This window comes from Candoia aspera, chromosome 5, assembly GCF_035149785.1.
Source record: "Candoia aspera isolate rCanAsp1 chromosome 5, rCanAsp1.hap2, whole genome shotgun sequence".
In the NCBI taxonomy this organism is placed as follows: domain Eukaryota; kingdom Metazoa; phylum Chordata; class Lepidosauria; order Squamata; family Boidae; genus Candoia; species Candoia aspera.
The window spans coordinates 112,358,697-112,909,943 of record NC_086157.1 but is presented as its reverse complement, the minus strand read 5'-3'; the positions used below and the strand labels follow the sequence as shown (position 1 = coordinate 112,909,943).

The 551,247-nt window shown below is 45.1% G+C and overlaps 8 protein-coding genes across 14 annotated transcripts; 5 read left to right on the top strand and 3 right to left on the bottom strand.

Moving 5' to 3' along the window:
- Positions 1 to 76,612: 76,612 nt before the first annotated feature.
- On the bottom strand, positions 76,613 to 97,875 carry THAP12 (THAP domain containing 12). Its single transcript, XM_063305973.1, has 5 exons — positions 97,673 to 97,875; positions 86,832 to 86,952; positions 84,693 to 84,800; positions 80,926 to 80,962; positions 76,613 to 79,476 (listed from the first exon to the last, which is right to left on the bottom strand). The coding sequence occupies exons 1-5, from the start codon at positions 97,759 to 97,761 to the stop codon at positions 77,534 to 77,536; spliced, it is 2,298 nt and encodes a 765-aa protein (XP_063162043.1). The 5' UTR covers positions 97,762 to 97,875; the 3' UTR covers positions 76,613 to 77,533.
- A 6,562-nt stretch (positions 97,876 to 104,437) lies between these two features.
- On the top strand, positions 104,438 to 145,716 carry EMSY (EMSY transcriptional repressor, BRCA2 interacting). Of its 6 annotated transcripts, none has more exons than XM_063305968.1 (22): positions 104,438 to 104,540; positions 110,657 to 110,765; positions 111,322 to 111,421; positions 113,053 to 113,127; positions 114,259 to 114,440; positions 114,650 to 114,802; positions 116,600 to 116,862; positions 117,151 to 117,448; positions 119,196 to 119,411; positions 120,668 to 120,817; positions 122,859 to 123,032; positions 124,630 to 124,665; positions 125,239 to 125,375; positions 126,748 to 126,921; positions 127,261 to 127,459; positions 128,385 to 128,549; positions 129,223 to 129,378; positions 133,340 to 133,399; positions 134,335 to 134,489; positions 135,385 to 135,927; positions 140,319 to 140,810; positions 143,930 to 145,716. In XM_063305968.1, exons 2-22 carry the CDS (start codon positions 110,696 to 110,698, stop codon positions 144,119 to 144,121), a joined length of 3,990 nt encoding a protein of 1,329 aa, XP_063162038.1. In that variant the 5' UTR covers positions 104,438 to 104,540; positions 110,657 to 110,695; the 3' UTR covers positions 144,122 to 145,716. The 6 variants fall into 6 exon arrangements, with proteins under 6 accessions (XP_063162038.1, XP_063162039.1, XP_063162036.1 ...); XM_063305969.1 differs by having other exon boundaries at positions 104,501 to 104,605; positions 114,259 to 114,434; XM_063305966.1 differs by having other exon boundaries at positions 104,501 to 104,605.
- Positions 145,717 to 180,956: 35,240 nt separating this feature from the next.
- On the bottom strand, positions 180,957 to 211,873 carry LRRC32 (leucine rich repeat containing 32). Its single transcript, XM_063305958.1, has 3 exons — positions 211,794 to 211,873; positions 192,616 to 192,704; positions 180,957 to 183,110 (listed from the first exon to the last, which is right to left on the bottom strand). Exons 2-3 carry the CDS (start codon positions 192,700 to 192,702, stop codon positions 181,179 to 181,181), a joined length of 2,019 nt encoding a protein of 672 aa, XP_063162028.1. The 5' UTR covers positions 192,703 to 192,704; positions 211,794 to 211,873; the 3' UTR covers positions 180,957 to 181,178.
- Positions 211,874 to 223,438: 11,565 nt separating this feature from the next.
- Positions 223,439 to 332,514, bottom strand: LOC134498594 (retinal guanylyl cyclase 2-like). Its single transcript, XM_063304752.1, has 20 exons — positions 332,241 to 332,514; positions 331,551 to 332,196; positions 274,519 to 275,144; positions 272,518 to 272,819; positions 270,315 to 270,681; positions 258,950 to 259,034; positions 256,221 to 256,317; positions 255,084 to 255,215; positions 254,218 to 254,298; positions 251,827 to 252,003; positions 250,079 to 250,235; positions 248,613 to 248,762; positions 241,327 to 241,475; positions 240,315 to 240,478; positions 236,239 to 236,431; positions 234,335 to 234,509; positions 231,618 to 231,716; positions 231,044 to 231,138; positions 228,469 to 228,554; positions 223,439 to 223,612 (listed from the first exon to the last, which is right to left on the bottom strand). Exons 1-20 carry the CDS (start codon positions 332,512 to 332,514, stop codon positions 223,519 to 223,521), a joined length of 4,149 nt encoding a protein of 1,382 aa, XP_063160822.1. The 3' UTR covers positions 223,439 to 223,518.
- On the top strand, positions 331,964 to 357,190 carry TSKU (tsukushi, small leucine rich proteoglycan). The gene is made up of 2 exons (XM_063305957.1): positions 331,964 to 332,029; positions 355,930 to 357,190. The coding sequence occupies exon 2, from the start codon at positions 355,939 to 355,941 to the stop codon at positions 356,992 to 356,994; it is 1,056 nt and encodes a 351-aa protein (XP_063162027.1). The 5' UTR covers positions 331,964 to 332,029; positions 355,930 to 355,938; the 3' UTR covers positions 356,995 to 357,190.
- Positions 357,191 to 371,327: 14,137 nt separating this feature from the next.
- Positions 371,328 to 430,561, top strand: ACER3 (alkaline ceramidase 3). Of its 2 annotated transcripts, none has more exons than XM_063305955.1 (11): positions 371,328 to 371,506; positions 409,089 to 409,199; positions 410,508 to 410,560; positions 411,917 to 411,969; positions 413,992 to 414,073; positions 417,901 to 417,936; positions 421,532 to 421,590; positions 422,650 to 422,751; positions 424,818 to 424,922; positions 425,896 to 425,941; positions 430,152 to 430,561. In XM_063305955.1, exons 1-11 carry the CDS (start codon positions 371,404 to 371,406, stop codon positions 430,203 to 430,205), a joined length of 804 nt encoding a protein of 267 aa, XP_063162025.1. In that variant the 5' UTR covers positions 371,328 to 371,403; the 3' UTR covers positions 430,206 to 430,561. The 2 variants fall into 2 exon arrangements, with proteins under 2 accessions (XP_063162025.1, XP_063162026.1); XM_063305956.1 differs by lacking the exon at positions 430,152 to 430,561 and adding an exon at positions 426,071 to 426,254 and having other exon boundaries at positions 371,330 to 371,506.
- A 22,358-nt stretch (positions 430,562 to 452,919) lies between these two features.
- CAPN5 (calpain 5) lies at positions 452,920 to 521,306 on the top strand. The gene is made up of 13 exons (XM_063305959.1): positions 452,920 to 452,937; positions 466,095 to 466,271; positions 485,173 to 485,304; positions 504,953 to 505,161; positions 506,922 to 507,114; positions 509,340 to 509,533; positions 511,433 to 511,510; positions 512,693 to 512,888; positions 514,279 to 514,401; positions 517,340 to 517,536; positions 518,263 to 518,384; positions 519,036 to 519,172; positions 519,948 to 521,306. Exons 2-13 carry the CDS (start codon positions 466,110 to 466,112, stop codon positions 520,128 to 520,130), a joined length of 1,926 nt encoding a protein of 641 aa, XP_063162029.1. The 5' UTR covers positions 452,920 to 452,937; positions 466,095 to 466,109; the 3' UTR covers positions 520,131 to 521,306.
- Positions 490,922 to 491,610, top strand: OMP (olfactory marker protein). Its single transcript, XM_063305965.1, has one exon. The coding sequence runs from the start codon at positions 491,006 to 491,008 to the stop codon at positions 491,483 to 491,485; it is 480 nt and encodes a 159-aa protein (XP_063162035.1). The 5' UTR covers positions 490,922 to 491,005; the 3' UTR covers positions 491,486 to 491,610.
- Positions 521,307 to 551,247: the final 29,941 nt, after the last annotated feature.

The following is a 551,247-nucleotide window of genomic DNA, read 5'->3' as shown; positions in this document are numbered from 1 at the left end:
GAGACCCCCAGGTCAGAAGATGGTCAAAATGCTACTGGGGAGGAACAGAGGATGAGCTCAACTAGCCCCAGACGTGATGACGCAGCTAGCTCAAAGCCGAAAGGACGGCTAGCGGCCAACGGTGCTGGTGGTGAACGGCGAATCCGATGTTCTAAGGATCAACACGCCATTGGAACCTGGAATGTAAGATCTATGAGCCAGGGCAAATTGGATGTGGTTATTGGGGAGATGTCAAGATTAAAGATAAACATTTTGGGCGTCAGTGAACTGAAATGGACTGGAATGGGCCACTTCACATCAAATGACCACCAGATCTACTACTGTGGACAAGAGGACCACAGAAGAAATGGAGTAGCCTTCATAATTAATAGTCAAGTGGCTAAAGCAGTGCTTGGATACCATCCAAAAAACGACAGAATGATCTCAGTTCGAATTCAGGGCAAGCCATCTAACATCACAGTGATCCAAATATACGCCCCAACCACAGATGCTAAAGAAGCTGAAGTAGAGCAGTTCTATGAGGATCTGCAGCACCTACTGGACGACACGCCTAAAAGAGATGTTATTTTCATCACGGAATGCTAAGGTGGGCAGTCAAATGACACCTGGAATTACAGATGGGAGATAAGCATGATAAGCATGGCCTGGGAGGACAAAACGAAGCAGGACATAGGCTGATAGAATTTTGCCAAGACAACTCACTCTGCATAACAAACACTCTCTTCCAACAACCTAAGAGACGGCTTTATACATGGACTTCACCAGATGGACAACACCGAAATCAGATTGACTACATCCTTTGCAGCCAAAGGTGGCGGACATCTGTACAGTCGGTAAAAACAAGGCCTGGAGCTGACTGTAGTTCCGATCACGAACTTCTTTCACAATTTAGGATCAGACTAAGGAGATTAGGGAAGACCCACAGATCAGCTAGATATGAGCTCACTAATATTCCTAAGGAATATGCAGTGGAGGTGAAGAATCGATTTAAGGGACTGGACTTAGTAGATAGGGTCCCAGAAGAACTCTGGACAGAAGTTCGCAGCATTGTTCAGGAGGCGGCAACAAAATACATCCCAAAGAAAGAGAAAATCAAGAAGGCAAAATGGCTGTCTGCTGGGACACTAGACGTAGCCCAAGAAAGAAGGAAAGCAAAAGGCAACAGTGATAGGGGGAGATATGCCCAATTAAATGCAAAATTCCAGAGGTTAGCCAGAAGAGATAAGGAATTATTTTTAAACAAGCAATGTGTGGAAGTGGAAGAAGACAATAGAATAGGAAGGACAAGAGACCTCTTCCAGAAAATTAGAAACATGGGAGGTAAATTCCAGGCCAAAATGGGTATGATCAAAAACAAAGATGGCAAGGACCTAACAGAAGAAGAAGAGATCAAGAAAAGGTGGCAAGAATATACAGAAGACCTGTATAGGAAGGATAACAATATCGGGGATAGCTTTGACGGTGTGGTCAGTGAGCTAGAGCCAGACATCCTGAAGAGTGAGGTTGAATGGGCCTTAAGAAGCATTGCTAATAACAAGGCAGCAGGAGACGACGGCATCCCAGCTGAACTGTTCAAAATCTTGCAAGATGATGCTGTCAAGGTAATGCGTGGTATATGCCAGCAAATTTGGAAAACACAAGAATGGCCATCAGACTGGAAAAAATCAACTTATATCCCCATACCAAAAAAAGGGGAACACTAAAGAATGTTCAAACTATCGAACAGTGGCACTCATTTCACATGCCAGTAAGGTAATGCTCAAGATCCTGCAAGGTAGACTTCAGCAACTCATGGAGTGAGAATTGCCAGATGTACAAGCTGGGTTTAGAAAAGGCAGAGGAACTAGAGACCAAATTGCCAATATCCGCTGGATAATGGAAAAAGCCAGGGAGTTTCAGAAAAACATCTATTTCTGTTTTATTGACTATTCTAAAGCCTTTGACTGTGTGGACCAGAACAAATTGTGGCAAGTTCTTAGTGGTATGGGGATACCAAGTCATCTTGTCTGCCTCCTGAAGAATCTGTATAACGACCAAGTAGCAACAGTAAGAACAGACCACGGAACAACGGACTGGTTTTAGATTGGGAAAGGAGTACGGCAGGGCTGTATACTCTCACCCTACCTATTCAACTTGTACGCAGAACACATCATGCGACATGCTGGGCTTGAGGAATCCAAGGCTGGAGTTAAAATCGCTGGAGGAAACATTAACAATCTCAGATATGCAGATGATACCACTTGGATGGCTGAAAGCGAAGATGAACTGAGGAGCCTTATGATGAAGGTGACAGAAGAAAGTGCAAAAGCTGGCTTGCAGCTAAACCTCAAAAAAACCAGGATTATGGCAACCAGCTGGATTGATAACTGGCAAATAGAGGGAGAAAATGTAGAAGCAGTTAAAGACTTTGTATTTCTAGGTGCGAAGATTACTGCAGATGCTGACTGCAGTCAGGAAATCAGAAGACGCTTAATCCTTGGGAGAAGAGCAATGACAAATCTCGATAAAATAGTTAAGAGCAGAGACCTCACACTGACAACAAAGGTCCGCATAGTTAAAGCAATGGTGTTCCCTGTAGTAACATATGGCTGCGAGAGCTGGACCATAAGGAAGGCTGAGCGAAGGAAGATCGATGCTTTTGAACTGTGGTGTTGGAGGAAAATCCTGAGAGTGCCTTAGACTGCAAGAAGATCAAACCAATCCATCCTCCAGGAAATCAAGCCAGACTGGAGGGAACGATATTAAAGGCAAAACTGAAATACTTTGGCCACATAAGGAGAAGACAGGACACCCTGGAGAAGATGCTGATGCTGGGGAGAGTGGAGGGCAGAAGGAAGAGGGGCCGACCAAGGGCAAGGTGGATGGATGATATTCTAGAGGTGACGGACTCGTCCCTGGGGGAGCTGGGGTTGTTGACGACCGACAGGAGGCTCTGGCGTGGGCTGGTCCATGAAGTCACGAAGAGTCGGAAGCGACTAAACGAATAAACAACAACAGCAGTAAGCAACAGAAGCAAATTATTTACTTACTATACATAGTGCAATGGAAAAAATGCCAATTTCCAGCAGGATGTAATGCGTTTTTAAAATAAAATTGTTATATGGAAAAGATGCAAATACAAAAAATTATTGAAAGCTATTTTTAATCACCCCCCCCAAAGATTATAAGGGAAAATAAGATCTGATATTATCTCTTCTGAAATGACGTGATCGCTAGAGCATATTTTTTCATTCTGAAAATCCTTCCCACCAAACTTTGAGTCACTCGCCATGCCAAAGGGGGAATTTTTTTAAAAAAACAAAACAATGCAGATTGAAGTTGAACATTGCAGATAAGAACAATTGCAAAAAATCTGACGGAAGTCGAGTGCGGCAGAGAAAGAGCGAAAGGCATGATCGCTAGGGGAAAAATCTCTGTGATGCCCCCCTTCCCTTGGTACCCTTGGCTTAATGGGGAATCTAGGGCTGGCTGAATCCTAAAATTGGAACGGTTCCTCAAAATGGAACTAACAACAGCAGTGTAATGTTAATTTTCCTATTCTTCTTCCATTGAATTTTGCCTATCTAAGTCAGGGCCCAGTAAACAGAATATATGTACAGTGAAGGCAGAGATTAAAGGAATTTAATTTTGGGAATTTCATATCATTCTGTAAGGAATGCATTCTGGTAGAGGGACTGATATGACATTTTTCAAAAAGTGCACACGGCTTCTGGTTCTCACTGCTTTCAGAGCCAGATCAAACTGGGGGGGAAAAAGAATACCATAACTGTTGATGATGTGGCACCACCCACTGATCGCAGAAAAAGAATTGGGAAAGGGACTCAGCGGTGTCAGCGAAGGAGCGAGCGATGGAAGATGTGCTTGGGTGGAACCGTGAATTTAACGAACTGCACATGCCTGTCAAATCAACTTTATAGCTGAGCACGTTGCGATTTCGTTTCTATCAGTTGGAAGAGGAAGAGATCCCTGGTTTTGGCTCCCGAGAGCTGAAATTCTGTAATTAAAATGTCACGGGGCACGCAATTAGGATCAATGAAAGCGCCTGTCAGCTGCCAGGCATACTTCGGTTCCAGGCAATCTTTTTGCAAATCCCTCTATAGAAATTACAAAGAGAACTGGAGACCACCAGACAGCCCTCTAATTATAGAAAGGGCTCGGTAAAATTATATCAAATTATCACCTCTGGGGTATAAGCATACGTGGCGAGTAAATGCAGCCACAAGATGAGAATATAGGATTTTTAAATTATTTTTTTGGCTTTAATTAGAAAGAGAGAGTTTGGCTAATGGATGAGAATATGAAGAGGCTTGACATGCTTAAAACTGGGTATTATCACTAGGAAAGCTCTGTTCAACAGAGCATATAAATGCCTCAAAGGAATATTCCTGAATTTATTCTATTTAAATCCCATTTTTCCTCTAAGCTGGGCGAGGCAGTGGACATACCTCTCCCTGCACTCCCCCCACTTTAACTTCACAACAACCTTGCAAGGTAGGCTAGTTGAGAAACATTGTTTAGCCCGCAATTACTAGAGGGGCTTCAGAGCTCAATCAGGCTTGGAAAGTCAACCAATCCATCCCTAGCACTCGATATAATATACCATATAAGATCTTTAGCAAAGAAGATAATTGGAATAGAGCTGCATTGTTGAATTTGGAGCAAAAGAGGAAGAGGAACATTGTCTGGGCTAATTGTGCTGAAACAGATTCCAGAACTTTCTCACAATTGTTAATTGCGAAAATCAGATTTGGGACAAAAGATCCTGCTAAGCGATCCCAAATTTTTAGTAATAATACAGGTAGTCCTCTCTTAATGACCATTTGTTTAGTGACAGTTCGGACTTACGACAGTGCTTAAAACAGACTTGCGACTGGTCCTCACCCTTACAACCGTTACAGCATCCCCACAGTTACATGTTCATGATTTGGGTGCTTGGCAACAGGTTCACATTTATGACTGTTGCAGTGTCCCATGGTCACATGATTGCCATTTTCGACCTTCCCGGCCAGCTTCTGGCAAGCAAATCAATGGGGAACTGCTTGATTTTCTTTACAACCACGTGGTTTGCTTAATGCCCATGGTGATTTGCTTAATGACCACTGCAAAAAGGTCATAAAATCGGGTTGGATTTGCTCAATGACTGCTTTGTTTAGCAACAGAAATTCTGGTCCCAATTCTGGTCATTAAGCGAGGACTACCTGTAATAATAATAATAATAATAAGGTAAAGGTAAAGGTTTCCCTTGACGTAAAGTCCAGTCGTGTCCGACTCTAGGGGGCGGTGCTCATCTCCGTTTCAAAGCCTTGGAGCCGGCGTTGTCATAGACACTTCCGGGTCATGTGGCCAGCATGACTCACGGAACGCCGTTACCTTCCCGCCGAAGCGGTACCAATTAATCTACTCACATTTGCATGTTTTCGAACTGCTTGGTGTGCAGAAGCTGGGACGAGCAACGGGAGCTCACCCCGCCGCGCGGTTTCGAACCGCCGACCTTCCGATCGACAGCTCAGCGGTTTAACCTGCAGCGCCACCGCGTCCCTTTAATAATAATAATAATAATGCAAAAAGTATGGATGTGGTGCCCCAAAGGATTGGCATGCCCATAATATTGAAAAAATGCTCCAGAACGACCATATGAAAAAATATATGGCATTTCTAAATTCAGACAGACTAGTTTTAGAGATTAAATTAAATTAAAATTAAAACTAGTTTTACAGATGCGACAGTCCAGTGACACTGGAGTAGCTCAAAAGGAACCAGGGGAAAAATGGTGAAACATCAGGATGACAGTCGAAATGGAGAGATTTGGAAATCACCAACCAACCATTTTCCCCACTGTTACTGGAGTGTTTGGAGCTGTAACGGTGGTGAAAACAGCCAACAAAATCAGAATGATTTGCCCTTTGGGCCTTCAGTTTACCCAAAACAGCTTTGCTCGGCACCACATATATATTGTGGCAGCATCTGGGCAATCCTTGGGCTTGAACTGACCTTAAATTACTAGCATTTGCTGAGAATTCTTCAGAAGAGACTATATTATTATTATTATTAGTAGTAGTAGTAGTAGTAGTAGTATTGTTATAAATCTACACCAAATCAACAAATGCCCCCCAAAACCTGTGATGCAGACTCCCCTTGCATCACCACCTTTGGTCATCACAGGCCTTCATCCTAACCCCACCCCCCATTTTAAGCCCCTTCAAAGTCACTTAATGCAGCCCTCTCGAAAGGCATTGTCCTGATGTCTCTGTCGGGCACCCGCTGGCATCCTTTTAGGAAATCATCAGCATTCTTTTGATTTCCATTGGGGGGGAGGCAGTACATTCTCCCGTTTGCTTTTCCTATGCATCTCCTCCTTACCTGGCATCAGATGCCAGATCTCCGCCGGTCTCAGAGCTTTAGGGTCCTCACATTTCAATCTCTCTTGGGGAGAAAAGAGCCTTTATTTTTAAACCTCTGTGCAGAAAATACCACAAGCCTTTACAGTCCATTCTTCCAATCTCAGATTTCCTCTAGACCAGGGTTTCTCAACCAGGGTTCCGTGGTACCCTCGGGTTCCGCGAGAGGTCCCTAGGGGTTCCCTGGGAGATCACGATTTATTTAAAAAATTATTTCAAATTCAGGCAACTTCACATTAAAATGGTAAGTTTCACTCTTTATTTGCAGTTTAAGAACCCTGTTCATGCATCTAGACAGGCCTACCCGTGAAACGAATAGAGTAATTTTGTGACGTCTGGCCTGTATTGGAGCCTGACTGGGCAGGGGCTCCTTCCCCGAGGCCCGGAAAATATTCCAAGGGTCAGAAGGCTGAGAAAGGCCTGCTTCGGAGTCTTCCAACTGTCGGATCTCCCCCGTCTTTCATTCTCTGCCTACCAATACCCTTCGACACAACCAGCATCCATCCTGGTCTGTTTGGGGTGGCGTCTCACAAGGCAATGATTCCTCACAAGCTTTATTATCACAAAGGAGTATGAGCAACCAAGGGGTCGTTGACAGGCCCTTTCGGGGTTGCCCCGAGAACGCCTTGAAGCTTATCCTGAATGGGTGTGTGTGTGTGTGTGTGTGTAGTATATATACCAACATCAGCTCATTTTAAAAGTATGTAATGAGAGAAGGAACTTCCGTGTGGGGGTGGAGATGACAGCACATCTCCCTTACTCCCTTCCCTTCCCTTTCCTTCCCTCCCTCCCTTCTTTCTCCATTCCCCTCTTCCTCCTTCCTCCCTCCCTCCCTTTCTTCCTTTTCCCTGCCCTCTTCTTTCCCTTCCCTTCCCTTCCTCCCTTTCTTTCTTCCCTCCCTCCATCCCTCCCCTCTTCCTCCTTCCTTCCTCCTTCCTTCTTTCCCTCCCTCTCTCCCTCCCTTTCTTCCTTTTCCCTCCCCTCTTCCTCCTTCTCTTCCTGCTTTCCTTTCCTTTCCTTTCCTCCCTCCTTTTCTTTTCTCCCTCCCTCCCTTTCTTCCTTTTCCCTGCCCTCTTCCTCTTCCTCTTCCTCTTTCTTTCCTTTCCTTTCCTTCCTCTTTCTTTTCCTTCCTTCCTTCCTTCCTTCCTTCCTTTCCTCCCCCTCCCTCCCTCCTCCCCCTTATTTTCTGAAACAGATTCCAGAACTTTCACACAGCTTCTAAGAGAAGCTGGTTCAGGAGTGTGTAATTCAGGAGTTTCCCATTAGGGTTCCAACAGGAGCAAAGAAAACAATAATATTGATCATCTACCGTATCCATCTATAGCTACAGTACTAGGTTCTTCCATCTCAAGGCAGGGGAAGGGCAGGAGGCAGCCGTGGATTCTTCTGGGGAATGACCGGGAAGATGCATGGGATGCAGGCCTTTTGCCCATCTGAAGGTTTCAGGCCCGGCTGAGTGGCACCTAACTAATGAATATTATAGCCCTCATTACAATAATTCTCCTGGGCGTGTTCCACGCTTGTGAGCTGTCAAAACTCCTCGCCTGCTTCCGAGGGCAGGCTGGCACCGGCTGGCCCTGTCTGGAAGCAGGCAAGTCCGCCTGCAGCTGCCCAGCTCGCCTGATTCATCCTTCTTGTGTGAAAGGTGGATTAACGGCGCGACAGGCTCCCTTCTCACTCTTCTCGGTTGCCAGATCCTGGTCAGGCTTCATGGAGTTGGTTTTCCTTCGTATGAAAAAACACAGGGGAAGCTGCCCATGTTCCTGGTGGCATGGTTTACACACGAGCAGCGTTAAGAGGAGGCTAGCAAGTCTGTTTGTGTAGGAGGTAGCCTTCCAACCCAAAATCTCGGGAGGAAGGCCCTCAAGCCACCATTCCTAGAAGCTTTTAACCCAATCATGGGTCTCTCTTTTCATCCACCTCTTCTCAAGAAGTTGCTGTCTGTTGTGATCAGCCTGGCTGTGTTCCTCAGACCAGTGTTCCCCAACCTTGGCAACTTTAAGATGGGTGGACTACAACTCCCAGAATTCCCCAGCCAGCTTGGCTGGCTGGGGAATTCTGGGAGTTGAAGTCCACCCATCTTAAAGTTGCCAAGGTTGGGGAACACTGCCTCAGATGGTTGGGATGCTCAACTGTTCTCTGCTCTCCAACTGGGAGACTCAAACCTTTGAAGGCAAAGCCAGAAGCTTCCATGGAGCCTTCAAATGTCCCAATTCTTCCCTAAAAAAAGCAGTATCCTGCTTTTCCAATCTTCCAATCTGAGCTCATGAATCAACCATCCAGCCAAGATCTAAAGCAGTGTTTTTCAACCTTGGCAACTTTAAGATGTGTGGACTCCCAGAATTCCCCAGCCAGCATGTGTGGACTTGAGAAGAATTCTGGGAGTTGAAGTCCATACAACTTCCACCATTTTGTGGAAGCTCTAACATTTGTGTTTTTAAATTGTATGCTACCTGGAACAAAGTGAAAGGAGGCATTCAAACCAACCTTAGCTGACCTAAGCAGGGCCAGCCTCGATTCAAATTGGATGGGAGACCACAAGGCAATGCCAGGTCTGTAAGGTAGACTGAGAAATTGGAAAAAGGAAGATTTCAGGAGGTGGCTGTGGCAAAACCACTTCTATTTTATTACCACGATAGCTACATGGAGAGGTCCATATCATCAGGGGCATCTGCAGGGATGCACATACAGTACAAAAGGGGTGGAGCTTCACACACAACACAGAGGCTGCCATCTTGCAGAATTTGACACACACACACCCCTTGCTGATGCTCCTGCATGAACTAATCTCTGGGATTTATTGACTTGAGGCACAGCTCTATCTATCTACCTACCTACCTACCTACCTACCTACCTACCTACCTACCTACCTACCCTATCTATCTATCTATCTATCTATCTATCTATCTATCTATCTATCTATCTGTCTTATTTCTTTACTGCCCATCTCATAATAACGACTCTGGACCATTTACAAACAGTTAAAAATAGAAAAACAACATATTGTTAAAGTAAAGCCATATAAATATATATAAATATAAACTTTCCCTTTATGTCCAGAATACTTCATGATTGAGATTTTGAACCAGTGTCACATTTGGTTAGCATTGGACTGGAAAACAATCAGAACATCTTATTGCTCTAGGGTAGAAGGGGAAGTCAAAAACTTCTAGGAAATAAGATAATAGAAACTATTTTCATATTGTTGCCAAGAAAACCTCAACTTATCTAGGAATCCCCCCAAAGTCAAGGAGGATTTTCATATGCCAGGTTAGACAACCGGTGTGTAAGAGGTATCTTGGCCCGCAGAAGGAGAGAGGGCGTGGGAAGCATCTCAGAAGGGGCCCTCCCTAGTTTTCCAGAAAGAAAAAGGAGCAGAGTGGAGAAATACTTTCAGTCTTGCAAGATTCTGTTAATGAAACGTTACAAGAAAGATCGTGCTAGTCCTCCTGGTTGTGCTTCTTGTCTGGACTACCTCGCAGGGCTAACAGCAGGAAATGGGTTAATTCAGTATCCAGGCTCAATAACCAGCTTCAGCATCCAGCTGGAGTACAATTCTTGTGCATTAAAGAAGCAGGGGTTCTTCATGGTTTTCTTGCCGGTATTTGGAATCTATCAAAATAGCAAGAGCTGGGCAGGAGGGCTGGCTAGAAGAATCATCATATAATATATATCATATAAATATACATGGATTTGCAATTATTATTATTATTATTATTTAAATGTATTGGCTGCCAACCCCAGTGGACTCAATAATGGATGGTGGACGTGTGCTGTTTATCAATATTTGAATTAGAGAGGCTGGGCTGGGGTGGGGGGGCTGACATAGGGCCAAGGGAAGACTTTTGAGCAAGATGATCAAAGATATTGGAGCTGTTCTGTTTTTAACCCATTTTTCCAGGCTCCTTACTTATGATTATTATTATTATTACATTAATACTTTCTTTTATTATTATTACTACTAATACCTGAATTGTTACTGTTCTAATAACTCTTTTTGACATTATTAATAATATACTGTATATGAGGTTATTTCTTTAATTTTCCATTATTAATAATAACATCCTTGAAGTTGATGCTGTTTCATTACTATTTTCTTTTTTCCATTATGAATTTAATGGTGCAGTTAATACTGCTTCATTAATATTTTCTTATTCTTTTTATTGTTGTCTTTAAAGTTAATACTGTTCCATTAATATTTTATTTTATTATTATCCTCTGAAGTTAATACTGTTCTTATTTTTTCCATTATTAATAATAACAATCTGTTAGTAATTTCTTTGAAGTTCACCACATTTCCTATTAATAGTTTATTTTTCCCATTATTATTAAGATTATCTCTGAAGTTCTGTCCCATTAACATTTTTTTCGATTCTGATAAAGTTCATATTGTTTCATTAATATTTACTTATTTTTATTATTATTTTTGAAGCTAATATTGTTCCGTTAAGATTGTTCATTAATATTGTTGCATGCATTTATACATGCAACATTATTGTATGTTGTTGTTTATTCGTTTAGTCGCTTCCGACTCTTCGTGACTTCATGGACCAGCCCACGCCAGAGCTTCCTGTCGGTCGTCAACATCCCCAGCTCCCCCAGGGACGAGTCCGTCACCTCTAGAATATAACATTATTGTATACATGTATATATTTTGTTAATTATTTCAGCCGAATAAAATTAAACAAGCCAAAGAGGACCTGCTGGCTAAGAATTCTGGGGATTGTAGTACTGGGCCCCAGGGAGGTGGGTTCAGTTTGGGGAGCGTTCCTTCTGAGCTGCTTTGATTGTCTTGTAAGGGAGGTTATAAATTGTGATGGAAAGGAGAGAAGGAGGAGAAGGAAGGGGGTGAGGGGAAGGAAAGGGGGAAGTGAAGAAGAGAAAGAAGGGGAAGGAAAATGAGAAGATGAAGGGGGAGGAGATGATAAGGCAAAGGTATTTGAAAGCTGAAAGCTAAGGAAAATCTATGGTGGAATGGTTTGTGGGAATGTCCTTGAGAGATAGGAGGAGGAAGAGGGGGTTGGATAAGGGACCTCTCAGCCCACGGAAGGAATGGGGGCATGGGAAGCGTCTCAGAGGGAGTGATGGTATGTGGGAAAGGCCTTGGGGGACTGGGCCCAGAGATGCTGCCAAGGAAACGGTCAGATAAGAGACAGCATAGCCTGCAGCTGCATAGTGGGCGGGGCAAGAGGCTCAGATGGGACCCTCCCTATTTCTTGGGCTGTAATAGGGATTGGGGGAGAGATTTACTTTCAGACTTGCAAGATTCTGTTAATGTAGCCTCACAATAAAGTAGAATTAGCTCATCTGGTCGTGATTCCTGTCTGGTCTACCTGGCAAGGTTGACAGAAGGAACCCTCCCTAGTTCCCTGGAAAGTAAAGGCAAGCGGGGAGGGATGTGCTTTCAGACTTGCAAGATTCTGCTAACATAACCTTTATCTATCTATCTATCTATCTATCTATCTATCTATCTATCTATCTATCTATCTATCTATCTATCTATCAATCAAATTTTATCACTGCTCATCTCCCCCAAGGAGGGGCTCTGGGCAGTTTACAAAAAGACAAAATTTAAAATTCAATACAATTATAAAATAATAAATATAAATAAACAATAAATATATAAAATGTGGTAAAATCCAGATGGTAGGATAAATAGAGGTAGTGTTAGTACTCCTGGTGATGGTTTCTTGTCTGGATTACCTCGGAGGGCTGACATCAATCTTGCAAGTCTCATCTCGCAAGTCTGAAAGCCCATCTCTCTTCCCCCCACTCCCCTTGCTTTTACTTTCCAGAGAACTAGGGAAGGTCCCTTCCGAGATGCTTCCCATGCCCCGTTCCTTCTGTGGGCTGAGAGGTCTCTTATCCGACCAGTGCCCTCCTCCTGTTCTCCCAGGATGTTCCCACACACCATTACATGAGGTACTTCAGCATGGCTGAAGACTCATTGATTATGATGGATTGATGATGTGCCATCAAGTCGTTTTGGACTCCTACACCCACATAGATAGATTTTCTCCCTGACGGTCTGTCCCTAACCAGGTCTTCCACCCTGTGGCACCCCATAATGTGGGGGAAAGATGATCCTATCTGAGAAAGATCTCAACCAGTTCTGCAGCTATAAATTGCAGCCACCATGGGAATTAAAAAAAATAAATAAATCAAATATTTATCGGCTGGTCAAGAAATATTGTAGAATACCGCCGAGGTGTTAATGGCTTCCAGGAAGAATTAGGAACAATGCCCACCAGGGTCTGGTCTTCTTCCAACAAATAGCTGTTTCCTCCCATCTTCCAAATGACTTTCCTCCACCCACATCCCCCCCCACAAAAAAAGTTCCATGTGCAAGTGGAAAACCAAGAAAGAAAAATGGATGATCCTTCGAACATATGTTACATTTCCTGGCTGCTGTCAGTGACTCATTTCCAGCACTGGCCAAGCTTTGAGGCTTTATTGATTCGAGTCTGGCGCATTTGATTGCAAACGGGCACTGAGTTAGAGCTTTGCTTCTTTGTTTTTGGGGTGCACGTCCTGGTTGATGGTTTTGGGGAGGAAAGCAGCAAGATGCCAACTTCTTCTCCGCTCCACTTTCTCATTTTAAATGCTGCTCGGATTCAGGATCCTCAAGGGATGGCTCTGTCAAAGGGCCAAAATCTCCACTAGAATAAGGTAGATCTTTGTTGAGAATGGTCCCCTTTGCAGCACAGTGGGAAACCAGGAGAGTTAACCCAGTTTTCTGTCTCCAGCAGCTTCTATAGAACAGAAATCAAAACTCTACAACAGTGTTCCTCAACCTTGGCCACTTTAAGATGTCTGGACTTCAACTCCCAGAATTCCCCAGCCAGCCATCTTAAAGTGGCCAAGGTTGAGAAACACTGCTCTACAGTGTAAAGCCATCTTCTTTTTAAACAATGCAGGACTCATTTTCCTCCCCAGAGCTACCTCTGTGCACCTGGAGTTGCCATTTCCTTCAAGGCCTGGCCATAACTCACCTTGCAAAGCAAATCGGGGTTTGTGCTCGTTCAATATTTCCACCCTGCTTCCTGCCCAAACACATCTCAACATGGTTTGCAAATAAAACAATAACCTGCATTAAAAAAAAAAAACCTGAAGAGGAAACGGGAAAAAAGAACAATTTTAGAGGCACGTTCGAGGAGGTGGCTTTCGTTTCCAGGGAAATCAAAAGTTGCTTAGCGGGGCAGGAAAACATGCAGCAAGATGGCTTTTAGCTGCTCAAGCTGGCGTCCAGATGCTCTAGCTGATGAGCGAACTCCAGATCTCCACTTCTGCCTCCTTGGGATGTTTTATCAGAAATGAAGCAGAGAGGAAGGCGGGACGCAGGCCACCCACAGAGAAAGCCGGGCTGTAAAATATCATTCGACCGCCTCGGCGAAGAAGTGAACCCAGTGGCTGCGTTCCCGCAACATGAATTACCCTATTTTCTGGATTTGTGTGGGACACCGAACCCTAACTGCCCAAACAAAATGGGCCAGTATGACTTGCAAAGCCACCCAATTCACCCTAATCGAGTGTTAGCAGCTGTGAGAATGCAACCAGTGGTTTGGCACATGCCTGCTGTTTGTTATGAAAGTTTGAAGTGGGATGTAAAAAGCAACTTAGCTCTGCAGATGGCTGCACTTTATTTGGAAAGCCAGGCTGAAGATCTGGAAGCTTGATCGGTGTTATTTAATCCCCTTGTCCTGATGGCGGGTAGTTTTGAAAAGACCCATTTTAAGGGACGGGGTTTTATTTTTAAACCACTCAATTTTTTTTTTAAGTGAAATCTACAGGTAGTCCTTGACTTACGACCATTCATTTAGTGACCGGTCAAAGTTACAAAGGTACTGGGAAAAGTGACTTGTGACCAGTCCTCGCACTTACAACCATCATGGCGTCCCTGCAGTCACATGATCAAAATTTGGGCGCTTGGCAACCAGCTCACACTTACAACAGTTGCAGCGTCCTGGGGCTCATGTGATCGCCATTTGCAACCTTCCGACAAGTGAAGTCAATGGGGAAAGCTGGATTCACTTCATGACCACAGTGATTTGCTTATCAACTGTGGTCAAAAAGGTCGTAAAATTGGGCATGACTCACTGAACAACCACCTCACTTCACAATGGAAGTTCCAGTCCCAATTGTGGTCGTAAGTCAAGGACTACCTGTACTGATTGGCTGAAATCCTCTGTGCTCAGCCCTTGGTCAGAAGTGACAAGAACTGATGGCCTGGTGTTCTGTCCAAGCTCCATAAACTTGCAGCTGTGAAAATTCAATATACCCATCCTCACAGTGCCCTGAGATCTGGAAACATCAGGATCTACAGTAATCAAAATACCCTGGATCAGCCCCGGGTTCAGTTTGAACTGGATTCAGAAACATTGGTAGATGGAAAACACAGCCATTCCTTGCTTGGTTGGCTTGGAAGGTGACAGGGGTTACCATGAATTGGTTGGCTTGGCCAGAGAAGTTCTAGGCTTCTCCATCAGCCAAAAGGAGAGAACATCACGCTGGGTGTATGTCGGCCTTGTGATGTACAGGTAGTCCTTGCTTAACTATCACAACTGGGACCAGAATTTCAGTTGCTAAGCAAAGCAGTCATTAAGCGAATCTAACCTGATTTTATGACCTTTTTTGCGATGGCTGTTAAGCAAATCACCATGGGCGTTAAGCAAACCACGTGGTTGTTAAGTGAATCACAAAGTTCCCCATTGATTTTGCTTGCCTGAAGCTGGCCGGGAAGGTTGAAAATGGTGATCGCTGACCACGTGATGCTGTGATGGTAATAAATGTGAACTGGTTGCCAAGCATCCAAATGATGATCGCGTGACTGTGGGGACGCTGCGATGGTCGTAAGGGTGAGGACCAGTTGTAAGTCATTTTTTTCAGCACCGTCGTAAGTCCAAACCATCACTAAATGAATGGTTGTTAAGCGAGGACTACCTTTCACCAGTGTTGGCCATTAACAGAGTACTTCATCCCACCCCTGTGCCTAAGCATGCATCCCTCCCTCTTCTTTCTGAAAACAAAAGAGAATAAATTGCTAACGCCCTCCCTTATCCACTTGACTCCATGCTGAAGACTTCTCCGTGTTCTCATTGGAGGGGATTCTTGCCTCGTCCTCCCGGCTCCTGGGATCTGATCATAGCTACAAGCTGGCATGAAAAAGCAAAGGAGCCTGACTGTATTTGCAAAACTGCTGGCATGCTGGTACCATTGGATTCCAGGGGCTGGGGAGTCGGACAAGCCAGGAATCTTCTCCAGTGAGAACACAGATCACCCTTCAAGGGCGGGGCGGTATTGTGAGAATAGCACTTTTCCATTCCCAGAGAAAACGCAGCTTGCATGCCATTGCCTGCAGTTGCAAACCTTTGGTTGTGCATCCTGAAACCAATGCAGGGGGCACCTCACGTGAGGGCAGAGAGGTGGCATCTTGGTCTGGAAGACCTCCTTGCCCCCTCTTTGGGGTTCCTTCCCTTCCTGTGTTAGAGCAGCCAGTTAAACCAGTTGGGGAACAGAGCCCTTGAAATGTCAGCCTGGACACTTTCCCCCCATCTGTGTAGAGCCGTTCCAGGCTGTTTCTCCCCTTTGCCAGGGCTACGGGCAAGGCAGCCACCTCGGTTTACACGGTTAATGGGCACAAGGGCAGCAACCCTGAAATCACCTGCACCAGGTGCTGAAGGACGGAGCGTGTGCTGAGCAGCCTGGCAAGGGTCCCGTCCTATTTGTTTCCGCAAACCGATGATCATTTTGAGGAGCATATAAAACAGGGAGGGGAGATCTGCCTTCAGATGGGATGGAAGTTGCAGACCACATGTCCTGGGGAAAAGATTGGGGAGAGTTATTGCAAGGAAATCCCTGGAGCCTTTAGCTAGACAACGCAGGTGCATTAAAGGGCCTTGGGTAGGAAGAGGGAAGGGGCTGCAGAGCTGGTATAAATCAGAGGCTGTTGTGCACACAGACTGCATGGAACTGGGATGACGATATCAGGGTTGCCAACATTCAGATGGTTACTAGATGTCCGCAGATCAAGGAATGCAGGGATGGGGTCATTGGGCACTGGGGTGTGGCTGTGCCACAGCTGGCTTAGGAAGTAGGGGGAGAAAGAAACAACCATCCTAAGCTATCATGGCTTGTTTGGAGGGAAGTTATGTGATTGGATTTCAAGTTCACACACAGATGGACCCCAGCAGGGCTTCATGTATTTTATGAATCCAGGTTTACTGAATAAACCATGGTTAAGCAGGCTGGTCCATCCTGATTCTGAACTGCTTTGGGATTCTCCCTTCCAAGGGTCAATACTGCAAATTATCATCAGAACAGGTTTCTGCCTAATTCCTGGTGTTGATGACCCAAACTCCCAGCATTCTCCAGAAGGCATCGCCAATAGAGGGGAATGCTAGGAGCTGTAGTTCAGAAACCTTTGGAGGCTCCCAGATTGACTACAGGTTACCCTTAACAACCATTCATTTAATGACGGTTTGGATTTACAATGGTGCTGAAAAAAACCAACTTATGACTGGTCCTCACACTTCTGACTGTTGCCACATCCCCAGGGTCACGTGATCACAATTTGGGTTCTTGGCAACCAGTTCACATTTATGACCATCAGAGCATCCTGTGGTCACATGATTGCCATTTTCGACCTTTCTGGCTGGCTTCTGGCAAGCAAAATCAATGGGGAACTGCATGATTTGCTTAATGACCACATGGTTCACTTAACGCCCATGGTGATTCGCTTAACTACCACTGCAATAAAGATCGTAAAATCAGGTTGGATTCGCTTAATGACCGCTTTGCTTAGCAACCAAAATTCCGGTCGCAATGGTGGTTGTTAAGTAAGGACTACCTGTACCTCCAGGGACATCCCCAGAGGGGATCAAACAAGTAAAGATCATAGTGACAAGCATGCAACTGAAGCTGGCCCTTTTTTTCTACCTGCATTGTGTGTACAAAGCACCTCAAAAAGGGCAGAGTTTTAATTGCACAAACATCATAGCATTGCACTACAAGCTCCCCCCATTTGGGCAACAGGTGTGACATTGTGATGCATGGCAAAAAGAGCGGGGCTTATGTTGCAACGCTGCAATGCTGCTTGGATCACTCTGATTTGCTCCCCCCACCCTGCGGGATGCTCACGTGTTTACTTTTCCCTTTGATGCAAATCTCTCAGAAGCATTTGCAAAACATTGGCTAGTGCAAACGAACTCTTTTCCCTTTGCAGCCTAGCATGTTGGGTGAAGCCATCCTGCTGGACTGGCTTATGATTCAAGGCATTGTGTGAACCCAGCAAATGGCTTAATCCAGCAACCAGGTTAAGCCTGTAGCAGGCATGCAGCCGTTTAGAGCAGGCACTGGCTGGAAAACACCAACACATGGCGGACACTGCGTTTGGGGCACCTATTTTCCAGATCCCACTTCTGTGAAAGATCAAGGAAGATGTTCGTGCCTGGGACCTCGCTTTGGGCTGCCTCAGTGGCTCTGCCAGCCCTTTTATTCAAACGCTGCTGAGGTTTTTTTGATGAAAACCAAATAGATAAGGGAGCTATATATATTTCAGGGCTGATTGGAAAGCGCAGGCTGTTCTCAACAGACAAGCTGTAACAATGCTCTACAATGAGTTTTTAACTGGCTGGTCCCTTTACAGCAAGCCAACTTCTTCTGTTTTCATAATGTGTCCCCTTCCTGTGACTTTTAATGGGATCCAGCTTTGCTGTGTTTCTGGCAAAATCTGAGCCAATTGGAAAGAGGGAACAGCTGTCTGGGCTGCAAATGCACTTGGCGTTTGAATCCTAAAACGGCTGCTATTATATTTAAAGCTACTAATAAAATAAGCACCTTTGATTTAGGTGCATTTGTCTCTTTGGGAGCGTTTAAGTTTAGCTGTGATCCTTTGCTGCAGAAAACATATTGCCCACCAGTCCTCGCGCCACCTTGGCCCTTAACGCTGTGGGTAGAAAAAGGACAACTTGAAAAGTGCTTTCCCTATTTTTTTAAGCAAACCCGTATCTCTTCTGATAATAAATGCTTTAAAAAATATATCCAAATGCAAAATTCTCCCCTGAAAATTTGAGAGCCAGTCCTGATTGCTGCAATGGGCCTAAATCAAGCGAACACGTATGTCCATTGGCTAATTTTACCAATTCATTTACTTCTGATCTATGTGATTGATTTTGATCTCCTGGTGCTTATTGTTTTGAATTTGTGTAAGCCAGCTGGAGTGTTTAATCTGAGGAGGATCATAGAATAGAATTTGAGTAAATAAATGATACATTTTTCATGAATTCTCCCCCCCACACAAAAGACCCAACTTACTGTAACAGACCAAAACAGTGTTTTTCAAACTTGGCCACTTTAAGGTGGGTGGACTTCAACTCCCAGAATTTCCCAGCCAGCAAGTCCAGAAGTCCACCCATTTAAAGTGGCCAAGTTTGAAAAACCCTGGACTAAAATATGAACTCTAATATTGAGATAGAGATGAACTCCAAGTTTTAAAATATATAAAATTCATTACGTACAATTCACAGTTTGCCAGGAAAAGACAAGCGTGGGCTTGAAAGGATGTGATTAACTTAAAAACACAAATCTCTGCACTTATTATGATGCAGGGAGAAAGTTGGTTGCCCACCTGAGAACCCCTTCCGTTGCACCATGATTTCCACTTGATAACTGGCGATTAACCGTTCCAAAGCCAACTTTTGATTGTCTTCTCAGCCACCAACCTGAACAGTTGGGTGCCTCTAGAAGACACAGTATTGTGTGAATGCAGCCACCATCATGAACCGGTATCTGGACATTCTTAGTCTCCTGTGAGGACACAGATTCTCTCTTTTCATTGATCAGCCCATGTGTCCAGATGGGCTCACATATCTGACTGAAGTGTGGAATGTAAATGCTTTAAATAAAAATGATTTAGTGCTCATAAAATATATCCCTCCATAAATATAAGAGATACTATAACAGCTCATCCTTTTGAGTTAAAAAAAAGGTATGAAAATGCCGGTTTTCCAAACAGCCCCATGAGGATGGAGAATTCACAGCCGATCTACTTCTTCCAAATGTCTTACAAGTTCTTATCCTATCCAGGTAGTCCTCACTTAATGACCACAACTGAGACTGGAATTTTGGTTGCTAAGCAAAGCAGTCATTAAGCAAATCTGACCCAATTTTATGACTTTTTTGCAGCTGTTGTTAAGCAAATCACTGTGGTCGTTAAGCAAACCACATGGTTGTTAAGCAAATCACGCCATTCCCCATTGATTTTGCTTGCCAGAAGCCAACCGGGAAGGTCGAAAATGGCGATCATGTGCAATGGTCATAAATGCGAACTGGTTGCCAAGCACCCGAATAGTAATCACATGACTACGGGGATGCTGCAACAGACATGGAGCACCAGTTATAAAACAATTATTTCAGCACCGTCATAAGTCTGAACTGTCACTAAACGAATGGTCATTAAGTGAAGACTACCTTTAGTCCCAAGATCTTTACCCCCCAATGTTTCTGTCCCTTTGTTGTTGATTATTAATTTTAAAAAATCATTTTCACTGGTTAGCACTTTACATGGAGAACTTGTGACCCTTCAGAGATTGCTAAACACAACTCTGCACATGTATCGCAACTGACTGAGACTTTTGATGGCGCAGCACTTTCCAGTGCCATCCATTTCAGAACATTGTGTCCATAGGTCCCTACTAGATGGTCAGCTGGGCCTGAAACACTGGAGGAGAAATTGAGAGGTTGAGCCAACTAACCTTTTGTCATGACCTGTTTCTTGTTGTGACCCATTTTTAGAATGTTACTGTGAGATCTGGTTGGGTTAAATTTTGGAAGGGTCTTCCAACTGTGCCCCCATCGCTGCTGTAACTGAGTCCATCCACCTTGCTGTTGATCCTCCTCTGCTTCTCTTTCTTCCACCTTTCCAAGCATCAGAGCTTTCTCCAGAGAGCTGGGTCTTTGCACAATGTGTCCCAAGTAGGCTAATTTGAGCCTGGCCATTTGTGCCTCAGGTGAGAACTCTGGGTTGATTTGTTTGCCGATCCATAGGCAGCAGAACAATTCATGATGACTTCTACCTGCCACCCAATCTACAGAAAGATTACCCAAGAGGATGATTTTAAATTGTTTTGAAATGAAAATCCTCACAGGAAATAGTAACAACTATTAGCAACCTGCTGCCTGTTTGCTATGAGCAACTGAAGGTGGAACAATAATTAAAACAGCAGACCTCTACAGCAGACCTTGCAGACCTCTACATCAGACACCATTAAATTAAAGAAGATTGCAGAGAGAGATCTTGTTATATGAAATATGTATCAAGTTGTATCTCTAAAGCATGGTCTCTCAGCCTCAGTGGCTTTACACCGTGTGGACTTCCTCCCAGAATTCCTTTTTCATCACCGTCGTAACTGCGAACAGTCGTTGAACGAGGCAGTCGCTAAACAAGGACGACATCTATCAAAAGAGCAACATTTAAGTTGCTGAAGTTGAGAAACACTGCAATATAGTGATAATAATAGCAATGCCTCTTGCAATTTTCACTTCCCCATGCCGCCCCCATGCGCATGGTGCACGGCACAGGAGACTAATGGCTTTTCAGGGATGCAGCAGATGAAACCACTTCTCCCTTCTCCCTGCCTTGAGCTGGAGGGATTTGCTTGCCTGTAACCGGACCTGGCTTTAGCATCTAAGAGTGAGAGAATATAATACTAGCTGTCAAGTCCTATTAAATGCAGATCCAGCTGTTTGTGACCTGGGGTCTGGCTCAGAAACCACAGCAGTCCATAGCATATTGCAACGTGGATCCTGGCACTCACAGACGCCAGTCGTGTTGCGGGGTGGATGGCAATCTTTCATTTTTAGGAAGGCCCCTTTGAAGTTGGAGCCTCGGGGTCTAAGGTGAGGGAGGAATGGGATCCGGATATTATCCTTTGCCTGAAGGGAGCTGGGTTCCACCCTCTCGCCCTTCATAAGCCCTTAATGCTTTTCCCTCACATTTGCAGAAGAGAAGGATGTGCAGATGTCCGATTAAGGGGATATCGGAAAGATAATGCACCTGGAATCAGTGCCTGGTTGATAATGGAAACCCAGGTGCTTCTCACGACAGGCGAGGGGCGAGGCCCTTTTGCTACCCAGAAATTGCACCTGCGTTCAGAAGTTTGTACTGCCATAAAAGGAGGGATCCTGCTGCATCATTGCACAAGTTTGCAGACTCTGAAGAATCCTGGTTTTAGCTGCAAGCTTCGCCCCTTTGGGGGCACGCTTGTGAGGTCACACAAGACATAGGAGTGGGGCAGAGCCTGCATTGCTAAAGTGACATTCCTTCAACTCGGGGCTAAGGACAGCTACAATTTTATGAACCTACATTTCATAGAATTGTTGGATCTTAGAGTTGGAAGTGAACCCAGAGGTCATCTAGTCCAACCCCCTGCTGAGCGCTAGATCCACTACAGCATCTCTGACAGAGGACCATCCAGCCCCTGTTTGAGAGCTTGTAAAGCCAGGAAGTTTCATTGCTATAACCTGCTCAGGACATCCATATTTTCCTGTTATGCAGGACAGTGGGCTTCCCCGGGCCTTTTATGAGTTTATGCAGGGGGCTTAATTTTAATTTTCGCATCACCCATTGAGGGCAGAGCCAGAGCTCAAAGGATATATGATTATGGGAAACACATGTGAATAAATATTTCAGGGGTTACCGATTTGATTCCCCCGTAAAGCCACAGGTGGCCTCCAGAAAGCTTTGGGTGTGGCCAATAGGCCCCCTCCAAATCTTTTGTTAAAAATTAAGCTATAATTGAGCATTCAAATTTGAACATTAAAACATTAAAAGACAGCAATTCAGAAATAACTGGGAGGTCATCCCACTAAATACATTCATTCATTCATTCATTCAATCAGCCCCACTGATATCTGTTCTCTTCTGTCACATTACAATCTGGCAGCAAAGTTGGGGGTGGTGGGCACCGCCAGACCCTTGGGGAAGGGCACACTTCTGCAACAGAACCTGCTTCAATTTCTGCTTCAATTTCTCCTGGTTTTCATTCAAGGTGATGATTTTTTCATCCCATTTCTTTCAAAAGAAAGAATTGTTTAAAAAAATCTCCTGGGCGTGTGTGTGTATATGTGGGTGTGGGAGGAACATGGGAGGGGGCCAAGGGTTGTGGGTGACTCCACTGCCATCTTGTGCTATCTTCTCTCCTGCAGCTTCCCTGGTTATCTGTCCTTCCATCTAAGACAGTACTTCGCAACCTTGGCAACGTTAAGACGGGTGGACTTCAACTCCCAGAATTCCCCAGCCAGCAATGCTGGCTGGGGAATTCTGGGAGTTGAAGTCCACCCGTCTTAACGTTGCCAAGGTTGAGAAACACCGATCTAAGAAACCCTCAAGGGTGGAGGGTAGTATTTTGCACTTCCTTAGTCTTGTGGTGTGTGAAGAGGAATCACTTCTCCTTCTCTATACAAATCTCTCTCCAATGATCTGCAGCCTCCCTGGCTTCTCCCACTTCCATTCAACCCCAAGGATCTTCTCCTGATCTTTGGCTTCTTCAGCAGTGGGCTCTGAATGCCCCCAAGGGAGGTATCCTTCTGATAAGAAATTCCATTGGGAAATTTCCCCTTTCCCTGGAGGACTTCAGAGCCACCATCCACCCGACCTCACCCCTGCCAAATCTGGAGGAGAATTTTGAAAGGTTCTTGTTCCTTGTTCCTAGATGGTAGCAACCAGGGTGGTCAACCATTATTGTTATTGTTATTGTTGTCACTGTTGTCATTGTCATTATTGTTATCATTATTATCTACAATCAGATCCACAAAGACTGGTGAAAACTTAATAATTCAAGCCCTAACCGAGGACCTAAGAATTATTAAGGCAGAGTCTGAGAATATAAGTAGCTCCAAACTGGGTATTTTTTTGTAAAATTAGGGTGTTCAGGTCCAATAAATTCAAAATTTCCAAATATTGAGGGAGTCCTTTAGGTATTGCTCCACGCATCATCATCATCATCATTGCATTGCTGTACACCACCCAGAGTCACTCTTGTGAGATGGATGGCCATATACATTTAATAAATAAATAAATAAATAAATAAAAACAGCAGATTTCTTTTCCCATAAGCGTTCAACTTCGATCAGCAGGTCCCAGTATTTCATAATTTGTTCAGATTGCTTTTCCTCAATTTAACTAATTCCATCATCATCATCATCATCATCATCATCATCATTATTATTATTATTATTATTATTAAAACTTGTATGCTGCCCAACTCAACTGCTCTGAGTGGCTCACAATCAACAAAGAAGTTGCAATCAAATCAATACAACATAAAAGATAAAGATAAAAGATGGGAGGGCGATGAAGTGAAGGGTCTCCCTCTTCCTCACTGAAGGCCTGGGCAAAGAGGTCTTCACAGCTCTTCTGAACACAGCAGGGTTGGGGGCCATCCAGATTTCAGGGGGAACCTCGTTCCAGAGGACAGGCATGGCTGCAGAGAAGGCATGCTTCCAGGGTCCCGATAGATGACATTGTTTAACCGAAGGAACTTAGAGTGTGCCAACTCTGCAGGGTTGAATTGGTTGGGCAGATGTTATGGGAGACAGGCAGTCCTCAAGGAACCAGCCCTATGCCATGGAGGGCTTTATAATTATACAACCAGCACCTTGAATTGAAACGGGAAGCAACTGGCAACCAGTGTAGCTCACAAAACAGAGGTGTAACATGGGCATACTGAGGCATGCCCATCACTGCCCGCACCACTGCATTCTGGACCAGTTGAAGCTTCTGGGTGGTCTCCAAGGGCAGCCCCATATATAGACAGCAGCAATCTCTTGTCTTTTTGAGTGCTCAAGTCGTCTTTCTTTCGCCATCACCTGTACAATTTTCTCCATCTGGCAGCCACCCCCTCAAAACCAGGGTGATGAAAGCAAGGACTGCAGAGGAGAAATATGAGAACGGTTTTCCATGACCACCACAGATGGGCCTGCCATGCTCTACTGGAGCTGTCATCAGAGGAACTGGCCTACCTCCCCCTCTGTAGAAACGCAATCAAAAGGTGGACCACCTCTGAAATGGTCCATTAAGATGGCAATCCCATCTGTGCTTACCCAGGTGTAAGAACTGCTGAGTTCACTCAGGCTTACTTGGAAGTAGACCCCACCAAGATGGTCCTTCTGCATGGGGAGAGGGGTTCAAAGAAGGTTGGAGAAGAGACCATCTGAGTTTTCAAAACAGCAGATCTAAGCTTTGGGTAGGACTCAGGCTGATGAAATACTGTAGATTGGATGGAGCCAAGGCAGGGGATGTGGGGAAGAACTTAATCTGGAGATAAATGGGCTCCCTTTATAGTGTGGGGTTTAAAGAATACTGGCCAAAGTTTCTCTCTCCCTTTCTAATGAAGGAATCACTTCAGATCTTTGGGAAAAACTGAAGTCCTTCTTTGATCTTTTTACAAATAGGCGTGTGTCCAAGAACAGAAGCTTTACCAATCAGCTGTTTGGGGAAAGTGGGGAAAGAAATAATTTACTTTTCCTGTTGCCTGTCCTGAATGGTGGGAACTTGGAGCTTTCTGCGTTTTGCATTTTTAAACCACTACGCCAACTGAATGTTAGGTACCACTGAAAATTGGCTGTTCTCTAAATTTTGCAACAGTGTCCATCCATCCGTCCATTCATCCATCGAAAGATTACAAAACTGCAGAGATCAATCAAATGTGACAAGTGTGGCCAATCTGCCTGATCTCAAAAAGCAAAGTAGGCTTGGGATTAGGAGAGGAGACCTCCAGGAAATCCTGCGGCAGTGAACTAAACTGCAAAGGCACAATAGTCCTTTGGAATTGAGTGGCTAATAAATTAATAATCATCAATCCAATCATAATTGTAATACTAAACTTGATTCCTGCTGAGTACTTTGGACTGATTTACCATTGCCGCCTTCTGGGATTATGGTTGGTCACACATGCCAGATCTAGTCTAAACATCTGGCTGACTGTGTGACCAACCATAATCCCAGAAGGTGGCAATGACAGATCAGTCCAAAGTACTCAGCAGGAATCACATTCGATTTGAGGGAGACCTTCTCTTCACTGCAGTACAGAGGCCCATTTTCAGGTTTTATGGCAGCCCTCCAGCTCACTCCAGAGTTGCCCCTGCATTGCAGTTTTCCTCTTGGAAAAATCACTAAATAATCATATGATGTTTTCAATTAAATCCAAATAAATTCAAGTTAGGAATGCTCAACAGCATCCACAGCGTGGGGCCAACAATGGCAAGATGGCGGATGGAATGTTGTGATGCAAGCCCCGCCCCTTTTGAGCCTGTCTATGATGCACATGCAGGAGGGGCGGGGCTTGCATCGCAACATTCCATCCGCCATCTTGCTGATTTTGAGCCCCCCCAAGGGGATTATCTTTGCTAGACCCACTTATTTGTCCTGGCCCCACCTATTCTGTAAAATGAGAGGTCCCAGCCAACTCCCCAGGGCAAAATAAGGGACAGAAAAAGAATACCTCCACTTAGTTGATCTAAAAATTTACTTTTGTGTGTCCTTGGTTGAACATCTGGTCTTCGCAATGTATAAATCACAGCTTATAATTTAGTTATGCAAACCCAGCCAGATGTGGATTATTCAACAAACCATGATTCAGCACAATATAGGAATTCAGTCAATGTGTTGATCTTTTTTTTTTTTTTTTAAGAAAACAGATATTGATGCATGGGTCCATCAGGGACAAGGACTGCAAGAGAGCCTGTCCCCCACTGGGGTCCCAAAACTTCTGTTGCAGATTTTCAGGAATTCCCCTTCCCGAAGGGAACCTGAACTGGGTTGGGCAGCAGAAGCAGACGTGTCAGCCTTCCTGGGTGGACCATACAGGAAACAAGACCAGATGAGCTAACTCTACTTTATTGTAAGCTTATTATATTGCATCTGGCGATTATTTGAAGGGACTAAAGATTAAGACTGTTAGAAGTAAAAGGAAGGAATATACAGTTGGCTTATTTGAGCAAGGTTAAAATAGATATGTTGTTATCTCTGATAACCTTTAATGGATTTTTGCTTTCTCTTCTCAAAGAGAAAGAAGGAAAGGAAGAAAAGAAGAAAGAGGGAGGGAGGATGAAAGAAGGAAGAGGAGGGAGGGAGGGAAGGAGGAAGGAGATGAAGGAGGGAGGGAGGGAGGGAGGAAGAAGGAAGGAAGGAAGGAAGGAAGGAAGGAAGGAAGGAAGGAAGGAAGGAAGGAAGGAAGAATGAAAGAAGGAAGAGGAGGGAGGGAGGAAAGAAGGAAGAGGAGGGAGGGAGGGAAGGAGGAAGGAGATGAAGGAGGGAGGGAGGAAGAAGGAAGGAAGGAAGGAGGAATGAAAGAAGGAAGAGGAGGGAGGGAGGGAGGGAGGAGGAAGGAGATGAAAGAGGGAGGGAGGGAGGGAGGGAGGGAGGGAGGAAGAAGGAAGGAAGAATGAAAGAAGGAAGAGGAGGGAGGGAGGAAAGAAGGAAAGAAAGCATTTCCCCAAATTCAACACCAGTGACAATCAGCTCTTTTGTAGATTTGTAATGAGATTGCCAACTTGGTTTTCCCCACCCCTGCCACAGCCCCAGTGTCATCAACACCCCCCTGTTGTGCAGAACTGTGGCAGCACAGATTGCTCTCCTGCAGCAGCTTCTCCTGGTCAGGCTGCGTGGCTCATGGAAGGAGGCCTTTTACATTTGCAAAGTCTCCCAAACATGTCATCACTGGTTGACTTTCCAGGCAGAGGTGAATTTTGGTTGGAGATAACCTAATTTGGAGGGGAGACTCACATTTTTCCTACCGTGCCAATATCCTGGGAAAATAGAATAGGCCACTGGGTAGTATTATCTATCTATCTATCTATCTATCTATCTATCTATCTATCTATCTATCTATCTATCTATCTATCTACCTACCTACCTACCTACCTACCTACCTACCTACCTACCTACCTACCTACCTATTGGATGAGCAAGGCTGTCTAATCCTCCGATGACTGCCTCAAGCCAAGCTCCACTCCTGGTGACTGTAATTTTCTGGGCAGCAGGATAGGAAGTTTTTTCAGCTTCCCAATCTAATCTGCATCCCTGGACGGTCTCGTATCCAAACATGAACCAGCTCCAGCCCACTCAGCTTCTGCCATCAAGCGAGATAAGCTAGCCCAGTGTTTCTCAACCTTGACCACTTGAAGATGTGTGGACTTCAACTCCCAGAATTCCTCAGCCCGCCATGCTTTGCAGCCATACTGGCTGGGGAATTTTTGGAGTTGAAGTCCACACATCTTCAAGTGGCCAAGGTTGAGAAACACTGGGCTAGAGGCTGCAATGCAGCTGGCCCAAATGGCTGTCCTGCGTTCATCCCTCTGTTTTCAGTGGCAGAGTAGATCACCTGTTGGTTCCATTTTCAGGTTGCTTCATACGAAGGATGAGAGCATGGGAGGGCATGTCATGGGCCCCCAGTGAAAATGTCTGCCTCGGGAGGGCTTGCCACCCATGGCTGTCACGGCTGACGTGTTCAGTCACAAAACAGCCTTTTATCCCCAAGAATACAGGTAAAATTGTTCCCTGTGTTTCCTTCAGCCCTCTAAGGTAGTCTCCAGGAGGAGAATCTATTGGGGGGAGGTAAAAAAAAAAGTCAAGATGGTGGCCATGACTGCATGATCAAGGGTCCACCCCTTTTTTATTTATTTTATTTTATTTTATTTTATTTATTTTTATTTTTATTTTTATTTTTTATTTATTTTATTTTATTTTTTCAATTTGTATAGCAACTCATCTCACATTTGTGTCTCTGGACAGCTCACAGAATTAGACAACCAGCAACACAACCAATAAACAAAATACAAAGGCTGACAAAAAAAAAATCTCCCCTTTAAAAACATATTAAAAACCCAATTAAAACCAACATTTAAAACCAGGAAACTTAATGAGTAGGCAAGTACAAGTCAGGTGTCAATCAATACCACCCTCTAGCAGGCTCCAAGCCATGCATTTTTACATGCATTGGGGTCAAGAAAGTCAAGATGGCTTCCATAACTGCAGGATTGAAGACCCACCCCTTTTTTACATGCACTGGGGGTTAAAAAGACCCCAATGGCATCCACAACTTCATGACCACAGGTCTGCCCCTTTTTGCCATGACTTGCATACAGCGTGGCTACCATCTTGACTTTTTTGACACACCCCCCCCACAGATGTCCTTAGTAGTTGTCACTGGCTTTTTTCTGGACAGCTGGACAAACTTTCAGACAATTCCCAGGCTGTCAGCCATCCGTCACTTTTATTCCCCACAAACATTTGCTTTGCAGAGCGCAATTTCTTCTGCAATCTTGTTTAGAATTAAAATAATGCTTAATCTGGAAAACACTGTGGTGCAGAGGGCCTGGTGGGTGCCAAGAGATCTCAGGTTTACGGGCTGGCGGAATGTGCAGTCCCAGCCAACATCTGATCCTCTCCTCTCATCCCTGATACCACCCTCTCCAAATTAACAACATAAGCAGGCACACAATTATTTTAGAGGGAAAAGGCTGCAAAGTAAATCTTTTTCCTATTAAATGCAGATAATGCAAGCCAGAGCTCAGCATAGAAAGGATTTATTCCCATCCTGGTCCTTTTCCCATCCATTTCTGGAATTTCTGTTTATTGTCCAATTTCCTTATGAGAAAGACCAAATTGCTTCAAGGGCAGCTGAAAGCAAGGAGGTGCCATCCTTGTTTCAATTAGAGGAGGAACCAAGTGATAAATTCTTATTATTGATAGTAAGGCTTTCAATGCACGCTGGCATATCTATTAATGGAATTCTCTTCTCCACTAATGAACTAAAGCCATCTCTAACATCTGGTAAAATAGGAACTGCTTCAGCTTACCAGCCTGGTGATCCATCTCAGTTCACACTTTATCAACCACTGTAGCCAACAGAGACAATTTGGAGAGAGATTCAAAGGCATCCTTGGAGAATGCTGGGTTGGGACATTCTTTCTCCTTGAAGGCACCTGCATTTCCATCTATTTCTTGGCCATGTCCAAGAAGGAATTCATGGAGCTCCAAGGGGCTGAGAATTCATCATCCAATTTCCCTCACTGCTGCCATCTTCCACCTGTTGTTCTTCTTGTCCTGGAACTCACCTACCTAGGAAGCCACAAACATCTTGAGAACACCAGTTTGGAAGACCATCTAAAACATCTGAAAGAGGTTCTGTATATTACTTATTTGAACAGTTTCTACTCTGCCAGTCATTAGATCAGATACCAGGTGGGAAGGCAGTGAGCAGTAATTTCCTCCATGCACACACAGCTTGGCCAAGACATCTTGGGACTTCCTCCTTGAAGAGTAAATCATGATCTAGTTTCACAGGTTCAAACCAATGGGCCAGGAGTAGACAATGGGACCAATGGCTAAAATTGAACCAAAGCTATTCACAACACAGAGCTGGACCTCTGTAACTGAGCAAAGGATCACAGCTTAATATTTTTGCATCCTTGCTAGGAAATGCTGTACTTAATTAGGTTTCTTTACAATGAAGCATCCCTGGAGATGGCTTAGACCAATGTTTATCAACCTTGGCAGCTTGAAGATGCGTGGACTTCAACCATCTAGGCTGAAGTCCACATATCTTCAAGCTGCCAAGGTTGATAAACACTGGCTTAGACATTAGCTATCTTTGACAACCCAGGCTCTAATGCCAAGTTGTAGGGAATGCCATAGAAACACAAGAAGATGTTCAGAGTGAGTCCATCTTCTTCATACCAATCTGGCTCTTCTATGGTTAAAGTGCTTCCCTTCATTCCTGAAGCCTCCTCTGCCTCAATAATAATGCCAGGGCTGGTGCCATCCTTGCCATTTTAACATGAAACAAGTGAAAGCAAGCAGCTGGTGATTCCCTTAACTTCATTGCCCCTCTCAGCAGATATCACCAGCCAGTTGTGCTCTTTAATGTGGGAAGGGGCAGGGGAGGAGGTGAGTTTCAACTGATGATTTGAGCAGTGGGTTTAGCCACCATAATGGGCAGAAGAGATCACCTTGAGGAACAGGAGGAAGAGTCATACCAAGACAACGGTCAGATAAAAGAAATCTGAGTCCAGGGCAGAAATGTAACTTGAGAAAGCGTCTCAGCCCCCCAAGGTAGACCAAACTTGGAAACCAGACATGCAAGTGAATACTACTTTTATTATTCGGTTATAGTAACAGAATCTTGCAAGTCTGAATACACTCCCCCCTCCCTCTCTTTATCTTCATGAGAATTAGGGAGGGTCCTGTCCGAGATGCTTTCTCAAGTTACATTTCTGCCCCAGACTCAGAGTTCTTTTATCTGACTGTGGCCTTGGTATGACTCTCCCTCCTGTTCCTCAAGGTGATCCCTTCTGCCCATTATCACCACCAGTCAAAACTTGCTTCATTTTTGCACAAGCATTTTGCACTAATGTCTTCAAGGTCTGGTAGCAATTCACTAGGGTTTTCCAAGCCAACCTCAAAGTGCCAGGATATGAACCCAGGACCTTTTTCATGTAAAGCTGGAGTTCTGTTTCTGAATGCTTAACCTTCATCCCACCTCTACTGGGGAGGGAAAGTGGAGATAGGGAATCACAGTATCGCCTTAACGTTTTCCACACTAGCAACTGGTACCCCAATCTGGGTGGCCAAGGGGGGGAGTGTTGCAAGGAAACATTAATACAACTCATGTATTTTTCTAATTGTTTTCATTCCTCCCGCCCCTAACATACTGTTTGACTTTATTTTGCATTAAGCCCTTTCAAGCACACTGGGACTGACATCCAAGTAAATTTGTGTGGACTTGTGCTTTAAGATTGAAAAATACCACCATCTGTTACCGACTCTTTCAAAAAAGAAATCTGGATAAAGAGGGATGATCTTCCAATGAGGCTAACGCAAGAAATCTAAAGCAGATAAATGTGGTTGCACCCTGTTGCCCCAATGCTTTCTGAACTCAAATCCATATTCTCCTGGGTCCGTGCAGTGACCATGTGAGACCAGAATGCAGCAAGGTTGCCCACACTGGATCTGAAGTGTCTGCCTGCTTTGAGATCTTAATACTACATACTTCTAATGTTTAATAAGAGTTTGTTACAGCAGCCTTGCCGTTGCGGATGCCATTCGGGAATTGGAAATAGATTCATAGAGGTTGGAAGGTGCCTTAGAGGTCATCTAGACCATCTCCCTACACCGTACAGGATCTGTCAGAGTTTGCTGGAAAGTGTTCGGCCCGAGAGATCAGAAAAAACACACACCAGGCATTTCTATAAAAATAAATCTATTTACAGAACGCATAAAAACATAAACAGTTTCATATCCAGATATCCTGGATAGGCTCAAAAGCTTCTTACAAGCTCAAACATGCATGCGCGCTCTTGAGTAGGACTGGAAAGAGGGGCTATGTAAAAAGGAAACTGAAACTAGTCCAGGCAAGCTTCCTCTAGGCAAATCAGGAGCTTTGTCTTATATGGTCATTCTTTTCACACCCAAAACTGAGGATACTTAAGTTTGACCTGTTCACCCTGCCAGAGTGATTTGTTACCATAGTAACTTAATGGCTTGCTCCTTGCAAAAAAACAAGGAAATAACAACAGGATCCACTGGCATCTCTTTGACAGATATACAGCCCTCTCTGAAGGCCTCTAGAAAATTACTCATCAAATCACGGGGCAGCACGTCCCCCTGGCTGTCTGCTCTTACAGTCAGGAAGTTCCTCCTGATGTCTAGCCTGGGACTCCACCCTTGTAGTTTTAACCCATTGGTCCTACCGCCTGGGACGCTGGAGAATAACGGAGTTTGGCCACACTCACAGTTCTCTGTTGAGATCCCATTTGCTTGACTGAAGCATCTTTGTCTCGCCTTAAAACAGAATCGCCAGCCCCAAAGCATCAAAGACATTCCCTTATCTCACAACAGAGAGAAACATCTTGAGATCCAAGTTCTCCAAAGATAAGGTGAGATTGCAACCCTTAACAGAAACAGGTGACATTCCTAAAGCTGAGCCAGAACGTTTTAAGCTAAGCAACCTTTGCTTTTTGATCAAAGGAGATTTTTGGAAACATTCTCTTCTAGACCTTCTTTTCTGCTCTTCCAGCCTTCTAAGTCAGAATTCAATTCCCAGAATTCCCCACCATGCTGCCAACTTTAAGGTATGTGGACAAAAGCTGGCTGGGGAATTCTGGGAGCTGAAGTCCACACCTCTTAAAGCTGCCAAGTTTGAAAAACGCCGCTCTAAGCTGTCCTTATAAGGGACGCGGTGGCGCTGCGGGTTAAACCGCTGAGCTGTCGATCGGAAGGTCGGCGGTTCGAAACCGCGCGGCGGGGTGAGCTCCCGTTGTTAATCCCAGCTCCTGCTTACCTAGCAGTTCGAAAACATGCAAATGTGAGTAGATCAATAGGTACCGCTTCGGCGGGAAGGTAACGGCGTTCCGTGAGTCATGCTGGCCACATGACCCGGAAGTGTCTACGGACAACGCCGGCTCTTTGGCTTTGAAACGGAGATGAGCACCGCCCCCTAGAGTCGGACACGACTGGACTTTACGTCAAGGGAAACCTTTACCTTTACTAAGCTGTCCTTGACAGCCAGTTTGGTGAAGTAACTAAGGCACTGGGCTAAAAACCGGGAGACTGTGAGTTCTAGTCCTGCCTTAGGCACAAAGCCAGCTGGCTGACCTTGGGCCGGTCACTCTCTCTCAGCCCTAGGAAGCAGGCAATGGGAAACCACTTCCAAAAATCTTGCCAAGAAAACTGCAGGGGCATGTCCAGGCAGTTTCGACATGATCAAACAAATTAAAAAAAAAAAAAGGCTGTCCCAATCCCTTTGTCATTTTTCCCTGCTGGTGCTGGTGCTGGGATCTCAGCACTGGGAGCCAGAATGATCAATTCCATTCCCTGAACATTTCTCTAAGGGAAAATGAGACATAGCCAGTAAATCAGAGTTTATTGCAATACCAGGTTAGCGGATGGATTCTGCTATTCCGATATTTTCCATTCTGCTCCCTAATGGATTAGGGACTGATCAAGCGCCCAATCAAATCAGCAGGATAATTTCTGCTTGTCAAAATCCAAGGTGGCAGTGAAGCTTAAGGAATGTTCCTTTCCCCCAAAAACATGGGAACGTCCATCCTTCCAAATGCTTAGCGTGTTGTAAAATTGACTTACGACAGCTGATTTATACCTCAATCAAGTCCAAAAAAGGAGAGTGTGATTTCCATGTTATTCAGACAAGGAAGGGGAGATCCAAGGTCGATATTCCTTGAGGATCAAATTGCACATCCCCCTTTGGCCTAACGAGAGACCCTGAGATAAACAAAAAATATGGCTTTGCTGTAGCTTCATTTGGGGGTTACAAATCCTAAGGCCCAATCCTTCAACTCCAAACTGACGTTCAAGCGTTGTTGGCAAGACGGAAAATGTTCTGAAGGAGATGATGTTTCTCTGATGTCCTTTCTCCCTTCTGGGGATCTACACTCATCTCACACTCATCCAGCCATTTCAGGGGAGCAAAATGCTTCCTCCATCAATTTACCACCAACCCACTGCCCCCCAAGATTTGCAAACACCCTCTCTCCCTTTCAGCAAAAGAATCATTGCCAAGGCATTGCAATCTTCCTAAGGGTCTTGCCTCTTTTAGGGCAGATCCCACTTGTGTCTTTCAGATTGTTTGGGATCTCTCTCCTCTTACGGGGGGTGGGGTGGGGTGGGGTGGTGCTCGTGTGAAAGACCCAAATGCCATCTGAGACATGCTTATCTCAGATTTCTATTATCAGTTGAGGGACGTGCATTTAAACCTTGGAAAGGAAAAGGGGTTGTGTGTTTTCCAGGCGGGTGTGAGTAGGTTTTATTGCTAGTGAAACTCTTTGAATTCTGAGCCAGGGAGTTTTTAAACATGCAGCATTGGTCTCAGTCAGCTTCAGATAGAATCTGATTAGATTCACACATTACACTTAACCAGGTCAATTAAAGACTTGGGAGTTGCATTTCCACTATGCGCTGAACGTCCTCGGTTTTAGCCCTGGCTGGTTTTCTGTGGCTTAGCATGTTTTCTGAATCCAGCTGGTTGAATTTGTTCCAGAAATGAATTGTGCAGATCTTTGAAGGTGGGTTTCGCTTCAACGCAGGCCCGAGTGACTCAACCTCTGGAAGTTGCTTTGTGGAACCCCCCAGCACTGTCACTTCTAAGAAGGAAGCAAAGTGGCTGTCCTGCATTGCTCCGGCCGTGGCAGATGGTGGGAGGGCTGGATTAGGAGACCATGTTCTTGACAGTAATGTCTCCTTGAGGATCTCCAGGAGAAGTGAGTACAGGCCGATTTCAGCCAGGGCTCAGCTCATCAGAATTACGTGGCTGGCTAGTCAAGTTACAGAAAGGAAGCAACACCTGTGGAAGCTTATTCTGCATTTCTTCCCATAAGCCTCAGTCCTGGTTTCCTTCGAGAGCCCTCCATTTTGCTTCCAAATGACCCCACTGTTCTCTTACTGGATAGACTATTTCGTCACTTGCGTTCGTTTGCGCTTTCCTCCAGCAGCTTTGCACGAACGGACTCGTGAGCCCCAATCTTGAACAACTGGCCTGTTCTTGGTCTTCCTCCCTCTCTAAATTTTGCAGGAGATCTCGGCGCCCCACAAAGTGTCTCTACGGTGGGGTGTAGAACGGGACCTGGATTTTGTCTGTGGTTAGTGTCCAAGCTACCGTGGGACTCATTGGGAATGAAATGCCTAAATTTGTTTCCGTGGGTCTGCTGGGTAGAATTTGTTTGCTCCTACTAAGGATTGAAGGAACAGAAGTCACCCTGGACCAGAGGCATCAGCAGGAGGGTCAAAAAAGTCAAGATGGCGCCCGCAACTGTGCAGTTGAAGACCCACCCCCCTTTTCTACACAATGCACGTAAAAAGGGGACCGGGCTTTGACTGTACAGCCACAGCCACCCCTTTAATGTTTTTGACACCTAGTCCTATCCCGCAAGTATCTCTGCCTTGGGTCATGGAGGCCAAAAGCCATTTGTATCCTCATGTGGGTGTTCTCATATATAGACCAGTGTTTCTCAACCTTGGCAGCTTGAAGATGGGTGGACTTCAACTCCCAGAATTCCCCAGCCTGGCTTTGCTGGTAGAAGTCCACCCATCTTCAAGCTGCCAAGGGTTGAGAAACACTGACATAGATGTTTGAAATATATGCTGATTTTTCTACCAGAGAAATCCTAGAGCCTCATTCTGGAAGAGGCAAATTTATGATGGGTGGAAGAGAATGTGTGTTGGAGGGGGTTAGAAGTAAGGTTGGAAAACAAGGATTTGGCCATTCGGGAACTGAAACAGGAGAGCGTTGGGAATCAGCATTTTGCAAAAGCAGGTCATCCCTATGATCAACCTTCCCAGCTGGTGAGAACCGCCTTAGGCCCTCAGGCTTGGCCAGGCTGACTCATTTTCCTCCAAATTTGGGGCAAAGATGCTGACAGAGGGCTTAAGAAGTCTTCTGCTGCTCCCATCCTCCGCCCTTCTGCATTTGTGCTTGGCTATAATAGATTTTGGAAAACCAGGTGTCTTAAACGACTTTGCCACTTGTCTTTCATTGCTGCCATCTTTGAAAGCAAGAAGACAGAGGGATTATTATTATTATTCTTTTTTTTTGCTGAATCCACTCTTCCCCCACCCACCACCTGCCAGGTGTGTTATACTACAGATCCCCTAATCCCCAGCCAAGGGACATGCAGTCTGGGGGTGATGGGAAGCGCAATCTGACACCTCTGGAGAGGCCTGGTTTGGGGAAGACCACTATCATGGCTGATCAGCTGTGTTCACACAGCACCCTTAACCAAGTTAGATAAAGAGGGAGGTACATTCACACAACATGCTAAATCTGGTTTAAGCTATTCGTGGCTTAGCTCCTTGGGGAAACTGGCTGCTTTCACTTATTTATAGTTCAGTGTATTGTTGGAGCTGAGGAAATCGTGGTATGATCTAGAATCCCAGATGTGGAAGGGGTCCCTGAGGCCATCAAGTCCACCCTCTTTTCTTTGCTTTCCCAGAAGTAGCAGACACAAGCTTTGGGGACTGAGGAAAGCTAAGCCTTTCCTTGCCATAACAAATACCAGTTTAGCTGTGACTTCTGAACACAACCAACGCAGGCTTCCCACAGGGCTCAAAAACCTTTAATGTCCTTTTGGGCCCATCTCGGCTTCCAGCACCTGTGGCTTCCCGTCCACGCACAAATCTTTTCTCAAACTTAAGAAGAGAGCATGGCTGTCTGCGAGCACCCCAGCACATCGGGCCAAGGACAAAACACAAGTTTTTGGTGCAGATTTTTTTTTTAAAAAAAAGCAGTCACTTGGCTCAGGGTTGAGTTTACCAAAGCACATTTTCCACAGATATCCTGGGGGTGGGGTGGGGGGCAGGGATGATTGAAGGACCTGTCAGCAAGAACGAAGGGGTCTCTCCCATCCCAAATTCCTTGCAACCTTCGCCTCGCGGACAAGCGGGTCGGCGAGGGTAGAAACACAGCATGGGAGAGCGTGTGTTTATAATCATTAACGGCTTTGCCCTCTGCAAAGGACAAATGGAATATACATTGACATGCGCCAAGGGACCACCTGGCTTTAACCAAGTTATTTATATTCAGTCATGCTGATGGCATTTCTTTCAGCCACCCCGAGAATCTTTCTATGGGGCTTGGCTGGTCCAGAGATGTCTGAGTCTCTCGAAACTTTTCTTTCTTCCAGGTGTCAAATAGATGATTCTAAAACCTATTCCTGGTCCATCGAAGTTGTGGGGTGGCATTTTAAAGTGCCTTTAGGGTTGACATTCTCTTTGAGAAAAGCCTGAACATTTTAATTAAGTTGGAAAAGAAAGAGGCTTCTCCAGACCTCTTGCATACGGGAACCGAATGCACGAATTTGCTGGACCGAGTAACTGCTTTCTTGGTAGATTCAAACAAAGGTCGATGTTGGTTATTTGACCTTCTTTCCAGTACAGATTCTGTGACTCATTTGACAAGCTGTTTTGAGTTCCTGTTAGAAAGAAAGGAAGGTGTGATATTTTTCACTTAAAAAAAAAACTACAGGACTGACAAACAGGGATACACATCTCTTGTTAAAAAAAGAATATTCACAGCATTCACTTCAAAATATTTTTGCTGTATACTGCAGCAAAACAGCCCTTATTTGTTTTAAGTAAATTCTGTCTTCCCGTTTTATATGAATGTTGGCAAACCATGCCAGAAAAATAGAAAATGCAGGAAGATATTATGGGTTTCTGCTCTTCAATAGGGATGTGTGTTGCTTTAGATTTGATTCCAAAAACATTCAGTTGACATGTGATATTAAGAAAAGACATGGAGTTAGTTACAGATCAATGATCAGCTCATACTTAATGAACAGACCGTTTGGAATTGAAATCAAAGCATTGCCATTCACATATAGGAAGTCCTCACTTAACAACCACAATGGGGACCGGAATCTCAGTTGCTAAGCGAAGTGGTCATTAAGTGAATCTGACCCAATTTTACCTTTTTTGCAGTGGCTGTTAAGCAAATCACCACGGACGTTAAGCAAACCATGTGGTCGTTAAGCGAATCACACAGTTCCCCATTGATTTTGCTTGCCGGAAGCCATCCGGGGAGGTCAAAAATGGCAATCATGTGACCATGGGACGCTGCAGTGGTCATAAATATGAACTGGTTGCCAAGTGCCCAAATCATGATTGCGTGACCGTGGGATGCTGAGATGGTCATAAGTGTGAGAACTGGTCATAAGTCTTTTTTCCAACACCATTGTAAGTCTGAACCATCACTAAACGAATGGTTATTAAGTGAGGACTACCTCTACACAGATGCACAGAGAGAGTGAAAAGCAGAAACATAATAAAGCTGGGAATCAGGAAAGCAGTAGAATCTTACAAGCTGCATAGACATCCCATAAAAGCTTGGCCTTTTTGTTTAGAAAAAAATGAATGAAATGAAGATGGCCTCAGAGCTAAGCTGATTTCCACTACAGATCCTACTGGGCATAAATTGGGTCTCTGACTCCCAAAGGTTTCCTAATGGGATGAATGCTAGGAAGGAAGAATTTGTCTTTATGCTTAAACATTTAGGGGGACTTTCTTAGGTATACAAAAGGGCTGGGGAAATTAGGAACAGAGAAAGAACAAAAATGAGTGACGAATCTCATTGAGTCATTCCAGGAAGTGCTGATGAGCGAAGAGACTCAACGCTACTGTGGGCATCCCCAACAATCTGTTTAAGATTCCCAGCCACACAGTAAGACAAAGCATTCTTGGCTCCTCAGTTGCCTAGCACATTTTTCTTTCAAAGCTCAGAGGGCTGAGGGGAAATCATTGGGAGGAAAATATGCCCTGGAAACTGGGCAGAGTCTGCTCAGTTTATCTTTGCCCACTCACCCCCCGTCAGGAATCTTTCTCTGGTAGGAGAATAGCAGAATTATGGGTACCGCCCCCCAAAAGGAACATTTTCTTGTTAGCCACCTAACTAACATCTGAAAGTAATCACCCAAAGGGCTTTTTTTTTTTAATATACGTTCTCTTTTTCCTTGACTGGGAGAATTGGAGCTGTTTGCACAGTCTGTTGTGAAGTGTGCAGCCCAAACACCCAGTTGTCCTATTTCAGTGCATCTCTTTCTCTCAGTTTGCATGCTGGCTGGGGAATTCTGGGAGTTGAAGTCCACACATCTTAAAGTTGCTGAGGTTGAGAAACGCTGCTTTTGAAGCTTATTTGATTGCCTTTGAGTTGATTAAATGCAAAGAACAGGCAGGAAAAAGTACCAAGCAAGGTGTCCAGCACTGGGGGGTGGGGGGTGGACATGGATGCCATGTTGTCTTCCTCTGCAATAAAATAATAGAAGGGTAAGGAAAAGAAAAAGTCCTTGCTTTAGCTGCACACACATGGACTTCGTTAATGTTTTGGATTAGGCCACCCTTCTCCAACCAGGTGCCCACCAGATGTGCTCAAGAGTTGACATCCAAGACATCTGGGAGAGGAAGGTAGTCCTAGAGCGTGGGAATTAAAGACTTTGTGGTCAGAGTGGGACCTAATCAAGGAAGGTGTTGGCTCTTGTCCTAGGGATAATAATTTCTGAGCTGAAGTTTGTTCTTCTAGAACTGGCAGCCTGCAAGTGCATTGCCTTCTGGGAGGGGTTCCAAATAAGTTATGGAAAACGAAGGAGCAGAAACTTTAAATTACAGATTGGGCTGGACAGATTTGGGCAGCAAGCAAGGTGGCTAATGTTTCCAGGCTGTCCTTGTTTAGTGACTGCCTTGTTTAGTGACTGTTCACAGTTATGACGGTGATGAAAAAGGAACGTTTCAACCAATCCTCACATTTGCAACCTTTGCAGGTCTGCCAAGCAAAGGAAAGCTGAAGTCCTATCAGAAGCATAGTTGCGGTTCCACTTAGTGAGTGCTTCGCCTAACAGCCGAGTGGCCGGTCCCAACTGCGTCACTCAGTGAGGACTACCTGTATCTTCTCTTTTTTTTTACTCCTCTGCCTCATTTCTTCATTTTTTTCCCCAGCTTCTCCTCAATTTTTTTCCTAAAGCAGGGGGCATTTAAAAAGGGGACCTCTGTCACTGAAGTTGGGGATGGTTTAACTTTCTTTACCAGTTTTGATTTCTTTTGAATTCATTTGGAAGCCAGCTCTTGCAAAGGCTGTGCAGTGCGATAAAACCAACTGTGCTGCTGCAAATGTGTGATGCGCCCTTACCCCGCTTCTCTCAACTGATCTACCTCTTAATCCCTTCCCTACCTCGTCAAGCTGAAAACACACCTATCACAGGTTTCATGAAGGCCTCTTTAATGCTGGTTGGGGTAGAAATAAAATCTTGGAACCTACAAGAAGGACTTCTCAGCCTCATTCACGGCAAGTTAATTGAGGGGGTGTCTCTGTGAAGGTCCTGAAATGCTTAAATCTCTCACCCTACTTCCGCACTCTTCCATGTTGTTTCATGCCGCTGCACGTCTTGAAACGTGCTCCTGATGCCCATCCTCATGTTCAAGGCTATCTTGGAACAGACCCTGATTTGGGTCCCTGGCAAGTGTTTTAAAGGTTTTAATCCTAGCTTTCTTTTCTTTTGCAGCCCAGCAAATGTGCATGGCCGGAATATCAGAGGGAGGGTTTTGCTCCTGGAATTATTTGTCGATCTTTGTGAGTTTGGGACCAGTTCTTCCACCAGCTCATCTTGGGTATCCTGGGCTTCACATATTCTGGGAATTCACTAGTTTGGGAAGAAATTTGGTGACGCTTTCAGCTGCTTCCCTGTCCCACTTTTTCATGGCCCTGCTGTTTGGTGAGCAAATCCAAAAATTGCCTTATATCTTCCAATTGTCCAGGAAATGCAGGGAGGGGAGGAGAGGAGAAAAGATCCATGACTCGCCGTGGCTTTCATTTCTGTCCTGAGTCACTTTGCATATTGTCTTTTGTTCAAGCTGAGCACAGTCCAGACACAGCTCTTTTGCAGCTCAACAAACCCCAGTTTGTTCATCCCTTGGCTTGGAGATGTTGAAAGGAGCTGCGGCATCCAGGCTTCAAAGTGGATTTTCTGTTTCTTCTTTTTTCTGTTTCTTCTTTCCAAAGAAGTCTCAAAGGGACCGGAAGAGGTGTACCCTCTGTGTGTGCGTGTAAGCAGAAACCAATGGAATTCATTTGAAGAAGATGCCAACGTTATGTTCTTCTTTGCAAATCTGCTGCCCTCCGCGATGAAATGAAGCCACTGTTGGGAGACCAATGCGTTGGGTGGGCCTGAATGTGTTGAATCAGAACAGAAGTCTTTCATCTACCCACTGGGGGAAAAAAATTAGAAAAGGGCTGGAGCCAAGTGGGAGCTGTGAGAAGAAAAGTTAAATGTCAAAAGAGTTCAAGGGAAATTTGCACTGAAATTAGCATAGGCCTTCCACCCTCAGCCCTCTCTCCTTGGAGCAGCTGGCCAAATCTTAATTGAAGGTGTGCTGGAGAGATGTTCTCCCCACTTTCTTAACATATGACTTATGAACATATGAACTCCCCATTCAATAGCTTCTGCTATCAAGCCAGCTGCTCATTTCAGAGGCTGTTTGCAGCAAGCAGTGCTGGACCCAGCAGGAGGAGGTAAATCTGCAGAATCCCAACGTAGAGGTTGAAATGCTTGCAGGATAAATCCCGTATTTGGAAGCTGGTGTGTGTGTGTGTGTGTGAGAGAGAGAGAGAGAGAATAAAGACTGCTTCAATTGTGGCATCTTGGCTACCATTTTGACTTTTTGGACCCTCTTTCCCCCCAGTGTCTCTGTTTTTGGAAGGCCCTCTCTCCTGTTCTCATCCTCCAGGTCCTGTTTAAAAAATGCAGACTGTGTTCGCTGGGAGAAAATACATGTGCTGTTATATGCACAGAGATATTACTGCATCACAGGTCCATTATTTTTCCATTCTAAAAGAAAATCAGAAGTTCCTATGGATTAATATTGAGATGAAGGCTGCCTTGCAGACAGACAGATTTTGTAATCATTCTGTCTTCCCAGCAAACAGGCTTCTGTTTTTCAAACTTGCTGAGTACTTGACAAGTTATTTTGAAACTTCTCTGGCTGTCCCCCTGTTCCCAATTTGAAAAGGGTCCATGACAAGAACCTGGTTTCCCAACTGTCAGAGTCCAAGGAGGCTGCAAACTACTGGAATGGAGAGAATGATGGGAAAAGGCAGCACATTTGCATAGACCCCTTGGCCAGCTCCTCCCTAAAGCATTGGAAGGACACCATTCTTCAACCACCAGACTTATCCCCAAAATTCTTTGTCCTTTGAAAGATTTTTCAGAAGCAAATTCTCTTTCACCCAACTAACTGATGCCTGGTAGGAAAAAAAGGCAGGGGATTTCTCTGCAGGGCATTAGTACAATTCCAGACAACCCATTCATCATTTCAGAGATATTTCCTTACCAGATTCCTCAATGCCTTCAACAACTGCAGAGCTTCTAATGTCCTGCCTTTGCTGGCAAAGTTCTCAAAAATTCAGGGAGGCCTTCAGAGACGTCTCTGCCCTGAAAGTAGCCCAGGTTGAACTGCCCAGCCCATCAAACATCAGGAGCTGACCACAGGAACTGTTTTATGACACGTTGCATGCGGTCATAAAAAGTTTTATAAAATTTGCCAAATTTCAATCCCACGGGAGTCATGGGTCCCGGATTTTGGACACATTCTGTAAGTTAGCCCATTTGAGGTACCTCGGTTCAAAAATTGTTGCCCTACGATGCGCAATTTTGTTACTGATATTTGGTTGTCGTTTCTTTTGGTGTCTTTGGGATATATGCCTCATGGATGTTTTATTGTATTGTAGGACTTGTTGACAACCGTGAGTCTTGTGGGAATTGGCAGTGCATTGTTATTATCCAAATCCGCAGTAGGTTTGCCAGATCACTTTATTTCTGTTCTTCACATTCATTTCCATCAGGGTTAGCACCGTACCGGCAAGTTTGCAGTACCTGATCAAAATCCAATTAGTCATTGAACGCACATAAGAACATAAGCCATGCTCTGTTGGATGGGACCCCAGGCCCATTTAATCCAGCAATCTGTGCTCCCAGTGGCCCATGAACTGTCCAAGGAAGCCCACTCATCTCAGCCCTGACAGGGTAGACCAGACCAAGAAATCAAAGCCACGTAGGTCAGGACTAATTTTATTGTAACAGCTACCGCAGTGTTTTTCAACCTTCAAACTTCAAGCTGTGTGGACTCCATCTCCCAGAACTCCCCAGCCTGCCGTATCAAAAGATCTGAAAAAGCATTTGGACACAGTAGGAATGGACAGAATCTCAACTCATCAATTTAAAATGTTGCATTACGTGTTCAAAAGAGTGCATATATTATGGCAGTATCTTTAACTATCCTAGATCTTTGGGAAGGGTCACTGATAGTCAGGAATACCAGAGCCAGTCAGAATTAACTAGTATACTGAAGAATGATAATATGAAGAGGAGGAAGAGGAGGGGGGGATGTTCCCCCATAAAAAGCTACATTGTGGGATCATGGTGTGTCGGTGCATAAATAGGTCAACCTCTGGATTGATCAACTACATAAGAAATTTCAAGGTACGTGGCTGGGTTACATAGAAAGATCTTAAAGATGTTAATGTAATGTTGAACTACATATACTCAAGCTTTGGAATTTGATTGTTTATTAGGAATTGTGGTTGCATAGAGCATGGGAGGCAGGTGACAAAAAGAATTATATTAAGGAATTGGAAAAGTGATATTACTCCAGATGTCAAGGAATGGCTGTTGGAAATCTGTGGTTTATCTATTTTGCAGAAGGCAATATTCTGTACTAATCAAAAGATGCCACAATATTCGTTACTGTGGCAGAGACTTTGTGATATTTTACAATAATATCTTGTGTTGTTCATGTTAGAGGAGTGGATTTATTGATAAACCAGGGACTATTTTTTAAAAAAATTAATGAGAATTTTTCAATACAATAAAAGTATTAAAAAAATTTAAAGAAGAATAAGACAAAAATACAGAAAATTTAAAAAAGAAATGAAAAAAGAAAAAAAAACAGAATTACGACTTCTGCCTTTCTTTTTATTAATAGCCATCTTACTCTTTCCCCTCCCTTTTTAATCTTCAGATCCATAAGTCATCAATTCAATCTTTTCTTCTTTCAACAAAAAGGCCATATAAGGCTTCCAGTCTTTTAAAAAAAATCTTTCTCATTTCCTCCCTGACCAAACTGATCAGTTTTGCCATTTCTGCAAGCTCTGTCAATTTTATAAACAGTAAACCAGTGACTGTTGATAAGTATAAAATATAAGATAGATTTTTTTCCTTTTTCCGCCTCTTCTTAGTTTGTATTTTTACTTTGTAATTTTAATTTTTCTCAATTTTTTTTCTTTAAGATGAATTATTGTTTTCTTAAAAATAATTACAGGTAGTCCTCACTTAACAACCATTCATTTAGTGATGTTTTGGACTTACAATGGTGCTGAAAAAACTGACTTACGATCGGTCCTCACACTTATGACCATCACAGCATCCCCATGGTCACGTGATCATGATTTGAGTACTTGGCAACTGGTTCGCAGTTATGACCGTCACAGCGTCCCACAGTCACATGTTTGCCATTTTCGACCTTTCCAGCCAGCTTCTGGCACGCAAAATCAATGGGGAACTGCATGATTTGCTTAACGACCATGTGGTTCGTTTAATGCCCATGGTGATTCACTTAAGGGCCGCCACAGAAAAGGTCATAAAATCAGGTTGGATTTGCTTAGCAACTTAAATTCCATTCCCAATTGTGGTCATTAAGCGAGAACTACCTGTATTATGTTTTTTAAAAATTACATAGGAACATCTTCCTCTTTCTTTGGGAGGAATAATGAAAGAATAACAATAACAATATAACAATATAACAATACATCATTATTCCTTTTCAAGAAAGATGTCACTACACAACCAACCACAGTACCTGGAATATGGGAACTAGTTTTCCCATCATTAGGACATTGAGGTTCAGCTTGGCTTCCTTGTTTTTTCCAAGAGGCAGGAAATCCCACGAATGAATTCTCCAGGGCTTTTCTTTTAGTTGTTGCCCATTTCCAACCTCCCTGCAAACCCCAGAGTTCCAGTTTCCCCCATGGAGACATTTGCTTTTAATTAAGAGACGCTACGTGAGCCCACCAAGTTAGAGAAATTCAAGCTGGACCCCAGCAGAAAGCCGCTTTATAAACCAGAGTTCTGAAGGGAAGATCCTGGCTTGCAACAACATTCATTTTCTCGGTAATGATTTATAGCCCAGTACTCAAAGAGGAGAAGGTGAGTTGTCCCAGACCTGAGCAAAACCACTCTTCCATCACAGCTTTCTTTATTGCACGACCGATTAAACCTGGTTACTGCATTAACCCCTTTTCTGGCTTCCCACAAGACTCTGACCTGTAAACTCACCACCTAGGCTAGGTTCCCACAATCCACTCAGCCACAGGGGCAAAAAGGATGGACCGAGCTTAGCATCAGACAAGCTGAGCATCACACAAAGCTGAACGATGGGATTGATCGTGTTTGCCTGGTTGTGTGAACCCTATGACAGAACCAGCAGGTTTCTGTCTTGGAGGTTTCCAATTCAGGCTCTTAATCTCAGCATGGTGTCTGTCCCAATGCCATCCAGTGAGAGGGTCTGCACACTGGGTGGCACAGAGGTGCTACGTTACATGATTTTAGCAATGTGGCTGAAGATTGGAGGCTAAATCTCCAACATGTCCAAAAAAGGCTGGCATCAACAGATGGATAGTATCAAGATCAAGATCAATCCTCTGCAGCAACAGAGGGATGGTATCAAGGTCACAGGAAGTGAAAGTACCACTCTATACCGCACTGGTGAGGCCACACTTGGAATGCTGCATCCAGTTCTGGTCACCACAATGCAAAAAAGATGCTGAGGCCCTAGAAGGAATGAGCAGCAAAGATGATAAAGGGTCTGGAGGCCAAATCCTATGAATAATGGCTAGAGGAACTGGGTAGGTTTAGCTTAACGGAGAGAAGACGGAGGGGAGACACGATGGCATCTTCCCATACTTGAAGGGCTGCCACAGGGAAGAGGGCGTCAATTTATTCTCCGTAGCACCCAAGGGTAGGACGAGGAGCAGTGGGTGGAAGCTCTTCAGAGGGAGGTCCAACCTGGGAACTAGGAGGAATTTCCTGACAGAACTATTAAGCGGTGGATCAGCTTGCCTCCTGGAATTGTGGGAGCTCCATCGCTGGAGGTTTTCAAGAAATGATTGGACAACCATTTGTCTGAGATGGTCTGAAGATTCCTGCCTTGGGCAGGGGGTTGGACCAGAAGACCTCCAAGGTCCCTTCCAACCCTGTGATTCTGTGATTCCTTCCATGTTGATGCTGGACTAAAGATGCTCATGGGGATGGCTCGCTGGAAGTCATCTTCCAGTGCCCCTGCGTGTGCCACCAATCAATAAGAAGTGTGCAAACAGAGGAGCATTGTGCTCAAGGCCTGTGATGGCAAACTTGCTGAGACCAACAAGGGGAAGAGCTGGAGTTTCTACGTTCACTGGCTCATATTTTGTAAAAATGCGTCTGTTTCTGTCTAGCTGTCCTGCCAGGAAACTGAGCAAACAAGCAAGAGAACGTTCCCCTCCTGTGGAACTTTCCAGCCTACCTTGCAGAGTTCTCACTGTGGGGAAAGTGGGAAGAGGGACTTTTATGAACTCCAGCTGAAGACTTGAAGCTGAATCAAAACATAACAGTTCAATAAATTCTTCCCAATAATAATAAAAAATGCCTGCATTTGGAGTCCAGCACCTGGCAGCGAGGATTCATACAACCCAAATTAATTTTTTACATTATATTTTCAGGTAAATATAATTTTCCTCTTCTCCTTTAATAATTCTGTTGTTTTACTTTCTATTTTATGTTATTTTTAATTTTCAGTGTGATTTGTCTTGAGTCTGGTGATGAATAAAAGTACTACTAATCTAACAAATAGGAGCTCGGTGTGGTCTAAGTGTGGGACTGGCACCACCCTCAGCCAGGAAAAATTTGGACTAGTTACACTCCCTCTGCCCGGCCTACCTCACAGGGTTGCTGTTGGAATGAGACTGGGCCATGCTGGCTGGGGAATTCTGGGAGTCGAAGTCCACACATCTTAAAGTGGCCCAGGCTGAGAAATGACGTTGTAGGGAATGGTGGAAATGCACAATGAATTTGGTCTCCATTGCTACAACATGTACTGTGACCATGAGATTTTGGATGTGGTTAACCACACGCTCTTACATGACAGCTTCCATCTGAGCCATATGATCTCCCAAAGTCATCGTCCAAGGAGCATTATGCAGCAGGAGGGAGGGGGAAATGATGAAAAGCCAGTGAGGCCACATAATGCTGCTGCTTTTTTTTCAATTCGTTCAATCGTGTCCAATTCTTGGAGACTGCCTGGACAAGTCCTTGCAGTTTTCTTGACAAAGATTTCAAAAGTGGTTCGCCATTGCCTCCTTCCTGGGGCTGAGAGAAGGTGACTGGCCCAAGGTCACCCAGCTGGCTTCATGCCTAAGATGGGACTAGAACTCACGGTCTCCCGGTTTCTAGCCTGGTGCCTTATCCACTAGGCCAAACTGGCTCCCATAATGCTTCTTGGAGCAACACTACAAAGCTTCTTTCCAAGGACATTATGCGCCAGAAAACAGGGCATGGCCAAACCCATCCCCATTTCTGCAAATGCTTATGGCCCCAAATCTTGGCTAAGTCTTGTTTCGGGTGACAAAATAAGAGCTCCTGTCAGATCTGCCATAGTTCTGGACTCAGACTCTGGAGCCCTTAATCGCATTTCAGAAAGAGATTACCTCCATCGGGGTGGCCTTTGGCAAAGCACTACTCAGGGGTGTGCGGGAAAACAGCCCCACCAGTGGTGGGCGTCTGGCGGAACCGTTTAAGCCTAACCCATTTTATTCAAAGGCAGGAGCTTTTCTGAGCTGGGCTATCAGGTTTTTTGCGGCCGAAGACTAAGACGGTTCTCCACCTAGAATGTCAGTCATAGGAATAAAAGAGCATCAGTAAAAGGAATAAAATAATTCTGCCATGCTTTCTTCGGCAACCTCATTTGGGTGTCCTGTTGCTTCAAGAGTTCACAATCAACCTTCAGCTCATAGTACAAAAGGCAGGATATAAACAGAAAAAAATAACGTGAGACAAATGATAGCATGAAATACTGCAAAGTCTGCAAATACCTATTATATCTATCCGTCATCTATCATCTATCATCAATCTATCAATTTATCAATCTACCATACATCTATCTATTATCTATCCAATTATCAATCATCAATCATTCTATCAATCTATTATATATCTATCTATCATATATCATCAGTCATCAATCTATCATATATCTATCCATCTATCTATCTATCCATCCATCTATCTCATCTCTCTCTCTCTCTCCGAAACAAGCAGGGTCTTGAAAGTTACTGCAACCAGCAGCAATTACGCTTCAATAGCACTTAATATGATGGGAATTTTTATTCAAAGTCTTGATCAGGGAAATGAAACAAAACTGGGTAGTTCGCCTAAGAACAAAGTTTCTTAGAAAAGGTATTAATTGATATGTAAATTAGAGGACGAGGTTTATGTTACAAGAGGTTGCCAAAGAGCACAGTGCCGACATTCTCAACTTCATTTTTTTAATCCATAAACGGTCCTGCCCTGCTAGTAGAGGGAGTAAAGCAGGCAGGCTTTTTAGCAGTTTGCCCGGTGCCCCCAGCTACGGAGATCCCTGATGGCTTCCTGGCACGGGTCCCAGGCAGCCTTTTGCCTTGTTGCTGGCGAAGCGTCAAAGGCGCGGGCACGGTTGAGGCCCCGCTCCGGAGGGGCGCCGGAGAGCCGGACCTCGAGGCAGCCGGCGCCGTTCCTTTGAAAACATGTGCGTGGCCAGCCCTTGGGCGGACCAAGTCGCTTTTTACCCTGATTGTCATTTCTGAAACAAGAGGGTGAAGCCCACAGCGGAAGGAAATGCAAAGTAGAGGAAGAGGAAGGGAAAGGAAAGGAAAGGTAGAGGAAGAAGAAGAGGAAGGGAAAGGGAAAGGAGAGGAAGGGGAAAGGGAAAGGGAAAGGGAAGAGGAAGGGAAAGGAAAGGAAAGGAAGAGGAAGAGGAAGAAGAAGAAGAAGGGAAGGGAAGGGAAGGGAAAGGAAGAGGAAGGGAAAGGAAAGGAAAAGAAAATTAGAGGAAGAAGAGGAAGAGGAATGGAGAGAAAGAGGAAATGGAAAAGTAGACGAAGTAGAAGGAAAGGAAAAGTAGATGAAGAAGAGGGAGGGAGGGAGGGAGGGAGAGAGGGGGAGGGGAGAAAAGGTGGACTGCGGGCAAAGGCAAGCAGAAGCAGCTACAGATCTGATTCTTTTCTTCTTCCTTCGTTCTCGAAAGGGAAGTGGCAAAGGGCTATTTTTTCTGTCCCATTTGAGACTGGCATTTAAGGACTTCAAGAGAAGGATTAACAGGAAACCGTAACAGTCCCAACCCTGTCTAGAGATAAAACATTCTCTCCATTTCTAATTTTAAACGGTCTTCACTCACCCCTCAGAATAACTTCTGGAATGGTTAGGATTGTGCTTGAGATCGCGGGGCGGGGGGCGGGCGGGCATGGCTCCCAAGCTCGGATGCCACGTGGCCCAGCCACCCTGCCAGGCCACTCTTTCGGACCCGTCTCTCCCTCTCAGAACCCCGCACCGGGGCCCTTTCCTCTTTTCGCTCTCTTCTTTCAAAATCGGACTCAAAATCTGCCTCATCCTTTAAGGAGCTGGCTCAACCTGTTGGACCGCTGAAGGGTCACAGCCTGCAAATACTTTAACCCAAGCCAATTTCGGGGAGACGTGCGACATACAGCAAGTGACCTCCAATTATAGGTAGGCGTATATGGAAAAAGGCAGGGTTTTTAGATATATCGGTCCTATGTTCTCTGGAGCTTTAAAGAGCTTTTTCCAAAGAGGAGAGGAGAGGAGAGGAGAGGAGTCAAGATGATGGCCATCACCATGCTTTTTTAATATGTGTCACAGTGCATAAAAATGAGGCAGGACTTTAATTGCATGGTTGTGGCTGTCATCTTGACTCTTTTGACTGCCTCCCTACAGATACCCTTGCTATGGATTGGCATTTCTCAAATACAGGTAGTCCTCACTTAACAACCATTCATTTAGTGGCAGTTTGGCCTTATGATGGTGCTGAAAAAACTGACTTATGACCAGTCCTCACACTTACGACCATCACAGCATCCCCATGGTCATGTGATCACAATTTGGGCACTTGGCAACCAGTTCGCATTTATGACCGTTGCAGTGTCCCGTGGTCACATGATCGCCATTTTCAACCTTCCCGGTTGTCTTCTGACAAGCAAAATCAGCGGGGAACTGCGTGATTTGCTAACAACTACATGGTTTTCTCAACATCCACAGCGATTTGCTTAATGACTGCTGCAAAAAAGGTCGTAAAATCGGGTTGTATTTGTTTAATGACCGCTTCACTTAGCAACCAAAATTCTGGTTCAAATTATGGTCATTAAGCAAGGACTACCTACTTTCTTCCCTGGTGAAAAAAGAATTTCTGTTTTCCTTCCTTATGCTTTGTGTGCTGGAGAATTTCTTCCCTATTCGGCTGTTCTAAATGCCAGTTCCATGATCTGCAAGGTCTGGGTGGACCTCATGTCCCTCGTTACGAAGGCTGCAGATGCTCCAATCACCACAACCGCTTGAGAAGAATTCTCACAGCGTTTGATGCATCTTATTTGCAAATGTGGTACGTGAACTGGTCAGTCTCAATCTTCATGGATTGGTGGTGCTCCTCGATGGAAGGACGGGATCAGAAACTGTAATCTCATCTGAAAAAATCCTGAAAAGGATCAGGGTGGGATGTTGCTGTTCCGCAATGGAGAACAGCTTTGCATGTAAATCCAATTCAGGATGCCCATTCTGGTCAGGAATGCTGGGAATTGTAATCCCCATCCATCTGGAGGCTACCAAGTTAGAGAAGCAGCTTTGATTGATTGATTGATTGATTGATTGATTGATTGATTATGTGCCATCAAGCAATATTTTTCTCCAGGAGGATCTGTCCCCAGCCTGGTCCTTCAGGCCTTCCGACAGTGCTCCCATCACCACTGTAATTGGGTCCCTCCACTCTGCTGCTGGTCCTCCTCTTCTCCTCTTTCCTTCCACCTTTCCCAGCATTATAGAATTCTCCAAGGAGTTGGATCTTTCCACTGATAGATTGATTGAAAATCACTGATTATTTAGGATGCCCTTCCTGGCTAGGAACACTAGGAGCTGTAATCCCCACCCATGTGGAGGCTACAGAGTTAGAGAAGCAGCACTGATTGATTATGTGCAATCGAGTCCTTTTTCCAGGGAGCTGGGTCTTTGCTTTGATTGAGTGATTGATTGATTAACTGCCACCAAATGGCTTTCTCCTCCTAGCAACCACATAGATAGGGGTTGTCCACAATGACCTGTCCCTAACCTGGTCCTTCGGGTCTTCCAACGTGCCCCCATCACCACCGTAGGTGAGTCCCTCCACCCTGCTGGTGGTCCTCCTCTTCTTCTCTTTCCTTCCACCTTTCCCAGCATTCAAGCCTCCTCCAGAGAGCTGGGCCTTCACCTAAGATGTCTGAAGAAGGATAATTTGAGCCTGATCATTTGTGCCTACATGACAGCAAAAGCTCTCTCCTGTTTACTCTGCTGAGCCCCAGCGGCAAGAAGGTATTTGCTTTTCCAAGGCTGCCTCTCACATAACGTCTAGGAAAACTTGGTCTTCAGCACATCGTTTGTCAGGAAGAATTCTTGACCTCCACCACTGGTATTATCGAAGGATTGTTTCCATGCCTGTTTTTTCACTGGGTTCCTTTGTTTTGGAGATGTTGGGACTCTGGAAGGAGAAATTCTCATTTCCTTCCAATAATGCAGGTCAGTTTGTGAGTCGGCCGTGTGTGTGTGTGTGTGTGTGTGTGTGCAAATTCTAAGAAAGAAAGTTGGAGAGTTTCCTGCTTCTCTTAGCCAAGTTGTTCTCAACAACCAACACTTAAGGGATGGTCGTAGAAACATGGTCCAACTCACATGGCAGCCATCTTCCCGCACATTCAGAGAGCAGGAATATCTGCAGAGAGAGGTTCAAAAAAAAATAATCAAATGACAGCCACAACCATATGATCAAAGCTCTGTGTCACAGATAAAAAAGGGGCAGGGTTTGATTGCTGTTTGTGGCCACCATTTTGACTTTTTTGACACCCCTGGGGACATCCCTGATGGAGGAAATCCCCTTCTTCCCTTCTCTTTCCCATCATTGCTGATTGAAACTTGCTGAGACACAACTGTTTGCAGCAGGGCTAAATTCAATCCAATAGAGCACTGTTTCTCAACCTTGGCAGCTTGAAGATGTGTGGACTTCAACTCCCAGAATTCCCCAGCCAGCAAGGGGGGAATAGCATGGGGGAGGGGAGACTATTTTATGTATTTCTCTGTTTGATTCTCTATTTCCGTGTTTCTCAACCTTGGCAACATGAAGATGTGGGGACTTCAACTCCAAGGCTGGCTGGGGAATTCTGGGAGTTGAAGTCCACACATCTTCAAGCTGCCAAGGTTGAGAAACACTGCCCTATTAGCATAAAATAGCATTTCTGTAACCCCAGCAGTTTGTTTCCAGACCTGGCCTGACAAAATTACTACAGCTGTTGCTCCTTCTATTCTTGCCATTTTATTTTCAGCTTCTTCTTTTATTATTTTGGCTGGGGAGACATCGGTGGCCACGGGGGTGACTAGGTCATGGATGTAGGTTGACCGATGCAAATGTCATCATCTGGTTTGATGGCATCATGGCACACTTGTACAGGACACTTAGGGATTTTATTAGTTTAATCCATTGGCATAGCTGCCCAACCCACACTTGGAACTTTGGACAGCTGACGTAGGATTAAAATCACAAACATCAGCTGGCCGTATTTAAAAGCACCATGAAAAACACAGCTTAGCTGAAGCCCGCTCGCCGTCCATCACTTCCCAACTGTTTCCAGAGTTCATGGCCCATCTCTAGTTTCTAAAAATGAAGGAATTGGCACTTCTTTTCTTCGAGGCCGCATGTGGCAGCCCCATTTCTTCAAAAGAAGTGTCCGTGCATGCAAAATACCGCTTCTCCCGGCCTTGGCAAGGTGAATGGCAGGACCTCTCTGGAGTGAAATGCTTCATCGAGGTAAAGTGCAGCTGCCTCACACACACCCTGCTGCTTAGCTTTGCAAGAATTATTGCTAAGATGGGAATGGATTTTTACAATTCCGTCGGCCTCTGAAAGGCAACAGAACATTGGAGCAAAGAATAGATTGGCGCCTGGTCCAATCTGACGCTTCAGAGCTTTATTGCCTGATTCACAGTTCAAAGAACCGCAGCATGAGACCGTAAAGTTGGAAGGAAGCTTTGAGTTCATCAGGACAATTCAGAATGACCAACCAACTAAATAAATCTGCTGCTTGATGCAGGATCCACTAGACCAGTGTTTCTCAAGCTTGGCAAGTTTAAGATGTGTGGACTTCAACTCCCAGAATTCTGAAGCTGAAGTCCACACTTCTTAAAGTTGCTAGACTTGAGAAACACTGCACCGCAGCATCTCTGACAATGACCCCTAGCCTCATTAAAAGACCTCCTTTGATGGACTCACCACTTTGTGGCAACCTATTCCACTGGCTGATAGCTTGTACAGGCAGTCCTCGCTTAACAACCATTTGTTTAGTGACGGTTCGGACTTACAACAGTGCTGAAAAAAACGATTTATGACCGGTCCTCACACTTAGACTGTCACAATGACCCCATGGTCACATGATCACTATTTGGGCGCTTGGCAACTGGTTGGCATTTATGACCATCACAGCATCCCATGGTCATGTGATCGCCATTTTCAAACTTCCCAGACGGCTTCTGGCAAGCAAAATCAATGGGGAACCATGTGATTCGCTTTACTGCATGGTCTGCTTAACGACTGTGGCGATTCGCTTAATGACTGCTGCAAAAAAGGTTATAAAATCAGGTCAGATTTACTTAATGACCACTTCACTTAACAACTGAAATTCTGGTCCCAGTTGTGGTCATTAAGTGAGGACTACATGTATAGTCAAGAAGTTCCTCCTGTCATCTAGATATTCTTGGCTTGCAATTCCCATCTGCTCTAGTCATTGGCTCTTTTGACAAAGGCTGATGGGTGTTAAGAGTTGAGTAACCCGGTAGACCACACCTTACCCATCACTGCTGTTAGGGCATGAATATGTGTACAACAACAATATGGAATTGGTGCATTTACTCTAGAGAAAATTCAACTGTTCATTCCACTCCTGAGACACAGGGAGGGGAACTCAACAGATTTAGAGGAATCTGTCTACTGGGCTATTAACATTCAAATTCCATAAAGGATCTGGGAGAGACGTATGGGGAGATAAAAGTTCAGCGAGGCCGCAGAGAGGAATCCCTGGTGAAATCCCCTCGCCTCCCAGCTCATGAAAGATCAGATTAGAGAAATCTAACAGGCCCTTTTCACCTTAAAAAATACTGTCCTATTTTGAGAACACTCTGGGAGTTTTCATACCCACTTAGAAAACTCTTCACCCGACAGGTTTTCTGCCATCTTACAGATAAACCCACATTTGCAAAGGTGTTTGTACAGTGTGTGATAGGAAAAGCAGGGCAAAGTTATACTCCACTCATCCAACAGATGACAAGACCCTGGCTAAGAAGGAAACTGAAATTTCAGAAGCACCTCTGATGTGGAGCTCCAAATAGCCACCAGATGGCAGCAAAAATTTAGCATTTGGTATCTCCATGCTGCCCCCTAAAGGTCATGTGGAATTTTGAAGCGCAGCTATCTTAGTCCTATCCCAATTCATTTTTTTCTCCATGTCCCTCTCCTGGTTTGGCAAATGTCACATTTATTATCAACTCGATTGCTTGTCGCTTACACAGATGAACAAAAATCAGTCAAGAGCAAGCTGCCCTTTGCTCCCCTAACCAAGGAGCGTGGTGCCATCTTAAAGACCTTAAGGTCTGCTTCTAATCACATTTGAAAACTGTCAATTTTTCCACAATTATCCAGAAGCGAATTTAAAACAAATGTTCCGCAGCAGCACTTTATCTCCTGCGACTTACCCAGCAAAGGCCTTTCCCGTGACTCAAATTACCAGTAAGTCCAATTCAGCAAATGTTTTCTGCAACATTAATTGAATTTTTTTTTCCTGCAACGGTTCTGCTCCATTTCTTTCTTGTACTTGCGTGCAGATGAGTTCCCTTATTCTATTAAAGACGCATTGAAATGTCTCTTCAGTTGTCCTGAATGTCCACTTCTGTTCCTACCACTGGCAGATGCAGCTTTTGACTATTGATTTTCTCTTACCCACCCACCTCTCTTTCTCTTTTATTAGCTGGAATAATGCAATTTCACAAATGTTCTGTTAGGGGTCATCACTATTGGAATTATCAGGGGGGTCCACTCAGCATTGTCTCATAAGCTTAAGGGGGTCTTTCTAGTAAACGCATCTCTATTGTGCTTGTGGGATGTCACAGGGGTCACCTGATTTCCACTTCCTCCTCCTTCTTGGGCTTGGGGATTAACAATCTCCATTTTTACCTCTTGGGCACACCTGCAAGCAGGAGGTGCTGCAGAACGCAGCTCTCGTCCCTTCATCTCGCTTGCACACAGGCATTTCTATTTCCATAAAAATGTCTACAAAGAACCAGTGATGATTAAGTACTTTCTGCTATGAATCTACTTGTATCCAGATCTACTGCATAAATGTAAGCTATCTCTATTTTTTTCTTCATCTAACTACTGTGTGAAGACTGAATTTATTTCTGAACTTAATTAAGCTTAATGTGCAAGTTTCTTTTTCGGTTCACGCTTCTACTTTGCAAGATTGTTGTTAGCTGCTTGGAGTTCCTTTATTAACCTTTAAAAACTCCATCAATCAGAAGCACAAATCAGTCCCCTAACTGGCTAGTTTTCTCTATCCTCTTCAGAAAAACAGAGAGAGAAGGAGATTTTCCATTAAGGTATGGAGCTGTCTATCCCTCAATGCATTAGCAAAGCTGTAGGTCCTTCAGAGTTGCATGTCAAGCCCAGATGAACACAGAATCAAATCAAATGAATGAAGATCAAATGAACCACCAATCAGACAACTCCTGAGAGATTCTTGGCATTTCTTGATTCTGGTTCTTGATCCTTGATTCTTGAGTCTGATTCTTGATCTTTGATCCTGCTGGAATGTGTGTCTGGGCATGGCATGGTCAGCTTCTAGGAGTTTTGAGGCACAGCAAAAAGCCAAATAAAGTTGTTCTTTGATGCTAAATGGGAAGACAAAATTTGGGGGGTATTAGGATTCCAGGCTGCTGCTGCTCCAGGCTGCTGCGCTGCCTTTCCTTGCCTGAAGATATCCGATGCCTGGACTGTGCAGTGCGGCTTCAGGATAAAGAACCAAGGATGGATGTAGGGGTGACGAAATAGCTCATTATTATTTTGGACAAGGGACATCTAGGTTTCCTCCTTCTGGAGATACATCCTATATTCTCATTAATCTTTTTATGTGCCTCCATTTGCATAGGTAAAAGGTAAAGGTTTCCCTTGACGTAAAGTCCAGTCGTGTCCGACTCTAGGGTGCGGTGCTCATCTACATTTCTAAGCCGTTAGAGCCGGCGTTGTCCGGAGACACTTCCGGGTCATGTGGCCGGCATGACTAAACGGAACGTCGTTACCTTCCTGCCGAAGCGGTACCTATTGATCTACTCACATTTGCATGTTTTCGAACTGCTAGGTGAGCAGGAGCTGGGACTAGCAATGGGAGCTCACCCCGCCGCGCGGTTTCGAACTGCCGACCTTCCGATCGGCAGCTCAGCGGTTTAACCCGCAGCGCCACCGCGTCCATTTGCATAATTACATATAAATTGGCAGGGGCACATTTTAGGCAAAACAAAATTCCCATTTGAGCTTCTTTAAGGAGGAAATGAGAGCCAGTCTGGTGTCGTGGTGAAGGCATCAGGCTAGAAACTGGGAGACCGTGAGTTCGAGTCCTGCCTTAGGCACAAAGGCAGCCAGCTGGGTCACCTTGGGCCAGCCACTTTATCTCAGCCCCAGGAAGGAGGCAATGGCAAACCACTTCCAAAAAACTTGCCAAGAAAACTGCAGGCAGTCTCTGAGAATCAGGCACGACTGAAAAGGAGGAAATGTAGAAGGATCACCCCATTAACCTGGCCTGGAACCTGATGATGGTTGACCCAAAGGTAACCACAGGGGGAAGCCTGAAACAGTGATCACATGATCAAAACCCCTTCCTTTTTTTTTTACAGGAGAGACGCATAAACCCAGAGGCACAGGACTCAGCCTGCCAGTCTCCCTGAGATGACCTTCCCATTTGCCAAATGATCTAGCTGATTTTAACAGGCTCCAGGAGACACAGGGATGCCAGAAGGGGATCTCCTCAATTACCCCGCTCTCAGCCGGGGATGGGTCCGATCAGAACTGGTGAAAGCGGGAGAGGAACCAAAAGTCGCTTTCTTCAGGCACTAAGTGCTGACGCTTTCCTGTTTTCCTTGGATGCTGTTCTTCCGGAATGGGTAAGGCGCAAGAATTAAGCTGAAAGTCTGTGATCCTCATCAAGGTGGGCTTACACTTATGGACCCACTTTTCCCTCTGGTCAAACAGCACGTGCAAAGGGAAAGGGGGAGAGGACCCCACTCCAGAGACGGGGATGGGAGGAAGGGGAAGGAACTTGATGGAGTTTTAATTTACAAAGGCTGGAAATATTCTGGGTTTCTTGCAGCCAGACCTTACAAAAAGTTGGCATGGGTCCCCAAATGTGACAAGATGTGAACCTGAGAGCAGGTCTTGGCGAGGGGGGGCGGTTTCCAGCTCTTCCATTGGTGCCCCTTCAGATGCTGAGCCTCAGAGAGCCAAGTGGGCGAAACAAAACTGTAGCCCTTTTGGCTGATCTCCATGTTTCTTCTCTTGCACCTGAAGGCTAGGTCAACCAAGCGAGCATCAGAGGGAGCTCGATGTGTCTGAGAATGCATTCGGAGGGAGAAGGCACTGACAAGGCCGGCCACTGGGGTGCAAGAATGCACATCTGGTTTTCCATGACTAACCAAAAGAGACCCATTCGACCAGTGTTTCTCAAGGCTGGCTAGGGAATTCTGGGAGTTGAAGTCCACACATCTTAAAGTAGCCAAGGTTGAGAAACACTGCATTAGACATCATGAGGTTTCCAAGGAAGGCACGCAAGGGAAGAGACCACCCAAGGTCAGAGTTGGCCAAGTGACGGGGAAGCTCCCTTGCCAGCTTCAAATCTGGTTGACATGAGAAAAAGTCATGGCAGATGAAACTCTCGGAGCAATGGTTTATATGGTCTTTCTTTGTTAACCTCCATCTATGAAATACCAATTACATTTGAATGGTTGTCTGGGAGGCATTGCTGAGGCTCAAGAAATACCATAAGGCTGGTCCCAGAGGCTGAAATCTGGGTAAGTCAAAAGTGAGGGGTCCAATATGGATTTCCTTTTCTCTTCAGCCCCAAGGACCCCCGTACCCGAAAAGAAATGCTTTTCCCTGATGGAACATTCTGTCAAGCTTTCTAAGTTAAATAATACTCTCGCTTACAACATTCCCAAAGTAGAAAGGAGAACCGATGCTGTATCTAAAACAGCTCTGGGTTTCTACGATCCAGTGATAAGTGTTGGGCAGCTGAGCCAATTTATTTCCAGCTCAGCTGTGGCATAGTAGAAACCATACTGAATCTAGTATTGCCTTTTGCAACATTTTGAAATGCTGTTCTGGAGATTCTTGCCTCAAGGTCCTTTAAGAAGAATGCTGCCTTGAGGGCTTTGTATCTCCCCCTTAGCAATCCAGGCAATTAAGCAGAGATGAAATCAACAAGATTCTGTCCATTTCCCCATCCCTTTGGCAGAGGAGGAGAAGCTAGGATCCTAGGAAGGTTCCTTGGAGGTTGTTTTATTTATTTATTTATTATTCAAATTTCTATTACTACCCATCTCCCCCCAAAAAGGGGGACTCTGGGCAGTTAGGGTTGTTTTCTTTCTTTCTTTCTTTCTTTCTTTCTTTCTTTCTTTCTTTCTTTCTTTCTTTCTTTCTTTCTCTTTTGGGTGAAATATATTAAGGGATTTTAAACTGCATGAACTCAGGGCAGGGCAGAGGTGAAATGATATTTTTTGCCCCTTGTTCTCAGCCCTTTGAGGTTGGCAGAAGTGCAGGTTATCATAGAGATTGTCTTCATTGCTTTTGAGGAACTGGGAGTAAAAATAATAGAAGTGTGGAAGTAAAGGTAAAGCCTCCTTTAAGCCAAGATCAAGTCCTGTTGGCTACATGAGCATGTCTACAAAGCTTTCCTGGAAAACATACAGAAGTGGCTTGCCATTGCTTTCTTCAGGAATTTTTTTTCTCTACTTCCCTGTCTAGAGTACAGTTTTGGGATCTCCTGGTGGCCTCCCATCCAAATCATACCCAAGCTCAACCTCTTTCACAGTCCCAGAAAGTTGGCTATATGCTATCACCTGACCTAAAACTCAACTCCAGCAATTTTATATGCAGTTATCTTGAAATGTTATGGACACTCTTTGTCTTCTTTGTTTTTTTTTAAACTTCCCAGACTAGCTTATGGTCATGGATTCCTTGGTGGTCTCCCATCCAAGTACAAATCAGACCCAACCCTCCACCTCTGAGCTCCTCACAATAGGAGTACCCAGGGAAAAAGAAGGATAACTGAGGATGAATGCCAAGTTTATTTACTTATTTTATTTGCTGATTTATACAGCCGCCCTACTTAGCATACAACTCAGGGCAGAGTACATTATCCAAGCAGTAGCAATTTTTAAAAACTTGCATAATGAAACAAAATATAAAATCCTAGTGCAAAAAAAAGAACATTTGAATTCGGAAGAAAAGCATGGGGTAAGCGGGCGCTACCTCCATCTTCATTGCCTTCAATGGCTCTGGAGCAGTGTTTTTCAAACTTGGCAACTTTAAGATGTGTGGACTTCAACTCCCAGCATTCCCCAGCCAGCCATGCTGGCTGGGGAATGCAGGGAGTTGAAGTCCACACATCTTAAGGTTGCCAAGTTTGAAAAACACTGCTGTAGAACCATGTTGACCACATGCCATACGTCAGGGCCCAGAGGCATTCTGGGAAAAAGAGGAATGTGGTGACCCCAGATGTTTCTCCTGGGATTTCTACTTGGGCAGTTGGGATCTACTCTTGATTATCACTGCTGTTGCTGCAAAACCTCATTGTTTCTATTCACCTTTCCTCTCCCCACTAAGCAAGGTGGTGGTGGTGGACTTCAGAAACTGTGCTGTGTGGACAGAAGGGACCTTGTCCAGAACCACCTCAGACACAGCACCAAGCCCAATAGAGAATTTATCTTCCAGCAAGGTAGGAACCTGAAAAACCTCCTTACCATATTCCAAGTCCAACCATTGGTATCCGATGGAGTTTTTAAAGGTTAATAAAAGAACTCCAAGCAGCTAACAGCAATCTTGCAGAGTAGAAGCGTGAACCAAAAAAGAGAATTTGCACATTAAGCTTAATTGCGTTCAGAAAATAAATTCAGTCTTCACACTGTAGTTAGATGAATAAAATAGGGATAGCTTACTTTTATTCAGTAGATCTGGATACAAGTAGATTCATAGTAGAAAGCACTTAATCGTCACTGGTTCTTTATAGACACTTTCTATGGAAATAGAAAGCCTGTGTGCAGGTGAGATGGTAGGGGGAGGGCTGCATTGCTGCAGCACCTCCTGCTTGCAGGTGTGCCAGAAGGGTAATGGAGGTTGTTAATCCCCAAGCCCAAGAAGGAGGAGGAAGTGTAAAATCAGGTGACCCCTGCAACATCCCACAAGCACATTAGAGATGCATTTGCTGGAGAGACCCCCTTATGCTTATGAGATAATACTGAGTTGACCCCTGATAGTTCCAACAGTATCGTTGCCTCATTTAGCTAACTCACCCTTCCCAAAACTGGGGGTGGCCTTCAGCTCCCTGTATTCTTAACAAAAGCCACGTGGATGGGGAATTCTGGAAGTCAAAGGCCACACATGTACAGGGTGCCCAAGTTGTGGAAGACTGGGCTTGTGTCATATCTCTAGGACAACAGAATTCCCAATGCAAGATCCTTCTCAAATTAACCTTTGGCTGGTACAAGATTATGACCAGAAGCAGGTAGGGAGAAAGACTAGAATCTTCTCCTCTGTCTGCTTCTCCCACAGAAGGCCAAAGTGCTCTAGGACAACAAGGTGACCATGCCTTCAGCCGGAACCATTGGTCACTTACCCGTTCCAACCTCCCTTCTCCAGAAGAAGTGTAAGGGAGAAGTGCCAAAAGAGCCCATGGTCCTTTTACCTGGAGGAACTATCATTTCAGCTGGCCCCATCTCACTTGGCTTCCTACCAGGCTGAACGTCACGACTGTCCACAGAGGACAAGCGAACCAAGACCAAGCCCTTCCGCAGGGGAGGGAAGTGAAGTAGAACTCCCTGCTGCACACTCCATTAGCCAGCAGTGGTTTGGCACGCTGGCCAGCCATCACGTCAGAATCCATGCTTGGAAGCTGCGGGTAGGGGGGGACTCCTGCCTCATTGACAACCTCCTTAGGCATGCATTTTCAGTCCATTTGCTCAGGGTTGGAACTCAGGAAGGGGAAAAGATGGGCAAAATCAGTCAGGGCCAAGAGTCCCAGGATCTGGGACACACAGCCCACCTCTTCTGCGAGCCTGCGCCTTGTCACAAGTTTATTTTTGCTCTTTAGTGCATTTAAAACACTTGTGAGCCTTCTTGTAGTGGAAAAGCCACCTGAAGAAGCTTGCCTGTGAAAGAACAATAACATACAAGTAAAACCAAAATTAGACTTAACGGAGCAGAAAAGTTAAAACCCTGCCATCCGAATGCTTAACATGAAATGAGTTTTCCCTGGAATTTTGAGCCCAATTAAGTTGTGTGAACATTTATAGGCCACGTTCACACAACCTGGTTATCCGGTCAATGAAATACTTGACAGCTGCATTGGTGCAACTTGCTAAGCCTGGCTTGTATTAACCTTGGTTGGGGGAGGGGGAGTTACTACAGTATGTTGTATGAACTCAACCCATTTAGTTAATTTATAATTCAGTGTATTGTGCAGTGGGTTCAGTAATGGCCAATGGCTGCATTTACAGTACATAAGAGTTAAAAGGTGGTCTGATGTTCTTGAAGTAAAGTTTACAGCATTCACAGGACCTTTTCCCTCTTGTAGCCTGGGAACACTCTAACGCAGTGTTTCTCAACCTTGGCAATTTGAAGATGGGTGGACTTCAACTCCCAGATTTCCCCAGCCAGCCTTACTGGCTGGGGAATTCTGGGAGCTGAAGTCCACCCATCTCCACGTTGCCAAGGTTGAGAAACGCTGCTCTAACCTGTAACATGTAGCCTGTATCATTGCCTGGGGATATTTATTTCCTTTCTTCTCCCTATGACGTGGCCTTCAACTCATCTCCAGACCATGAGCATGATTGTCTTAAGTCAAACTTTACTGTACTGATGATAAAGAAATATTTTCCATCTTCCTCTGGCACCATCCAAAGGTGCCTCAAGGTTCTACCACCACCTCCATTGCTGGCTGGGGAATTCTGGGAGTTGAAGTCCACCCATCTTCAAGTTGCCAAGGTTGAGGAACATCTGACTCTTGTGATGCCTTCCAAGCCTAAGTTCTATGATTCTGTAATTCATTCCGACGAGAATTTGAAACCCTCAGTCTTTTGTAATTGTCTGTGCCAGCAGGGTTTGATGGGAGCTTAAATCCAAAATAGCTAGTGGAACACATTTGCCCAGTCCTGCTTCCAAGCCCTTGGGGTTCCAGTTCATTGTACCTCTGTCATCATACTGGAATGTGGCCTCCCATCCTAATACGAAGTCCAACTGGTCATTGTTCTGCGCAGGGAGGAATGAAAGCTATGCATTTATGTAGGAAAAAAATAATACATGTATTTAAGAGGGCAGGCCCCTGCTTTGGGTTCAAAGGCAGAAAGAAACTTTGGACTGTTTCTGGATGCACAAAACACCTGCTTCCAACTCCTGAAACCAAGTGTGGCTTTTCTTGTGAAGGACAGCAGCACAATCTCTGGAGAAGATGCAGCTGTTTTCAGTCCCAGAATTTCAAAGCCATCATCAGCTTGGAGCAGGTGTCGGCCGGTTTTTCAAGGGCTGGCTGTCCAAAATTATCTTCCCCCCAAAGGTTGAAACCTCACCAGCTTTGATCCACCGTACCTCAAACCTGGCCACCTGCAAGCCCAAAGCACTTGGCCATGAAATTGTGGAGGGACCCTCCCTGGTTTCTCGGGCTCTAAAGGAGATGGAGGGGGGGGTGGAATTGTACTTTCATGCTTGCAAGATTCTGTCAATGTGGCTTTACAATAAAGTAGATGAGCTCATCTGGTCGTGTTTCCTGTCTGGTCTACCTGAGAGGCTGAAAAGGTCCCACAGGGGCGATCAAGAGCATTCTGGAGGCCACCCAGGCAACCATATTCCACCCAGGCAACCATTCTGAGAGTGTGGCCATCACAGGCTCTCAGGATTCCCAATTGTTGTTTATCCCCTGTTCTGGGGATAAGAGAAAGAGCAGAAGAGGAGGAAGGGGACAGGAAGCTTGAGGAACAGGAAGGGAGTTTCAGCCTTGCAATGGCCTTATCTCTGGACAGCATCATTTTGCAAAAGCCAAGCAATATAAATCTTCAAGGCCTTCTGCTGGGCATACATGCAGCCTTGTCCCTTTGGGGACCTTTAGAGGTCTCCTTCTGTGCTTCTTATCTTCTTCCCCTCTCCAAGACTTCCTAAATTCTAGAAAACAGGACCCAAAAGGATAGATTCACATAACAGAAAGGCAGATTCTGGTGCAGTGTTTCTCAACCTTGGCAACTTTAAGATGTGTGGACTTCAACTCCCATGCTGGCTAGGTAATTCTGGGAGTTGAAGTCCACACATCTTCAATTCTGGGAAGTGAAGTCCACAGATCTCTCAACCTGCCAAGGTTGTAAAACACGGAAATGTTAGAGGGAAATGTCTAACATTAAGATAAATTTGATGGTGTAACCATTTGCCAAGGGAAGGGAATGAGCCTTCCCTCATTGGAGGTGCTCAAGCCGAGGCTAAGCAGCCATCTGTCGGGGATACCTGGATTGGGATTCCTGCTCTGAGAGAGGGGTTGGAATGGATGACCTCAAGGGTCACTTCCTGTGATTCTAGGATTCCACAATTCTTTCTGGGCAGCAAAAATCAAACTCTCCAAGCACAAAGTTACCTGTCTGGGGCAGCAAAGAACAGCCTTGACCTAACGGCTGGACGGCTGAGGACCTCTTGGGGATGCAAACAAATGTGACCTTGTGCTCACTCTGATGAGAAAGGAAGAAGGGGAGGTGGGCTGCCCCCCCCCCCCACACACAACCATTTAAAGCCAAGCATTTGGAGATAACTCCCAGCATACCCAGATGGGTTTCACTGAGCAAGCAACACAGAAGTTTAACATTACAAACAATATTTATGAAACCCCTTTCCTTCACCCCCTACAATAGCCTGGCTCAGGGATAATTCAATCCATAAATCTTATCTCTGCTGACCTCCATTTTCAGCCTGCTTTCAGATGCTTTCTTTTTTTAATTTTTATTAAAAAAAAAAAAAACCAACCCCCCTCAGCCTCCTCCACATCTGGTAGAAATCTAGGCCTGGGCTCACAGCTGCTCCAGAGCATGTTCCAAAACTCCGATCATCCCTCAGAAAGCTGCACGTCAAGTTGGGCTGGGGGTGTGGTGGTCATGGAAGCTGTACAATCTCGAGAATCACAGAATGGGAAGGGGCCTTAGAGGTCATCTAACCCAGCCCCCTCCTCAGGGCAGGATCCACTAAAACAACCCCAACACAGGAGCATCTAGCCTCTCTTTGAAGATCCCAGAGGTCAAAACAGTCAACAGCCACAGTGAAGCTCTGCCTGTTTTTTTTAATGTGTGTCTGATGGGTGATGCACGTAAAAATGGGCAAAGCTTCATTGCACTGTTGCAGTCACCATTCTGACTTTTTTGAACATGCCTTATGGACACCCCTGGAGGACTGCAGTGAAGGTGAATGCACCATCTGAAGTGGAGCCTCCCTGACAGGTGACTATGACAGATGAAGACCTCTAGAGAAGAACTTGCCAAGTCACGGGGCAGCACATCCCCCTGGCTGTCTGCTCTTACAGTCAGGAAGTTCCTCCTGATGTCTAGCCTGGGCCTCCACCCTTGTAGTTTTAACCCATTGGTCCTACCGCCTGGGACGCTGGAGAATAACGGAGTTTGGCCACACTCACAGTTCTCTGTCGAGATCCCATTCGCTTGACTGAAGCATCTTTGTCTCGCCTTAAAACAGAATCGCCAGCCCCAAAGCATCAAAGACATTCCCTTATCTCACAACAGAGAGAAACATCTTGAGATCCAAGTTCTCCAAAGATAAGGTGAGATTGCAACCCTTAACAGAAACAGGTGACATTCCTAAAGCTGAGCCAGAACGTTTTAAGCTAAGCAACCTTTGCTTTTTGATCAAAGGAGATTTTTGGAAACGCTCTTTTCTAAAACTTTTCTCCCCTTCCAGCCCTCTAAGCAGGTGTTTTTCAAACTTGACCACTTTAAGAGGAGTGGACTTCAACTCCCAGAATTCCCCAGCCAGCCATGCTGGCTGAGGAATTCTGGGAGTTGAAGTCCACACTTCTTCAAATTGCCAAGGTTGAGAAACAGTGTTCTAAGCTGTCCTAACCTCTTTGTCACTTTTCCATGCTGGTGCTGAGAGTGGGATCCCGGCACAGAGAGCCAGAATGATCAACTCCATTCCCTGAACATTTCCCCAAGGGAAAACGAGACGTAGCCAGTAAATCAGAGTTTATTGCAATTCCAGGTTAGCCGATGGATTCTGCTATTCCGATATTTTCCATTCTATTGCAAATGGAAGAGAAACCTGAACCACCTTCCTTATGGCTTTAACCCACTGGTCCTGGTCCTGTTTTCTGGATAATAGAGAATAAATCCTCTTTTTCCAGGGTGACAACCCTTCATATATTTGAAGACCACTACAATATATATATATACATATGCATATGCCTCTATCCTTTCTCTATATATCTCTCCGCTGTACGATAAATGTATTCAGTTTCTCCTCCCCAAAATTATACCAATTCCACCAGAAGGGATGCAACCTCAGAACTGCAGTGTTACGTTTTTTTAATGGTTTTTATTGCTTTTAATGTTTTTTAAAATAGATTTTATTAAGAGTTTTACAAAGAACATAAAAAGTAGCACAAACTAAGAAATAGTAAATAGAGCAAAGAAAGAATAAAAGGAAAAAAGAATAGGAAAGGAAAGGAAAGGAAAGGAAAGAAAAGAAAAGAAAAAGAGAGAATAAAAGAAATAAAAAGAAGAAGTTTCCAATTAATTTTGTAATTGCGCTTATATTTGCTGCAAAAGACATTGGAAGCTTTTTAAATGTTTTTTGTTGTTACGTTTTTGGTTCTTTTGTTTTCGACCAACTGTTTAACTTTGAACACCGCCCAGAGTCACATATGCGAGATGGGCAGCTATGTAAACTTATTAAATAAATAAAATAGCAACCATACAAGCGGAACTAAATCCTGAAATAAAACCTTGGTTACTGTGACCTCTCATAGCAACCATTCTTCTAATAGGAGAAATGCTTGGGGGACATTTTCTTCTTTTGGAGAATAAACCAAAAAACAATCTCCCCAATTTTATTGCTCTCCAACAGGATGGAGAATGCCAGGGCGATTTAGAATTTTAAAATACTTAAGTACTTTATTAATAAAACCCCATTTTCTGTTCTAACCCATAGCTGCCAGATGCTTTTAGATCAGCCTTTCTCAACCTTTTGACCTGGAGGAACCCTTGAAATATTTTCCAGGCCTTGGGGAACCCCTGCCCATTCAAGCTCAAATACAGGCCAGAAGTTACCAAATTATTATACCCGTTTCATGGGCAGGCCTGTCTAGATGCACGAACAGTATTCTTAAACTGAAAATAAAGGATGAAACTTACCTCTTTCATGTGAAGTTGCCCAAATTTGAAACAATTTTTTAAATAAATCATGATCTCCCAGGAACCCCTAGTGACCTCTCGCAGAACCCAAGGGTGCCACGGAACCCTGGCTGAGAAACCCTGGTTTAGAGATTTGTCAGGGAGACCTCCAACAGATATTGAAAGCAGCCATGTCAAATTCAGCAGTGAAAAATAACAGCCACCAGGCAGCAAGAGAAAAGCTGGTTTGATTTAGAGCCTTTGAAAGAAGCAAACAAAGTCAACGAAGAGACCAACTATATTTATTTATTTATTTTTCAAATTTCTATCACCACCCATTTCCCCCAAAAGGGGGACTCTGGGCGGTTTACAATAAAACTGACAATTAAAACCATAAAACTATTTTATGCTGGCTGGGGAATTCTGGGATTTGAAGTCCACACATCTTAAATTTGCTGAGGTTGAGAAACACTAAGTTATAGAAACACCCATAAAAACGCACATTTTCAGCTGTAACTTCCTGGGGGCAGGGAACTGGCACGCTGCTAGCACCAGCTGCAAAGGGCAATGCTAGATGCTGTGCCATGGGGAGGGAGGGAGGAATTCACTGCCACCACCACCCCAGGCTGGCTGAATACGTGTTCTGCTCAGAAAAATGAGCACGCCCACAACTGGGGAAGAAAGACAAAAAAAGCTTTTTTTTCTCCCGGTGGCATTTACATCCATCTTGTCCTCCAAAGCAAACAGGGATGATTATCACCTTGCAGGTGAACCTCACCTCGCCCACCTGCATAGGTTCTTCTGTGCAAGCCACTTTGGCAAAGCAGCAATTTCACACCTAATTAGTTATTTCACCACTTGATGTAGCTTGCAGACTCCCAAGAGAAGCGATAATGGATGCCAATTAAAAGCCCATTTCCCTGTGTTTCTTTTCCTCCACTCTGGTCACTCTTTGCTCAGCGGCTACAGTCCGACAGGAAGCCCTGCTTTGCAGCTGGTTTTTTTCGCCCAAAGAAAGTTTTTTAAAAAGTCCTTCTGAAATATGCATGAATCCAGACGGCTAAACTGAAAGTGTCTTTCACTGTAACAAGGGACAGATACACCGAAATGGGAGAGTTAAATGGAAGGGTGGATTTACACAATACCGGTAGTCCTCACTTAACTACCACGACTGAGACTGGAATTTCAGTTTCTAAGTGAAGCAGTCAGTAAGCAAATCCGACCCGATTGTATGACCTTTTTTGCAGCAGTTGTTAAGCGAATCACCGCAGGCATTAAGCGAACCATGTGGTCATTAAGCAAATCATGCAGTTCCCCATTGATTTTGCTTGCCAGAAGCTGGCCGGGAAGGTCAAAAATGGCAATCATGTGACCACAGGATGTTGTGACAGCCATAAATGCGAACTGGTTGCCAAGCGCCCAAATCGTGATCATGTGACCAGGGGGAACACTGCAAATGTGTGAGGACCAGTCATCAGTCAGTTTTTTCAGCACCGTCGTAAGTCCGAGCCATCACTAAATGAATGGTTGTTAAGTGAGGACTACCTGTATGTACTAGAAGGAATAAGAGAAAGAAACAAACACCAGCAAAAGTAAACAATAAGGCAGAGGTGCAAATTGCCCCAAACCCCGACTGCTCCAATATTAGGGTTAAAATCATTCTGTGACATCTCAAAACATCTCAGCCTTTGTTGGTATCTTCCCTAAAGTATATAACAGTTAACATGAATTGCTCAGCAGCCCTTAGCATTTTGCTGACATTGGCTAAGTTTGAAAAGTTAAGTAGGGTCACCCATTTGGATGGGACACCACCAGGAAATCCTAGAGGTCTCTTTAAGAAAGTCAAAAGAACATTCCAGAAGAAAACAATGGCAAACCATTGAGAGCCAGTTTGGTCTAGTGGTTAAGGCAACGGGCTTGCAATCAGGAGTCTGAGAGTTCTAGTCCCACCTTAGGCACGAAAGCCAGCTGGGTGACCTTGGGCCAGTCCCTCTCTCCCAGCCCATCCCACCTCAAAGGGTTGTTGTTGAGGGAAAATAGGAAGAGGAAGGAATATTAGGTATGTTTGCCACGAGTGATTTATAAAGATAATAAAGGCGGGATAAAAAATCTAAAAAACCCCACACTTCTGTGATAGTCCAACACAGCCAAGGGAATATGTCCATGCAGCGTTTAGGATCCCAACAATGTGGCACAAGTTAGCTGATCTTGGAAGCTAAGCAGGGTCACATCTGGTTTTATTTTATTTATTTTATTCATTCAATGTATATAGTTATTACGTGGATGGAAGGCCACCAGGAAATATCAGCTGTGCATAGACTGGGAAGTTGAAAAAGCCCTGGCGAAAGGCAGTGGTGAATGATTTTGGTACTGTTGCCAAATAAAACAACATGGATACGTCTGTGGACTTAGCAGAAGATGAGCTTGATTCAAAGTAATCTTTCTTTAAAGCGTACATTTTCAATATCCTTTTTTTCATTGCAGGACCTCCTGATTTCCTGCTTGGATGCAAATGTTTCTCTGCTGCCGACAGAGAAACATCCCAATTCCCCCAATCTCGGCCCTGACTCACCTTGAAATGTGTTTTATTTGCACCCATGGACTGAAAGCCCCCCTCCTCTCTCTGCCGTGTGCAGACATGGGCGTGAATTTTGCCTGGGAAGAAAAAGGCTAGCCAGATTTTGATGCTAGAATTCCCATCCTGCAGAAGTCTGCTGAAACCTAACCCCCAGACTCACTCTGGAATTGGCAGAGGAATTCTTTTACAACACCGAGCTATAATACAATGATCTGGCCAGCAACATAAGATCTTAAATGCCCTTCCTATCCCCTGACATCATCCATGAACTTAGTGGATGTACGCCATAGAACATCATCCATCCATGGACTTCAGAATGCTTCACTCGGCTGGATACGTCAACAGTGGTCAGTAATAGCATCTGGTCCCAACTGGATAGCCGCTGAATGTTCACCATCCAATGGCCGTTTTAGCTGCAGACACAAGTCATTATCCAATCCAGCTCAGTGGAAAGGCTGCCCCAGTGTGACAGTCTTGAGGCCTTGGGCTTGAGAAGGCTTGGCTCTGACCACATTTCTTCCCCTAGCTAGCTTCCTTTGAAGGAAGGAGTCTTGGCTGCCAGCTTTCTTGCTTATCCATGACCCATAATGCAAGAAGTAACAACAGTGTTCCTTACAGGCCCATCCTTTAGTTAAATGACTTCAGAGAGGGAAAGCTCACGTCATCCATACCACCCACTGTGGAGAGCTTCTGCCTTTTAGGATCCACCATCAACAGCAGTCAAGAAATACGCCACAGTCTAGCACTTGGTAGAGCAGCCATGAAGGCCTTGGAAAAGAGATTCAGATGCAGGGATGTGTGTATACTGACAAAGATCAGACTTGTGCAAGCCATGGTAATCCCTGTCACGCTCTTGGGAAGTGAAAGTTGAACTTTGGAGAAGCAGGATAGGAAGAGTATTGATTCTTTTGAACTTCAATGTTGAAGGAGATTCCTGAGAAGACCATGGACAGCCAAGAAAATAAACCAAGGGAACCATCAGACAAGTCAACCCAGGGTTCTCACTCAAGGCACAGATGACCAAATTAAATTATAATGTTTTGGACACATGTGAAGACCCAGCTTTCTGGAGAAATCCATAATGCTGGGAAAGGTGGAAGGAGATAGAAGAAGAGGACAACCAGCAGCAAGGTGGAAGAACACAGTGGTGAAGGGGGCACCGTTGGAAGACCTGAAGGACCAGGATGGGGACAGATCATCATGCAGAAAATCTATCTGTGTGGTTGCTAAGAATTGACACAGACTTGATGGCACATAACCAAGCAATCCAGTTCTTGTCATTTTCAGATGGAGAAATACTTTTCACCAAAGGGAATTCAACTCCTCCATTAAAACATGATCCTGAACGTTATAGCAATATTTGGGGTTTCCTTCTGCTTCCCCAGCCACTGACTTCCAGGGAGAAAAAATGAAACTTGCACCAGCGAAGGATGCAATCAGAAAAACGGAGGGGTTCACACAACGCATGTAACTCAATGAAGGCGTCGATCTATTTTCTGGATTCGTGCAGTACTTGGAACCCCACGCTAAGCAAACAGGCCAAGGTCTTGCAATACCTAAGCCACAAGAAAACCCAACCATGGTTAACTAACCAAGCTTAGCATCTTGTGGGGATGCAGCTACGAAATGTTTCCATTGCATAAACTCCAGGGCACTCATGTTTAGGGGGGGTGTATTGCAGGGGGACTGAAATAAACATTTTCCCCCACATCTCCCCTGGAAACCAAGCCCACTGGCAACCTGCAAAGCATTTTCACAAAGTGTCAGGAAAAGATCCTCAAAACCACAGTGGTGTGCCTGGTTTTCCTGGACTTGAAAAGTGGGGCAGCTGTTGAACCCTGACCCGGGTGAGCCTTTCCCAGCATCCCCTCGGCCAGCCCGGCATCACGTTCCCTGTCAGGACGCCGAACAATTAGTAGTATTTGTCTGAGCAGCTCCGAAGTCTTGGCTTACCCATGATTTATCAGTTCCCCCCGTTCCAGGCTGGGCTGGAACGGAGAGCTTTCCCAGGCAGATTTCCAGCTGCCGCTCACAGCTGGGCTGGGGACTCAGCAGCCAAAACTTGCCCCCCCCCCAACATCTTGGTCTACAGCCTGGATAAACTGGACAATTGCCGTTAAGCCGGTTTATTGCCATGGAAGAGGGAAGTGGGATCAGCTTAAGCCGGGAGCTTTTGACTTGTTGGGACCAGAGATTGGGAGGTCACAGGGATGTCACCACCAGTGTTGAAGGAGGAGGCAGTAAGTGGTGTCGATGGGCAGCCAGGGAGGTGTTTGATGTCTTGGACAGGCTAACAGGTGACACCCCCCAGCTGAGAAGAAGCTGACTTTGGAGCAATGTCATGTTTGGAGAGCCGTGGCCAGAGGGAGAGATGGTGGGGAGTGGGAGAGAGGCCAAGACCGCCCACCGTTGCGCAGTGCCTTTTGTCAGGGGGTTCGGGCCTCCCTCCTCTGGGTTTACCACCCTGGAATCAGCCCCTGAACCGTGCCAGCATCAGCATCGCTCCACGAGGGAGTCTGTGGCAAGCTCCGAGCAGCAGTGGTGGATGAGCAACCAGGTGGTACGAACTAAAAAAAATAGCACGGTTGTGCCAATGCCTCAGCTTGGAAATCTTCTTCTTCGCTTGTTTGACCAGGTCAGTGTTTTTCAAACTTGGCCACTTTAAGATGCATGGACTTCAACTCCCAGAATTCCTCAGCCAGCATGCTGGCTGAGGAATTCTGGGAGTTGAAGTCCATGCGTCTTAAAGTGGCCAAGTTTGAAAAACACTGCTCTAAATAAAAGGTCTCAAAGTATCAGTCCTTCCTCCCTCCCTCCCTTCCTTCCTCCCTCCCTTGGAATTCTGGGAGTTGAAGTCCACACCTCTTAGAGTGGCCCAGTTTGAGAAACACTGATTACAGCTTTTCAGTCCTCTTCTTGTCTGGAGCTGGCTGGGGAATTCTGTGATGAAGTCCATACATCTTAAAGTTGCAAAGGTTGGGCAACGCTGCCCTAGGCTTTTCAGGGTTGGTCCAACGGGGGAGGGGGGTAGGGTCAAGATAGCAGCAGGGACTAAGTCATCGAAGTCCTGGCTCCTGGCTGCCGTTTTGACTGTTTTGACCCCACCTGAGATGCCTCTGGTTTTGCTGCCTAAATAAAGTGGCCCCAGACTAGGCTAAGATGGAGTTGGCTACTTGTGGTTCAATGTATTGTGTGAACCACTGCATTCTCTTGGCACGTCAAAGCATTGTATGGTTTCTGATTCAGGCAGAATGTATTATGTTAATAGAATTCCAAGAATTACAGTCTTCGGTTAACCCAAGCAGAGTTTTAAGGTGTTGTACAAGCCCAGCTTTGCCAGATACCTCCTGGAATGGATTGGTCCCTGCCTCCAGGGAAGACCTGGGTCATCTCCAATATCTACAGTACAAGGAGATGTCGTGCAACCCAAAGCAGCTGAAAATACGCTGTAAGGCAGACATTTACCCCTTGGCTCCATTGCAATCTCTCTCTTGATGCTGATGCATTGCAGGGCTGGGACCTGACCCAGCAGCTTTCTGAAAATGCCTTGCCTTCCCCTATATTTCGTCGGGATACGATGGCGCTAATCCCAGGATGGCGTAAATGCCTGGACTGAGAGATGGAACCGCTATATTTTGATGGGAATTTGTGTCAGACCAATTATGCTGGCTATATTGCCTAAAACAAGTCCCCCCTGTTGGTGTGACTTACCCAGCCGGCAGCAATTCTCGGCACGAGGATTCATTTGCTTGATTTCTCTTCTGTCTTTCCTTCTGTCTCACCCTCCTCCTGCTTTTCCCCACAACAGCCCTGCGAGGTAGGCTGGGTTGAAAAAGAATGCCTGGCCCATAGTCAACCAGGGCTAGGGAAGGTCTAGGACCTGGATCCCCCTGGTGCTGTGGACACCACACTGCTTCTTTTAAGATGTTAGATTTATATCCCACAACAGTAGTACTCCTTTCACTTATTTTTCCCACAACAACCCTGTGAGGTAGGCCAGCTGAATGCCCCCAAAGTCACCCAGGAAGCTACCATGGCTGCCCCCCCCCTCAAATCTGCACTTTCATCACTGCACTACACAGTAATTACCTTTGCACCAGATTTCAGTTATTTGGGATGTGGAAGCCCAAGACAAACGCTGGTTGTACAACCAGTTGCAGCTTTCCATTGAAATGTCTTTTTCCTGCAGCAAAACAACACTGCCCTTCATAACAGGTAGTCCTCCCTTAACGACCACTTGCTTAGTAACGGTTCAGACTTACGACAGCACTAAAACCAGACTTATGACTGGTCCTTGGACTTACGGCTGTCGCAGCATCCCCACGGTGACGTGATCGCAATTTGGGTGCTTGGCAACTGGTTCACATTTATATCTGTCGCAGCATCCCACAGTCAAGCGATCGCTATTTTCAACCTTCTCAACCAGCTTCCGGCAAGCAACATCAGTAGGGAACTACGCGATTCACTTAGCAACCATATAGTTCACTTAACAACCATATGGTTTGCTTAACGACTGCAGCGATTTGCTTAATGGCCGCTGCAAAAATGGTCATAAAGTCGGGTCGGATTGTTTAACTGGTCCCAATTGTGGTCGTTCAGTGAGGACGTGCATCATAGATGAATTTCAGAAGTGTTTGGCTTTACTTTTCTTCCTTGTGGTGAAGACAGCCAAGTTAAATCATACCTGAGAAATGACTCCCAAAGAAAACAAACCTCGAAACGTCCTTAGATATTCTTGACATGGTTGTCCGCAGACGAGGGAAGACAGGCGATGTCGAGGGTGTCATGCCATCATTTGTGCAGTGATGTCATGGGTATGATGTCATCACAGCTTGTACCAGATGCCCACGATTCTTGCTCCTAGCCAGCAGAGTCAGCATGGAAGGTGTTGGTTGCTCAGCAATACCGGAAGGGGCTCAAATTCCCCATTCCTGGGTTCTAACCAACCGCATCTTTCTCCAATTTGGGCAGGTTCCAAATATGTGGCCTTCAGCTCCCAGAATTCCATAGCCCACAAGGCCAGCACAGAGAATTCTGGGAGGTCAAGTCCAGACATCTGGAAATCATCAGGATGGACGAAGCTGTGCTAAAAGCAGGATGTTAGGTGCCTTGCAGATGTTGTTGGATGGCCACACACAGCATCTCACACCATTGGCCCTCCTGGATTTGCCTCCCTGGAATTCCCAGCCTTGATTCTGTTTTTCAGATGATCTGGAACAGTGTTGCTCAACCCTGGCAGCTTGAAGATGTGTGGACTTCAACTCCCAGAATTCCCCAGCCAGATGTGTGGACTTCAACTCCCAGAATTCCCCAGCCAGCATTGCTGGCTGGGGAATTCTGGGAGTTGAAGTCCACACATCTTCAAGCTGCCAGGGTTGAGCAACACTGATCTAGAAATTAAAAATTCAGGTTTAATCACAACTAAAATCACAAGAGGAATAACACAGACAGAGCAAATGAAGGACTTTCAGATGCTCTGGAAGTTGTGAGTTCGCCGACAAAGGTTTCAAAGAGGAGGCCGAACAGCCACCTCTTGAAGATGGTTTCCCAGTTTTTCCTGCATATTCCAGAGGGTTGGACTAGATGACCCTTGGTGGTCCCTTCCAACACCACCAGTCTATGATTCCTTCATAAGATAACAGCAAAGGGGAGAAGCTGTGACAACCAATATAAAAATGGAAGTCTTGTGGGCCTGATGCATTCCTTGGGATAACAGAAGGCTGCGCTAAAACCCACATGAAACTCTTACACGTCAGCTGAATTTTCTGGGCAAATTCATCCATTTTATTCTGCTTGTTTGGAATTCCCTCTTGTCATCCCATGTTCCCAAATTTGGGGAATGTAGTGACCAGAAATCTAGAAGGGGGGTGGGGGAAAAGAATACTTTTTTTAAGAGGGATCAAAAGGAATGGGATAGGAACTTGCAAATTCCTGCTTGTGAGCAGAGTGCTAGGACTCTGGTGCCACCTAGTGGTTCACTTGATAAAATCAAGCTATACTCTATACTCTGATCACTTTATTTATTATTCAAATTTAATTTCCGCCCATCTCCCCCAAAAGAGGGACTCTGGGCAGTTTGCTTTGCAATGATGCAAGACCCTGGTTTTCTTCAAAGCTAGTGGGGGTTTTGATGCACCACCTTTGTGCCCTCAGTCTTTGGGGTCCACCTCCCCCCCCCCCCAAACTGCTGCAAATGGCCATCTCTGATGAGACAGGAAGGGGGAAATTACCAACTATGTAACAATAATCCTACTGGCAATCCTTAACTTCATTTCAATACATTTCCTTGTCTTGGCTCCAGGCCTTTCTTGGAACACGGTCTTAGCACACTACCCAAAGGTGAAATTCAGACCTCAGGCCCCCCAGCAGGCTGAGAAGATCATCAAAAACCCAGAAGCTTCTTCACAATCCTCAGAACTGCCCCCCCCCAACAAATGTGGGCAGATGTTGCAAATTGGGGCAATTTCAGATCTTCCAACAGAAAACATAAGCATGAGAATTAAGTCTTCCATTTGGCCGAACACCCTCAAAGAAAGAATTGTGGCAGTGTTGCTGAGACTGTCGTGGTTCTTGGCTGCTCCCCGCTCCCAGTTGCTAAAACAGTTGCCCACCCCTTATTAGAGGGTGATGATGATTTGCAAGAATCCCACTCTTCCCTGGCATGCCCCAGTGGCAGAGAGTTTTCCTATGCTGACATCCGTAAGAGAGGTCCTGGATGGTCTAGATTGAGCATCATTGATTCAGGAGTCTCTCCCTCTTTTTGGGGGGAAACTCTCAAATTATCCAAACCTGGTTTCTCTCCAGGGATTTGGACTTCAAGCCCATCATTTTCCAGCAATAAATGTCTGTATCTGGAGGATTCCCAGATTGAGGAAAATGGCCTAAAGATTATTACAAAAGAAATATCCTTGGAGTTGAACTCCTTCTACTGACTTTATGGCCACATCCTTGTTGTTTTCTTGGCAACAATAGTGTTTTCCCAGGCTACCCAGTGGTCTCCCATCCAAGTATTAAATAGGCACCACCCTGATTTAGCTTCCAAGCTTGGTCAGAAAAACAGGGGCTCCTGGACAGCTACAACCAACTGCAAATACCAAAATAGCAAATTCACATTTTATTCTGCATGGAAATAAACTATACAAAAAAAATTCTTTTTTTTTCTTCCTCTTCTTTTTGTTTTGGCCAAAAAATATTTGCAGAAAAGTTTTGGTAGGACTTCTAAGTTTAAAAAAAAAAAACCCAAACCAAATTCCAGAGCCCGTTGTCTGCTCACCTTGCCAAGTTAGTTCTTATCATGGAGGCCACAGGGAATGAATAAGCACACTCGTAAGTCTGGCTGGCCATCATTTGGCGGGGGGGGGGGGGATAAAAACCACATTCTCTTCTGTACGCATCCAAATCTGACAGAAAGGTAACTGAGATGATCAACTCAAGCAAGCCTCGATTATTAACACGGGCTGCCATTCTGAAAACATGCTTTGAACTCACAAAACCCCTTTTTCCAACAGAACCTTAGAAGCCTGGTAGGAATGAGAACCAGGTTCGGTTGCCTGGGTCATGTTTAAAACCCTCAGAAGACCCTTAGAAGAACACCAGACATTTTGCACCCGAGCAAAGGATTCTCGAGCTGGAAAATACAGTCCACGGCATGGCTTAGGCCAAACTTACATCTTCCTTTTCCAGGGCTGGGGTGTGGGAGAAGAGGAAAGAAATTAGCAATCAGTACAATTCTCTTCCAAACAGGAACTTTTCAGTCACTGAGCACCAGTAAGGCAAGGATCCACGTCGTCTGTATGAACTGGGTTTTCTTGGAGATAAACAAAATACGAACTTGAGTGCTGCACGTCAGCTGCAAAAACTGAGCTGGGTCAATAATTTGCAGCTCATTTCAAGGCATGCCTAAAATGAAAGGGGGCCTGCTCTGATTCTTTACCTCACATGGGGTCCCAAATCCCCCCACCCTTATTCTTTAAAAGGCAAAATATCCCAACCATACTGGTTGTCCACTCCCCTCGTCCTGTTAAGTCTCTTGGACCGCTTCGGAATTGCGGGAAGGAGGAAATCGCTCTTGGAATTCAGCTTTCTCCGGATACAGTTTGATGTAAGTGTCAACCATTAAATCTAAGTCGTGTTTGATGTCGAAGTTTATGTTCAGCAGGGCGAGGTTATTCGACCGCTGCTTGGTCACCGTGTTCTTTAGGTAGGCCTTCAAGCGCCGTCGGCCGATTTCAAACTTCTCGTTCTCCACTTTCATGATGGGGAGGATGCAGAGGACCTTAAGCAGTGAGTAGACATTGGGGAAAAACTTGATGTCCGGCAAGTGGAGGGTTTCGTAGATGGTGGTGGGAAGTTCAATATCCTTCCCTCTGTGCTTCCACTTGATTCTCCAGCAATGGAGCTCTGCGGAGAGGGTATCTGGATTCGTGAGATCGTTCTTGTACATGTCGGCATGATGCTCCTCAGAGGTATTGAACTTGAGCTGCCCCATGACCGATGGCACCAGAGACAAGCACTTGAGTGCCCTCAAGGGCTGCTCCGAGAAGATGTCTTTCAGCTCCTGAATGATGTGCTCCACCGTCGGGATGCTAAGCGCTTCTTTGTAGTAATTTTCCGGGGTGATCTCAGAATCCAAACTCCCCTGATGGGATCGGCAGAACTTCCCAGGCAGCTTAATGGGGAGGTCCAGCTTGGTGGCCAAGTTGGTCGCCTCCTCAAACCAGAACTCGTGATACACCTCAATGTTCTCCATCACCTCGTTGAGGGAATGCAAGACGGCCGTCAAGCTGCTGGCTGCAAAGAAAACGTCTGACGTTTGGCCCTGGAGGTTCTTACCAAAAGCCCTGGTGAAAGAGAGGATGTTCTTGATAATCACCACCGTGACTACAAAGTCAAAATCTGCTAGTGCCGTGGAAAGAATGTACGCCTGCCCCGCCACTGAGCTGTTCCACGGGATGGAAGCGTCATTGACGCTGTCCAAGCACAGCACCAGGGCCTGGAGGAGGTCCACTACGATCTCAAAGGTGTCGTGCCGGCCGGTCCAGTGCGAGCGGGCGACCTCCTTCAGCAAGTTCCCCTTCTCCTCACTGTTGTGAAAGAGAATGGAGATGACGTTGTCCAGCCCAGCCAACAACTGAGGGGACTGGAGAAAGAACAAGCAGACCTCCTCCATGGTTCCCAGCACGATGGAAATGCCAAGAACGGGAATGGATTTGGCTAACCAGATGTTCAAGGCACAAGAAGAGGACAGCGTGTAAACAGCCCGGGGATACTTTTCCAGGATCCTCGTAGCCACGGTCTTCATTTTAGGAGCCAGCCCGCTGGAGACGACATAAGCCTGGCCCCGACAGTATTCCATGTTCAGGCCCCACTTTTCAGTGATCGTAGCATGGAACGTAACAGCTAAGACTTCAGGGTCTGCCTCGTACGGCAGGAAGCCAATGAATTCCTCTCGCAGGTTATGAGCGTCGTCCACGAACCTCACCAGGACCGGCAGGTGTTCCTCGCCCGCCAGGTCCACCACCTCATCGGTGACGATGGAGAAAAACGGAGAGTCCCTGACTTCCCTGAGCATCTCTTCCCGCACACAGCTCTCACAGACGTCCAGCATTTGCTTCTGCTGCGCTTTGGAGCAATACGCCAGGTTCACGGCGGTGGTCTCGAACTGCTTCCGCAGAACCTCGTCTCCGGAGTTGATCCTGAATTCTAGGAGGGCTTGGAAGTTGTCCGGCGTGAAAATGCCTTCCGGGAGCTCGTCGGCACTGTGGCCGTCCAGCGGGATGTTTTGTTTGCCCATGAGAATCAAAATCTCAAATAAAGACTTGAGGTAATCCTTGTTCTCCCTCTCCTCCTGGGTTAACGGGACGTCGTCTTCGACCGGCTCCTCTCGGCCTTCCTCTGACGCCAGGTTCTGGACGTCGTTCTTGGATTCTGGATTTGCCTTTTCTTGTTCAAAAGCTTCATCAACTAGGGAGGGAAAAAGGGGAAAGGTGTATTTAACACCAACATACCAGCAATACCAAACCGCTCCCTCTAAATTACTGAGACATCTAAAGACTTTAGTAGTGTTGTTGTTATCGATCAGATTTATTAAAGTCACTTGACCCCTAGAAGACAGCAGCCATGCATATTGTGATAATGACAAATTAATTATTAATTACTTATTAATAATTACTTAATAATAATAATAATAATAATAATAATAAATAATAATCCTAGGTTTTGGGAAGAACTTGATGCAACTGAAGGCCAACAGCAGCTAAAGAATTGGCAGCTGTGATTTCATATTGATGTATATAATAATAATAATAGTAATTGTAGTAGTATCATCATCATCATCATCTAAGGCAGTGGTTCTTAAAGAGGGAGGGAGGGAGGAGAGAGAGAGAAAGAAAGAAGCAACAGAAGGAAGGAAGGAAAGAAGGGAGAGAGGAGGGAAAGAGAGAGGAAGGAGGGAGGGAGGGAGGGAAGGAAGGAAGGAAAGAAGGGAAAGGGGGAGAGAGGAGGGAGGAAGGGAAGGAGGGGGGAAAGAGAGAGGAGGGAGGGAGGGAGGGAAAAAGGAAGGAAGGAAGGAAGGAAGGAAGGAAGGAAGGAAGGAAGGAAGGAAGGAAGGAGAGAGAAAGAAGGGGAGGGGGAGGGAGGAAGGCAGGAAGGAAAAAGAAGGGAAGGGAGGAGGGGAGGAAGGAAGGAAGGGAACTGTATTATTTTGACTTTCTAAGAATTGGGAGGAGCAAAGGCATGAGTGGGAAAGATAAGGGAAAACAGGATGCCCTCACCAAAGCCCACCTCCTCTGGTACTCCAGCTCAGGCAGAGACCTCCCTGATTCACTGGAGCATAAGAAGCGGGGGAGGTCCAGCACAACCAGACTTGCAAGATCCTGTTATTAGAGCCACTCTCAATAAAAGTATTTTTAGCTTTCCTGTGGAGCTGATGAGGGACACGGTGGCGCTGCGGGTTAAACCGCTGAGCTGCCGATCGGAAGGTCGGCGGTTCGAAACCGCGCGGCGGGGTGAGTTCCCGTTGCTAGTCCCAGCTCCTGCTCACCTAGCAGTTCGAAAACATGCAAATGTGAGTAGATTAATTGGTACCGCTTCGGCGGGAAGGTAACGGCGTTCCGAGTCGTCATGAAGTCGTCATGGCCTCGGAAGGCCACATGACTCGGAAGTGTCTATGACAACGCCGGCTCCAAGGCTTAGAAACGGAGATGAGCACTGCCCCCTAGAGTCGGACACGACTGGACTTTACGTCAAGGGAAACCTTTACCTTTACCTTGTGGAGCTGATGAGTTGATTTCCTGATCTGGCCTATCTCGTGGGCTGACGTGAAATCAACTCCGCAGGAAGGCTACGGCTACTTTTACTGCATGTTGTCATGCAATGCGCTACCCAATTCTAAGAATCAGTGCTCCGACTTACTCTTTTGCTGTTTTAATGTTCGTATTTCTTCTTCACTCTGGGGACAGAAAAGGGAGAGGTTTTTTAAAGGATGCATCTGAGAAATCTGCCTCCAGAAACAGCACAAGTCAAAGAAATTCTATGCTAATTCTCTGAAGCCCAAGCGTTTGAATCCTGCCAGGGTTAAACATTCAAAGCAACACAGTTGTCTTGTCTGGGTGATTCAAGGGGACAGAGAGCACAGTTCCTGCAGAAAAAGAGATGGCTTTACTTTGGAGCACAACACAAACTTTCTCAGTGCAGTTAATGGATCCCATGAAATGGTCACCTCATTCAAATCTGCACTGTTCAAAATTATATTTCTGTGGAAAATAGGGTATTTGGTTCCAGCTCGACGGAAATGAAAAATTTTAAACACACACACACACAGATATATTGTGTATGTGTATATATATGTGTGTGTGTACACACACACACACACACTGTACATACACACACACACACAGAGTATATAGATGAAATATTGCAGTAAAGGATAAAAAGAATATACTTTTAATTTAAATTTTTGGTTAACAAAGTCACAGAGTAGCTATAGAAAGCAAAATTTTAAAAAAGAAGCTTATACTGACAAAAACATATATTTTTAAAATTTAACTGTTTCCCCCCGATGGAGTCTTCCTTTTCTCCATTTTGCACACACGAAGAGCAACAGCATCTAAAACCCCAACCGCAACTGCACTCACACTAGCCTCAAATGCACATAGGTTAATTTTGCATTAACTGAATTTTGGGTCACCTTAAATGTGACCTTGTATCAATTTACAATTCGCACTAAATCAAGTATCACATTATTTGCACACACACTAATCGCAACCTACCTGTGTTTACTTATTTACTGGATCTACAGGTAGTCCTCGACTTACGACCATTCATTTAGCAACCATTCAAAGTTATGACGGTGCTAAAAAGTGACTTACGACCAGTCCTCACACTTACAACCATCGCAGCATCCCCACGGTCACATGACCAAACTTCAGGCACTTAGCACCCGGCATCTGCGACTTCCCAGTTGGCTTCTGACAAGCAAAATCAATGGGGATCCATGTGACTCACTTAACCACTGCATGATTCACTTAACAATCACAGCGATTTGCTTAACGGCCACCATAAAAATGTCATAAAATTGGGTGTGGTCATATGATGCCTTGCTTAACGACCACGCCACTTAACAATGAATTTTCAGGTTCCTACTGCAACCTAGCAATTTGAAAGCATGCAAATGCGAGTAGATAAATAGGTACCGCTTCGGCGGGAAGGTAACAGCGTTTCATGACTGTCATGCTGGCCACACGACTGTGGAAGTTCCTTAGACAACGCTGGCTCTTCGGCCATGAAACGGAGAGGAGTACCGCCCCCTAGTGTCAGACACGACTAAACGAGAACCTTTCCCTTTCCCTTTTTTACTACTGCGGTCGTAAGTCGAGGACTACCTGTATAAAGTCTCTCAACTCATGATTTATGACATCAAGGCTTGCCCTTCTGGACTGCTGTAGGACATTTAGCAAAATAGCTTTAGATGGTAAGCAATTCCTCAACGTTAAAGTAAAAGGTTCACACTAATGTTCTCACTTAAGCCAGCCTTAATCCTAGCACTCTCCCATGTGTTAGGACCACAACTTCCATAATTCCCAGGTAGCAGGGCATTGGCCCTAGTAGCTGAAAGCTGCGCTCTTAATACCTCTGAGACACCAAGCTGGGGAAAGCTCCTAGCAAGTCCCACAAATCTGGTCATTACTGATGGCCGGGTCCAACCCGCCCACAGCCTTGAACAGCCTCTCCTAAATTCTCAACGAATTCAGATGGAAGGGACTTTCTCTGAGCCAGGCACGTAAGACAACCCCAGCCATCCAGCTAACTTTCCTAACCCATGTGCCACAGACTGGGGCAGTCAGGTTCTAAGCTTGCTGCCTCCCATTAGCCAACCGCTTTAGCATGAGATGCTGGTTTTGTATTTTTGTGAATTCTTGAGGACAATGGTAAGAAGAACAGGAATAACGACACATTTTAACTTCAGGATTCCCATCCTCCTCGCAGTTCAGCATAACCAAAAGCCACTTACTAAACCACTTAAAGATTGGGTTAACCTACGGAGAATTGTTAGAACAGGAACATGGAGAATATAAGATGAAACCAAGAGATGAACTGGCTGCAGAGGGATTTAGTTTTCAGTGGTTTTCATATGCACAGTTAAGTGAAAAATTTAAGGTAGCTAATAGGACATTTGGAATTGAGCAGCTGAAGACCAAATTTGAAGTCAAATTACGTACAAATGAAGAACATGCACTTGCTAAAACGTACGAACCCTTGCTGAAATTTGAAATGGAGGAGGAACAAGGGAAAGTGTATGATAAAATGGGCTAAGAACTTTGGACATTACGTATTGATGGAACGGGCTGAAAATACGTGGTTAAAAAGATTGAGATCTACGTTACATTATAACTGAAAAGAGAATTTTTATAAAATGATGTACCATTGGGATATGTCTCCAGAAAAATTATCCAGAATGTATAAAGGTACTTCATATTTATGTTGGAAATGTGGACAACATGACGGGTCATTTTATCATGCCTGGTGGACTTGTAAAACAGCCAGACATTTTTGGGTTCAAATACATATAATGATACAAAGAATTTTAAAGACCAACATTCAACTGAAACCAGAATGGTTTTGCTGGGATGAATGGACAGTCAATTAGAAAAGAGCCATGGAAGATTATTTTTAAATATGATTACTGCTGCGAGACAATTATATGTGCAAAAATGGAAAAACTCTGAAATATCCACAACAGAGGAATGGTTGGTGAAGATGACAGAACTAGCAGAGATGGTAAAATTAACTTGTTTGATTGAAGAAAGATCAACAACTACATTTATTAGTGACTGGAAACCCCTTATGGACTTTTTGCTAAAAAAAGGAAAAAATGAACTGGGGATTTATGGATTTGATTATTAAAAAGGGTAGACTATAGAAAGAAGGAAATTATGATGTAACCTTAGAGAGAGAGGGTAAAATATAAATGTACAGAACTTATAACTGCTGTTAAGAAAATCTTTATTTTCTTCTTTATTACTGTTTTTCTTTTTCTCTTTTCAATTTATTTCCTTTTCACTTTCTTATTGTCTGTATTCTTTTTCTCTTCAATTCAAAATGTGTACTGTTTTTATTCTGTTGAAAACCTCTTTAATAAAACTTATTAAAACAAAGCAAACAAACAAACAAAAAGATTGGGGGACCCTTACCTACCATCTATTCTGACTATCGTTCCAGGATCTCAGTCACCTTCATTTTGACATTCACATAAAGCCAGGAAAGAAATATCCAATGCTTGTTCGGGGGAGACCCATTCATTTCATGCCAGACTGGGTATGGGTTAAAACAAACAGATTTTTAGCTTGTGAGATAGCCATCAGGGGCAGCTTATGGCTTATCCGGAGAATTGTGGGTGGGATGTGAGAGACGGCTTGTACTGTGGTTCCATGGGGAGGGAGGGAAGGAAGGAGGAAAGGAAGGAAGGAGGGAAGGAGGGAAGGGAGGATCCTTTGAGACCTTTTATATAGAACAGTTTTTTTCAAACTGGGCCACTTTAAGATGCATGGACTTCAGCTCCCAGAATTCCCCAGCCAGCATGGCCACACATCTGAAAGTGGCCAAGTTTGAAAAACACTGATTTCGAAGATAGCCATCAGTCTGAATTTACGATCAGAGACCTACAGACTGAGCCAACCTACCAGCTCTTTGATTCTTTTGCGATGCCTGCTGTGTGGGTTGTTCAAATGGCTTGTCAGGTCAAATATTGTGGGCACAGCATTGTCACGTAAAACTGTCCTGTAGGGGCTCTGGAAAAGAGAAAAAAGAAAAGGGGAGGGGAGGGGAGGGGAAGGAAGGGGAAGGGAAGGGAGAAAAGAAAGGGAAAGAGGAAGGGGAGGGGGAAGGGAGGGAGGGGGGAAGGGAGGGAGGGAGAGAGGGGAGGGGAGGTTTTGGTTACCTGCTATTTTTTTTTAAATCAGGCATTTTTAGAGGGGAAAAGTACCAAGAAAAATATAGATTTTGCATTCCAAGGTACATTCCTGCACAAAAGTACACGAGGCACCATCAGGAATGTATCCTGGTAATTTGTTTTTTCCCTTCTCCTTTTCATTTTTACCAAGTTTGGCTATCACCACAAACATTTTAAGCCACGTTCTTACCGGCTGGAGGGCAAAGAACTCCTAAGAAGCATTCGTACATGGGCGAATAAGAGGGAAACATCTGGACCGTAGTCAAAGGGAATCGAGAGTAGAACCAAATGAATTGTCCCCATGAGACCAATCACATTCATCCTGTTCAAAGGGGCTTGCCGTACCACAGCTAAGCTACCCAGCCGCTGTGCAGGGCATCAGGTACCCAGAGGCCAACACATTTTAAATTACAAGTAGCTGTTCACCCCGATTAACGCTTTGCAATCCAATCCTCTTTCGGTTGAGGGCTACAGTTCTGCAACAGGCATTTGTTTCAGGCACTGTAGCATACGTAGAAGGGGCTAAATCAGTGTTTCTCCAACTGGGCAACTTTAAGATGTGAGGACTTCAACTCCCAAAATTCCCCAGCCATGCTGGCTGCAGAATTCTGGGAGTTGAAGTCCACACGTCTTAAAGTTGCCCAGTTGGAGAACCACTGGTCTAAAGCAAGTAGTGGGTGGGATTAATTTCTAAAGCAGGTGGGCCATCCACAGTCCTCTTTCTGACACCCTGTTTCTTCAGAGCTTCATGCTCAGATGCCATAAAGCCCATCTTATCCCTTGCTTGCCAGCAAAATACAGGCCAGCCAGCCCAACTGGCTTGTTTTTTGCCAGAAAGGAACCATTAAAGTTCCATTTATATATATTATATATATTGCTGCCCTCTGCCTGGTTTTTATTTAATTTTCTGGGAATCAAGTTCTGTTAATTCCCTTTGCTGGCTATAAGGGAGACACCCCTGGGTGCCTACAGACAAAGGGATGACAGGCTGAGAACTGTGTCATGAAATCATCATGCCAACAGAGTGGCCTTCTTACGACAGATGTTACAATGCAAAAACAAAACTGTGTTATTCACACGGGGATGCCGCAATGCACGTGTCATTTTTTTGACATCGTGGGGGCCCGCAACAGATTCCTGAGCATTGACCCCCATGTTTCTTTACAACTATAGGATCAGCTGGGACGGATGGAAGTCAGGAATCTATTTTGGACCTACCTACTGTTGCGTTTCTTATGCAAGTTAATTCCCTCAGCTATTTAAAAGGCAAATGTTTGGAGAAAACATTTTGAGGGAATAGAATGCTGTTTGATTGGAGATGCAATTTCCCCCAGGAGAGTCACAGATGGGATGCTCCACTGCAATTCAGCAATTCCAATGAGAAGGTTCTGCCATAGTCCTCCCCCATCACATTCAGCAGCAATTTCCCAAACTCCCATCACCCCAGGCATGTTTTCGCATTTAAGCATCCCAGTGGGGCCCAAAACTGCTGAAACACACAGGCATGCACAGCGGAAGATGGAATATAATCCACGTGTTCCAGATTCCTGCAAAATCCAGGGGCTTTATGCTCTCAGCAGGCCTTTTGAAGGGAGATGGGCGGTGGTGACATGTGGAATATATATATATATATATATATATATATATATATATATATATATATATAAAAAAAGAGCTACTTAATTAACTACAATCAACCATAAAAAGAGCTACTTAATTAACTACAATCAACCAAGCCACAAAAGGCTTTTGCCTGGTATGACAACTCCCTGCTGAGAAATTGGCTTTTATTGCTGACGGACTGCAAAAAAAACGGGAAAAAGGAATTCAGAGACACAAGTTACGCAGTCAACAACTTCATTCCACTTACGCTTCGACATATCATGGACGTTTCGAAATGCTCTGCGCACAGTCTGTAATGCTTGTTCAGCTGATCCGGCGTCTTATCTTCCAGATCAACTCTTCGGCAGTTCTCAACCCACCGCTGGCATCTGCGAAAAGATACAGATACACACCCACATATATTTTAGTCCCTCGGGAGTTTTGCAGACCAGCAGTTCCCCAGCTGGAAGCCAAAAAAGGAAAGGTTTAATCATGCATGGTATCCTGCGAGCCACTCAAGGGGACAGCCTGCTGCATCTCTGCATGAATGGCTGATCTGGGGAGAGCATCTTGCTTCTGTGAGAAGCGGGGATTTCTGCAAGGTTTCTGCACTAGGAGAATTGGATCAGCCAGCAGGGAGATGCAGTAAAATCATGGGGATCAAGATGAGACAGCCTGTTGCAACTCTGCATGAGGAAAGGCCGCACAGGTGAGTCATGCAGAAGCTTCATGGAGTAAATGCTCAGTAATCTGCACATTAAGGCACCATAAGAGGTGACTGAGGATGGATAGAATGAAAGTTTTTGCACCAATTTTGATGCCAAGAAAAATGCTTTAACTGGCAGAAATTGGGGAAATGTTTTTCTAATGCATTGATCTCCATTCACTACAGTCAGAAAGCCAGCACTAACGTGATTTTTTTTTTAAAAAGCAGCATTGTGGATACTATCAATTGCTTCTTTTAAGTCGACACCTCAAACTAATTTTACTACTCATGTCACAATACTCTGCTTTATAGTGAAAATGGAGTTTCAGTCTTTAGTCCACTGAGATAAAATAGCTTAGTCTGATTATTTACTGTCGCTAATAATATTCCAGCCTTCGATACGAAGATTGAAAAAAAAGAAATAGGTATCAAGAGGAAATGATCCTTCTGTCCTACCCTGTTCTAATAGGCATGCGAGGGCTTCAATCGCCCAGTCGTGCCCGTTTTGACATTGCTGATCCTTCTGGCAGACGCCCCTACAAACCACAATACTTAATTGCTTCCCTGCAAAATGGCCTGCTTAAACGTGGTATTCTTCTTCCAAAGCAGCAGATCAAACTACAGCAATGACCGGCATGGATTTTATTTTTCTGGAGAAGAATCAAAAAGTTATCCAGCTGCCTTAGGCAGGTCAAGACTTCCCCCTCCTACTAATGTACAAAAGGTAAATATGCCCTAGAGCTGAGTTTGAGTCCAGGTGGACCTCAGAAATATAGGTAGTCCTTGCTTAATGACTGCAATTGGGACCAGAATTTTGGTTGCTAAGCAAATCCGACCCAATTTTACAACCATTTTTGCATCAGTCGTTAAGTGAATTGGCTGGTTCCCCATTGATTTTGCTTGCTGGAAGCCAGCTGAGAAGGTCAAAAATGGCAATCGCGGTCTCGCGTGACCGTGGGACACTGTGACGGCCATAAGTGCGAGGACTGGCCATAAGCATGAGGACCAGTAGTAAGTCTTTTTTTCACCGCCATTATAAGTCTGAACCATTGCTAGATGAATGGTTGTGAGCGAGGCCTACCTGTACATCCATGGAGTTAGCCCTGCCTTCCTTCTGGATGTTTTTCAACTTCCCAGTCTGGCCTACCATCCTGAACATTCTTGGCATCTTCCATCAATGTATTAACTAAATTAGACCCTGCTTAGCTTTTCTGAGATCAACCAAGCTCTGCTAAGGGCTGTCATCTAGTGGGCTCCTAGTCATGGTTCATACACATTTCTTAACAACACTACAAAATGGTTTGCCATCATCTTCCCCAGGGACATTTCTTCCAATTTCCTGGTTTCTCTTTCATTTACGAACCAGGTCTAACCAGCATAACTTTTGAAGATCAGCTCAATGCTTCCACCTTTCAAACTATGATATGTCCGCATAATCTGTAGGATAGTTTAAGGCAGGGTTTTTCAAACATGTTCCACAGAAACCCTAGGATTCCAGCAGAACATGATGGGGCTCCACAAGAATTCAAAGAAGAAAATTGACTCAAAGGCAGCCAAATTTCTAGCACTAAAGCTTTGTTTCTGGATCAAGGATTCTGGGATTTAAAAAAAAAAACCTAACAAGATTCAACAGCCTGAAAAACTTTGAAAACTGCTGGTTTAAGGAACAGAGCACGAATGCAGTTATTTATATCAAGCACCACACAGCTGGTCAAGAACAGAGAGCCACAGATTTCAGGATGGTGTTTTTAATGCTAGCCTGGGGAAAATACAGAATTTTAGAAACTGCAAGAGGAAATTCCCAGCCTCCTTTATAGTGAGTTTGTGAAGGTGAAGCTTCTTTGGAGGACTTAACACGCTTCTTCCCAGATGGGCTGAGTCGCTGTTTACGTGATAACTGACTTGCCCTTTCTCTTGACCACGTCTCCTCTTTCATTCCTTTCCGAGCAGCTGTACAATCCCACACAGTTTGTGACATTGTATGGTCTCTTATTTCTCAAAACAAAGCTATAGAATTTTTAGAATCACAGAATCAAGAATTGTAGACATGGAAGATAACACAAGGATCATCTGGTACAATACCTTGCAATGGGCAGAAGAATCCATTAAACCATCTTCAAGAGGTAGCTGTCCAACCTGTTCCTAAAAGCCTCCAGAGGTGGAGAAGATGCAACCTCCATAGGTAGATGTTTCCATTGTTGTGCAAATTTTACTATCAGCCATAGGTAGTCCTTGGCTTATGACCACTTTAGAGACCGGAAAATTCATCATTAAGTGGGAAATGGGCATTGTAGTCTGATATATTAAGTGACCACGCCTGATTTTACAGCATTTTTACAGCGGTTGTTAATTAAATCACATGGTCATTAAGCAAACCACATGGTTGTTAAATGAATCATGTGGTTCCCCATTGATTTTGCTTGTTGGAAGCTGGCTGGGAAGGTCACAAATGGTGGTCACATGACCCTAGGACACTGCAACTGTCATAAATACATGCCAGTTGCCAAGCACCTGAATTTTGATCATGTGACCACAGGGACACTCTGATGGTCGTTAAGCGTGAGGCCCAGTTGTAAGTCACTTCTTCCAGTGCCATCATAACTTCAAATAGTCGCTAAACGAATGGTTGTAAGTCGAAGACTACCTGTACCTTTAAATGAAATCTAAGTAGTAGTAAAAATATAAGCCCAGTGACTACGGTGCTAAGCTATACCTCCTGTTCTGTGACAAAACAGGCTTCCCATACTGTAACAGATCTTTGGCTCCAATGATCTAGAGCAGTGTTTCTCAACCTCAGCAATTTAAGATGCATGGCCTTCAACTCCCAGAATTCCCCAGGCAACAAGGAATTGAAGGCCACGCATCTTAAATTGCTGAGGTTGAGAAGCACTGGTCTAGACCTCAAAGTATCTCCTGAAGAATGAATTTAAAGTTTCAGCAGAGCTCAAACTATTCTTAACAGCCAAGAAATTATTCTCAGATCTCTGTCTTTCTTCTTTCATTCCAAAACATGATCTCCAGCACGAGCGCTTAAGAACGGGAAGAGAGCTGTTGATTTATGGAATGTCAATATTCAACATGGACTGAATATTGAACGGTCAGGCAGAGAGGGCATGCTATGGACCCTGTCCACAAGGGATTGCCGATTGGCAGGGTCCAGGAGGAGGGCCTTCTCGGCCGTGGCCCCCCCGTGGAACAGCTTAACCTCAGAGGTAAGACAGGCCCCCACTCTCCCGGCCTTCCAGAAGGGGGTGAAAACATGGCTATGCCTCCTTGCTTGGGATGGGAGGGGGGACAGCCATTCTTGGCGATGGCTGGCACTCAACTTGTACGCAGAACACATCATGCGACATGCTGGGCTTGAGGAATCCAAGGCTGGAGTTAAAATCTCTGGAAGAAACATTAACAATCTCAGATATGCAGATGATACCACTTGGATGGCTGAAAGCAAAGAGGAACGGAGGAGCCTTATGATGAAGGTGAAAGAAGAAAGTGCAAAAGCTGGCTTGCAGCTAAACCTCAAAAAAACCAAGATTATGGCAACCAGCTTGATTGATAACTGGCAAATAGAGGGAGAAAATGTAGAAGCAGTGAAAGACTTTGTATTCCTAGGTGCGAAGATTACTGCAGATGCTGACTGCAGTCAGGAAATCAGAAGACGCTTAATCCTCGGGAGAAGAGCAATGACCAATCTCGATAAAATAGTTAAGAGCAGAGACATCACACTGACAACAAAGGTCCGCATAGTTAAAGCAATGGTGTTCCCCGTAGTAACATATGGCTGCGAGAGCTGGACCATAAGGAAGGCTGAGCGAAGGAAGATCGATGCTTTGGAACTGTGGTGTTGGAGGAGAATCCTGAGAGTGCCTTGGACTGCAAGAAGATCCAACCAGTCCATCCTCCAGGAAATAAAGCCAGACTGCTCACTGGAGGGAATGATCTTAAAGGCAAAACTGAAATACTTTGGCCACATAGTGAGAAGACAGGACACCCTGGAGAAGATGCGGATGCTGGGAAGAGTGGAGGGCAAAAGGAAGAGGGGCCGAGCAAGGGCAAGGTGGGTGGATGATATTCTAGAGGTGATGGATTTGTCCCTGGGGGAGCTGGGGGTGTTGACGACCGACAGAAAGCCCTGGTGTGGGCTGGTCCATGAAGTCACGAAGAGTCGGAAACGACTAAACGAATAAACAACAAACAAAGCCCTATTGCCATCTTGAACTTTACATTTCATATCTGGTATTTTCATATTTTTATTGGTATTTATGTATATTTATATTGTATTGATTTTACATGGTACTGTTTTTACTGTTATTTTATTATCCGTAAGCAGCCCAGAGTCATCGTGTACAAGATGGGCGGCAGAGAAATTTGATTGATAAATAAATAAATACATAAATAAATAAATTTGCTCCCTGACTTCCATGCTTTCGTGTGACTTAAGGGGAATAATTTCTAGAGCCTGTACAGAGTCATTTCGGCCTCTCTCTTGACAAATCATTAGATTTTTATGTTCACCAGTCAATTGGCACAACTTTGGCCAAGCCACAGAACTCATTCTCAACGAGCCTGACAGCTGCAGAATTTCTTCAGAGGCTCCAGAGCTTTCACTGGAAGGAGAGAAGACCAGTTTTAAACCTATTCTTCATCCCGCCATCCCTCAAAAACCACACAACGAAACACCAGCCACTTTGTCGCTTAATTTCAGCAGGACCAGGGACTGCCCAGAGGGCCTCCCAAAATGGAATGCTTCTTTTCCAGGGGAGGAAAAATCCTAGTCATCAGAAAATTAGCACGGCAAAAGATGAATTCTAATCTCTTCCTTGATATTTTACCTTCATGGATGTAGGGATACATCTTCCATTCATCATATAAGGGGTATACAGAGTCCAGAGAAAGGTTGGATTTACACATCACACAGCACTTTGTTGGTTTCGGTTTGGCATACGTTGTATGAACCAGCTGCTGCCACCTCTACCATGACTGATGGCTAAGCAAACCCCAGCCATTTAAGGAGTCCACAATAAACCATGATTGACCAAACCCTGCCTCAGCACTAGGTCAAAGCGATCCAGTTCAGACACTGGGTTTGTGTCCCAAAGAAAACATGACTTTGATATCCCACTAAGCGACATGCCAGGTTCATTTCCATCTTCTCCTACTATGTCTCCAGGCTGGGATTGGAATCTCCCCTGCTTATAATGGTAGAAAACTTCAACTTCCAGGCCCTGCTTGATGGGTTTCAAGTAGAATTTATGAATTCATGGTCTCCATGGATCTGAACCGGATAACTTCTGGCCCAACGGATGTGAGTACTCACACACATTAGTTCTTGTCACCGCTTCAGAGCAGCTTCATGAAGGATTGAAAATGGAGGACAAGGTTCTTAGCTGTCAGATCATTTCCTGGTTCACCTGAGGTTAGTAGCTACCTTGATCCCCTACAAAGGCCGAGGATCTGTTAACTTGGTCTGCCCAAGATGCTTTATGGATCAAAATGGATAGATTTCAACAGCAATATGGGATTTTGCTCAGAAATATGGAAGGCAGTGCCACCATGCGCCTCACTTGGTTTGGAATATGGAGGTGACCACCAAGAGTGTTCAATGAGGTCATTCCTGTTGGCTGCCTAACCTCTGCAGATTCTGATCTTCCTTGGTTTATTGAGGGTTTTTGGGAGATGAAAGAACAGAAGAAAAGCTTAGAGTACCTCTGGAAAAGGACTAGAAGTGAATTTGATCAAACACAGGTAAGAACTAACATTCAGTCCTTCCCTGGGCCAATTAAGGGTTGCAAACTTTCCTTGTCCACTCTCATTGTACCAGCAAACAGAGTGTCAGCAGTCTTGTGTAGCGTGACCCATTCCCTTCTACAGGGCGAGACTTGGCAACATCCGCCAGCTGGCTGCTTTGAGAGTTCGGCCGCATGTCTCATGTGATTCCTTTAGTGCCATAAAATAAAATAAATTACACGGCAGTTGTTATTAAGATACATGAAAGATCTTGAGAACAGCATGCTGGCAAATATCGTCGCCAACATAAAGTGTCTTCGAAGCATTAAGCTGATCCAGAGAGAAGAACCACGGATTATCTAAGATGTTGGGGAGTGAAGCCACCATCCCACGCATGCAGAAATGTACCTTCTACTACTAAACTAGACATTTTAGGACTTTCTCTGAGCATTTATGAGTTTTCAGCTTGTAAGTAAATGCAAGAAACAGGGTCTATTTACTTTAAAGGAAGCGCTAATACTAGTAGCACTAATAATACATGACCAGGAATGGACTTTTCAGAAGCCATTAATTAACTTAAGATGTGAGTGGTAGAACTCAAGATCTGCAAACAAAACTACAGTTCACACCTGCTTGTTCCTTTGCTCAATGTCCACATTGCCAAGCAATAACCTGCATGTGTGAATGGGCTAAAACACTGGAATTTTCATTTCTCACACTCCTTCCAATGCAGGGCCAGCAGCTGATCACCCAATGGACAGATTAGGGACCTGGGATATAGACCAGATAAGCTAAGCCAGGGTTTCTCAACCAGGGTTCCAGGGCACTCACGGGTTCTGTGAGAGGTCCCTAGGGGTTCCCTGGGAGATCATGATTTATTTAAAAAATTATTTCAAATTCAGGCAACTTCACATTCAAGAGGTCAGTTTCATTCTTTATTTTCAGTTTAAGATCACCGTTAGTGCATCTATACAGGCCTACCCATGCAACGAAGACAATAATTTTTAACATCTGGCTTATATTGGAGCCTGACTGGGCAGGGGTTCTCCGAGGCTTGAAAAATATTTCAAGGGTTCCTCCAGAGTCAAAAGATTGAGAAGGGCTGAGCTAAGAGGACGAGGCGATTCAAGCGTTAGCTACGCTTTTCCATAAAAAGATTTGCCAAGTAACAATTGAACAAGATATCTGATCTTCCTTACGCTAAGAAGCAGATTTCTACTTCACACGTTGAGTTTTTTTCTAACACTGAGAATCCTCCCAGCACGCCCAATCAACCGTTGCCCTCCAGCTCCGGTTTTCCAGTTTTGACCACCTTATTCTGCTCTCTGGATCACACCTGATGCTAAGCTTATTTCCTTCACCTAAGTGAGGGTGCCACCACACAAAAGGTCCTGGATATTTAATATGAATATTCTAGGCCCACATTAGCCTAGAAAGGCCATTCCGAGTGGGTTTCTAGTATGTGCACATAGGAGAGGGAAATGATTGGGGATAATATTTTAATTTCTGGCTCGGATAGAGTGGCTGTAATAAACTTGGGGACCTGGATAAATATTTACCAAGCCAACCACAGAATGCATACTTGCATGCTTCGGTCTGGAATGGAAGCATTCCGATGCAAGTGTACTGTAGTAGTATTAAAATTCCTAAAGCTATAACTGATCCTGATGCTTACCCAGCTCAACATCTGTGAACTCCAGAGTGGAGCATTCCAAACAAAGACAATTGTGTCCATCTCTCCGGGTAAATGGCTCCACTGCTCAATGGTTCTATCTATCAGGTTTCTCCCCAGCTGGGTTCACCTAAACCTGAAATCTCAGTTCAGCAACAGAAATGCATCCTGGGGAATGACAGGGCTGTTCTATGTGTGCACCTTTCTGTTCATGGCACAGCTGTGGTTGCCTGCAACTGAAATGTCATCTTCTGAATTCGGTCTAGGCCAGTTTGCTATTTTTGGGAAAGACTCCAATGCAGAAATGGGACGCCATACGGATGGACTCGTGGCCATGTTCGGTGGAGAGAGGTCGGGCCCGTTGTTTGAGTGGCAGGCCCCCATGTAGGCGGGGCACAGATTCAAGTGGGAGGGAGCGATCAGTTGCATGAAGGGATTGATAAGGGGTGACCTCTGCCAGGAAAAGCCAGTAGAGTAACCAAGTGTCATAGGAATGGGCAAAATGGGGCCACGTATTCCTCATCAAAGCTGTAACATGGTAAAAATATGGCCCCTTGTCAGTAGAAGCAATGAAAAAAGTGTGTTGCACCCATCGGTAACAGAGCCTGCAGCACGCAGGACCCATCTCGCTTGCCCATTTAACTCAACCTTCTGTACAGCACAGGATTAACACTCTGTGAAGTCCCCTAAACCCATGTTTCATAAACAAGTCTAGCTCTCTTTCAAAAGAGTGCTAAACCCACGTACAGGCGAAGCCCACATCAGACCTAAAAGCACTCTTAGCCAACAACGTTATCTGCGCAGAGACAGGCAGGGTGCACCATTTTACCCCCCGCATGGCTTTCAGATCCCTCTGGCTGAAACTCAGGATAATCTAAATGTTTGCTCCTGCCAAACCACGGCTGGGCTGCAATGGTTCAGCAGAACTTCCGAGACACAGACTGAAAGCAAAACACTTTTTTTTTCCTTTCACGCACAGCACTAACTTCAGTTTTCCAAGCCTGGAAGAAGAAAGCAATCCCCGATTTTGTTTTAAGCCCATCAGGGAGGGGCTAGCAAGGGGTGTCAGAATTTCTAAGGTTTTAAATGTGAAACCAAAACCGTTCCTCATGTGGCACACGGCCTTAGTTAACACAATGAAATTGAGCATAATGCATTATGAGAACGCAAGAAACACGTTATGGTTTAAGGCAACAATACGTTCGGACAAAGGCCGGATTTTCTACAGAACGCTCAACCCTCTGTGGTACGTTCTATAAATTCAGCCACAGTGTTTAAAGAACATCTGCTTTACGAAGACAACTTTGCCCTCTTCTGTGTGGCAACCCCTGGATTATCAAGGGCATCATCCTGTCACTCCTCTGTTTGGCCTTCCAGGACAGGCAAATCCAGGATCTTCCATTTTATTCAGAAGTTTTGCATTCTGGTACTAATCGCTACCATTGCCCTTCTCCAAACCAGCGTGGCAATTTGTCTCCAGTTCCAGATGCTGGGCTACAACACCTTTTCCCAGTTCCCCAGCCTGGCGATCTCCAGGTGTGCAGGACTCAGGGGCATCTGCAGGGACACATGTCAACTGTGCATGATACAAAGGGGTGGGGCTTCCATCCCCAGCTGTGCCCACCCCCTGGAAATGCCCCCAGTTCGACTCCAGTGCTCATTCTTCCTGTTCCCCACCCTGGTGATTTCCAGATTGTTGGACTACAGTGCCCATTCCCCAGCCTGGGACCATGACCCATGCCACCCTGGCGAGCAATAGATCTGGAGATCGCCAGGGTGGGGAATGGGCATTGTAGTCGGATATATCTGGAGATCCCCAGGGTGGGGAATGGGCATTGTAGTTGGATATATCTGGAGATCCCCAGGGTGGGGAATGGGCATTGTAGTCGGATATATCGGGAGATCCCCAGAGTGGGGAATGGGCATTGTAGTTGGATATATCTGGAGATCCCCAGGGTGGGGAATGGGCATTGTAGTCGGATATATCGGGAGATCCCCAGGGTGGGGAATGGGCATTGTAGTCGGATATATCGGGAGATCCCCAGGGTGGGGAATGGGCATTGTAGTCGGATATATCTGGAGATCACGAGGGTGGGGAATGGGCATTGTAGTCGGATATATCTGGAGATCGCCAGGGTGGGGAATGGGCATTGTAATCGGATATATCTGGAGATCCCCAGGGTGGGGAGTGGGCATTGTAGTCGGATACATCTGGAGATCACGAGGGTGGGGAATGGGCATTGTAGTCGGATACATCTGGAGATCACGAGGGTGGGGAATGGGCATTGTAGTCAGATATATCTGGAGATCACGAGGGTGGGGAATGGGCATTGTAGTCGGATATATCTGGAGATCGCCAGGGTGGGGAATGGGCATTGTAGTCAGATATATCTGGAGATCGCCAGGGTGGGGAATGGGCATTGTAGTCAGATATATCTGGAGATCCCCAGGGTGGGGAATGGGCATTGTAGTCGGATATATCTGGAGATCCCCAGGGTGGGGAATGGGCATTGTAGTCGGATATATCTGGAGATCCCCAGGGTGGGGAATGGGCATTGTAGTCGGATATATCTGGAGATCACCAGGGTGGGGAATGGGCATTGTAGTCGGATATATCTGGAGATCACCAGGGTGGGGGACGGGAGAAATGGACTATGTAGTCCAACAGCTCTGGGATACGCAAATGGGCACTGTAGTCCATCAGATCTGGAAGTCTGCAGGGTGGGGAATAGGAGGAATGAGCACTGGAGTCAAGCCGAGGACATTTGCAAGGGGGCAACCCCTGCAAAAGAGATCTCGGCGCTCCGCAGCGTGACGGGCTTTGTAGTCCAGCCCCACCGGGGAGCACCTGCCGGAGGGAGCCCTCCCTCCCACGCTTCCCGCATTCGGGGTCCGCGGAGGCAGCCTGCCCGCGATTCACGCGTGGCAGAGCGCGACCCGGGTCTGCCACTTGTCACGTGGGGACGCATCCCCGCCCGCCCGCTCCCCCACGCCTTGCACTGACCGGGCGGGGTCCCGCGGGAAACGGAAGAAAGCCAGGTCGCTCTGGGTGCTCTTGCGCGTGCAGTTCGGGGCGGCGCAGAAGTTCGGCATCCTCGGGCGCGGCGGAGGCGGCGGCCCCTTTAAGCGCCCGCGCGCAGCCCCAGGGAAGCGGCGGAGGCGCCGCGGCAGCAGCAGCGGCAGCGGCAGGAGAACTCGCCGCCGCCACCGCCTCCTTCCCACCAGGCACCGCTCCTCGGCCGCTCCGCCAACCACCATCGAGGCGGAGGCGCGCATGCGCCCGGCCGCGCCCTGGCAAGAGGCCGCCCGCGGGCGCCTCCTCTCCGCCGCCGCCGCCGCCGGGGCTCCAGAGAGGAGGGCGCTCTCCATGCAGGCGCGAAGGGCTGCGTCCTGGTTGGGGAGGATGGGACTTGGAGTCCACCCCTTTGGACGCAGAGGGCGTTTGCAGATGGGTGCGATTTGATTTGAAGGAAGGATGCAATTCTGGAAAAGGGAGCGGGCTTCCCACGGACCCCGGGACGGCGTCTCTGCTCCCTGGGAAGCAGGCGGGCGTCTTGGGGGCAGCGGGACGCGATGCGTGGAAAACCCTGAACGCGATTCCTGCATTTGCTGGTGGGCTGGGATCGCACCGTGCACTGATGCATCAGCTGGCCAAAGGACTTGAGTTCACGCCGTAGCAAAAAGGCAACCAAGCTCAGCGTGTCCGTGCGTGGGCTAGATCACTCGGTTCGTCCTGTCGTGTGAACACAGCCTTTGACTCACGAGCGTAGCGAACTAGCCACATTCGAATCTAGTGTGTATCTTGTAAATCCACTAGAAACATCAAACCGGGAAGATTCAACGTGCACTCGTTGCCTTCCCCCTGCCTAGTTAATTGAGAAGCCGGCAAGTTTGCAAACACAATTCTTTTGTCCCGTTTGCAACGAAAACTCGCTTGAAATTGCACCGAGCTACGCATGCGCACGTCCCCTTGACAGGCGATTCAAAAGAAGAGGCGGAGCTTCTCATCTAATCGTCTTGCCCGGGGGATTCTGGTGCGCCTGCGCCTTTGAGATGTCCGAAGCGGGAATGGGTTGCGCATGCGCGAAGGCAACCCAACGAGAAGCGGGCCATGTGCATTTTGGTAAGCAGCGAAGAAATGCGTGATCTGCAAGGGAAAAAGTGTCACACAGATGTAGATGATGCCAGAGTCAGCTGCTGAACTGCTTTGATGACGACTGTATTGGCTGGTACATTATCCAGTGGTGAAATGTGCGAAATCTTAGTATAGTGTTTCTCAACCTCAGCTATTATAAGATCTGTGGACTTCAACTCCCAGAATTCTCCCAGCCAGCATGCTGGCTGGGGGATTTCTGGGAATTGAAGTCCACACATCTTATAATGGCGGGCCTTGAGAAACACTGCCTTAGTAGGCATAAATTGGCAACTTAAATCTGGGCAGTTCAAAGTTTGAGTATACAAATAGCTGTAGCAAGGAGTGATCCAGCAAAAGATAATGGGTCCCCATGAGTCAAGCATGACCTGGGATATCTTGATGGATGTGTTCAGAATGATTTTTTTTCAACCTCCCAGCTTCTGTGTGATTGCCTGGTGGTCTCCCATCCAAGTCTCTCTCTTTAGCTTTCTGAGATCAGCCAGGTCAGCTGGCCCTGTCATTTAGTTCGGCCAAGAAAAGATACTTGATGCCTTAAAAAAGTGGGTTAATTGAGTAAAGTATGTTTATCCCATCCAGTCTGTCCCACGTGTGAAATCACAAAGGTGCACTAGGCACACGTTTGTTTCATGTACTTTTTGTTACACAGTACAGAAGTCTTCTTTAGTATTCTGGATGAATTTTTTATACTGCATCATTCTCAACCAGTCTGGCCAAACCGAATACAGGTCGTCTTTGCTTAACAACCACAATTGGGACCGGAATTTTGGTTGCTAAGCGAAGTGGTCACTAAGTGAATCTGATCCAATTTTATTACCTTTTTTGAGGCAGTCATTAAACTAATCATTGTGGCCGTTAAGTGACCCATGTGGTCGTTAAATGAATCACATGGTTCCCCCATTGATTTTGCTTGCCAGAAGCTGGCTGGGAAGGTCGAGAATCACGCACATGACTGTGGGATGCTGCGACGGTCATAAATGCGAACCAGTTGCCAACTGCCCAAATTATGATCACGTGACCGCGGGGATGCTGTGATGGTTGTAAGAGTGAGGACCGGTCGCAAGTTGTTTTCTTCAACACTGTCGTAAGTCTGAACTGTCACTGTCACTAAACAAATGGTCATTAAGTGAGGACTACCGGTAGGCAGGAGTTAGGAGTAGCTGCCCCCTCCAAACGTGGAAGGAAAGCGAAGAGGACGACCATCAGCAAGGTGGGCGGCGGTGATTGGGGCAGCACTGAAGACCTGACAGATCTGGTTGGGGATAGATCCTCCTGGAGAAAATCAATGGTTGCTAAGAGTTGACACCGACTTGATGGCACATAATCAATGAAAAACCGAGGCAGGATTCCCATGAGTGTTTTGCAGAAAGATCAGGAGTCTTGTAGCATCTTTTCCAACTAACACGTTTTATTAAAACATACAAGCTTTCTTGAGCAACGTTTGGCTACCTTAAACTAACACGGCTTTCCTCGTACAATATCTACAACTTGCCAAAAGGTGCAGCATTTAAATTGCTTGAAGACTAGTCTGATTCCTTACAATACGTGTGTACCCTGGCGTGTTTACTCAACAGGAGCTTACGTCCAGCTATGCTTGGGCAAGACTTTGAGGGCAGGGAGAAGATTGGGTTGAACCCTTGCATGCCTGGCTCAGTTTGTTAGGAAACGTGACAAGCTGAATTTTGGATTGCAGTTCTTTTAATGTCTTGATTTCCTTGTTGAAAGTAAGGCAAATTCCTCCTCCAGATCTGTTACCCTTCATTTGTACTTTTTCCCATCATTCTTTTTGTATACAATTTTTAGCAAGCAATGTATTCCATCTCATTCTTCATGTATTATTATAGCAGCTTCAGTGCCAAATATATCCTGGAAATGATTTGTTTATAATGGAATATCCAGAGGCAAACCATTCAGATTTTTATATAGGGTAATGAGTTTTTAAGTATGTAACCTTATATGCTTCCTATTAACTGAGGTAAACTGTTTTGGCAAACTGTTTTTGCTCTGCTTTACATTTGAAACCATCAAAATTCAAAGAAGATTCCGCTCAACATTTTTCTAACCATCTTTCCAGATGTCAGTACACACTACTTGAATTGAATGTGTCAGGAGGATGGGAGTAACCTGAGCTGTGCTATGGCACCCTATAAAGAACATTCTTAGCTTGTGGTTTATTCAACAAAACCAAGATTAAAATAAGCCTTGGTATATGATTACTGTGGCAAGATTATTTTATGCACAGGGAGGGAAAGATTCGACTTACCCGCTGTGGAGGAATGGTTGGTGAAATTGACAGATCTTGCTGAGATGGATAAATTGACTTCTTTGATTAGCGCAGCCTTTCTCAACCTTTTAACCCCCGAGGAACCCTTGAAATACTTTTCAGGCCCCTGGGAACCCCTGCACATTCAGGCTCAAATATAGGCCAGAAGTTCCAAAATTATTATATTTGTTTCATGGGCAGGCTTGTCTATATGCATTAACACTGTTCTTAAACTAAAAATAAAGAATGAAACTGACCTCTTTCATGTGAAGTTGCCGGAATTTGAAATAATGTTTTAAATAAATCGTGCTCTCCCAGGGAACCCCTAGGGACCTCTTATGGAATCCTAGGGTGCCACGCAACCCTGGTTGAGAAACCCTGGTTTAAGAGAAAAGACACTATCTACATTTATTGGTGACTGGAAACCTCTTACGGACTTTTTGCGTAAAAATGAAAAAAAAAATGAACTTGTGATTTATGGCTCTGATGATTAGACAGGATAGATTATAGAAAGAAGAGAGTCACTGTGTAACTTGAGAGAGAGGGGTTAAAATGTAACTGCACTTATAACTGCTGTGAAGAATATCGGAAGCCACTTCTTTATCTTTTTCTTTTTCTATTTTTCTTCAACTTTTTTTTCTTGCACTGCTTGCATTCTCTTTGATTTCTTTCTTTTTCTTTTTTCTTCCTTACTTTATACTAGTTTGTATTAATCTTTATCTTCCTTTTTAAAAGTTTCAATAAAAATCATATATATATATAAATAAGAGGAAGTGTGCCTTCTCTGTACCAGTGCCTGCACTCTTGAATGAGGTTTCGAACGGCCCCCACCATGCCGCTATGTCAAAGAGCCCTCAACACCTGGTTCTTCGCCCAGGCCTTTGGCAAGGATGACTGATGCCCCCTCCTTCTTTTTTGTTCCCCTCTGGGTTTGTTTTCTTTGCCATCATTGTTCTGTCTTGTGCTGTGTTTTTGCATTGATTTTTGTTCTTAAATGTTTTGAACAATTGTAAACCGCCCAGAGTTGCTGGGAGTCGGGCAGCATATAAATTTAATAAATTATTGTGGTTGATCGCACACTCAGCCAAATATTTAGACTGGATTTGGCATTTTTGTCCACCTATCGAGTCCTTCCCAAGGACCTGGGATAGGCAGGTGCTGCTGTTTAATAATATTAAAGGTATCGTCGCAGGATGGAAGCTGTTCCAAGCAAAGCTGCCTTTTGCTATTGACTAATGGTGATTTGGTTAATGCTGGTGGTGGTCAAGGGGTGCTCCAGATGTGTTGTTGTTGTTGTTGTTGTTATATGTGAATGTTTTTACTGTACCTTAAAAATAGAATCCAGCAATTTTGTTACTGAAGATGCTTTTTTTTTCTTACATAGGCAGCAGTATAAATAAACCCAGTGGAATTTACTTCTTCATAAATAGTATAGAATTGCATTATTGGAGACAACGTGAAGCTACATTAAATGCACAATTATATTCAAGCATCTAGGGTTGCTGTTTTCTGTTTTTAATTAATTGCTATGGGGAATAGGATCACAATCAAGACTGAGTGGATGGGGAAAATGTTTATCTTTCTCCCTAGCTAGAACTTGCCTGCAAGGTACGTTTTAATCACTTGAGTGGATAACTGCTTAAGAAGCGTGGGCAATTTACTTAGGCCATGACACTGAAAAAATTAACTTTTCTTAATATTCTCCTATCCTAATGGTGGGGAGGGGGCTTGAGAATATGATTTTAAAAGGAACTATAAAACAAAACTTGGCCTTAAGTAAGTAAATTTGGCATTGTAAGTAAAAATTCCACTTTATTGGATTCACATCATCCCCTAAACCCAGGTTGCAAGTACATAATTGGAATATTCTCATAATACTGTACATGACATCCAAGGAAACCATAATACTGTATGCTTTAGCAGGATGTCCTGCTTATGCTACCTGCAAAGACAATGCCTGGTTTCCCACAATATACTACCCAAGCTCATATTAGACTAGCCCAGTGTTTTTAAAACGTGGCCAAGTTTTAGATGGGTGGACTTCGACTCCCAGAATTCCCTAGCCAGCATGCTCGCTGGCGAATTTTGGGAGTTGAAGTCCACCCATCTAAAACTTGGCCACGTTTTAAAAACACTGGTCTGGCATACTTAAGGCTGCTAGATCTGGGCTGCAATGCGCCACATGGCCACTAGATGGCAGGAAAGAATGTTGCATTTTTGCCATTCAGAGCTCGTAGCCTGCAATTTACTTTGGCTCCTGAACGTGTTAACTCTTAAGATTGAACAATGAAATCCCTGTAGTTTTGTTATTAACCAAACACTCTGTTTTTTGCTGGGAACTTCCGGCAGCACTTCCTCCCCCCCCTCCCCCTTTTCATTAAAATAGTGGCTGGAGAAGTTAAGAAAAATACTGTAGTTAATCATCTCCCACTTTCTTTGCAACGATCCGTTGCTAAAATTGCCATTCTCTTCCGCGGACGCTTTCGCCAAAAAAAACCCAAAACCGTGATTTTTTTTTCTTTTTAAAAGCAAATCGCTTGCTTTGCAGAGACCTAACAGCTGAGTTCGCACCACACGTTTTTGACTCATTTGCCTGGTTTTGGCTGGTCACCCCAAAAAACTGGGTTGCAAAAAAACCGAAAAATGCTCCCAAGAAATGTAATTTGACTCAATGAGATCTGTTTGTAACATAAAGGCGAATGGATCTCCCGGGGGGGCAAATTCCATCCAATTCCCTCGCTGCTCCTTTGTCTAAAACTCCCCTACCCGGTGGAACCAGAATTTCAAACGAGAAGCGAAGCCTTATGTCCCGCTCCGCTAGCCGTATCTCGCGTTTTCTCCTGATCTGACCCCAAGAGATGAAGACTTCCACGTTCGCTCCCTTGATTTCCGGTTGCGGAGTTTTCTATACGCCGCAGATGCCCAGTGGGAAAACAGGGAGGCGAAGGCGGTTTGCTTAGCGTGGGTCGAGCGCTCCCTGCTGGGCGGATCGGAATCCGTGGCGCGTGCTGTTCAGAGAAAGCTGAAGGCTGAGCAGGCACGCAGGACGACTGCAAAACCCTCTTTCCTTCACGTTTTGCTGCTCAACTGCTAAGAAGCAAAACCGCTCAGCAAGGATGAGCATTGGCTGGCTCCCGCTCAACTGGCGTGAAATCTCGGCTTGCTGGCTGTGGAGTTCATCGGCTTGCCCCATCCTACTACCCCTTCTGCCCCGCAAGGAAGAGCTGCGATAGGGGGCCGGAATTCGACGCGCTTCCATTCGCTCGGGTCTCTACAGACCCCGCCTGCCCGCCCCGCTTTGGGGACGGCGCGCCTCCCCGGACCACAACGCGGTCGGCGGCCGGGCGGGGAGGACTACATCCCCCAGCGTGCCGCGGGCGGCGGCGCGCAGGCGTGCTGGGCGCGCTCCCCTGCCATCTTGGCTGCTTCCGCGGGAGCCGCCAAACAAACGCGAAGGTGCCCGAGCGCGTCGGCCGCCGCGGGGCGGAGGGGTCGATGGTGGCGCCGGGGCGGGCTGGCAGGTGGGTCCGCGGCGGGCCGGCGGTCAGGGCGGCTGCAGGGGGACTGCAAAGCCCATCATCCCCAACCGGAGGGTCCTTCCTCAGCCTGCCGCGACTCTCATTCCCAGCAGCCGCGGCAGCCCCCTCCCCCCTCCCCTCAACTGAGGGGAGACGGACACGCACGCACACCCGCCCGCGTTCACGCACCAGCCCCATCATCCCCAGCCACCGCGTCTCCATCCTCCCCTGCCTGGCTGCCCCGCCCAAGGGGAGGGAGGAGGGACTCCGCGTAAAAGGGGGGGCGCGCGACTACAACTCCCATCCTCCAGAGCCAGCTGGTCGTGAGTAGAGGAGGGGCCCTGCCTTGATGGGAGGGGGAGAAGGATGAATAAAACTTGGGCGGGGGGTTCCTTCTTTTGACATAATTTGGATTTTTTGAGGGTGTGAGGGAAAAAGAGGAAAGGCTGGTGACTTTGGGCCCCCAGGCCCCCAGTTCTGCCCCCCTCCCACCGCTCTGAGGGCTCCTTCACTTTCCCCCTTGATTTCTGCACAGAGCATGACTGGCTCCCCCCCCCCCCTCCCCGCTTTGGGGCAAAATGGGGATGACAATACCTGGTCCTTTCCCCCTACTTGTCCTTAGATGCCCCCCACTCTTATCCTGGAGGGGGGGAAACAATGACACCCCCTCTCATGAGTTGTCTGTGGGGGGGGGTTTGCATCCCTTCCTCTAGTTTCCCCTCCTCCCTTTTTCCCCTTCCTCCCCTTTTTTGCATTTCTTCTTCTAGCTTCCCCTCCTCCCTTTTTTCCTCTCGTTTCCCCTTCCCCCTTTTCTTTCTTCTTCTAGCTTCCCCTTCCCCCTTTTTTCCTCTCGGTTCCCCTTCCTCCCTTTTTTTGCATTTCTTCTCCTAGCTTCCCCTTCCCCCTTTTTTGCATCCCTTCCTCTAGTTTCCCCGTTTTGTGGGGGGGGTGGGGGTGGGAATGTGGTGGGTGAGAAAAGCCCCATTGACCAATCCTGGGGTTCCATTTTTGATTATTGCTTTTTGCAGACGGGTCTTCCTTCCCCTGGCCTGCTCCCCCCCCCCCCCATTTTAAATCAGTTTGAAGGGCAGGCAAGTGAAATACGCTTCTTCTTTTGAACTTCCTTCTTGCTGAGGTTTTTTGCTGGGGGAGCCTCTCTTGGTGGCCCACATTCCCCTGTCAAAGGCGGGTGGGAGCCATTTCTCTCTTTTCCTTCCCACCGGAGATTCCTGCCTGCCCCCCTTCTCCCCCGCCCCCTTTTCCAGCCTTTTGGGGCTTTGCTTTTGATGGTGGTACGTCTCTCGGGCATCCTTTTCCATGCTTACTTCTGATCATTGGCAGGGATGCAGGGTGCTTTTGTGGTTGTCAGGAGAGAGAGTGCAGGAAGGATGGAAAACATTCCCCAATTTTTTATTTCTAATTAGGCAGGGTGTTTTTAACACCTTGTCCGTAACAGCCTCCTCCCAAGACTTGAGTTTGCTTCCTTGGGAGTAAGTCTTGCAGGAGGTGGTGTGCAGCATGAGTAGGATGAAGAGTTCTTCTCAAATCAGTGGCTCAGGATGACAGTGGGGTGTCTGGATTTTAATCGAGGTGGATGCAAACAAATTCCATCTTGATCCTGTCCCTTACAATTGCCCTGCACAGAGTCGTGCTATGTGTTGAGTTGGCGTCTTTGCTCCTAAATGTTGCCAAGTTTAGCCTGGGACAATTCAACCTCACCAGAAGTCTTCTAGGGGGCTGGATCAGGAAACTGTGGTTGGTCCGCCCTTGGATGACCTGTCTCTGTTGATGCAGGCACAATTTCTGTGTACGAAACTGTCAGTTGACTAGGCCTTTGCACTGTGGGTACCTCCTCCCCGACTGGCATCCTCCCTTCTGTGTCTAGATGTGTATTTTAGGAGAATGTCAACTGCTCACCTGGACCATCTGGACCTTTTTAAGATCCAGTGTCTATTGACTGATCACAATTTGGCCAAAGAGCCATTGGAGCAGGTCTGAGTGTGGTCGGTATTGAATGCAAGCACCGGTGACCTAGCAGATCTGGATGAGGATTTAAGGGACACCCAAAGGTGTCAGGGAATGCGATTGCCAGATAAACCAGAATTCATGCAAAGGAAATCAGGATGGCTCTTAGGAGGACACTGAATAAAGAGTCTCTCAGCTCTGCTTGCTTTTTGTGACACCCCCACCCCCACCCCTGTGATGCTCACCTTGCAGGACTTCACCTAGGCTTATGCAAAAGGTACCACATGGGTATGGTTTCTGGGAAATGCAGGAACTTTCTCTCATTCTGCTCGACCACACCAATCCAGCTATTCCAGGGTAGTCCAGCAGTTTACTCTAAGTGGATTTTCCAGAACAGGAAGTGGTTTGTGGTTGACTTCTGAACGACTGTCAGACCACCCCTGGAACTTCTGGACTGACATTCCACTTCTGGAATGGTTCATCTTCCTCATGCTTAACCTCGACCCTCAAACTCCAAAGAAGGAATTTGCAGTTGTCAACCAGCATAGGATCTACTCCTGGTTGCAGGTACCTCCAAGCCTTTGAAAGAACCATGTGAGCTTCTCTGGCAAGGAGAAACGCTGCGTTGGGGAGCCAAGGCTGGTTGGACAGATGCTGCATTCAGGCTGGAGGCCCATTGGAAGGTTCTGGACCACTACAAATCCCATGCTCTTAATTTGTTGGTTAACTGGTGGCATCAATAGGGTAGGTGGGACAGCTTGACTGTAGAAGCTGTTGTGTTGAGCATCACAACGGTTGTGGTTTGCCACAGGGACAGTTAGTTGGCTAATGATCCATGGAAGATTCAGGGAGGGCATGTGGTTGGTCTGTTTATTGATTGATTACATTTCTAGATCACTTCTCCAGGAACTCAAGGCAGCACACCTAATGCTCCTCCTTCCCATTTTTCCTCTCAACAACCCTGCAAGGTAGACTATGTTGTGAGAAGGCAGTTGTCCTAAAGTCCCACAGGGCATGTCTATAGCTAAGGTAGGACTATAACCTGAGTATCTCTACTTCTAGAGTAACACCTTCCCCACTACCCCATCCTGGCACTGGGGCTGAGAGACAGGAACTGGCCCAACATGGAGGATCTGGGGCTGACGAATTTCTATCTCCTTACTCCTAGTCCAGCCCCTTGACCACAATGGCCCTCTTGTTTAATATTTGCAATTTTGGAGGCAGGGAGTACGCCCTACGTTGCCATAATGTAAATTGGAGGGAAAAAAACAAAGCTGAAATTTCCTTCTCTGAAGAGTTTTTAGCCTCTTAACCTCCTTCCACATGTCAAAAGGAAGGTTCTGGCAATGGGTGAGTGTTTTTACTTGTAACTGCTGATCTGGTGATGGGAGCCCATTGCCTAAAACAACAAAACCTTTTGTGGGTTAAGAAGCGCACTTGAAATGGAGGGGGTTTCCCAGCTCTCTGACTTCCTGCAATTACCTTCAGGGGTGCCAGATCCTCTGCTTATATCCATTCCCTCTGGGGCTGTGTGTAACTCTAAGATTGCGTTGCTCTGTAGGACACAGCCCAGGTTGAGTCACTCCTTTGGGCTGTTGGGAGGTGTGCTGGGTGCCTTTTGGCAGTGGGAGGGTCGAAATAAATAGTTACAGCAGTTGCAGTCAATTTGCACTGGCAACTTTTTTCCTTCGGAGCAAAACAACCTGGGCATTTTCACTGCCAGGTTACAAAATGAAATGTAGATGGCTCTTTATATAGCCTTAGGATGAAGGGCTCAGCCACAGAAGGCCTTAACCCAGGCAGGGCTTCGATATTCTGTACCAAAAAGAAAAAAAGATGCGCCTTATTCAGATTTACTGTATTTTAAATACTGTAACAACACACCTGCCTGCCTGCTTGAAGAGCTGAAAGATAATACCCCTGTCCTTTGGATGGCCCCTCAACATAAACTGCCTTGGCTCCTGGTGTTGCAACCTTTTTTTTTTTTTGCATCATAGGGACTAGAAACTTCTTTGTAAAGAATGTTCTCAAAATGCTAGATTTTGCCCTGATTCCAGATTCTGCAGTTGTAGGCAATTCCAGAATAGACCAGTCCTGTGGTCTTACCTGAATTTTATCTCTCTCTAATACCAGAAGCATTTCTGCACAGAACTTTTGCTTCCAAAGGTCCCACAGCCTATGGCAAATGTGTATCTGTTTTGGTTTAATTCTAGCATGGCATTGGTTATACTATGCAAAAACTGAAGGAAAGGGGTCTGGCTTGTTGTAGAAGAGAGGACAGATGTGGGAGGAAGAATGAAGAACATGGACTAAAACTTCATCTCAGCCTCATTTTTGTATAAGAAGCTAGTCAGCTCTGCTGGGTGCAATACAGCTGTTCTGAGTAGTCCCAAAGAATGAATTAAAAGACAAGTGAGAGCGACTCAAGGAAACTTCATTTTCAAGGCTTCTGTTTCCAACACTGCCTGGGTTCACACAGGGCACTGAGCTGGGTCAGTGAAGGGGGCAATACCTTGTTGTATGAATCCACCAACCCAATATTGTGAGCTTTGTGGCTGTCCTTGTCTTCCCACAAACCCTGTAACTCCAATGTTTGATCCTCAGATAGCGTCATTCCACTCAGTCCTCTCAAAAGAATGCTGCGGGTTATAAAAACTGCATTTGGGGCTCCAGTTATCTGCCTTCCTGCCTTTTTACTGGCCCACAGATGGGACAGCAAAAACGCAGGGAGTGCGTGAGACCATTTGCTCAATTTTAAGACTCGGCTCCATACCTGGGGAAGCGATGCTGATTTTGTGACTTAAACCCTTGTGGGGCTAATGCTGGTCTTGCAAAGACCAGTTGTCCAGTGGAAGTGACTTTTGCCGGCGTCTCTCCCTTTTGTATTCCGTGATCTTCCCCTGGGGTGGCTTTGGGTGTGCGGTGGCATCATACATCATAGGCAGTTCGTCTTAGGAGACCTCTGCAGTTTCTGGCCATCGCTGCTTTATTGCAAGAGCTACCTTCCCCAGCAAAGTGCTGTCCAGGTGTTTTGGACCACAGTTCTGCAGTCAGCATCTGGAAAGGCTATTCTAGGGAGGATGTAAGGACTTGCCTGCTGGAAGAGGTCAGTGTGCCATCTGGTGGCACGGCAGCCAAGCAATTGCATTCAGAACCCTCACAAGGGTGGATAAGAAGGGAGACCATCCTGCAAGGCTTCCCTAGGCTCCCTGCAGCTCCTGCTAGGTGACTTTAAGTGACTTCACTCAGAAGGTATAACTAATCCAGCGAGATACCCCGAAGTAACCAGTTAGAATCTTCCTCAGCAAGATCAAGGAGCAAAGGACCGTGCCTGAGACTGAGCTGGTGTGTGGGTGGTGGGGGTGATATTTTTCTTTTTGCGAATATTTTCCTTTTTGTGAATCCATGTGTGTGTGAACACTTACGTGTGCAGTTAGCTTTCTTTGAGAACCCTCATTAAATATAAAATAAGGAGTTGTTCTACCGGATCCTTTTGTGGGGTTGAAATTCTTTGAACGCTCACAACCTACAGCCGAAGTGACCACTCTGTCCAATTTCTTGCTTCTGAGGTGATCCCCTGCAGATCAAATTTCTGCAGCTCAGGTCCTTTCACTTCCAGGTTGGCATTGGAGGAAATGGGCTGAGTGGGCAGACCTCTTTTGCCTACGTACGCCTTGTGTGCGCAAGGACCTTTGAGTCAGTCTTGACTCCTGGCAACTGCCTGGACAAGCCCCTGCAGTTTTCTTGGCAAGGTTTTGAAAGTGGTTTGCCCTTGCCTGCTTCCTAGGGCTAAGAGAGAGGGACTGGACAAGGTCACCCAACTGGCTTTATGGCTAAGGTGGGACTAGAACTTATGGTCCCCTGTTTCTAGCCCCGTGCCTTAACCACACCACCAAGCTAGCTCTCTGTGCATGCCCAGGCCCTTCTAAACAGCCTTTTCCTGTTCTTCGGAGCTGTTCAGCTGTTCTTGGAGGTGCTGTTCTGTCCCGCAGGGGGTGCAGGTCCCCAGGATCATTTGTGGGTACGGTATGGCATTCAGGAGATGGTGTGTGGGAGGTCTCTGCCCTGACGCGCTCTGGGCCTTTGCAGGGAGGCTGAGCTCTGCAGGAGCAGACGGACGGAGGAACAATGCCTGTGGTGTGGCCAACTCTTCTGGACCTCAGCAGGGATGAATGCAAAAGGGTCCTCCGCAAACTGGGTAAGTGAAGCCTGGGTGGGACATCTTTCCCGAGAAGGACAAGAATCTGGGCCTCAAGATGGAGAGTAGGTGTGAAGCATCCTATGAGTGCGATGCTAGAGCACCAGGGGGGAAAAAAAGGCTACGGGCAATCACACTCTGGGAGACCCCTGCCAAAGGTTTGGGGGCAGCAGATGACTCACCTCTGATTCCAGAGATTTTAATGCAATTCCAAGTGGGGTTTCTGAATGAACTTGGCTAGGATGGAACTAGCTTTCTTTTCCCCAACCTGGCGCCTTCCAGACGGGCTGGATTGCACAGCCAGGTCCCCGCATAATGGCGAAGAGCAACTGGAGCCTCAATCCTGCACTTCTGCAGAAGGATGGAACACTTTGACTTTGCGTCTGTGCCCTGCATCTTCTCTGCTCTTGCCAGAAGGAGTCCCAGGACTCTTCCTTGCAGTATTCTTGCAGGGAGAGATGGCAGGATACTGAGTTGCACCCCCTTATTGTTTTCTTTGACTTACTTTGAATCTCAGTCTCTCTCTCCTTCTCTTGGCGCTCCCCCCTCCATGTAGAACTGGAAGCATATGCTGGAGTGATCAGTGCCTTGCGGGCCCAGGGAGATCTGACCAAGGAGAAGAGGGACCTTCTGGGGGAACTTTCCAGAGTGCTGAGGTAAACCCACTTAGCCTGGATCGCTTGGCTTTCTCTCTGCTAAGAAAGGCTGCTTTGAATCAAAATCCACTTGGCAGTTCAGTTGCAGGTGCAAAAAATGCAGAGAGTGGATGGGGGGGGGGGGAAGGAGGAGTCATTTCCTCATAAGAAAAAAATTTAGCCTTTAGGGGATTACTGGGAAACCTTGCTCATTCACAAAATGGGGGACATAACTAGTTCTAAGCACCCCCGTTAAAGTGATAGGTAGTAAATTTACTACCACCTTCCCCTCCTGCATTACTCCTGTTTCCTTTTTGCCCTTTTTTGCACAGACTGGGTTGCCGTTGCACATAATTTCTATTTCCACCAAAGGCTCCGGTCATAGCTGTCTGGTTGAAGCCCCACTGACGTCACATGCCACATCATTCTGCACATGTTGCAATTAATGTAATTTGCATCGTTTGCAGGATTGACATCATGATGTGTGCGATGTCACGCTTCCTTGGCTTCTCAAGAACCGCTGCTTTGATGCCTGTAACTCCTGTGGTATCTATTCAAGGAAAAAATGGGAATTACGATCAAGCCCATCACAGAACCAAGTTTTGAGGAAACCGTTTTAACCTCCAAGTAACAGGGTCCCCCTTCACAACAGGCTTGCAAAAGGGGAATTGTTATGATTTTATTGAAAAGCAAGGGGCAAATAAGCCAATAAGTAACCAGCAGTTAAAAGGTAATCATGTAGCCTAATACAGGTAGTCCTCACTTAACAACCATTTGTTCAGTGATGGTTCAGACTTATGACGGTGCCAGAAAAACTGACTGACAACCTGTCCTTGCACTTACGACCATCACAGCATCCCCATGGTCACATTCATTCATTCATTCATATATATATTTATATTTATATTTATTTATTTTGAATTTTGTCACCACCCATCTCACTTGAGTATGACTCTGGGCGGATTACAGTAAGACTAAAACAAATACAGGTTAAAATACAATAAAAACAGTAATCTTAAATAACAATATAAATATAAAATCCATGATGGGGATGTTAAAATGTTTTTAATTAGATGCATGTAATCCACGGGGGCATCTTCGAGGCACTAACCACCCCCAGGATTGATTATCCCTCCTGCTGCCCCAAGCGAGGTGGCAGAGCCAGGTCTTCACCTTTTCCCCCTTCACATGATCACGATTTGGGCGCTTGGCAACCGGTTCACATTTATGACCATCTCAGCATCCCATGGTCACATGATCGCCATTTTTTACTTTCCTGGCCAGCTTCTGGCAAGCAAAATCAATGGGGAACTGCATGATTCACTTAACAACCATGTGGTTCACTTAATGCCTGCAGTGATTCACTTGACGACCACTGCAAAAAAGGTCGTAAAATCAGGTCAGATTCACTTAATGACCGCTTCGCTGAGCAGCCTAAATGCCAGTCCCAAATGTGGTTATTAAGCAAAGACTACCTGTAGTGAGAGACTGGGCAAATTCTGGTTTTCACAGCCTTGCTGAGTTTTCAAGTGGATATCTGTTGACTAGGGTGCTACCTGCGAAGGGCCAAACGCTTTCCAGCACTCTGAACAAGTAGATGTCCATTCCACCTTGAAAGTCTGAAGTTAAATTTGATCTATGTCTTTAAACAGCATTTCAACGGAAAGACACCGGGCAGAAGTTCGGAGGGCAGTCAATGATGAACGCTTGACAACTATTGCACATAAGTAAGATGCAAGTATTATGAAAACTTTATAACCAGATCTCAGATAAAGGAACATTTCTGGGGGTCTCTTTTTCCTTGAGGGCTCTGTGCCCAGTACATGCTTGACACTGATAATTTCTTTCTTTATTAAATTTTTACCCTGCCGCAATCCAACAGATGTTTAACAGCTTACAGATACGGTAAAACAAAAATACAGATACACAAAAGGGCTAAAACCCTGAAGCCACATAAAACATGCAGTGCTAGACAGAGAGGCCTCACAGTCCAAACACCCTCCAGAAGAGCTTGGTTTTCAGTATCTTCCAGAAGGTGGCCAAGATAAGAGCAGATCTAACCTCAAACAAGAGGTCACTGCAGCGCCACCACTGAGAAGCATCACTTGCGTGTTGCCCCCCCAACCTCCCAAAAGTGGGGAGCAATCAGCTGCTTCTCCCCACTCTTGTAACAATAGGGCAACCTTCAAGTACAGGTAGTCCTGGACTTACAACCATTCATTTAATGACGGTCTGAAGTTACGGCAGCCTCAGAATGGGTGCTTGATGGCCTGTAAAGTCCTTCGGAGCATCGCAAAACATTGCACCACCACTCCGTGGTCACATCACATTTTGGGTGCTTGGCAAGTGGCTCGCGTTTATAACCAGTTGCAGCATTCTGCGGTCACATGATCGTGTTCTGCAACATTTTTGCCATTTTCCAGCAAAAAACACCCATTGGGGAAGCTGGATTCACTTAACAACTGTGGTGATTTGCTTAATGACTGCCATAAAAATGGTCGTAAAATCGGGTCCGGTTACGTGATGACTCAACTTACTACTGCAACGACTTGTGATGGAAATTCTGGTCCCAATTGTGGTCGTATGTCGGGGACTACCTATAGTTGAAGACATCCTAGAGGACACCTGTCCACTTCCTTGGAAGAAAGACATCCCAGAAAACGCAGCTAGATGATACTGCAGTCATCACTCTAGACATGATTGGTTTACTGAATGCAATATGTAAACCCAGCCCATGGTTCATTGTGCAGATTCTTAACTGGTGGTTTCCAGCAAGTGAAAATAATGGATCAGGGAAAGCATAGTAATTTAGGTGGAGAGTGAACAGGCTGTTTCTAAAGCTGTGGGTTCCCCTTCAGCATGTCTGGGCCCAACAGCTCTTCAGAGTGGTCCATCGAAGGCCGTCGGCTGGTTCCTCTGATGCCCCGGTTGGTGCCTCAAACAGCCTTCACCGTCACGGCAAATGCAGTGGCCAACGCAGCCCTCCAGCACAACGCGTCTCTCCCTTCCCCTGCAGAAACAGGAAGCAAAGAAGGTGAGGGTAGGTGTTCTTCCTCTTCTCACAGGATGGGGACGGGGAAAAAGGGAGATCATTTTTGTATTTGGAAGCACCAAGCCTTGAACTGGGGTTCAGCATACTTTGAAGACAGGCAGGTGCTATTGTGTGATTTTGTGGGGCCAAAAATGATTTAAGGAAGCAACACTTGTTTTGAAAACAAACTAAAACTTGTGTTTTCTCTTCCTCTTCAGTCGTGGTTTGCTACTCCTACACAAGTACCACCTCAACACCAACGTCCACCCCCGTACCAAGCGGTAGTGTTGCAACAGTTAAGTCCCCCAGACCTGCCAGCCCAGCTTCAAACGTCGTCGTTCTCCCAAGTGGAAGTGCTGTTTATGTTAAAAGTAAGTGTATTATACGCCAAAATAGAAGGCCTAGACTTGAAATAGTATAGAGATGATCAGAACATCAGTTACGACCTCCAGGCAGCCTGCCTGAATGCTGACGCAGCAGCTCAAGTTTGGATTGGAGGTTCAAGTAGCCCATTTTGAAGTCAGAACACTTCTGGTACCCTTGGAACAGATCATTTCAAGTTACAGGTTAGAACACTTGTACTCCTCATTTAGCGACCACAGTTGGGACCGGCAACTCAGTCACTAAGAGGAAAATCACATGACTGTGACTGTGCTTATGATTTTACTTCAGCTTTCCTTTTTCCCTACTCCCCCACCCTTTGGAACGCTCACCCCGGCACTGGGATAATTAGCAAGAAAGGAATTAATGTTTGCATTTACGTTCATTGGAGAGGATGGGATTACAGGAGAGTAAGCAGCTGCTGAGCTTGCCAATTGGAAGGTCGGCGGTTCGAGTCCGCGTGATGGGGTGAGCTCCCGTTGCTAGTCCCAGCTCCTGCCAACCTAGCAGTTCGAAAACATGCAAATGTGAGTAGATTAATAGGTACCGCTTCGGCGGGCAGGTAACAGCATTCCGTGTAGTCATGCCGGCCACATGACCACGGAAGTGTCTATGGACAAACGCCGGCTCTTCGGCTTTGAAATGGAGATGAGCACCGCCCCCTAGAGTCGGACACGACTGGACTTAATGTCAAGGGAAACCTTTACCTTTACCTTTAAGCAGGAACACAATGGGGAAGACACATTGAAAGGAATGTGCTAGTGCTGGCTGTTTGCCTAGCATGCTCCTTTGCAGCCTGGAGCTGCTTGCCCCCTAAACAAAAAGCCAAAGGTGTGAAACAGATTAAAGTCTTATCAGTTACAGGCAGCAGCCAGGAGTTGGCTAATTAAGGTCCCAGAGCTGAGCTTGTTAACTTGTGGTTAGCATCTTTGGGGGAAGCTCTGGGGACTGGAGAAAAACAGCTCAGGAAGGGATCACTTGTTTAAGCAATCTCTCCGCTCTGCGAGGGGAGGAAAAAAAAAGAAAAAAATGGGTCAGGCACAGGACAGCACCTACTAACTGTCGGTAATGATGAACACGTGACTGAGAGACACTGTGAAGACTGTAAATGCAGGCATTGGTCACAAAGTTCTTTTTTCAGCACCATCGTAATTTTGAGCGGTCGCTGCATGAGGCAGTCAGCAAGCGAAGTCTACCTGTAGAATATTTTGTACATTCTTGTAGCCAAGGACCCATGGCATATTTACTCTTAAGGAGCAAATCCTACTATGAGGGCTTTGGCAAATCTGCAAGTTTGATTTTCTCAGATTCTCATTTTTCCAGCCCGGCTTGCTCAGCCCATTTCTGCGCATTTCATCCAACGTATACATTTTATGCGAGACATTCTTCACAGAGAGGTGCCTTACATTCTCTCGTGCTGTCTGCCTTGGTCACAGATTGCAACTGGGAAGAAGTGAGAATTTTCTCTGAAGCAAGTGTGGGTTTTTACGTGCAGTTTTGGGGGGTGCAAATGGGAGAAGCTTGTATCTGAAAGACAACTGCAGAGGGATCTCCATTCTCTCCGCCAGCTAATCCGTAAAATGCTTTAGAACAGAGCTTTTCAACCCTGAGAACTTTTGAGATGTGTGGACTTCAAACTCCCCCCATGCTGGCTGGGGAATTCTGGGAGTTGAAGTCCACGCGCCTTAAAGTTGCCAGGGTTGAGAAGCACTGCTTTGGAACGTTGTTCTAGTTTGACCACCTGGATCAACTGAATGAGAATCCAAAGTACGTGCTCTTTGTCGCAGGTGTGAGTTGCTCGGACGATGACGAAAAGCCCCGCAAGAGGCGCCGCACCAACTCCTCAAGTTCCTCTCCTGTCCTCCTGAAGGAGGTCCCCAAAGCCGCCCCACCGGTCACCAAGACCATCACGGTGCCTGTGGGGGGCAGCCCTAAGATGAGCAGCATCATGCAGAGCATCGCCAACTCCTTGCCGCCCCACATGTCTCCTGTGAAGATCACCTTCACCAAGCCCTCGTCCACGCAGACCACCAACACCACCACCCAGAAGGTCCGAGGTGGGATCAGGGTGGTTTGTGCGGAAGCTTATCTCGCCCTACCAAATGGCTGGGCCAGAATCTTCCTGGGGATGAGCAACTCCAGCTAGAGAACGCAGCGGTGTCATGATGCCGCTTAACCCTTCTGGCTCAGCATCTTGAAGATGTTGCAACGTCAGTTGAGATCAAAGGCCACGTCTCCCAGCTCTGCTTTGCCTTCACCCTGCCTGGGGGACCCCTTGTCCTGGAAACACAGCAGCACATTTGACAGCTAGCCAAAGTTTCTCCATGTTCTTTTCCAGGTAATCATTGTGACTACGTCGCCCAGCTCCACTTTCGTCCCCAACATCCTCTCCAAGTCTCACAACTACGCAGCTGTCACCAAACTCGTCCCGACGTCCGTGATTGCTTCCACCACCCAGAAGCAGCCCGTGGTCATAACGGCTTCCCAGTCCTCTTTGGTTAACAATAGCACCAGCACCACAACAACTAGTCTCACCACAGGGAGCTGTTCCACGCCGTCTTCCACGCCCAGCACAGTTGCAGTGACCACAGTGGTGTCCTCCACGCCCTCTGTGGTTATGTCAACGGTGGCACAGGGTGAGATGCTGCCTGATTTGAGGAAGGGTGGGAAGGGCCAGTAGCTTAATGGCAGAGAATATTTGCTGTGTGCCAGACATTCCCTCTTCCGCCGAGCAGAACCTTGGAAAGCTAATGTTCGTGCGCCTGAGACCACTTCCCAGTTAGAGGAGGAAGCAGTGGGGTTAGCAGACGGACAGGAAGTAGCTACACCTGTCTTAAACTCTGTTCCTGAGGTGCCGTTGACTTCATAAGAGGAAAAGGAAGCTCATCTTTAGAGCTGGCATGGAACCAAAGCAGCCGTAGACCCAGGATGGGCTACTTGCTCTAACAGTGGTTCTCTAGGCTTCAGGCAAGATTGTGCAACTGACTTCAGGGCTTGGGAGGCATCATTGAGGACCTGCTGGTGATGCTGAACTTACCAGCTTGTCTGTTTTTTTCTTTTGTTTGTTTTAGTTTAAGCAAACAAAAAACCATGACAGTTGATTCACAGAGCCTATCAGATGTTTAACCCAGTGAAACCTTGATTTAATGGACTAATTAGGAGGAGTGGGTGGCCACAATTCCCGATTGTCCAGATGATGTGATTTGCATCAATCTGCATTATTTGCATAATTATATAATCACCTGAATGATGTAAATCACCAGTGATGTCTTAAAATTAAGATAAAACTAATAAACGTTTTGTCCATTGTCTTAGGAGAATGTCCAGAAGGACATTTTGTCTGTTGCAGCCAGAGTCCACTAAATGGGTCTATTAAATCAAGGTTTTACTGTCAAGCCTTTTTTTTTTCTTCACTGCCAAATATTAGAAGAATTGCACTGCTGGTACTTGGTTGTTTGACCCCAGATTTCAGCAACGTGGCTGATGGGTGAGGAGATACCCAGCTGGCTACAAAAAATGGCCAGAGGGAACCCATTTCACCCTTAATGGATCAGATTTAGTCCAAATCATGCAGGAAAGTAGGTGAGGAACTAGGGAAGGGCAGGGTGTTGGCTCTCATTAAAGACAAAAGTGGCCTAGATTGAGGAGGGTAGGGCAAATAATTAAGCCAGCATGCCAGTAGGTTGTAGTCTTCAGATGGTGGATGTTGTGATGCAGTTTCACACAATGGTGAGAACAGAAACTAAATAAAAATGTAAAGTACTGGCCGTACTATCTTAGTTTAATTACCAGATGTTAATATATTTTCATTTCCCTTTTTAAAATCCCCTTCTATAGGTAGTCCTCGACTTACAACCACAATTGGGACTGGAATTTCCATCATAAGTCATTGCGGTCATAAGTTGAGTCACCACATGACCAGACCCAATTTTACAACCATTTTTATGGCAGTTGTTAAGTGAATCACCTCAGTCATTAAGTGAATCCAGCTTCCCCAATGGGCATTTGTTTTGCTGGAAAATGGCAAAAAAGTTGCAAAACACGATCACATGACCACAGGATGCTGTGACTGGTTGTAAATGTGAGCCAGTTGCCAAGTGCCCGAAATGTGATCATGTGACTGCAGGGGGAGGGATAGTGCAACATTTTATGATGCTCAGAAGTGCTTTACAGGCCATAAAGCACCCATTCCAAGTCTGTCATAACTTTGGCCCATCGTTAAGTGAATGGTCGTAAGTCAAGGACTACCAGTACTCTTACCTTTCCTTGTACTTTTGTAAACCACCTTGACTCCTGTGAAGACAGTGGTATTCCAAGGTTTGTATAGAAATAAAAGGAAATTTAAAAACACACCTGTAAATTTGTACCCTTTCCCTCTTCCAGGCGTGTGCACGTCAGCGATCAAGGTGGCCTCAGCCAGGCTACCTTCACCCAAGAGCCTGGTGGGAACACCAACCCAGATCCTCGCCCAGTTTCCCAAGCAGCAGCTGACTCCAGCTTCACCTGCTGCCCCACCTCCGCCCCAGCCGCTCCCACCCCCCCAGCAGTCTCCTCTGCCACCCAACATTAAGCCCACCATCCAGATCAAACAAGAATCAGGTATTGTAAAACGGAATATATTGTCCTGGTGATGGGCGGGTAGAGGTTTGGGATTGGGGGCAGATTTAGGAGAAACTGGCAAGAGTCAATTGGCGTATGTGTCTGAGAGGGGCCTGGCTTAGATATCTTGGGTGTGTTTCATCCCATTGCGCAGCAGAATCCCAAGTCAGGGTCTAGGAAGTGTAGCCCCAGGCCTCTGTTGCTAGGAGATATATTGGGAAGATTTACTTATTTATTTATCATATTTTTATCACTGCTCATCTCCCTCCCACGGGGGACCCTGTGTGGTTCACAATAAAAGAATTTAAAATTCAATAAAAGCAGAAATAATATCAGTAATCGATAAATATGTTTGTTTATTGATTATTGATATTATGATAAATATGGCTTCATAGTTTCTAGCAGAAATTTAGAAGGGCTGAGAAGCCTGGTTGCCCATATTTGTGTCTTTTGTGGGACATGTGTTTGGAGGCATTTCTGGAGAGAGAGTCCTTGACCACCTCCCTCATCACCACTGATATCCCTCGTCTGCTGTTAGCAAGCCCTTTGTCGGCTGGAGCAAAGTGTAATCCAGATAAACAGGAAATTTTCAATTTTGCAACTACATGGTAGCATCTTAGGAGCTCAGGATGCAAAGGATCTGGTCAGTGCAAAGTTGCCAGCTGAAGAAGCTGACCTGTACTGCTTGGTGCAATTGGGGCGGCCTTCCTCACTCTGGGGCCTTCCAGATGTGCTCTGGAAGATGTGTGACAGCCGTGCAGGCAGCATTCTGGCTTCAAAGTAGTCCGATTTCAGTGCTCCAACACCTGTTTCCAGAACCCCCACAAAAGTCCGTTTAGGGCTCAAGAGGTTCCGTGACAGAACATTTTGCACACCCCTGGACTTTTAATCCAGGGCACCAGGTTGGAGAAAGCTGATGTTGTCTACTTTTGGTTTTCCTGAGATGGAGGAAAGTATCCTAGATTGCGGGGGACTTGCTCCAAAATTTTTCTGGACCTATCTGAGTTGGAGAGGGCGCCCCTCCTGCCTTGCCCAACTGGTTGGCAGTAGTGGTGCTTGGTCCTTTCCCCATCTGCGTTGCTTGCCCACTGTGTTATCCTCACCGATTTTCCATTAATTTACCTTGCTCTGAATTTTGATGTTCTGTTGACCTACTCTAGGGCATTCGCTGCATCCTAAACTTTCCCTGATTTTCTCCCCTCCTCTCCCTCCCTTCTAATGCTGGCCTTGCCACCTCATTGACGTCTCTTCCCCAGGTGTCAAAATCATCACTCAGCAGGTTCAGCCCAGCAAAATCCTCCCCAAGCCGGTCACGGCGACTTTGCCCAGCAGCAGCAATTCTCCCATTATGGTAGTGAGCAGCAATGGGACCATTATGACCACCAAGCTGGTCACAGCTCCTGCTGGTGAGTAGATCTTTCCATCCTGGCCAGTTTCAAAGCCAGACAGAAGTGGGGGCAAGTGACAGTTCTTTGAGGTCTTCAAACACGGAAAAGTTAGCTCTGGAGTCAGTTCCGCAGGGCGGGGGCTGGAAATCACAAGGTTCTTTTTAAGCCCCAGGTTGCCAGCTCATAAACTAATCTTCACAGGGCAAACCTAGCTAGCTAGCTAGCTAGCTAGCTATTATTTGTTTATTTGTTTATTTATTTAATTTTCTATTCCGCCTTTATTATTTTTATAAATAACTCACGGTGGCAAACATACCAAATACTCCTTCCTCCTCCTATTTTCCCCACAACAACCACCCTGTGCAGTGAGTTGAGCTGAGAGAGAGGGACTGGCCCAAGGTCTCCCAGCTGGCTTTCATGCCTAAGGCGGGACTAGAACTCACAGCCTCCTGGTTTCTAGCCCAGCACCTTTACCTCTAGACCAAACTGGCTGTCTATTAAAAAAAACACTTTCCCAAGGGCCACACTAACCAAGCTAACTACTGTATGTTGTATAAATGCAGCTGCAAAATCTTTAACTGGCCTAGTTAAGACATGATTGTATTAAACCAGAATGGTGTTTCTATGGTGTTGAAGTCTCATTGTGTGGGGTGAACCCAGATGTAGTATGTAAGCGATGGTTTAGAGCAGTGTTTCTCAACCTTGGCAACTTTAAGATGGCTGGACTTCAACTCCCAGAATTCCCCAGCCATCTTAAAGTTGTCAAGGTTGAGAAACGCAGTGGTTTAGAGCTTAGCTTGATGCATAAGCCTGACCAATTGTGGCTTAATCAGCGTAACAGAATCCGGGCCATGGTGAGCAGGATGCATATTTTTTATTTATTTATTTATCCAATTTGTCCCTGCCCATCTCCTCCCACTGGGGGACTCTGGGCAGTTATAGCCGGTTTGCAATCCTATTACTCAGGGATATTTTCAACCCCTTCCCGGGGATTTAAAATAGGAGCTTATTTGGAGATAATTACGTAAAGCCCATCTGGAGCTTTCTCAGATTCCGGACCTGAGATGAAAGGCAGATTTGGAAACTCAACAGTTTGTGGGAAAACCACAAGTAACTATCTGAGTGTGTGTGTCTGTGTGCATATGCGTCTATATAAATATTTTTGTTTAAGTGAAAAAAAAGCTTTTTAAAACCAAGCAAAGTTGCCTAACTAAATTTAAAAAGAAAAAACAGAGGTGGTTTTGAGCTTTACCTGTTAATTGCTTTAAAGGAAAACACTTATAAATGTACTTTGTTTTGGACAAACTAAGATGTTTGGAGGTAATGGAGCTTGCAAGGCACAACATCCCTTCTCCAAAACTCAGGATTTGAAGATCCCCAATAAGTAATTCCCTCTGATTATCCTGGTGGATCTGTCAGTCACCCTGCTCATCCTTCTCTCTCCATTTCTACTTACTGTGACATTTACAGAGAAGCAAAAGCTAAAAGTTGTGTGTTTTTGCAGACACAGAACCTTCCTTTCTGAAATGCTCCATGATACCAAATGATGCAAGAAGTGTTTTAACGGCCCTGCTCTGGATTTGTTCCCTTTGGAAAGTTTGAGCCTTCTTTGCTCTGACAGCCACAGAGTTTGGTCCACAATTTGCCCGGATCTAGTGCACATCTCTACTTTTGGGCCACCTCAGTGGGGAATACAGATGTGTCAATACAAGGCTGGGCCCCACTCTTCCTGTAAGGGCACACAGTTCAAAACAGAAGCACACTGGAGAGAAAAGTTCACTCTGGCCTGCATCTTGACATGCGAGTTGTCTGTTAGTGTGCTCTGAAAAACCTGGGCAATTGTGAAAGTTGCCTTCTGCAGTCCACATTGATGAAGGACCTGCCTTCTGTCCATAGTTGTGACTTTTGGCTACAGAAGGTCAAATTGCTTAGGCGGAGGGAAAACGCATTTTTTACAAGTTTTGGCCACAGATGTCTCCACTTGGTCTTTACGGGTGACGTGCAAATCAGACCATAAATGGATATCTTATTCTGGTTTGTTTTTTTGCCTTTAAACTAGGGACTCAAGCAACTTACACCCGTCCTACCGTGAGTCCTTCCATAGGGGCACGGGTGACGGGCACTCCAGGTGCAGCCACTTACGTGAAAACCACCAGCGGCAGCATCATAACCGTCGTCCCCAAATCACTTGCCACGCTGGGAGGCAAGATTATCAGCAGCAACCTTGTTTCTGGTAGGTAGGCACATGCCATTGTTGAGTTGGAAACAAAGCAGGAAAAAAAACCTGACGTTTAGAGAATTGTGGGTTGAGGTACCCAGCTGATTTCTCTGTGAGTTTGCTGTTTTAGGTTTGGCCTTAAGAAATAGGCCCAAAAGGAAGGCAGTAGAAATCCAGCACGGAAAGGGGTTTGGAAAAGACAGCCTCAGTGTGTGCCTTAGTGATCCAGGACTGTTCCGTTCCTAAAGAAATCACTTGTTCTTGGTGCAGTCTATCTTATCTGCAGTAAGATAGCCAGCCGGTATGGCAGAGTTTTTAGAAAGGCTACAAGTGGCCGGAATTAATCCTTCCTAAACCCATCATTGGAAGACATATCTGGCCTCCTAAGGCAGAAACTATCTGTTTCCACATTGTGCATTTCCTAAGGCATGCTGGCTGGGGAATTCTGGGAGTTGAAGTCCCCACATCTTCAAGTTGCCACGGTTGAGAAACACTGCCTTAGAGCATTAAAAGGTTTTGAACAAATGGGGAATTCTGGGAGTTGAAGTCCCCACATCTTCAAGTTGCCACAGTTGAGAAACACTGCCTTAGAGGATTAAAAGGTTTTGAACAAATGGGGAATTCTGGGAGTTGAAGTCCCCACATCTTCAAGTTGCCACGGTTGAGAAACATGTCCTAGGCGATGGGGATGGTGAGAAATGCTTGCTGGAGCATGCTTTCCCTCTGCGCATTAATTTTGGGGAGTGGTTCATCTTGCCTGATGAGAAATGAAAGGAAGCCTTGACAGGGAGAGTTAGTTACTGCAGCCTTTCCGGTGGCTGAAGTTGGAGGCAGTGCATCTCAGAAATAAATTGGGCAGAAAGCAGACAGGCCAAATTCTAAAATCCCAAGCCTTTAAAAGCTGAATTTTAATCACTCAAAGTCTGCCAAGATTGAAAGTCAGAATCCTGTTCCTAGCCATATCTGCTTCCTTGACAGTCCCTTTTGCATGCTGGTGTAACTGCAAACCATAGTTTATTGTTACAGCTGGGAGCTTTTGGTTTGTGGAGGCCATCTCTTCTGCCTTTGAGGGGAGATGGATAGGAGATTTCACTTCAGGTTCACAACAATCCAGGAACAAACTGTGGTTAGGAGTTTTGGCTTGCAGGCCATTGGTGCTTTCTGCGGGCCATTGTTAATTTATTTATTAGATTTGTATGGTTGCCCATTTCAAATACATGCCATCAGAACATTTGCAGAATAAGTTCATACCTCTCTGGATTTATTTCCTGCTGTGGGCATCTCCCAACGTGGACATTTAACAATTGTCAGTAAGTACAACATGGTGGGTTGTGATCATGAGGATTGCAAAGAAGTGGCGCTGTTGGGGAAGAATAGGCATAAAAAGCAAGCAAGCACAGCGATGCTGAGTGAGCCTTGCTATAGAAGAACTGAAGAGTTCAATTCAGACTTTCCGTATAATAAAAATATAACGAACCCTTGGCTGTAATTAGTGCCAAGTTTTCACAACCCCTCTGTGCTTTCTAAGAAACTCCCCACACAAGCTGGCCGTTTCCCAAGCAAATGCCACTGTTTATAGACCAAGCTATTTTATTTTCACTTTTTTTTAAAGGTAACTCCTTGATGAAGACCTATTTTCAGCAAAAAGGTATCCAAAACTTGCACTGCTCTAGAATCATTTGTCTGATTTCTTTCCGAGGGTCATGGCAACTCCGGATGTTTATGATCTTCTTAGTATTTCTTGGAGGACTCAAAACAGTCGGCTCATCCCAGGCCATTTGAGACAATGTAGTATGTGTTTTCTGCTCCCCTGGGCGGGAAGAAAAAAGAGTTATTAAGCTGAAAGTTAATTCATTGGTCCCCTTTTTTTCCCCATTACCATGAAACTTGACTCAATTTGGGATGGTGTCCATGGCTGAGGAAATTCCCCCAGTCCACAGTAGCCATGCATTCTGATGCACACATGCAGGGAAGTCCCGTTAAAGACACAAATCAGTGTTTTCTAGGGGGAAAGCAATGGAGTACTTGTACAGTTTGATTCCCTCCGTTGTGCCAAATGGGGAAGTGGTTCTGGGTTCTCACTGATGCATCCCCATTCCCACATTAAGAAAAGAGAGAGCTGCAGTCAGTGTTTTCATAAACGATTGCCCCTGTAATGTGCCAGGACATAGCGTTGTTCCTCCTTCAAATCAGTAGTCTTTGCTATTTTCCTTCTCTCAAGGAACCACCACCAAAATCACTACAATCCCAGTTACTTCTAAGCCCAACGTCATAGTCGTGCAGAAAACAGCAGGAAAGGGGACCACCATTCAAGGTCTTCCGGGCAAAAACGTAGTCACAACGTTGCTAAACGCAGGGGTAAGTACAGATCAGCCTGAGAACAGCAGCGCCAACAGCTGGTGGCTCATAAAATGATACTGTGCGCTCAGGGGTCGTGTCAGCAACCCTCCCTCCCTCCCTCCCTCCATTCCTTCTCTCCCCTTCCTCCCTTCCAGGAAGCTTTTAGACCCTTATGCAAAACATTGCATTGTTAGTTCTTGGATCAAATGTTCAAGCAGAGTTTGTAGCTGCTGCGGCAGCCCTGTGAGAAATCAGTCCCTACTCTCTGCGTTGGAAGCCCTCAGTTCCACGTAAAAACAAGCAAAGAAAAGGATGACCTCTCTCTTCCCAAGCCCTGGGCAGTTGCCCTGAATTGGAATAGACCAGGAGTTTCCAATCTGTGGTTTGCAAGTGTCCTGGAGAGAGTTCAGCGCAGATCTCTCTCTAAACCAGAAACAGTGTCGGAAAAAATGAAAAAATAATACAGCCCTAGGATCTGTGATGGTCATCCATGGTTAGCCAGGATTGAAGGCACATTGGTACAACACTGCTTTTAATGGTTTTCTAAAATTGAGGTTGGGGCATTAATCTGAAGAAATTTGCCCACTGTTGCCCTGTTGGGGTAGTCTCACTTAAAATCACTTAAAAGCTGCCCAGAGTTGGGCGGCATATAAGTTTAATACATTATTATTGTTATGTCGGGCAATATTTTAGGCAGGAACACCAAAGTCTTGTAAGATTTGGTGGACTTCTGAGATCTTGGCCACTTTATTTGTTAGATCAAATGAGTTTTTATTTAATGTTGGGGTCTGGGTTTTGGGGGTTTTTCGGGGGGGTTGGTTGGTTGGTTTTTTGCCTCTGACAAAAAAGACAAGAAGTTTGGTTTTTAAGGAATAACATTAAAATGGCTTGGTTGATGTTGACTCTTCTAGAAGCATTTTGTTGGTCCCTACTTCTTGAGATGATTATTTGAAAACCTCTGCAGAGCAAGTGACTTTAGGTGACTTGAGCAAATGCGCAAAGCTGTTGGATGCATAGTTGTTGGCTTTTTTTCTTGCTTAGTTTTGTTAGGGCAAGGGTTTTCAATTTTTTTTTCAGGCCACAGAACCGGTCCAAAAAAAAAAAATAGATTCCCAGCACTCCTAATCAAGAGGCAAAGCTCTATTGATAGAGAATTAGCTGCATCCCCACGCCTTTGAGTTCTGCCAACAGTGTTTGAAAAACCCTAACCCTTAGGGCAGTGTTTCTCAACCTTGGGAACTTTAAGATGGGTGGGCTTCCACTCCCAAAATTCCCTAGCCAGACAGGCTGGCTGGGGGATCCTGGGAGTTGAAGTCCACCCATGTTCAAGTGGCCAAGGTTGAGAAACACTGAACTAGAGCATTGAAAGATTCTAAACAAATGTTCTCAGGGAGAGAAAACCATCCAAGCCGTTCCAGCTGGAGCAAAGCCAGCCATCATCACTGCCACCCGGCCCATTACGAAAATGATTGTCACACAGCCCAAAGGAATTGGCTCCAGTGTCCAGCCAGCGACCAAAATCATCCCCACCAAAATCGTATATGGACAGCAAGGGAAGACTCAGGTATGCCTTAAGGCCTTTCTTTCATTCTTGGATGAGACAAGGGTAAACATATTCCACCCCTCCACTTCCCTTCCCTCATCAACGATCGGTGGACAATTTGGAATTTGCTTCCCAAACTCTCCAAGGTTTTGGCCTTGCGCTTGAGATAATGGAGGCAACAGAGTAAGTCTGTCCGCACCCAGTTCAGGGCATCCACCCCTGTCATAAGCAGCTGTTCAGTGTTACCTCCAAGAACAGCTTCAGTTTGCCCTTTCTCCTGCTGGTGCCCCAATTTGCTGTGGGAAAGATGTGCATCTGACTTCTGACCCCTTAAGCAAGAACTCTTTGCTTCCCTTGTAGGTCCTTATCAAGCCCAAGCCGGTGACCTTCCAGGCTACAGTGGTCAGCGAGCAGGCGAGGCAGCTGGTGACGGAGACACTGCAACAGGCATCCCGCATGGTGGAGACAGGGAACGCTTTCCTGCCGGAGGTGAAGGAAGAGCCCCAGGCATATACTGACAGTAGCTCCTCTTCCATGGAGTCCGCCCAGGGATCCCAAGGTGAATGGCGCAGAGATTTCTCTCGGCGGTCAGCATGGGGTTGGCATGTGCTGGAGATGGCTTTCCTGTCCCTGTGAGCTTTCTGTCAGCCTTTCCAGGGAGAAAAAGCTCTGGCCCTTCAGACTGTGCTGGACTCCAGATCCTATGAGACCCAGCCAGCACGGTGAACTTCATAGACGTTACCATCCAAAGATAGGAGCATTTTTGCCCCACAGATACCAACCCCCAGGTTGAGAATTCCAGCTGCCCCAAATGGAAATTGAAATTCTGGGAATCGCAGGACAGCAAAATGGGGGAGGGGAGGAATTCCCCATTGGTCTCGTAGTCCAGCATTCGACGGAACTTGGGGGCCAACTCAGCACAAGCCGATTGCTACCAGGTTTCTACCAGAGCAAGGTCTCTCTCTGTTCTGTGCTGTTTTCGTCTTCTGAGTCGCTAAATGGGTTCCGAATGCTCTCAGCTGGCCCAGGGAGTGATGAGTATAATGAGTGGAACTGAGATGGGAAGGGCTATGCAAATGTACTCTGTGGTCCCCAGGTAGTTGAGACCTAGTGCAGGTACAGGTCATGACCAACAAGACCACCTAGGTTCAGATGGAAGCAGAACCTACAGTGGCAGTCCTTCCTGGTGTTTGTCACTCCTTTAAAGTCCCAACGACCATGTTTCCCGGGTGACCTGGTGAGTATGCCAGGGCCTTGAGAACAGCACGTACCCTGCTGGACTAGCATCCTTGATTACAAGTTAGTGTTGGCTTCCTCCCATTTCCATTTGTTATTGTGTTATGAAGCGTGACCAGCCACAAGCATAACAGAGGGACATGGCCACAGAGGGACCACAGAGGACGTTTTTTGTGAACGCTCTGTGGTTTGGCAGAGAGAGGCCAACCTAGGCTGATGGGAAGCCTTTGTCCCTTTCTTTGTCTCAGATTCCCAGCCTGTGGTCCATGTCATTGCTTCTCGAAGCCAGGATTGGTCAGAACACGAAATCGCTGTGGATTCCAGCCCAACCATAATCTACCAAGATGTCTCTGGCGAATCTCAGTCAGCCACATCAACCATTAAAGCCTTGTTGGAGCTCCAGCAGACGACAGGTGAATATAACAAACCTCGGTTTTCCCCCAGTTGCCTTGTGGAAACTCTTTTGAATATGCCTTTCTGTGTACTTCAAGAGCCGAAAGCGCTCAGGTGGACATGGTTGGACTCACAGTGCAACTTCCCATTATTTTCTTGCTAGGATTTCAGGAGAGCAAGTGAGCTTCTGTGTTAACTCTAGAAGGTGGGCAGATGCCTTCAAGTACCAGTTGCATGGGAACAATGGCAGGACAAGGAGATATCTCCACCTTCTACTTTTGAGCAACATAGAAGCACCAAGTTGGCCACTAGAAACCAAAAACTGGACTAAGATGAGCTTGGGCTTGCTTCAACAGGGCTAGACTTACATTCTCAGTGCCCCAAACCTACCCAGGAATTATCCTGTGGATTTTCTGAACTGATTGTTGGCTGGCCACTTGGGCTGGATGACTTCTGAGATTTCTTCCAGCTCTGTGGTTTGAAGAACCTTGGGACGAATAGACAGGAGGGTCCACAGGGTGTGGTCCAAAAAATCAAGATGGTGACCACGACAATACCGTTGATGCTCCACCCATTTTTTTAGGTGTGTCATGGCTGCCATCTTGACTTTTTGGACCACACCTTGCGGGCACCCCTGTAGACAATCAACCCCCCAGGCCTGTTACTTCACTCCCTTCGTTTTTGCCGCAACAGTCAAAGAGAAGTTGGAAACCAAGCCCAGGCAGGCCACGATCGACTTGAGCCAAATGGCTGTCCCAATCCAGATGACCCAGGAGAAGCAGCATTCTCCAGAAAGCCCATCAATTGCCGTGGTTGAATCAGAGGTTGTTGCAGAATATATCACCACTGGTGAGTCCCTCCGTGAGACGGGTGTGCGAGAAGGCCCTCGCCAGGTTGTTTTCAAGTGGTCTGCATGCAAGGAGGAAAGAATAAAACCCACTCACCTGGATCCACTGACCTGTCCCTTCTGCTCCCAGTATCTGAATTTGGACTGAACTTCAGAGATTTTGGGGTAGAATGGAAGTAGTTCCAAAACAAAGAACAAAGCTTCTGAAGGTCCCTTGCTGTGTAAGGGAAGAGAGCCTATTTCTAGCCTTTGATCTGCTACCTGATCAAAAAGCTTTGAATAGCAGACTGACTAAACCATCAGAAGGAGTCTGGTAGCACCTTCATTAAAAATAAGTCAATAGATAAACTGGGCTGCAATAATTTGGAAGTGTACAACAGATATTCTTCCACTAAAATATGTGTACTCAGTTTGAATATGGAGGTAAATTCCAGTTTAACTCACAAACAAACAAATCTTTATTACGGTCAAAGACCAGCATAAGGAAGGTGGGGTACAGTCAGTTAAAAGCATAGAAGTTTCATTAAAATCTAATATAAAAAGCTGAAACACAAAAGTGCATTAAAATCTGATATAAAAGCAAGTCACAGAAATAAAAAATACATTAAAATCCAATATAAAAAGCTAAAACACAGAAGTCTAAGGAAAAGGGAAAAGGAAAAAAAAATCTAGAGGGAGGGGTAGGAGCATTAGATGGATATAGGGGAGCATAAAGGTTGGTATATCTGTAAATTCAGTACTCTAGTGTCATAAAATAAATGCTAGTTTATGGTTTGATTCAGTTTTTTCATATGTCTCTTAGCACATCCACTAACAGATACTATAGAGTTGGAGATTTATATATATATCTAAAAGCTGTGTGCTAATAGTATATCAAAATTATCCTGTCTGAGCACTGAAATTAAAACATTTCATTTAAGGGGTAGCTTTCTGCCTTTGAATAAAATTTGTTCACTGGAAAAGGTGCCACCAGATGCCTGATTTTGTGCCACCATAGACTAACACCACTCTCTTCCTGCAATAGCTGGCAGAGTGAGCTTCAGCTGTTTTTAAGTCCCCCTAGAACTGACCGCCATTTTCCTTTCCTTTGTCCCTTTGATTTATCCTCCCACCAGAACTTAAAAACTCAGGATTTTGCAGATGGGTTCAGCACCCCTGGAGACAAGGTCAGGGGGCCATCCCTTGTTCCCTTTTTCCCATCTCCCATGTGGTCACAGCTGTGTGAGAACCAAAACAGCCCCCTCAATGGAGTGTCAAGAGAGGCTCCATGTTTGCACGGACTGTCCCGGTGGGGAAAAAGTTAATTCCCCAGCTTTCCATTTGGATGGTCATTACCTTTAAAGCCCTACATGGCATGGGGACGGGATATCTGAGGGACCGTCTCATCCCCATCACATCGACCCACCCCACCCAGTCATGCAGGGAGGGCAGGTTACGGACCCCATCCGTAAAAGAATCCCATCTAGCGGGGTCTTTGAAGCGGGCCTTCTCTGCAGTAGCTCCCGCCCTTTGGAACATCCTCCCCCCAGAGGTCAGACAGGCCCCCTCACTCCTGGACTTCCGAAAAAGATTAAAGACCTGGTAGGCAGGCTTGGAATGGGAGGGCGAATAATTACACCTGGGGATGGCTAGCACCCTAAGTGATTTTGATGGGCCTATTACACTCACGGACTGATTAAAATCTTTTGCCACTTAGATTTTATTATATCTTTATTGTATTGTATTGCTGTATTAGAATGGTTTTAAATCTTAACTTCGTTTTATTGTAAACTGCCCAGAGTCCCCCATGAGGTGGAGATGGGTGGTGAATAAATTTATAAATGGGTGATGGATGGATGACTAATGAGAGTTCGGTTAGTTAATTAACTAGTTTTCCCATGGCCCCGTTTCTGATGACCTACTGAAGCAGGTGAGGTGAACAGGGCCAAAGAGTAGTTTTGTCAGTGCCCCACACAAAATCAATTTGTTGTCCCAGAGCGTAATAAAGGTCCTTGGTTTATATGGCTGGCAGGAAACTCAGGTACCTGGAAGAGGAAGTTAGAAGGGGCAATTCGCCACCAAGCCAAAATAAGTCCTCCACCTTCAAGGAAAGATGTCCATGAATCATGACCTCATGATCACAGAGCAAGGCCAGAAGAAAGCCTCTCAACCTAATCAAGCAGTGAAGACTTCATAGAATTTCATAAAACCATAGAATTGTGGAGTTGGAAGGGACTATAAGGATCAACCCTCTGCCGTGGGCAGGAGAACCAGTGACACAGTCCCTGCCCTCACTTGAAGACTCTTTCCACACAGAGGAGGCAAGGCTCAAGTCAGCAGGAACCCTTGTTTGAGGATGTGTTTCTGAGCAGAAGCAAAGTGCCGGAAGAATTCATCTGCAGCCCACCTCATTAAAAAAATGCTTATAACCCTGTTGCCTTAGTGGCAGAATATGGGCTTATCCCAGCTGTCAGTAAATGCTTGCAGACATTCATTATATTTGAAGTAAAAGGTGGATTTGTTAAGATATCCGTGAGAACAGACAAGCTTGTTTTCTACCAAAACTTCATCCTGAAGGCAGAAACACTTGAGGGGGAAGGAGAGACAGGAAGTTCCCTTTGTTTCCTCTGTCCCAGTGGTTAAGAGGTTCACTTGACTAACCATAGGCCCGATGAGAGCAGGCAAAGGATGGCTGGTGAAGACCCTTCTCCTTTTCTTTCTCCCCCCATTCCCTGCCCCCCATTTGTCCTACTGGCCAAAATAGGCTCAGAAGTTGAAAAAGATTATGCCACCTCCAGTGCTGGTTAAAACAGGGAGCGTTTCCCATAGGGCTGGCATGATCAGAAGAAGGGATTTCGGGGTATGAGGACCAGGCAGTTGCCATGCAAGAGATCTGTGATCCAATCTTCTAATTTTTTAACAGAGCAGTGGGACTTAAGCTGTGGCTTTACCCAAGACGTGGGTATCAGTCCGAGGTAGATGAGAGAGCGTAAATATCTGAAGCCACCCCTCTGAGTAGAACGAATTGAAGCTTCAAGCAGTAGAGGGCGGAGTTTGTGCCTTTTGACTCCTGGTGCCAGCACGGACAAGTCCCTGCAGTTTTCTTGGCCAGGTTTTTCAGAAGTGGTTTGCCATTGCCTCCTCCCTGGGGCTGAGATAAAGTGGCTGGCCCAAGGTGACCCAGCTGGCTGCCTTTGTGCCCAAGGCGGGACTAGAACTCACCGTCTCCCGGTCTCTAGCCTGGTGCCTTCACTACGACACCAAAGTAACTGGCTCCCTGAAAGAGTAATTGGAAGACAGCAAAAACAAAAGGGTGCTTTTCCCCAGCATCAGGGTTCTAGTAAGAAGGAAACTCATGTCCTAGGTCTGTGCAAAACTTTGTTGAGATCTTGCCAGGCCGGTAGTTTCCCACAAGTTATTTTGATCTGGAGCACATGGTTCTGGATGACTCTGAATGTTCTGTCTTGAGAATGGTTGGTTTTGCACATACCAATGCTGTATATTTTGCAGAACTTCCAGAGTTTTAAGGCAACAGTTTGATTACAGAACTTCCGTTGGGCTAAACCGGTGTTTCTCAACCGTGGCAACTTGAAGATGGGTGGACTCCAACTCCTAGAATTCTGGGAGTTGGAGTCCACCCATCTTCAAGTTGCCACGGTTGAGAAACACTGTGCTAAACCGTAAGAAACTCACCACTCTGCCTGTGGAGTCCTGAGCCCCTGCAGGACTTGGTTGATATCATCCAGCCAGCATCTCCTCCATTTTTAAAGTCTCATCCCTCCTGCACGAGGTCCAAATCGTATTCCTTTCCTTCGTCTTTGAATCCCTATGGAGAGTCCTAACCAAGGCATGGAAGTGAGCAGCTGGATTTACCGTCCAGGAGCCGACCGATTCCGATTAGGAGTGGCACGGTTTGGAAATAGCTGCAGGCGAGCCACCCAGCTTGCTTCCTCTCTTAACGCTAACCCTTTTGTCAATCCACAGACTCTGGAAGGCTTCACTGTGTTCCTTCACATTCAGAAGAGTATCTTCAGAACCACATCGGTTAGTCGTTTTATTTTTACGGTTCAGACAAGAGGGGCTGAGGCGGGGTGGGGGCGGTCTGGTCTGGCCTGGTTTGACAAAAATGCTGATATTGGCGACTCTGGGAGGCAGACTCGCTTGTCATTGTCTGAAGCATCTCGGTGACAATATTGTCTGCTGTTTCCAACAGTTGCTACTGTCAGTTGGGAGAACTTTATGACAGAGGGGCCCAGAGAGTTGCAGTGACTTTTTGCCCCTCCATGCCTGGATGTGTAACATACAGCTCTCTGTGGTTTGCTTGGGCCTCTGCTTAATTTCCTATTTGGTTTAGCTTATGGTTCAGTTGTTTGTCTGTTTGTTTTCGTGCTTTTGAGAATGTTGACTCCTGGCAACTGCCTGGACGAGTCCCTGCCGTTTTCTTGGCAAGATTTTCAGAAGTGGTTTGCCATTGCCTCCTTCCTAGGGCTGAGAGAGAGTGACTGGCCCAAGGTCACCCAGCTGGCTTCGTGCCCAAGGCAGGACTAGAATTCTCACGGTCTCCGGGTTTCTAGCCTTAACCACGACACCAAACTAGCTCTCTTATAGTACATTATACTGTGCCAATTCCAAAACATGGCTTAATTTTATAACTAGGTTAAGCATGTTGGACAGATGCAACCAGGGGCACTTTAGATGGCTCTCTGTCCCACCCCCTCCCATTCCTTTCCTTTTCACTCTCTTGAAAAATGTGCTGTCATCCATGCTGTCTTTGATTCATACCCATTCAGCCAGATGGGTGGCTTTATGGCAGTGTTTTTCCACCTCAGCAACTTGAAGATGTGTGGACTCCAACTCCCAGAATTCAGGAGGTGGAGAAACACTGCCTTAGAGCATTAAAAGGTTTTGAACAAATGGGGAATGTATGGCGTTCCTTGATGAGTGACCTCTGACTCCCCTTCCTGTTCCTCTTCTTCCAGTGAGCCACCGGTCCCAGTCCCACCAGCCGTCCTCTCAGGCCCAGCGGACCCTGCTTCAGCACGTGGCCCAGTCCCAGACGGCGACACAGACCTCAGTCGTGGTGAAATCCATCCCCACCTCCTCCGCAGGCGCCATCACCCACATCATGCAGCAGGTTGGCCGCCCTCCATTGCGCTGATGCGCAGAATCTGGGGCAACGCCAGGCGGGGTTCTCCATGAAATGGAAAGGCTGTTGGTGGTCAGGGAAGGCACAGATGTCCAGCTTAATTCTGGCAGGGGTCTGGCCACACAACCACCTTCTCTGAGCTCTATACTCAGGGGTGGGGTGGAGGAATGTCTCTGGGCCTTAATGTACCAGTAAGACAAACTCATAAAAAGTTTTTTTTTTCTGTTTTTGGTGCTAAGCCTACTGCAATATCTCTCACTTTGCTTCTAGAACGCACGTGGGCAGACATCTCTGAGCAGCTCTTTCTTTTCACAAGCGTTTTGCACCTTTTCGGGGGCTCCCAGGCCAACTGGAAAAATCCTTTCTGTGGAAGTTGAAAGCGTTCCCCTAGCCGTTTGGGTATTGACTAGCTTTCCCCAGCCCAGCACCCCCCAGAACAGATGGACTTAGGCTTCTTTAAGGCCCTGGAAGCCTCGGGCAGAAACACTGTTCTGTGTTCATCCCCTGCGAATGCGTTTTTTTCCTCCGTTGTTTCTTGCCCGAGGTCAAGTCAGGATCGGGAGAACCCAGAGCACTGAAGTAACTCTTGGGAGTAAAGTAGAACCAGTCCCTTGTTATCTAAGCCGGTGAATTGTTAATGTGTTGGATCATTTCTGGTCTTGACGCCGCCTTTAGATAGATCTCCGTCGTGCGTGAGGTTGGGGTAGGGGACTTCCCCACAAGCTCTTGATTACATCAGTCGGTTACCCCCACCAGTGAGGTCGTTGGGCACACTTGCTAAGGATGAAGGGGGTGGCAGCTGAGCACATCCTGAGGACCTCAGCCGAGACGGGCTGGTCCAGACCCTGCCTTTGATGAGCATCTTCTCTCCGTTGCCATCCAGGCCCTGAGCAGTCACACGGCCTTCACCAAACATAGCGAGCAGCTGGGCACCGAGGAAGGGGAGGTGGAAGACACCCTGGACCCCCAAACGGGGCTCTTCTACCGATCCGCCCTGACGCAGGTGCAGAAGCAGCAGAAGCTGAGCCAACCCCAGCTGGAGCAGACTCAGCTGCAAGTCAAGACCTTGCAGTGCTTCCAAGCCAAGCAGAAACAAACCATCCATCTGCAGACCGAGCAGCTCGCCGCCAAGCTGCCCCAGATGCCCCAGCTGTCCATCCGACACCAGAAACTGGCTCCGCTCCAGCAGGATTCTGCCCCCGCCAAGCTGGAGCCCCAGCAGGCCGGCGCCCCCTCCATCCCCCGCGAGAGGCAGCTGCCCACCTTGGTCGCCCAGCCCCAACAGACGGTGGTCCAGGTGCTAGCAGTCAAAACCACCCAGCAGCTGCCCAAACTTCAGCAGGCCCCCACAGCGCAGAAGATCTACGTCCAGCCCCAGAGCCAGCTGCAGCTCCCTGCCGCTCCCGAGAAGCAGCCCACGAGCCAGGTGAGACACGTCAGGGGGAAGTGGGGCCGGCTGTGCCCACCCCAGGACCTGGCACTTGAGTCCTGCCCCAGCCTGTTTGGAAGCCGGCAAGGGCGGAGCAAAGGAGAACAAAGCTGCCCTGTGTTTCCCAGCAGCTCCTGTTCTCCAGAGCTCTTCTTTCTGCTGGGGGGTGCTCGAAACACTGGCAACGGGCACTTCCAACATGGGGCTCGCCAACAGAATGGCATATGCTGTCAGCGTGCTTTTGTTGTTGCAAAAAGGATCCCGTTCCTTTTGCAAGAGGGTTGGGATGCCTGCTGGTCACCCCCTGTCTGGAAAGGGGTCAAAAGAGCCCTTTGCCCAGCAGAAATTCCATGGGGGGTGCCAGCATTTATGTACATATGTATGTACGTATATACTTTTTCCACCTCTGAACTTGACCATCAAACAGATCCCCACCCCACCCTGGAGCATTATAGAAGAAAATGGGAAAGTCTGGTTTTGGGGTTAAAAGGGAGCCCTTGCATCTCCCATTTTGTCTTCTTTTAAGGCAGGGGTGGGCTGGAACTAAATGTCCTTGCTTTTGATTTTTTGGATTGCCCAGATCTCCATCAGGACCCAAAGCTGGCAGAGTTAAGTTTTACTGGAAGAAACCGGAATGTGGATGGATGCTGCTTTCTTTAAAACTGAATGAAGCCCATCTTTTGGCCTTCCAGTTTCCAGATGTGGGTGGGAAATTGCACCTCCCTTCGGTGGCTTCCCCCATACTGCAGCAGGGCAGGTTAGGGGCTTCGAAACAGGTACTTCAGAGGCCTGGTGACCCACTGGATTTCCGCCCATTTTTCACTAGATTTCAGTATTAAAGAGTCACATGCAAGTGAGATGGGCAGCTATATAAATTCAACCAACCAACCAACCAATCATCAGCCCAGCTACTGTTCCATTGAGGTTTTGTTTTATTTTTGTTTCTTACTTTACTCTGGTTCATTAAATGGCTTATAGAACAACCCATCTCACAGCAGTGACTCTTTCCGGTTCACCAAGGGCTCCATCATGACCCAAAGCTGGTGATGTTAAGATTTACCCTGGAATGTCACCCCTGCAATTCTAACTTGTTAAAGCTTCCCATGAGTTGAACTCAGCTCCCAGAGACTACACAGAGTGCACATGTTTTCTTGACAATAACGCAGAAGGGGGTTTTTTTGTGTGTTTTTTGACACTGCTGCCTTATGGGTGGTCTCCCCCCCAAGTATTGCCAGCCCTGCTTAGCTTTTTCAGGATCAGCCAGGATGGACTAGATGCGACCATCTGCTGTAACTCCAAAGTGTCGGGGGAAATGAAAATGCGGACGCTTGTGGACTTTTGCTGCTGATAATCGGAGGCATAATTTGGAAGGCGGCAGAAAAGATGTCAAAGGTGGCATAGCCACTGCTACAGTCGAGGCTCGGAATATTTTCTCCCTTAACTGAGCAGAACTTGGAACCGTGCAAAGAAAACTTGCAGGCCTGTTGTGAGAGACAGCATCGAGTTAGGGGTGAAGATGAGGACTGGCACTGGGGAGACCCAGGTTCGAATCCAGTGTTTCTCAACCATGGCAACTTTAAGACATGTGGACTTCAGCTCCCAGAATTCCCCAGCCAGCCATGCTGGCTGGGGAATTCTGGGAGCTGAAGTCCACATGTCTTAAAGTTGTCAAGTTTGTGAAACAATGTTCTAATTCATCCTCAGCCATGGAAACACCCCAGGCTTGATGTTCTCGGGAACAACAGGAGGAGGGGGTGCCATGTATGCCACACTGAGTTCTTCAATGAAAATCTAACAAATAGATAAAGACTGTGATTCGCACTCTTACCCATCTTCCCATTATGTATAAGTAACAATAGCTGTCAGTGTCCTAGGGTTGGCTCAGATTGTGTTTTTAACTCTTAAGGACAAGTTCATCTGAGGTTCCATGGGCTAACGACAACCAGGGTTTAATATTAACCTAGTTTAGCATTGCTGCACACTTGATCGATGCTGCCCTTGCTGGGCGAGCTGGTGGCCCAGTCTGGTGCAGAAGACCATGCCACCCCCCCCACTCCCTTTCATTTCCAAGAGCTTCATCTCAGTCTAAGATGGCTTTTCCCCCTGCACTTCATCCTAGTTGAGGTTTAAGCTCTGGAGTCTGTAGGCAGATCAAAAAGGAGGGGAGGGCAGAGCCAGCTGGCAGGGCAGTTGCACTAGGGAAGAGGCTGGGCTGAGTGACTGACTAGGGCCAACGTCATCCCCTGCCCAGAGCAGCCACTTGATGGCACCAACAAAGTTGTCCAGAATGCAGCCGCGCGGGTTATTCTTGGTGCCCCGAGATCAGCACATAGAACACCTTTACTGCGCAAGCTGCACTGGGTGCCAGTCTGCTTCCGGGTCCAATTCAAGGTGTTGGTTATCACCTTTAAAGCCCTACATGGCATGAGGCCAGGCTACCCAAGGGACTGTCTGATCCCCCTAACATCAACCCGTCCCACCCGGTCATGCAGAGAGGGCGTGCTGTGAATCCCGCCGGTTAGGAAATTCCACCTGGCGGGGTCCAGGAGGCGTGCCTTCTCTGCAGTGGCACCTGCCCTGTGGAACATTCTGCCCCCGGAGGTGAGGCAGGCCCCTTTGCGCCTGGCCTTCCGGGAGAACTTGAAAACCTGGTTCTGCCACCTCGCTTGGGGTGGGAGAGGTAATAGCTCGTCTTGGGGGTGACTAGCACCATAGATCCTTCCCACCGAATAAGAAAGTTGCCCCTTGGGTTTGGTATTTATCTTATTTTTGTTTATTGGTGTATTTATTGTAACTTATGTTTTATGATTTTAATCCTGGTTTTATTGTAAACCGCCCAGAGTTTAAACCCCTTTTCTTGGGGGAGATGGGAGGTAATAGAAGATTGATTGATTGATTGATTGATTGATTGATTGAGAAAGAAAGAAAGAAAGAAAGAAAGAAAGAAAGATGTGCCATTCTCCAGGCCCCAGCTGATTTTCCAGCACACGTTGCTCTGAGCGGGCCCTTGCCATAAAGCCCTGTGAGACAGCAATGGGGTCTGCTCTGCACAGCTTCTCTGGAAGCATCTCACAGTGAACCTTCCTAGGCCAGCAGCTGGCAATGCGATGGGAGGCAGATGAAGATCAGGCTCTGCACATGCACACATCGGGTCTGTCTTTTAGGCAGTCAGCCAGGCCACGCGCCTTTTTAGTTGTCCTCTCGTGGTGCAAGAAGAGGGAAAATAATAGATGAAATAAAAGTTTGAAAGAAGCAGGAATTTTCCAAAGATCATCCAACGTGGCCAGATTTTGGCACTGAACGCTAAAGTCTCACAACTATGGATGATCTTGAGGGCTTGGGCCATCTTTGTAGAGTGTGTCTCTGTGTCTGTGAGTGCATATATAAAATGCTGGGCTTCCGCAGGGGTGCTGTGGCATCTGCTGTCTTTCATGCTGATAAAATATATTCTACAAATAAAGGGGGTGTGGACCATACACTTGTACGGATCGGTTCCGGATCTAGGGGCTGCATTCATATATATGGTTGGCATATTGGTAGCTTAGCAAGTTATACAAACCAAGCTTGTCTGGCTTGTTTGCATTTCAGTACCGCATACCTGTAAAATGGTCCGTTCATTAACCGTGTTACGTATATGGTAACCAGCACAACAATGAGTTAATCCAGCGACTGCCTGTCATTTCCATAGACGAATCTCTGCAAATACCATTGCGTGGATTGATCCCTAATCTATCTTCCTTTTCTTTTCTTTTCCTTTTTTTAGGTATAAAGTTACTGATTTCTGTCCCCCTAAATACCTTTTTAAAAAAAATTCTATGGGAAGTAAAGACGAACATCCACGGCAGTCTAAGGATCTGCGCTGTACGTCTTCCTTTGTCATTTACATCACCCTTGGCTTAGCAATTCTCATTCTCAAAAGCCTCATTTTGGAGGGTGGGGGATGAGGGTGGGGGGTCCACGCTGAAAAGAAAGAAAGAAGGCAACTGAATTGGAGAAATGCGTGCACAGCCACCACACACTTCCCAGAGCCTTTTTCCCCCGGCCCTGTTGGAACTCTGATGTAGTACGTTTGAAAAATATAAATTGATCAATCAACTTGGACGGAGGCATGGCCGGGCGATGCTAAATCCCAAAGGAACACGAGTCTTCTCGACACGATTGCCAAACTGGCATTTGTCAGTCTGGGAAAGCCACCTTGGCTACTCTGTTACCTGTCCCCGTTTGGGTGCTGCAGATTCTGCCTTAAACACGCTGCGTTTTTGACTCTCTTGTATCCTCGACTGCAGTGCCAGTGCGTATGAAGTCTGACGTAATGGCACAGATGTGATTTCAGCCTAGCCAACTGGTTAAACCGTCTGTAACATGCTCAACCTCTCTTTGATCTTCAGGTGCACCAGCCCATAATAACCCAAGGATCGTCTGTTACAAAGATCACTTTTGAAGGGCATCAGCCCCCCATGGTGTCCAAGGTGGCGCCACCCCTCCCACACCTGTTTCCTGGCCAGGTGGCTGCGAAGACAGCAGTGGCGGACATTTTGAAGATGTCCATGATGGAAGCCCAGATTGAGCCCAGCGCCGACCGGGCGGGTGTGGATCCTGCGCACAAGGCTCCGCCCCCCACCAACCCTCCTGGCGGTGCAGAGTCGTCCCCCGCCACCGTGCTGAAGGCAGCCCCAGGAGGGGCCCCCACAGTGGGGACAGCATCTGTATTGCAGCAGGCGAAAGGCTTGGACTCGAATTCGAGCCCTCCTGGGGTGGGGCTGCCTCCACAGGAGAGGAAGCCAAACCCCCCAGCTCCCCCCACGGCCAGCCAGTTCATCCGCATCCAGAACATTGCTCCCCCCAAAGCCGAGGAGCTGGCTGCAGAGATCCTGATTCAGGTGAGGCAGGAACAAGGCTATTGAGCATTTAGCTGGCACAATCTCTCTCTCTCTCTCTCTCTCTCCTACCTCCTCTCTGTCTCTTCTGGAGCAAGGAACAAAACCCCTTTTCCTTGTTCTGGAATCACTTAGAGAACACGGAAGGCATTTTGTGACGCCCGTGGGTGGCAGGGGCTGGCGTTTCTCCAGCATCAGGAAGGTTAGAGAGCGGCCCTGTATTTTTGCTGGCCTCTAATGCTGTTGGCACCCCCCAGTTCCTCTCCAGAAAGTTAACAACTTTGACTTGGCGTTGATCTATCAACCTTATTTGGGGTTTTGACCCCATTTTAAAGATAAGTCTAACCTGAATACTTGGTGCAGAATGCAGTGGTGTGGGTTGTGATGGGCGTGTCGTGGTACATGCACGTGTCCCAGCTGCTGTGCAAGCTGCATTGGCTTCCGGGCGCGATTCATGTGCTGGTTATCGCCTCTGAAGCCCTGCATGGCATAGGACTGGCGACCTGACAGGCTGCCTGTCTCCACATGTTTCCGCCCGTCCAGTGAGGTGGGCGAGAGTGGGCATGCTCCTGGTCCCATCGATCAAGTGGTGTCATCTTCGGGGGCCACCAAGCATGGCTTCTCAGCATGGCCTGCCCTCTACAGCAACATCCCCCCAGAGATCCATACAATTCCCACCTGACTGATTTTTTGCAAATTGTTAGAAATCTGGTTGTTCTCCGAGGCCTTGGGTTAGGGTGGTGGTCCAGCCCCTTTGGTGTGGGACATTTTTTGGTTCTTTTGTGTTGTGGAGATGGTCTTCCCGTTGATTGTATTCTCTTTTATTTGATATATGTTGTTTCTCTTTCATTCTCTTTTAGTTATAAGCCTCCCAAAGTCTTTATGGCAGTGTTTCTCAATCTTGGCAACTTTAAGATGGGTGGACTTCAGCTCCCAGAATTCCCCAGGCTGCATCGCAATGCTGGCTGGAGAATTCTGGGAGCCGAAGTCCACCCATCTTAAAGTTGCCAAGGTTGAGAAACACTGTTTTATGGAGTCGGCCAGCCTTGAAATTGACAAATTAAGTCCATTAAATTAATGTTTCCAAAGGAAGCCCCTCTGCTGCTGCAGCTGACAAATTAGGAGGAGAATCACCATCCAGAAATGGCCCCCGAATAAAATACATTCTGAAATGTATGGAGCTGAGTAGAACTTCCCACAAATTCTTTCCACTTTTCTTCTTTCTCTCTCATTTTAAAATCAGAAATCATGAAATGTAATCCATTTAAAATGAAATAATAAATCAATACCCTTTAAATGAGGGCTGGCTCATTTAAAGGGCCAAATTCTCTTGCCGTTTCAATCTGAGCAGTGCTACAGTGCAGCCTTGTCAACGAAGCTCCGTGGAATTGCATTTGCGCATCTTTGATTCCTCAAGGATATTCCTCCTCTCCTGCTCTTATCTCAGGAATGGGGGAAGACCTTGGTTAGATGGTGCTCCCACCAGGTTTCCCAATATCCCTTCTTGCTTCGTGGAAGAAGAAGATCTGATGTGTTTTTGACAGTTTGGAATACCTTCTGTTCATTTTTTCAAAGCTGCTTGGGAGCCTTGCAGGCTTGATCGGCGATCCCCATGTTAAAAATGTTAGACACAGACCTAAGAGAATTGGTGTTTGGGCTGTGCGACATGATGGCTTGTAGCTTTGGCCACAGAGGATGGCAGGGGGGAGCTAGGATACTGCGAAAGAGAAGCGCTCCCTTCAGTAATACCTTGATTTAATAGATCACTGGGGAAAGGTGGTCTCTTCAATATCTGTTAAATCTAAATTTACTTAGTTTATGTAAATGTAGGTACTTTACATAATGATGTGATTCGTTTCATTGTATGTAAGCTGCATACATTATCCAGACTGATTTGCCAAACCACACTTTTCCTTTACTTGGGGGCAAAACCAAATTTCATCCAAGGCATCCCAAGCTGATTGATTAGGAAGCCACAAAAAGCTGTGGTTTCTCACTCCAGGAGGAGAGATCATGGCTTTGGGGCAGGAATGGATTGGGGGAGGGGGGAAATGATTTACACTAACAAACAAGGACATGGGAATAGTTCAGGATCCAATAGTGCCATCAGGATCCATGTCTCTTGGAAGTGGGGAATCAAGCGACAGGTTTCCTGCAACCTCATATAGTTTGGCCTTTGGTCTTATTGCCATAGTCGCAGCAGCTGGTGACCCCTAGCTGATAGTTGGCTCTCGAAAGAGCTAAGCAGGGTCAGGGATGAGGTAGTGCTTGGACAGGAGGCCACAAGGAAATCCTAGGCATGGAGGCTACACTGGGAAATCAAAAAACAAGCAATTGCAAGGCATTTCTATTCTGTTGCTAGGAAAACATGTTCCTTTTCAGTGGGTGCCCTTGTGCTGTAAAATAGCCACCTCCTGGAAATGTGATTGCCCCCCCTCCCCATTTTTAGCCTTCCACAAGCTATTAAAACCAGAATGATTTCAGAACACCTTTGGAGAACAAAGTAATGCCCCCGGGCTTCGTTGTTGATGCCATTTTGCGCTGCAGTGTGATCTTTGTTATTGCACCGTTTTAATTTTACACCACAGACCTTGTTCTGCCTGGTTTCCTATGACTCAGTTGGGGACCGCTGACAGCCTTTTGACCGTGGTGGGTGCAAATCCAGAAGTAGTCCTCAGGTGTCCAGCTCAGCTTGGGACCTTCCCTTTCTGGTTCCACTTCCTGTTTCGTAATATTAAGCAAGGCTCCTATAGGTAACAAGGGCTTATAACCTGGCTCTTCCGCCAGGAGTTGGGCCAGGACATTTTTTTTTTTTTTGTACCATCCCTCTGTTACTTTTTCGTTTTATGTTGCACGCCATCCAGAGTTGGGGTGGAGTCCGGCAGCCTATAAAGGTAATCCATAAATAATCAATAGCAGACGAGATGCCCCAACAGCCCAAAGAAGAGAAGGCTTTCCTTCTGGCAGATGTCTCCCAACAGAGGCTGGAGAGCTATTTGTTGGGAATGCCTTAAGGTAGATTCCGCAGATGAGCGATGGAGTGGACGCCTGGTCTGAAGTGGCCTTTTCAACCCGAGGGTCCTTTGGCCCAACGCCACTAACCCATTTTGTCCCTCCTCCAGACAATCCCGCAGTATTCGGTCGCCTGCCATTCCACTTCCAATGTGGTGGTAGAACCCAGCGGTCTCCTGGAGATGAATAACTTCACCAGTCAACGCCTTGATGAGGAGGACACCGTCATGGAACAGGACATTGACAGCAGCAACGAGGACGGGACGGAGCCCAGCCCGATGCAGAGTTCAGAACAGACCTAGTGCATTTCGGACACTTGGATGCACTTTAAGGCAACAGCTGAAGGTCTGGCTGTTGGTGTCCAAGAAGCTCTTATATTACTCGTAAGAAGCACTTTGCCTATCCGAGGTCTTTGGACGGGCTGACGGCCGGCGTGTTAGCGAGACAGTATTGGCGAGATGGGATCGCAAAACGGTTTTGACAGGAGAGGCCCCGTGACCGTTCTGGGGCCACCGTTGGACAGCAGAATGTATTTTTCGTTGAGGTCAGGAGAGCAAAATACGTGCAGTGATTTTTATTTTTCGTTTTTTCCATCAAGGAAGGTATATTGAAGTTTTGTTTGCTACGGCATTCTGGATTATCTATTGAAACGTGGTGGTGTTTAAAAAAAAACACACACACACACAGCAACCCAACAAGTCCTCCCCCTCCCCTCCCGAAGCCACAAAGTGAAGTCTGAGCTTGTGGTTGAACAAATGTTCATCACAAAGAGATCTTTGTGATTTTGTTTTAAAGGCTAGCATGTGGAGTCTCTTTAAAACTGATAGCAGGGAGCATTCAGACATGCTGTCTTACGCAGGGGGGAGAGACAGTTTCCCTACACTGCACCTCTTTTTCCTTTCAAAGTAAATTTCAGAATATTGGCCCTTAAAACAAAACATGCGGTCCCAAAATTTTCAAAATTGTGGATGCCACACTGTGATGACGCTGGTCTTCCCCTGACTTCACAGATTTTTTTTTTCCTTTCTTTCTCTGATCCACAGATGAAACTGTTCAGGGAGCCCAGTGCTGAACCTGCTTCTTTCTATTTATCTAGGCCAAAAGGAAGAACGTTTCACACCCCTGGCCTGTGAAACAGCACCAGGCACTGTTCAGTATCTTTTCATATTTAAGCTGTGAAACGAGAATGGGTTTAATGCGGAGGACGTTGGATGCCTGAGATAGAATTTGGGTGCGAGCATAAATATTCGGACTCATCTTTCATTCCTAAATGCAACTTTAAAAAAGAGAGAGAGAGAGAGAGAGAGAAAGAACCACACAACTTTTCTTATGATTATGTGGGGACTTTAAAAATGTACATGGCCCTTTCAATAGTTTTGTTTGACTGTATTTAAAGTGGTCCTTCTTCAGCCTAATAGTTTTAGTTTGCACAGGAAATACATTGGGGTTTTACTGTGGCGAAAAAATCCCGATTAAAAAGAAACAAGAAAAAAAAACCTTAATAATGAAGACATGGCTTTTATACGTGTGTGTGTGTGTGTGTGTGTCTGTGTGTGTGAGAGTATGCGTATACACACACAAAAAATGTACATAGGAAGTTTTTAACTTTTTTGTATAGATTTCATTATAAATAAGCATTTTACGATTTTTGAAGTATCTTGTATATACACCCTTCAGTTGAACTGCTGTTTGGTTTTCGGTTCGGTCCTTGTTCTGATCTTTTTCGTTTTGGTTCGTTTCGTTTCGTTTCTCGGTGCTGAAGTACTACTTTAAGTAGGCGCTCTTCGAAAGCTCTAATACAATTTTGTGTCAATATTTTTATATTGTGATTTTAGTGTTTTGTAATTAAACCACCAGTAGACAGAAAACGCCGCTGGCTGAAGTTTGAAACCCAAAAGTCTGTTTAAGTGTCATGTCTTGGTTCTCGCAGCAGAGGGTGCCCTTGGATGGGCTTCACCATCCCTCCAGTCTTAATCCCCATGTAAACTCTTGCAGACTGTTTTATCCTTCTGCATCTGTTGCAGTAATTTCTAGCCTGGTGCTTGGAGCCTGAGAGATGATTCAGTGGCTCTTACAAGATCACCAAGGCAAGCGTCCGTTGGAGATCCAGAGGAGGGCAGACGAGGTGATGGTGTAAAACAGAAGGGGCTGCATTGCCCACTGAATGGAGTTACGATTTGGGGTTTGGGCAAGGGCTGGGAAGGTTTAGCATGTTTCCTTTCTCTTAAGGGTCATAAATCTGTTGTAAGGGCTTCCATTTCAGGCTCTGTGTGTTTTATGCCATTTCAGGGCAGGGGGGAGCATGGCAACCCCCGTAGAGGGCAGGGGTGAAAATGATCCTCCTTGCATTTGGCTCCAGCCAGGCTATAAAATTGCGAAGACGGCAGTAATGAATGAATAACTTTATTGATTAGTCAAACGACCATATCAGAAAGTTGGGCATCAGCCGCTATAAGATATAAAATACACCAAAAAACAGCTAAAATACAGTAAGAGTAGATAAAATGTACTATGGTAAGATAAAATACCATAGTAGAAGAAGGCAGTAATGAATGCTGCTGTGCAAGAGGGCGTGGAGACCCATGTGGAAGCCCCCCTCCCCACCACCACCAATATGGGATCCTTAGACAAGATTGGAAGTCATGGAAACATCTCAGTGTTGTCCTTACTCTGGTGCAGAGGGGCCCACGACACAGGTCAAAAAAGGGCAAGGCTTTAACCTCGTGGCTGTGGCCGACATCTTGACTTTTTTGACCACCATCCCCCTGCCACAGGGTGCTGGTTCCAGAAAGAGACACTGGAGAATTCTCATCCAATTCCTTGATTCCCCAGGTGAAGGTTCAGGAATCTGCAGACTGATAAAGAGCTTGCTCGGCCCTTTTACGTGTTTCATTTCTTTCCTCCTTTCTCTGCAGGAGCTCAAGCCAGCTTCCGTGGGGTTTTCCCTTCCTTTATCCTCAACAAAACAGCCCTGTGAGGTAGGCTGGCCTCTAAAGATGGGCGGGGGGGAGCCCAAGGCTACAGTGCAGAGTGGGTGGGGCTGATTCTGGTTTTGGAGCCAGATGGCACTTTGAAGTGTTTACTCTGGTTCTCAAGCTATATTACACGATTTCCATGGCAGCTTTCAAGGGATTCTCCCTCGCAAAGGGTGTGGGAAAGTATGCACCAATTTTCAGGCCACACAGCAGGGCTGCGAAAGCTGCCTGCAGCCTATCCCTGAAAAGCAATTAAATAAATATTTTTTCCTGGATCAAATGGCTTTCACTGGCAATGGCTCCCTCTGGCCACTTTGTTCATCGGTTGCCCCTTGCTGCACCCCAGAAAGCAAAGGAATTATGAAAAAAGGAAAAATAGCAATATATCCATTACAAGAAGTTGGTCAACTGGGGGGGTGGGGGGTGGAGACAAGCAGCTGGCATAATTAATATCAGGGCTGATAATGTACGCCTGAAGCATTCTCTGCGAAGCGATCTCCAGAATTATTAGGAAACGCAGCAGGAATTACAAGAACTGTTTAAATATTACTGAAGTTCAAATGAATAACAAATTTGTATGACTGCCTCCCACTTTTACAGTTGATTCTTTGCCAAGAGTGGGTGGATAGACCAGTGTTCCTCAACCTTTGCAACGTTAAGATGTGTGGACTTCAACTCCTAGAATTCCCCGGCCAGCCATGCTGGGAGTCGAAGTCCACACGTCTTAAAGTTGCAAAGGTTGAGGAACATCGGGATAGACAATTGGGTTGGTCCCCAACTGCAACCTTTCCCCCAGAAAACGTTTGAGCCGAAGAATATTAATCCACCCTTGTGAAAGCTGGCGTTGGGTGACGCGCAGCGATACGGATGGAGCGAGGAGATAGCCTCATCGCGGACAGCAGCTGTTGGCCGCAGAAAAACGTATCGTGAACTGCGAAAACAGGGCTAAGCGGCTAACTGGCTTTCTAATCATTCTGCAAAATGCCTGCTATCTGAAATTCGATTTGGTTTCGTCTGAAGCACTGATACAGATGGTAGTGGTTTGTCAAGTTCACGTTAGGCCAAGAAGCTGGGAAGAAAATACACATCTGTAGTTTTCAGATTGCGTCCAGAAGGCATCCCAAGTTTTGTTTTGTTTTTTAAACATACGACTTTTTTCAGCAAGATGACAGTCATGGTGGATGAGCTGCCCAGAAACAGCGTCAGAGACCCACCTTCTGTAATTTGGATCCGCAGAGCTGCTGCTCCTCCATCTGTGGTTTTGCTTTTCTTTATTGACAATTGCATTTGATGATTTCTCCAAGCCATTCATTCAAAATAAGAAAAATCAACAAAACCAAACCAGACTTGCTTCAGAAGTCCCGCTATTTAATTTAAGGCAAAATTTGAGACTTGAGACCAAAATCACATACAGCGAAGAACTAGACCAACCAGCCACCACCAGATCATCAAAGTTGAGGCGGATGAGCAGATGAAGGAATCTTGTCTACATCGGTGGCAGCACTTAGCCAACATTAGCTGAACTAACCAGGTTAGTACTTGGATGGGAGACCACCAGGAAATATTAGGCTAAACTAGGAAGTTAAAGCTTTCTGGAAGAAGGGAAGAGTGAACCATGTCTGCTTCTGGGAGATTGTATTTACATACATGAGCTATCTAGTTTGGTCTAGTGGTTAAGGCAACGGGCTAGAAACCAGGAGGCTGTGAGTTCTAGTCCTGCCTCCGGCATGAAAGCCAGCTGGGTGACTTTGGGCCAGTCATACTCTCTCTCAGCTTAACTCACCTCACCGAGTTGTTGTGGGGAAAATAGGAGGAGGAAGGCATATTATGTATGTTCGCCGCTTTGAAGTATTTATAAAAATAATAAAGGGATAAAAAATAAATAAAATCTAGACTGGTGTCCACAGCAAAGGAAAACTCTTAGTTGACTTTTGCTGTTCTCAAAAAGTTAAGCAGGTTCATACAAGCCCCAAAACAGAAGAGGCAAGGGAAGCAATTCTGTTTTGTTGTGAAGAAAAACACATGGATGTGTCCACTGAGTCATCAGAAATGGAGTCCTACTCATGGGAGTTTTTACCTTTAAGAATAGCTACTATGCTTCCCTACTGCAATGAGTTGGGCCCCGGGGGGCAGTTATTTTTCATTTTGCTGCCCCCTTTTTGGAAAAGTTTGGTGAGATGGAGGAGCAGGGCCTTCTAACACAGTGGAGGAGAGAAAGAAAAAAAGTGTGTACCCGTGTTTGTGAGCTGTGATGATGCAATATTGATATTAAAGAAAGGAGGCAGGAAGGCCTTGGAAAATTATGTCATATGAAGAACAACGTCAAAAAACTTGATCTAATTGCTCAAGAACCATCTTGTTTGTCTCTCTTCCCAAAGCAGGTGAATTGGTTTTCCTTGGGGCAAGGCAGGTGTAGGTTTTTCTTTCCGGCATGGCATCGTAGTTCCTTGGCCATCCACTTGTGTGAGAAGTCCAGTCTTGATAAATTCCAAGCGCTAGAAACATTGCCTTGAAAATTGAACTTCTCCTCGACATGCAATGATCAGTTTGATCAGCTGATTGTGTCAATAATCCTGTGAATTTCAAACCCAAATATGAGAATGGTAATGGTAATTGGGGTAGGTAATAATGGCAGTAGTAGAACAAGCTCAAACCATGAGAGTCAATGTTCCAATTTTAACAGCAAAGACATTGCAACCAACTTTCATTAAACATATACAAGAGGACCATTTTACACAAAACATAATTTTTTGTGGTGCTAACCTTCTTTAAAGAAATTGCTTTAGTGACTAGCCGTAAGTAATTCAGCTGAACTGTAGAAAGAAATCCAGATTGATTTGGAATGCACCCAAATCATAGGGTTTTGCGATGACATAATGCAGTTGTGTCCCATTCTTCTCACAGACATCAGTCCCCAAATTCTCAGCCATGGCCATGCTGGTTGGGAATTCTGAGAATATCAACCCTGTTTTGGCTCTTTTAAAACCCTTGCTGTTAAGCTGACTAAGTGCGAAAAATGTTAAATACTGATCTCCATATTTTTAAATTAAGACAGAAATTAAAATAGTGCCCAGTTCAGATGTCTATGAAGCCCCTTGGTAAAGCCCATGCCTGCAGAAGCAATTTTGTCCTGCTGTGAGGGACCATGAGGGTGTTGGAGACTTGAAGCCATTGATGCATTGTCATCCCCACATCAGCCTTCTACCCTATGAGGTTATTGGTTAGCATGATTGTTGTTCAGTCGTTAAGTCTGAACATGGACCTTAGCACACCAGGCCTTCCTATGCTCCATTGTCTTCAGAGTTTACTCAGATTCATGTTCATTGCATTGGTGATGCTATCTAGCCATCTCATCCTCTGCCGTCCCCTTCTCCTTTCGCCTTCAGTCTTTCCCAGCATCAGGGTCTTTTCCAGTGAGTCCTTTCTTCACATTAGGTGGCCAAAGTATTTGAGCTTCAGCTTCAGTGTCTGTCCTTCCAATGAGCAGTCAGGGTTGATTTCCTGTAGGATTGACTGATTTGACCTTGCAGTCCAAGGGACTCTTAAGAGTCTTCTCCAGCACCACAGTTCGAAAGCATCAATTCTTTGGCGCTCAGCTTTCCTTATGGTCCAACTCTCACAGCCATACATTACTACTGAGAAAACCATAGCTTTGATTATACCTTTGTTGGCAAGGTGATGTCTCTGCTTTTTAATATGCTGTCTAGGTTTGCCATAGCTTTCCTCCCAAGGAGCAAGCGTCTTTTAATTTCATGGCTGCAGTCACCGTCTGCAGTGATCTTGGAGCCCAAGAAAATAAAATCCGTCACTGCTTCCATTTCTTCCCCTTCTATTTGCCAGGAAGTGATGGGGCCAGATGCCATGATCTTAGTTTTTTTAATGTTGAGTTTCAAGCCAACATGATACAGGAGGACTTCTATGACACCAGCAGAAGACACCAATAGAGCAGAAGGTGTCTGAAGGAATTCCCAACCTTTCCAGGTTGGGTTAGGAGAATCCCTAGAGAACAGCTAGGATCACTTTGAGATTGGGTGGGCCCATTGTCTAAGCTAGCAGAAATAAATTATTCTATATTCAAATACATGTACAGAAATGTGGAGAAACTTCGAGGTATATAGGCCTTGGAAGGGAAGCTAATAGTGTGGATTGCCAACGGAGACTCAGAAAATTACAACATTCCAGATTTAACAGCTTGGCCATTCTGCTAAAATAGTGGAAGTTTCTAAAATCCCCAAATCTAGTCATGGCTGAGGTTATCAGCACAGATAACTGGGGCCAGAATAAATCATTGTGGCTGGTGATTTGTGGAGAAAAAGGGCAGGCTGATTCTAACCTCTTGTGATTTACTTGCAGCCAAAGTTGAGTCTGCAGACCGCCAGACCAAGCTGCTGCCAGCATTTCTTTGAAGATTACAGAAAGGGTCATTCCCTGATGCCCTCTAGACATTTTGGACTTTGGCTCCATCAGCTTTGGTTAGCATGGCTAGTGGCAAGGGGTTACAGGAACAGTAGTCTTGGAGGTCTATTCCTGAATATATTCCTCTCCTTTAAGAACTAACCATGTTTGTGGGATAAGGCCCAAAGTTCACCAAATTCTGTAGTCCAGAAAGTGTGAGGTGTGCTGTGAACCATCTCCAGACTTCAATGAGACCTTTTGATCAGAGGTCTTCAACAGACCCCTTAGACTCCCTATGGCCGAAGCACATGGACGCTACCATTTCTCACTTTGGAAGCAAGTTCATATAACTCCTCCTTGATCCAGCCACGATCCTAACCAGAGAAAAGCTACTGAGTCCTTTTACATGGAGGTGGTAGGCTTGAGCCTCAGATCTTTTGTGTGCAAGCAAGATTTCAACCCTTAGACTGTGTCTTCTCCTATGAAAGTAGATCTCCTACTCTTGCTGACTCCGAGAGGTAGGGTGGCGGTGGTCCTATTTCAACTTTTTAAAAAAGTGACCCCCAAGTGGGGCAGCCCTTTAGTTAGAAGTGCCTTTTTGAAGCTCCAAGGCTATTTTTCAGACCTAAAAGTAGGGTCCTGGCTTTGGCCTTAATGATGAGACTGATGGACTTTTAATGATGAGACTCATGATAAAATCCCACTGATTTTCAATTGGATCAACAATCAACAGGTCAACAAATTTATCCTCGCTCCATCATTCTTTCTACTCCTGGAGTTTTGAGAAGTTTTCCTTATGTTCATGACCCAGTCTCAGTCTTGGGGTTTGTCTCATCCCCAACACGGCTATTTCTGTTTTTCTGCAATGGTCATCTAGAGTTTTGCAAACCGGATTTAGTAGCTCTATCTTTATCCCAGTTGCAAGGGGGATCTTATTCTCAGAAAGCTCTTCCCTAATCCTATGTAAAGTTACCTAATTTGGCTTAAATTGATCCTCCCAGTCTCATACGCCAACACTTTCAAATTATCCCTGGTGGTGTTAATACAAAAACTAGTTTCAGGCTACTGCACTTCTGTTTTCCAAGAACTAAGGAAGCTGTCTTTCGCCTACGGCTGAGGATCAGCTAGAGTAACTTCTGGGTTTCACATTTTTGTAAGGCCTTGAATGTGGAGATCTTAGAAGGCTGATGGTCTCTTGTTTCGATTCTGAGTTAGCCAATTGCAGAAGTAGGCAAACGCATTTGGGATTTTGATGGCAGGTGGGGACTGTGCTCATAAAAACCATTTGAGAGGAGGAGCAGAGGGAAAAGGGAATGGCCTTGAAGGACAGAAGGAAAAGCTGCCAATGGTCAGATAAGGGGGGCCTGAGCTCAGGCCAAGGATGTAATGTGAGAAAACGACTCAGGCAAGCCCCCTCCCTGATCCTCACAAAGGGAGGAAGGGGGAAGCACATTTGGACTTGCGAGATTCTGTTACTATAGCTTTACAGTAACAGTAGTTCTGACCCTCATGGCATTGGTTTCTTGGTCTGGTCTACCTTATAGGGCTGATGGGAGGGGAGCTTGTCTCTAGGACAGTGTTTCTCAACCTTGGCCACTTGAAGATGTGTGGACTTCATCTCCCAGAATTCCCCAGCCAGGAGAAACACTGCTCTAGCATGACCTGTAATAGCCTAATGTTGCACATAAATATGATGCTAGAAGCTGATGTTGCTTTGCAGCCAGCCATCCTCCTATTAAAAGTTTTTTTCCCCCTTTTTAAATTATTTAATTTTTTTTTAAAAAAATATACAGTCAGGAGCCATAAGTCTGGCACATAGATGCCCAATGTCCACACTGCGTATCTCTGGCCTCTAAGAATATTTCTGGGGGATGTTTTATGAGCAGCCCATTCTAATAAATAAAATCTTCACATAAACTGAACTCTAGTGCCTCATTAGTCTTCATGCTAGATTAAATCTGTCAATTTTAGTAGATTACACAAGTCAACTTGACTATTTGCCCCTCTCCTCAGACACCCCGACTCCCTGGGCGGGTGGGACAAGACAGAAGGAAGAAGGTTGCTCGTATCTTATTTTAATATCGCACCATCTATTTTTTATTTATAATTCTGAACATGGCTGCATGATGCAAACTGCTAAAAAGGGGGAAATATTTCCATAAAACACAAAACAGTATGTGTGAAACTAAAAGATACAGATTCGTGAAACTGAAACGTATATATATGGGGGGGGGAGAGAGAGAACAAAGAAAACCACGTATCACGGACGATCTAAAAAATCGGTTTTCAGACAGTGAATTCATCCTTGCCCACGCAGAAATGTAGGGACTGGTCTTCCCATTATGTTGAAGAAGAGCCCATTCCAATGTCTTCCAGTTATGAGCCTTTAATATAAAACTAGCACCCTGGAAACTCAATTGCACACCAGCTAAGATACATCAAGGTTTTAATTTTTGAGCAAGAGACCCAGACTCCTCCTCTAAAGCAGTCTGACTCACTACCAAGAGAAGTCGTCTTTAATAGCAGAGGGGTAATAATCATTCACAAGTAAGTTCCCGTTGCTGTCTGGTGTGTTCAGACAACGTGCTCGGCCAGGTTAGTAAAAGGCTGAGCAACTGAATAGCACAATGTGGGGTTTTGGGTTGGTGGGGAGAGTTGGGGGAAGGATGTCCCGTGCATCGTGTCACCACGCAACCAAATGATGTAATTTGCATCAGCCACACGAGGACTAAAATCACATCACATGTAATTTGCAAATTGAGGTCAAGTGATATCACGGCTTGTACCAGTTCCGTATGATGTAACATGCTAACTTGATCGTTAAGCTTTTTGTGGTTTTCCACGTCGGGCGACCCCCAGCCAGCTTCGCTAGTTTAAGTCAAATGCTTCGGTGCAAACCTTGGAAACAAGTTAATTCAATAACTAGGTAAAGTCTCCTGGGGGAACGCAGCTTACGTATGCAGGAGGACAGGTCGGTTACAAAGAAGGAAGTCCTCTCGCCAATTTTCCACCCCCAGAATCTGCTCCGGTTCTATCTCTTGCACCTTCTTCCAAAGAAATCCAGCGAGCCTTTGGCCCGGGGTGAGTAAAAGTGGAATGGAGTGGGGAACGCTGTTTCTGCAGTGCTGAATGCCCAGTGCATGTTAGAAGCAGAAGACCAGGAACCAGGAACCAAGCTGTCCACTTTCATTGCTGGTGGTGGGTGGGAGGTGGGGGGATCCCGTGGTATTTCCCCTTGAGCCTCTCTAGTCATGTGCTTCTATTTCAAGAAGTTCTCTGTGGTGTCAGATCCTCCCCAGTGTGATTTCCTCTCCAGCCAGCAAGATGCCATTTCAGGTGGGTGGCATTTTCAGGTCCTCCACAGGGATGCCACGTCTTCCTTGGACCCTCCCAGACAACCTGGTCAGCCCTGAGATCATCTACTCTCTCCAAATTAGGAAGGATGGGAAGATCTGAAGCCAGCCCTTGGGACCAACGGCTATAGCCATTGACTTGCAATGTCAATGTAGCCCTTGCATTGTTGACCCAGGTTTAGCGTGTTGTGGGAAGTAGGCAAGAAAGGGATAGGAGCTGCTGTTGTCACCTAAGGGATAAGAAAGCTGAAGGACAGAAAAGGAAGGAGATTGAGAAGCTGCCTCCAGAGATCTGTTTGGCTCCCATCCTGATAATGGCACTGAAATGTGGCCTTGGCCAGAGAGGTAGTTGAGGCCCTGTAAGGCAGGGTTTCTCAAACTTGGCCACAAAGGTGGACTTCAACTCCCAGAATTCCCCAGCCAGCATTCCTTAATTTGTTACATTTTGGTACATTATTCTCACCAGTAAATGCATTTTGTGCAGCATTCTTCTCCTTTGTATGAGGTAAAAGAGGCAACGGTTTGAAGAAGCGAGGTTTCTGATCAGAGTTGAATTTCAGTTTAGGCATTGGTCCAAAAATGCAGTTAGACAGCTTGTGTTAACATGTGAACTGAACTAATTACTCTCCAGTCCCTTCTCATAATCTTCATCTTTTAAGGTAGTTTTGGAAATGATCATGCCCAATGCTAGCCATCTGCATGTTGAAATTCAGACCTATTGGCTTGGTTTGCATGAGGGGTTATCTGAACGATGGTCTTCCCCATTAACTAAGCGATCAACTAACACTAGGAGCTTGGCACAGGTAGTCCTCGCTTAACAACCACTCGTTTAGTGACTGTTCAGATTTACGACAGTGCTGAAAAAAATTACTTATAACCGCTCCTCACACTTAACTGTCGCAGTGTCCCCACAGTCACATGATCATGATTTGGGCGATTGGCAACTGGTTTGCATTTACGACCGTCACAGCATCCTGTGGTCATTTCAAGCTTCCCAGCTGGCTTCTGGCAAGCAAAATCAACGAGGAACCACAAGATTTGCTTAACAACCACATGGTTCACTTAATGCCTGTGGTGTTTCACTTAATGATCACCGCAAAAATGGTCGTAAAATCTGGTCGAATTCGCTTAATGACCACTTTGCTTAGCAACCGAAATTCCAGTCCCCATTGTGGTTGTTAAGCGAGGACTATCTGTATGCACAACATGCTAGATGCAAATGTGATTGCTGAGTTTATGGTACCCGGTGCTGAGAGAACCTTGCAATCAGCCTTAGGAAGAACTTCGACCTCCAGAAATTGGTTTGATTTATCAGTGCATCTAAAAGTCACCCGTCTGAAAATCAAGAGAAAATCAGATTTGTGCGCAAACCTTTGTTCTCGTTCAGTTTTTCATAGAAATATTTCCCTGTCAGTTGCTATGAGGGCTGGAGAAATTATTTTGGGGTGTTTTTTTTTAAAAGGGGGGGTATTCCTACTGGAGTGGAGAAATTAAACATCAGCACACTCTACTTGGGGGGGGGGCCTGTAAGCAGCTGCATCTGGCTGTTCATTACCCCAAAAGCATCTGATTTGTGATTCCTTGCACCACTGGCATGGTGTTGCCCCTTATTCCCGCATCAACTATGGACTATGCTGCAGCCTCAGCACATTTTTTTTTATATAGTTTGTAAAATGCCTGCCCTTTACTATGCCTTTGGACTGTTTAATTTGCAAGCCAATTTATACATCCTATGTTTGGGCCAGGGGAGTCTTTCACTGCTTGTTTGTAAAACTTTTGCATCTGGGAGTCTTTTCCAGGGGTGGTTGGGTTTGGAAAAAGTGACTTAGATCATATTTCTTAAAAAAAAAAAGAGGAAAAGAACATAACTGCGTCTGGATGGAAACAGTGCAGACTTTTTGATTGAGATAATGAATGAGTCTTAAACAGGTATTTGCATAAAACCCCCACACAGTTAAATAACTTGGCAATAAAAGTTAACGCTTGTCCGAAGAGTGAGCAGGACCAGCAGGGATATCGCATGCCTGAAACGCATGGTTTTCATTTATATCCAGTCTAAACAATCCAAGAAGGGGATTGATTGTTGTTCTAAGCTTGCTTGTATGAGATTTTAAAATGACAAACCTTGGCTGGTTGCAAACAACTGATTAAAGGAAAGAACAGATGCAGTTAGAAGCAAATCCAGACGGGATGCTCTGCATGAAATTGTGCAAAGCCTATGCCATGCACCTCCTAGTTTTGCTGCAAAAAAAGTCCAAGATTCAGCTCCTAGTATCTCCAGGGAAGGCAAAGACATATTTTAGTCTGAAACCCTAGGAAGCTGGACACAGGCGTCTGTGTCGAATGAGTAACACAAAAATGACAAAATGCGTTACGATATCATGAGAGGCACTTAGCCCCCACCCCCCTCCCTGCCCCACTGCGATGGCTGGGGAACTAAAGCCAGCAAAATTCAGCCTTTCAAATATTTCAAACTACGACTTCTGGGCTTACAGCAGCTGCGTTTCAAGCTGTCTGTTGGCCTACGTGAGATGGGACAAATCGTGAGAATTGAGCAATTTCCAGTTCAGTCAAAATCAAGCCAAATTAACCTGACCGTTTGGGATTCCACTGGCCAAACTCATTGGTCTGATCAGGCCAATTGGATCTGGATTTCTGAAGCGATCCAGGAAAAGCAGGTCTTGCAGGGAATCCCAACCGTCTGATTGAATTCAGAGGCATCCGTTTCAACCTGAAGATCCTGTTCAACTTCCTGGTTCAAGTCCGAAAATTGATCTGACAGTAATTTGGGGGAAAAGTAATGCTTTCAAACTGAATCTCCAGATTTGGGTTTTACACAGCCCACATAGATCACAGAATCTATGAGTTTGAAGGGACCTTAAAGGTCATCTAGTCCAGCTGTCTTTTCAGTGAAGGATCCACTAGAGCAGCGTTTCTCAACCTCAGCAACTTTAAGATGTGTGCACTTCGACTCCCAGAATTCCCTGGGGAATTCTGGGAGTCGAAGTGCACACATCTTAAAGTTGCTGAGGTTGAGAAACACTGCACTAGAGCATTTCTGGAAGGTGACCATCAGTCTCTGTTTGAATACTTCCAGCGAAGGAGAACTCATAATTTCATGAGGCGGTCTGTTCCACCGGCTGACAGCTTTATGCAAGCAGGTCCTTCTGAGGTTCATCATAAACCAACTTCCTTGTAATTTTAACCCACTGGTTCTGGCCTTACTCTGGGGCAACAGAGTAGAAGCCCATCCCTTTTTGCCCCCCGTCAGGTCACCATCATGGGATAAATGCCAGTGTGTCTAAACCACAAGGCCGCTGCTGAATCTGAGGAAGAAACGGGTGGATTTCCAAACATCACTAACAAAGAGCAGAGGGATATTTCCAGATCAGGTTTATCTGGGAAACGGGCCGTTAGACCTTCAGTTTCGCAGTCTGAGAAAAAGAGGGCCAGGCCATTCACAGAGACGGGCCATCATTAGCCTGGGAGTGACATCCACTTTCTGAGATTCTGGATCTTAATCCCTTATCTCTTGACCGTGATTCTAATTAAAGAAACTCAGCTTGGCTGTGGCTTCCCCTCTCATGCCCTGCTATCAGGGATCTGATCTCAGGAAGGAAGCCACTCCAAAAGGCCCCAGCACCCACCTGGATCCGTGAGCCCCTTGAGGTTGCCGCCTGGAGGGCTGAAATTGGCATCGGGCTGGGGGCGAAGGGTGTCATTGGCATCCAACCACTGCATGGCCCAGGTTGGGGGATGGTGGTGTGGCGATACGGGGCCTAGCTGCCCACAATCCATTCTGGGAAGCAGGAGAGACGGTGAGAAACATGGCACCGTGATTCCTTTTTTTTCTCCAGGACACAAGCAGGGGTTGCTAAACTCTGCCCTGGTTTAGCAGAATAGCAGCAATATTTCAGGAGATGACCGGTTAGCAGCTGGCCTCCAGGTTTAATGCAATAATAGTATGTAAGTAAGAATGTATTAAAGTAAGAAATAATTTATTAAACCTGTATGCTGCCTGATTCTCAACAGCTCTGGGCGGCTCACAATACTCAAAAAGGAAATTACAAAGAAATCCATGAAAAATAAAAGGGCAAGTGGGATGAAGAGAGGGGTTTAGATTATTTGTTTTATTTATTTGGATGTATTAGCCGCCCAACTCCAGGGAGTCCCCCTCTCCCTCTCTGAAGGCCTGGGCGAAGAGCCAGGTCTTCACAGCTCTTCTGAACACCTGGAGAGTTGGGGGCCATCTGGGTTTTGGGGGGAACCAAGGTGCTGGATATCACCTACAAAGTGCTTCATGGCTTGGCCCTTTGCTAGCTCTGGGGTCTTCAGGTCCAGGTACATCCACCCACTCTACCCTGGCTGAGAGGATAGAGAATCCCACCTGGAGATGGAAAGGGAAGGGGGGCTTGGAAACTATCTTTCTGCTTTGCAGCCCTCTAGCTTTGGAATAGCTTGTCCCCTGAAGTCATAGGAGGCAGCTGTTCAGGTGGGATACCTGTCTGGGCGATGCTCTGGTTTCAGGGGCTTCTCCTGGGGGGTGGGGGGGACAAAATCTGTAAGATGCATGGCATTGTGTAATGGTGGGAAGACCTTGAGAGACAGGTGAAGAGATGCTGCCTAGGGAATGGTCAGATAAGAGAGGGAGGAGCCCACAGCTGCATAATGGGAGGAGCAAGAGGCTCAGAAGGGACCCGCCCTGGTTTCTCGGGCTGTAAAGGAGATGGTGGGGGAGAGAGAGTTGTACTTTCAGATTTGCAAGATTGAGGTCTGCCTTACCAGGTAGACCAACAGGAAACACGACCAGATGAGCTAATTCTACTTTATTGTGAGGCTGAATTGACAGAATCTTGCAAGACTGAAAGCATTAGCGGGCTGGGGAGTTCTGCGGGTGGACGGCCACACATCTTAAAGTTGCCAAGGTTGAGAAACACTGGTTGTAAGAGAAAGAAAGAAAGAAAGAAAGAAAGAAAGAAAGAAAGAAAGAAAGGGAGGGAGGGAGGGAGGGAGGGAGGGAGGAAGGGAGGGAGGGAGGGAACATTTAGACAAGACCCCAAGTTCACTCCACCTCTCTGCCCGGTGACGCCTCCCCGCCGCTTGGCTCTTTGAGAATTTCCTGTCATGTTTTTCAAAACAAATATTCCTTCGTGCCTTGAGGTCAGAGGCCAAAGCTTGCTCGAGGAAGTTGGATTCCTGTCCTCTATGTACTCCCATTTCCCAGGCTTGTAGTGTTTATTTTGAGAGGCATTTGTTTTTCTCAGATCCTGCCTTTCTGAAACTTCTCGCAGCCTCTCCCTTTAACACAAGCAAGCAGGAAGCTTCCCCGCCCCCAATTCCAAAGAAATAACTCTTTGGCAACTATGGATTGTTTACCATTGCACCAATCCATTTAGACAGAAAAGGTCAGTTGCAGATCCAGGGACTTCATTCACACAACCTGCTAAACCTGGTTGGTATCCCCTGCAGTTTGCTAAAAATAAATAATAATAATTCTGCAAATCTCAAAGAGCAGAGGACAGCTGTGGCCAAGAGGGCAATTGCATCCATAGGTTCTCCTGCTGCACCGGTTGCACCCATTCCGGGACCAGGAGAGGGGTCCCTTCCAACAATCACTCACTTCTTGGTGGACTACTGTAATGAATTCTCCATGGGGCTGGCCTTGAAGACTATTTGGCCACTACTGCTGGTCCAGAATGCAGCGGTGCGGGTTGTGATGGGCGTGTCATGGTACATGCACGTGTCCCAGCTGCTGTGCAAGCTGCATTGGCTTCCGGGCGCGATTCATGTGCTGGTTATCGCCTCTGAAGCTCTGCATGGCATAGGACTGGCGACCTGACAGGCTGCCTGTCTCCACATGTTTCTGCCCGTCCAGTGAGGTCAGCGAGAGTGGGCATGCTCCTGGCCCCATCGATTAAGTGGTGTCATCTTCAGGGGCCACCAAGCATGGCTTCTCAGCATGGCCTGCCCTCTACAGCAACATCCCCCCAGAGATCCATACAATTCCCACCTGACTGATTTTTGCAAATTGTTGGAAACCTGGTTGTTCTCTGAGGCCTTGGGTTAAGGTGATGGTCCAGCCCCTTTTCTTCAGGGTATATTTTTTAATCTTTTTGTCTTCTGAGGTTGGTCTTGCTCTGTTATTTCTCTTTATTTCTCTTTTAATTGTTAGCCACCAGAGTCATCACGAAGTCGGGCGGCCTCAAAGTTAACACATTAGATGAATTAAAGTGGTTTTTCCAAATGAAGCCACTTTGCTGCCACAGTCGACAAACGAACGGTGGAGCTGGGCAGCCTCAGAATGGGAAAATTAAATGAAGTTAAAGCCTGTTTAGTTTATTTATGGTTTGATGGATTGTGCCTCGTTTGCACATGGGTTAATTGAGTAACCAGGTTTGCGTGTTTTGTGCTAACTCTGAATTTAGGCTAATTCAGTAACCAAGTTGCATGCTGTGTGAATCAGACAAACTTCCATAGGGTAGTTCAGTGTTTCTCAACCTTGTCAGCTTTAAGACGTGTGGACGTCAACTCCTAGAATCCCCCAGCCAGCCAGAATTGGTGTAGTTCATAAGCCTTCTTATTTTTTATTCTAACTAGTTCCTATCATAAACTGCCCCCCCACCCAACAAATGCATGATGTGCCTCCTGCATCCGTGCCACAATCTGAGTCTTATGCATATTTCCAGCGCTGAAGGAAACAATCCATGCTGAGTTTAGAAGGCGGAGTGTTTTCGCACTCAATGAAACACTCAGGAATTCTGTGTTGGGCTGAATATTCACCCTGGTTCAAAATCATTCCACCCATGAAGGATCAAAGGGTGACGCATCGCAAGGTAAACAGCTCCATCACATGAAGTGCTGATGATCCCTCTTACAAGGAGGATGTGAAAAGGCCAGGGGGTTCTCCCAAATTGCTTGCAAAATTCAAGTCTTGTACTTCCTTTCCGGGAGAAAACCGATTCTTTCCAAGAAACTTGAAAAGGCTTGTAAGCCTGGGCATCAGCTGCCTGGGTCAAAGCAAAGGGCCCCAAATGCTGGGAAGGATTTCTATTTTGCTAAAGAGTTCTCTGGCCTGTCACTTCCAGCCAGGCGTGAGATGGATCGCAGCTTCTTTGCCAAATGACGCTTACAAGTGTCAGGGATACTGGGGAGGGCTTCATCCAGGCCAGCATAGCAGGCAGAAAGTGCTGGGTATCTCTGAGCTAGGATTCAGGGGGTGTCCGCAGAGAGGGAGGGGGTCAAAAAAGTCAAGATGGCAGCCATGACCATGTGAGCAAAGCCCTGCCCTCTTTTTATGTGTGTTGCTTTGCTCACATCGTCCTGGCTGCCATCTTGACTTTTTGACCCCCCTGCAGGCACCCATCCTGCCACCTCCCTTTCAAAGAGCAGGACTACAAAACAATTCTTAATGAGATGGTGCCCCAAGTCATTCCACAGATTAATTCAACTTGCAAACTTCCTGCCCTGCCCTTTCCATCAGGCAGTGAATGCCGTGCATTTTCTTCCTCAGTGAATCCGGGCTTAAGTTCTTTTTCGAAATATAAACAGAAGGAAGGATGGGCCATGCTCCTGAGCAGGGATTCGGGACTTCAGTTCCCATCATGCCCCCCAATAGGGCCAATGGCAAGACATGGAGGCAATAGTCATCAAAAACTTGGTGGGGCATCAAATGGCTGATGGCTAGCCATGCTGGTGGTGGATTTTGGGAGTTGTGATCTCCGGAAAGCTGGTGGTTGCTGGATTGGAGGATCTGGAAGAATTTCTGATGCCCCACAAGTATTTTGAGAGGTTCAGTCTTTGATCTTGTGTACTGTCTGTGCATGTATATATGTGTATACACACACACACACACACACACACACACACAATGTGGGATGGATAGACAGACAGACAGACAGACTGATGATGTACCAAAAATCAGGCCCCACAGACAGTTGATTATATAAATCACAGTACATCAGAGGTTCAGATTGGTTGCCATAGTCATCTTAACACGTCCTTGCTTGATGGATGAGCTTTGAACATTCCTATGCAGACTATCATTTTCTCTGGAAAAAAAATTAATAAAACATATTGTGATTGGCCTATGAGGCCTGACTATTTGGCACACCCTGTGTGTGTGTGTGGGGGGGTATGTGTGTGTGTATGTATGTATGTATATGATTTATATAGCCACCTGTCTCATAAAAGTGACCCTGTGCAGCTTACAAGGATTAAAACACAGAAAAACCCACCACATATGACCCCAGGTGCCCAAGGATAAACGATAACCCCATTCGCAGAAAAAGCACATCACTAACTGCAGAGCTCATCCACCTCCCTGACCCAAATGCCTGGGGAAAGAGTTGGGGCCATCCAAATCTCCGGGGGATGCTGTTTGTCTATCTTAGTGTTTCTCAACCTTGGCAACTTTAAGATGTGTGGACTTCAACTCCCAGAAAGCATGCTGGCTAGGGAATTCTGGGAGCTGAAGTCCACACATGCTGGCTGGGGAATTCTGGGAGTTGAAGTCCACATATGTTAAAATTGCCAAGGTTGAAAAACACTTGTCTGTCTGCCTCCATCCCTCCATCCCCCCTCTCTCCATCCCTCTACTATCTGTCTGTCTGTCTATCATCTCCATCCATCCATCCATCCATCCATCCATCCATCTAATCATCTATCTATATCCATCTATCCATCTATCTATCCATCCATTCATCCCCCTCTCTCTCCATCCCTCTATCATCCATCCATCCATCCATCCATCCGTCTGTCTGCCTGTCTGACATTTTGTTGGAAGAATGATATGAAAGCAAGGGTAACACTGAGCTAATGAAATCATTTCAAATGCAATAAACCAAATACGTTGCAAAGCAAGTCAGCCAAAGCCATTAGTTGTTCTCCGTCACAGGAAACACCCACAGGAACACCCACCCACGCTGCCGTTTCGCTGAGCTTTGTCTCTCTGGAATGCTGCTGCTCGCTTTTGGATCGTGGCGGGCCTCAATTATTTTTTGTGCTTGCCTCAATGATGGCAATTTCCTGAGTATAATCCGGATGGAATTGAGGGGGAATTCCTGTGTTTTTATGCAAGTATGACCTGGATGTAATTTACGACAGACGGGTGCAAAATGCACACTGATGTCTAGCATAAGTTACAATGACGTCATGTTTGTTGTGATGTCAGCGTGATGTCTGGGAGTTGAAGTCCACCCATCTTAAAGTTGCCCAGGTTGAAAAAGGCTGATCTAAATGAATAAAGATTTCATTTAGAATGAGATTTAGAATTTAGAATCTATTTGGGTTAGAAATAAACAGCAACGGAAGTCTACTCTACTCTGTTGTGACTCATTGGTGAAAACAGTCCTGTCTCCCAACCCCGTTGCTCACACATCAGACCAAACCACCATCACCCCCCATAGACTACATTGACGTGCAAGGGACAGCTTCAGATCCTCCATCAAAAAAAAACAAAAAACAGGCAGCGGAATGACTCACAGTTCTGATAATCTGAAAGTCGTATCTTTTTCCAAGCACAACAAAGCCAAACTGTCTTGTGAAAAGGATTATTTTCCCCAGAAGAGAGATTTGTGGTCCCTTTTACAACATATCCTGCCCAGTTATTATCCCCCCCACCCCACCCCAAAGCAAGCTTTGGCACAAGATGATTCAGGGAAGATGAAAGATGCCAGTCCTTAGCCACCTCGTCCCACCCCTTTCCAGGCATATGTGAAACAGGACAATATCCCAAATGCATGAATTTCAAAGGTGATGAGAACGACTCTGTTAAAAGGAAGTGTGGAAGATGATTTTAAATCACAGATGTCCCCTACTTTGCAAATCCTTCAGTTCACACAGGGGCTGCGTTGAGGCCTTGGACCAAGCCATGATGTGGTTCCTGTGGTTTGGCGTTAATATATCATGTGAAGCCAGTTGCTAGGTTTAAACCATAATGAATGGTTTAGGGTTGTGTGATCCAAGCTGATTATGGTTTCGTCAATAAGCTACGGTAAAGCAAATCATATTTTAGTGTATGCAAACCCCAGGCTTGTGTTCCCAGGTCAGACTCTTATTTATTTCTCAAATGTGTATAAATATTAGCTGTAATTGAAAAAACTGGGAAAGTGGAGCTTACCTTTGCCAAGGGCCCTAAAATTTCTTGGGACGCCTCCACTTTACTCTTTCAACATCCCCCCCCCCTTCTTTTTAAGCTGCTGTTGGCACAAGCTTTGTTTCCCCATGCGCAGAGGAAGGAGAAATTTCCCCATGCACAGAGAAATGTTTTTAGATGATTGGGCACATTGGCTGGGCTGGTTCCAGATACAATTTGGTTGCACTTTCTTGGTGACCCCAAAGTGTTGATCTGGTTTTCCTTTCTGCTCCGTGAGTCCCCCGTTGAGTTTCTATGATTGCCTCCTATGTTCACCTCTCAGATTCAAGGTGCACGCCGCTTCTCCACAGGCTTCAAGTTTACTTTTTCGTTTCACGGTTCTGCAACCCTCTTCCACTGATTTCAGTTTCCAGACAATCTGGTCTCCCTGCAGTTAAAATAATTAAGAAGATGGGCACTTTTGAGATTTTAGGGCAGTGTTTCTGAACCTCAGCAAGTTTAGGATGGGTGGAGTTCAACTCCCAGAATTTCCCAGCCAGCCATGCTGGGAAATGCATGGTTGGCTGGGAAATTCGGGGAGTTGAACTCCACCCATCCTAAACTTGCTGAGGTTCAGAAACACTGTTTTAGAGACCTCTTCAAGATGGACACTTTGCATTAGAGCAGTGGTTCTGGCTGAAATCCACCCCAAGTTTTGCAGGATTCCCTGGGTTAATCTTAAGTGCTCCAAAACTCCTTGTTCTCTTCTCTTAGACCAGCCACATGGGCATCTGAGTTGGGGGAGGAGAGGCAAGGTGGACAAGTGATATCACATGGATGGCTCAGGACATCACCATACCAATTACACAAGTGACTCAAGCTGTTTGCCTCATGATGCATACAATGTCATCTTGGCTCTTGGCAGACACTTATGGTAGGCTAATTGGAAAGAGGGGCCCCTATTCTGGTCCCTCCAGATGAGTTGAAGGGCGATGGGACTTGTAGTTCAATGAATTGCAAGTTGATGTCCATTAGGCATTGTCTCCATCACGTTTGCAGGGGGCTGGCAGAGTTTTGGGGGCCACCTAACATATTGGGGGAGGGGGCTGTGGGCCAAAACATTAGTGGGCCCATATCACATGTATGGGCCCAGCTATTGTTGAGGATGAATTTGTTAGGTTTCTATCCTGTCGTTCATTCAGAACCTCAAGGTGGTGTCCATATTAATGTATTTATTTGCCAACTTATATCCTGCCTTAGTCACAGAGTGGGTCTGTATAACAGTGTTTCTCAAGCTCAGGAATGTTAAGATGGGTGGACTTAAACTCCCAGAATTCCCCCAGCTAGCATGCCCTATAGGATTAAAATCTGGAGGGTTAAGGTTAGGGTTAGACAAAATTAAAATTTATTTCATTTGAATTGAATTAAAGTTAGTTGGATTGTTCCCTGTGAATTAAATCATCACTCCCTCCCATCACATTCAAAATGACAATTCAATGGCAACTCTGGAAGATTGGGCCCCCATCCAAAGACTTTGGAGACCTTATATGACCTTGTGGCTTAAGTTTGTATCTCTCCAATTGTTTTTCCAATGATTTTCCCTTGTTTCCCTTCATTCTATCAAGGACTACTGTTGATCACACCTAAATATTTGCTTTACATTTAAGACTAAGAGTTGGTTAAATTGTTACGGTCATACCAAAGCCAGGGGAACTTCTATCCTGCCAGATGTTGGACTGCAGTTCCTATCATCCCTGTATAAGTCATGCTGATTGGGACTGATGGAAGATGGGGTTGAACAAGAAGGAGGGACCATAGAGTTCTACACCCAATCCAGCATCTGTTGGGTAGACTCAGAGAAGATGAGTATGTCCTTCTTCTGTTGCTAGATGCCATAAGACATCAAGAATAGGAAGCAGAGTTGGGATGAGCCTATGGTCCACTCCAATCACTTCAGCATCTTTTTCAGCCCAAACCTTGTCACCCAAGAAACCAATGGGAGTCTTGCTGCTGTGCCAGTTCCCTCCTCCAAGATGTCTTCTCATCTTCCCCACTGTGGGACTTCAAGCTGTGCTGGTCATCAACTCTGCATAATCATGGAGGCTGAATTCCACTACTGCTGATGAGCATCCAGTAGGGGAAGGCTGACACGTTATTTACTTCAACCATCCTACAACACCCACCCAAAGATTAACTGGTCTGGATTATCCCTTTGCTTTGTTTGCTTAGAAGAATGGAAGGAGAAGGGTTTACAGTCCCGAAACTAGATAGAGATCTAACTTTGTCTAGTTTACTACTTTGAGAAACAAAGCAAAGGCTAAGGGTGTTTTAATGGGGCATGAGTCCCATCATTACAGATACTGAAAATCTCCTCTTGAGCTGCATGCTTTCCATTCAACCAGTTGACCATAAATGGACTTTGCTAAGAGCTGTCTTGTTGCATCAGCCATATTCCTCATTTCTCTTAGGGAAACAGTATTTTTACTCCAAGTGCTGTGTTCCTTTGTAAAGAAAGCTTTGGCACATCAGCAGTTGACCAGACTGAAGCTCCATGTTGGTGAGCTTCTTGGGGATGCAGAGTAGAAAGAGTTAATCTTCCTAGCACCAGCTGTAATGCTTCTCCAACCAAATTCCTCTCTCCATGCTGCCGTTTGACTTGAGAAAATTTTCCTCAGACTCTGCTGGATCAAGCCCAAAGCCCATCTTTGTATCCTAAAATATATGTGAGCTTTCTGATGATTAGTTTTATGACCCCCAGGAATTTTGCCAGCTACAAGCCTCTGAGAATAAGTCTGGAGAATTTCTCCCTTGACATAATCTCTCTATGATTCATGGCTGTATAAAAGACTGAGAAATCGGCATTTTCAGCCTAAAATTAACAACAAAGATTATCACTACACACTAGGAGTCCATCTCACCAAGTGTGGCCCATTCTCTCTTTTTTATCTTTGAAAAATCTGCTAATTTCAGGCTGTCAAAAGAATTGCCTAAATTGAGTTGGTTTTGCCCAATTTCACATTATCACTTGCTTTTCAGGAATTATGGTTATGTACATACATGCATGTGGTATTGTGGTAAATGTCTAATTTCTTCTAATCCAGCTTCCCACAACCTGGTGACCTGCAAATGTTATTTTATTACACTTTATTACACTGCATAGTCTCTAAAACCTCTGTGAAAGTCATCAGGAATTGGTTGTTTTTAAAGTGATGGAATAAAACCATTGAAAAGGATTTTGGAAAGGTGGAAGAGGACAACCAGCAGCAAGGTGGAGGGACTCAGTTACAATGGCGATGGGGGCACCATTGGGAGAACCGAAGGATCAGATTGGGGACAGATCATTATGGAGAAAATCTATGTGGTCATTAACAGCTGACAATGATTTGATGGCACATAATCATTATCAAATATTTAATTCAGAAATCCTGTTGAAGGAGATCCGATCTCTTCAATGATACTGTTAGAATTTCCAAATCTATTCAGCATGTCAAATGAAAATCGGTGCCTTCAAATCAATTTGGAAAAGTTGGAACTTCATTCTGACCTTTAGCAGTTTTTCACACATGTACAAATGTCCTTTTTTTAAAAAAAAGAAGAATCATGTTGGCAGTCCAAGTCCATTGCCAAGCTGAATTGGATTGATTGACATTTCTAAACTGAACTGGAAGATCAAATCTGATTGAAGCTGTTAATATGTTTTCTACTACAGATTAAGGTTACTATGGTAACTAATCATTTTGGCTGGGTGAAGAGGTTGAATTTAATTGTCCCCTTTTTACGTGTTAATGGTTGCATTGCCTAAGGGAGGAGCTTGCCTGAACTTGTTTTAGTTTTCAGTTTCCCTTCTGTGTAGGCTTGCAGAGAATATGCAGCTGAGAGAAATTTCTCCTCTCAGCAAACAGCCTTTAAATATGTTTGTTTTCTGTAAATAAAATTATTTTTATAGAAATGCCTGGTGTGTGACTTTTCTGATCTCTCTGGGCCAAATGCTTTCCTAGCACTCTGCCAACAGGTTATGGGCCCAGTAAGCAGCCCAGTAAACCCAGTAAGCCCAGTAAAACCCCAGAGAGAATAGAGAGATCAGCTCCACACCTCATGCACAATTTAAAGACAGGTAGCAAAGACCTGTGAAGATTTTCTTTGGAGCCACCTGGAGATTTTCCAGCAACTGCCGGTCTACAGGACAAAGAAGCCAGCTGAGGTGACTTGCAAAAGAAGGAAGAAGCCATGGCTATCTCCCAGCCCTCAGCAATGCCTCTGGAGCACCTATCAGAGACCAACTATTTGAATTGGGCCCTGAAGATGGAGATGTATCTTCGCAGAGAGAATCTTTGGCAGCCAATTGGTGAGCAAACCCCCCAAAATCCCAGTGCTGAATGGCTTAGACAGGATGAGCGGGCTAGAGTCACCATTATCCTGGGAGTTGAGGACAATCATCTAGTCCACGTGCAAGGCATGCAGTCTGCAAAGCAACTTTGGGACGCTTTGAGAGACTTGTATGTAAAGGCAACAGCAGGGAGTAAAGTTACCCTGACAAAAAAGCTGTACAAAGCCTACCTTGCAGAAGGAGATAGCCTTCCTGAGCACCTGCATTATATTCAGCAGCTGTTTGTTGAGTTGCAGGAGAGAGGAATGGAATTTACACCTCTCACAAAATCCTATATCCTCCTGTCCTCACTGAATGAAATGTGGGACACGCTGATTTGTACCCTGGAGGCTATGCCTGAAGCAGACCTCACCCCATCGTATGTTACACAGCGCTTACTCGCTGAATGGGAGAAGAGAGAGGAAAGATCCCCCCCCATCTCTTCTGGAAAGCTGCAACACCAGAAAACAAGGGAAAAGAAGGGAAAGGAAGCTGAGGCCACAGTGCTAGCCAGCCAGCGATGCTTCACCTGTGGTTCAGCTGGACATTTGCAGAAAGACTGTGCCTTGAGACCCAAGAGTAGAAAGACAGAGAAGAAGAACACAATGGCAACACAGAAGAAGGCTCTTCAGACAACCCAAATTGCACAGGTTGCTGAGAAGGGTAATTCTGATGTATGGGTGTTAGATTCTGGGGCCAATTGTCATTTATATAATTGTAAAAGCTCTTTTGTGTCACTGTCTAAAACTGAAAGACAAAGTGTATCTTTGGCTGATGGGTCTGTGACCAAAATTATGGGACAAGGTGACTTGTATTTATCCTGCTTGGGAGAAACTGTAAAAGGTGTGTTGTATGTGCCAAATTTACAATCAAACCTTTTATCTGTGGCACAATTGGCTGCAACAGGGTATGTCATAACATTTAAGAAAAATGGTTGTGAGATACATAAAAATGGAAAATTGTGCGCTACTGGTATATTAAAAGACTCCTTGTACATTGTGCAAAATGCAAGGAAGCCAAGCTGCAAGGCTGCAGTTGGCAACACGCCATATCATGACCAATGTGTACACCTGATGCACAGGAGATTTGGTCATGCTAATTTCAAGTATATAGCACAAATGCCACAGCTGTGTGCTGACCTAAAGATAAAACCCTGTGACAAATACTTAGATTGTGTAGTTTGCAAAGAATGCAAAACACTAAAAGCTCCTGTGAGTCAGCACAGTGACAGAGTTACAACTAGACCTTTGGAAATTGTACACTCTGACATTATTGGTCCTTTTGCTCCAAGTCTTGGACAAGCAAGGTATGCAATGACCATCATTGATGATTTCTCAAGATACACATTTATCTACATCTTAAAACACAAAGATGAGGCATTTGAGAAATTTAAAAGTTTTGTGACATGGGCAAATGGAAAATTCCCTAGGCCTGTATCTGCACTCCAATGTGATAGAGGAGGAGAATACCTTTCTCACAAATTCAAAAGGTTCCTAATGGAAAAGGGGATAGAACAAATTCTTTCTAACCCTTACACCCCTCAGCAAAATGGTGTTGCTGAAAGAAAGGGCAGAACCTTGAAAAATGCGATGGAATGCATGTTAAAAGATTCACATTTATCTTTTAAGTATTGGGGAGAGGCAATATCGACTGCCTGTTATGTACAAAACAGATTGTATAACTCTGTCATTCAGGACACTCCATTCCATTTGTTTTATGGTGTGAAACCAAAGGTAAACCTCTTAAGTGTTTGGTAGCACTGCTTGGGTTCATATTCCAAAACAGCAGAGAAGGAGAGGAGGCCCCACAACAAAGAAAGCCATCTTTGTTGGCTATGAACAAAGCCAGAGGAGCTACAGGTTCATAGTGGGAGAGAAATTGATAATTAGCAAAAGCGCTTCTTTTGCTGAACAAAACTGGGGGAGATTAAACTCTAGCTCTCCAGTTGATCTGACCACCACAAGAGAACAGCAAGGACTTGCTGATAGTGATTTTTTGCCTGATGAGGACATTAAACCAGAAAAGTAAACTGAAGATCTGTCTGATGAGACAGATGCTTCTCAAGAAAGTGATAGGGGTCAAAATTTAAGCCCTGTATTACCTCGCAGATCTCAGAGGAGTAATAAAGGTGTTCCTCCATCACGTTTTCAGGCTGAAACAGTAAAGGCTTTTCACATATTCACAGAACCTGAGTCTTTAGAACAAGTGAATGCTTTACCACCTGAGATTGTACAAAATTGGCATTCTGCCATGCAACAGGAGTTAGCATCCTTGAAGAAAATAAAACATGGAAACTGGTAAATCTACCTCCCAATGAACGCTGTCTAGGTTGTAGGTGGGTTTTCAAACTGAAAAGGGATGCTGATGGCAAAATCCAAAAATATAAAGCAAGGTTGGTTGCAAAAGGGTTCACTCAAAGGAAAGATTTAGACTTTGACAAGACTTTTGCACCAGTTACTAAAGGTGAATCAATTAGATTACTGTTAAAAATTGCTGCACTCAAAGGAATGTCAGTTCACCACTATGACATTCAAACTGCATTTCTCTATGGTGATTTAGACCACAGATTATACATGCAGCAACCCCCTGGCTATGAAAAAGGGGAGAATCTAGTCTGTGAACTGCAGAAGTCAATCTATGGGTTAAAACAAGCTGCTAGATTCTGGAACAAAAATTAGATGAAAAACTGCAGAATTTTTGTTTTAAAAAAGGAAAAGCAGATCCATGTGTATATATGAAGAAAGACAAACAAGGCTGTATGTATCTGTGTATTTATGTTGATGATTTGCTGCTGTTCACACCAACAGAAAAACAAAGGCTTGATTTTGAAGCCTGCATGAAAAGCCATTTCACATTAAAAAGCCTTGGAACTGTAACAAATTACCTAGGTTTGGAAATACACAGGAAGAAGGATGGTAGCTTTCTGTTAAACCAAAGGGGAGATAATGTTAAAATAATGTGAATGGAAAGACTTACAGAGTTGTCAAAGAAAATTGGTTTGTGTCTTATTCTGTAGTATAAAAAGGGGAGTGTCAATATGTTTTCTACTACAGATTAAGGTTACTATGGTAACTAATCATTTTGGCTGGGTGAAGAGGTTGAATTTAATTGTCCTCTTTTCACGTGTTAATGGTTGCATTGCCTAAGGGAGGAGCTTGCCTGAACTTGTTTTAGTTTTCAGTTTCCCTTCTGTGTAGACTTGCAGAGAATATGCAGCTGAGAGAAATCTCTCCTCTCAGCAAACAGCCTTTAAATATGTTTGTTTTCTGTAAATAAAATTATTTTTATAGAAATGCCTGGTGTGTGACTTTTCTGATCTCTCCTGGGCCAAATGCTTTCCTAGCACTCTGCCAACAGAAGCTGGTTCTCTGATTCGCACCACCCTACTGTTAAATACAATGGAAGTTATCCATCCATTTCAATGGAATTGAAATTAAATGTTTTTTTAAAAAATTGGATTCTATTGACTTCTCTGTCTTTCCCTGTCTCTGTTTTGGATCTATACCCTGTTAGATCTAATGGTGGCATTTGCTCTGAAAGAAGTTCAGATGGAGCCACATCCCATGTTAGATGCAGAGTTAAATGCTGCAGCAGAGACTGAAAGACTTACTTAGCATAAATCTTTTAGAAATAGCATGACATCATTCTAAAAATACAATGAAACCAACCAGCTCTTTGAGTTCTGGCATGGAGCACACTTAAAACAGATCCTCTTCCGAAGCAGCACATATTTCCTGCAGTCACAGACTTTGCTCCAGGATCTGTTTTTAATTTATGCGATGCCTGAAAGCATTGGTAAAGATTGCTCAGCTTTCCTGCCTGACTCAGGGGTGTTCCAGAGTTGGAACATGGATGCTGATGACAAACCCCCAAGGCCGTCTTGCAAACTGGGGGTGAGAGAAGTGGAGTCGGAAAATGCCTCATCAGAACTGGAGTGACACTTCCTTTGGAGGCGATGAAAGCAGCTACGTTTCAGGATTTAGTGTAAATTTCTCTGACGATGCATTCTGCACTTTGGTGCAAATGCAGGCAAACTCTCCTTAGCCAAGGAGACTTAGGGAACATGATGCTGGCCTGAACTTGATTTGCAGCTGGAACACGTCCCTAAGTCAGTGTTTCTCAACCTGGACAACCTGAAGAGGTGTGGACTTCAACTCCCGGAATTCCACAGCCAGCAAGGTGAATTCTGGGAGTTGAAGTCCACACCTCTTCAAGTTGCCAAGGTTGAGAAACCCTGCCCTAAGTACATAAAATCGATTTTTTTAAATACAGGCACTGAACCCAAGGGTTCAAATATTTAGCTAGTATCTGCAACATCTCAACGTACATAAAACACCTGCAGAGCTTCAATCACCCCATCGCAGGCACGATCTTGACTTTTTTTTAACCATTCCTGTGGAGACCCTTGACTAGAATTTGGGTTTATTTAGGAAGATAGCCTAGAATTTCTGGTTTTCCAAATTAATTCAGTGACAGGCAAAAAATTAGGACCTAACATGTTTTCATCCTACCAGTTCTCAAGCAATTAGATGAGAGAACAACTGGCTAGGGGCATTCTCAGAGGGGTCAAAAAAGTCGAGATGTCAATCAGGGCTGCATGGTTGAACCCACCATCTTGGCTTTAGGACCACCACCCCCATCTCCCCATAGACCTGGCTTTCCAGATTCCTTTAAAGGGCAAGAGATTTTCAGTGAAATTCTCATCCATGGAATGAGGTGTCCTGATGGCCAGGGTATGTGTGAACATCCTGCCCTTCACTGCACAGCCTGTTTCTTTGCACATGCTCCGGTGACCTGAAGTCTCCCTAGCTGTTAACAGGAAACCGTAAAAGTCAAAGAGAGGAAAGAGAATCACAAGCACCCAGCAGTTTTCATATTTTTGGTTTTAAGGTTTGTAAACAGCCGGTCTGGACTGTACATAAGCACTGGAAATAAACAAAGCAATGAAACTATTAGCAAATCCAAGGTTGTGGTTTTGGGTGGCCTCAGGCAGCCTCCATGGTCAGAAAACCCGGAAATGATAATTCAGATACAATTGAACTGGAAGATAATGAATCCATAGAATCACAGAACTGGAAAGGCCATTCAGGCCCCAGATTCATCTCCCACTCACTGCTGGAATCCACATATCCAAAACAGAGTGCTGTCTAGTCCCCATTTCAATATATTCCATAAAGACGAGGCCTTCACTTCCCCAGGTCACTGGTCCCATTGTCAAACTGCTTGGTTAGGAGGTATGATCAAGCATTCAACCAGGATCTGCCTTCCTATGACTTGAATCCATTATTTTATGTCTTGGATTGTCCATGTAATAGAGTCACTTGCTGAGATGGGCAGCTATAGAAATCAAATAAATAAATAAATACAATCCTTCTTCGGACACATTCTGCAAAGACCCAGCTCTCTGGAGAAGGTTCTGATGCTGGGAAAGGTGGAAGGAAAGAGAAGATGAAGATGACCAGCATAAGGTGGATGGACTCAGTTATAGTGGTGATGAGTGAACCATTCAGACCTGAAGGACCAGATTGGGACAAATCTATCTATGTGGTCACTAAGAGCTGATGTTGACTTGATGGCACATTATCGATCAATGTGAAGACCCAGCTCTCTGGGGAAGGCTCTGATGCTGGGAAAGGTGGAAGGAAAGGGAAGATGAAGATGACCAGCATAAGGTGGATGGACTCAGTTATAGTGGTGATGAGTGAACCATTGGAAAACCTGAAAGACCAGGTTGGAGACAGATCATCATGGAGAAAATCTATGTGGTTGCTAAGAGTCAACCTAGACTTGATGGCAATCAATCAATCAATCAATCAATCAATCAATCAATCAATCAAGCAAGCAAGCAAGCAAGCAAGCAAGCAAGCAAGCAAGCAAGCGTCCATGTACCTGCTAGGAGTCAAGGCTGACTTGAAGGCAAATAAATAAATAAATAATGTGGAATGATGGAGAATCAGCCTTGATTTTCTTCTAGGAGATATCCTTTCACTATCACCTGCTTCTGTTGTCTTCTCCCAAGGCTATACCTTTTCAGCTTGTCTTTCTTCACAGGATGTCTAGTCCCCACTACTTCCTGTGGACATCCTGACCAACCTCTCAAGGTGAACAATCATCTTGTGATAGATGACTCTAGTCCTCAGTTCAGCCTGTTGGAGTTCAGTCAACAGATTACCAGTATGGGGGAAATGATATAGAGAAAGATCTACTTTAATTCCACTTGCAGGCTTCTTGAAGATCCCTGCTTGTCAGAAGTAGGACACTGAACCCAAGTGTACTTTTCACTGGATGCTACCTCATCTTCTAGTTTCTGATCACTCGTTAGCCTGATAGACCAAACAGTGAATTTATTCCAGACAGATTAACCTAACTTTCACTAGTCTTGGTTCCTGGTTAGTAGCAGCTGGTTTTCCTTTTTTTAAAAATGAAAAGAATATCAAATTCCACCACTGAACTTGTATGCTCTTTAGTCATCAAGCACAGGGAGCTGATACAACACCCACCCATGAAGGTAAGTGTTGAGAGTCATTTCCCAGAAAAAATCTCTTCTGTGGTAGTTGCCTTTTTTTAAAAAAAATGTGGCTTTATAGCTGTACACAGTCTTGAATTTAAAATCACAATATGATCCTTCTAATGGTTTAAACGTTTGGAGATGATAAGGACCCCAGTGGGTGGGACTGTGATGCAAAGAGAGTGAAACTGAGGACATACATGCATTGAAAGAATGAGGATTTTCATTCCCCTTCCCTGCAGGTTTACCTACAAAGATCAGAATTGTGCAAGCCATGGCATTCCCTGGGACACTCCATGGAAGCAAAAGATAGACTTTGAAGAAACAGGATAGAAAAAGCACTGATGCTTTTGAACTTTGGGGTTGGAGAAGACTCCTGAGGATATTGTGGACAGCCAAGAAAGCAAACCGATGGATCATCAAACAAATCAACCCAGAGTTCTCACTTGAGGCACAAATGGCCAGGCTCAAATTAGCCTACTTCAGACACATGAAGCGAAGACCCAGCTCTCTGGAGAAGGCTCCGATGCTGGGAAAGGTGGAAGGAAAGAGAAGAAAAGGATGACGAACAGCAGGGTGGATGGACTCAGTTAAAGGGGCAAATGGGGGCACCATTGGAAGACCTGAAGGAGCCGGTTAGGGACAGATTGTCATGGAGAAAATCCATCTTTGTGGTCGCTAAGAGTCAACACTGTCTTGATGACACATAATCAATCAAAAAAAAGTTTGCGCAATACAGTAGGATGTGGGGGACGGGGGGCAGCGGCGGGGGAAGTATCAGATGTCGGAAACTGGGATAGGAGCTCCAAATAAGACATTTGAGGGTGCCTCTGACCTACTTCAGTTCCAAAGGCACCATTTGCTATTGGAAGGGGCCATGTCTCTTTGTCTCCCCTGAAAATAAACAAACAACGAAATACAAACTTCCTGCACAGAACAAAAAACGTTTCCAATCTGAATTGCTCCAGACAGGTCACTCAGAATGTTGGCCCCAAGAAAAACAAAACGGATGCCACATTTGCTGAACTCCTATTGAGTCTCTATTTAACTGCGTCCCTGTTTTACGATCTTTTTATCCAGGAAATGCCCTGCTTCTATTTTGTTGCTTTCAATTGTATGTATGTGTGCGCGGAGGGGGGAGAGATCTGTTAAAATGCGGTCCGATGGCGACAAATGCTACTTCTGCATGCCCAACAGTTAGTCTTCATTCATTTTTTTCATTCATTCATTCATTTATTCGTTCGTTCGTTCATACTAGAATTTGCCAGCATCATAATTCCACCCAGGGTGGATAATCCATATAAATAAAAACCTGAGCATTGCTGGGGAACTTTATGCTCCCTCCATCCCCAAAGTTGCTGGGCTCTTTTTTAGCCAGCATGGCCAATAGTCAAGGATGATGAGAGCTGTAGTCCACAAAGTCTAGAGCACCATGGGATCCCCACTCACCAGTTATCTCTTGCTGAACTGGTAATCCTGGTGCCATACTTGGCTTGCCACAAACAGGGCTGCTCAGACAGATGCCTTTAGACCAGCCTCAGTCTTCCCATCTGCAGTATGGAAAGAAAGCCATCTTTTGCACCAATGTGGGGGGGAGGATCAACGCCATGCCTGTCTATGTCTTTAAAGGCACAGAAGTACCCAGTGTTATTCTAACGACAAAATAATTCAGCTGGCTCCCTTTTCCTTTAATTTTCTTTTTTTTGCTGCTGTCAAACTTCTTCCCCAAAAGGACAATAGCTACCACATGTTTTTGGTCCTTTTTTTTTTCCAGCCACAGTTGTGTCCTGTTTATTGGGGAACAATAGTTGAATAGCAGGCCAAAAATACTGTCTATGTTGGGCGCAGATCCAAGGTCCACTTGGCCTTTCCAGAGATGCATTATTAAACAGACTGTACTAGTGACTCAAACCTCGCTTCCCCCACACACCCCGGGGGAATTCTCAAGGCGGCTGGGGCAACTAATTCATTCCAGTGATATTTGCAGAATTTGCATCGTAATTCAGCCTCTTGGAAAATGGCTGAATGGCTCTTCTTCACTTCCCCCCTCCCGCCCCAATCGTATATGAGCCACCTTCCAATTTGCAAAGAGGAACAGTCCAGGTGAGGCTGCAGCTGCACCAAACAAAAACTACAAATGGGGCTGGTGAGTTATGGGTGCCACAAATGTGCTCAACCCATTTGCAGGCCTCCTACAACAGCCCTGCAAGGTAGGACCTGTTGCTTGTCGGCATTTGTCTCCTCCCAGGTCCCATTCACCCAATTGTTTGGTGCTGTTGTGGGATTTTTCCCTTTAGAGTCTTGGCATAAGAAGGGGGATTTTTTTCTATGCCAAGAGCTGTATTCATGTATATAATCCAGGGACCATTTATTCAGATCAGTATTTCTCAACCTTGGCAAGTTTAAGACGTGCGGACTTCAGCTCCCAGAATTCCCCAGCCAGCTTGTTCTGGCTGCAGATCAAGCTTTGCTGGCTGGGGAATTCTGGGAGTTGAAGTCCGCACGTCTTAAACTTGCCAAGATTGAGAAGCACTGATTTAGATCTTTAATATATTATCACATTTATATTTCACCATCTTCTAAGAGTGCAAGGCAGCACATCTAAATCTCTGTCCTCATTTTATCAACATACCAACAAGCCTGCAAGGTAGGCAGAGAGGCCAAAGGCGGATCAGCCAAAATGCACAACAGCAGTGAAAGTGCTGGACTAGGAATTGGGCTGAGGGTGAGTTCAAGTCCTGCCTTAGGCGTGAAAACCAGCAGGGTGAATTTGGGCTGCTCCCTTCCACCCCAATCTACCTCACAGGGCTGTTGTGGTGGGGAAATAAGGAGGTGGGAGCATCAGGTATATACATTGCCTTGAGTTGACCAAAAATAAAAGTGGGAAAAATGATGGAGGAGGATTGTTCACACAACAATGCTAAAATGGGGTAAGGTAGTCCGTGGTTCGCTGGGTTGTGGGTACCCAGCCCTTTTTTTAGCAGGCTGTCAGAAGCAAGTCATCCTGGAATGCCATAATGTAGTTTATTTGTTTAGACAAAGCATTTTCCTGAACAAATCCACTGTATTGCATTAATCCAGTTTGGGGTTTAACATGGGTCAATCAAACCAGTATCCTCCATGTTAATCTGGTTTCCCTTTCCCCAACCCCTGGCCCACGCTGGCAATCCAGCGGACAAGGCTAAAGGAAAACACTGCCTTGTTCAGGGGTTCACCTGCAGGGCATGGTCAAAAAAGTCGAGATGGAGGCCACAGTGGCGCATCACACATAAGAAACAGGGGGAGCTTCAAAGGCAGCATTACAACTGCCCTCTTGACTCTTTTAACCATACCCTGCGGACACCTCCATTCATACATTCATAGATTCATACTGGCTGCGTTCACACAATACGCCTGACCTGGTTCCTGAATTAACCCATGTCCCGGCTTTTTGTGAAACGGTGAAACATGCATTAACCAAAGGGGCTGGGATTGCATGTTATGTTAAGCCCCCTCCCCAAACAAAATAAAATAACCACAGCAACCTTAGCTTGGCGGTGGGAATACCTCTACAGTCTGGATTTTCATGTGTATTCTGTGAACACAGCCACTAAAACACAATTTCACACACACACACACAATGCCCTCCCAATGTCCAGCAATTGGGCATTTCTGCAGGTGTGGTGTATGGTGCCCCTTTCCTGCCCAGACACGAATACCCTTCATATTTCTTGCTGCAGGGAAGGGTCACATAAACAGAGAGAGGTAGTTTGATCCTTCTGTTCTCAGCCGTGCGCTCCTGTCAAATTGCACCCATGACCAGAAAAAAAAAAAAATTAAGCAGGGAAATTGTCCCGGGCCCCACACATGGAAGGGCCCACATCCAAAATATAGGTGCTTAGTTACAGGAAGTGGCAGTACCTAAACAATCCTGGCTGATCTCCAAAAGAAAAATACAAAAGTCAGGCTGGTTTGGACTTGGATGGGAGACCACTAGGAGATCTCAGAGAAAATAGGCAGGACTGGAGAAATCCCCCCCACCATAAGCAACTAAAAAGAAGGGAAATAATTCTTGTATCATTGCAAGAAAAAAAAACAAGGCAGGTCTTTGAAGTCACCAGCAGCTGTGATTTTATGATATTTTGCTTGTTTGAAAGGATCCCTCCATTTCTTCATTCTTGGCAATAAAAGCTTCCAGTCCAAATGTAATAACAATACTGATGATGTTCCATATTTTGGGTTTCTTCAGACCCTCCTGTTTACTGAGCAGGGTGAGGTCAAAAAAGTCAAGATGGTGGCCGCAATGGTGCCATCAGAGTTCCACCAGCTTTTTATGTGCAATGCATAAAAAACAGGCAGAGCTTCAATCACACCATTGTGACTACAATCTTGACTTTTTTGACCACACCCTGCGGGCACCCCTGTTCCTGAGCCACTGACTTCAACAGATAATAAAGAACTCAATTTAATCAACTCCACTAACCCGGAACAGTGTGAGAAGGAAGCCGGCAACAATAGCACCATCACTTGATCCAGTTCTGCCCCTTTTTTACGTGCAACACGCACAAAAAGGGGTGAGGCGTCAATTGCACAATTGCAGCCGCCATCTTGACACTTTTGACCCCCCTCCCCTGCCCGTACAGCCCATTGGATGACCTGAGGCGGTGATCTTTTTCTTCATTTACCTTCTGTTCTGAAAACAAACCAGATCCAGATATTTTCTCTTGCCGTCTCTTCCGAACCCTGCTTTGAAAAAAGTCTAAATATAAAATATTGGGAAACTCTGATTTAACTAGCTTAGGAGACCTTGGAGAGTTCTGAGTGTCACAACAACCCCCTTAAGGGGCTAGCTAAGGGAGACGCACAGCCTTGACAAAGCACAGATTTTCTGTGCAAAAACAGTCAACCTCCAGATCCCGCGTCTCCCATGGGGCTTCCAATTCCTTTTTCTCAGAGATCTGGAGGAACTGCTGCTGATTTGATAATGTCCTACGGGGCACAATTTGATATAAAAAAGCTTAAAATAACTGTCATGGCACTGTAAAGGCAGCGGGCCCTACCCATTACCCATGGACCAAGTGCAGCCTTTGGAAATCAACAGGCCATGCCCTGCGAATTCTGTGCCCTGGGCAAGGCGACAGGAGCCATGATATCTAGCAGTTGCTGGAGAGATGCTAGTCTGTTTTAAGCGGGGTGCGGGTGGGGGGAGATGTTGTGAAATAAAAAATGTGTATTTTTTAAAAATATAAGGTGAATGGCCTGTGCCCCAGTACTGAATGTCCGGAGCAGAACCCTGTGGATTTATCTTCTAGGCCTGTGTTTCTCGACCTTGCAAATTGAAGACGTGTGGACTTCAATCCCAGAATTCCCCAGCCAGCTTCTAGACCAGCGTTTCCCAGCCTTGGCAACTTGAAGATGTGTGGCCTTCATTCCCTATGCTGGCTGGCGAATTCTGGGAATTGAAGTCCACACATCTCCAGCTGCCAAGGTTGAGAAACGCTGGTCTGGACCCATAAAGGCGTATCTTGGCCCCATGGTTTCTCACAAATGTCATCCCCCAATGAGGATTTGGACGTGCGAATGAGTCATAACCCCATCATCCAAACTTTCACAGCCTTTCCAAAACTCCCTGGTGGAATCGAATCCCCCCTTTGGCTCCACGTTATCCAATGTCCAAGAGATGGAAACGCGATCGTGAAAGGGGTCTCGGTCTACGCCTTATAATGGCATCTGAATAAGTGCCTCCGATAACAACAAGCCAAACCAACTCCGATGACGATCAGCGAGAAAACCAGGAGGGTGGCCAGCAAAATCAAAATGCTCGTTTTCTTGAGATCTTCCCTCTCGCAGTCCTCCGGCCTGATGTGGCTCACGTGCACTTCTTCTTCCTCATAGCCAAAACTCCTGGTGTACTGACACTTGACCAGGTCTAAATTAGGGATCTCCACCACGGCGTTAAGGATCATATGAGAGAGCCAGATGTTCCCACAACAGCTGAGCGGGTTCCCCACCAGGTACAGATTCCGTAGGTTTTTTTCCAGGGCTGGGATCTGGCTATTTTTCAGGCTGTTGAAGCTGTTATTTTGCAGATCTAAGACTTCAAGAACACAGCAGTCCTCTGACCAGGCGGGCAACCAGCTAAGCCGATTGTCTGATAGGTTGAGATATCTGAGGTGAGGGAAAAGAGGAAAGTCCACATTCAGAGTAGTCAGGCCATTTCCATGTAAATCCAAATATTCCAGCGAGAATTCCAAGCCGGCCAATGATTTGGCTTCTATCTGAAGTCCCCAGTTCATGGAGACATCCAGTACCTTGAGCTTAGTTCCAAAGAAGCCATACATTGGTAGGTTCTTCAAACGATTGGCAGAAAGATACAAATATTGAAGTTCAGGAAGTTGCACAAATGAGATACAGCCATGGGGGTCCTTGGATGAAAAGCGTTGTCTTCTTAGGCCCGAATTCAAGTCACATAGGCTGAGCCTGTTGTTCCTGAGATTAAGCCACTGGAGATGTGGGAGGCCCTGAAAGATATCTGAGGGTAGCTCCTGAAGATGGTTGTCCTGAAGGTGGAACTCCTGTAGGACGCCCAGGGTGTCGGTGTCCAATTGAAGGTTCTCCAAAGAGTTGCAACTGATGTCCAGGATAGACAGCGAGGCCAGCTCGCTGCTTGCCACAAAAGTCTGCAGGCAATTTTTGCTTAAATTAAGGAACTGAAGGGTAAACATGGATGTAAAGAACTTGCTTGGGATGGACTGGATCTCATTGTAACTCAGGTCCAAGGATAACAGGGCAGGCAAGTATGGAGAAGGTGAATTGGTCTTTTGATCCTGGCCCAAGTGATCCTGAGGCCGATCCTGCCACTGATATTCCACATCGCTAGGCAATCCCACCATAACAAATTGCATTATGTTTCTGGTTAGGTTCAAATAAGCCAGCTTATTTACTTGCGGAAGAACTGGGAACCGAAGGAGCTTGTTCTCACTCAGGTCAAGCCAGATCAAGTTGAATTCTTCCTGTGATCTGGTGGAATGGAAGGACTCAATGCTGTTCCGGCTGAGATCAAGGACTTCCAACTGCTTGAGGTTGAACTCAGTGATGCAAGTGAGCGAGTTCATGGAAAGATTCAGTTTGGAGAGGTGCAACAGGCTCTCGAAGGCCCCTTCTTCTATCTCCATAACCATATTGTTGTGCAGGTTGACTTCAACCAGCTCTGGAGACCCCTGAAATATACTTTGTGAAATGTGTGTAATGCTGTTCTCTGCCAAAGAAAGGTACTGCAGCGTGGGCGCACGGTGAAGAAAATGTTCTGCCATCCCATTGTAGAGACTGTTGCGAGATAAATCTAGCGTCCTGACCTGGGGTAGTAATCCGATCCACAGATCTTCCTGAGCCAACAGGTAGAGCTGGTTGTTGGCCAAATCGACGTCCTGCAAGTTCTTCATCTCTGCGAAGATCCCAGGTGTGACAAAACCAATAAGGTTGGAACTTAAGTTTAAATGTTGGAGGGAAGTGTAAAAGGCCAGGGGCCTCTCGGTGACATTTTGAATCTTATTTCCAGAGATGTCAATTTTATACACATCTGGATGAAGCTCTGCAGGGACTTGGTGAAGCTCCATGCTCTGACAAAATGCCTCCAAGTTTCTCTGTAAGAAAGAAAGGACAGAGGGGGCTATAAATCGTGATGATGTTCACCCTGGAGAATAACACTCATACACCAATTCTGTATAGACGTTTTTCCAGCAGGGGCTGAACTCAGGGTGTGTTGTGTGCAAAATGTGTGTCCTACTAATTGATCTCTCCGTATTAATAACAAATATCATGGCTTCCCCACTAGACCCCTCCTAAGTTTATTGGAGCTGCAAATCTAGGCATTTCCAGAAGAATGAAGGCTATTATGTCCACGGGTTGCATTCTCACATGTTTAACCTGGTTACCAAATTAAATCATTTTCTAGGTTCACACTGAATTATAAACTAACTAAATGGGCTGAATTGGCGCAATATGTTTAGCCCTCAAAGGAATATTCAAGATAACATCTTGTCCCACTGAGCATTTTGGGGAACCCGCACAGCCATTTATTTATTTTTACTGGGAATTCTAAGTTGCTTTGATCAGTTGGTCCTAAGTGGATTACAAAACCATTCAGACTAACAACAGCAGCAACGAAGTATAGATAATTAACACTGCAATAACCAGAGACAAACAGGTCAATGAGAAAGAATGAGAAAAAACAGGAAAATATAAAGACCTTCAGCTAGAGACTGAATGAATCGGAAAAAGAAAGCCGCAGTGGTGTCGAGAGTGGTTGGCTCACTTGGTGCCACCCCAAAAGATCTGGAAACACCCATGCACCCCAGAGGATTTGGCAGGATCTCAACTGATCAGCCACAAAAAATGGCATTACTTCGAAGAGCACATGAATTACAGCAACATCTTTATCTTAAATCCTTGGGAAGCATCTGCTAGTCAAAAGGGCCAAATCCAGTCACAACTATCTGATAGATTCTGTAAATAACAACAATAACAATAACAACAGCATTATTTAATATTAGGAATCTAGTAAAGACCTGGAGGTTTTGGAAAACATTTGGGGATGTAAAAATTGAAGAGAATAAGTATTATCTAGGATGAGTGAAGGTCAGTGCTAATGGGGTTGTTAAGGTAACGATAAGAATAATGTTGCAACAATCGTATTAGCACCATTTATCACTCTTTTTAAAATTCTATTTATTTCATTAGTTTATGCACATACAGTGAACTTTAATCTTAAAGGAAAAAAAATAACAGCAGCAGCAAAAAACTAAAAATTCAAACTAAGTTCCTCAAACCACCAGGTTTTTACTAGATTCCTAAAAATCCAGTAAAAAAAGGGAAGGCACCACTCTCATGGGGAGGGGGGGTGTTGGTTATTCCACAGGAGCCCCAACAGAGGGGGCCTGGCCCTCAAGTTCCTTCCAGCATCACTTCACAATACATTTGCCCTGTATTCTCTGCCTCCATGTCTTATGGTCCCACAGAAATAATGAGTATAATAGAATGCACAGCATGGGAGACTTTAAGAGAAGACTCCTGCAGATCATTAACCCCTTCAGACAAGTTGCTGAAGTGCAGCTGTGCTTGCATCCCGCACTTAACCAGGTTAGTGAAAACCCCTCAGCCGTGGGCATCCTTGGCAAACCAAGATGATGTCCAAATGAAGCTCATGGACGGTGACGTCCTAGTGCAAATCTATGCTGACCTCCTTGGGTCCTGCTGTCGAACACAAGCAAGTCACCCATTTTGTCCCATGACGTTGTGATACTCATTTTGTCCCTCGCCCCCTCCAGACACTGAGCGAGAGGGGTACGTTGGTATGAAAGAGTTGACAAGGCCACTACTGAGTTAGCTTTCATAAATAATGTTATTCCTATTTCTTCATGACCAGAATTTCCTCCTCCCCTTTCTTTCCCTTGCTGTTGCGTCTATTATTAGACTCTTTAACTAGCCCCCCACCCATAACATCTTCCAAATGTAGACTGAGCAGCTATTTCCTTTCTGGCACTGGGTCTCTCCTCCTACCCAGACTCTCCTTCTGAACTTCTTCTAACTTTGTCCAGACTTTTGTTCCATTTTGCATTTCTTCTTGGAGACAGACAGAGCTCCTCGATGGAGTGACTACAGTCTATTAAGGGGATTCCCAGGGGGGATAAGAAAGAATGTAAAAAGAAAACAGGATGTCTTGTGTTCACATGGATTACAGTTCTGCGGGAACAATCCCACTTAGGCTACGTCATTCCCTAGATTTTTATTTTTATTTTTAAACTGAGGCACATCGGTGGTAGCATATTCTAACTTTCCAGGGAAGAGAGAGCATAACTCTCATGGAAATGGTTGGCCATGCACAGGTTGGTAGAGAAGGCACAATCACCAAAGGAGATGCGATGTTCAAATGGTGAACTAGTTTCCCCAGTTGGGGTGACTTTCAGAGCCCCAAGCAGCATAGCTCAGAAGTTCAATTCAATTTTATTTGCAGCCACAAGGCTGAGCGAAGGAAGATCGATGCTTTGGAAGTGTGGTGTTGGAGGAAAATCCTGAGAGTGCCTTGGACTGCAAGAAGATCAAACCAGTCCATCCTCCAGGAAATAAAGCCAGACTGCTCACTTGAGGGAATGATATTAAAGGCAAAACTGAAATACTTTGGCCACATAATGAGAAGACAGGACACCCTGGAGAAGATGCTGATGCTGGGGAGAGTGGAGGGCAAAAGGAAGAGGGGCCGACCAAGGGCAAGGTGGATGGATGATATTCTAGAGGTGACGGACTCGTCCCTGGGGGAGCTGGGGGTGTCAACGACCGACAGGAAGCTCTGGCGTGGGCTGGTCCATGAAGACACGAAGGGTCGGAAGCGACTGAACGAATAAACAACAACACAAGGACCCAAAGCAGCTTACCAATATAAACTAAACTTGACATCAGATAAAACAGTTTAACCAATAAGGTATTTAGTAAATATTACATAATAGACTTAAAACCCCAACTCATTCATTTGTTACTAAAAGCCTTTTTTTTATAGCCACAGTTAAGAATCTGGCTGTTGCCACTAATCTTAGGGTTTTCATCTGCAAGTAAAATTGAAGACCTTTGATTACAGTGGCAACAGCCAGATTTTTAACTCTGGCTATAAAAACAAGGCTTTTAGCTTGGAAGTTAGAGCTGAGCCCTGATGGCTCTGCATTTGAACCGGACGATGGAGACATTTGCTTGGCCTCCATTTTTGAGCCAAATGGCTTCCCTCTAATCTTCCCTCTTCCCTCTAATCTAATTCACACGTTGGGAGGCAAATATCTCCAAATTTCATGACACAGTTCGAAGGATACAGTTACAGCGACCGCATTGTCTTGGCAAAAATAAAGGACGACCCTGGAAAAAGGGGGCAAATCTGAAAGAGGTTCCTAAGGATTTTTTTCAAAAAATATCTATTTATTTATTTATTGAACTTCTCGACCGCCCAACTTGTACACAACAACTCTGGGCAATTTACAAATAATAAAAATAACATATCACTAAAAAAAGTACAATGTACATATAAATATATATAAATATAAAAATACAAACACAAATATAAATATAAATATAAAATATAAATACAAGATGGCAAATCAAGATCTAACTGTTGACACCATCACTGTTCCAACCACCTCCATGCGTGGGTATCCCCCCTCCCACCCCTAGCCAGGTTTTAACTCCCCTTCCTGAAGGCTGGGAGAGTGGGGGCCTGTCTTACCTCCGGGGGGGTGTAATTTATTCCAAAGGGTGGGCATGATGGCAGAGAAGGCCCTCCTCCTGGACCCTGCCCATCAGCAATCCCTCCCTAATTGTTTATGTGGACAGCTTTGCTTGACAAAGGAAAATTCAAGAACAAAACAAAGAAAAACTTCACAATAATGCATATTCTAATAAAAAATATCTAAAATCAAACAGTAGAAGTAAATTTATTTTGAAAAGACCATTCAGATTCCATCTTTTTCATATGAATGGGGGCGGCTGTGCATCAAGTGGCACCCTTTGTATGGTAAAAGTGAAATCACCAAAATAAAGGACAAAATCTAAAGGACAGCTTTGTGAAATAAAGGACTGTCCTTTATAATAAAGGGCGTATTGTCGCTGTAGATATAGCAAAGTTGTTTTCCAAAAATATGGGTGTGCTTGTTTAATTAGCAGGCTAAGGGGGTGACGTCATGAGTAACATGACATCATCAAGCCATTTGCATGAGGTGGCACCATGCAAATGGGTGCCATGACAACATGGCGCGCAGAATGTCATAGAGCCTTCGTATGAACAGCGATGGCTGCAGCAATGCATGCGTTGTTTAGACTAGCATTTATGTGAACAAGGAGCAAGATGAACCACCGAGCCCTGCTTTGGGAATTCAGAGCCTACGAGTGCCTTTATATTTTGCTACTAACGTGAGTACACCAGGGTCTACTTCAGCATAAAGGTGTTTTCCTCATGCACAAGAGGTTTCTGCAGTGGTACCGTGAGTGCCTCTAAGGGTGTCCATCTCCAGGTGTCAGCTGATTGGTTAAGCTCCTTGATTGGTTAAGTCAATGTTTCTCAAACTGGGCCACTTGAAGATGGGTGGACTTCAACTTCCAGAATTCCTCAGCCAGCTTGGCTGGCTGGGGAACTCTGGGAGTTGAAGTCCACCCGTCTTCAAATGGCCCAGTTTGAGAAACACTGGATTAGATGAAGGCCGTGGCAGCAGAAAAACAGTTTTGTAGGAGGGCAAAGGGCAAAGCAAAGGAAGGCCCTTTTGGTTATCCAGAGTGGAAGCATCCACAGAACACACACAATTGGTGAGGGGAGCACATTGAGCTAACACAATCCCTCCAATCAGAAGTGGAATGGGAAGGAAGTAGTTTTAACCCCAAACAGTCACGGATTTCTTTTGGATTCTACAGTGTGAATAGTTTCAAAAGGGACTGAAAATAATAATTTTGCAATTGCTGTACAAGTAGTCCTCATTTAGTGACCAGGCAACTTGGTCGTTAAGTGAAGCCATCACTGGGTGGGAAATCACATGACCACAAATATACTTTCCTTTCCCCAACTCCTCTGCCCTTTGGAATGCTCATCCCAGCACTGGGATAATTAGCAAGAAGGGAATTAATGTTTGTATTTATATTCATTGGAGAGGAAGGGATGTATATTCCTCATTATGTGCCGGCTTCCTCTCTGGTAATCCCTTCCGCTCCAAGCTCTCCACTCTGTGAGTGCGGGGGGAGGAAAAAAAATGGGCCAGGCACAGGACATGTGTACTGACTGCCTGTAATGGTGAACATGTGACTGAGAGATACTGCGAAGGTCATAAATGCACACCTTGGTCACAAAGTTATTTTTTTCAGACTGTCGTAACTGTGAATGGTCTCTGCATGAGGCAGTTGGTAAGCAAAGTCTACCTGTATATATGTCAACAATGTAGAATTGTTGGGAGTCAGGCAGTATACTGATGATGATGTTGATGTTGATGTTGATGGTGCTGGTGGTGTTGATGGTGTTGATGGTGTTGATGATGATGATGATGTTGTTGATGTTGTTGATGTTGAAACTCCAGGTGGAATACAGAAGTTAGAATTCATGGTTCAAAGACACCAGATCTGGATGGCTGCACATTTAAATAGAATGGTCGACAATTTTGACCCTCACCCAGTCAGTTGCGTTGTGGGAACTCTATAACAAGTCAAAAGTGGGCACTTTCTTCCTTGCCCAGTCATTCCTCCAGGAAAAAGAGATGGATACATAGAGTGGCTGAAAAAGCTTGCCTCTCTCCTGCAGAACTCCCTCTCAAGACCTGACAGCCCAGAACACACTTCCCAAAAATTGTTTGGCTACCCTATCCAAATGACGGTGTACTGTGCAAAACCTCATAGGATACCACCAGACAATTGCTAGAGAAAGGCAGAGAGGGAGTCACCCATTCCTCAGATGGCATCTCTGGACCTAACTAGTGTGATCATATGCTCCAAGGAACTTTGACCAGGAAATGGCCAACCAAGAACCATCTAATCCAAGGTGCCCTCAAATCTGGTGACATCTCAGCACTGGGAGATGTTAGCGACAGCTTTTGAGGTCCCAAAGAGCAAGACTGCTGTGGGTTTAATCTCATTTGTCAGATGTCTTGCTTTCAGAGTGTAATCCAAGTGTCTTGGCCAAAGTACCCATTCACACAAAGAAACTGACCTAGGCCCTTCAAGTTGCTGGGGAAATCTCTGGTGGGAGTGAAAGGTGGTATTTCAGATCCCGTCAACCACCGTCTTATTTCCCGACTTCAGGAGCACATTTTAGGCCTCAGGTTGAGGAGGTGGGAATGCAATAGCCATGTGAATCTTTCACTCTGTGACACATGCAGTAGTTCTTCAGAAGGCCAGCTATTAAGGAAAACCCACCCCAGAACATCTGCTCAGGAGACAACCAGTCAAGAGCAGGCAAGGCTGGGTGGAGTTCTTCCAAAGAAACTTGGCTGTGTTGTTGCATCTGTGAGTAATGCAAAATGAGTGTGCACCTCTTGGTGAGCGTGTCACTGACACACCAGACAAAAAATGTATATATCTCCCTCCAACAGCCGACCCTTAAGAGTCTTGGCTTCCGGACTCTGAAGACAGCTCATGATGATCTCAGTTGCTTTCCCACAATTAGGAAGAAACAGTGTTAAAATGGAGGTTCCCCATAGAAATAACTGTGGATATGGATTTTTTTAAGACCTCGAAAGGCCTGGAGCCAGAATGTTCTTTTGAACACTGTCCTCACCCTTCCTCACATTTGTCTGGCTGGATTTGACGCCAAGGTAATTATTTCTCCATTTTTTCTTTCCTACTGAAGCCAATTGCACAGCAATCAGAGCTGGATGGAGGACCCTGAAATAAAGATAACGAGGGATCTGCAAAACTCACCATGAACTATTACTTTTTCCAGAAGAAATGACCAAAATCCAGCCTGAATGTCTGGATCAGCATTTCTGGAAGAAAAGTCAAATGTTTTGGTGATGCCCAGAACACTTTTTTCCCTAGATCAGTGGGTTTTGCACACAATTAGAAATAACACTGGATGTTATATTTTTACTGATGGGTTTTACTGCCTGGAATGAATGAGAGCATTCTATTGATCTCTTCAAACACAAAATTATACTTCGGATATGGCCCCTGCAAGTATGAAGCGCAAGGTAACTGCCACCATAATCTTTTAGAAAGGTTCTTGAATTGTTCCTGAAGTGAGATAATTATTTACGCTTCCATTGTCTTGAGTTTAGAGCAGGGTTTCTCAACCAGGGTTCCGTGGCACTGGGGGGGTCCCACGAGAGGTCCCTAGGGGTTTCCTGGGAGATCACAATTTATTTAAAAAATTATTTCAAATTCTGGCAACTTCACATTAAAGAAATAAGTTCCTTTCTTTATTTTTAGTTTAGGAACACTGTTCATGCAGATAGACAGGCCTGCACATGAAACGAACAGAATAATTTTGTAACTTCTGGCCTATATTTGAGCCTAAATGGGCAGGGGTTCCCCGAGGCCTGAGAAATATTTCAAGGGTTCCTCCAGGGTCAAAAAGTTGAGAAAGGCTGGTTTAGATTGATGCAAAGCCCTCTACTAGGGGTTGCCCCTGAAGACTACCCATACAATCCAGTTGGTACCGAATGCAGCATGGAGAACTGCTTCGGTGGGATCACACCTATATTGTAGACATTGCACCAGCTACCGATATGTTTTGTGGGTCCAATTTTTGACCTATAAAGGCCTATATGGCCAAACTCTAGGTTTCACACAGGACCACCTGAGCACCTCAGCAACCTTAAGAAGCGTGCACTTCAACTGCCAGAATTCCTTACACTAAGCACGTTTTGCCAAGGATCACTACATCTGCTCATTGCAGAATCAAGAACAGGCTTCTCCAGCCTCATGACCTCCAGATGTTAGACCACATCTCCCTTCTTCCCATGCTGGTTGGCAAGGGGATTGGAAACGCTGTCCAACCCATCTGGACAGGATAAGTCTGAAAGAACTGACTGAGTGGGTTGCGTCATTGCAGTGATGTTGGATGGTGAAGCTGATCTGTTTGCTGTAGATAGGAAAGGCTGTTGCTTCTGGATTCTGAAAGCTGAAACTGCACGAAAGCTGGAGGCTTTAATCCAAACATTGCGTCAGCTCTAATTCCAAAGACAGCCTTCAATCACCCTTCGGCTGGAGTTTGCACAACACACTTAACCAGTTCAGTTAAAGCTAGGGTGCCCATACGTCCCGTTTATGGTCCCCTTTTTTTAACCTTTCCAGACCATCCCGTCGTTTTAATATAAATGTCCATTTTGTCCCGTTCTCTTAAAAACCTTACTTAAAAATGGGAAAGTTCCCGCAAACCTCTCAGAAGGCAGTCTGACTTTGAGGGGAAGGAGGGGGAGCTCAGCAGAAATGGTGGGGAAAAAGCCACAGAACTCAACCTGGCGGGAAACCTAAAAAGGAAAAAACAGGATCGGCTGATAGGCGGTGATCAAAGGGCGAGCCGATCGGCTCCTGCCTTGAAACGGGAAGAAAAGAACGTAAAAGCACAGCCAGAGGAGGAATGGCTTGTCGGGGACAGCCGTTCACTAGACTCTCCAGCCCAGCCTTGCCTCTCGCAAACGAAGGAATCCGAAGATTCCCAGCCCGAGAAAACCGGAGAAATTCCTTCCTGCCGATCCAACTCGTTGCCCAGCCCCGCCCTGTTTGGCCATCCCAATGTCCCGTTTTTAACCCTGTCCCATTTTGGCATCCCAATGTCCCGTTTTTGTCTCAAGGAAATATGGTCAGCCTAGTTAAAACCCTTCTAGCTGCATTCATACCACATGCTAAACTGGGTTAGTCTTAGCCTCCATTGCTTGTTTTATGGTGCAGGTGTTGGAAAACCCAGCCATTTGGATAGCTTATGATTCAGTGTAGGGTATGAATCCAGACAATGGATTAATTCACTGGCCACATTAAACGTGCTGTGTGAATGCAGCCATTTTTTCCAGTAATCTTATTCGTAACATATTTGAAGACAGGCTCTATATTGCTGAGCAGATCTTAATGTCATTTTTGACCTTTTTTTTGCAGCCCACTCAACAGACAAACATCAGTGGAAACCCTGATATTTTGAGGTGGGAGACATAAGAAAGTGACTTTTAAAGATCGCTTAAAACATGTTTTAAAAACTGCAACCTGCTGAATGGAAATTCTAGCATTTCTGCCAGCTCATTTTCCTCATCAGCTCAACGGTAACCTTCACAATTTATCCAAAATATTACACGCAAATATTAATTTTTAAAAAGAAGAAAAAAGCCAGTAGTACCAAGAAAAAGAGATGAAGAAAGTGAAAAATTTGGACAGCAAAAGCTAATATTATTTCAGGAGCACTTGCAGGGAGGTCAAAAAAGTCAAGATGGTGGCCGCCAGTGTGCAATGGAAGTTCCGCCCATTTTTTACAGCATGTAAAACGGGGCTGAGATTCCGTTGTGCAGTTGCAGCCACCATCTTGACTTTTTTGACCTCCCCCAGATGCCCCTGTAATATATTATGCTAGATTAATTCAATCATTCTGGGAATGTCACAAAGCTCAGGAATATGTTGCTTTTCCTTATTTTTATGGCTTCCCCCCCTTACCATTTCGCAGGGTGACAATATCATGGGTCGATATGTTGAGATGCCACCATTTAGCACCACCAGGAAGAGTAAGAGGTGAAATTTCATGGCTCTGGAGAAAGGGAGAAAGGAGCAATGGTTAGAGGTCAAGCTATTCATGGGAAACGCTGGTATAAAAGTCAAGCCTGGGTGAACGTAAATAGCTGGCGCAAACGGTGGGAATCTTACCAGCCTTTGGCAGATTCAACATCCAGCTGCAGAAGCTGTTCTGGGCTCCAAATTCTTTGCCTAAGGGTGAAGCCAGATGTGGGCTGTTGAGAAGTTCAGTGTTTTGCTTGTGCTGTCATTTCCAGGGATTAGACAGAGATAGGGCAGGCCTCTAAATTCCATCTCAGCCACTTTTTAAAAAATAAAAAATCAGAGTTCCTGGCACTTGCTTTCTAGCACTGTCCATCTCTCTTTCTAGCGAGGATACCTTATTTCAGTCTTTCTCAACCTTAGCCACTTTAAGACCTCTGGACTTCACCTCCCAGAATTCCCCAGCCAGCTAGCTGGTTGGGGAATTCTGGAAGTTGAAGTGCAGAGATCTTGAAGCGACGAAGGTTGAGAAAGACTGCCTAATTTCCATTTCCTTTTAGCTTTTTAGAGGTTTGCCAACAACCTGTAGATGGAACTTATCATCTTGATTTCTGGAAGATGCCTAGGTGACTCTACATGGGGATGGTCTTAGCTGGGGATTATGAGAGGGGGACACCTCCACATTTGGAGGTCACCAGCTTGAGGAACACGAGACTGGTGTTTCTCAACCTCCAGCACTTTAAGATGTGTGCCCAAGGTTGAGAACCACTGAGCTAGATGACATTGTCAGCTGACTCAGATTCTTGTCTGAAAATTAACACAAAGACCTAATCTTCAGTTTGAACAGCTGGTATCTCAGCTGTATAACTGTTTAATTGATTGATTGATTGATTGATTGATTGTCATATTTCTCCCCACCCAACTCGTACGACAATTCTTTTTTATAGTGATAGGAAGGTTATAGTTCAATCTTTGCCTGCCAAGAGTTTTGGGTATTAAAGACTGTTTGTTCCTCTGATTTTTTTATTTCATAACTATGTGATAAGATTGGCCAAGTCCATCCCTTACAGACTTTTTGCTCAAGAAAGAAAATGATGTTGTGCGTTACGGTTTTGATGTTTAGAAAGACTAGGTCATAGAAAGAAGGGAATTAAGATGAAATCTTGGACAGAGAGGTTTGATTAGAATTGTGTGTATGTGTGTGTGTGTGTATAGGGGATGCTACAATGGTCATAAGTGTGAGGACCAATTGTAAGTTACTTTTTTAGCACCATTGTAACTTCGAATGGTCATTAAACGAATGGTTGTAATTTGAGAACTAAATGTGTCTGTGTGTCTGTGTGTGTATATATATAATATGTTTTTTGTTCTTTTATTTTCTTTTTCCTATCTTATTTTCTTCTTTACTTTTTCACATATACTTTACATTAATTTTTTTCTCTTTCTTTGAATGTATTTCTTATCATATATGTAAAACCTTTTTATAAAAACTATTAAAAAAAAAAAGATTGGCCAAGGCCAGGAATGCAGGTGGAAGGAAGGAAGGAAGGAAGGAAGGAAGGAAGGAAGGAAGGAAGGAAGGAAGGAAGGAAGGAAGACAGGAAGACAGGGAAAGAGGATAGTGAGAGGGAGGGAAAAAGGAAAGAGAGAAAGGGAAAGGGAAAAGGTTAGGAAAGAGAAAGAGAAAGAGAAGGAAGATGAGAGAGAGAGATAAGAAAGAAAGAAAGAAAGAAAGAAAGAAAGAAAAAGAAAGAAAGAAAGAAAGAAAGAAAGAAAGAAAGAAAGAAAGAAAGAAAGAAAGAAAGAAAGAAAGAAAGGATCTGCTGACTATGCTATTGGAGCATAGTTGTCATCGTTGTAGATTTTATGGCACAACCAAGCCGAGATTAGCCCGGCTGTGTGTTTACTTTAGGCTTTCTGTGTCTGCTGGATACATTCCCAAAAGACTCTTCAAAGGACTGAAAGAGCAAAAGGCAAGAAAGCTCAAAGGCCTGGGGAGGAGGACTGCTCTTAAATCATTCGGTGTAAAGATTGGCAGGAGACGAGGGCTTTTTCAAAGCTGGGGCTGGCCCAGTGGCTCGTGCGGTCCTGCTGGGAAACCCCAAGCACGAGCAATAATAGATCGGCCTGGCCATAAACAGCCGTGGTGAATCTCAAACACTTTTTGAAAAAATCAAGGAAAAGCTTATCGGTTTGCGTCTCTGGGTGGATCCAAGATATTTACCATCTGCAAAATGCCTCCCCATCCCCCCCACCCAAAAGCCAATAAAAACAAAACAAGGCCATTAATTACTCCTCAAAGTAGCAATTGAACCCCTTTCTCTGGCTGCCATTAAAGACAACATTCACGGCACGTCCAAGAAGACTTTCCCTAATTAAGCCAAGCATCAATTAAGCACAGAATCCAGCCAATGACATAACAGGGGCAAGCAGAACCAATGTTTGCAAGCTGCCCAGTCTGAAACCCTGAAGGAACCTTACAGGTGATCCTCATAAGATTTTCATACATGTGAAGCAATTGTAGGAAAGCCTCTGTTAAAAGTAGAATGGTATTGCCATTAAAAAAGTAGAATTGGTATTGCCATTAAAACATCTAATGGGGGGCAAGGGAATTCTCCTGCAGAGTTTTGCTCCTAACATTCCTCATTCGATTTTAGGAAGGTGAACTTGCTTTTGAAACAGCTTTCAAAGCAGGAGTGAATCTCCTTGAAATTAGAGAATCTCCCAGAAATTCTCCTGGCTGGCACAGTGTGTTTATCTCACACGTAGTGACACGATGGCATAGGGTATGTGCAAATCTATTTTTCATGCACCACCCTCTCCCTTGTTCCTCAAGGGAGGTGAACAGGAGTAAACTGCTTCCAGATATTTTTTTTCCCCCAGAAGAGGTCCTAAGATCATTGTAAGGCGGTCTCTTGCCCTTGAAAAATAGAGAAAACATTTGCTTACCTGCAGAAATTAGAAATCAGCCCCCTTTTTCTTCCCATTGATTGGATGGAGAGTTTCAAAAGTCTGTTTGACCATCTAAATCAGTGTTTCTCAATTGTTGCGGTTGGGACTTAAGGGCAGGGAGCCAGGAAAAAGGAAACATATTTGGGCCGTTGGGACTTAAGGGCAGGGAGCCAGGAAAAAGGAAACATATTTGGGCCGTTCCATAGCACACAGGGAACGCTTAGCCAATGAACAATGAAAACCACCAAGGATTACCATATATGGCAAACTTTCTGTACTGATGAATATTAAGTGACCATGTGACCTATTGTCACGCGATTTGTAACTCAATAAAAGGGAGTCGTGGAGACCGTTAGAGAGGCTAGCTCGCAGCTCTCTCTTCGGGTTCTCTCTCTACTTCCCCCACCTCGAGAAACCATTTGTGTTTGTGTCATTCTTTGGGGGAAAAGAACCCGCCGGGTCAGTCAGACCTGGTGCATTCGTCCCAGTATTGTGGCGCTCACCTCTCATCCCGGACGGGACCCGCAGCCGGCGGCCACAACTGGTGACCCCGACGTGATTCTCAAGGTGTGACCTTTGGCAAAAGGTACACCTCCTTCACTCCTGTACTACGCACCTGGAATAGGCACGCGCATCGTGAGTATGGGCTCCTCACTTTCCCAAGTTCAACTCAGGCATAGGGATGAACTTCTCGTTTTAGTGAAGAAGGCAAATTGTTTGCAGAGAGTTAATGGCACAAATGTGTACCCGCTTTCAAAGCGAGAAATAACCTCTTTTCTGAATTATTTAGAAAGACGCTGCCCCGCATATCCAGCGGAGGGCACGTTCAAGCGCTCCACTTGGGAGCGTTTGGGAAAATGGATACATGAGCCCCCAAGGGCCCCGGCAAACATCATGTGTACGTGGCGTGCTCTAATGGCCGCCATTAATGTCTTGTATCCTTCTGACACTCCAACCCCTGAGGTAGAACAGAAAAAGGAAGAAAATAAAGATGAAGACTTGCTCTCCCCTGCCTCATTAGATAAAGAAGAATCGTCTCCTAAGACACCAAAGAAAGATTCGTTATATCCTGTCATCCCCGAACCCGTTCCCTCAGCACCACCGCCTTATAACACGGCCCCAAAGAATTCTCAACAGCCCGTATTAAACGCCTTTCAGACGGCATTAGCTGCCGGAAAGATCTCTTCTGATGATCTTTCTTGTTTTCCCATGATTATGCACATTCCCACTGGCGCTGCGGCTGCAACCCCCCATTATATACCGATAGAGTGGGAATTATTGAAAGAACTTAAGATAGCAGCCACCAAGTATGGTGTGACCTCCCCATATACGCGCCAGTTGTTAGATACCATTTCGGCCCACCACAATATACTGTTTTCTGAATGGAGAGGCATTGCTCAAATGCTTCTTACCCCGGCCCAATTGGCGGCATGGCATAATGATTACTATCTTTCTGTTGCGGCTTCGCAGGCCGCTGGCCTCCCCCAAGGGGTCACTATGGATCATCTTTTATGTAAGGGTACTGTCCTTACCCCTCAACAAGAAACTACTGTGGGACAAGGAGGATATGCGATTATGCGCCAAGCCGCTTTAAATGCTTTTAAACGCATTCCCGACCCTACTAAGCCCACTCACTCCTTTACTTCAATTTTGCAAGGGCCCACTGAGCCTTATGCCACTTTTATCGATCGGTTAACTGAAGCCATTAATAGGCAGATCGATAATTCCCAGGCACAGACAGAACTATTGCTACGCCTGGCAGTGGCTAATGCAAATATTGATTGCCAAAAAATATTAAAACCTCTTCAGGCGGTAACTCAACAAAACATTGCCGAATACATCCGCGCCTGTCAAGAGGTGGGAACTGAGTCCTATAAAACTGCCGCACTGGCCTTTGCTCTCAATTCTACTGCTGTGGTTTCTTCTGCACCCCGCAATGGTAACTGTTTTAACTGCGGCAAGCCCGGCCATTTTAGATCTCAATGTCGAGCTCCGGGGGGGGGGCGCTCAAAAAGGAGGGTTTAAAAACCAAAAAGAAGATGTCACCCGAAAGCCAAAGACCGTTTGTCCTCGTTGTCGCAAGGGTTTTCATTGGGCAAGCCAGTGTCGATCCAATCCTCCCCCTCAATCACAGTCGGAAAACTAGAGGCGGGGCGTTCGGCCAGCCCCACACCAAAGGCTGACGCCTTGCTGTTGAAAAGGGAGACTACGCCTTTAAAACTAGGCAGCCCCCCTTCAGCCTCACCACAGACTATCTCTACATCCTTTCCGGTTTATTTGTCCCAATCTATTGTTTATGATGAGCCTGGTTCAGTTTTCTCAATTCCTCTGGTAGTTGAACTTCCAGAGCCTTTACAACCTTATCGCCCACTCCTTATCATCCCGAACGCCTCCCTTATATTAGAAGGAGTGGTGGCGACACCCTTCTTATATGATCATGTCTCTTTACACGATCTCTCCATTGTGTGCATTGGAGATCGTTGTTTTTCCATGTCTAAAGGGACAATAGTGGCTACCCTTATTTTGTTACCAGCCTTAGCTGAAATAATGGCTCTAAGCCAAACAGTTGACCAACACAAGCCGATGTTGACTGTTCAATTAAACGGTCGTCCTTTTTTAGGCTTGATTGACACTGGTGCAGACGTGTCGGTTATTCGCTTGGACGATTGGCCCACCGATTGGCCCCTTTCAAAATCTCCATCCGTGCACGGCGTGGGAGGCACCCAGGTGGCGCAAGTTAGTTCTCATTGGCTCCAGGCCTCAACGGCTGAATCATCTCGCCCTGCTCACATTCGCCCCGTTGTGCTCCCGCTTCCTTTTAATTTGTGGGGCCGAGACTTGTTGTCTCAATTTCATGCCTCTCTATATTTTCCATGATGACACAACACCAGTCCACGCCCCCATTGCTTCAATTGGCATTGAAGTCTCCCGTTCCCGTATGGATGGATCAATGGCCGCTCCCGTTGGAAAAACTAGGAGCCTTGTGGAAACTGGTAGACGACCAGTTGGCCCTGTCTCATCTTGAGCCTTCAACCAGCCCATACAATACACCGATCTTTGTTATACGGAAAAAATCTGGAAAATGGCGACTGCTTCAAGACCTTCGGGCAGTCAATGCCATTCTTCAACCAATGGGCGCGCTGCAGTGTGGACTCCCTAATCCTAATTTTATTCCGAGCAGCTATGACCTCATAATAATTGATTTGAAAGATTGTTTTTTCTCTATCCCCCTTTGCCCTCAAGACCGCCTTTTATTCGCATTTACGGTGCCCGAATTAAACAACTCTAGGCCAACCCGCCGATACCAGTGGAAGGTCCTTCCACAAGGAATGGTCAACAGTCCCACCATGTGCCAAACCTTTGTCGCACATGTGTTAGAGCCGTTTCGCACGAGTCATCCTACCTTTTTGATTTATCACTATATGGATGATATTCTAGTGGCAGCCAATGGCCCAAGAGGCTCCGTGCAACAGACCCTTCCTGAGCTTATCCACATATTGGCACAAGGTGGACTCCACGTGGCCCCCGAAAAGGTTCAGTCTCAATATCCTTTTCAATATTTGGGTCACCGCCTCTTGCAGTCAGCCGCCAGCCCTTCTGTCCCTCACATTACTCTTCCTGTGGACCCCACTCTTGTTCAGTTACAACAATATTTGGGAACATTAAACTGGCTCCGCCCATATTTGGGCTTGTCAACACGAGAGCTAGCTCCTTTATTTCAAGCCTTGGCTGGCTCTAAGCTCCCCACCCAAAAAATCACCTTGACACAACAGCACCAGGCGGCCATACAACGAGTTAACCAGGCCCTAGGTCTTACATGGGTTGATCGCATGAAAGAAGACTTACCTGTTTCATTGGCCATACTGCCTACTCCATCTTTGTTAACGGCTATTTTGCTTCAGGTCCCAGAGAAGCCAGGTAACAAAAAAGGGGTCATCATTCTAGAATGGCTCCATTTGTCTAACACCCCGCGCACTACGATAGTTACCAAGGCCTCCCAAATGGCATTGTTGTGTCAGAAGGGACGCGCCAGGCTGAAAAGCCTCGTAGGGTTAGAGCCCTTTGTCATTTTTATTCCCTTTAAATTAAACACCTGGGAACACCTATATCAAAATTCAGATGATATTCAGGCCGCGCTTGAGGGCTGGTGTGGCAGAGTTTCTTGTCATCTCCCGTCTGATCATCGATTACAATTGGTGAAAACTGTTCCTATCACCTTTCAAAACCCTTTGGTTTTATTCCCCATTACCCAGGCCATTACAGTCTTTACAGATGGTACCAAGGCCGTTGGTGCCTGTGTTTGGCAAACTGATGATGGATGGCAAAAACGCTTAACACAACCTCAGCCATCCGCCCAAAAGGCAGAATTGGCTGCTGTGGTTTTGGCTCTCACTTTGTTTAAAAGAGAGCCGCTTAACATAATTACCGACAGTTTATATGTTGCTCATGTTACTTCGAACATTTTTGGTTCGTATCTTTCTCCGGCCATCGAAGAAAGGCTGCTGTCGTTAATTCTGTCGCTCCAGCGGGTGGTCACTGAGCGATCATCCCCCTTTTTTATCGCTCATATTCGGAGCCACCAAAACCTTCCAGGGTTTTTGTCTGAAGGAAACCAGCGCGCTGACTTGGCTTGTCGCGAGCTACTTCCTGTGACCATCATAACCCCCCGGCAAAAATTGCCGACGGCAACTGAAAGTCATCAATATTTTCATCAAAATAAAAAATGCTTGGCTAAGCAATTTGGCCTTTCCTTGGCTGAGGCCAGCGCTATTGTTCAACAATGCCCGACTTGTAGCCGACAAGCCCGAGCATCTCCTCAGGGTGTTAACCCCAGAGGAACTAAAAGTTGTGAAACCTGGCAAATGGATGTTACCCAATATCTTCCATTTACCCCCTGGCAATACTTACATGTGTCTATTGACACTTATTCAGGGTTTATGATGGCTACCCCCCAGAGGGGTGAGACCACCAAACATGTCATAAATCACTGCATTCGGACCTTTACAGTGCTGGGATGCCCAACCACGTTAAAAACTGACAATGGCCCTGCATATACCAGTTCTGCCTTTGCCACCTTCTGTACAAAGTGGACGATTTGTCATAAGTTTGGCATTCCATTTAATAGTCAGGGTCAGGCAGTTGTTGAACGCGCCAATTATACCTTAAAACAGGCGCTAGATCGCTATATAGGGGAAAAAGGGCCTGCCCCCCCCTGCCTCCCGGCACTGCAAGATGTTTTAAATCTTTGTTTATATACCCTCAATTTTCTTAACCTCACTGGAACCCCTCCTCTGACAGCAGCCTCTCGTCATTTTTCTTGCCCACCTGTTCCCACTTCTAGACCACTTGTTTATTGCAGGCAACCCCCCGATCCAACGTGGAAAGGCCCGGCGGAGCTGATCACGTGGGGACGTGGCTACGCCGCAGTTCAACTAACAGATCGAGCCTTGTGGGTCCCGGCCCGCTGTGTTCGTCCTTGTCATTTCCAACCCCCGTCTGAATCGCAGATTGATAAATCTCCAGACAATTTTTTGTCGAGTCTTTAAAATATGTTTTTCTGTATTTTGTGTTTTATCGGCCCTTATGGCTGTTTGGCTCTCCTTTTTACTCCTCGAGCCGCCTTTGTGCCGTATAATTTTTCTCTTGTTTTTTCTTTTTATGCTACTTATCAAAACCATTGTTCCTTTCAATTTTTGTTTAATGACTGCCCCCTTCCCCCTATTGAGAACGTGTGGATAGATTATTCCTACTCCCCCTGTCGCATGTTTCTCCATGTGCAAGAGACGCCACAAACAGTAGGGAAATATACCTGCGCTGGTGTTGCGCTCAACATTGATGGTACCATGACACAGGGAAACTGGGATGTCTATCTATTTTCCCCTCATTCGGTGACGCACCCCCCTCTTTCTCCATTTTTTCTGTATTGGTTAGGAATTTATCATTTATATCCTCACTGTTTTCCTCGCTTTTTTGGGCCCCCTACACCTGATTTTCAGAAACCCCCCGTGTCACGCATCCAGGATGCGAGCACAATTATTTTGCCTTGTCAACGGCACCGCCGCCCCCGCTCCTCTGCTGAGAGCTCCCACCGCCCAATTAATTACACCTGGACGGTGCGGGATTATCAGGGGGTTCCTCTTTACCAGGTCTCCAACCGTACTATATGGCCCTGGTATCCTGTTCTCCATTTTGATTTTGCCGAAATGGGCTCTGGCGCCACCGCTTTTCGGGATGGGTCCTCTTGCACCCCATCCCCACGAGGAGCCTCCAAATTATACTTGTATTTTTGTCCTGGCCATCCACCAACGCCGACTCGTTCCAACCTTTGCGGGGGGCCTGGCCATTATTTTTGTTCCAATTGGCAATGTGTGTCCACCGGAGACATTTACTGGACACCCCCTGTTACTTCAGATTATGTCAAGATAGTTCGTAGCCATGGACGTCCATCCTTGTCCTGTCCACGTGATTGGCATTGTTGTGGGCAGCGGAAAAACCCGATGAACATCACCTTTACTGCTGCGGGTGAGGCGCTTCCTATCGGCTCCTGGCTAACGGGTCAGCGGTGGGGGGGCCGCGAGTGGAGCACTCTCGGCGACGACGGCCAAGTCTTTTCCATTCAGCTTTCTGCGACCCCAGACCTGTCTCCACCGGTTGGCTTTAACCGCGTCCGACCCCCCAACCCGTTGATTAAACCTCAAGCTCCTCGTCACAACCCTCTTTTTCGACTGCTGGATGACTCTTATGCCATGCTTAATACTTCGCGTCCCAATCTCACCACTTCTTGCTGGCTGTGTCTGACCACCACCCCACCTTTCTATGAAGCTGCTGGATCAACTGAAAACATCACCAACAGCACGACCGACACCTCCTGTCGCTGGCGCAACACCTCACAGACCATTGCGGGACTTGTGGGTCAGGGCTGCTGTTTGGGTCTCATCCCCAGCAATCTTTCTCACCACTGTTCTTATGACCTTCTATGCAACTTACGGGTTTCTCTTCGACCCCCAACCTATGGGTGGATGCTCCCGTGGAATCATACCAACACAACAACAGACTTCTCTGACCTCTTTGTTAACCAATATTTTATTCCCGGAAATAATTCCATTTGGGCTTGTTCTTTTGGTCTTTCCGCCTGTGTGTATGGCCCCAGGCTTTTACAGTCTGACCACTATTGTATCCAGGTTTATTTGTTCCCGAAAGTTATATATCACTCTGACCCTGAGTTGCTTTCTCACTTTTCTTCTTCCCCTCTGTTGGTTAAAAGAGAGGTCGTGACAGCCCTTACCTTGTCTGTGTTATTGGGCCTGGGAGTGGCTGGCGCGGCCACCGGTGTTGCCAGTATTGTTACCAGCAACAAAAATTTTCACTCGTTGCGGATAAGTATAGACGAAGACCTCGAAAAAATTGAACAGTCTATTTCCCACCTTCAGGCCTCTCTCACATCTTTATCAGAGGTGGTATTACAAAACCGTCGGGGCTTAGACCTCCTTTTTCTTAAACAAGGAGGACTTTGTGTGGCCCTGCAAGAGGAATGTTGTTTTTATGCTGATCATTCAGGCATTGTTATTGATTCAATGAAAGAGCTACGAATCCGGCTTGCTGACCGCAAAAAAGATAGAGAAGTCCGGCAGTCCTGGTTCGAACATTGGTTTTCGACATCTCCTTGGTTCACCACTTTGCTTTCGGCAATTGCTGGACCAATCGTTATTATACTGTTAATATGTGCCATAGGTCCCTGTGTGTTTGGAAGACTCCTGTCGTTTCTACAATTTCGCTTAAATTCAATTGATTCGGAAATTTCTAAAATTAACGTTCTGTTCCGCCTGGGTCCCCCCTCTCCCCGGCACAACGAAAAACGCTCCCTGTTAACCCTTCCAGATTCTAGTGACTCTGACGAAGAGACCTTGATAGCTGACAGACCTCCTCGGGTTCTCTTGCACCGACAAGACCTAGACCTGGTGGGGTCCTGAGCCCTGGGTCACGCATAGAGATAGAGGACGGTTTCGGCTAAAAAATAAAAACAGAGGAGATGTTGCGGTTGGGACTTAAGGGCAGGGAGCCAGGAAAAAGGAAACATATTTGGGCCGTTGGGACTTAAGGGCAGGGAGCCAGGAAAAAGGAAACATATTTGGGCCGTTCCATAGCACACAGGGAACGCTTAGCCAATGAACAATGAAAACCACCAAGGATTACCATATATGGCAAACTTTCTGTACTGATGAATATTAAGTGACCATGTGACCTATTGTCACGCGATTTGTAACTCAATAAAAGGGAGTCGTGGAGACCGTTAGAGAGGCTAGCTCGCAGCTCTCTCTTCGGGTTCTCTCTCTACTTCCCCCACCTCGAGAAACCATTTGTGTTTGTGTCATTCTTTGGGGGAAAAGAACCCGCCGGGTCAGTCAGACCTGGTGCATTCGTCCCAGTATTGTGGCGCTCACCTCTCATCCCGGACGGGACCCGCAGCCGGCGGCCACACTCAATCTCAGCCACTTTAAGAAGTGTGGACTTCAAGTCCTAGAACTCCATGCTGGCTGGGGAATTCTGGGACTTGAAGCCCTCCCCTCGAGGCTGTTGTTGGACAGTTTTGGAATAAGGGAGAAAATGAATTAAGGACGATTTAAGGGAGAAAATAAAGGCTTCATAAGCATGATTGTGCTTGGATTAAACGCAAATAGGGTCAGAGCCCCTATTCATGTAGGGAATTGGTAAAAAATAAAGTTGTTTTCGAATCATGCTTGATTCCTGGGTACACACAGGAAGGTTTGTTTGGCATCATGCAAAAGCCTTCTTTCAGAGATTTTTTTTCTGACTTCCTTGTCTAAAAGGACATTCAAATTTCCATGGAACAAGTGAGGGGTTCTATATAGGATCTAGGTGTCATTGCCCAATTTGCAAGTCTATACAGCAGTGTTTCTCAACCTTGGCAACTTTAAGACGTATGGACTTCAACTCCCAGAATAGCCCCAACAGCTTGTGGAGCATCCCTGGGTAAAGGCAATCTGCCTTACAAGTACAGCTGTTGAGCACAAATGGGGCATGGCTGCTGTGAGAGGCAGCATGTGCAAGAGGTAAGCGTTGGATTCATCCAGAGCTGGGTTTCTCAACCTTAGCAACTTTAAGGTGTGTGGACTTCAATTCCCAGAATGCCCCAGCCAGCCATGCTGGCTGGGGCATTCTGGGAGTTGAAGTCCACAGTCTTAAAGTTGCCAAGGTTGAGAAACCCTGGACTTTATAACATCCAATATTCATTTCTAAGTTGAAATTCTGGGAGCTGAAGTCCACACGTCTTAAAGTTGCCAAGGTTGAGAAACACTGCTATACAGATTTACCTTGGAATTCAGGTGGAAGGAAACCCATTTAAATGTGTCCAGCTTGACAAGGGCAGAAATACAAGGGGGGTTAGCAAATTCATTTAATCATTTAAATTTAGCCATTTAGTAACTAGCTTTCAACCGTAAGGAGGGTTTAGGGAACTGAAGTCGTAGCATTTGGTGAGTTTAGCTAATGTAGCCTCAACTCAATCCACTTGAGGACTGGCCAGGTTTGATTCTGATCAGATTTGACTCTGAGGTTAATGAAGTAGAGAGGAATTGCTTTCACTCCTGGTAGCCTCGAACCAACCCTGGTGAGAAGAAGCTGTGATGGATGGACAGAGGGACCCATCCATTTTCAACGCTTCTTAGGAGTTCATGATTTCTGCAAGTTTTCCAGCCTATATTGTCTATCTATGTATGGTCCTGGCACACATATGGTTTATTCTTACACTCTACCAAATGGGTAAAATCTGGGATGGAGCCTACCATTCTGAACCTCACTGTTCTCCACAGCTGGCTTGTCCTGGTTGGACTGGAAGGCCAGAACAGGACAAAGGCATTGCAATTCCATAATCTCGTTCAAATTAAGTAGGCTCAGCTCTGGCTAGTTTTTGGTCAGAAGCTTGTAAAGGTGATCCCATCCACTGCCTCCAGCCTTCTGGAGGGACAGAAGGTTATTAACGGAGAAATAAATACAGTTATACATCAGCTGAGCTGCCTTTGGCCATAAAAATGTCAGAATTATGTTGCAATCCGTGCCCCCAAGAAGCTGACCCCAGCCACAGTTGCCGTTCATTTTAAACAGGAAATAGCTGTGGTAGCCCACAGATCCACAAGGCCCAGGCAACCTCAGTTCAGAATTGGATGGAAAACGGGAACCATTCTGGTGACTTTGGACCTAAAGACTACTTGGGGCTGCCAAATAAATAGCTAACAAATGACCAGAGATGATGCTCTAATTTCTGCCCCCCTCCCCCTCAATTTTTACTCAAAGCAGGATTGGGAGTTGAAGCTTTCGTAGGAAGATTTTGGTATAGATCTGACATCTGTCCAGATCATTTGCTATTGAAGCAGAGAACATATTATGAGTTCTATATCTCATTATAAGAATTATGGTTGACTCGTTATACGTATTTTGAGTGCCCTCCAAGAGGAAAGGTGGGGTATGAATTGCCAAATATGATTCTTATTACTATTATGAACCATTCAATTGCTTAATTGATCAATTACTTCACAGAACATCAGCTTACTAAAAGGCCATGTTTGCGTAACAATTTTATCTATAATCCAGGGATAACAAGATGCAGTTAGGATGCTCACATAACAGGCTCTACCTCAACAAAGAAACCGTATGATAGTTTAACATGATAGCTTGGCTCACACAACATGTAGTGCCCAGGGTTTGGCCCCAAGGACACTGCAAACCACAAACTACCCACCCCGCTTTGAAACTAGGGTACGCTGTTTTGTGAACTCAGCCAGAAAGTAGTTCACTCAAGGTCATCCTGCAGGATGGGACAGTCATGCCCCTTTTTCATAGGCAAGGCTATCTTTACTGAGTACAGTGCAGGTGATTTGTTTCTCAGAAGGGATTTCTGGGTGATAAACCATGGGGGGGGAGGATGAGAAGGAGAAGAAGAGGGGAAGGAGAAGAAGGAAGAGCAGGAGAAGAAGAAAAGAAGGAGCAGAGGAGGAGAGGAGGAGGAGGAAATAAGGAGGAAGAGAAGGAGAAGAAGAGAACAAGAAAAAAGGAGGAAGAGGAGAAGGAGAAGAAGAGAACAAGAAGGAAGAAGAGGAGAAGGAGAAAAAAAGAACAAGAAAAGGAGGAGGAAGAGGAGAAGGAGAAAAAGAGAACAAGAAAAGGAGGAGGAGGAGGAGGAAGAAGAAGATGATGATCAACTGACTTGCAAGACTCAGAACGGGGTAACCAGCTGCCTGCCCAAATTCTTATCGTTCAGTGAGTTAGGGTGACTGCTTGCTCTGCAGCCAGAAGAATCCCCGTCTGGCATCAGTCCTCAGGGTCTGGATATTCCCGGTTTAGCAAGGCATAACCGAGAAGGAGTCGGTCAGCCATTCATTCAGAGCCACCAACCGCCAGAAAGCTAGTGTGGGTGGTGTCACTTCTCTTTACCAAAGAAGAGGAAACTTCCACGGGGAGGGATGAACACGGCCCTGAGGCAACGGCAGAGGAGGTGATTTAGAGCCTTCTAAATCTGCAGACCGTCAGCCATACGCTGGCTCGCCCAACACACTCAGCTAAACCCGGTAAGGACCTGGGGCCTAAATTCACCTAACATGCAAACTGCAGTTTTTTAGCAGCCCACCATGTCAGCCTGGCCCGTGTGGATACTGCAATGCCTGGGTTCACCAATCAGCCCCAACCTAGTTACTCAGTTAAACCACGTTATTGGTTCACTTAGTCATAAACTCCAAAACCCGTAAAACAAAACAAGATTAATGTAAACCAAGCTTGGCGACTTCTGTACATGCAGCTGTTAAAACTTTAGCTGACGTGGTCAACTGTGTTGCACAAAGACAACCAACGTACTGTACAAACCACAAACATGGATAGACTAACAGACTACAGGTAGTCCTCACTTATCGACCACAACTGGGACTGGAATGTTAGTTTCTAAGCAAAGCGGTCATTAAGCAAATCTGACCCAATTTTACAACCTCTTTTGCAATGGTCGTTAAGCAAATCACCACAGGCGTTAAGTGAACCATGTGGCTGTTAAGCGAATCACGCAGTTCCCCATTGACTTTGCTTGCCAGAAGCTGGCTGGGAAGGTTGAAAATGGCGATCACATGACCACGGGACGCTGCAACAGTCATAAATGCGAACCAGTTGCCATGCGCCCAAATCGTGATCACATGACCATGGGGATGCTGCGACGGTTGTAAGTGTGAGGACCAGTCATAAGTCCGTTTTTCCAGCACCATTGTAAGTCAAAACCATCACTAAACAAATGGTTGTTAAGCAAGGACTACCTGTGATGTGTTGTGCGAGCACAACCCTTTGATTATACTGGCCTAGACTTTGTCTGCTCTCAGCCAGATCATTCACAGTCAGTTACCTGGGCTCTTATTTAGATCAATTTCCCCCCACCATACCTTTTGCTCAGGGGTGCCTGCAGGTCTGTCAAAAAAGTCAAGATGGCAGTATCTTCACAACCACCATCTTCATAGAATCATACAATCATAGGGTTGGAAGGATCCCTGGAGGTCTTCTGGTCCAACTCCTGCTCAGAGCAGGAATCCTCAGACCATCCCAGCCAATGGCTGCCCAGTCTCTGCTTGAGCACCTCCAGTGATGGATCCCTCATCACTCCTGGAGGCTGGCTGACCCACTGGTTCCTGGCCTCCATGGTCAAGAAATTCCTCTCTATTTTGAGACTCGAACAAGATGGCATCTTGCTTTGGCTCATGAAGAAGTTTCAGTTGATGTCTTAGCTCAGCCCGGGACAGGACATTGCTCCTTTCCCCAGAGATGAGGACCAGTGGGTCCCTGAGATGGCACATGGGATACACCGCCCTAACTTGCAGCCAACCTCTGACACACACACACATTTCTTTCTTCAGATGCCCACTTCATGCTGCCTAAGACTAAGGTCAACTCTACTATCACCATTCTTCTGCCTACATTCCCATAGCCATTCAGATGAAATAATTAGTTTACAGGTCTTCTACAAGTCCTTTCACAAGGTGTGTTTACAAGTACCGGTATCCCCTTTGTGAGATAAGACTCAATGTTTAGTAGCAGAAAATGCAGCTGATGGCTCAGCACAAAGGTCTGTTTTTAGCAAATTATCTCTTTGAGGTACATTCATTTTTGCTTTCATTTGCTCAGCTTGCAGATAATGCAATTCTCCATCACATAGCTAGCTCAGCTTTGTGACTTTTGATGTATCTGGTTCAAAAGATGGGGCAGCACACATCATACCAATCTGTTAGACTCATGTCTAGGCTTTGATTCTTTTTTTTTCTCCTGCACTCAAGGTTGAACATAACTTGCGTAACTTGCTGTTGCTTCCTAAAAAATTATTCCACTGGGGAAGAACTCATGCTTTGCGCATCACAAGCACCAGCTACTTTTGAGCTTAACTCTTCAAATCATCGGTTGGATCAATATCACTAGATAACAGCGTCACCATAGATTTGAGGATGTGGGTTTCCCATTTTCTGGAAGTTGTTCAGAAATTTGAGCAGTCTTCCTCAATAAATCCATTATAAAATATGGACTTCGTTTAACCATAGAGATATGGTTAAACAAAACTCAACAAATAGCTACTAACCAACTTTGCTCACAGCTTCTTGCAATGATACCCATGGCAAATCCAGATTTCCAGACATACAAGGGCTATATTCACACCATACATTTCACAAGGTCCCTTCAAGACAAAACTGCTTAATTTATGCCATGGGGTTAAAAAGCTCAACTGCAAATCCAGCAGAGACATTTACTGGTTGAGCTTAAACAATAATTACCTTGGTTAGTCTGAAGGTATGTGAGCGAGACGTTGTTGTTGTTTATTCGTTTAGTCGCTTCCGACTCTTCGTGACTTCATGGACCAGCCCACGCCAGAGCTTCCTGTCGGTCGTCAACATCCCCAGCTCCCCCAGGGACGAGTCCGTCACCTCTAGAATATCATCCATCCATCTTGCCCTTGGTCGGCCCCTCTTCCTTTTGCCTTCCACTCTCCCTAGCATCAGCATCTTCTCCAGGTTGTCCTGTCTTCTCATTATGTGGCCAAAGTATTTCAGTTTTGCCTTTAATATCATTCCCTCCAGTGAGCAGTCTGGCTTTATTTCCTGGAGGATGGACTGGTTGGATCTTCTGGCAGTCCAAGGCACTCTCAGAATTTTCCTCCAACACCACAGTTCAAAAGCATCGATCTTCCTTCGCTCAGCCTTCCTTATGGTCCAGCTCTCGCAGCCATATGTTACTACAGGGAACACCATTGCTTTAACTATGCGGGCCTTTGTTGTCAGTGTGATGTCTCTGCTCTTAACTATTTTATCGAGATTTGTCATTGCTCTTCTCCCAAGGATTAAGCGTCTTCTGATTTCCTGACTGCAGTCAGCATCTGCAGTAATCTTCGCACCTAGGAATACAAAGTCTTTCACTGCTTCTACATTTTCTCCCTCTATTTGCCAGTTATCAATCAAGCTGGTTGCCATAATCTTGGTTTTTTTGAGGTTTAGCTGCAAGCCAGCTTTTGCACTTTCTTCTTTCACCTTCATCATAAGGCTCCTCAGTTCCTCTTCACTTTCAGCCATCAAAGTGGTATCATCTGCATATCTGAGATTGTTAATGTTTCTTCCAGAGATTTTAACTCCAGCCTTGGATTCCTCAAGACCAGCTTGTCGCATGATGTGTTCTGCATACAAGTTGAATAGGTAGGGTGAGAGGATACAGCCCTGCCGTACTCCTTTCCCAATCTTAAACCAGCCCGTTGTTCCGTGGTCTGTTCTTACTGTTGCTACTTGGTCGTTATACAGATTCTTCAGGAGGCATACAAGATGACTTGGTATCCCCATACCACTAAGAACTTGCCACAATTTGTTATGGTCCACACAGTCAAAGGCTTTAGAATAGTCAATAAAACAGAAATAGATGTTTTTCTGAAACTCCCTGGCTTTTTCCATTATCCAGCGGATATTGGCAATTTGGTCTCTAGTTCCTCTGCCTTTTCTAAACCCAGCCTGTACATCTGGCAATTCTCGCTCCATGAACTGCTGAAGTCTACCTTGCAGGATCTTGAGCATTACCTTACTGGCATGTGAAATGAGTGCCACTGTTCGATAGTTTGAACATTCTTTAGTGTTTCCCTTTTTTGGTATGGGGATATAAGTTGATTTTTTCCAATCTGATGGCCATTCTTGTGTTTTCCAAATTTGCTGGCATATAGCATGCATTACCTTGACAGCATCATCTTGCAAGATTTTGAACAGTTCAGCTGGGATGCCGTCTTCTCCTGCTGCCTTGTTATTAGCAATGCTTCTTAAGGCCCACTCAACCTCACTCTTCAGGATGTCTGGCTCTAGCTCACTGACCACACCGTCAAAGCTATCCCCGATATTGTTATCCTTCCTATACAGGTCTTCTGTATATTCTTGCCACCTTTTCTTGATCTCTTCTTCTTCTGTTAGGTCCTTGCCATCTTTGTTTTTGATCATACCCATTTGAATCAGGTGAAAGGTGTTGTGTGAAGCAGACTATAGAGGCAACATCTTTCATGCCTGAAACTTCCCCAACAGTCAAATCACTTGAAATGATACTATCCTATTTTATTCTGAATCCAGTTTAGGGTACTGTATATTTTCCATCACCTACGTAAGACATACAGGGTGGGTTCTGCTAATAGTACTGACCTCCATGCAACTCCATTGTAAGTAAGTCCTACCGTATTCCACTGGGCTTATTTATTAGGGAGGATCCAGCATAAGATGACAGTCCATTGAAGGATTGGGGAAGCGTGAAATGGAATTCTAAACAAGTTTGCTGAAATAGACACTCCAGTTCAGCTGAATGGGACTTACTCACTAGTTGGTGGCCTGAGAAAGCATGTGCTTAAGTTCCTCGCTGTAGTGGGGAGGGGAGAAGAAGAATGAATTTCTAAACAGCCTAATTTGCACTCACCCCCCCTTTCTTTTTTCTGATAAGGAAAAAAAAAAGAACAGATATCTCCCCATGCAATTCCAGGATCAAAAAAATCCAGCACAGGTTTCAAAACATTACAGCCGCCTCTGGTTACATTTTTCCCTCCCCTCCAACACAGAAAAACACACACCGCCCCCTCCCCATCCCACCAGCCCTGTCTCCCACGGATCAAATCTGTCGGTACTCACCTAATCTTGTGGCAAAGTCTGGCAGCTTCAAAGTGGTCTGCAGTTTTCTATATTTTTCCAGGTGCTCCAGCTGGATAAATCTGAGACGTTTTTCCTTGGGGGTGGGAACGGGTTGGACTCGCTGACCAGCAGCGGTCAAAGGGAGGGCCAAGGGAACGTTAAGTCACCCAGGAACCGAGTGGGTGAGCAAAAATATTTCTCATAGATTGGCCTCAGGCTGCAGTTCTCATCCTGGCTTCGGTCGAGGATACGTCTCCAAGTTCCTCCGGAGCACATGAGTTTCAGCTGGGTACAGATTTTATAGTGAGAAGGTGGGCGGAGTGGGTGGGTGTGTTTCATTCTCGTGAGCTGCCAAAATTGTGCATTATTTACCTTGTCTGGTTTCCTGGAAGATTGTGGGTGGGTGGCGCCACGCTTTCTCCCTCCTCGGACCCACGCGAGCATCCAGGATGAGTCCCCCTCCTTGTTCTTGCACACGCACCCCCGGGATGTATTTTTGCTCGGCGATGCGGGCTGCACACTTGTCCGAAAAGGATTGTGCGCACCTTCAAGGTGATCGGGTGCTTTTTAGGATTTAGCCGCCTGCTCTTCGTGGGCAAGGAAGCCGGACTGAGAAGCTGGGAAGTTTCATCCGTGTGCCAACGCAGCGTGGACCAAACATCTTGTAAAGATTGTGCCAGATTGCTTAAAATAATAATAATAATATTTTTTCCTAAGAATTAGTAACTGATTTGGTTGCAGCAGAAATGACGGCATGGTTAACGGCTTCCGCCTCAGCCTAATTCTCTTCCCCATTTCGCAATTCAGTTCCCTCCATCTCCAGATATGTGGGACGCTGGCTGGGGATGATGGGGCTGTATTGCGGCACACTTGGAGGGAAATTGCTGCCAGGAGTAGGGTATTTATTGTGGCATAAAGATTTATAAACAGGCAGGGGGTGCACATTGATTGAAAATAGTGTTAGCCCCAAAAGCTTGTGGAACATCCCTGGGTAAAGGCAATCTACTTTACAAGTACAGCTGTTGAGCACAAATGGGGTATGGCTGCTGTGAGAGGCAGCAGGTGCAACAGGTAAGCGTTGGATTCATCCAGAGCTGGGTTTCTCAACCTTAGCAACTTTAAGATGTGTGGACTTCAACTCCCAGAATGCCCCAGCCAGCCATGTTGGCTGGGGCATTCTGGGAGTTGAAGTCCACACATCTTAAAGTTGCTAAGGCTGAGAAACCCTGATCCATAGCAAGAATTTGTATTTCACATGTTACAGTCCAGTCCAGCCTTCATGTTCTCCTGCCCTCCAGAAGTGCTCAACTACAGTTTGAACAATCCTCAACCAGCATCAGGAAGGCATCAGAATGGGAAAGATGACCACAGTCTGTCATTTGCTAATGTCGCAATATGGCTGTGACTGCATAACATGATTAATTAAGAGGCTCAAAGTAAACGATAACAGCTGGGCTAGCGTACAGCACTGCGCCAGAAATTAGCAACTCTAAGGCTAGATTTGCACAACTTCAGTCATTCCGTTCAAGATTTAGGGCTACATTCACACACCAAGCCAGGCTTGCTTGGTGATCATCTTGATTAGGTTTCCCAACTTAATCTGGGTGTAGATGTATGCACATGTGCATGCATATGTATATAATATAAATCAGTGTTTCTCAACTTTGGGCATGTGTATGTAATAGAAATCAATGTTTCTCAACTTGGCAACTTGAAAATGTGTGGACTTCAACTCCCAGAATTCCCCAGCCAGCTATTGGATTGGTGCCCAAGGCAAGACTCCAACTCACCGTCTCATAGCCCGGTGCCTTTAACCATTGCACCAAACAGGCTGTCATGTGGAGGTCTTAAAATACTGGGGAAAATCTCACAAAGCAGCTGCTTCTGTCGTGCAAATATCAAGGCTGAGACCACCTCCCTCCCCAAAGCTTGTTCTTCCACATTTCTTCTTACACGGAGTGCGTTTTTTCTTGCAAGAAAAAAAATATCTTTTTTTAATGTGATTTTTATTGAAACTTTAAAAGAAAGGAGATAAAAACTAATACAAACTAATATAAAGTAAGGAAGAAAAAAGAAAAAGAAAGAAATCAAAGAGAAAGCAAGAAGTGCAAGAAAAGAAAAAAAGAAAAGAAAGAAAAAAGATATAAAGAAATGGTTTCCAATATTCTTCAAGCAGTTATAAGTACAATTATATTTTAAACTCTCTCTCTCTAAAGTTACCTCATAATACTCTTCCTTCTATACCCTGTCTAATCATCAGAGCCATAAATCACAAGTTGCTTTTTTTCATGTTTACACAAAAAGTCCGTAAGAGATTTCCAGTCACCAGTATAAGAGATGGTGACTTTTCCTGTGTAGAACAAAGTGGGGAGGGGTCAGTTTCTCCCTCCTCTGTAAATAGCCTTTTGTCCGTAAAGGTGGGGTGCTATTACCTCCCACTTTCTCCTGCCACTAGGGGAAGATCCTACTCACACTTGGCTGATCTCAAAAAGTTACGGAACTTGCACCCTGTTAGTAGCTGGATGGGAGACCATAAGGAAATCCCAAGACTGTAGGGTAGATTGGGAAGTTTGGTCTAGTGGTTAAGGCTCCGGGCTTTAAACCAGGAGACGGAGAGTTTTAGTCCCGCCTCAGGCATGAAAGCCGGCTGGGTGCCCTTGGGCCAGTCCCTCTCTCTCAGCCCAAGAGCCAATCAGGCGTGGTAGGAGAGTTCTAGTCCCGCCTTAGGCATGAAAGCCGGCTGGGTGACCTTGGGCCAGTCCCTCTCTCTCAGCCCAAGAGCCAATCAGGCGTGGTAGGAGAGTTCTAGTCCCGCCTTAGGCATGAAAGCCGGCTGGGTGACCTTGGGCCAGTCCCTCTCTCTCAGCCCAAGAGCCAATCAGGCGTGGTAGGAGAGTTCTAGTCCTGCCTTATGCCTGAAAGCCGGCTGGGTGCCCTTGGGCCAGTCCCTCTCTCTCAGCCCAGCCCACCTCACAGGGTTGTTGTGGTGGGGAAAATAGGAGGAAGGGGTATTTGGTACGTTAGCCGCCTTAAGTTATTTATAAAAATAATAAAGGCGGGATAAAAATTAAACAAATAAATAGATGATAGATATTGAGTGGAGACAGAGAGAGATGGATGGAGGATAGGTTATAGATACCTATTGAGTGGAGAAAAATGGATGGGTGGGTGGATGGATAGAGTCGAGAGAAAGGGGGCTGGATGGTGAACAGACAGACAAATAACTAAATAACCCCCTTATGCTTGACTATGCAGGACAGCTGGGGGCAGCATGGTGCGGCAATTAAGGGAGGGATTGGACCAAGAAAATCCAGGTTGAATGGAAACTCAGTGGCGGCAATTCACTGGGAGACTCTGGATCAACATAGCCCTCAAGGGTTTTGCTGGGGATGCAGTAAAGGGAGATGCAACACCCCCCCCCCCACGTGAAACGCTTTCAGCTCCTACGGAGGAGTCAGAAAGAGGCCTTTTCTCAGCAGTAGCCACTGCGGGTTTATCGAAATGCACAGCTGGGACGTGATTCCTAACATCGTTCATCTCTCTCCTGGAATATAGTCTGTAGCCTTGTGTCTGCCCAGCAGATCCATGTAATGTGGCAGAACTTGATTTAGACCAGCTTCCCCCAACCAGACACCCTCCAGATGTGTGGGGATGATGGCTTTCCAAAGAGCCATTGGCAATATGGGCGGCGTCTTGGTGACACAGAGGGTGGTTCGGTCCCAGCGCACCTCCAAGACGTGATGTCAGAGAAAAAGGCAACCAGACTTTCTTTAATTGGATTGCCAAAATGCAGTTGCCTAAGAAATATGTCACAGTATTAGCTCCAGTCTGGATTTAGGAGATATCTGTAATGATTCATCCAGGACGAGGGCTGAGCAAGGGCCTGAAAATATTTCAGCTGGAAGGATAGGAACCAGGCAGCTTGATCCAGTTCAGAAAGTAGGTCCTGAAAATGATCATTTCCAGTGCAGATTTTCACAAACAGATCAACCCAACTGGGAATCCTGAAATCACCTCCTTGAACATATCCAAGGGCCTGTTAGAATTGCTGTCTTCTCAGTGGTTTCTGCTAATGTATCCCTAAGCCTGGGAAGGGGAACCTACAGACCATCGGATGTTGCTGAACTACCTAACCCATCATCCCTGACCATTGGCTGTGCATGAGAGGGCTGTTGGGAACAGCTGTTTAGTCACGTTCTATTCCTCTGTTTAAAACTAGAGCTGAACATTTCTTTTGCATTTCTCTCCTGTTTCTACTGGCCCCATACCAGAGGCCTTGGCTGGGGGTTGTAGGTCAAAAAGTTAAGAAAATGGCCGTGGCTGTGAGATCAAAGCCACCCCACCCCATTTTTTTACCTGTGTCGCACGTGCAGTGCACATAAAAAGTGGTAGGGCTCCATTCACACAATCATGGTTGCTATCTCGACTCTTTGGGTGAAATTTTTCTGGATGAAGCGTGGCGTCCTTGCTTTTATTTTAGCAATGCCATAGACAGAAGTGTGTGTGTGTGTATGTGTGCGTGCACACACAAATAACCTGTTTTTCCTTGCACTAAACTTTCTCCAGCAATGTGCAATGCCCCTGGCTTCCAACAAAAGCCATTGAAACTCCAAGGGAAGGCATTGGAAAAGCATTCTTCCCAAGAGCTTTAGCTATTTATTTATTTATTTTATTTATTAAATTTGTATCACCGCCCATCTCCCCTCAAAGCTTTACATGCAGGATATGATACGAATAATGAGCTGCCAAGCAATGTCAGCGTGCTCTTAGTAAAATGCACCGAAGAGTGCTTAAATACTGAGCACAAGAGAGCTTTTTAATTTTGCATTGGATCCTTTTTAGATTGATTTTATATTGGACTTGATCTCCCTGTTATAAAGGTAGCAACGTGCCAGCTTGGATCTTTAGAACTTCCTTTCGTTCTCTGGATAATCCTCCACCTCCTGGGTTTGACCGGATGTTATCCCTTCCTTGATTCCTGTGTTCTATCCGCTAACCTCAGAGTCCAACTGGTTTTCCTGGCAGTCTTCAGAATGTTACACCTTCCTGTGCAAATCCTGCACGACAAGCACACCCTCCTTCCCCCACTTTCATCTCAGATGTTTCCTGCTGCAGGATAGCCGCCTCTCTCATCTTTGCATCCCAATCTCCCCCACCTCCGCCCCTGCAGAAGAGGCTGCTTCCCCTACCTGCAAAAAATCAACCCGAGGCCCCATTCACACAACTCGCTTAACCTGGTTACCAAATTCATTCACTTTCTGCATTTGCACCAGACATGGAACGCTAAACTGGCTGACTGGGCTGGGTTTGCACAGATGTAAAAACCTCAAAAGAATTCACCAACTCAGCTTAAGAGGTGGATGTGCAGAACACTAACCAAGCTGAACTTGTTGCATGATTGCAGTTGCTAGACCAACGTTCCTCAACCGGGGTTTGGTGGCACCCTCGGGTTTTGCGAGAGATCACTAGGGGTTCCCTGGGAGATCATGGTTTATTTAAAAAATTATTTCAAATTCGGGCAACTTCACATTAGAGAGGTAAGTTTCATTCTTTATTTTCAGTTTAAGAACATTGTTAATGCATCTATACAGGCCTACCTATGAAATGAATAGAATAAATTTGTGACTTCTGGCCTATATTTGAGCCTGAATGGACAGGGGTTCCCCAAAGCCTGCAAAATATTTCAAGGGTTCCTCCAGGGTCAAAAGGCTGAGAAAGGCTGTGCTAGATCTTTCACTCACCTGCTTAAGGGTGCAGTTTAAACACAGCTGGACTCTCCCCCTGCAAGCAAGGAACCATAGCAAAACCCACCATTCCTTAAAAGCAGTGAAGATCAACTTACTTTGCCTTGGAGAAGTGCCAGGCTCAAATTTAATGCAAAGTGTACCTGAAGCTCAGCCTTTTACAATAAAAATATGTCCCACTATTTATTCAGTGAAAATGTTGACTGAGTAATCTAGCAAGACTGTAGTAAATTTAAATATAAGCTCCTTAGATTTTGGGGTGATCCTTAAAGCCTCTGATAAACTGACCCCAGACTGAGGTCAGTAGAAGGAACTCCATATTTGTATCGCCATAAGCATCTCTTAGAGCAGTGTTTCTCCACCATGGCAACTTTAAGGTGTGTGGACTTCAACTCCCAGAATTCCCCAGCCATGCCCCTTATGCTGGCTGGGGGATTCTGGGAGTTGAAGTCCACATATCTTCAAGTTGCCAAGGTTGAGAAACACTACTAGACCAATCCTTGAGCTAACAGATTTGAGCTGCCATGTTCCAGGTGGCCACTAGGGGGCAGGAAGATAGATTTCTGTATCTCTTTGCTGCCCTCTAGAGGCCAAATGAATCAGAATGAAGTGAGTCTACAGTATTTGGCATACTCATTCACAGCATTCTTTTATTGTTTGTTTGTTTGTTTGTTTGTTTAAATGCACAGGCCACCCAACTCCATCCCACCTCTGGGTGGCTTACAACATGGAGCAATGAAAAATAGAATAATAGAGACCATACAAAACAAACATTCAGAAAAAGAACACCAACATTTCCCACCAAGGTGTGTGGGAAGAACCAAGTTTTAAGGGCTCCTTCAAAGAGGTTGAGCTGGGGGGACATCGTTCCAGAAGGCAGGATGAAGACAGAGAAGGCCCACTTTCTGACTCCCATCAGGTGACACAGCCCAACTTCTGGGACCTGAAACATGTTGACTCTGCATAAATGGAAACTATGGAAGATTGGAGCTGAACCTTAAGGATGGCTGAGCGAAGGAAGATAGATGCTTTGGAACTGTGGTGTTGGAGGAAAATTCTGAGAGTGCCTTGGACTGCAAGAAGATCAAACCAGTCCATACTCCAGGAAATAAAGCCAGACTGCTCACTGGAGGGAATGATATTAAAGGCAAAACTGAAATACTTTGGCCACATAAGGAGAAGACAGGACACCCTGGAGAAGATGCTGATGAGAGTGGAAGGCAAAAGGAAGAGGGGCCGACCAAGGGCAAGTTGGATGGATGATATCCTAGAGGTGACGGACTCGTCCCTGGGGGAGCTGGGGGTGTTGACGACCGACAGGAAGCTCTGGCGTGGGCTGGTCCATGAAGTCACGAAGAGTCAGAAGCGACTGAATGAATAAACAACAACATGGAAGGTTAGATGGTCCCTCAGGATAACTAGGTCCTATGAAGGGCATTGTAGGAGATGACCAGCACCTTGAATTGCATCTGGAACCTACTAGGGCAGCTCACGAAGTAGGAGTTTTATGTAGACATGCCATGGCCTGCCCATAACTGCCCGGATTGCTCCATTCTTGACCAGCAACAACTTCTGCATGGTCTTCAGGAGAAGAAATGCATTCCAGTAGTCCAAACTTTTGCCTGGTACTTTGTTCAAACCTATGGGGGCACCTTAGACAAATGCTAGGTTTCCATGGATGTGTGTGGCTCTGATTGCAGCCATTATAAGCAAGATTTAAAGAAAAAAAGATAGAAAAACATGGCAGCCTCATGCAACTGAAGCTTTGTCTGCTTTTTATGTGAGATGCCACGGGGAAAGGCCTAAAATGTATAAATTGGTACCATCCATAAATTTCTTTTGTATTGTTTTAATTGTTTGACTGTTTTTATGATAGTTTATGACTGTTAGCCGCCCAGAGTCACTGGTCTGAGATGGGCAGCTATATAAATTGAATGAATGAATTAATTAAACAAACAAACAAACAAACAAATCCAGGTTGTTGTACATGCAAATGGAAGGAGGAGAGGTGAAGGGCAATGGATGAGTTTGGGGAAAAAAATTTGCGACATTCTGAGCAAATGTGATTCAATGGAAAACATTATTCAGCTGGGTGGTGTAATGTGATGTAGCCATCTGAAAATTTAAGAATGAATAAGAACAGTGGCTGTTTATTAGCTGCTTAGAAAAAGTGCTGTTTCAAAGGCATGGTTAAGCCATACATATACCGTATACACATGGCAAAAAAATAAATGTAAATCTAAAAGCATGAATGATTTGATTGTTCAATGAAACATGGATAAATTTAATATAGGACGCAAGAATGATGCAAACGTCTGACTGTGGGACAGATTCATTTGGGGAAGGGTTGAAAAAGGATCTTGAATTCCACACTGAAAGGGTGCAAGTAGTGATCCTGAACAAAATTGGGGGAAAAACCAGTGCAGCTTTATATAGGACAGGGAGTGCAGAGAACAGATTTTTCCTCTTCAACAGGTAATGAGTGAATGGATGTAAGAAAGTTGATTGCACGTTTGGTGCTGCAGAGAAAGCGTGTGATAAATTGAGCAGGCTTGAACTGTGGAATGTTTTGAATGAAGATGGACTTACAGGTTGGTTGCTGAATGCAGTAAGAGAGGTACATGGTAAGAGTAAAACACACTTGAGAATGAAGAGAAGGCAGAGTCAATAGTTCAGCGCTGAGTGCAAAGTAAAAAAAGGAGGTGCAATGTTTTAGAAGTTATTTTTATTATTTGCAATGCAGTCAAGAAATCTGCAGCATATGGGAAGGAATGCTGCTCTGTTAAGCTGATACCAAATTCAGTCAGTAGGTCTTCCTTCCCTCCCAACAAAATTGCTTGCATGAGCTAATTCCTAACTGCTTTTAGTTCAAGAGCCAGGTTCCAACAGGGGATAGAAAGCAGAGTTCCAGCAGCAAATTCTTTGCCTATTTAAGGTTGATAAAGGTAATGTTTCCTAAGTCCCAAGAGAGCCAGTTTGGTGTTGTGGTGAAGGCACCAGGCTAGAAACCGGGAGATTGTGAGTTCTAGTCCTGCCTTGGGCATGAAGCCAGCTGGGTAACCTTGCGCCGGTCACTTTCTCTCAGCCCTAGGAAGGAGGCATTGGCAAACCACCTCTGAAAAGCCTTGCCAAGAAAACTGCAGGGGCTTGTCCAGGCTGTCTCCGAGAATCGGACATGATTGAAAGGATTTTTTTTTAAATTCACAATTGCAAACATTTGCATGGGAACCTGTTTGCCAAGGAGGAATAAGAAGAGGAGAAAGTGACTCCACATCCTTATTTCTTCCTACGATAAGGGGGCGTTCCTCCTTCTTTGCTGAGGCCATCAGGACCTGGAGAAAAAACAATACCCATCATCCCCAGGTTAATCTTGATGCCTCTAGGTATCTGTTGGTGGGGCAGTGGCTGGAGTGAAAGAGCCAAGCAGCTGGAGCCCCAGTTCCCAGGCTATTATCCTATGAAGACCATCCAGCCGTGTTAGGGCATCTTCGAGAAAGATCGGGTCACCAAGTTTTTCAGGCAGCCAAGCCGAAGGCTGCCTTAAAACACAACCCAAAGCAAATCGCTTCCCTTCCCGCTGAGTCATTAGAAGCATTTTGAAACAGCTAACATCTTTCTGCTCCTCATTCTTGCGTCCTCCATGCATGCGTGCATTTAACATTATAGGTTGGAGGACATGAATACTTTTGTTTGGACGTACCTGTCAACCACTTGGAGTGCCTCTCTGGCTAAACAGCAGTGTGTAAAAGCCTGAAATGAAATTTAAATACCTTCCTTCCACCCTCTCCCCCCCCCACCCCTGATTCCTGCTCCCCAGCAGGACACTGATTGACTTGAAAGACATGTGAGCCCCAAACCAATCAAGGACCCAAGTAAATTCCAGATGGTAAACCTTGCCAAGCCATACCGGTGTAACTGTGATTTGATTGTGGCCCATGGAGACTCTCAGCAGGGAAATCTTTTGCTATTACTGAGCGGGGTCTTATCAGTCTGAGAGATAATGAGGAATTCTGAACAGCAGAAACTGGAGATACGCAACAGCAGGAGAGGAATGGAACAGGGATGTGGAGCCTGATACTAAGTTTAGGGGAGGCCAATCCATAGCTAAAATCGATGATGATGATGATGAAGATTGATACTCCAAATACAGGTAGTCCTCGCTTAATGACCACAATTGGGATGGGAATTTCAGTTGCTAAGCGAAGCAGTCATTAAGCAAATCTGACCTGATTTTATAACCTGTTTTGCAGTAGTCGTTAAGCAAATGAGTGCAGGCGTTAAGTGAACCAAGTGGTTGTTAAGCAAAGCAAATGGTTCCCCATTGATTTTGCTTGCCAGAAGCCAGCTGGGAAGGTCAAAAATGGTGATCACAGTCATAAATGCGAACCAGTCGTCAAGCACCCAAATCCTGGTCACGTGATCGCAGGAATGCTGCAATGGTTGTAAATGTGAGGACCAGTCATAAGTCCATTTTTCCAGCACCATTGTAAGTCAAAACCATCACTAAACAAATGGTTGTTAAGTGAGGACCACCTGTATCTTGTCCAGAACAGTGGAAGAGCTGAACTGGGAGATGTGGTGCCCTTGCAGACAGACCCGCATTGATTCAAACCATATTTTTGATCTGCTGGCCATCCACCCTAGTAATAAACTTGAAACAATGAATACAGTATGGTCATGCGAGCTCCTCTTTTCCAATCGAAGGACAGACTGAAAGCAACCAAGGGGCGAAAGCAAATTGCTTTTGCAGCGACAAACTAGTGAAAACTTAGATTATTTGTTTCACACTTAGACTGTGAAAGAAATGAACCGAATATGAACCCGTTCCACTCCTTTTCCCCAAATAAATGGGAAATCCTAGCTGTACTCTGGGCGCGCATCTTACACCTTCGTCTGTCTGTTGGAAACTAGCTGAAGACCAAGTCCCAACGGGGCTTGAGTTGGCCGAGTGTGAGCAAGGCTCCGAGACTTCACGTAGAGTTTTCTCTCCAGTGGTACCAGATGTTTTACAGCTTGGAAAAAAATTCTCATCCCTAAGAAATGTAAAGAATTCCGAAGTAGGATTTTTAAAAGGGATCCGTCTGTTACTCAGCATGCAGAATTAGTGAAGGGGCGGCTAATAGTGATGAGAAAGGCAATACTGTGGTGGAGGAATCAGAGGGGGGAGGTTTAAGGAAGAAAATGTTTGGCAGGGGTACAATTTACAGCATTTGGCAAATCACAGGTGGTTCATACACCCTGGAAGGCAGGAGAATGGGTTCTATCCAACGCATCCTGCCTGCCCCCTACTGGTAAGAGATGGTTATGCCTTAATTCGGAACCAAATATTTCCCGGTACTATTAACAACCCCCCCCCCCCCAAGAGGTTATATTTTAGATCAGTGTTTCTCAATGTTAGCAGCTTTAAGATGTGTGAGCTTCAACTCCCAGAACTCCCCAGCCAGCATTGACTCTTAACAGCCCTGATTTGTATTCTAGTTCAGTTGAGCCATCTCAAACCAGAAGCAGACACTGATCAAGCCCCACGCAATTGGGCAAGACCAAGGAAGCAAGAACTATACAGATTTCAAGAAGATATTTTTCATGCTAGTCCTGGAGTAAATACAGAACCTTGGAAACTGCAAGAGGACTTTCCCTTTTTGAGGAAAAGCTTCTTCCCAGGTGTCTCTCCGTCTGGGTCCGTTTGCCATTTATGGGATCAGCCACCAATGGTCCCACCTTCTATCTCTTGATGGTTTATGTCCATTCCTTCTTCCATCCCTTTATGTCCATTCCCTCTTCCATTCCTTTCCCAGCCTCCCCACGGTCTCTGATTCCATAAAAGCTATTCAGACCCATCAAACCATGATTCAAGATACAACACGACACAATCAAATGTTTTCAATGAATATTTCATTTCGGTCAAATGCACAAGCCTGATTTCTCAGAAAAGGACAAGGGTTTGTACGGTGGACACGTGTCCCTCTCTGCGCTCCACCCATTTACAGCTCTCTGCTCTGCTTGTCCATGAACTTGCTCCTGGAGACCTTCATAGCAGCCTTAATTTCTCGGGTGACAATTTCTTGCCATGGTTGTCTGTGAACAAGGAGGAGCAATCAGAGAACAAAAGTCAGGTTTAGGAGGCCCATGAGGACTTCACAGAACTGGAGCATGGTGAGGAGGATGTAAGAAGACCCCCTACTCATCTTCCTTCAACCTCTACAAAGATCTATTGCTATGAAGGACCCTTCTAGGTGAGATAAGGCACTCTTGGTGGGCAGCCAAGTCAATGTTCCTCCAGCTCAGCAAGCCAATGACAGTCCATATTGCAGCAGGTTGAGCTCTGCAAGGCTGGTGTGTGTGTGTGTGTATTCCTTTCCCACTGCTGGGAATTTCACAATCCTTGCTCTGAGGACCATGACGCTCTTCTTGACTGTGAAGGCACCATAGCACCACAGGGCCTTTGCAACCAGCAACAGACTTTTGCCATCTAAACTAGACGTCTCCTCAGTGGTTTCCGTGCCCTGACCAAACATGGAGAAAAATGGGGACCAGAGGGCTGCCCTTTCTCCTTGGCCAGGTGAATGGGGCAGAGGTCAGCTCTGGCCCTTCCTTAAGACAGTCCTGGGCTTTAGGGTAATGGCTCTGAAGGTTTGGGAATGTTAGAGATATAGCAAAACTGACTCTGTGGAAGTGCCCAAAGGTGTCCACATATTGTTAAGTCTGTTTTGAGTCAAGCTTGATTTTTGGTAACCAAATGACACTTCACTGTTGTTTTCTTGGCAGCAATATGAAACTGGTTTGCTATTGCTTTCTGAGATCCTTCCTTCCTTCCGTCCCTGTTTCCTTCCTTCCTTCCTTCTTTCTGTCCCTGTTTCCTTCCTTCCTTCTTTCCATCCTTGTTTCCTTCCTTCCTTCCTTCTTTTCATCCCTGTTTCCTTCCTTCCTTCCTTCCATCCTTGTTTCCTTCCTGCCTGCCTGCCTGCCTGCCTGCCTGCCTCTCCTTTCTTCCTTCCTTCCCTCCCTCCCTCCATTCCTGTTTCCTTCCTTCCTTCTTCTGTCCTTGTTTCCTTCCTGCCTGCCTGCCTGCCTCTCCTTCCTTCCTTCCTTCCTTCCTTCCTTCCTTCCTGCCTGCCTGCCTGCCTGCCTGCCTGCCTCTCCTTCCTTCCTTCCTTCCTTCCTTCCTTCCTTCCTTCCTTCCTTCCTTCCTTGTTTCCTGCCTGCCTGCCTGCCACTCCTTCCCTCCTTCCTTCCTTCCCTCCCTCCATTCCTGTTTCCTTCCCTCCTTTCCTCCCTCCATTCCTTCCTTCCTTCCTTCTGTCCTTGTTTCCTTCCTGCCTGCCTGCCTGCCTCTCCTTCCTTCCTTCCTTCCTTCCCTCCCTCCCTCCATTCCTGTTTCCTTCCTTCCTTCCTTCCTTCCTTCCTTCCTTCCTTCCTTCCTTCCTTCCTTCCTTCCTTGTTTCCTGCCTGCCTGCCTGCCTCTTCCTTCCTTCCTTCCTTCCCTCCCTCCATTCCTGTTTCCTTCCCTCCTTTCCTCCCTCCCTTCCTCCATTCCTTCCTTCCTGCCTGCCTGCCTGCCTCTCCTTCCTTCCTTCCTTCCTTCCCTCCCTCCATTCGTTTCCTTCCTTCCTTCCTTCCCTTCCTGTTTCCTTCCTCCCTCCCTCCCTCCCTCCCTCCTTTCCTGTTTCCATCTCCTTCCTTCCTCCCTCCCTCCCTCCCTCCCTGTTTCCATCCCCTTCCTTTCTTCCTCCCTCCCTCCCTCCCTCCCTTCCTTCCTCCCTTCCTGTTTCCATCTCCTTCCTCCCTCCCTCCCTCCCTTCCTGTTTCCATCTCCTCCCTCCCTCCCTCCCTGTTTCCATCTCCTCCCTCCCTCCCTGTTTCCATCTCCTTCCTTCCTTCCTTCCTTCCTTCCTTCCTCCCTCCCTCCCTCCCTTCCTTCCTTCCTCCCTTCCTGTTTCCATCTCCTCCCTCCCTCCCTCCCTGTTTCCTTCCTTCCTTCCTTCCTTCCTTCCTTCCTTCTTTCCTCCCTCCCTCCCTCCCTCCCTCCCTCTCTCCCTTCCTGTTTCCATCTCCTTCCTTCCTTCCTTCCTTCCTCCCTCCCTCCCTCCCTCCCTTCCTTCCTCCCTTCCTGTTTCCATCTCCTTCCTCCCTCCCTCCCTTCCTTCCTTCCCTCCCTCCATTCGTTTCCTTCCTTCCTTCCTTCCCTTCCTGTTTCCTTCCTCCCTCCCTCCCTCCCTCCCTTCCTGTTTCCATCTCCTTCCTTCCTCCCTCCCTCCCTCCCTCCCTCCCTGTTTCCATCCCCTTCCTTTCTTCCTCCCTCCCTCCCTCCCTCCCTCCCTTCCTGTTTCCATCTCCTTCCTCCCTCCCTCCCTCCCTTCCTGTTTCCATCTCCTCCCTCCCTCCCTCCCTGTTTCCATCTCCTCCCTCCCTCCCTGTTTCCATCTCCTTCCTTCCTTCCTTCCTTCCTTCCTTTCTCCCTCCCTCCCTCCCTCCCTTCCTTCCTCCCTTTCTGTTTCCATCTCCTCCCTCCCTCCCTCCCTCCCTTTCCTTCCTTCCTTCCTTCCTTCTTTCCTGCCTGCCTGCCTGCCTCTTCCTTCCTTCCTTCCCTCCCTCCATTCCTGTTTCCTTCCCTCCTTTCCTCCCTCCCTTCCTCCATTCCTTCCTTCCTGCCTGCCTGCCTGCCTCTCCTTCCTTCCTTCCTTCCTTCCTTCCTTCCTTCCCTCCCTCCATTCGTTTCCTTCCTTCCTTCTCTTCCTGTTTCCTTCCTTCCTCCCTCCCTCCCTCCCTCCCTTCCTGTTTCCATCTCCTTCCTTCCTTCCTCCCTCCCTCCCTGTTTCCATCCCCTTCCTTTCTTCCTCCCTCCCTCCCTCCCTCCCTCCCTTCCTGTTTCCATCTCCTCCCTCCCTCCCTGTTTCCATCTCCTTCCTTCCTTCCTTCCTTCCTTCCTTCCTTCCTTCCTTCCTTCCTTCCTTCCTTCCTTCCTTCCTCCCTTCCTGTTTCCATCTCCTCCCTCCCTCCCTCCCTCCCTCCCTCCGTTTCCTTCCTTCCTTCCTTCCTTCCTTCTTTCCTCCCTCCCTCCCTCCCTCCCTTCCTGTTTCCATCTCCTTCCTTCCTTCCTTCCTTCCTTCCTCCCTCCCTCCCTTCCTCCCTTCCTGTTTCCATCTCCTTCCTCCCTCCCTCCCTTCCTTCCTTCCCTCCCTCCATTCGTTTCCTTCCTTCCTTCCTTCCTTCCTTCCTTCCCTTCCTGTTTCCTTCCTCCCTCCCTCCCTCCCTCCCTTCCTGTTTCCATCTCCTTCCTTCCTCCCTCCCTCCCTCCCTTCCTGTTTCCATCTCCTTCCTTCCTCCCTCCCTCCCTCCCTCCCTTCCTTCCTTCCTCCCTTCCTGTTTCCATCTCCTCCCTCCCTCCCTCCCTCCCTTCCTTCCCTCCCTGATTCCTTCCTTCCTTCCTTCCTTCCTTCCTTCCTTCCTTCCCTCCCTCCTTCCCTCCCTGTTTCCATCTCCTTCCTTCCTTCCCTCCCTCCCTCCATTCCTGTTTCCTTCCTTCCTTCCTTCCCTCCCTGTTTCCTTCCTTCCTTCCTTCCTTCCTTCCTTCCTTCCTTCCTTCCTTCCTCCCTCCCTCCCTCCCTCCCTGTTTCCATCTCCTTCCTTCCTGCCCTCCCTCCCTCCCTCCCTGTTTCCATCTCCTTCCTTCCTGCCCTCCCTCCCTCCCTCCGTTTCCATCTCCTCCCTCCCTCCCTCCCGCCCTCCCAGACAGTCCCCGGAGTCCTTGGTGGTCTCTCATCAAGTACTTTGCCAGGCCCAATCCCACATCACTTCCCAGCCACATCATAAGATGCTCCTACCCCTCTTCGGATTGTCTACCCTGAGATAACAGGAGCATGTACGAATGTGAATGAAATATGGTTTAATCAGTTCTATTTTTATCAGCTCTGAAGCAAAGTACCCAGATAACTACAGAGAACTGCCTGATACTGCCATGAACGTCTGGGTGAATCGCTGGTGGCAAGTTCTTCTTGGTCTACAGCGATGGCTGCAGAAGTCTACTTTGTGGCTGTTCTGGGCAGTGACTTTGGCATTGCTACGCATTGCCCTGCAAGATTCTGGGCGGAAAAATTTAACAATAAAGGTCATCATTTGTGCTGGTCCCTATTTTTTTTCCCCCGAATAGTCTGGGTTGAGAAAAGGTGCAGGGCATTCCGGGTACATAGAATGGCAGCCATCAAGGTCGCTCAAAGTCATGGCAGCCTACCTCTACCGTTGTCTGATAATGTGTCATCAAGTCGTTATTGACTCTGCCATAACAAACAGCAAAACAGAATCAGAGTTGATGAAACCATGAAAAGAACGAGAATAAACCAAATGGTTACCCATATGCTTGCAATTTTAATTAGTATCTTCTGAACAAAAAATAATAATAAAAAAGAATGGAGAATCAAAATGGGGGAGAAAAGGCTTCACAGCCCTAGGAGATTAAAAAAATTGACCATCTTCACACAACAGATTTTATTTGTTTGTTTGTTTATTAAATGAATTTATATGGCCGCCCAACTCACACACAGTGACTCCAGGTGGCTTATTTATTTGTTTAATAAATTTATGAGATTTAATAAAGTCCAGTAATATGCATTTGTATGACATGGTAACTCTGTGAGCATTAACTTGGTTGATTGTTAGATTTAATGACTAAGGACAATGTTTCTCACCCTTAGCAACTCTAAGTTGTGTGGACTTCAACTCCCAGAAAAAGATGGCATAAATCACAGCAAAGTTCAGAGAGGGGATGATGCTAGAAATCATAAAAGCATAAGCTCTAAGGATTGGGAAGGATTTTGAAGATCATCTATTCCAGTGTTTCTCAAACTTGGCAACTTTAAGACACATGGACTTCAACTCCCAGAATTCCCCAGACAGCTAACAATAACAATAACAATAACAATAACAATAAAACTTACCCAGGTTTTATTTCTGGAGGGTGGGGAAGTGCCTTGGTGAATCCTTTTTTGCCTACTAACCAGTACGTGTCTTCTAACCCTTTGCCCTATAAAAAGGAGGTATGGAAATCCATCAGGATAGTTTTGTTTTGCTTGTTTTTAAAGAATTGTAACGTTTTTTAGATTGCTTAAATTTAAATAAAATTTAATTTTTTAAAAAAAATTTAAAATTTAAATTGTTTCAGTTACAAATTGTTTAAAATTAAAATTAAATTGTTTAAACTGCAGCAATATTTTTAAAAACTATTCCATTAGTTATGTTTTACAAGACAATCCATTTTCAAAGAAATATACAAAAAATTAAAAATAAACAGCTGACCACTCAAAAGAAGAGGAAAAACAACATAATGCAATAAATAAAAATCAGAATAGTTGATGCAGTTGGGATCCACTATCCAGCCAAATCCAGACTCAGCTTGAAAGGGCTTGGCAAAGCAAGTCCGATCTGCCCCCCCCTCCACTGATGAACCACCCAGATCATTCTGGGGAAACGTGAAGAGTTTTTTTTTTCCTAAATAGTTCCATTCCATTATGTAGCCAATTTCATATTAATGATGATGATGATGGTAATAATAATAATAATAATATGCCAGCCAACTCCCAGTGACTCTAGGCAGTTGCCCTGAAAAGTTGGGAAAGGATTTCTGCAATTTTGGATGTTTATCTAGATTTTAGGTATCATTATTGTTAACTTTCATTTTGTACACTGCCCAGAGTCATGGCTATGAGATGGGTGGCTGTATAAATTGTATGAATCAGAGTCATTCATTCATTCATTTGTTCATTCATTCATTCATTCATTCATTCATTCATTCATTCATTCATTCATTCATTTGTTCATTCATTCATTCGTCCGTTTGTTTGTTCGTTCATTTCTGCAAGGTGGGAAGAGAGGGAATAGTCCATTATTGAGTTTTAACAGTTGTGCCCCCTCCAATGCACAAAATCAGGGGCAAGTCAAGAGGACTAGTCCCTTGAAACAGGAGACCCCCCCCATTCCAGCGCATCACACTCTGCTCCACCTTTGGAGGAATGCCCCTGCCCTCTCTCACCCTCCAGCCTGCTCAGCAGACCCCCTTTGGACATCCAAGTGGCACACCGTGAGAGGCGGTCTGTATGAGCAGATGTCACAACTGCACCATGCCCCTCTGGACTAGGCACGTGGAGTGGCTCTCTGGAGCGACCTAGGGCTCCAGAGCATGGCACACTTTGGGCCCATTAAGCAGGCGAGGCAAACTAGAGAGCAGAATGTCGGATCTCCTCCCCCGCTGATTGTCCATCCTGATCTGCTGTTGGGAGGGACAGCTTCACTTCACCTCGGCAGATGCAAAGCAAACAGCCCGGAAAGTGAGTCAGTTTCCAGGGGGCTATCAGAAGAAACGGGGATCACTCTTAGCAGTTGGCCAAGCCATGACTGTCTTTTGGGAGAGATGGCGCTGGTGGCCAAGGAGTCCCCGAGCAAAGTGCCGGCCTACGGGCCACATGGCTCCCCTCCCCACAGAACTTTGAGGACCAGCTCCGGCAACCAGAATCCGTCCGCCCAACCCAGACGTCTGCTGCAATTTCCCCCCACCCCTTATGAAATGAGGGGCCTTGGAGTCAGAAGTGGTGGTCATGATGGCCCGCCCCACCCTGTGAATTGTTCAGAAGCCATTTAGATGCAGCCGCTTACAGACTTTTTGTGTGAAACAGAAAAAAATGAACTTATATGTTTCTGATGATTAGAAAAAAATAGATTATAGAAAAAATGAAAGTCATGCTGTAACCACAGAGTGTTAATTTACATAATTGCTGTAGAGAAAATTGGAAGCTACTTCTTTATATTTTCTTTCTTTTCTGCACTTTTGGGTTTCTCCCTCCCTCCCTCCCTCCCTCCCTCCTTCCTTCCTTCCTTCCTTCCCCCTTCCTTCCTTCCTTCCTTCCTTCCCCCTTCCTCCCTCCCTCCCTTCCTCTCTTCCTTCCCCCTTCCTCCCTTCCTTCATTCGTTCCTTCCTTCCTTCCCCCCTCCCTCCTCCCTCCCTCCCCCTCTCCCTTCCTTCCCTCCTTCCTTCTTTCCCCCCTCCCTCCTCCCTCCCTCCCTTCCCCCCTCCCTCCCTTCCTTCCTTCCTCTAGATATTGGTTTCTGTTAGTTAGCTTCCTTTTTAAAATTTTTAATACAGTTATTTTTTTAAAAAAGGAATCAATTTAGATGCAAATGAAACTGATCTTTCATTCGAAGACTCAGGCCGATTGAGAGGATGGAATACTTACACAGGCCTTGACATTCCTTTTTTCAAAGTTCACCCTATGGTTTGTGTGCATCTTTCTCTAAATGCCAGCATATTTTTGGTCTGCAATTTTGCTCAGACAAATTTGCTCAGACAATACCTGCAAACGATTTCCTCCGATATAATGCATTCTAATGTCCTCTCTTTGACCTGCCCAACAACCTGTAACCTTAAAAGAAAAATACTGCTTTGTGGCATGCTAATGAAGTTAGCAGGGAGATGATATGACTTGTCTGCACCCCAAATCTCTTGCTGGCCACGCTTCTTACCTTCAGCTCTGTCTTCCCTCTAAAATCCATTCTGTAACCTTCTTTAAGATTCTGAAGTATCTTCATTGTATTTTGGCTGATGTGAATCCTGTAGGCTAGAGGTGTGTTTTTTTTTTAACAAGAAAGAAAATGCATACATCACACCTCGCTGGGTCTTTTGTACATATGTTCAAAAGCAAGAGAGAAAAGAAAACATCCCTAGCTCCATCTTGGAGATGCTAGGAAATAGATTGCCATTTTTCTACCTATTAATCCCGCTTTTATTTTCCATTGTTAAAAAGGTCACAAGGCCATAGAGCAGGGTTTCTCAACCTTGGCAACGTGTAGACTTCAACTCCCAGAATTCCCCAGCCAGCCATATCAGGTCTGCTGCTGTATCTTCTTCATCTCTTCATCTGCAAAGCCCCCCTACCCACCAATCTCTGCTTCTTGGACCCACCCATGGAAGCTGAAACACACTCCTTCCCCACTGTATTATTTTTACTGGATCACCCACTGGGCAGGCCTGCTTCAGACCACAGGCTTGGCATGCAGCACTATACCAATATTTTCTTTACAGACTGCCCGCCCTTACGCAATCCGGTGGACTCTATCCGCGAAGCCGTGTTCACTGTGTCTCCAAACAGACAGTACCTGGGCATGGTGAGACCCACCACCCCTGCAGCACAGGGGCCTAGAAGAACAAAAGAGCCAGAAAAAAATACATTGGACGAATCTGGGTTTTGCTAAGCCAGAACCAAGTATTCCCCAACAGTCATGCGTGGTTAAGTTGGAGTATAGTTTTAGGGACTTTGGATTCATTGGAATCTTGCTTTATTAATTCTTGGTTTTCAGGTATGCTGATATTGGAGCTGCCCAGAGTCACAAGAAGGAGACGGGTGGCTATATAAATTCTAAAAATTAATAAATGAATGGTGTGATTTCACACTGGAGTAGGAACATTGATTTGGGTTTATTCATAATGTCAAATTCTGTGGCTGCCGCCGTACACACATCACAAATATTCCTTTAATATCCAAAGGATTTCAACTTAGAAATGAATATTGGATGTTATAAAGTCCAGTGTTTCTCAACCTCAGCAGTTTTAAGATGTGTGGACTTCAGCTCCCAGAATTCCCCAGTTGGCTGGGGAATTCTGGGAGTTGAAATCCACACATCTTAAAGCTGCTGAGGTTGAGAAGACACTGGTCTAGTCCAACCCATTACAAGGAATCTAGGATTATCTCATCTCCAGCAGTTAGCTGACCATCCTCTGCTTGAAGACCTCCACCATTCCCTCTTTTTCAGGTATTTAATTCCACTGTTCAGACTCTCTTCCCCTTAAAATGCTTCTAATATTCAGCTGAAATCCACAAATTAAGACTTGAAACGAAGACTATCACATTCTTCTTTCATTAGCTTCTCTGGATTGCTTTGACCCACACTGGATATTGATTTCCTTACACTTGTACTAGTTAGATTTTTATCTTGTCTTTTCATGGGGCACCCAAGATGACTTACTCGTGATACCACAGGCACAGTAGAACCAATTCAAGAAAGCATCCATTTTAATTAATTACCAGATAGGAATGACCACTCCCTGCCTGTCATCTACGGAATGTCTAATAATGTTCCATCTTGTGTCAGCTATTAAATCTTGTCAAATGCTGGATACTCGCTATTATTGCATGGCAGCTGCAAAATGCTTTCAGATACCCCACACGTCAGCAGCACTCCACGTGAGTGAGATTATACACTCTCCAAGATTACCCGGTTATTTTTCCCATGGACCAATTCAGCTTGGATGGCCTCTGGAGTTAAAATGCCAACAGAGCATCAAAGGTCCAGGAGCGAAACAATGGCAAGTTATCCATTCTCAAGTATCAAATCAGGCCAAACACAGGCATTAAACCACTTGGAGGAAACATGAGGAAGGTTCCAAGTGGCTGATAATTGAAAATTAGAGCCCAACTCTTTCCAGTTCTTGGCAAAGCCAAAGCCCACCCAGGCTGTCATCCTTGGGCCTGGAAATCTGATTAGCAAATCACGTAGACAAACTGTATTTTATTTACTGGCTGGTTCTCTTATCCCAAGGTGAAGGCGCTTGCGGTTTAAAAACTAATTGAAAGCCATATGTCTTCCCCACCCCTCAACGTACAGATATAGGGGTGCTTAGAAGCCTAATTGGACCAAGAGAAGAAGAAGGAGGGGGGGGGAGGGGGAGGAGGAGGGGGAGGAAAGAAGAAGAATAGGAGGAGGAGGAGGAGGGGAGGGGGAGGAGGGGGAGGGGAGGGGAGGGGGAGGGGAGGGGGGAGGAGGAGGACTTTGATACTTGATGAAGTAAAGGTAGGATGCTCACTGAAGGCACTACTTGTTGTTGCTGTTTATTCGTTCAGTCGCTTCCGACTCTTAACAAAGCTAAGACCTAAATATTTTGGAGACATCATGCGAAGGCAAGAGGCAATGGAAAGGCCTCTGATGCTGGGGAAATGGAAGGCATTCAGAAAGAAGAGGCTGACAGAAGAAAAGATGGCAAGATGTTAAGTGTTTCAGATAGGAGCTTTCAAGAACTCAGAGAAGCAGTTCCGGGCAGGCACTCTCAGAGAAATGATGTCTGTCAGGTCACAAAAACTGGGAGATTTGAACAACTGGACAGTAACAACACAACTAAACATGAAGCCTGCTCCAAAAATTCCTGTCTGAATTTCACCCCTTCCCTCTGCTTTAGCTATGGGGATGGCCTAATATGTGAAAGGGGGGGAGGGAGGGAGGGAGGAAGGAAGGGAGGGAGGAAGGAGCGAGCAGGGAGGGAGGCAGGGAGGAAAAAGATCTCTATCTGAAACTGATTATGAACTACAGATTTCATACCTGAAACATCTGGCCCAATCTGGGGCCTTCCTTGTTTCTCTCCAATCCCTGCTTTTTCTAGTATTTCACCTGATGAAGCGTTCTAGAGAATCCAAAAGTTTTAATGCCATTTTGTGATGACTGGTCCCTATAAAATTGATGACTGAAAATGTGTTTGTTTACCTTTTTTAAATAACTATGGATTTAGGTTCCTATCTCACTGCAATGCATTTTGCATTATTCCTAACACACAGCTTGAAAATGGGTATGGGAGTCAAATCAGGATTTGAACTTGAAGCAGAGAATTGTGTCCAGGATATGCACACCAATATCTATTTCCAAAGAACAAGCAGGCACAACAAAAGAACTGGTGAGGGAAATGTAAGGCCTCACTACATTTGACACCAGCATGAAAGCTCCCCACATACTAGATCAGACTGAGCAGGAAGAAATAAACTTTGATACCAGAATGCAGCCCCATCCGTATCTTAATAGGCAAACCAGGGATATGTTTCACTTTGAAAGCTCCCACTGAGCTGAGGATATCCAGAGACATGTTGGCTATCTCAGCAGCGTGCCTGTGACCATTGCGCTTTGGAAGTCCTGATGCAACCATGTAAGCGTCGCCGATGGTCTCCACCTGTCAATCAAGACGTTATTTGTATTTCTTTTTTTACTTAAGTTTTTTATTTTTCAAAGTGTAATTAAAATGCAAAACATAGCGTGTAGAAAAGGCGGAATACAGAACTAAAGAAAAAAGAAAAAGTATAAGAGTGCAAGATCAGACAGAGAGTAGAAAAAGGTGACTTCCAACCTTCTCCACTACAGATATAAATGCCTTTACAAATGGAATCTCTTATCATTAGCTAAACCTTAGTAACATTATTTCTATCAAACCAAGCCATTTCATCATCAAAACCCAAAATCAAAGCTTCATCTTTTTTTCGACACAAGCAAATAGTCTAAAAGTGGTTGCCGAGTACAAACAAATCTAGACATGGTACTTCCTCTTATTAACCTGGCCATTTGGGCCAGCTCCATCAGTTTGATAGTCCAGACCTCCACTGAAGGGATTTGTGGATCTTTCCATCTTTGTGCATATAAAAGTCTTGTCGCTGCAATCGTGTATAAAAGCAAAGTCCCACGTTATTTCTTGAGCTGCTCCTTCATCAGTCCCAAGAGAAACAGGTCAGGGTTTTTTTGTAAGTAAGGTATTATTTGTATTTCTAAGGGAAAATAACAGCTGGAGGTGACAGAAGACATGGGGATGATGATGTGATGCAGGCTGTCCTCCATCAGCCATCCACGTGCAATGTCCAACTCTCTTCTGTTTGAATATTCCTTCTTAGCAAGGAGAAATAACTTAATCTTGGATTTCTCCCAAACTACAGGATGCTCTCTGCTTTTAGAAAATTAGTGAAAATACTTTTCTTTTGTTAGATGTTTATTTTGGGGGTTGTTATATCATTTTATCGTGTATTTATGACTTAATTTTCTTATTTTAGTTTTCTTCTGTTTTGGTAGCAGGAAGATTTCCCAAGAAACAGAAAGGTACCATTTTTTCCTTCTTCAGCAGGGGGCGCTATGACATAGAAATTCAATTTTTTGGTATTATAGCACCTTCTACTGATAAAGACCCTGCCCTTGTTTAAGACTAAGCCTGGAGTTTGCAAACTTTTTCAGGCTGCAGAACTCAGTTAATTGGGCAGGAAAAAATCCCAGAGCCCCTGATACTTCTAGGGATAGAAAACTGGCTTGTTTGAGTAAACTTTTTTTTCTCTTAGTCTCTCACAGAATTGCAACAAGTTCTTGCAGAGTTGCAGGGACACCGTTTTAAAAAACCTGGATTAAACAACCAGAGAGAAATCACCAGAGATAGTGGGGCCCAACTGGTTGCTCCATCTTTTTTCTGTTTTAGGGTAGTGATGGTGGTGTTGGGGTTAATGAGACTGAATATCTTTTCACCCTCCGCAGCCCACCAGCCACCCCCATGAATGTGAAAATTGGAAGAATCAGAAAAGAATCTGGAGGCTGAAAAATATGTGCTGATATGTGTTGACCATAGGCTAATTTTTTACCCCTCTGATTATAAAGAGGACCTTCACCTTTTGATATGGTTTTGTCCACATCTGTAGCACCTAACCAGGATCCAACCTGGACTTGGAGGGGAGACACCGGCAAATCCCAAGTCCACAGGCTAGACTGAAGAATCAAAAAACATTCCAGAAGAAGGCAATCCCAAACTCCTTTTGTCTTGTGGCCAAGCAAAGTGCAGTGCATTCGAGTATTCACCCTGAATTGAGGCCAAGGTGAAGCAGAGTTTGGCATTACTGTGCTCCAACTCAAACGCACACGCACCCAAGACGTACCTTGTAAACATCATGGTGGCCTATGATGGCATCAAAGAGAGTGTAGAGGTCATTGAGGAGGTCCACAATTTCAATCGGCTCACACAGGGCGGACATGGTGGTGAAACCAATGATGTCGCTGAAGTAAATGGTGACCTCTTCAAAATATTCTGGTTCAACAGATGCTCCCGTTTTCAGCGTTTCTGCCACTGACCTGAAATGACACCAGGAAGTCATCTGGACCACTTGAGAAGGAAAAGAACCATCTAAGCCAGGGTTTCTCAACCAGGGTTCTGTGGCACCCGCAGGTACCACAAGAGGTCACCAGGAGTTCCGTGGAAGGTCATGATTTATTAAAAAAATAATTTCAAATTCGGGCAACTGCACATTAAAGAGGTAAGTTTCTTCTTTATTTTTAGTTTAAGAATAGTGTTACTGCTTCTATACAATCCTGTCCATGAAACGAATAATTTGGTAACTTCTGGCCTATATTTGAGCCTGAATGTGCAGGGGTTCCCCAAGGCCTGGAAAATATTTCAAGGGTTCCTCCAGAGTCAAAAGGCTGAGAAAGGCTGATCTAAGCAACACAGGGATGGCTGGAACACGACGAACACTAGCACAGCCACACACGGGCTGCAATTTTTATCTGCAACGGCTTTCTGAAGAGAGGCCAGTAGTTAACAAATCAGTGAACAGATGCAGACAGCCCTGTCTTCATGAAAGATGCAAGCTTCCAGCCCTACACAGGTAGTCTTCACTTAATGGCCATTCATTCAGTGACTGTTCAAAGTTACAACGGTGCTGAAAAAATGACCTTACGACCGGTGCCCAAAATTACGACTGATGCAGCACCCCCGCAGTCGCGTGATCAAAATTTGAGTGCTTGGCAGCCTGCCCGCATTTAGGACTGCGGGGGTGCTTCAAACTCCGACCCCCACCTATCTCCCCCCCATCTCTGCCCTTTTGCAAGCCCTGCACCCTGCCTTGGGGGCGGGAAGCCCACCCGCACGGGCAGCAGGCCGCCAATAGCAAGCTCCACTCTCCCCAGCCCACATTCGTTCACCCAGCTGCCTCCTATCCCAATTTCCTGCACCCCTGCCTTTTTCACTCAGCTGCTGCGGTGAAGCAGAAGCAGCTGCCTGCCCTTGTGAGTCCTTTTTGGACCCGGCTTCTCGATTGTTTCTTCCACTTCTTCAAGATGGCTCCCTTCAGAACGCCGTCTTCCCGCTTTAGGCTATCTTCTCAGCTCCACTGATAGCGTAAGGTGAGAAGATAGCATCTGAAGGGAGCCACCTGGAAAGAATGATCAAGAAGCTGGGATGGGACAGGATGGGACTCCTCACGCCACGCAGGTGGGCTTCCTGCCCTCAAGGCAGGTTGCAGGGCTTCCAAAAGGGCAGAGATGGGGGGAGATAGGTGGGGGGGGGGAGATAGGCAGTGGGGAGATGAAGGCAGTGTTTGGGGCTGGGAGGGGCCAAGCCCAGAATGGCTTGGACTGGGGTGGATGCTCAGGCTAACAGTGGGTAAAATTCACCTAACAATGGCAAGAAGAATCACTAGGATTGCCATCGCTAAGTGATGCCATCTCACTTTACAACCGCATGCCTTAGCGACAGAAATTCTGGGCTCAATTACCATCATTAAGTTAAGGCTACCTGTACATCAGAAAAACAACATCAATATCAATAGGAGGAAATGGACAACCATTTTGCCATCAAAAATTGCCTATATAAAGGTGGCTGATTTGGAAGTAAGGTACTAGCTGGAGGTCTTGTGTTGTCAGATTAGCCTTCTTTCTAATACATACTATTGATCAGGGATTAAGCTAATCCTAGATTCTTGCTTCTTGGATTAACTGTTAAGACTGCAAGGAGGGAAGCCTGACCGTCAGCCCAACGATCTCCCAAGGTTGTTAAGAGGAGGAAATGAATGGAGGAGGCTAGCCATTTGAGGTCCATGGGGTTAAAAAAAATGAACTTGCATTTTGAAAGTTAATGAACGAGGCCTAGAATTATTCTACTGTATCTCCAACATTCTGGCCCAGAGTCTGCAGAAGAACAAGAACGATATACCTCTGCCTGTTGGGTCCTTGCTGTTTTTTGCTCTTGCTGTTCTTCTTGCAGACGTTTCATTACCAGCCTAAGTAACGTCATCAGTGCATCAGGGAGAGGTTGCTGGCTGTTCATATGTGGTAGCTTGTACACCCCATTCAAAGAACAATCAAGGAAGAACAATACCCCACTCAAGGCTAATGAGACAAGGCATTACATATAAGCAACGAGCAAACCCCACTCTCATATTAAGCAAGCCAAAAGACCCAATAGCCAAAGAAGAAAAAAACAGGAGTTATCTACAACAGACAGTGTAAGGACTGTGACAGCCGCTGTGTAGGACAGGCAGACGGAAAACTAGCAGAGCACATCCAAGAACACCAACCAGCAGCCAGAAGACACGATGAGAACTCCTTAATCTCACCACACATGGACAGACTCAACCACACTTTCAACTGGGAAACGGTGAGCATCCTGGACCAAGCCAAATCCAAAAACGCCAGGGAACTCCTGGGACCCTGGCACTCAGACCAAGCAGCCATCAACAGACACATAGAGGTAAACAACATTTACATACCTTTCAAAAGAGACAATAGAAAAACCAAAAGACCAGGACACTCCCTTGCCAGCAACCAACACCCAGATATGCCAAAATCAGCACTAGGATTAACCCCAGATGAACCATCAGACAGCACAATACGCCCTAATCAAGGCACGATTAACTCAGTCCATCAACCCAGCAGCAAACAACAGCCCAACCAAACAACCCCCAAGGAGAGAACAACCCCCCCCCAACACAAGCAGGGCAAGCCACGGTATGTAAACGGAGAGCAAGGCCCACTCCCTGTTCGCACTGAGGACGTTGCCTAGCCTGGCAATGAAACGTCTGCAGGAAGAGAAACAAGTTCAGAGAACTCCAAGAATCCAACAGTCCAACCCTGAGCTACAAATCTTCCCCATCAGTCCACATCTCTGTTTCTGTATCTCAGTCTTTATCTGTATTTTCAGTGGGCTGGGGTGGGGTGGGGGAGAATGGAAGAAACAAAGCATCCTGCAGTGGGCAGAAGGAATAACAACCTTGAGGAACAGGAGGAAGAGTCACAACCAAGACGACGGTCAGATAAAAGAAATCTGAGTCCAGGGCAGAAATGTAATTTGAAAAAGCATCTCAGACAAGATCTTCCCTAGTTCCCATGCAGATAAAGGGAGGGAGGTGGGAAGCGCATTCAGACTTGCAAGATCCAGTTACTGTAACCTTATCATAAAAATAGTATTAGCCTGCATGGCTTTAGCTTCCAAATTTGATCTCCCTCGGAGGGCTGAGGCATCCCAATGAGAATTAGGTACACTCAATGGCCACTGAATTTTGACAGAATGGGTTGGCAGAATGGAAAAGTAAATGTGTTGAGAATGGTAATCGAATGGTATCACAGAGGAGGGCATGGCTGGCTGACCAGGACAGTAAAGGGGAACCCTCCACCAGGGACATCTGTGGGGAGATGTCAAAATCTGCAAGGTGGTAGATACAACATCGCAATCAAAGCTCAACTCCTTTTATTCGTGCATGTGACAAAAGGGGAGGGGGTTCAATGAAACTGCGCCTGCCCTCTTTCAGATTTTGACTCCTCCCCATGGATGCCCTTCCCTCCACATTACAAAATGTGGGTGCAACTGCACAGAGGCTATTCTCAACACCATCATGCAAAATTACAAGGGATTCAACTGATTTTCAGTGCTTTTTGGCAGCAGGGCGTGGCAACATACTTAAATGTGTTACTAATTAACCCATTTTCTGGGTTGATACAATACACAGACTCATAAACTAATCAGACAGGCAAGGTCTGCACATCCCATTAAGCTTGCAATTAGCCAAGATTGAAGCCAGCCAAGATTTATGCACAGGCAGCACCTCAATCTTTAACCAAGTTGGTTAAGTGTGTGTTGCAACTCACCCATTCCACAGCAGCAAGTTATGCATTTTGCAAACCAGAGTTTGTAGGACAGAAACACCATATCTACAGAAGAGGCTGACGGCTTTGCACTTACAAAGGAAGTATTTGAGACAGCAGCTTCTCTGTCTTCTGTTTTTCCATCTCCAATTCTTCTGTTCTCTCTCTGATTAATTCTTCCAGGTTGCTGGAATACTTTTCTAACATCCGCAGTATGGAGTCAATGATATTCATCTGTTTTCCTTTGTTGATGGTTTTGAACTGGGGGGAGGAAAAGAATTAAGGATGGACTTTGGGGCACAATGTTGATAAGTCAACTAGACAAAATTTAGCTCTTATAGGTTAAGTCTGCATGGGACTAGACACAAGCTCTGCCCCTCTCTAGTTCTCTAGTCTAGAATCCACTAGACCATCTGACAGATGACCATCCAACCTTTCTGAAGACCTCTAGTGAAGGAGAATTCTTAACTTCATGAGTCAGCCTGTTCCTCTGGCTGACAGTTCTTACCAACAATACATTCATTCTCAACCTTGTCTGCTGGAGGATGTGTGGACTTCAACTCCCAGAATTCCCCAGCCAGCCATGCCAACCTGCATCTATTTCCTTGTAGTTTCAGCCCCTTGGTCAGCATTTCTCAACCTTGGCCACTGGAAGATGTGTGGACTTCAACTCCCAGAATTCCAAAGCCAGCATGGCTGGCTGGGGGATTCTGGGAGCTGAAGTCCACACATCCTCCAGTGGCCAAGGTTGAGAAACACTGCCCTTGGTTCTGGTCCTGCCCTCCAAGGTGACAGAGAACAATATGAAACCACTTTAGATAGCTGAAGACTCCCACCTTATTGCTCCTCAGCGACTGATTCTTCTCTTCTTCAAGGTAAACCTATCCAGATTCCTTAACTGTTCTTGACAGGGCTTTGTTTCTAGTTCCCTCAGCATCTTGGTAGCTTTCTTCTGAACTTGCTCATCTTTGTCCTTGCTAGATTCCAGTACCTGGAACTGGATCCAGTTCTCCATGTGATGCTTGGCGAAGAAGGGCTCCCCAGCTTTGACCCATGTCACAAAATTCCCAGCTAGCCGGGCTGAGGGAGCAAATGTAACAAGTCCTAACCTGCTCTAAGACCTTGTCGAATGTTGGTCTTCGATTCGGCACTTCACTCCAGCATTGCTTCATCAGCTGGATATATCCCGAAGGGGTATTTTCTAGTGGAATGCTTGGACGAAACACAGGCAGGGGGTTCTTCAACTTGCTTATAATCTCTGGGCCAAAGAGAAGTCACAAAGAATGTCCTTTCATCAGACGTTCACTCACTAATAATTCCCTCTTTCCAAGAGAACACACAGTACAGCTTTGTGTGATGCTCGGACACAGAAAATGGTTACTTCAACATATAGGTTAAAGGTGTTGTGCAAACAGTTATTGGAGAGTTCACATCAGGCTTAACCAGGTCAGTAAAAGATCAAGAATCTGAATTTGCATGACATGCAATGCTTAGTTAGTAAAAAATTTGGGTTAAGATGACCCTAGCTTGGAGTGCTGTGCAAAATGAGCCCATTGGATTAGCTGAAGTTTCAATGACTTGAGCAAATTCAGAGTCTTGTAGAGTTGGGCCTCTAAATCAATTGAATGAGCAAACAAACAAACAAATCAATAAATAAAATGGTTTAATGCAGTAATCAATTTAAATGTGTTGTGTGAACCTGACCATACATGTCCAAGGATACCCTAAGAGTGATAACTGAACTTATAATTGATTTTGTCCATGGTGGCTGTGTATGTCCTGACTAAGCAAAGACCACACCGAGACAAGGAGAAAGTTTCTAGTGTTTTATTTACTGCTATTGCAGACAGGAAAATCCTACCAAACTGAAGAAGCATGGGAAAACCCAAACAGATAAACCCCAAAACTCAAGGCGGTTCTCTTCTGAGTTTCTTTGAAGGACAGTTCAGAGCCCCTAAACTATGCATGCATTTTCCCCCCTGGATAGGGGCTCCCTCCTGCTCACCATCTGTACTCATGACACCGTAGGGAAATGTTGCAGCCATCTCATAATATGGTTCAGAGAGGAGGACAAACCCCATGGGATGTATCATCATCATCATCATCATCATCATCATCATCATCATCATTTATTAAACTTGTATATGACCCAACTCTCAATGACTGTAGGCAGCTCACAACCATCAAAGAAATTGCAATAAAATCAATACAAGATAAGCTAAAAGATGGCAAGTGAGGGGTCTCCCTAGACGAAGACTTGGATTAAGATCCAGGTCCTCCCAGCTCTTCTAAACAACAACAGAATGGGAGCCTTGTCAATTTAGAGTAGGGAAAGCTGCCAAGGTTTCAAGCTGTTCCAAAAGGTCAGTCATGTCTGGCATAATGAAATGGCCACCCTAGAAGAACTTGGCAGACTTGGCTGCATCTGGAAGCTGCTCTTGGACTATTCGCTGGTAACGCAAAAGAACGAAGTCTTGTGACATGGTCCCTGTTTCAAGGTTCCTGGAAGACATCGTAGCATGTTCCCATGCCCTGTTGGTGCTGACACGGGTTGCTGTACAGGAGGGGGCTGCTCCTGTTCCCTCCTACCAGGCTGTGATGCAAGGAGTGAAGAATACATGTTTGGGTTATCTTGACTGGTCAAGGACATTTCCCGCAGACTGGCAGGAACCGTTAGGGGCACCCGCAGGGAATGGAATTGTACTGACTGTGGGGGGCGGGACTGGACCCTGCCTGGGTTTTTACTGGGAGAAATCCTGCGCTTTTACTATTCTCAGCTTTGCTTGTGATCCTGCACACTATTCATTATTAAATTGGATATCCACGAAAGCCTTGTGTGAGTCTGATAGTGGTTTTGAATAGGCAATCATTACATCTTGATTTTAGGTTTGGATGATTGAACGGTTTGATTTTAGAGATCCAATGTTACTAAATGTTTAATTAATAGTAAGAGATCAACTTTTATGTACTTTTATACCTGTGCTATAGGGACGCGGTGGCGCTGCGGGTTAAACCGCTGAGCTGTCGATCGGAAGGTCGGCGGTTCGAAACCGCGCGGCGGGGTGAGCTCCCGTTGCTCGTCCCAGCTCCTGCACACCAAGCAGTTCGAAAACATGCAAATGTGAGTAGATCAATAGGTACCGCTTCGGCGGGAAGGTAACGGCGTTCCGTGTCATGCCGGCCACATGACCACGGACGGGTCCTTACGGACAACGCCGGCTCCAAGGCTTAGAAACGGAGATGAGCACCGCCCCCTAGAGTCGGATTCGACTGGACTTTACGTCAAGGGAAACCTTTACCTTTTATACCTGTGCTGGGAAAGATCAGAAGCCACTGGTCTGATAGGCTTTTTTGTTTATTCCTGCCCCGTTTTAGCCTTTCCTGTTTCTCTTTTAGACTTGTATTCTATCGGCCTTATATTCTGCATTATGTGCCTTAATTATATCTTGAAAAATTAATAATAATAAAGAGAATTTGGAGCTTAAAAAAAAAAAGGCAGAGCAGCAAGAAACAGGGGGTGCTGTCCTTGGTCCTGAAGTTCTGAATTACACAGGAGAAGGTCCCAGTGTTACCTGCCAATATCTGTGAGGGCTACAGTGGGCAAGGTACAAAGCAAACAGGTTGAGACCAGACTGGGCTGTCGCAATAACAATACACAGATCAACTGTTCCTCCCATCCCAGAGTTGGACACTCTCAGCCCACTATGCCACATAGGCAGGAGAAAGAGATATAAGACCAGACTCGCAAGATGGGCGGTGTAGAAGTATGAGAAATAAATAAATAAAATAAAGATGTTATGTTTGATTCTGTGTATATAACTGCAGAGAGTGTGTGTGTAAAATTCCCTTCTCACCTCTACGGGTGGTGTGTGTCTTCCTCAACCTCGGGCCTTCTACCAGAGGCCTGGGAGTTTGCGGGTTCTGCGCAGCATCTTAGCTGGATATATGGGCTGCTCTAGTTGCTAGATTTCATCATTAACAGCTTCTGTGGACCATGCAATAAAAGTAGCATCTCATAAGCCATGTCCCTTGAATCACTGCCTATGAGGCTTCACTCCAAAAGTAGGCAGGGCCAGGGGCCATCTGGGGAGGGGAGTTCAGGCGTTTTAAAGGATGAAAGTGCTTGTGTGAAAGGTGAAAGGTCCCCTGGCAAGCACCGAGTCATGCTGACTTGGCTCTCAAAGCCCCCAATCCCTTCCAATGCTCCAAAGGAAAAAAAAATACCCCTCTTTTTTAGCCTCTCCTATCTGAGAAAGATTTAAAAGTCAGAGCAGAGAGGCTGATGAGCACCCCAGTATTACTGTAAGAGGTTGTGGGGATGCTGGGGAAGAAAAGGGAGGGCCAGCACACATAAACAACCAATAGACAGAAGGCAAGTCAGTTTGACAGCTGATCTCCAGCAACTTAGCCCAGATGGTGATTGATGGGAGTTTTTAAAGGTCAATAAAGGAACTCCAAGCAGCTAACAACAATCTTGCAAAGTAGAAGCATGAACCAAAAAGAGAACTTGCACATTAAGCTTAATTATGTTCAGAAATAAATTCAGTCTTCACACTGTAGTTAGATGAAGAAAAATAGAGGTGGCTTACTTTTATTCAGTAGATCTAGATACTAGTAGATTCATAGTGTTGTTGTTGTTTATTCATTTAATCGCTTCCAACTCTTTGTGACTTCATGGACCAGCCCACGCCAGAGCTTCCAGTCAGTCGTCAACACCCCCAGCTCCCCCAGGGACGAGTCCGTCACCTCTAGAATATCATCCGTCCACCTTGCCCTTGGTCGGCCCCTCTTCCTTTTGCCTTCCACTCTCCCTAGCATCAGCATCTTCTCCAGGGTGTCCTGTCTTCTCATTATGTGGCCAAAGTATTTCAGTTTTGCCTTTCATATCTTTCCCTCAAGTGAGCAGTCTGGCTTTATTTCCTGGAGGATGGACTGGTTTGATCTTCTTGCAGTCCAAGGCACTCTCAGGATTTTCCTCCAACACCACAGTTCCAAAGCATCGATCTTCCTTCGCTCAGCCTTCCTTATGGTCCAGCTCTCACAGCCATATGTTACTACGGGGAACACCATTGCTTTAACTATGCGGACCTTTGTTGTCAGTGTGAGGTCTCTGCTCCTAACTATTTTATCAAGATTTGTCATTGCTCTTCTCCCAAGGATTAAGCGTCTTCTGATTTCCTGACTGCAGTCAGCATCTGCAGTAACCTTTGCACCTAGGAATACAAAGTTTTTCACTGCTTCTACATTTTCTCCCTCTATTTGCCAGTTATCAATCAAGCTGGTTGCCATAATCTTGGTTTTTTTGAGGTTTAGCTGCAAGCCAGCTTTTGCACTTTCTTCTTTCACCTTCATCATAAGGCTCCTCAGTTCCTCTTCGCTTTCAGCCATCAAAGTGGTATCATCTGCATATCTGAGATTGTTAATGTTTCTTCCAGAGATTTTAACTCCAGCCCTGGATTCCTCAAGCCTAGCATGTCGCATGATGTGTTCTGCGTACAAGTTGAATAGGTAGGGTGAGAGTATACAGCCCTGCCGTACTCCTTTCCCAATCTTAAACCAGTCCGTTGTTCCGTGGTCTGTTCTTACTGTTGCTACTTGGTCGTTATACAGATTCTTCAGGAGGCAGACAAGATGACTTGGTATCCCCATACCACTAAGAACTTGCCACAATTTGTTATGGTCCACACAGTCAAAGGCTTTAGAATAGTCAATAAAACAGAAATAGATGTTTTTCTGAAACTCCCTGGCTTTTTCCATTATCCAGTGGATATTGGCAATTTGGTCCCTAGTTCCTCTGCCTTTTCTAAACCCAGCTTGTACACCTGGCAATTCTCGCTCTATGAATTGCTGAAGTCTACCTTGCAGGATCTTGAGCATTACCTTACTGGCATGTGAAATGAGTGCCACTGTTCAATAGTTGGAACATTCTTTAGTGTTTCCCTTTTTTGGTATGGGGATATAAGTTGATTTTTTCCAATCTGATGGCCATTCTTGTGTTTTCCAAATTTGCTGGTATATAGCATGCATTACCTTGACAGCATCATCTTGCAAGATTTTGAACAGTTCAGCTGGGATACTGTCATCTCCTGCTGCCTTGTTATTAGCAATGCTTCTTAAGGCCCACTCAGCCTCACTCTTCAGGATGTCTGGCTCTAGCTCACTGACTACACCGTCAAAGCTATCCCCGATATTGTTATCCTTCCTATACAGGTCTTCTGTATATTCTTGCCACCTTTTCTTGATCTCTTCTTCTTCTGTTAGGTCCTTGCCATCTTTGTTTTTGATCATACGCATTTTGGCCTGGAATTTACCTCCGAAGGTTCTAATTTTCTGGAAGAGGTCTCTTGTCCTTCCTATTCTATTGTCTTCTTCCACCTCCGCGCATTGCTTGTTTAAAAACAATTCCTTATCTCTTCTGGCTAACCTCTGGAATTTTGCATTTAATTGGACATATCTCCCCCTATCACTGTTGGCTTTTGCTTTCCTTCTTTCTTGGGCTACTTCTAGTGTCTCAGCAGACAGCCATTTTGCCTTCTTGGTTTTCTCTTCCTTTGGGATGTATTTTGCCTCCTGAACAATGTTGCGAACTTCTGTCCACAGTTCTTCCGGGACCCTATCTACTAAGTCCAGTCCCTTAAATCAATTCTTCACCTCCACTGCATATTCCTTAGGAATATTAGTGAGCTCATATCTAGCTGATCTGTGGGTTGCCCTGGCTCATAGGTCTTACATTCCAGGTTCCAACGGTGTGTTGATCCTTAGAACATCGGATTCGCCGTTCACCACCAGCACCGTCGGCCGCTAGCCATCCTTTCGGCTTTGAGCTAGCTGCGTCATCACGTCTGGGGCTAGTTGAGCTCATCCTCTGTTCCTCCCCAGTAGCATTTTGACCATCTTCCAACCTGGGGGTCTCATCTTCCGATGGTATACCGACATATCTCTGGTTGTACTGATCCATTGAGTTTTCACGGCAAGAATACTGGGGTGGGTTGCCATTACCTTCCCCAGGGATCACATTTAGTCTGACCTCTCTGTCATGACCTTCCCGTCTTGGGTGGCCCTTCACGGTTTAGCTCATGGCATCACTGAGGTGCTCAAGCTCCAGCACCACAAGGTAACGATCCTTTGCTGAAGAGATTCATAGTAGAAAGTACTTAATCATCACTGGTTCTTTATAGACATTTTTTATGGAAGTAGAAGTGTCTGCGTGCAAGCGAGATGAATGGACAAGAGCTGCATTCTGCAGCACCTCCTGCTTGCAGGTGTGCCAAAAGGGTAATGGAGATTGTTAATCCCCAGACCAAGGAAGAAGGAGGAAGTGGAAATCAGGTGACCCATGTGACATCCCACAAACACAATAGAGATGCATTTACTAGAAACACCCCCTTATGCTTATGAGACAATGCTGAGTTGACCCCTGATAATCCCAACAGTGAGAAAGCTGGGAAAAAGCATTTCAAGTCCTTCAAAGAGACTCCACCTTAATGAACTCACAATGAATGAGGCTGGGAAATTCCTCTTGCAGGTTCCAAGGTTCTGTGTTTACTCCAGACTAGCATGAAAAATACCTTTTTTTTTTTATAAACAACTTTATCATTTTTCAGAGTATAGTTAAAATACAAAATATCGAATATAGAAAAGCTAGAGTACAGGACTAAAGAAAAAAGGAAAACTATAAAAGTGCGGAACGGAGAGAAAATAGAAACAGAAAGTGACTTCCAACCTTTTCCAGTACAGATATGAATACATGATTCACCTTAATAACATTATTTCTATCACATCAAATCATTTAATCATTAAAACCCAAAATCAGAACTTCATTTTTTTCTGACACAAGCAAGTAGTCTAAAAGGGGTTGCTAAGTAGAAAGAAGTCCAGAAACGGTATTTTCTCAATACCTTTCTGAAATCTGGGTAGGTCTTGCTTCCTTGGCCTTGCTTAGCTGTATGGGGCTGGACAGGCGCCATACCGATTCCTTTAACTTCCAGATTCCACTTCCAGACAGAAAGGACATTTTCCATACCTCTTTCAGTAATATAAAGTATAGTTTCTGTTCCAACATCAGCTAGCTTTTAACCTCTAATTGCTTAGTGCAACATTATCCCAACTGGTACCCTCCAGTTCTATGGGACATAGCTCCCATCATCCATGAACATTGGCCACGATCGCTTTGCCTGATGGGGCTTGTATTCCCAACTGGCTTGAATACCACCACAGACAGCCGATAGAAGGTAAAGAGCCAACAGGCAAATACAATTTCTTTTTCTGGCTACATTCCTAGTACAGGATGCAGCACCCTCATTTTTGTGTATTTCCTGCCCCTGTTCAGTGGAAAAGTGAAATGCAGCGGTGGTGTTTAGGAGCTGCAGAAACTTGGAACAGCAAGGATGCTCACCTTCAGCTGGAGTTTCCAACATGCAATAGGGGGGTCCCCGAAGAATGACTTCTTGCAGGATAATGGCAAAGCTAAACACATCGCCTTTAAAGGTGCCTTTGGGGTGCACCTCAGGATCTCTCAGTAATTCAGGAGCAGTCCAGAGCAACTCTGAAAAACCAGAGCAAAGACCCAATTAGTCAGCAATTGGGAGATTCTGGAATAATTGCTCTGTTTAGCCTATATCTAAAAGTTGGAGAGTTATTTTCAACTATAGGTTAAGTTCTCACTGCACTGCAAATCTGAACCAGTTCCATTGTGGTTGAATTACCAATAACATCCCTACAAAGCATTCTGGGATTGAAATTTATTTATTTATTTATTCACTCATTCAAACTTCTATCCTGGTTTATCTTCTGGGTGAATTTAAGGCCATTGAAAACATGAGGATAGAGGATAATTGTCATGTTCACCGTTCCAATGTTACCGCTGCATCGTAACGTTTCGCATGTCATTTGGCTGATGCGTGTTTCGTCTGGGAGGGGAGGAGGATTCCATCTCGTGGGGTTGTATCTGTTGGCTGCTGGATTGGAATGTGTTTGGGTTATCTTGTGTGTTCAAGGTTCCTTTCCCAGGACATCAGCAGAAACGGTTACCAGCACCTGGGGGGGGGGAGTTTGCAACGGCCGGGCGAGGGGAGGGATTACGTTTGAGCCGAGGGTTTTTAGTTTGTATTTGGTGCGCTTTTGCTCATTCTCAGCTTTCTCTGTATTTGCATACTATTCTTCTAATAAATCAGATATCATTAAGTACCTGCTTGTGAGTCTGAGTCTATTAGGGTAGGCAATCCTTACATAAGGCTTGCTTGCTTGCTTGCTTGCTTGCTTGCTTGCTTGCTTCCTTCCTTCCTTCCTTCCTTCCTTCCCTCCCTCCTTACTTCCCTCTCCCTCTCTCTTTCTCCTCTCCTCCCCTCTTCCCCCCTTCCCCTCCCCCATTCCCTTCCCCTTCTTCTCTTCTCTTCTCCTCTCCTCTCCTCCCCCTTCCCTTCCCTTCCCTTCCCTCCCCTTCCCCTTCTTCTTCTCTCCTCTCCTCTCCTCCCCTTCTCCCGTTGCCCTTCCCTCCTTTGATGCTTTCAAACAGAGGCTACATGGTCATTATCAGAGGTCGTCCAGTGGAACCTGCACCAAGCATGAGGTTAGGCTAGAAGACCTCTATGGTCTCTTCTAACTCTATGATCTGTCTCTTCACTGCCTCTTTCCCTATTCCTCAGTACCCGCAAAATGAAATAAATGCAAGATAAATCCCCAGAATTCCACTTATGAGAAATTCACCAAAATCCTCTACTTCTTCCTTGAGAAAAATGCAGGCCAGCTGCTAGGAAGTCTGGTTCTATTGTAGACTGCCCAGTCTCTCTCTTCTGGGGGGAGATGGGCAGTGGCAAAATTTGAAAACAAACAAATAAATAAATAAAGGAAGTCACTGTTTACCTTCTGCAGAGGTCTGAACCTGGCGGATGCCCTGGGCTGCCAATAACTCGCCGTAGCCATAATCGGTGATTTTCAACACAAACCGTCCATCCACCACACAGTTGCGGGATTTGAGGTGCCCGTGGCTGATGTCCTGGCTGTGTAAGTATTTCATTCCCTGGAAAAGAAAAAAGAGCTTTGGCATTTTCCTCTTGGCAAATAGAAGAAACATGGAAGAAAAAAAAATCAACCTTCAGAAATGGCCCCTCAAGATGGTGATTGGATTTTAGCTCAACTGGCAGCAGGATGCAAGTCTTCCTCCTGCCTTAATAGGCAAGAAGACAGATGATGATGATGATGATTATTAAAATTTAGGATAAGATGCAAACTGGTTTCTATGGAGGCCATGCTCCCTGGAGTGGATGGTTGGGGCGTGGGTCACACCCCAAAATTAGGAGACATGGGACAAAGAAATTGGCAGGGATAAGACAAAATTTAAATGTTATTCGACTCCAGAACCATCCAGTGTCAAGAAAGTCAAGATGGCAGCCATGATGGCATTGATACCTCCTATGGATACCCCTGTGACTCCTTTCATTTAAATTTGAATGGACTCAAATTTATATTTGATGTATTAAATTCAGTTAATACGATGAATTCTTATGTATGTAATTGTCTCCTCCCCTGAAAGAATCTGGAGTCACATCCAAGAATTTCAGGGGCTTTTTGCAAGCCTGAAAGCTGCCCTAAACAGGACTGTTGGCCATCCATAAGCTACTTGAGCATGTTTAGCTCCTTGGATTTACTTTGTAAAATAGATTATTTTTTTTCTAGGCACCTCAGGATCGAAGCCTTCCCCATAGAGCAGGATTTTTCAAAAGCAAACTACCTCCATTTTTAGAGGAAAACAAATCATTCAGAACCCAGCTTAATATAAAAAAACTTCAGTATTAAAGTATCACGCAGACAGGACAAGACAGTGGATCACTTCTGATCGAGCTTTGGATTCAAAGGGGTAGGAGCTTCACAGTATGTAGGCATACAAACGTGCCTATTTATTTATAAGTATTAAATTAAATTTATACACCGCCCATCTCACTATCAAGTGACTCTGGGCAGCTTCCAAATAAACATCATAACACCATTATAAATATAGAAAAAGTACAAAAATATAGATGGCAGAAGAAGCAGCTGCAGAAATTCAGCAAAAGACACAACCCCTTTAAGGAGTTGCATGCAACAAGTGTGTGAATGCCCCCATGTCCTCCAAAATACTTTTTGCCCTTCAGATCTAAGTATTTCTCCAGCCGCAGCCCTTTAAAACCTTAGCCACAAGAGAGGGGGGTAGGGACACTCATTTCATCCAGATTTCCTTTGCGCAATTCACTCGCCCACAATATGCAGCCTTCCCACACTTCCACGGAATCCAATGGTAAGATTTAGGATGGAATTATCCCACTGGACATTTTGCATGGCGATGCTACAGTCATCCAAAGGGGAAGGCCTTTCCTTAAGAAATTGTTAGAAAAAGCCTACTCACGAATTGGGCAGAGAATTTCAAATGTCATTTGTGCCCACCTTTGGTTAAAATCCAAAAATGGAAGATGTAGCACTTTAATACACATCCGGGATTCTCTGGATTCAGAACTACATCTAGTTCCCTTCTGGATAACCTTTCCCATCTGCAGGACGTACAGCGCTGAATTTTGCCTCGGGATGAAAAAGTCCTCCTTTAGGATAGCAAGGTAAGAAATAAGGAGGAGACTTACTTTAATTAAATCCATCAAAAGGGACGATTTAAACATCCAGTCCAACTTTATGTCGGTGTTTTGCAGCAAGTCCTGCAGACTTCCCCTGGAGCAGAATTCCATCACAGCCACAGAGACACCCATGTCGGATAAAAGCCCTAGAAACGGGTTCACGTTTTCATGGCGTAGGTCCCTCATCTACAGACAAATCAGAAAGTAGGAGAAGAGGGAGATTCTCTCTTCTTGGAAGGGGATCTAAGAAAGCACGCATGTCACCCATGGAACTCTTTTTTATTTATTTATTTGATGTATTATTTAATAAAGAGATTTATATGGCCACCCAACTCACTCACGGTGCTCCGGGAGGCTTACAGAAATAAAAACCCACATACAAAACCCACTACACCCCCACCTCCCTGGCAACAACAGTACATTCAAACAAACCACAATGGGCTCCGCACCAACCTTGGATCCCTGGGCCTGCTGGCAAAACCATGACTTCAAGGCCTTTTGGAAGAGTATTAAGGTGGGGGCCAGTCTTATCTCCATGGGGATGATGTCCCACAGGGAGGGAGCCACCCCTTTACTACAAGATGGGAGGATGGCCATTAATGGATGGCTTTCCAAGGGGAATGGATAATTTAGGGAACTCAGGTCTAATTAAAGACACAATATTAAAATGCTTTCTGTGTATTGCAGAGAAATGTAAATGCTTTGGTCTATTTTGAAGTGGGGTAAGGGTTTAAGATTAATTACCTGGACTGTTTTTAGGGTTTATTCAATTTCTCTTTAATGACTTGGATTAAGTTTAATAAGATATAATAATAAATGCTTGGCTTTAGGCTTAATATGATTAAGATTATTATAATTGTTGTATGATTAATTATAATGGCAGACCATTTATATGCTTTTTAGTTTGATCTTTATTATAGCAGAGAAAAGCATAGAATAGTAGTAGGAAGGGAATAATTAAATAAGTGTTATTTTTGATGGGGAGGTTTATATTCTTTCTTTTCTTTATATAAGGGGAAGGAGCAAATGTATTTAGTGATTTTTATAATGTGCCACCAGAACGATTTATAGAAATAATGTGATTTTGGTTTAATGTAGAGTAAGGGATTGATTATGGAAAATCGTTAGAAGTTGGAAGTCATTTCTTTATGTAATCTTTAAAAAAAAATCTCTTTTTGTGTTTTCACACTCTTTTAGTTTTTTCTTTTTTCTTTTTGTAGGTGGGGTTTTTTTTTTGCTTTTTTGTAGTTTTTATCTTTGTTCTAAATCTAATAAAATTCTTATGAAAAAATATATACATATTATCTCCAGGTCTGGTTCAGCAGGCTTTCAAGTACCAGATGCAGAGGAAGAATGTCAGGAGACTAATATATTTCTGCCTCCTGCTTCAGAACATCCAACCCAACATTTGGCCGGGCAACATAAGAGACAATGTTGGAACAAGACGGGACTTGGCCTGATCTAGCAGAATTAGCTTTATGTTCTTCTGCTTGGGGGAAGGTGTAGGAGACATCAGTTCAGGTCATCTACGAAGAGCACCTAAGTGTTAGAATTGGCCACGGTGCCCAAGGAGTTGAATCATTTCGCAGATTTATGAGCCTGGGATTTAAAATGCGTGTGAGATTTCTTGATTTGATTTCCTTACATGTTCAATCAGTCCCTCCCCTTTTCATTTTGGGGACTGCATGCTCAAACACAGAAACTCAATAATGCATAAGGAAAGGACTCGAAGTCACCATGGCTCCTTTGATTGCTGATCCTGGATTACAAATCAGACGGTGGCCAGACTAAAGTAGATCCTGGTGACTTCATAAATGCATCTATGGTAATTTTCTGGACAGTGATACAAAGGTGGTGGGCCACTGGCTTCTTCTAAGCCATCTTGGTTCAACCTACAGCCCTGGGATCTCCTAGTGGTCTCCCACCCATGTATTAACCAAGTTTAACCCTGGTTAGCTCTTTGAGATTGGTCAAGGTTCAGGGCTGCCATCTGTCTGGAGAAGGCTAAATCAATACAAAATCATGACTCCATAGACCGAAAATGCCAGCTAAATCCATCCTCAAAGAGTCAAAATGCAGTGGGGTCACAGAGTTGGGGCCAGAGGCATCCATGGGAGGGGGGGTCAAGTGGGAAAACTGAAAAAGCAGCCCTGGGCCAGCAAAATGGAAGCTCCACTCCTTCTCTAGACACATCAGGATGTGTCTAGGGGCATTACGAAAGTGTTTGTGCTTGTGATGCCAGGGCATAAACCCGATTTCGTCATTTTGATGAGTGTCTGATCCCGCAGAAGCCTCTGAAGGGGCTGTTGGGGGCTCTGGTTCCCATCTCCCCGCTCAGTGCAGGAATCCAAATGAAAGCATCACCCACAGAGTGGCTGCAGCATTTCGCTCCCTCCCTACCTTGGTTAGCACACAGGTAGCCCGGTGCCTCCAATCACTGGTCACTCCAGTCTCCAGTTTCTTCAGCCATGCCCAGTCTCCCTGCCCAAACAGCAAGGGTTTTGAAACCAAAGTTCACATAACTACATGGTTTTATATAATTTCACAATTCACTTGATTTTTGAAAGTTTCAAGTTTTCCCCTGGATAGGACTAACCTGGTTAGTATACAAAGGCTGATTCTTTGATCCCTGAGTAGCTAGGATCACCCCCTTGAAGCAAATACAGGTAGTCCTCACTTAACAACCACAACAGGGACAAGGGACAAGTTGTTGAGAGTTGGCTGTTAAGCGGTGCGGTCATTAAGTGAGTCACCACGTGACCAGACCTGATTTTAGTATCATTTTTACAACAGTCATTAAGCATTTTGGGTGCTTGGAAACCAGCTCACATTTACAACCAGCTGCAGCATCCTATGGTCACGTGATCACAATTTGTGACCTTAAAGGGCATAAAACGTCCATTAGGGAAGCTGGATTCACTTAATGACTGCAATGATTTGCTTAACAACCTGTGATTTGCTCAATGACCATGGTGATTCGCTTAATGACTGTCATAAAAATAGTCATGAAATCAGGTCCAGTCATGTGGTGAGTTAAATTATGACCACAATGACTTACGATGGAAATTCTGGTCCCAATAGTGGTCACAGGTCGAGGACTATCTGTAGTCCTGACCTACCTGCCATTGGCTTTCTGGTCTGGTCTACCTTGCAGGGCTAACACTCCCCCATTTTTGTCTATAGCACTGGTTTGGGCTTCATCTATGTAGATGAAGAAGGATCTCCAAAAATACTCATTGCCCATATTTAATCAGGATTCCCGTTACCTCATACATGGCCACATTAGATGTTTCATAGGTCAGCATTGTGCTTTTCACCGACAATGAATGGGTCACAGATCTCAGGCTGTGTACTTCTGAGCAGCTCCTTGACTCACTGAGGTTGTCGAGAGTTAGTCTCTGTGAAAGCAACAATGGCCAGAAAGTAACCAATGAAAAATATTCCTTTTACCAACCTTCCATTTTTTATCATCTTTTTCACTGCAAATGTGTGGAGAAGCCCTTTTATCCTTAGCACGATCCCTGATTGGTTAGCATCAACTATAGACAGGGTTAAGAAAGGTTTTTTCTTAGCGCAGTGGGCTTCATTTGTTATTTTGTATCTATCTATCTATCTATCTAATCTATGTGAACCAAGAAAAAGGAAAAACAGATAAAGGATGAAAAAAAGAAATAGAAAATAGATTTACAAGCTGTTTAAAACCGAATGAGAATTTCTAAAGTAAAACGAGATGAGTGCTGGCCATAATGGTGAACTTTTATCACTTTAGCATGTTTGTTATTGTTTGTAATAAGCTTAGCACACAAATGACTCTAATTGGTTATAGCACATTGTGACATCATAATATCTCATACATGATTGCTGACACTTGGAAAGGAATGCAACAGAGGGGAAAACCTTTGAACATAAAATCATGGCTGAGAATAGATGCCTAAGACAAAATATCAAGGACTTTGGAGAACCACTCTCTTGAAATAACTACCTTTGAGAGGAGGAGGGGCAGGGGAGGAATAATAATAATAATAATCAGACTTGAAGGACGTTCTACTTAGAACCAGGCTCAATATGATTTTTCTAGCTTAAGTTGCCTTCTTCATAAAAGCTATTTGTTCTGTTAACATCCTTTGAAATTTCTCAACGTTTCATGTACTCGCACAAAGGTCTTAAATTGATGGTTCCAATTCTGCTTTAGATTAAATTCCCACGCCAAATGCAACAGGAGCATCTGCAGAGGGGGTCAAAAAAGTCAGGATGGCAGGGGTGGCCACACGATCAAAGCCCTGCCTCTTTTTAAAGATGCAACCGGCTTTGATTGCACAGTCACGGCCACCATCTTGACTTTTTTGACACCTGCGCAGACACCCCTTAAATGTGTCCGGGTGAGACGGTCTCATATTACCTACCATTCTACTGATTTTGGTGTTCACAAAAGTTAGATCGTCTAAAGTCAGAAATAGCTTCTGCGATCCTTTGACAGCGTGGCGACTAGGGTTACTGTTTCTGAAAAAGGGATCAAAAACACACATAGATCATTGGCCGCGATCCCAACAGCTTTCATTTCTTATTACTTAAAACCATTGTTTAGCATGTCTCATTTTAAAAACCCAAAGTACAATGAGGAACGGAGGCAACCATTGGTCACCTTTTGGGAAAAAAATTGTAGGACTGAGAGCATCCTGGAGTCACAGCAAAGCGGATTCTCTAGAAGGGTTGCCAACTACTTTTATGAACTGTGCTTCTATGCTCTGAAGAGTACCAGAGGTTGAGTGGTACTGCTCCTTCTGGCCTTGGAAAAGCTTCAGAGCTTAATTGCAGTCGGGCAAGATGCTGTTCCAATGCAGGAAAGGGTGTGATTGTTTTAAATGTGAAGGGTAAGGAATCACAGTAAGATTTCATTGGGGTTTCACATCCATGGATCAGAGATCCATTTTATGAGACATCATCAGAGATATTAGCAAAGGGAGAGCCTCTGGTCTACAGCATGGGTGGCCCTATCTAGCACAAGTTGAAAGCAAAATCAGAACAGATAAAGTACAGATGAGAACAGATGCACAACCTAATCCAGTGTTTCTCAACTTCGGCAACTTGAAGATGGGTGGACTTCTACTCCCAGAATTCCCCAGCCAGCTGGCTGAGGAATTCTGGGAGTTGAAGTCCACCCATCTTCAAGTTGCCAAGGTTGAGAAACACTGGTCTAGACCTTTGTTGTTGTTGTTTATTCGTTCAGTCGCTTCCGACTCTTCGTGACTTCATGGACCAGCCCACGCCAGAGCTTCCTGTCGGTCGTTGACACCCCCAGCTCCCCCAGGGACGAGTCCGTCACCTCCAGGATATCATCCATCCACCTTGCCCTTGGTCGGCCCCTCTTCCTTTTGCCCTCCACTCTCCCCAGCATCAGCATCTTCTCCAGGCTGTCCTGTCTTCTCATTACGTGGCCAAAGTATTTCAGTTTTGCCTTGAATATCATTCCCTCAAGTGAGCAGTCTGGCTTTATTTCCTGGAGGATGGACTGGTTTGATCTTCTTGCAGTCCAAGGCACTCTCAGGATTTTCCTCCGACACCACAGTTCCAAAGCATCGATCTTCCTTCGCTCAGCCTTCCTTATGGACCAGGTGTAGACCTACTAAGATCAAAATTCCCAGGGTTCTGGGGCCCAAAGGCCTTCTGGGTAACAAAACCAATGTAGGGGTGGGGAGATTGGCCTGTTAACACCCCTTGCAACCCATGTTTCACTCGGTTGCTAAGTCAGCCCATTTTCTGAAGCTGCACCGATGCCTTGAATCCATTCCAGGGAAAACTGGGAGATGCAATGTAGCGCATCAGCAATAGGAAGAATCCAGCTGCATTGGGCTATCTTTGGCTCCAATTAATAATTTTGCATTATTATTATATTTTTTACAGTGGTGAGGCAGAAAGCCAGTAATTTCCTCTCCCTGCCCAAATTGTCAGAGGAGTCCAAGCACCTGGCTTGGAATAATTGCCCTTTCAGGATTCCTTACTTAGCACAATTTATTTCCTGAAATCATTAGCTAATTGGGCCACCCAGAAAGGAGATGAATGATGCTCAGGCTGTGGACAAAATCTGGAGTGGATTCCTGGCTGAGGATGGGCTGAGGCTGACCATACATTGTGAAGCTGGTTATTGTCGAGACAGGGGTGTCCACAGGGTGCAGTCAAAAAAGTCAAGATGGTGGCCACAGGAGTGCGATTGAAGCTGCGCCTGTTTTTTATGCACAAGACAAGCAGGGGGAGCTTCAGCCACATCCTGAATCTTTGCATTGTTTTATTGTACTATTATAAAACATAAATAGTACCTTATATTATTTGGGTCCAATGGTATTTATACAGTTTTGACTAAAGATGATCAATACTGTAATGTTTTGATAACTTAAACCTTAAAAAAAAGGTTTATATTAATATTAATTATGATTCCTAAAATGTCAATCAGCATAACATTGTTTAAATTCTACATCCCAGGTTAAATGTGGCGTGAATAAGCAACTGCAAAGTACATCACACTATTTGTTATACAAGAAAGGTTTCTGTCTTACACTTAATACTTAATACTAAGGTCTCTGCTGTATTGCTACTTATTATTATTTGTATATAGTAATGGAAAAAAAGAAAAGGAGACTAAACAAAATAAATATGCTTGAATTTTTCTGACCACACCTCCAAATGCCACAACGCACATCTCCATCACAGCTTCTCCATTCCAGGAGTGAATTAGGGATGACACAGAATTACTGAAGTCGATATCTTAAAGTGGCCAAGTCTGAAAAACACTGGCCTAGGGGGAGCTGCGTAAAATGTTGGGTCCAATGCTTTATTTATCCTATTGCTAAGAGCTTGGAGAAGATGCCGATGCTGGGGAGAGTGGAGGGCAAAAGGAAGAGGGGCCGACCAAGGGCAAGGTGGATGGATGATATTCTAGAGGTGACGGACCCGTCCCTGGGGGAGCTGGGGGTGTTGACGACCGACAGGAGGCTCTGGCGTGGGCTGGTCCATGAAGTCACGAAGAGTCGGAAGCGACTGGACGAATAAACAACAAGAGCTTGGATCACAGATCTGCTCCTTGCAATAGTTGGGAGAAAAACCCGGAAAGAATTAAATAAAAATAATAAATTCTAACCTGATGAGGTATGCCAGGTACAGGCCAAAGAGGAGCAGGAAGACAGGAGGTGACAGCAGTAAAATCACAATCAGCAGTCCTGGATCTAGGCAAGAAACAGAGATAAAGCTTAAATCCTGTACTAGAGTTGATTGATTTGAGTGCTATCGAAATGTGGATTCCTACCACACATTTAGCTTAGTTAGTGAATGAACCTGTTTCCCGGGTGTGTACAATCTGCTGAACCCTAAGTTAACCAGAGCAGCTGGGCTCCTGCAAGGTGCTAAGCCTGCCAAAAGAAGAAACTATTAAAGTTAACACTACAGGTAGTCCTCGCTTAACAACCATTTGTTTAGTGATGGTTCAGACTTACAACGGTGCTGGAAAAAACGACTTACAACTGATCCTCACATTTACAACCATTGCAGCGTCCCGTGGTCACATGATTGCCATTTTCAACCTTCTCAGCTGGTTTCTGGCAAGCAAAATCAATGGGGAACCTTGTGATTCACTTAACAACCATGTGGTTCACTTAATGCCTGTGGTGATTCAATTAATGACTGCTGCAAAAAAAGGTCGTAAAATCGGGTCGGATTCACTTAATGACCACTTCACTTAGTAATCAAAATTCTGGTCCCAATTGTGGTTAAGCAAGGACTACCTGTACTAAGTAAGTTTTGGAGATAGAGACAGACAGACACAGATTTCACTTTGCTTGCATGCTGCCCATTCCCAAAGGCTCCAGGCAGCTAATAATGTCAACATATAAAATAATGGCCCCGGGAGAAATGACCCAACGCATTTAAAAATAAAAAGACTGAGAAGGACAGCAAACCAATGCACACGAACACCATGCGTCCCCAACCCCACCTTCGAAATTGCAACACGTTGCCCTATGTAAGAGGAGGCAGGGAGGTCTTCAAAGTTCTCCTAAAGCCCAAAATGGTTAAGACTGACCGAATCCCTGCCGAGACAGAGTTCCAGAGAGTGGGGGCGGCTACTGAAAACACCCCCTTCCAAGGCCTCATCGGTGACACTGGGATGGGGCCTGGAGGAGCTGGCCCTATTTGAACTGGCTGGATGGGGAGACAAAGACAGGAGAAAGCAGTCCCTCAGATAACCAGGCCCAGAAGCATAGAAGGCCTTAAAAGGGCCAACCAGCATTTGGAGTCACAGCCTGAAGCCAAGCGGCACCGATGTAGCTCCTGAAGCAGTGGGGAAGCCCAGGTACGTCAGGATTTGCCCACGCTGCCTGGGCTGCTGCATTCTGTAAACGCTGTAGCTCCTGGCTGTTCTTCAAGGAGACCCCCGTGGCGAGCATGCTACAGTAATCCAAACGGGGGGTCCTAGGGCATGAGTGATGGTGAGCAGAGCCTCCTGGTCCAAGAATAGTCACCACTAGTGCCCAAGATACATCTGTGTAAAAGGATGGATGGACGCACATGGAATGAAATGGGCTTGTTTGGAGAAAAAATCTTTTACAACCCAAATGACAGTTTTCTTCTGACTGGGTGGTAGGTTGACAATAAAATCCATAGAAATCTCCTCCCAGGGATGGGATGGGATGGCCACTGGCTGGAGAAGCCCCTGTGGTTTACCCCCTTTTCGCTTTGACATGGCACAAACAGGACAGGAAGCAACATAGTCTTTTACGTCACGCCTTAAGGTCGGCCACCAAAATTGACGGCGAACCAAATGTAAGGTTTTGACAAAACCAAAGTGTCCAGCAAGTTTGTCATCATGGAAACGCTGCAAAACATCGGCCCTCAGAGTTTCAGGCACATAAAGGCGGTGCTCCACCCACGCCAGACCATTTTCAAAAGAAGCATTGTCTCTATTAGCTAGTAACCAAGTGTCAGATTTCAGCACCTGGAGAAAGTCCTTCTGTAACTGACAAGGAACTTGCACCTTCCGCTTCCCAGACGGGGCTGGGGGCGGGGTTGCCTGCGCACAGGTCTGGCTCCGAGTGACAGCAACCAAGCCCAGTTGTGGTTCAGTGAGAACAGTCCCAACCACATCTGCCACCTGGTCAAGGTCCTGAGGTAAACGTGACAAAGCATCGGCCAGAAAGTTTTTCTTTCCCAGAATAAATTTTAACTGGAAGTTAAAGCGACTGAAAAATTGAGCCCAGCGAATTTGTTTAGGACTGAGACGCTGGGGGGTGCGGGGGGCTTCCAAATTCCTGTGATCAGTCCAAACTTCGAAAGGGCATTTAGCGCCTTCCAGGAGGTGATGCCAGGCTTCCAAAGCAGCTTTTACAGCAAAAGCCTCTTTTTCCCAAACATGCCACCGGCGTTCAGTTTTAGAAAATTTTCTGGACAGATGAGCGCAGGGTTTTAAGTGATTTTCAGAATCTCTCTGTAACAATATAGCCCCAATTGAGGAGTCAGAAGCATCAACTTAGACCACAAAGGGGCGTTCAGGATCGGGGTGCTGTAAAATAGGCTCAGCAGTGAAGAGGGCCTTTAACTTCTCGAATGCTGCCTGGCATTCAGGTGTCCAATTCAGCACTGCCCCAGGATTTTTCACCTTGCGTGTCTCCCCCAAACCTTTGGTACGTAGTAAGTCAGTAAGGGGCAAAGCAATCTCAGCAAATCCCTGGATAAACTGCCGATAATAATTACTGAACCCGAAGAAACTTTGTAATTACCTCCAGGTGCGGGGGTGTTCCCAACTTAAAATCACCTGAATTTTTTCAGGGTCCATCTCAATGCCTTTGTCAGATACCCTATAGCCCAGATAGTCAAGTTGGGTTTTGTGAAATTCACATTTGGAAAGCATGGCATAGAGTTTGGCATCTCTAAGCTTGCTTAACACCTGTCTGAGGAGGCGTTCGTGTTCCTCCTCGGTTTCAGTGTAAATGCGAACATCGTCTAAATAAACCAGGACCCCTTTAAACAAATGATCATATAACACTTCATTAATCAATTGCATGAAGACTCTGGGCGCCCCTGCTAACCCAAAAGGGAGGACTTTGTACTGAAATGAACCCAATGGGCAATTAAAAGCAGTTTTCCACTCGTCTCCAGCTCGTATGCGGATGCGAAAATAGGCTTCATGAAGGTCGAGCTTGGAAAAAATCTTGCCCTTTGACAAATGGGCTAACATGTCCTTCATGAGTGGCAGAGGGTATTTGTTGCAGATCGAGACGGAATTTAACCCGCGATAGTCCGTACAAAGTCTAAGTGTCCTAACAGTGAGACACACGCTGAGCCGAGTAGTACTCTAATGTTTATTACTGCTACATAAACAGAATCCTAACAAACTGAAGAAGCGTGGGAAAAACCCAGACATATAAACCCCATAGTCAAGGCGGGTCTGTTCTGTGTCTCTTTGAATGGCTGCTTAACTCCTCAGTACTACGCATGCGCTTTACAGCCTGGATGGGAGCCCCCTGCTCGCCATCCTTACTCATGACACTAAGCGTGCCATCCTTCTTTTCCCAGAAAAGCACAGGGGTCCCAACTGGGGAATTTGCAGGTTCAATAAACCCCCTTGACAGATTTTTGTCAATAAAGTCCTGCAATGCCTCAAGCTCTTTCTGAGTCATTGGATAAATTTTCGGCTTGGGCAATTGAGTGTTGGGAACCGACTCTATTGCACAGTCAGTTTTCTGATGGGGGGGTAACTGATCTGCTTCCATTTCCCCAAAGACATCTGCAAAGTCTTGGTATCGATCGGGCAAGCCTTCTAAATGTGCCAAACTAAGGCGCAGTGTAGCAATTGCAGCCCTTCCAACCCCCGCATGTGAAGCTCTCTCCGCCGTAGGGGCTTGGTAAAACCCATCCTTAAAAGTCAGAGTTCTGTGTTCCCAGTTTATATATGGGCTTCGATAGGTCAACCAGGGAATCCCCAGAATTACCAAGGGATTGCCAACAGGTGCCCTTGGTAATTTTAAAGACTCACTACAAATTTTAAAGACTCACGGTGGCTGCCCATTTGCATTGCGACAGTTCCAGTGAAATGGGTTGCCGCCCCCCCCCCACCGTTGAACTATCCAACTGTGTGAAGATCAAAGGCTGCTGGAGGGGAAAGCTAGGCAGGTCCAAAGCAGTCACCAGATCAGAGTGAATCAGACACCTGGAGCACCCAGAGCCAACCAAAGCCCAGACTTCTGTAGTTTTTGTGCGGGAACCCAATTTCACTTTTACTGCTAAAGTGGGACAGTCAGCACTCACCATAGCATCCTTGCGCCCATCCTCCTCCACCTGCCCACAGGCGCCCTTCATGGCAGGTGGCTGGCGTTTCCTGCCGGCTCCTTAGAGTCATCTTCAGCCTCTCCCGAGAAGTAGGCTACTTCCTCAGCGTCGGCTGCCCCCTTTGCTGCTGTCATCCTCCGCGAGGGGGGTGGTGATTTGGCCGGCAGCTTGCCCGCTCGATCTGCAGTCTTGGCTTTTGGGCAATCAGTTGCTCGATGCCCTTCCTTTCTGCATTGGAGACACTGACCCCTCGCATAGCGCCGATCTCTCTCCTCTTCCCAGGCTGTATAGCCTGGCCGGGCAGCAGTCGCAGCACTTCGGGATCCCCTCATGGTGGCTGGTTTGGTTTGCATGAAGGTCTGCTGACCGTGCTCAGCCTTGCTGGCCAGACAGATCCATTCGTGCAATGTCTCTGGGTTGTCTCTACCCAACGCCCAACGCCGGACGTCCCGGTTGAGCCCCTCTTTAAACCGTTCTATTAAGGTTGACTGCGACCAGTCGGGGATTTTCCCAGCCAGAGCTTTAAACTCCAGGGCGTAATCAGCTACAGACAGTTGCCCCTGGGTAAGATCCTTCAACGCCTTTTTAGCTCTTGCCCTGGCTAGAGGATCCTCAAAATGCAGCTTTAACACCCCCATGAATTCTTCAAAGTGCTGAAGCTCAGGGGAGTCAGCCTCACTTAATTGAACATACCAGTCAGCCACTCGTCCCTTCAACTTGGTGGCAATGGCCGTTATTTTATCCTCTTCAGAAGGGAAGTATGGTCCAAACTGCCTCATGAAGCTTTTAGCGTTAGTGAGGAAGAAAGATAACTTGGTTGGATCCCCATCAAACTTAATGGAAAAGTCTTTCACCCCCACTCCCGTTGGAGCTGAATCAGCTGCTGCTTGAGTGGTTGGGCCCCAGGTTACCATATTTCTCCCTCCACGGGGTGGGGGCACTGGTGGTTGAACTCTGTGGAGTGGGGATTCATCCCGGAGCCGTCTTCGTCCCCGCTCCGCCCGCGGTCCGGGTGGGGGGATGGAGGATGATTGCACGGAGCTGGAATCTCCTTCGCGCCTCGGCTGCCCCCCCCCCATGATAGATACGAGGTTCTTAGCATGTACTCCATCGATTCTAATTTTGCCTCTACCACTCTTAGCCTTTCAGGAGTTCGAGATTCCTCCCTCCCTCGCGTGTTAGGCTGTCTCTCCGTTGACACCGTGGTAAACTCTACGCCTGGGGTCAGCGGGAACCGATGCAATTCTCCCACTGCATCCCAGGTGATCAACTCTGCGGGCGATTTGTTGGGTGACGGCTGCTCTGGTTCTCTCCCATCGTCGGATTCCTCCACCACAGGGCTGGAACTCGAATCCTGCTGGAAACCTGAGGGTTCTAGGGTGAGGCTCAGTTCTCCGCTCTTAACCGTTGACTCGGCCATCAAGCCAGTTGTTTCCTCAAGTCCCCCGGTCGTGAGCTTGGACTCGGCCATCGTTAACTAATTTCCCTCACAATAACTTTTCGGTTCTAAAGCTAACAGTTTAACTTTTTGGATTCTCAGCTTTATGTAATGATTGCCTATTCTAAACACTATTAGACTCATAAGCAGGATCACAAAGATATCTGATTTATTGAAGAATAGTATGCAGGTTCACAAAGAAAGCTGAGAATGATAAAAGCACACCAAATGCAAACTAAAAACCCTCGGTACAAATGAGATCCCTCCCCCCGTAGAATCTTCCCAGGTTCACAATCCCAGGCGCTCCTAATGGCTTCTGATGGTCTGCGGGAAAAGTCCTTGAGCCGAGCACATAACCCAAACACATTCCATTGAAGTGAACGTAGATACAGAGCTTGGCACAAGGTTTCCCAGCAGCTCCCTCCCAACAGCAACGCGCGTCAGCACCATGGCATGTGAAACGTTACGATGTACAATGCACATTGAAACAGTGAACATGACAAAGGGATTCAGTGAGAGTCTGACCTTCCTCTTTTAGATCTCAGTAGCCACCAGGCCATTGTTTGGCCCTGGGACAAGGTATGTAACTGGATATCACCCACATCTTCATGGTACCATACCCCATGCTGATCGAGGACCTTTCCCAGTAGTTTCACGCAGATGATAAAAAGGAGTTAAGGGAGGAGAGATCCTTGAGAAGGCATCTCTTCTCCCACCAGCACTGACTGGAACCGTCCTTCAGGAAGAACACTGCAAAACAGTGCTCCCATTCCAATCTCTCAGAGATGGTCCAGAAGGACACTGTGGCCCATGGTATCAAAAGCTACTGAGAGATCAAGGAGAACCAGGAGGGTTGGGTTTCCCCAATCCGGGTCTCTCCAAAGGTCACCCACGAGTGTAACCAGTGCAGATTCTATGCTATATCCCAGCCTGAATCCTGATAGCCAAAAGATTGCCACAGACTTCCACTGGAACCAGAGAGTGATCCATCCATAATGAAGTTCAAGGCCTCTATTTTCAAAGCACTCTGGGTCTGCCCTGAGATAAAAACCAAATCTAGGGGGTGATATGCCTTTTGGATCCCTAGTAAGTTGAGTCAAGTCCATGGTTTTCATGACAGCCATGAATTCCTAGGCTACTCCAAACTCCAAAGAAAGGTAGTTTGAAGTCCCCCAACACTACTAGAAGGGCAACTCCACATAGGGCTACCTTTGAAGGCCATCTGGAAGTTACGATTGATATAGAATGCTGTGGCATAGGTAGTTATGAGTGTCCCTTGCTAGGCCCATGTAACACCACTCTGCTACAAGCTGCATTGGTTCCCCACAGGGTTCTAGGCGCAATTCAGTTTATCACACCCACATAACAGGGTTCTAGGCGCAATTCAGTTTATCACACCCAGATAACAGGGTTCTAGGCACAATTCAGTTTATCACACCCACATAACAGGGTTCTAGGCGCAATTCAGTTTATCACACCCAGATAACAGGGTTCTAGGCGCAATTCAGTTTATCACACCCGGATAACAGGGTTCTAGGCGCAATTCAGTTTATCACACCCGGATAACAGGGTTCTAGGCGCAATTCAGTTTATCACACCCACATAACAGGGTTCTAGGTGCAATTCAGTTTATCACACCCGGATAACAGGGTTCTAGGCGCAATTCAGTTTATCACACCCGGATAACAGGGTTCTAGGCGCAATTCAGTTTATCACACCCGGATAACAGCGTTCTAGGCGCAATTCAGTTTATCACACCCAGATAACAGCGTTCTAGGCGCAATTCAGTTTATCACACCCAGATAACAGGGTTCTAGGCGCAATTCAGTTTATCACACCCGGATAACAGGGTTCTAGGCGCAATTCAATTCATCACACCCGGATAACGGGGTTCTAGGCGCAATTCAGTTTATCACACCCGGATAACAGCGTTCTAGGCGCAATTCAGTTTATCACACCCAGATAACAGGGTTCTAGACGCAATTCAGTTTATCACACCCGGATAACAGGGTTCTAGGCGCAATTCAGTTTATCACACCCACATAACAGGGTTCTAGGCGCAATTCAGTTTATCACACCCGGATAACAGGGTTCTAGGCGCAATTCAGTTTATCACACCTGGATAACAGGGTTCTAGGCGCAATTCAGTTTATCACACCCGGATAACAGGGTTCTAGGCGCAATTCAATTCATCACACCCGGATAACAGGGTTCTAGGTGCAATTCAGTTTATCACACCCATATAATGGGGTTCTAGGCACAATTCAGTTTATCACACCCACATAACAGGGTTCTAGGCGCAATTCAGTTTATCACACCCGGATAACAGGGTTCTAGGCGCAATTCAGTTTATCACACCCGGATAACAGGGTTCTAGGCACAATTCAGTTTATCACACCCGGATAACAGGGTTCTAGGCGCAATTCAATTTATCACCCATAAAGCCCTACATGCCACAGGACCAAGTTACTTGCAGGGTCACCTCTCCCCAATATGTGCATCCCACTCATTCTAATAGGATGGGCACGCATCAGGTCCCTTCTTTCAAACAGTGTCATGAGATGAGACCTGGGTGATGTGCCCTCTCTCTTGTGGCACCTCCCTGTTGGCCTTTTGGAAGATGCTGAAAACCTGGCTGTCTCCTTGGGAGTTGGGCTGAAATGATGGAGTCCCTGTCTGGAGGACAACACTATGAGCTCTTGATGGTTTATTAAGGTTTTATTGCCACAGACTTATTCTTCCTTTTTTTTTAAGTTCTGGTTTTTGTAAGCTGCCCAGAGTTGCACTGGGTGTGTTGGGAGGCCATATAAATTTCTTAAATGAAACAAAATAAATCCCAGCAATTAGGCTGAGCAGCCCTGGCGGGGATGTCGCTATGCGGCAGACACCACAGTACGCAGAGCAGCCAACCCAACTGGCTTCTCTGGCCCAGTCACACAACCAAGGCCTCCCATCCGGTAATCTGCAGGGCAGCCCCTCTTGATGCAACAGTGTCTTGTGGATGACAACAGCTGCTTCCCATCCAGGGATCATGGCTGATGCCAAGCCTGAAACCCAGGTGGGCAGATTCCTGAGAGAAGAATTCCCTTAGAAGATAGTAGCAGCCCAAGGAGAAAAAACAGGAGTCCTCTACAACATGCAGGGTAAGGACTGTGACAGCCACTATGGAGGACAGGCAGGCAGAAGACCAGCAGAGCGCATCCACAAACACCAACTGGCAGTCAGAAGACACAATGAAAACTCCCTAATCTCACCACACATGGACAGACTCAGCCACAGTTTCAGCTGGGAAACGGTGAGCATCCTGGACCAAGCCAAATCCAAAAACGCCAGGGAATTCCTGGAAGCCTGGCACTCAGACCAAGCAGCCATCAACAGACACATAGAGGTAAACCACATTGACACGCCATTCAGAGGAGACAATAAAAAAAGCTAAGAAGGAAACAAAAAGACCAGAACGCGTCCCCTCCAGCATCTAACACCCAGACAAGCAGGGATTAATACCAGATAAACAAGCAAGCAGAATACAATACCCCAATCAAGGAACCACCAAGGAGGAAACCTCACCCCAGCAACACTGGCAGGGCAAGCTGCTGGATATAAACAGGGAGCAAACCGCACACTCCCTCGCTCTGATGACGTTCCCTAGTTGGGTAGTGAAACGTCTGCAAGCCAACAATCAGGACTCCAGAGGAATTCCCCTTGCTTCCCCAGTCAGGTGTCGGTAACACAAGCCAGGTCATCTCTCTCATCCCCATTAGACTGGGGATGAAGGAAGTCTTATTACAGACAGACCTGGCCTGTCATGGCAGCAGAAGGAACCCCAGTCTCCAAGGATCTGGAACTCTGGTTCCTGATGAGAGGGCTGAGAGTTGGACTGAAGGAGTGTTCGAACATATCACACCATCTTCCCTAAGTGCAGCCTGGTCTCAGCCTCCCATCTGCTAGGTTTATAACTGACCAGGTTAGGTACAGTATGTGGCCTGAATACAGCTAATGAAGCTACCAAGATCCACATCAGAGGTAGTCAGACTAGAACTCTGCAGATATTTCTGAACTACAACTCCCAGCATTCCTCACTACTGGCTGTGCTTCCTAGGGAATGCTGGGAGTTATACCTCAACATCGGGAGGGCCATAGGTGGCTTGACCCCGGTCTGCATGACTTGGTTCCCACAAGCACAGCAACTCGTTTACTGAATTAACCCATTTTCTGAGTCCACACAATGTACTGAATCATGAATCAACCAAAGAGGCTAGGTTTACTTGGCACACTGAGCTATTTAAAAAAACTATCCAAGGTTAACACTAACCAAGCCAAGTGTTGTGTTAAGCTACATGGCTGGCTGGAGAATTCTGGGAGTTGAAGTCCACACACCTTAAAGTTCCTGAGGCTGAGAAACACTGTTTGATAGCACTGATGTCTAACCGTGCAGTGTGAACCCAGATGTTGTGTGTAAGCCGTGGTTCCAAGCTTAGCCTCATGCATAAGCCCAACCAACTGTGGTTTAATCGGAACGGTTAATTAAAGCCTGGCTCAGCAGCACAAGTTGTGTACCTTGTTTGTGATCCTGCAACTGTGCTTTTAAATGCCTCCCAAGCAGTTAAAAACAGGAGCCTTTTTGGAGATACATACAGAAAGCATTTCTTCCTTGGTCCAGTTCATCTTTCCTCAACTGGCTGTTGTATTCCTGGTGCTTAAGGCCATTTTACTACCAGAAGGCCTGAATGCCTTCCAGTTTCCTTTGACTTCAAGCCCTCTCTGTGCAACCCTTGGAAGTTAATGGGAAGTTTTGCCACAAACTCCTTCAAAATCAACTGCTTCTGAGTTCTTAATTCCCTCCGCTAAACAGATGGTCATTAAGATCATTGGTTCAGATGGTCGTTAACAGATGGTTGGTTCTACAGGTAGGCCTTGCTTAACGACCATCCATTTAGTGATGGTTCAGACTTACGACAGTCCTAAAACGGCTTGCAGCCTATCCTCATACTTACGACCGTTGCAGCATCCCCGCAGTCACGTGATCACAATTCAGGCACTTGGCAACCAATTCGCATTTATGACCATTGCAGCATCCCGCAGTCAAGTGATCACCATTTTCAACCTACCTGGCCGGCTTCCAGCAAGCAAAATCAATGGGGAATCGTGTGATTCGCTCAATGACCATGTGGTTCTCTTAACCATGTGATTCACTTAACGACCACTGCAAAAAAGATTGTAAAATCGGGTTGGATTTGCTTGATGACTGCTTCGCTTAGCAACCGAAATTCCGGACCCAATTGTGGTCGTTAGACGAGGACTACCTGTAGAACCAACCACAGGAAGATTCTTGGCTGCCACCCCTTATCTCTCCCTGCTTCTCACATTTTATTAAGCAATTGCTAAGAAAAACTGAGTCTTCCACAGGGTTTCCTAATGGCAAAAGCCAGCCTTAACACACAACAGGTGGCAACAAACTGTGCAGTTGTGAGCCTCCCAGGTAGACTGTGACAGTTTGCATGAAGTAGAGGAAAGCAGGTAGGGATGAAACCCCCTTTCCAGATGTTGCAGCTGTCGGTTTGTTTTGGGGAGATTGGAGGACAACTTTGGACCCTCCAAATATATGGGAATGACAATTCCCAGAACCCCAGGAAAGTGGGAGTTGTAGTCCCCAAGCTTGAAAACACGCCAGGGAAGGCTCTTGGGCACGACTGCAGGGTGATAATTGTGCAAATGGAAGCTTTTGCTCTCCCCAGAGGGTGATACTAACACAAGTCATCTCTCTTGCAGAGGACATCTGGTTCAAACCAGCAGGCCGAATCAGCTGGGGGGGCTCTCCCCGCAGGGAAATGTATAGCCCTCCCCAGGGGCTGTATCGTGCCAGAAGATGCAGCCAGCACATAAGTGGGGAACAGCTGACTTCCTTTGCCATCCGTGTCCAGAATAACGTATTTGGCCAGCGGCCGTCCTTTGCTGTCGACCTGTATCCTGTGGCTGAAGCCAGCAAAGTCGAAATTTCTGATGTGTTGAATCAACGTTGTTCCAGAGAGTTCAGAAGTTTCAGGCTGGGCTACCTTGGCTAAAGCTTTTGTGACCAGGTAAACGGCATTGTAGATTGTCCCAAAAAGTGGAGTGACCTGCAGAAGAAAACAAGCCAAGACAATAGCGTTTTCGATATTGGCCAAAGCTGGCCAATAATTTTAGGCCCTTCTCCACGGCTCAGTTAAAATGCTCTCCGCCCATCCTTGAGTCTCAAGAAAACTATATGGATAGAAAGGTAGCTGTTCTTCATTGCTGATCCCAACCCTGCTTTCCTTATCTTTATATGTTAAACAAGGCTTATTTCCTGTCTTTGGTGTCCTTTCCCCTTCTGGACATCACCAGCTGCCAAGAAACCATCCCCCAATCACAGAACCCTGCAACTGGAGGTGTTGGAAAGGTGGCACTCTCCCCAGGCCAATGGGACACCCAGTCCACAGGGTGGAGGCACTGCCAGTTAAAGCAAGAGATGATCTGGCAAGCACGTTTCCAGGCCAGATTTAGCACTCTTTGAGCCCACTGGACAGCTGACCCATGGAACCCAAGATACGACAGGTTCAGCTGGAAAGCTGTGGTTGAAAGAGGCAGAGCTTCTGACTTCCGAAACCAGGATGGTCCTTTGGGAGAGTGCCCAGGGACCAGGGGTGGGAGGGAAGGCATGTTTGCATCAACCTGACATGGTCAATAGGTGCTGGTATTGTGGCTAAAGCAACATTAACTTCCCAAGCTTTAGGAGAGAGTAAGCAACCTGGCACCAGTTATAGATAAAGTGGAAAGTGAAAATAAAACATTTTCATCAGCAGTTGGGAATGGAAGAATGGGATCTTCAGCTGCGTATATGCTAAAGGTGTGCATGCATGCATGGAATCAGGAAGCAATTGACCAAGATCAGATCAGATACAAACTGGAGGGCAGCCGCCAGCAATAAGAAAGCTAAGAATTAACCGCCATGCAACAAACCACCTTTGACTTAGCAATCTAACTCTCCAGTGTGATGCGGTGATGTGGAAAGGAACGCATGACGGATGCTGCTGGCAAAGGATAAAAAAACAAGCTGTACAGGTCTCTCTTAGAAGACTCCATTATCTGGATCCTCCACCACACTAGCTAGCTGTCTTCCCCAGCAATCCAGGTTGAGCCTGGCCAACTCAGCCCTGAGCTAGTATGTACGTGGGTATGAGCGAGTGAATGTGTTTGAAGTTTTCTTTTTTCTTTTTTTTTACAAACTTGGAACTCAGTAAAGATGGTTGCTCAATCTCAGGGCCTTGCATTGCTCACCGGGTGAGATTAGGCTACCTCTCTCAAAACTGGCAGCCAGCCCCCTACACTGGCGAAGTACAAGACCTGGTTGTATGAGAAAACCAAGGCGTGTCTCCTCGGAGCTAAATTCCCAAGCATCATCAGACTGATCCCACCCCCTGCAGTGACTAGACTGCATCACCTATCCAAGTTGGTAGGTCTTGAACCTGGTGGCGAACACCAGAATAGTTAAGATGTTTTAAACTGTAGCTTGGGAGGGGACCTGGATAATCAAGAGACACAATCTGGAAAGACACACAGTTTGATCAATCCCAAGAGAGGGTCTGTGTCTGAGCAGAAACGACCCTCAGCAGCCTATATAATGATCGTGACTATGTGCCTAATGATCAGCTCAACGAAATAGCCGTGGTAGAAAGACCGTGGATTAGTTTTTACCTTGCTTGATTGCAGTGTGTGTGCATGGAGTGACTTGGACCATGGTACCAGTCCATCTAGATTGGTCAGTTTGTGCCTAGAGATCTTGTGTGAATCCAGAAAAAGAATGGGTTCCGTAACCAGGTTAAGTGTATTGTCTGCATGCAGCCAAGGTGAAAATTGGGTAGGACTGTGATGTGACATCCTCATGAACATGTTATGGCTAAAGAACGAAGGACTTCAAGGCAGATGAGGCTGACCTGTTCTGCGTCCAAATCCACTGTTATTTCTCCCTTTTTCTTGGCTGCTCGGAAGGCGTCGTAAAAAGTCCTTTCTCCAGACTGCAAAGTAATGGTCAGCACGGCGTCGTAAGCCTCCCGGAAGGTGTCATCGTTGTCGAGAAGAAAATACGAATGGTTCCCGTACGGCAGGCTGTAAAACAGAGTATCGTAGGGCACGAAGACGTACCGGCCGTCGGTCAGCCCCAGCTCCCGGGCTTTGCTGAGGAAGGTCGCCTGGGCTTCCCCGCCGAGGAGCGCCGAAGGCATGCAGAGGACGAGGACTGCGGGCAGGAAGAGGGAGCGGGTCAAACGTTCCGCTTCCCCGGAGGGGAGCGGGGAGGAAAACAGGCACGGCGCGGCCGTCCGATCCCCAACGGAACTTGAAAGGCCAATGGGAGGTTTTAATTTGTTACTTCGTTTATAACTTGTTTCTAGGTTTCCCGCTACTTTTTCCACTCAGCAGTCTCCGGAGCCTTGTCTGCTTAGCTTTTAATACATTCACAGGAATGGAGAAGGGAGGGAGGGAAGAGGAGTGAGAAATAGAGAAAGAGAGAGAAAGAGAGAGAATGAAAAGGGAGGAGAAAAGGAAGGAAGGAAGGAAGGAAAGAGGCGAGAAGGAAGGAAAGAAAGAAAGTGGAAGGAGGGAAGGAAGGGAGAAGGAAAGAAAGGGAGGGAGGGAGGGAGGGAGGGAAGGAAAGAAAGAAAGAGGAAGGAGGGAGGGAGGGAGGGAGGGAGGGAGGGAGGGAGGGAGGGAAGGAAGGAAGGAAGGAAGGAAGGAAGGAAGGAAGGAAGCTCAAGCATGACCAAGTCTAACTGATGCCAGTTCAGGAAAATCACTAATGCAGGAACTCAGTCTGATTTCTTCTTCAAAACCTCTCACAAAGGGGAATCAGTCATCTCAAACTGGTCTAGCACTGAACAAATTAGGTCATCAGAGTCTTCTCTAATCTTAATCTTTAGGATTTGAAACCCCCTGCCTGGTCATTTGGTCTGGGTCCTATTGACCCAACAACCCTGACAAAGGAATTTTAGGAGTCCAGAACATCTGGAGAACCCAAGGTTGGGGAGGGCTGGTCTGCAGCAACCAAGAATACAGTTGGTCATCCTGAACCCTCCACCAAAAATCCTGGAATGTCTGTTGGGAGGGGGCTTAGAGGCCACCTAATCCAACCCCCTGCTTGGGTCAGGAATTCCATAAACCATCCCAAACAGGCAGCCATCCAGCCTCATTTGAAAACTTCCAGCAAGGGGCAGCCTGCCTGAGTTCACAGGAATGGCAGAAATGGAGAAGGGAAGGGAAGGGAAGGGAAGGGAGGAAGTCTAGGTGGACTGTTGCACTACTTAATGGAGGAAACCCCTCCTAAATTCGTTCTTTTAAGTCTTAGTCCCTGCCCTGCTCAGTTTCAACAGTCATGACACCCTCCTGCTCTTATGCATGAGAGCCTCTTAGATAGTGGTCAACCTAACTCCCACCATCTTTTCTTGTTCCAATCGTGCACAGCAATTTAATCGTTCCTGGGGAATTCTGGGAGTTGAAGTCCACACGTCTTAAAGTTGCCAAGGTTGGGAAACATTGTCCTAGAGCATCAAGTAGTCCAGCTAGCAGTGAATGCAGTGGAACTGTTAGAAGATGATGGTATCCTTGCTCAGCAATTCCGTCTACAAGCTAACTTTCCTCAACTGGGCAAATGCTTTTGGCTTAGAGGGCTCCACCATGACCTTCTTCTTGCTTGAGAACATCCAAGGGCCCAGCTGCTGGTTAGATGGCAAAGGACTGACCAGCACTGAAGTTTACCACTTATTTGGGGGGCCGTGATAAGGTTTAAGACACGAACTGTGTCCTTGAAAACCTTCACAAAATGAGGAAAACCAGCCCACTTGGAAATGGATGGGTTTTAAGCTTAAGCATTTCCAACAAGTTAAGACGTAGGTGGAACCTGATCCATCTCCATCGCTCTTGTTTTTCTGTTTCCCACTTACCTTTGATATTTCCAGCAGCTTGAATCTTTGTCCAAGTCTCTTCTACTTTCTCTGCTTCCATCCCTGTTGACGTAACAATAGCCACGGGTAGCCCATGGCTTCTGAGAGCACCAGCTAGCTTGTCAGCTGCGTCCACCCAAAGGTCTTCTTTGGAAGAGACGATGCCGACATGAGCCCAGCTAAAGTATTTCAGCACGGTGAAGAGGACCGATGCTGAAGAAGGCAGGGTTCTTGCAAATGTTGGATGGTTGATTGGATTATCCAGTTCATCATTTAGGCACACCCAAGATACCATGGCTTTATTCCAACCTCGGGCCAGCAACGCGGCGGTGTCACAGTAGCTAGGATTCAGCGGCCCTATGAACGCCGAAAGATGCTTGGTGGAGCCCGCAAATCCAGCAATTGCTTTCCAGGTTTGGCAGCGTTCCTCGAACAATTCGTAATCCAGCTGATGGACAGCAGTGACGGAGGGATCCTTACGGATCCTCTCCATGGCTAATTGAGCAGCAATGTGGGGAAAGGCCTTGGAAAAGAAGGAGTTGCAGGACCAAGGCCCCACCAGACCAATCTTCAAGACTGCGCAACAGACGGGGGAAAGTGTCAGGATCACCCCTAAGACGAAGCCCCTGCAAAGGGTCCAAAAGATCAAAGCATGCCCTCTGGCATACAAGGAGAAGACCAAGGGGCAGCAGCTTAAGCACCATTGGAAAAGTGCCATTGCATGCCAGCTGGTGAGGCCAAGAGAACCGTCTATGAGGATGGCCAGCCTGTTGAAAGGAAATATATATATGTAGTTTAAATAACAATAGTATAAGTTTAAATAAAATGTATATATACATACATACATACATACATACGAGAGCCAGTTTGGTATAGCAGTTAAGGCACCAGGCTAGAAACTGGGAGACCGTGAGTTCTAGTCCCACCTTAGGCACGAAGCCAGCTGGGTGACCTTGGGCCAGTCCTCTCTCTCAGCCCTAGGAAGGGGGCAATGGCCAACCACTTCTGAAAAACCTGGCCAAGAAAACTGCAGGGACTTGTCCAGGCCGTCTCCAAGAATTGGACACAAGTGAACAGAACGTGTGTGTGTGTGTATAATTATATATAGTTTTAAAGAGAACATAAAAACTTACACAAAGTAATATAGAAGAAAAAAAGCAAAGAAAGAAAAAAAAAGTGCAGAAAGAACAGATAAAAAGAAATAGAAGCAGCTCCCGACTTCCTTTGCAGCAAATATAAGTATGATTGCTTACATATTACTTATAATATTACTTATCTTACTTATATTTGTTAACTCTTACTTGATGATTACAAAAAGCCCACTATTTTCTATTATCTAGTTTTTTCCTACTCATCAAAACCACAAGCCATAAGTGCATTTTTTTCCGATTCATGCAAAAAGTCTAACAGGCAACAGATTACTAATTAGTTTAACATAATGTTAACTGAGCCATTCCAAAACCGGATACCTTGAAACAAGTAATAAAAGTTGATGGGGGGGGGGGTGAAGGGGAAGGGCTACATTGGGGGGACCCAGTTTCAAACCCATCATCCACCACTGATTAATTTGGGGCCAGTCTCTCTTTCTTTCCCTCCCTTTCTCTCCCTCTGTCAATCAGCCCAGTCTACCTCACAGGGTTGGTGTTGTGGGATAGACCTGGAGGAGGAGATGCTACATATGTTGCCATGAGTTCCTGGAGGGAAGGTAGGGTATAAATTTAACAAATAAATAAACCCATGCAAGTATATAGATATATACTGTATATATAAGGATATATTGATACTAGCCCAAATTACAGGATTAGGATGGATTCCTGCACAGGGTGGTGGGGTCAGACTGGTTGATCTTCAAGGCCCCTTCCAACCCTCACATTCTATGACTCTATGTTTATAAATATAAAACATTGTGAGTGATCCTTTGCTGTTCTACCAGCGATTTTTGTACAGAGGTGTGGATGGGAAGACAGTTGCAGAACTGAACAAGAAGGGAAAGTAGTTTTACTCAAGTACATCAGAGCCTTTAGAATTTCAGATTATCTCTTTGGCCTGCTGTCAAGATAAAGAAGGATCTCTTGATTTTCAAATATCGTTTAAAGTCAAGTAGCTTTCTCAAGTCAAGTTATGAGTTTGCAAAGATTTGGATTTTTAAAAAATAGTGAAACGGTTGGATCTTTCCTCCCAAAGTCAGATTCAGAAAGCAAATGCAGATAGTCTCAACTGACACGGCAGAGAAGCCCAAATCCACTTACCAAATTCTTGGGTAGAATTGTCCAATGTTAGTGATCCCCACGATGCAAACAGCCAAGTGTTCGGGGAAGATACTTCCTAGCACCAGCTCAATGGGTGCCTCCAGTTTTTTTTTTTAAAACAAAATAATTCTGGAAAAATAATTTTACAAGTCACCTCTGTAGCTGAAGCACTGGCTCCTTCCCCGACCGTGACTGGAGATATGAAGCAGATGGAGGTCTCAACACCAAGGATAGTTCCCCGTAGGGATTCCTGATTAATGCTTCACTGGAATAAATTGCATTTTCTTGGCAGTTGTATTATGGGATGCAGGAGATGTGTGCAGCCCTCCTTGGTCTTCAGTTTCCTCCCCCTTCTGAAAAGGACACAGGAGCCTAGTTGCCCCAGTGCAGTTTCAGGTGTTCCACATTTTAAAGCCATGCTTCAGCTACCAAACCAATGCTTCTGAATGCTTAAAAAAAATCTTCGGCAGGTGACAATGCCTAGCTGGCTTTGTCTGATTCAGAAAAACGTGTGTAGGGTCATAGAGTTGGGTGGGAGACCACCAGAAAAATCCAGGGATGTGGATGAGGCCAGGAATGGGGTAAAAAAGAGTATTCTGGAAGAAGGCAAGGGCAGACCATTGGTGCTGGAGAAGGCTCCTGAGAATACCATGAACAGCCAAGAAAACCAATGGATCATCAAACAAAACCCAGAGTTTTCACTTGAGGCATAAATGACCGGCTTATCCTCCTTTGGACACATAATGCAAAGACCCAGCTCTCTGGAGATGCTGGGAAGGAAGAGAAGAAGAGGACAACCAGCTACAAGGTGGAGAGACTCAGTTACAGCTGGGGAATTCTGGGAGTTGAATTCCACACACTGCCAAGGTTGAGGAACCCTGATAGATAAGGAATGGTGGTCTTCTGGCTTCATTGCCTCTCAACTTCCTCTCTCGTAACCTGCATCTCAAGACCCTTTAAGTTATTCATCCAGGATAGATTGCCGCATGCACAGAATGGCCGTGACCCATTCACACCATGGCGACTTGAACCCTAAAGTCTCCTGGCACTTGGACCAGTCTAGAAGGATCCAAAGAGACCTCAAAGTTCTTCTTCTGCCAGACATCCTGGCAATGGTATCAGAAGATCAACACTTGCATGGCCAGCTAAGCTGCAACTTTCTTTCCTCTTCACTCTGTATATTTTCTTGCAACGTGCCCACCATTCCATCACCAAAATGTGGCAGCTGGCACAGTTTTGGGCACCCCTCAGTCTGCCCCTGTTGCTTGAGCTGCAGTGGCTCCCAGTCTCCTTCCAGATGCAATTCAAGGTGTTGGTTATCATCTTTAAAAGCCTATATGGCAGAAGGCCAAGTTATCTGTGGGACCACCTTTCTCGGAGGGTATCTGCCTATTCCACTGGATGGGACAGAGTGGGCATGCTCCAGGTCCTTCCATTAAACCAGTCTTTCTCAGCCTGGGCAACTTTAAGCTGTATGGACTTCAACTCCCAGAATTCCCCAGCCAGCCTGCTGGCTGGGGAATTCTGGGAGTTGAAGTCCATACAGCTTAAAGTTGCCCAGGCTGAGAAAGACTGCCTTAAACATTGCCATCTTGTGGGACCTAGGAAGTGTGCCTTTTCCCTAGCAGCCCCTGCCCTGTGGAACACCCTTCTCCTTGAGATCCAGCAGGGCCCCACCCACTTAGCCTTCTGTAAATTGGGGAAATGTTGGCTTTTCTCCCAGGCACTGGGACAGTAAGGTTGGAACCTGGGGAATGAAGAGTTGAATGAGTATAGTTATGGATTGGGTGCCTGGATTTCTTCATTCCCCCCCACCCCCGTCTTTTCTTTCTGTACTGGCTTTCTGCCTTGTGTTTTTACCACTGTTGTTAGCTGCCCAGAGCTCTGTGCTACAAGATGGGTGGCCAGATAGGTGTTTTAAGTAAATAGATGAATAAATCATCGCACCTCAGTGCTGCTAGAAGCAGCAGGGCCTTCATCTGCATTCCCAGCGTGTCTGTAAGTTAGCAGCTTTCAGACCGAACTTGCCATGAGCGATAAAATATCATGGAATGATGAATTAATGCTGTCTGAAGAGTGAGTCTGACTTCCATCCGCTTGGGGTCAGAATAAGTGGGTTTAAAGAGCAAGGAAAGAGATTTCAGTTGGACATCAAGAAGAGTTTCTTAGCAGTAGGAGCTGCCCAACAGTGGGACAGGCAGCCTCACAAGATGGTGGGCTCTCTTTCTCCACTGGTGCAGCAGGAGGATCTCCAGATCTTCTTGGGAAAGTTCGTCATTCCTCCTCAATAGCTTCAGGAGGGCCTCCTGACCTGGGATGGACTCTTCACCGGCATCCAAGCTTGTCCAAACATTTAAGCCATGACCAAACAATTCTATGGGCAACAGAATCTCCCATGGTCATTCTCTTCTTCCAGGTTGGACTCTGGAGTTCCTTCTCTAGGTTGGCTGTTTTCTTTCCTGCCTGCAGAGTCTCTATTCCAGTGTTTCTCAATCTTGGCAACTTTAGGAGGTATGGAGTTCAACTCCCAGAATCATCCTGGCTGGGGAGTTCTGGGAGTTGAGGTCCACTCATCTTAAAGTTGCCAAAGTTGAGAAACATTGCTTCATCCACTTTCAATTTTCTTCCCTTTTGCCTTGCCAGCGAGAGTGACCCTACCTGGATTCTCACTCAGTATGACTTATTCTTCTTCAGATCTTTCTCCTGGCTAAATTCTTTACCATTCGCTGGCTGTAATGATTCCATTCCCACCGCCCAGAGTCGTTGCTATACAAGATGGGTGGTGAAGAAATATGATAAATAAATAAATAAGACCCTTGTGCAAAGGTAAATGTTTTTCCTAGCTTTTCATCCATCAATCTATCCAATTTCAATCAAAGATCAGACACAAACAAATGCAAAACCCAAGATAAAATGACCTTTAAATGCCAACAGTGTAAAAATTGCCTAAAGAGACCCACAGGAGACTCCTGAGAACCCAGCCTGTGGCTGGTAGATATTGCCAGCAACTGTGCAAAATGTTGCAACATTTCCCCTAATGAGAGTTTTCTTATGTGAAAAAAGAACATGAACATAACCTTCATCATGTATGTAATAACAAGGGCAAGATCACAGACCTGGCACCCATTATAAAAAGAATAATGTAGCATCCTGTGAAAAATGGATTCCGCAGCACTGGGGACACGGACCAGGATGTGCAAGCCACAGGATTTTATCAAACCTCCCAGGATAAGGTGTTAAACCTGACTCTTAAGAAGGATATTAATTACAATGGCAAAGTAGCTGATATAATATAACTACAGGTAGTCCTCAACTTATGACCGTTCGTTTAGTGATCGTTCGAAGTTACAACGGTGCTGGAAAAAGTGACTTACGGCCAATCCTTGCACTTACAACTGTCTCGGCATCCCTGCAGTCACAGGATCGCAGTTCAGGCACTTGACAACAGACATGTATTTACAACGGTTGCGGCATCCCGGGATCATGTGATTGCAACCTTCCCAGCCGGCTTCCAACAGGAAAATTCAACAGGGAAGCCAGATTTGCTTTACGACCATGGCAAAAAAGGTCATAAAATGGGGTGTGGTCACTTGATGCCTCACTTAACAACCACACTGCTTAACAACAAGTTTTCCAGTCCCAATTGTGGTCCTAAGTTGAGGACTACCTGTAGCTGGTTGACACTTAAGATGCTCTGTTTGTTTTCTCATGAGCTCTGAAAATGGACTAGTTGCACACCGGTCTTCCATATCCAAAAACTTTGCTCCGATTATTTTTGTGCCGAAGTAAATTCTAAGAGATGTAGAAAAATTATACAGACCACACCATAAAAGTTTTCCCTTAACTGCTTGAGACCATGAAATCAGGCAGGACAAGGGGGATCAACAAATGTGGGTGCAAATAATGGCACTGAAGCCAACAAGGAGACCCAGTTTGGGGTAGTGCAGTGTTTCTCAACCTTGGCAACTTTAAGATGCGTGGACTTCAACTCCCAGAATTCCCCAGCCAGCCATGCTGGCTGGGGAATTCTGGGAGTTGAAGTCCACGCATCTTAAAGTTGCCAAGGTTGAGAAACCCTGGCCTAGTGGTTAAGGTGCTGGCCTAGAAACCTGGAGACTGTGAGTTCTAGTCCTCCCTTAGCCATGAAAGCTGGTTTGGTGACTTGGGGCCAGTCACTCTCTTTCAGCCCAACCCACCTCACAGGGTTGTTGTTGTGGGGACAATAGGAGGCAGGAGTATTAGGTATGTTCGCCACCTTGCGTTGACCTAGGTTATATATAAAAGACATGAGATAATAGTAATAAAAATATGAAAAACCATGCTCTTCCGTCTGTCTTCACCTGACCAGTCTCTAATTTCGGGGCTGAGATTTTAAAAAGGTCCAAAATTCCAATTGCACCATTGACTTTTTTACCATACCTTGTAGACACCCCTGATGTTCAAAATCATCCGTTTAAAACCTGATAATCAGAACACTCTGCTTGGCCTTTGTGTACTCTCTCTGCCTGAAAAACATTAAAAATAAACCCATCATTTCCAGGCAGCATTTAGCCAGAAAGCTGAGAAACCAGATGTTAAAGAGAAGGTGCCGTTCAGATCTTTTAAATATATATATTTTTAAACTTAGCCCTCTGCTGGATACTGTGCCCCTGCAAATGAAAAAGGTGACTAACACACCAGCAAAAGGCATTATCTGCAAGCAAGAGAACAGGTCTGGGCTTGTTCTGTTTTGATCATCAGTGGTGATAAAGCTCCAGAAAAACTGCTGAGCAGAGAAACTGGCAAATCAGAACCAAGGGAAATATTTATCAAAGGGTTTTTAAAATGTGTTTGACACCCGCTCTATAGGGACTCATTAGCCAAACTGCCAACCAACTGGCAAATTAGCAATGTGGTTTTTAGGACCCCCTAAAGCACCTGCTTCTGTCCTTTGTCGTCCACAGTTGGGGCCCAGGATTTCCAAAATCGTGAAAGCCTTCCGCAGCAAGAGCGCTGAAGCAGAATGGGGCATTCTCATTATCCTCGCCGTAGACAACTTCTTAAGTGCAAAGAGATGAAGATTCCCTTGAGCCCAGCTTATTACACCTCCATGAATTTTCTTGGCAGCACTCCAGAAGGGGTTGATCACTGTCTTCCTCCAGGGTTTCTTCCTTCAATTTTCCAGCCTAATTAGGCTGACCATACGTCCCGTTTTGAACGGGACAGTCCTGTTTTTTTAACATTTCCCGACCGTCCCATCATTTTAATATGAATGTCAATTTTGTCCCATTTTTTAAAAACCGTTGGAGCCGTTATTGGGAAAAGTGGGAAAAAATTGAAATTGAAATTGAAAAGGAAGCTGACTTGGCCATAGTTCTCAGTCCGGTGGGAAACCCAAAGCGGAACCGCAGGAACAGCTGATCGGCAGTGAGCAAGAGGGAGAGTCGCTGCCGCCAATCAGTGCAGTGGGAGCCGGTCAGAAAAGCACGCCCAGCAGAAAAGAAGCTGACTGGCTCTCAGGCTGAAACGGCGGGAAGAAAATAACATAAAATAAAATAAAAGGGCGCACCAGAGAGGAACAGGTTGTCGGGGACAACCCTTCACTAGACTCCTCCATTCCTGTGCTCCCGTCCCAGCTCGCCGCCGCCCTCAGCCCTCCTGCAACCGCTCCGCCCAACGCCACCCCTGCACCAGCCTCTCCGGACCCAACCATTGCTGCACCTCCCCCTCCTGCACCTTCCCAGCTTACCGTCGATAACTTTTTTTGTCATCTTTTTCATGAATACGGAATATTACATAAGTTTAACCCCGTCCCGTTTTGCCATCCCAATGTCCCGTTTTTGTCTCAAGGAAATATGGTCAGCCTAAGCCTAATCGACTTTCCTGGTGGTGTCCTATCCAAGTAACAAAAGTCTGCCTTCGTATGTTTTCAATGTTAGCCAAGCTCATTAATTGCTGCCCCCTAGCTGTGGGTAGAGGTACTGAATCAAGCACCATCCTTGCTGAGCACATTTCGCATTCAAGGACAGACCAGGCTCAACCCACTTAGCTTCCAAGCCCAGTGTGGTCTGGAATATAGTCCGCTCTAATTCTCTGCAAGAGTTGGGTGAAAAACGATGCCGATTATTTCTTGATTGTTTTGCAATCATTTCAGAACGGATGCGAGCCTCTTAAAGGGGTCTCAGGCTCCTCAGTGAATCTGGTAAAGCTAAACAGGGTCAGAGCTGGAAAATAGTTGGATGGGAGACCACCAGAATATTACCCCAGTGTAAGGAAGGGACAGAAGACCACCAGGAAATCATGGAGTTTGACCTGAGATTTAGCTTTAACGTATTTTCAAAATCCTGAACACAGCCTGAAAACAGTGGACACACATCAATTTTCAACATCTCACAAAAGGTGCCTGTATGCAAACATGATTTAGTTGTGAGCCTTTTGCTCATGTCTTTAAGCCTTTAAGTCTTTTAGCCTTCATACCTTCATAGCCTTATAGTATTTTACCCTGAGAACTGCTGTTATAAGTCAATTCACAGATGTAGAATTCTTTTTTTTTTAATCAATGTTACTATTCTTCATAATTATTTTATCTTTATACCGTAGACCAGAGTTTCTCAACTTCGGGAACTTTAAGATGGGTGGGGTTCAATTCCCAGAATTCTCCAGCCAGCCTAACCCTAACCCTAGCCATGCTGGCTGGGGAATTCTGGGAACTGAAGTCCACCCATCTTAAAGTTCCCAAGGTTGAGAAACACTCAACCTTTACATAGCTTTAAAAAAATCTTTATTGTGAATCCTTTTTCCACCCAGCTTTATTTCCGGTTAAGGCCACGAGGGGGCGCTCTATCCTTAGCGTAATGTTTTGGCCTAAATTTGCAGCGACCATAATGGCATTCTTCTCAAGAAACAGGCGCAGCAGGAAGGTAATTTTAGTGGGAATTATTTCATGGAGAGTTTGCACTTTAGAGTTGGGCACCCGAGGAGTGAGGTGGGAAGCAGGGTGCCCAATAAATTTGCTTAATGGACTGCACGTGTTTCTCCTACCTTCTTTCTCTTCCGGCTCCTCCAGGAAGACCTTATTCTCAATAACTGCCCAAAGCAATTGTTTTTGTCAATGTTAAGGGAAACGGGATGCGTGCAAGCGTGCTAAGATGGAGAGAATTTACCTTACAGGGGGAACTTACTCAGAAGTTTTGAAGTTACATGCAAACCCAGTTACTTCCGGAAATCTTTCCTTCTCCAAATTTTCCAAATTCTGGGATGCAGCATCAAGCAAAGCAAAACAGCAGCTTGACAGTCGCCCACCGAGAAGGTGGGTTCCCCTTCACTGAAGACGTTCAGGTCATCTGCCTGGAATCCCTTAATTTGGATCCCTGCAGTAAACAGAGGTTGGGCTTGATGGCCTCAAGGAACCCTTCCACCGTGTGATTCTATTTCATTTCTATACAAATTCTTGTAATCCTTGTGAAGTCCAGAATCTATAATTTGGCAATAGGGCAATACCTTTATTCAGATCAACCAAAATGTCAGGACAGCCTTTCTGGTGCCAGTCAAAGACTTTCGCTGTGGGGTAGCAGCCAAAGTGTTTGACTGGCACCAGAAAGGCCCAGGTTTGAATCCTCCCTCAGACGCAGAACTTCCCTGGGAGCCTTTGAGCCAGGCCCCCTCTCTCCCTCTGCCTGGCCTACCTCACAGGGTTGGGGGAAAGGGGAGGAGGGAATGATATGGATACATCTTGACCTCTCAGTGGAAAAATGGGCTAGAAATAAAATAAGTATAAATGAAAGTGTGTGCAGGATCTCCACTTATCTAGAGGAATATGAATTTTTTTAAAAAGGTCCAAAATTAAGCAATGAGATCTGGAGATCGTTTTATTTATTTATTATGTTTACAGCCTGCCTTTTCCCCAGGAACCCAAGGTGACATACCCAGTTCTCCTTCCTCCCATTTTCCTCACCACAACAACCCAGTGAGGTGGGCCGGTCAGAGAGTGTGACTGGCTCAAAGGCCCCCAGGGATTTCCTGTGGTTGAGGATCCAAGTCACTCTCAGTCACTAGAGATTGTAGACTGAATGTTATAATCCATGGTTGATGTCTCAGAAACTCAGAGGCTGTGTCCCCAAATACATTGAACCACATCTATTAAACGCAACAGCTTCGTGGATTGTGACTTTGCTTAGTGCATGTGTGTGTTCCTTGTGTGTGTGTCTTAGTGTGTCACATGAACTCACAACCTTTGGTTTAGTTTATGGTTCAGTGTATTGCAGGAATGCAGCAATCGTGTTAATTCAGTGGCACCCGTTGGTGGTGTGAACGCACACCTAGAATCGAAAGCGTCACGTACACCCCAAAGTCTGTCCTCCTGCTTGGTGCAGAGATCCAGTTTAAGGTGTTTCCGATTTGCTCAAACAGGAGAAGGACCGGCAAAGAAAGTGAGTTTCGGGATTGGTCAGTTCTGAACCAATTAAAAGCTCAGCTTTGCTCATTGGTCCAGAGGAAGCACGGCAAGATGCAGAACAGGATGGTGTTGGTGGACAATCTCAAGGATGCTTGGTGGGGAGAGTTGTGCAGGAAGACCAAAGAGATTTTTAGATTCCAATGGGTGGCAGCGCTCCAAACCTGGAGGAATTTCCTGACTGTGAGAGTTTATTAGACTACTGCAATGCGCTCTACATGGGGCTACCCTTGAAGAGTATCTGGAAGCTTCAGCTGGTCCAGAATGCAGCTGCATGGGCCATTTTTGGTGCCCCTAGGTGGGCACATATAACACCGTTGCTGCGCGAGCTGCACTGGGTGCCAGTTTGCTTCCAGGTCCAATTCATGGTGTTGGTTATTACCTTTAAAGCCCTACATGGCATGGGGCCGGGTTACCTGAGCGACCGTCTCATCCCCATTACATCGGCCCGCCCCACCTGATCATCCAGAGAGGGCATGTTGCGGACCCCGTCCATAAGAGAGTTCCATCTGGCGGGGTCCAGGAAACGGGCCTTCTCTGTAGTGGCCCCCGCCCTCTGGAACATCTTGCCCCTGGAGGTGAGGCAGGCCCCCTCACTCCTGACCTTCCAGAAGGCCCTGAAGACCTGGTTCTGCCATCTTGCCTGGGGTGGGAAAGTGGGTAACCATTCTTGGGGGTGGCTCACACCCTAGAGTCCCTCCCACCAGCCTGGATTTTATACCTTTCTTGAATTCTATATTTATTTACTGTATTTTATAAAAACTGTTTTTATGAGATTTTAATGTTTATATTTGAAGCCTGATTTTACTGTAAACTGCCCAGAGTCCCTCTTTTGGGGGAGATGGGCAGTTGCTAAATTTGAATAAGAAAGAAAGAAAGAAAGAAAGAAAGAAAGAAAGAAAGAAAGAAAGAAAGAAGGAAGGAAGGAAGGAAGGAAGGAAGGAAGGAAGGAAGGAAGGAAGGAAGGAAGGAAGGAAGGAAGGAAGGAAGGAAGGAAGGAAGGAAGGAAGGAAGGAAGGAAGGAAGGAAGGAAGGAAGGAAGGAAGGAAGGAAGGAAGGAAGGAAGGAAGGAAGGAAGGAAGGAAGGAAGGAAGATTAAACAGTGGAACAGCCTGCCTCCTGAAGTTGTAGGTGCTCCATCGCTGGAGGTTTTCAAGAAAAGACTGCACAGCCATTTATTTTGGGTGGTGGGAGATTCCTGCCCTGGGCAGGGAGTTGGACTAAGAGACCTCCAAGGTCCCTTCCGACCCGATGATTCTATGATCTGCTTGATCCTGTTCAGAGCAGTGGGCAGATTGTGACGAATTATACTGGGATTTCTACAAGCTTATCTGCCCACCTCAACTATTCAGACTTTCCAGATTCTTTCCCTACCACTTCCCACATTTGGGAACCGCTAATTAGAACTTTGCATTGGACTATTCCAGTGTTTCTCAACCTTAGCAACTTTAAGATATGTGGACTTCAACTCCCAGAATTCCCGAGCCAGTGTGCTGGCTGGAGAATTCTGGGAGTTGAAGTCCACCCATGCTGACTGGGGAATTCTGGGAGTTGAAGTCCACATGTCTTAAAGTTGCAAAGGCTGAGAAACAGTGGACTAGGCTCTTGGCTAGACTGAAGGAAATGAATGCAGTGGAGCAATGAAGGGGCTGGACTATCAACAGGAAGTCCCAGGTTCTGGTTTCCCCTTGGCTCTGGAAATTTCCTGGAGAAATTTGGGCCTGTCACTGTCTCTGAACCCAGCCTGCTTCACAGAAGAAACTGAAGGTGGTAATACAGTGTAGGCCACTTTAAGCAACTAAAGGAAACAAGGGATATAAAATCTAAGGAATAAATAAATAAATCTAGCAGAGCTGTTTCTTATGTTCTTATGTGTGCATTTCTGCAGTCTGTGCACAACCAAGTTTTGTTGTTGTTTTTATTGTAACGACCAGTAAAAAAAAGCTGACCAACATGTGTGTCTCTTTTAAAAAAAAACACCATTTTTTCTCAATATTGAGATTCCTGAAGTAGCTGGTGCCATTCACTCCAGCTCATAGAATTAGAGGCATGATGGGTGTAATCGAAGGTCACAGCAGCTTCTGCACTGCCAAAGAAAAAAGTTCCTTAATAAAATTGAAATGAAGAGGTGAAGAGAGAAATATACCATCGCTGTAGTACTTTGCAACTCTGAAATTCTTAGGTCAAAATTATTAAGGAAGAAAAGTGTACATGAAGAACGATGAAATGAATTGTTTGCAGGTTCAGTAAATCCCTGCTTATGGGAAAGGAACTGGAAGCTAATCTCTGCTGGAGCAAAGCGTTGTGAACCATCCACAGATTTGTGCTTCTAACTGGGGTCTTCCTGCCAGAACGAATTATCCCTCTTCGGCAAAATATATGCACAAATAAATAAATAATGGATGGGTTCCTGGAACAAGTCCTCAACAAGGGTGGGTATAGGGGTGGAAAATGCATCCAGACAAAAAAATCATCACCTCTTTAAAGGGCTGCAAAATCTTCTGGGTAAACCATCATGGATGCACATTGTGTGCAACCTGCCAGAGAGGGCTGGAATCAATTCAGACATGGGCAGGGTGGGGAGTGGGCTGTCATAGGCATGCAGTGGCTTGATAACCCCTCAACTGCTTTGGGAAGGTTGCATGGACAGGCACTATGGAAAAGCATGGCCCTCGGATCATCCTTAAATGTCCTAGCTGGGGTGTCTGAACAGTGCTGACCTCATCTGCGTATGTCCTTCATCACTTGTTACTGGAGTCAAGAAAGGAAAGACATGTGTCTGAGCTTGACTCAAGATCTCTGTCCGACTAGACATTAAACTTCCCTTTGCCTTCATAGATCCGTAGCCTTTTTTTTTTTTAGCAAAATTAAAATAGACTCCTTCCCCATAATCAGCAGAGCTACCAGCTTTGGTCTGCAAAAACACAGGGAGAGGAGAACATTAGCCTTTTGCTGCCCTAGGCAGGCCTGAGAGGGGTGTTCTTTTCATTAAAATGAAAATGAAAGTTCCTGAATTCCTCTGCCATTGCAAGAGAAATAAAATCAATCAGGGAAGGAGAGGTTATAGACTAGAATGGCAGAAGATGGCATTTCTTTCAGGGAAGGCAAATTCGCAAATATTTATTTTTTACCCCAGGAAGAGCATCCCAGATTTCTGTGCCTGACTTCAAAGAGAATACCGGCCTTCAATAGTCCTTGGGTCATCTGTTGACATCCTGGATGCCCTTTGAAAAGTTGGGTTGATTGATGGTGCCCTTTGTTGACCTTTGAGATCTTCCAAGCCCTTGTTCCTGTTGAGCGGCTGATAACACTGGTCAGGAGTCAAGATTGCTAAAAGAAGAAGAATCCAGTCCCAACACTAAATCATTGCCCAGCACTCCAGTTTCTCTTGGTAATTTATTTTGCTTATGTCCTGCCCTATTATCTTGTTCAAAGACAGGCACAAGTTAATCAGGACTAATTCTTGTCCTCTCCTCAGGCCATCAATGCCAAGAATGCACTTATTCTATGCCTTTGGGAGATTGGACTTTGTTCGTTTGGGTAAAAAGGCACGTAACATAGAAAACAGCCCATTTTTCATTCCAACAGCCTCCTCTGGAAAGCATTTAAGTTAAAATGATCAGACCTGTAAATAAGTTCATTTTTTTACCACCAACCGTTGCTCTCCAGGAAACAGAGTATCCATGCTTGCATTTTAGAAATCTTGCTTCTATAGGAAAATAATAGAAAGAGGGAAAAAAGGAATATTATATTGGAAGATAAAGAGTGTAGCTGTGGCATGATTGAAAGACTATGTTACAACTGGGAAAAAGAGAATTGGCGCAGCAGTAGAGGACATGGGATTGCTTTCTGCGCTGAAAAAGGTTTTTCAACCTCCTTCCCAATCAGTTTCCTTCACTGAAAAAAAAACGAAATCTCAGAGATATTCTGTTGCATTCACACATACCTGGATGAAGACGGTAGGTTTCCCAGTGCAAACTGTGCATTCAAGTTTTGTGTATGTTATGCTTGCATTTCAGGAGAGAAAGGGAGAGCCAGTTTGGTCTAGTGTTTGAGGTGCTGGGCTAGAAACCAGGAGTCGGTGAGTTCTAGTCCCACCTTAGGCATGAAGGCCAGCTGGGTGCCCTTGAGCCAGTCCCTCTCTCTCAGCCCAACTCGGTGCAACATGGACTAGCCTCCTCGTGGTGCACCCTGGGCAACGTGATTTGTCACGGCTAAATAGTCTACACATCTGACTGCTGGACTTCACAAGGATTTCCCAGCAAGAAAAAGCAGCATGAACACTGAACTGCTATGCCATACGATTAAAAAAAAGAGAGAGAAAGAAATGAGGAAAAAGTGACATGGTAAATGGTTGGAAATGTTTGATTTGTAGAATATATTTTTTTTTTAAGTCTTTTGTCAAGGACATGCTGGAACTGTCAGCTAGCCAAGGGACTGATTTCACCAGCATTAAACTAGGTGTATTTGGACAATCGCAAGTTGGAGCTTGTTAACTTGTTTTGCCCGTTCCAACAGGAAGAAGGATTATCCATAAGAACTACTGTTTGCATAAGGAATCAGGGAAGGTCCCATCAAAGGAAACATCTCCTTAAGGCAGGGTTTCTCAACCTTGGCAGCTTGAAGATGTGTGGACTTCAACTCCCAGAATTCCCAGAAGGCTGGCTGGGGAATTCTGGGAATTGAAGTCCACACATCTTCAAGCTGCCAAGGTTGAGAAACCCTGCCTTAAGAGAACCACCAACACAGTTTGGTGAGGACACAGACCTGAAACACAACCTGGCACCTTTCAAAGGCTGTGCTCTGTGGGGAGAAAAAAGTGGGGGACATACGTATTATTTCAGTGACATGTGTACAGCTGCAAACAAAGGCAGGATTCTTGGGAAGAGCAATTGTCCTGCAGAAATAAATCATTATTGCAGTGGGTGAAAAACAACACCATGTGTGTAACCCTCCCTCTAGTTTAAACCACAGCAGCAACCTTGCTGGGAACAAGGGGCTTCCCTGGCTGAGGATAATCTGGAACTCGGATCTCCCTGTCCGAGTTCAACCTCTTAATGTAATCCTTTGCAAAAAAAAGGATCGAATGCAAGCCCAGCCTTTGGGCTTCTCTGCAGACTCAGAATTCAGTTTTGCTTCTCGCTGGGATCTCAACAGCAGCTCTGTCACGCCCCATCTCTCTTTCTCAGGTTGCAAAAAAGAATCTGTGGCTTATCCAAACCAGCATCTCACGGGTTTCCTTGACTGCCAAAGCGCAAATGAATCCTCTCAAAGGATTTGTTTATTTATCCCATGGCCTGGAAGGGAGCTGGCTAATCCTCAGGAAGCTGGGCGTTAGAGAAGAGGGTATCGTGTTTTTCAGGGGTGGGAGGAACCTGGCAGGGGCATCATTTGCCTTCAGAGAACATTGAATGAACCAACCACATTGCCTTCCCTTTCCCAAGGCCTGGTTCCATGAGGGAGGCATCCCAAATCATGCCCAGTGTGGGGGAAATGGCTAGAGAGAAAAGCACTTCGCCCCTCTTAGCCCGACTATGATGCACTTAGTCAAAATGTGCTTTTCCAGTGCTGGGCACCTACAGAGATTACAGGCTGCACTTCCACTTAGTGGAAGAACAACATATCTAAGGGGGGCATTTTAGCCTCTCAGCTACAGTTAAGTTTAAATAATGCTAGCTTTCTTCTTTGCACAAACACATAACACAAAGTGGTGGGGTGCCAGGTTAGACCATCAGCTCAGGAGTGCATGGATCGGCACGTTGCTTCTGATGAATTGGAAAAAAAAATAGAGTGGAGAGAAGCAGTAAATAAAGTCTCCTCCAAGGTGAACATGATTTGTGGTGACTCTACCCTGGGAAGGCATGTGAGGATCATTTCTTGGCAGCAACACCTTTTCTGACACCTCCCACAACTTGGATACCCCTGCTGATGCAACAAATAAATAAGTAGATGTGTGTGTGAGAGAGAGAAGAAAGGAAGAAAAGAAAGAAAGAAGAAAAAGGAAGGAAAGAAAGAAAAAGAAAGAAAGAAAAGAAAAGAAAAAGAAAAGGAAGGAAAGAAGATTTAGTCAGAGATGAAGGAAACAGATGGAAGGGTGGGGGAAGAGAGATGTAGATTGGATAGAAGGTTTGGGTGGAGAAAGAAAGAAAGAAAGAAAGAGAAAACCAGAGAGTTTGATGAAAAACACATGGGCCCTGGAGTGCCACTTGGTTCTCTGGATTTGCAGGTCCTGACTTGCAAATTCAGCGCCCCAGGGCTACGATGGCTGAGGTTCAGGAGCTTTCCCAGAATGCCCATGATGTGTGGCCAAGGACAGTCTGCACACATCTTCTTCTGCTTTAGGATGCCTGACGCATTACCAAAGCTGATGATGAGTCAAGGGGCTGATTCCTGGAACTCCAGCTGCAACCATCTTAAAACAGATCCTGTGGGATGGAAAGAGGAGAAGGAAAGGAAGGCAGAATTTGAATTAGGGTAACATGAGTCTTGCTCCATCCATCCCCGCCCCCTTTTATGTAACTCCTGCCTTCGCTGTTGTTGTTCAGTCACAGCTGAAAAGACTTAAAATGTCAGAAGAGGACAATCGTCTGGAATGTGCCCAAGCAGCAGGTCTACGTGACGATGCTCACCAGCTTAGGAAAACAACATTCATTTTGCCACTCATTAGCCACAACCTTAACAGGGAGAGAAGATATGGAAGATATATTTGCTTGGAAAGCCACTTCCAAGTGGGGAATCTTAAAAGAATTTGGATGTCCTCTGCAGGCCCAGATTTGGTTCATCTTTGGGGAAAATGAGTTGGCCAGCAGTGATTTTACAGATATCTGCAGGGGGTCTCAAAAAAGCCAATGTGTCCACCACAGTGCAGTCAGAACCCTATCCTTTTTTTCAGTGCAGTGCATGTAAAATGGGGTGGACCTTCAACCACATGGCTGGATCTTGACTTTCTTGACACCCCCATTGTGCAGATGCTGGTTGAGGACTTCCTTCACTTGCTTCAAAGTTCCCCTCTCCTGAGATGTTCCCTATCATCTAAAGCAGTGTTTCTCAACCTTGGCAACCTGAACATGGCTGGCTAGGGAATTCTGGGAACTGAGTCCACATGTCTTCAAGTTGCCAAGGTTGAGAAACAGTGATCTAAAGCGATGGAGTTTGCAGTGTTTTGCTCTTGGCCCATTTTGAGTCTAGATGATGATGGTGATCATGACGATGATGATGTAAAAGCCAGGCTTTTTAGGAACCATTAAAGTTTGACTTTTTAACAATCCAATTTTGATTTTGCTACTCCTGGTGTTCGAGCTGCTAATGTGCAGGTTATTATATTATTTTCTCTCTTGCTTTCCTTTTTTAAAAAGGAATATTTATTGTTTCTTACAACACTGGTATCAATTTTGGAAACACATTTAATTTGACTGTTCGGCATCATTAAAAAATGTGAACAGAGTGTCCTGCCTCTGCTGGTCCCAGATGTTGTCAGCTTTCCACTGTTTTCTCTCCAAATCCTTCAGAGGCATCAACCATTAATTTCTCATATTGATTTAGACAACATTAAGGGTTTAAAAGTCTACACAATGAAAGACGGGAGATTCGCTCACATATCCAAAAACTAACTTTGTGATTTTCCACCCAGTTCTTTAAAGTACCGTTTGATATCACTTTGTTCAAAAAAGTATTTTTTGAAAATATTTCCTTGAAAAAAGGAAATAATTTCACACATGTGAACACAGCTGGAATATGCTGTGTTCACATGTGTGGAATTATTTCCTTTTTTCCCTCTTCCCATGGCCACAGAAATTAGGACTAGAAAAACAGATAAAAAATTGCAGCTACCTAGATTTCACTTCAATATACAGGTAGGTCTTGCTTAACTACCACAACTGGGACCAGCATTAAGTGCATCTGACCTGATTTTACTATTTTTTTCCAGTGGTTGTTAAGTGAATCACCATGGGCATTAAGCCAACCACATAGTCATTAAGTGAATTACATAGTTCCCCATTGATTTTGCTTGCCAGAAGCTGGCTGGGAAGGTCAAAAATGCCAATCACGTGGCCACGTGACTCTGCGGCAGTCATAAATGTGAATTGCTTGCCAAGCACCCAAATTGTGATCATGTGACTGCAGGGATGCTGCAACGGTTGTAAGTGTGAGAACCGGTCATTAGTCGTTTTTTTCAGCACCGTCGTAAGTCCAAACCGTCACTAAATGAATGGTTGTTAAGCGAGGACTACCTGTAAGGAAAAACTTTCTGTTCATAAGATCCCTATACAGTAGAACAGTCTACCTATGGAGGTTGTATGTTCTCGACCTCTGAAGGTTTTTTAGAAGTTGGATGCCCACCTTTTGATGATAGTCTGACTGGCTTTACTAGTCAGAGGCTGTACCTGATCAGTGTTTCTCAATCTCAGCAACTTAAAGATTCCCTGGAATTCTGGGAGTTGAAGTCCACACATCTTAAAGTTGCTGAGATTGAGAAACACTTGATGATTCTTAAGATTCCCTCCACAATCCATGATTCTACAATCCTGTGGGTTAACCCCTCCCCTCCCAGTGGATGCAGTCATCAGACATGAGATGCTTGGTTTTGTCTTAACCTTGGTCTGTCTGCGTGGCTTAATGGGTTGTGGGAATCCAACCCATATAGTTAGTTTCTGCTTCAGGGTTATTACTGCAACCTCTGAAAAGTGTTAATTCAATAACTAAGCAGGATTTGTGAACGAAAGGGGCACCGAAATGCTATTTTGAGTACCTCTTAGAAGCTAGGAATAAATGCACAGTGCTGTACATACCTGCTGGCCACCACTGTTGAGTAAATCTGATCAGCCATCTATATTTATTTGAATCTTCAGATATCAGAATGGCCAGCAGAAAGTAAAAGGGGAAGGAGAGGGAATTTCCATTTCTCAGAGTGATGAAGAAGTACCTGTCATCAATGGCTTGAGAGCATCACATCAGTTTCTTGAGTTTTGGGGGGAGTGGGGCCCATGTTTCATGCATGAAATTTGTATTTTTTTGCACAAAAAAGTACTGTAATGATGATAGAAAAACAAATGGTTAGAGTTAGAGGTGCAATCTTAATTTTACTCTTTCTTGATAGACTTCAGTGCAGAGTCCTTGGTGTTCTCTGAGCCTGGTTGTTTTCCTGCAGACGTTTCATTGCCAGACTAGGCAACATCTTCAGTGCGAAGAGGGAGTGGGCCCTGCTCTCAGTTTATATACAGTGGCTTGTCCAGCTTGTGTTGTGTTGTGTTGATTGTCCACCAACATAAGCTGGACAAGCGGCTGTATGTAAACAGAAGGCAAGGCCCACTCCCTCTTCGCGCTGAAGATGTTGCCTAGCCTGGCAATGACACAGGCTCAGAGAACACCAAGGACGCCACCGTTCAACCCTGAGCTACAATTTTTCACTTTGATTAGACATCAGTGCCTTACATCCCACCCATTCTTGTTGGGTTGAGGGTCCCCTTGTTAGCTCAGCTGGGACCAATCATCATAAAGCTCCATTCCCCACCCCAGGGGGGCCAGTATCTGACGAGGCATTATTTTGTGTCATTGTGTCAACTGCCTCATTTACAAAACACAAGACACACACTCTAACCCATCTGTCAGTTGCCAACCGTCCTCCAAAATCGGTAGCTTTTTCTTCCAGTTTCTAGGACTGTACTGGCGGGGGTGGGGGAGGCAATTGTGGCTTCTGGCATTGCAAAAGTCAGTGGATTTCAAAGTTGAAGCGCTAATACTCTGAGTTGTGGGTCTGGCAAAGTACACATTATTTATGTAAGAAGGGGAAATTAAGCTGGAGAGATTTCTATAGGTGGTGTGAACTTTATTAGCAGAGATTAAGATAGGATTGCCTATTCATTTTCGCAAACAATAAACTCAGCAGGGGTAAATGAAAGGTAAGGCAGCTTTCCCCTCCTTGGTGTCCTCCAGTTGTATAAGTCTGTCTGTTTCTTCAACTCATATGGCCACCCAACTAATGATAACGTTGGGCACCACACAAGCAGTTAAAAACAAACATAAAAATCAACATGTATTGGAACAATACAAGCTGGCAACCGAAGATGCTAATCGATATGCAACATTACTGCCTAGAGATGGGTTCGCTCAATGATCAGGCCCAGTGTTAAAGGACTAACCGGATCTCCTGAGCTTTATGGAGGTCCAATAGGGATGTGGCTATCTGAATCTTTGGAGGGGGGGGGTCAGGCTTTTCCATCAAGACAGAGAAGGTAGCCTTTCTGGATCCCATCAGGTGGTATTGCTTGATGGGAGGGGCTCAGAACATGCCATCTTTGTCAGATCTAGTGGGACAAGACAGTGGTCCCACAAGTAGCATGGCCTCGTGTCATGACAGGCTTTATAGGAGATGACCAGCTCCTGAATTGTACCCAGAAGCCAACTGAAAACCAGTGGAACTCACAAAGTAATAATGTAATATGGGTGTACCAAGGCACACCTCTAACCACCTGCACCACCACCTTCAAACAGTTGCAGCTTCCAAGTGGTCTTCGAGGGCATCCCCCTATAGAACACATTGTAGTAATCCAAGTGGGAGATGACTAAGGCATGAATGACTGGGAGCAGGGTCTCCCAGTCCAGGAATGGATGCAATATTGGCACATGGCAAGAAGTTGTATAAAGGTTTTCCTGGCCCTAGCTACCACCTGCTCTTCCAGGTGGAAGGAGGGCCCCCAAATTCTGCATCAGTTCTGCTTAGGGCAATGCTCCTCTATCCAGAACTAATAAGGGAAATCCCAGCTTCACGGGGACCTAAAGCACACAGCCACATGGTCTTACTAGGACTGAGCTGAAGCCTATTCCACCCCATCCAGACTCCCACAGACTCCAGAGCTAAGACAGAACCCTGAGGGCATCACTTGGTTGACCAGGGCCAGAGATATATAACTGAAGGTCATCAGCATGCTGAAGATATCTCAACCTGTGGCAGCAGATGACTTCTTCTTGGGGTTTCATGTAGGTGTTAAACAGGTGTGGGGAGAGGGTAGAGTTTTGAGGGACCCCACAGAGCAGGGGCCCATGGCTCAGTCTCTTCCCCACTATCAGTACCAACTGAAACAAAACTTGGAGGAAGGAGAAAAACCGCTACAACATCCTACCTCCTACACCTATCTTCCTAAGTCTGTGCAGAAGGATATCATGATTGATGGGATCAAAAGCCACTGAGAGACCAAGGAGGACCAGGATAGGTGCACCACCACCATCCCAAGCCCTTCTGAGGTCACCTAGAAGGGCAGTCAATACCAGCTCAGTACTTTGCCCAGGATTAAATCCTGGCTTGAAAAAGCTCCAGATAATCCATGTTCCCCATAGCTCTCTGAAGCTACAGTCCAACAAAGGGGATGTTTGTTTGTTTGTTTGTTTGTTTGTTTGTTTTTCAAATTTATATAGCCACCCATCTCACAAACATGTGACTCTGGACTCTGTGGCTGGCGCAGTAGAGCCCTCCCCACAGAACCAGATTTCACCGCTACTTGGATTTCATACATTTTATTTCTATTTATATTTGGCTGTTTGTAGTGTATTTTATATGTTTTATGGTTTTAATTGTTAATTTTATTGTAAACCGCCCAGAGTCCCCCTTTTGGGGTAGGTGGGCAGTGATAAAAATTTGAAAAATAAATAAATAAAATAAATAAATAAACATCCCCTTTGTTGGACTGCAGCTTCAGAGGGCTATGGAGGATATGGAGAATCTGGAGTAACTGATGTTGGAAACCGGACAAAAAAATTAGTAATTTGTTATTTATTTATTTAACAAATTCATATAGCTGCCCACCTACCAAAAGGGGTTGTCCAATATTATCGGATCCAGGAACAGTTTCTTGAGGAGAAGATAGACCACCACCACCTGAATGCAGGCAGGACCATCCCATCACTCAAGGATTTATTTTATTTTATTTTATTTTATTTTATTTTATTTTATTTTAATTTTATTTAATTTAATTTTATATTTTATTTTATTTTTTAAATTTATACACCGCCCATCTCACTATAAAAGTGAGACTTGCAGAATCAACCCTGCTTGATCTAGCAACATCTGGAGCCAAAAAAGCTTCACCTGCAGTTACAAAGGGGACTTGTTCTCACCATGTGCTTAACTGGGTTAACTGGTGCATTATGGGAACATCAAAAAGGATTTAACTGACCCACTCAAATAATCCTCAGCCCAAATAGACCCAATCATGCAGAGGATTGACTTAAGTTCATTCAGACATGTTGTGGGAACATCTAGACCAGTGTTTTTCAAACTTGGCAACTTGAAGATGTGTGGATTTCAACTCCCAGAATTGGCTGGAGAATTCTGGGAGTTGGAGTCCACACATCTTCAAGTTGCCAAGTTTGAGCTGGCTGGGAAATCCTGGTGCCCAGATGTGGATGCAGGGCCCAAGATGGCTCTTACCAGTAAAGTGGGATCGTGACTCCCCATGATTTTACAAGTACACTGGATAGATGCTGGCTAAATTGGTATTTGCCTTTTTTGCTGCTGCATCACCCTGCTGACTCATAGTCAGCTGGTGATCAATCCAGTCCAAGATCTTTTCCTCTTTTCCCCTCACTAAAGCCAGACATCCTTCATCCCTACACCCCTGTGTATGATTTTGTTTTTCTATTTAATCATTCATTCATTATTAACTAATGAAAAAGTAGCTTCCTCCTCTGTTCAAATGGACTGTGGGCAATTGCAGATATCGTTAAAGAGGAATACCATATAGCGGTGTTGCACTGTAATAAAACAAGAATAATTGATTTCTTTTTTTTCTAAAGGAATTGCTCAGCGTGACTCAGCACGTCCTGAAGCGAGAGCTTAAAGTCGAAGAAAACTTGGCATACGGAAGGAGCATATATTGTTGCATTATTAAGCAGGGAGGGTGAGCAGTGGAAAAAAACCGTCTATCCTGGGTCTTTCTATTCTGGTTTGGAAACTTGACTGAGTGCTCAGTTTACTGCTGCTTATCTCTCCTTTCCCAGCTGAGAGAGGGAGAATTTCTACTGAGAAGAAGGTAAAAACTGTGTGTTCAAATTTCCAATCCACCAACATTTCTGATCGTAGCACGATTCTTTTCTTGTTGTTTTTTGTCTGACAGGTAGAAACTCAACAGATGCAACTGGCACTTCAGGTTGCTCCTCTGCCCCAATGGACCCTGAAAGGGATTTCATTTCATTTCATTTCATTTCATTTATTTTATTTTAATCTCATTTCATTTCATTTCATTTATTAGCTTTCATGCCCCCAGACTCAGTTGCCCTGTTTTAAAGTTTCTTCCCTGCCCCACAGGGAGGGAAAGGAAGAACAATGAGATAAGAAGGGAGGAGAGGTCATCTTGACCAGCTCTCCTTTAACCTGAGCAGGTCTGGGGGCGTGAATTGGTTCCCATTTCAGCAATTTGATTAGGAAACTATTAAATTTGAATTCAAACAATTAAATTCAATCAGTCTGGGAGTCCAGTTGACATGCTCCATTGTGTAATTTGATTAAGTGCTTGCAGACTATCAGACAGATCAGTGTTTTTCAAACTTGTCAGCTTTCAGATGTGTGGACTTCAACTCCCAGAATTCCCCAGCCTGGCTTCAATTGCATGGTTCTGGCTGCCATTTTGACTTTTTTGAGCCCCCTTCTTTCTCAAAACTTTTACTTTAGAAAAGAAATTATTCTGGGGCAAATCCAGTTGCCCCTTGGTTTGCTTTCTCCAATCTTCATTCTGATCCGTCCACTTTAGCACTCAATTCCCCAGATCTGGGGGGAGGGGGCAAAGGATTAGGGGTTTCGGAATCTCTTTGCTTCCCTCTGCTGGTGGTTCAGATTCTTGCAGCCCAGATCTTGTAGCCCTTGGAAAAATAAAACAAGAGCCAAACATTGTCAAGAGTGACAGTTCTGATTGATTGAGAAAGTTTATATAGCTGTCCATATTAAATACATAACTCTGGGCAGTGAACAGTGCATACTAAACAATAGAAGAAAAACCATCAGCAAATAAAATAATACAATACAAGAAAAAAGGTAATGGAGGCATTACATAACAATCACATAAAAGCACACATGTACATTGGCTTCCGTGTACATCCTGGCCCTAATGCTTGGGGGGGAAAATAAAATTTAACAGCTTTTCGGAATGCCAAGTGGGGTTAATGGAATGGGATTTGCTGGTGCCCCAGTTATGAAAAATAAAGTCTCAGGATTCCTGCTAGCCTAGGCTAGATGGCTTTGCAAATGCGTCCAGTGGCGCCACACCGCATCTCTCTGATCCACCCCCACAGCTCTCTCAGTTCACACTGCCAAAATTTGGGAGCAAAAAGGTTATCAGTTTTCAGCTGCTTGAATTTTTGTTCACACCCCCCCCCACATTAAGGATGGGAATGGGAGGTAAACTATTTTCATTAGCTTAAAACTGCCCAGAAATTCTGAAAAATCCACCCAAAATTGCAATGCCCAATTTTGTCATTTTGGCACCAAAACGGACAGTGTGTTTTTTGGAGTTTTTTTGGGGGGGTTGGGGGGGGTAAAAGGTGGAAGTTTTTGCTTCAAAGAGGATTTCTGTTTCTATTCCCACTTTTAATACCCCCCCGCCCCAGTGAAAAATATGTCAAAAGATTTTTTCCTAGCCCAATCATAGTGTTGGCTTCACTATGGCCCCCCAGAAGTGGGGGCAGGGTTTCGGCCCCAACTCTTTTCAAACCTTGAGCATCTTGAACTAAGCTGTTTGTTTCACCATCACTCACTACAGTATGTTGGGTAAGCCTTTAACTATGATTTAGAAGCCACAGTGGCTGAATTCAGACATTGCACATGAAGCTAAGCTTAATAAACCATGTTATGATTTTGTGGGAGGTGCCAACCATGTCATGGGGCAAACTGAAATTATTTAAAAAGACGATCAAAAAGACAAAAGCAAAGGAAGGATACAATTAACAGCCCCTAACAAAGCTAGTTTGGTGTCATGGTTAAAGGCACCAGGCTAGAAATGGGGAGACGGTGAGTTCTAGTCCTGCCTTGGGCACAAAGCCAGCTGGGTGACCTTGGGCCAGTCGCTCTCTCTCAGCCCCAGGAAGGAGGCAATGGTAAAACCCTTCGGAAATCTTGCCAACAAAACTTCGGGGACTTGTCCAAGCAGTCACCATGAATTAAGGCTGGCTTGAAGGCACAAAAGAAAAAATATATATTTAATCAGGTATTCCAGTTTTCCTTAGCTGGTCTCCCCTACAGCCAAATCCCCTTCAGGTCTGTGCTTGTGACCGTGTGGATCATCAATCGAGTCTTGCCAAAATTATGAAAAAGATGGGCTTCGTTATTCTCCCTCAAGGAATCTTGATTTCTTTTGTGTTATGGTTTCCAGTGCACACAGCCTCTCTTGTAGGATAGCTACGACTGTTTTCTGGAAGCACAGCGGGCTCTGCGTGACGTGGCCTCTCTTATCCTCACTTGCTGTGCCCCATTCCCAGGATCGTTCCTTATATCCTGGCTAAATTTAATCCCTCTTCCTATGCTTTTTATCAGCACAGGCCAAATACGTACGTACTCTTTTCCCTTCCATGTATTCAGCTAACTGCACAATCTTCTCTTCTCTTTACAAATGTCTCACACCGGAATGTCCTGTGTCGGAGAGCTACAAAAGGTTATTTACAATCAGTTTTCCTCCCTCTTTAAAATACAGTTCAGGACCATCAGGCTCAAGAGAAAAAGTGGCACTCTTAGTTCAGTTATTTTATTTATTTACACACACACACACACACTGTCCAGTTATTTTTTTATACAGTATGTGTGTGTGTGTGTGTGTGTAAATAATTTTTATTAAAAGTTTTAAAAAGAATAGCAAGAACTACAAACTAACTTAGAACAGAAAAAGTGTGAAAGAGAGAGAGAGAGAGAAGCTAAAAATGCAATAAGAAAAAAAATAGAAAAAAAACAAGATATAGAGAAAGATATAAAGGCATAAAGAAGTAGCTTCTGATACTCTTCACAGCAGTTAGAAGTACAATTATATTTTAACTTCTCTCTCTAAAGTTATGTCATGACTCTCTTCTTTCTATAATCTCTCCTGTCCTAATCATCGAAACCATAAATCACAAGTTCATTTACTTAGTCCAGTTCTCCAGAGGGCGCAGGCACACAATGCTTGGTTTTCACCGTGCTGTGGTTTTGTGGTTTAGTGTGTGCTAACTAAACCTGGCTGGTTAGTTTGTGATTTCATGTAATGGGCAGACCTGGAAAATGGGTAAATTGGGTAACCAAGTTCAGAATATTGTATGAATGCTGCTGAGAAAAGAGGGATGGCGAGGGAGAGTCAAAAAGTCAAGATGGTGTCTGCCATCTGTGATCGAGGCCCCTCCTCTGAAAAACACATGTTAAACTTCAGCTGCCATCTTGACTTTTTTGACAACCCCCCCACAGATGTCCCCAACAAAAGCAGAAATCTGTACTGACTATAATCCAGTGTTTCTCAATCTCAGAGCCTTAAAGATGTGTGGACTTCAACTCCCAGAATTCCCCAGCCAGCCTTGCTGGCTGGGGAATTCTGGGAGTTGAAGTCCACACATCTTTAAGGCTCTGAGATTGAGAAGCACTGCTCTTCTCGTTCACAGACCCACCTGGTTTTTGGCATATTGGCTGGATACCCACGAAGCTAAATGTGATTGGTTTGATTTTTGCTTGAAGGTTTACATGAATTCACATGCTAACATTTGCAAACTCCAGCTGAAGATTTGACATTCAAGGTGCTATGAAGTCCTCCAAGACATACAGCCAGGACCCCCTTTCTCCTATTATTTCTGCCCACCCCCCACCCCAGATCTAGTATGCTCCAGGTCCTTCCTATTAAACAATGCCATCTTGTTGGACACCAGAGTCGGGCCTTCTCCTGCCGGGCGGAACAGCATCTCCACAGAGATCTGGAGGACATCTACCCTGTGAGCCTTCTGCAAGGCACTGAAGATCTGGATGTTCCCCCAGGCATTTGGGTCAAGGGGTGGGTGAGCAATGTCTCTATGGATGCTGAGTGGGTCCACAGCTTATCCTTGGGCACCGGGGTGGGGGTGGTTAGGTTTGGGGGCGGTTGTTTTAATCTTGTAAACCATCCAAGGTCCCTTGTATGAGATGGGGGGAGGGCGGCTATATAAGTCATATGAATTAATGAATGAATGAATTAATTAATTAGCATGTGGTGCAAACCTAGCCTCCAGGGGTTTGGTTAAGAAATCAAGGGTCCCTTTTGCCCTTGACAAGGCACAACGCAGCCCCGAGGAGATCTGATGTGTGGGGTTGCAGCAGGAAGGGGGAGGGGCCCCACATTTTGCACAGCCCCGCATTGCTCTCTTCCGGCTACTCAAATGCCAGACGAGGCATTGATGTGCAACATCGCAGCCCGTGCCACTTGCTTTTAGAAAGCGGGATTGGGTTGCGTTGCTTTATGAGACCGCCTTGAAGGGGACAGGACGGTTTCCAGTTGTTGCTCCAGCCATAAAAATCAGCCATCCTTGAACCCCGAAGCATCAGATGCCAAGTTCTAAGGGCCACGCAGACCTGAGCTGCGTTGTGATTAAGACACACCTCTTTCCGGGGTTGCCCCAATTTTGCACAACCGACACGGGTTAAAAACAAAGCCCGCATTGTCTGCAAGGTCCTAATTCCGCATGTACTAAGGCTCACATGTTCTCCACCTCCTCAGGTCACATTCTGTCTGCAGCAGAGAACTGCCGGGCCTCACACGGGGGAGCCCCAACTTGGATGATGTCCCATTTCCTTTGGAAATACGTCCCTCTGTGGCATCTCCCAGCTGTGTTCTGCTTCCTGCAGGGAACTCCCTTGACTGTGGAAAAGGTCACAGCTGGAAAAACAGGACTGGAGCGTGATGGGGTGGGGGGAATTTGCTGGGCGAAAATTTCAGGGGGCAGCTAGCCCAGTTCCACACAATCTCTTCTTTATCCAGCCACAGGAATCCAGAAATGACTGAAGGACAATTGAGGCTCAGGCTTTGAGGCTGAAATGACACCAGCCCCAGCAGAGCAGGCAGGGGGCTTCTCAAAATCAGGTGTGCCCAAACTTGCTTTTTCTCCCTCCAGGACCCAACGCGCAGAGATACGGATCTGAGAACATCAGAAGTCTGGATCGGGCCCCCAGAAAGTCTCATTTAGCTTCAGGAGTCCCCAGATGGCCAATCGCACACATTTGGGGAGTTCCCCAAGGTGACCTGGAGCGGGGAAGCAACTGGCTGCTGTCAGGCAAGGTCCTAAGCTGCAAACTGTGATTTATAAACCAGGATGGCTAAGTAAAGACAACAGACCGAGGGTTACCAGACATCTGGCAAAAGGAGGACATGTCCATCCGGCATAGCCTTAAAATCCGGCTTTTTGAGTATCTTGGTTTATACTTTTTCAATCTTGGACTTTTTCACAACAGTAATCATTGAAACTTGTATGTATTGTAACCTTGTAAACTCTGCTTCCTTCTTTCCCTTGTCTGTTGACAGACTCAACAGCCCAGATCAGTGTTTTTCAGGCGTGGCAACTCTAAGATGTGTGGACTTCAACTCCCAGAATTCCTCAGCCAGCCAGCATGGCTGGCTGGGGAATTCTGGGAGTTGAAGTCCACACATCTTAGAGTTGCCAAGCTTGAAAAACACTGGTGTAGACACATCCCAGCATCTGAGCATCTTAAATTGCTGAGGTTGAAAAACACTGCCCTAGAGGAGGTACACTCAGCTGGGGGTTGAACTAGATGACCTCTGAGGGCCCTTCCAACTCTATGATTCTGTAAAATGGGTGGGCAACGTGCATTATTCAGCCAGGCGTACATCCAGTTACATCCATCCGTTCCAGCACAAATGAAGACATGGTCCTCTCCCCAGGGCCGATGCAAATGGTACCTGTCTGTCCATCCAATTACCAAATACAGAGAAGGAATTAAAGTCTTCTACCCTGTTATGCGTTCCTTTGCTTATTTGTTCTTTCTTTAAAATTAAAGCCTAATCCCATTAACCCAGGGAGAGTTCTTAAGGCTGGCTTTACAGCTACCACCAAACCCTTTTCCGGTTTAGAAATCCTTTGTTTTTTCTCCATTTCTTTATCTGTATCAGAGGTAACAGGAAGGTGGGGAAGGTGAAGAACAGCACGGTCACTCTGTTAACATTTAAACAAGGAATCCAATGAATTTTTCTTAAATAATGTAAAATGGGTTGCAAACAGGGTCCCTTAATAGAGCAACGTAGCTGTAAGCTGCCAATTCTTGCCTTCCTTGGCACTGAAGATCCCTAACACTTAAAGAGATGGAATTCTGAGCTTCCCTTGGACCCCCCCTTCTACCCACTCCCCAAATCCCCCTCCCTCCAGAATAAAAACAGGAGGAGGGTACCCTGTGTTACCGGGCATTGACTGGCAGTTTTAATACCCAATCATCATTGCTGAACTGTCCACCCTGAGTTTGCTCCATCTTCCACAGGTCTAAAAGTCAAGACGTTAATGGATTCCTGGGTTAAAAATATACTTGGAAAAAAAAATTAATGACCTGTAAAATGTCACTAAGAGCTCTGCTAAATCTTTGGCACCAATTGTAGAAGTGGGTGAAGTGTCAGGCTATGCACTGGGTGATGGTAAATGCTGGTCAGATAAATATTGTTCATGCCTAAGGAAAGCCTGGGGGCAGAAGTGGGCTTGCATCAGCAAAATGCCCACAGCCAATACTATTGTGTGTTTACTGTTTATGAACAAGGAGGCATGTGCATTGTATGGGTTTCTTCAAAGGAATAATGCCCCCCTGACCCCATGACCAGTTCTATGGGGAGATTCTTCCCTTCCTCTTGGCTCACTTTTGCATTAATGCCAGCTGCACAGCTACCCAGTGATGCATGGCTGAAAGCAGGGGTGTCTGCAGGGAGGGGGTCAAAAAAGTCAAGATGGTGACCACAAGCATGCAATCAAAGCCCTGGGCGCATCTGCACTGTTTCCAGTCAGTGATGTCTGCAGCGAGGGGGATCAAAACAGTATTACAGGTCATTGATATTTTTTCTAAGTACATGTTTAACCCTTGACTGTTTTGACTCCCTCCCTGCAGACATTGCTGGCTGGAAGTTCTACCACCAACGTCCAACTAACTCCTTTGCATTGCAGAGGGTGATTTTACAAAACCTGGCAAAGTGGAGTTGTAAATCTGGCCGCCGTGTCCTTTAGGTGCACTGCATACAGATTCCCGTGGCTGTTGGGAACCAAAATGAAGCATCTCTTAATCTGGCCTGCGTCCTCTCCTCTTTCTGCAAGAGCTCTGAAGCCGACTCAGCAACATTTCCAAGGTTGCCAAAGAGTGAGGAGAGATGAAAAATTAATGCACACACATGCCTGCACACTCTTACCCATACTGAGTGCAGCCTAGTCAACAGTTTGCAGAGGTGAGGGCAAGATCGTTACCATGACCATAGTTAGGACAGGAATGAGCTTCTCTGAGAAAATGCCAATTTACACACGGAAGCCTGGTCTGTCTGCTTTTTAATAACATGTAAATATTTTATTGGTCAAGTATAAGAATTAGAAAATACGATGAAGCACAGCCAAAAATATAACACGGCTAATATAATCCAAAAACATATATTGATGATTGATGGTTTATGTGCCATCAAGTCAAAAAAATCAGAAAGAATATTCAAAAGAGTAATAGAGTGGCATTTGGGAAAACTAGATCTATATCCATAAAGAATTAATGTAGAACTAGCTCAGTCTTTTAATATATTATGAAATATATTAAAAATCTATAAGCCATATAGAATTTTATTGCTATTCGTCTTCTCTGTTTTAATACAGTATATTATTTCAGTATAATAGTATTTATATAATATACTTAGATTCTTAAAATTTTGTTATTTAGAGGCCTTAGAGCACTCTTTCTCAACCTTAGCAGCTTTAAGAAGTGTGGACTTCACCTCCCAGAATTCCACAGCCAGCCATGCTGGCTGTGGAATTCTGGGAAGTGAAGTCCACACTTCTTAAAGTAGCTAAGGTTGAGAAACACTGGGTTAGAGAAAAATTTATCCTTCTAATGCCTCATTGATTCCACTAGGCCAGTGTTTCTTAAACACTTTGCTCTCAGGACCCTTCCCACTTTTAAAAATTATGGAGGACCCCAAAAGAGCTTTTGTCTATATGGATTATATTTACAGTAACTATATTTACCATATGAAAAATTAAAATTGATGCATCCATAGAATATTTATTTGTTCAACCATGTAAAAATAACAACATTAAACCCATGAGATATTAACATAAATAAGATATTCGTCATAAAAAACTATATATTTTAATAAATAACAATGGGAAGAGGGACATTGCTTTAGGTTTTTGCAAAGATGTTCAGTATCTGGCAAATAATTTTGATTTTGTGGACCCCTGAGAGGGTCTTGGGGGACCCCCAGGGGTTGTCAAACCACACTTTAAGAAACACTGCACTAAGCCAAAGAACAGAACTGTGGAAATATTAGCCCAGCCAGCAAGAGACTCTGACTGCATTCACACAACCATTTCACTTGTTTCCTGAATTCATCCACTTCCCAGCCTCAGATGACTGCCCAGAATAGCTGGGAGTCAGGTGGCATATAAATTGAATAAAATAATAATAACAATAACAACAACCATAAACTCACCAAATGCATTGGACTCATGTAACCTGCCACAATAAATAAGTGTAACTGAAGGCAATGCCACCTAGCTGAGCATGCTCTATGAATCCAGCAGGTAGGTCTTACAGGATACCAAACATTTGCCAAAACAATAAAGTCTTAGAGCACCTTTAGAAGGGTTCATGTATTTCAGTGTTTCTCGGCCTTGGCAACTTCAGGATGTGTGGACTTCAACTCCCAGAATTCCCCAGCCAGCATGGCTGGCTGGAGAATTCTGGGAATTGAAGTCCACACGTCTTAAAATTGCCAAGGTTGAGAAACACTGATCTATTTGCTAGTTGTGTATCCTGCCTTTATGAGTTTAAATTGTGCAAAGAGTGAGTTTTCCCTCCTCCTCTTCCCCCCCAGCACCCTCTAAGTTAGGTTGGGCTGAGAATCGTACTGGCCCTTGATCTTCTGCGACTAAGGGGGGGAAAGAAATGGGGTCTCTCAGCCCAAATTCAACAACAACCCTATAAGGTAAGCTGGTCAGAGAGAGAGATAGACAGGCAGACAGACAGGCTGAGAGTTCCCAAGAGACCTTCCATGGCTGAGGGAAGACCAGAACCTGGGTCTCCCCCCACCTCAGCCCAGCTCCTTCCCCACTACCCCACACTGGATCTGAGACTGAGAGGGAATGATTGGCCCCTGAGTCCAATACCTCCACTACCCAACGCTAGCTCAACGTATTGTGGGTCTCCCTGGTGCCAGCTATCCTTGACTAGACAGGGGAAGCCTCCATCGAGTTGAGCATGGCTCCTGGTGACTATGTGAGTGCCACCACAGGCTTCTTGGCAACGTTATGGAAGCAGTTTGCCCGTGCCTTCTTCTGGGGTCAGTGGGGAGAGAAATTCCATTAAAAAACTGGACAACCCACGCCCCGTTGGCTCATCATTTCAGAGATATTTCCTGACCAGATTCCTCAACACCTTCAATGATGGCCGAGCTTCTAAGGTCCTGCCTTCGCTGGAAAAGTTCTTAAAAATTCAACGAGACCTTCAGAGATGGATCTGCCTTGAAAGTAGCCCACGTCATTCGTACTGAACTGTATAGCCCAATCAAACATCAGGAGCTGACCACCGGAAGTTTTTTGACATTTTGTATTATGTCATAAATCAGAGAAATAGTGATTCAAATGCTTGCCAATTTAATTGACTGGGATGAAGAAAAATTAGAAGAAAATATAGAAAAAATATATAGAGTTAACTCGAAATATGCAAAGGTTCATAGGAAACCAAGAGACATAATAATTGAATTTGCAAGAAAGAGGACAAAAGAATTGATAATACAGGCCTCTTATGGTAAAAAAATTAACATTGAAGGAGAGGAAATCATGATACTGAAGGACATACCACTGAAAATACTTAAAAAGAGAAGAGAATGCTTTTTTCTTACTGATGTCTTAAAAAGAAATAAAATTCCCTTCAGATGGGAAATTCTGGAGGGAGTTAATGTTATGTTTAAACAACGAAGATACAAATTGAATACTATCTCAAAAGCGCAGGAATTTCTTAAAAAACGTAAGAAAGATCTGGAAACAGATGCAGAGGGGAGTGACAGATTTAAAAGCAAAGAAAGTAAAGGAAAGTGTCTAGATTCTGAAGACCCCAGTGTAGAAGAATTAGCTTCTAGCTCTAAAGAGTTTACAATGCTTCTCTCAAATGAATGAACTAAAATGCCTCTCCTGGAACATAAATGGAGTCAACTCCCCAGTTAAAAGGAAAAAAGTTTTTCATTATTTATATAAATCAAAACAAGATATTATATGTCTTCGGGAAACGCACATTGCTAAAAAAGATGATAAATATTTGATAAACAAGAAATTAGGAAATGAATTTATAGCAGCAAGTGAAAAAAAAACAAATGGAATTGTAATATATGCAAAGTCTCATTTAAATTCTAAATTGATAAGTGCTGACAAAAATGGAAGATATATAATAATAGAAGTGAAACTACCAAGCTCTAAAGTATTAGTGGTTGGAGTATATGCCCCGAATGATAATCAGAATTTTTTTTATCAACATTTACTTAATGTACTTTCTGAACTACCCTATAATAATTGGATTATGATGGGAGATTGGAATGGGGTTACTTTACCTATCATTGATAGAAAGTCTGAACAACAAATTAAAAAAATCAAGGAAAATTACTTCAGTCTTTTTTTGATATGACCGAAAATTTGGGTATTGTAGATCCCTGGAGACATAAAAATGGCTTGGCCAGAGATTATACCTTCTACTCAGATAGATTCAAATCGTTCTCCAGGATTGATATGATGTGGCTATCTAAAAATCTGGCAAATAAAATCTCTGATGTAACAACCCTCCCCAGATCCTTCTCAGACCATAACCTGATTCAATTGAGCATAAAACTCCACCCCAAAATTATAGGTGGAGATTAAATGAAACTTTGCTGAGAAATAAAGAATTTGTAGAAGATTGCAAAAAGAAACTAAAGGAATTCTTTGAATGGTTTCTAAATAAAGAAGTAAGTATTGGTACTGTGTGGGATACTAGTAAGGCCTATATGAGAGGGTTCTTTATGTATCAAAATAGGTGTTCGAAAAGGAAAGCACAACAAAAAACTCAAATAATTTTAGATCAAATTAAGTTAAAAGAAAAAGAGCTCCAATTAAAGCCATCGGATGAGGAAATAAATCGCCAAATAAAAATTTTGCAACAACAATTAAAAATACTTACAACAGATGAAACTGAAAGGAAACTGAGATATATCAAACAAAGAAACTTCAAACATGCTAATAAAGCAGGTAAATGGCTGGCATATAAATTAAGAAAAGATAAGGAAAAAAAAAACCATTACCAAAATTCAAGAAAATGGGGAAGAATTAGTTGACAATGAAAAAATTAAGAAGGCATTTTATAACTTTTTTACAAATTTATATAAGAAACAAGAAATATCAATTGACAAAATTGAAAACTATTTGCTAAAACACAATTTAAAGAAACTAACTAAAGATCAAAAAGCAACAATTAACAACCCCATTACAACACAGGAAATTATAGATGCTATTAGAAAACTGAAAACAGGCAAAGCCCCAGGACCAGATGGTTTTTCTACAGGATACTATAAATATTTCCAAGATCAAATACTTTACCATTTAAGGATTTATTGAATATGATTGTATCAGGAAATCCAATACCTCAATCTTGGTCTGAGGCGAATATTATATTAATTCCGAAAGAGAAACAGGATCCGACACTATGTAGAAATTATAGGCCTATTTTGCTACTGAATAATGACTACAAAATATTTACATTAATTCTAACTGAAAGATTAAAAATTATATTACAAGAAATAATTGGTCATGACCAAAGTGGACTCCTACCCTAAAGACACATAAAAGATAACATAAGGACTATCATAAATATAATATGCCCAAATTCATAATGAAAAACAGATTATGGTACTCTTTTTAGACCCAGAAAAAGCCTTTGACAATTTAAACTGGAATTTTATGCTTAAAACCTTGGAATTTATGGATTTTGGCGACACATTTATAAAGGCACTCAAAGCAATCTATACATTCCAAAAAGCCAAAATTGTGATAAACGAAGATACAACACAAGGATGCGTAATAGAAAAAGGTACCAGGCAGGGTTGTCCACTCTCCCCCTTACTATTCATATTGGTTTTGGAAGTCCTAACCGGAGAATATTAGAAAGGAAAATCAGATGGAGGGAATAAAGGTAAAACAAGAAATATATAAATTAAGAGCGTTCGCAGATGATTTAGTTATTACCCTACAAAATCCACTAACATCTCTTGACTACTTATTAAAAACTCTACAAGAATATGGAGAATTAGCTGGTTTCAAAATAAATAAACAAAAAACGAAAATGATAAACTTAAATACGTCACAAAATATTCAGAATATATTAGAAAATAAATCAGGATTCTCTAGTGTTAAAAAAGTCAGATATTTAGGGATAGAGATTACAGCTAAAACTAACGATCTATACCAAAACAACTATGCAAAATTATGGAAGGAAATTCAACAAGACTTAGGGAAGTGGGAAAAACTAAATTTATCACTTATGGGGCGAATCTCTGTAATCAAAATGAGTATCTTGCCAAGGATGTTATTTTTATTTCAAAATATTCCAATATTAACTGACAAAACTTTTAAATTACGGCAAAAAGACCTATCAAAGTTCATTTGGCAAAGGAAAAGACCAAGGATTAGACTTAAATTAATGCAGGATGCTAAAGAACGAGGAGGCTGGGGTCTTCCAGATTTTAAATTATATTATGAAGCATGTGGATTATTATGGGTAAAAGAGTGGAATACTTTACAAAATTATAGATTATTAAATCTAGAAGGCCACGACCTGAAATTTGGTTGGCATGGATTCCTATGGTATAACAAATTGAAAGTAAATAAAGTATTTAATAATCATTGCATTAGAAAGTCCCTTCTTAGAATTTGGGAAAAATATAAATCTACTCTAACACCCACTCTACCGTTATGGATTTCCCCGCAAGAAGCGTATAGTGGGAGAGAAAAAACAGGAATTTGCAAATGGCTCTTTGGACCTAATAAAATTTGAAGGGGCTATATATAAAATGAAAAGAAGAGATGAATTGTAAAACGAAGGACATCCATGCCAATGGTTTTTGTATTTTCAATTAAAGGGACAATTTAAAATTGATGCCCAAAGTTACAAATTCACAAAAGATTTAACCTGGTGGGATAATTCAGTTTATGCCAACAATGACCACATGATTTCCAAAATATATAAAATGTTATTACAAATAAGAATGGCAAATGTACAAATTAAACAATGTATGATTAAACAGGAGAGAAATCTTGGACATCACATTGACTATGACGTTTGGGAAAGAATGTGGACCAAAGAGCTGAAATTTACTTTAAATTATAATTTAAAAGAAAATTTTTACAAAATGATGTACATGTGGTACATTACTCCGGACAAAATATCCAAAATGTTTCCGAATACTTCAAAAGTCTGCTGGAAGTGTAAAAAAGAAACAGGAACATTTTATCATATGTGGTGGACTTGTAAGAAGGCGAAAAAATTTTGGACATCTATACACAATATAATTTGTAAAATGTTGACTAAAGAAATTAATAGAACACCGGAACTCTATTTATTGGGCATCATGGACAAGGATTTGGAACATGGACATGGAAAACTGTTACGATATTTGATCACCGCAGCTAGAATTACGTATGCATCAAAGTGGAAGGAAGAACTGACCCCCTCAATGGAAGAATGGACATTTAAATCCCTGGATCTGGCGCAGATGGCAAAACTTACGGACCAGCTAAATGATAAAAATGTGGAAGATTTTCAAAATGACTGGACCCCCTTCTTCAACTATGTAGAATCGGCCCCAAAATTAACGTAAATGTGTAAAACATATGAATATAATACAAGATGTGAATATTATGTATTTGACTTATATAATCTCAATAGAACTGTAGAATGATTGTAACCAAATTAGTGAATTGTGAAAAGAAATTATTTAGTTAAGGTATAAAATTGTATTACTTAGGGAGTTGGAAATCCATTTCCTTTCTTTTAAACCTCTTCTTCTCTTTCTTCTTTCTTCTTTCTCCTTTCCTTTTTTCTTTCTCTTGTTTTTGCATTTTATGTTTATTGTTGATTTGTCATTTTATGTTTGTATTATTTGTGTAAATAATTTAATAAAGACCATTTAAAAAAAAATAAAAACAATAAGAAGTTTTATGGTAATTTTTATGTCAGAAAATGTTTTATAAAATTTGCCAAATTTCAGTCCCACAGGAGTTACGGGTCCTGGATTTTGGACGCATTCTGTTCGATTTTATTTTATTTTATTTTATTTTATTTTATTTTATTTTATTTTATTTTATTTTATTCATTATATGTTTATCACCGCCCATCTCCCCCACATGGGGGACCCTGGGCAGTAGTTAGCCCATTTGAGGTACCTTGGTTCCAAAATTGTTGCCCTATGGCACACCGTTTCGCCCAATTGAAGGTGACAAACAGACACAAGAGTTTCAGTAGAATATAGATGCATGGAGCATTTCCCTGAAAGAGGTATCTAGCTAGCTAGACAGACAGACAGACAGAGAGAGAGAGAGACAGACATCATAAGGTATAATGGAGGGAAGATTAAAAAGCAGAAGGGTCTGAGTGAAACAAAATGCAGGGGAAGGTACAGGCAATGATAATTACCTGGTGATTGTGGCTATGCACAAAAAACAGTTGTTGAGGGGACACAGAGATCGTTGCACAAATCGGTGTGTCATCCCACAGAGAGAGGGTAAGAACCCTTCCAGAAATGACTCACTAGCTTGAACCCTCGGCCTGCCTTGGACATGGAATTTCAGGACAGAAGAGAAGAGCATGAACCAAGATGTTTCTACCCAACGTCAAACCACTGTTTACCTAACCTTGACCCTGAGCCCGGTGGAGCTTAAAAAATGCAGGGCCTATCGGAGCGGAAGGAAAGGAGAGTTTTCACAGGGCTTGGAAACAGTGGACTGTAAAATGAAGTGCCCTTCACAACCCCTTAGTAACTGATTCACTAGGCAGGTTTGTGGGGTATTTTAATATAGCAAAACAGTCTTCAGACAACCGAGCAAAATTCCCAGAGAAAATAACCCATTCTTGTGTGCTAATTCTATGGCGGGGTGCCCAACAAGGTGGAGGAGAATCAACAAGCTAGGCGTGATTAGGGTTCATCCTTGTTTTGCTTTCTTTTATTTTCAGGGGATGCCTCTGCATTTTACATGAATTCAGTTCCTATACAGGCAGTCCTCACTTAACAACCATTCATTTAGTGACAGTTTGGACTTACAATGGTGCTGGAAAAAAAGACTTACGACCTGTCCTCACACTTATGACCACTGCAGCGTCCCATGGCCACATGATCGCCATTTTTGACTTCCCAACCAGCTGCTGACAAGCAAAATCAATGGGGAACCACGTGATTTGCTTAACAACCACATGGTTCACTTAATGCCCACGGTGATTGGCTTAAAGACCACTGCAAAAAAGGTTGTAAAATTGGGCCAGATTTGCTTAATGACCACTTTGCTTAGCAACCAAAATTCTGGTCCCAATTGTGGTCATTAAGTGAGGACTACCTGTAGTTAATGTAATATGTTGTTGCAGACTTGAGTTTACATGCTTCAGTTCCAACTCCTGTCCTGGTTTAGCGGCTTGGTAGTTCTTTCTGCCACCTGCACCATGCTAGGTGTCCTGCCTGCTAATCCCTGCATGTGAGAAAGGCAGGACTCTCATAGTCTGTGTGCCTGACCGACATGTGAAAGGGGAAAAAATTGATAAAAAGGAAATAAATTCTATAGTGCCGCCTCCTACACCTGAAGCATTGAGATTAGTGGCTAAGGAAATTAATTGCCCCACCCTTGGGAGATAGATGAATCCCACAAGGTATAAAAAGAATCAGCTTTTTTTAAACAAAAATAAAAGAGAAAAGGAACAGATTCCTCTTTATCTTCAGACACGCGTAAACCTTTCAAAGGCAAAGGAGTTAAAATTGACTGCTGGCTCAAATCACAGATTGTTATTTAAAAAGAATGAGAAAAATGCGGTTTATCATTTTTCTGTGGGAGAAAAGTCCCAATGTTCTGTCACTGGAGCTTCGGCTCCGGGTCAGGGTTTCCACTGAAAAGCTGTGATCTATGCACATTAGAGGGTCTGACTCTAATTTAGAGGAACTCTGCTGTTAGGAGGTTCCAAGCTGCATAAAAACACACAATTTGCAGAGTACATAGAGAGGACAATAAAACAAAGACAATAAAATTTAAAGAGTAACACTAGACAAATCAAAACTCTGACACTACTTAGTCAACCTTTCCCTATTCCTACAGCGTAGATCAGCCTTGAGTTAGATTCGTTCTTTGATTCATCTTGTGCCTGCAAATCTTTGTTGCCTGGAAATTTCATCTTAATCAGAGGTTGGAGAAGAATCTTAACTCTGTTAACTCTCCCACCTTGGCACGCACTTCCTTCTTGCTCTTCACCATTTCTTACCAGTTTCTAAAAGGACAAAAAATCTCTACCAGAAAAGGGAGGGGTTGGGGAAACATTCCTGCAACATATTAAAGCAGAGGTGTCTGCCAGGTATTGTAAAAAAAGTCACGATGGAGACCATGATGTGACTCACATAAAAAGCAGAGTTTTGATCATACCATCATGGTCCCCATCATGACTTTTTTGACACACCCTGCAGACACTTCTATAAAAAGCAAGCACGTCTTCCTTAAGGAGACATTGATTCACACGGCTGATGTGGCAGCTTGCCATATATCCATACATAAAATAAACCATGAAATATCCTAAAGGCTGGGTTCACACAATGTATTCACCCACCCATAAACTTATTAGGTTAAAACCAACCAAGCTGAGTAAGTTGTGTGAATGCAGTTGCATAAATTGTAACTAACCTGGATAAATATATTATGAGAACCTGCTTAGTCACTGCATTCACACAACACAATTAACCTGGTTATTCGATTCACACATTTTCTGGCTTCATATAACACACTGAACTGCAACCTGATGGGCTCCCACCAAATAGCTTACCATTTTTTGATGGTAAGCCATCGAAAAAAATCCCAAAGCTAACCAAGGTTAAAACTCACCAAGCTTAGCATGTGTGAATGCATCCACCAGGTCTTTAACTCAACTGATTTAGCATGTTGTGAGAACACAGGTAACATATGCTGAAGTCTATGGAGACTTGGGTGCTGTCTCCAATCAAGCCCTGCTCCTTGCCTATGGCCAATTCAAGTTTCATATTTTGCTTTTTGACTTTTTTTCATAATGACCTGGTTTAAATTGTACTCCTTGGTCTGCGTCTGCACAACAGACTTTGCATTTCCTTTTCTTTTAAGCCTGCAAGGAGCTGTCTCCCTTGCCCACAGGACAATATTTCATGGAATAATAAAGCTTGCAGCTGGAACAAAGACGCTGACTCAGATTTTATACACACACACACACAACAGTGTGTGTGTGTGTGTGTGTGTGTGTATTTTTTTCCCCCCTTCATCACGGGTAACAATGTTTCTTGCTGCAATATGCTTATAATTACAACCACGCTGAAGCTTAACCCCCACCCCCAAAAAAGAAAGGAAAGGAGAAATGAATATGATACATAATACTGAACTTTTAAAGCTTCTTTGTATTTTTTGTTAATTATTGCCTTCTTGCCTTTAACTCTCACTCCCAGTTCCTGCAGCATCTCCAATTTTGGAGACTCCTATTTTATACGGGATGCCTATATTTTGACTTTCAGGAGGCATTGACTGGAGAGGTCAAAAAAGTCAACAAGTTGGCTGCAACTGTGCAATGAAAGCCCTTCACCCCTGTATGTGTGTGTGTGTGCGTGTGCGCGCTCACTGATTTGAAAGGTTGAATGCAAAACACAGGAGATCAGGCTGAATAGTAGGAGCTTTCTGATGGTAATAGCTGTTAAACAGTAGCACAGCCTAGCTATTAAAATGTGTAAATAAATCAAAACAGTTGCATTACTGCATAGCTCCTGAAGTAAGGTGTGCATATATGTAAAATGCAGGCCTCTAAACCATGGTGACCATATTTTCTTGGAAAAAATAAAGAACAAACCTGAAAAAGGGGCAAATCTGAAAGAGGTTCATCAGCCAGCAATCAGTGATAGGCAAAAGAGGTTAGACCTGTGTTTCTCAAACTTGGCAACTTTAAGGGACATGGACTTGAACTCCCAGAATTCCCCAGCCAGTATGCTGACTAGGGAAGTCTTGAAGTCCACATGCCTTAAAGTTGCTAAGTTTGAGAAACACTGCTCTACACCTACCTTCCTTCCTCCCTCCCTCCCTTCCATTCATCCATTCCCTCCCTCCCTCCCTCCCTCCCTCCCTCCCCTTCCCTCCCCTCCCCTCCCCTTCTCTTCCCTTCCACGTGGCTGTTGAATACAGAATTCTTCACTCTCCCATTCTGTCAGTCAGATTACAATTGGCAGCCAAACACATCTAAACATCAGGTTACTCCCTAAATATTTTCCCCTTCTCTAATCTATTAAGTCATTTGGATTCATCCATCTTTGGCACCTTTCGCTGGCATGGCTTGGAAAAAACAATGCAGAGGGGAATCACAATTACTCTGTTTGGAAATTTTTCCTGCCAGAATCGTTTCCTATTTACAGCTGAAATCTGACTTCCATATTTCGTCCTGTCGGTCCAAAGCACTGCCTTGGATAGTAGGGAATGAACAGGCTTTGATGCTGAAAAAGCTCATCTGGGGTCCTACAGAGATAGTGGGATAATATCATAGCTGGGATTGGGATGACTGGTTCCAATGTTGACTTCAGGTTTTCTGGGCTGACTTGACCCATGTACACCCAAACCTTTCTGGCTATGCAATACAGGTAGTCTTTGCTTAATGACCACAATTGGGACCAGAATTTCGGTTGCTAAGCGATGTGGTCCTTAAGCAAATCTGACCCGATTTTGCAACCGTTTTTTGCAGCAGTCATTAAGCAAATCATCATGGTCATTAAGCAGACTACGTGGTCCTTAAGCAAATCACGTGGTTCCCCATTGATTTTGCTTGCCAGAAGCTGGCTGTGAAGGTCAAAAATGGCGATCATGTGACTTTATGATGCTGCGACGGTCATAAATGAGAACTGGTTGCCAAGCGCCCAAATCGTAATCACGTGACCAGAGGGACACTGCAACACTGCAACAGTCGTTAAGTGTGAGGGCTGGTTGTAAGTCAGTTTTTCCAGCACCTTTGTAAGTCCAAACAGTCACTAAATAAATGGTTGTTAAGCAAGGACTACCTGGATAGTGTCGTGAAAAATGAAGAGGCCCATATCACTGAACAACACAGGTCTTCAGACCAAGGCTGGATGGTCATCTGTCAAGGAGGTTCTAGGTCAGGGTTCTTGAGACAGTGTTTTGTGAGCTCTGGGGTTCTGCAGAATTTGATGGGGGTCATAAAAAAAAAACTAAGGGCAAAAAGAAAAAAAATGCATTCAAACGCAGCCAATTTTCTATCACTGGAGCTTTGCCTCTTGATCAGGGGATATAGATTGTTTTTTTAACTAGCAGATTTCCACAGCCTGAAAAGCACTATTTTAGCAGATCTTGCATTGAGCAAGAGGGGTTAGACTAGGTGGCCTCTGAGCTACCATCTGGTTCTAGAGTTCTAGGATTCCGTACAAATTCAGCGAAGCCCACTTCATAAGCTCCGCATGTGAGGAACCAGAAATATGGTCCCACCAGCTTTTCCATCCACAGTTAGACTGCAGCGGGTTACGATCCAAATTATGCAGGGGATCACTTCTTAGTCACCAGATTTCCCCAGTTTATTTCCTTCTGTTAAAGCACTTATGGGGTGAGGCAAGGCAATTTGGATCTGGGCCATGGCAGAGAGAGATTTAGCCTCCTCCCCCACCATGCCACGCTGATCTCCCTTCCCCATTGACCAAATAGGAGAAAACAGAAACACAGCCAGTATCTCCACTGTTTTATTTTATTCCATGGAGCTCTGTGTGTATGTGTGTTAAAGCTGTGGTCTCTGTGTTTGGATCTGAAGGACAAATCACCAAGGAAATCTTGACCGGACTCAGAAGCTGGTCTCTTCTCTTGTCATGGGCAGCCCATTTCCTGTTTAGATTTAGGTTTGTAGTGACTACTGCTCTAGTGGTTGGGGACCCTACAGAAGAAGACGGACCCCAATGGATTTCAGAAGGCTTTGGGGGACTTTGACTGGCACTCCCATCAAAGACTTGGCTGCTCTGGGGAAAACAGCAACGACTGGGACAGTCGACACACAATTACTTATGAGTGTCCTCTCCCACAGCTTTTGCACTAATGTAATTGCTCTTCTGCGCAGAGTGTGGAGAACATCATGAAAATATCTAGGTATGGCAAAGGGGACGCTCACAAGACTTCCATAGCGTGTGGTTTTGAATATGTTTTCTTGGTCAGGAGACAGGGTGTCATGAGTGCCGTTGAGCTAAAGTCATCAGCGCAATGGCACTCATGACAATGACAAGGAAATAAGTGAAGGGGCACAAGTTAAGTAGCCATCAACCCACAACGACTAACGGCTAACAAACAATAGCTAAACGAATCACGGAGCCACCCAAGCCATCAGCGGCAATACAACGGGGATCGCCCAGCTGAAAGCAATCAGCAGAAGAATGGAAACCTGAGGATGGGCGATCCTGGAAACCCTCAACCAATGGCAGGGCAACGCATGGGACAAAGGGGGGTGACGTGACCGTGAGCGAGGGGGCGCTGACCGGCGCGGGGTATTTAAACCCCGCACCGGCGCGCTCCTGTCACTCTCAGCTTTTTTCTACCAACGTTGTACCTGCCCTGAAATAAACCAGAACCTGATTTGCAAACCAGCGTCTGAACGTTATTCAGAGGTAGGCAGCGCATGACATAAAGCTGAGAGTCATAAACTCAGCCTCGCCGAGCCCCACCGGACGACAACGAGCCGCGGGAGGAGTAGACGGCGAGAAGACCAGCAAGATGAGGCCGGAACGGCGCGGGCAAGGAGGGCGAGCCGCGCGGCAAGAGACAGAGGAGGACCGACCGAGGCCAGAGGCACCGCGGACTCCCGGAGCCATGGACGCCCACCCCACCCGACCCGAGCCTCAGCTCCAACCCCAAGGGGAGATGGCGACGGAGGCAACCCGACCGCGGGAGGGAGCAGCACGACTTCCGAAACCAGCGGAGGACCCCGCGCCCCACATCGCACCCCAGCAACGGGCGTGGAGCGACAGCCCCACGGTGCTCAACACGGAGGAGGACGACGGAGACACCCATCAGACGGAGGAGGAAGCGGACCCGCGGCGGAGGGACGATGAACCCCACCGGCAACCCACCCCCGAGGACGCGCCAACGGAACCGGCCCCAGCGGCGGCGCGGGCTGTGGACGAGGAGGCACGAGCTGAACTCGCGGCCATGCGGGCTCAGCTGACGGAACTCCGGACCATGCTCCAGGCGCTTATGCCCCCCGCGCCACCCAACGACGTCCCCGCACAAGCCCACACCCCGAGCGAAGCACCGAACCCACACGGGCCAGAGGAGAGCCAGCAGACGGCACAGGCGGCCGACACCACACCCCGGGAAGCGAGAGGCGGGGCCGCGCAAAACGCCCGGGCCCCAAAGGACTTCCCCATCTTCTTCGATGGGACCCCCTCAAAACTCTCGTTTTTCGTTACCAACGCTAGGGAGTTCATGGGGAGGCACGGACACTCCTATGACTCCGAGGCCGACAAGATCGCCGCCGTGGCGATCAAACTCCAAGACAGGGCGGCGGACTGGTACGTCCAACTGTACGAGTCCAGCTCCCCTGCCCTCGCCACCTTCCCTGCTTTCATCAAAGAGATGAAAAACTACTTCGAAGACCCCCTAGCTAAAGTACGGGCGAAAAGCGCACTCCAGAGACTTAAACAGGGCACACGCACGGTCCCTGACTACGCCCTGGAGTTCAAAGCCCTCGCGGGAAAGGTCTGCGACTGGTCTGAGACCACCCTGCTGGAAATCTTCAAAAGGGGGCTCAACCGCGACGTTCTCCAATGGGCCCTCTACCGCGACGACCCAGAAACGTTACACGGGTGGATCCACCTCGCGGGGAAAGCCGAACACGCGCACCGCACCTTCCTTATGACAACCACGGAAGACACAAACTACGTCGGGAAAAAGGTACCCGCACCACACGGGGGGATGGCCGGCCCCATATACCCAAAAAAGAAGTTCAACCGGGAGCCCTGCGGGAGGTGTGGCAAATTAGGGCACAAGACGGCGGATTGCTTCGCCAACCGACCGCCGACCAGCGCGCCCAAGCCCGCCCCGAAAATTAGCCCCAAACCACCCAACCCGGGGCCGCCCCCTCACCGCCGAATGACCGTGGCCACAGCGACACCGGAAGAGGGCTGGGACGCTTACTGGGGAGAAGAGGACAATACCGACCCCGACCAGCCGGCGGGAAATGCTCCCCGCTTGCCCTGAGACGCGTGGCGAGGCAGGCGGTGGGACAGCAACGCGGACCACCTCAACGAAACGACAAAAGCTCCGTAATATTGGCAGCAATTCAACTCTCTGCCGGCAACGGAGCCACCACGGCCGCGGCACTAGTGGACTCGGGGTGCTCAAAAAACCTCATCCACCCCGACCTAGTCGCCAAACTCGACCTCCGCTGCTTCCCCCTCCCCACGCCGCTGGCATTCCACCAGCTGGACGGCTCTACAGCGGGAGGGAAACCAGCCACGCTACAAACCGAGCCGGTCACCCTGCAAATGGGCACTCACACCGAGCGCACATCGTTCGTAGTCACGCCCATCGGACGGCCCATTGCAGTCCTGGGGATGCCATGGCTCGCGAAAAACAACCCGCGGATCAACTGGGCGACCCGCACCTTCACATTCGGCGACGGCGAGTATCGAGCACCAGTACCAGCTGGCAAAAGCAACCCCACGGTAGGACGAGCGGAGGCGACCACACAAGACAACGCCGCTACCACAGCAGACCTACCAGAACAATACGCCGACTTCTCCGAGGTCTTCGGAGAGGCAGAGGCAGACCAACTACCCCCCCACCGCAAGACGGATTGCCGGATCGACCTACTGCCCGACGTCCCCCTACCTAGACCAAAGATCTATTCGATGACCCCGAAGGAGATGGCAACCCTCCGGGAGTTCATCGATAAAAACCTAGACAGGGGATTCATAGAGCCAGCATGCTCACCGGTCGGAGCCCCCGTCTTATTCCGGGAGAAGAAAGACGGGACCCTACGGCTCTGCACCGACTACCGGGGCCTAAACGCGGCTTCCCTGTCCAACAAATACCCCTTACCCCTGGTGAAGGACATGCTCGCCCACCTGTCCACGGGCAAAGTCTTTTCCAAATTGGACCTTCGCGAGGCGTACTATCGCATCCGAATCAGGGAGGGGGACGAATGGAAGACGGCGTTTAACTGCCCCCTAGGCGCTTTCCAGTACAAGGTACTGCCCTTCGGACTCGCGGGGGCCCCTGGGGTGTTCATGCAGCTCATCAATGAGGTACTGCATGAACATCTGTTTAAAGGGGTCCTGGTCTACATCGACGACGTCCTCATTTACACAAAAACACACGAGGAACACGTAACCTTAGTCAGGCAAGTCCTCGACAAGCTCAGAAGGGCGCAGCTCTATGCAAAGCCTACAAAGTGCGAGTTTCACAAAGAGCGCCTAGACTATTTGGGGTATCGAATCTCCGGGGACGGCATCGAAATGGACCCCGCAAAAGTCGAAGCGGTACTAAACTGGGAGCGGCCCCGCAACAGACGGCAACTACAGAGCTTCCTGGGATTCGCGAATTTCTACAGGTCCTTCGCCCGGGGGTTCGCTGAGATAGCCCTCCCCTTAACGGACCTCCTCAAAACCAAAGGGGTGGGGGACACCCGACGCGCCAAGAACCCAGGCACAGTGCTGAATTGGACTCCCGCGTGCCAGACCGCATTCGACAAGCTGAAAGCGCTGTTCACGACGGAGCCAATCCTCGCGCACCCGGACCCAGAACGGCCGTTCGTGGTCCAAGCCGACGCCTCAGACTTCTCCCTGGGAGCCATCCTGCTACAAAAAGACTCCACGGGGCTCCTGAAACCATGCGCCTACCTGTCAAGGAAGTTCTCCGAGACAGAGAGGCGATGGCACGTCTGGGAGAAAGAAGCCTTCGCGGTGAAATCGGCACTAGAGACATGGCGTCACCTACTCGAGGGAGCCACCCAACCATTCGAGGTCTGGACGGACCACCGGAACCTCGAGGCCCTACGAACGCCTAGACGCCTTAGCCCAAAACAGGTCCGATGGGCCCAATTCTTCAGCCGCTTTGATTTCCAGCTGAAGTTCATGCCGGGCAAGAAGAACTTCCTGGCCGACGCCCTCTCCCGGCTGCCCCAAGACGAAGAGCCCGCCCCAGACACCATTGGGACGGTCCTATCCGCCTCGCAACTGGGGATGGCCGTGACCACCCGAAGCGGCGCACGGAGGCAACTCGACGCTACGGCGCAGCCGACGGCGGGACAACCGGCGACGGAAAGAAGCCAACCGCAACTACCAGGGGGAATGCGCACGGACCTCGCCGCCGCCCTCAAAACCGACCCCTGGTTCCTGGCAAACCCCGACAAGGTAACGATGGCGCAAGACCTGGCATGGGGGGAAGGCAGAATCTACGTCCCGGACTCGCAACGCCAGGCGATCTTGCATAGGTCACACGACGCCAAGCAAGCGGGACACTTTGGGTTCCTCAAGACCCTACACCTAACACGGCGCCAATTCTGGTGGCCCGCGCTCAGGCGAGACGTAAAAACCTACGTGGCGTCCTGCCCAACGTGCGCTAGGGCCAAACGGGCACCAGGCAAACCCGCGGGGCTATTGCAACGGGTGGCAGAACCCTCCCGCCCATGGGAGGAAATCTCTATGGATTTTATAGTGGACCTCCCACCCAGCCAGAAGAAAACGGCCATTTGGGTGGTGAAGGACTACTTCTCAAAGCAGGCCCACTTCATCCCCTGCACGTCGGTCCCATCCTCACAACAACTAGCCAAACTCTTCCTCATCCACGTGTACAGGCTACACGGATGTCCCGCACGTGTGGTGACCGACAGGGGCACACAGTTCACCTCCAAATTCTGGCGGGCCTTCCTGAAGCTGACGGGGACCCAACAGGCCCTATCTACGGCTTGGCATCCGCAGACGGACGGAGCCACTGAGGTTCTTAATGCCACCTTAGAGCAATTTATACGATCATATACGAACTACCACCAAGACGACTGGGCTGAACTGCTCCCGTTCGCCGAAGTCGCATACAACAACGCCGTCCACACGAGCACGGGGAAAACCCCGTTCGAAGTAGTCTCGGGGCGCGACTTCGTCCCCATACCGGAGCTACCTCAACCCCCGGAACCCCAGGTGGACGCCAGCGACTGGGGACGGAAGATCGCGGAAGCATGGCCAGTAATCACGGCGGCGCTGAAGGAGGCACAGGCTGCTTACAAAGAGCAGGCCGACAAGCACCGGCGCCAACAACCGACGTTCCAGGCGGGGGATATGGCCTATCTCTCCACCAAGTTCCTAAAGTCAACCCAACCCTCGAAAAAACTGGGGCCTAAGTACATCGGGCCGTTCCGAGTCACGCAAATAGTGAACCCGGTAGCAATACGCCTGGACCTGCCACACAACCTCCGGAGACTCCACCCGGTGTTCCATACCAGCCTCCTAAAACCGGCAACCACCTCCCGATGGCACCCAAGCACGCCACAGCCCGCACCGCTAATGATCGACGGGCAACACCACTTCGAGATCAGGGACATCCTCGACTCCCGCAAGCAACGAGGAACTCTACACTATCTGGTCAGGTGGAAACACTTCCCCCACCCGGAATGGGTGGCGGCGCACAACGTTAACGCGCCTGACCTGACCAGAGCATTTCACCGGGCATACCCCGACAAACCGCAATCAAGGTCAGCAAAACCAACCCCCCCCCCGCAGGCCCCCCCCCGCCTCCCGTGCCCCAAGGGAAAGGGCCCCCCCCAAGCCCGCGACTTGGGTGGACCTTCCCCCCCCCGGGACTCACTCCCCCCGCCCCGGGCCCACGGGGTGGTGACAAACGATCGCCAGCACCCTCCCCCCGCCCCCCGGCCGCGGGGGAGTGGCAAGCAAGTCAACAGGGCAACCTGGGGGCAACGCCCAGGAGACACAACAAAGGCGACGCACTCCAAATAAGAAAAGAAGGGCCCTACCTGGAGCTGAGCAGCACCCGACCAGCCACGCCTCTCGCCTCGCCGAACTGAGCCAAACAAACAGGGTGTGGTTGGAGCATGCGCACGCCAGGTCAGAACCCGAGCATGCGCACCATGGACACACCCTGGGAAGGCACGTGGTAGAGGGAGGAGCAAAGGGAGGGGCGACAACTACTCCGGCGGGAACTTTGAAAAAAAAAAAAAAAATGTGGCGTTTTGACAGCTCCACGGGCAAAACCAAGAAAACCGGGGGAGAACACTATTCGAAAAGGGGGCAGTATGTCATGAGTGCCGTTGAGCTAAAGTCATCAGCGCAATGGCACTCATGACAATGACAAGGAAATAAGTGAAGGGGCACAAGTTAAGTAGCCATCAACCCACAACGACTAACGGCTAACAAACAATAGCTAAACGAATCACGGAGCCACCCAAGCCATCAGCGGCAATACAACGGGGATCGCCCAGCTGAAAGCAATCAGCAGAAGAATGGAAACCTGAGGATGGGCGATCCTGGAAACCCTCAACCAATGGCAGGGCAACGCATGGGACAAAGGGGGGTGACGTGACCGTGAGCGAGGGGGCGCTGACCGGCGCGGGGTATTTAAACCCCGCACCGGCGCGCTCCTGTCACTCTCAGCTTTTTTCTACCAACGTTGTACCTGCCCTGAAATAAACCAGAACCTGATTTGCAAACCAGCGTCTGAACGTTATTCAGAGGTAGGCAGCGCATGACACAGGGCTGATGGAACCTGGTTGAGGCACTTGGTCCTTCAGCAGCTTTGATGCCACCAACCAAGGTATCCTTCTGGAGAGATGGCTGCAGTAGGTGTGGATGGGGCAGCTTTTAAGCGGGGGATTTCTGCCCAACCTTGTGGCACTTAGGGTTAGGGTGCTCAGCGCTTCTACAAGGCTTCCCATCTCCATGAAACCACAGAGTGAGATCACTCAGAGATTTAGGGAAAAACATTGTCAGTCTCTTGATGACACCCAGCTCTTATCTTTGTTGGATCCAGGTGTCAGTGGCAATGAACTAGAACAGGGCCAACTATTAAGGTCTTCTGTTAAGCATTAGAAGAAAAATTACAATTGCCTTTTTGTTTCTTCCCCTGCAATGTTTAAAAATACGGATTTTCCAGAAATGCCCGTGATCGCATCAATAAGCAACTAATGCTTAATTAGAACAAACCAGGGATCGAATTGAAAGTCCTCCTGTAGAATCACTCATTACAGCCTCCATAAATGTACTATCGATCCATATTTTCTATCACTTCTTTTGCCCAGAGCCCAGATTGTATTATCATAATGGTTCTCGCCAGCTTTAAAATCTATAGAACTACCCATAAACTTTGACACTGCAGTTTTGGCCTGTGGGGTACAAATCCAAAAGAGATTTTTCAGGCAACTTCTCTGCTTGTAAAAAATAATTTTCTTTTCTGCCATCTCAAAATCTCCTCTGTTAGGCAGAATTTCGGTAATTGAAGTACTGAATACCAAATTCTCCCATGTTCAGTTTCTATTGCATTGCTACTAAAAGGAGAAAACATTTCACTATTTCTCAGAATTTATTTAGTCTATGCACCATGGGTACCTAACCAAACAAAAAAAAAGACATTTTGATTTGAAAGCACAAGTTTTGTGGTTCCAGCATTTTAAAGCTAAGCCAAAAAAGAAAAGTGGGGAAATTAAACGTTTTCTATCCAGACCTCGCAGATTATTTTGAAATAAGACATCCTGTGAAATTGGGGTCTTCGATGTAACACATTTTATAGAGGCACTTACAGAATGTTTCACGTGGATTCTCACAAATGGTGCTCAGCAGGAGGGGAAGCAAGAAAAATGGGCTGTTAGTGAAAAGAGGGAGATTGTTTCAAACGGCAAGCGGGGGGGGGGGAGGCAGGGAAAGGGGAGCGAGATAGTTATGCCAAATTTTCCCTGAAAAAGATTTATTGGATCTAATCCAGCCAGCCTTAAGTGTCTACAACTGTGCACACACAGATAGAAGTGTTTACAAATATGCAGGCCTTACATGGGGCAAATAACTGAATTATTCACCAGACAGATGGAGAATAATCAGTTAATTAAGCATATAATTAAACATATCTTGTGGTTGTCATTAAGGTGTTACCCAGCAGCCGCTAGGCTCTGAAACATAATAATGGCATCATATTGTCCAGGATTTGGAAAAATCAATATTCTGACCTGGTGGCATAATAGATCTGCAGCCTGGAATCTCAGCTTTAAACTCTTATTCCAGAGTTTTCTTACAATCCAAAATAATGTTACTGCTTTACAGCAAAGCCAGACAAGGGGAATAGACTCACGGCGTCGCAGAAAAGCAAAAGAAGATATTTTCAGTTCAAGGCAGGTGTTGGTTGCAGACAGGAGAAATAAAAGTGGATCATTTATTAGGCGAGACATTATAAAGTAAAAAGAAATTGCAGCTTAGCTACAGCAGACATCCCGCAATCATATCTGAAATATGGAGAATCCCAGGATGGCTGGTAGAAGCAAAACGCCCTGGGAACTTTTACAATTTAGTTTCTCCAAGGCTAGGCTAACTCTAGAAAAGTTTAGGATTTAGGGGGCCGTGAAATGAATGATTACAGCCACGGCTGGCTGGGGAATTCTGGGAGTTGAAGTCCACATATCTTAAAGTTGCCAAGGTTGAGAAACCCTGCTCTAAGCTCTTTTATGGTGCTGCATTTCGGAGAATATGTATGATGCTACACGGGAGGAAAAACTGTCGAACCCATAGGTGATTAAAATTCCAGGGCATCCATGCAGACTTCCATCATATGCTGGCTTTCAGGTTATGCTGGTCTATGACCCTAATAAAGATTTAATTTGATTTGAGACTTTCAGGAGAAGGGCTGTATATCCAGTGAAACTGGGTGAGTCTATTTTCAGAGCAAGTTTTCAGCTCTGGGAAACATGGGAATGATCTGCGTTGGCATATGCCTCCAGCTTGCTTCTTTCTTTTTTTTTAAACTATAGACTGGTTTGCAGACTGTAAATCCCTCAGCTGTGTTCACACAACCTCTTTAACCAGGACAGGTGAAACTGACCTGTGATTGTGGCAGCTTTTGCACAAGAAGCTAAACTTGGTTAGAAAGAAGCTTGGTGAAGTCACGGTAGACGGTGTCCTGTTGATATGGCTTGAGGGCAATCCCAGAAAAATGGGTTAGCTCAATACCCAGGTTAAATGCATGGTGTAAATCTTAGACCATGAACCATTGTGTTCTACTTCCGTCTTGGAAACTGAAATTGTTATGTATGCCAATAAGAGGGTCCATTTTTCAGCTTATAGTCCTTGAACTAAGTGACTCAGATTATCCTAGGGGTTCAAAGAACTCTTTGACATCCTCATGTCATGTTTTATCAACACAGCAAATGGTAAGATGATCCCAAATAGGACCAGCTCTGTTTCATAATCTTCTGTTTGGCGGTTGCCCTTGGTTGTGGTGAAGACCACAAGAAGGGTGGTGCTTCTGACATTGTGCTTCTAGAAGGATGTGTGGACACAGCTGTACTTCAAATGGCTGGATCTGTGCATTCTGGGAGAGAAACCGAACATACTGGGGAAATACTGGAATTCTCTCTTATCAGAACATAGTTTTGTGCATCCATGGGACAACGTGGGATTGTATGTGGGTCAGGAGACACGCAGAACTGCTCCATGATGGTGGTCATGAAGAAGGCAGGAGTCCTACATTACTTCTAAGGCTAGTAAGTTCATCCCTGAGTGAGTTCTTCAACTTGAGGAATACCATAGATCAGTGTTTCTCAACCTTGGCAACTTGAAGACGTGTGGACTTCAACTCCCAGAATTCCCCAGCCAGCATGGCTGGCTGGGGAATTCTGGGAGCTGAAGTCCACACGTCTTCAAGTTGCCAAGGTTGAGAAACACGGGGTTACGTGTTGCTTTCCATTCTTCATACCTCTTATCTCTCTCTACCTCTATAATCTTCACTGAAGATGTTAACATAGATAAAAGAGAAACATGGGGAAAAGTTAAGAAAAAAGGGCAAGCAACAATATAGATAGGAAAAGGAAAAAGAAACCTAAAGAAGTGACTTTCGATCTTCTTTACAGCAGTTACAAACTTTCTCTCTCTCCTCCCTCTTTAAAATTGCATCACATGATTCCCTTCTTCCCACAGCCAACCCTTTTTAATCAGCAAATCACCAATTCATTTTTCCCCCCGGCTTCAGCAAAAAGCCCATAAGGGGTTTCCAGGCTTTTATGAAAGTACGTACTGTCTGATCCCTGATCCAACAGGTCAGCCATGCTGTTTCTGTGAGTTCCACCATCTTCACAATCCACCCCTCCATTGTGGGTATTCCAGCCTTTTTCCATCTTTGTGCACACTGTGTGAGAAGAGAAGAATGTTTTCGAGACTCAGAATGCCACCCTCACCATGCCCGTCCCCAACCTCCCTTTTGCTATGGGGGACCCGCGGGTGGCTTCGTGAGTCACATTTGCTCAGTGGGCCACCAGGGAGACAATGTAAACTTTGGGTTGGGCGTGCCTCGAATTGTGCAAGGGTGAGGTCAAAAGGCTGGGTTTAACTGTGATAATTGGAGCTGACTAATGCAGTGTTGTGGAAATGTTGTTTCGTTTTCTTCTGTGTCAGCTCATCAGCTGTGGCTGGGCCAGTCTGTCTGGCAGAGGTGTCTTCCGTGATGGCATTGTAATACTGGCTGCAGCCAAAAAACATGACATCCCATGCTAGGAGAATGAAGCTTCCTTCTGCCCTGTGCAGATCTTAAACTCTGCTCCCATCATGGTGCTGAGCCATGGCTACTTAACCATACAGTCATCTCTTAAGGACCACAGTTGGGACTGAAATTTTGGTCACTAAGCAAAGCGGTCATTAAGCGAATCTGACCCAATTTTACGACCTTTTTTGCAAAGGTCGTTAAGTGAATCACTGTGGTCACTAAGCAAATCTGACCTGATTTTACCTTTTTTGCAGCAGTCATTAAGTGAATCACCCCAGTCAATAAGCAAATCTGACCTGATTTTACAACCCTTTTTGCAGCGGTCATTAAGTGAATCACTGTGGGGATTAAGCAAAGCATGTGGTCTTTAAACGAATTATGCAGTTCCCCATTGATTTTGCTTACTAGAAGCTGGCTGGGAAGGTCAAAAATGGTGATCATGTAACCACATGACGCTGCGATGATCAGAAATGCGAACCGGTTGCGAAGCGCCTAAATCATAATCACATGACTGGGGGGAACACTGCAATAGTCATAAATGTGAGGACTGGTCACAAGTTGCTTTTTCAGCACTGTCATAAGTCCAAACTGTCACTAAATGAATGGTTGTTAAGCAAGGACTACCTGTAGTTTATTGAATAACCCCAATTGGCTGGAGTTCTGCATCTTGCTAAGCCATAAATCACTGTTTATGTAACTTTCCTGGGTTCACGCAACAGACAGAGCTGAAGTCCAACCGTACGAGGGCTTGGCGTGTTGTGTGAACCCAACTTCAAACAAAGCAATTGAACAGAGTGCTTTGAATTGTGACTCACACTGCATTCAAGCCTGATTCAGCCCCTTCTCACATTTCCCCATTGGGATTCTGTAATAGCCCAGTGGGTGGCTAATCCCCAAACCTAGTTATCCAAACACAACAGCTATCTTCACGTAAAAGGTGTGCTCCGACCAATCAGCACCTCAACACTAATCGTGATTGTCTGGTTCACCAACATGCAGTGACCTCTCGGTTTCCATAATGCAATGTGATGCCAGCTACTAACCCCTTTTTTGTCTAGTATGCTGTGTGAAACCAAATTCTGGGGGGTGGGGGTGGAGGGAAGATAAATAGCTGAAGATCTCCTTCTATGGCAGTGCCACAGAGAATGGAGCAAGGCCTCTGGATCAGAGAACCCAGCTTAAATCGGAGCACTCCTCCCCTTCCTGTTGCTACATTTCAAAGCAGCTAATTTTAGGATTCAATTTGGGATCCGTGACATCACCACGGAAGCCAAACAGAAAGTAAACTTTGGAAAACTGGGCAAAGGTGACCCAGCTGGCTTCATTTCGTATTCAATTTATTCCTGCTTTTCTGCTTCTATACAGCTTGGATGCCCAGTCTTCCTCAGCCTGTTGGGGACTCCCAGGTAAATCCCAGATTTTCCAGTAGGCAGTATGTTACACTCCCAAATTATCTGTACATCCCCAGTTAAGAAGCCTACCTTGCAGGGCTATTGTAAAATGGCTCAATACATGTTTGGAACCCACAAAATGTTACGGGTCATTCTAGGCCTGCAGCAGCAAAAGGGTTTATCACAAATAAGATTCAGTCAGGAAGGAAAGTACTGTGCCTAGCATGTTGTTACTTCAACCCCCACATTAAACAAGAGCTTTCATCTGGCTAAGGAATTTCTCTCTTTTCTAGGACCACACCATACTCTTGAGCCTAAATGAACTGCACAGGCTGAATTTATGAAACACATTAAACCAAAAAACAACCAAGGTTAGCACTAACTAGGCTTAACCAGGGCACTCCCAAGCCTGCACAGCTTTTTGCTAACCTGGTTTCCCATGCGGCGTGCAATGCCGCTTGTCTGCCTCTAGGGAGAAAAAAGGCACCCACGTCCGAGGCCCGGTTCGGCCTCACTGTCTAAAGATCCCATGCTGAGGAGCAGACTGCACTCTGCACATGCTCGGGGCTGATCCCATCCCGCCGAGCGCTGGAGGCTGCCGAGCCCGCGGTGGGGGCAGGGGGCTGGATAACCCACCCGGGGTCGCAGGAGCCCGGAATCATTGTCTACCCCTCCCCCCAAAACAGGTCCCGGGACTTTCTCCCAAGCGATCCCGCCGGAGAAGCGCCGAGCGGAGCCTCCCGCCCCGCCTTCCCCCTCCAGATGTTCCTTCCTGCGCCTCCAACTGCTGGAAAGTTTCGCCCGCCCGACTCCGCGGCCAGCCCCGGCCCGGCCCGCCCCTCGCCCGCCGCCTGGAAAGCGGGCCCCTCTTCTGCCGGGAGGGAAGCCGCAGAGGCAACCCCCACCCCCGCAGAATCCCTGCCCCCTCCCCGAGAAGCAGGCGGCGGCCCGCCCCGTGAACGCGCCGAGCGGGGCCGCGCACTTTGGAGACGCACCCTCGGCGGCGGCGGCGGCGCGGCGGCGGGGGAGAGCCGGGGCCGCGCTTCAGAAGGCTTGCGGGGGCGCATCGGGGGGCGCGGGCGGGCGCGTGGAAGAGGCGTGCTCGCGGTTGCGCGCTGGCGGCGGACTTTAAAAGCCAGCTGGCGGCGCCGCCGGAACGCCTGCCCGCCGCCCCGGGGCTCCTTCGCCAGCAGAACGCGCGCTCCCGCCGCCGCCTCTCCTCGCCGGGGCTGAGCCGGAGGACGGAGGACGGAGACGGAGGGAGCCTCGCCGGGTGGCCGGCTGGAAAGGTGAGTTCGGCGGCGCTTGGCCCCGCCGGGCATCCGGGGCGGGCTGAGCTCCCTGCAGACGGGCGAGAGCGGCTCCCGGGCGGCTGCTGCTCCTCCGCATCCCGAGCGCCCGGGGCTTGCTCGCCAGCCCGCTGTCGGTCGGACGAGCCGCCCCGGCTGTTCCGCGCCTGGAGAGAGGAAAGAAAGGGGGGAAAAAAACTTTCTGCTGAACGTTGCGCGTTGGCTTGACGGAGCTCCTCCGGACTGCGCCCGTCTGCGGGGTGCTGGGGGGGGGCGAGGGGCGCATCACGCCCCTTTCTGCGAGGGGAGACTCGGGAGCGCGCGCCTGAAACTTTCGAGCTGCCTGCGCGGGCATCCTTCGCCCGGTGGCTGCGGGAGCCCGAAGCTGGAACGAAGCAAAGGGCTTTGCTGCGCCCGGCCCGTTGAGACACGCGCTCCCGCAGCCGATCCGGGGTTAGCCTAACCGCGTTGTGCACGTTAACCATGTTGGCTTGCGTGAAAGGGGCGGGTGGGTTCTGACCCGGATAAAAGAGGCGAAGGGCGGCGTGCCAAAGATCTGCCGAATGAAGAGGCGTTGTGGCTCCTGGACTGAAATTATTGGGGATCTTTTAGGAGACTCGCCTGCAAAGTGGACCCTTGTGCCATCAGGTTGGGGACGGCCAGACGCAAACTTGGCAGAGGTCTGGACTGAGGTGCGTGCAAACAAAAGGCTGTTGGTGAGGTGGAGGAAAGGAGATGGCCAGTTTTCTTTGCCAGAGTATCTCAAATGCTAACATAAAGTGATTCTCCAGTGTTGGGCTTTTTGTTACTGACGTTAAGGTGCACAGTTGGAGAGGGTAAATTGTGAGCCGTAACTAGGAACCAGATCATTTGGTCACCTTGGGCCAGTCAGTTTTTCTCGGCCTGATCTACCTTGCAAGGTTGTTGTTTTGGGGGGAAGTTGCTGGAGGCAGTGCCATATCCATTGCCCTGGGTTCCTGAAGGAGAGGTGAAATGTAAATCCAGTGCACATACTGTATGCGCTTGCAGGCTTGATACACACATGCATTTTTGTTGCTTCTGGTGGTGTGACTTTTTGGCAATGGCCTGTGTGTGGAAACGAACTTTTACATTCTCTCAGATGCACTCTTGTTTGCTCTGCATCTGCCCACAGTGTGGTAGAGCTCTGAACTGGGAGCCGGATTGTGCCAGAAGAATCCACACTTTGCTCAGCACTCAGCTGCTCGCAAGTAATAATCTAGCACAGCAAGAAACAGGGTAGGCTCCAACTTGACTGGCTGGGTTTTTCCTTGCGGGGTTTGCTCCTCAGAGGTGGCCATTCTCTGCCTTAAAATAGTGCAGTCCCTTCTTACTCCCTCATTAGAAAGACTTATCTAGACCAGACAAACCGCCTTGGAAGGACTTCCTTGAAATTTGGGCAGGAATCGCTGCAGGGCTTTGCAAGTATGTATTCTCGCACCCAGCCGAGCCCTTCTGCCATCCCATTCTGCTAGGGGAGAAGTCAGGCGAGACAGATGCATGTGTGAACAAGTCCAGTCTTATCTGCATGCCAAAGGTTGCAATTTCTACATCAGGCCTGCTTTTCCCAGTGCCCTAGAGTTGTGTGCTTGCACCAGGGTAGTTTGTGTATTTATCAGATATACAGGTAGTCCTCGCTTGCTGGCTGGGGAATTCTGGGAGGTGAAGTCCACACGTCTTCAAGTTGCCAAGGTTGAGAAACACTGGTTTAATGTGTTGTGTGAATCCAGCAGGAGCGTGAAGAGACCCATCTTTCCCCTTGCAAATAGTCTAGAATGCAATAGAATGCATTTCCTCCCTGCTCGCCACTCCCTGCTTTTTTTACCTCTGTATCTGTGCATCTTAGCAAGCACCGTGGCCGAAAGTCGTACAGTTGGAATCTAGAGCTTCGAGGCCCTGCGCGAATATGGCTCCCTTCTCTTCTTTAGCCCCTTTCCGTGCGTTGCAGTTTCCGTCTCCTCGTCTTCCTGATCCTCTCTTCTTTCCCAAGGGGAAAGGTGTGTGCCTTGGGGAGGAGCGTTCTGGAAATTGTCATACTTTGCCCATAAAAGATGATGAAGTTAAAAGGAATCCAGTAAATGAAGCTGGGGAAACTCCCAATTCCCAAGGTAAAACTTTGGAGAGGTTAAAAAGTCAATCTTCCAAGCCCTGCAGTAGCCTGAGATGCTGGTTTTCTTGTCTGGATTAAAGTAGAGCATCAGGACTGTTTGCAGATGGGGGCTGTTGGCATGCGAAAATGTGGGGGCCGTTGATGAAAGGTAGAAACTGGCTACATGTGGCATAAAAGGCTATAATGTGGTTTGTTGCGCTTTGTCGCAAAATGATGGGGCATTTGGCCATGTAAGGTTAGGTATCCTGGTTTACGGCATGGATGGGACTATCTGGTGTCCAAATGTTTTGGACTTGCACTCCCTGTATGCTCCTAGACATAGATCAGCAGCAGAAGACTGTGGAAATTGCTGTTCCAAACATCTGGGACAAAAAGCCCAACACTGCTTTCTGGGTATGATGTGCAACCAGAGGCATCTGCATGGGGGGGGATAAAGGGGGGCAATTGATGAAAGCAGTGTTGGGCTGGGAGCTTTGTATGTACATCGTGAAATTGCACATACAGGTAGTCCTCAGTTTACGACCATTAATTTAGCGACCATTCAAAGTTACAACAGCACTGAAAAAAGTGACTTACTACTGGTCCTCGCACTTATGATCGTCGCAGTGTCCCTGTGGTCACGTGATCAAAATTCAGGCGCTTGGCAACTGGCATGTGCTTATGATGGTTGCAGCCTCCCAGGGTCACGTGATCACTGTTTGTGACCTTCCCATCCAGCTTCCGACAAGCAAAATCAATGGGGGAAAACGGATTCACTTTACAACTGCGGCAAAAAAGGTATTAAAATCAGAAACACTGTCTCAATTCCTTAGGATGCCTGGAAATGTATTGTCTAACAATGGTGGCAACAGAATAATTCCTTCTCTGGTCTAAATTATATGAATGATATCCGAAGAAAGTCTACAACTCACCAAATGCAGACTTTTCTGCTTTTCTTTGTTTGTTTCTTTCAACTGTTTGCATACCACTCTAATCATAAGACTCTGGGCATTCTGTAATACGTCCTAAAAGTGTATTACATCCAAATGCATAACAAATTAAACAAGTTATAGAATATTCCCCTCCCAACAGCTGCCCAGATCAACAGCCATCTTTCAAAAGCTACCTTAAATAAAATTATTTTTATGGCCTTGTGGAAGAGCAGCAGGGAGGCAGCCAGGCAAACTTTGATGGCGGTGTGTGTGAGATATTCCAATGCATCAGGGTTACCAGGCATCCCCCCAGTGCAAATTACTACTTCTGAATTCGAGGTATTTGCAGAGGCTCCAGTTGCTGGCTCTGGGGCATTGAGATTTTGGGTCTCCAAATAGCGTGGCTCCCTGCAATTGAAGAAAACTCAACCCTGCCTTAGGTGTGGGGAGGGCCACTAAGAGAAAGCCTATCATTAAAAACACATGTCCTCACTTAGTGACTGCCTTATTTAGTGACCATTCACAGTTATGACAGTGATGAAAAAGGAACTTTGCAACCAATCCTTGCATTTATGACTTTTGCAGGTCCATGAAGCAAAGGAAAGCTGGAGTAAGATCATAAGCATAGTCGCAGTTTCGCTTAGCAACCACTTTGCTCAATGACTAAGTTGCCGGTCCCAATTGTGGTCACTAAATGAGGATTACCTGTACATCTCTGTGGAAATGATTAGAACAAGGAAGAACCCCAGGGCTGCATCAAGCCAAGGATCCCTCAAGACCTGCACTGGCAATGAACAAAATACATTTGGGAAGTTCACAAGTGGGGCAGATACTCAGTTGCCCTCTTCCCTCCTTGCTTCTCAGCGTTAGTCTTTAAGAGAAGCCGTTACTAAGAGAAGGAACCCAATTCTCCTTCAGTCAGTCCAGAATCCATTAAAGAAGTCTCCTGCTAGTGCCAGCAAATCCTCAGTCTTGAATTCAGCTTCTATGGAGGATCTCAAGTTCTAACACTGGGAGGGTGGAAGAAGATTTCTCCAGTCCCCCCCCTTTTTTTTTAATAGCCAGGCATCGTTCCTCCTCTTACCCATCTTCACTCCAAGCAAGTCTTGTTCCAGCCCCAAATCTTGTCATTTGCCCATTAGAGGGAGGGTTGTGTTTCAAGCTTTCCAGGGTCCTCTGGGAGTGCAGAAACCAGAATTGTGTGCGGATTCCAAGGGCTGACAGTCCCTAGATTAATTGAAGGGTATTACAGTATTAAGATCGGAATTGTGCAAGCCGTGTTATCCCCTGTGCTACTCTATGGAGGCGAAAGCTGGACTTTGAAGAAGCAGGAGAGGAAGAGCATTGATGCCTTTGAATGTTGGTGTTGGAGAAGTCTCCTGGGAATACCGTGGACAGCCAAGGAAACAAACCAATGGATCATCAAACAAATCAACATTGTAATGGAATGTGAGAATGACCTTGGAAGGGGGAGCGAAGAGATGCTGCCTAGGGAACGATCAGATAAGAGAGGGAGGAGCCTGCTACTGAGTAATGGAAAGAGAAACTTGGAAGGGATCTGCCCTAACACATCAGGTGGTAAAAAGAGATGGCAGGAGATTTGTACCTTCAGATTTGCAAGATTTTGTTAACGTAGCCTTACAATAAAGTAGAATTAGGTCACCTTGTCGTGTTTCCTGTTTGGTCTACTTGAGAGGCTGACATCCCAGAGTTCTTCCTTGAGGCACACATGATCAGGCTCAAATTATCCTACTTCGGACACATTATGCGAAGACTCAACTCTCTGGAGGAGGCTCTGATGCCGGGAAGGGTGGAAGGAAAGAGAAGAAGAGGAGGACCAGCAGCAAGGGGGAGGGACTCAGTCACAGTGATGATGGGGGCACCTCTGGAAGTCCTGAAGGCCAGGTTGGAGACATCCTCCTGGAGAAAATCTGTGAGATCACTAAGAGTCAGCACCGACTTGATGGCACATAATCAATCAATGCAAAGACCCAGCTTTTTTGAGAGGTCCATAATTGTCCTGACTTAAGCAAAAAACCACGCTGAGACAAGAAATTAGTCTCTAGTGTTTATTAACTGCTAAAATAGACAGAAAATCCTAACAAACTGAAGGAGCATGGGAAACCCAGACAGATAAACCCCCAAACTCAAGGCGGTTCTCTTCTGAGTTTCTTTGAAGGACAGTTCAGAGCCTCTAAACTACGCATGCATTTTCCCCCCTGGATAGGGGCCCCCTCCTGCTCACCATCCGTACTCATAACAGTAATACTGGGAAAGGTGGAAGGAAAGAGAAGAAGAGAACGACCAGCAGAAGGTGGATGGACTCAGTTTCAGTGGTGATGGGGGCACTGTCGGAAGGCCTGAAGGACAAAGTTATAGACAGAGCGTCATGGAGAAAAGCTATTTATTTATTTAGCATATTTTTATCACCCCCCCATCTCCCTCATATGGGGGACTCTGGGCGGTGCACAATAAAACAGTTTAAAATGTGATAAAGTCATAATAATATCATTACTCTATCAATATCAATAAATAAGTATAAAATGTAATAAAATCTATGAGATCACTAAGAGTCGATGCTGACTTGATGGCACGTAATCAATCAATCATTAGTGTTAGCAATTCTGTTTTCAGCCCCAGTGATTTAAGCTTGGACCTCCCAGGTGAAGATGGGAAGAATGGAAGCAAGTGTCATTTTGCACGGTGGCTTGGTGACTTGGCTGAATTGGACCAGCAAGTGTCATTTTGCATGGTGGCTTGGTGGCTCGGTGACTTGGCTGAATTGGACCAGCTGGATTTTGATCCAGCATTTGCTTTCCCCAAAGACTTGTGCCACTATATTTGTGAGCTCTCCAGCAGGTTATTCCCCTAATTGAATCCCCCCCTCCCCAATTTACTCGGGGAAACCCTGTTCCTTGAACCAAATCCAAGGCTGCTTGCTTGAAAATGGAATGATCGCTGCTTATTTGAAGACATGGGAGGAAATAACACTGAGAACTCTTAGAAGCGATTTTTTGAAAGCTCTGGTCCACCCCACTCCTGTGCATGATGACTCCAGTGCACTTCATGTCCTGTTTTACTCTCCCACAAGGGGGTGCACTGAATGAACAGCAGCTTTGTGGCTGTGGCCATCTTTACACTGAATGAACAGCCATCATTCCTGATTATAGAGCCAATTTTATTCAACGTTATGCTTGCTTCTCTAGGGTGCATCTTGGGTGGTTCAGCCTCACAAATCGGTTGAAATCAAGATGGATATCCGATACAAGGGCAGATAAGCAATTAATGGAAGCTTAGCTGTGAAAGGGACGGGTCCAATAGAGCACAGTTGTGAAACCTGAAATGCTGAAATGTAAAATAATGCTGCCCTGAAATGCATGGGTTATCTGCTTGTGAGTCGCACAAGTGTGCAAACCTGTACATGTTCCTTCATGAGACTTTAACTAGAGAAGTAAAGAAAAGGTGCAAAACTTAGGGACTTATTTTTCCAGGGGAAGAGTTCTTCCCTTAGAAAAGTAATCACTGCAATTTAAAAAATTAACTCTCGGAAAATGGCTTGAAAAGCACAAACTGTATTGTAAAGTGTAGATGAGTCATGTCCTGATCAAGACAGATTCCAGACTGTGGAAATGAGTAATGCTTTGAACCGACGTTCATCAGGGGCTTAGCTTGGTCTTGTTGACCAAAATAGCAGGAACTCTTTCCTGCTAATTTAGTGCTTTAAAGCTAATCAGGATTTGCTAGAACTCTGAAGGAAAACGCTGCACAAGTATGCAGAGATGCGGATGCTAGATACCGAAATGTAACTTTTGTAACTTATCCTTCATGCTTTTCTCGGTGAACGCTGCTTTTATATGGAATCAGAGCTCTTTTTTTAAGTCCCAACATGCTTAGTCTGGGCACTGAATGGATAGACGCATTGCATAATACCTTGAACAGTAGAGAAAACGCTAAGCCATAAGAAAAACTATACGGCTTTTAACATGCTGCACGTGTGTAGGTGGTCTTCTGGTCAGCTAGTTACTGATACGGTGTGAATACAGCCCATTTGTCCACCGAAACCAGTGCTTCTCAAACTTGGCAACTTTAAGAGGTGTGGACTTCAACTCCCAGAATTCCCCAGCCAGCATAACCAATTTGCCGGTGCCAATTGTGGTCGCTAAATGAGGGTTACCTGTAAAGTCTGGTTCCTGAGCATCTCCAGCAGAGCTAAGCTTTTTTCTCTCTTAATTTTCTTCCTAGCTGAATTTACACAACAGGCTTAAACTGATTGATTGATTATGTGCCACCAAATAGTTGTTGACTCCTAGTGACCACATAGATAGATTTTTAAGTAAACCAAGACTCAGCCCAAGAAGAAAAAACAGGAGTCCTCTACAACATGCAGTGTAAGGACTGTGACAGCCACTATGGAGGACAGGCAGGCAGAAGACCAGCAGAGCGCATCCACGAACACCAACTGGCAGTCAGAAGACACGATGAAAACTCCCTAATCTCACCACACATGGACAGACTCAGCCACAGTTTCAGCTGGGAAACGGTGAGCATCCTGGACCAAGCCAAATCCAAAAACGCCAGAGAACTCCTGGAAGCTTGGAACTCAGACCAAGCAGCCATCAACAGACACATAGAGGTAAACCACATTGACACGCCATTCAGAGGAGACAATAAAAAAAGCTAAGAAGGAAACAAAAAGACCAGAACACATCCTCTCCAGCAGCCAACACCCAGATAAGCCAGGATTAACACCAGAGGAACAATCAAGCAGTAAACAATACCCTAATCAAGGAACTACCAACTCAGACAAACAACCCAGCAGCAAACAACAGCCCAATCAAAGGAGAGAACAACACCCCCACCAACACAAGCAGGGCAAGCCACGGTATATAAACTGAATACCAGGGCGTGCACTGTTTTGATCTTTGTAGTTATAGACACATCACGGCACCTGAATATATTTTCCGAATAACTTCCATTTAAACTGGTTAGTGCGCTAATCCGTTTTTTCTGGATTTGCACAAACCAAATAAGCTGGATTTGTGCCAAGTATTAAAGTTAAGTGTACTGCAGAAATGCAGACAACCATCAGGGGTTGCAAAGAGAAAGAAAGAAATTTAACTTTTTGCTGCCATCTAGTGGTGGTTGAAGGGTTTGCAGCCAGGATGTGATATGTCTCACTGAGGTTAGGACTAACCCAGCTTAGTATGTCGCATGAATGCAGCCATTATGTCTTTCTTAAACCTGGCTGTTTGAATTAAAATGATGGATAAATAAATAACTTTTAAATAGTTTTTAAAAATAAATAAATAAATAAATTGAAAGGCGGTATCAGCTCCCAGTGTTTACAAGCCAAAAAGTTAGGGGAACTTTGCCTAGTTTTTTTCCACAATGTGCTTAGTCAAAAATGGTAGGAATGAGCAAGGAAGATGGTTGATTTCCTCCAGGTCAATCAGGGAAGACTGACATCTGTTTTGTCAGAGAAGGGGAGCATGGCCTTGCTTGGCCAGTATAGTGAATGCAGCCGTGCATGGTGCTAACTTAACATTAAAGTATAAGTGATCTTGCTTTAGCTATGGTGGACTGCACAGCGTGGTTTCAGGCTAAGCATGTGGTTTAGATGTCATGGTTAAGCAGATCTTGGTTTTGGGCAACTTACAAAGCCGGTTAGTAATGACAAAGCTGAGTCCTGGAGAGTTTGTTAACATCAGGGACTAAAAGAGACAGACTTTGGCTTGGTTGGAAGGCAGCCTGCTTTGCTGCCCACTGAAAGCCTTCTGTTGAGTCCTTGGCATTTCCAGCGAGGCTCAGCCTCCAGCATTGCTGTGGCTGCGTTGACTGGAAACCTTGCAAGTTGCAATCCCAACACATTCTAAGAGGGCTTGGTGGGGAATGACTCAGCTGATGCCAGCCTTCCCAGGTAGACCAGACAGGAAACACGACCAGATGAGCTAATTTTACTTCATTGTAAAGCTACCTTAACAGAGTCTTGCAAGTCACAACGTACAATACCCCCACCGTCTCCTTTACAGCCCGAGCAATTAGAGAGGGTCTCTTCTGAGCCTCTTGCCCTGCCCACTATCCAGCTCCAGACTACGCTCTCCCTTATCTGACCGTTCCCTGGATAGCGTCTCTTCGCCCCGTCTCCCAAGGTCTCTCCCACATACCTTTACAGCTGGTGAGCTGTCTGCTCTTTTACATGCATTGCCAACGTAGCCAGTTCTTAGTCAAGAGGGAACAGTGTGCCCCTCCAATTGCACCCCAATTTTCTCTCCAAACTAAAGCTCAACCTTCTCTCACTTCTGAGCCAAACTTGATTCTCCTTGCCCTGTTGGGAAGATGATGGTGATGGTGATCAGCTGAGAATACACAATACTCTTGAGCAAGTCAGTTACCAACTTAGCAACTGCATTTGCTCTCCCTGCTAAATTTGGTTGGCTTTAAACTCGATTAATATTTTTCCCAGTTGGGCGTATTGCATGAATCCCATCCTATAGGTTCCAAGTTTTGTGGGAATCCAGAAAACGAATTCATTCCACAGTCAGGTTAAATGGGAGAACGTGGCTGCTGGCAGGAGAGGTCTGGCTTGGCTCAGGATTTTGTGTGAGCCTAGCCAGTGCAGTTGAAAGTTTCCACTTTCTCCTCTTCTCTTCCCCTTGTCGAAAACCTAATGAGGAAAGTGCAGAATAAGAACAAGGAGATATCCCTGGGGGCTTAAACCACAACACTCCACCATAAACCATGGTTGATAAGCCACAGTGGCAGGGCTCACAGAATACCCTCCAAGAAAACCAAGCTGCATTTTGTCTGGACAACATTCAAACCTGACTTGGGTAACCACTTAACGACCACAATTGAGACTGGCATTTTGGTCACTAAGCAAAGCGGTCATTAAGTGATCCGACCTGATTTTACTACCTTTTTGCAGTGGTCATTAAGTGAATCACTGTGGGCGTTAAGCAAACCACATGGTCATTAAGCAAATCGTGCAGTTCCCCGCTGATTTTGCTTGCCAGAAGTCAGCCAGGAAGGTTGAAAATGGCGATCACATGACTACAGAATGCTGCGACAGTCATAAATGCGAACCTGTTGCCAAGCACTCAAATTGTGATCATGTGACTGCAGGGACGCTGTGACAGTTATAAGTGTGAGAACCGGTCGTAAGTCTTTTTTTCAACACCGTTGTAAGTCCGAACCATCACTAAACAAATGGTTGTTAAGCGAGGACTACCTGTATTTATTTGGAATCTTGATCAGGTCTGCGCAAAGGGGCGTGCTCTGTCTTGGCAGTGGAGGTGATGGCCACAGCCTCTTCTGCACATGAAAGATCCGAGGAGCATGTTTCATGTCACAAGGGACGGGACAGGACTGTTCTGCCTGAATCACCTGGTTGGCTGCAGGACAAACCAAGGTTGCCCCAGGATCCGAAGTCTCCAACTAATGAAAGTGCATCCTGACATAAACAGGCAACATCACCCTCACAGGAGGGAGGGAGGGAAGGGGGGAGGGTGGGCATGATGGCACAACGCCGCTTTCATCATTGGATGCCCCCTGGGGATGCCTCTGAGGCAACTGCTTTCCGCTTCCAGAAGATCCAGTGACCGGGGAAAATGCCCACGCAGATTGGCCACCCTGACTCAGGGCAGATCCAGTGGAACGATTGGAACCGGGCACTTCCAGGAAAAAGTGGCATCAGCTCCGATGTAGCGATCTCCCCTTCTCGTTCCCAAACACCCAATTAAAAACAGCCACCGAGGAAATAGAAAAGGTGGTATGATAAAAGTGGCCAGCACCGAAGCCCACCATGGTTTGGCCGGCGTATTTGGCTCATCCAGCCAGTGGGATCTGAGTTTAATGCCTGTTGGCCCCTCTGAGCTGCAGACTGACCCCAGCAAAACAAATGCAATAAAGTAACCTTGGTTTGCAATCGGCAAATTCCACCTCTGAAGACCTTGCAAACCAGGGGCCAGTTTTGAAAGGCCTGCGCTCTGCTCCACCGTGGTTCTGCGACACCAGGCGGCTTTTTCCTCTCTCCCTGAGCTAGTCGGTTGCCTTTCCTCTTCCTCCTCCTCCTTGTTAAGTGGGTTGCAAAGCCAGCAGGCGGAGTGAGTCTGGGATTGGTTTTAAGACAAAAATGCCTTGTGCGCTTTGCTTCCCAGCCTCTCCTGGCTCCGAGCAGGGGGAAGGGAGAGAGGAGCATCTGGCAGGCAGCCCCTGGCCGGGTTTTTGATAGAAGTGAAATAATCTGGGAACTCTTAAACTTTAAAAAGAGAGAAAGGTGTGTGTGCGTTCACGTGCATGTATGTGCAGGGAGGGTGAATACAAATCCTCTGCCAGACTTTTTTTTGTTTTGTTTTTAAACGGCTGAATGATTTGGGTACATTTTTTTCAACGCCTTTCCAATATTCCAGTCCTAACCGTGCTTACTCTCAAGTCAGCCCTGACTCTGGCGATTGAGGAAGTCTGCATGCAATTACAGTTTGGAACTGGGTTTTTTTTAAAAAACAAAACAAAACCTCAGCTGTTTAGCAACATAACTTCTAGATTTGGAGATGTAACAGCCCGTCGGAAATAACCTAACGGTTAAAATAGATGGGAGCATGACTTGTAGGAAAAGTCCTGTTTCGTTTTTGCGTGGCCTGGTGCATAATGGGAACCCAGCACATGGGGGGGCATTTAATGCTCTGCATATACTGTGGATGCAGAAAATAGGTTTGTTCAGGAACCAGGCTAAGAACCAATAACTCTTTCCAGCAGCATCAGGGGCTGCCATGCAGGTTGGGTATGATAAGAATTTAAGATACCTGGAAGACACCAGTCTTGGCAGTGTGGAGTAATGGGTAGAGTGTTAAGGATAGACTTAAAAAAAAAAAAACCTAGTTTCTTTGTCCTGAATCTTCTTGGTTCAGCTGTGGGGCCCACGAACCAAGCTAGAAAAATATTGTTTTTGTCGCTGGGAGGTTCATACGGTGCTGGAAGGAAAAGGCATTTGGTGTGGAGCGAATGCTTAAACTCTTTCTCTGTGATGCTGTTTTTGTGCCTGCCCCCACAACGGGGGCGGCAGCATCTTTCTCCAGTGAGGGAGCCTGCCTGGGTTGCCTGTACCCTTGGCAGAAAGTTTTGAAGGGAAGTTCCCTTTATTCCATTGCAAAGGGCTTCTTCCCAGGTTCTTCGGAAGGTAGCAGTCGGGGTCGAAGAAGGTCTGACGAAATAGCGGGCGCTTTGGTTAGTTTGGAGCCAGCCCACCCGTTAGACAGGCAGTAAATCTTTCAGGATCGCGAGTTTCCTAATCCGTCGCCGGAAGCTTCTCCTGCCAGCCTCAGTGCTGGAAAAGCCAAATGGCAAACAGGAGGCATTTCTGTAAAGGGCAGAAGCGAAAGACAGAAAATTAACCCGAGGAAGTCCTGAGGGCACCTTTGAATTGAGGGTTGCCTTCCTTGCTGCAGCTGCCGGTCCGAAATCCAGCTGGGGGGTTGATCCAGCTTTTTGCATTTTGCTGGCTTGAAGGATAGTTGGTTTTTGTGCAACGGCCAAGGTATGGCCAAGGTGTGGCTGTAATACCCAGCCCATCCGCCGCAGCTGGAAAATCTTGGCTTGCGTAACACAAAAGACGTTTTGAGGGCCAACCGCTGCTTGGCTGACAACCTCTCCTTTCTTTCTTCACCTTTTGCAACACAACCGTTTCATCCTCCCCCAGAAGCCATGGCGGGGGAATGCACAGGGACACATCTTGCCGAAAGAGGGGTGATATTGCTAGGCACGATCAGCCTCCTGCTACCTTTCTGATAGCCAGGCTCTGCTTGATTGTGTGGCTTTCTAGCAATCTGTGTGGGCAGACCAAAACAAATCGTTATCTGGAAAGAAGTCGTCCTTTGTGTCATCCAGGAGATTGAATAGGGACCTATGTTTCTTGGAAGATAAGGTTGCCAATAGCTCCCAATCGCGAGACTAGGCAGAGCCTCCAGCATCCGAGGAAGTCTACCTCGGGGACACAAGCAAGAAGGTGCACTTACACTTGTGGTTTGTTCTTGGGCTTAATCTAGAGCAGCCTTGGAGAACCCCTGCACATTCAGGCTCAAATAGAGGCCAGAAGTTGCAAAATTATTGTATTCATTTCATGGGCAGGCCTGTATATATGCATGAACAGTGTTCTTCAACTAAAAATGGAAGATGGGGGGGAGATGGGCAGTGATAGAAATTAGATAGATAGATAGATAGATAGATAGATAGATAGATAGATAGATAAAAAGAATGAAGCTGACCTCTCTAATGGGAAGTTGCCTGAGTTTGAAATAATTTTTTAAATAAATCATGGTCTCCCAGGAAACCCCTAGGGACCCCTTGCGGAACCCGAGGGTGCCACTGAACCCTGGTTGAGAAACCCGGGTCTAGAGGCACTTTCTGATCCTTTCTTTCTGCATGCTATGCCCGTAGCATTTGCAAAATGATCCAGTGGTGCCCGGTCCCTGGAAATGCCAATCTGCTTAACCTCAGAAGCATCTCAGGCTACTGTGAGATGAGATTGCTGGACCAGCGGAGCTCATCTAAATAGACTTACTACTCCAGATGGCAACAGGGATTAAAGGTCTTGATTGAGGACGGGGCAGAAGGCTTGACTGGGCCTGGGGAGAAGATTCTGCAAGCCCCCCTTTGGCCAAAGAATTTGGTGGGTAATTCTGGGCTACCTACGTCTCTTTGTCCAACCTACTTAGTAAAAATGAAATAACCTTTAAAAGCTACCTTGAACTTCTTAAAGCCAGGATATAACTAGGTGGCCAGGATTTTTCAGGTTTGGGGTGCACAGTAGGGTGTTTCTTTGCAGGAAATCACCCCACGTGCAGAATTAGGATGCTTGGATATGAGTTGCAAGCTTCTGGACAGCTGCCAGGGGACAGCCAAGAGTTAGCGTTCTGTCTCTCTTTGCTGCTGCCTCCTGGTGGCCTGTATTTTTCACAGCCTGGATCTGCAAAATCTGTATTGAAAGTGGTCTTCTGAAGACGTAGCCGGTGCATTTGTAAACTACACTCAGCTCGGTTGGTGTTAACCCAGGTTAAGCCGGAGGGCTTAGCACGTCTCGCCAACGTGACCCATTTGGTTAGGTTCCGGTTCAGCCTAATATGCGAACCAGAAAATGGGCTGAGTCAATCGTCAGCGGGTTGTGTGAAAGCAGCTGCTGAGCAATTGAGCCGAGTGTTTTCATGCCAGCAGTAGAAACGCAGTCGCAGGGTGTGTGTGTTTAACTCTGCTCTAGAACTGGGAAGGGGGGAAATCGTTTCATTTTTGTACCGTTAAAGTGTGGCTTACCCTAGGCTGCCGCTCTGGCTTGAAATATTCTCCTTTTGTGGGTATTGGCCAAGTCTGCCAGCCAGTCAATGGGGAGGAATGAGCGTCCGGGCACCCACTTAACCGTTGGCATTTTTAATACCTGGATAGTAATCAGCCAGGATTGCGGAAGCGTACGCTTTTCCCAAAACGGGGTGTGATTAGCTCCTAACGGTTTGGCTGCCAACACTTTCTAATCTGCAAAGAGTAACTTGGTACGAGTAGATGAAGAGCTTTGCTTTTGGGTGCAGCGTTTAGCCTGAGTTCCTCATACCTAACTGAACAACCCATGTTTATTTCAAAGACCAGAAGTAAAATATTTTTCAACTGAGTTTGATTCCTGGCAAGTTCAGGAAAACGCCCCAGGAGATTTCTCTTAGCAACAGTATAGTTGCCTTTGTTTTCTTCTGGGATGGATTTCAACATCCTGACCGCTTTGTGCAGTTGTGGGTGTTCCAGGTGGTCTCCCATTCAACTAGTAATGAGGTTGGACCCTGCTTAGGTTTTCAAGATTACCCAAGGTTAGATAGGGGTTGCTACCTAGCTGGGTTGAGATAAAGATAATCCGGATGTTTTCTTCAATTTCCCAGTCTAGCCGACAGTCCTGGAACACAGGACACTGTGGTTTGTTTTATACTATGCCGAGATTTGCTTAACCATGGTTTGATGAATAAATCACAGCTTAGCTTGAACTGGGCCTCCGGTTTTTAGCAGTTTCTTTATACCTGACGCTATTTCAAAACAAACAGTATTTTTATCTCATGGGGATGCTGATTTCATGCATTGCAGCCATGGTTGGCTTAACTGAGTTTGTTTAAATAAGCAACGCCTGTCTAGGTTCACTATGAAGCCATGGTGTGCAAGCTTCAGGGAGGCACATGACGACTAGCCAGACCCAAGCAACTCACGTTATGGCTTAGTGGGCTGTGTGGATCTAGGAGGAACAGTTTTCCTTCAGCCAAGTATAGAGTCATGCTGGCTGGGGAATTCTGGGCATTGGAGTCCACCCATCTTAAACTTGCCAAGGTTGAGAAACACTAGTTTAAGATTTAGTTAATATGACTAATGCAAATGATATTGAAGGGGGAAATCTAAGCTATCCTCTGGGATGTCTGGGCATATTCTCATCCAACACAAAGCCAAGGCTGGCTCTGCTTAGCTTCCAAGATTAAGAAACCCAACTAAGCTTTGCCCCCTGCTATGATCCAGCCTTGGGCATAGCCCCTTGTTCATAAAGCCCGTTCCCTGCAGTTGCAAGGGCCCAGGCCGTGGGCAGCTTCGCCTCCTCTCCTTTAATTCTGCAACAGGGTTCCCTCCTGTCCACCTGCTGGGAATGCCGTCTGGGCCGCCTCGGGTGGCCGCTTCCCTGCCCTCTGCTGCAGTCCCTGGGAAAGCGTGTGAGCCGTTAGCAAGTGCCTGGGAAATCGGTGCCAGTTGTTCATTTCGTTTTCCCCGGCCCCAAGTTTTTCTTGCAGCCGTTGCAAGCCAAAACTTGCATACTGCTGGTTTGGTTTGCTTTTTGTTTCCCAGTTTGTAGGAAAGAGTCTGACAAAAGAAGGGGGGGGATGCAGAGAAATGAAGCCAGAGCAGGGTGGTGCATCTCCAGTTTCAGCTCAGGAAGCAAATGCCTGCTCTTTAGTTCCTACAGAGGGGCTGAAAGCTCTGGAATAGCTTTGTCCAGAGTCCGTGTCTCTTGAGCCATGCAATTTAGCCTTCCCCAAACTGGAACCCTCTAAATTCCTGGTATTTCCCAGCCAGCTCTGGGAATTCTGGGAATTGCAGTCTCAGCCCATTTAGAGGGCATCAGGTTGGGGATTGAGAATACAGGTCCTAGAATTTCCCAGCTAGCACTGCTGCTTCCTAGGAATTCTGGGAGTTAAAGTTGCTGCGGCTGAGCAATGCTGCTCCAGCTATTGCTGAACTACAGTGCTGAGCATCTTTCTCCATGTGCCATGCAAGGGGTGGTGGGAGTGAGCTTTCTCCCACCCCTGGCACAGGCCGCTGGGTTCTCTGATGCTGTTCGAGCCTTAGTACTGTATTGCTTTTTCCTATGCACACATTATGGTGTCTGGCAGGCAGGCAGGCAGGCAGGCAACACCGCTTTCATCCTAATTTTCAGATAACCAGGCTAGCACAATCACTTTGAGGGCGTGGCTGGTGGAGATCCAGAACGACCAAACTTGCTGAGTTGCTTGGAGCCAGTCGCTCTTCCCCGCATCTTACCCTGCAGGGCTGTGATGGAGGTGGAGATAACATGAAGGGAGATCTCCATCAATGCTGCCTTGAGCCTCCGGAGAAACGAATAAACGAATAAAAACCTGGTTGCACTCGTATGGAGCGTTCTTGTGAAACACGGCTGCACTAAATCCCCTGAATCTGTGGAGTTGAGATGAAAAGCTTTCCGTGGGCTGCCGAAAAGGAAGAAAGATAGAAATCTCGAACCCTGTTCTGGCCCTGGGGAGGTTGAGCAAGACAGGGGAGAATGGCTTAGCCCTTTCCTCCCTCGGTCAATCTCCTTCATTCAGCTGCAGGTGGCTCCACCAGCAGGAAACCTCACCAAGGGGTACTGCTGTCCTTGCTGCTGTGGAGTGGGGTGGGTGAACCCAACCAGGTTGTGGCTGGGCAGGGAAAAAACAGGATCGCGGATTGGTCATTGCTGAACTGCAATCGTTGGGGACCCCCCACCCACCCCCAATTTTTAAAATGTTGTTGTTGTTTATTCGTTTAGTCGCTTCCGACTCTTTGTGTCTTCATGGACCAGCCCATGCCAGAGCTTCCTGTCGGTCGTCAACACCCCCAGCTCCCCCAGGGACGAATCCGTCACCTCTAGAATACCATCCATCCACCTTGCCCTTGGTCGGCCCCTCTTCCTTTTGCCTTCCACTCTCCCTAGCATCAGCACCTTCTCCAGGGTGTCCTGTCTTCTCATTATGTGGCCAAAGTACTTCAGTTTTGCCTTTCATATCATTCCCTCCAGTGAGCAGTCTGGCTTTATTTCCTGGAGGATGGACTGGTTTGACCTTCTTGCAGTCCAAGGCACTCTCAGGATTTTCCTCCAACACCACAGTTCCAAAGCATCGATCTTCCTTCGCTCAGCCTTCCTTATGGTCCAGCTCTTGCAGCCATATGTTACTACGGGGAACACCATTGCTTTAACTATGCGGACCTTTGTTGTCAGTGTGATGTCTCTGCTCTTAACTATTTTATCAAGATTTATCATTGCTCTTCTCCCAAGGATTAAGCATCTTCTGATTTCCTGACTGCAGTCAGCATCTGCAGTAATCTTCGCACCTAGAAATACAAAGTCTTTCACTGCTTCTACATTTTCTCCCTCTATTTGCCAGTTATCAATCCAGCTGGTTGCCATAATCTTGGTTTTTATGAGGTTTAGCTGCAAGCCAGCTTTTCCACTTTCTTCTTTCACCTTCATCATAAGGCTCCTCAGTTCCTCTTCGCCTTCAGCCATCAAAGTGGTATCATCTGCTATCTGAGATTGTTAATGTTTCTTCCAGCGATTTTAACTCCAGCCTTGGATTCCTCAAGCCCAGCATGTCGCATGATGTATTCTGCGTACAAGTTGAATAGGTAGGGTGAGAGTATACAGCCCTGCCGTACTCCTTTCCCAATCTTAAACTAGTCCGTTGTTCCGTGGTCTGTTCTTACTGTTGCTACTTGGTCGTTATACAGATTCTTCAGGAGGCAGACAAGATGACTTGGTATCCCCATACCACTAAGAACTTGCCACAATTTGTTATGGTCCACACAGTCAAAGGCTTTAGAATAGTCAATAAAACAGAAATAGATGTTTTTCTGAAACTCCCTGGCTTTTTCCATTATCCAGCGGATATTGGCAATTTGGTCTCTAGTTCCTCTGCCTTTTCTAAACCCAGCTTGTACATCTGGCAATTCTTGCTCCATGAATTGTTGAAGTCTACCTTGCAGGATCTTGAGCATTACCTTACTGGCATGTGAAATGAGTGCCACTGTTTGATAGTTTGAACATTCTTTCGTGTTTCCCTTTTTTGGTATGGGGATATAAGTTGATTTTTTCCAATCTGATGGCCATTCTTGTGTTTTCCAAATTTGCAGGCATATAGCATGCATTACCTTGACAGCATCATCTTGCAAGATTTTGAACAGTTCAGCTGGGATGCCGTCGTCTCCTGCTGCCTTGTTATTAGCAATGCTTCTTAAGGCCCATTCAACCTCACTCTTCAGGATGTCTGGCTCTAGCTCACTGACCACACCGTCAAAGCTATCCCCGATATTGTTATCCTTCCTATACAGGTCTTCCGTATATTCTTGCCACCTTTTCTTGATCTCTTCTTCTTCTGTTAGGTCCTTGCCATCTTTGTTTTTGATCATACCCATTTTTGCTTGGAATTTACCTCTGATGTTTCTAATTTTCTGGAAGAGGTCTCTTGTCTTTCCTATTCTATTGTGTTCTTCCACTTCCGCGCATTGCTTGTTTAAAAATAATTCCTTATCTCTTCTGGCTAACCTCTGGAATTTTGCATTTAATTGTGCATATTTCCCCCTATCACTGTTGCCTTTTGCTTTCCTTCTTTCTTGAGCTATTTCTAGTGTCTCAGCAGACAGCCATTTTGCCTTCTTGGTTTTCTCTTTCTTTGGGATGTATTTTGTTGCTGCCTCCTGAACAATGCTGCCAACCTCTGTCCATAGTTCTTCCGGGACCCTATCTACTAAGTCCAGTCCCTTAAATCGATTCTTCATCTCCACTGCATATTCCTTAGGGATATTAGTGAGCTCATATCTAGCTGATCTGTGGGTCTTCCCTAATCTCTTTAGTCTGATCCTAAATAGTGCAATAAGAAGTTCGTGATCGGAACTACAGTCAGCTCCAGGTCTTGTTTTTACTGACTGTATAGATTTCCGCCACCTTTGGCCACAAAGGATGTAGTCAATCTGATTTCGGTGTTGTCCATCTGGTGAAGTCCATGTATAAAGCCGTCTCTTAGGTTGTTGGAAGAGAGTGTTTGTTATGCAGAGTGAGTTGTCTTGGCAAAATTCTATCAGCCTATGTCCTGCTTCGTTTTGTTCACCCAGGCCATGCTTACCTGTAATTCCAGGGGTCATTTGACTGCCCACCTTAGCATTCCAGTCTCCTGTGATGAAAATAACATCTCTTTTAAGCGTGCTGTCCAGTAGGTGCTGCAGATCCTCATAGAACAGCTCTACTTCAGTTTCTTCAGCATCTGTGTTTGGGGTGTATATTTGGATCACTGTGATGTTAGATGGCTTGCCCTGAATTCGAATTGAGATCGTTCTATCGTTTTTTGGATTGTATCCAAGCACTGCTTTAGCCACTTGACTATTAATTATGAAGGCTACTCCATTTCTTCTGTCGTCCTCTTGTCCACAGTAGTAGATCTGGTGGTCATCTGACGTGAAGTGGCCCATTCCAGTCCATTTCAGTTCACTGACGCCCAGAATGTCTATCTTTAATCTTGACATCTCACCAATAACCACATCCAATTTGCCCTGGCTCATAGATCTTACATTCCAGGTTCCAATGGTGTGTTGATCCTTAGAACATCGGATTCGCCGTTCACCACCAGCACCGTCGGCCGCTAGCCGTCCTTTCGGCTTTGAGCTAGCTGCGTCATCACGTCTGGGGCTAGTTGAGCTCATCCTCTGTTCCTCCCCAGTAGCATTTTGACCATCTTCCGACCTGGGGGTCTCATCTTCCGATGGTATACCGACATATCTCTGGTTGTGCTGATCCATTGAGTTTTCACGGCAAGAATACTGGGGTGGGTTGCCATGACCTTCCCCAGGGATCGCGTTTAGTCTGACCTCTCTGTCACGACCTTCCCGTCTTGGGTGGCCCTTCACGGTTTAGCTCATGGCATCATTGAGGTGCTCAAGCTCCAGCACCACGGCAAGGTAACGATCCTTTGCTGAATTGTTTTAATGGTCAAGTCCTTTTCTTTCCATTTGGTTCCCATCTCTAAACGCAACAGTGTAGGAAGGAAGTGGTACGTGTGGTCTGACTCTTTGATAAGCCAGGGATGATTATCGTGGGTTGGGACACACACGCACAAACACACACACCCCACAGGAGGTCATAAACATTTGGAGGGGCAGGAATGTCGCAAGTTTTAAAAGAATCTGATCAGGCAAAGTGGGAACTTGTTTGAGCAGCCATCCCATTTCCCACCCTGCAGGGTACTTTTGGGGTATCGTGGAGCTTTTGGCATTTCAGAAATTAACATTTTATTACTGAAATTAAGTGCTTCTTTATTTCTCGCCCAACCCAAACTCCAGTGGTTAGTTTTATTCGGGGGTAGGTGGGTAGGGGGTAGACAAATTCATTTATCGTTTTTGGGAGTTGCAGTTCTGCTAATTTTCAGCGCCACGGTGCTAAGATGTAAGATGGCTTGGTTGATTGTGGTTTTGTGCAATAAGTGAAACCAGCTGCTGCGGTTTATAAACCGTGTTTTATCATTTAGCATAATATGTGCACCTAGCTGGTTGTGGGTTTATTCAGTTAAATGTTTTATTGTAAACCGCCCAGAGTCCCTTTTGGGAGAGGGGTGGTGATAAATTTGATTAATAAATAAATAAATAAATAAAAATGAATGAGTGAGTGAATGAATGAATGAATGATCATGGCTTTATAAGGTGTTCATAAGCCTCTGGTAGCCCCAGCACTAATTTCTAAAAAGATGTATAAATATGGGAGACACATTCAGGTAGTCCTCGCTTAACTACCACAATTGAGACTGGTATTTCGGTTCCTAAGCAAAGCAGTCATTAAGCAAATCTGACCCGATTTTATGACCTTTTTTGTGGTGGTTGTTAAGCAAACCACATGGTCATTAAGTGAATCACACAGTTCCCCATTGACTTTGCTTGCCAGAAGCTGGCCAGGAAGGTCAAAAATGGTGATCACATGACCACGGGATGTTGTGATGGTCATAAATGCGAACTGCTTGCCAAGCACCCAAATCAGGATCGCAGGACACTGCAACGGCTGTAAGTGTGAGCACTGGTTGTATGTTGTTTTTTTCAGCACTGTTGTAAGTCTGAACCATCACTAAATGAATGGTCATTAAGTGAGGACTACCTATATATATGTTGTCTCCTTCTTGCTCCCTTACTACACAATGTAAATGTTTGTGTGTTTATGCCTTAAACTTCTCATTGCTGATAGGTATCACCTCCCTACGATCAGGTGTGAGCTTTTGCAGGCAAAAGTGTGAAAGTTGACAAGTGAGTTGGAAAAACTGCTTTACGTTCCTTTCTTTGACGCACAAGCCAGGATTTTCAGCCTGGATCTTCCAGATGGGATGGGCATCAGGTCCCTCAAGTCCCAGCCAGCATGCCTGCAAAAATGTGGGAATTGTAGTCAGACTACCAAAAAGGGGGAGGCTGGTTGAACATTTTCCCTTTTAAAAAGTTTCCACTGGAAAACATCAAAGGCTTTAATTGCCTCCTAACTAGCTGTGAATTCTGTCTTGAATGCAGGTAGACGGAGCAATCAGTGCCGAAAACTCTGGGGTCTGGTATGAAAGCTTGGCAAATATTTTTGCAGAATGGGGAGGGTTTAAAGGGCTTCTCTTGCCAGCAAAGAAATGCTATAAAAGCAACATCATTTGAGGTTTTGATTTATCTCGTGCTGCTTCTTTCACCCTTGAGCTGGCAAGTCTCTTTCCTGTTTAAAAATAGAAGCTGTTAATCATCTTTCTCTCCTCCGGAGGCTACTGTATATAATTTATTCCTATTCTTGCCTCCCTTCTTTACAATTGGTGTTCTGCTTTTTTTCTTCTTCCTTGAAACGGCCATTCCTATAAATTCACCCCGGGCTCCAATCATTTCAGTTTTGAAACAGGCCAGCCAACTTGAAAGTTATGGGCCTTACTGGTGGAGCTAAAAACTACATTTGCTTCCCAAACGACTCATGATGCATGGGATGGCGGAGCAGCCTTCAGCTCGCTTAGTTCACTTTTGAAATGGATGTTCCCATTTATTAAAGTATAGCAACCCTTTCATCCTTTTCCCCCAGGCGGAATTTTTCAAAGTTTAGGAAGACAAAGGAGTAAGTCCAAGAGGGTTGATACTTTGAGGAGGGGGAAATCATGCAGTTGGGGGAAAAAATATTTCCCTACTTCCACCTGTGTGCCTTTCTGAGCATAAGCAGAGTGCCTTGCAGATCCCAAGTCACCCCCCCCCCCAAAAATCTGGCTATTTCGAACTCCTTCATTTAGATCTGGTGGAGGGATGTAAAGCATGTGCACGCATGGACTTCTAAAGCAATAATCTATTGAGGAAGACAACTGCAAAATCAAGGGGCAGACCTGTTAAACAGTTCTGGGTTCGGAGCCTAACGGAAGCTGGGTGGAGTTCCCAAATCTCAGCTCCCAAAATGCTGAAGTGGTCAGCAAATATTTCCATTGAGATAAAGTATTGTATGACATCGCCAGGTGGTCTTCCATCTCCGCCAGTTCAGGCTTTCTCTGTGTGGTCACTTGGTGCCCAACTGTGTTGAACCATAACTCCCTTTGTTCCTAGCCAGCATGTTGTCTAGCACATCTGGAAGGTATCCAGCTGTTTGGAGTCCCAAATTGTGCCTGGTTAATGAGCACTTTGGGGTGCAGGGGGGGCTAAACCTCTTTTCCCAGTGTTGTTAACTCTGTACTGCCAAATTTAGAGGAGATTAGACAACCCGTGCCCTGCTGGGTCATCGTTTCAGAGGTATTTCCTTACCAGATTCCTCAACGCCTTCAACAACTGCAGAGCTTCTAAGGTCCTGCCTTCACTGGAAAAGTTCTTAAAAATTCAGGGAGGCCTTCAGAGATGTCTCTGCCTTGAAAATAGCCCACGTCATTCACACTGAACTGTACAGCCCAGTCAAACATCAGGAGCTGGCCACCGGAATGTTTGATGACATTTTGTATTAGGTCATAAAATGTTTTAGGATGATTTTTGTGGCACAAAATGTTTCATAACATTTGTCAGATTTCAATTCCACAGGAGTCATGGGTCTAGGATTTTGGACGCATTCTGTAAGTTAGCCCATTTGAGGTACCTCGGTTCAAAAATTGTTGGCCTACGATGCACCGTTTTGCCCGGTTAAAAGTTACAAACAAACAGACACGAGAGTGTTAGTCATATATAGATAGATGCAAGGAGGACAGGAGCAATAATGTGTCCTCTGCATTCTGGCCTACAGAGCGGGTCGGTCAAATCACAGTCCCAAAGGGCATCTGGATGCAATTCTCTGATTCACCGAATGCATCCAGATTTCCTTTCCCACGGTCATTTAATCCTTCCACTACTATTTTCTACAGGGGGAAGCAAATGGAAACTTATAGCAGTTACATTTGTCGAGCAAAGGTTAAAGGAATCAAGAGCCAAGGGTTGACACAGCCATCTTGTTGCCATCCAGAGAAGTCCTGGATCGGCATTGTTCGGGGACGTCCGTGGGGATCCCAGAGTCCGCACAGAATTTTAGGGAGTGTCTTCACCATAGTACGTGCCTCATGTCTCTTCCTTCCATTCTTGTTTTTGTTCTGCAGATTTCAGGGATGCCTTTCCTGGTTTGGTTCCACCTGCTGCTAGCATTCCCATGCTTTGATACTTCAAGGACTTGTTTTCCAAGATGCCACTGTGAGGTGGAGAGTTTTGGTCTCTTTGACAGCTTCAGCCTAACCAAAGTTGACTGTAGTGGGATCGGACCCCATATAGTGCCCGTTCCCATTCCATTAGACACGACCTACTTGGATCTATCCTCCAACCATCTGGGATCCATCAACCAGTCCATGCTAACTGGGCCTGGTTACACCACTCTTGTAGGCCTTGACCTGAGCTACAATGAAATCTCCAAGATGATTCCCACAACCTTCTCAAGACTCAGGTACCTTGAGTCTTTGGACCTGAGTCATAATTCCCTGGTAGCCATCCCGGATGACTGCTTCTCTCAGTTGGCTCTGGGAGATGTCGATCTCAGCAACAACTTCCTTCTGGAAATAACTTTGAATGTGTTCGCATCCAAAGGTCAAGGAAAACCAATCAACGTTGACCTTTCAAACAACTTAATAAGCCAGGTGTCGAGATACCAGGATAAAACCATTCCTAATATTCAAAGCTTAAATCTCTCTGGGAACAGATTAAAGAGTATCCCAGACCTTCAAGGAATTCCCCTTCGGTACTTAAACCTGGATGGAAACCCAGTGTCCTCGATTGAGCAGGGAGCATTCTTGGGACTGAAAGGCTTAACGCACCTGTCGCTCAGCGGGATTCACCATCTCTTGGACATTTTGCCTTTTGGCTTCAAAGACCTATCTGCTCTCCAAGTGCTTGACATATCCAATAACCCCAACATTAAATCCCTGCACCCCAAGGTTTTTTACAGCCTGAATTCTTTGCAAGAGCTCAACCTGTCGGGCACAGGGGTGGCGACCACTTTTTCCAGACCGATGTTGAAATACTTGCCTTCCATCAAAAGTGTGGCCTTGGGCAAGAACATCAAGTGTCTCAAGACAATTCGGGAAGGGCAGTACCACAGAGCAGCTGGGCTGAGCCAGAAAGAGACCCTGAGTTGCCACAGTGGCCATGGATCCGTAGTGCCGTACGTTTTGTGACACGGGACAAAGGGGAACCCACGGATGCTGAGACTTTTTTTTTTTTAAGCCACAAATGTGCCTTCTGTAAAAGCGGTTAATTTATATCTTTTTGTATATTTCAATTCTGGGTTACAATGATTGATTGGAGAGAGTAGTTGTGAGCGTGGTTCATTCAGTTTCTCAACCCTCAAGCTTTCCCCTTTAGACCAGAGATCGTAGCTGTGGGTTGTTAAGCGAGGACCCCCTTGCAACTTCCTGCTGGCTTCCAACAAGCAAAATCGATGGGGAAGCCGGCAGGAAGCCGCGAGTCCCGGGCGGCTCACAAGCAGGTGGGCGGGCAGCTGAGTGGCTGCTGCGAGCACAGCCAGGCACAGGGTGGGTGCTCTAGAGGGGGGTGAGGGCATGCAAGTGCAGCTGCTGCCAGGGGTGGGAGGGCGTGCAGGTGACTTTTGCAGCGCTGCGCAAGCGAGGTGCAGGCAGGCAGGTGCACACTATGGAGTATGAAATCCCTGGGATCCATAGTACGAGATCCTCAGGAGAAAAAGCGGCGGGAGCAACAGCAATTTACGGGAGCGACTTTGTTCGTGGGAAGCCGGCAGGGAAGGTCGCAAATGGTGATCACGTGACAGTTGTTGCTGCAGATTGCAATCATGTGACTGCAGCAGGGCTGGGACAGCCAGAACTCCGAGGACTGGTCGTAAGTACTGCTCGTTTAGCACTGTCACAACTTTGAATGGTCGCTGAACAAGCGGTCATTAACCGAGGACTGCCTGTGATTTGTGTTGGAGGTTCATCCATGACATCAAATCGCAAACTAACCAAACAGGCTGGACTCACTTAACAGGACACGCCCCTTCCCCCCTGCCCTAATCAAGGGGAAAACTTGAGTGTAGCCTGTTGTATGAATCCAGTTGCTGTTATTTTTAACAGATCTGATCAATCATGGATTCTGTAAACCTTTGGTTCACTTGCTCAATTTGGCTGGACTTCCTGTTCACACAGAGTAAAGCTACTCTCCCGGTTAGCTCACCTGGAAACATCCTGGTCAAAGGAGGAGGGTCTGCCCTGGAAGAATGCCCATTTGAATCCTGAAATCTATTAATGTGTTTTTTTTATTTACCTGTCTATTTTTGGCCTATTTAGGGTGGCAGAAGGCCCAATCAGAGTCAGAAGCATTGCAGATGGAGGCAGGGAAGGTTTAAGGCAGCGTTTCTCAATCTCAGCGACTTTAAGGGAATTCTGGGAGTTGAAGTCCACAGGTCTTAAAGTCGCTGAGATTAAGGAACACTGGTTTAAGTGATGGAGTAGGGCAGCTCTGTTGTTTGGAGGGTGGTTGTAGGTGCTCATTTCCAAGGCACGGATGCCACGTGGGCCTTTCCACTCTATCTGGCTCCTGAAAAATACAGGGCAAACAGAATAAATAGCATAATTACAAAAAAAATAGAGTTTTCAGTGAAATCAATAAAAATATCCGTAATAGCCACCTAGCGACAATATCAGCCCTGTGCTTTCAATTACACCATCATGTTTCACCTATACCCTTTTTTAGTTCCTGAAAATCAGGAGTCTAGAGGCGTGTTTTCCAACTGGCAAATTTTATTAAAAGGCAGGAGGTTTTGCATGCATTTTCCTTGTTAGGCAATGTCAGATGTCAAAAATTTCTGGTCTGGCTTGGAGTTTGTCCCAGAGCCCAAGCAGCTGGTCTCTGACGCCAGCAATGGTCCAGGTTTTTCTTGCGATTGGGTGCAACAGATCAATCTAGGCAAATCTGTGCCTGGCCCTCTGAATTCAATGTATTGTCCTAACAGTTCTGCCCTATTATAGCTTAATTTAATGGCCTGTTAAAACAAGGGCTGGTTCCTGCAACACAGTGTTTCTCATCCTTGGCGACTTTAAGATGTGTGGACTTCAACTCCCAGAATTCCCCAGCCAGCATGGTTGAATTTCAACTCCCAGAATTCCCCACCCAGCTTGCTGGCTGGGGAATTCTGGGAGTTGAAGTCCACGCATCTTAAAGTCACCGAGGTTGAGAAACACTGCTCTAACACACTCAGCTACAAACCACTCAACTCCATTTGAGCTGGTGACAGCCCAGACATCTCCATGTCCTTTTCTTGGCAACAAGGGGGAAGCAGTTTGTCACTGCCTTCTGATGGGATTGTCCTTGTTTCTCTGTACACTTCTCCAGTCTAGCCTACAGCTCTGTGATTTCCTGGTGGTCTCCCATCCAAGCACTAACCAGGCCTGTGCCTGAATAGCTCGTTGAACTCAGAAAGGATTGACTAGGTACTGCGTTTAAGTGTCAGGCCCAGCCCAAGAACGACGACGAGTCCGTGCATTCAAACTCCAGTTCTGTACAGCTCTCACCGTACAGACAGAATCTTGCCAGACTAAAGCAATCCTAACTAACCTAAGGGAAAACAACCAGGGAGACTCTAGGGCGGGGCTGCTCTGAACTTCTTCACTTTCCCACCAACACTGTCTGGACTGTGAGTCCTCTTACCTCCTTGGAATGCGCTCCCTCCTTCCTGAGAATCTGCAGCAGCACTGAAATCCACATCACACACCCCCTTCAGGGACACATTCCATCACAGTAAGCTGGGTTTGTGTCGCTCAACCAAATGGCTTGTTTTACACAAAGGGCTAAAGTAAGGGCAGAGTTCCCACAACTCATCAAATGTGTAAATTAACTTGTAAATGTAAAAAGCCTCCTTTGAGTTGAACTTGATTTTCCTGGACATATCCACATAAGGGTTCTTATAAAGGATATGGATGTAGTTCCAGTGTTTTCTTCTACGTTTTTTTTTTTTTGCCCTTCCTGGTGGTCTCCCATCCACAAGTACCAACTGACCCTCTCAGCTTCTGACCCCAGACCAATCAGCCAGGTGCTATCACCTGATACTAACACAAACACTGGAGTTCAGGAGAAGATTACATGTTAGTGTTATTTTATTTATTTATCATTTCTTTATTTATTTATCGTATTCCTTCACTGCCCATCTCGTATAGCAATGACTGTTGGATGTCTTTGATTTTTTAGGTATTTTCATCCCCAGGGTCTTCTCTAACCCCTTTCCTGCCACTTGAGCATGCAAAGCTTTTCACTCACACACACACAGACAACTTCGAACCTTTCCGATTATCGTTATCTCACCACCCTGGGAAGTTGTGCCTGCCTTTCGAAAAGATCCTTAACCTTTCTGTTTTAGTTGTTTCATTGGGTAAAACTGACTTAACTTGAAGGCAAACATTACGGGCGTCTCTCCCTGCTTTTCCCAAGGCCTTTACAAAGCCCTGCTCATCTCAATTCAACTGACGTTTCGGCTGAAACGTTTTCTGCCTTGGCTGTAATTGCTGCCTTGATGACAACGTGCATGGAAGGCAGGCTTCAGCTGTGGCTGTCGGGATCCGGCTGGACAAGCAGGGAAAGTTCTCTTCAAGTCTGAATGTCAAAAATTGCCAGCCACGTAAGGGGGGAAAAAAACAACAACCCAGATCTGAAAATGTGATGATATAAGCAAAAAAGACTCCCAAACTGGGAACTGTGACTTTGCATGAATCCAGCCCATTTTTATAGTCTGCATGAAGAAGGCAGTGTTCCAATTTCGTGGGGTTTGAAGCAGATTTTTTTTTAAAATGGAAAAATCAAGCCCATATGGGTTGCTCTTCCACAGATTCAGAACTTTAGTATGTAACTTTTGAGATTTTTTTTAAAAATACACATCTCCCCAATGTATTTATTTTCCCTGATAGCCTTGTTTTTTCTGCAAATTTCTTCAGGGCTGGCTTATGGTATTCTAACATACTGTAACTACTTCTAAGAAAATAGTTTAAAATCAGAGCCACCCATGGGGGCGGGAAATCAGAAGTTCATCAATTACAAGTAGGATGTGCATATAAATATTGATCAGAAAAAGCTGATAACAGGAGCCTTTTCAACATTGCCAGCCAGGTTCTACCTCATGGGGCGGGGGGGTTCTGGGAAGAAAATGAGGTGGGGAGGTGGGCCGTAAATGTGGTAAATCAATTATTCAGTGCCATCCTCATAGAAAACCAGGCGGGACTTTTTCGTTTAATATCTCTGTTCTCTGGTGCAGTTTCTCGACCTTGGCAACGTTAAGCTGTGTGGACTTCAACTCCCAGAATTCCCCAGCCAGCCCTGCTGTGGACCCCCCATCCCCACCTCTTCCCCAGGATGGCAACATGACCCCTCAACCCCCAGCCAACCGCTACCATCCATTTAAGGGCACTCTGAGGTCACCCTGAGAGTTCAGGGCTGCCACTGCTGGGTACGTTATCAGCTCTGGCTTTGACCAGAGTGAATGCCTTCACCTTCTGCCAGAAAATTGCCTTTTTCTACGTCTAGACTCTTACCTAACCATAGATCACAGCTCCTGCCCCAACCAAGAGCAACGGAGCGATGGGCATTTCATCGGTTTGGTGAGTCTCGTCTGTGCGCTGCTGTCTAGGGGGGAGGTATGAAGCGGGCCGGCCTCAATTCAGACTGTTGAATTGATTTGATTTGGATCATCAAGCTGATTTGGAGGTGGTCGTCATCGGATCTGATGTAACGTGACTCTGGCTCGCACGCCTGCAGAGCTCCCCCAGAAGGATCCCAATCAAACTCATCCAGGCCACCCACTCCAGCAGAGTTGGCATTTCGATTGAACGGCCGACGCGGCTCCGAAATTCAACTGAACCGCCTTTGAACTGCGTTTCCAGATCAAAGAGGCGGCACACTTTTATACCTTACTGCAGAAAACCCCCCGCTTGGGATATCAGAGGACCATCTGATTCACCGCATGTGACGTCTTTCCTTACAACTGTGTTTCCTGTCAATGCTCTTTCTTTTCCATCCAAAATGCAGGGGAGGCAATTTACTGGCCATAAACTTTTACAGCTCTGCTAATGGTCTCCCTGGGTCCCTGCTTAAGCAGAATCCCTTCAGTTTCTCTTTTGTTATCTCTGCCGGGGCGGGAGCAGGCCGGGAGACAGTCCTTTCCCTGTCCTCTTGCTCTGTTTCCTATATTCCTGGTCTTGAAGATGTGGCGCAGCTGGAGGAAAGCTATTATAAAAGGTTCCGGGGAAATCAGTGCTTTATTTTCACGCCCACAAACTCTTATATGCGCAGATGAATCTCTCGCTTCACCTTCAGGGAGTGAAGGATGTTTCTTTGATCTGGTTTTCCCAAAGAGGAGTCCTACAACAGTGGTGGAGCCTCAGCACGCTTGGGCAGCTGACCCCAAAGGGAAGTGTTGCTGTTGGCACTGAATTGGACTGCCTAATCCCCATCACAGCTCCTTGGTCTGGTCCTTTACGGCTGCGGGGTGGGGGGGGGCGTGTGCTAACGTCGCAAGACAAGTCACAGCAATTCTCTAGATATTGGGGCTCTGCAGGGATCAAGTTTCCAGCCAAGGACGTTCTGCAGTGGCAGAAAATGGTGGAGGGGGACTTCTTTTCCAAGAGGCAAAATAGTCATAGTAGCAATAGAACTAAAGACAAAATCACTGACATCAGTATCATCGCCTTAACTGTTCTTGGAAATCTAGCATGCCACGGAGAAATGGCTAGGGAATTCTGGGAGTTGAAGTCAACACTTCTTAAAGCTTGCTGGTTGGGCTGTCTGCAACTAGAAGTCTGTGGGCTGTGCTGGTTAGGACATTTCTCAATGACCCTGGGAGTCGAAGTCCACCCATCCTGCAGTTGCTAAGGCTGAGAAACCCTGCATTAAACCATCAGAAGAACTGGAGTTCCTAGGTGGCACTCTTCCCAGGAGTTCCTGGGAGGGTGCAGCAGAGATGGTGGTGATGATGATTTAAACTTGCCTGACTCTCAATGACTCTGGGAGGCTCGCAACAATCCAACAAAGAAATTACAATCAAATCAATAAAAGATAAAACATCAAAGATAAAGATGGCAAGCATGCTGAAAAGAGGGATCATTCTCCCTCGCCAAAGGCTGGGGAAATCTGGGAGTTGAAGTCCACATGTCTTAAAGTCACCAAAGGGTAGGGGATTCTGGGAGTTGAAGTCCACATGTCTTAAAGTCACCAAAGGGTAGGGGATTCTGGGAGTTGAAGTCCACATGTCTTAAAGTTGCCAAGTTTGAGAAAAGGGAAGAGTAGGTTAAAAATCACTTTCACACTATGACTCTGCAAATATATAAATGAAGTCCAACCCAATTTTTTGAGGCTGTTCTTTTTTACACCATGTTATGTTAATTATGAACTGCAAAGCAAAAGTCAAAATCTTGGGAAGGGCAGCCAAGAAGATATTCCTAAATTTAAGCCTCTTCCTGATGTCAATCTTTTCCCCTCTTGCACTTTGGATACTTACTGAAAGACCACGTCTCTTTTGGCCTGAAACGGAGTCTGTTGCATTACGTTGGGATCCTACACAATCTCGCCTTTCTTCCCCCTCTCCCCAATGAGGAACAAAAAGAGAGCATTTGAAGCAAAAATTCTTCCTTCTGTGGAGTAAAATCCCCTTTCAGTGGAACTTGACTGAATGACCTCTTTGACCTGGCTTAACTTTTGAGATCAACAAAAATGCAGTTTAAGGGCCCAGGCTCACACAACATAGCTAAGTCACACAAACACATACCCAAAGTAACAACCATTAAAACTAAGCCTGGCATGGCAAATAAATGTCGCCGCTGTTTGGAACTGGCCAGTTGTATGAACATGGTGTATGTGGGGGGTTCTTAATTTCTCCCCACAACTCAGCAAGGGCTCCTGAAAGTTATTCCTAATGTTTTCCCTTAGCTTAAAATGTTGTCAGTTGTGCTTTTAGGTAACTTTTCAGGGAGGAAATGGGGTACGAAATGAGAAATGCCAAAGATTGCCCAATCCTGGAGAGGAAATAGGAAGAATTAGACAACCCTTGGCTTTTCTCTGAGCTCCTCTTTTTTCTGCAACTTCCTCACTTATTTAGGAAAAACTCCATTATGAAGTACAGGTAGTCCTCGACTTATGATGGAAATTGGGTCCGGAATTTCTGTCACTAAGTGATGTGGTCATAAAGCGTGACCACATCGCTTAGTGTTGGCAATCCCTGTGGTCCTTGTTGCCATCATTAACTGAATCCTATGGTTGTTAGGCAAGGCAATTTCCTGACAGCTTCCCACAACCAAGTCAGTGGGGAAGCTGGCAGGAAGTTGCAAGTCCCAGGCCAGCAGGCAGGTAAGGAGCTGCTGCTGTGTGGGGGGGAAGCGAGGGGGCAAGACGGGGTGCGCAGGGGTGCGTGGGGGTCAGGGATGGTGTGAGAGGGTATGACTGGGTGCGTGAGAGGTGCAGTGCAGGTCAGGTGCAAGGGGGTGCGCAAGGGTGCAAGGGAGGCCCAGCAAGGGTTGGGGAGGGTGCAAGGGGCTGAGTGAGGGTACAAGGAAGGTGCAGCAAGGCTCGGGGTGGGTGTTCAGGGGTGTGCGAGAGGCAAGGGTCAGAGAGGGTCATCAGGGGTGTCCAAAAGTGCGAGAGAGGCCCAGTGAGGGTTGAAGGGGGTGCACGAGGGTGTGCAAAGGTGTGAAGAAGGCACAACAAGGCTTGGGGCAGGTGTGCAAGGGGGTGCATGAGAGGTGAGCATCGGGGAGGTGTGCGAGGCACTGGGGGAGGGTGCATGGGTGGGGGAGACTCACCCCAGTGACTTGCAACCATTCCTGCCAGCTTCCCCATGGACTTTCTGGGGAAGCCGGCAGGGAAGGTTGCAAGTGGCGATCACGTGATCATGGGGTGCTGCAACCGGTTGTAAATGTGAACCGATTGCTAAGTGCCCAAATTGCGATCACATGACTGTGGGGATGCTGGGACGGCCAGAACACCAAGGACTGGCAGTAGTAATTTCATCATAATTTCGAATGGTCACTGAACAAATGGTCATAGGTCGAGGACTACCGATATTTTCTTTCACCCCACGTACTTTCCTAGCAATAGTAGAGGTCTAGTTTTCCAGTCAACCCCCCTGAGGAATGCCAGCACGGTTCTCGGTGAATCCTGCTGCATTCCTGCCTTTTCAGCTTCATTGTATTTCATCGCTCACTCAAATTCCCTAACTTGTTGACATCCTCAGTTTAATGTGTGATTCAAATCCCTCTGATGCAGTTTTGAACTTGTAGCTGCTATTTTTTTTTATTGAGCAACCGCTACGATACTATTCAGAGCTTTCCAGGACATATCTGGGATCATGAAATTTTCCTGAAATACCCACGGTTCGATGACTTAAAATCCCACCTGTTTTCAGTTTACAGATATGTAATATTGCTTCTGAAAATCACTGCTAGCCACTGAAAACCAGCCCTATTTCTTAAGTTAAATATATGGGTGACTATATTTATTTATCTATTTAAATTTATATAGCTGCCCATCTCACTTAGGCGACTCTGGGCGGCTCACAAGTTAAAGCAGCAAAGACAAACTGATGAACGAACAAATGGAAAACAGTATGGAGAAAATAATACTTGCCTTGGTTTCTACCTCAGATTAATATTCTCCAAATCAAAGTGACATGAAATTAGAAATATAAAATAAAGTGTTAATACTGACCTATAGAATACATAATACTAAATTTGAAAAAACACAGTAAAATTCACCCACATAATATAGGTGAAGACCTACAAAAGAAACAAATTAAGGATGAGACCTTCCTTAAAATGTCTTAATCTGTCCGCTCTACTTTTGCAGTGAATCGCAATTTTGCCAAGGTACTGGAAAAAGAATCCAGGTGGATGCTGCAATTTATATTAAAATGTATCTCTCTCTCCTCATTTTTGGGGGAGATGGGCGGTGATAGAAATTTGAAAAATAAATAAGTGTGTGTGTGTGTGTGTATTGTTAAAAAAACTCATTTTAGCACATACTCAGCCATTGTATATAAGAATGCAATTGATAGAGCGACACATGAGAGCAATAAAGTGGGCCATTAAACTTTTATTGAAACAGATGCATAGATTTTAGAATGTATTACTGGAGGAACACTAAAACTATTACTTTTAAATTTCTGCTTCTAAATGTCTCTTCTACCAAAGTGCATAAGATAATTTACAGTAATCAAAACCAAGCAAGAAGCTTTAATAAAACACAAACAATCAACCCACAATTTTAGGGCAGTAGCATTATTCATGACAGTCTTCTGGTATTCTTACAGGCATATATTCTAACGTGCCTGTAAATAAACAAGCCCATTTTGTACACAACTGGTAATTAATTATTCCAGCTCTGGATAGGTCCCGCACACCTTAGTCACATCATCAACCCACCCAAATATTTTCCCCCAATTTTTGCTTCCTAAAAAATAATCCTTTGAGAAATGTGCCTCGCTTTCCTTTTACCGAAACTAAGATTTGTAAAATTCTACATTTCAGCTGGCTTCATCTCATTCTCTAATGTGTTTTACAAATAAAGGAGGAGATTCACATTTTATCAGAAATCTCTTTTGGTTTTGATGAAAGCCGCAGTGCTGAAAATGCCCGATCTTGAGCATCACAAAAACATTTAATGTATTCTTCTTACTGTTATTATTTATGGATGATTAAAGTACTTATTTCTATTTCATTCTCTGGGCTGCTAATCCTGAAAGGGTTTATTATTATTAAATCCCTTGGATATTTAATCCAAGACACAGTGTTGTACAATTTTCAGTTCTAATACATATCAAACTGAAAATTACACAATGTACTGTAGCTGTTAGGAAATGGATCGCCTCTGGTGAAGATGACAGAATTAGCAGAGCTGGCAAAATTGACTTGTTTGATTAGAGAAGGGACAATAACTCCATTTATTAGTGACTGGCAACCCCTTACAGACTTTTTGCTGGAAAAATAAAAAACAAACTTGCGATTTATGGGTTTGATGATTAGAAAGGGCAGACTATGGAAAGAGGAAATTATGTTGTAACCTTAGAGAGAGGGCAAAATATAAATGTACTTGTAACTGCTGTTAAGAAGACCGGAAGCTGCTGCTTTATAACATTCTATTCTATTCTATTCTATTCTATTCTATTCTATTCTATTCTATTCTATTCTATTCTATTCTATTCTAATTTCCTTTCCATTCCATTCCATTCCATTCTTTGCACTTTTTTCCTTCCCTTACCTATTAATTTTCTTTATTATCCTTACTTTTCTCTTCCAAAATTTGTATTGTTTTTATTCTTTTAAAAGTTATTTAATAATTTTTTTATCTATCTATCTATCTATCTATCTATCTATCTATCTATCTATCTATCTATCTATCTATCTCACTGTTCAATCCTCAGATCCGAATTTGGACGGGAGGCTACCAGAAAATTCCAGAAAAAGGCAGCTGCAAACTCCTTCCATATAGTTACAGGAAAACCACATGGATAATTCCACGAAAGTCATCAGGAGTCAAGCTTGACTCAAAGGAGAGTTCATATTTTATTGTGTCAATCCATAAAATATAATGCAATTTCCTTAATGTCACAGTAGGCCACTGCAGCTGACCAATCATAGTGGAACCTGAAAAAGTAAGGGTGTGACCAGAATAGTGCTTGGATAGGAGACCACCAAGAGATCCAAGACCTGAAAGCTGGAGTGAGATACTTTACTGAAGTCTGTGTAATTCTTGTTTTTGTCATGAGTAAGGATGGCGAGCAGGGGGCTCCCATCCAGACTGTTAAGCGCATGCGTAGCACTGAGGAATTAGGTAGCCATTCAAAGAGACACAGATCGGGACCGCCTTAACCCTTGGGGTTTATATGGCTGGGTTTTTCCCACGCTTCTTCAGTTTGTTAGGATTCCTGTTATGTACAAGCAATAAACATTAGAGACCAGTTCCTTGTCTCAGCGCATTTCCTGGCAGTTAGGACAGTTTCTTTGATCTTGTCCAGGCTGTGAGGCTTGATAGTAATCTTGGATGCTCTACTCCAGTGTTTCCCAACCTCAGCAGCTTTAAAATGTGAGGACTTCAGCTCCCAGAATTCCCCAGCCAGCATCTTAAAGCTGCTGAGGTTGGGAAACATTGCTTTACTCTCTTACAAGAGACGATACTGAACTAATGCATTCATACAACATGGTAAGCTTGTAAGTGTTGATCTTGGTTTCTTAATCAAATGGGCTGGGCTTACACAACACATTAAGCCACACACACCCCAAAAAAGTGTACCAATGCACCTCCCTAGATTTTTCACTCATCCAGTTTAGCATGCTGTCTGAATGCAGCTGTCCCTTTTTGGCCTTTTCTGTATCATCTCCTCAAGAAACATGTCCGTTTCCTTCCAGAAACAGGGTGTCCTATAAAACCACACCATGCCTATTCTTTTACGGCCACCCGCTCATCTTTCATTACTTTACAGGAGTGAAAATATCCTCAGCTGCTTAGGGTGCCTTTGGGGAAATTCTGCTTAGGAATTCTGAACTCGCCGGGGACCATTTTTCAATAGCTCAGTTTATCTTTTCTTTTCTCTGCATAAGACGATGCCTTTGGATGCGTTTTCCGTTTCTGCATCGTCTTGGCAGCTGGTAGGGTTTGGAAACAAATGCCTTTTCTTGACGGTCTGATCGACGTTGATCCACTGCCCCCTCCTGGCCTGGCCTTGATCGTCCAGCCTTGCATTTGTCATGGCTGAACATCTCAGCACATTTTGAAGAATGGTGGATAATTAACCAGACATCATGCTATAGCAGTGTTTCTCAACCTTAGCAACTTTAGGCTGTGTGGACTTCAACTCCCAGAATTCCCCCCCAGCATTCCAGGTAGCTTCCTGGAATGGGGACCCCTTCTAAATTTCCTACAACTCGCTACAAGCACTTTTGAATATGTATATTTCAGCTCTCCCTAAATTAGCATTCTCCAACCTAGCTGAAAATTTTGGAAACTGGAAGGGTTTTTTGGGGGGGGGTGTCAGTTTATTTAAGAAAGATAAGCACACAGAAAATACCAATCAAAGGATGCAGCAATGGGTGTTACAGGTAGTCCTCACTTAACAACCATTCGTTTAGTGTTGGTTTGGACGTACGACAGTGCTGAAAAAAACTACTTAAGAGTAGTCCTCACACTTACAACCGTTGCAGTGTCCCTGCAGTCATGTGATCACAATTTGGGCATTTGGCAACCAGTTCCCATTTATGACCATTACAGCATCCTTAACCAGATAGCACATTTTAGACCACATATTTTCCACAATGTTCTGAATGCCTTGCATAATCACTTGGCAGGAATCAGAAAAAAACTGCTTACTATCTGCTTTAATATCTTGATGGAAGTCAGAGAGAGCCTGCCTCCTAGGTATTTAACCGGCAAAAGTAAAAAGGAATGGAAAATTTCCAAACTGCGTTAAGATAAGATAACAGTCAGTTCCCCAGAGAAAGTAGCAGCAGGGAAGTAAAAGTTTAGAAGGGCAGATTCAACGTGGAGGAAAAAAGCTATAATCTTCAAAATTAGCACAAAAAATAGTAACAGTGAGACGATAATATACTCTCAACCCTCTTTAGTGTTGGATGGAAAGCAAAATCCAAAGCTTAAAAAGATTTTTTTCAAAAAAAAAAAATCAGTCACAAATATAACGATAAGCACCAAGAGAGATCGTTTCTCCTTAATGTAGAAAGCCTCTCTTAGGGTACAATCACTTCAAAAAAATAATAATAAATAGAGTGCTTTAGAAATGGGGTTGCTGGACTTAATGTCCTTTAAAGGCTGCAGCGCGGCTTGGAAATGGTGATGTCCCAGCCTCCTGGCAAAGTCTTACCCGTTGATTGCGAACACTGTTTACGATCTCCTGGCTGCAATTTGCCATCTGGAGGACAAATGGGTCAATTCTGAGCATTTTCCTTGATCCAGAGAAATGCTCCTGGGCTCCAGGAGAAACCAGCCCGAGCCCGAAAAAACTGCCACGATGCCAGTTCTCCTGCGGAGCTTGCAGGCACAGCTGTTCAGTCCACCATGTTCCCACCAGAAGTCAGCAACTGGTTCACATTTATGACCCTCGCAGCATCCTGTGGTCACATGATCACCATTTTCAACCTTCCTGGCTGGCTTCTGGCAAGCAAAATCAATGGGGAACCGCATGATTCACTTAACGACCATGTGTCTCGCTTAACGGTCTTGGTGATTTGCTTCATGACCACTGCAAAAAAGGGTGTAAAATTGGGTTGGATTCACTTAATGACCACTTTGCTTAGCAACTGAAATTCCATTCTCGATTGTGGTCATTAAGCAAGGACTACCTGTAGCCCATTCAAGAAATGACCAAGGCATAATCCAGGAAAGGATGCAATTGTTGCAGAAGACAGATCTTTAAAAAAGCACTCCTGGGCAAGACTGCCACGTGTTGCTCAAACAAGAGCCATGAATCCAGGAGGACCCCCAAATTGTGCACCAGTTCTGTCTGGGGAAATGCAGTTGCATCCAGAGCTAAAGATGATAAATCCCTGAAACCAGAGGAACCAAGAGCCCATAGCCATGCTATGCTGGCTGGGGAATTCTGGGAATTGAAGTTCATACATCTTAAAGGTGGTGAGGTTGAGAAACACTGGCTTAACATAATGGCCTGGTTCACAAAACATGCTCAGATAATGGCTGGGTTATGTTTGCAGTTGGCTTATCACGTAGCAAATAGCAGCCTCGGAAATTCACAGGATACAGTCCCTTGAGTGAGACATGGTCACACACTGAATCACATCACCGCATCCCCTGGGGTAGTCTGCAGGACAAATTTCTTCCTGGGGGTTCTGGGAAAAAACAATTCATCTGTTGTAGACCAGCATTATCTTGCAGTCTGTCCAGTGATGATACTTTCTTTTGCACTTTTTCCAAAGAAAATAATTGTCAGAGGCTGGCCATGATCTGGGCACCTTTGGGATTGTTTCCTTGAACCTTGAAACCTTGCATTTTAACCTTGAGAGACCCACAGCCTTCTTCTTGATTGGGACATTGTTTGCACACTCATTCAATAGCCGAACAGGTTGCCAGCTTATCAGATACCTGAACAGACAAAGGAGGACAGGGAGAATTGGGAAGGAGGGTGGACAGTTGGAAAGCTGGGTGGGCTTCAACTCCCAGAATCCCCCAGCCAGCGTTCTGGGGCCTTTCCCAGACTTCCATGAGAACTAGCGTCCTGGGATGCCTGGGACGCCGAGCGCTTGACGAGGACGGCCCCCTCAGGGACCCAGTGAGGATGGAACGCCGGCGGTCGCTATGACAACGCCCAGCCCCAGCCCCTGAAGCCTCGCGGGCGGGCCGCCGCCGGTCGTTAGGGCAACGTAGAGGCCCGGCCCGGCCCGGCCAGCTTCGCGGGCGGTCCGCCGTCGATCGCCATGGCAACGTAGAGGCCAGGCCTGCCAGGCCTCGCAGGCGGGCCGCCGCCGCCCCGCCTCAAGCCGGCGGGAAGGCGGGGTCAGCTCGCCCGAAGGCTCTAAGGAAGAGCGGATGCGGCGGCAGGCGCTTCCTTTCCTTCTCGTTCGGCCCTCCGACCGGCCATGGCTCCCACCGGCGACCGCGCCGGCTACTGGGGCCCGCCGACGTCCACCCTCGACTGGTGCGAGGAGAACTATGTCGTCTCCTCCTACGTCGCCGAGTTCTGTGAGTGAGGCGGGCGAGCCGGGGGCGCCTTCCCTCGCGGACCCGCGCCCGAGGTTGTGGGGAGCGCCCTCCCTCCCCGTGGACGGGGGGGTGATGGCGGGTGGGCTCATAAAGTTCTTGGGCGGTCCCAGCCCCCCGACCCCACTTCACCCCTTGAAGTATTGAATCTTTGCGAGGGGGGACAAGGGGCCGGCTTTTGCAGACCCCCGGGTTATTTTTGAGGGTGCAAGTTCCCCCAGCCCCCCTTAGGAAATGCTTAGGGGTCCCTTTCCCCCATTCCCGATCCATCTCTCCAGAACAGGGGGATGCAACTGCCCGCCGTACCCCATCGTGGAAGCCTAGAGCCCGTGGGGATCTTGGGAAAAGGTTGGGGGAACATAGGCAGGGAGCGTCTTTGGAGTGGTCACCCCCTCAGGTAGGGGATTGTCCGGGGGTGCCTCCCCCCAAATAGTGGTAGAAGGGGTGCTGGGAAGGAAGAGTTTGTCTGCTTTACCTTTTCCCCAGCTTTGTGACTTTGCAGGGCAGGTCTAGAGCCATCCTCTAGAAGGGGCGATCCCCCTTTGGGGGAGAGGTTTGGGGACTGAAAGGGTGAAATGGGTGCCTGAAGCTTCTGCAAGGCGCAAGGCACCGATTGCCCCCTTAAGAAAAGAGTGGAGACCTCCTCAAGTTGAACTTGACTCCTGGCGGCTTCCAGTCTGCATCTGTGTAGTTTTCTTGGCATCCGTGCAGAAGTGGGTTGTCGCTGTCTTCTTCCCAGATGTCTTCTTGCCGTCTCAGTCTACCCTTCTGTAGATTTCCTGGTGGTCTCCCATCCATGGGAGCCACTTAGCATTGTTTTGAGATCAGCCAAGTTCTGTTAGTGCTGCTCCTTAATCCCTTCCAATGCTCCGAAAGATGAATAAAAAGGTTGAAAAGTTTGAACCCCCTCGCTCTGGGGGCTGGAGATGGGGGACTTGTGTTATGTTTTTCTGACAGTGCAGCTTTAAAAACTTAAAATAACAACACGAGTAACAAATTTATTTATTGTATGTCTTTGCTATAATTGGACCATTAAATTATACAGAGGGTTAATTCTGTGGTTAAAATTTACAAATGGGGCAAATGATCCCAGCAGTCAAAAAGTCAAGATTCAATATCCAACAATGCCTGCAGAATCTCATGTACTGTATACCAACTTTTGGAGTTATAAATGGTTTTTCTGTAGGTTGGACATGGGTGGAAAAGACCTTCTAGTGCAAGCTGGCAGCTGAGATTTTTGCAAAAGAATGCTAACTGAGCAAAGCTTGATTGAATCCTGCCAGATGTTTGAATTACTAAACTAGTCTGTGTTCTAAAGTTAGTTGTGCTTTAAATTAAGAAATTCCACTGATACATTTTTACTTTTAAACCTTGCTGATCTTCCTCAGAGTTTTTAAAAACAAACTAGCAAGCAGATTAAAGGCAACCCACTCTTATAACTATCAGAAGGAGTCTGGTAGCAACAAATTTTATTAACAGGCATAAGCTTTCATGAGGCAGAGCTCACAAAAGCAAGCCTTTTAATAGAATTTGTGGGAAAAGATGCTACCTCCTGTTTTTTGCTACCATACCATACATCGCTCTCCTTCTGCAATGGCTGCCCTTATCATATGTGGTGTTGGTCACAGTCATTCTTTTAGGACCCCCCTCCCCTTAAGAAGAAGTTGATGATGATGGAGGAGGAGGAGGTAAAGCAAAATATTCCTAAACATTATTTCATTTAGCCATTCCAAAAAGTAGGATCAAATATTTATGTTATACTGGTTCTGATGTTAGTACGGGATACCCCAAGTAAGTTTGTTTGTTTGTTTGTTTAATTATTTTATTTATCAAATTTGTCACCGCCCATCTTCTCCCATCAGAGGGGCTCTGGGCGGTTAGGAGAGTGTCTCATGGGATAACACAAATTGCGTCTCTTAGACTTGCTGATGATAATGTGTGATAGTTTACAGTGGAGCAAATCACATTCCAAATAGCTGTATCAGCTTATATTTACCAAAAGATATTATATCTGTTTCCATTGCTGTCCTTGTCTTTATTGCTGTCCTTGCTGTCCCTGCCTTCCATTGATATCACCAAGAAAATTCTGATCCAGTTTGTTTCAAGAATGCCATCTTGGAAAAAGCTCCTGTATAGGCATTATGAGAGAGAAATTTCATATACTATATTGATACTGTATTGGTACAGGCAGTTTACTTAGCACAGATGTCACAGCAGCAAGTTGTCAAATTATTTTTCATAGACAATCCTTCAGGCTTGTGCATTCCTTACATATTGCCCTCCCATGTCTGGTTTGTGCAAATCTTAAGTTTGTTGTTATACTCAGATGAGGCCAACCTGGGTAGAGCACTAATTCCAGGAATCACCTCCAAGCAGAGATGTGAAATGAGTGATAGCGGAGAGGCTTTTTCTAGTGATTGCTGGCTGCAGTGATCAGAGCATCACAGCAAAACTACAAATTGTACAAACCAGATCTTTTTAGGTAATCTTGATGAAGATGTCAAGTGCTTTTTGGGCAACTGGCAGTTCTACATGTGCAAGCTTGTGTTTTCCCTGAGGTGATCGTTGAATCATTATGTGTTTGGAATGAGTCAAGACAAAGAACAATTTGAGAGAATACAGAGCTGGCAAGGGGAGTCCCCGATTTCATATTTTAATGAAGATGCATAATTGTAAGTACTACTTTTAATACCGAGAGGCAGTTTGGTCTAGTGATTAAGGTGCTGGATTAGAACCTGGGAGATTTAATCCTGCTTTAGGCATGTTGGAAGCCAGCTGGGTGATTCTGGGCTGGTCCCTTTCTCTCAGCCTAGGAAGAAGGCAGTGGCAAACTACATCTGGAAAAATGTTGCCCAGAAAACCGCACAGGCTTGTCTGTGCTGACTGACTCAAAAACACACACATACAAGACTAACTTCAGGCTGCACTTAGGCTCTGTGATTTCTGGACTGCCTTGCAGAGTTGAGAAATTGGATGAACCTCAAATATATGGATAGGGAGATCTAACTAATAGCAGAGAATGGAGGAAGTTTTGTATGTAATATATTATACACCTTACTCCAGCAATTATCACTTACTGTTACTATTTTTAAGCCCAAGTAAAGCTGGACTGGATGTCATGAGTACTGATGGTGAGCAGGAGGGGGCCTCTATCCAGGGGGGAAAACGCATGCATAGTACTGAGGAGTTAAGCAGCCATTCAAAGAGACACAGATCAGACCTGCCTTAACCTTTGGGGTTTGTCTGTCTGGGTTTTCCCACGCTTCTTCAGTTTGTTAGGATTTTCTGTCTAATGTAGCAGTAATAAAGCACTAGAGACCTTATCCTTGTCTCAGCGTGGTACCTGGCTGTTAGGACACTGGGCCATTGTAACCTGTGCAGGAGGCTTCCTCAAAAATGAGGCAGATGCCAGCCAAGTATGTAGTACCATTTTTGTTGTTTATTTGTTCAGTCGCTTCCAACTCTTCGTAACTTCATGGACCAGCCCACGCCAGAGCTTCCTGTCGGTCGTCAACACCCCCAGCTCCCCCAGGGACAAGTCCGTCACCTCTAGAATATCATCCATCCACCTTGCCCTTGGTCGGCCCCTCTTCCTTTTGCCTTCCACTCTCCCCAGCATCAGCATCTTCTCCAGGGTGTCCTGTCTTCTCATTGTGTGGCCAAAGTATTTCAGTTTTGCCTTGAATATCATTCCCTCAAGTGAGCAGTCTGGCTTGATTTCCTGGAGGATGGACTGGTTTGATCTTCTTGCAGTCCAAGGCACTCTCAGGATTTTCCTCCAACACCACAGTTCCAAAGCATCTATCTTCCTTCTCTCAGCCTTCCTTATGGTCCAGCTCTCGCAGCCATATGTTACTACGGGGAACACCATTGCTTTAACTATGCGGACCTTTGTTGTCAGTGTGATGTCTCTGCTCTTAACTATTTTATCAAGATTTATCATTGCTCTTCTCCCAAGGATTAAGCATCTTCTGATTTCCTGACTGCAGTCAGCATCTGCAGTAATCTTCACACCTAGAAATACAAAGTCTTTCACTGCTTCTACATTTTCTCCCTCTATTTGCCAGTTATCAAACAAGCTGGTTGCCATAATCCTGGTTTTTTTGAGGTTTAGCTGCAAGCCAGCTTTTGCACTTTCTTCTTTCACCTTCATCATAAGGCTCCTCCGTTCCTCTTCGCTTTCAGCCATCAAAGTGGTATCATCTGCATTTCTGAAATTGTTGATGTTTCTTCCAGCGATTTTAACTCCAGCCTTGGATTCCTCAAGCCCAGCATGTCGCATGATGTGTTCTGCGTACAAGTTGAATAGGTAGGGTGAGAGTATACAGCCCTGCCGTACTCCTTTCCCAATCTTAAACCAGTCTGTTGTTCCGTGGTCTGTTCTTACTGTTGCTACTTGGTCGTTATACAGATTCTTCAGGAGGCAGACAAGATGACTTGGTATCCCCATACCACTAAGAACTTGCCACAATTTGTTCTGGTCCACACAGTCAAAGGCTTTAGAATAGTCAATAAAACAGAAATAGATGTTTTTCTGAAACTCCCTGGCTTTTTCCATTATCCAGCGGATATTGGCAATTTGGTCCCTAGTTCCTCTGCCTTTTCTAAACCCAGCTTGTACATCTGGCAATTCTCACTCCATGAATTGCTGAAGTCTACCTTGCAGGATCTTGAGCATTACCTTACTGGCATGTGAAATGAGTGCCACTGTTCGATAGTTTGAACATTCTTTCGTGTTTCCCTTTTTTGGTATGGGGATATAAGTTGATTTTTTCCAATCTGATGGCCATTCTTGTGTTTTCCAAATTTGTTGGCATATAGCATGCATTACCTTGATAGCATCATCTTGCAAGATTTTGAACAGTTCAGCTGGGATGCCGTCGTCTCCTGCTGCCTTGTTATTAGCAATGCTTCTTAAGGCCCATTCAACCTCACTCTTAAGGATGTCTGGCTCCAACTCACTGACCACACTGTCAAAGCTATCCCTGATATTGTTATCCTTCCTATACAGGTCTTCCGTATATTCTTGCCACCTTTTCTTGATCTCTTCTTCTTCTGTTAGGTCCTTGCCATCTTTGTTTTTGATCATACCCATTTTTGCTTGGAATTTACCTCTGATGTTTCTAATTTTCTGGAAGAGGTCTCTTGTCCTTCCTATTCTATTGTCTTCTTCCACTTCCGCACATTGCTTGTTTAAAAATAATTCCTTATCTCTTCTGGCTAACCTCTGGAATTTTGCATTTAATTGCGCATATTTCCCCCTATCACTGTTGCCTTTTGCTTTCCTTCTTTCTTGAGCTATTTCTAGTGTCTCAGCAGACAGCCATTTTGCCTTCTTGGTTTTCTCTTTCTTTGGGATGTATTTTGTTGCTGCCTCCTGAACAATGCTGCCAACCTCTGTCCATAGTTCTTCCGGGACCCTATCTACTAAGTCCAGTCCCTTAAATCGATTCTTCACCTCCACTGCATATTCCTTAGGAATATTAGTGAGCTCATATCTAGCTGATCTGTGGGTCTTCCCTAATCTCTTTAGTCTGATCCTAAATAGTGCAATAAGAAGTTCGTGATCGGAACTACAGTCAGCTCCAGGTCTTGTTTTTACTGACTGTATAGATGTCCGCCACCTTTGGCCACAAAGGATGTAGTCAATCTGATTTCGGTGTTGTCCATCTGGTGAAGTCCATGTATAAAGCCGTCTCTTAGGTTGTTGGAAGAGAGTGTTTGTTACGCAGAGTGAGTTGTCTTGGCAAAATTCTATCAGCCTATGTCCTGCTTCGTTTTGTTCTCCCAGGCCATGCTTACCTGTAATTCCAGGTGTCATTTGACTGCCCACCTTAGTATTCCAGTCTCCCGTTATGAAAATAACATCTCTTTTAGGTGTATTGTCCAGTAGGTGCTGCAGATCCTCATAGAACAGCTCTACTTCAGCTTCTTCAGCATCTGTGGTTGGGGCATATATTTGGATCACTGTGATGTTAGATGGCTTGCCCTGAATTCGAATTGAGATCATTCTATCGTTTTTTGGATGGTATCCAAGCACTGCTTTAGCCACTTGACTATTAATTATGAAGGCTACTCCATTTCTTCTGTGGTCCTCTTGTCCACAGTAGTAGATCTGGTGGTCGTTTGATGTGAAGTGGCCCATTCCAGTCCATTTCAGTTCACTGACGCCCAAAATGTCTATCTTGACATCTCACCAATAACCCCATCCAGTTTGCCCTGGCTCATAGATCTTACATTCCAGGTTCCAACGGTGTGTTGATCCTTAGAACATCGGATTCGCCGTTCACCACCAGCACCGTCGGCCGCTAGCCGTCCTTTCGGCTTTGAGCTAGCTGCGTCATCACGTCTGGGGCTAGTTGAACTCATCCTCTGTTCCTCCCCAGTAGCATTTTGACCATCTTCCGACCTGGGGGTCTCATCTTCCGATGGTATACCGACATATCTCTGGTTGTACTGATCCATTGAGTTTTCACGGCAAGAATACTGGGGTGGGTTGCCATTACCTTCCCCAGGGATCGCATTTAGTCTGACCTCTCTGTCATGACCTTCCCGTCTTGGGTGGCCCTTCACGGTTTAGCTCATGGCATCATTGAGGTGCTCAAGCTCCAGCACCACGGCAAGGTAACGATCCTTTGCTGAAATTGATTATCTCACTTGCCCCTTTATTGTAGTTTTTTTTCTTTTTCTCATGTCTTGCACAGTCTTTCCGAGACGGAGCATGAGATCAAGTATAGAGAGGAGGGGCCCTGCCAGCAACAATGTTTTCAGATACACCCAAAATTATTTATTTACTAGACAACGGATGACTGGTTGGGTCATCGTTTCATAGATATTTCCAGACCAGATTCCTCAGTGTCTTCAACAATGTCAGAGCTTCTAATGTCCTGCCTTCGCTGGAAAAGTTCTTAAAAATTCTGGGAGAGATGTCTCTGCCTTGAAAGTAGCCAGTGTTGAGCTGAATAGCTCAGTCAAGCATCAGGTGTTCACCAGAGGAAATGTTTTATGACATTTTGTGTTATGTTATAACATGTTTTATAACAATTGCCAAATTTCTATTCCACGGGAGTCATGGATCCTGGATTTTGAATGCATTCTGTAATTTAGCCCATTTGAGATACCTGGGTTCAAAAATGGTTGCCCTACAATGCACTGTTTCACCCAGTTAAAGGTTACAAAGTATCAAACAGACACCAGTGTTTTAGTGATAGATTTACTGACTGCCACTATATTCCTCCTTTCCTCCAGGAACTCAAAGTGGCATACATTTCACTCCCTCCTCTGGATTTTCCCCACAACAGCAACCTTGTGAGGTAGTTGGGCTGAAAGCAAGTAGCTGGTCTGAAGTCACCCAGGAAGCTTTCTTGGCCAAAGGTGGACTTGAGCATTGCTCTCCCCAGTGCCATCTGTACATGTTTAGAAGCATACATCTATCATGCAGACATACCATATAGTTACTATCCAGTTGTCTCATGCATAACATTTGCACTTTTGCACAGATTCGTCTTGCCAGTTACATCCATTCCTGGACTGGGGGGCTTGCGTATGGCCACTTGTGCCTTGGTCCTTTCCTGGTTGGTCTATTGCAATGCACTTTTCATGGGGCTGCCTTTGAAGACCACCAGGAAGTTACAGCTGGCCTAAAATGTGGTAGCTTGCACAGTGTTGGGCACCCCGGTTTGCCCATATTGCACTGCTGCTTCTCAAGCTGCACTAACTCCCAATTTTTTCTGGTTATCACCTTTAAAGCCTTGCATGGCACAGGGCCAGTTTTTTTGCAGGAACACTTCTTCCTGGGTGTATCTGCCTGTCCCACTAGATTAGATAGGGTGGATACACTCCAGGTCCTTCAAATGTTGCCATCTGGCAGGAAGTGTCCTTCTCTGTAGCAGCCCCTGCCCTGTGGAACGCCCTTCCCCCTCCAATCCAACAAGATCTGGCTCTTCCCCCAGGCCTTGGGATAGAGTGAGGCTGAAGAACAGGGATTGTATTTGTTGATGTGTTGGGGAGTGTTGGTTGGAGCACCAGTTCTGGTTTTACTGGGTTTTTTGGTTTTTATTATTGTTGTGAGCCACCCAGAGATGTGGCAGCTAAGATAAGCGGCCGCTAAGCCTTTTAAATCAGTCAGTCAATGGACATCAGTGTAGTCCTTGTACAGGTTCAGGCAGTGATCAACTGGACACTGTAATAAACAAGATTATGGCTTATCTGGAAACGAACTTGGTCACACCTGCTAGATTCTCCCATGATTTAAGCATGGCTATCACGCTACTAACACTTGGTGTTTGTTTTTTCCCAACTTATATAAGAATCATGGTCTCTGCGTATGGCCACTTGGACTTTATATTTATATTTATTTTATATTTATATTTGGTAACTGTATTTATATTTTAGATGTTATTTATGGTTATTGTTTTAATGTGCTAGTTTTATTGTAAACTGTTCTCTTTGGGGGAGATGGGCGATGGCAAAATTTGAAGTACCAATCAATCAATCCCAGGTTTTGGGGTCAGGAATATAATACTTGCAACACGAATAGATTCTGCTCACCAAACCCAAAAATGAAAAAGGCACACATCATTCAAGATAGTGAAATGTTGTAAAATCTCACAAGTTTCTTGATTTTAATTCTTTTTCTTAATTTATTATATAAGATCACCTAAGAAGTTAGCTAGCACCTCTGTAAAACATATCATGGGCAGAGTGAGGCGTGTGCCACTGGATAGGCCCGATTATACTTTCTCAAAGCTGAGCCGCAGAGGGCTGAAGGTGGCAGGCAACCTAAGCCTAGCAGGTGTGTCTACGCCAGTAGCTCAAGAAGAATGTCTTTCCTATCACCCCCCACCTGATTAGACCCATTGCCCAGATCTCCGGCTTCTTTCACAAATTTTTGTGCTTCTGATCAAGGTGTGACCCAAAGAAACAGAATCTGTTTTCTTGAAATGAATAATCTTCCTGCTCATCTTGAAGCAGAAAACTAGTTGCCAGAGACAAGAAAACAAGTATCTGTTTATAAGATAAAGCATAAAAGATATGCTTTAAACATCAAAAGGATGCAAATTTGACGCTAATTGTTAACCTGGTGCAGTTGACATTCTCCATCCTGAGTATAGGGCAGGAGAACTTGTTGCTCTCTCAGTGTGTTCAATTTCATTTACCCCAATCCTTTGAATGCCCCATGATTTGTGCCACCTCTTGGGGGGATATTATTGAGGCAACAAAGAGGGCCTTCACGAGAAAGGTGTTAAAATGACAAAGTCTTGATGTAGCTGGTCATATAACTATTTTAGTATATCTGACATACCCATTCTTCACTGCTTCCTTCCTCTGTGATCCTCATTCCTTGCCTGATAATGTATTATTCTGAAGGGATATATATGCACAGATTGCTTTTATTCCTAGAATCTGAAGTTAAATTCCAGACTGACTTCCGTTATGACTTCCTGGATCCAAATCTCCCCTGTGCCTTTACTCCCCACCCCACAGTACAGTACTGACACCTGTGATTCAGCTGGACTAGACTGGACTTTTAAAGGATAGTCAGTTTGGTAGTTGAGCATTTGGGCATGTCCTTGTGTAACCTTTTATACACTTTTGCTGAAAAGCAGAAGGATGTGGGCAATGTTGCTGCCTCAGCTTTTTAAACCTTTTTTGGTTCACACCCACCTGCCCGAGAATTATATCACAAGGCTTGATGACACCTCCAGTGTGTCTTACGTCACAGAATAGCCAGAAACCCTGGGAAAGGGAAGTTCTGATTTAGCTTTGGCAATCATGAATCGTAAGGATTTTTGCATCTCTGGAAGTAAGACACGAAATATCCAGGTGTGCATGTGTGCCTATGAAGAGCTAGCGCAGGTCACGCATAGGAAATCCAAAAGGCCCCAAGTGGAATCTGCATCTTCTTGCCTTTAGCTATAACCCTGGAAATGCTTGTCCAGCTCCTCATTCCAGGGATCGACATGGCTTCTGACTCAGTTTGGTAATCTTAATCCCCACCTTCGTCTCAAAGAGCCACATTACCTGTCAGAGCATTTACCTTGTGTGGTTGTGTATTGTCTTGTCATTGTGATGGAAGTATGGCAGCACTGAGTATTGTTGATTCAGCCTTACAGTCTGGTCCTAAAGTATCGTAATGTAGTGATGTTAGGTCGTATCTGAAGAAATATTGCCAGTAGTTCATATCGAGTACTTCCAGCACCTAAAGGCTTTGTGTATACTGTGCCTGTTGAAAATACTAATTCTTATACTAATTCTGATTATTATTATTCATTATTCTGGCTTACCCACTATTATCTGTTGGCACCTCCTTAAAGAAGCTGTCGTTTTTCTTGGGCTCATATGGTAGCAATGAGGGTCCCAGGAAAATACATGTTTGAGTTAAAGAGGCATCCCTGGTACACCATATCCACTCCACAGCACCCTTCCTGCACTCAAATAGTATTTTTCTCTGAGCACCCAGCTGTGATGCAAGGCCAGGAAAAGGGGTGGCTTTTGAAAGGAAGTGCTAACAGGTGCAGCAAGCACATCCATGTCCCCTCCAAAGCACCTTTTCTGCTTTGGATCAGGATACCCGCACATCGTCATTGTAAATTATCTGTATGTCAGGGCAAAAAAATTGAAGGCCAGGCGAATGGTCATGAGACATTTTATATTGTGGCTGAATAGATATTTTAACCGTGGGCTTGGTATTTTTGCATGACATTCTTGGATAGCTGCCCCAAACAGGGACTGTCTGGATGGATTGGTATCCTTTGGGCCACGCTGGCTAAGATCAGTAGTGTCCACAGGGGGTGCCGGGGGTGTTCGGCTGACGAAAACAGCAGCATTGGGTCACAATGTAAGCACTGCATGTTAATACATGCATCACGATACCATACATTCATACAAAAGGGGTAGAACTTGCATGCAATGTCACAATGCAAGATCTTGTGGACATCACAGGCTAAGATTTATGGGAATTGAACCTAACGTATCTGGAGGTTGCCTCCTTGGAGAAGAAATCTCTTGGCTGTCCCAACACATCAGAGTAGGTAATCCCAACAGGGTCACCAAGGTATGAAGGTCACCCCATCTGCCAAACAAAGAAGTACCTATATTGGGCAGCAGTGATATAGGAAGATGCTGGAAGCAGAAGATCACTTTAGTGACAGTGACAAAGGCATCATTTCGTATGGCATGGAAGGAGACAGTGGTAAACCACTCCTGTATTTTACGAGAAAACCACATGAATAGAAAATATTAAACAATCAATGATATAGTGCCGAATGACAGACCCCTCAGGTTTGATGGCACACAACAAGCTACTGGGGAAGAGCTGAAGATCTTTTGGAGTATGAATGGTGTTTATGATATGGCTAGATTAAACCTTCAAGACATCTAGTTGCTTGTGTTATGATGCAAGAAAAGAAAATCCAAAGCTGCAAAGGCAGAAATAAAGTGGGGACATGGAACACAAGAAGCATGAACACGGGAAAGCTCAGCACAGTGAAAGATGAAATGAATCGATTATACATTGACATCTTAGGCATCAGCAAATTGAGACGGACTGGAATTGGATACTTTCAGTCAGGAGATCACACTCTTTACTACTCAGGACATGAAAAACAAAAGAACAGCATTGCTTTCATACTTAGGAAAAGTATGGCAAGAACAGTACTTAGCTATAATGCAATCAGTGATCGGACAATACCAATTGGATTTCGTAGTTGTTGTTTATTCGTTTAGTCGCTTCCAACTCTTCGTGACTTCGTGGACCAGCCCACGCCAGAGCTTCCTGTCGGTCGTCAACACCCCCAGCTCCCCCAGGGACGAGTCCATTACCTCTAGAATATCATCCATCCACCTTGCCCTTGGTCGGCCCCTCTTCCTTCTGCCCTCCACTCTCCCCAGCATCAGCATCTTCTCCAGGGTGTCCTGTCTTCTCATTATGTGGCCAAAGTATTTCAGTTTGGCCTTTAATATCGTTCCCTCAAGTGAGCAGTCTGGCTTTATTTCCCGGAGGATGGACTGGTTGGATCTTCTTGCAGTCCAAGGCACTCTCAGAATTTTCCTCCAACACCACAGTTCCAAAGCATCTATCTTCCTTCTCTCAGCCTTCCTTATGGTCCAGCTCTCGCAGCCATATGTTACTACAGGGAACACCATTGCTTTAACTATGCGGACCTTTGTTGACAGTGTGATGTCTCGGCTCTTAACTATTTTATCGAGATTTATCATTGCTCTTCTCCCAAGGATTAAGCATCTTCTGATTTCCTGACTGTAGTCAGCATCTGCAGTAATCTTTGCACCTAGGAATACAAAGTCTTTCACTGCTTCTACATTTTCTCCCTCTATTTGCCAGTTATCAATCCAGCTGGTTGCCATAATCCTGGTTTTTTTGAGGTTTAGCTGCAAGCCAGCTTTTGCACTTTCTTCTTGCACCTTCATCATAAGGCTCCTCAGTTCCTCTTCACTTTCAGCCATCAAAGTGGTATCATCTGCATATCTGAGATTGTTAATGTTCCTTCCAGCGATTTTAACTCCAGCCTTGGATTCCTCAAGCCCAGCATGTCGCATGATGTGTTCTGCATAAGTTGAATAGGTAGGGTGAGAGTATACAGCCCTGCCGTACTCCTTTCCCAATCTTAAACCAGTCCGTTGTTCCGTGGTCTGTTCTTACTGTCGCTACCTGGTCGTTATACAGATTCTTCAGGAGGCAGACAAGATAACTTGGTATCCCCATACCGCTAAGAACTTGCCACAATTTGTTATGGTCCACACAGTCAAAGGCTTTAGAATAGTCAATAAAACAGAAATAGATGTTTTTCTGAAACTCCCTGGCTTTTTCCATTATCCAGCGGATATTGGCAATTTGGTCCCTAGTTCCTCTGCCTTTTCTAAACCCAGCTTGTACACCTGGCAATTCTCGCTCCATGAATTGCTGAAGTCTACCTTGCAGGATCTTGAGCATTACCTTACTGGCATGTGAAATGAGTGCCACTGTTCGATAGTTTGAACATTCTTTAGTGTTTCCCTTTTTTGGTATGGGGATATAAGTTGATTTTTTCCAATCCGATGGCCATTCTTGTGTTTTCCAAATTTGCAGGCATATAGCATGCATTACCTTGATAGCATCATCTTGCAAGATTTTGAACAGTTCAGCTGGGATGCCGTCGTCTCCTGCTGCCTTGTTATTAGCAATGCTTCTTAAGGCCCACTCAACCTCACTCTTCAGGATGTCTGGCTCTAGCTCACCGACCACACCGTCAAAGCTATCCCCGATATTGTTATCCTTCCTATACAGGTCTTCGGTATATTCTTGCCACCTTTTCTTGATCTCTTCTTCTTCTGTTAGGTCCTTGCCATCTTTGTTTTTGATCATACCCATTTTTGCCTGGAATTTACCTCTGATGTTTCTAATTTTCTGGAAGAGGTCTCTTGTCCTTCCTATTCTATTGTCTTCTTCCACTTCCGCGCATAAACACCATTCATACTCCAAAAGATCTTCAGCTCTTCCCCAGTAGCTTGTTGTGTGCCATCAAACCTGAGGGGTCTGTCATTCGGCACTATATCATTGATTGTTTAATATTTTCTATTCATGTGGTTTTCTCGTAAAATACAGGAGTGGTTTACCACTGTCTCCTTCCATGCCATACGAAATGATGCCTTTGTCACTGTCACTAAAGTGATCTTCTGCTTCCAGCATCTTCCTATATCACTGCTGCCCAATATAGGTACTTCTTTGTTTGGCAGATGGGGTGACCTTCATACCTTGGTGACCCTGTTGGGATTACCTACTCTGATGTGTTGGGACAGCCAAGAGATTTCTTCTCCAAGGAGGCAACCTCCAGATACGTTAGGTTCAATTCCCATAAATCTTAGCCTGTGATGTCCACAAGATCTTGCATTGTGACATTGCATGCAAGTTCTACCCCTTTTGTATGAATGTATGGTATCGTGATGCATGTATTAACATGCAGTGCTTACATTGTGACCCAATGCTGCTGTTTTCGTCAGCCGAACACCCCCGGCACCCCCTGTGGACACTACTGATCTTAGCCAGCGTGGCCCAAAGGATACCAATCCTTCCAGACAGTCCCTGTTTGGGGCAGCTATCCAAGAATGTCATGCAAAAATACCAAGCCCACGGTTAAAATATCTATTCAGCCACAATATAAAATGTCTCATGACCATTCGCCTGGCCTTCAATTTTTTTGCCCTGACATACAGATAATTTACAATGACGATGTGCGGGTATCCTGATCCAAAGCAGAAAAGGTGCTTTGGAGGGGACATGGATGTGCTTGCTGCACCTGTTAGCACTTCCTTTCAAAAGCCACCCCTTTTCCTGGCCTTGCATCACAGCTGGGTGCTCAGAGAAAAATACTATTTGAGTGCAGGAAGGGTGCTGTGGAGTGGATATGGTGTACCAGGGATGCCTCTTTAACTCAAACATGTATTTTCCTGGGACCCTCATTGCTACCATATGAGCCCAAGAAAAACGACAGCTTCTTTAAGGAGGTGCCAACAGATAATAGTGGGTAAGCCAGAATAATGAATAATAATAATCAGAATTAGTATAAGAATTAGTATTTTCAACAGGCACAGTATACACAAAGCCTTTAGGTGCTGGAAGTACTCGATATGAACTACTGGCAATATTTCTTCAGATACGACCTAACATCACTACATTACGATACTTTAGGACCAGACTGTAAGGCTGAATCAACAATACTCAGTGCTGCCATACTTCCATCACAATGACAAGACAATACACAACCACACAAGGTAAATGCTCTGACAGGTAATGTGGCTCTTTGAGACGAAGGTGGGGATTAAGATTACCAAACTGAGTCAGAAGCCATGTCGATCCCTGGAATGAGGAGCTGGACAAGCATTTCCAGGGTTATAGCTAAAGGCAAGAAGATGCAGATTCCACTTGGGGCCTTTTGGATTTCCTGTGCGTGACCTGTGCTAGCTCTTCATAGGCACACATGCACACCCGGATATTTCGTGTCTTACTTCCAGAGATGCAAAAATCCTTACGATTCGTGATTGCCAAAGCTAAATCAGAACTTCCCTTTCCCAGGGTTTCTGGCTATTCTGTGACGTAAGACACACTGGAGGTGTCATCAAGCCTTGTGATATAATTCTCGGGCAGGTGGGTGTGAACCAAAAAAGGTTTAAAAAGCTGAGGCAGCGACATTGCCCACATCCTTCTGCTTTTCAGCAAAAGTGTATAAAAGGTTACACAAGGACATGCCCAAATGCAGGAAAACAACCAGGCTCAGAGAGCACCAAGGACTCCACAATTCAACCCCAAGCTACAAATATTCGCTTCAATTGGTACCAAAATGAAGCAGGAGAACGACTTATCATTTTCTGCCATTCCAATGATTGCCTTCATTACCAGCTGTCTTCAAACAACCAAACAGCGGCTACATATGTACGGAGACTTAACAGAGCGTGCAGATGATCACAGGATATCCTTAAGTTCATGCTAGCAACTAATGCTTAGGATCATCCAACGAAGATTAGAGCCCCGTGCAGAAAGGGAGATGCCAGGTGTTCCAGCTGGCTTTAGAAAAGCCAAGGAGCGTGAGACATTATTGCTGATGCACGCTAGACAAAGAAGACCAGAAAGAAGTCAGGATTATAGAAAGGCTGTAGACTGTGTCAATCACGTTAAGCTGTGGAATGGCTCAGAAAAATGAGAACCCCAGAACGTCTCACTGTCCTCATGCAAAATCTATACACAGGTCAGGAAGCTCCAATGTGGACAGAACATGGTGAAACAGACTAGCTCAGGTTTGCAAAGGAGTGAGGCAAGGCTGTATACTCTGAATTGGAGCTGGATTGGAAGAAGATGAGCATGGTTTTATGATCTGAGAAAGAAACATCAGTAAGCTGTGTTATATTATTTTCTTCCCCCAAATGCTGCTTGCTTCAGTCATGGGCCTTCAGAATCTAAGGGTGCAGAAAACCTAAGGATCTATTTTCACCTATTTTTGCCCGTGTTTTTAATTTTGTAATGGCCCAAAGCTGGTGCAGCTCATCAGTTGCTCTCTTAAGGGTGTAGCATACAAGAGTAGGCGCTCACATCTAATGGAGCAGTGTTATGTAAGAAAAGCACTGGAGGTGGTTCTCTTTGCTCCAGACCCCAGAGAAAATTCATGTAGCAGAATGCTGTTAGAAGTTTGCAGTAACTGGACCAATGTAGTGTTACAGCTTTCCTGAATTCATAGAAATGGGGGGAAATTTGCAGCAATATATTCTGCTTGCAGAGTCACTGAAACGTGCTTGCAGTCTTTGAGGGATGTAGTTAGGAACCGGCTTTAAGCAAGCCAGGATATGTTTGCCTTTATTTTTCCAAAACCATAGTTTGGCTTGCAACTTTGCTTCTCATGATTCAACTCTTTTACATGTGAACTGTACAGAATATAGACTGATCATTCTCAGAAATAATTGCACCCCTGAGTTTCTTTATTTGGTAATCCAATTTTCAGTTTTCACTTTTTCACTATCTCATTTTTAAGGTAATTTAAGATAGCTAGAGTATAAGGTTAGGTAGAATGTGCACAACACATTAGAAAGTTAAATCTAAAGATGCATTAGCAAGACCAGGGGGCAGTGCCAAAATTTTCAGTTTTCCTTTGCAAAGCAAGGCTGTGACTCAGATAAGGAAGCAGTCATCAGAGCTAGAATGTGTGCACTCAAAATTTTATTTCTGTGTGGTTGGCCTTATTATAAAAATATGCATTCTGTCACTACAATCATTTGACGACTAAAATGGAAAGAATTCAGGAAAGTCACAAACCTATTAAGAATTCCCATTTATGTAAATGCCTTTTTGGCATAGCTGCCTTCTTTATCCTTCTGATATAGGAAATACTTCAACTGAAAAAGCAGAAAAAGGGCAACAGAAGTAATTAGTGGGTTACTGTTGTACTCTGTCTGATTCCTTCAGAAACTCGGTGGTATTTCTTCCTCCCATCTCATCAGTGGGCCAGCAGTTGGTTTCCTAAATGCATCTTGCATTCAGCAATCTACAGTATGAAAAGTTAATCTGGAAATACGGTCTACATTTGAATGATATAGTGGAAGAGCCTTGAATGATCAAAACCTTCATCATCCATGCTGGAATCTATGCAACGTAGAGGTTTAGGGTTTGTGGACAATTAAGTCTGACCTTGTGACTCATTCACAAGGCTAAAATTCTAAATGTTGCCTGAAAGGAACAGTATAAACAGTTTTTGTTGTTGTTTTGTTTTAGTATCTTAGGATGTTGAATAACATTGACTGTACCATGAAGAACATTGAAAATTAATTTCTGAAAATAAAGGTAGGGTCATTCTAGCTACTAGGGTTTTAAGTGCAGTACAGATCTAGTTTATGTCCAGTGTCGGGGGGTTAGAGTAGTTTGTACATGTTCCCAGTTCTTGGGAGATAACAGCTGTATTTGCTTCAAAGTTCTAAATGCTAAATCCAAGGACCCTTGGCTTTTGTTTTTCAGTTTTATTAAATTTGGTGTTATGACAGCATTTAGTTTGCATTATGCTTTCGCTCTGTTTTGCGGTTGTTGCTACTTCTGTTCCCTGATACAAGAAATTCCAGGCTCAAGAAGGGACCCTCTAGTCTAATGCCCTATTTTTCACAGTTGCGTCCCAGCAGCTGGTCGTATCTGATAGGAGCATGCAAGTTGGCTTTAGTTCCCCCCCCCGCCGAAATCTTTATTAATTTATTTAATAAACATAGAATTACATACAAACAAAAATTACATACAAATAAACATAGAATTACATACAAACAATAATATCTTACAATACAAAAAAGAAAAGAAGAGAAAAGAAGAAAAAAGAGGGAAAAAAAGGAAAAAGGAAAATATATATATATAAAATAAGTAAATAAAAAAGGGGGGGATAAGATGAAAAATAAATAAATAAATAAATAGAAAGATTAGAGTTTCCAACTTTCTAGATGGTACAGCGTAGTATCCTAAAGTATTACCTTCATTAATTCTAATAAGAAATTAAACAAACTATTTGCTGTCTATATACTATATATTCATATTAACTTTTTGAGTCCATTCCACATATTTGAAAAAAGGTGTCCAATCCTTTTGAAAATCTTCCATATTTTTATCAGTTAGTTGGTCTGTTAGTTTTGCCATTTGCACCAAATTTAGGGATTTAAGTGTCCATTCCTCCACAGATGGGATTAATTCTTCTTTCCACTTTGCAGCATAGAGAATTCGGGCCGAAGTAATTAAATACAGTAGAAGTTTTCCATAGTTTTTTTCCAAAACTTTGTTCATAAAGCCCAATAAATAGAGTTCCGGTACTTTATCAATATTAACTGCCAACATTTTACAAATTATATTATGTATAGATGACCAAAAATTTTTCGCTTTTTTACAGGTCCACCACATATGATATAAAGTTCCAATTTCTTTTTTACATTTCCAACAGACATTTGACGTATTTCGAAACATTTTCGATAATTTTTCAGGGGTGGTATACCACATATACATCATTTTGTAAAAATTTTCTTTTAAATTATAATTTGATGTAAATTTTAATCCCTTAGTCCACATTCTTTCCCAAACATCATATTTGATATTGTATCCAAAATTTTTCTCCCATTTATTCATACATTGCTTAATTTGTACATTTAGTATTCTCATTTGTAATAACATTTTATATATTTTAGAGATCATGTGGTCATTATTAGCATAGATTTGTTCATCCCACCAAGATAGTTTTTTTGTAAATTTGTAACTTGTAGCATCTATTTTAAATTGTTCTTTTAATTGAATATATGTAAACCAATGACACAAATGTCCTTCATTCTCCAATTCTTCTCTTGTTTTCATTGTAAATTTAGTCCCTTCAAATTTTATTAAATCCGAATATTTTAGCCACTTATAGTTTCCTGTTGTTTCTCGCCTTACAAAAGCTTCTTGTGGGGAAATCCATAGTGGTATTGTCGATGTTAGAGTAGATTTATATTTTTCCCAAATTTTAAGAATAGACGATCTAATACAATGATTATTAAATGTTTTATTTACTTTCAATTTGTTATACCATAAGAAACCGTGCCATCCAAATTTTAAATCATGCCCTTCTAAATTTAGTAATTTATAATCTTGTAGGGTGATCCATTCTTTTAACTATAATAAACCACATGCCTCATAATATAACCTAAAATCGGGAAGACCCAAGCCTCCTCTTTCCTTATCTTCTTGTAGTAATTTAAATTTAATTCTTGGTCTTTTCCCTTGCCAAATAAATTTTAAAAGATCTTTTTGCCATAATTTAAAAGTTTTATCAGTTATAAATATTGGAATAGTTTGAAATAAAAATAACATCTTCGACAGAATATTCATCTTAATTGCAGAGATTCGTCCCATAAGTGATAAATTTAATTTTTCCCACCTCGATAAATCTTGTTTAATTTCCTTCCATACTTTAACATAATTATTTTGAAATAAATCACTAGTATTGGTTGAAATCTCTATCCCTAGATATCTAACTTTTTTGACACTATTAAATCCTGATTTAATTTCTAATACATTCTGATTATTTTGTGGCATATTTAAATTCATCATCTTCGTTTTTTGATTATTTATTTTAAAACCGGCTAATTCTCCATATTCTTGTAGTGTCTTTAATAAGTAATCAATTGATATTAACGGGTTTTGTAAAATAATAACGAAATCATCCGCAAAGGCTCTTAATTTATACGTTTCTTGTTTAATCTTTATCCCTTCAATTCGATGGTCCTTTCTAATAGCTTCTGTTAGAACCTCCAATACCAATATAAATAATAAAGGAGATAGCGGACAGCCTTGCCTTGTTCCTTTTTCTATTTGACAATCATGTGTTATCTCTTCATTGATCACAATTCTGGCTTTTTGAAATGTATAAATTGATTTTATTGCTTTTATAAATATATCGCCAAAATCCATCAATTCTAAAGTCTTAAACATAAAATTCCAATTTAGATTGTCAAAAGCTTTTTCAGCATCTAAAAATAACAACATAATCTGTTTTTCGTTATGAAATTGAGCATACTGTATTATATTTAAGACCGTCCTTATATTGTTTTTTATGTATCTTTGGGGTAAAAAACCATTTTGGTCATAATTATTTCTTGAAGAATTGTTTTTAGTCTTTCAATTAAAATTAAAATAAATATTTTATAGTCATTGTTTAATAATGAAATAGGTCTATAATTTTTGCATAATGACGGGTCTCGTTTTTCTTTTGGGATTAGTATGATATTTGCCTCTGACCAAGATTTTGGTATTGGATTTCCTAACAGAATTGCATTCAATAAATCTTTGAGTGGTAACAAAATTTGATCTTGAAAACATTTATAATAACCTGCTGAGAATCCGTTTGGACCTGGAACTTTGCCTATTTTCAATTTTCTAAGTGCCTCTATAATTTCCTGGGTTGTGATATTATTAATTAATACTTTCTGGTCTTTAGTTAATTTCTTTAAATTTTGTTTTAATAAATAGTTCTCAATTTTATCAATTGAAATGTCTTGTTTCTTATATAAATTTGTAAAAAAATTATGAAATGCCTTTTTAATTTTTTCATTGTCAACTAATTCTTTCCCATTTTCAAGTTGGCTTTAGTTTTGATTCATCCTTTTGACTTGGAAAATCAGAACCGTCCAATTTGATGCCTTGGTTTGGGAAGTCAGATTTCTTGCATGTGCACAGTAGAACTGTTTATCATCCAGATCTAAGTGGATTGTTCACTGTGATTCAGTGAATCAGGCTGATGCATCAGATCATTGAAACTTCATCTGATCAGTTCAATCGAGCTTTGCACAGCTTTAGTAATCAGGAGATCTGTATAGTCTACCTAGAAAGGTCAGAATAGTGCAAGCAGTGGTGTTCCCTGTGACACTCTGTGGAAGCAAAAGTTGAAGAAGCAGGAGAGGAAAAAATTGATGCTTTTGAACTTTGGTGTTGGAGAAGACTCCTGAGAAGTACCATGGACAGCCAAGAAAACAAACCGGTGGATCATCGAACAAATCAACCCAGAGTGCTCCCTCAAGGCACAAATGACCAGGCTCAAGTTATCCTACTTTGGATACATTATGCAAAGATTTGGCTCTCTAGAGAAGGCTCTAATGCTGGGAAAGCTGAAAAAGAGGAAGACAACCAGCAGCAAGGTGGATGGACTCAGTTACAGTACTGATGGATGCACCATTAGAAGACCTGAAAGATCAGGTTATGCACGGATCGTCATGGAGGAAATCTGTGTGGTTGCTAAAAATCAGCACTTGACTTGATGGCACATAATCGATCTAGTTGTCATGTGACATGTAGACATAGACCTCTCTCTTCTTCCCCCACATATCTATCTAACACACCTATATCCAACTGGATGCCTTCCAGACAGATTTCAATATACGATTGCTGACAATTCTGGGGATTAGCCCCTATACCTGGAAGCTGCTCATATTCAGAAACTGTTAGATGATCGCTCTTATCGTCTTCGCGAGGAACCCCAGATACTGATCAGCTAAGTGTAGTTAGTGGCAATGCATATTTTTGCAAGTGTGCAGTGGGTCATGATTGAAGGATGACAAGAATGAGAATGTGCTATTTAAGCTGTGCGGTAGATGGTACATACAAGTACTTGTTCCTGGAGATGGTTTTGCTTTTAGTTGGGATACTGTTAGTTTGCTTCTAAGTTAGGATACTTATTTCTGAAGGCACTCATATGCAAAAGGTCATAGATTCCGCTTTGCTCATCTCCGTGAAGAACGAGCAAGACAATCTAAAGGTGGCCGCAACAGGGTTTCTTTCCACTCCCCAGTGTTGGTTGTTACTGGAAACAATTGCACGTGCGCAGAAGTCCCTTTTAGCGTCTGGATAAAAGCCCTGGGGCCATCCTGATTCAGCCCATGTTGTTGCTAAAGTTCAAATGCATCAATACTTTTTCATCAACAGTAACAAGGCTTCCCAATCGCAGGAAGTCATGGCTCCACTGTATTTTCCGCATTGATCAGATCCATCCTTAAGGTCGCATCAAGTGCTGAGTATCACATTTTGAGAAAGTTTCACAGGAACAGCGACAGGTGCAAAGATCAGCAAAGATTATCAGGGACCTGGAAAGTTAAGTCTTAGAAGAAAAAACTGAATTGCATGTCTAGCTTCAAGAAAAGATGACTGAGGGGAGAGAGCATTTTTCAAGTATCTGAAGGAATGTCAAACAGAAGGAGGTCAAGACCTCCTCTTTCTCCTCCCGGAATTCAGAAGACACAATATAAATTATAGCAGGGCAAATTCTAGGTGAACGTTAAATCAAACTTTTTAATGGTAACCAGTGGGAACCATTAGCCAGAGATGCAGTGGCCTCCCTGAGCTGGATGTGTTCAGGCGGAGGCAAAACAACCATTGCTGGAGAATGCCTTAATTTGAATTCCTGCACTGAGTAGGAGTTGGATATAATGGCCTAATAATAGCAACATCCACAGAAATATGAAAGAGAAGGCAATTGTTTGGAAGACGCTATTTAAATTTTAAAAACACTGTTTTAGTCCCAGTGGCATAAGTCTTAATTCTTTGGCAAAACGTTTTTGTTGTTCTCCTGAGTGGACAAATGTAGCTAACAGAGCTCCAAGCTTTTAACTGGACTTCTTCGTGGGTTCCTCTTTATAAAACCACCACATCTTGGTGGAGTTGCCTGTCAAGTTCTTTTTATGCTATTACGAGATGCTCTTTTGTATGCTGTCAGTCTAAGAAACATGTAAATGCTAGCGGTATAAGATGAGGTGGTGCGATTCTAAACTCACCACGTTCAGATTGTTAGGAACCGCTTACAGTTTTGTCATCACTCACTTTCTCCCTGTTTTTCCTACACCCTGGCATTCACTTACTGCCCTAAGACATGGTTTATTTAGTGGTTTCACACTAAGTGGCAGGCACAGAAATGCTCCCTTTGTCAGTGAAACAGGGGTCTTCCTCCCTGCACGTTAAGATAAGGTTAAAGGATTCACTGTAGCATGCCTATTTCTGCTCACTTTTTATGAGGAATCTCAAGAGTTGCCAACATGCCGTCTTCGTCTTTTATATTTTCCCAAAACGATTCCCTATTTCTTTAAAACTCAGACAGTTCAATTTCTGTGGAAAACTAGAAATTGCAGTACAGTCACAACCACTGAAAGTGCTGTTACCACTATATATTCATCTGCCCTCCCCCCCCCCACCAGGAGGTACGTATCTCTGGGTAGTTGGGTTCTTGTGCCATAACTGGACACATCTCTTTCATTTCCTTTTCTGTTATCCACAGTGGAAATTATTTGTAAAATGGGTTTATTTTAAGGTGTATTTCTTCCCCACAGTGCCTTTTTGCCTGTTTTTTTATATTATCGGGGAGTTGTATTATGCTATGATGGTGCAGTAGTGCTTAATTCTCCATCTTGTTAAGTTGGTCTGCAAACTGCTCTTTCCTGCCGTTCCTTAGAGCAGGCTGGGTGCGGATGCTTTGTTTATTTTTGAAAATGTGATAAGCGGCGTATCCTGCCCTCCATGCCCCTCCCCTCCTTTCTCTTAAGCAGCTCTAAGCCTTTCCCCACTTACATCTAACAGTGGCACAAACATTCCTTGGTAATGTTTTTTTTCCCCTGTTGTGTTCTCATCACACTGCCTTCATCTGATTCCCCCTCCATATCCCAGACAGCCATAAGTTATCCTTACCTATTTTTATTTTTTGTCTGCGCGTCTCGGAGTCAGTGTTGACTCCTGGCAACCACCTAGGCTAGTCCCTGCGGTTTTCTTGGCAAGATTTCAGAAGTGGTTTGCCATTGCCTTCTTCCTGGGGCTGAGAGAAGGTGACTGGCCCAAGGTCAGCCAACTGGCTTCATGCCTAGGGTGGGACTAGAACTCACGGTCTCCCGGTTTCTACCCTAGTGCCTTAACCACTACACCAAGCTGGCCCTCTCATCCTTACCTGTACTGCTGTTAAAATAGGGGTTTCCCCGTTATCTCAATACAGGTTTTGCTGTAGATACGGTCTGAGGTTCTTCACCTAACATTCTGTTGGTGACTCAGCTCTCAGGTAACTTCTGGGGATGATATCAAGTGGCCTCATGGCTACTTAAGGCTTTATCCACCTTTATTGTGAGCCCAGCACAGCCAAGGTCGAGAAGCCTAGCTTATTTATGGGCTGAAGATGAGAAGAAGGCGACCTCATGGGGACGTGGCAGGGAAAGGGTGTTGCCAGGGTATGCTTCTGTCATAGTTAAGTGCAAATAGGGAAGTGCCCTAGGACCAGGAAGGAAACCCAGAATGTGAATTGCTGGCTGTAGGAAACAGAGTCAGGCTTCATTTCTCCATGGAGATTAGCAAACAACTGAGCATACTTTTTAGATGCCACATTGGGATGTCTTTGCCAGGACACTTGAATGGGCTGATATGTATGTATGGAATTAAGCCCTCCTTTCACCTCTCCCCATTCCTCTCTCTCATTGCTCTGGTTAAGAGGCTGGGCTTTCCAATAAGGCATGATCCATCCAAGCAGCGAAAGAAAAAAAATACTCAGTTTAGTATGCATATTTGTGGGCGAAGAATGGTGACACCCTGCTCTCTAGAGTTCTTATGGCATAAATATCATTTGGGAGTTAATAGAATGTCTTGCATAAGAGGGTACAAAAACCAAAGATAGGTAATTGTCCCTGTCAGTCCTTCCTGTGTTTCTCTCTGACCTCTCTGACCTTTTCTCCCCTTCCATCCAAAATCCCTATATTTGGGCCTATATGTGTGTTGTGTATAGATATGTGTGTGTACAGAAGTTGGGTATATTTATTTATTGTTGGATTCATACCCCACCTTTCATGGCAGCATATATACTCACACAGTCCTCTAAACTTGGGAAGAGTTTTAACTATGATTTGTGGAACAATCCAGAATGTCTGATTTGACCAAATCACAAATCAGCAGACTGTGTGTTAGTACGATGTGTGAATGCTCATCTGCAGTAGTTCCTGGCTTGCATAGGAAACAATAGAAATAAATTACGACGGAGTGTTTTGTGTGAGCTCAGTATTCTTCCTCTCTCTCAGGATAATCCAGTGAACTGAACTCTCATCCACAATTTTTGTTGTTTATTCGTTTAGTCGCTTCCGACTCTTCGTGACTTCATGGACCAGCCCACGCCAGAGCTTCCTGTCGGTCGTCAACACCCCCAGCTCCCCCAGGGACGAGTCCGTCACCTCTAGAATATCATCCATCCATCTTGCCCTTGGTCGGCCCCTCTTCCTTTTGCCTTCCACTCTCTTTAAGGGGCCACTGTTTCTTGTTCAGGAGAGAGATGGCAAATCAACTACGATGTTAGTATAAGGCAATCTAATGGGGAAAAAATCACGGAAATTATTCCTGAGATGAGTGAAAATCCAGTATCTGTGTTTTCTGCGTTTGGGTTCTTGGAATTTTATTGCCATATCTCTAAACGAAATATTAAGGCTGGAGAAGATGGGGAGATATCATCCAAATCTGTCCATTTAGACATTTCTAGCATGCATATTCACTGTTAAAAACAATCCCAAACCATAATTAATTACAAACATCGAAAGAAATTTAAAGGTACTGTATTTACAAATTATAACAACACCGTTTATTAGTAAATTACCTTTAAACATTCCATATCTAATTCTGTAAAAGAGCCAAAACGTAATAGTTTGGGGCAGTAATAAGAAAACAGAACTGAAACACAACACAGTAGCACCAATGTATTTTTATATTACGTATTGTAAGTTCTTTTATGCCCATTCAATCAAGTGGATCTAAGTGGTTGATAGAAGCTGTATGACAACAATACTTTCAAACCATAAAAATACATATAGAGTACTTAATTCAACGTCAGTATTAATCACAATAAAATAAAATAAAACAAGCAGCATCATACACACCCCAGATACGTACTTCTTCACCACCTTAGTACTTGATTGTCCACTTAAATAGCCAATCTTTTCAGGTGTCTGAATATTAAAAGTGAGGATCTTGTGTCTGGAGAAACTGATTGGGGGGGAGTCAGGGGGGCTGGGAGGAAATGCTTGCTTCCAAGACCCTCCCATCATGGGGAATGGGGACTCCAGGCATCCACACTCTCCTGGCATGCCTTGGGCAGGCAGATTCTCTTTAAAGCAAGCCCAACTCCCAACCAGCCATCCAGAAGCCTGGTGCCTGAGATGAAACAGAGGGTCCAGAAGGCAGGATGACTAAGTTTCCTCTCCGTCTTCCTACTTTTCTTCTGTATTTCCCACTGCCCATCATTCCCATAGCCCTCCCATTCTGGCCACCTCTTCCTTCCATTCCTCATTCCTCCTCACCTTGGGTTGTCTAGGGAATCTTAAAATCCACTGGAGTTGGGCAGCCAATAAATTCAAACAAACAAACAAATAATAAAACCTTGGGATTCTTGGTGCTCTCTGGGCTTGGTTGGTTGTTTGCAGATGTTTCATTAGCCAAACAGGTAACAACATCAGTGCAAGTGAGGATGGGGTTTGCAGCCTGTCCATATATAGGGACGCGGTGGCGCTGCGGGTTAAACCGCTGAGCTGCTGAGCTTGCCAATTGGAAGGTCGGTGGTTTGAATCCGCGTGACGGGGTGAGCTCCCATTGCTAGTCCCAGCTCCTGCCAACCTAGCAGTTCGAAAACATGCAAATGTGAGTAGATTAATAGGTACCGCTTCGGCGGGCAGGTAATGGCGTTCCGTTCCGTGTAGTCATGCCGGCCACATGACCACGGAAGTGTCTTCGGACAAACGCCGGCTCTTCGGCTTTGAAATGGAGATGAGCGCCGCCCCCTAGTGTCGGACACGACTGGACTTAATGTCAAGGGAAACCTTTACCTTTACCCATATATAGTAGAGGGTTTTGGTTCCAAAAGGTTGGAGCAGCCAAGGAGAAGACGTACCTCTGAGGTCCCTCTGAGAGAACAGAACTCCCTTTGAACCTCTGGTTCTTCTGCCAAGGGACCCAGACAGTGCTGTGCATAACTGCTTCTTACTCTTAAGCAAAGCATTTGTCCAGAGCAACGTACTATACCACCATTTTAAAATTGTCCCCTTGCCTAATGGCATTTATTCCTGGCAGTGTGCATCCTATCCCTTTCAATTTCAGAATGAGTTCTTTAAAAGCAAACCCTCAATTAACAGGTTAAGTTTCTCTTTGTCTTTGTCTTTGTCTTCCTCTTTTTCTGTTGGTTTGTGCTGCCACATTTGACTTAACACTTTTATAACACCGTAAGTTTAATTTTAGTCTGTACGTGTTTATTTGAGTGGGTTTATATTCTGTATCTTGCCTGACAGTGAAGCCTTAAAAATGAAGACTGCCGTCGAAATGACTGCAGAAATCCTAATATGTGCAGTTGTCATAGATGGTTTGCAAGGGAAGAGGTGGCTGCTTGTGTGCAGAGATAAGAGCGTGAAGAGAAGAGGCTTGCCCTGCTGTCTAAAAACAAATTCCTTGTCACTCCAAGACCCGGCACAGAGTTTCCATCCGCTACACGCTGCATATATTGTGGGAATGGCGTGCATTCTCCTCTGCTACTAGAAAAGGGCATGGCTGCATATTGGCTGTTAAACGTAGTGCACTGTTTGATCCTGAGGAGCAACTGAAGGTGTGTCCCATGGGCATGAAGGTGGAAGGCCTTTAACAGGACTTGGAACAGCTTTTGACCTCTTTGCCAAAATGGGTTACCAATGCTAATGGGCACTGGGGCAAGCCTTCATTACTGTTGAGGGCAACACAGTCCAAATTGCAGTCGGATAAGTCAAGCTGATTCTAGATTCAGCTGAGGCTGAAGGGGAGTTGGCAAGAAGAATGGAGGTGAGCTGGGGTAAAAGATAACAGGAAAAAAAAGATAAAAGTCTTTAGTTTCAAGAGATGAAGTACATTAGGGATATCTGTCTGGGCTAAAACATGGCATAAACTGTAGCACACACGCACACACAGTGCAGTGGGGTGTAATGGTTGCCTAATCCCAAATACTCAGTCTCACAAGCTCGGGCTTAAAGATAACTGATTTATTAAAGGAATCGTATGCAAATACAGAGAAAGCTGAGAATGAGCAAAAGCGCGCCAAATACAAACTTAAAAGCCTTGCCTTCAATCCAGTCCCGCCCCAAGCACCCGTCAGCAACCACCCCCTCCCAGGTGCTAGGAACCGTTACACGCGCCTGGGAAAGTAACCTTGAACAGGATTGCAAACCCAAACATACATTCCAAAGATCCAAAACAAAGCAGAGCGCAGTAATGGAAAAACCCAGAAATGAGCCAGGCGGGGATACACGGAAAACGGCTTGACATGTGAAACGTTACAATGTTAACAGAACATTGAAAGGGGAAGCATGACAGGGGTCTGTAGAGACGAATGCTTCAAACCTAAGGAGTGAGGCAGAAATACTTCAAACATCACTTGTAGAGTTGACTCCTTTGACTGACAACTCCAATTCTTCTGATGGTTTAATGCAGGGTTGCTCAGCCTTGGCCACTTCAAGATGTGTGGACTTCAACTCCCAAAATTATGCAGTCACAGAGCTCTATAAGACAGTTGATGAAAACCATCAAAGATGTTGGGCAATTCTGCAGATACAAAATTAATGAAAAGAAAATAAAGATAAAAAGATACTTGACTTCTGAAGTATATGAATTTGTGAAAAAAGAGATGGGTTGTGAGATTTAAAAAAGCAATGAAATATTTGGGACTATCTGACAGGACACAATAAAGACAAATTTCAAAACAGTTATAATAAATTATGGAAATAAATAAAACAAGATCTTGATGGGTGGAAAAACTTAAAACCTTCTTGGTTAGAATTTACTGTGGCAATAAACACAAATATATTACTCAGGATGGAAATATGATTCTGTGATAGGGTTGGGCATCTGCTAGACTAGACATCCATCCTGGCTCTCCTTGACTTCTCAGAGGCTTTCAATACCATCGACCATGGTATCCTTTTGGGACGGCTCAGGGAGTTGGGGGTGGGCGGCGTAGTTCTGCGCTGGTTCACCTCCTTCCTCCAGGGCCGGTCCCAGTTGGTGTTGATAGGGGAGGAGAGATCGGCCCCACGGCCCCTCCTTTGTGGGGTACCACAGGGAGCAGTATTCTCCCCTCTCCTTTTTAACATCTACATGAAACCGCTGGGCAAGATCATCCATCACCACGGGATGAGGTATCATCAGTATGCTGATGATACTCAATTGTACATCTCCATTGTACACTGCCCTTTCTCAGTGCCTGGGGGCTGTGGGTGTCATGAGTGAGGATGGTGAGCAGGGGGCTCCCATCCAGGCTGTAAAGCGCATGCGTAGTACTGAGGAATTAGGTGGCCATTCAGAGAGACACAGATCGGGCCCGCCTTAGTCTTTGGGGTTTATATGTCTGGGTTTTTCCCACGCTTCTTCAGTTTGTTAGGATTTTCTGTTATGTAGCAGTAATAAAACACTAGAGACCTATTCCTTGTCTCAGTGTGGTTCCTGGCTGTTAGGACAGTAGGGGTCTGGATGGGGAACAACAGGCTTCAACTGAACCCTGGTAAGACGGAGTGGCTGTGGGTTGATGGGGCTTTATCTTCCGGGAAACTGTCATCTTTAGTTCTGGATGGGGTGGCACTGCCCCAGACAGACTCAGTGCGTAATCTGGGGGTTCTCCTGGACTCACGACTCCTGCTCAAAGAGCAGGTGGCAGTCACGGCCAGGAGGGCCTTTGCGCAACTTCGGGTTGTGTGCCAGTTACGCCCGTTCCTGGATCAAGAAGCCCTCCGAACAGTCACTCACGCCCTGGTTATCTCCCATATAGACTACTGCAATGCGCTCTACATGGGGCTACCCTTGAAGAGTATCCGGAAGCTTCAGCTGGTCCAGAATGCAGCCACGCGGGCCATTTTTGGTGCCCCTAGGTCGGCACATATAACACTGTTGCTGCATGAGCTGCACTGGGTGCCAGTTTGCTTCCAGGTCCAATTCATGGTGTTGGTTATTACCTTTAAAGCCCTACATGGCATGGGGCCAGGTTACCTGAGCGACCATCTCATCCCCATTACATTGGCCCGCCCCACCCGATCATCCAGAGAGGGCATGTTGCGGACCCCGTCCATAAGAGAATTCCATCTGGTGGGGTCCAGGAAACGGGCCTTCTCTGTAGTGGCCCCCGCCCTCTGGAACATCTTGCCCCTGGAGGTGAGGCAGGCCCCCTCACTCCTGACCTTCCGGAAGGCCCTGAAGACCTGGTTCTGCCGTCTCGCCTGGGACGGGAAAGTGAATAACCACTCTTGGGGGTGGCTCACATCCTAGAGTCCCTCCCACCAGCCTGGATTTTATACCTTTCTTGGATTCTATTTATTTACTGTATTTTATAAAAACTGTTTTTATGAGATTTTAATGTTTATATTTCATGCTTGATTTTACTGTAAACCGCCCAGAGTCCCTCTTTTGGGGGAGATGGGCGGTGGCTAAATTTGATAGATAGATAGATAGATAGATAGATAGATAGATAGATAGATAGATAGATAGATAGATAATTGTTAATAATACATCTGCATAGCATTTCATTTTTTAATTTTTTTTTATCCCTCCTCTATTATTTTTATAAATAACTCAAGGCGATATAAACATACCTAATGCTCCTTCCTCCTCTTGTTTTCCCCACAACAACAACCCTGTGAGGCGGGTTGGGCTGAGAGAGAGGGACTGGCCCAAGGGCACCCAGCCGGCTTTCAGGCCTAAGACAGGACTAGAACTCTCCTACCACGCCTGATTGGCTCTTGGGCTGAGAGAGAGGGACTGGCCCAAGGGCACCCAGCCGGCTTTCAGGCCTAAGGCGGCACTAGAACTCTCCTACCACGCCTGATTGGCTCTTGGGCTGAGAGAGAGGGACTGGCCCAAGGGCACCCAGCTGGCTTTCAGGCCTAAGACGGGACTAGAACTCTCCTACCACGCCTGATTGGCTCTTGGGCTGAGAGAGAGGGACTGGCCCAAGGGCACCCAGCCGGCTTTCAGGCCTAAGGCGGGACTAGAACTCTCCTACCATGCCTGATTGGCTCTTGGGCTGAGAGGGACTGGCCCAAGGGCACCCAGCCGGCTTTCAGGCCTAAGGCGGGACTAGAACTCACGGACTGATTTCTAGCCCAGCACCTTAAACACTACACCAAACTGGTTAATTCTGGGATGGAAAGAATTTTGTTATAATTATGTCTTATGAATCACACATTCTGAGACCAATCTCTGACATGCCTTAAGGGGGGCCACAACAATTAAACAGTTTAGCATAGCTTCAAATGTTCCATTTTTTAAAACTCTGTACAGTTTTCTTTTAAGAAAAACTATGGAAATATTATGTATTATATAGAATATCTCGTGAGAAGACTGAAGTGTATGATGTGAAATAGATGTGCATGCAATAATTGCTTGGGGTGATCTCTTCCCATGTTTTTTCTCTTGGAGGAGTACATTTTACATTAGGAGTGCGTAATATTTTAAGGAGTGTAATATGCTAAACTCTGTCTTATTAAATGTTTGTAATTATAAAGTTAGAGATAGGTTGGAGTGAAGATGTGTTAAGGTTAGATTGGTTGTTGGTGTTCTGAATGCTGTATCTTTTGAATCCTAGTCTTTCATGGTTATCATTATTATTATTATTATTGTAGGCAACAATGTACAATTAGAACTTTAAGGCCTCTTGAGCTTTCAGGTTCCCCTAAAAATTCTGTGGCCATATTCAAACCTGCTTACAGATACTCAAATCCCAAAACTGGGCTTAACTGAAGATAATGTTTTTTAAACGGTTCTAACATAATCCCTAAAATGTGTATGTCTAATATTCCAAATAATTTAGGAACCCTTTTAAATGAGTGCTATTTGTGTAAGCCTTTGCATAATGATGGCTTCCAGAATTATATTGTTTGTTTGCAGCACTGTGGTTCTCTTCCAGCTTATAAGCATGAGTTAGGCCCTTGCTAGGTTTGTAAAACAGCAGTGTGATATACTAGCATCAGGCTAGAGACCGGGAGACTGTGAGTTCTAGTCCCGCCTTAGGCATCAAAGCTGGCTGGGTGACCTTGGGCCAGTCCCTCCCTCTCAGCCCTAGGAAGGAGGCAATGGCAAACCACTTACAGAAAAACCTTGGCAAGAAAACTGCAGGGACTTGTCTAGGCAGTCTCTGAGAATTGGACACGGTTGAATGAATTTTAAAAAAATGGTTTTTAAAGATTGACTGATATTTGTAAGGCAACCTGAAAATAGATTACTAACTTTTTTGTTGCTGGGTGTAAATGTTTCACATTATAATGAGGTATTGTTTCATAGTAGTTCCTGCTGAGTTTCTGTGAAGTATTAACTTAGGCAGTGTTTCTTTAAATAAAGTACATATGGAATGCTTATAGCCGAATCAGCCAAGGAACACATCTACCATGGATAGATTTGCATAGCTATGATTCGATAGAAGGTTAAATCCTGAAAAGCTCTATTTAAAAATTAATTAAAATCTGCCCCAGACTATTCTAAATTACTGGTTTCTCACTCATGCAGGATATTGTACAAGGAATACCTTGGCTAGCAGGTAACTCTAAGCAGTGAGCTTCCCACTCTGATTAAACACCATTTCAGCGCAATAACTCATGAATTCCTGTTCATTTTATTTATGATCAGCTTTGTATTTAAACATAATGTTTTAATGCTACAACTGTCAGGGAGTTTTGAAATGAAGAATTATATTTGGACTGATTCCAAAATGAAAATAAAATGTTTATAAGATTGAGGTTTGCATTATTGTGTGTGTGTGTGTGTGTATCTACAAAGAATGAATATGAAAAAAAATCTTGTAAGTATTTGAAGACTTTACTTAACCAATTTTCTTTAAGTGCGATTGTAGTTTTTGGGGATTCCATTGAATTCAGGCTGTGCCCATTTCTTTTTTCCTTGAAGCACATGGATTTATAAACTATTGTTTAGCACTGTGTTTATTAATGTTTTTATTTTGTAAAAAGATTGAACAAGCACTGTCATATTTTTATAGTAAGAAAAAGAGATGGAATAGAATATGTTTCTTTACTGAAATATTTCTGGACTAACCATCTGTCATAAGACCTCCAAAGAAGTGTACAAAGTACACATAAAACAACAAGGATAAAGATCAAGAATTACTTAAGATCAAGAAACATTTCCAGAAAAGCAAAATTGCCTCTTCAGCCTTAAAAAAAAGAGGGGAGAGGCAAATAATCCAAGCAAAATACAAATTAGTGCTTGCTAGAAACTGAAGAGGCTATTCTAACCTGCCAGGAAAGAGAATTCTAGAATTAATGTAAATAAATAGTGGACAAGTTCATATAGGAAAGCTACCCTTTATGCTTTCTCGGTTTTAGAATATTTATGGCTTAAGACTCAAAAACTGGATTTAAGTTTGGAATATTGTCATGAGTACTGATGGTGAGCAGGAGGGGGCCCCTATCCAGGGGGGAAAATGCACGCGTAGTACTGAGGAGTGAAGCAGCCATTCAAAGAGACACAGATCAGATCCGCCTTAACCTTTGGGGTTTGTCTGTCTGGGTTTTTCCCACGCTTCTTCAGTTTGTTAGGATTTTCTGTCTAATGTAGCAGTAATAAAACACTAGAGACCTATTCCTTGTCTCAGCGTGGTTCCTGGCTGTTAGGACAAATATAATTGAAAGCCAGTATATTTTAAAATAACGACAGTATTTTACAGCCAGTCGGATTACTATATTTTGCTCAAGCTGTAGGTTCTGAATTCATTGCATGAGTGGTTCTACTTGGAACACTAAGTTATTTGTACATTAATGTGAAATTAATGAAAAAGAACATCTGCCTGCCCCATATGCTCCCACAGGGAGGGCATGCTCCTGGTTCTTCTTTTAAATTGGTCATCTTGTGAGACCTAGGAAGGCTGCCTTTTCTGTGTTTCCTGTGGTTGCCCCTCCTCTCTGGATGATCCCCCCCCTGCCATTATTTGACAGCCATCAACTCTGCTCACCTTTAGGAAAGCTGTTAAGCTCTGGCTCTTCCCCCAGGCATCAGGGTCCAGTTGAGCAGGAGTCCCCTTTTGGTTATTTCGTTCTGTTGCTTGGTCACCATTTTATATTTGGTGTTTATATATGGTATATGTTTAATGTCATATGATGGGGGGGGGGGTGCTTGCTGGTTGGTTGATTTATTGTGGTTTTTTTTAATGCTGTACGCTGCCCAGAGTCCCATTGCTTGAGTTGGGCAGCCTTATAAATCTTAAAAATAAAATAAATTTCTACATTTAAATTGCTTCAAACAACGAGCGATTGTAGTGTCACCAAGGAGAAACATCTGTTAGCCTCCTAAAGCATACCTGTCCCATCCCCATCTCTTGACGTGGGGGACAGCTTAGCTTCCTGTGGCATAAATAGCTGATCATCTATGCCCGTCTTTGCTTGCAGTTATAGCTCTGTTGGGGTCTTGGTGTTCTCTGAGCTTGGGCATCTTCCTGCAGGGATTTCATTACCAGGCTAGGTGACACGTACCTTAGCTTTTCTCTTACCACCCAACAAAGCCTTTTCTGTTTTGACAAGCTAGAAGTGTGCCTAGCTTGGTAATGGAACATTTGTAGCAAAGCAGCCAAGCTCGGTGAGCACGGAGAGCCCAACAGGTCAATCCTGAGCCACTTGTATTCTCTGCGGTCCCCAGCTTGGGGAGGGAGCTGTGCATTATGCAAGTTTGGAAGACAGTGGAGCTCCTTGCCCAACCCAGTGCGTACTGCCCCTCTGGCATTTTCCCCCTGTGTGTCCTGAACGGCAAGTGTTCTCGCAGAGCTTGTTGAATGTCATCTAAATGGCTAACCGACTTTTGAGTTAACTATACTGTCCCAGACAGATTTATGACATCTTTCTTAATCACCACCTACAAGTGTAAACATAAGATAGTAAGGAGTCCTGAGTACTCTGACTTGCTCAGTGTGGCTTTTTGAAAAGTGTTCATCATCAAAACTTGGTGAGGGGAGGGGGCAGAAGTGTCTAGATCAGATTGCATAATCTCTGAGCCCCAGGACTGGATATGGCCTAAGTTGTTGTTGTTATTGTTGTTATTATATTTTTATCCCACTTTTTATATAGTTCGGTCAACTCAAGGTGGCAAACATACCTAATACCCCTGCCTCCTCCTATTTTCCCCACAGCAACAACCCTGTGAGGTGGGTTGGGCTGAGAGAGAGGGACTGGCCCAAGGGCACCCAGCTTTCATGCCTAAGAGAGACCTAGAACTCACAGTCTCCTGTGAGTAATTTTTAATTTGTTTAATTGTAGTTTTTAAAAGGCAGCTCATTAAATATGGAAAGGGAAATCTTATTAATGACTTCATTTGATTTTAGTTATATTTAAAGACGGATGAAATGAAATCAGGAGCATGGCTTCTGATCCGAGAGTCTGACCAGACACTGGTACGAGTTCATGTTTGACCCTATATAGTAGTAACTCGAGTGGCAAAAAAAGGAACTATTTTGCCACCCTTATGAGTTGGCCAAGTGCCATCCAGCAGCCCTTTTAAGGCTACTCACTCCCCTTTAGGGAAGAGGGTTCGCCAAGACCGTCTGAAAGGCTATTTTGAAGAATTCTCACGCCATTTGGCAGACAAAACTTGACTCAAGCTGGACTGTGCCAATGGAGATGATTGTGGGCCCATCTTTTGAAGTGATCTGGGATTGTTTTGAGTCTGGGAGTCCCAGGGAAGCGGATAAGGCTTTCTGCAGAGTTAGTTCCACTATTTCTCAGTTGGATCCCTGCCCCTCATGACTGGCTAAGGCATCTTAAGAAGTGGCAGGAGATTGGATCCAAGAAGCAGTCAATGCCTCCGTGAGCGAGGGGCTGTTTCCATCACCTCTGAAGAAGGCTGCAGCGTGCCTTTACTTGATCTGACAACTTCAGACCCGTCTCCAACTTCTTTTCCTTGGAAAGGTTGTGGCAAAAGTGGCCACCCTACAACTGCAAATGGCCCTAGAGGAAACGGATTATTTGGATCCTTGAGAGTTAGGTTCCTGAATGGGTGGTTCCAGTCAGTGCCTGGGGGGAGAGGAGAGATTACCTGGAGAACTCTACTCTGTGGAGTGCCTTGGGGATCTCTCTCTACTCCTTTCTACAGCTACATAAAACCGCCGAGGAAGGTCCTCCATCAGCACGGTGTAAGTGCCATCTAGATGGTGATGATATCCAGTTACGCATCGCATCCGCAGGCCAAAAAAGTGATGCAGTGGAAGCACTGACTTAGCCTGGTGACTGTTAGAGACTGGAAGGGGAAGATCGGATCTCACTGCATCTCTCCAGGGTGGGGTGGTGTTGAGCTTGAGACGATTCCAGGGAATTTCTGCCTTTGATTTTAAACAGTTATGCTGCCCCACTGTAAAGTAATCTTCAGTTATGGGGTTCCGCTCACCATCACTGGACCCCCCGTTTGGATTACTGTAGCATGCTCGCCACGGGGGTCTCCTTGAAGAACAGCCAGGAGCTACAGCGTTTACAGAATGCAGCAGCCCAGGCAGCATGGGCAAATCCTGACGTACCTGGGCTTCCCCACTGCTTCAGGAGCTACATCGGTGCCGCTTGGCTTCAGGCTGTGACTCCAAATGCTGGTTGGCCCTTTTAAGGCCTTCTATGCTTCTGGGCCTGGTTATCTGAGGGACTGCTTTCTCCTGTCTTTGTCTCCCCATCCAGCCAGTTCAAATAGGGCCAGCTCCTCCAGGCCCCATCCCAGTGTCACCGATGAGGGCTTGGAAGGGGGTGTTTTCAGTAGCCGCCCCCACTCTCTGGAACTCTGTCTCGGCAGGGATTCGGTCAGTCTTAACCATTTTGGGCTTTAGGAGAACTTTGAAGACCTCCCTGCCTCCTCTTACATAGGGCAACGTGTTGCAATTTCGAAGGTGGGGTTGGGGGCGCATGCTGTTTGTGTGCATTGGTTTGCTGTCCTTCTCAGTCTTTTTATTTTTAAATGCATTGGGGGGGTGGGGTTTCCAGGGCCATTATTTTATATGTTGACATTATTGGGCAGCCTTATAAATCTTAAAAATAAAATAAATTTCTACATTTAAATTGCTTCAAACGACAAGCGATTGTAGTGTCACCAATCGCTACAGTCAAATGGAGTCTTTGGGAATGGGCAGCAATTTAAAAAAAAATCCAGCAAAATATAAAAAGGTAAAAACACAGCTTAAATGATGTAACAGTTGGGGCTGTTGGCCTACATTCCAGAAAGGTGCTTTTAGAAATGGCTGCACCAGTTTCTTTTATTATTGAATGGGGAGGAACAGTGATTCTTTCCCTTATTGTAAAGGAAACCATTCTGTTGTCAAAGATAACTGAACTATATATTGTCTACTGCTGTGCCAGCTGAGGTCATTCCAAGCTTCTCTGCTCTCCATTCAATTATGTATTTATACCCTACAATACATAACCTAATTGTAGGAAAAGAGAGCAGAGATGCTTAGAATAACCACACTAGCTTTCCTCTCAAAAATGTTGTATTTTCAGTGAATAGGCTGTAAATCACCTAAAGTTGTTCATTATTTTTTCTTTGGTTTCATTTCTGCAGGGAACACCGTTAGCAACTTGATTTTCATTCTCCCTCCAATCTATGGTGCAATTCAAAGTTATAAAGATGGCCTTGAGAAACGATACATAATAGCTTATTTGTGTGTCACAGGTAAGTGAGCGTCTTTTCCACTTGTGATTTAGTCAGATCAAATGGTTTTTCTTCTACTTCTACTCAGTGGGATTTTTAGTTTGAATGCCCAGCCTGTATCCACATGAAACACTGCTTGAACAGTGTGGCGTTGTTAAACATTCAGCCCTGAAAACTAATGTGAGCTGTTCTAAGGAAATTTTTTTATCCATCAGCTCTTTTTCCGAATCCGTTTAGAATGTTTCGTTGTTTAACCCAGCAATTTCAAGATGTGTGGACTTCGACTCCCAGAATTCCCCAGTCAGCATGCTGGCTGGAGAATTCTGAGAGTCGAAGTCCACACATCTTAAAGTTGCTGAGGTTGAGAAACTGTGGTTTAACCTCTGCTTTTGCTGCTGCAAGAAAGTCTGGGGACTGCCCTCCCCCCAGCTATTCCTTCCCCATGATTTCCTCTTGCTGTGTAGGACCAGTTTCCAAAATCTCAAGCGCGCCCTTCAGTACTCGAAAGTCCCTGTGGGATAGTGTGTATTATTTGGGAGTTGCTGAGGCTTTGTAATTTATAAGGTCACCATGTTCTTGCAGAAATCGTCTGGTGCCTCCCTTACGCTACTAATTGCTTTGGGCTTTTCTGTATAAGTTACCTATCTTACACAGTTTTATATTTGGTATATTGTAATATTGTCTTCTTTTAAATATTGGTCTTGAATCATGAATAAATAATGACATTAAATAGGAGTAAAAGTAAAAGTAAAAGAGCATACAAACTTTACTGGGACCTGCCTGACGGTAAGCACTAGTCAGGCTTGATAATAACCTGTGCCTATATATTTGTCCAACGTTTAGTTTTTTACGCTAGGGTAGAATTGATTATTATCCTTATTCCCCTATTACAATACATTTTATAGAAGATTGCTATCTTTTAAACTTAGTACAGTACCAGTTCAATTTTTCAGTAGATGTTTTATCAGCTTATGGTAATTTTATAGTTCGTGTGTTTTATCTTGGCGACTTTTTAATTTTTATAACTGTTGTACTCCTTGTAGGCGTGGGCATTCTCAATGAGTTTTTTCTACTTTCTCCCTTTTGCTGGGCAAAGACCAAAATAAATTGAGTGAGTGGGGTGGGGGGGGGGAATGAAAAGCTGAGTGGAAACTTGTCAGCCTGTCTTCAAGGAACATGAAGCTGCGGAATTGAAAGGGATTGTGGTAACGTGGATCCCAGTTACGGTCTGTTCTTCTACAGTATAAATGTGCTAATGTATCTTAAGCATGACTGGGAGAAAGGAAGCAAGCAAGCTCCCCCCGTAATACTTTCTTATTTGGATTTCAGCTGTGGGCTTGGGCTCATGGTGCTTCCACATGACTCTGAAGTATGAAATGCAGGTTAGTAGCACTTGAAAAAGTCTGCAGGTGACTTCTTATGGACGTTGCATAACCGAGTGGCATGCGGAATCCGTTTCATTTTCGGGGTTGGTTGTGAGTGGGGAGCTGCGTGTGCATTTACAGTGCGTTTTACCGTGAATTAATGATGTGCAATCAAGTCATTTTCAGCTCCTAGTGACCAAATATGCCAGTAAGGACTGCTGCAGATGGTTGACATACTTTATCTAAGAGTCCAGAGCATCAGACAGACAGGTTGACTAATCTAATATAAGATCTGCCTGTACATAATCGTGCAAGACAGTGGTTTTGTTAAAAGCTGAGATTAGCCACAAATAAGTCTCACTGCAGGAACCCCAAGGAGATGAGCTGTGAGAAGATTTTCAGTTTGATTCTCGGCTTTGCCAAGAACCCACGAGGTAGTCTTGGGAAAGGCACTCTTTTAGCCTGTGCGCAGAATATGGAGATGATAACCCAGGTGAATTGTGGAGTTGTTAAAACTAGGCAGACGCTTTCTGCATTTATTGCATGTGTTTGGTTGCTTAAGGTTGTGTACATGGGGGAGATTAGCCTGAAAGGCTGGGAGTGGCCAGAGTCATCCAGTGAATGGGCTGGTCAAGTGGGGACAAAACTTTGGTCTCTCTAGTCCAGTGTTTCTCAACCTTGGCAACAATGCTGGCTGGGGAATTCTGGGAGTTGCAGTCCACACAGCTTAAAGGTGCCACGGTTGAGAAACACTGCTCTATCGGTGTCATATTGTCCAATAATCCTGGCTAGGATGGAGCTTACACCTTACTTTATTCTGATGACTGACTGGGGTTAATTTCTTACTGCCCTTAATGAGTGAGCAACAGTGCTTCTTGTCAGACCTAGCCATGCTTTTACCATACAGAGAATGGTGAGACTGTATCTCAAAGTGGCAGTGATGATGTTGTCACTTCACCTAGACCACAGTGGTCACACCGTAGTCCCAACACTGCATGCAGTCTGAAGCTCCCTCCAGCCAACTGCCATATCTCAGTGACACGAGTGCCAAAAACCAGTGGCAGAGTTTCTCGCCATTCTGTGGAAGGAAGTGCACAACAGCTGTGGTAAAATAGCTTAACAGCGTTGTAGGAACAGAAGCTACCAATCCCTCCCCCCAGATTTAAAACATGGAAAGCTTTGGGTCTACCTCCTTTGCCTCTTCTTCTTTTCCATTGCCATTCTCAGCACCCCCACCCAAAAAAATAATGCTCCCCCCGGTCACTAAAGGTTGCCCTGCCCTGACCAAGAACTCTGTGGTTTTGACTCAGGGCTGCCATCTCTCTTTGAATCTTTTCTGTAAGTATAAATACTATTTTGTTCTGCTTTTCACAGCTGTTGGACGAGCTGCCCATGATCTACAGTTGTTGCGTTTTTGTCTACTGCCTGTAAGTATCTGTCATTAGTTTCCCTTTAATAGCCGAAGCCAATTAACGCTTCCTCGCAGTTTTAAAGTTTATCTCACTCGCATAGAAATGGGGACTGAAATAGCTATTGGAGGTAAAGCACTGAATCTGCAGTGTTCACAACAGCCACCCTTTTGATCCGTGCAATTTACTGCCTCCTAGAGGAAAAGCAGGAGACAGATCCAGTAAATCCAATAAATGTATCAGCCAACTAGCTAGTTTCTTATGGAGAAGAAAAAAATCCACTGTTTTGGCAATACGAGTCTTAGGCGAGGCAGTGGGGATTCTTGGAAACCGTAGAAAACGTCTGTATCTTGTGAGCCAACAAAGAATCCAGATTCTGCACACAAAACACTTTTGTTTGTTTGTTTGCCTGGTTTTCTATAATAAAACCAGACTGAGTTTTCCTACAAAGAGAAGTGGCTAGAGGATTGAATGCTGGTGCTAGATAGTAGCAACTCTGAGAAAAAAACAAGAATCTGTATATGACATTAAAACTTTTCCAGTAACTCAAATAAACTCAGCCTTTTTCCCCTTAAAACAGCTGTTGAAACAACTTATTTTTTTCCCATAAGCTGATTATGAGTTTCTTTGATACCAAACTTATCAAGATGTTCAAGTCTGTACTCTTATGACGGTGTGATGGAGATGCAAAGCCCATGATGGGCTTTGAACTTCTGGTTTTCCAACTTTTTTTCCTAATCTTAGCTGCACTAAAACGTTCAACAACTATCAGGGTCTCCTTTTATATTGTGGTGCTTAACATGCGGGGAGCATTTCCTCCTAAGATAGCATTTTTTGTAATGTAAAACCATTTTGTTCTTAATATATGTTGCCTCTTGGTATATTATATATGGACCTAATTTTTTTTTAATCTGTTCAATTGAATCCAATTCTTGGAAACGGCCTGGACAAGTCCCTGCAGTTTTCTTGGCAAGATTTTTTGGAAGTGGTTTGCCATTCCCTCCCACCTAGGACTGAGAGAGAGTGACTGGTCCAGGGTCATCCAGCCGGCTTTCGGGCCTGAGGCGGGACTAGAACTCTCCTACCACGCCTGATTGGCTCTTGGGCTGAGAGAGGGACTGGCCCAAGGGCACCCAGCCGGCTTTCGTGCCTAAGGCGGGACTAGAACTCTCCTACCACGCCTGATTGGCTCTTGGGCTGAGAGAGGGACTGGCCCAAGGGCACCCAGCCGGCTTTCGTGCCTAAGGCGGGACTAGAACTCTCCTACCACGCCTGATTGGCTCTTGGGCTGAGAGAGGGACTGGCCCAAGGGCACCCAGCCGGCTTTCGTGCCTCAGGAGGGACTAGAACTCTCCTACCATGCCTGATTGGCTCTTGGGCTGAGAGAGAGGGGCTGGCCCAAGGTCACCCAGCTGGCTTCGTGCCTCAGGTGGGACTAGAACTCACCGTTTCCCGGTTTCTAGCCCAGCCCCTTAACCACTACACCAAACTTGTTCTTGACCTAATTTTAGAGAAGGGGAAAAAACAGGTAGTTCTTCTGTTAGGAGAGGAAAGAGTATTGTTTTAAGAATGACTAGAATAGGTTTTGCTTCTCATCATTTTGTCCTATGGATTATTGAAACAAGTTTGTCAAGTTTGTACAACACTCAGATCTGCAACTTAGGTTTGCCAGAGGTGAAAACAGAATCAATGTACACCCATGAATAATTATTCCTATTTCAGACCCTCTTCATATGGGAAAGGCATAACCTCGTGTTTTTCTCCCATCTTGCCCTAGCATTGAAAATTATTAACAGTTCTGCAAAAACTAGCAGAATCTGAGCCAGTTCCCACAAGGTTTTGCATCAGCTTATACATGGGATCCCTTATAATTTTTTTTAATCCCACCTTCCACAAAGCATTTAAAACTGCAAAGAAGGTTTGGTTGCTCCCTGTCGCCCAAAAAGCCTCTGTTTGAAAGCCTCGCGACAAATTGAGTGTTAAGAATTTCTTTTGTCTTCCTTGTGCCTCCTTAATCCTTTGCATTTGTGTTTGTTTCAGGTACGAATGTTTCAAGTACAAGAAAACAATCAATTACCCTCTCCTGTTTCTACTAATAGCCTACAGCATTGGCGTCAGCATAGTAAGCAGTATTTGTCTTACCAAAAGTATTTTTGTAAGTGGGGTAGGCTCCGTGCTCACCTACGCTGCCTGCAAATAGTGGACCCGCCCACCGTGTCCCTTTCTTTTCTGCATCATAAAAACACTCTCAGTCACACCACTGTCCATGACTCAAGAAGGCTTCAGCCATAGATTATAGAGGACCTTGCTCTAGTGTGGCAAAGGCAGAGAGGGAAGTGGCTTCAAATGAACTAACTCTCCAAGCTGCATCCTTGGAGAGCTGTGAATTTTTTTTCAACACGGCAGGCAGCTGAGGATGTCGCCATAGGAACATACAAATCTGCTTTTTAAAAAAATGTCTTTTACTGATTCAGGCTGTTGATTTATCTTTTCTATCCTGAATAGTGCACTGAGGCTCTTTTGGTGGGTCTTGAACCTGCATGGAAATCATTACCTGCCTTCCCATTCGTACCAGAACCTCACATTGTTTTCACTTATCCCTACCAGCATCTCCTGTAACTGTTTGGAACATAAAATTAGATTGGGGGGGGGGAGCACAGCAAGCGAAAACTGCAGCTTTCCATCTCCGAAACCCCACCCTGACCAAATTAACAGAGCTTTCCACGACTTCCTGCCCTTTGCAACTTGTAGAAATTCCTGCTAGCTAGGAGTTCCAGCCGTTGCAGCCGCATCTGGAAGAGGCAAAGCTGAGAAGGGAATGGCAGGATTGTTCTGATGACTGACATGCCTCAAGCACTGGGCAAAAGTGGAGGGCAAGAGAGGCATGGAGCACACATTCCAGCTGAAGGGATGGGGTGTACATGACCCTCTCCCCTCAAGGGAATACTGTGGTATAGAGAAGCATTCTGCATCTTGTTTTCCTGAACGAGAAGCGTCTACAGTCTGTAGGGGGGAATCAGACCCTCATAAAAGCTGAGCTTCCCATGTCCCCTCCATTTCAGACTCTCAGTCATCTTCCTGAATAACGGCTTTTGCATCCAACACATTTAACTAAACTGAAGATATAACAGCTGCATTCACAGAGCTTGCTACGCTTGTTTAATTTGAACCACGATTAATTTGGGGATGTGTCCCTTAATGTGTCATGCTAACCCATCCTGTTTAGTTAATTGTTCACTCTTACTTAAGGCCAGAATATGAGTGGCTCATTAACCAAGTCAAAGGTATGGTGTCAATGTGGCCAGTGAGTCTCTTGTTCAGGCAGCATCTTAGCACAATGTGGGGGTAAAGTACAGTGTTGCTTTAAAGAAGAAGGGGGTAAAATGTGGCCCACGTAATGCGGAAGAGCACAGTTGAGCATCTCTGTAGTCTGTTGTTCTCCTAAGCTGCCATCTCAGGTGTATATTTCAATTTACGGTTGCTGCAAATCCGTCCCAGTTTTGCAGTAAATGCACCACTTTAGATACACTTTCCTTCCAGCTAGCTAGAAAAGTAGGCCTTCATAGGAGAAGCAGAGAGGACGGTTGACCTGCGTTTATACTTTCTGTTAACCGCCCAGAGTCGCTGTTTGAGCGAGATGGTTGGTGACTAAATTTGAAAAATACATACATACGTACATACTCGTATCAGTATGCTACTTTATTCTGCCATCTCCACAGGTCTTCTGTGTCTTCCATGCCACATAAACCCCCTGATATTAATTGCGTGCCATCGAGTCAATGACCAGTCATAGCGAGCACATAGACCTTCTCCAGGATGATCCGTCCCCAACCCGGTCCTTGAGGTCTTCCAACAGGGCACTCATCACTGTAATCAAATCCATCCACTTTGCTTCTGGTCATCCTCTTGTTTTTCCTTCCACCTTTCCCAGCACTGTAGACTTCTCCAGATACTTAGGTCTTTGCATAATTTGTCCAAACTACAATAATTTGAGCCTGGTCATTTGTGCGCTGATTTGTTCTATGGTCTATTGGTTTGTTTTCTTGGCTGTCCATGGCTGTCTTCCTCATATTAGAGGAGTTAAACTGTGGAAGCTGCTGTTGGCTGTTCTGCAGGGTTCATGAAGGATGAGGCTGCTGATGGCCAGTAGTTGAGATGTCTCCTTGTTACCCCACTACAGCTGGTGGTTGTACCTGTTGTGATTCGTTTCTTTATATTAATCTTAGTCCTAGTTTTTCACTGTGCTCCTTGAGTTTCATTACTAGAGCTTGCAGATCCTTTGCATTTTCAGCTATTCAGTGTAGTGTCATCAGCACAGCACAAGTTACTGATGTTTCTTCCTCCAATTTCAGAACCAGGCCCATCTTCTTCCAATCTAGCTTCCCTCAATATATATTCCCCATATAGGTAAGGGCATAATAAATAGGGAGAGGATACAGCCTTGCCTCACTCCTTTGCTATCCTGAGCTAGTCTGTTTCACCATGTTCTGTCCACATTGGAGCTTCCTGACCTGTGTACAGATTTTGCATGAGGACAGTGAGACGTTCTGGGGTTCTCATTTTTCTGAGCCATTCCACAGCTTAACGTGATTGACACAGTCTACAGCCTTTCTATAATCCTGACTTCTTTCTGGTCTTCTTTGTCTAGCGTGCATCAGCAATAATGTCTCACGCTCCTTGGCTTTTCTAAAGCCAGCTGGAACACCTGGCATCTCCCTTTCTGCACGGGGCTCTAATCTTCGTTGGATGATCCTAAGCATTAGTTGCTAGCATGAACTTAGGGATATCCTGTGATCATCTGCACACTCTGTTAAGTCTCCGTACATATATAGCCACTGTTTGGTTGTTTGAAGACAGCTGGTAATGAAGGCAATCATTGGAATGGCAGAAAATGATTAGTCGTTCTCCTGCTTCATTTTAATTTCCTAAGCTATACAATCCAACTGTATTTTCCTCCGTAATATCTCCAACATTGGCGTTCCCATCTCCAGCCACAAGCAGCACATCTTGCTTGCCCGCTCTGTCAATTTCAAATTGATCATAAAACTCGGCAACCTCCTCTCCTTCTGCATTGTAAACTTGAATAATCATCATATTAAATGGTCGTCTGTGAAGTCCAGTTGATATTGTCCGGCCATTGATTGCATCACAGCCAAGTACTGTTCTTGCTCCACCCTTCCTAACTGTGAAAGCAATGCTGCTTCTCCTCTGTTTTTCATGTCCTGATCTTCTGTGATCTCCTGACTGAAAGTATCCAATTCCAGTCCGTCTCAATTTGCTGATGCCTAAGATGTCAATGTGTAATCGATTCATTTCATCTTTCACTGTGCTGAGCTTTCCCGTGTTCATGCTTCTTGTGTTCCATGTCCCCACTTTATTTCTGCCTTTGCAGCTTTGGATTTTCTTTTCTTGCATCCCAGCATCAGCAGCTAGATGTCTCGAAGTCTTTCATCTACCCACGTCATAAACACCATTCATACCAGTATTCTAAGAGATCCTCAGCCCTTCCTCAGTAGCACCTTGAGCACCATCTGGCCTGAGGGGCCCATCATCCAGCTGTGTATTGTCAGTCATTTTATTTTGTCTGTCCATGTGGCTTCCTTGGTAAAATATGGGAGTGGTTTACCATTGCCTTCTCCTGCACAACGTGAATTCACAACTTCGCTGTTGTCACTCAAGAGATCATCTGCCACCAGCATCTTCCTATATTGCTGCTCTCTGATGTAGGTGGCTGCTTGCTTTAGCTAGGCAGCTGGGATGACCTTCACGCCTTGGGGGACCCTGCTGGGAATATATGCTCCTGGTGTTCACTTCTGGTGCCTTTCACTCATCCCTCCCAAGAACGCTCCCTCCCCCTGCCATAAGGAAGCAGCAAGACTTGAGAGGGCCCCATGAGATAGGCAAGCAAACATTTTTAGGTTGACAATATCTTGTGTTTGCTTTCTGCAGGTATACCTAAACTGGAAACAGCCTATATTCCACCAGGTAATGTTTGTTTATTTCTGTTTCAACTTAGGAAATGTTGTTGACTGGTCCATTTTTTATCCCCTAGTCTGGTCATTGTGGATATGCCAGTCCAAGTGGGCTTTGCAGTTATGGAGCTTTTCTGTTCAGGCATAGCACTGGGTATAATTGCATATATTAATATAACTCTCCCCAGCCTATTGACTGAATCGGCTAGGAAATATTCCAACATAATTTGGAGACCTTCTAGCTGCGAAAATCCATACTGCATACATTATACACGTTGCATCCATCCATACAATTCAAGGTCGCTGTATTTAGTCAAATACATCTTCATTTCTTAAAACAAATTTTCCAGCATTTGAAAAAAAAGTTCAGAAGGCTAACCCAGAATAAATCCATTTATGTTGGGAGAGCCAGATCATCTTCCTTTGAAGGAAAATAATCTGGTATTGCTTTACTGAAAGCAGCTACAATTGATGACTCCCTGCAGTGGTTGTGATCAGGCAGCTTTTAGCAGGGGTGATTTGATGACCTCAGTGGCCTCTTCTAAATCTGATTCCTCTAGTTACAGGGAGCCTTTTCTGGCTAAAGCATTGAGGGAGGGACCCCCCCCAACACACACCCCAACACACACCCCAACACACACCCCAACTCTGCAGATGTACCCACAGTTCCTTTGATTTATTGCTTTCCTTTTACCAGCCTAGAATCTTACTAGATGACTACTGGCCTCATAAGCTCCCAGGATTAAATTATCTGGGATCTAGGTACAAGCCCTCCTGAATTCTTCAGGGTAGTTTAGAAATGAGGTTAGGACTTAGCCCTTATCTTTTTCACCTCTCTACCCACCCCGCAAAAAGACTCAACTGATGTGACATCAGCAAAATCATGTATTCCTGCTAATGTTGTAATGCTAATTTTAGATTTCAATAGATCCTTGCGCTGGGTTCCTGAACACCAAGGCAGCCGACTGGCTAGAATTCTCTTTGGGCCTGTTTCCCTTTCTTTTCCCACCTACTTACCTGTCACTTAACCGGCTCACTTTTATTTATTTCTAAATATATCTTTTTACATGGGCGTGTAAGGATGGGGACTGTCTTTCAACAGAATTAAAATTGGATTTGTGTTAAACAATGTCATGCCCATATTAGCAAGGCGCTGGCAGTCTTGAATACACTTTTCCAACCAAGGCGGAGGCTGTAGGACCAGTTCAGATAATTGCATGATTTAGTAGCAGCTAACCTTGGCCGGCGTTTCTGTTTTTCTAGGTATTCTGTGTGTAGTAAGCACAATATAAATAACCCTGAGAAAGTCTGGGGCCAGAAAAACCAAACCCTTTCCCACTTAATTATGTGGACTTAATTTGTGATGATTGCGTTCTGAATTCGTTGTGGCCTGTCATTATGTTAGGGAGCCGTTGGCCTTTGTTGGCTCATGATGGGAGTTGTAATCCAGCGGGTCTGAAAGGTTCCTCTTTGGGGAGGGCAGTTTAATACATAAACAGAGGGAGGATGCCATTTCTTCCAAAGCTGTACTAGACTTCATTTATGTCTTTTCTGCCAGTTAAGAATACCACAACAGCCTGCATGATGACACACGCCAAGTAATTCATGCCACCAAAATAGACCAGTATCTGTTATATGCATTCTCCTGCTCACTCGCTCTCTTCCTCTCTCTCTCTCTCTCTCTCTCTCTCTCTCTCTCTCACACACACACACACACACCACACACACACACCCCTCCTTCCCTCACACTTCACCAATTCCTGCTTCTACTGTTTCATCTCCTTTCCTCCCATGCCGATCCCTGTTGGCGTGGCCTGTCCCGAAGAACCACACGGGCCAATTACATAATCCTGGGTGGGGAACAGCCAGCCCACGGAGCGTTTAGTTCTGGCTTGTGGTCTCCCTTTCTGACACAACTGTTAAGCTTTGCTTAAAGTAGTTCCAAAAAGATCCCACAAGAGATTTTTGAAAATGTTCCCAGTGAGAGCTTTTTCCCCAAGCATGAAACTGGCCAGAAGGCGGGACCATACACTCTCTTCCCTGCGTGGCCCCCTAACTCCTCTGTTTAGTTTGAGAAAACACACCCCTGGGCTTCAGCTCGGTAGCTGTGGTGGAAGCGGGGATTGAAAAAGACGAAAAAAGAAGGAGGTGTATGTTCCTCAGTTGCACTGGTGGGAGGTGTGGAGGGGGCTGATTGTGTGACCACAGCTAAAGAGGTCTGTCTGTCTACCTATATCTACCTACCTACCTAATTTGTATGCCACCTGATTCCCAATGACTCTAGGTGGCTTCAGGTGGCACAGAAGGCAGTGGGGCCTGTCTGAACATTCATTCATTTGTCCAGTATGGCTGCACATCTTGAATACATAACTCGGACAGCTAACAAGGAAAACAGGTTAAAAACATCATCAAAAAATGAATATAGCGGCCAGGATAAAACCATCCAGTACAATTAGCATAACCACTTTGCGCCAGGCTCAGAAACAGAACCAAGTCTTCAGGGCCTTAGAGAGCAAATCTAATCTCCGCTAATTAGAGGATATAAATGTAGATGAACGTTTGTGCATTCCTGAGTGGCTCTGCTTGAATTAATTGTAGGTGTGTCGTAAGGGGTGGCATCTCCCACCACTGCACGAACACCACGTGGAGTTAAACAGTGGAAGCTGCTGTTGGCTGTTCTGCTGGGTTCATGAAGGATGAGGCTACTGATGACCGGTAGTTGAGATGTCTCTTTGCTGCCCCCTGAATCCTAAACAGCGGGCTTGAAATGCTATTGCTGAACAGGGTCAGGGGAAGGGTGCCACCATCTGCCAGGCTGGCTTGGGGGCTTCCCCCCATCCAGGGGGGCACTGGGCAACATAGAGGGCCAGATCCAGCAGAGGAATTCTTCAGTTCTTATTTTTAATGGCACAAGGAAAAATGGTTCTGTGCCTTTCATGCCAGTTTCCCACCCAGAAGCCACCCAGGGAACCTGTTTCTCCCTTCAGTTTGTAAATTGTATTTAAGTAGAGCTGACCTATCCTTACCTGTAATGTGGAATACCTGTCATGAGTGAGGATGGCGAGCAGGGGGCTCCCATCCAGACTGTTAAGCGCATGCGTAGCACTGAGGAATTGGGCAGCCATTCCAAGAGACACAGATCGGGCCCGCCTTAACCTCTGGGGTTTATATGGCTGGGTTTTTCCCACGCTTCTTCAGTTTGTTAGGATTCCTGTTATGTACAAGCAATAAAACATTAGAGACCAGTTCCTTGTCTCAGCGCGGTTCCTGGCAGTTAGGACAAGACCTTTCACATAAAATTATCCGTTACACAAGACACTTTACCACATCAGTGACAAAGCTACCTGCAAGGCAGGCTTCCTGGGATCGGCTTTATCCTGATGAACTTTGTTTTGAGACTTAGCATTTGTAACGTGAACCCAGAGCCATTTGGATCATTTCTGTTTCAGCATACCTCTGCAGATTCAGAAATTTCATTCAAAAACGAGAGTAGGGGTGTCGGTGAATATAACCAAGGAGGTGCAGCCTTGCATGATTTTGCTGGAAGAGGAAGCGCTGCGTTTTGGACGTTGTGCTCGTGAATTCATAAAAACTCCTCTCTCCCCCAGGTCATGTATGGGTCATTGGTGGCTGTTCTAGTCCTACGCTCTGTATATATAGTGTTATGGTAAGTAATGAGTAATGAGTTAGCGATGAGCTGGCTGGCTCCCCTTGCATCTAATCAAGAGCTCTGCCTCGTAGAGAGAGAAATCTGAATTGCTGTTTTTCTGACGATCCTCGCCCTTCTGTTGCTCCACTGCCTTTGACTGGCAACCAGGAAAAGTATAACCTAGAGCCCCATTGTTTGGGTATCAGCAGCACTATCTCTGTGGTTTGTAAAATGTTGTAATCCCAGCTGCAAATCACCAGCGAAGCGCAATTTTGCTACACTCAGTCACAGAGCGGGAAACCGCCAGTGAGCTGCTCTGCACATCTTTCGGCCGTTTACAAGGGAATCAGTGCTGCTGCTTCGGTGCTGTCTATGCGGGCCTCTTAGGCCCCAAATAATGAGGTGTGCACTCTTATCCCAACTCTGTGCACAGTTACACTCACGTAAACCCCGTGCTGACCCTGAATTACTCTTGCTCACAAGTAAGCACATTTGCAGTAAGTAGAGGACAAGGACACAGGTGAGCTTCTTAACTTTCCTGCTCTGTAGTAGAAGGCAGTAAGAGTAATCGAAGTGAAGACTAACAAATCTCAGAAGTTTCTAAATAAAAGCAGGGAAGAAGATGTTCAGACCAAGGGCAGAGTGAGGGCTGGTTTTCCAAGAGAAAGCTAATTTGGGTTCGGAGCATTGATCTTGTGCCTCTGCAAAAATGCTTTCCCTGTTTTTGAAACCAAATGCATGTTTAAACAGAGATCTGGGTTGGGCTGGTTAGTCCTTGGAAGGGAGACCACCAGGATATCCCAGGAGCTTGACCCAAGGATGTCTGTATCTTTCCTGCCTGTGTGTGTGCAGCTTTTTGCTTGGGGTCGGCTGGCCTACATCTTTGTAGCAGAACATTGCTTGGGAGCATATAGCCCCCCCCTGCCTCTTTGGGGTTCCCAGAATGGTTCCCATCCACTCTGCCACACAGAATGCAAAGGAGAAATCCTCCCAGTGAAGACCTGCCAAAAAAATAGCGGAATAACGTGGAGTCAGAAGTTGCTTTGAGAGACCTAAGCTTGTTCTCCTCCCCTCTAGGGTTTACCCCTGGCTCAGAGGGTTGGGATACACGTCCCTTACTGTTTTTTTGCTGGGCTTCTTCCTTTGGAACGTAGACAATATTTTCTGCAACAAATTAAGGTAGGTGAATTTCAGGGGCAGAATGCTTTTCAGATCCTGCAGAGTTCTGCGTGTTTCCTCCTGTTCATCTGCAGTTCTCTGAAGGGAAAAATCGCGCAGAGAATTCACTCTTCTAGCTGGGCGTAGCTGAATTTGGGGACAAGGTGGCCATTCTCACACCGTGGCTTTTGCTCCGCTGTTTGTTTTGATTACCCCTCGCCTGGGCTACTGTAACGCTCTCTACATAGGGCTGCCCTTGGAGACGACCCTGAAGAGACAAAAACGCAGCAGCTGCAGCACCAGCGAGATAGTCCCGCCGGTGCAGGACGACACCAAGCCTCAGCTCCCTGCGCTGGTTGCCAGTAGGCTTCTGGGCCCAATTCAAAGTGCTAACGATCCCTAATTAGGACCAAGGATTGATCTAAGCGCTGCCTCAACAGAATGGAATCTGCCCTTCTGGCAAGGACATCTAGAAAAAGCCTGCTGAGAGTCCCCCTCCTCATGAGGTCCTTGGGGCAGGGACTAGCTGGCCAGCCTTCTTGGCAGAAGCCTGCCCCCTTCGCATCTCTCTTCCTGCAGACCTCCGCATAGCTCCCACTCAGGAGATGCAAAAGTATAGAGTATAGAACATCTATACTTGTTCTGCAACATTATGGAAATGTCTATTGCCCTTTCCAGGCTCAGAGAATTCCTCCCTCCTTCCTACCCATCCTCCCTCCCTCCTGTATAGAAGCCCATCTCAGCAAGCGACTCTGGGCAGCGAACGATAGGAAGTAAAAATAAGAACAATTACCCCGTAAATACGAAAAGCGCAGAGCAGCCAAGGAAATCATCACAATCAACAGCACTAATACAGCCAGGAGATGGGTCCAGTCACACACTCGGGGGCCCAGGCTCGGGCACAGAACCGGGCCTTTAGGGCCTTACGAAAGGCCAGCAGGGTCAGGGCCACCCGGGAGGGAGGGAGAATACTCCACAGTACGGGCTCTATGGCAGAGAAGGCAGCATTCTTCAGCCGACAGGACCTGAACCGTGCCCATCCTGCCGGACTGGACTGGACAAGGAGAAACAACTGGGAAGAGACAGTCCCTCAAGTCCCAAGCCAGGAAGGTTTTTAAAGGTGACAGCCAGCACCTTACATTGCACCCAGAAGCACATTGGCAACCAATGCAGCTCATGCCAAGTAATCGGTGCCATTGACTATTCATGCGGCCGCATTCCGCACCCGTTGAAGCTTCCGAATGCTCTTCAAGGGCAGCCCCATGTAGAGCACATTGCAGTAGTCCAGACAGGAGGTCACAAGGGCATGAGTGACTGTGAGCAGGGCCTCCTGGTCCAGGAAATGATCCTGAAATATAAATGAAACCAGTGAGCTTTTGTCTTTGCCCCAGTCATGGCATTTTGGAGCCTGGTTCCCAGCAGGTCACTCCAAGTTGTCTTTTTATGTTTATTGCCCAGTTCAGAGTTCGCTCAACCTGATCATCTCAATTGGTGAATCACAACACAGGTGACCTAGCCTTCCCCAACAGGGTGCCCCCTCTTTTCCCCACATCGAACATGGGGAAGGGTGGCTGAGTGAAACAAGCTCTGTGCAACAGCAGCAAAGAAGGGCGCTTTCCTTGCCCATGGTGTTGGCTCCTCTAGGGCTTGTTCAGATTCAGCAAGAGAGATCTTTCAATATCCCTTTGATCATCAGCAGGGGATGAACTGCCCCGTGGCTGAGACGGTTTCTCTCCACACGTCAGCGGACTTGCAGTTATGGGAACGAAGAGTCTCCTAGACTCCCGGGAAGCCTCTTGCCTTCAGAGAGGCAATGCGTCTGACCGTTTGACAGCTTTGCCACGTCCTCATCTTGAGGGCATGTTTGTCTTCCCCAGAGCATGCAGCTTCTTAAAGGTCACCTCTTGGTCGCATCCGTCGGCTGTCAGCATAAGAACTGAAAATGCTGCTTCTGCCGATTGTCAGACAAACTGGAGTTTGTAATGATGTTGCTTGGTCTTTCTTGGCCAGGAGGCTAGAAAAAAGAATTGCGTGAGGGGATGGTTTGGGAAGAAAACATGTGACTCGGTTGTTGTCTCTCTCTGCAGGAGCGTACGTGAGAGGCTGCCTCCAGTTGTGGGCGCAGTAACACAGTTCCATGCTTGGTGGCACATTTTCACAGGGCTCGGCTCCTACCTCCATATCTTGTTCAGGTGTGGCCCCTTTCCTTCCCCATGGATGTGGGGTGGGGAAGTTCTTGCTCAACAGCATGTTTTATAACTCACTTGTCTTCCAAAAAATGCTACTTTGGTAAAGGGTTTGTTCCTGTTGATGATCGGCAACTGCTTCTGGGGTGGACCTGAAGCAGTTTTGTTTTTTCCCACTTTGAAGAGAAGTAGCAGTGGTGGTGAGTAGATGGCAGGATGGAAGGAGTGGGCAACAACCTGGATTCAGTCCGGATCGTTGGGACAGCTAGAAATAGAGTTGAGTGGCTGCAGTTCCTTCTCTTGGGTGCTTTGCTCAAGAGTCTACTACAGTATTTCTCAACCTTAGCAACTTTAAGATATGTGGACTTCAACTCCCAGGATTCCCCAGCCAGCATGCTGGCTGGGGAATCCTGGGAGTTGAAGTCCACATATCTTAAAGTTGCTAAGGTTGAGAAACATTGGTCTACTAGGTATGTAGGTTCTTTCAGATCAGGCCACTGGCCTGTTTTGTCCATCGTTTCCCAATCTGAGCCATTTCCAGTGGTGTGGCCAATCCCCAGAATTCTCAGCAGTGTCCGTGCTGGCTGCAGAATTCTGGGAGTTGAAGTCCGCACATTTGGAAATCGCCCCAGTTGAGATACACTGACCCAGCATTTTAACTGCTGAGACTGACTGGCCATACTTTTCCAAAGTCCTGAACCCAGGACTGTTTCCCAGCCTTACTGGGCAATGCAGGGGATGAACCCAAACGGCCTGCACACACAGCAGGCACACCGTCAAAGGCGCCAGCCTCCACAACGCCTCGCTTGGTGACCTCCTGCTCTAGCAACCCAGGAATAAAAGTGCCATTGCCGACCCAGCGGCGGAGCTGAGTTCCACAGGGGTCCGGATGGTGGGGTTGCAGGCTATTTGACTTGAGTTGTTGATTTATCCAAATGCTTCTTTCAATCTGCTTTTCTCCCCTCTCTCCCGATTCTAGTTTATATTCCCGGACACTTTACCTGAAATACAGGCCAAAAGTCAAGGTAAGCTGTTAGGACTCTTGACCAGCAGAATTGGGTTTTTTTTCCCCCTCCTAATAGCTAAGGCTTGTTAGACCAAACCCGCAGTGGTGGATAGTGATTTTTTTTCCTTTCTTTTTTATTTTATTATAGAAAAAAACAAAAGATATGGCATACATAAAATCTGCAGAGTCAATATAACATTGAGAAGAAGTTGTAAGGACGCACTGCATCCTGAAATCTTTTTTATTTTATTGCGTTCAAAGATTTATAACATTTAATGCTTGCATTTGCTATTCCAAAGCAGAATAAACAGTGTCTCTTTTTCCCCTGAGAATTTGTTGAGTTGTAATTTTATCATAAAGCCCCTCAGCTTAAAGATCTCTCAGAAGCGGAGGGAGCTGAAGGCTTCTGGCATTGAGCTGACATGTAGATCCCAGCTATGTAGCCTGATTTATTTGTGGCTCCAAATCAGATGCATCCACCAGTTTGTTAAGGCAGCCCAGCAAAATACCTTTAAGGTCCTGAGGCACTTAGTAATGAGTTATTTAACTGATTGAAAATTTGAAGTATTTCCCCAGTGGTGGATATACCTATATTTTATACAAGAAATGTAAGGCTGCGTTTCACTGGAAATTTTGAATCTGACATACGTTGATGCATTTTGTATGATGCAGCCGTCACTGTTCCTCAAATGCACATATATTTGGTGACTAATGACCCTCAGCAGGTGCTCTTGTGACATGAAGGTAACAAAACATCTGCTGTGCAGATTTCTCTTTCTTGTTCGATTGATTTATATTCCTGGCATGTTTTGAATAATGTATTATCAAGGGGAACTCTTAATATGCAAGACACAGACCTTATTTTGTTTGGTGGAAGCACAGCAATGCTTTATTATTTCAAACAGGTTGAGAACAAAAATAAATATATAAAGATAAATCCACACAGCAGATGTTTTATTCATTAGCTTGATACCTTGCCTTTCCTTCTGGAGCAAAAGGCAGCATACACAGCTTACCTTCCTCCCATTTTTTCTTTCGACAACTAACTGACAAGGTAGATTAAACTGAGAGATCCTCTCCCAGTGAGCTTCCATGGCTGAGGATGGGCTTCAGCCTGCTTCTCTTGGTTCCTAGTTCAACCACTAAACCACCCTGGTTGGTGTTGTGTTCTTCGTCTTGCTAAGACACTCTTTTGGGACACTGCCCAGAGTCCCTCTTTTGGGGGAGTTGGGTGGTAATTAAATTTGAATAATAAATAAATAAAATACTGTGCCAAGCCCTCCAGCTGCTCAGGGAGTTCTATCTGCAGTTTTCACATACAGTTGTAGAAAAATGCATTCACCTTGTACAATTGTGGATTTCCCCAAAGCATCTGATCAGTCATGGTGGAAAGTAGAATGCAGGACAAGGTGGACCTCTGGTCCAATCAACCAGGGCTACTCTTGATTCTCTCTGTCCCGTGCTTCCATAAGAACCATCCTTGCAGTTCAAGTGCATCCTTTATGTACAGAGTTTCCCAGAAGATATTCCCAAGTCTTCAGTAGTTAAAAACAAAGGCAGCAGACAATGGAACAAGACTTTTCTACCTGAAAGACAGGAGAAGTACTTTAGGATAGAACAGGTCAGGTTTGGTTGGACACATGTTTCATCTGATGAGTTCCTTCATGCCAACGGCATTTTTTGGTGAAGGCTCTGCTGCTTCTCTGTGAAGTTTTTTTTTTTTTTTTTTGGTGAATCAGTTAAGAGAGGTCGGTCACAAATCTTTGCCTTTGATCAACTGGGCACTAAACCATAACTTTAAAGAAGTTGTCTTCCAAGAGGCATTTCTCCTGTTCCTTTTCCAGAAGGAATTGCCTCTTCTGTGTGCTGTGATAGATAGATCCATCATCGTCTTAAGACCTGGAGCGTGTTCATGGTGTGTTGTTCTTGTAATATGCATACCTGATGGTCAGACAATTTAGCAGCAGTTCTACCTGATTCCAACTTCTAAAGACTTGGGAATGACTTAGAGCATTGATGCAAACAGGAATATAAGACATAATCTTCTTGGTCTTCCCAAAGCTTCCAGCATTTCCCTTGAAATTTAAGTAACAGGTTGCCTTTTACTTTACCAAAATATTTTGGTTGCCTTAGAGTAGAATTTTGCCCTTTCTTTTAAATTTCATTCCCCGCCTTTCAGACCATTTCTCGAATCTGACAGGATCATTCAGGATTTTAAGTCTGTCATCTAGAAACCTAGCCCAGCATTGTGCCCTCGGTCACTTGATCAGCCTTCCCCCCTTCATGAGTGTTAATTTTATCAACACTGTTTGTATTTATTTTATTTAAAGGGCTTAAATGGCCGTCCCACTCAAACATTACAACTCCAACTGCAACCAAAGAAAACAAAAGAATTTGAATTAAATTTGAATTAAGAACCAAGCAAGGATTGATAAGTGCCCTGGCTCACGTTCACCAAATTGCACCAAAATGTATGTCTGAGAAAATCTTCCCGCCTCTTCAGAAGGTCCCTGATGAAGCCCCTGTTTTGAATCCCGATGGAGACCTCTGACATTTCCAAAAGGGCCTCCAGATCATTATCCTAAAAGCTCAGGAAATGTGCCCACAATTGAACTAGATGGACTTGAGTCATTATAAATTAATTTATGATGTCTTCTTTAACATAATAATACATTAGGGAAGAAAACTCTCTGAAAACAAATTTCAGGAACAACTTGCTGAAAGCGACTAAGCACACCTTGGAAAAACAAGGACAGGTTCAGGCAGGGTTAAAAGCCTCATAAGCCTAGCAGGGAGATCGCTTTAGCTTCTCCCCCTGCAATTGGAGCAACTTAAGTGCTTGATTGCCTTTTAAATCCTCCCACTTCATATGCAAATCCTGAAAAAAATAGGCGAGACCACTCACAACCGAATCTTTGCAAATGGCCTTTTGTTTAAAATGAGTAATATGCTGTGAGCACGTTCAGTGCTACTCTGAGGAAAACTGCCAAGGTTTTGTGAAATGTTTCCAAAGGAACCAGTTTTGTGGGGCCCCTCCCTGGGATAAGGAGCTCCAAAATCAATGCATTGACTGATGTCTTCATCAGGGGTGCTATTCAAGAATCACCACAGGATTTACCCAAAGGCAGCTTCTGAACCATTTGTGACTAAAGCTTCTCTAAGTGGGTGTAGAATCGGTGGGTGTGGTGGAAGTAGTCAGCATCTCATTAGATCTCATTTTGTTTTGGGAAAGAACATCTACTCCACCTGACTGAATTTCGGTGCCCTCAGGGCTTAGAGCACAGAAGCACAAAGCAAACACGCGCCCTTCCCCAGACTCTGCAGCCCACAGGCACACAGCGACACTTGCCAGCTTCTCCTCTTCTGACCGAGGATGACGTCCGGTGGGCTGTTCCACAGTGTGACAGTCCTCCCCGGAGTCTTCCTGTTTGGCCAGCGGCAGCAAGCCAGGATGGGCTTCTCTTTGCTTCTCGTGCCTAGGAATTGAGGATCATAATAAGATGGTAGCAGAAAGAGTGTTTCACAGAAATTCTAGGCCGTGGCCACCAGCCTGGCTGGTTTCAAAGGAGGGTTGGAATCACGGTGATCCATGGCTCTTAGCCTCAGTGGCATGGGACTGCCCCTGAAGGCCATCTGCTGGGAAACTAGTGGGCTTCCTTCTGCAGTTGGCTGGCCACTGGGGGGACAGACTGCTGGAAGAGATGGGCCAGAGGTCCAGTCCAGCAAGGCGCTGCTTACATTCTTATGCTCCTGTTGTTACGCCTTTCATTTTCTGAGGTATACTGTTAATTATTGTAGCCGTGGCTTCTACAAGGCGATAAAGAGTTATCCTCCTCCTTTTTTTCCTCTGTAAAGATTGAGTGTCTAAAAAAGGAAGAGCCTTTCTAATCCAAACATGCAGTGGCTCTTCAGAAAGCTTGACATACTTTTTCCTAGTCACAGCTCAGGTTATGGAGGTAAAAGAATGATCTCTTTACTATGAAACGCTTTATCCACTGACTTCTGGAGGGATTGTGGAGGAAAGGTGGAACTTTTTCTCTGATTGTCCAGCGGTCCCTTGTACTGGTTTCTCTTCCCTAGGATAAAAACTTAACATGCATAAAGCACGTAGAGATAAGTAAGTACTGTAGGTCACTAATAAGCAGAGGAGGTTCTCCAGGGAGGTAAGTTTATTTCTCTTTTGTCCTAACCCAGCGGCCTAAGAAACCCTTTTTCCTTCCTTTCAATAGTTTCTCTTTGGGATTTGGCCCATTCTCTTAGTAGAATCAACGAAGAAGCCGTAAGAAGCACGCTGGCCAAACGGGAATAGTCGCCAGCCCTGGAGACCTTTGACTGCCACACTGGAAGATCTTGGCACTGCAAAGAGATTTTCTTTCTTTCTTTCTCTACTCCTGCAATGATGGAGAATCACAAAGGATCAAGCCCTGGCGGGTCAACAGAACACACGACTGGAGGTTTTCCTCGCGTTTGCAACGTTAGAGCAATTTTTGCGCATTTGACGGCTGGTGATTCTGGCCTGGTGAGGTGTGCCAGGCACAGGCAACTGCTGTGCTTTTTTCATTTGACTGATTAGACGTCCAATCTGTGGTTGGGACCAAATGCTTCTGGCTGGATCATGAAACACGAAGGCAAGTGCTCCATTTGATATTCTAAGGGATTCAGTATTTGTCGCCTCGTTATCGGTATCTTGTAATGGTTAGGGAGAACAATACCCTGTCAGTTTTTCAACATCGGCTTCTTTCGAGAATCCTTCCCAAACCTGGTCCCTTCCAAATGTGTCGAGCTAATGGGAGGTTGCTAGCCAACACTTCCAGGGAGCATCAGGCTGGGGAAGGTTGCTGTAATGAAGCCCATGGATTAATGCAGCCTCTTCCAGAGTGGGGCTCTTCAGGTGCTCTGGGCCTCCCCCTCCCCAAATTCGCAGCCAGCCTCACCAAGAGGCCCGCTGGCAGGAATTCTAGAAGTTGGAGTTCCAACAGGGAGGTCCTCCAACTGGAAAAGCCTAGATCTAAATGGCGGTAAGATTGAAGTGCTCTTCTTTAAACCCTGTCTCTGTGTGTGCCGTTCCCAGTGAAGAAAGTTGCCTGCAAATGGTTTTCCTCCAGGTCCAGAGGAGTTTTGAAACCCATGATGCTCAGTCTGACAGCAGCAATTGCCCACTGAGTTTCCTGAGATACTAATAGAATAGTATTAGCTGGTGTAATGTGTCCCACAGACCCTTACAAAGCATGGACAGAGCTGCTGAGGGACACTCCCCAATCTTTCTGTTCTTCGAAGGATTTGAGGCTGGTGTGGAAGCAGAGTGTTAGTTACATCCACTCCTGCTAGGGATCGTTGTAGGTCAGAGGGGGAAGCCTACTGAATACGCAACTTTGAGATGTGAAATTTTCATTCCTAAGCAAATGTAATCAAGAACCAATGCTCTTTTTAAAAAAAAAAAAAAAATACCCATTAACTCACGTGTCTGCCAGACACCCTGTCTTTCAGATGTGCAGAATTAGTATCAGCCTATCCTTGGCGAGTGATTGTTGAATCACCCAAAGTTGTGAAGGTATCTGTGCCTCTTTGGGCACAATGGAAGACAAGCAGGAGAAAAGATAAAGTCATCTAATTCATTGAAGATAAATACAATTAAACCAGGTTTTGCTCTACTCAAAACAAGCCAAAAGCGGTGGTCTGAGCATTCTCTGGCTGCCCCTTCTAATGCATTTTTAAAAAGTACATCAGAAACATAAGCGAATCTTGCATACTTTTGTATTTAAGGAGCATGAGAAGTGACTTATATTTGCCTCTGATTCAGGATTGATCTGGCTGGTTCCTCTTCTTTGTCCCTCTCAATCTTCTACCAACATAGTTACGGCTCAGCCTTCTTACCCCTTTAAAGCACAACTTCAGTTCACGTACAGCGCTGATGCCCTAAGCGATCAAATCCCTGAAAGAAAAATGGCCTGATTTATTTTGAATTAGGGGATCTTGACTGGTGATTAATAACACAAGCATATAACCTTTGCCACTGCCTCTTCAGATTTTTATTTGTCCCAATTCATGCAACCTTCTTATTTGTCCCAGTTGGCACAGCTGCTTCAAAATGAAAGGCCAGCGATTGTGTCTTCCCATTCTCAGTTTTCCAGCTTTTAAAAAAAGGAAGATTGCATGTATTGGTCAACCCTTGAATCATATATCATTATGGCAAGCAGAAGACCTCATCCATAAACCCACTAACAAATCAGATTGGAGAACAATAGCGTGGGTCCTGTCACCAAGTAGCTAGTGGCTAATGCCTTGGTCAGTAGTTTAACCTAAGCTTACCAGCCTCCAAATCCTGTCTCCCATCTCCCTCCCACACTTAATTTGCAAGCCTAGGAAGATAAGAAGTTGGCCCAATCTCAGCCAGGTGCCATACTAGACATTACCTGCAGCTACCTAAGGTTTGAACAGATGCCTTCCTGGCTTGGAACCTCAGTCTTCTACTTGCCAAAAATGGACCAAGTAAATACATTCTGGTTTTCTCTCTCAACAGATGGGGTGATGCAATCCCTGCTTATCCCCTTTCCCCCAAATTCTTTTAGCCATGTTGAAAGATTACAGACATAATCTAAGAGTAACGAGTCAGTCTGTTGCAATTAAAACACCTTAAAGACTAATAGATGTATGCCACAATAATTTAAATTATTCTTTAAGGTACCACAAGACTCTATCCATTTTGTTATATGAAACTTCTGTAACTGAAAGGAAAGCTTTTTCTGGTTTTTGTTTTTTGTTTTCTACTTTCCTTTAACATAGAAGGGTTTTCTTTTAGAAAATAAGGTAATGGAGGAAGGGACGGATATCATCTTAAACTTAGATGTGTCTTCCTTTTGGGTACGTGCCGTTTTTAGCCTGATGGTACATCTTTTGTTCATTGTTACCGGGGTCTGTCGAATCAGCCCTGCCTCATTTCTGTCCATTTCGTGAAAAGAAGGCCTGATTTCCCCACCTGATGCAACTGTCAGAAATTGCAGCATAGTCCAACGACCTAATGCAGCGTTAGAAACTGCTGAAGGTGGATGGGGAGGTTTTCCAAGGGGATTATCCCATAAATCCATGTCACGAGATAGATGTGCTACTCCGATGGGGAAGCAGATGAGAATGGCTCCTGGAAATCATTTCTCACAGTATTTTAATGTTGCAATGTCCACTGAATTAGTTAAGTAAGCAAGAAGCTTTGGCCTGATGCGGCAATTTTTGAGAGATGCGTGAAGTCAGAGGATGGTTGTTACCTAAGGTTAGCTCAATTGAACAAAACAGTATAACTGCCTTATGAAATTTATCATTCTTATGTAAACGGAAGGAGAGAAATAGTATTATGCACCTGTCCCATAGAGGCTTGGAATGCATTAGCCCCAACCTGCAGTCCACCGTACCTCCGTCTCCTGTTGGCCTTTCCGGCTTGGGTGCCTTCTGAACGGGGGGACTTCAACTCCCAGAATTCCATAGCCAACACGGCCATTGCTGGGGAACTCAGGTGCACAGATCTGGTGGGTTCGGTGCTGGACTGAACCCTGTACTGGACTTCTAGCCTAGCAGCGCACGCAACAATGCGAGAGAGGCAGAGAACCCGATGCCTCCGACCTAAGTCTGTATTGGGGAAAGCTTTCCCTCTATGCACGGGGACTAGAATTGCATCCAGTCCACGATTACTGTTACTATTTATTACGTGTGTTATGGCTGCCCCCTCCAACAGACACTTAGTGATGCTAAATAGGGCTAGGGACAGCCTGAAGGCAAGCAGAGGGGTGGCAGAAGCCAGTGGGTAGAGAACAGCAGCTTTGTAACAGTAGAGGGGGCATCTTTAGCAACCTACATTGGCTCTGACCCCCTTGCTCCCAGCCAGCCTCCCATGCTCAGGTATAGGTAGTCCTCGACTTAACGACCATTCAAAGTTACGATGGCATTGGGAAAAGTGACTTGCAGCCGGTCCTCACACTTACGATGGTTGCAGCGTTCCTGCGGTCACGTGATCAGAATTCAGGCGCTTGGCAACTGGCTCGTACGTATGATGGCTGCAGCGTTCTGGGATCACGCAATCGCCATTTGCAACCTTCCCAGCTGGCTTCCGACAAGCAAAGTCAATGGAGGAAGCCAGATTTGCTTAATGACCGTGGTGATTGGCTTAACGACCATGGCAAAAAGTCCTAAAATCGGGCGTGACTCACTGAACAACTGCCTTGCTTAGCAACAGAAGTTCCAGTCTCAATTGTGGCTGTACGTTGAGGACTACCTATACAGCAAAAGGGGCCCTGTCCCTAAGTCACCTGCCAGTCAGGTTAACCTCTTTTCGTCTTCTGTCTTTGGAGGAAAACCCTGCGTGCGTTTTCCATTTGCTGCTGCTTTCACTCTTGTGAGTCTCGGCCGGCCTTTTCCAAGAAGACGTGCTCAGAATTCTTCCCAAGTAGACTCCTTGAAGGCAGGCAGTCCTCAAAGAAGAGGGGCCTTGTTTAAGGGTATAAAGGATACTTTGCAGATCTTTTAATAGCTACCACTAAAGCTGCTGAGGGAGGGCTTTTGTTTCTGGGAATCTTCCTAGCCAACAAATTCTTTGCTCGGTGGGTGGTTGGAAGTGTGTTCAAGCATCCCATGAGGTTCTGCAACAGGATGGTTGACCATTGTTCAGAGCAGTGCTTCTCAGCCTTGGCAACTTTAAGGTGTGTGGACTTCGACTCCCAGAAGTCCCCAGCCAACATAGCTGACTGGGGAATTCTGGGAGTTGAAGTCCATGCACCTTAAAGTTGCCAAGGTTGAGAAACACTGGTTTAGAGGGACCAATCTTCACCCAAGTACAGGTAGTCCTCGCTTAACAACCATTCATTTATGGTTTGGATTTACGGTGGTGCTGAAGAAAACGAATTATGACCAGTTCTCAAACTTAAGCCGTCACAGCATCCCTGTGGTCACATGATCATGTTTTGGTTGCTTGGCAACCAGTTTGCATTTATAACCATTGCAGCATCCCGTGGTCACATAATTGCCATTTTTGACTTTCCCAGCTGGCTTCTGGCAAGCAAAATCAATGGGGAATCGTGTGATTTGCTTAACAACCATGTGGTTCACTTAATGCCTGTGGCGATTCACTTAACAACTGCTGCAAAAAAGGTCGTAAAATTGGGTCGGATTTGCTTAATGACCACTTCACTTAGCAACGGTCCATTGTGGTTGTTAAGCGAGGACTACTTGTAGGCTGCTAGTCATCAAGTCTACAGAGCTTTGCTAGGTCTGCCTTTTGGTAGCAATTGGCTACAGCTAGACAACCTTTGCCACCTGCCTAAGTCTTCGCTTTCTTGGCCAAGGAACAGTCAGTCTCCCAGATCTCCTCTATCTTTTTTGTTTAAGCTGTTGGTGTACAAAATTCAGCAGTATGCTTCTCCACAAGTCTTCAGTTCTGAATTGTGCAGTGTTACAAATAACACAGTTTTCTCTTGAAATCCAGACTGTTAACAATGTGGAATGAATATAAACTGAACGAATCAATGCTGAAACAGCACAAACCATACCCAGTGCTAATCATATGCCTTAACAATGCACCAGTGTTTTTAAAAAGTGAAGTGCACTGTTGCATGCTCAGCAGGGAGGTATGAAGCTCTTCTATCTGGCCCCAGTAAATAACTTTTTATATTCATTGGGAGCTTGGGAGAAAGGGTTAGATTTCCGAGGCTTGCTAACCTCTCCCTGCTTAACAGTAACAGCGGCTACTGTTAAGACCGCTTAAGAGGAAATGTTTCATATCTTTGATAATTTGGTCCCCCTAGTTTGCTACCAAAACACATAAACTGGCCCTGCATTTAATGCCAGGAACAATATGTGAATAGAATAGTGGCAGGGCTATTTTTTTTTAATATAGTCATTTTCAAACGAAGAAACATAGAATGATGTAAAATGAAATAAAAACAAACAATTTACCACACTTAAATACTCAAATGAAGAAAAAATTAAACAACAAAAAATACATAAGAACAAACAAACGTCCAGCCCCCCCCCACCCTCTGATTACAACTATATCCCAAGTTCTCCTGATCTTAAAAGTCTTTAAAAAAATAACAACTTCCAATTCCATCCAAGCTTGTCCAAGATATTTTTTCCGAAGAGAAAGATAGTGTGGCATTTTCTGATTAACCAAATATATAATTATCTCAAAAATTGCCAAGTGCCACATCTCTGAAATCCAGTCCTTTATATCTGGAATTACAGTATTTTTCCATCTCCTGAGGATTTTTCTTTTTTGCTATTACTAGAGCATGAAAAAACCATCTTTGTTCTGAACATGTTAAATTCCAAGGTGGCAGTGCTTTGATTGCATGGTCATGGCTGCCATCTTGACTTCTTTGACACACATTCACACATCGTGGACACATCTGGTCGCTGTTGTTTGCACTATTACAGGATGCTTGTCTGGCACCTGTGCATCTTAGCTCTAGTGTATGATATTTTTCACATCTACCAGCACATTTCTTGAAATCATTTAGCTCTTGTTCTATTCATGATCATAGAATCAAAATAATGGTATGGAATTTTTTTAAAAAATCTCAGTGGAGATCAATGACTTGGAGTCTACTAGGAGCCAGCTTTGAATATGTCACTTTCCCGGCTGTTTAGTCTAAAGCTTCCACTTCTGTCCTCTAACAACAGAAGAGAGACTTGTGGGACAAAGATAAAAAGCAGCTAGTAGAAAGTTGTTGTAAAATAATATTTTGGGGTCCCAGAACTGAAATTGCTGTGTGAATCAAAAGAGGGGTCGCGATTTCAGTGAATTCATTTGCAGAACTGAACCACCTTTTGAGTGTGATCCATTTTATTTTAATAGCCAGATCTCAGCCCTGTGAGGTAGGCCAAGTCAGACTCCATGTATATTTCCAGAGAAATACTGGAACTCTGTTGATGTAGGCTGGAGTGACCAAATCTTGAAAATTTGGCAGTATTTTCCTCCCTCCCTCTTATACAAGGCTTGAGTTTCTTTCTAATGTTCTCTTCTATCCTGGGGTTAAATCATGTTTTGCCAACTGCCACAGTCCTTCTCCAAGGTCATCTTTGTGGTTCTCTGAAGTTTTATTGGCTGGGTTCACATGCCACGCTAAGGCATAATATGGCTTGTTTGGTTTGGCATGCTGGGAAAACCCAGTCAGTTGTGGCTGACTCAAGAAACCATGGTTAAACTAACCACAATTTGGCTTCTCTCCCTCCCACCCCCTTGTTAATATGGTTCCTTACTTCCAAACCTTTGAGAATTGGTTCAGTACCTAGCATTATTCCAGTGGGTTCCTAACAGCAGCTCCTTATGAAGATAACGTTCTCCATGGTGGCAGTTTCAACATCTGTGTAATTATTGAAAAAGTATCTGGCAAGTGCTAAAACAAGATGGAGTCTGTTGGCATATAAATACTGCAGAGATTAGAGCAGTATTTCTCAACCGTGGCAACTTTAAGACGTGTGGACTTCAACTTCCAGAATTCCCCAGCCAGCCAAGTCCACATATCATAAAGTTGTCAAGGTTGAAAAACACTGGATTAGAGGCTCCCCTCTCATTTGCCTAGCTGAATTGCTGGATTGCTACATTGCTCATTCCTCTCTACCCAACCCGTTTGGATTCTTGTCCAAGGAGAACCAAGCTAAGTTGGCGTGCCTTGAGCAATCAAGAACATTGGCTATTTTATGTACTGGTTGTGGTGAAAACCTGACTTGGGAAGAACCCTGGGCGGCCATCAGACCATAAACTGTCAAGGAACCCCTAGACATTTCTACAGATGTGAGCAAATTGAAGTGGAAGGGTGTTCCTCAATGGTCCCACTTAATCCTGCAGGATGTTCTTCAGGTGAGCTTCAAGGTCCCCACCACATGCTCAGAGAAATCCTTCAGCTATGCAGCTTTCACACTTGCATCCTGCGGTGGTGCAGACCACGAGCCCGTTAAGTATATTCTTGGCTGTTTCTGTTGGATTAGAATTTGATGTCTAGACTTCTAAATTGTAAACCTATTGGGAGGATTCTAGAACCCTCTAACTCATATTGCGTCACGGGCAAACTTTAATGCACTGATTTTGAAATGGTTTACTTTGAAACGTGAGCATGGATTCAGCCTACCAAAAGGGTTGAAAGATAGCTTTTATGGGAAGCAACCAAATGTTATTTTATGGTCTTTATTGAATCTAGGTCTGTGGAGGCTGTGGGTTGGTTTTTTGTTTTTGTTTTCCTATTTTACAGGTAAATCTACTGTGGCTGAATTATGGAAATAACAGCTAACTGTATATAAAGACCAATGTAATAAATAATGTTTAAGCATTTTGATATATTGAAATATTTCTATGGGATTTGTCTTACCCGTATCTATAGATATAGATACGCAAACACAACCTAATGGCTTTTTGAGAATAATGTATTTAATCCATTTATTCTTAAAGCATTAATTATGGATTTATAGCTAATCAATATGATTAAAGGCCTTTTGTTTTTAATTAAAAGTCCATTGTGGTCTCTCTTTTTCCCCCTAGCCCACTCACTATCCTATATCTTGATATAAAGCTCATTGCGCTGCATGAGACGCCTTACATGGCGAGCAGAAATATTCTTAACCACCCAGAGCTATGAGAATGAGATGGGTGGCCACAGAACTTACTAAATGAGTACATGAGATATATATCCAGACACAAGAGCATGATACAGGCAAGCTTGGAGCAAATTGGAGGGTAGTGCAGAAAAGATCTGCATCCCAGAACACACCCACCATGTTTAAATTTAGCCCCAAAGTCTATGGCTGCCAAGCTCACATCCAATTCTCAGCTATGCAGCAGTTTAAAATGGAGATGGGAAGCAAACCAGTCAGGCCCGCTCACAAAATGGCTGCCACGTGGCCAGTCATGAAGCACCAACTGGTTAGAAGTCAAGGCGTTTGGGCAGTGTGGTGGTTAGGGCTTGGGGACACCCAGGTTCAAGTCCACCCACAGCCACAGGATGACTTTGGGCCCTAAAAGCTGCTCACTAATGGCTGGGGAGGTGATGGCCTCTCCTTTGCCAGAGGCGTTGAAACAGAAGCTGGGCGGCCATCTGTTGGGGTGCTGCGGTGATCAATTCCTATCCTGGATGGGGTTGGACTAGATGCTCTCCTGGGTCCCTTCCAATGCTTTCTTTAATTCTGGGACTACTTCAGGGGGAAGTGGACTTTCCCAAATCCGAAAGAATTTTCATTCACTTGCAATCGTCTCAGTTCCTGAGTGGTTGACTGTGTGTAGTATCTCCAAAAAAATAAGGTGAGAATCGTTAACAGTGACAGATTCTGGGAAGAACAGGTCATCCTTGTCTGCGCTGCCATTAATACTTCGTGAAAAGTTCCCTTTGAATGAAACTGTCATTTACATCAATTGTGTTTGCGTAACGCACTCCACCAGGTCAGGTGAAGACCTAATTTGCACGAAAGCTTGGCTAGTGTTCGACTGGATCGGACTGATTGCAGCATAAAGTGTTGTGTGAACCTCAGCACTCGGTTACTTTAGACTTCAATATATTTCATGAACCGGAAAATGAATTCGTTGACTAACTGGCAACTTGGTCATGGCTGGCTTCACACAATGTGCTAAACACTAGATCCGGTTAACAAGCCACAATGGCTAGTTCACACGTTATGCCCAAATAAATAAACCACATTGTGGGTTCCCTTCCCTGCACAATCCTACAGAGGCCCATTTGAGCCTTGCCTAGCACAAGCTCCGAATCCTAAACAAGCTAGCCACGTTTTAGCCCAGCATGTTGTACAAACCCTGCAAAGTTTCTCAACCTTGGCAACTTTCAGATGGGTGGCCTTCAACTCCCAGAATCCCCCAGCCAGCATGCAAGTTGAAGGGAATTGAAGTCCACCCATCTGAAAGTTGCCACGGTTGAGAAACAGTGGGTTAGGGTCCAGTATGTCCTGTGAACCCAAATGCGTTAGGTAAATGGAATAAATCAGGTTTCACCATGGAGAAAGGGGTCACAAATCCATGAGCTATGATCAGTGTACGAGGAGATATTACTACTGTCCCACTGCTCCAGGGTAGTGGTCAAAAAAGTCAAGGTGGCTGCCACAACAGTGCAATCAAAGGTCTGCCCATTTTATGCATATCAATGCACATCAAAAATGGGCTGCATCGTTGTGGCCATTTGACTTCCTTGACCACACTCCAGTTGCTTCAGAGTCTTCGTGACCTGGCGAACATTTCACCAGGGCTACCTGCCGCTAACTCCTTTGAGTTCTTGAAAGCTCATATTGGGGATATCTAGGATCTCCCCCTCTTGTTGCCTTCTGCAGCCTCCTTTTTGGTTGCCTCTGCAATTACGCGCAAAAATTACTCAAGCTCTGGCATTGAGGTTTTACATCAAGGAGTACCACACTCTTAAGTCAAGGCTGCCATCTGCTGGGAAGGAAGCTGAAGTTTGAAGGGCACCCAATGTTAGAGCTTTGCCATCCTGAAGGCGAGGTAGTGCCAGGCTGGGATCTGCTCACACCAGTATGATTAACGTGTTGGAAGAGGAGTAGGAGATGCAGATCTAGACCACTGTTTCTCAAACGTGGCAACTTTGAGATGCATGGACTCCAACTCCCAGAATTCCTCAGCAGCTCAAACGAGGCAACTTTGAGATGTGTGGACTCCAACTCCCAGAATTCCTCAGCAGCTCAAACGAGGCAACTTTGAGATGTGTGGACTCCAACTCCCAGAATTCCTCAGCAGCTCAAACGAGGCAACTTTGAGATGTGTGGACTCTAACTCCCAGAATTCCCCAGCCAGCTTAAAGTTGCCAAGTTTGAGAACACTGATCTAGTCTATTCTCAACTACAGAAGCTCTCTCTTGGCCCAGCCTACTTCACTAGATGGTTGTTGGACTGGCACTGGGGAGACCCGTGTTCAAATCCACCCTCAGCCACAGAGACATATGGGTGACTTTTTAGCCCAAGGGTATAATTTGGGAGATAGTGTTCCACAATATTGCTTGTTAGAATCAAAGCATAATCCCATTAACCCCCAAGATCACTAAGGGATCTATTGGTTCTGTTGCCACCACCGGATCCTCCCTTAATTTGGAAAGTCTTCTTTCCTCCCTTGTTTCTTTATATATAGGAGATAATAAGGCTAGGTAGAAGGCGGAGAAGATATAGAACAGCAGAGCCACTTTTTAAACTTGTCAACCCAAAATCGAGTTCACTTTTATTTTTTTATATATAATTTTTATTAAAAATTTTAATAGTAATAAGAGCTATTACAAACTAAATTAGAACAAAGAAAGTGAAAAAGGAAGAACAGAAAAATCTGAAAGTGCAGTAGGAAAAGAAAATAGAAGAAAGTAGAAAAAAAGATATGAAGGCATAAAGAAGTGGCTTCCGATATTCTTCACAGCAGTGATAAGTACAATTATATTTTAACCCCTCTCTCTAAAGTTACGTCGTGACGCTCTTCTTTCTATCATCTCTCCTGTCCAATCATCAAAATCATACATCTCAAGTTAATTTTTTCATTTTTACGCAAAAGGTCCGTAAGGGCTTTCCAGTCAGCGATAAATGTAAAAAAACCGAGTTCACTTTTATTATATAACTTAAAACGAGTTGTAAACAGGTCCTCTGAAGATGGCAGTTTAAAGTCACGTCTTTAAAGCAGGGGCCTGCAAAGTGAGGTCCGTCCACCCCACAATCTGTTGGGGTAGGGCAAAATTTTTAGAACATCCATGTTTATTTTTTAATTTAATCAAGTAAACATACATATGCTAATATTTGATCTAATACCCCAATTTAAAAAAGAAGAGAGAAATGAAGCAATACTGACACTTAATATACAGAATATGTATTTGCAAAAATGAAAGCCACTGGGAGAGGCCTTCCAGCAGTTTAGCCTCTGGTATCACCAGTACATTGATGACCCCCAGTTGTACATCACGATCCTGGGTCCCCCTGGAGATGCTGTCGTCCCAGTGCCTGGAGGCTATTAGGGTCTGGATGGGAGAGAACAGACTTAAATTGAACTCTAGTACGACAGAAACTTCAGCAAGGGATCGTTACCTTGTCATGATGCTGGAGCTCGAGCACCTCAATGATGCCATGAGCTAAACCGTGAAGGGCCACCCAAGACGGGAAGGTCATGACAGAGAGGTCAGACTAAACGCGATCCCTGGGGAAGGTAATGGCAACCCACCCCAGTATTCTTGCCGTGAAAACTCAATGGATCAGTACAACCAGAGATATGTCAGTATACCATCGGAAGATGAGACCCCCAGGTTGGAAGATGGTCAAAATGCTACTGGGGAGGAACAGAGGATGAGTTCAACTAGTCCCAGACATGATGACGCAGCTAGCTCAAAGCCGAAAGGACGGCTAGCGGCCGACGGTGCTGGTGGTGAACGGCGAATCCGATGTTCTAAGGGTCAACACACCATTGGAACCTGGAATGTAAGATCTATGAGCCAGGGCAAACTGGATGTGGTTATTGGTGAGATGTCAAGATTAAAGACAGACATTTTGGGCGTCAGTGAACTGAAATGGACTGGAATGGGCCACTTCACATCAAACGACCACCAGATCTACTACTGTGGACAAGAGGACCACAGAAGAAATGGAGTAGCCTTCATAATTAATAGTCAAGTGGCTAAAGCAGTGCTTGGATACAATCCAAAAAACAATAGAATGATCTCAATTCGAATTCAGGGCAAGCCATCTAACGTCACAGTGATCCAGATATACGCCCCAACCACAGATGCTGAAGAAGCTGAAGTAGAGCAGTTCTATGAGGATCTGCAGCACCTACTGGATGACATGCCTAAAAGAGATGTTATTTTCATCACAGGAGACTGGAATGCTAAGGTGGGCAGTCAAATGACCCCTGGAATTACAGGTAAGCATGGCCTGGGTGAACAAAACGAAGCAGGACATAGGCTGATCGAATTTTGCCAAGACAACTCAATGTGCATAACAAACACTCTCTTCCAACAACCTAAGAGACGGCTTTATACATGGACTTCCCCAGATGGACAACACCGAAACAAGATTGACTACATCCTTTGCAGCCAAAGGTGGCGGACATCTATACAGTCGGTAAAAACAAGACCTGGAGCTGACTGTAGTTCCAATCACGAACTTCTTATTGCACAATTTAGGATCAGACTAAAGAGATTAGGGAAGACCCACAGATCAGCTAGATATGAGCTCACTAATATTCCTAAGGAATATGCAGTGGAGGTGAAGAATCGATTTAAGGGACTGGACTTAGTAGATAGGGTCCCGGAAGAACTCTGGACAGAAGTTGGCAGCATTGTTCAGGAGGCGGCAACAAAATACATCCCAAAGAAAGAGAAAACCAAGAAGGCAAAATGGCTGTCTGCTGAGACACTAGAAGTAGCCCAAGAAAGAAGGAAAGCAAAAGGCAACAGCGATAGGGGGAGATATGCCCAATTAAATGCAAAATTCCAGAGGTTAGCCAGAAGAGATAAGGAATTATTTTTAAACAAGCAATGCGCAGAAGTGGAAGAAGACAATAGAATAGGAAGGACAAGAGACCTCTTCCAGAAAATTAGAAACTTTGGAGGTAAATTCCAGGTCAAAATGGGTATGATCAAAAACAAAGATGGCAAGGACCTAACAGAAGAAGAAGAGATCAAGAAAAGGTGGCAAGAATATACAGAAGACCTGTATAGGAAGGATAACAATATTGGGGATAGCTTTGACGGTGTGGTCAGTGAGCTAGAGCCAGACATCCTGAAGAGTGAGGTTGAATGGGCCTTAAGAAGCATTGCTAATAACAAGGCAGCAGGAGATGATGGCATCCCAGCTGAACTGTTCAAAATCTTGCAAGATGATGCTGTCAAGGTAATGCATGCTATATGCCTGCAAATTTGGAAAACACAAGAATGGCCATCAGATTGGAAAAAATCAACTTATATCCCCATACCAAAAAAGGGAAACACTAAAGAATGTTCAAACTATCAAACAGTGGCACTCATTTCACATGCCAGTAAGGTAATGCTCAAGATCCTGCAAGGTAGACTTCAGCAATTCATGGAGTGAGAATTGCCAGATGTACAAGCTGGGTTTAGAAAAGGCAGAGGAACTAGGGACCAAATTGCCAATATCCGCTGGATAATGGAAAAAGCCAGGGAGTTTCAGAAAAACATCTATTCTGTTTTATTGACTATTCTAAAGCCTTTGACTGTGTGGACCATAACAAATTGTGGCAAGTTCTTAGTGGTATGGGGATACCAAGTCATCTTGTCTGCCTCCTGAAGAATCTGTATAACAACCAAGTAGCAACAGTAAGAACAGACCACGGAACAACGGACTGGTTTAAGATTAGGAAAGGAGTACGGCAGGGCTGTATACTCTCACCCTATCTATTCAACTTGTATGCAGAACACATCATGCGACAAGCTGGGCTTGAGGAATTCAAGGCTGGAGTTAAAATCGCTGGAAGAAACATTAACAATCTCAGATATGCAGATGATACCACTTTGATGGCTGAAAGTGAAGAGGAACTGAGGAGCCTTATGATGAAGATGAAAGAAGAAAGTGCAAAAGCTGCCTTGCAGCTAAACCTCAAAAAAACCAAGATTATGGCAACCAGCTTGATTGATAACTGGCAAAGGGGAGAAAATGTAGAAGCATTTCTAGGTGCGAAGATTACTGCAGATGCTGACTGCAGTCAGGAAATCAGAAGATGCTTAATCCTTGGGAGAAGAGCAATGACAAATCTCGATAAAATAGTTAAGAGCAGAGACATCACACTGACAACAAAGGTCCGCATAGTTAAAGCAATGGTGTTCCCCGTAGTAACATATGGGTGCGAGAGCTGGACCATAAGGAAGGCTGAGAGAAGGAAGATCGATGCTTTGAACTGTGGTGTTGGAGGAAAATCCTGAGAGTGCCTTGGACTGCAAGAAGATCGAACCAGTCCATACTCCAGGAAATAAAGCCAGACTGCTCACTGGAGGGAATGATATGAAAGGCAAAACTGAAATACTTTGGCCACATAAGGAGAAGACAGGACACCCTGGAGAAGATGCTGATGCTGGGGAGAGTGGAGGGCAAAAGGAAGAGGGGCCGACCAAGGGCAAGGTGGGTGGATGATATTCTAGAGGTGACGGACTTGTCCCTGGGGGAACTAGGGGTGTTGACGACCGACAGGAAGCTCTGGCGTGGGCTGGTCCATGAAGTCACGAAGAGTCGGAAGCGACTAAACGAATAAACAACAAACAGGACAGAAAACAAATGAATGGATCATCAAACACATCAACCCAGAGTTCTCACTCCAGGCACAAATGACCAGGCTCAAATGATCCTACTTTGGACATGTGATGTGAAGACCCAGCTCTCTTGAGAAGTCCACAATGCTGGGAAGGCTGGAAAGAAAGAGAAGAAGAGGACGACAAGGTGAATGGACTCAGTTACGGTGGCGATGGTTGACCGTTGGAAGGCCTGAAGGTTGGGGACACATTTTCATGGACTGTAGGGACCTTGGTGCTCTCTGAACTTGGCTGTTGGCTTGCAGACATTTCATTGCCCAACTAGGCAACAACTTCAGTGTTGAAGGAAGTGCGGTTTGCTCTCTGTGTGTATTCAGTAGCTTGCTCTGAATGTGGTGGTGGGGGCGTGGTTCTCTCCATGGTAGTTCCTTGGTTAGACTGTTGATGTCATGAGTACTGATGGCGAGCAGGAGGGGGCCTCTATCCAGGGGGGGAAACGCATGCATAGTACTGAGGAGTTGAGCAGCCATTCCAAGAGACACAGATCAGACCCGCCTTAACTTTTGGGGTTTATCTGTCTGGGTTTTTCCCACGCTTCTTCAGTTTGTTAGGATTCTGTTTTATGTAGCAGTAATAAACACTAGAGACCTACTCCTCGTCTCAGTGTGATTTCTGACTGTTAGGACAGTTGTTGTCTGCTTGATTGTTCTTCTGGTGTTAATCTTTGCCTGTCTGGGTGTTGATTGCTGGCAAGGAGGTGCTCTGGTCTTTTTGTTTCCTTTTCAGCTTTCTATTGTCTCTTCTGAATGGTCTGTAAATGTTGTTTACCTCTATGTAAATAGATAGCTGACTTGTCTGAGTGCCAGGCTTCCAGGAACTTTCCTTCTAGATCTTCCCTTCTAGCAATGAAGACGTTGCCTAGTTGGGCAACGAAGCATCTGCAAGAAAACAACCAGGCTCAGAGAGCACCAAGGACTCCACAGTCCAACCCTGGGCTACAGAGATTCTCTTCTATTGGTACATTTTCATGGAGAAGATCTATGTTTTCACTAAGAGTCAACACCGCCTTGATGGCACATAATCAATCAGGACAGAGCTACGGTTTCTACGCTGAGGTTCCTCTATGGTGCCTGTGTTGTCTCTGTCAAGGGTGGGATTGCCCCAAAGGAATGGGTCTGTACTTGGGGGTCTTCCTGGACTCATGGCTCCTGCTAGATCAGCAGGTGGAAGATGATGGAGTTTTTAAAGGTTAATAAAAGAACTCCAAGCAGCTAACAGCAATCTTGCAAAGTGGAAACATGAACCAAAAAGAAACTTGCACATTAAGCTTAATTATGTTCAGAGAATAAATTCAGTCTTTACACAGCAGTTAGATGAAGAGAAAAAAAAGGTAGCTTACATTTATTCAGTAGATCTGGATACAAGTAGCTTCATAGTAGAAAACTCTTATTCATCACTGGTTCTTTGTAGATACATTTCTATGTGGAATAGAACTGTCTGTGTGCAAGCGAGATGAAGGGACGAGAGCTGCATTCTGCAGCACCTCCTGCTTGCAGGTGTGCCAAAAGGTAATGGAGATCGTAAATCCCCAAACCCAAGGAGGAGGAGGAAGTGGAAATCAGGTGACCCATGTGACATCCCACAAGTACAATAGAGATGTGTTTACTAGGAAAAAAAAACCCTTTTATGCTTATGAGACAATGCTGAGTTGACCCCCTGATAATTCCAACAGAAGATATGGCAAGGGGGCCATTAGCTGTGGCTAGTGCTCGGGGCAGCAGCTGACTATGGTGGCTTGCACCCTCATCTCTCCATGCACAGACTGCTGCAATGTGCTCTATGTGGAACTGCCTTTCAAGACCACCCAGAGGCTTCAGTGGTGCAGAATGCAATGACCTGGATGCTCAGGGTGCTTGCTGGTGGGCATTTATTACACCTATTTTGCAGCCCCTGGATTGGCTTCCTATCAGCTTTGGAGGGCAATTCAAAGTGCTGCTTTTAACCTATCAAGTCCTTTATGGCTTGGCACTGTTAACACTCACTCCCAGGTTTGGCTTATGGTCACTCACCCACACACTCACAGCTTGTCAAGGCACATGGATCTTCTCAGCCCCCCTGGCTTTCTACCTGGGTTTGCCATATAGGTGCAGCTTGAGCAGACAAGACACACAGCCCTGGTCAACAGCGGGGAAGTAATTAGGGACACACACAAATTACTTTCAACCGAACACTGAGGCACAACAGGTTCTTTGGAATACACAGAGACCCAGTGAGTTTAAAGTAACACAAAACTTTACTGGTTGCAAGGTACATTTGCTCTGTCTCTCTCACGCACACACACTCATGCACACTTACCTGGCTCCCTCTCAATTAGGCTGCCAGGCACTAGCTAGACCAGTGTTTCTCAACGTTGACCACTTTAAGACCATCTTCAAACTGCCATGGTTGAGAAACACTGGTCTAGTATTATAATTTTAAGGTTCAGTGTGATGCATGTTTCCATGTGCTCAGACCCAACTTCCTTTGTCTGGTCCAGGTGACATTTTTTCCCCCCGTTTCCTTATTGACAGGTTTCCTTTTTATCTACCTCCCCAAAAGGATCTTCTAGAGAAGATTCCTGTTTTTTTGTCCTCTCGGCTTACGTGCCTGCTTCGTCTTTAGTTATGGCAGCTCCAGCCTAGTCTCACAGCACCAGACTCTGGACGTCTGGACCGCATCTCCCCACCGGAATCGACCCCACCATTTCAATCATGCTGGGAGGAGCAGCTGAACGGTCGTTGGCCTGGACCCTGGGAATGGCCTTCCGCAGGAAGCGTGCTTGGTTGCCTTCCAGAAACGTCTTAAGATGGAGCTTTCCTGGAGGGCGTTTGGGGGGGTGAATGTAGGTTGTACAACCTCCAGGCTGTAACTGCGCTTGCGGGTCATAATTTCTAGTGGCCAGGAGGGGGCAGTAGGACGTCTCAGGAGTTCACTACAGTGTCTTGGATCTTTTTTTTTTTCTTTCTTTCTTCCTTCCTTTTTTTTTCTTTTTCTCCTCCCTCCCTCCCTTTTCTCTTTCCTTTTCCCTTTCTTCCACCCACTCCCTCCCTCCCTTTTCTTTCTTTCCTTTTTCCTTCCTTCCTCTTCCTCTTTCTTTTTCTTCTCACTTAGTTACATGTCATTCATTTGGGCTGACTCCTTGTGAATGCATGGACACACCTGCTCTATTTGGCATTCTGTTCCCATGGAAATCCCTCTCTCCTCCAACATCACTCCAGTTATATCCCTAACCCTAACCCATCCACTTTATCTGTTGCCTTCCCCTTTTATTAACATCAACCTTGCCCAGCAAAGTTGCTCTTTTCTAGTCCATCATTATTTGGCATCCCTGCCCAAAGTATGTGATTAAGGTGGCATGTGTGAAAAGGGGCCCGGCTTTGATGGCACAGCTGCCACCAGCTGAACTTTTGGACCCTCTGCCAGTCCCTGACGCTCCTGGCCTTAAGATCTGCTGAGTGGCCAAAGTGAGTTGAGCTGGCCAAAGAAACTGGGCCTGTCTTCTTCCTCTTCCCTTAATTGCCCCTCCAAGACGTCCTCTTCAACCACAGACAGTGAGAGTTATCCTGTGCCTGTGCCCAGGATGGCTTCACACAACCCACTGGGCTAGACTAAAAGTGGGTAGGTGACTTTGTAGATCACAAACTTGAATAAAATTCTCCCATCCATCCAAAGAGGGAGATATCAGAAGACACTGAAAATCTGCCCACCAAGCGTTCAGTCCCGGTTCTATAGGGTGCAACACCACAATCTTATTAATCGTGGTTTGTTAAATGAACCACAATTGGTAAGCTTCACAAATAGTTAAGACCCCTACTGGAGGGGTTGCAGTGGGCAAGATGGCGGATGGAACGTGGCAATGCAGGCCCCTCCCCTTCCGAACACACATTCAAAAGAGGTGGAGCTTGCACCACCTCGTCCATTTTGGCCCCTCCCAAGGACACTGCTGATGTTAAACTATAAATTGTGGGTTTGTAAACTGGGGTGGCTGGGTTCCTCCAGCATGCTAAGCCAGCACCACGCGAAGTACAAGATGGAGGGGCTTGTTCTGTTCTGCACAGCTATCAATGCTGATCTGCATGTTATAATCTCTCCCTCCTCCCGCACATTTACTTGGGAGGCCGTCTCATCCTGGAATTGTGAAATTTCCTTCCGCGTAAACGGACACAAACAGGACTGAGACAAAACTCACTTAAATAGCCTCCTTGAATTGCCAGCCTCTTTACTCCTAGCAATTTTTTTTTTTTGGTCCTTTGTGGACAGATTTTCAGCAAGACAATGCTTGTTTTTATGCCCCAAGAAAGCAACCATCCTTCACTGCTGGATTTCTTCAAAACTATCTGGGAGCAGGCCTGATCTTTTCTTTCTTCAGTTAATTGGCAAGTTTTCCAAAGAAACTGGAAATAAAACCTGCTCCAACTGACGCCTTGCAGTGAAATTGTTTTTCATTTCTTGAAGGAATCACTTTGTTGCAAAACCTCAATTGCCAATCACTTTGATTTATGACCGCCTTCCTGGCCCTCATATTTGAAAGTGAACCTCTTAGGTCCCATCGATAACTGCCAGGCTTCAGTCCAAGGATTTCTGTGTGACAAAGTTCAGCCCACAGCTTTGAAACAAAAGCAAAACAAATCTAGAGGCGAATTCCTGAGAGTTTGGACAAAGGAAAACAAAAAGGACAAGCAAACAGTAGAATGCATTTTCCTGTGAGCGGAGTTGCCAACTGATCAGAGAAAAACTTGGTGGTTTGGTACCAGTCCTTCTAAGTGCAGTTTATGCTAAAAAAAACAAAAGTAAAAATTTAAAATGGCATAGAAATAAATATGAGGGCCGTGCACTTGCAAGATTAATGCCGGCCTTGCAGGGTAGACCAGATAGGAATCACAACCAGATGAGCTAATTCTACTTTATTGTAAAGCTCCATTAACGGAATCTTGCAAGTCTGAACGTCCAGTTCTCCCCACCCTTCTCCTTTACAGCCCGAGAAACCAGGGAGGGTCCCTTCTCGGCCTCTTTCTCTGCCCATTATGCAGCTGCGGGCTAAGCCCTCTCTTATCTGACCATTCCCTTGGCAGCGTCTCTTCCCCCCATCTCCCAAGGTCTTTCCCACATACCATCACATAAAGGAACAAGAGCAGATGTATAAGTTTTCTCATTGTCCTCGGTGCCTGACCCATCTTTTTAGGAACCTCCTGGCTCAGAGGCTAGCAAGAACTGCAAGGCCCAGTCATTTGCCCTGCGGTAAAACTCTGTTTTGTGACTGGTCATTTTGTGATAGTGCTTGTGACCAGTTTTCCACGTTCCAGCCACAGTCACAGCCCTGAAGTTTGTCTCCTCCTCTGCTTATATCATGGTTTGGGTTAAGAATATTCTGCAATCCCAACTCTCTACATTCCCCTGTTTATCTTCACAACGGCCCTGACAGGTAGCCACGGCAGAAGGAAAGAGGTTTCATCCCAGATAAATGGCTTTGACTAATGTTGCTAAGCCAAGACTACCAATCCAGAAAGAGCTGTACAATATTTTAAGAGATGCTATTAAAATTGTTTATACTTGTAATGAAGAGGGAAGTCATTCTTTATATATTTTTCTTGTACTATATTCTTATTTTTTCTTTCTTTTCTATTTTTCTTTTCTTCACCTATTTTTCTTTTTATTTATTCATTCATTTTATTTATTAAATTTATCCACCATCCAATCTCGTTCAACGACTGTAAACTTTTGTTTAGTTTGTCTTAGTTTTTACCTATTTAATTGTAACTTTTAATAACATTACTATTTTTAAAAAAAGGAAAGATCTCTACAGGTAACTGACGGGTTTCTCTCGGTCTGCAGTTCAACTAAAAGAAGTGGCAGTTCAAACCATGATAAACTCTACTTCCTGGTGTATAACAGACCAAAGAAAGGCTTAGTAATATTAAGATTAGCCTGAAACTGCCTGGAAAATCCTAGGGAACATGGACCTACAGTAAGTTATGCAATTGGATTCCACCCTGATTTCTCACAGTGATATACACACAACCTCTTATGCAGCAAATCTGAATATTTAATATGTTTTTCTTCAATAGCGTCACTTTAGATCAGGGAACTAAAATTGCTATCAGGCCTCAAGTTAACTAGTTCTTAGCCTCCACATACTGTACAAGGATTCCCTGCCGTTTAATTTGTTCTCTTATTTTTATATGTCAGCTGGGCCCCTCTGGCTTCAAACTGTAGTTGAAAACAAACCATAATTTAAGGCAATGCGTAAATCAAGCTTGTTTGAAGGAGGAATTGAAACACATGCTTGTGTGAATTCCTTCCTCAGCATTCTTTGCATTTAGGCCAGTGTTTCTCAGATCTGGCCACTTGAAGACGTGTGGACTTCAACTCCCAGAATTCCCCAGCCAGCCATGCTGGCTGGGGAATTCTGGGAGTTGAAGTCCACACTCTTCAAGTAGCCATGGTTGAGAAACACTGAGCTAACCGCTATCTCTTGGGTCATTCTAAACAGGCTGCAACAGATATCTTGAAATTCTTCTCTTCTTCGAATGCAGCAGATATGGTCTTTTGCAAGACCCCAACTGCTAGATTTGCAGCAAATGCAAGCCTTGAAGAAAAAGCTTGGGGAACAAAGCAGCAAGTGACTATATTTCATCTTATAAAAAGAGGGTGAACATTGATTAATCCGAATAAAGGAGGCACCACCAGCAGCTGATGAAGAAAGCAATTCTTCACCAGGAAATGGATCAAACAAAGATGCCAGCCTATGGTAAGATAGTGGCAACTAGAAATTTGATATTTTGCACCTCAGAATCCCAGTTTCCAAACCTTTGTGAAGGAGGAGGCTCAGGGAAAGGGTGATGGACCAGGATGAACAGCCAATATGGAGCTGGACCCCTAGAGAGCAGAGAAGCAGCAAGTATCTTCTCGAGCAGAGTTTCTCAACCTTGGCAACTTTAAGATGGGTGGACTTCGACGCCCAGAATTCCCCAGCCAGCCTGGCTGGGGAATTCTGGGCGTCGAAGTCCACCCATCTTAAAGTTGCAGAACGCTGAACTAGCCAAATATGTTGGGTTAAGCCACTTAAAATCGAAGCAGAAGTCAGACGGTGTGCAAACACAGTCCACAGATCTTTAACCTGGCTAAGTGGGTTGTGTGGAGGACGCCCAAATGAGTGAAACAAGTTACTTTTTTCCCCTCCCCTCTCTGTCTCTAAGGCGGACTTCTAAAATCCGACGCCTTCCAAATCCCTGGGATTTCCACTCTTCTCCAAGTCAAGCCAAGCAGCGATGCACGGGGGAAGAAGCCATCCATGCAGTCGCACTGTTCCTCTGCCTCGCTCAGCCTCTGGGCCTGATGATGGGGTTTGTAGTCCGAGCGAGCACCCACCTGGAAGAAGCATGAAAGCCCCACCGCTGGATGGAGCGCCCGCTTGCAAGCCAGCACAGCGGCTAAAACACCAAGCAGAGCTACCCCCGAAAGGGTTCGTTATCCAACATGCACTCATTCATACGAACGGCCCCGAGCAGATGCGTGCAGTAACAAATAATGCACGCGTCGATTTTCGAGCGGGGCCCGATCTTAGCCACTCGCCAGCACCGCCCCTACGACGAAAGGGACAGACCACCCGCGCTCCCACCGCCTTCCCCCCCTCCGTGGGGAGGGACGCGCAAGCGCGGGGTGCCGCCCCGCCCTCTGAGCGAAGCCCCGCCCCTTTAAGAATCCGGAGCGCGCGGGGGGGCAGGTGGATCGGAGCCGGAGAGCGGCTGTGGCGAGCGAGGTGAGCCGGGGGGGGATCCCGGCCCGGGGGAGCCGGGCGGTGGCGGGTGGGGGGCTGCGGCGGCCCCGGGAGACGCCCTGCAGCCGGAGGTCCCCCGGCAGCCCCCTTCTTCTCCACCGCGGGGCAGAACGCGCGGAGCAAGCGAGGCTAACGCCGGGGGGTGCCGGGTGCCCTGGCCCGCGCGGGGCGTGCATTGACAGCCCTTTGCGGGGACCCCCGTTGGCGACCCGGAGAGTACCAGTCGGAGAGAATCAGGGTTGAGCTGGGGAGTCCTTGGTGGTCCCTGAGCCTGGTTGCTTTCTTGCAGACGTTTCGTTGCCCGACTGGGCAACATCTTCAGTGCCAAAGAGAAGATTTCCTCGACCGCCCGCGCTCCTCCTTCCTTGCTTGTTGTTATTTGGGTTTTCAGCTTGCGGGCTTGGCCGGTGGCTTCCTTCCCTTCTTCCTTCCCTTCTTGGTGGGTGCCTCTGCTCCGGAGGGTGACGGTTGTGGGGGGGAGGCAGGGACGGCGTGCAACTGTGGGTCCCCTAACCGCCGACCGTGCTAAGCTCTTAGGCTTGGGAAGAAGGCTGCTTCGGTTTCACTCGGGGCTCCCTCGCGGAGGAGGAAGATTGTAGTAGCTTGCAGCCTGCCGGTGTGTGGAGTTGAGCCTACAGAAAGGAGGGTGTTTCGGGAGACCTTCGAAAGAGGCATTTCCTTCTTCATTTATAGGGAAATGTGTCCCTCTTTAGCTTGCCAACCCCCACTGTTCTCTTCGCCCGACTTTTCCTTCAAGTTTCTAGTCCCTGTGGCAAAGGGGGCCGTTTTGCCAGGAGCAGTGACTGTTGGAGCTGGGCTGTTTGGGAACCAGTCTTCGACCTGTTCTTTAAGGCCAGGATCAGTGTTTCTCAACGCTGGCCACTTTAAGATGGGTGGACTTCAACTCCCAGAATTCCCCAGCCAGCATGGCTGGCTGGGGAATTCTGGGAGTTGAAGTCCACCCATCTTCAGGTGGCTGGGGTTGAGAAACACTGCTCTAGTTGGTAATTGGAAGAAGGAACAAGAAATTTGAAAGGAACTGTTCCTGCACCTCCAGCCATTTGGGTGGCACTTTGCACTAATGATTAACTGTGGTTTACAAGCATGGCTGGATTCACCCTCTCCTTAAGCCATATCCAGGGAAACACAGCATGGGCTCTTGTGGTGTGTGAGTTCTGTTCCGTCGTTGCACCTTCTCTTGAGATATTAAGCACAGGGATAGTCCGTGACTTCCCCCGAAACTGCTTTGTAGCGCAGTTCCTCTTCTTAAAATGCCATCACTTTGTTGTTCCGTTTCTCTGCCCGGTCCCCAAAATCTAAAATCTTGCCCAGTCGCTAGAACTCATGGGATGAAACATCGGGGGTGTAGATACAGATGAGACATTAGGGAGAACTTTGTGACAGAGCTGTCAATCCATGGAATGAGTTTCTTCCCCTTCGCTGGAGGTTTTCACACAGAGGCTGGATAATCATCTACCAAGGATGGTGTAGGGAACCATGCTGTGTGCAAGGGGTTGGACTTGATGACCTCTGAGGTCCCTTCCAACTGACTCAATGAGAGACTGAAAAAGCTTGCAAGAAGATGCGATGAGGGGGTAGGATCGTTCTGTCCAGGTATCCAAAAGATGGTCACCAAGAGGAAACCCAAAATTTATTTTATTTCATGCCATCCTGCTTTAAGATGCAAGAAGGCAAATTCCAATAATGTTTTTTTTTTAAAAAACTGACCAAGAGGTGTGGGCTTTCCATCCCTCATAGATGTGTCTGTGCAGAGTCTGGACAGCTATTTGATGGGCAGCCTTCCATTTCGATTCCTGTTGAGCAGGAGGGTGGATTAAATGGCCATGAGGGACCCATCCAGCCTCAGGATTCTATGCTTCGCAGGCATGAAATCCCTTGTGGGTGAAACATCCTTTTCTGCACCGTTGCACACACCTCCGAGGCAGATTGTGCAGTTGGCTGGTGGCATGACTCAGCCCTTGTCTTACTTTTCCTTGCCTGCATTCCGGTTGCAAAAACGTCACCTCAGAATAAAGGCTAATGCCCCTGCACAGGTGCAGAGTGCATTGCTTCTCCATACAGCTGCTGCAAATTATGAGCTGCTGGCTTGTAAGGGTGTCCGTGAGGATTTTTGACCATATTTTTTCATTACTTGTGGCATGCAAACTGGTCCAAGGGAGCGTTGTTGTTGTTTATTTGTTCAGTCGCTTCCGACTCTTCGTGACTTCATGGACCAGCCCACGCCAGAGCTTCCTGTCGGTCGTCAACAGCATATACAAAAAGCTTGGGGACTTCTTCTTGAAATTGTGAGTCAGGAAGTCACTCTAACCCGGTGGTGCCCGGAGCCACTAGAGTATTGTAGTGAATTAATTAAAGGCAGCTAGAAATTCCTGGGTGTTACCAAAACCTCCTCTGGGGGCAAATCTGCATTGGCTAATCTCAAAAGACTAAGCCAAATTAGATCTGATTAGTGCTTGGATGAAAGACCACTAGGAAATGCCATTCCTGTTGGATAGACTTGGAAGTCCAACATCCTAGAAGTAGGAGAGTTTCCAGTAATGAAGACTCAAGGGGTGTTTATGATACCACAGAGCCAATTTTTTCTGGGCTAGAAAATGAAGCAGATTCAGTCTGGTTAGCTTTGGATGGGAGACCATCAGGAAATCCGACAGTTGGGCAGTTGAAAACACATCCTGAAAGAAGACAGGGGCAAATCACGTCCATACTGCTGCCAAGAGAACTCCATTTCTCCAATTCATGATGCCCGTCAGGAGTCAACCTTGGTGAAAGGTGACTGTCATGACCTCGTTGCAAGGCACAAAGAGCCTCACAACGTAGATCATGATCATCAAGGAATAGAGGAAGAAGATAATCAGAACAGGGATTAAAACAAGCACCCAAAGCACCACACCCATGGACTCATATGCAGCTGAAAAGAAGGACATCGGATGAACAGAGATAAGCCGCACCTGGTGCCCCGGAGGACACACCAGAATCAAGAAGACAAGAGAAGACACCGGGAAAACGCCCAGGCAGCCATCAAGGGTCCCATCAAGAGGGATCGGGACAATGCAGGGTGGAGGAGCCCGGGGTCATACAAGAGAGTATAAAATGGGCACCTCCACACCACCAACCCCGTTCCCGTTTTTCGTTCTGTCAGCCATCATTCCAATAAACCAGAAATCCTTAATACCCATTAAGTGAGTCTGTGTCTTATTGCGAAGCGAGACTGACCCTGACAGTGACTGACTCTGTTCCTTTGGGAAACGGAGTTCGTCTGCCAGCTGTCTGAGGGCATAACTGGAAGAAAGACTCAGCCTGCTTTCTTGGAAAGTTCAGGGTTGACAGTAAGGGACGAAGTTGATCCCCCCCAAATGGGCACCATGATACATTGCAGTTGAATAACTTCTCATTCCCAGCTTTTGTGATTGTGAAAGCAGGCTGGAGAACAAAGGAAGGTGGGTGGAATTGGAGAAGTTAGAAGAAGATTGGGGACGGTGTTGCATGCTACGTGTGTGAACCAATCATTGCTATAATGCAGTGTTTCTCAACATTTTCAACTTTAAGACGTGTGGACTTCAACTCCCAGAATTCCCCAGCCAGCCAAGCTGGCTGGTGAATTCTGGGAGTTGAGCTCCACACGTCTTAAAGTTCCTGAGGTTAAGAAACACTGCTATAATGAGAAGAAAAAACATTGTGTAGATTGCTTCATTTTCTTTGAGGCATGACAGTGTGATGCTCGGAAATGCCAACTACATCAGCTTCCCTCAACTTGGCCCACTTCAGGTGTGGCTGGGGAAATCCGAGAGTTGCTGTCCAACAGGTGTGGAGGGAACCAGTTGTGGAAAACTGTTCCATCTTCTTTAATTAAATGACATCAAGCATCACTGGCACAGTTAGAGTTTGGAAATGGAACCACTTGCAGGGAATGTGATGCAGAGGTTAAAGTCTAGCCGTGCTGGGTGAACAAGGAAGTTGAAGAGCCTTTTCTGGAATTTCCAGTTTACAGGATTGTAGTTCCTGGGTATAAATGAACACAGGCATTCAGAACAAAGTGCCTTGGGACCGAGAACTAATAACTGTTTCTGGAATGAAGCGGATTCATGTATTAATTTTTAGGAAGGAACTGGAACTGTTAAACGGGGCATCTGATGTGTGTCACAACAGTTCCTGGCATTTCCAGTTAAATTTGCTTTGGATGAAAAAGTTCTGTCTGAGACCTAGAAAGACCATCATTGTCAGTGTCCCAAACATACCTGATTGGCCTTTTGTGACATGGATGCTTTGTTGCCCAGGGTTAGCAGAACATGGTTTACTGAAACAAGCCGGCTGCTGCACAAGATACAGACCAACCCAACACAGGCTGGGTGTCCCTAATGCCCAGAGCCACAAACTAGCCAGGCATATTTTGATGCCGTCTGTTCTTTGATGGCCTGATCCTGCAGGCCTCTTCTTACATTCTTGAGGCTTCGATTGGAACAAACCAAGGTACCGTTATCCCAGCTTGCCAAGTCAGGATGAATCATCAGATGATGGCTCCATCAAAACAAGGGTAAAAGGTTTCCCTTGACGTAAAGTCCAGTCGAATCCGACTCTAGGGGGCGGTGCTCATCTCCGTTTCTAAGCCATGGAGCCGACGTTGTCATAGACACTTCCGGGTCATGTGGCCAGCATGACGACTCGGAACGCCGTTACCTTCCCGCCGAAGCGGTACCTATTGATCTACTCACATTTGCATGTTTTCGAACTGCTAGGTGAGCAGGAGCTGGGACGAGCAACGGGAGCTCACCCCGCCGCGCGGTTTCGAACCGCCGACCTTCCGATCGACAGCTCAGCGGTTTAACCCGCAGCGCCACCGCGTCCCTTCTAACAAGGGTGGATGTGTCCAAATTCCTCCTGGGCAAGAGGAAGGCTAAGCCAATGGATTGCATTGGACTCATCTGTGTCGGTGGGGAGATGTAAAGGTATGTGGGAATGACCGTGGGAGACCGGGGAAGAGATGCTGCCAAGGGAACGGTCAGGTAGGAGAGGGCTTAGCCCGCAGCTGCATAGTGGGAGGAGAAAGAGGCTCAGAAGGGACCCTCTCTAATTGCTCGGGCTGTAAAGGAGATGGCGGGAGATTTGTACTTTCAGACGTGCAAGATTGATGCCAGCCTTCCCAGGTAGACCAGACAGGAAACATGACCAGATGAACTAATTCTACGTTATTGTAAGGCTACATTAACAGTATCTTGCACGTCTGAAAGCACAAATCTACCAGTGTAACCAGTGAGGAACAAGAAGCTTGATGTTCTGCAACATCTAAAAGGCCACATGTTATCTGCACTTGGGCTGGGTTCAAACTAAGCCAGATTTCGATAACTATGCTTTGTTGAATAAGCCACAGTTGGCTGGATTCATGCATTGCCTAAGCCATAAGCCATACTTCTAAAGCTACAAGAGACAGGTGTGCACAGCCCTTGGAACCAAAACAAAACCAACCCCAGGATGGCTGAGTGTAATGCGTGAATGAATCCCTGGATTCATGCCGCAATCCCTCTTGGTTTAAAAAATCTCATTTTCAAAAGCAGTAAGTGCTTTTGAAAGGCATGTTCATCCTCAAGGGGGGCAGGTGACATCATGTACTCATTTGCATAATTGCATGATGATGTCATGAGCCATGTGACATCATCGAAGCTTTTACCAGATGTTTGGAGAGGCTGCATTTTGTTGGCAACAAATGAAATCATCCTGAAGGGACAATGCTGGTCTTCATCCAGACAGTTATTTTTGAGTAGATCCAAAGAGAGCCTGCATGCAGAGTTTCTTCCTTGAAATTTCTCTTGGTTGAGTTGATTGGTAATAACAAGGTTCACACATTAGGCTACGATACGTTGGTATAATCTGGAGTTGAACCCAGCCATTCTGGTTTAGGGACCGGGGCTTATGCCTTAACAGGATTCACACAACATTCATAAACAGGTTCGTTAGATCTGAAAAGTTTACATACTTCATTCGTTTTAACCTTCGTTCATTGGTTGGGTGGCTTAGCATATTGTGTGAAAGTCTTTTGATTTGGCATTCTGGAAATCCAGCAGACGGATTAATTCAGTAACCAGGTCAAGTGTGTTGTGTAAATGGAGCAAATCTGTGACCAGATTGATCAGCTTTGCTAACTCTGTGACCCATGGTTATACAAACCCCAGTTGGCCAGATTCACACATTACATTAAACCAAACAAGCCACCTTTGGACTTTGTCAAGCTCTCCCATTGCTGCTTTTTCATCATGTGCATTTTAAAGAATCAGGAGATCATGAGATCTAGTCATCTTTCCTGTTCATCTGCTTCCTTGTGCTGGAGAGCTGGGTGATGTGAGTTTGCTCAGTGAAACTTTCATTGACCTGGAACCACCCTGTGTTTCTTTGTGCCCTTGTGCTTTTTTCTAAGGAAATTTCTCTTGAACAGGTAGAAGAAGGCTTTGAATTACCATTTTCTTATTTGCAATGCTTTTCAAAGTATCTGGGAGGGAGGTCACCCCTTGCAGGGAGAAGGAGAGAGATCCGTGTGCCTCACCTTTGTTGACATGTGTTTACTCCATAGGTGGAGGTGCACAGATATTCTCTTCTCTCTACAATCTTTTTTCCAAGTCATTGTTTTATTGCATTACAGGTAGTCCTCACTTAACAACCATATATTTAGTGATGGTTCAGACTTACGACAGTGCCGAAAAAACCAATTTACAACCAGTCCTCACAGTTATGTCCATCTCAGCATCCCACGGTCACGCGATCATGATTTGGGCACTTGGCAACCAGTTCATATTTATGACCACTGCAGCGTCCCATGGCCACATGATCGCCATTTTTGACCTTCCCAGCCGGCTTCTGGTAAGCAAAATCAATGGGGAACCACGTGATTTGCTTAACGACCACGTGGTTTGCTTACTGCCTGCAATGATTTGCTTAATGACTGCCACAAATGGTAGTAAAATCTGGTTGGTTTCGCTTAATGAGCACTTCACTTAGCAACCGAAATTCTGGTCCCCATTATGGTCACTAAGTGAGGACTACGTGTATAAGATGCGAATAATACCTTACAAAACACAGATTTCTCTCTATAACCTTGACTCAACTTGGGAGATTTTTCAGAGTCCTGGATGTTGCTGGAGCAACATCATTTCAGCAAACTGCTTTGATAACATACAACGTGCTCTGGATTAGGAGGAGGAAATGGAGCCCCAGTGTTTCAAAAACCAGTGGAGCAAGAGGGATTTGCAGAAAAGCTATTTTATTTTATTAGTGGTTGTACTTGTTTTGCAATATTTAGCGCCCATCCTAATCGAAACAGACTCTGGGCGGGGTGCAGCAAAAGCCAAACAAGGAAAAGACATTAAACCTCATAGCAAAAATCAACAATAGAAATGTAGACATTGTAGGAGGCGAGCTGTTTCAGCTTATGATAGCTCAAAATCAGGAGGAGTCTGGAAGACCTTTTCCGACTAACACATTTTGTTAAGAAGCAGAAGTTTTTGGGAGCTGCAGCTCCCTTCATCAAATTTGAATTCTGGCTGGGGAATTCTGGGAGTTGAGGTCCACACATCTTAAAATTGCCAAGTTTGAAAAACACTGGGCTAGACTGATATAAGATTTAAACTGGGGTGAGGCAGAGGGAGAAAGAGGGGAAATCAAAGTGGTCACCTCAATTTAAACGCAGAGTCTGGTGTACAGACCCCTTATCCGAAAAAGGTATTTCAGTGTATAAAAGAAAATACTGAGGTATCAAATAATTATGTGCAAATACAATTGACGATCATGCACCATCAAGCTGTCGACTCTTAGCAACCACATAGCTAGCTATTAAAAAAATGACAAATCTGTAACAGAAATATATATGCTTCTTTATTAATCCATCAAATCAATAACACAATACCTTTTTTTAGGGTATTATAATTTGGTTAAGGAGATTGATTGAAGTTAACAAATATTTTTGGAGTCTAGAGGCCATAAATTACATGGCTGCTGCCTATATCGACTACTGAATGGTAAGCTAAATTTCAGTTCTTCAAGATTGGTGAAAATAAAGCGGTAATTTCCCCCCCCCCCCCATCCAACTCTTGTTTATCTGACTTTTGGAACGGATCTTCCTTCTGTCCTTCAAGGCCGTCTCCTTTATCCACGGCAATCTCAGGATTTTGGAAGGTTTGTCAAATCCTTCCAATTGCAGCTGGAATCTTTAGTTGTCCCAACCAGGTTGATGAGTGTAGTCTTAGAATGACCCACTTGTTTTGTTTTTTTAGATTAAACGTGACTTAGAAAATATTGGCCTTCTCAACCCATTTGACCTGGAAATAGTCATATGGTAGGCATAGTTTTAAGAGACAGTCATGTGTTTCAGTGGTGTTGGCGTGTGGTAGGGGCAGATAAGCCCCAAATCAGTGTTTCTCAACGGTGGCAACTTTCAGATGTGTGGACTTCAACTCCCAGGATTCCCCAGCCAGCGAGGCTGGCTGGGGAATCCTGGGAGTTGAAGTCCACACATCTGAAAGTTGCCACCGTTGAGAAACACTGCCCTAGATTATACTTAGTACTGATGGAGACACTGCAATCTCACCTCTCTGCCCTGTGGCGGTTGCAATGATCTCGCCTGGTCTGGAGAAAGTTTTGCGTGTCCTTGTGGTGCCATTTGCTGCTGAGAAAAAGTAATCACTCAGGAAGCCTTTGGCTTAGATCCAAGGAGCCTTTTTAATTAAATCAAGAAAAGGAAGAGAATTAAAACAGCAACAAGCTCAAGGAGGACTGCTAGATCTTCTCTGGAGAAATCTGAAGCAGAAGGTCTTCAGATCAGGATGACTTTTGGTTTCACTTGTCTCTCTTGGTGGTGGTACATGGGGTCTAGCCCAGCATTGTCCTGGTGCCTTTGAGAAGCCTGCAAATGTGGAGAAGAAGGGAAAAATTCTTCCAGAAATTAGAACGGTAGCTCTTAAACTGGGATTAATTTGATACTGAGAGTAGCAGAACCAGCCTTTCTCAACCTTTTGACCCTGGAGGAACCCTTGAAATATTTTCCAGGCCTTGGGGAACCCCTGTACATTCAGGCTCCAATATAGGCTAGAAGTCACAAAACAATTCTATTTGTTTCATGGGTAGGCCTGTCTAGATGCATTAACAGTGTTTAAACTAAAAATAAAGAATGAAACTTTCCTCTTTTGTGTGAAGTTGCCCGAATTTGAAATACTTTTTAAAAATAAATCGTGATCTCCCAGGGAACCCCTAGTGACCTCTCGCAGAACCCGAGGGTGCCACAGAACCCTGGTTGAGAAACCCTGAATGGAACCGTTTGCAATTGCTTGTTCGTGAGTCCAGGATCCAGGCTGGGAGTATCCCTGCCAAGATCCTTGTGTAAAACAACAGCGTCTCACTTTTTTGTGGGGTAATGACATTATTCGAGACCAGGAAAAGGGGTAATGGGGTCAAACAGTTTAAGAACCACTGAACTAGAAAGTTTGGAAAAGGCCTCTTAAAAATCAGGTTCAGCCATCAATAGACACGTAGAGATAAACCACATTGACACCCCGTTCAAAAGAGACAATGAAAAAGCTAAGAAGGAAACAAAAAGGCTAGAACACATCCTCCCCAGCATCTAACAACCAGATAAGCAGGGATTAACACCAGACAAACAATCAAGCAGAATACAATACCCCAATCAAGGAACCACCAAGGAGGAAACCACACACACACACCCCAACACTGGCAGGGCAAGCTGCTGGATATAAACAGGGAGCAAACCCCACACTCCCTTGCACTGATGATGTTGGGTCACGAGATGTCTGCAAGCCAACAGCCAAGCTCAGAGAGCATCAAGGACTCCACAGTTCAACCTTGAGCTACAGATGTTCTCTTCTATCAGATTCTAGCAGCTGTTCTTTAAGATTGTTGTCTGTCCTCCTCCTCCTCTTCTTCCTCCTGCAGTTTGGCAGCTATCAATGCTATTTGTTCCTTGGGAGTTACTGTTCCAAACAAGGACAATGTTTTTGGTGCCAATGTCAATTTTTCAGCCAGGATGTGCATTGAATTCCGGGCTTTCTTTGCCTTGAATCTTTCCTCATTTATTACATTGCACTTAGTATTTCATGTGGCATATTGTGTATCCCCAATATTCCAGTTGCCTTTATTTGATAGTATTCACATTTTATCTTTCAGATACATTGCCTGTAATTCAACAGTAAAAAAATGATTGTTATCCCCAAATTCTCTGAATTGGCCTAGGACCTTTTTCAAACCACCCTTATAGGGGGCTAATCTCTACGCCCAATGGCGGTAAATCACATAATTTTACTCTGCTTTGTGTAAAGAATGGATCCATTTTAGCTTTCCTTTTTTCTCCTGGCATTTTGCCTTGTTCTGGTTGTATCAATGTGGTCTAGAGAGAAGCAAGAAATGGATGTCTTTTTCTCGAAAGGGATGTTCTGTCGGCCAACAATTGAGGTTGTTGGACTAGATCCAGGGTCGAGAGGAGCAGATTAGAAATTACGGGAAGATCTCAGAATCTTGTTTGTTAAATCAGGAAGCATTGCTGATTCCAAATTCTAGAACAGCAGCTCTTAAGTCGTCTTTTTTTTTTATTCTCCTAAATTAGTTTGCTGGAAAAGAGCACCATGGCTGCATTCACACAACAAAATTAATCATTTCAAGCAGCCTTTCTCAACCTTTTGACCCTGGAGGAACCCTTGAAATATTTTTCAGGCCTTGGGGAACCCCTGCACATTCAGGCTCAAATAGAGGCCAGAAATTGCAAAATTATTCTATTCGTTTCATGGGTAGGCCTGTATATATGCATGAACAGGGTTCTTATACTAAAAATAAAGAATGAAACTTAGCTCTTTAAGGTGAAGTTGCCCGAATTTGAAATACTTTTTAAAAATAAATCGTGATCTCCCAGGGAACCCCTGGTGACCTCTCGCGGAACCCGAGGGTGCCACGGAACCCCGGTTGAGAAACCCTGATTTAAAGACTAGCATGTGCATTTCCAGCCCTGCTCAGTTCATTTAAATCTTGCTTTGTTGTTCTTTGTGGAAACCCAAGGAAATGCCATAATCAAGTTAAGCGTCTTATGCAAAGGCAGCTGGGTGTGTGTTAGGCATAGACCCTCTTAGGTGACCCCAGTTCCTGAGTGAGAACACACTTCAAGGAAGACCCTTACCTTAACTGTTAATCTGTCTAACTCCTGAATCATTATTGGTAATTTGCTCCTTTTAATATTTTTAACTGCTAAAGTTCTGCCGTTCTCCAGACCGCACTGTCAAATCTGGCCTGTGCCCAGAACTTAATGGATGTGTGAATGCCCTGTTGTGGGGAAAATGCCCACTCAAGTAAAGAACCAAGCATTTGGAGACAGATGCCAACAAAGCATTCTTTATTGGCGTGGGCCACTATAGTGATCACCGGGTTCCTTGCCAAGGAACGTAGAAGAACCCCACAGCCCACAAGGTCACAGGTTATATTCCCTCTGAAATGATGCATAAGAATTACAAAGGCAATGTAAATTATAGCATGAACGTTATAGCTGGAATGTGGCATTTCATAAGAATATTGAGTGACCTGACACCTCTAAATTCCATGTTTCTAGGGAGGCTCCAAGCCCCACTTTCTACAGATACTAGCCCCTTCCAGCATAAAGGATGTCCTCTGTAATGTTTTCCCTTTCCCACCAACAAAAAGACGACAACCTGGTTTTTGTTACCTGCCTCCCTCCCCTCCAGGGTCTTCAGGGAATGCCTGTTCCTTCTGCAGTGCAGTTCACAATCCCTCACAACAATGATGTACTATATGTAAAAACATAATATTATTGGTCCTCCCCAGCTAAATCAGAGAAGCACAGGAGGTGATATTTAAGAATGGTGTAAGATCTGGAGAGCATTTGGAATGCAGATATTGTCTGGAGGCTGAATGGGTGGTTTACACAACCGTAGAGGTGTGTATAATGAGAAATCTGACTCCCAAAAGATTTCCTGGGTTGCCCCAGGAATACTTCTTCTGCCGGTGAGCAAAATGGCTGCGTTGACATGATGTCCTAACAACCAGGAAACACACTGAGACAAGGAACTGGTCTCTAATATTTATTGCTAGTACTTAACAGGAATCCTAACGAACTGAAGAAGCGTGGGGAAAACCCAGACATATAACCCCCAAGGGTTAAGGCGGTCCCGATCTGTGTCTCTTTGAATGGCTGAACAATTCCTCAGTGCTACGCATGCGCTTGACAGTCTGGATGGGAGCCCCCTGCTCGCCACCCTTACTCATGAAACATGACATGCCTAAGCAAGTCAGAGGAAGCTCTCACAGCTGCATCTTCACAGTTAGCTCGGCTAATTTGAATCTTGGCTAGGTGTGTTTTGTGGCTTAACGCACTGCATGAACCAGGCAGTTGAGTTAATTTAGGGTTCAGCGTATTGTGCAAATCCAGAAAATGGGTTAGTGCCATAACCAAGGTAATGTTATGTTTTGAGACCTCTACCAAGCAGCTGAGCTTGAAAGAGAGAGAGAGAGAGAGGAAGTTACCTTCCCAAAAAGAACTAGAGATGGTTGGAAAAGTTGTTTGCTTAGCTGCAGTGGGACTATCAAAGAATACATGAATGAAACAATGAGGAAATGTTCTTCCTCTCTATTTTTGCTGTAGACTTTTTTGAGGTTTAACAGTCGAGAGGAGTTGGTGGTGCTTAGGAAGCTGGCACTGATCACTGGAGCTAAGAATTAATGACTTTATTTTGCCAGCACGTGGATCTGTGCTAACAATTCTGCCCTCCCAGATGTTTGCTCAGCAGAGGCCATCACTTGAACTCATAGCTGACCAGAGGCCAACTCTGGCAGCCAAAATCTTCCAGTCTTAGGTCAGCCTTCTCCAGGCTGCTTCTTCCAGTTGTCATCCCACCGTGCCTGGGTGTCTTGACCAGATTCGGTAAACCTCTGGCTTGCATAGCAAGGCAAATTATCCTTGATCTTTCAATGGTGTCTGAAATCATCTTAACTGGGTCTGTCATGGATGGGTATGATCTTCCCCAATCTTCTAGACGTGCTCAGAGTGCAATTTCCAAGGCTGGATCAGGGCTTTTGTCTACTGCATGTGAACCCCCTTGCTGAGCTTGTGGCTTCTGTCCTTCTAGGGGTGGCCGGGAAGGATGTTCTCATCGGTGAAGCCATATGAAAATCAGCGGTACTCTGCTTTGAAGAAGGTCTGTCAGAGGAGGAAAGTCTTGTTTGAAGATCCGCTGTTTCCAGCCAATGATGATTCGCTTTTCTACAAGTCCCGGATTCAGGGGATCCAGTGGAAGCGACCCAAAGTAAGGCCAACTGTGGGGAGATGGGTCCTGAAATTTGTTGAGGTTCTTCATCTCAGAGATGAACTTGAATGTCCCTGCGATGGTTGATGTGATAGTGCCATGGACACACTTGAACTTGTCTTCTTTCGCGCTCTCTTCCTTCAGCCTTATTTCTGGTTCTGTAATCAAGGGGGCCTGATCATATTTGTTTGTTATTTCCCAAACCAGCTGAAGATCTATCGAACCCCTTTGGCCCACACTGTTCTTCTGCTGAACATTGTAAAGGGGAGCACTGTTTTGGTAGAATAGCTGTCCCGATCTGGGATTTTTCAAATGGATCCAAATTGCAACACCCAGAATTCCCCAACCACCAGACTGGCTAGGAATTCTGGGAGGTGGAATCCTAAACATCTGGAGGATCGGAGAAGGCTGATGGAAATCGACCAGTTCTGGGGATCCAGCAGATGTTTTATCAGACCTTCTTAGAAGGGTCTCCAAATCTGCTGCACTTTTCAAAATGTGCCAGGATTATGGTATAGAAAAGGTTGTTTATATCCAGGTTTGGAAACTCTTAATTCTTTTTCAGCTGCAAGGATAATGAGACATTAGTCTGAAATATTGACAGTCTGAATTAGATCACTCTGTTAGGGAGAACTTTGCACTGTTCTGGGTGGTGGAACTTCTGAATTTAAATTCAGAATTCTGGAACTTTTGTTGCCTCAGCAGGAGAGTCAAAATCATTCCAATGCTAAGTGTACCAGAAGCCAGGAATGAAAATACATTCAGATAGTGGTAAAAAGGTCCAAAATCAAAAATCTATATTTTATAACTAGGAACTTGCGCGGCTAGTTGGTGCTTCTTGGTGAGAATATACAGGTAGTTCTTGACCTACGACCACAATTGGGACCAAACTTCCATCTCTAAGTGAGGCGGTTGTTAAATGGGTCATGCCCAATTTTATGACCTTTTTTGCTGTGATTGTTAAGCGAATCACCACAGTTGTTAAGTGAACCATGTGGTTGTTAAGTGAAGCCGGCTTCCCCCATTGACTTTGCTTGTCAGAAGCCAGCTGGGAAGGTTGCAAATGGCGATCACGTGACCCTGGGATGTTGCAACCATCATAAATACATGTGCTTGCCAAGAGCCTGAATTTTGATTATGTGACCGCAGGGATGCTGCAGTGGTCATAAGTGTGAGGACCAGTCGCAAGTCACCTTTCTCAGCACCGTCGTAACTTTGAACAGTCGTTAAATGAATGGTCCTCAGCTGAGGACTACCTGTGCTTCGTTTTAGTCCATTTAATTAATCCAGTTCTTTTTATGAAATATAAAGATCTGACATAATCCTCAAGGATATTATGGGCAAACGGGAACTGTTTAAGAGGGATTTTGATTGATAAATGTCCCTGTTGATTTTTATTGCTGTTTGATTGGTCATTTTATGATTTTATGGGAGATTTGATTTAAGGAGTTTATTTGCTGATATACCATTTTACTTATATACTGAGGACATTTATTGTTGAGATTGTAACCTGCTGGGACCAATGCATCAGGGAAAACATTGAGCAAACAAATAAAAAAAAACCCTAATTCTAAGGATAAACATTGAGTATTCATTTTTTAGGTAAACGTTTATTTGTTTTACTGTGTAAGCCTTATCATCTGCCCTAATCCAAATGGATACTGGATGGGTACAACAAAGTCCAAAAACCCGCACTAAAAACATATATGGATAATAAACATCCACAATAAAAATATAATTAAAATTATATATATATATATATATATATATATATCTCCATCCATCCATCCATCCATCCATCCTATAATTCCCATAAGCGTAAGTGATTCTGGGAATCCAAGTCCAAAGCTGTTGTCCTAATCAGCTGGGTTGTCAACCATTATTTTACAACAAAACATTGCTCTATGTTCTGCACAAAAGAAAAATATGGCTACTTTGATCTGGTCTAAGTGGTGGGATAAACCTTGGGAACACCATTTTTTCTAATCCAGTTAGCCACCGTGGACGTTCTTGCTTCTCCTTTGAGCTGTTGAAGGTGATAAAGTGGGCTGCTTGACATTATGCAAGGACTGGCATCTCGGAGCTGACAGTAGTGGTTTTATGTTCCCAAATTCCATGAGTCTTCCTTCCTGTCATTGAGAAGTTCAGTGAAATTTCCAATTTTATAGTATCTTGTTTATTGGCGTCTCACATTTAATACACCAAGAGACTGGGCCAAGGGACGCTGCCTAGGGAACGGTCAGATAAGAGAGGGCTTAGCCCGCAGCTGCATAATGGGAGGAGCAAGAGGCTCAGAAGGGACCCTCCCTGGTTTCTCAGGCTGCAAAGGAGAAGGGTGGGGAGAACTGGACTTTCAGACTTGCAAGATTCTGTCAATGTAGCCTTACAATAAAGTAGAATTAGCTCATTCTAGTCTGGTTTACCCCACGAGTCCAACAGATAGGGCGTGTGGAGAAGCTTCTTTTTCTGATATAAGCCGTCTGGGCTCCAGAGATAGGGGAGGAATCGTTATGAGACTCCACTCCAGCCTTGGCTATCTTCTTCCTGTTTCAAACCACCGCAGCCCCGTGATTAAATTGCTGTTCTTTTCAGCATGCAATCTGCAAAGTGGGTGCCATGCTACCCCACCTAGGAACAGGGTCTTAAATGCAGCAGAAAGCCATTTGCGCCGTACTGAAATTTTCTGCATCGGGGGAGCTTCCATCTGGCCCTGCCTGTCCTTGATATTATCGTAGCTATTCATAATAGAGGCACATTCCCAGATGCTGGCTATTTTCCAAGCTGAATGGAAGAAGGACATTTCCTCCCACAATGGGGCCCGTGTCCTCCTTGTGAATCTCTAAGCCTCTTAATGCATGGATTTCACAGCCTGAGTTGCTGCATTTTTTTCAAAGAACGATGCAATTGTCCCTTTGAAAAGAGAAATTTCTTCTCTCCCCAGCCTTGCTCAGCTGCAGCATTTCCAGACAAAAATCATTTGAATTTCAGAGAGCACAACTGAGCCATTGTCTGCCTTTGGTGGAGAAAGGGCTGAGGGAAGAAAAGGCCCCATGTGTCAGACTGTAGTTTGATGTCAGTTTTAATTTAAGGAGTTAGTGCACATTGCTACAGAGAAGGGCTTCCCTCCTGTTTGTTTATTTTTTATTTATTTTTCCTGCTGGAGAGATTCTATTACAGCTTTTTTCCCCCTGTCCTCCCAACCAGATGCCTCCTTGGAATCTGGAAAACGACTCCCATCATCCCCAACCAGAATGCCATTGGTTGGGAAATGGTGATACTTTTACAAGATCATTTTGCACCTCCTTAGGTTCCCAAAGGGACAGAGGGAAATTTGGGAAGTTGCTCAGAAGAAAGGCCATGGAGATTTTTTTGTTTGTTTGTTTGGCTTGTCTTGGTTCACACACCAAATTAGACAACGCCATTAGAAGCTGTTTGAATGGGCCCAGCCATCTGCTAGGACTGTGAGCCCGGCTCTCGTGTAGCTAATTAACTGTGATTGATGCCGATACTTCTGAAAAATGCCAAATTAAGGGGAAGCTGGCTTGGCAGATAAATCGATAGAGAGAGACTAGCCTGTGTTAGTCCAGAAGTAGCTCTCAAGATGCCCAACAGATGCACCAGACGTTCTTATATTTTAAATACCAAATGAGATGTCTGGCCTGATGCAAGGTTTCATTTCCCAGAATGGCTCTGTATGAAATGCTAGAAAATAAAAAGATTTATTTGGAGAGAAAGAGGGGAGGGAAGGAAGGAAGGAGGGGAGGGAGGGAGGGGAGGAAAGAAGGAGAGGGGAGGGAGGGAAGGAAGGAAGGAGAGAAGGGAGGGAGGGAGGGAAGGAAGGAGAGAGGGGAAGGAGGGAAGGAAGGAAGGAGAGAGGGGAGGGAGGGAAGGAAGGAAGGAAGGAAGGAGAGAGGGGAGGGAGGGAAGGAAGGAAGGAAGGAGAGAGGGGAGGGAGGGAAGGAAGGAAGGAGAGAGGGGAGGGAGGGGAGGAAAGAAGGAGAGAGGGGAGGGAGGAAGGGAAGGAAGGAGAGAGGGGAGGGAGGGAGGGAAGGAAGGAAGGAGAGAGGGGAGGGAGGGAGGGAAGGAAGGAGAGGGGAGGGAGGGAAGGAAGGAAGGAAGAGAGGGGAGGGAGGGAAGGAAGGAAGGAGAGGGGAGGGAGGGGAGGAAAGAAGGAGAGGGGAGGGAGGAAGGGAAGGAAGGAGAGAGGGGAGGGAGGGAGGGAAGGAGAGAGGGGAGGGAGGGAAGGAAGGAAGGAAGGAGAGAGGGGAGGGAGGGAAGGAAGGAAGGAGAGAGGGGAGGGAGGGAAGGAAGGAAGGAGAGAGGGGAGGGAGGGAAGGAAGGAAGGAGAGAGGGGAGGGAGGGGAGGAAAGAAGGAGAGGGGAGGGAGGGAGGGAGGGAAGGAAGGAGAGAGGGGAGGGAGGAAGGGAAGGAAGGAAGGAGAGAAGGGGAGAGAAGGAAGGAAAGGAAGGAAGGAGGGAGGGAAGGAGAGGGGGGAGAGAAGGGAAGGAAGGAAGGCGTCCACTGTAGTATACTTCTTGAGTAGAGAAGATTTATGGTGAAATAGAAGAGAATGGGCTGAAACCAGGATCAGATCAGGAAGACTGGACCCACAAACCAGCTGTGGCTTTCAGAGGCCCCAGGCTTGCTCCACAGAGCACTGGAAACAGGCGTTTTCGCTCTGTGGGTATCCTTAGCAGACATGAGGAGGATTTGGACACGTGGAAAGCAGCCAGCTGCTGTAAACAGTTTGCAGGGAGTAGTTTGAAGGCTCCGCGCTGGAAGAGTCCAAACAAGGAAATTCAGGGCTGTGGGAAACGTAGCGAGTAGTAATCTGTGCGACAGATTAACAAGAATGTTTGTTTTCTAAGAAGGGAACAACGATGGGGTCTGCGTAAAGCTGCTTTTAAGCCTGCCTCGACTCCTGGTTACTTCATGGACACATCTGGGCAGTTTTCTTCTGAGAATTATAGAAATGGCTTCCCTTTGCCAGGACATTCTTTCCAACTTGTCTAGTTCTAGCCTTCACTCTGGGATCTCCTGGTGGTCTCCGATCCAAATTGTGACCAGGTCTGGCCCTGCTTAACTTTTTGAAATCAGCCACAGTCCACCAGGGACAGTCATGGAGTTCAGACTTAACTGCCGAATTATATTGTTGAAGTTAAAAGACAACAACCACACAGGTTGGAGTAAATCTTTGGATGTTTCTCAGTTCAGAACTCTTTAATTTTTTCTCTGAGTCACATTTTGCATTACTGCCTAAGATGGGTTGTAAACCACAGTTTACGGCTTAGCACACATGTAAACTCATCCTGATGTATATTCAATAAACCATGGTTTGTCAAACACGGTAGGTTTGTGATGTGTGAGGGAACACAAGGGTTGCTCTCTAGCTGAGTGTTTCTCAAACTTGGCAACTTTAAGGGGTGTGGACTTCAACTCCCAGAATTCCCCAGCCAGCATGCGCTGGCTGGAGAATTCTAGGAGTTCAAGCCCACACCCTTTAAAGTTGCCGAGTTTGAGAAAAGTGCTCTAGCTGGTAGATCTGATTAAGAAAAAATTAAATCCAGAGTTTCCCCCTTGCCGCTGTGATTCCTCCAGCAGTTTAAAAAAAGAACACAGCCCTGATGTTGCTTCTTAATCCCTTTCTTTCTATGAGAAAAGCAGCTCTGGATTTTAATGCTTCTGCTTAGTGCACCATTTCCTAGCACTGCATTGGCTTTGTGGTCTCAGGTATGCTGAAAATCTGGTTTGGCCTGGAGCCAAAGACTGTAAAAGGACAATTGGTTGCTAACAGTGACCATTGGAGAAATTCAGCTGCCCTTCCCAGCCGTTGCCAAATCCCTTTCTCTTGGCTCCACGCTGGCGAAAAAGGCTGAACCCGAAGGACATCTGTTGTCTCAAGAGATTGCAGTTCTGTATTATACTCGCGAAGAGTAAGCTTGCTCCATTAGACAACACGGGTTGCTCTTTGAGTAAATGTGATGATAAGGTGGCCTGAAAGGGCAGAGTGAGTTTCTTGCAAGCTGGGATATCAAAGCCGGAAGTTATAGCTTTGGTTCAGTGCTGGAAAAAAAATGAAAAGTAAAAACAAGTGGGGAGCAGAAATGGAGGAAAGGCGAGATGTCTGGCTTCTGCCATTCATTTTCTTTTTCTCCAGTTTGGGCTGAATTCCAAACCAGCACTGTCTAAATTTAAAGCTGTTTAACAATTTAACAATTTTGCTGGTGAAAGACTACAGCTGGTCCTCAACTTACGACCACAATTCCGTCGTAAGTCGTCATGGTCGTAGGTTGAATCACCACGTGACCGGACCCTATTTTACGACTATTTTTACAGTGGTCATTAAGCGAATCCAGCTTCCTCAATGGGCATTTTTGCTGGAAAATGGCAAAAAACGTTGCAAACCATGATCATGCGACACTGCAACCAGTTGTAAATGTGAGCCAGTTGCCAAGTGCCTGAAATGCGATCATGCGACTGTGGGGTGGTGGTGCAACGTTTTGCAACACTCAGAAGTGCTTTACAGGCCATAGAGGACCTGTTCTGAGGCCGTCATAACTTCAGACCATTGTCAAAACAAACGGTCGTAAGTCGAGGATTACCTGTATGAATAGGGTGCGGCTTTTAGAAGGGGACACATTCATCCCCCATCCCCGGATCCTATGTATTTGTCATTAGAACTGTGCTCCTCCAGGGAGGAGATCTTTGTTGCCAATAGTCCAATCTGAACATGGAATCTTGTTTGTGGCTTTGCACTTGTACATGTGGGTTACCAGTGTGCGCCACAGCTTGTGGAAACTAATCAGGAAAGGATGCCCTTTGACCTTTCAATTTGCACTCAGCTTGATGTCCTTGATGATGATGATGGGATTCTTTGCAGCATTGCCTCTTGTACTCTTGTGCACACAAAAGTGGATGGGGGGGTATAGCTCCCCCGCCCCCCCCCCCCCCGCATCTTGGCAACACAGGGTATTTCTATCTCGGCCTTCCGTTTCTCTTTTGGAAAAATCACACCCTGTTACTTATGTACAAACTCCAAAGAACAGTGACTTGGGTGAAGGAGAACTGCTATTTTTTTTTTTCTGGTGTTGTTTCCTTCGCCTATTCTTTTTCATTGCTTCTCTTTGTTAATAGTCTGCTCTGTATGGACTTCCAGGCAAAGGCGTTCAGCATCTCTGGCAATTCTATGAGCTGTCAAGATGCCCAGCATCATTCTGGGAGTTTTTGGATACTATGGGTTTTAAGTCACCCTTTCCAGATGCATAAGAGTTTGGATTACAGGTAGTCCTCACTTAATGACCACAATTGGAACCAAAATTTCAGTTGCTAAGCAAAGTGATCATTAAGCGAATCCAACCCGACTTTACAACCTTTTTTGCGGTTGTTGTTAAGCGAGTCGCCATGGGCATCAAGTGAACCATGTCATTAAGTGAATCACTTGGTTCCCCATTGATTTTGCTTGCCAGAAGCTCAAAAATGGCAATCACATGACTGTGATCAAAAATGGCAATCACATGACTGTGGGACGCTGCAATGGTCATAAATGCAAAGCTTTTGCCAGGCACCCAAATCGTGATCACATGACTGTGGGGACACTGCGACGGTCGTAAGTGCGAGGACTGGTCGCAAGTTGATTTTTTCAGCACCATCGTAAGTCCAAACTGTCACAAAACAGTTTGTTTTGGAAACCTGTACAGTTTCCAAAATTTGTCACCATGATCATGTTGGCTCAAAATCTTGAAACAATAGTTGTACCTTCTTTCAACACATCCCTGGAGACAGTGCATTAGTTATTATGCTTTAACAATTTTCTCTCTTCTACGGCTGGTTTAGTTCACCCCAAAACAATGGGTTAAAAGATGGCCCGTCGAAACCATGAACACAACAAGAACAAAAAAGGTTCTGCGAAAATTCAATTCTGTGAAAAAGCATTTGGCTTTTTCCCCAACTTCCCTCCCCTTCCGGGGGAGGAATTCTCTGAATTTTGGCATATCAATGCCTCTGAAAGTTATAAGAGCTTCACACGGGTCCTAGAGATGTGCAAACGAGACTGACTGAATAAAGAACAGCAAAGCGTAAACTGATTTTGTGTATTTTGTAAACAAACTCACCAAACTATAATCACGTAGTTGCCAGCTTCTTGCAGCTTATTTTTAATAAATGCAAAGCATGCAATTCTGTTTTCTTCTCTACCACTGCGTGGGGTTTGTATTTCCATCAAAATAAAAAGCAGTCCACCATTCTTTGCTAGTTGCGGCCGACAAAATGCCATTTTATTATAAAGTGGGAAAGTTGGTCATGTTATATTTTTTAAGTTTAGTGGCGCCGGGAGATGGGAAGCCTTCTTCACATCTCTGCATCCAGTTCTCGTAAAGCATTCTAGGCTAGATGGGGCAAAAGATTTAAAGTAATGGAGCGTGGCAATTTGGCAGAATACAGTATAGGTAGTCCTCACTTAACAACCACAATTGGGATTGGAATTGTGGTTGCTAAGCAAAGCAGTTATTAAGTGAATCCAACCTGATTTTACGACCTTTTTTGTGGCAGTTGTTAAGCAAATCACCATGGGCATTAAGTGAACCACATGGTCGTTAAGTGAATCGTCTGGTTCCCCATTGATTTTGCTTGCCAGAAGCCAGCTGGGAAGATTGAAAATGGCGACCGCATGACCACAGGATGCTGTGATGGTCATAAATACGAACTGGTTGCCAAGCACCCAAATTGTGATTACATGACTGTGATGGTCATAAGTGTGAGGACTGGTCATGAGTCAGTTTTTCCAGCAGTGTCATAAGTCTGAACCGTCAACAAAAAAAAGGTTGTTAAGTGAGGACTACCTGTAGCATGATTAGATTTTGCTTTTCTTTTTGGAACAATTTGAAGTAAACTTATAAGTCCCAACACTACCTTTGGAGCAGAATACAGTAGCTATTTATTTAATCTTAAACCTATGTATTTGTTTGCATTGGTTACTGCCACTGCAGATTCTCCAATTCTATTCATACAGCTGATTATTGAATAATCCATTTGGGGCTTTAGTACAATGCATCAAACAATAAACAATTTTATTCATTTGGCACAGTGTTGTTCCAACTTGACAGCTTCACGATGCATGGACTTCAACTCCCAGAATTCCCCAGCCAGCACACAGAACACAATAAGCTACAAACAGCTTATTAAAGTGAACGGCAACGAAGCTGTACATATTGTGTAAACGCAACTAAGTTTTTAACGGATCTGGCGAATTGTGTTGGGTGAACTGACCAGAGCACTCCAGCATATATATCTGGAGTTCAGAGGTTGCTTTTTATGCCCCAAATGAACTTGCAAATCATGGTTGCCGTGTTGTGCAATCACTCCATCTGGCAATAGCTGGAGAGTCTGCTTGGCCTCATGCTTTCCTGAACAATGCTGGGTTGTCCTCGAACTCGTCTACTTCAAGGCTTATCTTAACTTCCAAGGAGGCCTCTTGATGGAAAGGATCCAGCTTCTTCCACTGACTTTACCTGGTCTAATAAATTTTCCCTTGGTTTCTCCTAGCAAATGTTGCTTTACATTTACGACCCATGCTCCAATTAGTTAACTTAGGGAGTAATTGAGAGCAAACACAATTAATTGCTTCAAAGAGAATGGAAGTTGAGAGGACCTTGAGCAACTCTTTAAAAAGTCAAGGGGACAGAGAGTCACCAGTCCTTGGAATCTCCTCTTGAAAATAACTTTAGGGAAGCTGTCCAAATCTCAATTTGTTTTGATAACCCAAATCAAGAAGGTCAAAGATTGGTGTGTGTGTGTAAATTCCCCCTTATTGTCTCCTGCTGAAATTTTTTTATTTCTTGCAAATCATTTCAGGAGGAAATCTTGGGGGAGAACATGTGCATGCCTATATCTATGGTTAGAAATCAAAGGCTGTGGTCAAGGTGCTGAAGATTTATTTTTAAGAAGAAGAATCAGAGCTGGGGGATTCAAGGATAGCATTGCATCTGGGTTCCTCCACCATCATAGGAGATGCTGGTTTGAAGCAAGACATGCTTTGCCATAAAGACATGGCTCCTTGGTGTATTTGTTTATTTGCTGGACAGATCTCAGCATCATCTAATTTACAGGTAGTCCTCAACTTACGACCACAATTGGGATCGGAATTTCCCTTGTAAGTTGTTGCAATCATAAGTCGAGTCACCATGTGACTGGATCTGATTTTATGACCATTTTTACGGCAGTCATTAAGGGAATCACTGTGGTTGTTAAGCAAATCATGGGTTGTTGAGCAAATCCAGCTTCCCCGATGGGTGTTTTTTTGCTGGAAAATGGCAAAAAACGTCACAAAACATGATCACGTGACTGCAGGATGCAGCAACTGGTTGTGTGAGTTGGTTGCCAAGACTGAAGTGCGATCATGTGGCCAGGGGGTGGTGGTATGACTTTTGTGACACTTGAAAGTGCTTTACAGGCCGTAAACCACCCATTCCAAGCCTGTCGTAACTGTGGACCTTCATTAAACAAATGGTCGTAACTCGAGGACTGCCTGTACTTATTCTTCTGGCACCTATTCCCCACTTGGCCCAGCAGGTGGCAACACCTGGGTGTCATATCCTGGATTGGAAAGCTAAGCAGGATTGGGCGTGGTTAATGTTTGGATGGGAAACCACCTGGACAGACTGGGAGGGTGGTCTAGAGTAGACTGGGAAATTGAGAACACTTCCTGGAGGTCAATTCACAGATTATGTTCTGTTTTCTAAAATTCTGTAGCATCACTTTAATCCACAAGGACGCTGTTCTGTTCATTTCCAGCTCACTTCCCTGCTGCTTTGAGAAGACAACTATTTATTTATTTATTTTTCCAGTTTTCAAGGAAGGAAACGGTGGGACGCAATTAAGGAATAATGGGTAGCTGTAGATTAACAGCCAGTTTGGGTAGCTGCCTGTGGCCGATCTCAGAAAAAAGGGGAAAACCACGTCCGTGTTGGTGCTAAGAAGACAACGTGGCATGAAGACCGGATGTGTCCAGCTTGACTCAAAGACGCTTAATCTTACCTTTATGACCTGAGAAGTTTATACAGAGCGACTTCTTCCAGAATAAACAGATACACCAAAAGGGAAGTAATTTCCCCCTAGAAAAAACTGGCTGAACTGTGGCGTGGAAAAAGGATACAACTTTCCAAGCACCTGGGTTTTCATTTGCTATTTGCTTTTTTAAAAAATTATTTTAGAAATTAAGTTATTGGCCCTTATTGGGGCACAGATCTGCTCAAGCATGTATGGTCAAGATGTGCCACAGTTTTGGGGCTAAAATGAACAAGATGTTCAAGCTGCCTCGTTTTGTTAAAATATACTGTAAAAGAAAATGTCGGGGGAGGGAGGATAAGAAGATGATTGCTGGTAGATCAAGATGTGTGCCTTATTTAGCCGCTCTTACAGGCACACTGATGGGCATGTGTATCTTATTAGTGACGTTTTCAAAAAGTAATGTAAAGGGACATGAGGTTTACAGGTAGTTCCCGCTGAACGACCACAGTTGGGACTAAAATTTATTTTGCTAAGCAAAGTGGTCATTAAGCAAATCCAACCTGATCTTACAACCTTTTTTGTGGTGGTTGTTAACTAAATCACTGTGGGCATTAAGCAAACCACGTGGTTGTTAAGCGAATCATGCAGTTCCCCATTGATTTTGCTTGCCAGAAGCTGGCCAGGAAGGCCAAAAATGGCAATCACATGACCAGAGGACACTGCGACGGTCATAAATGTGAACTGGTTGCCAAGTGCCCAAATCGTGATCACATGACTGCGGGGACGCTGCAATGGTCCTAAGTGTGAGTACCAGTCGTAAGTCGGTTTTTCCAGCACTGTTGTAAGTCTGAACTGTCACTAAATGAATGGTTGTTAAGTGAAGACCACCTGTGGTTACAAGTCTTCCGAGCTGGGCCCTCCGGGAGTAAGGGAGGTAACGCTTGTTAGAAGATGGTTCATGGTCTGCTCATTACAAAGCCCCATGCCTTGAAAGCAGCAGAACACTCAAACAGAAAGAAAAAATAATACCAGGTTGTTTATTCTGAACAAATCTGAGAGGCCAGCCCAATTGACCTTTTCGCTGGGTTTGTGCAATGTTAGATGAGGCTAAAATAAAGTAATGGTAGTTTGCGGTTTATTGGGTTGGGTGAAGCCAGCTTCTTGTCTTGCCATGTTGTGTGAAATTAGCCACCACATTAAACTATAATGGTTTATTTGCCAGAGCAGAGCAAGCTATGTTTCTTGACCCCTTTGGACAACCCCGATAACTCATCTTACTATTCTTTGTAATGACAGTGAAAACACAAGTGTGCCAAGCAAGCTGTCTGAACCCACCCAGCCTATGGGCAGAAATGACCCAGTAGGCTCAGTATTCTGTTAGAAGGAACAATATATATTGTTTTATTTAGAGTAATACAGTAGTTGTCTTTCCAGCCTCAAGCCCATCAACTTTTTCTGACCTTTTAAAAATATGTTTAACTGAATTTTTAAAATATTACCCTTACATGTGTGTGCTTGCCTGCAAGCTTGCTCTGCCTGCCACTGCCTGTATGTGCGAATGACCTTGGGAGATGGGGATGAAGAGATGCTGCCAAGGGAACGGTCAGATAAGAGACAGCTTAGCCAGCAGCTGCATAATGGGTGGAGAAAGAGGCTCAGAAGGGACCCTCCCTGGTTTCTCGGGCTGTAAAGGAGACGGTGAGAGATTTGCACTTTCAGACTTGCAAGATTCTGTCAATGCAGCCTTACAGTAAAGTAGAATTAGCTCATCTGATCATGTTTCCTGTCTGGTCTACCTGGGAAGGCTGACAGTATGTGCCTAAGCCCAAACTAAGCTTAGCAATCTAACTTTGTGCCAGTGTTTGTGCATGACTAGCCTGGAACAGGACAATCCTTCTAGCCTGTCCTTCCTATAAAACAATGCACTTATTTTGGGCTATAAAAAGACCCTGGAATGATGCAAGCTTAAGGTTAGTGAGATTTCAGATTTCAGATCCATAGTCTAACAAGGTCAGAATATCTCCTCTCTCTGGACCATCATTGTTTGGGGATATCTGGTTCAATGAATCTTGGGTTAGCAACTCTGCTGCCACCTGGACATCACTGTACTAAATTAACTAATCATTTGGTTCTGACTTAAATGAGTGCCTTGTCTCATAATAACCTGAGGCTATAGAACAGCGTTCCTCAACCTTGGCAACTTTAAGACGTGTGGACTTCAGCTCCCAGAATTCCCCAGCCAGCCATGCTGGCTGGGGAATTCTGGGTGTTGAAGTCCACACAGCTTGAAGTTGTCAAGGTTGAGGAACACTGCTCTAGGCTGTCTTTCCTGGTTTAGGGTCCTGAAGGAGATTAGGCTTGGCCCTATCGCTCAAAAAATTGTAGTCCTGTAATGCCTCGTTAATGAAAAACAGGCTTTCCTGGCTGAATCTTCCAAATTTAATTCCTCATCCATGCTAGCTACACTCATTACGCTGTGTGACTTCTGGCTTGATATGAACCAACAAGCATTTAATTGAATGAAATTGGGGGCATTTGTTATTTTGCCAAATTGCTCTCAGGTGCAAGGGAAGAACGGAACCCCCTTGATGGTTAGCAACTGTTCTTTTGCATCCCAATCATTGGCTAATCAGGAATCTGAAGCCAGGAAAAACTACGGAGATCTGGTATGATCTGGATTACAACTGAACAACCCCAATTTCCAGCCCTTGATTTAGCGATCTAGGCCAAGCAACTTAATATCCCTGTCTTCCACAAAACCTTGGATCACATATCAAGATAAGTTGCTATTTGGATCTTTTGGCTGTAAATAAATATTGTTATTAATCATGATGTGGTTGGTTTGCTATGGCTAAGTGTATTAGACAAATCCTTCCGGGCAAATCTGCCCATATCCCTTGTTTGACAAACCATGGTTAATCATGACTTAATGTGATGCATGCATCAGGTCAAGAAGCCTTTGTGCAGATTGGCGTGGCTGAATAGGGAATTAATCAGGAGAATTGGTTATAGGTAGTCCTCGCTTAATGACCAGAATTGGGACCAGAATTTTGGTTGCTAAGGAAAGCGGTCATTAAGTAAATCCAACCCAATTTTACGAGCTTTTTGCGGTGATCATTAAGTGAATCACCACACGTGTTAAGCAAACCAAGTGGTTGTTAAGTGAATCACACGGTTCCCTATTGATTTTGTTTGCCAGAAGTCGGCTGGGAAGGTTGAAAATGGTGATCACATGACCATGAGATGCTGCGACGGTCATAAATGCGAACTGGTTGCCAAGTGCTCAAATCATGATCACATGAGTGCAGGGATGCTTGAATGCTTCTAAGTGTGAGTGCTGGTCATAAGTCAGTTTTTCCAGCATGGTTGTTAGTCCAAACTGTCACTAAATGAGTGGTTGTTAAGCAAGGACTGCCTGTAGTTGATTTGAGTGGAGGCTGATATTTAATCTTCAGGACATTCTTAAGTGCGGTTGGGTGTTTTGGTATGTTAGCAATATCCTTCAGTATCTGGCATCACTTCTGAGGTTTTGTCAAGATGCCAATGTTAATTGGTTGGCTATAAAGTGAAAAATTAAAAATGAATGCACTTATGATTCTATAAATCCTCTCAATTTCTCCTTTCCTACTTGCCAAATGTCAGATTCATGTAGAAACCCTGGTTAGCTTTGGCAGAGACACATTCCTAAGTGGAGGAAGCTTGGTGGTATTTCTCTTCTTAAAAACAAAACAAAACAAAACAAAACAAAGGCAATACAAATCCAGTCCTTTTTATCAAGCTTCCTCTCAAGCTGCTTGGCTTGGCTTCAAATTCTTGGTTTCAGATGCTCTGTGGAGTCCGAGTCCTCCTTGTACCGGTTTCCTTGGCCCGAGGAGGAGCCGTCCAAACCGTGTGCGAGGCCGTCAGATGAGGACGCTTGGGCCGAGGTTGAAGCGAGCCCCGCTGGCCTTTTTGAATGGCCCGATCAGCAAGAGGAGGAATCTTCGGCTGACTCCCTGCTTTTCCAAAGCATCTGGAGAAGTTTTTTTAAGTACCGGTCTTCAGTGTTGTCGTGAAAGGGGGGCTTCCAAGTGAGGTTATCAACGCCCTCTCCCTAATGGGATGACGGCAATTCCGTAGAAGGAAAAAGTTGGCCGTAGCTTGAGATTCTGCCTCGTCGGTCCCCAAAGCAGATGGTCTCCATTCCTGCCAATGCAGTTCATGAAACGCACATATGATGAAGAGCAAAATGGGGATAAGCTTCCTGGTCAATGACTTATGACAGGATAGAGGTCCCTCAGTGTTGGAAAGAGAAGGCATTGTTCTCCAGGGCATCACCCCTACTAACGGGTCACTGAACTGCAGAACTGCATTCATTTCTGCTCTCCCCATCTACTCTGATCTATGCGTCCCTGTACAGGTAGTCCTCACTTAATGACCATTCTTCAGTGACACTTCAGACTTACGACGGTGCTCAAAACTCGACAGACAACCAGTGCTCACACTTAGGACCGTTGCAGTGTCCCCGTGGTCACGTGATCATGCTTTGGGCACTTGGCAACTGGTTTGCATTTATGACCGTTGCAGTGTCCCATGGGCACGTGATCACCGTTTTCAACCTTCCCAGCCGGCTTCTGGCAAGCAAAATCAATGGGGAACCATGTGATTTGCTTAGTGACCATGTGGTTTGCTTAATGACCACAGTGATTCACTTAACAACTGCCACAGAAAAGGTCGTAAAATTGGGTTGGATTTGCCTAATGGCCGCTTCACTTAGCAACCAAAATTCTGGTCCCAATTGTGGTCGTTAAGTGAGGACTACCTGTATATGTGAGGAAGAATTGTTTCCCCCCCCCCCCTTACTGAGGCAACAGTGCAAAGTCAGAGGAAATAGATTTGGGCAGTGAAGATGGTTTTAAAGGGGGACTCAGCTGAGGAGCGGGATCAGACTTTTTTCAATGTGGTGAGTCTGAGAAAGAAATGAAAGGGTAGGAAGCCTCCCAGGATTTCCTTCTGTCAGTTCAGATGGTTGTTGACTTCTCCCAGGGGTGGGCAAGCTGAGCACCAGAGCTGCTGGAAGACCCCCAAAGTCTTTGGTAGCCATTTGGCATCAATCCCGCCTACTCTCCTGTCATTTTGAAGTGGGGAACATTGAAAGATGTACTGTAAAATAAGCTGGATGTAGTTTTCTTTTCTTTTAAAGCAAACCTACATCTCTGCCCAAAAATGCAAGGATCCCCTCCCTCTGACACACAAACACAGATACAAAAATATGGTCACCAGCCACCCAGGTGGTACTCACCCTTGATCAAAACTAGTGTGTGCCACCTGGTAACTTCCAGTTCCTTCTAGCCAAAGATAGTCCTGGACTTACAACCACAATAGGGACCGGAAAATTCATTGCTAAATGGTGTGGTCATTAAGTGAGGCATCACATAACCACACCTGATTTTACGACCTTTTTTGCCACAGTTGTTAAGCGAATCACCTGTGGTCGTTAAGCGAGACACCACGTGAGCATGACTTGCAACCTCCTGCTGACCTCCCCATTGACTTGTGCGTGACGGTTGCCAAGCACCCGAATCATGGTCAGGTGACTGGGGGACACTGCGACGGCCATAAGTGTGAGGACCTGTCGTAAATCACTTTTCATAGTGCCATCGTAACTTTGAACAGTTGAGAAATGAATGGTCGTTAAGTGAGGACTGCCTATAACTAGATCTCTCAAGCAAGGGAGGGCTGGTTTTCTGACCTGCTAGTTCTCCAGAGTCTTCTGGAGGAGATCTTCTCAATTTCTTTCCTCCTACAATGAGTTGATTATACTGTACATGTTGGGCGACCAAGCTGGAATCTTTTGCATGCCAAGCGGGTGAGCACCAGGGTGCCAAGGCAGAGCTCCAAGGCTGCCCCAACAGCAGTGGTGTAAGTGAGCCACCAAAAGCAACCAACCTGCCATGTCTTTGACTAGCAGCTGCATGAGCCACGAAGGAGTTTTTGGCCATTTGCTGGACATCTCTGCTGTGTGCAGATACAAGGGTGGATTGCTGCCTGCCTCCTAGAGCAGCCTCTTCTCTTGCCTGCATGGAAATCCGTGTCACCTGTGGCAATCTGCAAAGTGAAATGTCATTCGTAACTGCCCTTACGAAACTGCTAAAAGGCTGCTTTGAGCCTAAAACACTCAGTCAGCACTTTGAACCAATTGAATTAAATTAAACCAAAAGACAAAATTAGCACCCTAAAGATGGTCCCTGGAAATTAAATGAAGAACTTTTTACCATCTACCTCTTGCAACGTATTATTTATTAAGAAGATTGTATTGTATTGTTTTATTTTATTTTATTGTATTTTAACTAATGTTTTACTCCTATTTTATGTAAACTGCCCCAGAATCGTTCTCTGAGTGAGATGGACAGTGAATAAATTGGATATATAAATAAATATAAATAAATAAAATGCTGCCCCTGCTGTGAGTTTTCTTCCATTCAATTTTTGCTGTACACCTGTTTTCTTTCTTTCTTTCTTTCTTTCTTTCTTTCTTTCTTTCTTTCTTTCTTTCTTTCTTTCTTTCTTTCTTTCTTTCTTTCTTTCTTTCTTTCTTTCTTTCTTTCTTTCTTTCCCCCAGAAGGAGCCAGGCTTAGTGACGGAAGCTCGTTGACCCTGTTGTGCACCATCTAACCCAGTGTCAGGGTCAGCCTCGCTCCGAATAAGACACGGACTCACTTAATAGGGATTAAGGATTTCCGGTTTATTAGAACGGTGCTTGACAGAAAGAAAAACAGGAATGGAGGCGTGGTGGCATGGTGTCCTGTTATACCCTCTTGCCTGACCCCGTGCTCCTCCACCCTCCATTGACCCCATTCCCCTTGATTGGATTTGGGATGGTTGGTTGGGCGTTTTCCCGGCTGCTGTCTTTGTCCTCTTGGTGCAGGTGCGACCTCCAGGGCATAAGGCGTGGGTCCCTCTGCGTCATTGCTGCTTATCTGTATCACCTTGCGACGTCCTTCCATTAAGTTGCAGATCCATTCGTGGGTGTGGGTGCTTTAGGTGATTAGTTTGACGGTTGATTTAATTATTTCCTTCCTCTCTTTCCTGATGATCATGATCCACGTTGTGAGGCTCTTTGTGCCTTGCAACGGGGTCATGACACCCAGTCAGCCACGAACCTGGTCAGATTTGCTAACTGGAGATTCTGGCAACACACCATCATTCTAACTGGTTCAAAGTCTCCATCTGGGGAATGCAGAGACTCTGCTTGCATTCACCAAGAAGCATCCAGCATCCAAAGTAGGCATGGCTCAGCCACTGTAGCCAATCAGTGTGTAGCAGACGCGTCTGTCTTGCCAAACTTGGGCAGTGAGTTCTTTTAATAGAGAGGCTTGCTTTTTCAGCCATTCCTTCCCTCCAACTCTTTTTCTTGGAGATCTGGTTAGGCAAAAATGGTCAGGGTTTAAATATGCCCATTACATCACCGGTTTGGATGGAAGTAGCTTAACCTGCACGTGGCTGGCTTCAATTTAAATGCAACATCATTGACCCAGTTCAGTTGGTTGTTGGAATAGGACCACAGCCCAGTCTACCTTGCATGGTTGTTGTTGGTAGGGGGTGTTAAAATTGGAGGAGAGACTGCTTTTATGTTTCCATAAGCAAGAAGAAAGTCAAGGCACAAACGTCTAGCAAACAAATGCATCAATATTTTTTATTTATTTAACTTATTGATCATATTTCCTCAGCGCCCATCTCATATTGCGACGACTGTGGGAGGTTTACAAATGAACAATAATGCTTCCTTCCCCAGGTTCATGTGATAGAGGTGAAGATGGGGGGGAATGGGCTAATAATGTGCTGGATGTCTGCTTCCAAATTTTCCCACCCCCACCCCCTCCTCACTAAGGGGCCTGTTTTGCTTCTCTCCCTTCAGGACATCTGTGAGGACCCCCACCTCTTTGTGGATGGAATCAGCTGCCACGACTTACACCAGGGGCAGGTGGGGAACTGCTGGTTCGTGGCTGCGTGCTCCGCGTTGGCATCCAGAGAAGCCTTGTGGCAAAAGGTAACAGTGGGCTTGGAAGAACGAATCCCCAGTCGAAGCGAATCTCTGTAGCTCAGGGGTGAACGGTGGCGTCCTTGGTGCTCTCTGAGCCTGGTTGTTTTCTTGCAGACGTTTCATTGCCAGGCTAGGCAACATCTTCAGTCCTTCGCCCTGAAGATGTTGCCTAGTCTGGCAATGAAACGTCTGCAAGAAAACAACCAGGCTCAGAGAGCACCAGGGACTCCACAGAACCAATCTCCTTTGCTCCCATGGCTGTGGTGACACAGTGTGCTTAATGGTGTTGTGATCTGGGCCTGTATTTGCACATTAAGTGATGGATCATCTTACCCTCCTGCATAAAAGAGGCTGGTGCAAACCAAGCCCATTCTGTGATTGTATGCTTCCACCTATTGTGCAAATCCCAGAAAATTGTAGACTAAATTAACTGTGTTCTACAGATGTGGTTGTTAGTGAGGGGCGGGCAGGGACAAAAATGAATTTGTTCTCTTGTATGTAAGGTTTTTTTTTTCAAGGAGTTCACTCAAAATGCATAGAATCAATGGAATGCAAATAAAAATGCAGGTATATTTTGTTAGATATGCACTTTCCCTAATATCCACAGATTTGCAAGCAATTTTTCCTTGTAGGATGCAGTCTTGTACTCTTTTCTTGATTTGGAAACTTGAGAAAAATGTGGATATTGATGAATCGTTGTATTGCAGTCAATTGAGGATAATACAGATGAGAGAAATTTGCTTTACAGTATTCCCTTCCTTACTTGGAAAGAAGTATTGCCCTCTAGTGGAGGCCCACTGAATTTCTACCTGTGCAAAACACTATACAGGTAGTCCTTGCTTAACAACCATTTGTTTAGTGACGGTTCGGACCTAACAGTGCTGAAAAAAACTGACTTATGACCAGTCCTCTCACTTAAGACCGTCACTCTGTCCCCGCAGTCACGTGATCACGATTTGGGTACTTGGCAACCAGTTCACATTTATGACTGTCGCAGGGTCCCATGCTCACGTGATTGCCATTTTCGACCTTCCTGGCTGGCTTCTGGCAAGCAAAATCAGTGGGAACCACATGATTCACTTAACAGCTACATGGTTTGCTTAATGCCCACAATGATTTACTTAATGACTGCCACAAAAAAGGTTGTAAAATGGAGTCAGATTTGCTTAATGACTGCTTTGCTTAGCAACCAAAATTCTGTTCTCAATTGTCGTTAAGTGAGGACTACCTGTATAATTTATGGTTCTAAATAAACAGAATTATAGACATGTAGACAGACAGACAGGTAGGTAAGTAAGTAGTGTTTGACTGGACTGTAAGGATTATGTATGTGTTGTGAGAAACTGGTTGTCCCAATCCCTCACCAGGAATGTTGTGAAGATGCAGATTTACAGAATGTGTGCATTTAATGGTTTATAGTGATTTAATATTAGTTTGTTATTTTAAAACTTTTTTTTTTGCAAAATGCTGATTAGCAAAAATGCTAATAAGTTTTAAAATAACAAACTAACATTAAATCTCAAATTTGTAATACAGGTGCAATGGCTAGTAAACCTCCAGTGAAGCATCTGCGTGGCATTTTGTCTGCGTGAGCCTTCTATAGGAATAACATTCTCCCTTCTCTTTTTGAAACCTGCTTCTTTTCAGTGGAAGCTCTGGGATTTTTCTTTTTCTCCTTAAAGATAGGGTGGTAGAAAAGACATTAGGGGCCTCTAGAAGGCAGCTGCTATCTAGCATACTCAGCCTTCCCCAATGTGGTGCTTGAAAGATGCATGTTGTCTTTAGAATTCCCAGAATCCCCTACCAGCATGGCCCCTGGAGAATTCTGGGACACCCAGAGGACAGCAGAGAAAGTTAGCATAGGTGATACTGGAGTAAATCACAAAGGACAAGTCAGCTTTTGGTGTATTTGTTAATGGGGTGAGGAGTTTCCCCTACGTATTTATTTAACTGTACTTACAACCTGCCCCATTCCCACAGGACTCTGGCTAGTGTTGTTGTGTTGTTGTTGTTTATTTGTTCAGTCGCTTCCGACTCTTCGTGACTTCATGGACCAGCCCACACCAGAGCTTCCTGTCGGTCGTCAACACCCCCAGCTCCCCCAGCGACGAGTCCATCACCTCTAGAATGTCATCCATCCACCTTGCCCTTGGTCGGCCCCTCTTCCTTTTGCCCTCCGCTCTCCCCAGCATCAGCATCTTCTCCAGGGTGTCCTGTCTTCTCACTATGTGGCCAAAGTATTTCAGTTTTGCCTTTAAGATCATTCCCTCAAGTGAGCAGTCTGGCTTTATTTCCTGGAGTATGGACTGCTTTGATCTTCTTGCAGTCCAAGGCACTCTCAGGATTTTCCTCCAACACCACAGTTCCAAAGCATCTGTCTTCCTTCGCTCGGCCTTCCTTATGGTCCAGCTCTCGCACCCACATGTTACTAGGGGGAACACCATTGCTTTAACTATGTGGACCTTTGTTGTCAGTGTGATGTCTCTGCTCTTAACTATTTTATCAAGATTGGTCATTGCTCTTCTCCCAAGGATTAAGCATCTTCTGATTTCCTGACTGCAGTCAGCACCTGCAGTAATCTTCGCACCTAGAAATACAAAGTCTTTCACTGCTTCTACATTTTCGCCCTCTATTTGCCAGTTATCAATCAAGTTGGTTGCCATAATCTTGGTTTTTCTGAGGTTTAGCTGCAAGCCAGCTTTTGCACTTTCTTCTTTCACCTTCATCATAAGGCTCCTCAGTTCCTCTTCGCTTTCAGCCATCAAAGTGGTATCATCTGCATATCTGAGATTAACCCTGCTCTAGCCATGTGTAAATTTCATAAATAAATAAATAAGATCATTCCTATCTGGCTGCCAGGCACCATCCGCCTTTTCCACCTTTTCCTTGGAGGTATCTTGCTTCTGCCCCCCACATCCCTGCAGCCTCCCTCTTCACTCCTGGGGGATGTCATTCAAGCGGAGGAAGAAGCTCACCAGAGCCTTATTATTTCAGATCTCCTTGGTCCTCCCTTGACACTCCAAGTCTCCTTTTGTTTGTTTGCTCAGTGCTAATTTTCCATCTTGCCCTTTTGAGCTGAGTGGGAGCAAAGCAGTTGACTTCCTTCCTGTGCTGAAGGGGTGGGCAATCTTGCACCAGTTCCACGGACACATCGGAGCTCTCTATACAGCCCCGAGTAGCACAAAGACCTGAACCAGCAATCCCAGCTGAACCAGCACTAAAGCATCTTCTTTGTAAATAGAAATATCCAAGTTGCTTCCTGTTACCTCCACACAACACGTAAGGTCCTAGACAACAACAGGAACAGGAATGCTGGCAGAACAACATGGCCACTGGGTAACTTGACCGGCAACATCCGCTGTGTCAAAGGCAGCTTAGGAAGACCTGTTGTACTTCTGCTGCCGTGTTGCCATCCTCCAGTTGCCGAGCCTCCAGAGAGCCTCAAGGTGAATGAAATCCGGAAGGTTGCACGCTGAGGGATTTCCATCTTTCCATGACCATATGCGCTGTGGACTGTGTCACACATTTCCATTCTTGAGATCCCTCACCAGACCTGGTTCTGCTGTAATCAGGGCAGGAGAGCCAAGTCCTGGGCCTCCTTTGAAGACTCCAGAGATCCTGCTGCCTTGTGGGTTCCAACCACTGTCCTGGGGGAAGGTTGTTTGTAAACGGAAATGATTTTCAAGTCCGTTGTCCCCCGAGTTCCTTGCAATCTTTGGACCAGCTCTTTGGCAGCCTCTTTCTTCTTTCATTCGGTCTAGAGCAGAGTTTCTCGACCGTAGCATTTTCAAGAGGTGTGGAGTTCAACTCTCAGAATTCCCCGGCTCACAGGCTGATAAGGAGAGAGGGTGCCTAGTCTCCCTACCAGACACCTGGCCCTGGAAACGGGCTCACACATCTTCATACAGAATGACCTTGAAGGCATCTGACAGGCATCAACCAAGAATGTGGCAGGAGCCACTTTGCAGACTCTCAGATCCAGCGCTGTGTTCTTCTTCTCAAGGCGTAGTTTTCCCAGTAGCATTGGCTGACTGTCCGAGATGCTCTGGTGGACTGCACTGAAATGTTATGAATAGGGAAGCCAACCCTGAGGCCTCCATTATGCCCCAGTGCACTGCTGTGGAAGCAACTTAGGAACACCCAACGGCAGCATTATGTAGAATAATGTAGACCCAGCACATTTAACTCGTTGCAAGAAAACTAACAACGATGACTGAAAGACGGTGCTGCTGCTGATGTAGCTGGATCTATTACAGGGCAGGTCTGAACCTTTCAGAGGACTTTGGCTGTGCTTGCGATGGACTCAGAAAACTTGCGGGGGGGTTTTTAATTTTTGGAGCCCCCTTGTTTCTTGGGCCAGTCACGTAATTTGATCTCCTCCTAAATTGAGGAGAACTGCACTGGGAAAGATCTTGCAAAACAGAGGCCATGTCCTCTCTGGTGGGTCGGCGCTCCAAGTTAATCCTCTGGAGGATTGCTAGGAATTTTCACCCAGTTCATAATGCAGCTGCAGAGCTGATGATCAAAACATCCAGTCGTTTGGCAGGGTTGAAAGCGTTTTGCCAACCACCCGTCAAATACCTGGGCAGAATTCCAATTGCTTTGTTTTCTGAAAACCATCTTTAAATCCTAAAAGGATCTGGAACCGCGGTCATTTGGCAGACTGCCTGGCTTCAATCACCATTAGGAAAAATGTTTGCGATTACCTTTATAGAAAGCCTTCAACATCTCAGCATCTCTTCCTTCCCCCCCCCCCATTTGACCACAGGCAGGTTGGGAAGCATGGGAGTTGTATTTTAGCCAATCTTGAGGGCACCAACTTTGTTAGACAGCTGTTCCCCGTGTCTTCCTTTGCCCCTGGAGAAGCATCCACCTATCCTTTGGCTGCTTGCTACAAAGGAGAAAAAGGACAGGGTGATAGATTTCACAGCCCATTTTTCATAATACAGAATCCTGTTTCATGCCCATTTTGCATAATACAGAATCCTGCTCTCTGTCCTGAGGAGCTACCCATCTAAAATCCAGCCTGGATGGAGCAGATGAGGGAGACAGGAAGCAGAGAAAATAAGATATGGGCGAGATTTAGGCACGTTACATCTGTGTGGGTTTGATTACAGGCTCAATGGTAGTGGGACCAAGTCCTTGCTCCAGATCAGTGTTTCTCAACCTTGGCAAATTTTAAAATATGTGGACTTCAACTCCCAGAATTCCCCAGCCAGCCATGCTGGCTGGGGAATTCTGGGCATTGAAGTCCACACTTCTTAAAGTTGCCGAGGTTGAGGAACACTGCTCCAGATGCATGGTAGCTATTGAAAACTGCTCTGCTCCCCAAAAGGCCATCTCTCCCTGCCCTGCCTGCCCCCCCTCCCCTTTGCCCTGACAGGCCAAAGCTAAACGAGAACAGCGTGCGCGGTCTTGCTTGGGAACGGTTGTTAAGCCAGGTTGTTAGGGCTGCTGATATCAAGAGAGTCAGCTCGGTGGATGATCGTAGCATCTCTGGATGTGTTCCTCCCTGGGAATTGAGAGGCCCAGAGGAAACCCCCTCGGGCACTCTGCTTCCCCGGGCCAGGTTGCTTAGCATCGCTGGGGTGCCAGCAGGTGAGCCAGCGAAGCAGAAGCAGACTTCCTCTTGCTGGCTGGAGTAGGACGGCGCTGCGCTGCAGAATCTCACCGAAGAAGGAGAAGAAGCAGGGGTGGCAGGAGAATTATGAGTTCGGAGGCAGCCGAGCTGGACCTGCCATTGGTCCAGGATGTTGAGCTGACCAAGTGCATGAGAATCCGGGTGCAGACCCTCCAGCAAAAGAACGAGAGGCCTCAGGACGGCGAGAAACTCCTCCAGGCAAACGAGTTTGTTTTCCGGGTGGACTTCTCTCGCCAGCGTGGCCTCCGTTTCCTGAGCTGGAACGTGGCCCTGGAGAAGCCGGGCAGGGCCACCATCATCGGGACGTCTCAGCACTGGACCCCGGACTTGACCAACCTCATGCGAAGGCAGCTCCTGGAACCGGTGGGGGTATTTTGGAGGGAGCCGGACGTGCAAGAGATGGAGTGCAACGAAGCGGACGCTCTGGAGTTTGGAGAGCGGCTGGTGGAGCTGGCCAAAATTCGGAAGGTGATGTATTTCCTGGTGGTGTTCGACGACGGTCTCGAGCTGGCTCACTTCAAATGCTCGGTGAAATTCAAAGTCTGAATTCCGTCGCCAGCCTCCTCTTTGGCGTTCCCCCCCCCCACCCTCCGAGATGTTCTGCCTTCGTTCTTCTGCTTTGGGCTCTGCAGCTCCAGCGGTTGCTTGGTTTTGAAGCCAGACAGGCTGCACTTCTGACATGCATGGTTGATGTCTTCTCCTTGGCCTTGCCTGAGCTCCAGCCTGCGAACCCCCAAAAATGTCCCTTCTCTCACAGGGCAGGGAAACCTGCTGTTTGAAACATTGAAGGCATTCTGTAGGATTCCAAAACAGCAGCTGACCTGGCTTGGGCAGAAGGCATCTTGCACATCCTTTTGAAAATATGGAGTGTTCCCACATGCTCAAGACCTCCATATAGTGCAAAAATGGATAGGCCCGTGGGCTGTCTTAGCAGCCTTCCTAGCAGGGCTGGATGTGAAGAAAACAGGCCTACCTTGATGTTCCCTTCAGTCCAATTCATTGCAATAATTTGCATGGTTCTCCAGAGGGGCAGCATTGCCTAAATCCAGGGCCCTGATAATTTTACACTTTTTTCCCTTTCGAAATAAGCCTTAATTTTCACGGATGCTGAGAAATACTTTGATTTTTTTTTTAACTATGAAGTTTCCCTAACTTATTTTATTTCTTTCTCCAGCGCTACCACCTCGCTGCCAATTAGAGCACTTTAAGCATGCAAGTATTAAACAGATGCCCTCTTCCTCCCTCCTTTTCACACTTTTTGCAAAATTGGCATAATTTTCTAAATGGGAAACTGAAGACCAGAGGAAACCGCTTGACTTCCTGGTGGATCTATAGCTAGATTTGGATCAGAACTTCAGGATCTCAGGATCCGGAGCTTGTTTGTCCATGAGAATAAGTGATTTGCCGTGTCCAGAAAGGAATGCCCCGCTACAAGGTGAATTAAATTCCTGTAAATAGAAAGCGATCGTTTTTTCTTTCTGCAGATTGAGGTTTGAGAGAAGCTTTTTAAAATTTTCCTGGCTGAGCTTGATGAAGGTAGAATGAAAACATCCATATCCATTGCCTGATCAGAGAAACCTTTTGCCTGTAGTTACCCAAAATTGTCTGGTTTACTTGAGCCGCTTAAGATGTGTTCTTTTTTGCCCCTCTGAATTTGGCCAAGTGCTCAGGACTTTTGAAGATCACCCCTTCCCATTCACACCCATGTTTTGGGAACTCCTTCCAGATGGAGGATCAAGAAACTGAACTGAATGCTGCAGGGACCCCTTGGCGTTCTCACAGACAGCTCCTTCTCTGGGACCTGGGGGGGCTGCCTCCTTCTGAGCAATTTCGCCTTTGTCGACTGTGTGTTGCAACATGGAAAGAGATGTGTCTTCTTTATACATTGGGATTGTGGCTGTAAGAAATAGCTTGTGGTTTCCATATTGCAGTGCAGAAGAGAGCATTAACTCTGGGTTGGATCCTTAGCAGCTCAGTGGGGTATTGAATGTAAAGGAGAAAGAAGAAGATGTTTTATTTGGGGGGGGGGGCTGTCTAGGATAGGGGGTTGGAAAGGAAAAGTTTGAAAGTTTGAAACATACATTCCAGAAAATGGTTGGATCACTGTCTTGGAATGGATGGTAGAGTCTGACGTGGGTAAAATGCCAGGAGTCTGGAGCTGTTGGTGGTCTTCCACTTGAAATTAAAGAATGATACAGCTTCCATTCCTCTTTTATGCCTGCAAAGAAGCCAGGGGCTAGCCTCTTCTGCTCAGCATCAAAGGCTGCTCTGTAGCCCCAGCTAGCCTGAATCTCAGCAGCTGCCCCTTGTTAGATCTTATTTCTGTTTTTTTTTTTAAATTAAGAGAGGTATTGCCAAACCTGCCCTGCTCAATCAAAGCTTAAGCTTGTAAGGTGATCTGCTTGCAAGCTTAAGATGCGTGTTGCTAGACCTGAGGTGCTGCCATACATCCTATTTCAAAAAGTAACTTTTTCAAAATACGAAGGAAGGTCTTTTTAAGGAGAAAAGTAAAGCTTGGCAGCATGGGGTGTCTCAGTGTTGGAGTGACAAGCAGGTATGCTAGCTGTTCTGGTTTTTTAGAATATGTTTAGGAGTATGCATTAGTACCAGTATTAATTGCTGCTTGTTCAGAATGTGATTGAATAATCCTCAAGGCCATAAGTTATCCCAGCTTGGCTTATTAACTGACCCATGTTTGTGTTTAATAAGCCTGGGATCCTGGCTTAAATGCTGCCCTTTTTCTACCCTCCCATATGGGTGAAGTTGAAATCATATTCGGCAATGTGTGCTGCATTCTAGATGCCGTTGGCTCAGATTTCTTTGACACACACAGGATCAAATAATTGAAGTAAAGCAACTGGGGCAGAAGGGGAGAAGAGCTTAAAATGTTTAAATTTATAAGATTACATTTGCAGAAAATGATGAGGTTGGGCTGTTTTCCAATTGCAAGCCACAAAGCCTGCTTGGGACTTTTCTGATAAGATCAGAGAGGTACGTTCACACTGAGCAGGATTTCCTTCTAGGTACATTTAGCACAAAGATTTCCTTTTTTTAAAAAATAGAGCTTGATTAACTTTCAAGATATAATTAAAACACAAGATACAGAATATAGAACAGATAGCATACAAGTCTAAAAAAGAAACGAGAAACTAAAACAGTGCAAGAATAGACAGAAAAACATATAAGACCAGGTGGCTTCTGACCTTCTCCAACGCATATTAAAAAGTACATAAAAGTTAATCTCTTGCTATTAATTAAACATTTAGTAGCATTATTCTCTAAAATCCAACCATTTAATCATCAAAACCCAAAATCAAAACTTCATTTTTTTGCATTACAAGCAAATAGTCCAAAAGCAGCTTCCAAATAGAAACAAATCCAGTTATAGTATTTTCTCTTATCAATGCTGTCAGTTTAGCCATTTGCGCCAATTCCATCAACTTGATCATCCAGTCCTCCATTGAGGGAATTTGTGCATCCTTCCATCTTTGAACATATCAGAGTCTTGCTGCTGTTATCATGTTCCATGTTGCTTCTCAAACTGTTGGTCCGTCAAACCCAGGAGAAACAGCTCCGGTTAGCATGAAAGAGATTTCCAGAGGATTCCCACCGCAGCTCGGAAATGTGAGCAAACTAGATATATATATAAAACCTAACAGGCAGAGCAGTGGGAATCTTCTCCCTGAATGCACCCTGATGGAATGGTTATGTGCCATCAATTCAGTCTCGACTCTTGATGACCCCCAGAGACGGACCTCCTATCACTTTATCTTGTCCACACGTGGTTTTCTTGGTAAAAAATACAGGAGAGGTTTACCACTTCCTTCTTCTGAACAGTATGAAACGATAGCTTTACAGTTGTCACTAAAGTGATCATCCACCTCTAGCATCTTCGTATTTTGCTGCTGCCCAATATAGGTGCCTGCTTGCTTTGGCTGGGCAGCCGGGATGACCTTCTCGCTTTGGGTGACCTTGCTGAGAGTAGAAAGTCCAGATGCTTGAATGAAAGTTTAGATGCTTTAAAGAAGCAGTCATACCAAACTTGTTTCCAGTTCATCGACTCTTAGAAATGGACAGAGCCACGTAGGCTAGTCCACATCCCTGGTCAGTTCAAGGATCGAAATAAAAGCTTTCCCAAGAGATGACAGATCGCTTGTTGCAAAACGTTTTTAAAAAACCTGTTCAGTCAGGTCCGATTCTTGGAGACGGCCTGGACAAGTCCCTGCAGTTTTCTTGGCAAGGTTATTCAGAAGTGGCTTGCCATTGCCTCCTTCCCAGGGCTGAGAGAGAGGGACTGGCCCAAGGTCACCCAGCTGGCTTCATGCCCAAGGCGGGACTAGAATTTACTTATTACAAAACATATTGCAAAACTTATTACAACTGAAAGAATCCCCAAATGCCTAGCCCTTTTTCCAAAAGGCAGAAAAAATTGGTTGAAGACACAGAAACTATAGGTGAGCTTCTCCTTGGATCCCTACACCAATTGTGGCAAGTTTTGTTAGTTTGACCCGTTAAATGTTCTATACGTGTCCACCTTTCTTCTCTGTTGCCAGACAAAGGAGAAAAACAGATAATAAAGACTGTGCCATCTCCAGATGTATTATGGCAAGATGAACACATGGAATAAATATGTGGCGTTATAAGCTAGGATGCAGATTTTAGCCCAGGATTTTGGGTTTTCTGTGTTAACTTTTCTTTAAAATGTTTTACTGCATTTTTTTAAAAAAAATCAGAGATAAGAAAAGCAAAGAAAAAGACTAAGAACAAAGAAACATGGACACATTTAAAAAAGGTAACCTGCAGGTACCTGATGGATAATAGAATTGTTAGTATAAATATTAAAATTACTAGATTATTACTTAAACAAAAACAGATAAAATAAAACTACCTCCCAAGAATTAACATATAAATCACCTAAATATGTCTCTCATATATATGGCAGAATATCAAATATCCCATAAAAATTATCTATTCTTGTACAATATTATGGAATCCATACCAAAGGGAAAGATTGTGTCATATTTTGATTGGTAGGAAAAAATAACCTTTTTGATAATGGATAAATTACAGATTTCTTCAGTCCTGTCCTTAATGTTTTAACTGAGATTTCCTTAGTTACATTCTTAAACTTTCTTGCAAAGTCTTCTTGATCCAGGTAAAGCCAATAAAATACATCCACTTGAATGTAGCTTATTAACGTTGACTGATCTTGGAAGCTAAGCAGGGTTGGTCTTGGTTTGTACTTGGATGGGCAACTGTTAGGAAATCGCTGAGCTGTAGGCTGGACTGGGAAGTTGAAAAAAACATCTTCCAAGAAAGCAGTGGCAGATAACTTCCTTCTTCAGTGCGTTATTTTTACCTAGTATTGGGTTGTGTAAGAGAAGTTCTGTTGCTGTTTTCACACAGGCTCACACCACTGCCAAGTACTTCCCAGAATAACTTAAGGTACAGTACTAAACTGGCGTTCCCAATTACAGGTCCCCATATGTTGGGCTACAGCTCCCATCACCCCTGACTATTGGCCACGTTAGCTGGAGTGACAGGAACGGGAATCCAGTTACATCTCTGGAGCCAAGGTTGGGAATCATTGGGCTCATGAGCCATGGTGGAGGACAAAGGTGATTTCAAGGAAGAGGGCTGAAGGAAAGGGGAGGTGGTTTCGCTCTGTTTGTGCTCAGAAGTCAGTCTCATTTGCAGCTGCCGAAAGCGATCCTTTTCCAAGCAGGATTCTCTCAAAGTTCTCTTTAACAAGATTTATTGCTAAAGGCTGGGACTACAAGAATTCCAACAACTGAACTCATCCAAGGCCAATATATTCCCTAGCACATTAGAGTGTGCTTTCTATGTTCTTCTTAGCTTCCTTTCTGTGAACTGGGAAGGGGCAGGTGTTTTCACTGAGAGGGGAGAAGCTTGCAGATGGTTCTTTCCAATCAAATACATCTTCACTGCGGTCATAGACCAGCAGAAGCTGGCTCTTTATCTGATGGTCGCCTGAATCTTATGTCAGCCTTGGACTCAATCATTATCAGGAAGGGTGGTATAGGCTGGGAAGGAGCATGTGTGAGCGTTTCAAGTAGCTGGGAGAGGTGTGCTGGAAGAGCTGAGCTCAAGGTCCCATGGAATGAGAATGAAGGTCAGGAACGCAGGGAATGAGCACTGTTGCTTAGCATGATTTTGGCTAGCGTTATCCCCAGATCATCTTGTCCAAACTGAAACTCCCTGGAGATATCTCAAGCTGCTTCATTTCATAGCCAGATGGTTATCTTCTGGTTGAAAATTGAGGGGAAATCTATGCATTTAATTGAGCAGGGAAGGAGGGAGAAGATTCAGATTGTGTAGTGGGCCTTTCTGGGCTTTTTTGGCTGATGGGAGACCCCACCCACCAAGGCTTATTCTAAATTGGTTTCTGAGAGTTGTGGTTGGATTGCATAGGCCACGGTGGTGAACAGTAGCCTCTGTGAAGCTTGATTCCAACTGTCTGTACAAGGAGCACCAATTCTTTTTCTTCTAGCCAGCGTTAATTGCAGAGTTGATGACTAATCCTGCCTAGCTCCTGATGTTGCTTCTACAGGTAGTCCTCACTTAACAACCATTCATTTAGTGATGGTTTAGACTTACGCCGGTGCTGAAATAACTGACTTACAACCGGTCCTCACACTTATGGCTGTCACGTGGCCACGTGATCGCCATTTTCAACCTTCCTGGCCAGCTTCTGGCAAGCAGAATCAATGGGGAACCACATGATTCGCTTAACGACCACCTGAGTTGCTTAACACCCACGATGATTCGCTTAACGATCACAGAAAAAAAGGTCATAAAATCAGGTTGGATTCGCTTAATGACCACTTCGCTTAGCAACTAAGTCTGGTCCCAATTGTGGTCATTAAGCGAGGACTACCTGTACCATGTATTAGTTTACCTGTGAGCCTTAGTACAAATGAACTGAGCTCTTTGAAGTGTGGAACGGTTCTTCTTTTGAAGAAATCATTCATCCAATTAAGAAAAAAAGAAGTATTTCTTTCAATAAACTGGGCACTTAGGTGGACCAGTCTTGGAGAATGCACATATTTGCATTCACGTAACTCAGTTAAACCTGGTTACTAAATGGATCCATTTCCCCCTTTCGTACAGTAGATAGAGCCATAAGCTAAGGCCCTGGGCACAATATCCTAGGCTGCTTCTCCACCCTACCATCAAAACACTTCCAAGATTACCAGTAAGTTTAGCATGTTGTACAAAGGTAGTTACTAGGGCTTTTTGTGGTCTGGTGAAATGTGTTGTGTGAACACAGCCCTTCTTTTGGTGGGGGGGAAGAGAGTACTTGCTTTTCAATCTACAGCAGTTGCCATGGATTTATATGCTGGTATCTCTCATAGATAAATGGGATGCGGTGGTGCTGCGGGTTAAACCGCTGAGCTGCTGAGCTTGCCGATTGGAAGGTCGGTGGTTCGAATCCACATGACGGGGTGAGCTCTCGTTGCTAGTCCCAGCTCCTGCCAACCTAGCAGTTTGAAAACATGCCAATGTGAGTAGATTAATAGGTACCGCTTCGGCGGGCAGGTAACGGCGTTCTGTGACTGTCATGCTGGCCACATGACCACGGAAGTGTCTATGGACAAACGCCGGCTCTTCGGCTTTGAAACGGAGATGAGCACCGCCCCCTAGAGTCGGACACGACTGGACTTAATGTCAAGGGAAACCTTTACCTTACTATCTCTCATAGATAGAGGAAATTGATCTATGTGATCACTAGGGTCGAAAACGACTTGATGGCACATAATCAATCAATCAGTCTCTCATCTTTCACATCCTGCTCCTTGATACTAAGATGATGCATTCTTCTGTAATGGAAAATAAAAACCAATAATGACAACTTGTACTCTTCAAGCTTCATGTGATGTAGTTTTCCACTGTACAAAAAGCATTAGACTAATAAAAAGAGGAAAAAAGAGAAAACCCCTGAATTGTATTTCATTGCTGTGTTCAAACAATGCATGTTGCCCAGACAAATAAAACCAAATTAGGGCTTCATAAGATGGCCTGATTCACACTGTCCTGAGCCCCAGAATACCTAACGCTGTTGGAGCCTGGTCAGGGTGTTGTACCATTTCAGACAATGTATCTGTCTCCCATCTACCTGAAAAGGTAGATGACTGTACCACTTAAGATGTTTGGGGGGTAGGTTAAATTCAGAAATCCCTCACCCCAAACCATGCTAGTATATTGAAGTTAGAGCCTTAATTCCTAAACTTCTTGCAGGGAGGTTTGTAGGCCAGTCAACTTCAAAAATATGACACCCCCCCTCTTGACTTTTGAATAGACCAAATCTTAAAATGATTTTCTCAAACTGAACTGACACATTTTGCTGTCTATTTTAATATTGGCATCACTAGGAAAACAATGCACTCCCATCATGGCTGCATTCACACAATGCATTTAACCTAGTTACTGAATTAGCTCATTTTCTGGTACAATAATTGAATCAGATGTGAATGCAAGGCACCAGGTGTGGTTGCGGAAGGTGCAAATACATCCACAGAAAGCTAATAATAGTTAACACTAGTCGAGCATAGCGTGGACCTCAACTCCCAGAATTCCCCAGCCATCAGAGCTGGCTGGGGAATCCTGGGAGTTGAAGTCCACACGTCTTAAAGTTGCCAAGGTTGAGAAACAGTGTCATAAAGTGATCTGACAAAGCATGCTATGCAAATATTGCTTATCTATGGATGCAAAATATACTAAACCACTGTTAACTTTATTAAGTTGTCTTGATGAAGGTTTGATCTATCGTGGATGTTAAAATTCTGCTGTGAATCTTTGCTTAAAATGTTCAGATTAAAAAGAAAACCGATTTACTTTCTTCATCTGGCATCACAGGAGAGAAGATTATAAAACTGTAGACTTTGATGCCTAAATGAACATGAATCATTCTGATTTATTTTTCACCTCCATCAGAGCTTGCAGAATGGGGAGGGCAAATCAAACTGGATTTTTTTTTTATTGGAAGAAGAATCCTTTTAAAATTTGTTCCCTGTTTGCCACCATTGATTGTTATATAGCTCTCAAGTGAAAGAGATCAGTATAAATATTAATCACAGCGAATAAATATTAATATTGGTTTGTTTTACAGGCCATCCTGTTCCACTGAGTCATTTCTTGTTGTTGTTGTTTTAAAAGGCATTTATAGCATGCCAGTGGCTAATGGACTTTTAGGGAGAGATTTCTGAAGGGTTTGTCCTTTTTTTTTTTTTAGCCACAAAAATGATTACTGGTTCTGTGTTTACTTTTACAGTATTCAGCTTGAAAAGAAAATGTGTGTGTGTGTGTGTGTTCGTGATATACTGTACGTAGTCAAGACTCTTTGTGTATGTGACGGGATTCACAGAACATGTTAAGGTGGGGTAGGGTAAATCTAGTTATTTATGCAATAAATGTATATGGCCACCCATCTTAATCAAATAATTCTGGGCGGCTAACAAGCATGAAAACAAAACCATACATATAAAAACAATAGGAAAAAATAATGATAAAAGACTTAGTCAACCAAGACCAAAACCCAAAGCTCCATTAACATCCTGGCTCTAAACCTCAAGGAAGGTCCAGATTTGCTATAGGAAAAAAATGGAGGTTCAGGGAGTTGTGGGAATTCAGTCCTTAACACGGTGTTTGTCAACCTTGGCAACTTTAAGACGTGTGGACTTCAACTCCCAGAATTCCCCAGCCAGCATTGGCTGGGGAATTCTGGGAGTTGAAGTCCACACGTCTTAAAGTTGCCAAGGTTGACAACACTGCTTTAACATGTTAAATAGGGCAACTAAGATGGTCCAGGGTCCCTATGATGAAAGGTTGCGACATTGGGGGCTTTGCAGTCTAGAAAGGAGGCGAAAGAGAGGGGACATGACGGAGGTGTACAGAATTAAGGATGGTATGGATAAACTGGACAAGGAGAAGCTATTTCCCCATTTCCAAATACTAGAATCAGAGGCCACCCAATAAAATTGTATCCTGGAGGGATCAGGGTGGACGAAAGGAAAGGGTTTTTTACCTAACACGTAATTCAACTTTGGAATTTGCTGCTATGAGATGTGAGGCTGGCTACCAGCTTGCCTGGCTTCAAAAAAGGATTGGACCAGCTCCTGGAAGTCTTGGGGATCTGTGGGTTGTAGCCTTGTTGGCAAGGGACTGTCCCTGAAGGCCATTTGCTGCAAGATGAGTAGATTCTTGGGCAGTTGGTGGCCCACTGGGAGAAAAGGCTGCTGGACAAGATGGGCCAGGGGTCCCATCCAGCAGGCCACTGCTCATATTCTTTTGTTATAGGAACAAGGAATCAGATTTATCCACAATTGGGTTTATTGGGGTGAAGCTTGCTATGCTAATGTAGAAATTGTTTTGTTAAAAGAGAGAATATAAGACACACACAGACACACAGACACAAATGAAAGTTCTTTTATAGCTAAAATAGGAATACACTAAAGGGATCATGGAAGAAATCTAACAGAGATTAATGAAGTTAAAGGAAAAAGCCGCCCAGAGTCACTTGCTGAGATGGACGGCTATAGAAATTGAATAAATAAATAAAATGGAAAAATTATACTGAAATGCTTTATGGCTGGAATTATAGAATGACAGAACGTTTAATATATACCGAAAATGTAGTCAGGAATTTTGCTCCACTAGAAAGTGTGGTCTGACGTGAAGAAGACCAGCTGTCAAACTGGAAAGCAGCAGGTGCTATTGAAATACCCATATAACTGTTAAAAGCTGCAGGGGATGAGGCAGTTAAAGAGCTGACAGCTCTATGTCAACAAACATGAATGCAGAATAGGCAGCCTAGAGATTATAAAAGATCTGTGTCATGCATGCTTCTGCGGAAGTAGGAAAAGAAAAGAAAATGTGTGCAAAATTGTCAGTTTGCGCCAGTTTCTCATGCAAGCAGCGTTTTGCTTGAAATCTTACAAAGAATAGAGCCATTCGTGGAGAGAGAAATACCAAAAGAACAGGCAGGTTTCATAAAAGGTAAAGGGTTATAAGATCAGAAAGCTAAAAAATGGAGAATCTACCAACAGATTCCTATTTTCATACACATGTGCCAGAATCTATATTACACAAAATCCTGTTTTCTGACATACATTTTAGCCATTTCTTTCTTAATGAAACCATCCCCATGTCCCTGCAAGTATTCATCAACTCCACTGCACAGAATCAGGCCATCTTCATTCAGATCTTTTACATCCTTCCCCTTTCTCTTAGTTTCAGGACATACACTAAATTTATTTATGCAATTTCCTCTTTATTCCCCTTATATTCCAAGCCCCGATCTTCCATATGCCACAATGGTCAGAAGATGGCCTCTTAGATTTTGATGCTCTTATTAAAGCGACTTGACTTATTGCGTAATTCTTTGCAAGTCTGAAAAAAACAAGATGTGGTTTTTCCCATCTGCAGTGCATCAGTGTCAGTCCTTGTGGAGCACGGTGGTATTAAAGAAATACAACAAATAAAAGCTTGAATTTGCAGGATGGCTTGCAGCGAGAATGGAGAAAACGATCCCATTAAAAGCAGAATCAAAAAAACAACCGGAATATGGTGACTAGGCTGGATCAAAGACAACACAAGATTTCTGTGGAGTTTTGAGATCCGATTGAAAGTCCTGCCAAAAGGGAAGAGCTTACTGCCAGATGTTATCCAGGAGAAGATAAAAGTCATATTCCAGCGGTGGGGAGTTCTGCAGCATTTGTGTAGCAATGGGGATTACCTGTCTGTGCAAAATTACTACAGTAGCCATAGTCATAGAGACCCTTTTGGGAGATGGGCGGTAATAAATCTGATTAATAAGATAAAGTAAAATAGTTCAGCTAGGGGTCAATCTAGAATGCTGACAGAAGAGAAAATGGAGACGTTATACTGAATAAAAGAATTTGAGGATGTGGTGTATTTTGGTTTTTTAAAAAATTTACGTGTTTGTTAAATTTAGACACTGCCCATCTCACTATACAAGTGACTCTTTTTACGCTTCCTCTTGCACCAATCTCATGACCTGGGCAACAAATGGACTTATTCTCCCAGTAATGCACAAATAGTGCTTTTTGGTGCCATCTGGAGGTAACATTCAAGAGAGAAAAAAAAAAGCAAACGAAAGCAGGACTGTTGTGAAAAACAACTCGGATGAGGGACCCACAGTTCTAGGGAAGAGCATTTGCCCTTTTTCAGATTTTGGCACGTCTCAGAGGCGTCTGGGTGCACCATCACAGCAACACGTGGTGCTGGTTTCAGAGTAATCCAACCAGTAATGTGACAGTGTGAAAAAGAGATTGCTCCTGTTGGATAGTGCACCACTTTTAGCTGCAGTAATTAAGTCTCGTATTGCTTTGTACAAATTTTGGCCCATTCTTCCTTGACCATTCTTTTCCCCACTTGATGGCCTTTCAGAGCTTATTAGCATGATCTGCTCATTTCAGAGCCTGCCGCAAACATTTTGGTGGGGTTTAGCTCTGGACCTCAACTTGACCGTTCCAGAACCTAACATTTGTTCTTTTTTTGTCCAGGAAGGCATTCTAGGTTTTCTAATGTAGTTTTAGGCTGCATTAGAAACGGTATGGTGTCAATGATGAGGTTGTTCCTCTCCTCTGTTCTGGGTTGCTGAAACCGCAACTGGAGTGCTGTGTACGGTTCTGGGTGCTGCACTTCCAGAAAGAGATTGACAGGTTGGAACAGGTCCAGAGAAGGGCAGGGAAGATGATTCAGGGACTGGAGGACTTGTCCTGTGTGGACAGGTGGAAGAACTTTCAGGTGTTTAGTCTGGAGGAAAGAAGATAGAGGAGAACCATGATAGCCTGTTCAGGTACATAAAGGAAAGCTTCGGGGAAGATGGTCAGGAACTACTTTTCATGGACCCGGATGCTTGGATCAGAAATAATGGATATAAGTTGCAGCTTCCTAGGTTTCATTTAAATGCAGTAGACTCACAGTTAACCGGAACTCAAGCAACTGGCAAAAAAAATCTGTATCTCTCTGCTGCCATCTAGTGGGTATTAGGGTTTAGTAGTAACTCTCAAGCAACCCAAAACTACATTTATCTGGCATCTACCAATCCCCATGGGTGCCGTTAACTGAGAGTCTACTGTATAAGGAATGATTTCCTGATTAATAAGATCCACACAACAGTGGAACAGCCTCCCTCTGGGATTGTAGGTTTCCCATCTCTTGAGGTTTTAAGAAGAGGCTGGTTAACCACCACTTGAGGATGGTTGAATGGGTTTTCCTGTACATTGCGGAGAGTACATTGCTGGCTGGGGAATTCTGGGAGTTGGAGTCCACTCATCTTAAAGTAGTTGAGGTTGAGAAACAGGATTAGATGTTCATTGTAGTCCCTTCCAACTCTGCAGCTCTGTGATTCTCTTGAGAGATTATGTGGAGACTGAGAGGGAACGAAGAGTGTCATTAAACACAAGCTATCAACAGACGGGTGATCCCACTGCAGGCTTATCAAATAAACAGTTGGTCATGCAAACAAGATTCAGAGGCTACATCTTACGGAATTTGCTAATAAGGGAGATTTGGAGGTTCCCTATCTCTGTTCTCAGGATCCTGTAGTCCAGTGTTTCTCAACCTTGGCAATTTTAAGATGTGTGGACTTCAACTCCCAGAATTCCCCAGCCAGCTGGCTGGGGAATTCTGGGAGTTGAAGTCCACACATCTTAAAATTGCCAAGGTTGAGAAACAGTGCTGTAGTCTAAGCCTTCATTCCTGGGATTAAAGCTCATTAAGGAAAGCGTGTATGAATCTTGCTTCCTTCATTGTGCTGCGTAGTGAAGAGATTTCTGTGCTTGGGAACATGGTCTTGCTGTGTGACTCCCTTGTGCTTTGCCTTCAGCCAACGGGCAGATAGCTTGCTCTTTCTCTTGTAGAGCTCCTTGATGTGAAGCAGAAATCATGTGTCCTTCAACAAGACAAGTAGACATTGGATGTAACCCTTAAAAGCACCTTCTCTGTCTGTTCCCTTCATTCCACCAGGTTATTCCAGATTGGAAAGAGCAGGAATGGTCCGCTGAAAAACCACAAAACTACGCTGGGATTTTCCATTTTCAGTTCTGGCGTTTTGGCGAGTGGATCGATGTGGTGATTGATGACCGGCTACCGACCCTTCACAACCAACTCATCTACTGCCACTCCAACTCCAAGAACGAATTGTGGTGCGCCTTGGTGGAAAAAGCTTATGCTAAGTAAGGAAATTCAGGGGAATCAAAGCTCCGGTCAGTCAGAATACCAGCCTTTCCTGACCTATTGGGTCTACCGATCCCCAAATTCCCATTCTTTGTTACTTACCAGGAGAAAGGCAGGTAATCCTTCAGTTTTGCTATCTGGAGAAAGAGATTTAGAGAGAAACTGCACTTTAATGAAGTCACTCATAAATGAGGGCTGAAGTTTAGCTGCCTAGGGAACGGTCAGATAAGAGAGGGCTTAGCCCGCAGCTGCATACCGGGTGGAGCAAGAGGCTCAGAGGGGACCCTCCCTGGTTTCTGGGGCTGTAAAGGAGATGGGGGGGGGGGAATTTGTACTTTCAGACTTGCAAGGTTCTGTGTGATGGATGAAATCAGGTGTAATGGCATGTGGGAAAGACCTTGGGAGACGGGGGAAGAGATGCTGCCTATGGTATGGTATGGCCATCATGTCCTTTTTTTCACTGTCCATTCTCCTTTTCTCAACCCACTGATAAAGCCTTTCATAAAACCCCCGCTTCATCTCTCTGTCCTCCAACATCCCTCCCAGCTTGGATTCTCTTGACCTCCTTTGCTCACACCGTTCCTTCAGGCCTACGCTTAGTCTCGCAATTTCCACCCAACATTGCTATCGGCTCCAGAAGGTCGAAAGCAGGGCTCTGTGCAGGCACATTAGCCACGTGTGAATTCACAGATGACCCCTCAAAGAACTGCAGTTTCAGGGAAGGGGCCAGCTGCTCAGCTCAGGCACCACTTCCTTTTGCACACGGCTAGAGCAGGGTTAATCTCAGATATGCAGATGATGCCACTGATGGCTGAAAGTGAAGAGGAACTGAGGAGCCTTATGATGAAGGTGAAAGAAGAAAGTGCAAAAGCTGGCTTGCAGCTAAACCTCAAAAAAACCAAGATTATGGCAACCAGCTTGATTGATAACTGGCAAATAGAGGGAGAAAATGTAGAAGCAGTGAAAGACTTTGTATTCCTAGGTGCAAAGATTACTGCAGATGCTGACTGCAGTCAGGAAATCAAAAGACGCTTCATCCTTGGGAGAAGAGCAATGACCAATCTCGATAAAATAGTTAAGAGCAGAGACATCACACTGACGACAAAGGTCCGCATAGTTAAAGCAATGGTGTTCCCCGTAGTAACATATGGCTGCGAGAGCTGGACCATAAGGAAGGCTGAGCGAAGGAAGATCGATGCTTTTGAACTGTGGTGTTGGAGGAAAATTCTGAGAGTGTCTTGGACTGCAAGAAGGTCAAACCAGTCCATCCTCCAGGAAATAAAGCCAGACTGCTCACTTGAGGGAATGATCTTAAAGGCAAAACTGAAATACTTTGGCCACATAATGAGAAGACAGGACACCCTGGAGAAGATGCTGATGCTAGGGAGAGTGGAAGGCAAAAGGAAGAGGGGCCGACCAAGGGCAAGGTGGATGGATGATATTCTAGAGGTGACGGACTCGTCCCTGGGGGAGCTGGGGAAGTTGATGACCGACAGGAAGCTCTGGCATGGGCTGGTCCATGAAGTCACGAAGGGTCGGGAGCAACTGAACGAATAAACAAAAAAAGAGCAGGGTTCCTCAACCTTGGCAACTCTAAGCTGTGCGGACTTCAACTCCCAGAATTCTGGGAGTTGAAGTCCGCACAGCTTAGAGTTGCCAAGGTTGAGGAACCCTGTGCTAGAGAGCATCAGGTTGGGAAAGATTTGTCTGTGTTGGATTCTCACTGAAAAGCGTTCGCTCTTTCTCTTCCCACACGTAGACTCTCAGGGTGCTACGAAGCCTTAGATGGAGGCAACACGGGCGACGCCTTGGTGGATTTCACTGGCGGTGTCTCGGAACCCATTGACCTGGTGGAAGGGGGCTACGTGAATGACGAGGCCAAACAAAACCTCCTTTTTGAGAGGGTGTTGAAGGTGCATAACCGAGGAGGTCTCATCAGCTGCTCCATCAAAGTAAGGAACCCCCTGGTCTTGTCTCTACGAAATACAGAAGAACTTTATTGATCTCACTGGGCTGAGGTGGAGAATTCTGAGATGGGTCTTCTCTTACTGTTCTTGCGTGTTGTGGGTCATAAAAAGGCGTCTTGTCTGCTCCTTCTTATACACTGTGTTCAAATAGGGTTATCCAGCTGGGGATGGCGGGAACTATAGCCTAAGAGAGGGTTGGGCTGAAGACAGATGCTATAAGCTGGCTGGGTTCACACAACAGGAACAGCTACAGCTGAGCCATCCCTTCTAGCAATGAAGTTGAGTCACTGATGTGCTGGCAATACCCAGAAAACAGGATGGCTTGTTTTCAATCCATGTAGCAGCTATGTTTTCAATCTTCCTTGGCCATAAAAAAGGCTGAGATGTTGTCCATGCATTCATATGCGCGCGCGCACACGCACACACACACAAAACAAACATCCATGCTGGGGCAATTTGGCAATTTTGAGTTGATGCTACGGAGGGCAGATTTGAGACTGTGCTGTTTCCCTGCTCTGTCTCTTTTTCACCAGCCTTCCACATGCCTGCAGGGAGATGGTTGAAGCTAAGATGGGCTTCCCACAGAGATGGGAGTTCCTAGAGAGGATGTCATGAGTACTGATGGCGAGCAGGAGGGGGCCCCCATCCAGGGGGGAAAACGCATGCGTAGTACTGAGGAGTGAAGCAGCCATTCAAAGAGACACAGATCAGACCCGCCTTGACTTTTGGGGTTTATCTGTCTGGGTTTTCCCACGCTTCTTCAGTTTGTTAGGATTCTGTCTTATGTAGCAGCAATAAACACTAGAGACCTACTCCTCGTCTCAGCGTGGTTCCTGGCTGTTAGGACAGAGGCCCTGATTTGGTGGGGCCTGTCTAGAATGTCAACTCAATTTTAGAAGGGAAGAGAGTCAACTAACTTCACAATAATATTGGCATGATAATAATACTGGTGTGTGTGTGTGTGTGTGTGTGTGTGTGCAAGTTATTTGACTAGTGGGAGTTAGTTTAGCCCTTAACAAGACCACCTCTGTTTGAGCCTGAATCTGACTTCTCAATGGATTAGTTAAGCTTGATCACCTATGCAAATTAAATTGTTCACGGTACTGGTTTACTTTCTCCCCCGTGACTGACATCAGCCTGTTTTGTGAATAAGGTCAATGACATTGCTAATAATCGCCCTTGCTTATCTTTACAGATTAACAGGATCATTACTGACACTATCCTCATGTAATGTTAAAAATGAAATTACAGGTAGTTCTCACTTAGCAATCATTCGTTTAGTGACGGTTTGGACTTACGACGGTGCTGAAAAGCGACTTACGGCTGGTCCTCACATGACTGTTGCAGCATTCCCATAGTCACATGATCACGATTTGGGTGCTTGGCAACCAGTCTGCATGTATGACCATCACAGCATCCCGTGGTCATGTGGTCACCATTTTCTACCTTCCTGGCCAGCTTCTGGCAAGCAAAATCAATGGAGAACCACGTGGTTTGCTTAACACCCGTATGATTTGCTTAATGCCCACCACAAAAAAGGTCCTAAAATCGGGTTGGATTCACTTAATGACCTCTTTGCTTAGCAGCAGAAATTCCAGGCCCAATTGTGGTCATTAAGTGGGGACTACCTGTAAAACCAGTGTCAACCACATCTCACTTTTGCAGCTGTGAGTAGGGAGGGATCTTTTGAACTAAATACCAGATGGTAAATTCCTGCTGTATTTCTTGAGCTGGAGAATTAAATAACATCCTTCAGTTATGTGAGACAGCCTGCGCACACACACTCTAATACATTGTGGAAATGCAATTTAATTTTGAAACAGATTGATAAAGTAGAATATTTGCATGTGGACAGACAACCAATTACCAGCCCCCCTCCCAAGACCTCTTCTGAAGAGCCAGATCTTAAACAAATGAGAAGGTCTTTTGTGTTTCAAAGGAAGGTATTCTGGAGCATGAGTGCCACCACCAAGAAGGTCCTGCTTCTCATGACTCATTTATCCCAAAGTTTCTGCTTTGGCTGTGGATAATAACATTCAAACTTGAATCATCAGTGGAGGCTAGCAGACATTTCATCTAAGACAGCCCATATCTCCCCATTCTGCCAACCTGAGCATCTTTGCCAAAGTTCCTCTCTGGGGTCTCAGGATCAACTTTTAACCTCTTTTCCCCCATAAAACCCCAAATTCATCATACGTTCTCTTGCCAAGGCCATTTCAGCTGCCGATATGGAAGCCCGCCTGGACTGTGGCCTGGTCAAAGGCCACGCCTACGCAGTCACCGATGTGAGGAAAGTCCGCCTCGGCCACGGCTTGCTGGCCTTCTTCAAGTCCGAAAAGCTGGACATGATCCGGTTGAGGAATCCTTGGGGGGAGCGAGAGTGGAACGGACCATGGAGTGACACGTAAGTCTGGCTGGCGTGTCACCCGTCAGCGTGCACACCAGGCGTCTGGCGCCCATCCCTCTTGCTTGTCCCTCTTTGGCCTAATTCTCATGGAGGTACAAATGCAGGCTGGGGAATCATTTTCTTCCCTGTTAAAGAAATAATAATAATAACCGCATAGGCTGGAAAATAGCGTGTCAGGAAAGGAAGCGTTCCTGCTCTCTTTTTCAGAGTAAAGTATCTTATTTCGATTTACTTTTTAAAGCATTTGAATAGGTTCTTAAAACTTTATGGTGCAGATAACTGTTCTCATCGCAGGAGTTCCTGTCTTTGAATTGTGTTTCTGTTGCTGACCCCCAAGAGACAATCCGCGGACCGTTTCATTCTTATTTTGGGACTCTTCAGATGTACTTCGCTGCAGATTTTTCTGTGTGGTTCAAACCCCCTTTCCAGGGATTGAACTCATGGACCTTTGCACTCTAGGTGACTCTACGCAATGCTTTGCTTTAGATGCCATCCAGGTATTGGGACTCAGCAGGGTTGCAGGAAGGCGTATCTAGACTCTTTTTTAGAAGGGGATACACAGTCCACCTTCCCTTAAGCTCTTGGAGCAGAAAATACAGATGCCACATTAGGTCATGCCTCCATATACGGAGTTTGCACAGTCTCCAACTCCCCTTCTTGGGTGTGGGTAGGATTCTGTGGTGGTATGTGAGAAAGACCTTGAGCGAGACAGCAAAGAGATGCTGCCAATTGCAAGATTGATATCAGGTAGACCAGACAGGAATCACAACCAGATGAGCTAATTCTACTTTATTGTAAAGCTACATTAACAGAATCTTGCAAGACTGAAAGTACAATTCTCCCCACCCTTCTCCTTTGCAGCCTGAGAAACCAGGGAGGGTCCCTTCTGAGCCTCTTTCTCTTCCCATTATACAGCTGCGGGCTAAGCCTACTCTTATCTGACTGTTCCCTTGGCAGCATTTCTTCGCCCCGTCTCCCAGGGTCATTCCCGCATACCATTACAAATCTTTATTTTACACAGTGTATGTCCTATATGATATTTTAACTTATATAGATCACCAGGAGGCAGTATATGCTATGTACATCTGACAAGTCCCAGTAAGGATGAGACCAGTCGTGTTCTATCGCTTGGTGGTAACTGAAGCACCGCACAGGATTATACACAGTGTAGATGTAGAGAAATGCTCACCCCCAAGAGGGGAGGTGGAAGACTTGCAAAAACTTGTAGGCAAGGATATGTCATAATGTAACATCTGTATCTCTTGCCTCTGAGAGATTAAGGGAAGGTGGGCTGTCTAATGGCATGTGGGAATGACCTTGGGAGATGGGGCGAAGAGATGCTGCCTAGAGAAAGATCAGACAAGAGAGGGCATAGCCCGCAGCTGCACAGTGGGCGGGGCAAGAGGCTTAGGGACCCTCCCTAGTTTCTTGGGCTGCAAAGGAGATGGTGGGAGAATTATACTTTCAGACTTGCAAGGTTGATGTCAGCCTTACCAGGTAGACCAGACAGGAATCACAACCAGATGAGCTAATTCTACTTTATTATAAAGCTAGAGTAACAGAATCTTGCAAGTCTGAAAGTACAAATCTTCCACTGTCTCTTTTACAGCTGGGAAACTAGGGAGGTTCCCTTCTGCGCCTCTGGCCCATCCATTGTCCAGCTGTGGGCTAAGCCCTCTCTTATCTGACTGTTCCCTTGGCAGCATCTCTTGGCCCCGCCTCTCACATACCGTTACAGGCTGCATATACCATTCTAAAGATAGATATTGTAGTATCACTGCCCTAGGTGATCAAAACTTAGAATTATAGGTTCATTCCCAGAGTGTAGAATTACTGACATGCCCCAAAGGTTCTGTGTCTTCTCAACATCCTAAAAGTTTATTTTCCTTTCTACAGCTCCGAGGAATGGCAGAAAGTCAGCAGCAGTGAAAGAGAGAGACTAGGGATGACTGTGGAGGATGATGGGGAATTTTGGTGAGCATATTTTGCAAATAAAATTAAAGGGGATGATTCAGTGAATAGATCCAAGGCAGTATGTTGGCCAAAGGTTTCCACCATGACATGCAAAATGTTTTTCAAATCAAGTTCAGCTTCTGCTGACTTTATGGGCACATCCAGGTAATTTTTATGGCAGCAATGCCAGATGTGTTTTCCCACTTCCCTGTCTATTCAGGACCCACCTTATTAAGTGTGTCAACAATTAGCCCTTTAATCAGTGTTTACTGGAGGACAAGGCTTAGAATGGTGGAAAAAAATAGACATTGATCCAGTGCTGGTCTGCTATGAACAGAGATCTTTTATATTTTGATTTGCAGATTCCCATGTAAAGTTTGAAACTTCAGGATTCTAATTCCAGGATGTCCCATTTTTCCCCAGTTTTCATAACCCTCTCCAGAAATTAGCAAAGCAGTGGCTGAGATTTGATTAGGGCAGTGTTTCTCAGCCTTGGGAACTTTAAGATGCGTGGACTTCAACTCCCAGAATGCTGGCTGGCGAATTCTGGGAGTTGAAGTCCACACATCTTAGAATTCCCAAGGTTGAGAAACACTGGGGAGGGCAATCCCTAAAACACACACACACAAAAAACAAAAACTTGAATTCGTTGTCCCCCACAAAACAGGGAACCGGAAGTTCTATTCTGGCCCACAGATAGGATGTGCCCATGCTTGTTTTATACTCTCACCTCCAAATTATGGGGGTATAAATCCAGGTTAACAAAATACCATTGATGTGCTCACATAACATGTTGTGCTTAAAAAAGCAACCTGTTCTGGCTTAGCGTGATGGCCTGGATGTACCACCATGGCTGTCCTTAGTCTATGGTCTCCCTAACCACAGACTAAGCAAACTCTTTGACCCTAGAGTGTTTTGTTGTGTGAGGCTAATCTATTCGTTGGCTTCTGAAGATTTTTTGGAAGTTCCCAGATATTTAATGTAGAAAATACAGATATGCTGTGCCTTTAAAATAAATCCAACTTGAGTCCTTATTGGTGGACACAGAGGCAAGGCCTTGCTGTCCTTCTTGGGTCCACCCAACAAAACAACTGCAGGATATCGAAAATGGCATCCACTTTGCGTAGCTGAGGAAAGGGGACCAGGATAGAGCAGTAAAACCTGAGCTGGACCAGAGCTGAGTGTCACGTTCTCCTGTCCTAGGATGGCCTTTGATGACTTCTGTAGACACTTCACCGACATCATCAAATGCCGCCTAATCAACACTTCCTACCTGAGCATCCATAAGACATGGGAAGAAGCAGTCTTGCGGGGGGCCTGGACGCGGCATGAAGACCCCTTGAAGAACCGCTCTGGAGGCTGCGTCAACAACCGGGATACTTTCCTGCAGAACCCCCAGGTATGAAGGTCAAGCGGGGGAGGCAAGGGAGGCATTGCAGTGTACTACGTTCATGCAAGGAGATGTCCCTTGTAGGCATAACTTTGAGATTGTGTTTCTTATCTTGGTTTGTTTTATGGCATCGCCTTGAGATGCTTTTTTATGGTGTTGAAAGTGTTTTATTGTGGGTTTTATTATTGTGAGCCTAGAGTCATGTGGAGTATGGTGGTAGATAAATGTTTTATATCCCCATCTTCAAATCTTAAGGGTATAAACCCAGGTTAACAAAATACTGTTCACATAACGTGCTATGCTTAAACAATCAGCCCTGGTCTGGCTTAGCATGATGACCTGGATGGTTCACACCACATCTTAAGACGATGGACGGATGGACGGATGGACGGATGGATGGATGGATGGATAAAAGCATGCATTGAAGGGAAGCAGGATAATGCCTCCTTTCCTCTTCCTGAGTATCTCTGCATATGCGTGCGCGCACACACACACACACACCCTTTCTCTCTTTTTCTTTGCCAACACTTAGTCTGCCTTTGTGCAAGATGCGTAACCAGGACAATGAAAGCAGCACTGCCATACAATATGCTCTGCTTGGTTTGTGCTAAATTTGGTTAGGTTTTCTGGTGGCAAAGCCGGTTGCACCAGCTCAACTTGGTGAGGCCGCTGATGATTCTGTTTATTGTGCAAATCCACAAAACGGATTAATTCCATACCCTGGTTTTGGTCTGTTGTGGAAATACAGTCCTAGAGTTCTGTGGTGCGGCCAATATAGAGAAAGATGTATACCCACACCTTCAAGGTACACACGCAAACACGCACATATACTGTATTGGCTACATTAACACACTTAACCTGGTTATGGAGTTAATCCATTTCCTGCATTTGACTATTTATTTATTTATTCAATTTGTATCACCACCCATCTCACATTTGTGACTCATGGCCAGCTCACACACTTAAAAAGCACCAAATAGCACAACCAATAAACAAAAACCCCAAAATCAGTAAAAACACAACCCCCCTTTAAAGTCAAATTAAACACCCAATTAAAAACCGAGATAGAGAAAAAGCAGATAAGTGAAAGTCATCGCTCAATCAGTATAGCCATCTGGCAGACTCTGAACCATCACCAGCTCCCTAGGCGCTTTGGCACAACCATGTCTTTAGAGCTTTTCAGAAGGACAGCAGGGCCAGGGCCAATCTTGCTGGCTGGGGAATTCTGGGAGTTGAAGTCCACACATCTTCAGGTTCCCAAGGCTGAGAAACCCTGCTCTTGAGTATAAGAGTATACGCTATAACAATGAAGTAGAATTCTAGTATTTCTCTCTTCTGTTGGCTGACGTGGCATACCCCAAAGGGCTGACCCGTGCAATGCCCTTTCTTTTTCACCCAGTATGTTTTTGATGTGAAGAAAGGAGAGGACGAAGTGCTGGTCTGCATCCAGCAGAAGCCCAAACGGACCAGCCAGAAGGAGGGGAAAGGGGAAAACCTCGCTATCGGATTTGACATCTACAAGGTAAGCTGGGTAGATGACCCACTTCTCATAAGACGTTTTGGATGTGGCCAGAGTCCCACAGCAGGATGGACCCTTTTTGATTCTGATTGTAGAGATAGGAAGCAGATAGCTCTTCGGAACAGTGTTTGCAGATCTCTGCGAGGTCTCCTTTCACCAGAGGCGGGATGGATTTCATGAAGTCTTCTTTTCTGAAGTGCCATCGTGAGAGAAAAAGTGGACTAATAAGTGTGGGGATCTTCCCAGCGCGTATAAAAAGCAATGTCCATTTGGCTAACTGGGTTTTTCCACTGAACCTGAAACTACAACAATGCTTTTCCATGCTGATGCTGAGCCTGTTCATCTCTCAATTCCATTTTCAGTTTCTGGGTACAGGTAGTCCTTGCTTAACAACCATTTGTTTAGTGAGAGTTCAGACTTACGACGGTGCTGAAAAAACCAACTTATGACCGGTGCTCACACTTACGACTGTTGCAGCGTCCTTGCAGTCATGTGGTCAGAATTTGGGCGCTTGGCAACTGGTTCACATTTATGATTGTCTCAGCATCCTGTGGTCACATGATCGCCATTTTTGACCTTCCCAGTTGGCTTCTGACAAGCAAAATCAATGGGGAACCATGTGATTTGCTTATGACCACGTGGCTTGCTCAACACCTGCAACGATTTGTTTAATGACCATTACAAAAAAGGTCGTAAAATCAGGTTGGATTCACCTAATGACTGCTTCACTTAGCAACCAAAATTCCACTCCCAATTTTGGTTGTTAAGCGAGGACTACCTGTAGTCTCCTGCCATCCACATTGGCTCTCTGACATTAAAAATTACATCACTCACATTATTCTATTAAGGCAGCTTTGCATTTTACTCAAAATCTGGCAATTGTTTCTATTATTTTTATTTGTAACTGTATTCTATAGCCTATGTATTTCTTCTGTAGTTTCTAATTTTGGCTGGCCCTTTTTAAAAACACTTTTCCTCAGGCTTTTCAGCCAGGAAACCTCCTTCTAGAATTTGTACTCTGTTTTAGTGGCTGTTTTCATCTGAGTTTATTGGGGGAAAAATAAATGTAGGTTAAAATCTCACTGTCACCACCCCCAAATGATAAACTGAAGAGTTATATTCTGTGCTTCCTTTACTCAGGTGGCTAGCAATTTATAAACAAGTTAAATGTGTTTTCACAATAAAATTATATGCAGCTATAATATAGGATGTAATCTGTTCCTCTTTCGGGGAAATAAGTCAAGTGGTACATGTACTTAGTCACAAAGCCACCTGTGCATGTTTTATCTTGACTTTCTTTGTGAAAAATTCCATTTTCTTTTTACAACACTCCTGTGAGATAGATTAGACTACAGGTAGTCCTCGCTTAACGACTGTTCATTTAATGACGGTCTGAAGTTACAACAGCCTCAGAAAAAGGGCTTTATGACCTGTACTCACACTTATGACTGTTGCAAAATGTCGCACCACCCCCACAGTCACATGATTGCAATTCAGGCACTTGGCAGCCAGCTTGCATGTATGAGCAGTTGCAGAGTCCTGTGGTCACATGATCATGATTTGTGGCCTTTTTTGCCAGTTTTCAACAAAAAACATCCATCAGGGAAGCTGGATTCGCTTAATGACCCATGACTCACTTAATGACTGCACTGCTTAACAACCAGTTTTCTGGTCCGTATTGTGCTTGTTAAGTGAGAACTACCTGCATGAGACTGTGCCTGGCCTGAGCACATCTAGTCAGTTTCATATCTCTGTAGGGAATTTGAATTGAGGTCTAACACTTTCTATCAAGGCTGAGTGCATCAAGGCTATACTTGGAATTTTGAAATCATTTTGCAGACATGCCTCACAATATGTTTTTTTGCTTTCCTACCATTTTAACTTTTTCTGGACAGGCAGATGCTCTTCCAGCAAAGCCTTGACTTCAGCCATGTGCCATTTTTAAGTTCTACGGGATTTTATGGGTCTCATTTGCATTCCATTAAAGTGATGCTTGAATTGTAGCATCCCAGCTTCCAATCCCCCCCACCCCAATTTAATATATTTTTAAAGTAAAAGTGGGTGGGCGCCTAGAGAGGTGTAAAATGCTGAGGAAGAAAAGGGTGGATTTCAAAATATCACTTAACAAAAAGCAGGTGGATGTTTCAGTGTCCAACTGATCTGGGGAAGAGTTAGTCTTTCAGTTTTGCAGCCTGAGAAAAAGTTTCAAACAATTCACGGAGACTGCATCATAATGAATTTACTTATAAATAAGGGCGGGAATTTCCAAGATTCTGTATCCTAACCCTTTATTTCTTGACATTAACCCTGATTAATGAAACTCCATGTGGAATTTCCTCCGGAATTCCATATGCAATTAATTCCACATGCATTCCTCTGGAATTCCATATGCAATTAATTCCATATGCATTTCCTCTGGAATTCCATATGCAATTAATTCCATATGCATTTCCTCTGGAATTCCATATGCAATTAATTCCATATGCATTTCCTCTGGAATTCCATATGCAATTAATCCAGAAAAATTTCTTCTGCCTTTTAAACCTTTCAGCTACTTCCACATTCCCGATGTCTGACAACACTCTTATGTTGGGTTGTTTTCAAGCAGTTTTGCTTTTCAATCGGACTTTTAAAATACTGGGGCAGGGGGGTAGTTATTTAAATATGTCTCTTGCTTCTGAGTCTTTTTATTGATTTATTTATTTCTATTGGCATGGAGATATTTTATATGAAAATTGCACAATTGGAAGATACCATAATCCAGTGTTTTTCAAACTTGGCCACTTTAAGATGGGTGGACTTCAACTCCCAGAATTCCCTAGCCCGCATGCTGGCTGGGGAATTCTGGGAATTGAAATCCACCCATCTTGAAGTGGCCAAGTTTGAAAAACACTGCTGTAATCCCCCCCCTAATTTCTTCTGTGATTTTTTTTACACCCAGGTGGAACTCAACCGGATCTACCGCATGCATACCTTGCAGACCAAAGTAGCCAGCTCCATCTACATCAATTCTCGTAGCATCTTCCTGAGGACAGACCTGAAAGAAGGTCGCTATGTCATCATACCGACCACTTTTGAGGCTGGCCACGTGGCCGAATTCCTGCTCAGGCAGTTCACAGACTTGCCTTCTGACTGCCAGTAAGGGCAAGGGCACTTCCATCCATCTTCCTTCGAAAGAGGTTGGGTGGGCGGAGATCGGGAAAGGCAGAAGAAGGTGCTACTTTGCACAACATATGCAACATAGGCATTTGATTGGCTCTCCTTCCCCTTCCTCTCCTCTCCTCTCCTCCCTCCCTCCCTTCTGATTTCATGCAAGAGGGCTTTATATCTTAAGTTTGAATATCTTAATGACCTTCATCTGTACTCCCATTCTTTCTTGCTACATTCATACAACACAGTCAACCCATGATTAATCAAGTTTCCCAATAACTGATGATTAACCAAGGCTTTGCAAGACCTGAGCGAGCAGAGGGTCTGCAGGTAGGCTGTCGGTGCTGGGCTTGCCTCCACCCCTTGCTGAAGCCCGCAGGCCAGTTCTCTAAGACCACTTCCAATGTGAACTGCAGAGCGTGCTCTGCACCCCCAGGAAGCCCTCGTCCCTCCCCATTGTCCAGTTCCACATCCCCCCCCGAACAGCAGCTCCCACACAGCTGCCACCTTCACCCGGACAGCTGCCACCACCTCTCCTGCATTGCCCAGCAATGGAGTGTGCCGTGCCTCGCTGTCCCATCCTGCTGCACTCTCCACAGCCTGGTTGTGTATGGAAGGTTGACCAGCTAAAGATGGGTCCTTGCTTGTAAAAGAGAGAATGCCTGGCCTTTGAAATATCTGATGTCTTTTGGGTATCCCATCCTCTTTTCCCAGAGAACTGACCCTGGATGAGCCCCCTCACACCTGCTGGAGTGGAATGTGTGGCTATCCCCAATTGGTGTCCCAAGTCCATGTCATCTCAGCTGCTGGGCTGAAGAACCAGGGCTCTCAAGAAGGTACCACATCACTCCAGCACTGGTTTCAAGCCAAGCATAGTCAAAGGGAAGGGAGAGCAGGAAACCGGAGTCTTCGTCCGAGTAGTTTAAATCCCATTTGGCATATCCACAGGAGAATCCATTGTAATTTCTTAGAAAGTTGGCCAAGAGCGGAGTAGGAAATCCAGGCCCAAATCTAATCTCCCTAGATGATCTTAGGCCCAAGTGAGCAATGTGCAGAGACAGGGCAACCTAGAAAGTTCTGCGGTTTCCCTGTCGACAAAGTGGTTGAAATCTGATGGTATTGTACACGTCTCACTGATCCTCTTCCAAGATGCCCCAGATCCTACAGTACCTATAGGATGACATTTGTGTCTTACCTTCTAAGCTTGAAGAAGGGTCCTAACCATGGGCTCTGAGGGCCCAAGGAAACCCCTCTGAGGGTGGTATTCCTCCCTCACCTCTGTGTTCCTCAGAGTGGTGGAAGAAACTTGGTCCAAGGTCATGGAGAGATATTTGGAGGGTTTTGGAAACAGGTCAAAACATAATTCTGTGGCAAGGACGGAATTTTAAGGAATTTAAGAATCAGGGACAGATGTGAACAGGGCAGGCTTATTTAAGGGGAGCAGAAAACATGATAATAAAGATAATAATTCCTTGTGTTTCCCCCAGGAGTGGATCCCTATGTGATCGTAAAGTGTGAAGGAGAGAAAATCCGATCACCGGTCCTGAAGAACACTCTGGCGCCAGAATTTGACGTGAAAGGAATTTTCTACCGCAAGAAGCCTGGGCAGCCAGTCATAATTCAGGTAAAGCAGACTTCCCTCACTCAGTGCTCTCCAGGAGTGGGGACTAGAATACCCAGAATCCCCATCCATTGACCATGCTGGTGGGAGATCCTGGGAGATGCTTCACTCCCAGATAAACTGACTCGAGAGTGGCAGATGGTCTTTTTTTCACCCTATCAACTCAACAGGTGACATAGAGTCCCAGAGTCCCCTTTTTGGGAGAGATGGGCGGTGATAGAAATTTGAAAAGTAAACAAACAAACAAACAAACAAACAAACAGAAGCAGGGAGGAAATCGGCACCAAATTGTCCTAGGTATTTCAGCCTCCCCTTGTTTCTTGGCAGCCGGAGGATTTTAAAACTTCTTACAGTTTTTTGGGGGGTGGGTGGTGCTTTCCTTATTTTAGTTATTTGTTGCCTTCGCTGCTTTGAGTTTATGAGGGAACAGGGAGGACTCTCTTTGAGCAGGGCACATGTGCAAAGACAAGGCTGAGCATAAATTCCACTGTCTTAAATGTTCCAACTTTTACCTTTTTCCCCCGTCGACATGCCGGTCACTGAAGCCCCCTCATTTCTCTTCTGCTGCTCCTGTTGCTGTTCTTAGCTCAACCTCTTGCAGACATGGAAATTCTTAAATTTCTCTCTCTGCGAGGGCGATAGGCGTAATTTCAACCACAAGTTGATGTTCCTCAAAGCTGAACATACCACCAGAGCGACTCGAAGTTTGAGGCCAACATGCAATTGCACATAAAGGGCATTCCTTGCCTGATCCTCCTTCCTCTTTCTGTCCATCCAGATCTGGAACCATAACCTCATCACAGATGAGTTCCTGGGCCAGGCGTCCTTGGTTGGGGACCCCAGCGAGCTTCATCCATTGCACATTCTCCATCTCCAAGACAAAGGAAACAAACGGGCCATGGAACTGCCCGGGGTTCTTAAGGTGCAGCTGTTGAGTAGCAACGTTCTAACTGGCATCTAAGAGACCCTTCTCTGCTCTGTACCATCTTCCATTATGCATCTCTGTATGTGTCTGTGTGTGCCTGCCAATGTGTACATGCTGTGCATGCCTTCACTTTTGAAATGGGACCAGCCCTCCTAAGTTCAGCCTGGGTTGTTTTTAAAATTTTGACACAACGGTGCCTTTTCCAAGAAGCAAAAATGTGGTGGTTTTGGTTTCCTTCTGTTTTTTGAAATGAGACTGCAACATAATCGGTAGCCAGAGTCCGATGGCCAGAGAAACTCCCAAGCCAATCAGTCCGGTTCCTTCCGGGCAAATGCCACGAGTCTGTATGTTTACACAGAGACACATCTCTCATCTGCGCACACACGTGACTGGGCTGTGACTTGTTCCCCAGACCAGGCAGACACATCGTCATGTTCACCAAAGGGTACATTTTTAACTGATGAGTCGCTGGTGCTGTTGACAGCTTTGGGGACAGGATGGGAAATGGAAGATGGACTCTCTCCTGTGACAGAAATAGCTGAAGGATTATAGCTGTGTTGCAGTTTTGTGCCTCTACAGAATTGCATAATATCTAAAGTTAGGCGTGGAAATCCCTACAGCTTGCCTTGCATTCCATTAACCTTTCCAATCCCTAATTGTGGGGGGGGGGAATCAATTCCGCCTTTGCCCCTTTGATTTCAACAGGATTGCAACAGGAATTGATTCAATAGGAATTTGATTTCCAGCAGAATTGCTTCCATGCTTCCTATCTTCCTGGGCTTTTAAAAGAAACTTTAAAAAATAAACAATGAAGCTGAGTGTCTCAGGAGCTGAATCTCATGCCCAGTACCCTGTAGAATTATGATTCATCCATAAGCGGTGGATCTCTTCAACTTGCCATAAGACTTTGGAACACAGCAGGGAAAAATATATTTGTAATAAGGACCATTTTTTCCAGATCAGAGGTCTTCCCCAAAAAAGCAGTGGTTACTGTTAAGTTCTCACCCCCATGTCTATGTCTCCGGTTGCACAATAGAAAAGTCAAACAATTTGACTTTTTGCAATATTTTTTAAGGGTATTTTCCATATAACCTTCCAGGTGCCACAGAACATTTTTGAGTTGTTGAAGTGCCATAGGCTTCCCTGTTTTTACTATTCCCTGTAGAAGTTTTCCATATAAAATACAGGTAGTCCTTACTTAACAACCATTCGTTTAGTGACGGTTTGGACTTACAACAGTGTTGGAAAAAAAACAACTTACAACCAGTACTCACACTTATGACCGTCACAACGTCCCCACAATCACATGATCACGATTTGGACTCTTGGCAACCAGTTCACATTTATGACTGTCACAGCGTCATGTGGTCGCCATTTTTGACCTTCCCGGCCAACTTCTGGCAAGCAAAATCAACGGGGAACCGTGTAATTTGCTTAATGACCACATGGTTTGCTTAACCCCTGCAGTGATTCGCTTCACAACCGCTGCAAAAAAAGGTTGGAAAATTGGGGCAGATTCACTTAATGACCGCTTCACTTAGCAACCAAAATTCTGGTTCCAACTGTGGTCGTTAAGCAAGGACTACCTGTAATGGAAGAGTTTTAAATAGTTAGCTGGAGTTGGTTTTCCATCATGGAACGGGCTTCATCCATAGCTTAGTTCGAGAGCATCTCTTCTTTTTTCAGAAAATCCCAAATTCATTCTTAAGCTTAAATTTCTAATGAACAGCTTCTGCTAAGAAAAAGACTTTGGGAATTTAAGTTGTATACTAATGTTTCCCAACAAGATTATCTACTCTTGCTCACTAGTTCAGCCTCTTTTTCTAACATCGCTATATATATTCACCAAAATTGGGATGGTAGAGTCCATCCTGCAGTATTTCATTTAAGCTGGGAAAAAGCATGTTTAAATAGTTAAATACAAGTACAGGTAGTCCTTACTTAACAACCACAATTGGGACTGGAATTTCAGTTGCTAAACGAAGTGTTCATTAAGCAAATCCAACCTTTTACACCTTTTTTGCTGTGGCCATTAAGCAAATCACCACGGGCATTAAGTGAACCATGTGGTCATCAAGCGAATCAACCACTGATTTTGCTTGCCAGAAGCCAGCAGGGATGGTCGAAAATGGTGATCACGTGACCACGTGATGCTGCAATGGTCATAAATGTGAACTGGTTGCCAAGTGCCCAAATTGTGATCACATGGCCATGGGGATGCTGTAATGACCGTAAGTGTGAGGACTGGTCGCAGGTTGGTTTTTTCAGCACTGTTCTAAGTCCAAACCATCACTAAATGAATGGTTGTTAAATGAGGACTACCTGTAACTCCCTGCATGCCGACAACTAATCTAAATAAAGAGAAAATTTCTACTCTTTTTTTCTGTTTCAGGTGTCAGTGCTTTCTATATGCAGGGAGGATTATTTTCAAATTATTTTGGAGAGCCTTAGTGGGTGCAATTTGACCTTCTACATCCTAAAGTGATATCATGCAGGGTTTACTGAAAATGTGCCTCCCACACTTTAAAAGTGGGTAAATGCATGGAGGTAGAAATGCTGTGAACATTACAATGAATGGGTGACCATTTTAGCACATGATTTGTTCTCCTCCGTATGTCTATTTTATCCAGTACTCTAGGCAGTTTTTCTCAACCTTAGCAACTTAAAGATAGGGGGACTTCAACTCCCAGAATTCCCCAGCCAGCATGCTAGCTGGGGAATTCTGGGCGTTGAAGTCCCCCTATCTTAAAGTTGCCGAAGTCAGAAACACTGCTGTAGGAGGTCAGTCCATAATTTCTACAGCATCAGACAAATTGCTTCTTGGATTCTGCAAGTGCAGCCGAAGAGAAAGCTCACTTGTGTCTGAAGCAAGCTCTGATTTGGGGGTTGGGATCAGTCCCTAGAGAAATAAGCTTTAACAAGAGGCGGAAGGCTTTCAAGAGTACTGTGTTTTCCCAGGGACCAAAAATGTCTCCAGTCCTTTTGCTTACTCTTTTTAAAAAAGAACAATGAATGCTTAATGTTTTAGTAAAATTAATGTTAAATGTGCACCAGTAAGGATTGATAAAAAGGATTCAGGGTAGGGGCAGTCATGCTGATTATAAAACAGTAGCAATACACTCGTTTTCCGTCATCCTGGCAAATTAACCACCATCCTATCAAATGAAGCATATGGGCTTGCTTTCTGCCGTCAGCTACAGCCTGAATTCCTTGTTCCTTTGTGTACCACATCTTCAGAAACAGATCTACAAAAGAAAGCATACTTTATCCAAAAGGAAATTCTAATCATCATCCTTTCTGATCTCAGAGGTAGGCTTGAAAAAAAGGCTCTCAAATTTCTTTTACAAAAATAGAGTCACTTAATCTTCTGTTTACTTCAATCTTCTCAAACCTTAGCATAACCAACCCCCTTCTAAAATTCCAAATTGTGAATCAGATATCTAATACTTTCAATGCGTGGGTTGGATCCTTTTTACTGTTCTTTACTGTTACACATGATTGTGTGGCATTCATTTCACTATTTTTACAATGGTGTTTCTCAACCTCAGCAACTTTAAGATGGGTAGACTTGAACTCCCAGAATTCCCCAGCAGCATGCTGGCTGGAGTATGCTGGGAGTTGAAGTCCACAGATGTCAGCTGGGGAATTCTGGGAGTTATAATCCACACATCTTAAAAGTTGCTGAGGTTGAGAAACACTGGTTTACAATACATCTGTTTTTGTACCTTCTTTGTGGTTTTCCACGTTGTGTGTCTAGGGGAAAGCTTCCTATTTTTGTTTGCATAATCTTTTAGCCACAATTTCCTTCCTTGCATGGATAATAGCTTGGAGGAAAGATGAGTTGGGAGCATGTTAACAAATGATTGACCTTGCAATTATGATGTCAGGTAAAATGAAGATCTTTGATTTCTGTTTCGCTGGTTCTGTCAGCCATTTTATAAGTTACGAAATCTTTGTCACTTGCACTTTATTCAACGGATGCTTCACGAAATGTATGAATGCAGATTTGGGGGGAAATGTCTTAATAATGGGATTTTAAAATCATTGAAATAAACTGGCTGTATGAGATTTGTAATTAAAAGCCAAAGCAGAACCAACACTTGGACTGTTAATAACTATCTGATTTTCACTGCCATTTCTATATAACCCCTTTCTCAGGAACACGTGTCCCATTTTTTCACCTACATTGAAAATCACTGCCAAGAATGGGAATAGCAGAATAAGCTTGTTTGTTTGCCTGAAAGATTGGTTAGAAATTGTAAAAATTAAAAAAAAAATGAAATAGCAAGGCTGGGCCCAACGAAACCATAGACGCTCATCGATCTTGAAGCTGCCTTGATTGGCAGCCAGATAAATATGAATTATTTGAGTCTTCATGTGATGCTGCCATTGTGCTTCTTTTTGCTGAGAATAAGATTGGTGTTTGTGATAGCCATACCTTCATCCTTCGCCTCTCAAGAGTGGGCATCAAAATCAGCAAGTGTTGTGGTTGAAACACATCTGGAGGGCACTAGGGAAAAGAAGGGCATGGTACATAATGCAGGATCCTTGTTCTGAAACAGCTGCATTTGCCTTCAGTGTGATCAACAGAATGTCCAAAATGATTTGACCAAAAGAGGAGATTGTTTCAGAAGTACTGGGTGGGAACAAGTCAAAAGGAGCACAGGAGGGTTGGGAAGTTCTTAAAAATAAATTCACCGGAGAACAGCGAATGTTCCTGTCTTCAAAAAGGAGAAATAGGAGGACCTGGTAACTGCAGACTGCCCAGCTTGGTGTCAGTACTGGGCAAAACTATGGGACAGATGATGAGGCGGACGGTTTATGAGCTTTTAAAGAAGAATGCACAGCTGGGCAGGTGCCACTGTAAAGTTATCATCCTGCCAAGCCAAAGCCAGAACTGACCCTTTGAGGAAGAGGGATGTGTATGTTTTTCCTTAGGGGGCAAATAACATTTGGTCACTTTCCTGCATCTTATCCCTGCTGGATGCCACCTCAAAGTCCTTCCCCAAGATGGGCATTTTGTCGTCAATGAAGAAGAATGGCTAGCGAACTTTGGGAAGTTTTCAGGTGTTCAGTTGAGCCCCCTTGAGAGTCCTGCGCAAGCGTGGCACCGTAATCTGTGAGGGGTTCAGTGGAGGCTTTCGTGCAAGGCTACAGCTTGTCTTTAACCATTCCCTAGTGGGGTAAAGGATCAGCAGACCTGGAGATGGAGAAGGATCCCAAGATTTGAAAGAGTGCACAAAAAATCAGGGAATGAAGTTAGGTCAATGAGACGTGAGCATACCCAGAGCCACAGTGATGACCAACCTGGGTGGGGTAGAGACAATGGAGACAATGGTAGAGACAGGGTGGAGGAGGAGAGTTGGTACTTTGAAGAGAAGCACCATCTGTTGAAATCTTTGGCTGCAGATCACCTTCCCAGTTACATCTACCTGACCCACCAGATCGGGGAGGCACAGTATGATTTGCCCCCCCCATTAAGGGGGTCCATCTAGTGGGACCAAGAAGAAGGGCCTTCTCTGTGGTGGCTCCCTTGCCGTAGAACATCATCCCCATGGAGATAAGATCAGCCACCACCTTAATACTCTTACGAAAGGCCCTAAAGACGTAGTTTTGCCAACAGGCCTGGGGATCCTAGGTTGGCGTGGAGCCCATCAAGTAGTTTGTCTGAATTGTATTATTGCTGCCGGGGGGTGGGGTGCGCGTGCAGTGGGTTTTGCATTTGGGGTTTTATTTTTGTAAGCTGCCCAGAGTCACCCTGAGTGAGTTGGGCAGCCATATAAATCTCTTTAATAAATAATAAATAAATGTTGCCAAAGGTAATATTCAAAGCTATATAGCCCAACATAGTAAATTCTAACGGAGAAACAGGTCAATCTTTCTGAAGTGGCCTCAACAGAGTGAAACAAACGACTGCTGGTAAAAAGCATCACTAGCAAGGGAGGGGTCAAAAAAGTCAAGATGGTGCCACAGCTAGGTGATGAAAAGCTCACCTCTTTTTACATGCTTCACATGTGCGACTCATATAAAAAGGCCCAGGCCTTCAATCACGTCACGGGTGCCATCTTGACTTTTTTGACCTCCATGGATGTCCCTGATTACATGACATTGCTAGTCACCAATGATTCAACTAGCATATAGCTTTAAAAACTTACTTTCTTGTGACAAAAATCCATAGCTTGCTGTCCTTTTTTTAATAATTGTGTTTTCTAATTCCCTTTGCCTTTAATTTTTTAAAAAAGATAAAAAGTAGCTAATTATTCAGTGTGACTGGTTCACGTGTTGTTCTAAGCCATAACATGATTTTATTTTATTGGAAAATATTTATAACCTGCCCCAATCCAAAGACTAGGTGATGTACAGCAAAAGATGCATACAAGAATAAAATATCCAGATTAATTTGGTTTATGGTGTTGTGTGAATGTGGTTAGAGTAGTTTGCAAATCAGGGTTTACAATTTAGAGTTGTACAAACCCAGTCCTGCTTTACTCAATATGTCATGGTTGTTTAGATTGAATAAGTGGTATAACTGGAATTTTAATATGGCTAAAAATCATGATTCTTATAAATTTTCAGAAGGATCACCCAGTTGGGGCTGCCAGATCTGGTGATTGCTAGATGCCAGCAGAATGATACAGAATATTCTAATGCTGTATTGGTCTTGTGGAGTTTGACCATCCAGATCTGGTTGCCTTGATATTAATTGCAATTAATAATAACTTCCTGCTTGCAACCACAAGGTGGAGCTGACACCATTTCTGGCTTCCTCCAATTCCATTTATCTTCTGCCTGTCTTGTCCAGATACTTAACTAACAAGACCCATTCAAAAAAGATGGCTTGTTAGGGGAAAATATGTTTTGGAGCAGGCCCGAACATGCAGATACCACCCTCTCTCTATCCTTAAACCTGGCTCAGGAATTTTGGGAGTTGAAGTTCACACATCTTCAAGCTGCCAAGGTTGAGAAACACTGCCTTAAATGAAACACAGGTTTTCCTGCTAGGAACACGCTCGCACCAGCTGGATGCACCATGGAAAAGATGCAGTGACTAAGAATTCGCAAAGCACTGGGCCCACCCCTCTGGGGTTCAAAGCACCTTTTTCCTTCTGGATGCAGATCTGTATGCAGCCCTATTGATAATGCATGCTGGATAAAGAGACCTGTGAAAATTTGCTAACCCTACTCATCCTCGGCTTTACTGTTTTGAAATCCCTCAAATGCTGAAAAAATGGACTCGCTGGGTTTTTAAAATGCTGAAAAACTGAGATGTGTCACCCAACAACAGAAAGGGACATCAGGTCGGCCAGCTTGGCAAGCTTAATTGCGTTGATACAATTGCGTTGATCTCTTACATGTTGATCATGTCTCTCTAAATCAGTGTTTCTCAACCCTGGCAACTTTAAGATGTGTGGACTTCAACTCCCAGAATTCCCCAGCCAGCACAGCTGGCTGGGGAATTCTGGGAGTTGAAGTCCACACATCTTAAAGTTGCCAGGGTTGAGAATCTGCTCTAAATAGTGGCAGGATTCATCTGCTTGGAACATCAACACAGCCGCAGGTGCTGGTTATAAGGTTATAACTGGGGGCTTCTTGCCCATCGTGCTAAGGCATGGTTTACTTAACCTTGGTTTCCTGAACAAACAGCCATTGTCTTAGTTTGAGACCCTATGTTTCTGTAGGGAAGATGAGATACAAATTAAATCATGATGCTAGTGCATAAGCCAGGCTTCATCTGGGTTCCTAATTCAGAAAGAATCTGATAACTTATTTATTATGACCAGCAGCCAAAACAATAAACAAATTGATTTTTTGAGTCTGGTAGTCCCTTTTAAGACTAGCCAATTTTACTGAAAGGCAGAAACTCTTGTGAACAGCAGCTCGCTTTATCAGACACGATGTCATGTCTGTGTTTTCTTTGCAGCTCACAAAACCTTCTGGGAATTTGAGGAGTTGAAATCAGCTGTGTTTGGAGAAAGCCTGTCCAGTCTGTCATAGTGCAAACTTGCATTCTGTAGAGGCTGCATAAAATCACAGAATATGAGGACTGGGGGGGATCTTGGAGAGCATCTAGTCCAACCCCTTAATCCAGTGTTTCTCAACCTTGGCAACTTGAAGAGGTGTGGACGTCTGCCTTTTCATAAAAAACGTTAGCCTTAAAAAGGGGTACCGGACTCTTTCTGAATTCTGGCTACCTAAACCAGCAACCACTTCCATTCCTCCAATATCTGTGTTTGTGCAAACTAAAGCCAAACTCACAATAATTTGACGTCATTCTTGTTTCTGCATCCCGTGCCTTGCATATGTTCAGGCCCAAGCAGCCAACTTCTGCCATGTTGAGGGAGGGGGACAACATTCATGGACCCCCCTTCTTGCTCTTCAGAGACTGAGTAAATCAGCAACAACCCCTAGAAGGAGCAGAACCAGACATCTTCAGGGTGGCGACAGGTTTTCCACCTCGCTGCATCCTCAGGACAAGCTGGGATTGATTTCAGAGTCCTGGCTTGCTTGTTGGAAGGATGCTAACATAAGAGAATCTGGTCTTCACTTCAGAGATCCGTACAAAACCTAATCCTCCCCCAAACTTGGCTTCTGCTCCCTTTCTGGTTTGTTCTGAAACGGGGGCCCTTAACTCCTCCCCTTGGTAAGAAGGATCGGCCTTGTATGAATGGGAGGCTATTGAAGCGGAACAGGTACTGAATGCCAACGGAGAGCGAAAGAGATCTGGGGAGGAGGAAAAATGGAGATCTGAGCGATGCATTCATTTCCCCTCCGGACTGTTGCCGCCAACCTTGGCTTGGATCGCACCCTTGCTGTCTGCTGAACCTGTTTTTAGAGAAAAAAAATCCCGAAGTTGAGTAAGGAACCAAAAAGGAAAATTCCATCAGTCACTAAGGTAAGGAGGTGGGCAGTTCCAATTTGCTTTGAGATTCTTTTTAATTCATGTGGATTTGCTCAAAAGCCGTCAAATTTTGTCCCTTCCTAACAGGTTCCTCTGCTTTTTAGAGCCTGGCTGAATATTTCAGTTACTTTTCACTTACTTATCTTGGTGTTGCCTCTCCTGAAAGGCTCTCTCCTCCCCTGAAAGAGATGAGTTTTAAAAGAAAAGGAACTTTCTTAAAACACAGGGATGCATGGCACACAACCAATTCAGAGGCATTGTGGTTGCATCCCTCAAAATAAGAGAGACTTCCCGTGATCACCTGTAATGATTAGCTGCTCGATTAATGACATCTGAATGGATGAATCCAACTAGTTTTTTCTTACCGGTTTGCCAAGCTCCTGAATTTGCAGAATTTTTCTTGAATTTGCAAAGGTTTATGAGTTTGCAGACTTAACACCTCTGTGCGTGACTGTGCTTTGTTTTCAAACCATGCCTGCATATTTTATTGCAGGCATCAACAAAGTCTAGCCTCATAGATGGAATAAGGATGAACCAGCTTTTTTGTTAATAAGGACTTGGGAGAGGCAGGATTTTAGGTAGTCATCAAAACAAAACCACTGGAAAACGTATCAGCATCCCTTTAGCCAATTATCTGTTTTATAAAAAGCAGTTAACTAGTTAATGGATTAAATGATGCCTTACAGGTTGCCCTGTTGCTGAAAACACAATCTCCACCTACAATGGCTTGATTCAGCTAGTGTCATACCAAGCCACGGTTTGCTGAATAAGCCACAACTGGCTGGTTGCTTGCAATACGCTAAGCCATAAGACATGGCTTGTAAATCATGATGGCTGAGTTTACCCAAAATGTTAAGCCCAAGCTTCAAGTAGATTATGGCTTTTAACAAATCTAACCAGTGAATGGGAGTAAAAAGAGATGCTCAGATTATGCTTGCACAGCATGATTAGACACGGTTAGTACTTAGCTCAATTTTCTAGGTTTGCATGATACATTGAACCAAATCTACCAGAGACCATTCTGGTAGGTTTCCACAAGAAGCTGGTTTAAAGACGCACTTACTAAGCTGAGATTCAGTTGTTGTGCAATCACAGCAATCACTTCTAGAGTAGGAATGAACACTGAGGCTGTCCAATCCAACCCCCATCTTAGTGCACTAATCCAAATTATAGCATCCCAGACTGTGGATTTGCACAGTATGTTAAACTAAGCTCAGGGGAGTTGGATGGTTAGATGTTTTGGTAAGAACTCAGCCATTGTCTACCTGTGGTGGAGTAGACCATCCTGACGAGCTATAATATGGTTTGTTATATGAATACAGTTTTATGTGAGCCCAGCTAGATTTGTGATTTGACCTGGCTGCAGAAGTTAGGTTACGTTAAAGCAGATTGACTTCCTGAATCTTGTGTCCTTCAGGTGGGCTGAACGTCATCTTCCATAAAGGCACACAAGCTGGGAATTTGGGGAGGTGAACTCAACTGTGCTTGGAGAAAGCCTGTCCAGTTGGCCATAGTGCTAACTTGCATTCTGTAGAGGCTACATAAAATCACAGAATATGAGGATTGGAAGGGATCTTGGAGAGCATCTAGTCCAACCCCTTAATCAGTACAGCAATCTGCTACTGCGGCATTCCCGACAGGTGGTCATCCACCCTCCATGTAAACCTCAATTAAATGTTGCTTTGTCCACAGAACACCTACGTATATCCAAACAAACCATTTGATGTGTCAAAGGTGGCCTGATTCACACAACTGAATGAAGGTTTTGTTTGGTGTTGGTTTAATGGCTGTGGTTTGGAAATCAGGGACTATTAATTAAGCCCGTTCACAAACAGAGACAGTCCTGAATGCTTACCTCTGAACAACAGTTGGGCAGGCAGTCTGCTTCTTGTCGAGCCAGCCTCCTGATGGAATGAATGGTTTGGGCAATGTGACTGGATTACTGATTGCAAAACATCACATTTCCACTCAGTGACCTTTGATCACAGGCCAGAGAGCTTTCTGTTGGATCTGCTCTTAGTTTTTTTATATATATATGTATATCAAAGAGATGTTTGGATTTGACTGCTTACAAGCTTCCTTGATCCCCCAATTCTAGGATGCTGCAATTCTAGGATCTTCAGTGTGCAAATAGATCAGAAGTAGGAGGAGGTGCTGTGTTTTGGGTCAGCATTTGGATCTTCTTGTTTCACAGCTGGTTGTAATCCTATTCCTGGGGGAGGTCCATAAAATAGACATTGTGGTTTGTTTCAAACCCAGAATGAACGTATTGCGTTTCAGAAGTCTTGCCACCCCTTTCTTGGTGAGCAATAGTTTGAGAGAATGAAAACCAGGAATGTTTTCGATGTTCTGACTTTCATAGAATTGCTGGATGGGACCATGGGGGTCAGCTAGGCCAACCCTTTGCAATGTGCAAGAAAACCAATTAAACCAATTAAATCAGGAAGTTTTTTCTTATATTTAAGTGACAGCTAGGCAGCTGCAACCTATACCCATTATTATTTATTTAACATATTTGAATGTCGCTGCCATCCCATCTCAGTGGCTTATACAGGAAAAAATACAGTATAAAACAAATCCCGTACAAATATGGAAACATAATAATACTGCAAAAATACTAAGGAAATACAAAGACGGCAAAATCAAATTGAATCAGGGGAGTGTGCCTCAAAACAGCTTGCTCTTTGATTGATTGATTGATTTAAAACAAAGATATTGTTTCAGTAGATAGATAAGAGTCCCTCTTTTGAGGGAGATGGACGGTGATGAAATTTGAAAAATAAACAAACAAATAAATAATGTTGATCAGTGGACAAAGAAAATGACTGAAGTGATACAATTCATGCTCAGTATAACATTAATAAAAGATTGCCCATACCAGACAAAGTACATTGGCTCTGAGCTTAGTGCCAAAATCTCCACTGTATTGCTGTTTGTAAAAGAAGCCCTGTATTGCTAAAATAAAAAAGGAAAAAGGAAAAAAAACTACTAACAATAGTATAGGATTTGGTTTCTAACTTCAAGAGCTTTCGAAAGATGAGCAAAGAGGGAGCCATCCTGATCTTTGCGGAGAAGAATGTGGGTGCTGCAGCAGAAAAGCAGTGACTTCTCACCTCACCCCTTGGAGCCCCCACAAAATGTGGATTTTGCAGCAGTTGCTCCTGCTAGATCCAATTGGTCAGGATGAAGCTGTCTAGAGAAGATACTCCTGAAGGTTATTTCTGGTCCTAGTTTTTGTAGCAACAGAGACTAGTTCCTGACCATCTTCCCTATGGAACCTTTTATGTACTGAATGCCCATTTTGTGCTCCCTTTTCAATTTAGCTGGAACAAAATCTGCAAGGGTCTTAGAAAGTGCAGGCGAGGCTGGTGTGTCCCGCCATGTTCTCCACTCCTCTTCTGCCTGGCCTCTGCCCCACCTTTGCCAGCCCCTTGCTTTTTCCATCTCAGCTGCTGCCAAGGTCCTTGGCTTTTTACCAGCACCCACCCCAAAGAAACCCCACTCACTTTCCTGGATTACGTGCTTTGATTTGCATCCAGGCAAAATGCACGTCTTTTGATCCAGATGATCAAAACAAACTGACCCATGCCGGTAACGGTCCATGTACTGCAAAGACTTTGCACATCCCTACCAATGCCCACCAGCTGACTCCTTCCAAAAACAAAAGAAAAAGAAATGCAAACAGGAAAGAAGTTGAGCGATTTTCACAGAATACTCTGTCATGGTTTGATTAATCAGTTTATTAAAAAAATGATGGTTAGATGAACACAGCACATTAAGCCCTTAGCAAGCCAACCGCAGGGTGGATTAATGTCAGTGGAGGTTGCACAAAACACGTAGTTTGGTTCCTGAATTAAGTCATTTTCTAGGTTTACAATAACCCACATCATAAACTAATTGGGGGTGGGTGGTGGGTGGTGGATATTGCACAATATGTAAGGTCCAAAAATCCTAACCAAGGTTAACAGCAAGCATCACATGATGGGTGAATGAAGCCCTTAGACTTCTGATGAATTGGCCATGCTCCCGATATTGTTGAAAAAATAAAGCATGGTTCAATTCTCAGAATATACTTAATCTAAATCCAAAGCCTACTTGGGAATTCTGGGGCCGTAAGCTAGACTGGGAAGCTTTTCAAGAAAGACATTGTGGTGGACCACTTTGGTAACCCGGGCAAGAAAACTGCAGGATTGTGTCCACAAGTCCAACTCGAAGGAGATGTGAGCCTTTTTATAGTGAACTGTGTAGCCACCAGTTGTTGATTTCCTGGAAGGAACTCTAAAAAGCAAATCAGGGTCAGGCCTTGGATGGGAGATCCCTAGAAAACCACTGGCTGCAGGCTAGTCTGGAAGTTTCTGGAAGAGTCACTTGCTGAGATGGGTGGCTATAGAAATCAATCAAACAAACAAAGTTGAAAAAGCACCCTGGCAGATGGGAAGAGCGAACCACTTCTGCTACACTGTCAAGAATACAGGAAGTCCTCAGCTTATGTCCTTTCATTCAGCTACCATTCAAAGTGACAGCGGCACTGAAAAAATAGACGTACGACCGATCCTCAATGTTCGGGCCATCTCAGCACCCCCGCGGTCACTGATGGTGATCCAGGCACTCGGGTGTCCGGCTTGTGATTATGGCATTGCAGTTGGCAGAGTGCTAGAAAGCCTTTGGCCCAGGAGAGATCAGAAAAGTCACACACCAGGCATTTCTATAAAAATATTTTTATTTACAGAAAGCAAACATATTTACAGGCTCTCAGTGAGAGCTGCTTAACTCTCTACATGCCTACATAGAAGGGAAACTGAAACTAAAACAAGTTCAGGCAAGTTCCTCCCTTAGGCAATGCAACCATTAACATGTGAAAAGGGGACAATTAAATTTAACCTCTTCACCCAGCCAAAATGATTAGTTACCATAGTAACCTTAATCTGTAGTAGAAAACATATTAACAATTGCAGTGTCCCACGGTTACGTGATAGCCATTTGCGAGCTTCCCTGCCGGCTTCCCACAAGCAAAGTCAATGGGGAAGCCAGCAGGGAAGATCACAAGTCACTCTGTTAAGTATCCCCAGCTTTCCTGCGCTCGTGCTGCAGCACCCCCCTTCCCCAGCCTCCCCCAACTCACACATAGCCTGTGACAGGCCTCCTCTGGCCCCCTCAGCCTCCACCACACCCCTGCGGCAGCCCTGTGCTCCTTACCTGGGACTCACGCCACTTCCCATTTAATGACCCATGCGGTCCTTGGGTTACAACAGCAACCAGGACTGCCAGGACTGTCGTTACTAAGTAATGCAGTCACGTGATGTCACACTTTATGATTGCATTGTTTAGTGACAGCCATCCCAGCCTCAATTGCCATCGTAATCCGAGGACTACCTGTACTGATGGGTTTACTCACCAGGAATCGTCCTGGCTCAAGCAAGTTTGAATCTATCTTTACTGCTTAGTGTGAATCCAGACAAGGGGAAAGTCACCGTGGCTGGTGGCTTTTGCTTAGTGTGCTGTAGGATCCCAGCCAATTAGGGTTCATTTAGCAAATGGTGGTTAAGCAAACCATAGCTTAGCAGGGAGCCCATTACCATCCTGTGAGCCCCAGGGCATTAATCCTTTTTTGTGGTGCCCTTGCTTCTGCTTCCCCTCCCTGGCTGGACCACAGGATGGACATTTTCTTGACTTCTTCGGATCTGGTGCGGGAAGAAGCTCAGTGAGTCGAACTTGCAAGGAGGAGCTAAGCCTACATAGAAGCTGCCTTCTTCCACCCCAGGCTTATCTTATTTTATGTTATTTTATGTTATTTATTTATCATATTTTTATTACTGCCCATCTCCCCCACTTGGGGGACCCTGGGTGGTTCACAATAAAACAGTATAAAATACAATAAAATCAGAATGTATATCAATAAATATACATATAGAATCTAATAAAATCCATGTGATGGCAGATCTAATTCCCCCCAAAGGGGACTGGAACCGGTCCTGGCAGGACTAGGGAACCAACCAGCCCCGAGAGTGGCTCTTCCCTTCCCCACTCCAGGCATGGTGACAAAACCAGGTCTTCAGCCATTTCCTGAAGTCCAGAAGCGAGGAGGCCAACCTCACTTCCGGGGGAAGGGTGTTCCAAAGGGCGGGAGCTGCTGCAGAGAAGGCCCGCCTCCTGGACCCCGCCAGGTGGAATTCCCTTGCAGACGGGGTCTGCAGCATGCCCTCTCTGCATGACCGGGTGGGGCGGGTTGAGGTAACGGGGATGAGACGGTCCCTCAGGTAACCTGGCCCCATGCCATGTAGGGCTTTAAAGGTGATAACCAACACCTTGAATTGGACCTGGAAGCAAACTGGCACCCAATGCAGCTTGCGGAGCAAAGGAGTGACATGTGCTGATCTTGAGGCACCAAAAACTGTCCGCGCGGCTACATTTCCTGGTTATAGCCTAGTTTAGGCTTGCACTGTGTATTCCGTCACAAAATAACACAGACTTCGTTCATGCACAGCGTGCCAAATTCACCAAGGTTGACACAGGTTTAGCATGTAGTGCAACTGCAAAGAAGGAAGAAAAATAACCAAAGTTAACATTAACCAAGGTTAGCCTGTTGCGACATGCTAAGCTTGGTTAGGGTTATCCTCAGTTAATTTTTTGTAGCTCTGAAATGCTGGAGCCACTGCAAGTAATGAGAGCCAGTTTGGTGCAGTGGTGAAGATGCTGGACTAGAAAATGAGAGGTCATGAGTTCTAATTCTCCCTTAGGCATGAGGCTGGGGGACTTTGGACCAGTCCTCTTGCAGCCCAACCCACCTCACTGGGTGGTTGTTGTGGGGAAAATAGGAGGCGGGAGCATTAGGTACATACACCACCTTGCGTTGACCAAAAATTAAAGGTGGGACACAAATCTAATAGATTAATTGGCAAAGGGCTATGCTCTGCCAGTTTTGCCCCTCATTCTGCACCTCAGAAGATTTTACAGCCCGGAACTGGATTTGAAACCTGCATTTCTAGGCAGGAAGTCTGGTTTGCCCATTGCTCAAAGCTACATCACTTGTTTAGCTGTAATTTATAAAACAGTCCACAGCTGCTGGGTTCTCACCGCCCACAAAGGCCAAACAAAAAATCCACATAAAGGCTTAGCCAAGGGGGTGAACCTGGTGTACTGTGAGCCCTTGAAAGGTTCTGGGTTATGTCAGAGGAAATAGGCATGCAAAGAAGGGCAAAAAAGTCATTTATGCTTATCTATGTCCCACTCTGTCAAAAGGCCTCTCTGCTGTCCTGCCTAGTTCCTGTTTGCTTCTATCAATGGGCATTTATCATCCATAAACTCAAAGATGATGAAATAATATCATATCCTATAATAGCACATAAATAGGTACTCCTCATTTAGTGACCATAATTGGACCAGCCACTTTGGTTGTTAAGCAAAGCAATCGCTAAGGGAAACTGTGATTGTGCTTATGATCTGATTTCAACTTTTCTTTGCTTTACAGACCTGCAAAGGTTGTAAATGCAAGGATTGGTCGCAAAGTTCCTTTTTCATCGCCATCGTAACTGCAAATGGTCACTAAACGAGGCAGTCGCTAAATGAGGACAACCTGTAAACCAATTCAGAGATGCAACAATCCTGTATAAGTTTGTCATTGGTTTCTCCCCTAGCATTAACCTTCTCTTTACTTCTCCAACTCACTGTCCATATTTTCCTGAAATGAAAGAAATCTAACATGCTCCTTTTATGAGTAATGCTTTGAAAATATCTTTTTAATGATATTTTTACTTCTTCACCTAGATAGAACCAGGGGCAGGCCTGCCTTGGTCTCCAGTCAATTGTTTAATCCCCTTTTAAATCACCAAAGTCAACAAACAGCTTGTGACAAGGAGATCCAAAGTCCATCAGGACAGGGTGAAGACACCCTATTTTGGCCTGTCCTGCATTTGCTGCCCATCTGGCCTTTTCCCTTTTATATTTTATGGCTGGTGATCTTGCAGTGGCCACGTTGCCATGGAAGGGCTTAGTCTAGCATGAATGAAAGCACCTGTTTACAAAGTCCTTTGAGAAACCAGAAGCAGTTTTAGAGGAGTTGAAGAGAAGGAAAAGCAGGCTTCAGACTTCTGCAGAATGCAGAACAATGTGGAGCAGAAATCAACACAAGCAGCTGCCCTCCTCTGCCACCCCCTGAAGTGAATTCACAGCTCAGAAACAGCATCCAGAGAAATTCGGAAGGAAATTCTCAAGTCCCTGGATAAGGTAGAAAAACGGAAGCCCCTTTTGCAGGAAAAGGAAAGCATAATTTTGGCATGACGTTAATGTAGTCAATCTCCTTCTCAATGCAAGAAATTAAAAATCAGAACATCCTTTGCAGGTAGGCAAGATAGGAAAGATGTTTTTAATCCCTACCCAACTGGGGAACCTTTCCAAGGGAGTTATGCTAGAAAAAAAATGGGCATATTTGTATCTTTGGGGGGGGTGTGTTAAGCACTAATATCATAAATTATGTCTGTCAGTTCCAGCTTCATTCTGTTCAACAGTCTTCTTCCTCATCCTTTTGCAGTTTTTTAAAAAGTCCTGCCCAAAAAATGCTAATATTTTGTGGTGCATTTTGGTACACAGTTTTGACCAATATCTGCTCAGCTTTGCCAGCAAAGTTTCCCTACTATCATTCCTTTTAGCACACATCTTTTTGCATATCTATACATTCTTTTATTTATTCATTTATTTGATTTACATAGCCGCCCATCTCATATACGTAACTCTAGGCGTATGATTCTTGTGTTCGCTTTTCCCTGACATTTCAAAAATGGCTATTATCAGAGCACTGCATTCCCCCAATGGAAAATATGCAATGTTCAAACTTATTTTCAGTGGTGTGCTGAATCAGGAAATGAAACCAAGGCAATTTCTCAAGACAGCCGGTTTGGTCTAGTGGTTAAGGCACCAGGCTAGAAACCAGGAGTCTGTGAGTTCTAGTCCCACTTTAGGCATGAAAGCCGGCTGGGTGCCCTTGGGCCAGTCCCTCTCTCTCAGCCCAAGAGCCAATCAGGTGTGGTAAGAGAGTTCTAGTCCCGCCTTAGGCACGAAAGCCGGCTGGGTGCCCTTGGGCCAGTCCCTCTCTCTCAGCCCAAGAGCCAATCAGGCATGGTATGAGAGTTCTAGTCCCGCCTTAGGCAAGAAAGCCGGCTGGGTGACCTTGGGCCAGTCCCTCTCTCTCAGCCCAAGAGCCAATCAGGCATGGTAGGAGAGTTCTAGTCCCGCCTTAGGCACGAAAGCCGGCTGGGTGCCCTTGGGCCAGTCCCTCTCTCTCAGCTCAAGAGCCAATCAGGCGTGGTAGGAGAGTTCTAGTCCCGCCTTAGGCATGAAAGCCGGCTGGGTGACCTTGGGCCAGTCACTCTCTCTCAACTCAACTCACCTCACAGGGTTGTTGTGGGGAAAATAGGAGGAGGGAGGAGTATTAAGTAATTTCACACTGTTGTGCATTTGCCAATGCTATAAGTTCAGGACCAGTTTTGCCAGACAAAGATTTTTGCACTGCTTTTTGAAGACTGATTTATTGATTGATTGTGCCCTCAAGTAGGTGCTGACTCCAAGTGACCACACGGATAGATTTTCTCCATGGCAATCTATCCTTAACCTGGACTTTTGGGTCTCTGACAGTGTCCCCATCGCCACGGTAACTTATTTGAACAATGGATCCCCACCATTTCAGGATACGGTTTCATCGCTGAGTAATTTGCTGAGGTGGCAAAACTAAAAAAAATAGTAGGTGGGCCAAGAGAAATATTTCATTCCATTTTCATTTAACCAAAATTTGATATTGTTGATTGAATTCCTCTCCAGCCATAGGTTTAATAATTTTGTAATGCTGTCACATTAAAGATTATAATGTAGAAACAACTTTGGAGGTCCCCAGGCTCTTTGGAGGCTGAGGGCAGCCCTGGGATGTCAACACTTTTGCAGTCATTTACAAATGCATTTACTGAAGCTAAAACTTTCCCCATCTGGTCTTTTCCTGCATCCTGATACTTAAAAGTAGCCACGATGGGAGTCAGAGCAGCGTTTCTCAAACTCGGCAACTTGAAGATGTGTGGACTTCAACTCCCAGAATTCCCCAGCTAGCATGGCTGGCTGGGGAATTCTGGGAGTTGAAGTCCACACATCTTCAAGTTGCCGAGTTTGAGAAACACTGCCTTAACATGCTAAATAGGGCTATTAAAATGGTCCAGGGACTGGAGAATTCTGGGAGTTGAAGTCCACATGTCTTGAAGTTGCTGAGTTTGAGAAATACTGAGTTAAAGAGTTGGCAGCTGACCTGAAAATGGTATTCAAAGAGTGTCAACCAATCAAATCAAAACTGAACCTCCATCTCTTCTTCTCCTTCCCTTCTCCATTGTGTAAATCTCAATCCTTCTTTTCCTCCTTTTTGCCTGGAATCTTTAATCCCCTCTAGTGTCCAATTTAAATCATAAGGTGTCTAATTGCTGTTATGACTTACAATAGACAAAATAATTCTGGTCCCCATGAAAAGCTATTTATTTTATATAGGTAATTCCAAAACCTTATAGTAAAAGTTTCAATATTCCATATTTGTCTGGACCCTTAACTTGTTTATAACTTTCTTGGTTCAAAATCTTATTTAGCTTTTTGCCATTTATTTCAAATTCTTTAAGTTCTTAGACTTACAGTTAATTTTTCTTTTGTTCAGAAATGAAGATAGACTCACCAGGTGGGTTTTCAAACTTGTCATTCTAAAGATCTCTAATAGCCTTAAGATAGCTAAATAGGCAATTTTTGAAAGCGATTAGAAGCAAGGATAGCAAACTTAGTGTCCTTTAAAAGCCTCCCTTGTGGCTGTGAGCTTGGTGGTGGATCCCTTTGTCTCCCAGCACTCAACCCGTGGAAAACCGCTGTCCTGTGGTCTCGCAAGAAGCAGCTGTCTGGAACACATGTAGGAGATCTCCCGTTCTCTCTACTCACTGGTTCTTCAGTCTTTGCTGCAGTCATCATCTCTGCTCTCCATGGAGACATGTTCAGCTCCCCATGCCTCCACCAGAAGTCCTCATTGGGTTGATTTCAAAGCCATGCCCATGTCTGGACCAGCCAGATCTGTGGTGCAATATTCCACATGACCACTAGGGGGCAGCAAGGTGATTTTAAAAAGTCTTGGCTGCCCCCTAGTAGTTGTCCTAATCTCCTGATTTGTGCAGCCCAGATCTGAGAGACCTTGTGCATCTTGCTGTCTGTTCCTGGTGGGAGAGGCTGAGATGCTCTAACACAATGCACTGCTCTGGACTCATGCAAGGACGGAAAAGCCAGATGCTTGAAATTCAGGTCAGGCCTGCCAATCACAGGGCTTGATGTTACAGGGTGCTATTCCTTACTGTGCCTGTTGAGGGCAGCAAAGAGCCAAGTACTCATTCTTACATTGCAATTGAAAATTAGCAACCAAAGCAAAGGATTTGGAGGGCCCCATCCCAACCTCCTCCTCCTATTTATTTATCTGTTTGTTTGACAGTTGAAGGAATAAAGACATTAAAAAGAATGGTGGCCCCATCACAGAAGGAGCCATTGTGAACAGGTTGGGTCTAGGAAGTCGAAAAACAAGGGCTAAAGCTGGCAAACCACACCGGGATTGTTGTCAAGAAAATGGCAGTGGTGGGTCTATAAAGTCACCTGGGTTGGGGTTGACTTTAATGGGGTGACAGAACTTGGCTCCAGTTAAAAAGAAAATCCTCCTAAACTCTTCTTACATCCTGTGCAGTTTAAGTGATCTTTTTTCTCTTAGCCCATCACGCCTGAACTTGGGAACTGACTTCCCACATTACAATAAACCATTGTTGGTTTTCACCATGGGTTGTTGCAAAATACGCCTTGGTGGGATTCAGACGTCACAATCAAACCCAGGGCTCTAGAAATCAGAGTGAGAGAGTTTACATGACACCCTAAGCCAGGATTTCTCAACTTTGGCCACTTGAAGATGGGTGGACTTCAACTCCCAGAATTCCCCAGCCATCAGGGTGAACCAAGTGGCTAATTCTCCTTCCAGACTCGACAGCCCAAACTGAATAACCTTAGTAAATATAACGTGGATGCCAGCAACATGGGAAGGGCCCTGGGGGGCTCACAGCATCCTGCCCCAGATGTCTCTCCTAGAGAAATTATACCTGCGCAGGATGCAGAATTATCCTCTTTCGGATTCAGATGCAGACAGTCTGAGTCACTGTAGCCAGGGAGACTGCAAAGCAGAGGAAACCTCAAACCCTTCCCAATCTTGGCCCAGCCCTTTGCAAACCTGTATCGGGTTTCCCAGGCACGCTGCAAACAGCTGGATAAGAAGCCAAGTGCAAGGGGAGAAAGCTGGGCTATTCATACCGCCCTTTTGTCTCCAACCCATTGTTTGGAGGCAGAAAAGTCGGGGACGGGTGTCTTGTGCTTGCTTTGAGAGAGCAAGCCTTATCAGCAGGCCTATTAAACATTAATGCTGGGTTTGTGTGTGTATAAGTGGCAGCTGGCAGGGAAACAGGAGGGGCTGCAACCCTGCTAGAGGATAAATTAAAACTGAATTGAATAAATAAACAAATAAATACATAATCGAATGAATGAATAAATAAAATAGCATCTCCCTTGAGTTGAGTTCAGCTCATGGGGACTGCATGGAGAGGTCCCTGCAGTGTTTTTGGCAATGTTCATTGCCAAGAAGCGCTTGGCCACCTTTTTTCTAGAATATATTTTTTCAGTTTCCCAGTCTAGCGTATCATCCTGTGGTTTCCTTGTGGTCTCCCGTCCAAACTGTAACTAAACTTGGCCCTCCTGTGCTTTTTGAGTTCAGCTCCCTCTCAAGTCTTGCTGTGCATCATGGCTGGAGTGGGGAAGGGTATATATATTTACTCCAAGTATATATAATATGTAATGCTCTGGGGGAATGACCTTGGGAGACAGGAGGAAGAGCCACAGACGAGACAACTGCCATGCAAAAGTTAGCCCCCAGAAGGAAAGGGGACATGGGAAGTATCTCAGAAGGGACCCTCCCTCATTTTCTGGAAAGTAAAAGGAAAGGAGGGGAGAAATGCACTTTCAGACTTGCAGGATTCTGTTACTCTAACCTTATAAAAAAGGTAGGGCTAGTACTCATGGTTTTAGTTTCCTGTCTGGACTACCTCGAAGGGCTGACATAATCCCAGCAGGTTAACCCAATGTCAGGCCACGAGGTAGACCAGACCAGGAAATCAGCTCCACAGCAAGGCCGAAACTAACTACATTTAGTGAGATGGGCTCTAATAACAGAATGTTGCAAATCTGATTGTGCTGGACCTCCCCATCTTCTTATACTCCCATGAATCAGGAAGGCACCTGTCTGAGCCACTTCCAAATATTACCTTGTTGCTCTGGATTTAAAAATGCTTCAGCCCCTTTTGTCTACACATATCTCCATCCGGGTCATCTTCCTTACTATCTACATCCAAGGCATGAAGTGCCCAGGTGCTGTAATGGTACGTGGGAAAGACCTTGGGAGACGGGGTGAAGAGATGCTGCCTAGGGAATGGTCAGATAAGGGAGGGCAGAGCCCACAGCTGCATAATGGGTGGAGAAAGAGGCTCAGGAGGGGCCATTCCTAGTTTCTCAGGCTGTAAGAGAGACAGCGGGAGATTTGTATTTTCAGACTTGCAAGATTGATGTCAGGCTTCCCAGGCAGACCAGACAGGAAACACGACCAGGTGAGCTGATTCCACTTTATTGTAAGGCTGCATTGACAGAATCTTGTGACTCTGAAGGTACAATTCTCCCACTGTCTCCTTGCTGGCTGCAGGTAGAATTCTTCTGGTAGAGATTAGAAGGAAGTTCTCAACTCAGAGATCAAAATTAAAATCTTCCTGGATCTGGAGGGTGAGAATCAGCATGAGGTTGAGGGATTGAATGATTTAAGTTAATAGAGCAGTTAATAACAGCATCCTTCTCCTGGTAAATCAAAATCGTGGCACGATCTAACAGCCTTTGCTTAGGTAACACCTTCTTCCAGCGTTCCAGAGCAGGTTAGCTCAGCCTGCAGTTTCCAGGGGTGAAGACTGACACCACTGTTCCCTTGATGGTATGATTCTGATGGAGGTTTCTTCCTGGGACAAAAATGGGGCCCTGGGCAGGGATGACACCTTACTTTGCTGTTTCTCCTAAGCTTCGGGTAATAAACGAATGTCCTAGCGTCCAGTCTGGCTGCCTTTGTGAGTTAGTTGGCAGCCTGGCTGGTCACAAGATTGGACATTAGCCAACAGAGCCCGTGCTCTGCCCACCTGCCAGGGATTTCTAACCACAGGGTGGATTTTCTCAGCAAAAACAACAAAGAGCAAAGTCTCTTCCTGTCAGCCCTTCGAGGTAGGCCAGGTCAGGAAACAGACACCACAAGACTACTGGAACTCTGCTTTATTGTTGTAGGGCACATTGACAGAAATCTTGACAGCCTCCCACAGTTTTTTTCTGATTCAACACAGAATCAAGGTGGGATTATTCTGAGCCTCTTTCTCATGTTCATTCCTTTTCCTGGACCGAGATGTCATTTACTTTCTATTTTATCTGATAATGGTTCTTGCATTTCTTCCACCAACATTACCTCTGCATTCCTCTACACCTCTCCTGCTCCCATCCCTGTTATCTGGAAACCATGAATTTATTTTAATTTAAAATGATTTATTTTTTTATTAACACTTCTTTGCCACTTGATACCAACCAGCTCAGATGCACAGATCAGTTCAGCCCGAGATCCTTACAGGGGAATTACAGAAATAAAAAAATTTCTTTGCCATGGCCTTCATTTCCAACATCCACCATCAAAAAGTATTTGGATCTAGTTGTCTTTGTGTAAACTGAATTAAAATTCAACTCCTTCCATATAATTAATAGGTTGATTCCTGGTGTAGTTAATAATTTCCCTGTTTGACTTATTAAAAATAACTGGGGCATCCAGATTGTTGGGGGGTCATATGCAGTCCTGGGGACCCCAGATGAGGTTGTTTATTCTATACAGCTTCTGAGATTCTTTTCTTTTTGGGCATTGCCTAACACCTTCCCAGCATATCTTCTGAATCATGAGGACTAGAAGCATGCTTGTTTTGAATAAAAAAGCCGAGATTTCAAAGGATGCCAAATTCTCTGTCTTGTATTTCTTATTTTTTTCCCTTTTCATTGTTCCCATCTTTGTTCCCAGCAGACACACCATCCTTACCAGCTTATCCCCCGAGGGATTCTGGCAACTAATGCCTTCCAGTGCAAGCATTAACCTGAATGCGTGGATTATCTTTTCCGGTCTATAACGAATGGAACAGTGCCTGTTCCATTTATAACCACCTAGCCCTGGAATGGGAGCGTGCACTTTTACCAAATGATACGTATCCTGCAATTGCCACTGTTTGACATCTCCAAATTGGCTTATCCTTCTCTCCTTTCATCATTCAGGTTTCCTGCCACAGACAGTCGATGTTTTGGGAAGAATCATGGTCATTCTACAGCAGGTAGGTTGTTTAACTGTGGTCTGTTATCAGGGTTAATGTTAGAAGGTAGCTCCTGCTGGTTTAAAGGGGGGGAAACAGTCTGCAGCTTGGGGTTGGCTGAGGTCAAGCTGCTTTGACAGGGCTCCTGAATCTCAAAAAAGAGGGACGAAAACGTCCGCATCTTGTGCCCTGCGCGGCTTAATGAGAACAGATTAACGGATTAGGTGTGCAAGCAGGCTGTTCTGTGTTGCTCTGCGGATCTGGAGGGGGAAAGCCGTTGGAAAGAAATACTACAGAGGGGCTGACGTAAGATCACGGGAATTGAACTCTCCGCTTTTTTTTTTTTTACTGCTTTATTAAAGAGGAATATTTTAATTGTGATGACTTTATACTGACCCAAGCAAAAATATGCACCAATCAAGTAGAGCTTTCGGGGCCTTAAAAATATTAGCAAGCTACAAAATCTAAAGTAGCCGTATTGTAAATTGTCTGTGTGTTGTCTTAACCTTGGAGAGGGAAGCAAATTAACTCTAGAATATTTGACCAGATTGCTTGAAAATCCTAGCCTCTACTAAAAGAATGCTACTGTAGATGTTGAGAAACACGGCATAGTGGTGTATTCACTGCTATGCCTCAGGGGTACATTTATCCTTCATAATTTAATATTCCCCTTTGCTAAAAATGCCACAAAGGGAATTGTCCCACCTATAAACGGTCACATAAATTCTGAGTTCATGCCACAACCTTTAAATTGATCGGCATTCAAACGGATCTAAACGCCAGGCTATCTTTGTAAATTATTATAAGGGAATGAGTAAAGCATTCAGTTTATGGAGATAGAGTGCGTGATTTGGGGTAGAGAACTTGATGTCCTCCAGAAGTTTTGGATTCTGGCACCCCCAAATCACTGGCTATTCCAGCTGGGGGAACGAAGCCTGACACCTGTGGGGGATACCCCTTCATGTGTTCTAGGTTAAATTGGGGTTTACATACCAGTCTTGATCAGAAAAGGTCTCCAGTGTGAGAATGGCTTACTTGCTGCATCAGCAAATAACAGTTCCATAGTGCAGAAGGAAGGCAAAGCTGTTATTCTTTTACCAGCAAAGTGGCTTTTAAATATTTTTTGCAGCAAGAATAAAATGCAAAATAGGAAGGGGAAGGAGAAGGAGAAGGAGAAGGAGAAGGAGAAGGAAGCTTTGAATCTATGTCTTGTTCAATAACTCATCATCATCATCATAATCTCCATGGGTTTTTCCTCCACAGTCCCTGTTTAATAACTGTCCGGTTGCATCCCACTGATTTGCCTCTTGGTAGCTTTTCAAAGACAAGTCCTGGTAGGCTTTGTTTAGGAATGAGAACGCTCTAAAGAACTTTGAAAACCAACCAAGTCTGGCTTTCTTTTTGGCTTTCCATTTTCTGCTTCCAAAGAAAAGCAGACCTTGTTGCGGCACCCTTTCTATTCTGGGTTGGCAGAAGGAAGAAGTAAATGGAGAGAGAGAAAACTCCATCGACAGTGAATTGGAAAAATACAGTCAGACCCAGACAAATCTCTCTGTGTTTCTTTGGACATAATTCTAATTCCAAATCAGATTAAGGATCAGTTTGAAATCAGCAGGGAGGGGGGAGTCTTAATGAGGTCAGCAAACTGGGGGTTGCATTCGCACAACATGCTTACATGAGGTCTGTCCGGATGACCACTAGATGGGAGCAGAGTCATCTAGGTGTTTGCAGCCCAGATATGGTGGCCCTACTAAACTTGTTCGGGGCCTGGTTTGCTTCTTTGTGGATAAGCATGTTGTGTGACTCCATCCCACTGGATTAATTTATGGGGCAATTCAGTAACCAGGTTAAAACAGCCACAGGCAGTCAAAGGTACCAACTTTGGATCAGATGGACAACAGTTGGAGTTAGAATAGAGCATCCATGTTTGAATTGGATGATGGTCTCCTTGTTGCTTTTCTCTGACACTTAATATCCAGGGTACACTGCTCCTGATTTTGGAGGTTCTAATGATTAATTGATTATGTGCCACCAAGTTGGTGTTGATTCTTAGCGGCCACATAGACAGATCTTCTCCAGGAGGATCTGTCCCCAACCTGGTCCTTCAGGTCTTCTAATGGTGCCCCCATTGTGTCCATCCCCCTTGCTGCTGGTTGCCCTCTTCTTCTTAAGGCTCTTCTACAAATGTCCAAACTCCGCATAACACCGATTCTCCATAATGAGCTAGTAGCAACTACCCCTTGGAGAACGTGCAAATGGGCATGTTCAGTTTTCCACCTTGCAGCGTTTGGGTGTGATTTGAAGCCACGGTTCCCGTTGGCCTTCTCATCCAGGGCCTTCAGACATGATCCCCGCCTCATAAATCCATTTTTTCGGCAAGCTCTTGTCGGTTGCTGTCTCATATGGGATTTATGTTCGAACTCCTCCCAGCCGTAATAAAAGGGTGATGAGAACAGCTCTTCCACCAGCAGCTGATGACCCATTTGCATATAGATTAAAATATGGTCCATTGGAGCACTCTGGATGGAAACATTTAGCATCTTAATGGCTCCTGCTGTCAAAATCCTGCCCTCAGATCAGCACATTAAGTGATGCGTGCATTTGCAGGAGCTGGGATTGGACCATGATGGGCAAAAAAGGTGTTTCAGCGTTTGGGCTGCCGCAAAGCTGCTTAGCCCAGCTTTAGAAGCATCTGGAAACGTGTAAATCCACTGGTGGCCTTTTGAGAGTGGAATGATAAAATGGCGCTTTGGCCTAGGGGTCCCCTCCCAAAAGGTTACATCTCCTTCAAATTGAGATCAACTTCTGGTGAAATTTGATTCTGCTTAGTTCTTCGGGATCAAGGATGGAAATTCAGAGCAGAAGGCCTCTGCAAAGTGAATTACTCTCTCCAACTTCCTGGCCCCCCCAACTCTAAAAACCAGCCCCATATCAGACTAGACCAGTGTTTCTCAACCTTGGCAGCTTGAAGATGTGTGGACTTCAACTCCCAGAATTCACCTTGCTGGCTGGGGAATTCTGGGAGTTGAAGTCCACACATCTTCAAGCTGCCAAGGTTGAGAAACACTGGTTTAGAAATGGCAAGTTCAAACTATGTTTGGATTGTCTGAGTGCTCAAACTATGTCTGTGCAGTTTTCATAGCAATAAGGGATTTTTAAAATTGATTTCCCAGTTTAGCCTACATCAAACCACTTCTGTTCCTGTTGCCAAGAAAAATGCACGTCCATATTCAGAGAGTGCTGGAAGCCTTAACTTTCCCTTTGAACACAGTTGGTGGAAGCTTCTCGCTAGGCTTGGCTGATCTAAGCAGAGTTGGGCTTAGGATGTGGATGGGAGACCACCAGGAAAGACCAATGCTCTATTGAAGATCCAAAAAACATCCCAGGTGAAGCCATTGTTGCCAAGAAAATGGCATAGATGGATCCAAGAATAATGGAGCTTCACTCAAAGGAGACTTTTATTTTATTTTTTTAAAATCAGGTGTAATAATAATAATAATAATAATTTGTTAAATTTATATGCTGTCTGATTCCCGAGCACTCTGGGTGGTACAACTTTTTTGAGGCTGTGACCTGCAGTGCACGTTTCAGTGGGGTGCTGAGGGCCACATTCCCCACAAAAAGCAAAACAAAACAAAAAACAAAACAGGGCCAAGAAAAGTATGTGTGTATCCATGTAATTTAGTATTAAATGAGTTCAGTACTGCTAATACAATAACTCCCCGTGTGTTTCATCGTTTCCTCCTTCCTTCCCCGTAAAAAATTGCAATTTGATGACCTATCTTTTGTATGCTATACATCAGAGCATGCGTTCCTCACTATGTCAACTGTGCTGATTAAATTCACGTTTAACGCCATTCTTTCTCCAGGGAGCTCAGCATGCTATTTTATTTGCATAATAGCACAGGGTGGTAAGCCAGGCTGAAAGAGATGAATCTCTCATTTTATTACATTTCTATCCTGTTCTCCCTCCAAAGAGAATGGGGAATTGTTTCTCCCACCACCCTGCTTTTATTCTCGGTGAAGCTAAATGATCGGGCCAAGCTGACTTGCTAATCTTCAGTCCTTGCTCAACAATGGCAAATTTAAAAGGGGGGATGTCGGACCTGACCAGGGATGTTGGACTCTGACTCCTATCAGCCTCAGCAGGGCTAGTGATCAAGGATGATGGGACTTGCAGTCCAGCAACATCTGGAGGGATCGGTGCTCCCCATGTCTGCTCTACCTATCTCACCAGCTCTCCCCACTGTGGTCCTCTTGAGATGCAATGGAAGTGCAGCTCCCAGAATCCCAAGCTGTCTAGAGCAGTGTTTCTCGACCTTGGCAACTTTAAGATGTGGAGACTTCAACTCCCAGAATTCCCTGGCCAGCATGACTGGCTGGGGAATTCTGGGAGTTGAAGTCCATACATCTTCTGGTCTAGAAGGTGTATGGACATATTCTTTTCAAAAGCCTGCCATTCAAGGGGCTGCAAACCCCACATATTCTGGAGGGCATCAGATCAGGAGAGGCTGCATTGCACCGTGTTTCCCCTCTCCAACTGACCCCCCCCTCCCATTTCTGCAGCCCAAGGAGCCATTAAGAACATGAGGACAGCTATCAATGCTCCCATCCAGGCCTCTGGTCCATGCGCGGCTCCAAAGACAACACCTTTGGGTGCTCAGCTGTATCCAGTCCAAGGCAATCCTTCGTTCTTTCTGGGTCTCCAGCACAGAAGGAGGCCTTGAGGTGTTCAGCTCAGCTGCCCCGTTTGCCCAGCAGAAAGAAAGGAATGTGAGCAATGTCTGCCTTTTGCCAAGAAAGGAGGCAGCTTGCTTTCAGTTTCCTGCAAGTTGCTGAGCTGCAGTTCCCCCATCCACAAATCCATTCCATAAAGGCCCAGAATCCCAGCAGAGTATATATATATTGGCTTTTCCAGGGCTGAGCAGCTCTTTCTGCATTCCTACCTCCTCCTTTTACACCTAGGTATCAAAATAACTTTATTTTAATTTTTTAAAATAATTACAATTTCAGTTTCGAGGCCACCCAACTCTGTAGCGACTCTGGGCAGCTTAGAGAAAAAAAATTAAAAGGAAATAAGGTATATACATAAAAAAGAAGACCACCCACTCAAAGAATCAAAACAGTAAGAGGAAAGCCAGCTTCTATGGGGCTGGACCCCCATCCTAGCTCAGAGCCTGGGAGAACCACCTGGTCTTTATCAGTTTGTGGAAAGTCAAAAGGGCGCGACCAGTACTGATTTCCAGGGGGATATTATTCCATGGGGCTGCAAAGGCACCTGAACTGTCTAGGGAATAGGCACTGTGGTGTAGTGGTAAAAGGTTTGGATGAGTGGTGAGATTCAGGCACAGATCCAGCTTCTGCCCAGAAAGCTAATGGTTGACTTGCAGCCAGTCACTGTCTCTCCAACCAGCCTCCCTTGCAGGGCTGTTGTTCTTGAGGAGATATAGGAAGGGCAGTTCCTCCCTGCCAGCCTCCTTGAGTGTGGAGGGCCACAAAAATAACCTTGGAGAAATTATGTAGGGACCATTACAAAAAGCCCAGGGAAACAGGAAAACTGCTTACGATCTTCAGCTTTTTCCCATTTTTATCCTGACAGGTAGTCCTTGTTTAGCGACCACAATTGGGACCGGCAACTTGGTTGTTAAATGAACTGGTCACTAAGTGAAACTGCAGCCATGCTTACAATCTTACTTCAGCTTTCCTTTGCTTTACAGACCTGTGTAGGTCGTAAATGCGAGGATTGGTCACCAAGTTTCTTTTTCATCACCGCTGTAACTGTGAACAATCGCTAAATGAGGCAATCACTAAACGAGGATGACCTGTACTCCATTTTGCTCCATTCAGTTGTAGGTGTTACTTAAGACCCTTTACAAATCTTTGCAGGAATTTTCCTTAGGCTGATTTTAGGCTGGGGAGGAAGATACCTTGCATGATGCTTACAGTGATCATGCATCCTTTATTATAAAAAACAGTCCATTATTTCTGAAAGCTGTCCTTTAGATTGATTTATTCTTCAAAAACTCCCTTTTGTCCTTTTCTTTGGGCCATTTCACTTTTACAGTAGAAACAGCACCACTTTATTATTTATTTATTTATTGTTCAAGTTTAATCACCGCCCATCTCCCCCAAAAGAAGGACTCTGGGCGGTTTTCAATAAAATCAAACTATAATCATAAATGTTAAAATCTCATAAAACCAGACACATTAAGATTATTATAAAATGCAATAAATAAATATAAAACCCAAGACGGTGTAAAATTCCAAGCTGGTGGGAGGGGCTCTAGGGTGCGAGCCACCCCCAAGAATGGTTACCCACTTTCCCGCCCCAGGCAAGACGGCAGAACTAAGTCTTCAGAACCACTTAATGCCAGTCTTTCACACCTAGGTGAAAAAGATGGAAACCGAACGGTCTTTTAAAAATAAATTTACACCTACTCTTTGATTCTAGATATTTTTATTAGAACAGATGTTTTTGTAAGGTTTTTCTTGGTTTTGCTCTTGAATTTTCCTTTGTAAAGCAAAGTCATCAACATAAACAATTCAAATGTGTTATCCTTAGGGACCTCTTTATAATTTGCCCCTTTTTCAGATTTGTCCTTTATTTTTTTCCAAAAAAATTTGGTCACTGTAGCTAAGCGGGAAGGAAGGGGAGAAACAGCCATTCAGGATTTGGTTATTACATTCCTATATCAATAACATAAAGTTCCAGTCGTTCCCGAGGAATCTGTTTCCTGACCTGTCCCGCCTCGAAGGGCTGACAATTGAGTTCCTGGACAAGCTGATATCTAACATCATCCCCATC

What these genes read in the sequence shown, in the direction of transcription:
- THAP12 (XM_063305973.1), bottom strand. Translation starts at nt 97,761, where the DNA reads ATGCCGAACTTCTGCGCCGCCCCGAACTGCACGCGCAAGAGCACCCAG. An exon ending in TTCCCGCGGGACCCCGCCCG is followed by an intron (nt 86,953 to 97,672) that starts GTCAGTGCAAGG and finishes ATCTTTTCGCAG; the next exon opens with ATGCCAGCGGTGGGTTGAGA. An exon ending in GCAAAAGAATCAAAGAGCTG is followed by an intron (nt 80,963 to 84,692) that starts GTAGGTTGGCTC and finishes TTCTGTCCCCAG; the next exon opens with AGTGAAGAAGAAATACGAAC.
- EMSY (XM_063305968.1), top strand. Translation starts at nt 110,696, where the DNA reads ATGCCTGTGGTGTGGCCAACTCTTCTGGACCTCAGCAGGGATGAATGC. An exon ending in AGGAAGCAAAGAAGGTGAGG is followed by an intron (nt 114,441 to 114,649) that starts GTAGGTGTTCTT and finishes CTTCCTCTTCAG; the next exon opens with TCGTGGTTTGCTACTCCTAC. An exon ending in GGAGCTCCAGCAGACGACAG is followed by an intron (nt 128,550 to 129,222) that starts GTGAATATAACA and finishes TTGCCGCAACAG; the next exon opens with TCAAAGAGAAGTTGGAAACC.
- LRRC32 (XM_063305958.1), bottom strand. Translation starts at nt 192,702, where the DNA reads ATGAAATTTCACCTCTTACTCTTCCTGGTGGTGCTAAATGGTGGCATC. An exon ending in TATTGTCACCCTGCGAAATG is followed by an intron (nt 183,111 to 192,615) that starts GTAAGGGGGGGA and finishes TCTTTCTTACAG; the next exon opens with AGAAACTTGGAGGCATTTTG.
- LOC134498594 (XM_063304752.1), bottom strand. Translation starts at nt 332,514, where the DNA reads ATGGTTAACGTGCACAACGCGGTTAGGCTAACCCCGGATCGGCTGCGG. An exon ending in TGGATTTGGACGCAGAACAG is followed by an intron (nt 270,682 to 272,517) that starts GTCAGCCTCATC and finishes TTTCTTCTGCAG; the next exon opens with GTCACTCCACTTTTTGGGAC. An exon ending in GGTTCAGACCTCTGCAGAAG is followed by an intron (nt 248,763 to 250,078) that starts GTAAACAGTGAC and finishes CTGGTTTTTCAG; the next exon opens with AGTTGCTCTGGACTGCTCCT.
- TSKU (XM_063305957.1), top strand. Translation starts at nt 355,939, where the DNA reads ATGCCTTTCCTGGTTTGGTTCCACCTGCTGCTAGCATTCCCATGCTTT.
- ACER3 (XM_063305955.1), top strand. Translation starts at nt 371,404, where the DNA reads ATGGCTCCCACCGGCGACCGCGCCGGCTACTGGGGCCCGCCGACGTCC. An exon ending in TCTGTATATATAGTGTTATG is followed by an intron (nt 421,591 to 422,649) that starts GTAAGTAATGAG and finishes CCTCCCCTCTAG; the next exon opens with GGTTTACCCCTGGCTCAGAG. An exon ending in AATACAGGCCAAAAGTCAAG is followed by an intron (nt 425,942 to 430,151) that starts GTAAGCTGTTAG and finishes TCCTTTCAATAG; the next exon opens with TTTCTCTTTGGGATTTGGCC.
- CAPN5 (XM_063305959.1), top strand. Translation starts at nt 466,110, where the DNA reads ATGTTCTCATCGGTGAAGCCATATGAAAATCAGCGGTACTCTGCTTTG. An exon ending in AACGGACCATGGAGTGACAC is followed by an intron (nt 509,534 to 511,432) that starts GTAAGTCTGGCT and finishes TCCTTTCTACAG; the next exon opens with CTCCGAGGAATGGCAGAAAG. An exon ending in GACTTGCCTTCTGACTGCCA is followed by an intron (nt 517,537 to 518,262) that starts GTAAGGGCAAGG and finishes CTCTTTTCCCAG; the next exon opens with AGAACTGACCCTGGATGAGC.
- OMP (XM_063305965.1), top strand. Translation starts at nt 491,006, where the DNA reads ATGAGTTCGGAGGCAGCCGAGCTGGACCTGCCATTGGTCCAGGATGTT.